At 40.1% G+C, this 576716-nt stretch overlaps 1 protein-coding gene and 2 pseudogenes across 1 annotated transcript; 1 reads left to right on the top strand and 2 right to left on the bottom strand.

Moving 5' to 3' along the window:
* Positions 1–175645: 175645 nt before the first annotated feature.
* On the bottom strand, positions 175646–410015 carry TLL1 (tolloid like 1). The gene is made up of 21 exons (XM_062199000.1): positions 409844–410015; positions 295030–295140; positions 291189–291269; positions 288198–288350; positions 287217–287334; positions 277111–277289; positions 270507–270612; positions 260996–261120; positions 249738–249853; positions 242042–242144; positions 239302–239418; positions 238021–238166; positions 226505–226700; positions 224542–224667; positions 221662–221822; positions 218581–218761; positions 206582–206707; positions 204730–204857; positions 185573–185786; positions 177829–178079; positions 175646–175780 (listed from the first exon to the last, which is right to left on the bottom strand). The coding sequence occupies exons 1-21, from the start codon at positions 410013–410015 to the stop codon at positions 175646–175648; spliced, it is 3045 nt and encodes a 1014-aa protein (XP_062054984.1).
* On the top strand, positions 305170–312156 carry LOC133765757 (protein lin-28 homolog A-like; annotated as a pseudogene).
* A 17604-nt stretch (positions 410016–427619) lies between the features above and the next one.
* Positions 427620–428488, bottom strand: LOC133765446 (DCN1-like protein 3; annotated as a pseudogene).
* Between the last annotated feature and the right edge of the window lie 148228 nt (positions 428489–576716).

Raw genomic sequence — 576716 nt, 5'->3', positions numbered from 1 at the left:
AAAATCAGACCTAGAAACAGATAAAATATTTGCAAATTATGCATACCATAAAGCACTAGAATTAAATTTCAAAGTGGAAAGACAGGGCCTGCACTGTGGAGCAGTGGGTTAACACCCTGGCCTGAAGCACCAGCATCCCATATGTGCGCCGGTTCTAGAGCCGGCTGCTCCACTTCCTGTCCAGCTCTCTGCTGTGGCCCAGGGGAGCAGTAGGAGATGGCCCAAGTCCTTGGACCCCTGCACCCATGTGGGATACCAGGAAGAAGCTGTTGGTTCCTGGCTTCAGATCGGTGCAGCTCCGGCTGTGGCAGCCATCTGGGGCGTGAACCATAGGATGGAAGGCTCCTCTCTCTCTGCCTCTCCTCTCTCTGTGTAACTCTGACTTTCAAATAAATAAATAAATCTAAAAAAAAAGAAAGTGGAAAGATATAATTCAATTGTTAAATGGTCAAAGGGCTTGAATGGACATTTCCCCAAAGAAGATATGCATATGGCCAATAAATGCATGAAAAAGATATTCAACATCTGTATTAATTTCATCCTATCTCTGCAACAAATGATCACAAATCTAGTGGCTCAATATGACAAAATACGATTATTGTATGGTTCTGGAGGGAATTATACCCCTGGCTGCCTACTCAGAAAAGCTGAAAACATATGCTCACAAAGACTGTGCACAAATAATCAGAGAATCATTATTCTAGCATGCACAAAGTAAAAACAATTCAATCTATTTCCCAAACTAATGGATAAGAAGAGTTTCTTATATCCATACACTGGAGAGCTATTTGCTACAAAAAACAAAGAAATGTTGATAAATACATGCTTCAACATGGATAAACCAGAAAATATGCTGAGTGAATATATTCACACCAAAGGCCATGTATTACCTAGTTCCATTTGCATGATAAGTCCAGAACAAGCCAATCTATAGAAAAACTTTACCATACCATAGCCTGGTCATAGGGGGTATTAGAGGAAAATGTGATGAAAATATTCTGAAATGAAATCATGTTATTGGTTGTACACTGTGTGAACATAATAAAAACCACTGAACTGTACATATTCAAATAATATATTTTATGGTCCACAAGTTTTGTTTAATCTCTAAAAATTTAAAAAGCTTAAATGCAGAAGACCTGTGCTAAGGTGTTAAGTAGGTGTCATGTGTTTATTTAATTTCCACAACTGCCCTTCGGTGTGAGCGTTATTGTTACTACCATCACATCACATATAGACAAGGAACAAGCAAATGATGGTGGGTGACTTTCCCAAGGGCAAATCCCACATGGGCAGCAAAATAAAGAGGTGAATCCTGGCATCCGACTCCACAGCCCACTCCCAGAGCCATATAGCTGTCGAGCTATACTTCTCAGGATGGGAGGGGGCTCACCAAATAAACTCCAGGAGTTACACTGACAAGGGTTTCATAAGCTACTGTTGCTTCCAGTGGCCAGCACATCAACAGTTGATTCACAGCTCTACCAGTCATTTTTCTTTGCATTTTTATGTACTTACTTATTGAAATTTCAAGGGCAGAGAGGGAGAGAGAGAGAGTACATTTGAGAGAGGGCTCCCATCCACTGGTTCACTCCCCCAAATGCCTGCAACTGCTGTGGCTACACCAGGTCAAAGCTAGGAGAAAGGAACTCATTCTGGGGCTCCCACTTGCGTGGGAGGGGCCCATGATTCCCTCGGGTTCACCACTTCCTCCCAGAAACTGCATCAGTAAGAGGCTGGAGTCAGGAGCCAGGTGTTGACCCCAGGCACTGTAATACAGGAGGTTTACACATTAACCACCAGGTCAAATGCTCACCTCTTTATGCATTTTTTAAAACAAGAAATCAACAATAATTAGCTCAATGTGCTGTTGTTTTCAGTAAGGTCTGTATAACCCACTTGTTATGGTTGTGTGTTATTTATTACACTATTACATTCTTTCATTAATTCTTTTAGCAAATATTTTATGCCTAGTCTTTGTGGCAAGCACTCCTCTAAAGGTTGTTGAAACATTTGAGGAAAACTGGCAAAAATATCTACTGCTCTTCTACTTATATTCTGATGACAGACACACAGAATAAAAAAAATAGTAAAAATGCTTGCAATATTGTCTGCTGTTCTGTCTTAAAAGATAAGTTCTAGAGATCATTGAACTGGAGCAGGCTATGCAGGGGCTTTATAATGTGTATGTGGGAAGGTGCAGTTCTGTTTGAAAAGATTTCAACAAAAGCTTGAGGGATATATGGATCTGGAAGAAGAGCATTGTGGGTAGAGGGAAGGGCCACTGAGTTTTGGGGAAGAGGTGCACATACCACCTGATATCTCTGGCACGTTGGAGTCAAGAGAGTTAGAGGGAGAACAGTAAGACATGAGGCTGGACAGGTCCCTGAGAGATCAAGGCTTAGATTCTAGTGAGGGCCAAGGTGTGATGATCAATTAAATACTAATGGAATAGATTTTGAATGAAATGAGGAGCCATTGGAGGGTTTTCAGTAATTGAGTGATAAGAAGTAACTTGGAAATATCACCCTGCCTACTGTGTTGAGAATACACTATGGGAAGAAGACACAGCATAGAAACTGAGGGACCAACTAGGAAGTCCTAAACCCAGGTCAGAAAGAAAGTGATTCAGCACAGGTGATACCTAAGGAGGGGATGAGATCTTGGTGGTGGTAGACTGTTTCTATGCTGGAGCCAACAGGATTGGTAAGATGCTGAGTGACTTGGATGAGTAAGTAACCTGAAGTACTAAAGAGAGACTCCAGCGTTTGTAGCCTTAGACAGTAAGGGCAGGTGGCCCTTAGAAAGTTTGTAGCCTTAGATAATAAGGGCAGGATGACATACCAACACAAAAGAACTGAAAATGAAGCCAGCTGAGAAGAGAGATTAGGAGTTCAGTTTTGAAAATGTTAACCCAACTTAACATTTTTAGACATGTAAAGAGTCGCAAAAGAAAGGGATGCAGTAACTATTAGAATCATTTATCTGGTGCTGCATAAACCTTGGATAAATAAGTTAACATTTAACTACAATATTTCTTCCATCTAAGTTACTACTTGTCCTTCATAAGAAGAGAGGGCTTTGCTTGTAGATAAAAACTGGATGGATTAAATCTGCTAAAGATGCTTCCATCCTACAAGTATTCAAATCTAGTCCCGCAGACAAGAAATTCTATAAAAGATGAACAGACATGGTTACTACATTACATCTACAACACACCTGGCATGTATTTCTAGAAGTTTTCTTAGCTCAAAGCCTCTTAAAAAGGAGTCATAGATATTATTACTCTGACTTGAGTGATCAAACTTGAAAGTTACTTAAAACTTAGAAATTTGGCTGAAGCAGAACCACTTTTGTGAAATAGAAAGATAGGGAAATTAATTATTTTTATTGTCTTAGCTTCCTATAATGTATGACAACATCAGAGAGAAAGTCCAGTAAAAGGTCACTCTTCGCTTTCCCAGGATAATGTAATTACTAACTGAACTAGCAAGGCATGTACAAATTCATGGAAAATGTCATTTCCAGAAACACCTGTACTCTTAATTACTTCAGTATCATTTATAAACTATGCTGTCAAGAAAGAGACAAATGAGGAAATGGAAACCACAAAGTCGGTGTGTGGTAGCAGACAAGATTAGGCTGTGGAAGCTCTTATCCATTCACATATCCTGATGAGTACCTCCCGTATGCCAGCAACACGAAAGAAAAATGCAATTAAGTGGTAGAATGCATTTTTTCTGAATAAACTGACATTGAATTGCTTTATGCTGTTTTTGTATCAGAAGCAGCTATAAATAATTTGTGGACTCCAATTCCTCCAATAATTAATCAACTTCCTGCCACAAGTAGAGAAAGTGAATTCATCATCTTGTTCTATTTAAATTTTCTAAGAATCAGAGAAGGAAGAATAATTCAGCATTCTTTGAAGATTAGCCTCATTGTCCATTAAAATTAACATCAAAATCCAATACAATTCCAATGCCATTAGCACAGTCACCAAAGTTTCCAAAGTAGGCCTGGAGAGAACTGAATGAATGTTGATGTGTCTACCTGGGGTCTCTCTTTTAATGTCTTAAACAAGGAGAATCTGTTGAAAAATCAATGGTGATTGGCAATTATTATTAATAACTAAGCTAATCAAAGTTCCATTGACTGGATTTTTTATTTCCCACAGTGAGGCAGGTGGAGGTTTCTGAAGCATTTGTAACCATGTAGGCCTCAGCACTGCACTGTTTCTGACTCCAATCCTCTGTCTGTTCCATGTGAGTGTCTTGGATCAAATACTCACCTGTTGATTGAAGAGGCAGATTCAACATCTTGACCTTTTACAGAGTCTACATTCTATCTGAAATAAACCATTCCCTAAAAAAAACTTCAAAAAACTTTTGTTTAAAAACTGTGTAAGCAAAAAACAATTTTTCCAGACCTTTTTCTTTTATAAACTTCTTCTTTTTATAAAATCTTGGTATATTCTTCAGGTAATAGCATAAGAGGTCATAAAAAGTTCGTGGAAAGTGCACATTATGAAAAAACAATATACGAATTTCAAAAAGTTTTATGCTAAAATAGATTTACCTTTAAATTCCAGTTTTTCTGAATTTTTTGGAATACCCTAGTACTTCCCCACCATCTTTATCTCATATCTCTCAAAGCATATCTGAGACTCTACATCATCATGTTTGTCCTATATTACAAAGTCAATTACTTCTCATTTGCTCTAGATCTCATCCTATCTCCTCTCCAGGTTTGGCTCCTTAATTCCCAGACTTGTACATCACAAACTTTATCTGGAGTAGCTCTCTCCTGCCTTTCAACATACATTTCTGCCTTGGTATTTATATTTTTTACCTGCCTTTCGCGTGTCTGCTGACTTTGCCATTTCCATCTCTTTATCCTCGAATACTATTCTACATTACTCCGTTCCGTATTGAAAAAAGATCACTGAATTCAGGGACTAGCTCCTATTTTTTGAGTTTTATGAAATGTGTAGATGTTACTCTCAACATTTATTCAGATGGTGCATTTAATCTGAGACTTTTTTACTCTAAGAAGAAAGCCTTATTACAGATGTAACCATTACATAGAGATGGGATTTAAATTTACATAAAATTAGAAAACTCAGTATGAACTCATAACATTGAATATCACACATTCTCCCACTTAGTGACTGTGGAAGCGTCCCAGAAAGAGCCAGAACTCCTAAGCAGTGTACATTTCTAGTGCACATAGCATCCCATATCCAAATCATGGTTTATGCTATGGCTCAACCAGAGACAACTGGACTCCTAACAAAGAATGCCTTTTCATATCTTGAGCTGGGTGCTGGTTTTTACACATGTTAATGAAATGGAGTGTTCCATAACACATTTCATGATGATGCATTAGCTAAAATGACCTAACAGCAGAACTAAAAGCACAGGCTATGTTTTTATCCTCTAGGGCATGCATGATATTAATAAGACACTTGCAGTTTTTGTAATGGTAATAGGTACATACTTATGCTGACAAGGAAATAAATTATGCAGTAGACATCAAAGGGAAATTTAGGGACTGTGGAAGATGGCCTGAGTACTTGGGCTCTTGCTCTAATGTGGGAGATTGAAAAGGAGTTTCTGGCTCCAGGCTTCAGATCAGCCCCTCTCTAGCCTTTGCAGCCATTTGGGGATTGAGCCAATAGATGGAAGACCACTCTCTTTCTGTCTCTCCCTCTCTCTCTCTGGCACTCAGCCTCTCAAACAAATATTTTTTTTTTAAAAAAAAGGAAATGATATTCTGAGGAATACAACCCACAGATATGCTTAGCAGCATGAGGGCAGGTTGCTAGGATTTTTTTTTATATATATATTAAAGATTTATTGATTTATTTTAAAGGCAGAGTTACAACGAGAGGGAGAGGAAGGGAGAGAAGAGAGAATTTTTTTTTAATTTAAGGTAAACAAATGTCATGTAATTCATATCTAACAATATTTCCCATACTCCCCTTCCTCCTGCCGACACTCTCACTCGTCCTCCTCCTCCTCCTTCTCCTATTCCCACTCTTAATTTTTACATGGAGCTCTTTTCAGTATACTTTATACTTATTGGATTAACTCTACACTAAGAGTTCAACCAATAGTAAGAAGAAAAATAAAACAAGGGAACAAACAAAAAAACAGTGTCCCTCAACAGTAGAGACGAGGGCTATAAACAATCATCTAATCGCAAAATGTTGATTGCACTCCTCACATCACATTTTAGGTACTCTATTAGTTACCACAGATCAGGGAGAACATCTGATATCTGTCTTTTTGGGACTGGCTTATTTCACTAAGTACATGGTTTCCAGCTTTGTAGCTAGCAGAAGGCATTCTAGGCAATGCAGTAGCCAGTGATTGGCAGGGTAAATAGGTAAAATGTGTGCAGGGTGTATTATCCAACAATTATAAGCAATAGATTAAGTGTATACAAAGTATTTCATGAAATACATAAAACTTGCACAACAAATAAAATTTAAAAAAAAAGAAAATAAGCAACAAAACATAAATACAATGTTTAGTTTAAAAGCAAAGCAGAAGTGGGCATTTGTCCTACAAATTAAGCTGCTGGATGAGATACACACATCTCATGTTAGAGTGCCTGGGTTCGAGTGGCTATGTTCCCAATTCCATCTTTCTGTCAATGTGCTCCCTGGGAGGCAGCAAGTGAGCCGCAAGTAGCTGGGTCCCTGTTTCCCTCCTGGAATACCCAGATGCGGTTCCTGGATTCTGGCTTCAGACTGGTTCAGCAGTGGCCTTCGCAGGTGTTTGGGAATGAACCGCAGACAGGGTCTGCCTGTATCTCTGTCTCAATCTCTTTCTCTCTCTGTCTAGGTCTTCCTCTATCTCAAAAATAAACTTTTGAGAGTAATTTTTAAAGATAAAATATGAAAAAAACATTATCTAGGAAAATTACATCTGCGTAACAAAAATGTACACATATAAAACAAAAGCCCATTTGCAATAAGCAAAATACACATCTTTAGTACAAGAAAAATCAACCTACTTATTTTAGAAAACAGTGTTATTTTTATTGGTATTTTAGCGTATTTATAAATTTCTTTTAGAATTGACAATATTATTATAATGTTGTGCATTCCTACTCAAACACAGTAATACAACTGTCATTTGTTCAGATTGCTTCATTTGTTCTAATCATGTCTGAAAGGCTAGAATATAAAGCCATTGAAAATAAGGAGGCATGGTGAGTGAAGTGGCAGGAACAGTGTAATTGAACAAACATCTTGCTGCCCTTATGGTGAGAGTCATAGGAGTACTTGCGTCCTGGCTTTTAGTTATTTGCTGTTGTAAACTCATCAAGCGACTAACTAGCATGTAATGCAACTAAACTTGTTGCCATTTCTTGTTCTCTGTTCAGAAAAGCAGAAGGAATATTGGAAAGTGACTTCCCTGGGTCTCATACAGTCTTGTTCCAGAAGCCATCACTGAATACCTTCTTATCCCACAGGATCAGAGACCGTTTCCGACCTATCAGCCTGATACATGCCATGGCTTTGGCACCCATGGCAGCACCACACGTTCATAAAGTTTAAATAACTTGGTAAAGAAAAATACACTAACAAAGAGGACTCGATTTCACTTGAAGAAATTTTTTTAACACCGATTTGCTGCTAGAGTTCTTTTTCCCAATCGTTGGCACTTCTAGTGAAATTGCTGATGCAGATCCAGGTCCCCTTTTCCCTTTAACTCATTATCTCGGAGATAAAAGCAGCAATCACTGTAATCACTCAGGTTAAGTGGCTCCTATTGTGATTACACTCTCATTCAGGGCCCTATTGATTATTGATTGTGTCACCACTTCGAAGGTGAACTTTCCATTCCAAAGGCTCCTTCAATGATGAGTGCGTCCTCTTGATGACCTTGAGCCGGTTCATCCTTGGCAGAAGCTGAGGAGACATTGCTGAGTCTCAGGGCACTGCTCAGGACTCCCTGAACCACCTGTTAATGAACCCCCACTTCCTGTTTTTAATTAATTCTGAAAGCCTTCACAGATATTTGCTCTCAAAAGGCTAACAGAATTTTCAATTTCACTGATGCAATGTTCATGTGTGTTTGTTGTGTACTTAAAACTAAAATACAGTAGTCTGCCTTGTAACAAATTCTGTCATTTTTCATTTCTTTTAAAAAATTACAGAGAGCTCTTTTAATACTGATATCCCTTTGTTAAAATACCCAACTGGGAACACACAGTTAATGGAATGCCTGTGCTAAGTGTTCTGCCCCTTCTAGCTATGAGATAGTGGTCAGGTTAAAGTCTAAAATGATCCATTCTCTCACAGATAAACATACTTCAAAAAGTTCATGGAAAAATGGAATGAAGAGACCACTTCATTTGGCTGCAGAAATTTTTGAAATCCTTAAGTAGTTTTTTTCATATTATGTATTTCCACGAATTTTTCTAAGCACCCTTATATAAAGTGACTTTAATACTGCCCATCTCCCAGGACTACTGAGTATATGGGCAACTATGAATAGAAGGAGTTTGGCTTTGGGAGCCTAAATGGAGGAGATAAATGGTTGTAATTATTTAAATGTGTAATGGTGACAGAAATAAAGGGTAGGATTCCAGAGCCTGTCACAGATGGATTAAAATCTTGGCTCTGGGTGACCTCACTCACTTCTCTCCAGAAGACTTCATTTCCTTTTCGTTATTGTGTATATATCTGTGTGAGCACTGTAGTAACACAGATTTGTTTCTAGGTCTTTATTGATGTTTCGATGGGAAAAAAATGGGAAATCCACATTAGTTAAGATTTCTAATGCTGCTGTCATTTATTTGTTTATTAGGAGAAGAAGAGAAAGAGGTAAACAGAGACAGAGAGAAATAGAGTTCTCATTTGTTGATTCACTCACCAAGTACTAGGAATGGCCAGGACTTGGCTGGACTGAAGCCAGAAACTGGGAACTCAATCCAGGTCTCCCATTTGGGTAGCAGGGAGCCATTGACTTGAGTCGTCACTGCTGCCCCCAGGATGCATGTTTGCAGGACTGGGATCAGGAGCGTGGAACCTCCTGCAGATACTGATATGGGAAGCAGCTGTCCGCAATGCCATCACTATTGCTAAGCCAACATCTGCCCAGGTTACTATTGCAGATTGAATATCTCATCATTTAATTTATTGCCTACTAATATTGTTTGCATTTTGTACCATCTTTTCCAAAAGGGGGCTAGATTCTTTTTAATATTCTTGCAAGTTGTGTGTCATTAGACACTAGTCACAGATCATCAATAAACGTTTTAGTTGTAACCATCCACAAAATATGCACATGCATCTTCTTTGAAAGCTATCAGAACCTCACCTGTTTGCGGCTGTGATGTTTCCAACACATCCTCACATTGCTTGCAGTTAGGAAGTTTCTGACAAATCTTGAGATGTGTACTTTAAAGTTATTTTTAAGACTACTTTCAGTTTTCCAAATATGGGAGCCCAATCATCCTTACGGGTTTTGGGTTTCTGTGATAAAAAAATCATATATTCAACAATTTTATTAAGTATTATGCATTTTTATGTGGCAATTATAGCTGGCAGAAAGGGTAGGTATTTGGCAGAGTGGTGAAAAGGTCCTCTGGGGTGCCCACATGCCGTATCGGAGTACCTGGCTTCCAGTCCTCTCCACACTCATAACCCAGCTTCCTGTCAGTGCCCACTCTGGGAGGCCGTACATCATGGCTGAAGCAGTTGTGTCTCTTCCTTCCATGCTGTGGGGGCAGAGGGCAGATGGGGTTCTGGGCGCTTGGCTTTGACCTGGCCCAGCTCTGGATCTTGTGGGCATTTGCGGAATGAATCAGTGAATGGGAGTGTAGGAGTTCTTTCTCTCTCTCTCTCAATTAGATCAATGAGACTTTAATAAAAAGCTGGCAGAAGATGGATATGAACAAATGACTTTTGAGATATAATACAGTAGGAAGACATAATTACCTCCAATGTTATAATCAAATGCCACGATGAGTCAGTTTTAGTTTCCTTCATGAATGAATTTAATCAAGTTAAATTTCAGTTTTACTTGAAAGTGTAATACAGATTATTTAGCTGTTTCGTATTGGTTTAGAGTGAATTCTCATGTCTACTAATAAATATATATGTATATATTTAACTATTATACATATTTGTTTAGAAAGGTTTTACTTGTAGGGTGAAAAGTGTTGTAGTATGTGACTAACCTGGTGGTCAACATGCATGTAGCTACCGTTAGAGTGCCTCAGCACAACTCCCTCTCTGTCCTGAGACTCCAGCTTCCTCCCGATACAAACTGGGAGGCAGCACCTAGTGGCTCCAACCCTTAGGTTCCTGCCACTCACAGAAACACAATGACTGCATTCCTGCCTTCATCCCTGGCCCTCTCCCAATCACTGTGGGCATTAGGGAAAGAGGGGGTGGGAGCTCTCTCTCTCTCTCCTTCCATGCTTCTCACATAATTTTTTTAAAAAAATTTAAACGATAAGACAGAAAAAAATTATGAGAACCTATACTTTAAAAAAACAAGCAAAACTTACGATTTTTTTAGCAAGTGTATGCACAAGAAAATGATGAAAATTGCTATATAATACATGTAAATACACCAGGACAAAGAAGTTGAATTAAGACACCAGTGTAAAAGAATGCATGTTACATGTAAGTACAGAGGAGAAGGAAGTTGGGTTGAAACACTGACCTAAGGGAATGTGTGTTACATGTAAATACACCAGGAGGAGGAAGTTGGATTAAAGAGACTTTAACTTGACACTGATGTCTTCAACTTCTCTGTTGACGGCTCGTTTCTAGATCTATCTAACTGTGATGATTTTTTTCTCTTCTTTCAGTTTCCCACTTCTTTACCCAACTTTCTTCATGCTATCTTCTGTCAAGCTGAATCCCATGGCTGAGCAAATCCAGCTTTTCTGACAGAGGCCAGAAAGTGTTAAACTGCTTCTGGATGCAAGGAATCTAATGGCCACAAGAAGTCCCTTTACACAGTATTGTGCGTTTACATCCAAATGCTTCCAAGTGAGTAAATTTACTCACTGACCCTGGGCTATTAATGGTCATTTTGGACTTAAAATATTTGAAATGGCTATTTAACTTCAGTTCAGATAACTCCTCATGCTCAACCACCTATTGAAGCTCATCAAAAATTCTGCTTGCATTAGTCGCCTCCTGGTTGGGAATACTTTCAAGTCTCAAGCCACTTAGTAAAATCATCTGTGGTAATTATAATGTTGACAGGCTAAAGAAGATGAATTATTTTAAAGGACAGTTTCTTCTTATATATTTAACATACATATTTGTTGATGATACTCGTGTTAGGTATTTTGATGGTATTTATGGTGCTTCTGACTCACAGGCTTTATCAAAAAGAAAACCCCTCTATTACTGCCTGCTTCTACTATGAAATCTGCATTTTCTTTGCTTTCCATTTAAGAAAATCCTGTAGCAACTCCATGAAGGACAAACATTTTTGGGTAAACAGATTGACAGATCTGACCTTTGACTCAATGTTACATTCAACTCTCAGTTGTCCTGCTTACTAACAACCTATTCATTAACAGGCAATCTGTCACCAGACAGTTCCACAGCATTTTTCCATCATGACAATGATCTATGATGTGTTTACCCAAAAAGCCTCACTGCTGCGTGAGTGCCCCCCAGGGAGCTCCCATTGAAGGTTTGAGCTGCTTTGTGTCTGATGCACCCTTATGGGTTGTCATTGGCCTTGTAATAAGGAAGACCACTTCTTCGTAGAGAATGAACTGGTAGTGACCCTGTCATCACAAACTCAGCATGGCTTTCACAGGTACAGCTTGGCCTCTCTGCTTCGTGCTCATCCCAGCACTTTTTAATTAGTTCCTGACATGTCCAAGCAGCTGCTTTTTGGATTCATTTCAACTGCCTACCGTTTTTCCCTTGGCTGACAGAGCAACGCAGAGTAATTAGGATCATATGTATTAACCATCTCTGACAGTTGTGAAGTCTTGCTCCAAACCCCATAAGCTTTTCAGTGGTCCTGAAAGTCTGAACCAACGATTTTGCTCTCGAGAGCATTTCCTAGATTTTGCTTGTGTCCTTTAATGAAAAGAATTGTCTTCACACACATGTAAGGGCACAGTGTTAGCATATAGTCAAAGTTAATAGTCGTTCCTTGGCAAATTTTGTAGCTGATTTTATTTTAATCGTTTTTTTAAAAGACAGGCAATGAGGAAAATAGTGAAACAAAAAATGAGGATAAAAACAGTAATTAGAATGTGAAAATCAGTTATGAGGCTAATTAATGTGGCCTTCTCTTTCTATTCCTCTAACGGTTTCATTTGTGTATATGGAGTGGAATAATGGAAGGAGAAATCCTTTCTCCAAACCCCTGTCAGCAATATTGCTATCAGATTGTAATATTCAGTTGGGAAAGATGTTTATTCTTTTATGCAATTGGGTAGAATTAAGAAGAAAAGAAATTTTGGACTATTGAGTATATTCTGTGAAACAGCAATGAGGAATAAGTTGGTAAACAAGAATGGGCTAACTGTAGGATCACCCCTTTTCAATGTACTGGTATTTAAGAAGAAATAAAAAAAACCATGTAATTGATAAGTAAAAGTAGATGCAAGACAGGGAAACCCAAATAAATAAGTATATATCCAGATCATACAGATTTGCAGGGGAGGATTCCACTATCAGATTACACATTTGATGATATTAGAAACTTATAAAGCTAAAGCACAAGTAGACAATAAACTTGTCCATTAATGCATCAAGTAGGGTTCCTCTTTCCCATTACCTAGTGTAACATTATTTACATTTAAGAGTCTTGTCCCAATAATATTCACTAATGTTCATCTCCTGTCCAGTAGCCTACATTATAACAAAAAATAAAGCTCCGGCTCTCTAAAGCCCTCTGTAATGGTTTTATACAAGGGCATTGTTTTTAGCAAGTATGACTTTACTGGGAAGAGGAATCCATTTTCACTTTGTTCCCACAGGGTCATTTGTTTCCATGATGAGAAAAAAAGCTCTGTAGGATTTTAGCCATGTGGCAAAGCATACTGAGAAGCGCCCAGAGGAAGTTGCCTGAGAGGGGTCAGAATGAGACTGAGACTACGGCCCACTGTGGAAGAAGTTTTTCCAACTAAGGCTGGAAGACGGAATAACATTTTAGAAAGAATAAAATGCCCTTGATATTCAGTTAGCAAAGATTCTAGCTAAAGCAAATATAAAGAAAACTAGGTGATTCCTCTACAACACACACAGGCACACACACTTTAAAAAAAAATTAACATTTATTTACTTGTCTGAAAGGCAGAGTTACAGAGGGGCGGGGCGGGGAAGGGAGGGAGAGAGAGAGAGAGAGAGAGAGAGAGAGAGAGAGAGAGAGATCCTCCATCTGCTGGTTTACTAGGCACATTAGCAAGCAGCTGGATTATAAGTGGAGCAGCCAGGACTCCTATGGGCCCATATGAGATGCCAGCACTGCAGGCAGCAGCTTTACCCACTATGACAAGTGCCAGCCCTGCACACACACTTTATTGATTTATTAGGGTTTAGCCACTTGACCTTCCTTCTGGTTCTTGAATGATGTGCTCCACGAGGTGCCCTCTTTATTCAGAAACCTTTCCCAATATTTGCAGTTTCCTCCAGCACAGAGTTCACTCACTGGACAACATACAAGAAGTCCTTGCTTGCCAAGTCTTTGTGCAATCACATTTTAAAAAATATATTTATTTATTTAAGAGGCAGAGAGACAGAGAGAAACAGAAAGCGAGATCTATTCTGTTGGATCACTCCCCAAATGCCCAGAAAGGCCGGAGTTGAGCCAGGCTGAAGCCAGAAGCTGGGACTTCAATGGAATCTCCCATTTAGGTAGCAGGGATCCAATTACTCGAGCTGTCAGCTGCTGCCTGCCATAGGGGCATGTGCAGGAATCTGGAATTGGACATGGAGATGATACTCAAACTCAGGCACTTTAGTATGGGGTGCAGGTATCCCAAGAGCTTAACCGCTATACAAATGTCAGCTTCTCCACTGCTGGATATTTTACATTGCCTGTATTCCTATTGATAATTGACTTATTTTTACCAGTTAATTTTCTGTTTCCACCATCCCAAAATATAAACTCCTTAAGAGCAGCACTATTACCTATTTTATACACTATTTCACACTGTCAAACAGGCTTGGAGTTCCCTTCTGCATTACAGAAACATGCATTGCTGTTGCATATATGTTGTTGAAAATAATCAGTGTGCTTATGACTGAGCGAAATTAATAATACTTATTACAACCAATATTCAGCATGAACAAACTTCAACGTAGGGGGCTAGTTTCATACTTCTCCATGTGGAGATCCAGTTTTCCCAGCACCATTTGTTGAAGAGACTGTCTTTGCTCCAGGGATTAATTTTTGCTCCTTTGTCAAAGGTAAGTTGATTGTAGATGCATATCACACTGTTTTGTTAGAAGTGAATCCTTAAGGTCAATACATTTTCCATGACAACAGAATTAGAGTTCACCTTTTGGTTGGTGGAGTGTCAAAAATTTTGCAAATATGTCCAGATATTCTCAGAGCATTTAAAGTTTTTAATCTATAAATTATTAGAAAAATAAAAATGAATGAAGAGGGAGTGATACTCATTCAAGGGTGGGTGTTGTATCCCATAGGAGTAACTGGATCCTATCTCCACTTCCGATCCAGTGTCCTGATAAAGCACACTCTGTGAGACAGCAGATGGTGGCCATGTACTTGGGTCCCTGCCAACCATGTGGAAGACCAGAACAGTTCCTAGCTCCTTGCTTCAGCTAGACCCAGACCCAAACTTTGTGGATATTTGGTGAGTATATCAGTGCTTGGAAGACTTGTTTTCTCCTTCTCTCTCTTTGCCACTCTGCCTTTCAAATTAAAATAAATAAATAAACTTTAAAAAAAAAAAACAATGTGTTTTTTCTCTCCCCACTTTATCACTTGCATACAAAAAGTTCAGCTAATAAATACACTCATTAAATTACAGTAACAGACCAAAAAGTGAATATTTATTTAGAACTTTCTAAGGTTATGAAATTCTGAGGATAGCTATGTATTATAAATGATCAAAGACATTGTAACACTCAGTTTTTCAAAATATAGTAATTACATATGCAGCTCAGCTCCTAAGATGGCATCCGTTATCTTATACCACACTGCCAAAGAGTACATTTGCTTTTCATGTGCCCACATGAGACTCAGGGCTCCGGGTTTCCGACATGTTTTCCAACTTTTATTGCGTGCCTTATTTTTTTCAAGGGAACTCTCAGAGGAAGCAATATTCATGTTCTGGTCACTTTCGTTTCCAATCTTTTCATTAATCAAATGCAAAGACCATTTACACACATAGTATAGCTAAAATCCAGCTGAACTCACTTGTTTGATTTTAATTAGGTCAATTGGCATGATTAAATTTAAATGTCACAGAAAGAGAGTTAAAGTTCAGTCCTCTATTTTTGTTAATACGCTATATATTTAAAAACCTGTATTAGTATTTTAAGAATGCATATCTATTGCATAGTATTAGGAAGAATAACAGGCAAAAATGAGACCAATAAAAACAACTTATTCAAAACAAACTATTTCTAAAATGGTAAGTTAAGAGAGATAAATCGGCAGGGAATTATATTTGTTTTACTCTATGGTAATCTTCTATTTTATTCCTTTTTTATTTTTCCTTTTCTTATTCACATATGAATCTGGCAACAGAATAATAATTTAATTAAATAGTGTTTGGAATATATGATAGCTCTTCTCCATCACCCAATAAGCTCTTAATAAAACTTAAGTGAATAAATGAACAATAAATTGGAATTGTTATTTTATCTAATTTCATTACATTCCAGACATCCAGCTTACATAAAGTTTAAATCAAGTGGGAAAATTAGAATATTAATTTAATACAAAAGAGAAGTAGGAAAATATAACTTCAAATGATAGAGGAGAATGGTTCTCAAATGTCTACACCTTAAAAATATTTTTATTTAATAGAATCACTTGGGAATAAGTTTTAAGAAAAGGGCCAAAGAACAGAAATAATTGACTAGGCAAGCTGTAGTATTTAGGAATGTATCATGAAAGGTTTTCCAGCAAACAAGATGATCTTTTAAGAAAATATCCACTTATTTTTATATTTAGATAAAAGGACAGAAAGCTTACTAAAATGTTACTAAAAATTTAATTTAATTTAATTTAATTTAATACATTTGAAAAACTCTATTATTGGAAAAGTCATTAGAGTTATAGAAAAATTTTGAAATATATTCGTCCTTGAGTTGTGTAGAAAAATGGATCATTTAAAGATAGAAGGCAAAATATTTGTAAAATAGCTTGAGAAGAAAAATTACTGAATTGTAAGTATTCTGAGGATTGGATGATACCTTCTGATATTTTGTTATTGACGGAATATGTTTTTCTTAAGACTCAAAGGTGTGGATTTTAGTGTTTTATATCTGTGAAAACAATCAGAAGCAAAGAATCCTCATGGCAGGAGCAGCTCTCTTTACTGTTTCTACCCAATTCAAACAGTACAGTAGCATTGTGAGAAGCTGCACATCTTATAAACAAGGTTGGCATTATGGACATACGATCTGTGGTCAATGTGTGGAACAGGTTTCTTAGCTCTCTGGAGGTCCTTCCATATCTGAAATTGTGCTTTGCATGTTAAGTTTGCAGAGCAATTGAGTTTCTCCACACATAACCAGAGAGACATGCACTGTATGCATGTCCACCGTTTCTAGCTACCCGTCTCACACAGGCTTTACCATGTCCCTCCAGCATTGGATTCTCATGGACGGTGATGTGTGGGACCTCAGCAAGTCTGTTAGGTCTATGACCGGGTCAGGACTGGGTGGTGACAGCAGGAACAGGTAACTTTCCATTCAAATCAGAACTTGTTTGACTCAGTAGAATAAAACATTCTAAGAAATATCGATGATCAAGGACCCCATCACCTCTTTTCTTCGTGACACAGAAGGAAAGACATCAGCTGACAGGTTCTCTACCTTTTACTGCTTCCTTTCTCTCAGTAAGCAAAGGTAGAGTTTGGGTAGAATGTGTGCAAATTAAGAAGTCAGATAAAATCAGTTCAGTGATATTTGTGTAAAATTTCTACTTCCCTGAGAGGAAGGAATACATATGCATGTCAGAGGTATGAAATATGGATTGTGCAAATGTAGTCCCTCCACAAATGAGTTAAATGGTGCTATATTGCAAAATCACATTTTACATTTTACACTATAAAGATGAATGATAAAATTAATGCTAGTAATTTAAAGTTATATTTTTTTCTATTTATGATATTAACAGAAAATTTAATAAACATCATGGTAATGTGAGAGAGTCACCATGAAAAATAGGAAATAATAGTTTTAAACTTTTAGTGAATTGATTGAATCATTTTTCTGGTACTTCAGCACAAAATACTGCTATTGAGAAGTTTAGAGGTAAACTATAATTATTGCAAGAATTCCAAAAATGGAAATCTATGATTTAGTGTGAAGGCAGAACATAAACCGCCTATTCTTCATCAACAACTTTATCCTGTGTTGTTTGCTGAATTTACCTGTCACCAGGCTTGCACCGCTGCCTCCTTTCCTTGTTCACGATGGTACCCATTGCCTGTACAAGAGTGCCTGACACATAGCAGGCTCCTTGTTCACTATGGTACCCATTGCCTGTACAAGAGTGCCTGACACATAGCAGACTCGGAATCCTGACTAACTGAGGAGATGTATAATGAACAAACACTGACCTAATAATGCCCACGTTCTAGGATCATTTCTCCTGATTCTTATACCTAACTAAAACAAAATATAAAATATCTTTCACTTTTTATTCTATGCATTAATTTTATGGGGACATTTATGCAAATAAACAGGTAGATCTTATGTTAGATAATGTTTAACTATGATGTTTGATGTTTCAAAGCCAAAATTCATGAAATTTTTAAAACTATTCCATTATTTTACTCACAAAACCTCATTCTTCAAACTTTAGTAAGATAGTGTTGTCATAATTTATGGACTTATAGAGAAATGTTGGAGAGGACAAATTATCTTATTAGTTTGATTACTCATTTCCCCATGACAGAGGCATGAGCTGTTCTTCCAGTGCACTTCTCAATTATTAATTATTTATATCTGCCACAATACATTTACTCCATGATAACTGTTTCTCATTAGCTTCATTTCACAGTCTTCTGCCAAAAGATAGGAAAATCTTTTTGAGCCAAGTGCATAAATGGAAAATGAAAAGTGCCTGTAATTATGCAAAGCTTTAGAACTCAATTTTAAGCCGGGCTGCAACAATGGACACAGTATGAAAGAGAGTGGAGCTTTATTAATCATAAAACAGTAAAAATAGATAGATAGATGATAGATATTCTACCTAAAGACCTTGTCTTTATTGCTGGTATCCATTCTTTTAAAAATTTGCATCTGATAGTCTCTAATTGATTCTTTCTGCCTTATTCGGGCCATTTTGTGTTGAATAATTTAATTAACCCAGCAGTCATTTTAGTGTTAAAAAAATAACTAAGCAGACAGTTGCCTAAATGGTACTAGTATGGTATCTGTAAGGTGTTTTGAGTTATTCAAATTAAAGTGGGCAAATCACAGTACAGGGGACTTCAAAAAGTTTGTGGAAAATGTAATTAAAAGATAAGTTTATTTGGTAAAAATCCATTTTGAAATACTAGCATAATTTTTTTCCACTAATAGCATTTGCCATTATTTTTTGAAAACTTCTCAAATGCATGGATCCCAATTATTTTGTACCACAATAAGCATCTTCTTAAATTCCATTTTCACCAGAATGTTTAAGTCTCCTGCAACAGGTTGCCAAGGGCTGGTCTGCAGAACAGCTCCCTCCTTTTGTTACACATCTGTGTCTAACTCTATCGAGATCATCTAATAGTAAGCTTGATAGATCACAAACACGTTCAACAAGCTCCCTGTTCATTACTCTTTCTTTATCTTCCCTCCTCATAAAAAATACTTGATTTTCCTTCTATATTCCCCATCTCAATTTTCTTCCTCTCCCCCATGTTCTACATGCTTCTGTTTAGCATTGCCTATTCCTTCTATATCTTATTACCTCTTACTCCCCTCAATTTACTGTCCGATCTAATGCCACTACTTAGTTCATGCCATCATTGTCTCTCACCTGATTGAGCAGGATCCCTGCCTTAGTTTGTTTTCTTAGTTCATTCCCCAGACTGCAGACAAAGTCATCTTAAGGCCAAAAGATACATGCCATTCTCCCACTGAGAATTCTTCGCTCTCAGTTCCTTCAAGGCACATCTTGATGTAGCCCTAATCCTTTCTTAAATGTATTAAGCTCCAAAATTGCTGAACAATGCTCAGATGATCAGAACTGCTCTACTCCAACCCCTCATCTTTATATATTCTGCTCCTTCTGTTCAAAACTTCTTTTCTTATGTTCCAGATGGACAATCCTAATGTTCCTCAAACCACAACCAAGTCATATGCTCTAAATACTTGAATATATTTTACATATTTAACTCATATTAGCCATCACCGCACTGATAAGAATGTTGTCTGTTATACTTCACTTCTTCTGTAATGAAACAAATCAACAAAATAACATGAACTTTATTGCAAATGGAGCCATAAATTGTGGGGTTTTTTTTTTCAGGAATGGATAATAATTTTAAAAACAAGAATTTAGAAGAAGTGACTATAAAATCTTTTCTAACTATGGTATCCCTAAAAGTGGAATGCAATGAGAATGACTGCCAATATTTTTGTGTTATAAAATGATTATTTTATTTATTTATTTTTTATTTTTTATTTTTTGACAGGCAGAGTTAGACAGTAAGAGAGAGAGACAGAGAGAGAGTTATAGACAGTGAGAGAGACAGAGAGAAAGGTGTTCCTTTCCGTTGGTTCACTCCCCTAATGGCTGCCACGGCCGGCACTGCACCGATCAGAAGCCAGGAGTCAGGAGCTTCCTCCCGGTCTCCCACGTGGGTGCAGGGACCCAAGCACTTGGGCCATCCTCCCTGCCCTCCTGGGCCACAGCAGAGAGCTGAACTGGAAGAGGAGCAACTGGGACTAGTACCCGGCACCCCAACCAGGACTAGAACCTGGGGTGCCGGCGCCACAGGCAGAGGATTAGCCACAGCGTCGGCCAGATAAAATGATTATTATAAAAGCATTTGCCGTAGTACCTACTGAGCACATTAATATATCCTAGATTATTCTCTATATTTATTGATTAAAGCTCTATTGGAATTTCATTTGGGAAAATAGTTGTTGTGTGTAACTGGATTGATTTCAAGATATTTAGAATTCATAGGCATCCTACGCTTACCACGGACAGTAACACTGCCAGTAATGTGACAACCACTCAAACACAAATGCCCCGTGGAGGGACACGTGGCAGCACCAGCTGTGGTTAAGAATCACAGCCCTGTTTAAAATGCTATATTCTTTCACTAAATACCTGGAGGCCATATTTTCATTTCAGTCAGCTTCGTTTCTTCAACTTAGATATAAATGCAAAAGGATTATATAAATCAATCTGTATTCACAAGAACCTATTTTGCTGATGTTTTACTGGTAACATTGTATTCAAACTCTTCCTACAATGCACTTCAACAATGGATCTCCAAACAACTTAATGTCTCTTGGTTTTGCTTTTATTGCTTTTCAAAGGCAAACTCCTTGCAATGAGCAAGGAACAGAACTCTATGTGCCCAGATCCGTGAGGGAATGTTGAGAAACATGTTTCAATATTGTGTTCAGGAACTAAAACCCAAATACCACAAAGATACTAATTTTTTTTTTTGACAGGCAGAGTGGACAGTGAGAGAGAGACAGAGAGAAAGGTCTTCCTTTTGCTGTTAGTTCACCCTCCAATGGCCGCTGCGGCTGGCGCGCTGCAGCCGGCGCACTGCGCTGATCCGATGGCAGGAGCCAGGTGCTTCTCCTGGTCTCCCATGGAGTGCAGGGCCCAAGGACTTGGGCCATCCTCCACTGCCCTCCCTGGCCACAGCAGAGAGCTGGCCTGGAAGAGGGGCAACCGGGACAGAATCCGGTGCCCCAACCGGGACTAGAACCTGGTGTGCCGATGCCGCAAGGCAGAGGATTAGCCTAGTGAGCCGCGGCACCGGCAAAGATACTAATTTTTAAACCCATCATATTGATTCAGCCTCACTAAATGTATTTAGTTGCTAGACAGAACTAGAAACGTTGGTAGAAAGCTAAGCTGTAAGTATGTTAGGATCTGCATTGGTTAATTAATTAATTAATTAACTTACTAAATTTTATTTAAGGTATACAAATTCCATGCACTTCATATATACAGATTTAGGAATATGATGATATTTCCAACTCTACCCTACCTCCCACCCACATTCCCACTCTTCATCCTCTTTCCTCTTATTCCCTCTCTTAATGTTTGCAATGATCTACTTTCAGTCTACTTCATACTCATAAGATAAACACTACACTAAGTAAAGAAGAGTTTAACAAATAATAATAAGAAAAAAAAACCATTCCTCAACAGTAGAGACAAGGGTTATAAACAATCACTGAATCTCAGAAGGTCAATTTCAGTCCTATACATTATATTTTTGGTACTCGCTTACCACATATCAGAGAGACCATATGGTATTTGTCTTTTTTGGGCTATTCTTTTTTTTTTTTTTTTTGTAATTTTTAATTTCAACAGATAGAGTTAAACAGTGAGAGAGAGAGAGAGAGAGAGAGAGAGATCTTCCTTCTGTTGGTTCACCCCCCAAATGGCTGCTACTGCCAGTGTGCTGCGCCGATCCTTAGCCAGGAGCCAGGTGCTTCCTCCTGGTCTCCCATGAGAGTGCAGGGCCCAAGCACTTGGGCCATCCTCCACTGCCTTCCCGGGCCACAGCAGAGAGCTGGACTGGATGGAAGAGGAGCAACTGGGACAGAATCTGGTGCCCCAACCAGGACTAGAACCCGGAGTGCCGGCGCCGCAGGTGGAGGATTAGCCAAGTGAGCTGCAGCACCGACTCCCGTAAGTTTTTTTGACACGTTGTATTGTCATCTTCAGTAATTTCCAGAAATTTTTTTTTTACTTTCCTTTTGATTTCTTCTATGACCTGCTGTTCATTCAGTCTCTGTGTATTTGTATATGCTCTAGAGATTCTTGAGTTGTTAATTTTCAGCTTCATTCCATTGTGGTCAGAAAAGATGCATGGTATGACTTCAATTTTTTTAATTTGCTGAGACTTGCTTTATGGCCTAGCATATCTCTCCTAGAGATAGTTCCATGCACTGATGAAAATAATATGTATTCTGCAATTGTGGGATGAAAAGTTCTATAGATATCAGTTAAGTTCATTTGGTCCATACTGTCAATTAGCTCTGTTTCTTTGTTGATTTTTATGTCTAGATGATCTGTTCATTGATGAAAGGTCGTGGAAGTCTGCCATTACTATTGTACTGGAGTCTATGTTTCCCTTAGATGGATGAATATTTGTTTTAAATAGCCACATGCCCTGTCATTAGGTACATATATATTAGTTACTATCACATCTTCCTGTTGAGTTGATCCTTTAATCATTAATTACATAAGGTCCTTCTGTGTCTGTTTTTAACAGTTCTTGTGTTAAAGTCTATTTTGTCTAAGATTAGGATGGCTACACCTTCTTGTTTTTGCATTCTGTTTGCATGGAATATCTTTTTCCATCCTTTTACTTTCAGTCTGTTTGTATTTTTGCTGGTGAGGGTCTTGCTTTTTAATCTATTTAGCCCATCTGTATCTTTTAACTGGAGATTTTAGGTCATTCACATTCAAAGTTATTATTGATAAGTGATGATTTGGCCCTGCCATTTTCCCATAAATATTCCTATTGTTTGCTTTGTACATATACTGGGAGGTTTTCTGCCTTTACATTCTTTCATAATGATGACTATGTTTCTGTGTGTCTGTATATAACACATCCTTAAGTATCTTTTATAAGGCTGGATGAGTGGTGACAAATTCTATCAATTTCTGTTTATTATGGAAGGTCATTATCTCACCTTCATTCATTAATGAGGGCTTTTCAGGGTACAGTATGCATATAGTTTTTTTCTTTTTTCTAGACTGTGTCTATCAATCTTCTCCTCACTGGTAGAGTTTCTGATGAAGAATCAGCTGTGAGTATAATTGAAGATCTTCTGAAGTTAATCTGGCATTTTCCTTGTGCACATTTTAGAATCTTTACATTTTACTGTGGAAAGTTTGACCATAATGTATCAATGATGAATATCTCCTCTGGTCATGTCTATTAGAAGATCTATGTGCCTTTTGTACTGGACATCTTTTTCTTCAAATTAGGGAAATTTCTGTAATTATTTCATGGAATAGGTCTTCTAATCCATTCTCTCTTTCCACATCTTCACAAACTCCTAAGACTGATATGCTGGGTCATTTGACAGTATCCTATAAATCTCCAACACTGCATTGGTTTTAAAACATGATCACAAATAGACATCCGTACCTTTTATGTAGCAGTCTATTTTTTCTCCCCTCAAATTATGTGATTGTTTTGACACACTGGAAGGTATAGGCAACATTATGTGACTTCTAAGGCCAGGACATAAAAGGTTTAATTCACTAAAATATTCATTATTAGAACTTTGAGCTGCTTTGTAAAAATCCCAATAACCAAGTGGTTGCTATTCTGCGAGAAAGCCCAATCTATATGGAGAGGCATTAAGTAAACATTCTGATCAATAGGCTCAAATCATACCTTCCCGGCACCAGACACACTATTGAAAAGTCTCCACATGATTTTCGCCTCCAGGTACTCAAGTAACGTCAGTCATTTGAAACAGCCATGCTAAGATTTCATTCATCAGGGGATAAAGGCATAAATTTTTAAGGCCATAATCTGTGAGAGCAGCATAACAATTTTATTGATAACATTGTTTATGGGTGTAGATTTTAATGCAATGATAGATTACTAAAATGTGTATCTGTGTGTATGTATGAATGTACCTATATATATATATATATATATGTAAACATATGGAAATTCATGTGTGTGTATGTGTCTCTATAAGCACATACACACAGCCACATGATAAAATAATATCAACAGGTAGTATACTATGAGGTAACAGGTGATCTAGGTAACAGTCTCAATGTATACAAGATAGTTCAAGCTGTGAGCAAATCAATTAACTACTTATCAAGTTTCACATTTTTAAGGTAGGGAAAACAGATTTTTTTCACAAAGATACTATATTGTGCACATTAAAATGCAAATGTGGAATCTTTGTATTGGCCTACATGGTGGAACAGCCAAATAAGAAGCCAACTACAACAACAGCATCTCACACTAGTGTTGTTTCAAATCCTGGCTACTCTGTTTCTGTTCCAGCTTCCTACTAATATACCTGAGAAAGCAGCAGAAGATGGTCCAAGTACTTGGGCTCCTGTAACCCGTGTGGGAGACCTACATGGAGTTCCAGGCTCCTGGATATGGCCTGGTACAGTCATGGCATAACCATTGTGGCCATTTGGGGAATTAACCAGTGGATGGAATATCTCTCTCTCTCTCTCTCTCTCTCTGTTTCTTTCTCTCTCTCCCTCTCTAACTTTGCCTTTCAAATAATAAATCTTTTTTTCTTAAAAAAGCCAACTTTAAATGAGAGAATGGAATGAAAAATTGATTAGATGATATGGAGACAAGTAACTTAGAACAAAATCATGATAGTTATCATGTAGGCAAAAAATTAGTGCCTAATGATAATCATTTCTAAAGAATACATAATCATTTGCATCTGTTTCAGGTTAAGAAGTGTGTGTAGTATAATAGAATGAGATTGTTGACTGCTAATCAAATTTAGGTTTCTGTGACTAAGTTGAAATATTTGACGGCTAGAACTATTTGAACCTTCTTTTAAAGTGTTATTAGGAAGCATAAACATTCTTCTTTTCATAAAATATATTTTCAAGGAAAAATCCTTCATGCTTGGTATAAGACTACCAGTTCCCTAGCTGCAGTTCTCATCTGCCAAAGTCAAGAGAGATGTCAAATATCATTGTTTCCTATCTCAAAACAACACCCATTGCCTCCCCTGTCTTGAGATCACAAGGCAAAAGCTCATGCTACTTTATTTGGCCTGCTATCCTTCCTGTTTCTGTTACTAGAAAAATCCATCTTTCCATTTGCACAGGCCCAAATTGTAGAATCGTCAATGAATCTTTTATTTGCATCATTCATCACAACCCACAGCTATTCCTTCATCAAATTCTTTTTTGCTATCTTCAAAAAAGTCCAAGATCTGGCTGCATCTCACCAGCTCCATTTTTCACACTTTCATCCCAGCCACCATCATCTGCGTTTTGAAATAACCAACTAAGCAGTATTCCTCCTTTCACACTTGCCCACAATGTGGTAGAAATAACACAGTCATAGAGATGTTTCCAAATTACAAGTCAGAGTATCTTTATTGGCTGAACTTCTACAGTGGCTACCCAACTCGCTTTCAGTGGATTTCTCACAACGCATACACAATCTGCCTTCATTTTCCTTTCTGATGTCATCTGCTAATATACTCAACTTCTGTCATTCCATTCTAACAACTTCTTACTACTACCAGAACTTTCCAGACATACAACCACTTCAACAGGTTGTAGTCACTTTTCTCCCATCTGGGTCTTTCATCTCTTTCTGTTTCAGTATGTATGTGAATGTGAACCCTGTTTGATTTCACTTGGAGCTGGCATTGTGGCATAGTTGCTTAATCCCCTGCCTGTAACACTGGCATCCCATATGAATACCAGTTCAACTCCCGGCTGCTCCACTTCACATTCACTCCCTGTTAATGTGCCTGGGAAAGCAGCAAATGATGGCCCAAGTAACTTGGGCCCTACCACCCATGTGGGACAGCCAGATGGAGTTCCAGGCTCCTGGCTTTTCACTTGGCCCAGCCTTGGCTGTTGCAGGCATTTGAGAGTTGGATCAGTGGATGGAAGGTCTCTCTTTCCCCTACCCCTCTCTCTATAACTCTGCCTTTCAAATAAATAAATTTTTCAATCATTTAATATGAACAATTTCAACCCTTTACAAAAACAGAGATAACAGTATTATGAACACACAGGCAAAAATTATCTAAATATAAGAATTATCAACTCATTGACTGTCTTACGTCATCTATATCCCTTTCTATTTTCCTATGCCTGATCAAAGAAAATTCCAAACATCATATAATTTCATATATAGATACACTACAAGACTTATATATAGATATCTATATTACATATAGATATTTATAATATGCAATACTCATTTCCTTTGCTTGTTTATTTTCTCTTCACAATTCCTTATGTTTTTTTGTCAGTTCCTTCTTTGGTTTACTTCATCTCCCCAAATTCCTTCATAATGCAAGCCCATGACAGTAAAGACTTTTACATATTTTTCACTGCTATAAATGAATAAATTATTATGATGTGATAATATTGGCACACAAAACTATTCAATAAACATTTAATGAAAAGGAACATTTGTTCTAAGTTACTCAAAAATATATTATTTATGTGACTTGTCTAATAAATATGCATTGCTCTTCATAGCCACACATAAAATTCAATACACTCCCAAATGTTAAAGCTGGAATTTGGGAGATAAAATTACCTACTGGTGAGAAATGGGGCTTGTTTTTCATTACCCCTGAAAAAATAGTTGAAGCACATAATATTCTTTTCCTAGTAGACTCAGAAGGTGAGCTAAAAATGCTTTAGAAACATTCAATTTACATTTTTGAAAAAGAGATAATCAATAACATACTCAATCTAACGATACTTCTATGCACCTGCCAACTGACAGACACATTCATTAAGCCAGTAGACAGATGGAGTCACATCACTATTAAAAGAAAAGAAAATTTTATACAAATGTGCCCACTGGTATTAGCACCGAATATTAACAACATATCCATACCCTGAAGTGAATAAATGTTTGCCAAAGTCTGTTTGCTGCTTCAATCATTTTTAATGATTTCAACAATCACACATATTTCATAATTCATCCTTCATTCAAAGAGGTATTCTGCAGAATCTCCTCAGGGATTAATTTAAGACCAGCTTTTCTCTATTATATTTATACATAGCCTTGGGCTTATTGTGAATTTTCATGGTTTATTTTATTTTATATGAATGCCAGGATCATATACTTTCATTTCAATTCATTATTTCTGGCCTTAGCATGACCTTTTGTTCTTTTGTTTATTGGCCTTTTCTCAACCATCAAGGATCCTGGTTTTATTGCACTACGCCAATAATGTTAGTGACTTTGGAAAATAAGATAACCAAGATTCATTTTAGTTTTAACACAAGTACTTTGAACCACAAAGTGAGTGGACTCTTCAAGGCAGCAGCGATGTCCAACAGGAACACATGAAAATGAATCTGCAATGGCACAAGTGTGCTAAACGGAAGTGCAGACAATGTCATCCCCATCTCTGTTCCTAACTGTCCATAACTGATAGCATTTTGTGGTCCCTGAGCTCCGTGATCCCAAAGCAGAAGGACCTTTCATATAAATGTTTCTATAAAATAATTAAATTATCTGAGATCTTGGTCATGGGTATTATTTCTCTGAAAGTAGCTGCATTGGCAACTGCCACTTGTGTCAATTCCCACCGCAGGAATTAGGAGCCAAACACGAAGGGAGTGGGTGAAGCAATCTAAAAAGGCAGTTTAATACCATTTGCAAAGGGTTAAATTAATCAGAAGACCTAAGAATTACATAAATAAGATGAAAATATTCATATACACTTAAATTGAAATCTAAAGTGTCATTTTACTTAGAAATAATAGAATGACAAATGATAAAACAATTGACTAAATATTTTCAGTCTTGGATATTTGTATAGATACCAGGAAAAACCCTAAATGATAAATGGAAGAGAAAAAATTTTAGCAAAAGGACAAATTACTATTCTATGAAGTTATATTCCATGAAATATAAATATTCTATAAAGTTATATTTCTATAATTTAGTATTTTAAGATTCAAATGGCTGATTTTAATTCACTACACACACTTCATGCATATTAATCCAATTCCTGGAATTAAGCAGGAACTTTAAAAATCATGACTAAATAGTTAAGAGTGGAATCTATCAATGTAACAGAAGTATTTGAATTAAGACTTTTTCTTTAAAGGGTGCTCAAACAAATTTTAGTGATTAATTCAACAAATATTTATTAAGCATCTAAAATAACCCAGTCGTGGTGGTAAGTCCTAGGAATCTCATACATTACTGATACAGCCTCTTATTCCCCACATTGTTCCAATGGAAGGAGATGATGGTGAGTAAATATTTTCAATAGAAAGTGGCAAAGTAAATACAGAAGATGGGAGATGCTGACTAAAATTGAGCATTTGGGGGAAAACAGTTGAAATCTTCGAAGAAAAACATGTAACTCAAATTTTGAACTTAGGCAGAATCCATTGTACAAACTGTAAGTGAAGGAACATTCTGTAGTCACAGAGGACAGCAAGAATAGGAGGCCCAGAAGAGGAAAATTGTTAAGAATACATTTATGGGGGCTGGCGCTATGCTGTAGCAGGTAAAGCTGCTGTCTACAGAGCCGGCATCCCATATGGCCACCAGCATCCCATATGGGCACCGGTTCCAGCCCTGGCTGCCTCACTTCTTATCCAGCTCTCTGCTGTGGCCTGGGAAAACAGTAGAAGATGGCCCAAGTGCTTGGGCCCCTGCACCCATGTGGGAGACCAGATGAAGCTCCTGGCTCCTGGCTTTTAAGATTCATTTATTTATTTGAAACTCAGAGTTACAGAGAGGAGAGGCAGAGAGAGAGAGAGAGAGAGAGAGAGAGAGAGAGAGAGAGAGGTCTTCCATCTGCTGGTAAACTCCCCAGATGACCACAATGGCAGAGCTGTGCCGATCCGAAGCCAGGAGCCTCTTCCGGGTCTCCCACGTGGATGCAGGGGCCCAAGCACTTGGGCCATCCTCCACTGCCCTCCCAGGCCACAGCAGAGAGTTGGACCAGAGGAGGAGCAGCCAGGACCAGAACTGGCGCCCACATGGGATGCCAGCACCACAGGTGGCGGCCCTACCTGCCATGCCACAGCAACAGCACTACTTTTCCTTTTTATAAAAAACTTTTATTTAGGCTGGCGCTGCAGATCACTAGGCTAATCCTCTGCCTTGCGGCGCCGGCACACTGGGTTCTAGTCCCAGTTGGGGCACCGATCCTGTCCCAGTTGCCCCTCTTCCAGGCCAGCTCTCTGCTGTAGCCAGGGAGTGCAGTGGAGGATGGCCCAAGTACTTGGGCCCTGCACCCCATGGGAGACCAGGAGAAGCACCTGGCTCCTGCCATCAGATCAGCGTGGTGCGCTGGCCGCAGCACGCTACCGCGGCGGCCATTGGAGGGTGAACCAACGGCAAAATGAAGACCTTTCTCTCGCTCTCTCACTGTCCACTCTGCCTGTCCAAAAAAAAAAAAAAAAAAAATTAAAGAAAAACAAAAAAACCCCACTTTTATTTAATAAATATAAATTTCGAAATTACAACTTTAGGATGATAGTGGTTTTTACCCCCATAACCACCCTCCCACCTGCAAACCATCCCATGGGGAGTAAGTGTACAGTGACTTCCGTTGTTGATTTAAAAACTGACACTCTTATTTATGACGTCAATAAACACCCAAGGCTCTTGTCATGAACTGCCAAGGTTATGGAAGCCTCTTGAGTTCACCAACTCCGACCTTATTTAGACAAGGCCATAACCAAAGTGGAAATTTTCTCCTCCCTTCAGAGAAAGGTACCTCCTTCTTTGATGGCCCATTCTTTCCACTGGGAACTTAAAGAGATCTTTCATTTAGGTAATTTATTTTGCCACAGTGTGTTGGCTTTCCATGCCTGAGGAACTCTCATGGGCTTTTTAGCCAGATCCAAATGCCTTAAGGGCTGATTCTGAGGCCAGAGTGCAGGTTAGGGCATCTGCCATTCTATGAGTCTGCTGTTTATCCCGCTTCCCGTGTTGGATCGTTCTCTCCTTTTTAATTTTATCAGTTATTATTAGCAGACACTGGTCTTGTTTATGTGATCCCTTTGACATTTAATCTTATCTTTATGATCAATTTATCCTTTTAGTTCATTTTTGCCATGTGCTGATGTACTCTCATACTCTGGCGATCAAAAAAGCATAGTGGGGGTCAGCACTGTGGCATAGCAGGTAAAGCCACCACCTGCAGTGCTGGCATCCCATATGAGCACTGGTCTGAGTCCTACCTGCTCCACTTCCAGTTCATCTCTCTGCTGTGGCCTAGAGAAGGCAGTGGAGGGTATTCCAGGTCCTTGGGCCCCGGCACCCTAGTGGGAGACCTGGAGCAAACTCCTGGCTCCTGGCTTAGGATCGGCGCAGCTCCAGCCATTGCGGCCATCTGGGAGTGAACCAGCAGATGGAGGACTACCTCTCTCTCTGCCTCTGCCTCTCTGTAACTCTGCCTTTCAAATAAATAAATCTTTTTTTTTAAAAAGAATACATTTATGTTTCAACATTTTTTGCTTTTGAAAATAACACAGAAAAAACAAATCCTGTGTTTTAATTGTACAAGGTATTTCAAAATTTTTATGGAAAAAAGAATTAAATGATATGTTTAGTTTGGCACAAATTTCTTTGAAACCTACGCATGATTTTTCATATAGGCATTTTTCATAAAATTTTGAAAGACCTATCATCTTATTTTCTAAGAACAGACTCTTAAAAACAGGATATTGATCTAGAGGATATAGATTTAATAAATTTAAGACTCATTACTGGGGACACGCTGTGGTGCACTAGGTTAATCCTCTGCCTGCAGCGCCAGCATCCCATATGGGTGCCGGTTCTAATCCCGGCTGCTCCTTTTCCAATCCAGCTCTCTGTTATGGCCTGGGAAAGCAGTAGAAGATGGCCCAAGTCCTTGGGCCTCTGCACCCGCATGGGAGACTGGGAATAAGCACCTGGCTCCTGGTTTTGGATCCGGGAGTGAACCAACAGAAGGAAGACCTTTCTCTCTGTTTCTCCCTCTCACTGTCTGTAACTCTACCTCTCAAATAAATAAATAAAATTTTTAAAGTTAATTAAGTTTCTTAAAAAAAGACTCATTACTATTATGCTTATTGACAAATGTATTTAAAATTGTTTTCCATAATGATTAACTTACCGTTCTTCTTTGTGCAATAATATTAATAAGACACAAAATTTCTGCTTAGCTTTCAATGTTACATCTGCAACACTTTTAATCTAATTATTCTCTATTCTTCAGGAATATTTTATTTCCATTTGGAAACATAAATTTTTTACAACATATGAAAATTTGTGTCTTTTCTTTATGCTCCTTGGAACTCAAGAGACCTTTTGGGTAAAGAACTATGTCCTTAAGGGGTGAGCATTGACATAGGGGACAAAATGCTGCTGGGGATGACATATTCCATATCTCAGCTCTTGGACTGAAGTCCCAGAACAACTTCAAATTTGCATTCTCGCTAACGAGCACCCCGGGGAGGCACTAGGTGAAGGCTCAAGTACTTGGGTCTCTACCACTCACATGGGAGACGTGGATTGAGTTCCTGTCTCCTGGCTTCAGCTGTTATGGGCATTTGAGGAGTCAACCGGTGAATGGACTATCTCATTCTGTTTCAGTCCATGTTTCTCTGCCTTTCAAATAAATTAAATAAATACTTTAAAAGATCGAGAGTCTTCAGTGCAAAACCATTTTAAAGTTAGTTCTTGTACACTTTCTCATTATTCATTATCCTTTTCTAGGACTTCCTATATTTAACTGCTATAATATTTCTCTGGAATCAGTTCTTGAAATTACTATTCTTTCATTATTTAATTACACTCTGTCTTCTCACTAAGTTATGATATAATTTTTTTCCACTAAGACAGGGTGATTGGGCAGGTGCTATGACATAGTGAGTAAAGCCACCTGCCCGCAGTGCCAGCATCCCATATGGGCACCAGTCCATGTCCCAGCTGCTCCATTTCTGATTCAGATTTTTGCTATGGCCTGGGAAAGCAGTAGAAGATGGTCCAAGTCCTTGGGCCCCTGCACCCGCCTGGGAGACCCAGAGGAGGCTCCTGGCTCTTGGCTTTGGATCGGCGTAGCTCTTTTTTGCGGCCAACTGGGTAGTAAACCAGAGGATAGAAGACTCTCTCTCTCTCTCTCTCTTTCTCTCTCTCTCTCTCTCTCTCTCTCTTTCTCTCTCTCTCTGCCTCTCCTCTTTCTGTGTAACTATGATTTCAAATAAATAAATAAATCCTTAAAAAATAGACTGGGTGACTTATTTTGCTATTTTTGTCTTAGACTTGAGGTTCTTTGGTGCTAAGATCAAATCTGTGAAATTTTTCTTTAAAATATTCTTTATTGCTAATCTTCTACTTGGTTTCTATCATTCTTTTTATTGAATCTGGTTATTTATTCATATGGATTTTTCATAAACATGGTCAAATGTCCATACTATTTTTTGGTCAGTGACAGATTAGCTACAGGGGAATGTATTGCTGTTTCTGATCATCTGGACACAATTAAGAGTTTAATCAACTGCTACCTGTCAGATGAGAATTATATATAAAGCTTCTATTTGTAGAGTGCTCAGTGGGAAATTAGAGCTCTCTACCAATGTGAGTCAAGGGAGCAACTTGGTCCTCCAGCAGAGTTCCCAGGGGTCTTCATGAATTGAGATTTAAACCCACTTCCAGAGCTCACCTGGAGGAAAAAGTCTTTCCTGTGACCTCTCCTTTGCAGTGGTTCAGCTATCCCTTGGAGTGAGGAATAAGGGACATTTATACACACGTAATTGGAAAACCCTTGAGACTCCAACCTCGTTAGATGAACCACAGACTCCATCATTGTTGTTTTTATTTGTCACACTACAGTATAGGGTAAATTTGGAGAAAAAACAAAAACAGAACTTAGCTGACTTTTTAAAAAAATGATAGAATTAACCATTTGTGACATGTTTCAATTTATTTTCTTTTCCCCATTTGCTATCTGGTTGTGGGTTAAGAATGGTTAGGCATATTGTGAGGTCTAATGTGGAGCATTCGTACATCCTGGGCTATTGCTTCAGATGGAATGAAGCTCACCCCCAGCTGATATTGTGTGGGAGAGGTTTGTTGCTTCAATGACAAGAAAAGTGTGTCAGAGCTAAGACCTCAGCTAACTTTTTCTGAGTTTTATAAGTCAATCATTCATTAATATAATGAATGGAAGATGTTCTTAAACCAATATATAAACTGCAGGATGCAATGACAATAAATGAAATCCAATATAAATCCAATCATTTTTATTTCCTGTTGCTGCAAGTCAAACCATGGCTTCAAGTTATTACCTGCTCAACCTTAATGGTTTTTATTATTATATCACTCTTTTGTGATTTGATTCAACATTAGTAATTTAGATATGAATACATAATTACTTCATTTAGCTAGTAATTAAACCAAAATGGTTTCATATTTTGAGTAATCATTCAAATGTGAAAAAAAGCAAAAATGGAAATGACTTATAGTAGAATGAATATAAACTAAAATGTAAACCAACTTATCAAAACTTCAAAATCTTTGGGGATGATAAGAGTCATAAAAGGAAAATAATAAAAGCTCTGTTTCAAGAAGACTGCTTGATTTCCAAGTTTGCATTTCCATTATAGTAAGCAATATTTAATGCACATACACAATTGTGTTTTTATAAGATCTTGAAGTTGAAGAATTTATTTATTTTACTACTAAATAGATAAGATAATATTTATTTTTATTATATGAGTTCTAAAATGGCCATTGAGAGAATGCTTACCATAGTTTTATAAAGTGTATATGAGATTTTATGTCATGATTGGCACTGGGGAAAACTATGTGGAATGTTTATGAAGAATTGAAAACCAAGCAAATGATAGTTTGAAGGTCTGTCTTCAGACTGTTCCTCTGATCAATGAGCACATATGGACAGGATTGCATTTTCTGATTACTGTAATCTTTCTATAGTGTTGCATCACTCAGTTATAACATCATCAGCTATGACATGAATCAATTTATATATCAAAATTTTTTTAAAGTTCATCAGGTAATGTAAGATGGAAGTTAACAATGCTGCTGCCTCTTATCAGTCTTGTATAAAAGCATTATCAATGGGGCTGGTGTTGCAATGCACTGGATTAAGCCACCACTTGCAAAGCCAGCATCCCAAAAAGGAGAGTTGGTTGGAATCTCAGCTATTCTGTTTTCAAATTTAGCTCCCTGATGATGCACCTGGGCAGGCAGCAGAAGATGACCCAAGTATGTGGGGTCCAGCCACCCACGTGGTAGACCAAGATGGAGTTCCTCGCTTCTGACTTTGGTCTGGCCAAGACTTGGCCATTGCAACCCTTTTGAAATTGGTCTCTCAAAACACACACACTCTCTCTCTCTCTCTCTCACTCTTACTTTCTGTGTATGTGTGTGTATGTGTGTCCTCTCTATGTCTCTGCATTTCAAATAAATAAATCTTTTTTTAAAAGCACTATTCATAATTGCTATACATAATGATAGTTTTATATAATTTTTATATTTATATAGATACTGAGTATTTGCTTCATAATCTGATAACATTGGTAGATACATAACTATTTAATTTAGTTTCTTCAGAATGAGAGGAATATAAGATGATGGCTAGCAGGCCATTTAATAAATGTAAAACCAGCACTTTTAAAAATGTATTCATTAATTCACTCATTTTCATTTTTATTTGAAAGGCAGACACTGAGACAGAAATGTACACAAAGAGACCTTCCACCCCCTGATTCACTACCCAGATGCCCACAACAGCCTGGCATTGTCCAGTCTGAAACTGGTAGCTCAGAACTCTACCCAAGTCACCCATGTGGGTGTCAAGTACACAAGGACTTGAGCTATAACCTGCTGCCTTTCTGGGTGCACATAATTGGAAGCTGGGATTACAGGTGGAGCCAGAGTTTGAACCAAGTCACTCTGATATGGGATTCACGCATCTAAAGCCATGTCTTAACAGCTGCACCAAATGCCCACTCTGAAACCAATGTTTTTAGACATCAACTCATACATCAAATATTTGGGAAGCATTTGAGCCATCAGTGGAGGATAGATGTGAATCAAACATTTGGACCGCCTGTCAACATTCTGCCCTTACACCTGTTCTTAGAGGAGATGTTGTTGCTAGGCTTTAGTCTACAGAAGTAAAAATTTCCCAATATACAAAATAAGATTCTACAAAAATACCTGGGGAAATTTCAGGTGCAAAAGTAAATGTTAAGGGCACATGTAGCAAAAACTGGAGTAATGTCACATGACTTTAAAATGGAGTTATAAAGCAAAGCAACGGGTTATAAAGGTGACGAAGCTACAGGCACAAAGGTAGTTGAAGTGGAACAGAAAAGGAGGAAGACAAGTTGAACCTCAATGTCAAAAGAGTGACCAGAGGCCACAGTGCAGCCCAGCAGTGGTGGACACTCATCCATAAACCCTAACCCTGTTCTCTTTGGGAGAGATGGCATTACAAACTCAGTGATAATGTATCCAAATACAACACAAATAACACAACGCTCTCCATATGGGAGCTGCTACTAGCCACTGAGCCAAGGTTGACGATGCAGCCAATACTGATGGCTGGGGTAAGTCTGAGGAGAAAGCAGGTTCGAAGTGGCATGCCTTGAGGTAGTGGTTGCAATGAGATTCACCTGAGCTTAGATTTTTTTTCAAGGCTTTCCAGTTATTGAATATATTTAATAAGCCAAGTTGCATGGTGGTTTCCCACAGTTATGAAGTCTTAATGATGCAATCATCTTCATATAATTGCATGACATAACCAGGGAATATGTTCTGAAATATTCATAAACACACTTGATAAAATCTTTCAAAATAGTAACATCACATCAATGAAGATTTTTTTTTTATCTTTTATTTAGCAAATATAAATTTCCAAAGTACAGCTTATGGATTACAATGGCTTCCCCCTCCCATAACTTCCCTCCCACCTGCAACCCTCCCAACTCCCGCTCCCTCTCCCATTCCATTCACATCAAGATTCATTTTCAATTATCTTTATATACAGAAGATCAATTTAGTATATATTAAGTAAAGATTTCAACAGTTTGCACCCACACAGAACATAAAGTGTAAAATACTGTTTCAGTACTAGTTATAGCATTAATTCACATTGAACAACACATTAAGGACAGAGATCCTACATGAGGAGTAAGTGCATAGTGACTCATGTTGTTGACTTAACAAATTGACACTCTTGCTTATGGCATCAGAAATCTCCCTAGGCTCTTGTCATGAGTTAAGGCTATGGAAGCCTTTTGACTTCGTGGACATTGATCTTATTTAGACAAGGTAATAGTCAAAGTGGAAGTTCACTCCTCTCTTCAGAGAAAGGTACCTACTTCTTTGATGGCCTGTTCTTTCTACTGGGATCTCACTTGCAGAGATTTTTTTTTTTTTTTTTTTGCCAGAGTGTGTTGGCTTTCCATGCCTAAAATACTTCATGGGCTCTTCAGCCAGATCTGAATGCCTTAAGGGCTGATTCTGAGGCCAGAGTGCTGTTTAGGACATCTGCCATTCCATGAGTCTGCTGTGTATCCCGCTTCCCATGTTGGATCGTTCTCTCCCTTTTTTATTCTATCAGTTAGTATTCGCAGACACTAGTCTTGTTTATGTGATCCCTTTGACTCTTAAACCTATCAGTATGATCAGTTGTGTACTGAAATTGATCACTTGGACTAGTGAGATGGCATTGGTACATGCCACCTTGATGGGATTGAATTGGAATCCCCTGGCACATTTCTAATTCCACCATTTTGGGCAAGTCAGCTTGAGCATGTCCCAAATTGTACATCTCATCCCTCTCTTATTCCCACTCTTATATTTAACAGGGATCACTTTTCAGTTAAATTTAAACACCTAAGAATAATTGTGTGTTAATTACAGCGTTCAACCAATAGTATTAAGTAGAACAACAAAAAAATACTAAAAGGGATAAAGTATTAAGTTGTACTTCAATTGTACATCCACAGTCAGGACAAGGACCAAACAAGTCATTGTTTCTCATAGTGTCCATTTCACTTCAACAGGTTTCCTTTTTGGTGCTCGGTTAGTTGTTTTAATATGACAACTTAGGGTATCTAAGGGTAGGAAAAAGAATCATTAAAATATTTAGTATAATCCAACTGTTATAAAAGAGATATTAGTGATGTTAGCCATTTTAAAGTTAACCTACATCGGAGTAGTAACACTAGTTCATATACTCTATTTGAATACTCACTTTAGGGTAGGTTCTTCTCTACGTGTTTTAAATGTAAAGTGTCCATATAAATAACCTTATAGAATGAAAGTTATTGCTATGGAAATTAACAGCAGGAAAACTGTTGTAAACTGAGTCTGTACAAAGAAATTCATTGTTGCAAGTATTATTTCATTTAATCCTCACAAGAGTCCTAAACAAATGTGCTGTCACTGACGTCCATATAAAGAGGAGGAAATTGAGACAGTGTGAAGTTATGTGATTTGTACAAATTATATGTCTAGGAAAAGACACAGCCCCGGTTTGAGTATAGACATGCAGATTGTAGAAACTGGGTGTTTACTTCCCCCAACGTGCTGACAGAGAAATGTATATATGTCAAACAGGAAACCTTCAGACACAATATTTGTTGAAATTTCTACAATTATAATTCCTTGCTCTGTGCAATGAAAAATGTTTCATTATGTAAATATTACACTTAGATGTGAAATACGATGTCTTGTTATCCTGAAGAAAGAATCTGTTTTTCCTTTTAAACATCTAACAAGTTCTGTGTCTAATATATTAAAAGTATGTAAAAGAGACATCATAATGTAAAAAAACTGGAAAAATTATGGCTAAAGAATTAAAAATCATTTGCAAAATAAAAAAGAAATATATTATTTGTAACATATTTATATATATATATATATATACTTGGAGTATACTCATGTGAGGGAACTACCAAAATTTAATGAAAGAGATTTATTTTGGTACAAAAGAAATTTTAAAATCCATTTATGGCTTTTTCATAATATACATTTCTGATAGATTTTTTTAAGATTTCTCATATATACTATAAATTCTGTTTACAAAGGCTTTAAGTTGAAAACATAACTTTTAAAAATGTTCTCTCAAACTGGTTACTATGAAAATGAATTAAAATCAACATGGCAGAGGTTAGTTGAAGCTATGGAATATGAGGTTAAAGTTTTTAAAAAAATGATAAAGAACTCTTACATGTATGTCCCCAAGTCTCCCAGGTGTGCAGTCAATGTTGCCTTTACAACACAAGTGAGATGTTGTACAAGCTGTGGAGTGACCTTGTGCAGCTTCCCCGCCCTTTGTCCCCCCTCACTGCCTTCTCTCTGGGGCTTTGTCGGGGAACTGCGTTGCCTCTGGTTCACACCTGAGCAAGTCCACACTGTGGTCAATATTGTGCCTGTTGCCTGTGAATGCACCATCTTCCTTGCCTGGAACTCATACCCTCTTTCTGCTCCACTGTGTCAACATTGGTTATCAACCACTACTCCCACTCTTCCAGCTGCCAGTGCCAATGTTATTGTGGTGGGTGGGTTTTAATTGAAGGCTTCAGCTAAGACAGAGTGAAACAGCAACATGTTAGTTGGATGCCACTTCTCCTTGTTTTCCAGTCTCAACATCTACCTTTTCTGAAGACCACGTTTTTAGAACTTATCAGATGTCTCATGTGATTTTGCTCAGAGTGCCAATCCCAAATTCTGAAAACCTGATTGCCTCTTACTACCCACAATGATTTCATCTAAACGTCTCTTCTCTAGCCTGTGCCTACTTTTCGCCTTCTGCTGTAAGCCAAAACACTCAATCAGTGTATTTTCATACAACAGACCCACCGCTAAGATAAATGATACCCCAAGTCTGAGAATCCAGAAATATCACTTTCCATTACTGGATGAGCCATTTTTTTCCCTTCCCATTGTGATGCCTGGAGAAAAGCAGAGCTTACTGATGGATGTATTTCCACATACCTTGGATCACAAAAAAAAAAAAAAAAAAAAAAAAAAAAAAAAAAAAAAAAAAAAAGGATGAGATAGCCTTTCAAGTGTTGGAAATAAGTCGCATTTGAAAAAAAAAATTATGTCAGGTGTTAACTGAGTTAAGTTGAACCACCTTAATATTGAGAAAATAGCACAGATGCACACCTTTTTCTCATCTATGTTAATATTCCTGTATTCATCACAGTAGGATGGGCTATGCCACAGCATCAACCCTGAGATCTCAGCAAACTCAACTTCTCTTCTGGATCATTTGAGAGCCTATCTCACGCAGCAGGTGCTTGCCTCCGATTTTGAGGCATAGACTGCATTTCTGAAACTGAATCCCCTAAGAGCACTTAACCTGAAACCAAGAAAGAACAACTACTGAAGTGTCGTATCTATCTATTATAAACTTAACCAACAAGGACCCGGCCACAGGTCACAGCTAACTGAAAGAAGGCTGTAAAAAGTCTTTTGTGTACCAAGGAAGAGGACATGGGTCACAAAGGGGACTAGATTCCGCTACAGCTCCCACTCCAAACAATGCCTCAAATGACTGAACTTCCGTACTATTAGATTATAAGTGCTAGACTTCATGACACTGAACTTGAAGAGTTGAAGAACTTAACGTGAATACGTGAGAAAATACCCTCTATGGTTAAGAAACCCAAGTTAAGGTGACGCAAACACTGTTACCTGGAAGGTGTTGTTAATTCTGCCCAGTGAGTGTGACAACGTGCAAACAACTGAACACTCTGTGGCATTTAAAGAACTCGTCAAGGATGTGTGTGCTAACTATAAATTTTAGAGCCTTGAAAACTCTTTGCAATTCTTTTTACCCTTCAGCAATTTACATACATCAGATATTAAAGCCAGCCTCAGCATATTGAGTTTTGCTAGGTCTCAGCTGCTGAACTATCTCATTAAATTAGTCTTCCTAAGCCTGTTCAATTTTGATTATGCAATGTAGACACAAACAAAGTTTCTTTGGCCACCAGACTTCTCTTGTTATTCATATCTGTAATAGCCCTCTCTTCTGTGAAATTCTGTTTTCTAAAATGACAGGTTTTTTGTTACTGTTGTTCCAGCTACTAAATAACTTTTTTCTTTAAAAATGTGCTTCTGTTTATATCAAAATATAATACATGTCCATTACAGAAAATATAAATTAGGAAGAAAATAACCAATCATTACTATGATACTCATACCAAAATATGAACTACAAATCACAGGTGTGTATGTGTCTTGATAAACACACTCATGTGATACACATACATTCTCATCACTTTTGGTTTGGCAAAAATAACACACTTGATAACACACTTGCAAATGCCTTTCTTCAAAAGCTTTTAGACAAAAAATACTGAGTAAAATAGGAGAGTGCATGAAAGACAGTGGTAAATTTAAACAAGCACTCAAAGAAACAACCTTTAGTCCAACAAATGCAGACACCATTCTTTAGTAGCAAGGAGTGCAACATAGGAAACTTTTAAATTAGTTGTGCAATGTATGCAACACAAATTGAAGGCAATCCTCAGAATCTAGGAATTAAAAAATGCACCTTGTATTTCATTGAAAGTATTCATTTTCTTTTTAAAAACTATATTTTTATTTATTTGTAAGACAGAAAGCCAAAGAGAAACACACAGAAACAGATCTTCCATCCACCGACTGACTCCCTAAAGGCCCACAAGAGCAGGAGCCCAGAACTCAATTCGGATCTCTCATGGAAATGTCAGGGACCCTTCTGTTTCCCATGGTGAGTGTTGGCAGGAAGCTGCAGTCAGCAGAGCTGAGACAGGAGCCCAGGTCAGGAGTCCCAAGTGGAATCTCAGTGGCTGTGCCAGAAGCCTACCCTGATTCATTTTCCTGAGAAAATGTTTACTTAACAGAATTTATAAACATCAAGTCCTCTTTGATTATTCCTGTACCACCAACACAGTGGCAAACCCTTAACAAAAAAATAGTGCATTTCTATCAGTTAACTTTCTGGAAAAAAAATGGTATCATAGTCTCATTCATATCTCTCAAGCTTTGCAGTTACAATAATTGAAACTTGAATCTTTTTGCAATTCTAAAAGAAAATTATATTAGTAGATGAGAAGTAGTGGATGCATGGATAGTATATAATAATCAAGTATAGAAACAGAATTTAATTTTTATTACCATTTGTACTCAAATACGACTTAAAAATTTCAAAGTTATAGACTACTATAGTCTTCATTCATTTTGGTACACATATATGTAACAAAAATTATTTACAAATGACATGCGATATATGTTGTAGTTTGTCATATATAACTTATGCAGGTAACCTTTGTGTGTTTTATCCCTATATACTCATATACATACACATGCCCTGTACAGTTATTGCCAATCTAATTAATATTAAAGGTCACTAAGTAAAGCATTACAATTCAGACTATTGTTATTCAAATCTGATTCTACAGCCAATTTGCTGGATATACCTAAGCCGATCATTTTTGATTTTACCAAAATTTCATTGGACTTTCATCTCTCAGATACTTTCTTAAGCTACAAGAGATTTTTACATTTTACTCTTTGGACATTTAATTAATACTTTGGGAAATCTTAATATTGCTTAAAATGGATGTCCTTTCCTTCTCCACTAGGTGTCAGTAATGTCTCCTACAAATGAAACTTGTACAAATTCTACCATGAGTTCAAATCACTGTTTTATCCATGCCCCACTGAGAAACAATCACTCACAAGTCGTATAACCAGATATGGTTTATAAGATTCTCAGTTCTGGCAATGGGTGGCAGGCCTATGAATGGCTGATCTGTACAGTGATCTGCCCTCAAGGAGACCCAACAGGCCAGTCCACTGCAGTGGCTTTCAATGTGGTAAGCCTGGGCTTCAGCAGAAGTCAGCTTGTGAAGAGCCCTGGCAGCTCTGCCAAGAGTTGGATCACTGGAAATGGACCTGCCCTGGAGTCGAAGGATGCCCAGGTCAGAGCCACAGATCTTCTTGGCTCTAAGCTGAAAAGCCCTTCACTCAGCCTAGCTTCCAAAGTGACCACTGCAGCTGAGGGGACGGCCACGTAGGGTCAGCAACATTGAAGGCAGAACTGTAAATTTCTTGTTAGAGATGCCACCTGCCTTTACCTGGCCAGCTCTCCTCCCAGGCCAGCTAAGTAATGAAAGTCAACAGAGTGCCTTCCCCTAGGAGGTTAACACCTCCCTTAGGATATACCCCATGTGAAGAGATAGATAGGTCTGGGCCTCTTAACTTACAAGGCCTAAAGCCCACCAGATTATCATCAAGCCCCTTCTATCAGGTTCTATTTGCCTCTCAATCAGAAAACTTAATTGTAGCTTAGACAGCACCTTTCTTAGCTCCTCTAATAATGACTCTGTCCTTTGTTCTAGACCCTGTCTAGCGTACTTGGGCCTCATTCCTTCGTAATCATAACCTCTACTCTACCTCCAATGGCTCTACTCTCAACCTGTGTGTACTGATGGTCCTCTTCCCCACTTAATGCTGTATAATTGTTCAGACCTGGTTAATGCCACTCTTAGGATCATTGGTTAATATCCTCACCCTGTCTTTTATGACCTTGTCTAAATAGGATCAGAGTCGGCGAACTTGGAAGGCTTCCATAGCCTTGGCAACTCATGACGACAGCCTAGGGTGGTTACTGACGCCATAAACTAGAGTGTCAATTTGTTGGGTCAACAACAGGAGTCACTGTGCACTTGCTCCTCATGTGGGATCTCTGTCCTTAATGTGCTGTACATTGTGATTTAATGCTATAACTAGTACTCCAACAATATGTTTCACTTTGTGTTGCTATGTGGGGGCAAACTGTTGAAATCTTTACTTAATATATACTAAACTGATCTTCTGTATATAAAGAGAATTGAAAATGAATCTTGATGTGAATGAAAGGGGAGAGGGAGCGGGAGAGGGGAGGGTTGCGGGTGGGAGGGAATTCATGGGGGGGAAGCCATTGTAATCCATAAGCTGTACATTGGAAATTTATAGTCATTAAATAAAAGTTTAAAAATTTAAAAAATTTTAAAAAAGATTCTCAGTTCTGTTGCACAACTTTTAATTGCATCCTCAGAGATATAAGGTGAAAGTCACATCGTCCCCTAGTCTTTATTTCAATGATCTCTAGTTGTCATTTGCTTTTCACAGGTGTATTTAACCATTTATTTATTTATTTGAAAAGCAGAGTGACAGATAAACAGAGAGAAAGAGAGAGACAGAGACAAAGAGAGATTCATGTAATAGGTCACTCCCCAAATGGCTGGAACAGTCAAGCTAAAACCAGGATCCAGGAATTCCATCCAGATCTCCAATGTGGGCGACAGGGCACAAGTACATGGTCTATCATTTGCTGCCTTCCAAGGTTCATTAGAAGTGAAGTGGATTGGAAGCATTGTAGCCATGACTCAAAGCAGCGCTCCATTAAGGGATCCACACATCCCAAGTCATGGCCTAATTTTCTATGCCACAGTTCTGGTCGAGTCTGATTTTTCAAAGAATCTCTTTATGGCTGCCAATTTAGAAAACAATGTGATCATTTTCATACCTGCACATTTAACATTCTTTTTCAACGTTTAATTGAAACACATTTTTTGTTCAAGTTACCCTCTCATGATAAAGACATACACACACACACACACGGAAAAGTGTGCATTTGTTATTCAAAAATAACTGTGAAGAATAACATTAGCTATCATTTCTCCTCTTACCTACTATAATGAACATATAATTCTTTAAATATACAAAATTTAAACTTTCTTCTATTTCTACAAATTTTCTAAAAGAAAAAACAAGACATTTCTCCAATAGTTTTTGTTTATACTGTATTCAATATAGAACATCATAAGTAAAAGAAAGCTTTATCTTAAATTAAAACATTTTTATGAAGTTGATGAATTACATTAAATTTTAGAAATTTGTTCATTTGTGTTCTAGATGGAATTAATATATTATTTTATTGACTGAAAATACCAGTCATCTTAATTAACATGGTCCACTCACTTATTCTCACTTAATTGATAACTATTATTTTTTCAAGAAATATTTTCATTGCTATCAATGTAAATTATTTTAATTGTTTCCTCTCTTCAAAGAGAATCTAGTGGATGTAGTCACTGAATTTTTTTAGATTAACTGTTCAAAAGTTTTTTCCAAAGTAGTAAAAGAAAGTGTTCTAGTCCCAGTCGGGGCACCGTATTCTGTCCCGGTTGCCCCTCTTCCAGGCCAGCTCTCTGCTATGGCCCGGGAAGGCAGTGGAGGATGGCCCAAGTGCTTGGGCCCTGCACCCGCATGGGAGACCAGGAGAAGCACCTGGCTCCTGGCTTCAGATCAGCACGGTGCACCGGCCGCGGCGGCCATTGGAGGGTAAACCAACAGCAAAAGGAAGACCTTTCTCTCTGTCTCTCTCTCTCTCACTGTCCACTCTGCCTGTCAAAAAAAAAAAAAAAAAAGTGTTTTGATTATGTTTTAATTTCTCAATCTTGCCTATCATTTACTTATTTTGGCTATAGTTTTATTAGCAAGCCTCTATCAATTCAATTTGAGAAGAAAAATGTTGCAAACATTTAAGGGTCAATAAATTGTGAATATCTAATACATTTGGTAACAAGAAAAAAAAAAGTTATGCTGTTATTAAGAATCAACCTGGGGCCGGCACCGTGGCTCACTAGGCTAATCCTCTGCCTGCGACGCCAGCACACTGGGTACTAGTCCCGGTCCAGGCGCTGGATTCTGTCCCAGTTGCTCCTCTTCCAGTCCAGCCCTCTGTTGTGGCCTGGGAAGGCAGTGGAGGATGGCCCAAGTACTTGGGCCCTGCACCCGCATGGGAGACCAGGAGAAGCACCTGGCTCCTGGCTTCAAATCAGCACGGTGCGCCAGCAGCAGCGGCCACTTGGGGGGTGAACCAATGGAAAAAGGAAGACCTTTCTCTCTGTCTCTCTCTCTCTCACTGTCCACTCTGCCTGTCCAAAAAAAAAAAAAAAGAATCAACCTTTGCAGGGTTGTGGTGCGGCAGGTTAAACCATGCCTGCAACAATGTCATCCCATATAGGTTTGCCAGTTCTAGTCCACCTCCCTGCTAATGTGCATGGAAGGCCACAGAGGATGGCCCAAGTCCTGCCTCACCCATGTGGAAGTCTCAGTTGGAGTTCTAGGCTCCTTACTTAAGCCCAGACCAGCCCTAGTCATTGTGGCTATTTGAGGAGTGAACAGATGGAAGATCTCTCTCTTTCCCTCCCCCCGTCTCCTTTCAAATAAATATTTATATAAATAAATAATATGTATCAGCTACATTTTTCTTCACTGATAAAAAGCAGCAGATGGTCCATGCGTAAAGAAAGGTACATGTATGTTTCATCACCCAGACATTTCTGTGTTCAGTAATAGCATAAGTTGAATCCTGAGTTATATTAAGGATCATTTTTCCCAACTCTCTTATCATTGAAGAGATGGGAAGATCCATGATCTATCAATCATCTTATTTTCATTGTAAAACTTTGAGACATGTAGCATTTTTCTCTTTTATTTATTCCAATCTCCTGGAAATCTTTGCTTGCACGTTCTATATTAAATGTTCAAAAAATTCTGTTGTCTTGCTTCAAAACTCCTTTGAACTGCACCTAAGAAGGCGGTTCTTTATATAGTAATAATTTTTTTAAAAAATAAAAATGTTAAGTGGGAAGATATAGTGGCATTTTCACTATGTTTTAGATACTTTACTTTTGTTATACCAAAGTGTTCATAATCCACAGTACTACAGAACAGAAATAATATTAGCACAAGTGAATACTCCACTCACAATTTTTCCCCCTAGCTACATCTGTAATCCCCAGAACCCCTGTAAATTAACAGGACATAATCTGTGCATCTGTCAATGCTCGTGCCTCAATGAAGCACACGTTACAGCCGCATACAGGAACCTTCCCCTTTTATTTTTTCCCTTCAAATAACATCACATATTGTTGATCGTATGTTATCTCTATGCACTAGAGATTCAGATCGTCCCTTTTCACTCCAGAATTAAATCTGACATTCATACAGTCTTCCTGACATTTTCTCTTTCTACTCCATAGCTACAGCCTTAGCTTCTAGCTACACCATTCATATATTGGATCATCATGCCAGTTTCCCTGATAAATGCTCCTTTGAAAACAATATACACCACTTGAAAAGCACAATCTCCAAATTGTACTTGCAAAACTTTGTAAATTAAAATAAACTTTTTAAAAATAAAATTAAAACACCAAAAGTTGAGGACTCTAAGAAGGAATTACCATCTTTAATAGTAACGTTGGTGATTAATTTATTTTTTAATCCTAAAATAGCTGTTTGTTCCTCTCAGAGCTCCTTCCTACATCTTCTAAGTTGTGCCATTCACCTTCATAGGCACATTTGAGTCTGTATGAAGTTCTTTGGGTAGTCTAAAATCCACCCAGATCCACCTGCTAAGTTGCACAGAGCATTGTTTCTTCCGAAGCTCCCTTCCTCTTCCCTGTCTTGCGTTTTTTTCTATGCATTCTTCAAAATCTCATAAATACCACTCAGAACCCTGTGCTGATTCCTGGATCCCAAGTTCCATATTTTTCCTTGTTCCATACAGAGCGGTCATTAGCCATCTGCCTTTTCAGGAAATATGAGGTTTAAACTTTTCCATTGTCTTGTTTTCAAAGATGGCAAAGCATAGTACATGGTCCTCAGTTAAGTATTCAACTACATTATAGTAAATTAATTATCATTCCAAATAAGCTACAAGTGCCTGAATAATGAATCCCTGTGAACTTTTCACCAGTTCCTATATTTTTTGAGATTCTGGTTCAGTCTATTTCATCTTTTCATTGCCCATAAAGTAATATGCTTTTCCAAATAGCTTAGCTTCTTCATAAGCTGGGTTTGCCTTCTTTTATATTCACATAAATATATTTTTGCTCATTAAAACAATTTATTTATCCCACATCCTAAATAAGACATATTACCAGACCAACAAGATCATGACATCCAAATCTGAGCACATGATACATCGGATTTCCTCAGGAGAACAAGTTAGTTCTGTATATGGCAGAACCCATAGTACAACCTTAAATGAGCATAAAGCTGTGGGGATTTTTTTTTTAAGATTTATTTATTTATTTATTTGAAAGGCAGAGTTACAAAGAGGCAGAGAGAGAGATCTTCCATCTGCTGATTCACTCCCCAGATGGCTGCAACAGCCGGAGCTTCGCCGATTTGAAGCCAGGAGCCAGCAGCCTCCTCCAGGCCTCCCAAACGGGTACAGGGGCCCAAGCCCTTGGGCCATCTTCTACTGCTTTCCCAGGCCACAGCAGAGAGCTGGGTTGGAAGTGGAGCATCCGGAACTCAAACCGGTGCCCATATGGGATGCCAGCACCATAGGTGGCAGCCTTACCTGCTACACCACAGCACAGGCCCAAGTGCTGTGTTTTAATACTATATCCCAGGTTTTCACTATTTCAGTGTTTTGGTTTTTTTTTTTTTTTTGCATCTATTACTAAAGCAATGAAAGATGCCTTAATTTTACGTTGTAAGTCAAAGTTATTTTTTGTCACACTAACCACGGAACTACCTAAGGACCATTAGAGATTTCTTTTTGGCTGCATGCTGTGATCTCCCATCTTGATATACGTGGGGAACAAAGTTTCTACAAGCACTCTCAGTGAGGACAAATCCTCCTGAACATAGGGCGTGGCTTCAGGAACTGATTAAGGGTAATAAATGACCTATTAACAAGAGGAGCACTGAGTCCTTGTGGGAATGCTGACTCCCACCAGGACATGCAGCTGCTTTCCCACACATGCTTATCTAATATCCAAGTCACAAGGCACCCTAACGTCTTGATATGGGGAAAAGTTGGATGCATTTCCAGTAAGATCCAGAACCAGACAAGGATCCCAGTTACAGCATTGCTATTCAATATAGTCCCGGAAGTTTTAGACAGAGTCATTAGGCAAGAAAAATAATTCAAAAGGCTATAAATTGGGAGGGAGGAAGTCAAACAATCTCTAGTTGCAGCAAACATGATTCTATATATATATGGATCCAAAAGACTCCACCAAGTGACTCTTGGAATTCATAAAAGACTTTGGTAAGGTAGCAGAATATAAAATTAACACAGAAAAGTCAATAGCCTTTGTATATGCAGACAACTCCATGGCTGAGTAAGAACCTCTGAGATCAATCCGATTCACAAGAGCTACAAAAAATGCATTGGAATAAATTTAAGCAATGACATAAAAGTTATCAATGATGAAAACTATAAAACATTAAAGAAAGAAATAGAAGAAGATACAAAACAATGGAAAAATCTTCATTATTCATGGATTGGAAGAATCAATATCATCAAAATGTCCATACGACCAAAAGCAATTTACAGATTCAATGCGATCCCAGTCAAAATACCTAGGACATTCTTCTCAGATGTAGGAAAGATGATGCTGAAATTCCTATGGAAACACAGGGGATCCCTAGTAGCTAGGGTAATCTTGTACAACAAAAAGAAAGCCAGAAGCCTCCCAATACCAGATTTCAAGACATACTACAGAGCAGTTATAATTAAAACAGCCTGGTACTGGCACAAAAACAGATGGATAGACCAATGGAACAGAATAGAAACTCTAGAAATCAATCCATGCAGCTACAGCCAACGTATCTTTGATAAAGGAGCTAAAATAAGTCCCTGAGCAATTACAGTCTATGCAACAAATGGTGCTGGAAGAACTAGATCTCTGCATGCAGAGGTATGAAGCAGGACACCTACCTTACACCTTACACAAAGATCCACTCAAAGTAGATCAAAGACCTAAATCTACGACCAATACCATCAAATTATTAGAAAGCATTGTTGAAACCCACCAAGACATTGGTGTAGGCAAAGACTGTTTTCAAAAAGACCCCAGAACTACAGACAATCATAGCCAAAATTGACAAATGGGATTACATCAAATTGAGAAGCTTCTATACTGCAAAAAAAAGAAAAAGAAAGAAAGAAAAGAAAAAAGAAAAACATTCAGCAAAATGAAGAGGCAACCAACAGTATGGGAGAAATAATTTGTAAACAATACAACTGATAAAGGATTAATATCCAGAATCTATATGAAGTCAAGAAACTCAATAAAAAATATAAACAACCCAGTTAAGAAATGGGCAAAGGACTTGAACAGGCATTTTTTTAATTTGACAGGTAGAGTTATAGACAGTGAGAGAGAGAGAGAGAGACAGAGAGAAAGGTCTTCCTTCCGTTGATTCACACCCCAAATGGCTGCTACAGCCGGAGCTGCACCAATCCAAAGCCAGGAGCCAGGTGCTTCTTTCTGGTCTCCCATGCAGGTGCAGACGCCCAAGCATTTGGGCCATGCTCCACTGCCCTCCTGGGCCACAGCAGAGAGCTGGACTGGAAGAAGAGCAACCGGGACTAGAACCACTGCCCATATGGGATGCCAGCACCGCAGGTGGAGGATTAACCAAATGAGCCATGGTACCGGCCCTTGAACAGGCATTTTTTAGGAGAGGAAATCCAAATGGCCAACAGAAACATGAAAAAGATGTCAGGATCACTAGTCATCAGGGAAATGCAAATCAAACCCACAATGAGGTTTCACCTCACTATCATTAGAATGGCTTTCTTACAGCAATCAATAAATAACAAATGGTGGTGAGGATGTGGGGAAAAGGCACTGTAATATACCATTGGTGGGAATGTAAGCTGGTACAGCCCCTGTGGAAGGCACTACAGATATATCTCAGAAATCTGAACATAGACTATAATATGACTCAACCATCCCACTCCAGGGAATTCACCCAAAGACTTGTCTGTATTCCCATGTTCTTGCATCTCAGTTCACAATAGCTAAGATACAGAATCAACCTACCTGTCTGTCAACTGAAGACCAGGAAAAATTATTTGATATGTACACCATGGAATACTACACAGCAGTTAAAAAATGAAATCCTGTTATTTACAACAAAATGGATGTACCTCGAAAACATTATACTTAATGAAATAAGCCATTCCCAAAAAGACAAATACCTTATGTTCTCCCTGATCTGTGGTAACTAATAGAATACCTAACAGGTAATCTATAGAAGTGAAATTGACACTTTGAGATGTTATGACTTTGAAATGCCCATCTCTTGACTGTTGAGAAAGTGTTTTTTTTTCATACTATTTGTTGAACTCTTTTCTTAGTGTAGGGTTAATCTTATGAGTATAAAGCTAATGAAAATAAATATCAGTAAAAAATAAGAATGGGAATGTTGTGGTACGAGGAAGAAGTGTGGGAGTGAGAGTGGGAGGGATGGTAAGGTGGGAAGAATCACTATGTTCCTAAATTTTCGTTTATGAAATACATGAAGTTTGGTTGCCTTACATAAAATTATTCTGGGTTAAAAAAAGAAATAGCTTAGATAAATAAATTACTTCCTATTAAAATGTGTTCATTTCATATCTGGAATCAGATGATCATGACTGTATTTCTACATGTTGCCTCAATAGTGTCAACTTGAGAAAAACTAGCTATTTCACAGGAAAGTAGAGATTAGATATATAAATGAAAAACATAACCAAATAATATTGATGCTTATACAAAACCTAGAGATTATAAAATGATTCCTGATCTAAAAGGATGAGAGGAACCCACATTGCTCATTGATTACTCTCAGATAAATGGTAAGTAGGCATTTTATGTTTGCAGTAGCCCATAGAGATGACCATAAATGCTGTCATTTTACATTTATGAAAAAATAATAAAAAGTAGTGTCTGCACAAGGTCACATAACTGCTACAATTGAGATTGAATCATATGATTCCAATTTCAGTGTGTGTTTGTAAATTTTATTATTTACTTTGTAGCAGTTGTTATTTCTGTCTGTATTTAGATGAATGCTCTTCCTGGGAGGGTGTTATATACTACATGTTCAAACAATTGGAAGATTATCATTTAACAGAGTTCTAGTTGAGGTAAAATTACCGAATAAAACAATAAGAAATGAGAAATCAAGGATCAGTCATGATGAATGTTTCAAAAGTCATTTAACCATTTTGTTGACTACAAATTGGAACTTGAATTAGACAAATTTCTGTTATCAGAATGCCCAATATCTATAAAACATTGACTTCATGCTATACTTGAACAAAGAACCTATTTAATTTCATATCTAGAGCCTCAAGATAGGTTTATTCAAATAGTCATTAAAATCTTTGGCTCTAGTGGCCTGAAGTTGCTCCCACAAATCCCATTTTCTTCTGAATTCAGAACCTGGTTTCACTGGAGTGACTTTATTTCCAACAGATATGATAGTCATGGTTATAAGAGATGTTTGAGAGAGTGGTGTAGTAACTCTCATACTCATGAGATGTTTATGCTTCTTATAACAGATCAGAAACCACACTTCTCCAGACTAGTAAGTCTTTAAGCAGTTTATATCTGAACTGTCCTACTCTCTTTTTCTCCAACCTCTCCTCCATCCTATGAATCAATAAAACCAGAGACATCTAAATTCAGACACAACTCAAAATGTAACTTTATGGAAGTGAGAATAAACTCTTTCCTCCCAAGTCCTCATTCTAATGCAGTATAGTGCACTAATGCAGTATGGAAGTGGGTAAAAATGTGTACATGTACATAGCAAAAAAGGTGTGGCAGTCCTCAGCCTGGGGGTTTGGTTTTTCTGGATTCCTGCATCAGCTCAATCAGAGAAGATGCTGGGTGCCTCTTTCAGCCCCGGTATCCCTAAATTCTCCACTCTCGGCTCTTAATCACACCCAGGGACCCTTGAAACTGTATTTCCTTCTGATCTCACTTCAATTGTCTAGTTCTGATTGGATTGTTGGTGATGGGCTTATTTTTGGTTCTAAGTGTTCACTCCAACATTCACCAGCATAACATTAGCTAGGTAGCTCCATGAATATTCCCTCTTCCCTTATCAGATAATGTGCAGGAAATATCTCTAGAGAATCTCACATTTTAGATTCTCAGCACTGAAGTCTATCTGCCACATATTGAAAATTAATAGCACACATTATTTTTATAGCACATCTTCTCTGTTCATTGACAATGACTCATGTCTACTGATTTACTTTCAACACTGAAATATAATTTTCCATTTGCCTCTGGAAATGTGATTTAAAAAGTACAAATTAATCCAAGAAAGGTGAATTACTTTTACATTCAAGAAGTGTGATCCTTTTTTTTTCCATTGATCAGAGAAATTTTTGGTTTTCAACTTTTATTATTCTTTATAAATGTCATGTTTGAAATCAAATAAATAACTCTAACCAGTGAACTCTTACCAACCTCAGAATCTGTACAAACATACTTCAAAAAGTTTGTAGAAAATAGAATTAAAATGCTTATTTTGAGGGCAATAAAGTAGAAATCCTTGCATACAAGACATTTTCAAAAATACATGAAATAGAATTAGTTTCCCATCTTGAAGAGAATAGAGAAATCAGGGAACAAGTCAGGCTTCCCAGATTGCTTACTGACAAAAAAATTCAGATGACAACTTAGCAATCAATTTAATTGTTAATTAATGACATATGAAAACATTTACAAGAAGGTCCAATGCCTTCTATAAATTTCAAGACAAGAGTACATGTATTTGAAACATCACTTAAATACCTAACACAAGTGTAACTCGTTTGACCAGCAAATCCAAGTACCGACATGTCAACAAATTTTAAACATCTGGTACAGAGATTTAGGTCCCATGAACCAAAATGGTATCTTTGACTAACTTAGCAGTTTGAATTTATGAGCGTTATTTTATCTATAAGCCAATTAAAACAGAGTTCTTAATAAATTTTCTGTTGTGGACATACGATATGTGCACACATATAAGATAGAACAATAAAACGACTTCAGTAATAGTTTCCTAAAATATTTAACTGTTTTTTTATATTAGCATCCACCCATTAGAATTACTTTCTGTTCTTTGTAATCTGAATTATACATACTTTTTCTAAGTTGGAACCTGTAGGACATTATTGGTTTTATCTGCTTGCAGCACTGTCCCAGAGTATTCGACACAATAGAGGTCAGGGGTAAAAGTCCTTGGGAATCTAAAAGGACACAATTTAACACAGAACCAGCAATTTCATGAGCAATGAATCTGATTTTTAGGGCTTAGAGAATACAAAATTGTGGATGCAAAGGCTTCAAATAGCAATGTTTAATATTATAAACTCATTAACCAACAAGCAGAGGCACTTGCTTATTCCACACAGTATTTTTGAGAGGACCTGTGGGATTTTATAGAACATTTAACCCTTTTAAGCCTCTGGGCATTTCTCATTGAGATAACCATCATGTCTGATAACACAAGATCATTAGACTTTTGTAACTTTTAAACATTTGTATTAGTAGCATTTTACATTATCATAACTTAAGATTTAGCACTGCTTCACATCTTGTCAGTACCTTTAATATAATCCAGATAGCCTTATTAGTTGGTGTCTCTACATGATGAGAGACATATACTTTGATATTTCCAGGGGCACAGCTGGAAATATCAAAGTCTGAGAATTTGGAACTTTGATTTTTTTTTTAATGCCTGTCAAGGATGTCAAGAAGGCTTGAAATATCTGATTGAAGTAGGCTCTCTTAACATCATGACATAATATAGACCAGATTTGATCACTGATGCAAGGTGATTACTCAAATGCTTTAGAATGAATATGGATTTAAACAATCCATAACTCTTAATAAAAACGCATCTGTTTTTAAACAATTAGAACTGAACAGAGTCATTAACAGGACACAATAGATTACTTCAGCAGAGCACAAAATCTGTCCTTGGTCATCCCCAAAATCGAAAATAAAATCTTAAATATGACTTGGAACAATTTTAACAGAGTCAGAACTAGGGAAGAGAAAATAGCTTACTGGAGCTGGCTAATAAACTGACAGAGTCACCAATGAAACAAGACTATTAAAAGGAGATGGCTGCAGTTTTTAAACAGATTTTTAACACTATTTCAGAATATTTACTAACATATATGCATTAAAAAGAACTCATTGCTCTATTCTGAAGGACTCTCCAGGACTTATAATTTTATCTTTAGACCTTCTAAAAAGGATGGCTAATATTTTTCTATAATAATAGCATAGTCAAAATGAGAGCTTAAATTATGATTCCACAGCTAGATTACTATGACATGGGCACAGTAAACAGGGATAACCTCCCTTTTTCAATGAAACAAAGGGAGAGACTTTTACTAATGACTTAAAAGTTTGTAATAAGGTGGTCATCATTTTGACATAGCTTTCTTTCTGGGCCTTGTCTATCTCAAAGAAAAACCATTATCAGAACATGCCTATGACTACAGATTTCTAGTTTAGGCCACCAAATATTAGGGATGAGCACCCCCTTGACTTGCATTCTCTTAAAGGTTTCCTCTGGTCTGTTTTAACAAAAAACCAGGAGGAAGAGGAAGCCAGGCTGCAGAAAAGCAAAGTAAAGATAGGCGGCAGGCCAATGAATGATCTGTGATCTGCCATCAAGGAGACCCAACAGACCAGTCCACTGCATTGGTTTGTGATGTAGAAATCCAGAGCTTCAGCAGAGGCCAGCTTATGAAGAGTCCTATCAGCTATGCCAGCCAAGAGTTGGGTCACCGGAAACAAAACTGTCCTGGATTCGAAGGGCTCCAGGTCAAAGCCACAGACATTGTTTGCTCTAAGCTGAAAAGCCCTTCACTCGTCCCAGCTTCCAAAGTAACCACTGCTATCCAGAGGATAGCCAAGTAAGGTCAACAGCACTGCAGGCAGAACTGTAGAATAACTTAAAATGCTTTCCTTTTAGAAATGCCACCTACCTTCTCTTCAAGCCAGCTCTCCTCCCAGGCCAGCTAGGTATTAGAAATCAACAGGGCGCCCCCCTTATGATGTACCCCATGTAAATAGACAAAGCTGAGCCTCAGAACTGGCCAGCTCTTTCTGTCAGTTTCTATTTGCCTCTCAATGAGAAAACTTGCTCATGGTTTAGACATCTTTCTTAGGGCCTCTAATAATGACTCTGTCCTCAGTTTTAGATCCTTTGAGTTTAAACTGCATGTTAGATTTGTTTTCTCCAGACTTGAAAAAGTAAAATTCTAGGTGGATATGCACGTGAAACCTCCAATGGAAGCAGTTTCTGCAGCTGGCACTGCATCCCTCTGGAGAAGCCACCTCCTGGGGAGAAGCCACCTCTAATGGAGAAGCCACCTCCTGGGGAGAAGCCACCTCTAATGGAGAAGCCACCTCCTGGGGAGAAGCTACCTCTAATGGAGAAGCCACCTCCTGGGGAGAAGCTACCTCTTATGGAGAAGCCACCTCCTGGGGAGAAGCTACCTCTTATGGAGAAGCCACCTCCTGGGGAGAAGCCACTTCCTGCTGGAACCCTGTCTTGACTCCCCTTCCCAAAGATGGCCCTTTTCAGCATGGAGCAGCCACAGTGATCATCATCCAGATGTTAGGGTACATTCTTGTTAAGGGGGGGTGGTGAGGAGTTAGATGGGTTAATGGGTGGTCCCAATAGAATTTAGGATATAAAATATTTGCTTCCTCTACCAAAATGTTATCTCTAACAAGAACAGACTGCCCTCCTTCCTTCAAAATCTCCAGATTTACCATGAAAATAGCAACGGAGCTCTTCCTGAGGTCACAGCTTATTGTGAAAACAAATTACCTATCCCACCCTTCTGGATGGTTTTTTCTTGTCTCATGAGCAGGCCAGGCAGGATGGAGAATTGTAAATCAGGTCTTTTGATGGGTTTTGTCTCTGCCTGGTAACTGAATGCCAATTTGATTGTCAAGTATTTTTTTCCTTTGAAATTGTACTTAAAAAATCCCAGTGCTAACAAGGTTCTTTGGGTTTTTTTCCCTCTCTTGGAAGGCCCTCTTCATGCTGCTCTGGCTGGAGGTCTTTGACTAATAAAACTTTTTAATCTCCAAAAAAACAAGTATTGTGGATAAACTATGCGTGGGTTTCAAATCTATTTTTAAACCAAAATAAAATTATTGTTTCAAAATGCATTTATTTATTTAGAGAGGGAGTGGGAGGGAAGGAAAGAGAGAGAGGAGAGAGAGAGACTAACTCCCACCTGATGATTCACTGTCCAAATGCCTACAACAGCTGAGGCTGGGCCAGGCAGAAGTTAAGATCCAAGAACTCAACCCAAGTTTCCCACCTGAGTGTCAGGAACCTAACTATTTCAACAATCATTTACTGCCTCCCTGGCTATCTATCAGCCCGATGCTAGATTTAGGGCCGGAGCTGGGCTGGAACCTAGGAACTCTGACATGGGATATCACATTCGAACCTGTATCTTAAATTCTAGGTCAAATCTCATTGCCAAATTTACCTTCAAATTCCACATTTCCAAGAATTTTATTAAGTACACATATATATCAGAAAATAGGGAAAAGGTTATATTAAGGAGCATGAAGGTTCATAGAAATGGTGTCTAGAAGACAATACAATCATTAAATATATAACGTAAAAGGGAGCTCCTTTAAGTGATGTTGATAATCCACATATATTGCTTCTAATGAATATTCTTTCAAAACCCAACTAACTAGGTGCACAGATCAGGAATCAGTGAAGCCAAGAGTATAGGAAAGGAGATGACAGTACTAAGATTTGGAAGCTGAAAGCAGATGTAACTGATAGAGCATGCAAAGTGCACTGAGCCAAGTGCTAGCAGCTGTGAAGTTCAGAAACCAGCAGCGTGCAAAGCTGCAGGTAAAACCCATAAACCAGGTGATTTGAGCAGAGATCAACTCTCAGAACCCGGAAGTGTCGAGAGAGGTGGAGCTGACCTGCCTTTCTCCCAGATCCTCTCTCCCTCTTCATGCAGTGGGATATCTGTCCCTCTAAAAATCTCAACAGAGGAAGAGGCTGAAACATTGTCCTTCTAAATTCTGCAGTGGCAAACCTCATGCCAGAGGTGGCCCTGGGGCTGACAGGAGGGGATGAGTGAGAAGACTGCGTGCTGAATGCTGGCATTCCTCTCCTCGGACTTCACAAGGCTCCAACAAGTTTTGGCAGCCGATTTGATAATCTACAGTCAGGAAAGTGGAAAATCCCTCTCCAGTAAAATTGGCTAGCCCAAGGGGAGAAAGAGGTTCAGGCAATGAAAGTGGGAAATTCACAAAAAGGTGATTCAATTTGGACATGCTGCTGTAACCCACCACCCCACTCAGCACCTATGAAATCCAAGGTGGTGACAATCAATACATTGGCAAGTAAATTCAGCTCTCCAGCATAGAAATTGGTGAAGCCATTACTCTTCCTGTACATTGAATGAAACACGAATACAGGCCATGGAGAAAATAGAGTGAAAATTTTAAAAATCATGTATTTTGAATTTCATAAGCCCGTTTAAAGCACGTTATTTCAAAATCACATTTGACAGAAGTTATGTGAGAGAGAATTTACTACTTTTGATAAATGTTTCGGTTTTGTTTCCATGAGTTCTTTTTATCTTCTTACCGTTTTCACTTTTTCGTGGACATCGTTACTTCACAATGGCATTAAACTTTTCTTGGGTCCAAATGAGTATTGGTATTATAAGAAAAATTCACTACTTATCAAAATAAGAAAAATTCACCACTTATCAAATTAATGTAGTTGAACTATTCATTTTAGCAAGTAACAGGATTATAATATTCTCAAAACTTCAAGGAAAATATTAGTAACATCTGATTGGGTTCTTGAGGCCAGTGTTACAAAGCTACAGCTTGAGATACAGGTGTTCAATATCAGACCAGTGGTTTGAGCTCCAGACACTCTGCTTCCAATCTAGCTTACCAGTAATGTGCTTGGGGAGGTGGCAAATGATGACCCAAGTGTTTGGGCCCCTGAACCCATGTGGGAGACCCAGATGGAGTTCTGGGTTCCTGAATTTACTTATTACAGCTCTGTCTGTTGCAGACATTTGGGAATTTGGGGAGTGAGCCAGCAGATAGAAGATTCTCTATTTATTTGAGAGGTAGAATTACAGACAGTAAGAGGGAGAGACAGAGAGAAAGGTCTTCCTTCCATTGGTTCACTCCACAAATGGCCAACAACGGCCAGAGAAGATTCTCTCTCTCTCTCTCTCTCTTTCTCTCTCTCTAGGATTGCTAGATGTAAATTTCCAGTAAATTTTACTCTGATTTCAAGAAATCTGTTATCTTCATTTTCTATTTAATCATTCCAAAATGAAAAGAAAATAGATTTTAAACCTACTATGATGGACAATGTCCTTTATTGTTCTTTGATCTAAACTCAAACGATATTTTTATTTTGGTTATATCTATAGATTTTACAGCCTTTTTAGGGTCCTATCCTGAATCTTCACTTACAAATTTCGATTTCAAATATGGAATATTCTCTTTCCTCCTGCTCTTACCATACATGAATATGAACCAACTATATTTTTTTGCCTGTGCTGTTTTAGGACATTTCTGAAATTTGTGGAAGCATATTTATGATTTGATTCAAATCCTTATTTTCTTTTTAAGTAGTACACAACTGGGAACATTTAATATTTTAATATAGCTCAAAGAAAATAAAAGGAAGAAAAAATATCTTCAATTCTGAAATGCATACACAAATGAGCCACCAAATGGAAATTTCAGCATTTTTCAGTGAAATAATATTTTACAACAAGCATAAAAACTAAATCCCTTTTTCCTTAGTGACAGATCATTTTTTGCTCAGACATAAAACTTAGATTTCCGAATCATAGTCTGAACACCATAATCATTTCCTCCTCCCTCATGGTGTTCTCTTCTCCCACACTAGATATTGCTCATCTTAACAACCAAAATAAGACTAAACTTTCCAGATAGCAAATAATTTCAATATTTAACAATGAGCAGTAGGAAATATTTGTGGATTCTTGACATAAAATAATTCTCCCAAAAAAATTCTCACAGTATTTTAATATATACACTGGGCTCATTTTTATCTGGTCAGTAGAATTTCGGCTTCAAAAATAATACCAACCTTCTTAAATAAACACAACTGTCAACTGTTTTATCCTGATGGGAATTCTGGGATCATGCTTGGTCCACCAGGAAGAGTTTGCATTTACTTCAGCATATTATTCTTCAGCAGTTATATCTGGCAGCACTGGTATTGTGAACTGGAAATTTTGACTGTCTCTACCCCCAACTCGCCCCATGGACTGTTCACTGAATTCTAGAGTGGTGACATTTAAGCTGAATGGGAATGGGTAAAGAAAAATCCCAGAACTTCACAGAACCAAGGAGAAAATGTCTCACTAGAGGGGAAGAGCAGGACACAAATCAAAGCCAGCCTGTGATGCACAGCATTTGCCAGAATGTGAAGCAAGAGAGTCAAGGAGCTGTAGCTCCAACCTGAAGATTTCTGAAGGCTATAACTGCATTTCCCACCCCAGTGGTACAGGAAAGAAACTCAAATCCCTCCAAACGAAGCCCAGGAGATGGATAGAGTTCCCCAACTATGTGTTGTTGATGAGGCAGTTCTTGTAATGAAAATGAGACAGGAATCTACATAACTAGTAATTTTTATTTGAAAAGTTCATAATTGAAGTATATTATGCACGTAGATAAGTAGATCTAAACAGAATCTCCTTCTATGATAATATTGTTACCCAAATTGTGTGGATGTCAGATCATTGGTACATAGTTATAAATATTAATTCATCGAATTATACCAAGTAAATGGCAATATATCCCTGTTTCACATATTTAAAAAAGAAATGGAGATGGAAGTATATTAAGGAGTAATGGGTAATCCTTTGTTCTTAATTTAGTGTTAGTTATAAGGGTGATCAGCTGACAAAATATCATGGATATGAGATTATGTACTTAAGTGCATTTCTTGGTTTGTACACTGTATTTTAACAAAATGTTTTAAAATATTCTCTGATCTCTTCAATTTGAAAAGTCAAATAAGGATCTGATACCGAGTGCTATAGTTTGTGTTTCATCAGTTGTCAACATTTTTACATTCTCACTCCAACCACCAAAACAAAATAATTGGAAGTCACAGAGTTGCTAAATGTTTAATACATTGGTTATCAATCATTCATTTTAAAAGATTTGTTTATTTACTTGAAAGGCAGAATTAAAGAAAGAAAGGAAAGGAGAGCGAGAGAGAGAATCTTCCATTCACTAGTTCACTCCGCAAGTGGACACAATGACCAGGGCTGGGCCAGGACAAAGTCAGGAGCCAGGAGCTTCTTTTGGGTCTCCCACGTTGGTGCAGGTGCCTAGTACATGAGTCAACCTCTGCTGTATGCCCAGATACATTAGTACAGAGTTGGACTGGAAGTGGAACAGCCAGGACTTGAACCAGCACCCAAAGGGGATGCTTGCATTGCAGGCAGTAGCTTTATCCCCTGCACCACACCACTAGCCCTAGTCATGCATTTCTGAACACTGAATTTTGCACACCATTGTCTCAAAGATTTTTCTACCCAAGCAATGTACCATTCTAAAATTAGGACTCTGTGATAGGTACACCATTTCCTTGCAAAGAACAGGAAAAAAAAACACATAAAACACTACACTGTTTTAGTAAAAATATTAGATTGGGTCATTAAAACTGGTTGTCCCATTCATGTTGTAAAACTGTGTCATGTTCTTATGTGTTGAGGCCTTAATTAAGGACACCAACAGCTTAAAAGACATGTTGAAGAGAAAGAGGAGATGAAGACAGGAGGAAAATCATTAGAGTGTAGTCAAGGATGGAAGCTTGGTGCTTAAAGAAGGTGACAAAAAAGTTAAGTAACATGGGGAGTTAAATACATCCTCTAGCATCCCCACCTGATTGGTGCCGTGCCCAGCTCGGCAGCCTCTCCCCTTGGCTTCCTGTGTACCAATCTTGGATCCAAGGAAATCCCAGGCTCTTCATTAACCTCAGGGTTTTTTCATTGCTCTCTTCCCTGCCAGGAAGGAAACTTTGTCTCTGTTCACATCACCCCTGCCTATTCTGAACAATTCATAACCATGCCACAGGCATTGTTAAGGTAATGATCCTAAGTTAGCTTCCCAAACTCACAGACGTGGTTATGTTCCCTTTTATCTGGGCTTCAGCACATGTGCTATCTTTCTTTAGCACAAATCCTAAGAACCTGTGTTAATTGATTTAACATCTCTACCCCTTGTGAAACTTTGTTAAGTTTCATGGCAGTAGAAGCTATATAAATTGTGTGCACTTACATCCTATTATCAACCACTTTGAAATGCACCATTAATTCATTTTATCAGGAAATACCTTACAAAGAAAAACCCTACTTATGCATATATATCTTGTATATAAATATGAGGAATAAATGTAAAATAAAAAAGGATGCGTTCACTTATCTTCCAACCTTAAGTGTAAGTAGTAGGATAGTAATACATTCTTTAAAAATGTATGTTTAGGAAATCCCCAAAAATGTATTTGTAAAATGCAAATGGTTGAACATATTTAAATCATGGGAAGGAGCTACACTGAGTAAGAAAACTAGAAAGGATGATGGGAACATAAAGAAAGCATACAAGAAGAAGTCATCTGAAACACAAGAAACCTGCCTCTTTCAAGGTAGCAAAGGTGAAACTAGGTGTGGAGAAGTGTATCAGTGGTGGCTGGAAGTTGAAGGATTTTTCTCCAATGGTCTCTTTCCCTTTTCCAGTAAAGTGTGAGTAAATGCCACATTTTCTTTAAGACTTATTGATTTATTTGAAAGGGAGAGTGGCAAATTGAGAGCAGGAGAGACACAGAGAGAAAGAATGAGAGAGAGAAAGAGAGAGTCTTCCATCCACTGGTTAAATCCCCAATCAGGGTTGTTCTGGGCTAAAGCCAAGAGCCAGGAATGCCATCTGGGTTTCCCATGTGGGTGGTAAATCAGGGAGAGAGATCTATGCATCTACTGGTTAATCCCCAAATGGCTGCAATGGTTGGAGGTAGGCCTGGTTAAAGTGAGGAACCGGGAACTCCATCCAGTTTTCCCATGTGGATGGCAGGAATCCAAGTACTTGGGCCATCTTCTAACGCTTTTCCAGACCCATTAGCAGGGAGCTGGGTTGGAAGTGAAGCAGCTGGAACTCAAACTGGTGGCCATATAGGATGCCAGCATTGCAGGTGGCAGCTGAACCCATTATGGCACAATGCTAGCCCTGGGAAATGCATTGCTTTAAAACACTCCTTCCCCTTTTCTTAAGGGACACAGCCTTGATTTATTCCACCAGGGGTGTTTAATAGCCTAAATAAGAATGACTCTACTAGAAGTAGAGCTGGAAGTGTAAGCATTGCTTTTTTAATCATGGTAATTTAGGCTAGGAACAAAGACCCAACATTAAGAGTGGGGCATAAGTAAACTTTAATACCTTCTTATGACCTCTCTAAACCAAGTGCAGAAGAGGAGAGTAAGAAATGGAGGAAAGCACTCAGGATTTCAGCCTTACCTCACTCTGGACAGAGTATGGTTAATCACTGGCTGTGGAGAGAACCTGTGAATGTTTTAGGTTTGTGGAGACACAGCAGAGCTAACTGTTCTGGCTCTGACAATTGTTAAGTGCTTCTTCGATCAACAGTATAATGATAATGGTTCGCAACAGGTCCAACAGAAGCTGCAAATGAACCTTTTCTCACTTGCACTTCAAAAGTAGGCACCTGCCCCTCTCTTTTATTGACCAGCTGGGTGTAATCTTAACTTTTAACCAGAGTTAGCAGGTATCTGATCTCCCAGAAGCTCCAACCTATATAATTCATCAATGTTCTCAAAATAAATACATGGAGGCCAATTACAGTGTTACAATTTAAATATGTTGGCGCTTTAGACAGCCAGTAATAGATGAGACCTGAACTCACTAACTACTTTAGAGGGCAGATTGGTTAAAGAAGAAAAAAAACTTAATAGCTTCATTTCCTTGAGTCCTAGGACTTATTCTTTGAAAAGATTTATTTATTTGTTTGAAAGGCAGGACATCAGAGAAAGAGGAGGACAAGCAAGGGAAATTTTCCATCCACTGGTCCCAATATCCAGAGCTATGCCAGACTGAAGCCGGGAGCCAAGAACTCCATCCAGGTCATCCATGTGGACAGCCTCTGCTGCTTTCCCAGGTACTGGATCAGAACTGTAGCAGCCAGGACTTGAACCGGTGCTTTGATATGGGATGCCAATGTCCCAAGTAGTGGCTTGATCCACAGAGCCCCAGTACAGGCCCCTAGAGAGTCCTAGACTTTAAAGGTGATTTTTACCCTGAAGAGTCCCTGTCTAGATGGGGAAACCACTCCATTTTTGGTGGAAAGCACTATCCAGTGAGTTTTTAAATTTATATATAGATAAATCAGACTGTTCTTGAATAATCAACTTTGAGCAGCCATGCAAACATATACCACAAGTTCCCAATTTTAGATTGAAAACATAAACTAAAAAGCTGTATCTGTATAAAATAATACACTTTGGTTAAAGAAAAATTTCAGGTTAATAATTTTCAGTTGAAATATTCTTAAACTATTCAACTACTATGTTGTAGTTTCTTCTTTGAACTGATAGGAAAAGTGAAAAGATAGAAGACATGGAATATTCTTAATCAAATTTCATAAAAAAGAGAAGATTGGAGAGGGGAAACATGTACCAAAAAAATGGGCTATAGAAGTCGTAAGTATGTTTAAATTTGACTCTGTTCCATTCTTTACAACTAATTCCTTCTCTTATACATGAAGCTTTCACTGTAAAGAAACAGATATTTTCTGCTATAAAATTGATGGAGTCCCCATTTGAAGACTTAATAGCTGGCTTAGATAGATGGTTCAAGATTGCAGTTAAGTCTCTGAGATTCCTTATGAAAACACTTAGCCTGTTGTATCCAAAACTTATTTTTAAAAAGTTTAAAATCTTGTGAATTCATTTTTTTTTTTTGACAGGCAGAGTGGACAGTGAGAGAGAGAGACAGAGAGAAAGGTCTTCCTTTTTGCCATTGGTTCACCCTCCAATGGCCGCTGCGGCTGGCTCATCACGCTGATCCAAAGCCAGGAGCCAGGTGCTTCTCCTGGTCTCCCATGCCGGTGCAGGGCCCAAGCACTTGGGCCATCCTCCACTGCCTTCCCTGGCCATAGCAGAGAGCTGGCCTGGAAGAGGGGCAACCGGGACAGAATCTGGCACCCCGACCGGGACTGGAACCAAGTGTGCCGGCGCCGCAAGGCGGAGGATTAGCCTGTTAAGCCATGGCGCCGGCCAGTGAATTCTTTCATAGAAATTTCTTTGTAGCAAAATTTCACAAAAGCAAGTTGAATAATTAAAATGAAGGTGTTTTGGCGCTTGTCTTAAAACAGAAAGAAATTTGATTATAGCAGGAGCCAATGGGTAGCTATTATTGCTTTGCATAATGACACCCAAGTTTGCCTTCATGACGGTGGAAATTGTAACTCTGCTGAGTGCATTTTTTTTTTTTTTTTTTTTTTGGTAAGTACACCTTTCTTTCAGAGCTTTGAGGGGTGAGGCCGGAGTCACATTGGAGGGAAATTCTGTCATGGAAGGCACACTCTGGAAGCTTGGGAGTGAGAAGGTGGAACATTCTAGGACTCTGTGGAAAGCCTTTGGTCAAGGCAAGGTGATAGCAACATATGTGGTATGAAGTTTTCCACAGTTGCCACTTTGTTCCGCTATCGCCAAGCCTTGAGTTAAATGTGCTTAACTGTTGTAGCTTCCCTTTGCTTTACTGGAAGAATTTAAGGAAAAGTTTGTGTCCATGTTTAGATCAAAGCCACAAAGTTGGATAAGCAATCCAGTAGGAGAATATGTTTATGTGTGAAGTACTTACCTCCAGCAGAGACGGGAGGTTGAATGTGGTAAAATTAGACGACCGAGAGAGGGCGGTAGGACACACCAGCATTTCAGGAAGCTTTTCAGCTGCTCAGGACTTGGGGTTTAGTGAAATCAATCAAGTAGGATGCAATCTCAGTGGTTACAATTTGAATGTAAGAATACGTTACCTTATCTATGGTCAGAGGTCCATGAGATCTGGGATACTTAAATTACAGCCACCATAGGTATTAAAAATGCAAAAGTGGTAAGTAAGAAAAATTAGTCGATCTTTGCAAAATTAGTGTTGCTTATATTTACTAAAGTGAATGCCTTTTGATTATACACAAACAGCACAGAGGTTGCATGTGTATCAGAGATGGCTTTGCTTTAGTACTCATAGCAGTTTGCACTCTGTATCTAGTCAGAGATTTTATCTTCTTTTTTTAATTTAATGGGATGACAAAAGAAGAGTAAAAGATTTCTTTCTCCAAAGGAAAAGACAACCCTTATAAAAATTTACTTTATGGAAAGAAAATAATCAAATGAATATGCTCTTTTCAGAAACTCATGGACAGGAAGCAGGACAGGGTTAGAATGGACATTAAAATCTGGGAAAAGACAGGGATGCCGTAAGAATCTTGAAGAAAGGGTTAGCTCAGCAGGTGTGGATTGCTCAAACTCTGTACAGCGCCAAGATACAGCTGCCTCCAGGATTTGTCTTTTGCTGGTTCCTGAGATGTAACCTCTGAGCGTTTGGAATATTCTGCCTGACATAGGTGATTTTATATTCCTGAGACTTCGGGTCATGCTGTACCAACTTAACAACACAAATGTATTCATCACAACAATATACTTTATCATGATAAGCTGTTTGATGCGGAATGAGGGGAGTTGGAAGTAAGTCATTGAGGTCAGTAGTGTAGGCTCAATATGTTAAGTGACAGATTCCCAGGAAAAACCCTGAGAACAGGGACAGGCTTTTGGTCTAGATTGGGATGCCCACATTCCATATCAGAGTACACAAGTTGGCTCCCATTTCCAGATTCTTGTTAATAAAAACTCTGGGAGGCAGCAACTGGTGACACACATGGTTGGGTCCTTGCCACCTTTTCCACCACGGAAAACCCGGACTGGAAGTCCATATCCCAAAGCTTAAGTGCACTTCCATGGTTGGCAACACAGCATAGCTGCCGTCACCCCTTGGTGCTGGGATAAGTCTTTGCATCCTTGTAGGACTCCACTGGGAAAGAGTGGTCAAAAGTATGTGCTGGGTCCCTCCCAGACTCCACTCCATGTGCGTTATTCCTTGCTGATCTTAATGAAGATCCTTTGTCATTAATAGGCTGTATCCATTAAGCACAGTAACATTTCTGAGTCTAGTGATTCCTCCCAGCAAATCATGAAGTCTGAGATGGTTTGGAGATCCCCACTCAGTACGCTAAGTTTCAATGTCTGATTACCTCTATTCTTTGCAAGTAATTTCAATGCACTGCCCCATAATCCTTTGTGCAGATCATAAATAGTGTTTATGAATTCCCTCAAGGAGCCCCTTCTGTCAGGTTCTGTTTGCCTCTCGATCGGAAAACTTAATTGTAGCTTAGACAGCACCTTTCTTAGCTCCTCTAATAATGACTCTGTCCTTTGTTCTAGACCCTGTCTAGTGCACTTGGGCCTCATTCCTTCGTAATCATAACCTCTACTCTACCACCAATGGCTCTACTCCCAACCTGTGTGTACTGATGGTCCTCTTCCCCACTTAATGCTGTATAATTGTTCAGACCTGGTTAATGCCACTCTTAGGATCATTGGTTACTATCCTCACCCTGTCTTTTATGACCTTGTCTAAATAGGATCAGAGTCGGCGAACTTGGAAGGCTTCCATAGCCTTGGCAACTCATGACGAGAGCCTAGGGTGGTTACTGGCGCCATAAACTAGAGTGTCAATTTGTTGGGTCAACAACAGGAGTCACTGTGCACTTGCTCCTCATGTAGGATCTCTGTCCTTAATGTGCTGTTCATTGTGATTTAATGCTATAACTAGTACTGAAACAGTATGTTTCACTTTGTGTTTCTATGTGGGTGCAACATGTTGAAATCTTTACTTAATATATACTAAATTAATCTTCTGTATATAAAGAGAATTGAAAATGAATCTTGATACAAATGGAAGGAGAGAGGGAGTGGGAGAGGGGAGGGTTGCGGGTGGGAGGGAAGTTATGGGAGGGGGAAGCCATTGTAATCCATAATTTATATAAATTTATATAATTGACTATAAATTGGAAATTTATAGTCATTAAATAAAAGTTAAAAAAAAAGCTATATTAGTAGTTCTTAAACTTATTTCAGTCATAGGACAGATCGTCAGCCAATACAAGCAGAGCTTCTCTGCTTAGAGAAGATGGGAGGAGGCAAGGAAAGTCCTCCCCTTTCAAGAAAGTGGGCCCTGGAGCAATTTGAATGTCACTGGAAGGTCTGAAGACAACATTGACACATGGAGTCAGTGGTTCTGAAGGTTACAGGCATGAGCAGTGTGTGTCATGTATAAAAACATAGCTCAATGCTGCATGATGATTCAGTTTGGATTAGATGGAATGTAGCCATGCACTATGTACAAATAATGCAGGAATCCCGAGGATTGTAGAGTTTGAAGATCCCTAAAGTGTCAAAAGTATTGATTCTCCATTAAATATCTTTCTTTAAAAATAACTTCTAGTGCTGAATGAAAAGATCATGAAAGACATATAAGAAAAAGTAAAACCACTAAAATGTTTGGAATTCATAAAAACTTCAAATATCCGTCAGCAAAATTTCTTAACCAGGCGTGAAGCAATATTGATTTACCCCTATGGATGTCATAACATTTTAAAGGCACTAGTGAGGGAAGAGTCCCTTTTCAATATAAAATGTTGAGACTTAAAAGCTCCATGTACCATAAAAAAAAGACACAATTCTGACAACAACCCCCTTGGCCAAAATGTGGTAATATTTTCTAGAGAATAACATTGAAAACCAACAATATGCTGAAACAAATTCAATTTGTTATGTATGCCTCAGGAAAAAAGCCTATTGGAATGTGTTCATATATTAGTAAAATATCTCAGAGAAAAACAAATGTTTCTTTTTCTGCCCTCCCATAACCAGTATTGAAATAATTTTATGCAATATGTCATTTTGTTAAAATAGACTCGATATAAATTACCTTTATCATACAGATTAACTGTAATAAAGCAGAATAGGTCATAAAATTATTATCTGGTTACTAATAGCCCATTTTAAAGTATATTTCTAAAGATATTCATGGGTAGATACTCATACTCTTTCTTTAACTTGCAATTTCCAGACACTAAAGAGAAATTTGTTGAAAAACTATTATCTTAGCCATGTGTCCAGGATCAGCAAAGTGTTTATATATTTAAAATCTTTAAATATTATAAAATTAAAACAAGGAGAAAGAAACACTACATTGACGATTTGGGGAATGGGTGTTTGGCACATTGATAGTTACCACTTGGGGATTCCTGCATCCCACATCAGAATGCTTCAATGGAATATGGATTCCTCTGCTTTCTATCCAGCATCTTGCTAATGTACACTGCAGAAAGCAGAAAGTAATGGTTCAAGTACTTGGGTCTCTGTCATTCACATGGGAAACTGAGTTTCAATTCTGGGTTTGTGGCTTCAGCCTACTAGAGTCCTGCCTATTGTGGAAACTGGATGGTGAACCTGTAAATGGGAGACCTCTCTTTCTCTCTCTCTCTCTGTCTTTCCACCTTTCAAATAGGATGAAAATAAATAACTAAATACATAATTGTGTAGAATGTATTATCCTATTTTTTGGGTTTATTTTTGTTAAAGAATCCTGCATCTGTAGGATTCTGGAGATAGAGAAATAAAATAGCTTCTTCCCTCATGGACTTCATCTTCATCCCATTTCAAATTATGTTGACATAATTCATCCTTTAAAATCACATGTATAGTCTATATTTCTTTATAAAACCCATAAATAGAAAATGTAAATTTAATTATAAAAATAAGAAAGGAGAAATTTTTCTAAAGACAAAATTATTGAATTAGAATAAATTCCTATATAATTTAAATAAAGTCCTCTTTTGTTGGAATATCTATTGTTGCATTTGTTAAATAGCTATGTAACATTTTTTCTTGTTTCTAAAATTATTTCTATGCAAATGTGTCTCTAAATACTTTGCTTTGCATCATCTTAATATAGCGCATGAAAATAATGCTATGTGGATGAAGAAGTGAACAACAAGGCCAGAAGCAAGGGGTCCAGAAGTTAGATGAGAGAGGACAAAAAGTATGGGATGATGATTCACAACCTTGCATAACTAGCTTTTCAGTCTGCAACTTCATAACCTCCTCACACCAGCTTTCTCTTGTTCCCTAAAAATGCAAAACCCCCTAAATACTAAAGTTCAATGTAAAGTTAATAGACATTTAAGCATTATCACTAAGACAAAGAAACTACATGAAAAGTAAAATATAAATAGATAATAATCTTTGAAACAAAAAAAGTTCTGATTCTCAATGTTACCCTCTGTGGAAGTTTTGCCATTGGAAAGTAATGCTTCATATTTCAAGTTTTTGCAACATAAAACTCAGGTGGATATTCAAAGCAAAAAAATTTGTTCAATCTGAAGGCTTTCATTGCTCATAAAATTATGATTGCGTAAATTTATTATGGCATCTCCTTAACAGGAGACCCATCATCTGTTACTGGGATGTCGGCCAGACTCTTTACTTTTTTTCTAATCCTATGGTGCTATTCTGTTCCAGCCACACAACATGGACTAGGATCAGCCAGGACAGAGTTGGTCTAAACCAGTATCATTCATTCTGTAGCTGGGATCTCTTACCTTAAAAATAAAAAATTGTGAATTATAAAATTTTTTTATTTTATTTTTGACAGGCAGAGTGGACAGTGAGAGAGAGAGACAGAGAGAAATGTCTTCCTTTGCCGTTGGTTCACCCTCCAATGGCCACTGCGGCCAGCGCATCTCGCTGATCGGAAGCCAGGAGCCAGGTGCTTCTCCTGGTCTCCCATGCGGGTGCAGGGCCCAAGCTCTTGGGCCATCCTCCACTGCCCTCCCGGGCCACAGCAGAGAGCTGGCCTGGAAGAGGGGCAACTGGGACAGAATCCAGCGCCCCAACCGGGACTAGAACCCGGTGTACCGGCGCCGCAAGGCGGAGGATTGGCCTATTGAGCTGCGGCGCCAGCCGTGAATTATATAATTGACAGCATCCTACTCTCATACAAATTTTCCACAGTTTATAGCTTCATTTACAAAACTTATTAGAGAATATCTGATAGCCGAAGACTTTTGAGAACAAACATCTCAAATAAGGGAAGCCAAACTGAGCACCAATAACAGCAATTGTGTGCCTCTGTGTGCCAGGTACTCTACTGTGCATATTTTTTAAAGTATATATTTATTTGAGAGAGACAGAGAGAGAGAGAAGAGAGAGTGAAAGAGATAAAGAGAGAAATAGATTGATCAGACATCCACTAGTTTACTCCCCAAATGCTCACAATAGCCAGAGCTGGGCCAGGGCTTTAGCTTGGAGTTGGGAACGCAATCCAAGTCTCCAATATGTGTGACAGTGGCCCAGTGACTTGAGCCATCACTCCTGCCTTCCAGGGTCTGCAATAATACAAAGCTGAAGCCAGGAGCCAGAGCCAGGTGTTAAACCCAGGTTCTCTGAAGTGGGACATGGATATCTTAACTGCTGGGCTTAATGCCTGCTTCCTACTTTGTGTATTTAAATGTGTGATTTCACTTACTCTTTGCCCAAAGTCCAATTTATTAAGGAGATTATCGTTTTCCTCAAGGTGACCAGACTTCTAAGACATTTAGGTGAAATTTTCACATATACAGCCTGGCTACAGTGTTCAAGGTCTTCATCACAAAGCTGGCTGATCTCATTCATGCTGCATATTATAATTACCAGGGCTGGCCACTAGTGGTAAAAAAGTTATCATGTACACTGTGGCAAAAAATGACCTAAATGAAAGATCTCTGTGAGTGAGATTCTGGTGGAAAGAAGGGGCCATCAAAGAAGGAGGTACCTTTCTCTGAAGGGAGGAGAGAACTTCCACTTTGACTATGGCCTTGTCTAAGTAAGATCGAAGTTGGCAAACTCAAGATGCTTCCATAGCCTTGGCAGCTCATGAGAAGAGCCTTGGGTGATTACTGATGTCATAAATAAGAGTGTCAGTTGTTAAATCAATAACAGGAGTTACTGTGCACTTGCTCCCCATGTAGGCCCTCTGTCCTTAAGGTGTGGTACTATGAGAATTAACAGTAAAACTAGTTTTCAAACAGTACTTTATACTTTGTGTGTGTCTGTGTGGGTGCAAATTGTTGAAATTTTAACTTAGAGTTGATCTTCTGTATATAAAAATAATTAAAAATGATTTTTTTTGACAGCAGAGTTAGAGAGAGAGAGAGAGAGACAGAGAGAAAGGTCTTCCTTTTTCCATTGGTTAACCCCGAAGTGGCCGCTACGGCCGGTATGTTGCAGCCGGTGTGCTGTGACGATCCAAAACCAGGAGCTAGGTGCTTCCTCCTGGTCTCCCATGTGGGTGCAGGGCCTAAGGACTCGGGCCATCCTCCACTGCACTCCTGGGCCACAGCAGAGAGCTGGACTGGAACAGGAGCAACCGGGACAGACCCCGGCACCCCAACTGGGACTAGAACCTGGGGTGCCAGCACCACAGACAGAGGATTAGCCTAGTGAGCCTCAGCGCCGGCCTAAAAATGAATCTTAATGAAGAATGGGATGGGAGAGGGACTAGGAGATGGGATGGTTTGCAGGTGGAAGGGTGGCTATGGGGTGAAGAATCACTATAATCCAAAAGTTGTACTTTCGAAATTTGTATTTATTAAATAAAAGTTTTCTATAAAAAAGTTGTCATGTAAAATAAAAACAAATCAACAACAAAACAAAAACAAAATCTAAAAACCTAGCAGCCAGCTTTACAACACTCTAAATCAGAACTTTGAGGCTTCCCAGATGGTCTAATGTGAAGCAGGGCTGAGGAGCACCACTGCCAAGGCTCTGTGTGTATAGAAAGGGAATGAATGGGGTGACAAAACGCAGTCACAGTTTTGTTCTATTGTTATTCCCATTGAATACTGAGAGGATATTAAGACAGTGAATGTTTACTCCCTCTGTCTGTCTGGAATGTATTCTACCTTTTATAATAGCATTATAATAGATTATAATTTGGAGAACACTTCTCATCTAACTAGGCTAATCTGGTTCAATTAAAAAAGATAGGAGGACGGCACCATGGCTCACTTGGTCAATCCTCCGCCTGCAGCGCCAGCATCCCATTTGAGCGCTGGCTTCTAGTCCTGGTTGCTCCTTTTCCAGGCCAGCTCTCTGCTGTGGCCCGGGAAGGCAGTGGAAAATGGGCCAAGTGTTTGGGCCCTGCACCTGTGTGGGAGACCAGGAAAAGCACCTGGCTCCTGGCTTCGGACTGGCGTAGCTCCAGCCGTAGAGGCCGTTTGGGGGGTGAACCAACAGAAGGAAGGCCTTTTCTCTGTCTCTCTGTCTCACTAACTCTATCTGTCAAATAAAAATAAAAATAAAAGATAGGATATCATCCCTACCCAATGACGGGACACTCTTTCAAGAGAGTCCAATCAGGTACTCTTTGTCTTTAACAACCTTTAATTTGACTGAATTTAATAAAAAGATAAAATGGGTTAAAGCTAATTTATCCTGACATCAGTGCCGTAAACAGTCTACTGGCATAAATCTGTGGGGATCATTTGTTCTTATGTCCTGTTCAAGGAATTTTTATGATCTTTCCTTGCATAGACACATACACACAAACACACACATGCAAGGGTACTTCAAAGGTCGTGTAAAAATGGAATGAAAAGATAAGTTTATTTTAGTACAAAAACACTTTGAAATGCATAGTTTGTTCACAATAAGCATTTTCAAGAGGTTTTTAAAGATCTCATATGCATAGATTTCAAAAATGTTTGCAAAGCAAGAAAAATTGATCAGTTAGCTTTGATGAGAAAAAGTCTACTTTAGTTTTTTCAAAGTCATGATTATCAAAGCCATGTTTATAAACATAGGATAATCAATGAGACTTACCAGACACACAAGGAGAGATGAAGAATGAGGCAAGGATTTTGTACTTAGTGAAACTCTCCAATACAAAGGCCAAATGTAAATAGTTTGAATTTGAAAAATCTCATGCATTATTTTTCCTATGAGAGCTTATTGAAGGAAACACTGGAGATCTAATCTGAAGCATCTAAATAGTGTCTGGATAAATTACTGCCAAAAGAGATAGTGACCACTGAATATACATAAAATATCAAATGCACCAGAGCAAGTGTGTTTTACTAAACTCACAGATGAAGGGATTACTAAAACATAACACAATGGACATTTTCTTAAAATAAAGTTGATTAAAATGGATGCATAAGTAAAAATTGGGAGAGAAAAGAGAAGGAGCAATGGACAACTAGAATGCTTAGGGCCACACTTATTAGAAAACAGGCTTAAAATTATATAAGCCTGAAGAATCATGGAATACTAACATTGGAATTTTTATCAGATCTATTTGGACCTAATTTAAATACATTAACTATATCCATTCAAAGTGTACAATTTAATAAAAAGTGGCAATGCAAATAATTCTAACAAAGTTAATTAATTAATTTGAAAAAAAATTATGTAGGATCTCTGTCTTTAATTTGCTGTACATTGCTATTTAATGCTATAATTAGTAATCCAATGGTAGTTTTTTCACTTTATGTTGCTATATGGGCAAAATGTTGAAATCTTTACCTAATATATACTAAACTGATCTTCTGTATATAAAGAGAATTGAAAACGAATCTTAACATGAATGGAAGGGGAAAGGGAGCGGGAAAGGGGAGGGTTGCGGGCGGGAGGGAAGTTATGGGAGGGGGGAAGCCATTGTAACCCATAAGCTATACTTTGGAAATTTATATTCATTAAATAAAAGTTTAATAAAAAAAAAAACTAAAACGTTAAAAAATTAAGTTATTTTTTAGAATTCACCATAATATACCAGTAACAAACTTGAACAAATATTGATCAAAACTTTTAATTGCAAGTAGTCATGTGACCACCACCACAATGAATAAAAATGGCTGGAATTAAGCACAAATATACCAATATTAAAATAATCATTAGAAACCAGTTTCCATATATCTTTTCACATGCACTGGAACCAATAAATGGAATACAAAATTGTCTAGGAAAACATAATTTGACAAAACTGGATAAGAAAAGAGATAAGTTCCATGGAAGAAAAGCAGAAAGTTGTAATGTCATAATTTCCACCAAGCACAAACCTATATGATTTTGTAAACAAAGTCCAACAAGAGACAATTATTCCAAAGAAACTATAACAAAGTTAAAAAGTGAAAAAACAAGATTTTTTAAAAATTAACTATAATACTGATAATAAGCTAGAACAAATATTAATCAAAATTTAAAGATACAAATTAAATTTATTTATATATATATATTTTTGCATAGTAACCATTTGCCAGACAGAAAATTTGAAAATATTTCAGCCGTTACGTGGCTCATCTGCTGATTCTGTTGATTGCTTCCTTCTGTGTTCTCTGTGTTGAAGCTCTTAAGTTTAATGAAATCCCATTTGCCTATTTCTGCTTTACTTTTCTATGCTTTGTGTCTCTGACCCAAAAAGTCCTTACCAGTTTCAATGTCCTAAAATGTTTCCTCTCTTTTCTCCTAACAATCTCAAAGTTTGATATTTTACATTAAGGTTTGTAATCCATTTTAAGCTGATTTTGTACAGTGAGAGATTACTGTGTAGTTAATTCCTCTGCGTGTGGATATCCAGTTTTCCCTTCACTATATGATCAAAAAGACTAATGCATGTTCTTAGCAACTTCATCAAAGCGCAGTGACTTATAGACACATTGTTTTGTTTGTAGTCTGCCCCATTGGCTAGTGTGTCTGTTTTTGTGGTGATACTATGCTGTTTTTAATACAACAGCTTTTCAATATATTTTAAATCTAGGTAGTATAATGTCTCCTACTTTATTCTTTTCCCTCAGGCTTGCTTTGGTTAGGGGATTAAAAAGAACATTTAGCAAAGTGGTTAATTTCCTTCTAGGGATACCATATCCCTTACTGGAGCCCTGCTCCCAATTCTAGCCTCCTGTTAATGCACACCCTATGAGGCATTACATTATTTGACATTAAAATGTTTTACAGGTGGTGGCTCAAGTGATTGGGTCCCTGACTTCCACATGGAAACCTGGATTGAATTCCCAATGTCCTACCTTGACCTGGCTTTGCCCAGCCCTGACGGGAATAGGAGCAGCCGGGACTAGAACTGGCGTCCATATGGAACGCTGGCGCTTCAGGCAAGGGCTTTACCCCACTGTGCCACAGCGCCGGCCCAATAATAAAATTACTTAATTGCTTTGGCTCTATGGGGTATTCTGTGATTCCACACAAAGTTTAGTAGTGTTTATTCTAGTTCTGTGAAAGTTGTCATTGAAATTTTGATAGCATTGTAATGAATCTGTAGATTGCTCAGATATTATGAACTTTAAAAAAAAAAGTTTTATCTCAGAAGTTTCAAATTTACAAAACAAAACATGTGAAGCAATACAAGGAATCCCCAATGGGAGAGGGAGTAGGAAGTGGATGGGAGTAGGGGTGGGAGGGTGAGTATGGGGGAAAAAAACCACAATATTCCTAAAGTTATACCTATGAAATATGCATTCATTAAATAAAAGCTTTAAAAAAATTTTAAAAAGAATCCCCATATACTTCATCCCCATGGTTAACACCTATACTCTGCCACAATCTATAAAGCACACCCAGATAACTCTTGTTATTAATATCTCCTGTTAGTATATTTGTCACAATCAATGAACCAATCCAATCCAAGCATGCCTTGCTCTAGTAAGCAATATTTTGTGCTCAGATTCAGTGTTTTATGGCTCTCAAATTTAAGAGAGAACATGATATTTGTCTTTTTCTGTCTGACTAATTTTATTTAACGTATGTCCCCTAGTTCCATCTATACTGCCATAAATGACAGAATTCCATTGGTTTTATGGCTAGATAGTATTCCATAGCGGATGTACACATCACATTTCCCTCATGCATTTATCTGAGGAGGGACTCCTGGGTTGATTCTGTATTTTGGATGTTGTAAACAATGCTGAAATAAACATGGTAGCACAGATATCTCTTTGATACAATCATTTATTATTTTTTGGATATATACCCATTTTAACATTCATCCTTGTTAGACCACAGACACGGGATGTCTTTCCATTTTTTGTGTCCTCTTCAATTTATTTCATCAGTTTTCCTTGTGAGATCTTTCACTTTTTTTGCTTAAATTTATTCAATTATTTTATTTTTTAGCTATTGAAATTGGATTTCTTTATTTTTCAAGTAACTCGCTATTGGCGTATAACAATGTTACTAAGTTTTGCATATTGTATTTGTATACTGCAACGGGGAGGTGCTGGATTTGGTTTAGCTTTTTGGTGAAGTCTTTGGGGTTTTCTATACATAACATCACATCATCCGCAAACACAATTCACCAGTTTGGATGTCCTTCATTTCCTGCTTTTGCCTGATTGTTCTGGCTATAACTTTCAATATATAATAATAAAATATAATATTAAATATCAATGTACTAATGCATATATTAAATGTTAAAGAGACAGGGAAGCACATATACATTTTTTTGAACACACAAATTGCTTTAATATTAAAATTGTCCCTAAGTAGTCAGGTACAATTCTTGACTAAACTCAACTCAGTCAAGAAATACATCCAAGTCCCTACTGAAATACGAGGAAAAGCAAAAACAGGCTGCAAGGTGCTATGGGAAAATGTCTTATATCACAAGAATCATTGCATGTGTTCCCCAATGAAGCTCAGGACAAGGCACCCTCTTGCCCAGGTCCAAAGATGGTAAGGACTGTAGGAAGAAGAAAGCAAACGCTCATCCCTGGGTGATACTTCAACAGCTTATCTTTTATCTCAGGCCCCTAAGGAAAAAGACAGATGGATGTCGAAGATGACCTTACAAGGCTGGTGGTGCTGCACTGCATGTTAAACTGCCACTTGGGACATTTGGTGGGACTGAATCCTGCCTCAGTTGTTATCCAGATCCCTGCTCTAAGGAGCCTGGGAGGAAGCAGGTGAAGTCTAAAAGAACTGGGGTCCTGCCACCCACATGGGAGACCTGGACAGAAACTCTGGCTGCTAGCTTTGTCCTGGCCCAGTCTTTGCTGCTATTTCAAGCATTTGGGGAGTTAATCAGTGAATCAAAGGAGTGACTCCCACACCCCATAAGTTAATTAATTAATTAATCTTTTAAAGAGAGATGACCTTACTTAGATATAAAACATTACAAGTTACAATAGGCTATTAAAATGGAAGTTTTGGTTAAAGGACAACTATAATAAATATAAAATCAACCATGATATCTCAAATGTGGTATCTACCATGGAAATGACTACTTTACCAGATAAAAGATAACTAAAATATTCAGACTATAAAGAGAGAGGAAAAGCTGTGAAGAAAAAATCCCTGTTCACCGATCAATGGGACCTCCTCACCATCAGGGTGAAATAGAGAATGTTCAATAACTCAGTATATTAGAATGCAACCTAAAAAATGTATAAAATAAAATGCTTGAAATGGTTGAAGAGATATTTAGGAGTATATGTAGAAATCATGAGTAAGGACTACTGTAGTATGAAAAGTATAAGGCATCATCAATGCTAGTAACAGGATAATAATATTATATTCTAGGAATATTTAAGCCTTTAATAATCCACAAGTAGCTGTTTCTAACAAAATTAAATGGCAAATAGCTGGAAATATTTGCCTCCTAATTAGATGACAATCCGTTTTTCCACGTGCAAGTTTTACTCCAACTAATAATTTGAAGAGTTTTTTTTCACGTCACCAAAGATCCAAATAAAGTTAAATACATGGTGATTTATAATTTAATTTCTCCACCACATGTTTTCTCCACCACAGGTTTTGTGCAACTCAAGTGCTACAAAAAGAACTTTGTCACGTGTGTTTGTAAGTTATGAATTGAGAGGTCAGTGTACGGTTATAAGAGCAAGTTGTGGAGTCCAGGGATCTGGGTTGGAATTTTAATTCTTTCTCTTCCTCGTTACTTGTGTGAGTATAAGGTAACCTACATATGTCTCAGTCCCCCATCCATACAAGACAACCATAGTGCAGAGGGGATAAAGGTTTAGTAGTAAATGAATTAGTTGGGAACAACTTCTACAGACACCTGGAACAGTACCTGCTACATTGTAATGTTGGTAATAATATTATGTAATCGCTAAACATGCTTCCAAACATCTCAGAGACAATTATTTTCATGTGGTTTTTGTGTGCTCAGATATATGATAGAAATCGGGATGATCAAAAAAGCTTATCACCTCCAGAATTAAAATTATTTAAATTATTATTTTATATTATTTATATATTCATTTATATTATAATAGATATATTTATTTATATCATTTTATTTATTTATAGCATTTATTATAAATATATTTATTTATATTATTTATTAAATTATTAAAATTATTAGAATTCTTTATTTTTTTTAATCTCTATTTTTTTCCTGGTTGATTTAGATATCTAACTCCAGAATTTGTGAGAACACAAATCCTCAAGACAAAGTTTCTCAAAGAAAGATGTCTATTGGACTGGAACTTAAAAAGCCTTTCCTCTCTTGCTTTCTCTATCAGTACTCTCTTCCTCTATTACTGGAATTATTATTTTCTTATTTTCAAAGTTAATAATTTTATTATAATTAAATTCAAAAGGATTATAATTTTTACTATTTATTTTATCCACTCCAATGAAATGGAACAACAGAGAGAGAGAGGAAGAGAGAGGGTTTTTTTTTTTAATAATAAACCTTTTATTTAAGGTATACAAACTTCATGCAGCTCATATATATAAATTTAGGAACATAGTGATTCTTCCCACCGCACTCCCACTTGTCTTTTACCACTGGTTCATTTCCCAAATGCCTACAACAGCCAGGGCTGAACCAGGCTAAAGCCAGAACTCTATCCATGTCTCCCAGCAGTGCCACAAGCACTTGAGCCATTACCTGGTGCCTCCTAGGAGACAGGAAGCTGGATCAGCAGAGGCAGGATTCCACACCAGACAGTCTGGTGAGAGGTGTGGATGCCCCAGGCAGTGCCTTAACCCTCCGTGCCACACCAGCCTCTCACGAGCTTCTTGTGTATCTGTAGTACAGGAACTGATGGGGAAATCCTGTCCCTTTCCAGATGATTTAAACAAAATTAGTATTCAATGCAATGTAAAAGACCTTTAGCTATTAATGTCACAATTTTAAATTACTATGTGTTATGTCTTAAATTATGAAATGGTTTTGTTTGTATAGAATATGTCTAATTACATATTTTTTTATCCTACATGTAAGAAGTAGACATTTATACTCAAGCTGCCTTGAAATAGTTTAGTGATGAAAATGAGATGTGAAAAAATAGGAAATTAGCTGATTATCTAACTATTGTTCCAAGGAGAGAACTGAGTGTTTTGCATTTGTAAAAGCAATGTGTGTACATATAAATGGAGAATCTTCAGCATTACTTTCAATTAAAAAAAAAAAAAAAACCTCCAGTTTTTACTTACTTTAAGCAGAATTTGGTGGTACATTTCAAATAAATAAGCTGAACTCTAGGAAAAGATCCTGTCATTTTTATAATTATGCAGTAGTTAATTTGCTTACATAGATAATATAATAATACATACCAAAATTAAGTGTAGTAATTATATAGGTGTGCACAATGGACTCATAGAATCCTACGACAGAAAGGAGTCAAGAACAGCTCGCGGTTCATTCTTCTCCAGTGACCCACTCACAAACAAGCCACAGTGTTCATCTCAGACAAGACTGCATCTCCATGTAGCGTTTTCCCAATAAACTGAATAGCATTTCTGCTGATGACAATTCACCAAATTAAGTATATCACACATAGTAAATTTTTCTTAAAATTTATCTAAGGCAACTCAAACCTACTCATTTTCAAAAATGAGCAAATTTCTTAACCTGTAAGTTTTTGTCAGGTGTGATTTAATGCTAATCATTTTCATATAAAACAATTATCCTAGAAAAACATGGTATAATTTCCAAACTCCCCAGCCTAAAATAAGTGAGCAAATCAGACAATCAAGAACTATAGACTGAATAGAGAACATTTGTGTCTGAAATGTAATCAACAGTATTTTCTTAACTTTTTCCTGAAATGTTTTTCTATTATCTTTTAGGACTATAGAATTTGTTCTCTCATATTGCATATTTAAGTGTATTCTTTTGCCTAGACAAAAATTAAAATTCAGCACAATTACTACCTACATCTTCAACAACACTGAAGTACTTATTTGAACAAGAGCATTTAAAGGTGTGTTCAATCTTGTTCATTGAATCTAGAGGTATAATTATGCGAGCCACTGAATTTTATAGTTTGTCTGTTTTACCATAAGACTCAATGGCCTGGCAAAAACACCAATATATAAGGCCATCATTTAGTTTCCGTATTAGAAACTTCATTTTTGGTGTGCAGAGAGTTAACTACAAAGTTCCAGAATTCACTGGGCTTGATTCTTTATTTGAAGAATGACAAGAATGGAAGAAGCTGATCTGTATCAAAACATAAATACTGCTTTCAAATAGCCAGTAAGAAAAAAAAAAAAAAGATGACTTTGGGAAGATTATTCATGGGTAAGAGAAACCATAAACTTGGTGTAGCGTTTCTGATCTCTATAAAAACTAAAACTAAGTGTTTTGAATATAATCAGACTTCATCTTGCTATATACATGATGGCGACTTTCCAAAATAATAATAATACTCTCATTATGTTTCATATTTATAAATGGGTCTGAAGACTATAAATTAAACAGATATGCGCATTGTAAGGAAATAACCTAGCTATCAATTTCAGCCCATGTCAGACTTATGTCTAAAATTGCCATTGGGCTGTGAAACAATCAAGATACACATCAGAGTCAGCAAATATTATGAACATCTTAATTTCAACAAGAAGTGACCTACTTAATCATCAAGTTATGTCAACTTCCATATCGAGAATTTAACTTTCCAATATCCTACTTTAACAAGTCCACAATGAAATGCAAATACAGGAATTTGGCACAGCAAAGACACTGCTTAGGATGTCACATCCCACTTCAGAGTGCCTGGGTTCAAGTTCCACCTCCACTCCCCATTCCAGCTCCTTGCTACTGTACACACTAGGAAACACGTGCTCGGGTCCCTACAAAGCACAGGAAAAAACAAGATTAAGTTCCAGGCTCTGCTTCAGGCTGCCCCAGCCCTGCTTATTGTAAGCACTTGGGGAGTGAACCAGCAGATGGGAGATCTTTCTTTTCCTCTTTTGTCTTAGTCTCTCCTTGCCTCTCTGCCTTTCAACTGAATTTTTTGAAAAAAAAATACTTTAAAAATAAAACAGTACATGAAAGGGGTTAAAATATTTTGTAAAAATATGTGTGTTGTCAACCCATGAGTTACAGATGCATATCTTTTAAAACAGCTAAAACTAAATCGTTTCAGTCATCCATTATCTAGCATTATTGGAGAACAACATCTTGCATCCAAGTGACTTAATAACCAGCATTCCTCCTCCTCATCTCACATAATATCAATTGATTAAACCATTCTAACATTCTTTATTCTTTCAGGTACACATGAAGAATCCACAGAGCAGCCTAGTCTTCTCGGAACCACCAAATGGCTTGTCTAACGCAATGTCAGGCCCTGTTTTAAATCACAATCTCTGTGTCACTCATTTGTCTTTTCTCGCCCTCATCCTTCTTCTCATTGATCCTGATTAGTTTTTCTCTCTAGCCTCTCTGCCAATTAACGCCGCTTCTTTCATCCACCTTGAGTTGCCCTTCAAATACAGAATACTAAACTACAGTATGACTGGTTGTTAAGAGTATTTGAGTTGCTAAGATTTGTTGACATTGGTTACATGTTTTAATTACTTTAACAATTAAACTATTTATTCCTCAACTGGGGACTCAGATTAAGATTATTTGTGATGCTAAATGAGACAGATATGGATAGTAAGTCCAAAGTAGATGGCGGGTTGTCAACACTGAAAGAATGCCAGTTGTTATCACCCACACCAAGAGCAAGAGTAACAGTGGCAAATGCTTCCTGCTTTCCACTTCCCTAACAAGACCTTCAATGCTTTTCATGGATTAACTCGCTTAATCCCATAATGACAGTATGAAGCCGATACTGTTCATAATATCACAGTGTACATAATGCAAACTTAGGCCTGGAGATGTTACATATATTGAGTATATCAAGGCAGTTGGTGGAATTTGGTATACATACGTTTTAGTCAAGAAAGAGCACATGATATTTAATACGGGACTAAATTAATAGTAACAAACATCACTGTATCCAACCTGATATACCCTATTTTGTTTCCGTCTTGTTCTTTGAATTTTCCTAAGTGATTTCTTATTAATAGGAGCTATATGTAGTACTTTTTATTAGATGCATACCAATATAATTATTTTGTGATAAAATCATTTTGAAATATAACACAGATGAGCAAGAATACTTGTATACATAGTTAAAAAAAAAAAAACTCTGGAAAGTTTCATATTTTAGAAAAGACAGGAAAAAATTTTCTCTTGGAATCGTGGTAATGTACAATCAAGGCCAACAGTGCCTCCATGAGCTGCAGGCAAATACTTCACCTCTCTGGGTGAGTAGGCTGCTTCATAACATGACAATTGGTGTGTAGATGATCAAAACGATACCCTCCAGCATTATAGTAGGACTCTGGCTATTTAGAAAAATAATTGTGTTAGTTTTGCCTGTGTTTATGTAATAAATGTAGAAGGCAATCAAAATTATGTCACACTGTAACTCATAAATAAAGACAATTTTGCTAACAGAAATTTTAAAATTATTTCTAAAATAAAGCTTTTGTCAAAGTGAAGCAACATTATAACTAAGTTCATGTGGACTCTTAGAAAAGAAGTTTAAAATTGGATGAATAATTCACTGCTGAAATGTTAAGAATTTTAAAAATATATTACTATCTAAATAATTACAAGAATTGAAGAAATGTATTATTTCTCAAGCATGGGAAAAGGTAAAGAATAAAATATTTGAAAGAGAAAGAGTAATTATATTCCTGTTAATTAAAATAATGGCTAATTTTTTCCTATAAAATACAAAAGTAGAATTGTCAACAACTATTCATGAATAGTTGTTGGTAACAAATTAGCAAATATTTTCCTTCAGCAAGAAGCACAGACAACTCAGCTAGAGTTGTCTAGAAACACATGTGCCTAAATAATATTGGTAAATTTTCTTATTAGCCGTTTTGTAGACGTCTCTTAAAACAAGAGAAAACCTACATACATGACATCTGTTTGGTTTTACAAATGCAGAAGTGTCTACAATCTTACTACAAATATCAGATTTCTGGGCACCCAGAGATATTCCCCAGTCATTGTACCTTATTCACCTGAAGTTAGGGAACCATACTAACATTTAAACTTTAATATCTTGCTTATTGAGACAAAATTCTATATATACAAATTTTAAGCATTCCTCAACAGAATTACAGATCAAAAGAGGTTAGTTGGCTGACAAAAATATATATTATTTATTCCTTTATTTTGGTATGACTGAAAGATTTCCAAAGATTTGTCTTCTAGCTCAGATATTCTTTTAGATATTCTTTCATCTGCCACACCAAGAAGGTGATAAGGCTTTCCACATTTTTTTATTTGATCTATTGAACACTTAATTTCTAATATTTTGTTTTGGTTTCTCTTTAAAATCTCAATTTCATGGGAAATATTTTTATTTATATCCTGTATGATCTTCTTTAGTTCATGTATTTACTTCTGAGTGCTTTTGAGTAATAACTATGGTTAATCTTTTGAATTCTGTTTCCAGCATTTCCTCAATCTCTTCACCTTCACATTCTAATATTGAAATATTGTTGTTCCTTGGGGGCAGGGGGTCATGACGTCTTCCTTACTCTTACTTCTTGAATTCCCACATTTATTTCTAGATATACGTGGAGTTACATGTTGGTTTTTTCCTCTCACTGCTTTTATCTTTGAATTATGTCTCTGTGGCTTATTGGAATGTCTGCACGTTCAGTGAATACCAAATGTGTGTGCTGGGTGTGGTCAGGGAGCTCTGGTCAGCGTATCCAGGGTAGTTGGCCATGGTAGATCTCTTGTTAACAGAAGGAAAGGAATGGTCACCTCTGTTAGTGTGTTCACTCCCTCACATCCACTCCTCCGAGCGGAGCAATGCCTGTTATTCCCCAATGGAGTCAAATGATCTGCACAGTCCTCCTCTGAGCATGGTTCCTGCTACAATGACCCACCCCAGACAACCAAGGAGTTTCAAGCGTGGGGAGGTGCACCCAGTGATCTCCCAGAGACCCAGCTACAACCTGCACCCTCTCGTATAACCACCAAGTTACCACATCTTAGCACACAAGACTCCCCTAATCTCTCGGTGCAGAGATTCCACTCTAGTCTGCCAACTTGTCTGATCCACAGAGAGGCAGATGTTCCCTGAACCAGCTCCTCCTAGGCAGCTTGAACCCCAGAGCGCACGGTATTTTAGGAGGCTGGGGGCATCTCACAGTCTTATGTGAATGCCCAGCCTCCCATCAGTCCTCTCAACCAGGTTCAAAGTCACTGGGGACTGCAGACTTTCCCCGGTAGAATCTCTGGATCACATGCACACACAGGAGCCGCTGGCAGAATGCTGCCCTCTCGCCAGCACGTTCTCCCGCTGCTGTATTACCACGGGATGCTGCAGTCTGCTCTCACCCCCCATCCACGCTGCCACCCACCTCGGTTCTCTGCTGCTGCTGTCACATGTTGTGGCCACGTCCGTGCTGCATGGCTGCACCTTCCACACAGGTCCACCGGCATTCCTCTTCCTTTTGCAGAATTTCCAGTGTGGTTTTCTCTCAGATCCTTCCCTGAGAGTGCACTTCCCACACTTTTTTTTTCACTGTGTATCCCTACCTTAGCGCAGTACATCATTCCAAATCTTCCTTATTGGAATCCTCCTCAAAATTTGTTTTCCTAAAAAAAAGAACAATAGGTAAATCCCTCATTTTATAATACAAAATTCAAATTGTAGCAGAGATGTGCAGCACATTTTTAAACTGAATATTTTAAAGTATATTAAATAGAATATATATCACATACTATGTTCATGGCACAGGAAAATTTTAAATATATGTTTTTTAAAAAGTGCTATTTCATGTCTAAAAATTTATACATTTACAAATGAAGGGTTTCTTCCCCTCTAAAATGTCTAATCCTGAAATATTAAGGATTCAATTAAAACTCCAAAAAGAAACTCTTATAATCAATGTATTTTGCCCAAGTTGGGAAGGCATTCAATGAGACGCCATATTCATTCTCCATGGAAACCGAAGAGGATGAAACTTGAGTTTAACCCCGGAATCATGTTTAGCAAAAACTTGAACATTCTCCATTTGGTTAAATCTTTAATTCCTATACACCTTGTCAAGTAACAAAATCACATCTCATTTTTTCCCACTAACTAACTCGAGTTAATGGAAGCAAGTAATGATTTCACTGCATTTTATTATCTATGCTACTTTACTGATGTATAAAATAACTTAATGGTGGTTTTAAATGTACCATTTTTAATAGTATTGAGGGATAAGAAAGTTTGCGATATGGAGCTTTTACATTAAGATTTGCTATATGATTTCATTATGATCAGATTCAATGCTTTTTAAGGAAGCATTTATATCTATGAAGCACTCTTAATGGTAGGACTATAGTGCTTCCTATATATTGAAAAGTTTGAGAACTAGCTCTTTTTAAGTGAAGAAAGTAAATACAGGCTTTACAGGTCTCTAATGAATTTAGTTAATAGGAACTACTCAACTAAGTTTGCAACTTGTGGTGTTCAGATAGTTGACGGTTTCAGAAATTCACTGAATTTCTGAAGAGTGAAGTCTCAGGTTCAAAAAGGCAAACATCAAAATAAGTTAAAAATTAATCGACATCATGAAATAGACGACAAGTACATATTAAATTTCATAATTTTTAAATATCTTTTGATATGGGGAACATCTATTATTCAATTCTACTCTTTCATTAGTATTTCTTAGCCTTCAACTCGACTCTCAATGGAAAATACAATGGCCTTCTTCCTATGTGTTCATATATTATGAATAATATCCTATGCACATAGAATAATCATCCCATATCCACATTTCAAGAGAACCAGGGGGCCAGCACCATGGTTCACTTGGTTAATCCTCTGCCTGCGGTGCTGGCATCCCATATGGCACCGGGTTCTAGTCCCGGTTGCTCCTCTTCTGGTCCAGCTCTCTGCTGTGGCCCAGAAAGGCAGTGGAGGATGGCCCAGGTGCTGGGCCCCTGCACCCGCATGGGAGACCAGGAGGAAGCACCTGGCTCCTGGCTTCAGATTGGTGCAGTGCAGGCCGTAGCGGCCATTTGAGGGGTGAACCAACGGAAGGAAGACCTTTCTCTCTGTTTCTCTCTCTCACTGTCTAACTCTGTCAGATAAAAAATAAAGAGAGAGAGAGAGAACCAGGGGATGCCTAAAACCTAAAACCTTGGATACGACTGAACTTTATATATACTCTATCTCTGCGTCACATGTAAATGCCACACACACACACACACACACACACACACACACATAACATATATATATATATGTATGACAATATATGTGTGTATGTTTTGCCTATGCAGACATACTAAGATAATGTTTAACTTGTAATTAGGCACAGTAAGAGATTAACAATAATAATTAACAACAGAACAATTGTAACTGTAAAACTTTTATTGTAAGAAAAGTTATGGAAGTTCTCTCTTTCTGTACATCTTTGCATTGTGTTCACACTTCCTGCAGTGAGATAAGACGAAACAACATCTGCATGACGAGATGGAGTGCGGGAAATGATGTAGCATTGTGACACAGTGTGTGGCTGCTATCAGCCGTCCCATTTAAACACAAATGCTGCCATACCAGAACTTAGCCTGCTGACCATGATGGTTATTAAGTGTCTGACAGGCAAGTAGTCTAGGTGGCACGGTCACAGCCAGGAGGGGATGTGGTGAGGCCACACAAGGTTTCAGAACACTACTCAGCATAACGTGCCATTTAAAACATTGGAATTGTTTGTTTCTAGAATTCCCCATTGAGTATTTTCAGACCACAGGTGACCACAGGCAATTTCAACGGTATAATGTGAAACTATGGATTAGGAAGACTATTGCATATGCTGACTTTTAAAATACACAAGAGAAAATAATGTGTAGACTTCTGCTTATTAACATTTTAAATCAACAATATCTCTGAACTTCTATTATATCCATACACAATGACACTAATCTTTGTAATTGCATTACTAGTTTGTGTATTGATACATGATGATAATTTTTAAATATAACTTCAAACGAAGACTTTGCTTCCTCTATTGCAGTATGATAAAATAATTGCTTAATGAAAATGTGCATTATTTGGAAAACACATTTTTATGAGGGGAAATTCCCCAAAGCGTATTTGACCTAGACTTATTTGAAATATCTTTAAAATGTAATGTTTTAATTGCTTTCAAATTTGAAAACTTTGCAAATTACCTCAAACTACATCCATTTACATTCCAATCAGAAATGAATAACTTCTTCCCCTTAACTTCATCAACACAGTGTGTTCTCAAGCTTTTTAAAGAGTATATATTTTTTAAAATCATGGTACTACATGAATATCTACTTTTACTTTAATTATGTTTATTAAAATTTCCCTTGTGATTGATACTTCTTATGTTTTATCATTTTAAAATTTTCTAACTCATGTTGGTGAAAATATTCTTTAAATTACCCTCTAAAAATTGTATAGTTCTATCTTCCACATAAGTTTCTTAATAAATTTAAAATCATTATGAGGCAAACTTTAATTTCAATTCTTATTTTTGTCCTAATATGCAGGTTTAACAACTCATTATTATTAAGGTCTACATTATTACTCTTTTCATAATGTATGCTCTCATTTTTGTGCTTATTGATATTTATAATCCAGTTGTGATCTCCTTAAATGAAAAGATTGATAGATTTGCTTTCTTCCCTTGAATAGTTAAGATTTTATTTAGTTCCCATGTGTTTCTTGTCAAACAAAATTTACCATAATCCTAGATCAAACCTAATGTTAAATACAGAGTTCAAGAATCATAAACAAAGAAATCAAGCTGAATAATACTTCATCTAACATAATTTCCGATCAATAATGACAGGAGTGTGAAAATGTTTACTATTTTTTTATAGTTTTTTGAACCTCAGTGTGGGAACTATTTGATAAGTTTGAAGCCATGTCCAGCAACCTCAAAAGCATACTGAATTCTACTTCATGAAATTAAATTTATATATATATGGAGAGAGAGAGAGGGAGGGAGAGAGGGAGAGAGAGAGAGAAATACCAATGCCTTATAGTTGGAATCTCTTTATTCTTCGACTTTTTTGATACACTGCTTTCCTAGTTTTTCTTCATCTTGAAACTTACCTGTTTTCTTCTAGGATTCATCTTCTTCCAACTTCCTTTAAATTCAGGTGTTTTCTTCATTTTTAAAGTTTTCCTACTTTTCTGTGCTCAACTGACACATTTCCATAGTCTTACTATCATTTAAGTTCTAGTAACTTATATGGATGTGTGTGTTTTTAATGTGGATTCTAGATCAATGTTTCTCAAAATTTAAGAGGCATTTAAATCATACAGGATCTTCTTAAATAAGGAGCCAGAGATTCTACGTTTTTAATAACTTTTCAGATGATGCTGATGCTTTGATTAGTAAAGGCTTAGGTAACTCTCTTGAGCTCTGTCCCTACAAACCCACCTATCTATTGAATATCCACACAAGGTTGTTCCATTGGCACTGAAACCATTATTTTCATCCTGATCATACCAATGTATCTTCTCAGACTTCCTCCTTCTTTGGAATTATTTATCTCAGTGTCTAGAATATGCAGACAAGAAACTAAGCAAATGAGAAATGGGTATTGGTCATAACGTCTCCCTCTTCCTTAGCACACCACTTCTTTTATTTTTTTCAAGATTTATTTATTTATTTGAAATGCTGAGAGATGCGACGGGGTGGGGGTGGCAGAGAGAGAAAGATATCTTCCAACTGTTGGTTCATTTCCCAAACACCTGTAACAGTAAAAGCTAGGCCAAGCCAAAGCCAGGATCCAGGAACTCAACACAGGTCTCCCATAGGGGTGCCAGGAACTCAAGCACTTGGGCTACCACTTGCTGCCTCCCAGGCACGGTAGCCGGAAACAGAATCAGAAGTGTAAGCTACCCGTGACTTGAACCTGGCACTCCAATATAGGGTGCAGATCCCAAACTGCAGTGTAACTTGCTGTGGCACAGTGTCCACTCAGCATACCACTTTTAATCAGATCTCAAATTTGTGGTCATTCTTCCTCACACATGCCTTTAATTACTCACTCTCCCTCTACTTTGACATTATTTCAGGATGACATAAAATTTTGCTCAAATTACTTCAACAGTCTCAAAAATGATTTTCCTGCCTCCAATCTTCCATGCTATAATTACACTCTAAACTCTCTCTTACAGTAACTCTTCTAAATCACATAGCTGATTATGTCATCATCATACATAAAACTTCTGATATATTTTAGACATCACGTGAACTTCTCAGCTCACTCTGACTTCTCTACTTATCTATGCACCCAGTAATATATCTTCCTACAACATAGATGAGGGTCATACTCCTGTCACACAAGGTGAGGAGACACAGATTTCCTGGCTGTCATGTCTTTGCCTGGGCTCTAATTTCTACCCATGGTGACCTAATTGCATTGGTGTGTGAAAACAAGCTTTCCATTTTCCACAAGTTATGTTACAACTAATATCTAACCAACAGCAACCAACCCTAGGGTGAAAAAAAAGTCTACTTTAGGACCATCCTTCCTATATGAGCACTGCAGTCCTTTCATACGGTCTAATGGCCCTTAACATACTTATCTCTCCCTCCATTCCCGAAAGTCTAGCAAAGTATCTAGGGTGTAATATCCTGTTCATATCTTTTAAAGTGATTAACAAGTTTATAGAAGACAGGATCTCTGAAACATCTTTGGGAAATTCAAAACATTTGAAATTATCATCAGCCTGACAATTATGAATAACCAGTATCTTGTGCATTTTATTACATTTATTTGAAAAGTATTTAACATACCAAATTACAATGTTCAGTCTCACACATACCTATGTAGATCAGCTATACATTAAATGTAATGTCTTTCTACAACATTTCCCTAATTTAGTTTCTATATCCCCTCTTTTATTTCAACCCAATCTAAACATCTTTATCACACTAATCTTCTTGAAAAATTCAAAATATTCCTTCCCTCTTCTCCGTAATTTCTGGGGCCAGTGTTGTGGTGCAGCAAGTTAAGCCACCACCTGCAACCCCAGGATCCCATATGGGCATGGGTTCAAGTTCCAGCTGCACCACTTCAAATCCAGCTCCCTGCTAATGTGCCTGGGAAAGCAGCAGAAGATGCCCCAAGAGCTTGGACCTTTGCACCCACATGGGAGACCTGGAAGAAGCTCCTGGATCCTGGCTTCAGCATAGCCCAGCCCTGGCCATTGTAGCCATTTGGCATCTGGGGAGTGAAACAGCAGATGGAAGATTTCTCTCTCTCTCTCTCTCTCTCTCTCTCTCTCTCTCTCTCTCTCCTTCCCTCCCTCTCTCTCTCCCTCCCTCTCTCTCTTCCTCTGCATAACTCTTCAAAATAAATAAATATTTTAAAAGAAAAAAAATCTTTCATTTCATTTCCTTGTTTCAGAAGCAGTGATCAGGTTCTTATCAACTGTCGTAGTCCTTTCAAGGCTGCTGCAACAAAACATCATCTGCTTAAAAACAGCAGAAATTTGTTCTCCGAGTTCTGGAGGCTCTGAAGTCCAAGATCAAGAAGCTGGTAGATTCCGTGTCTGGTGGGGGCCTGCTTTCTTGTTCATAGATTGCTGTCTGCTCACTCTAACATCAAATGGTCAAAGTAAAGAAGGATCACTCTGACCCTTTTGTATAAGGATGCTGATTCCATCAATGAGGCCTCTACACTCAATACCTAATCACCCCCCAAGGTACCACTCCTAATTCTATCACCTTGGGAGTAGGATTTCAGCATAAGAACTCCAGGGGCATAAACCCTCCATCCTTTCCCTCAATTAAGCTCTATCACCAGGGAATCTGGGCATAACTTTCAGAGTTTTTCCACTAAAATTCTTTTGTTACATAAAATTCCCTCCACTTCAGTTTAGTTTTCAGGAAACATTTTCTACTTCACTGCCTTAGTGCATATGTTCCCTTCATGAGGGCATGTGTTCAAATCTTTCAAATCTTTACTTGAAATCCAGTTCTTTTAGGAAGCCCATCTCTCTAAATTTAATCAAGGTCTCCATCTATCAATGCCTACAGCATAGCTGTAAGATCCTAAGGCATCCAACCATTTTCATGTTGTGTTAGCAGCAGTTAACCAAGAAAATTATATACAGTGAAGCTATCCTTTAAAAATGAACAATAAAGTATTTCCCAGATAAGCAAAATCAGAGAATTGACTGCCTCCAGACCAGCCTTACAAGAAATCCTGAAGGGCGTCCTGCATTAGAAGTAAACATCATGAAAACACATGATACCACCAAACTTACTAACACAGCAGGCAGAATCATCATCCAGTCAACAAAATGACAGGGCTTAGTTCTTATCTGTCAGTACGAACCTTGAGTGTAAATAAAGGATTAACTTAGATTAAATTCACCAACCAAAAGATGTAGATTGGCTGAATGGATGAAAAACCACAACCCCACTAGAAACTGCCTATTACAAACTCACTTCACAAAGGTTCACAAAGGCTGAAAGTGAAGGGTTGAAAAAAAAATATACCAGGCAAATGGAAACCAAAAGTGAGCAGATGTAGCCATCCTAATATCAAATACAACAGACTTTAAATCAAAAACTGTAAAAAAAGGTAAAAAAGGACATTATATTTTGATAAAAGTTTCAATTCAGCAAGAAGACATAACAAGTATAGATTCATACGCACCCAACACAAGATCACCCAGATATATACAGCAAATACTATTAGACCTAAAGGGAGAGATAGACTCCAACACAATAATATTGGGTGACTTCAACATCCTGGTCTCATCAATGGACAGATCACCCAGACAAAAATCAAGACAGATACATCAGAGTTGAAACATACAATGGAGCAAATCTACCTAAAAGACATTTAAAGGACATTTCACACAACACCTACAGAATACAAAATACGGCACACGGAACATTTTCTAGGATAGACCACATTTTAGACCACAGGTCAATCTCAGAAAATTTAAAAAGATTGAAATCATACCACAAATCATCTCAGACCAAAAGAATATAACTACAAATCAACAACAAGAACAATAGAATACTCATAAAAACTTGGAAATTAAAAAACATGCTATTGAATGATTAATAGGGCATTGAAGAGATTAAAAGAAATCAAAAGCTTTCTTGAAATAAATAAATATGAAAACCTGTAGAATACATCAAAAGCAGTATTTAAAGGGAAGTTTATAGCATAAAGTGCTTATATTAAAAAAAGAGAAATGTCTCAAATTAAAGATCAAGTGATGCATCTTGGATATTTAGAAAAACAAGAATAAATCAAATGCAAGAGGCCAGCACTATGGCTCACTTGGCTAATCCTCTGCCTGTGGTGCTGGCATACCATGTGGGCTCCGGGTTCTAGTCCCGGTTGCACTTCTTCCAGTCCAGCTCTCTGCTGTGGCCCAGGAAGGCAGTGGAGGATGGTCCAAGTGCTTGGGTCCTGCACCTGCATGGGAGACCAGGAGGAAGTTCCTGACTCCTGGCTTTGGATCAGCGCAGCTCCGGCTGTAGCAGCCATTTAGGGAGTGAACCAATGGAGAGAAGACCTTTCTCTCTGTCTGTAACTCTACCTGTCAAATAAAAAAAAAATCAAATTCAAAAGTAGTAGGAGGCAGAAATAATGATAGGAGCAGAAATGAAATTGAAACTAAAAACAATGCAAAAGATGAACAAAACAAAAAGTTGGTTTTTTGAGATGATAAACAAAATAAACAAGAATAACAAGAAAAAGGAGAAAAAATTCAAATAAATAAAATTAGAAAAAAAGGAGACTTTACAACTGACAACACTGAACTATAAAGGATCATAAGCAACTACTGTGAAGAACCATATGCTAATAAACTGGAAAACTTCGATGAAGTGAATAAAGTCCTGGATTCATATAACCCGCCAGGACTAAATCAGGAAGATATAGATAATCTAAATAGTCCATAACAAACAATGAGATTGTAGCACTAATTGAAAGTCTTCCATCAAGGAAAGTCAAGATCTGATGGCTTTACTACTGAATTCTTCAAAACACTCAAAGAGGAAGTAACTCCAATGCTCTTCAGACTATTCCAAAATATCGAACAGGATGAAATTCTGCCAAACTCCTTTTATGAGGCCAGCATTATTTCAATACCAAAACCAAAGATGTGAGCTGAAAACTACAGATCTGAATCCTTAATGAACACAGATGCAAAGATTCTCAATAAAATAGTAGCAAATCAAACCCCAAACCACAACAAAAAGATCATACATCATGATCAAGGGGGATTTAGCCAAGAAATGCCATGGTGGTTCATAATTCACAAATCAATAAACATCATAAATCACATCAGTTGGATGAAGAACAAAAGCCACATGGTTATCCCAATAGATGCAGAGAAAGCATAACATTCAACACCCCTTCATGAAAAAAGTCTCCACAAATAAGGTATAGGATATATTGTAAACCAACAGCCAATGTCGTACTGAATGGGGAAACACTGACAGCATTTCCCCTCAGATCTGGGACAAGACGAGGATGTCCACTTTCACCACTCTATTTCTATACAGTACCAGAAGTTTTAGCACTAGCAATTAGAGAGGAGAAGGAAACAAAGGTCATCAAATTTGGAAAACAGGAACTCAGATTATCCAAATTCACAGAAGACATGATGTATTACATGGAAAAACCTAAACATGCCACCAAAAAGCCTCTATAATTGATACACCAATTCAATAAAGTTGCAGATTATTAAAAATAACACACAAAAACAGTAGCTTTTTGTACACTAATGATGAGCTCACAGAAAGAGAAATCAAGAAATAAATTCAATTCACTATAGGCACAAAAAAAAACATATTTAAGTATTTAACCAAAGAACTAAACAATCTCTACAATGAAAATTATCAAACATTTATGAAAGAAATCATCACGGACGGCAGTATGGAGTAGCAGGTAAAGCCGCTGCCTGCAGTGTTGGCATCCCATACAGATGCCGGTTTGTATCCTGGCTGCTCCACTTCCCATCCAGCTCTCTGCTGTGACCTGGGAAAGCAGTAGAAGATGGCCCAAGTCCTTTGGCCCCTGCACCCACGTGGGAGACCCAGAGGAAACTCCTGGATCCTGGCTTCAGATCAGCACAGCTCTGGCCATTGCGGCCATTGGAGAGTGAACCAGGAGATAGAAGACCTCTCTCTCTCTCTCTCTCTCTCTCTCTCTCTCTCTGCCTCTCCTCTCTCTGTGTAACTGACCAGGAGAAGCACCTGGCTCCTGCCATCGGATCAGCGCAATGCGCCGGCCGCAGCGCGCCAACCGCGGCGGCCATTGGAGGGTTTACCAACAGCAAAAGGAAGACCTTTCTCTCTGTCTCTCTCTCTCACTGTCCACTCTGCCTGTCCAAAAAAAAAAAGAGAAAGAAATCATGAAGGGGTACTTTAAAAAAGGAAAGATATTCCTTGCTCATAGATTGGAAGCATCAATATCATTAAAACGTCCATACTAACTAAAGCAATTTACAGATTCAATGCACTCTCTATCAAAATACCAATGGAATTCTTTAAAGACAGAAAAAAAAATCCTATAATTCCTATGGAATCACAATGACCCTAATAGCCAAAGTGATCTTGAGCAAGAAAAACCGAGCTGAAGGCATCATAATACCTGATTTCAAAAAGGCTGCAGTAATTAAAACCTCTTGGTACTGGCATAAAAACCAATACATGGATCAGTGGAACAGACTAGAGAGCCCAGAAATTAATCCATGTACATACGCCAACTGATTTTTGACAAAAGTATTCAGACCTTACAATGGAGTAAGGATAATCTCTTCAACAAATGGTGCCAGCAAAACTGGATGCATAAATATAGAAGAATGAAATTGGAGCCATATCTCTCACTATAAACAAAAATCAACTGAAGATGTATCAAGGACCTAAATTTAAGACCTGAGTCTATGTAGTTGCTGGAAAAAACGTAGGGGAAATACTCGAAGACATTGGTGTAGGGGATGATTTCTTGGACAAGATCCCTAAAGCATTGGGAACAAAAACAGAACTAAACAAATGGGAGTATCTCAAACTTCAAAGCACTTCAACAACCAAGCTTGCACTAAATACAGTAAGAGACATCCAACAGAATGAGAAAAAATATTTGCAAACAACGTATCTGACAAAGGATTAATATTCCAAATATATCACCAACTTTAAAACCAACAAAATCAACCAATCCAATTGGCAAATTGGCAAAGGACTTCAATAGATAGCTCTCAAAAGAAGAAATACAAATGGCCAATATATGAAAAAATGGTCAATATCACTAGCCATCAGGAAAATGCAAATCAAAACCACAATGAGATATCATCTTACCCTTGTTAGAATGCCTAAAATCCAAAACAGAGAGTAAGAAATGCTGGAGAGGATGTGGAAAAAGAAGAACACTTTATATCCTGTTGGTGGGAATGTAAAATAGTGCAAACACTGTGAAAAACAGTGTGGAAATTTCTTTAAAAACTAGAAATAGGCTAGCCATATGATCCAGCAATCTCACTACTGGCTATATAACTAAAATATTTGAACACAAGACAACAAAGAGACATCTGCATCACCATGTTCGTAGCAACACTTCCACAACAGTCAAAATTTGGAACCAACAAGGTACCACCATAGATGAACGGATGAAGAAAAAGTGGCATATATACACAATGGACTATTATTCAGCTATAAAAGAGAATGAAATTCTACCACTTGCGGCAAAATGGATGGAACTGGAGAATATTATGTTGACGGAAGTAAGCCAGACCCAGGAAGGCAAACACCACATGTTCTTCCTTATATGTGGGAACTAAAATTACAGAAAGAAAGAAAGAAAGAAAGAAAGAAAGAAAGAAAGAAAGAAAGAAAGAAAGAAAGAAAGAAAGAAAGAGAGAAATGTCTATGTATCCGTATTGCTGCAAACATAGTTTTGTAAGATTTTGTTTTATAATTTTGTCAAACCAACAGTTAAGAATGTCATACTACTAGTTCTAATGATCTGTGGTTACTTTAAAATATACTGTATATGGATGAAATTGTCATTTTTCCATTTAATTATTGTTTATAGCAGTTGTCTACATTCCCACTAAACAAGGGTCTTTTTGCTTTTTACTTGTTGAACTTCTTATTTGGTGAAGTACTAAGTCTTTTGACTGCAATATAATTTTAAAGTATGTTATCTCAAAAACTAAAAAGAAAGAAAAGGAAAAAGAAAGAGGGAACCAGGGAAGGAGAAAAGAATATCATTATGTTCTTAGGATTGTATCTATAAATCACACTGAATCTGTTAAAAACTAATTAAAATTAATATTTTTAAATTTAAAAAAGAAAGGACTTAAACTAATAAAACAAATAAGGGTAACTTACTTTCTCTTCTGAATGGGATTCTACTGTTATATAGAAGTTATGCCCATTTATCTTTGCTTTTTATATTTTCTTTTTTTTTTTTTTTTTTTTTGACAGGCAGAGTGGACAGTGAGAGAGAGAGACAGAGAGAAAGTTCTTCCTTTTGCCGTTGGTTCACCCTCCAATGGCCGCCACGGCCGGCGCACTGTGGCTGGCGTACCGCGCTGATCAGCAGGCAGGAGCCAGGTGCTTCTCCTGGTCTCCCATGCGGGTGCAGGGCCCAAGGACTTGGGCCATCCTCCACTGCACTCCCGGGCTGCAGCAGAGAGCTGGATTGGAAGAGGAGCAACCGGGACAGAATCCGGCGCCCTGACCGGGACTAGAACCCGGTGTGCCAACGCCGCTAGGCAGAGAATTAGCCTGTTGAGGCACGGCGCCGGCCCCCAACATGTATATTTTTAAAGAAATGAAAACCTATGGGCCAACAATTTTGTCCAGCAAGTTACAGCCACCGCTTGAGAGTGCCAGTTCCAGTCTCAGCTATTCCTTTTCTGATCCAGAGCCCTGCTAATGCATCCGGCAATGGCTCAAGTACTCCGCCATTCGGGTAGGGGATCAGGATGGTGTTCCTGGCTCCTGGCTTCGGCCTGGACTGCTCTGGCTATCGCAGGTATTTGGGGAGTGACCAAGCAAATGCTGGCTCGCTCGCTCTCTCTCTTTCTCTCTCCCACTCTTTTTCTCTCCCCCCCCCCTATTGCTCTTTCAATAAATTAATATTTAAAACATACACACATACATATATATATATAAAATCAAGACAAGAAAAAGTAATATAGTTTAGCTGTACACATCTAGTGGTTTTTAAACAATTTTGTAGCAATCAGTTTGAAGGCTGGGGAGGTAGGTGGAAAGGGTTACATGGGACATAAATGTCAATACCTTAGTATGGAGTCATTGCAGTTTGCTAAATTTGAATTTTTTAAAAGATTTTATTTATTTATTTGAGAGGTAGAATTACAGACAGTGAGAGGGAGAGACAGAGAGAAAGGTCTTCCTTCCTTTGGTTCACTCCTCAGATGGCCACAATGGCCAGAGCTGCACCGATCCAAAGCCAGGAACCAGGTTCTTCTTCTGGATCTCCCATGCAGGTGCAGGGGCCCAAACACTTGGGCCATCTTCTATTGCCTTCCCAGGCCACAGAAGAGAGCTGGACTGGAAGAGAAGCAACCAGAACTAGAACCAGTGCCCATATGGGATGCCGGCACCACAGGTGAGGATCAACCTACTGTGCCATGTAGCTGGTCCCTGAATTTGAATTTTAATTAACCATAGACCAACATGCACAGGCACCTCAGTGCATATTTTAGAATCAGACATTCTTCATGAATCCCTCTTCCCTATTCATAAAATCCCAAATAGACAATTCTTGAATATTTTTTATTTGGAAACAATCTTTTCTGCTGAATTAAAAATTTTAGTATCCAAAACAGTTTTTTGTTACATATATAATTAGTGTCCAGTATTCCGACTTTGAGTCTATATATAATGACAAATAAATGCTATATTGTAAATACATGAATATAAAACATAATATATAAACCATATTGTATATAATTATATATGTATTTCAATAATCCAGTGATTTTTTAAATTTTAATCTTTAGTTTGAAGTGTACTTTCTACTACATTTAAGCTGAAAGTCTTTTAATAACTTTTGAAATATAGACACGTGTCAATTTTAAAAATAATCTGTACTTTTCCAAATGCAAAGTTATAAAGTTTAATAGAAAATGTAGCACATAAATATTGATGTAAGAAAGACAGTTTGAGACTAAAATATGATTTAAAAAGAATTTAGAAATGGAAGTTGAAACAGTTAATATTATTATATCAGAAAAGTTGACAATTTTATGTTTCTTAAAAATGTACTAGTACCAGGGAACCCCTACATACCGGGAGCTAACTTAATACCTTGTGTGAGGTTTATATTTCCTAATCTCACACATGTCCTATTTTCATAGTCGAATTCCCCACACATGAATTATTACAAAATAACAAGGTAGGAAAGGAAGGCTGCTGTCGCACAAATTGGCAAGTGTCACGCCAAAGAGCTGACAATCCCAGCTTCAGTGTGTTTTTCCACTTTGTCAATACATTCTACTAAAATGTATATTTTTTGTTCCTGTTCTTTCTATTGGAACAATTACTCTTCTGCCTCAAATGGTTTCCTTTATCTGACAAAGTTAGCACCTCCCGTGACCTGAGGCAAGATCTAATTTCCAGGCATTCTTAATAAGTCAGGGCCTGCAGGCATTCAGCAGAGACTATCACAAACATCCTGTCCAATACTGTTCTGCTACCGAGGCTTCCCAGGAACAATTTCCAAACCTCCTTGCATGTGGATATCAGCATTCTAATATCATGACCAAATTCCATCTTTATTAAAACTGCAGGCAAAGTTACATTTCCCTGGAAAAGCTTTGTATCCAGTATTGGCATTCTCTTAGCATCCCTCAAATGCCGGAGTCATCCTTTGCTCTCTCACAACAAATAAACTCCAGTTGGTTTTGACTGACTCTGGAACATTCTTTTTTTTTTTTTTTTTTTTTGACAGGCAGAGTGGACAGTGAGAGAGAGAGACAGAGAGAAAGGTCTTCCTTTTGCCGTTGGTTCACCCTCCAATGGCCACTGCGGCCGGTGCATCGCGCTGATCCGAAGGCAGGAGCCAGGTGCCTCTCCTGGTCTCCCATGCGGGTGCAGGGCCCAAGGACTTGGGCCATCCTCCACTGCACTCCTGGGCCATAGCAGAGAGCTGGCCTGGAAGAGGGGCAACCGGGATAGAATCCGGTGCCCCAACTGGGACTAGAACCCGGTATGCCAGCGCCGCAAGGTGGAGAATTAGCCTGTTAAGCCACGGCACCGGTGAATATTCATTTTTAAACATCAGCTACTTCAGCTTCATATTCTCTTCAATGTCATTGTCAAGGACTCTGCTACAAGATAAGTTTTCTTTATAATTAGAGCTCATGTGACTACATCATTACATATTACCTAATGATTGTGTGTGCGTGTGTGTGCGTGTAATTGTTCGTATACAAAGTTGCTTACTGAAAGCATTTTCTACAAGAGACAGCACAAGCCACAGACATTCAGAAACATTGTCTTGAAGCTCCCTCCACATAACTGACATCTCTAATTCTCGTCTTCAAAAGCAAATCCTGGTAACTTCTGCCGTCTTCATCTTTCTACTTTAAAGACAGCTGAGGGCGCCAACTGGGTGGGTCTCGACTCACATAAACACCACCTGGCTCCTCATGTCAGGGGAGAAGTTTAACAACACAGGAGTCTTCCAGACCCATTGTCAATTCTAGCACCCCTCCTAGCTTCTCTCGTAACGCTCTGGAAGGGAAGCAGAGCGCCTTTCCAAGGACTATACACTAAATTATGAGATCAAACTGTCTTCCATTTGGAAATGCTTTTCTTGGAATGAAAATAAATTGTCTGTGTGAAGCTCCACAAACAGAAGGATGTCTCATTCTTCAAAAAAGTGCCACTGCATGGCATCTTTGATTCGAAGCAGGAATGTCTCGGGGCCAGTGACTTCCCACTGTCCTTAGAGATGGGTTTCCTCTGCTCTTAAGAGTTTCATTTCATGGATATTAGGACCTGCTGCGTTGTTTCCAGCCATGAAACCTGAGAAGAAACAGGAAGCTGGAACATTTGGGGATGAACTTTCCAGAGTTTGCTTTTACTGAAGTTTTACAAACGATCGTTATTATGCTTTTAAGGTGACCACAAAGGATGAATCACGCACAAGTGACAACTTAGGAGACAGAAAGGGAAAGGATGGAGAATCTTAATACCCTTTGGTCTCATGCGTGAGCTGAGAGACAGACGATTCAGCTGCCTGAAATTAGGTGTTTTTTCTGATGCTGCCAGACTGCAGCTAAGTGCTAGTAGGAAAAGGGAAAAAAATGAATTTAATTCACTAAAGCTACTTGTTGTTCAAAATAATTCTTGAGTAGAATGACACCTCTTGGAGGTTCGTGTGTGCAGAGAGAGAGATGCCTGTGGTTTCTCACCAGGAACGCAATTTTCTACCTTTCCCATTTCAGTCAAAGAGGCAAAATAGCCTACCTTGCAGGCCCAGATTAGGGAAGCCACATGGACAAGGAAGCAATTTCAAAACAAAGAAACAGTCCAACGCAACGAAGGGAAATCCAAGTTAAATAGCTCATCAGGATAGTGGGCCCTTGCTGCTGGAGTGCCTTTTGCTTGTTAAAACACAGACAGGTTTGGTGTTTTTTTACACACATTTATTTGTTTAAAAACATCCAAGAAGTTCATTTTGCACCATGTAGGCACATCGAGAGCTAAATTCATATATAGCTGCCATTATGACTTCCCATATTAACCAGAGCCAGAGCCCCAAGATGCCATTTTCCTGCACTGTAATAATGTTTTTCCTTGTTGAACACAGTCAACCAGGCTCCCCAGATGGTGCCGTAACCTGAGTCTCCTTCTGAATTCAGAACTGCACCTGCCACATTGGTCACCACACTGACAGGCCAAGCCAAAGCTGGAGCCCAGCTCCCTTAGCTTGAATACCAGTTAGCCATGGGTGATCCAGGGAAGGCCAGTGTGCAAAGGGAAACTGGTTGTCATGGATTCACCCACCAGTTAACTTAAAAAGGGCCTATAATAAGTGTATAATAACTGCAGTGATTAAAAAGTTTAAGATCCTAGAATCCTTTGCTATCATTTACTGGCGTGTCAGCAGCACAGAGATTATAAACCAGAGGCAATCAGCAGAGAAAAGCAGTAGAAAAGGATCACTCTAACAGGGCTCTGAAGGGCCCTGGGTGAGCTAAGACTGAAGGCAGCAAGTTGCAGTTCATCCCTGTGCACCAGGAAAGATTGGGTAATAGATCTCACCAGGCACTCTGTCAACAATTTTCTCTGCTTGCTATTCTTACAAGGGCTATTTCTCCAAATAATGGATATTGATTTTGTTTTTGATGCAGGCCAAGAGAATATTTTTTCCTAGATTTTAAATAACAAAGTTTATGTAATGTCACTTTGTTACAGAGCTTGGAATGGTTGACAATAGCACATATAATTTGGGAATCAGCTATAAATGATCTACAGGAACCTTTATAGTTTGAATTGTTTAGCTCTTTCCTGTTTTACACAAAGCATGCCTTATTTCACACAACCACCTCCTCAGAAAGTACTCTATATCCAATTTTACTTATAATGCCCTATAAAATAACCAAAATATTAATGAAACTTATAACTGAATTACTGATAATAGTAGCTCATGTGTACAATTGTTTCTCAGCTGTCAGATACTCTCTTAAGTGTTTTGCATGTGTAACTCATTTAATTTTCATAGCTATTTATTAGTTGGGCACTATTATTATTTTAATTTGTCAGAAGAGGAATTAGAGGCACAGAGTGACAAAGAACTGACACAAGGTCATCTAACTGGTGAGGAGCAGAGACCCGGGGAAGCCCTGACAGTCTAGTTCTAGGGCACACACACCCTTCCCTGCAGGGCGTCTAGGCCTTAAACACTTTGCCAATCCAACTTCCTCAATACAAAAGAGTGCCAAGCAGAAGTAAAGGAACCCACCATGTTTAATACCATCTCTACATTGGTTAGAGCAAAATGACTGGGTATAGGAAGTGTATATACCCAAATATATTTTCTACCAAAGCCTGAGAGTTAAAATTAGATGCATTCAATCATTGTTACTCTTGATTTCTCTTTATTTGTACTAATTGGATGCCATTCTGTCTAACCTGCTCTTATAAAGTAGAAGCATCTTCCAGTGGGAAATCTTTCCTGATGTTTGGGAATTTAGCCAGGAGCCCTTAAAGGCTAGAGGGTGAGCCAGTGACTCAGATAGTATCCTGGGGGATGTCTGCATGCGTGTATCCGGAACACTCATCCTACTGTCCTCTCAGATGTCAGATAAGGCTGTTTGCTAGTGTTGGTGTCCTGAGTTGGTGCTCTGTGTAGTTGCACAGGACCCTGCGTTCAGAAATGGCTCCGTCTCGCTTTAATGCTCTGAACATTCCTAATACTTTTATCTTTAAAGGTGGCTCCATAGAGTGTGCATGTCAGCAAAGCAGATATGTCCAATGCATGTGGCCCGCGTTCCTTTTTCCGTATTCACAGATAGCATTTGTGATCCCCTACAAGCTCAGAATTCCAGGCTAGCACAATGTGTGGCGGAGTTCAGTGACACTCAAAGCCAGTACCAGATAAGCAATCTACATCTCCTGTTGAGTAAGAAAGGTAGGAGAGAAATCTGATAGCTCCCAGAGGCTATTGTTTTCCATGGGTCCATAATTTGCCTCCAAAGAAAAGAGTTGATGACATTCTAAGAATTAAGAATTATGAATTATGAATGATCAAGGCAGTTTACCATCTCCTCTCTTATTCATATTAATCCTCTGTGTTAGCCAATTGTGAACACTGAAAAAGGCTGTAGAGAAGGAAAGGAAGGAAGGAGAAACCCACAATGTGTTTCTTCGAATCCCTTCTTACTCACCAGTGAGCTCAAAGTGGAGAGTATTACTAGGCTGTGTGTGTGTTTATCAAGAAGAAAATGAAAACTACTGAGATAGCTTCATGTGGTGTTTTCCATTACTCTGGAAAGAATCAAATATATATGTATCCAAGTATGAGCTGTGACTATGAATTCTGTCATTCTGGTGACTCCACATATGCATTAAATACTCTTATATTTGCATTTAAAACCTCCATTTTATAACATAACACTGGCCAGTAAAACTCATGGTAATAACTATTAATTTTAACTTGTCATTACTTAGAACATTACATAACAAACACAATAGTATATTGAAAGATAGCTGGCAAAGGAAGAGAAAAAAAACTTTGTGGTTTAAATCCTCTTTATTATAAATTTTGGCTTTTTCCTTGAAAAACAGAGAGGCAAGGACAGACAGACAAGACAGACAAGATCTTCAGTTTAAGTCCATCTCTGCGAACCAGCAGGGACTGTACTAGATGTCACTGGACATTCTTTCAGCAACTTCTACAAAATTACTTGCAACAGCCACATCTGAGCCAGGTCAAAGCCAGAGGCTAGAATTCAATCTGGGTCTCCCATGTGGGTGGCAAGGAGTCAATGACTTCAGTAGTCCCCTGCTGCCTCCCAGGCTGTGCCTTATCCAGAGCTGGAATCTAACGCACATCTGGGACTTGAACCCAGTCACTCCGAGAAACAATGTCCCAACTGGCATCTTAAGTGCTGCACCAAGTGCCTGTCCTATAGTTTAGTTTTTCAGTCACAGCTTTTTCCTGCTGTTGGGACTAATAGTACCAAATTTTCATTTTTGGATTGGGCAATGCAAATTATGTAGGTGACTCTCATACCTGTGCATCATGTCTTCATGACATTGAATTTCATGAAATATTTTTTAATTGTAGGCTCATGTGACTTCTTCCTTTATTTTTAAAACATAATGAAGTGTACTAATAAATGGTCTAGTGCAGTGAGGGGAGGGGAGAGCATCACTTCCTCTTCTTACACTCTTCTCATTTCTCACTCTGTTTTTTTCCAAACAGAGAAGTTTTCTTCCAATCTGTTCTGAGAGGGGAGATTGGGAGTGGCAGCAGAGTGGATATAGAATAGCCACCTGTGTTCAGACACACTGCTCTCAAATGCTTTGTGCATTTCTACATCCTTAAAGAACAATGTATTAGGAGGACAGAGAAATAAATAGATGACAGATAGCTATATAGCTAGATCGACTGATGAGATAGATAGATAGATAGATAGATAGATAGATAGATAGATAGACAGACAGATAGGATGAGATGATGATAGATAGATGCATGGCTCCCACAATAGCCAGAGTTAGGCCAGGCCAAAGCCAGCACCCTAGAATTCATTACATATCTCCCACGGGAGCAGCAGCAATCTAGCCAGTAGAACCATCATCCACCTTCCACTTCCCAGGGATCCGAAGTCAGAGCCAGGTATTGAACCCAGGCACTCTGACACAGGTTCTGAGATTCCGAACCACTGTCTTAGCTCCCCTCTTTGTGTGCATTTCAAGAATCCCCCCAAAGTCCTCCGTAAAATGTAGATGTTTAGAACCAGGAATCAGTTTGTCTACATTTTCTGCATTTTGATATTCCCATACCCCTTCCTGAGGTAAGATCACAGACAATCTCAATTCTTGGCTGGAAGAAGGAGAAATGGGTGACATGAAATGAGAGGTAAATAAAAATGACTACTCCGAAACATCATCCTGTAATACATCAGAATTTCAGATCTTAACTTGATTAATTTTCTAAACTGCAACTACTTCCAGTCTCTAAGGCAAACCACTATATATAAACATGCAACCATAGGAAGTTCTCAGAAAATGGAATTAAAAGACAAGTTTACTTTGGTGCAAAAAATGAAATCCCTAAATGGCTTTTTTCACAATACATATTTTCCACTAACTTTTTGAAGACCCCTCGTATTTTGCTTCTGTCTTTTAATTGTACATCTAACTAGGACTACATAATGATTTCAGTAAATATTTTGAGTCACTAATCCTCTGGGATTTCTTTTTCCTCTGCCATTTTCCCATTCTCAGCACAGGAGGTAATAATCAATTGACAAATTATTAGGTTGTATCTTAAAAATTCCCCTGGAATCTTAACAATTCCCCTTGTTTTGTACACATAACAGTCTTCCTAGTCAAAAATTTTCTATTGTCTCCGAATGGGCAGGAAACTAATTAATTTTCATTAAAGGGCAGAAACTTAATTTCACAAAGGGAAGAAAATTGATAAATCTGCATTCTAAAGAGAGTCCCCAGGAATTAGGAACCAAATCGTCAGGTCCGGAAGACAGGAGGATAAGAAGCTCAGCGCTCATCACCCCAGCAGAGCTACGATGCCTGAGGAAAGATCCCCTTGAAAGGGAGAAGTTCATACTGTGGAATTGGGGCTACAGTGGATGGATGGCAGAGATTAGGTCATGGCAGTGGGCACCAGAGAAGCTCCTGATGCTTTCTAGAAAAGAGCCACCATCCCGGTGCCTGCGTCACCAGGGACAGACAACCATAGTCAGTGTTAGCCAGGGAAGGAGCGACCAGTGGGCTCCTAATCACACAGTCAGAGCGGATGACTTCTGCCCATCCACCCTAATGTCTGTCTATCTCCAGAGTAACTAGAACACAGCGAAGAAGGAGACGCGGTGTGAAAAAGCGGATACCTCCCCATATGGGACTTCCTAGCAAACAGCTAAGCCACTGCTTGAGGCTAGAAGGGAAGAGGAAATTGGAGTTTTTGACTGGGGTGAATTCAGGGTAAGTGAAAATGAGGGGAAGACTATGGAGACTTCCTAGAATGCTGTTAAGGGACTTTGAATTCGATATTTGTCAGAGCACAGTAGAAGGGTGAGATTGGAAAAAGCCTAAGTCCAGACTGCTCCACTATCCAGTTACAGTACTGTGACAAGCATTTTAAAGCGCAATAAATCTTCCTCATATTATTCCGCCTGAACCCACCATACAAAAGCAAACACAAAGGACAGATTTGCAAAATCTATACTCTCATCCAGTTGAACTCTAAAGATTTTGCAAAAGCTCAGCCTTCAAACCAATTTATCAAGTGCTTCAGATACAATGCCGGAATTCTTCTCTGGTCTATATCTTCAGACAATGGTACTAATTGTATTTTTTATAACAGTCCACTAATCTACAATTCTAGTTGCAATGTCAATAGCACAGTCCATAATAATCTTTTTTTTCCAATAATTTGTGCTTTTCTATTAGTGTACTTTGAATGATGTCAAAATGCATTTTCATTGTCAGATTTTAACTTTGTTTTTGTAGTGCTTTTCAATATCATGTTATGCAATGTAGTCATGCTACAAATTAAGAATTATATGTAGGTGTTCATTTGTTTCAACATAATGTAGTAACGCATTCGGAGCCAGAGAATTGTAAAGTTTCACTGTATAAATACCACAGAGGACCTGGGGCAGTATTTATCACTCAACAAGCTGAACCTAGTGACTGATATGTAACCAGGAGATTGTCAATACCACTAATATCCTATCTGTGATACAGGGCAGAAAAGACTCTCTAGTGAACTGACGTTTATGGACATAGAAACAGGTACCCAGAAACAGCTCAAGTTTTTCCTATGACCAAGAACCACATGACCAAAGCCTTAAACCACAAGGGAAGTTCACACCTATGACAATGTTCGTAATGATCTGGTGCAGGTATGGTACGCTGGAGGACGGGGATGGTAGTTGCAATACAAACCAGATGGCAAACACGGCTAAGTGGAGTTTTCAGTGGGAAACCAAATTAACAGTAAATCTAGGTGAAGGTCAGGCTCACACTAAGTCCTAATTTTAGGAGCACCAGATGGTTCCAAATGCTGCATATGGTTAATTCATGCTGAGCCTGTCTTTCTCTGGAGAATCTATGCATTCTCTGAAGGAGATAACTGTGGGGAAACCACAGGAATTGCAACTCTGGGGATACAAACTGGCTTTCCCCCACTCTGAAAATCCTGAACACGGGACCAGCATTATGGCATAGAGCCTAAAGCCACCACCTGTGACGCCAGCATCCCATATGGGTACCAGTTTGAGACCTGCCTGCTCCACCTCTGATACTGCTCCCTGCTAGTGCACCTGGGAAAGCAGTGAATGATGGCAAAAGTCCTTGGGCCCCTGCACCCACATAGAGACTTAGCAGAAGCTTCTGTCTCCTGGCTTTGGATCATTTGGGCTTCAGGTGCTGTGGCCTTTTGGGGAGTGAAAAAGCCAATGGAAGACATCTCTCTCTCTTTGTGCATAAACACACACACACACACACACATCTCCCTCTCTCCGTCAATCTGCCTTTCAAATAAATAAATCTTTAAATAAAAAAAGAAAATCTTGAACACTAAAGGAGAAAAGTTGATCACTTTGGGTTGGGTAGAGAATTAAACATTTTAAGTCAACAAGAAAGAATATAAGAAAACTTCCAAAGGCAGTAAAAAACAAAAGAGTACAGATGCCCCAAGTGTAGGTAGTTGAGGGACGATCAGGAGCCTGTATTTACTGATATAGGTTTATTTTGGAGCTCCCAGAAGGAAGAGAGAGATGACTGCCGAGCCACAGGTAGTGTTGTGGATCTGCAGTCCAGTGAAATCTGCAGACCGGTTTCTCAAGTGAATTTGCTATATTCAGAACTTCATTATGGACCTAGCAGGTGCCTGGCGTGTACATGAGTCACCAAAAACAAACAACAACAACAACAAAAAAAAAACCAATGTAGACCAAATAAAGAAAAAAGTATGATTCAGCTCAGATTCTCAAGTGAACTTGATAAATAAATGATGCAAAATAAATGAGTTTCACCAACACAACAGGAAATAATGTGCTCAAGTAGAAACAGAGGGGGGAAGAAGGAAGGACAGAGGAAGGAAGAAATTAGACAGCAAGGGAAGATGGGCGGAGGGAGGAAGGAGGATGCTCCTCACACCTAAACACTCCTGGCTAACCTAATCCTTCTAAATTAAGTTTCCATGTGCGCCTAAATTCCACTAGCTAAAAGCATAATACTAAATAAACTAAGCATTCTGCTTTACATTAGAATGTGTCACTATCTCATTACCAAAAATATGAATAATAACTCCAGTAATATCCCTAAAATGAATGGCTGTGAAAAGCAAAAGAGAAAGAGAAAAGTAGATATAGAGAAACAGTTGAAATATTTTTCAGAATTGCTTTCAAAATTCCTTCTCATTGATTTTTTTTTATTATTTGAAAGAGTTACAGAGAGATGTAGAGACAGAAAGAGGGAAGTCTTCCATCTGCTGGTTCACTCCGCAAATGATCACAATGGCCAGAGCTGAGCAGATCTGAAGGCAGGAGCCAGGAACTTCTTCCAGTCTCCCATGTGGGTGCAGGGGCCCAAGGACTTGGACCATCCTTTGCTGCTTTCCCAGGCCATAGCAGAGAGCTGGATTGGAAGTGGAACAGCCAGGCCTCGAACCAGTGCCCATATGGGATGCTGGCACTGCAGGCCGAGGCTTTAACCCACTGCGCCTCAGCACTGGCCCCTCTCATTGGGATTTTTAGACACTGGAAATAAATTAGTGGTGAATCTGTCCCTTTATAAAAATATTTTAATAGAAACTCAATCCTGTGTCCTGCCTTTTTGCAATTTGCATAGTGTAACTAAAAATAACTGCAATTGTATTTTCTTGCCTTCCATGACATTTTTAAAAGACTTATTTTTTTTTTTATTTGAAAGGCAGGTTGACAGAGAGGAAGGAACAGAGAGAAAGATCTTCCATCCACTGGCTCGTTCCCCAGATGGCCACAGCCAGGTCTGGGCCAGGTCAAAGCTAGGAAGCTGGAACTCCATCTGGGCCTCCCATGTGGGTGACAGGGGCCCAAGTAGTTGGGCCGTTTTTTGCTGCTTTCTCAGGCACATTAACAGGAGCTGGATTGGAGTGGAGCAGCTGGGACTCAACATTGTACTCGTATTGGATGCTGGGATTATAGGCAGCAGCTTAGTCCGTTGTAAAACAATGCTGTCCCCTACATGGCTTTTTTGCATATAAAAAGTATACATTTCTTTTATTTGAATTATATGTAGGGAGGCAGAGGGAGAAAGAGACAGCAATCAGTCATCCATTGGTCACTCCCCAAATGCTTAGGACAACAAGAGCTTGGTCAGGCCCAAAGCAGGAACCAGGAACGACATTGCTTTGCCCACATAAATGGCAACGATACAAGCACTCAAGCTACCATCTCTGCCTTCCATGGTGCATATCAGAAGGAAGCTAGAATCAGGAGTGGAGCCGGGACTCAGAACCAGGCACTCCAATTAGAATGCACCCATGGTACCTGGGGCCATCTGCTCCCCCAAATGCTGGCCCTTTGTTTGCTCGTCATCACCACGATTCATTGTCAGGGTTTTGGTTTTTTTTATTCTGCCTTTAATTTAAAGTGGAAGTTATTTCACATCATTTAAAATATATTTCTTAATTTGTTACACAAAACACCTTAACACACAGAATTAACAAGTATTTGATATAAGGGAAAATGATGGAAAGTAACACAAAAAATAGACCATATTGTGGGTTCTATACTACTTGTTGCACAACTGGAAGCATATAAAGAGGAACAAGTGTATGAACCAGAAGGATCAGAGACTTTCTTGGTAGTTAATTGAATCATGACTACCTATAAAATGGACATGAGTGCGTATGCACTGCCATAATTTAAGACCAGAGTACAACGTTGATTATGCAATGAAAGTTTTATAAGAATTTCAAAAGCATGAGGAAAACTGGCAAGGACAACTATATTTAGTGTGTGGAAGAAATCAAATTATTCAATGTAAAGTATTATTTGTTAGCAATGAAAAAATATTGAAGACTTAAAATTCATATTCTAGAAGCATTTCAGCCTACAAAGTTGAAAGGTACCCCATTCCACAATCCAATATCCTCTATTAAATATTTTTATTGCACTCTTGTTCATGCTCATAGAGAGAGAGAGAGAACATGAAAAAGAACATTATCTCTACCTTGGACTAAAAGCCAGAAGTATTTGTAGGTCTGTCCTGAGAAAGGAAGGCCAATCTTTTGGCCAGTGACAAGATGATGGTAATAATAGCCAATAAAGATTAACATCACACCAGGTTAATGGCACCCCTGACAAGCATAAGCACATACAAAATCCCTGTAGAAAAATGTCCCAGATGTAAGCTGTCAGGTTTTCCACTTAACAATCATCAAATACACAATTTCTACCCTCAGCTATGCACCATGTCAGGGAAAAAATAATGAACTCTTTTGCAGATATCATGAACTTCAGACAAAATATGAAACAGGCTCTGAAGGGACTGCAGAGACCAAAATCCCACAGAAACCAGGGAGGAGACAACACTGGAGGAAGGCGCAGTGCTTTCCTTCTTTTAAAGCTCCTTGACTCAAACTAAACCCCAGCCTTCCTGGTTTGACGAACCAAAGAACAGGGTGGCGTGCAGCTGCAGCAGCTGGACACAGAGAGGAAAACTGAAAACAAGTAAAAGCACAAGTATACAAATAAAATAGACCCAAATTTCTTGGAAATTCATGATTATGCATGCATGAGGTAGATTTCAAAGAATCCAATCAAGGGTAAAATATTTTAAGATTTCAGCAGCTGCCAAACTCAGGATAGACAGTTTAGATTATGGTTCATCTAAGTCCACTGATTCTTGAAAAAAAAAAATCAACATTCTTTATATCTTGGTTACAGCATCTATGATAAGTACACATCACATCAAGCATCCAGAATATAGTCCAAAGTTATCATTTATGCAATGAAATAGGAAAACCACAGATACTCTCAAGAGACAAAGAAATCAATGAAAACCAACTCAATCCAGTTTCTGGAATTAGCAGATAACAATTTTAAAGCAGCTATTGTATCTATGTTTAAGGACATCAAGTAAAATATGTTCATTATGAGTGAACCTATAGAAAATGTCAGCAGAAAATAAAACTACTTTTGAAAATGAAAATTCAATAGATGAAAAATGAAATGTCTCAAATACAAATTCTACTCAATCCAGTGAAGAGCAAAGTAGAACAAGAAGAGTTGGTGTACTTGAAGAAGGAACAATAGAAATTATAGAGTCTGTAAAGACAGAACAAGGTTAAAAAATAAAATAATTGACATTAGCTATCTGTTGGACAAGAACAACCCTTTCAGTACACAGAGAAACTCATATAAACCCCACCAAACCAGGTTAGCAGATACAGGAGCTGGGTAATACACACGTTTGTTACAGCGGGCTTCATTTTTAAGCTATGGTGAATTAGCAAATCACAAACAAATATAAAAGACATTTTCAAAAGTCAAAGAAAAATGTTTGTACTATCTTCCTTTCTCTTCCTTTAAATTCTTACCAAGAAAAAAATTTCGTAATTCATCTGGAAATAATACATCACTTACTAGGGATTAATAATCACATGTGAACTTTCAAAGCTCTCATCTTAATAACTTACATTACCTTTAAATAAATCACTCCTCTTTTCTCCAAAAATAGCATTGATCTGATCTTGTAAACTATGATCTTATCAGAAATAGATATTGAGGGGCCAGAGTTGTGGCACAGTGGCAATGCCAGCATCCTATAGGAACAACAGTTCAAGTAACAGCTGCTCCACTTCTGATCCAGTCCCAGCTAATGCACCCGGAGAAAAGCAGTGGAAGACGGCCCAGTGCTTGGGCCCCTGAGAGACCACATGAGAGACCTGAATGAAGTTCCAGACTACTGACTTTGGCTGGACACAGCCGTGGCTGTTGTGGTCATTTGGGGAGTGAACCATTGGATGGAATATTATCTCTCTCTCTCAAACTCTCTCTCTCTCTCTTTCTCTCCCTCTCTCTCTCTCTCTCTCTCTCTCTCTCTCTCAATGTGTGTGTGTGTGTGTGTGTCTCCCTCTAGCTGTTACTCTGTCTTTTAAATAATTATATATATATATATATATATATATATATATTTCCAATATTCGGGATGACTACACATTTACTTCAACAATTTCTAGACACTTCTACCATTCTAAATAATGTGATCTACAGTTCTCCAGAATTAGTGTTTCTTGCTTTGTTTCTGTTTGTTTGTTTCTGACTAGTGTTTGCTTCCTGCCCTGTAATTTTCACATCATTATAGTACAGAAATAAGTTAATCAAATTACAGTCTAATTCAGATATGGGAAGCATACTTAAATCTGGCAAACACTTGAAGAATTTCTTTGTGGAGAAAATTTAAATTACAAAAAAGAAATAGATAAGGCCCTGTCAAATGAAATCCTGAAATGTATACACTAAAGATTAAAATAGTATAACTTTAACAAAACGTAGCAATTACTATACACTAACCCTTGTTGTAAATGACTTACAAAAATGAACTCAGGGCAGGCGCCACGGCTCACTAGGCTAATCCTCCGCCTTGCGGCGCTGGCACACTGGGTTCTAGTCCCGGTCAGGGCGCCGGATTCTGTCCCGGTTGCCCCTCTTCCAGGCCAGCTCTCAGCTGTGGCCAGGGAGTGCAGTGGAGGACGGCCCAAGTGCTTGGGCCCTGCACCCCAAGGGAGACCAGGAGAAGCACCTGGCTCCTGGCTTCAGATCAGCGCGGTGCGCCGGCTGCAGCGCGCCAACCGCGGCGGCCATTGGAGGGTGAACCAACGGCAAAAGGAAGACCTTTCTCTCTGTCTCTCTCACTGTCCACTCTGCCTGTCAAAAAAAAAAAAAAAAACAACAACAACAACAACAACAAAACTGAACTCAGAAAACTCTCAGTGCTACTAAGGAAGTAGTTGGCATTCAGAGTTTTGTAACCTGCCCAAAATTATACAGTTAGTAAAGGGCCAGAACCAGGGTTTGAACTCACACAAACTGAATTCAGGGATTTTGCTCTTTCCCATCCTAACAATTTCTTTTCCAGGCTAAGATACTGACAATTGATCATAACCAAAACAATGGGAAAATCAAGAAATACAGCACCGGGGCTGACACTGTGGCAGAGTGGGTTAAGGATTAAGCTGCCACCTGTGACAACGACATCCCATATGGGTGCCAGCTCGTGTCCCGGCTGCACCACTTCCAACCCGGATCCCTGCTGATGTGTCTAGGAAAGCAGCAGAGAATGGCCTGAGCGCTTGAGCCCCTGCACTCAAGCTAAAGACCAAGAAGAAGCACCTGGCTTCTGGCTTCCTACTGGCTCAGCCCCTCTTGTTGAGGCCCTCTGGGAAGTGAACCAGTGGATGGAAGATCTCAATCTCTCTCTTGCTCTTGCTCTCACTCTCTATGTAATTCCGCCTTTCAAATAAATAACGTAAATCTTAAAAAAAAAAAAAAAGAAAGAAAATATAACAGCAAAAGGGAAATTCAGATGAGACAAAGAAAGCCATGAATGCAGTACTTTTCCGTGTCTCTTACCCAGCAATGAGATCATTGTCGTTTGCTTTTAATGAGCACGCAGGACACGCTGCTCCCCATGGTGAGAGCCACTGCTCCAAGCGGGAGGAACAGGTACAGGTGCACAACTCATGCTGAAAAGGCAAAAGGACCGAGAGTCAACACCCAGAATCCAATCTCCCTCTGTTCCCCTGCCCCCACCCTTCCCAGCCTCTGCTAATCACTATTCTTGGTTCAGATCAACTGTTGTTGTTGTTGTTTAATTATACAAATAAGAGATAACATAATGGGGCTGGCACTGTGGCACAGTGGGTTAAAGCCCTGGCCTGAAGCACCAGCATCCCATATGGGTGCCTGTTCTAGTCTGTTGCTCCTCTTCCGATCTAGTTCTCTGCTATGGCCTGAGAAAGCAGTGGAAGATGGCGCAAGTCCTTGGGCCCCTGCACCAGCGTGGGAGACTCAGAGGAGGCTCCTGGCCCCTGGCTTCAGATAGGCACAGCTCTGGCCGTTGCGGCCATCTAGGGAGTGAACCAGTGGATGGAAGTCTTCTCTTTCTACCTCTACCTATCTCTGTAACTGTCTTTCAAATAAATAAAATAAGTCTTTTTTTTAAAAAAAAAAAAAAAAGAGAGACAACATAAAGTATTTGCTTCTCTGGATTTGGATTATTTCACTGAACATCATGACCTCCAGTTCCATCCATTTTGTGACAGCTATCAGGATTTCCATGTTTCGTGGGTGACTCACATTCCACTGTGTGTATAAGCCACATTTTCTTTATATATTCATCTATCAGTGGTCATCTGAATTAACTCTTTAACTTGATCATTATGAATAATTCTGCAATAAACATGGGAGCACAAATATCTCTTTGTTCAGTTTATGCTCTGATGTGCTGAGATATTTATATTAATTAAATATGTAAGTGTTACATGATAATCAAAAATTTTAAGTGTAAAATGATATATTCTGAGTGAATTCCATCTGGATTATTTTGAGCATTCAGAACTTTGAAATTCATTTCAGATATGCAAATCAATTCAGTAAAGTGATGCATGAGAAAAATCAGAAAAATGAACAATTTATAATAGTAACTCATTAAAATGATTTTATTTGGCTTTGGACTATATTTTATGACTACATTTGCATACTTCCTGCTGATGTGTTGCAAATTCATGCTTTCAAACAAAATGAAGTCATAAAACCATGCAGAACCAAGAGAAAGAAACAGGAATACTTAGTACTCTGTTCTCCTGGTCTCAACCTCCCTCTTTGCTCTCTGCCTATTGAACAGGTGTGTCTCCAGCAAAAGGGTGAAACTGAGAATCCCAATTGGTCTTTTCAGTACCATTGCCCTCCCTCTGTGTTCAATCAGTCTCTCTAATACCGCCTGAACTCCTGTACCACTGGAAAAAAAGGAAGTGCAGATGTAAAATCTAGGCATCTCAGAACAGCCTGGGCTCAGATATTCCACTAAAAATGCTCACTAGGGCCTGAGGAGTGACACCAGTGGTGGAAGCCAGGGACTGTGCAGGAAGTAGTGCTCCTGTTTTTTTGTGGGGCAGTAGGTTCGGCCACCAACTAGGATGCCTACAAACTACATCTGGGTGCCTGCTTTGAGTCCAGCTACCCACATTCCAGCTTCCTGATAACGCACAACCTGGAAGGCAGCACACGATGACCCAAGTACCCTGACCAGGAGACCCAGGTAGAGTTTCTGGCTCCTGGCTTTGACCTGGCCATGCCTTGGCTCCTTGACTGTTGCAGGCATTTGGGGAACAAACCAGTGCATCGAAATGAGGGGGCAGGTGCTGTGGTGCAGTGGGCTAACCCTCCACCTTCAGTGCCAGCATCCCATATGGGAGCTTGTTCATGTCCCAGCTGCTCCACTTCCAATCCCGCTCTCTGCTATGGCCTGGGAAAGCAGTAGAAGATGGCTCAAGTGCTTGGGCCCCTGCACCTACATGGGAGACCTGGAAGAAGTTCCTGACTCCTAGCTTCAGACTGGCCCAGCTCTGGCCACTGCAGCCACTTGGGGAGTGAACCAGCAGATGGAAAACTTGTCTGTCTTTCCCTCTCACTGCATATAACTCTACCTCTCAAATAAATAATTAAAAAAAAAAAACTCTACTTATACCTTCTCTCTCTATCACTCTCAAATCAACAAACACTAAAAAGCATACTCTGATTGCAATTACACCTGAATGATGTCATGTCAGATGTCAGTGTCCTCCGGGTCACAGCTCCATCATTCTCCCCCCAAGTCTCCATGAACCCAATCCTGTAGCGTCCCCAAGCTGGTTCTCAGCAAGTTTACTCCAGTGCATCTCACGCTTGCCACGAGGACTGCCACCATGACTGCGAGTTGATTGCCACTTTCTTGTTTCACATTTGTGACCCCGTGGCTCATGCTTTGCCTTGTATCCAGGTCTAGGCTCACCTTTGCGTGTATGTCTTCCAAGGCTACAGTTGTTGAATCGCTCAATTCTTAAATCAGCTCATCAGCCTGCTTAGTTACTGTACTTATTTCTACCCTTGATTCTCTACCTCAGGCCTTGAATGTCATCTTCATGAACAAAATGTCATTTGTTTTACTCGGTACAGTAACAACGACGCCTGGAACACTGCATACCATGTAGTAGATTCTCGGTAAAGGTTTGCTGAGTGACGTCAGCGTATGAATGAATGATGCCCAATGCAAGTGTGCTGATAGAAGCAATCAGATGGCAAAATCATGGATACATGGAGCCCCTAAAGAAGTCAAAGCTGATAGGAAGAGCATGCATTTCCAAAAGGAAGAAAAAGTGAGGGAGGGAAAGATAGGGAGGGAGGGAATGAAGGAAGGAAGGGAGGGAGGGAGGTAGGGAAGGAGAGGGAGGGGAAGGGGGGAAGGGGCAGGGTACAAAGAAGAGACAGGAAGAGAGGGAAAAGAAATATCATTATATTCTTAGAATTCTATCTATGAACTACATTGAATCTGTTGAAAACTAAAAACCTGAAAATAAAAATTAATTAGAAAAAAACATATTCTGGTGTTGATTTTTCTTTCTGTCAAATATGTTTAAAAAAAGGTGATCTGTGGCCAGCGCTGCAGCTTACTAGGCTAATCCTCTGCCTGCAGCGCCAGCACACCGGGTTCTAGTCCCAGTCGGGGTGCCGGATTCTGTCCCGGTTGCCCCTCTTCCAGGCCAGCTCTCTGCTGTGTCCCGGGAGTGCAGTGGAGGATGGCCCGAGTGCTTGGGCCCTGCACCCGCATGGGAGACCAGGAGGAAGCACCTGGCTCCTGGCTTCGGATCAGCACAGCGCGCCGGCCACAGCGGCCATTGAGGGGCGAACCAACGGAAAAGGAAGACCTTTCTCTCTGTCTCTCTCACTATCCACTCTGCCTGTTAAAAAAAAAAAAAAAAAGGTATTTAGTAATCCTCAACTTTCTTAAAAGAGGCATACTGTATATAGAAAATGTAAACAAATTTACATATATAGTTTTTAAATATTTGATATACTTTCATGAATATCTTTACTTGTATTATATCTTTGGCTTTTCACCTACTACATTTTAAGAAATGTGGGGGCTGGCCCTGAGGCATAGTGGGTAAAGCTGCCACCTGCAATGTCACCATCCCATGTGGGCGCTGGTTCAAGATCCGACTGCTCCTCTTCTGATCCAGCTCTCTGCTATGGCCTGGGAAAGCAGTAGAAGATGGCCAAGTCCTTGGGCCCCTGCATCCACTTGGGAGACCCAGAAGAAGCTCCTGGCTCCTGGCTTTGGATCAGCGAAGCTCCAACCGTTGCGGCCAATTAGGGAGTGAACCAAAGGATTATGGAAGACCTCTCTCTCTCTCTCTCTAACTCTGTAAACTAAATAAAAACTATTTAAAAAAAGAAATGTGGATGTTTTAGCTATATTTGAACCTGATTAGTGCTGGTTTCATTTACATATTTTAAGGATTTATTTATTTGAAAAGCAGAGTTACAGAGAGAGAGAGAGACCTTCCATCTGTGGGTTCATTCCTCAAAAGGCCTCAGTGGCTTGGGCTGGGCCAGGTCAAAGTCAGGAGCCAGGAACCCTCTGGAAGTCTGAGGTGGTTGGCAGGGACTGTCTTTCCTGCCTTCCCAGGTACATCAGCAGGGCGCTGGATGGGAGCTGGAGGAGTGGGGACTTGAACCTGCGCTCATATGGGATGCCGGTGCACAGGCGGCTGCCTCACCTACCGCACAAGGCCGGGCCTGCGGCTTCATTTAATAAAGCTGGATGGTTAGCCCAGCTGGTTTTCACGTTAGCTCCCGTTTTTTCCTCCAAAAAAGATCGCTGCTCTGGGACCGGAAGCAGAGATGGGTCATTAGAACAAGAGGGACCGGGTGGTGGGGAACCCAGAACGGCGAGCCAGCTCAGCAGAGCCAGGCTTCTGTCCAGAGTGCTGAGAGGAGCCGCCTATGACGTCATCGCGGAGCCCCTGTGCGAGGAGAAGGAGCAATGCTGACATCTAGTGTTCACGAGCGGGAAGGCAGAGGTTCGATTCCTCCGCGCACCGGCGCCAGGGAGCCTCGGCCCACAGCCCCACTGGGCCGCGCCTGCCGCGGGGACGGCGCCCCCTGGCGGCTCTGCTCCGCAGCGGCACTTTCTACCGAGCGCCGGGTGTTGGGGTAACTTTGTCCGCGGGTCAGACGTCCCAGGGAAACCACCCACCGGCCAGGCTATGCAGTGAGGCCCTGAGCAAGTGTGAGCTGAGGATAAACAGCTGTCTCACCATTCACCAGACTTCCAGAGACATCTGCAGAGGAGCGATTGCATCCAAGGAGAACGATGTGTCTACATTTATTTTCCCTCACTCTGCTTTTGTGTCTGTAAATACCCGCACTGGGTGTCATTAGGCCCAGAAGAAGGAACCTTAGAGGGGGAAATCGGCCTCCTGCCTCCAAAACATTCCTAAACAGCGGTGACAGGTGATACCGCCTAGAAAATGCATAGTCAGATCTCCCCCGACCGAGCAGCGAACACCAAGTGACCACACATAACGATGGACGGAAAATGGATACACCACATTGCACAGTTTATGTGCTTTCTTAACAATTTTATCCACTTGATCACAACAAACATTTGTCTTCCTTGAGATTAGATGTGTCCTCCATGGTGACAAACTAAGAAGTAAATCAGGTTTTTTTTTTTTTAATGTATTTATTTGAAAGTCAGAGTTACACAGAGAGAGAACAAGAGGCAGAGAGAGAGAGGTCTTCCATCTGCTGGTTCACTCCCCAATTAGCTGCAACCACTGGAGCTGCGCTGATCCGAAGTCAGGAGCCAGGAGCTTCCCCCAGGTCTCCCACATGGGGGCAGGGGCCCAAGGACTTGGGCCATCTTCCACTGCTTTCCCAGGCCACAGCAGAGAGCTGGAGGAGAAGTGGAGCAGCCAGGACTCAAACCAGTGCCCATATGGGATGCGGACACTGCAGGTGGTGGCTTTACCCGCTATACCACAGGGCTGACCCCTAAATCAGGTGTTTGTAAAGTGATCTTCACCAGTCGCTCCCAAGAATTCTGTTAAAGCTTTGCTCCCGTCTGGTGAGGTTAGAGGACTCTGGACCAAAAGAATTGCGACCTCTCTTGACTAACAGGTGTGGCCAACACACGTCTGTGCGGAATGGTGTGAGCTGATACTCGCACCACCCACCATATATTTTGGAAAACCAGAAATGGCGCAGTATAACAATTAAATCATAATCTCTGGAACAAACTGTCTTGAGTCCAAAATGTGTTCTTCCCATTGACTGGCACGTTACTAGTATTCAGTCTTTCAGTGTCTTGGCTCCCTCCTGTGCTTAACAGAATAATAGTACTGCCTGCTTTAGGAGTGGCAAAAAAAAAAAAAAAAAAAAAAAAACTAATACAACGCAAGAAAGATAAAAATATGTAGAAATGTTAAGACACATCAAGGACTACCTAACACATTTGCTTCATTTAAAAAAAAAAAAAGAGCTGGCACAAACAGTTTTCTCAGTAAATGTTAATAAACATTAATTCAGAGATTTTCTTCTGTTATTAAAATATGAACAGCTGCATTGAATATATGTCTCCATGGAAAAGGAGCAAAACAATGGAAACCTCCCCAGAAAGATGAGTTAAAAGTGTGATTGTGCTTCCAAGCATAGAAAAGCGAGGTGTACTGAGCTCTGTTGCATGATAAAAAAAAATTTTTTTAAAGCGTTAGAGAGAGATATTCACAGTCTCAATCAAAGGGATAGGCCCCTCTCATGTATTCTTTTGTAGAACAATGAAAGTACATGAGCATCTGCAGCAATCAACTAGAAAAACAAGCAGCAGTGGGCAAGAAAACAGCTGGGCAGATCAGCACGTAAAGCACATTTATGAAGAAAAAGATATTGGGCAACTTCCAAAGATAGAGTCTATGTGTACACAGACACCTACCTGCACACATGCACCAAGTTGAAAACCAAATATTGCATGTAGTTGCAAACGATCACCCCTCTGGCCAATGTAAGGGGATTCCAAAGTTCATGGAAAAATAGAATTTAAACAATCAGTGTATTTTGGAAGTACCATGAACATTGGAAATCAAGTACAGTTAAAGTGAGGATGTGGGAAAATGAGGTTCTTAAGACAATGGGAACCTTCAGTCAGATGGAAGGAAGAATATTAACATTTTGCAGTGTAAGTAAAATAATTTCTCAGGACTCAAGAGAAGTGAAACTTTAAAGGCCTTACTGAATTGTCATGTATATGTAATTTCACAAGCAAATTCAGTAATGTTTGAAAAACCTGGAGTCCAAGGCCAGAGGAAGAAGTCAAGTCTTGAGGGCTTAGTAGAAAGCGCAGGTTTTCTCCACGGAACTCCACTGTAACCTCTATGCGCCCCTCATTAAAGCGAAGCTAACCAAAAGACAAACCAAAAATGAAGCCTTGTGACTAGTTGTATCTGCACCACAGATCCAGTGTTTTTATTTTCAAATTTGTTTTCTCTGATTAAGTGAGAATTGGTGTTTTGTTTTTTATTTGACAGGCAGAGTTAGACAGTGAGAGAGAAAGAGACAGAGAGAAAGGTCTTCCTTCCGTTGGTTCACCCCCAAATGGCTGCTACAGCCAGGCCAGTGCGCTGCACCGATCTGAAGCCAGGAGCCAGGAGCTTCTCCTGGTCTCCCATGGGGTGCAGGGCCCAAGCACTTGGGCCATCCTCCACTGCACTCCCGGGCCACAGCAGAGAGCTGGACTGGAAGAGGAGCTACTCAGACAGAATCCAGCCCCTCAACCGAGACTAGAACCCTGGGTACCGGCACCACAGGTGGAGGATTAGCCTAATGAGCCACGGCGCCAGCCCAAGAATGGGTAGAATTAAATAAGGAATTAGTGAAGAGTTAGGAGTCTCCTTATTCATGTTGAACAGCACCTATCACCTTGTTGGGCAAAATTAGCTTCCTAATGGTGTCTGTTGACAAATTCAAAGAAAAATACACAATTCTTTTCTAAAATCAACTTGATAAAGCTTTTTAAAGTTTAAAGTATTTATAAAAGAAATTTTCTATTCAACTAGTAATGAGAATTCCCTATTGTGTTTTTCGTACCTAGAAGTAAGAACAGCTCTTGCATTTTCAGTTTTAAGTCAGACACCTGACCATTTTTTGAACCTCCAGGAATTCAAGGTGTCAAAAGTGGAATGTCCCATAACAGCACCCTTACTCTGAGAGCAGGTGAACTGTAAAGATGTAGATGCCTGGCCCTCGTTAGGACAGCTTGTCAAGGAAGCCTGCACGGTAAAATTGTATTTGCAGGGGTCAGAGGATCTTGGGGATATGTTCATAAGGGGATTTTAATACTTCATCCCATGGCAATGATATCGATCTAATAAATGAACTGTGCCTCAGTTTTCCACTGGGGTAAAATTGGGACAGTAAAACTCACCCTGCAGTGCTGTCACCGCTCCAAGCTGAAATGAAAACCATGCAGCCTGCCGTGTCGCACACTAAGTACTCAGAGAATGGTCGTAATCACGTAGCTGTTTGCAGCCTCAGCCCGCGAGGTCCACACTGCCGGATGGTGGAGCGACCTAGTTCTTCGGCAGGAAGCACCAGAAACAAGTTTTGGTGAACGTATCCGCTTTATTAACGAGCAGGCACACCTCTTAAAGGGCAGGCAGGAGGGTGTAACTAATTCAGGGCAACACTAATTCTATAGGATGAAGCCAATATTGGTGCTGCTGTGGTCTCCAATCAGCTTGAAGGTCAAGTAGCCTACGTAGCCTTCCAGGTGAGCCTAATGGGCCTGGGCCACACCTGGCAGCTGTTTACCTGATTGGCAATTACAGGGCCCTGTAACAGGGAGCAGGGGTCTGGAGAAAATGTGCCTGGGGCTCCCACCATCTGCCAGCTGTCAGTTTGTAGGGTCCCTCCCAGAAGGCATAGTGTGCCACGCCCCCTTAACCTCCTACATGGGCAGGGCAGGCAAACTCCCTGCCAGGTACAGGGTCACCCACAGCTATTGACTGAGCTCTCCTATCATTAAAAAAAATTTTAACATCTTATGTGTCATTTTTTAGATAACATGCCTTTAATTTACATTATGCTCAAAGGCTTACTGCCCCACTAAATAAGGAGTTCAACAAATAAAGAAAGAGCATGTTGATCAGGCAAATAGGCAAGGGCCATGAACAATAATTAAATGGAAATATGTCCAAGTTATCTCGTATAAAGGAAAGTTTAAAAGCCACAAAATCATTAAAACTATAGGAGTATGTAATTCTTAACATTTCTTGACAAGGATTTAAAGCAACGACAAAACACTATGCCTGTGTGTATCAGCTTTGCTAATTTTTTTTGAGGAAAAGAATATGTCACTTTATTACCAGATGAATCAGGACAGAAATACATAGTTTCAGAAATAAGAATGCAGACATAGTAGGAAGATAATGACTATTTCAACCCTTCAATTAAATTAGCACAGGCATACAAGTTTTATATCTCATAGTCATATGTGCTAAGTAACATGTGTGCATGTATGTTGTAGCTACTTATTGCACACTTCTGCTGTTTAACCTTCTCTTCATTTTCCCTTTTTCTCCCACAAAATAAGTGGAAAAACAGAATTTATATATTTTCTTAAAATACCCATTAATTGATGTAATATTTAATACTCTGTTTTTCTGGATATAATACATACAACCTAGCGCTATAAGAAATTAAGATATTAAGACATTTTGCTTTACTCTTTGTCAAAAACTGAAAAAGAAATGACATTGATTAATAGAAGCTTTTCTCCTGGTCGCCAAGAACTAGAAACCATCATCCACCAAAAGATGAATGGACATGAAAAGCACCACTGCTCTGCTGTGACCAGAAGTGAACTGTTGACAAATGCTGTGGCATCTATGGCAACGTCAAGTGCATAAAGATGAATGAAAGACGCTAAGCCCAGATGGTCTGATTCCCTTCCTTCTGAAAAAGGCAAGCAGATGGGGACAAACCAGTATTTACCTGGTGTTGGGGGCAGAGGAGGACTATTGCAAAGGGCATAAAGGAACTTTGAAAGGCATGGAGCTGTTCTACATCACGATGTGCTGATAGCTACACATGACTGTGCTTGAAATGTGCTTCTCAGTGGAGCAAATTTCAATTGTGTGATAATATTTCAATACACCCGATGCTTACGAGGAACGTGGTAATAAAGAAAAAAGAAAGAAAGCACACAAAACGTATACCCTGGTGAACTGTTAAGTGGTGAATACTGGCTGTGAGTGCTACCCAGTCTAAAAGTAGAGCTCTCTGGGCAACCTCAGAAGCCCCTCCACATGCCCAACCCCACCACAGCCCCTCCCTTCCCCCAGATGAAGCATCCACCTGGCCTTGCCTTTTATTTTCATTCTTTTTATTTATGTATTTATTTATTTTTCATTTATTGATTCATTCATTTTAGAAGCAGAGACAAAGAAAGGGATAAATGGACAGAGAGACAGCTCCCATCCACTGGTTCTCTACCCAAATGCCCACTACAGCTGGGATTGGAGAGGCCAAGTCCAGAAGGTGGGAACACAGTCCAGGTCCCCCACATGAGTTTCAAGAACTGGAATCCAGCTACCTGGCTCCCAGCGTCCATGTTGACTGGAGTTGGGAATGGAGCCCCAGACACTCCCATCTGGGATGCAGGCCTCCTAACTAGCATCACAATTGCTTGGCCCAATGCCTGTCCCTGGCTTTTGTTTTGTTTTGTTTTGTTTTGTTTTGTTTTGTTTTGTTTTTGAATAATAGATTATTTATTTTTGAAGAGCAGTTTTAGGTTTATTAAAAAGAAAGTGAAATTCCCAGGGCTGATGTTGTGGCATAGCAGGTAAAGCCAACACCTGTGATGCCAACATTCCATACGGCCACCAGTTGAGTCTTGGCTGCTCCACTTCTAATCCAGTTCCCTGCTAGTGGCCTGGGGGATAAATGCAGAAGAAGGCCCAAGTGTTTCAGCCCCTGCTACCCTTGTGGAAGACCCAAAAGAGGCTCCATGCTCACATTTTCAGCCTGACCCAGGCCTGGCTATTACAGACCTCTGGAAAGTTAACCAGTGGATGGACCAGCTCTTTCTCCCTATCTTTTCCTCTCACTCTGTTAACTGTGTTAAATAAATAAATAAATCTTATTGTAAAAAAAAATGAAAAGGATGTTAAGTTCCCATAAGCTCCTACCCAACCAGCAGCTTTAACTATTATGCTTATATCTTGATTATACACTCGCTAACTGAATATCAGTGATGCAGTTTAGCATGTTTCCGTGTCCTCTGCACTTCCTGAGCATCCTTAGCTGGACACAGAACCTTACTGCGATGTGTGAGATGTGTGCCCTACCCCTTTGGCAGACTGTAGGTGTCTTCCTCCCAGAGGAAACCTTTGTGTCTGTTTTTCACACTCTGTTAATGTTAACAGTCCTTGTTTCTCAAAACCTACATTACTTTATTGGGGCTTTGAAAGTGAAAATATACTGATTCTATCATTTTGTTTATGGACATTAGTTGTAGACATAATTGTCTAAGGCGACACCTCATAAGAGTGAGTCAGTTAACTCAGGGAAGGAAGGATCAAAACTCTCCTTCTATATGACAAAACCAGTTTCCAACATGATCAGTTACTTGTCTTCCCAGAAGTTAAACATTGACTGATGTTTTTAATGACTAAAGATGTGGATATATGGAGTCCTGCTTAGTGGCACAAAGGGTTAAGCCTCTGCCTGCAGCACCAGCACACCCAGTTTGAGTCCTGGCTGCTCCACTTCTAACCCAGCCAAACCAAGGAGCCAGGAACTCCATCTGGGTCTCCCATGTGGGTGGTAGGGGCCCTAGTACATGGGCAACTTCTCCTGCTGTTTTCCCAGGCGCTTTAGCAGGAAGCTGGATTAGAAGCAGAGTAGCCAAGACTTGGACTGAAACTCTGATACGGTATACCAGCCTTGCAGACTACAACTGACCCACTACACCACAACACTGGCCCCAGAGCCACTTGTACTCCAGTGAATACCCATTGCATATTCAGAGAGACTGACAGATGTCTAATTGTCTCCCTTAGTTTTCTCTGGGGCAGATGCTAAAAACACAGGTCTGGTGATTGACAATGGTTTTCTACCTTCCATCAACATTTTGGGGATATTTTGTCACCTAGCTTTATTGTAAATATTCTCCATATATTTCTGTTTTTTTCCACAGTTGTTCTGCAAGTTTATAAAATTATTAGTTTATTTTATCTAATTCAAGGGCAGAGACAGAGAGGTAGATAAGTAGAGAGAGAGATAGAGAAAGAGAGAGAGAGAGAGAGAGAGAGAGAGAGAGAGAGAGAGATCTTCCACCTACTGGTTCATATTCCAAATGCCCGCAACAGATGGAGCTAGCCAAAGACAAAGCCAGGAGCCATGAACTCAATCCAGCTCTCCCACATGGGTGGTAGGGACCAACCCAGCTACTTGAGCCTTCAGCTGTTGCCTCCACGGGTGCACATTAGCGGAAAATTCGAGTCAGAATCACAGTCAGGGTTCAAACCCAGGCACTCTGCTGCGGGATTCAGGTTTCCTAATAGAACACCCTTGCCAAATGCCCACCCACTGTGCAAATTCTGACATGGGGATTTACAAGGTTTCCAATCATGCTGTTACTATCGCTGTGCCCTCACAAGGTACTCCTCGATTTCTTTCCAGTGGTGTTAATCCATTTTTGTCCTCCACGTCTTCTTCGGTTGGTCTGTTTTACTTCATCTCAATGTCCATTCAGAGGTTAAAGGATGTCTGACAGGGTTTGTACTTAGGTAGTTTCATCAGATATCAAAAGTCTCCAAAAGTATGGGAGAGCTTGGATTTTATCTCTTACTAAATATTTTCCTATTTTTTTCCATTTCTAGTAATAGGTCTATTAAGTTGCACTTCCTGGAAAGGAATCAGAGTGATCATCTTTCTACATGTAAATTCTCCTTATTTCACTATCTTTTTCTTATTTATATGGCAATTGTTGTTATTAGATAAAGCTAAGCATCTTTTAGGCACCTTTTAACTCTTTTATTAAACCATCTGGAAGCTTACACATTACTGAAATTTTTCATTTTCATATTTTTCACATGGTGACATGCCATTGTAAGCCATAAAATGGGAAAACGAAAGACAAAGGAGATTGACATTAAGATGAAAATATGAAGAGAACAAGAATAATTTATAAATAAGACTAATAAACTGTGTTTTTTTTAATCCTGTTTTTGTACACACAGTACTACTTCCTGAAAAACACACACCCATAGATATTTAATAATTGCTTATGGTGAAATATATGAGCTTTATTAGGTCAGCTGATGAATTTAGGGCAACATTTCCTCGAGGGGAAAACTACCCTTAATGGGATATTTCATTTGAGCTGCTGACCTAGAAAATCTCTAAAAACATGGTGGGGCTTCTGATTTGTGCAAACATCTGGAATGACTCCAATATGCTTTATTGCTTTTTGATTTTCAAATCATGTAGGTTTGTGTTCCTCTTGTTTCAATTCACTTCCTTCCTCTTAAAGGCATAGCATGTAGATATGTCACAGCAAGATCTACAAAAAAAAAAAGTTTACAATTTTATAGCTATTAAATTTTTCAAAAATGCACTAACAAGATCTCCAGGGCATAACTCTAAAGCACCTGAGATTTGGGGGCCTGGGAAGTTTGGAGCTCTATCGACACCTGCCTTTATTACAATCCTACATTTGCAAATCTTCTACCTCTTCTACTTGTCTGTCATCATTTCCTGTTGTCTTGGTAAGTATTCCCTTAGAGCATTGCTCTCAGAGTCGGCATGCATCCTGACTGCTCCATTGATTTCCTCCAGAATTCTCTGTATCCTCCTTTGTATTATAAATTCTCCTACTGGGAAAAGCTACATGCGCCTGATTCCTGGGAGGGAGAGGCAGAGTCCAAATGATCAGACAAGTTGACAGAAAACTGAACACTTCCAAGTAATAAGAAAAAGCCAAACTTGGACACATGTTTAAATCATATTCCCCAGATAGCTACATAATTCAGAGTTATTCAAAGTCTTCTTGTTTTATGTTTCACATGATTGGATTTGTTTAGGTAAATTGGACCTATGTTTATTTATGGTTGTAAGTTAATCACATTTTACTTTTCTTATCTAATTTTTTCCAGGTGAATCAAAATGAATGTGCTGTGCTTCATCAGAGACAAAGTGCTCCTGTTACTGTTTTCTTGACTGCTTCATGCAATTAGAAAGGTCAGGCCAGTTGATTCTTTAAATACTCGGGATGCTGTGTCGTGACTCACCCCACATGTGCTAATTGCTTAGAAAACAAAATTGAGATGGCAATCATAATTAGATAATACTTACGTCTCCTGAAAATAATATTAGAATCACCCAAAAACACTTTGATGCTGGTTACCGCAGTCTCTAATGAGAGATTCCATTTCTCCCACGGGCACAGAGGTTCTCATCACAATGTGGTGTGGACCAAACTGCCCACATACCGGAAGCTAACACTGAACCCTGTTGACTTTAAGTTGGCTGTCACCAAGACTTCTGCATCCTCAGGCACTCACCAAACATTGCGCTCACGGTCCTGGCCTATCAGAAATCAGACCACTCCTGGAGGCACTGCTCATCCTCATCCGATAAATGGTCAAGATGGAATCCAACCCCCCCCCCCCCGCCAATACTCCACGTACCACGGCTGAAAGTCAGTAGTAGTGGATCTCATTGTACAACCACTATGTACAAGGCATTGATATCCACTTCACTTACATAATCCTTATATCAACACAGGAGATAGAAAACCTCCTACCCCATTTGCTGATGGGAAAAGTGACAGCCTGGGAACTTAAGTAACTTACCTGAACTCACCTCATGTACCAAGTAGCAGAAGTTAATTTGGTTCTGATCCTTGGAAAATGACCATAATTTTATACTTCTCCATGGCAACATATGTTGTCACTGAGCTTCATTACATATTCCAGAACATTGACTTTCCTCTCTTCTGAAAAAGCACAACTCCCGGAAAGTCAAATCACCAGGCATCACCTTCATCCCCTCCATCAACCACCGACCTCCTTATCAGTGTTTCTCCTTTGCTGCAATACTAGAGTATTTATCTCCACCAACATCCACATCATCATCTGGGTGACCTTTATATCCATGTACAAGATCAGTTCCAAACCCACTCAGTGCTGTTCCTGCTCTGTTATTCTTGCCCTTCCTCATTGCTGCCCAACTCCCATTCTCTGGTCACAACCCCTTCCCTCTTCCAAGGAACTTGCTCCAGGTAAGCCCCTGTAGCAATTCTGTGACCCCTTCCCCCCTCATTGATTGACTTTTCTGATTGGTTGCCTCCTGAATCCCAATCAGCATTTAGCACTAGCTGGGGCCCCTAATTCCACATCTTCCAGGGAACTCCCTCATCCATACAGCAGGTTGATTACTGTGCTCTTATTCTCCCTTTCCAAATTCTCAATATTCACTCTCATCCCTCTCTTGTGACTTGGCTTCTTATTTCACTGGAAAAATAAAATCACTAGAAATACATGTACTTCCTCGTTTCTCCACCACCACATCTATGAACCTGTCTGCATTTATTTTCACCGCCCATCTGTTTAAAAGCAAACTGATATGTCTACTCCACTCTTGGTTGAAGGACAACTCCTTTGTTCATGCACAAGACCTGCCTATCACCTCTTAGTCACACCAAAAAGGCCTCTCTCCCTGTCACTCTGTGACTTCTCTCTTACCAGGCCAAATGGTCACCTCTTAGTCCTCATTTGACTCCACCTCCCAGGAGCACTGACCATTATACCTCAATCTTCACTTCTCAAAAATTCCACTGTGCTCATTTTCCTCTTTCCTCAAGCCTTTCTCTCTCTCTCTCTCTCTCTCTCTCTCTCTCTCTCTCAAGGCAAATAGTTAAAATGTTCCTAAAAAAATGGAGCTTATTTTGATGCATTGTTCTTTTTGGCATACATACATTTGAGGGGTATTTTAAAAGTTCTTGTAAAATAGATACAACGAAAAAACTATGTATGGAGCTTTTAAATATCCCTCATACATGCATGGATTTCAAAAAATAATGCACCAAAATAAACTTGCCCTTTAATTCAATTTTTCACAAATTTTTTGAAGTACCCTCAGATTGGGAAGAAGAGGGAAAAGAATAAGAAAGTATTTCAAAGATATTATATAAATATTACATTCTTGCACTCTGTTCACTGCTTAGCAAGACATTTGTTTTTAAAGGGCTGAAGCTAGAAAAGAACATTTTTGCTAAAATGCTGTATAGACCGAAATATCATATGTACCAAAAGGAGGAACTGTCTCCCCAGCATCGGTGATCAATTTATACATCACCCGTGAACCCGTATCCCTACAAATTTGTTCAGACATTTCATTGAACTGTTGTCATACATATAGTATTCAGGTTCCAGAATGGAAAGAAAATTGAAAATCATTTTCATGGAGGATATAGAAAAATACAAATGCCATTACTTTTTAGACAACCATGGAAAATTATGTCATTTCATGAACTTAAGCTTCCAAGAATTTAAGTTAAAGTCTGTGGGAAATATACAGTGTTAGCATGTGAAATGGCATAGAAGAAATTACAAGGAGATGGAAGGCACTTATTCCGAAGCATTTGAAAGGATTTAAAGCTCACTCTACCTTGGTTCAAAGGTGTTGCCCCAGTTGCAAAATTAATTTAAGCTATTCTGTGCTTATTTCTGAGAATTCTTTTTCTTATTTACTGAAGATCTCTTCATATACATGAATAAAAACTTATGTTTCTGGCTGGCGCCGCGGCTCAATAGGCTAATCCTCCACCTGCGGCGCCGGCACACCTGGTTCTAGTCCCGGTGGGGCGCCGGATTCTGTCCTGGTTGCCCCTCTTCCAGGCCAGCTCTCTGCTGTGGCCTGGGAGTGCAGTGAATGATGGCCCAGGTCCTTGGGCCCTGCACCTGCATGGGAGACCAGGAGAAGCACCTGGCTCCTGGCTTCAGATCAGCGCAGTGCACTGGCTGCAGCGGCCTTTGTGGGGGCAGGTGAACCAACAGAAGGAAGACCTTTGTCTCTCACTGTCCACTCTGCCTGTCAAAAAAAAAAAAAAAAAAAAAAAAAACTTATGTTCCCAAGGCTGTGTCATTTCCATCTAAGAAAAGGCTTGCAATTAAATTGACATGTAACCTTTAAACATTAATTTGATTTTCTAAATTGTAAGCAAAAACCATATTATCCCTCCACTCCTCATCTTCCTTGAATGCATGCATTTGTCCCCAGGGGAGCTGGCCTCCTGCTGAATACCCTACAGGGTGGAGTGAAGTTAGATCAGCAGTTTTGTTTGCAGCCCACACACTGACATGGTGTGGCTGTGTATTACATCCAGCTCGTTCCCCAGACAGACTCCTGGACCAAAGCAACAAAGGAGGAGACAGACGCAAGCTGCAAACAGCTTGAGTAAGGCTTCATTGCTGGCTTTATTTTCTTTTTTCCCAGAAAAATACACTTGATGCTAATTTCTTTGTGACTTACACAGATAGTTGTCTGGCCATTGAGATCAGAATGGTACCTGCTCAGATTCTTTCACATGAGCTGGTACAAGGCCATGTTGTTTCCTATTTACACAGAACTGTACACTTAGAGGCAACCGTTACATCAGGCTATACAGATAAATGTGTTGTCTCTGGTGCTCTGTTCGAACGGATTTCCAGCTGCTTGGCAGATGCAGCTTTTCCACGACACCATCTACATTATTTGCTCCATCCATTCATCTCCTCCTGCAGACACATAAGTTGGTTTCATTCATTAGGTTAACACCACTGTCCTGAAAAATCTCAAGCTTCCTCTATAAAACAGTCTCATCCACCCCGGTGAGAGAACTGGGTCATTTGGGATGCATCTACATATCTAGATCATGCATCCTGCACACAGGATGTGTCTCTAGATGAAAAGAATCATCCCCCTCCAGCACTCAGTGTTTAAAGCAGGCTACATCACTTTTCCTAATTATGAGTATTTGAAAGGGAAGAACCAAAGCAAACATTAACATTTCTAAGGAACTATAGTCCAATCGATTGTTTCTGAATGTGTGATTTTCCTTGAAGAAGTTTGCTAGGAAGTAATTATTAAAACAATTTCCTTGATTTTACACTAATTCTACATTTCACAAAGAATGAGCACTTCTTTTGTTTAAAAAGCATATTGTATAAAAAACAACCCAATCATGTAAAAAGACTACATTTAAAAGACTACGCGCTCTGATATTTTAAAAAATTCTAAAACAATGTTGTAAACTATTTTATAAAACACTAAGATGCTGTGAGGTAATAACAAAGATTCTAGGATGAAGTGTTCCATGAATGAATAATAAGGAAAATTTCACGCCCTGTAAGTTCACTCAAGATTCATAATGCATGGAACCATAATAAATACTCTGATTTTATCCATAGTGAAAAAATAAATTAACTATTGATTCTCTAGAAATTGATTATAGACCTTTTTTTTGAAAGCCCATTAATTGTTGATATATAATTTGGCCAAAACTCTAATGAGATAGGAAGGTTAGCTGTATGCTATTTTATAATTCTGAAAGTTTTTCTATTCTAATTTATTTGAGAGAGAAAGACACACGTGTGCCCACGCACGCGCACACGCATGCACACAGTGAGAGAAAGAGAGGGAGAGAGAGAGCGCGTCCATCCACTGGTTCACTCTTCATAATGCCTGCAATATCCAGGGCTGAGTCAGCCTGAAGCGAGGAGCCAGGAATTCAGCCCAGGTGTCCCATGTGGGTGGCAGGGACCTGGTTACTTCACCCATCCCCTATTGCTTCCTAGCAAGGAGCTAGAGTCAGGAGCAGGGCTGGGGCTCCACTAGAAGCACTTCGACATGGCGTGCATGTGTCCTGACCTCTCAGGCAAAGGCATGCCCTTTTTGTCTTTTTAATGAATTGCGAAAAAATTGAGTTCTCATGACCAAGGAGTAACTTGAAATAACTTTATAGGAAGCTATAAATAATCATTTTTAAAAGATTGATTTATTTGAAGGTCAGAGTTATAGAGAGAGAAGGAAAAAGACAGATACACACACACACACACATACACATGCACAGAGAGAGAGAGAGAGAGAAAGAGAGAGAAATCCATTCACTGGTTCACTCCCTAGATGGCCTCAAAGCCAGGTACGTCTAGATCAGGCTGATGCCAGGAGCCAGAGCTTCATCCAGGTCTTCCACATGGGTGGCAGGGGCCCAGGAATTGGGCTGTATTTCCACTGCTTTCCCAAGAACATTAGCAAGGATCTGGAACTGGAAGCAGAGCAGCCTGGACACAAACCAGCACCCATATGGGATGCTGCTGTCATGGGTGGCAGCTGTACAAGCTATACACCGCCAGCCCCCCAAAATCATTTCTTTTAAATCAAAGATATTTTAAAGAGACCTGTGGAAGTAGACTGGTCATAAGATAACTAATTCTGTCATCAGTAAACATGTTGTATAGAATTTTAAAACAGGGATCCGTGTTGTGGCATAACAAGTGGAGCCACTGGGAGTAGCAGTTTGAATCCCAGCTGTTCTGCTTGCCATCAACCTCCCTAACAAGGCACCGAGGAAGGCAGTGGAGGATGGCCCTAGTATTTGGACCCCTACCGCCCATGTGGTAGACCAGGATAAATTTTCTGGCTCCTGGCTTCCACACGGACCAGCGCTGTCTATCGCGGCCACTTGGGGAGTGAACAAGCAGGTGGAAGATCTCTCTCTCGACTCTTACCTCTTTCTGATTCACTCTGTCTTTTTCTTTTTTTTTTTTTTTTTGACAGGCAGAGTGGATAGTGAGAGAGAGAGACAGAGAGAAAGGTCTTCCTTTTTGTCCTTGGTTCACCCTCCAATGGCCGCCGCGGCCGGTGCATCGCGCTGATCCGAAGCCAGGAGCCAGGTGCTTCTCCTGGTCTCCCATGCAGGTGCAGGGCCCAAGCACTTGGGCCATAGCAGAGAGCTGGCCTGGAAGAGGGGCAACCGGGATAGAATCCGGCGCCCCAACCGAGACTAGAACCAGGTGTGCCGGCGCCGCAAGGTGGAGGATTAGCCTGTTAAGCCATGGCACCGGCCTCACTCTGTCTTTCAAATAAATAAATAAATAAATAAGTCTTTTAAAAAACTTACAAACAGTACCTTAGCCAGTTGATGAAAAAAATTAAAACTATAAAAAATAATGTGCCTAAAGATCATCATTAGTCATTTCTTTCACGCACCATATAATTCTATTTCCTTTAACACCAATCCGTGAATATGCATTCATTGGGCAAAACGGGCATAAAACCACTACAGTTATTTTCATTAAAAACAGTGTTTGCTTCCCAGGAGTCAGGTGTGGCTGGCAGTGGCGATTCTCCTCCAACCGTCAGCATCGAGGATGCTCTGCACACACCTCCTGCTAGGGTCTGGATGTGGCTTCTCCAAAATTCAGGTGGAAACTTACTGGCCAATATTGTGGTGGGGGGGGGGGCGTTCTTTAAGATGCGATTCGATTGTGAGGCTTCCTCCCTCAGAGCAACACGGAGGTGCTTACAAAGCTAGCTCCTCTCAACATGAGGATCCCTTGTGAGGACACAGCCTCTTTCCCCTCCTGTACATGTCTGGGTCTGGGACTTGCCAGCCACCAGAACTTGGCCAAATGCATCTCTGTTCCCTTTAAATCACCTTGTTAGAGTAGCACACAAGGGACTGAGCCCCTCCCTACCTAGCTGGAGTTAGGAGCAAAGCCTCCGTGAGACTTGTACAATTTAGAGACGCAGCATGGAACCCGATTTGTGCTCTGCAGGTGACCCTTCTTCCCTTGCTCTCCCCCAAAGGTTTTTCCTCTGAAGGTCCCATCCCTGCGGACCCTCCTGGGTACATTCTTCCCCCTGAATGGATCACCTTAATTTCTGGCTCATAGAAGACATGCAATCCCAGTTTTAACAGACATTCGGAGGGGTTGGAAATGCTTCTATCATGCTTTGGATGATCTTACTGCAATTCAGAAGGAGGACAAGCTATAAAAATGTCGCCACAGCATTCTGAGCTAGGGCTGTGTGCCATGACGATTTCATTTGTTTGGATTTTCACAAACGAATGGTTTAGCTTTGCTTCTGTCCAGCAAGAGAGAATGGGCATGCTTACCAAACACTCTCATCTGTGGGCCTTGAAACCAAAGGGGTGAGGCAGAGTCACACTGTGAGTTTGAAATACTAAAATGCAAATCACCTCAAAAATCCTACACATGTGGGATGGATTTTTAATTTATAAAATTTACTGTCACTGATTTATAAGCACTCAATAAAGTGCTATGCATAATAACCCTTCTATCTCAGAGAAATGTTTTCTCTCCGGCTTTCTGCTCTTGAATATAATTACAGTGCTTTTAGTGAATGACCTTCCCCCTGAAAATCATCAATTTAGTGACACACAACAAAGTTTGGAGTCTTATTTAATTGTATCAATCTCCTTTATGCTGTAAAGGCCAAAAAGACAAACACGTAAAAGTGGCATATATCCAGTGTAAAAGTGAAGTTAGTGATACTGGTCACCCCAGCCAACTCACTGGCTTTGAATTTATTTTTTCGTTTATTTTTATTTTTATCTGCCTGAAAGGCAGAACAAGAGAAACAGACCTTCCACTCACTGTCCCACTCCCCAAATGCCCACAACAGTCAGGGCAGAGTCAGGCCGATGCCAGAAACCAGGGAGCTCATCCAGGTTCCCCAGAGGGATGACAGGAACTCAAATACTTGAGTCATCACCTGATGTCTCCCGGGCGGTTCATTAGCAGGAAACAACTGGGGGCGGAGCTGCAGGGAACTGAACCAGCCCTGATTTAGGCTGCGGAATCCCCAACAGGCTGCTCAACCCACTGCACCACAATGCCCACCCCAGCTTATTTTTTCTGATCTTCATATTTGTGTCTTTACTTTAGCCAAAGTTCAGAATTTGTGAGATGTTGTCCATGATTGGAGACTGTCATTCTACTCCATAAATAGCACACTAAGACCCCTAACCAAGAACAAGCAGGCCTGAAAACCTAGCAAATGAGAATTCTGATGTGCACTGGCGTTCTGAGCAAACTGGAGAGAGTTGGCAAGAAAATCCCACTACTCCTTTGAAAAAATATATACACAAATAATGCACATACTTATTTGAGGGAATTCGAATAGAGATTCGAATAGCTAGCAAATGGAACAGGTAAACAATGAGCGCTTAACAAATCAGAATCCAGAAAATCCACACACATGTGCCAGTATCAAGTAGACCATGCAAACCCTCCCCCTCAATTTTGCGCCCCCTGCTGATTGTAAGAGGAAAACGTTTCCACAGGCAGTTAGTTGACTGGCTTGGGAGACCTCTAATCCTAAAATGAGCAAAACTGCCTACTTTTCTCTCTTTGCTTTTCCCCCTCTAACCCTTCAGAAAAGTGTTCCAGCAAAGAAACACACGATGATGCCCTTCCAAATGGGCTTTCTGGTCCTCTGAAAGCAGGGGTGGCTATTATTGGAGAAGGTTCTGAAGGAGAAATTTCTTATCATGGCTCCCACAGCGGATGCCAGCATAGCAATTCCGCCTCCAGGAAATGCGACAAAGCATTGTGCAGTTCTGCCCACCCTCTTGTGTAATCCGAAAGAGACGTCATATCAGAAACCACAGATGATGACAAATACAATGGGACGGTGGATGCTCTTTGCGCGCCATGGTAACCATGGCTGTGTTATCACCGCTTGTGCTGTGAAACACATTTCTCCAGACTCTAAATCACATTAGCCATAAACTACGTTCCAGGTTGGACTACAGAGCCATGACTGAAAGCAACGTGTTTAAGCCAAGTGTCAAAAGAATTAGGGGTACACAATTGTAAACAAAATAGAAATTCAGCAGCTTTAGGATTAAGGTAGTAATTTAATTCCATAAGGGTTTTCTATTTTTAAACCATCTTTTTCAAGGCATGAACCCAGGACAGGGAATTCACAATGTCAGCTTTGTTTAGCCCACAGTCCATCACTACGTCAGATGCCAAAGGGAGGTGAAAACTTGCATAGAAAGGACTGAATGTAAAAAATTAACAGAGATGGCAACCATAACAAAATGCAATTTCAAGTCAGATTCCCACGGATTCAAGTTCTTGCTGTGCAGGCTGCTCTAAACCCATAGTTAGCTTTAAGAGACTATTTGTTTTCTTTCTACGTGTACCAGTGTCACACATTATCCACTGGGTGGTCGGCGTTCTCTGGGGACAGATGTATGGTCCACATAGAGGGAGGAGATGTCTTTGGGGCTTAGACACCAACACACCCTCACACACCTGTTGTGACTTATAAACACTAACTGGCATTACCTGTTTACCTGGTACTCCACTAAGGTCGATGATTTTATGTGTTTCAGGGGTCACCAGGGTGAAACAAAGGTGTGAGGAAGAGCCAAGGAAATACAGTGGGGAGTGCTTCAGTGTGGGATGAAGTGTGCTGGAGTGTGCCTGCGCTGCCTAGAAACCCTCACGTTAGAAAAATAATAGAGTGCTGGTTCAAAAGGTCAAAATGAGCATCCCTGGATGTTTCTACATTGCGTTTCCTAAAGTGTGCACTTTCTCACAGCTGAGACGAATCAGCAATGTGTTTTGCGTCCCTGGAATCCTGTGTCATACCCAAAATTAAAGCTTTTATGATGACTGTTTGCTAGATGTGAAGGATTGGTGTTCAGATATTTATGATGCAATAGGACATTCAAAACCCCATCTTATTCCTCTACTCCCCTCTGAAGGCATTGGAGTCAATGAAGAGGCTTAGAGACTATCAGACAAGCAGAAACCATGGTTATGACCACAGCTTTGGAAGCAGAGAGAGTGAATGTGGGACAAACTGAGCTTCTGGGTCTCCAGAGTTCACTCAGGTGCCATTCAGGGATCTCTCTCCCTCAGTCAGTAGCCTATAATTGCTGCACCAAGAATTTCAAGGGTGAGAGTGAAGACAACCGCACCCTCAACAGAATAACGAGGTCCAGTTCCCAGCTCTGGCTCCTGTTTCCAACCTCCCGCCAACGCAGATACTGGAAGGTATCAGTGCTGATGTAAATGATTCAGTTCCTGCTATCTGTGGAGGAGACCTAGATTGGTTCCAAGCCCCTGGATTCAACCTCAGCCCAACCCTGGCCATTGTGAACATTTGGGAAGTGGACCAATGGGTGGGTTCCTACCTGCAAAAATAAAAATTTAAACAATAGAATATCAAGATCTATTGGCATTTCAACAAATGATCTGTTGAAACAAAATAAAGGTGCTAATGATAGAATTTTAATAAATAATTTGGGACTACTTAAGAAGCGGAGCATGCTACTGGAATTAACATCCTGACATAAAGAACTAAGAAATGAACCACGCATGGAAGGAAAGGTATTCCTGGAATTCAGCTGAATGGAGTCAGAAAGATCACAGAGGCCATGCGGTCCTGTCTTACTCTTTCACGGATAGAATAAGTGGTGTTCTTTTCTCAAGACCCATGGGATCTCCAGGATAGAGCCAGCGCTAGACTCGAGTACTGTGATTCCTAACCCAGCAGTTGTTCCTTCTATCATTATATGATCTTGTCAGAGCAAATCTGTCGCAATGGACTGCTTCACGTCATCCATACCAGGCGGACAGGGGGAAGGATAGCCTGGAATAGAGAGAAGAGCACAGTCCTGAGACATCTGCAAGGTAGAAGAGGTAGTAGAGGCAAGAGAAGACGCCTTACTCTCTCCTGCAGAGTAAAACAAGCTTAGAATGGTCCAGGAAACATACATTTATATAATAAATTTCATCGACTTAATACAGATAAGCCTAGTAATTCAAATAGATAAAACCTATAGTTGCAATTAAAATCATATTATTGGCATAAATCGACCTTCTTTTTCAAAATTCCAAATTCAGTTATTTTCAAAGATGCATGAAGTGTTGCACTGTTGCAAGCATTAGATGGACAGCTGAGTTCAGCTGCTGCTTTCAATGCTGACATCCATAGGAGCGTGTCAGTTGGAGTCCTGGAAGTTCTGCTTCTGATCCAGTGTGCCTAGGAAGGCAGTGAGTGATGGCCCAAATGCTTGGGCCCCTTCCACTCACCACTGAGACACAGATGGCTTCATTCTGGTCCAGCCCCAGCAGTTGCAGCCATGAAGCCTCTAGGGAAGTGAACCAACAGATGGAAGATTCTCTCTCTCTCTCTCTCTCTCTCTCTCTTCTCTCATTCTGCCTTTCAAATACGTAAATAAATAAATAAAAACAATAAGAACTTAGAGCTTAATAGCTTTTGTACAAAAGAACCAAATCCTTTACTTTTCCATTGACACTTAACTTTTCCAAAAATATTTTAATATAAATGTTGTTAACTTTTTCCATTCATTTAAAAAATCTGCATAATTTTGCATATACTCTGTCTGTCTTTCTTATCTCTGATATGTTAAAATATACATATGGACCTGAAGTTCCAACTCTGTGTGTATAAATATTTGTTTCCATATCTATATATCTATATATATATGCTATATCCATGTACACACATATATTTTGTGTATATATACTTATACATTTCATATATATTGCACAAATGCACACACAAAGAAATATGTTGGATGGGATATACAAGGGGTTTTCCAAAAGTTTATAGAAAATGCATGTTAAAAAATTGCACTAAATAAACATTCATTTTCTCCTGAAATCATATTTTCCACTTTAGAGAAATTACTCAGCTATTATCCATCAAGAACAGCCCTATATTTTAAAAAAAGACCGTCCTCATTGGTCAAATAAAATAGTAGTAGGGCTGAATACTCATAGACCTTGTATTAATAATATTATCTTTGTTAGAAAGTTGGCAATCAGGAAGAATTGATCAAAAGAGAGACAGGAGCTGGCATTTGTCCATGCAGTTAGCATGCCAGTTGGGGTGCCCATGCCTGCTTCCCACATTGGATCCTGTGGTCTAGCTCCTGACTCCTATTCTAATGTAACGAAGACCCTAGAAGGCAGGGGTGATGGCTAAGTAGTTGTGTCCCTGCGACCCATCTGGGAGACCTGAATTGAGCACGAAACTTCAGCTCAGCACAGCAACAGCCCATGCAGGCATTTGAGGCGAAATCCAGCACAGGGGGCAACACTTTCTCTCTCCGTCACTCACTCTCCATCCCTTTCAAATATAGATTAAAATGATTAAATAAAAAAACACACAGACAGGAGTGACTCAGGGGGAAGATGGGCACAAACAGAGAGAGACACTCAGTGGCCTTGCAGAGTGGCAGTTTTCCTGTACCTTGTGAGCTTCAGTGTTTAGGGCAAACAACGCGAAGAGAACACCTAGGCTTGGAACTTGGAGGACTCAGGGAAAGAAAAGGAGGCAATCTGAGTTACAGCAACATGGAAAACTTAGATTTGACAGGAAAAGCGAAAAAATGCTTTTTTATGTGAAAAAATTTGACAATTTTAAAGCGAGAAAAAGTAGTAATTCAAAACTGAAGGAGACACAATTCCTACCACTTGACAATTCTTTAAGTTAATCATATGTTGAACTTAGTTCTAGGTTTTCTCCATTGTTCATAGAAAGACAAAATACAAAGTCATTGGTTCTATCTCATTGAAAGAAATAACGAATGACTAATTGACAAAAAAATAGTATATGGGTGAAATGGTCGTTTTTCCATTCAATTATAGCTTACAGCCGTGTCCATAATCCCACTAAGCTAGGGTCTTTGCTTTTCACTTGTTGAACTGCTTATTTGGTGAAAAATTAAGCCTTTTTACTGTAAACTAGATTTAAAATATGTTATCTCAAAAACTAATAAAAAACACATGGAAGGAGGGTGAAGGGACAGAAGAGGGGAACATCATGTTCTTAGACTTGTATCTACAAATCATATTGAATCTGTTAAAAATTCATTAAAATGAAAATGAAAATAAAAAAAACACAAAATAAAGGAGTCCAAGATAAAAAACCACCCAACTTGACTCAAAGTATCTCTGAAATTAAATAATAATATAAGTCAACAAGTGCTCTGTTTGTTTCTCAAAGAGAATTTTGATGAGTGTAGGAGAAACAACTGGGTCAAATCTCAAGCAATCATAAACCCGGGCTCTCCTTTTCAATAAATTTCAGTTCTTAAAACTGGCTTTGTATATAACAGATGTTATAACTTTAGGCTTTTATAGGTTGAAAGAATCTTCTATTACTAAATGACTGTTAGCATATCAAGAAAGCCAGTAGGTAGCTGCAAATCTAATTTGTATTTCCACACTCTTCCCAATGACAGCCTGGTGGCCTCCAGCCCTCAGGAGTTATGATAGCATGAGAACGAAATGGGAGGTGGTAGCACACCCAGGGAGGAGACCATAGAAATAATCTGGATAGTGCCTCTGGTAACCAATAATTCTAACACATAATGGAATATTATCTGATCTCTTTGACTTTACAGAGCTTGAGAACATCTCATCCTTTGAATTGGAACAGATGGGTGTATCACAGACAATCCTAGTCTAACACCCAAGGCAATAGCCTCCTCATTCCCACATGGTTTGCACATTCTTTCATTATTTGTTCATGTATTTTGTCAAATGTTCAAGGGAATACAACACCAGATACGGCATTGCTTCGGGAACAGTCGTTCATTCTACCTGTTCCTTAATCTCACAGAGTCCTGGGGTCCTGTGCCCAAGCTCTGCAAAATAAACAAATGTTTCATTGTTGTACTACTGACCATACACTTGGCTGACTGTGGTTTTTCTCCTTCGGTTTATTTTAATTCAAGTCTAAGAAGTCACATCAACCAACAATATTTGAATCAAAATCCTTATCTCTCATGCAATTGAAAACTAAGGACTTCAAATCTGATTGGTGAAATCTGGTTGAACTCTTTACCTGTTCTGTGAAATGCATTTTCATGGCATTTGTTTTCTCCAAATAACAAATCTATCAACCAAACCTTGATTATTGTTTTAGGATTCAAACCTGTTGCTATCAGGATGTTTTATTGGAAAATAAAATATGCACAGAATAGTACAGAGCATTTTTTTCAAACTAAAATGATGTTAATTCTTTTTTTCCGTAGGTACAAGCAACCTGAAGCAGTCTAGAATCCCAGATGTCATAATCACAAATTTTTATTTCTTGGGGAGAGTCTGTCATCAACTACACCTGGCAGCAATAGAGTATCTGTGGGATATGACCCCAGAACAGAAAGCGGTACTCCATACAAAGGTGCTTGAACTTCAAAAAGTTTACAGGAAAAAAATGGAATTAAAATATGTGTTCGTTTGGGTGGAAAATATTCTGAAATCCATGCACAGTTTCTAAAACCCCTTAAATGCACTTTCTGAAAACCTCTCCCGGCAATTGTAGTTGCTAATCCTTGCCGCAAACATATTGATAGAATATCTTTTTGATCACTTGTTTCTCCATTAGATTTTGATGGTTTGGGGTTGTGTGTACTTTTGGTTTGGTTTAGTCTGGTTTTCTAGTTTGAGAGATTTTTTTTTCCTTTTTTCTTTCTTTGTTTTTGTTTTTGTTTTTTTGCTCAGTTACAGAAGAAATAGAAAGAGGTTATTAGGCCAAGATAAAAAAAATTATTTGTTTTCGTGTTTGCCTCCCTATCCATCCCATACATCTCAGAGCTTGATTCAGAGTGGGAAATCGTTTGTGCTTCTTCTGCCTCTTACCGTGGTCATGAGGGAACAAGATATCTTTAGCCAAGAGGGCAGGAATGCTCAGTGAGACACTTTCCTCTTTGTCTGCCAAGCATTTTTGGCTTGGATTATCTGTATGCTCCTACATAGGACTTTTTAAAAATATTCAGTGAACCACATCACAACATTATCCAGTACACACATCTTTCGCTTAGAAATCCACACACCTAAAAGAAACCTCATCTACAAGCTGCACCAAGAAACACCAGAAAAATACATTATGAAGTGACCCATGCCGAATTCTTTCCAAGGGGCCCAGTTATATAATTTCTGGAACAGTGCTCTGCAAGATGGGCTGACCCAGGGCGAGTCCACAGTGAATCCTGAAAATGTTCAACAACTCATCCAAAGCGTTCAAAAAGAGAGTGAGAACTGTAAGTAGCCAAGCACATTAAGAGGATTTTGAAGTTTATTTTCTCTGAAACAAGAAATTAATAATGTGTCGTGAGGGCAGAGGACTTCAATCAAACTGCTGCAAATAGAACCACGTCTACAACAGCCCATGTGAGTTGTTACCACTTCTTATACAGCTTGTTGCATATGGGAAAAATTCGACTGAGGTGTGGTTACGGATCATGTTCCTTCCTTGAGTCTTACAAACTATTACTAATAGAAAAAAATTCTAGTGATTTCTAACCCAACTGGCTGTGCCAAGAATGAAACAAAGTGGGCGTGTTGCAAAACTCTCTCATTTTGTATACTAATGTTTTATGAAGCCTCTTTGATGATAAATGATAGTTTTTCCAGTTATTTAGCTGTCAAGCATAACTATATGTCTATAAAAAGTTAGATAAACTAAATTAATTTACTTATTGTGTGAAAATTTGAAACAACTATAAATCACCTACTACTGAAATCTGCTGTAACCTCACATTGGAGAATGGGGCCTTGCCTGGATTAAAACCAGGTGTGTAACCTCTGGGGTAGAAATATACACGAAACTCATTTTAAAATCACACACAAACACAATGCTGAATCGGATTTGTAATAACTTTTCACATAGATTTATGAGCTGGCTAACAGACGGGAATAATAACATTTCAAGTAAAGCACTTCAAGGTAGCCTGAATCTCACATACAAAGACAGTAGCAAACAATATATGTGCCCTGCTTTATGAAACAACTCCCGAATACTTACCAGAAAGTCTGAACACTGGGCAAAATTAATTTTAACGTGCACTTATTTCAGCCAATGTACAGCTCTGTGCCAACTTAATATTTTCCAGCCATGTTCACGAGAAATCCTCACCACATCTGGCCGTGCCGACATCCCCTGCCTCACTGCAGCCTTCCCTGGTTTTCCCTAATGTTTTTCTTTACTGTCTTCTCTTGAACAAGGACCTAGTATCTAACCTCAGCAATTTGGATCAGAATATTCCATTCTTTTGGAATGACTTTCTTCTGCTTAGGTGGCTCCTCAATTCCTTTTTATAATTTAAAACTTGTTCCAAACCCCTTGACCACACAAGGCTGAAAAGATCAACTCTTTCTCTTCTTTCTTATCTCCTTTAACATCCAAATACTGAACCCAGACAGCACGCCTACAAGATCTGCTGTGTCTCTCTCTTTTGTTGCATTTAACAAGTTTTTTATCCATCTTGTATTATTAAGACTCTGTGCGCATTTCATACCACTTTGAAGACAATCTTTGTGTCTTTAATTTTATTCAGTTTTATGTCCAGTGTTGCAGAAGACCTAATAGGTATTAGTCTCCTGGTAAATATCTTTTGGATTGAATTGAATGACAACTCATTTCTAATAAAATTTGGAGCCTGATTTTTTTTTTTTTGTCCAGAAATCAAATTAAAGCTACTGCTTTGACCAAAATGTCAACAAATCTGATATTTGTTTTGCTAATACATCACAGTTCCTGTGAGGCCAGCCAAACCATGTGTCATATTTACAAAATACTGTTTTATTTGTTTGACATATTAAGTCTTTGAAGGATTCTTTAATATGTGTGCCTCATGTTAGGAGAATTGTTTTGGAAGATGAAACTTGAAAGAAGACATTCAAATGAATCAGGAAAAGACTAGAGCTATGAAATTGGAACTCACGCACTGACTGTCACACAATTAAAAGAAAATGGTGCTGTGGCGTAGCAGGTAAAACTGCTACCCGCAGTGCCGCCATCCCATATGTGTGCCGGTTCAAGTCCTGGCTGCTCCTCTTCCGATCCATCTCTCTGCCATGGCCTGGGAAAGCAGTAGAAAATAACCCAAGTCCTTGGGCCCCTGCACTCGCATGGGAGACCTGGAATAAACTCCTGGCTCCTGGTTTCAGATCGGTGCAACTCCAAAAGTTCCAGCCATCTAGGGAGTGAACCAGCGAATGGAAGACTTCTTTCTCTCTCTGTCTCTGCCTCTGCCTCTCTGTAACTCTGCCTTTCAAATAAATAAATAATTCTTTAAAAAAAAGAAAAGAAAAATAGAAAATATCTCCAAAAAAGTGATTGCTAGTCTGTATTATAAGTCTAGAAAGTGATTAGCAATCTCTTAAAAGACTTAGAGTAACAAAAATCAGTGTCGGAGGTATATCTGGGGAAGACAGTACAATGTACCACTCAAGCAATTTTTGGGGTGTAAAACTATTCTTAATGGAAAAGGAATAGCAAATGTACAATTAAACTAGAGGATAATTTAATAATTTTGACACAGCAACAATTGCTTAGGGAAATTTAATTCTACCATCTGTAATAGTTGCAAATAAGATTTATATTTAAATACAAATAGCTAAGGCAGAAATTAACCTATTAGATGTTTTAATTATTAATTTTAATGTTAATATTTACATCACTGATGTTTTAGTACCTCCAAAATACTTTTCTTTAAATTTTGTGCAAATGATCTCATTTTTATTATTAACCAAGTTTACTAAGTTGCCAAGATGAGTACTATTTATAAATAACAATAATTGCAAAACATTAGTAAAACTACATTAAACTGAAAATTATCTGACTCTATAACATTTGTGTCCAATCACGCTCTTGACAAGCTTTCGTCAGTAAGAGTTAACCAAATTACAATTAACTTTACAATATAAAGCCATTCAGGGGTTGAGATTAACATTCAGTGTTTCAACACTAACATATTCCTCATCTTTATAACTGCTTAATGTATCTTCATCCAATTAAAACAGTCCTATATTTATTTTGCCCAGTGTGCTAAATGAGGTGGTATGCAATAATAATAAAGAGTTTACTTATAAAATGAACACTTCTTTTAGTCATTATAATTTTGCTTTGACCAAGAAAGCTTTTATTTTTCTGGGGAGGTCTGATCAAAAAGTCATTTTTTCTCAAAAGAATCATATGTTAACAGTTACTCACAGATGGAAAAACTGAGTGGCAGATCCAATATACAAGTAAAAGTTGAGGTAGAAACTTCAAACTGTTAAGTTGATACAAAGTGGGAATTAGGTGTGTTTGCATCATCTATGTTACTTTTATCGTATGTGAAAATGCACATGAATTCAATCACTCTCCCCTAATCTACAACAAAAATAGACAAATGGGATTTTCAGTTTTGTTATTTAAGAAATTCACTGTACTTTTACAAGAAAGAAATGTGATGAAATCTATTTGGATCTAATGCTGCAACTCATTATTGCTGTAACAATTTGGATCAGGTTTCTTCTGTTCACATGAGAAATTTTACAAACTTTAGAGGCAGAGAAAAATGAGAACACTTTTTTTATTCTCTCAAAACTAAAATAAAACATCTATCTTACATTTGCAAACTACCATTTTACCCTGTCAACATCTTGGCTTACTCGGTTTATTTAACTATTACTTGGTTTATTCAACGATTGCTTGACTGGATGTTTTTCAAGAATATTTAGTAGGAGAACATTTCTTGAGCTGCCTCCTAACTTACAACGTCCCTTTATATTGTAGTGGCAGTCTGGCTGCCTGTAATGTTTGACAATCACAGCTCTATTAAGTTCAGTCTATATCCCGTCATCCAACAAACATTTGTTGAGCATATACTGTGTGTCATATACTGCTCCGGGTGCGTATTTAGCTGTGAACCATTCCGATCTGGTTCCTACTGGCATGGGAATTTCTCCTTTTCATGTTCCCTGTTTTACCAACATTGAGTGCCTGAATAATTATATTTTCATTCTGAGAGATTTCCATGGCTCTGCTGAGCTAAGATTCGACACATTGCATTTCATCTGACGACTCAGTCATGTCTTCATTCCAGGGATTTGTTGCATGTAGCAGTTTTCCTTTCATGTGGATTAACCATTTCAGGGATGTCATTATCTCATCTGTCTTCCCTATAATGGTCTCCTTTTCGCTCTAAGTGTTTTGGTATTTTTCTCTCTATCTTTACTTCGATCTTTCCTTCTATTTCTGCAACTTAGTATTCAGCTGAGCCTACTGTCCTCTGGGAAATTTCTCTTCCTCCATAGGTTGCTACTTTGGCCATCCGGTGTTTTGCCATGTTGTTTCATGCTGTATTGTTCATGCTTACCGCAGATCAAGCTGTGTCCAAAATCCCTCACCATACTTATGGAGTGTGGCAGGATCTGACATTCTATGAGATTGCATTTCCAGATTATCTGAGAATTGCTGGTCTTCTCTGGCTGCAGCAATTTCAAGCTGAATATTGGGGTATATTCACTGGGAGACAAAAGCAGAAACAAAACAAAGCAAAACAATGAGCAGAACCAGAGTTCTGTGATTATTGTTGTGGGTGTGGGGCTCTGCTCCCCTGTTCTGCCACTGACCAGTTCTCCTCCAAGGTCCATCCCACCCAGTGAGAACCGTGCTCTCTTCATGGGATGGGGGGTATCCTTGCAATCTGTGGGTCTCTTCTCTTTTATATCACTGAAAACAACCTTTGCATAAGAAGTGGAAGCTCATGTGTGTGACTTGGACGAAGCACCAGGCTCCTGGTTTCTGCTTGGCCCAGCCCTGGCCATTGCACCAATTTGAAGAGTAAACCAGCAGATGGAAGATTCTCTCTCTCTCTCTCTCTCTCTCTCTCTCTCTTGCTCTCGCTCTCGCTCTTTCCTTCCCTCCCTCTCTATAACTATGCCTTTCAAATAAGTGAATAAATCTTTTAAAATGATGTATATCTACTGTATAAAAAGACAGCCCCACTTTTACATTATCCTTTCCACTTATCCACAGAATGAACATTTGCACCGACAAGGTGTAAACCTCAAGGTTGCCACCTTTCAAAGCAGAAACACTATTTTTTTTTTAATTTTATTTAATGAACATAAATTTCCAAAGTACAGCTTATGGATTACAATAGCTTTCCCCCCCATAACTTCCCTCCCACCCACAACACTCCCCTCTCCCACTCCCTCTCCCCTTCCATTCACATCAAGATTAATTTTCAATTACCTTTATATACAGAAGATAAATTTAGCATATATTAAGTAAAGATTTCAACAGTTTGCACCCACAAAGATACACAAAGTGTAAAATACTGTTTGAGTACTAGTTGTAGCATTAATTCACATTGAACAACACATTAAGGACAGAGATCCTACATGAGGAGTAAGAGCACAGTGACTCCTGTTGTTGATTTAACAGAGATCACTTTTCAGTTAAATTTAAGCACCTAAGAATAATTGTGTATTAATTACAGAGTTCAACCAATAGTTTTAAGTAGAACATAAAAAATACTAAAAGGGTAAAGTATTAAGTTCTTTTTTTGTTTGTTATATAGTTATTTTTTTATTTAATAAATGTGAATTTACAAAGTGCAACTTTTGTATTGTTGTGGCTTCCCCCCCAACCTCCCTCCCTCCCGTGGCCCTCCCCTCTCCTACTCCCTCTCCCATCCAGCCCTTCAGTGAGTTTCATTTTCAATTACCTTCATATACTGAAGATCAACTTAGTATATACTAAGCAAGGATTTCAACAGGCTGCACTCACACAACCACACATGGTATAGGGTACTGTTCGACTAGTAGTGTTGTTTTTAAGTTTCATAGTAAAACACATTAAGGACAGAGATCCTATGTGGGGAGCATGTACCCAGTGACTCCCGTTGTTGATTTAACAATTGGCATTCTTATTTATGACGTCAGCAATCACCCGAGACTCTTGCAGTGAGCTGTCTAGGCTATGGAAGCCCCTTGAGTTCACCGACTCTGAACTTGTTTAGTCAAGGCCGTGTCACAGTGGAGGTTCCTTCCTCCCTAAAGAGAAAGGTGCCTCTCTCCATGATGGCCTGTTCCTTCTGCTGGGGTCTTGTTCACCAGGGTCTTTCATTTAGATTGTTTTTTGCCACCATGTCATGGCTTTCCATGCCTGTGAGACTCTCATGGACCTTTTAGCCAGATCCGAATGTCCCAAGGGTTGATTCTGAGGCAGGAGTGCTGTTTTGGGCGTTTGCCATTCTATGAGTCTGCTGTGTGTCCTGCTTCCCCCGCAGGATCATTCTCTCCCTTTTAATTCTATCCTTCATTATTTGCCTACACTGGTCCTATTTGTGAGATCTCTTCGACACATACCCTATCTTTTTGATTGGTTGTGTATTTATACTTATCATCAAAGCTGAAACACTATTGAGAATTCTTCCATCAAGTCATCCCAACTGCCTGGGCCGAGTGGTACTGAGGAGGGGAAACCTTCATGGTTCCTGTAATTATGTGGCCCATAAAAGGCAGAGGTCATGGGTTATCCAAACTGGGGCCCTCACCAATGAAAGCAGAAATGTCTAACCAGAGATTTTGGTTTTTAAACACATCCACTGCATCCTACTACAGAACATTGCCTAGGAAAATAAAGTTACCTTTAAGCAAAAGTGAATTACACACATCTGCAGATTGTCATGGAGTCGATCACTGTGTCAGTGTGGCACGCAATGCAGATCGGCCTCCTCAGTTTTCAAAACAAAATGTCCTGTCTGCCTGCTGTCCATCTGGAATTTAAAACGCATGCATACTCCTGTAATCAGCTGGAGTAGAAGCACTACCTGTCAGGCACTTGTAAGAGGGCTCAGCCGTAAACAGCTTTGCATGCTGGACTTGCCCAGTGTGTACTTGAGAAAGCTGATGGATGACAGGCCCGGTAGAAGAACCCGTTAACCCTTCATTCCTTGGGTTGCTCCATACCCAGTCCCTGCACTAACTCAGATGTCTGACTACAGAAGAGAAGGATCTGGATCATATTCCCTGTAATTCCCTGAAGGAGGGATCTTAGTGAGCTAAGATCAGAGTCCTCGTTAAAAGTGGTCTAATATGAAAAAGAAGTATTTTTCATTTCATAAGTCTAAACTGAAGATCCAAGATGATTTGGATTAAACTCCTTGGGATCCTTGCTTTCATACACTGCTAGAATAGTAGTATTTGTTTCTCTAGGTCAGGTTCCATAATGTTGGGTGTAATATTCAGGAGCCCAATAGACCAGGTTCAAATTGCTGGTCTTCTACTTATTGCTGATGCAATATGAAGAAATCGGGATGAATGATACACCTCCTAGGGTGAGGGGTAAGTAAGTTAGTACACACAAGGGCTCAGATGACCGGCACATGAGCTATTGCTGCAGGTCAGGGAAGACAAAGCAGCGACTTGCTCTTAGTTACAATAGAGATGGGGAGGAGTGAGCAAATGTGGGAACATTGGAGATAATATTGACAGAACTCGCTATTAGATTGCATACATGAGGTAGAGAGGAACAATTTCTACTACAACACCTGGCACAAGGTTTACTCAGGAAAAGAACAGAGACAGTATGGGGACGGAGTACACAGGAAGAGGACCACATGTAGCAGGTAACATCCAGTCTGCAGCCAGGATGTGTTATTGGTAGATTGATCCTCAGGTCGGGAACATCATGAAGCCATCTGAACTGGCTGTGAAAACCTAGATGCTAACTGCTCCAGATGAGAATAAGAGGTTTATAGGAAGCAAGAATGATAAACATAGATGACCTCAAGTTGAAAAACAAGCAAAGCAAAATATTTCAAAACATGTTATAAAACAGTTTTAATATGATTTTATAATGATTATAAAAATACTGAGAAGTTGAGTGCACTTAGTGATTAACTTTGGAAGTTCTAAGGATCATATCACCGACATTCTCCCTACACCAAGCGACCTCACAATTTGGTGATTCTGTAATGAAAGTAGTATCGAGCTGTTCTCAATCAAGCTTCATGGTCTTTCTTTTCCCCAAATCCAAATTTTAAAATAAATTCTGACTTTCTCAATACAATTCTCAAGCTACTTTGCAACGCATCTCACAAACTAACTGGTTGATAACCATGACATTAGTGCAGCAATGGATCTTCAATGCATGTAAGTCTCCAGGAAAAAAAAAAAAAAGACAACGGTATCACATTAAATGAATGCTATAAGCAAAACAGCTAAATTGGCATTCTGTGAAAGATTGTTGAAGACTGAGAAGGACTGTGGTACTTATTTTTATAAATGTACAGTAATTTTTCTATTTGTAAAAATTGATACCATCACAGCACTTGTCTTATGATAAGGTTTCTTCTTTTATTATATTTTTATCTATTTGGAAATCAGAATTACAGAGAAAGAGGGAGGGATAGTGAGAGAGAGATCTTCCATCCGCTCTTTCACTTCCCAGATGGTTGCAAATGCCAGTGCTGGACCAGGCCAAAGCCAGGGGCCAAGAGCTTCTTCCAGTTTCCCTCCATGTGTGGCAGGGGTCCAAACACTTGGGCCATCCTCTGCTGCTTTTCCCAGACCATTAGCAGGAAACGGGATTTGAAGTGGAGCAGCTGAGATACAAACTAGTGCCTGTGTGAGATGCTGGTACTGCAGGAGGTGGCTTTACCGGCCATACCACAATGGATACCAATGGATTCTAAGAATTAAAGAAATAGTAAACTAAAGATGTTAAAATAGGGACTGGCACATAGACAGAAAAACTTAATAAATATTTATAGAAAATTGCACAATGAAGGATTTTTGGCAATTTTTCACTAAGCTAATGTGAAGTTTTAAGGAAATTATAATTTAAAGCTTTATATTCACGTAATAATTTTAGAAAGAAAAATAGTCAAGAAGAGGTTGAATTCAATTCCTTAGTTGTTGAAACTTTTATAAAATAAAATATTAAGTAAAAAAGTAAACTATTGGGAACAATTTACATAAAATTTAATACATGTTTGGGCAACAAAATGCAATTTATGCTTATTAACCTAATTATGTCATTCAGAAAATTTAATAATGATGCAATGCTCTCATTTTGATGATTAATGTTCAGACTTTCCTAAGTATGTCTATTAAAGTCAATGATTAAACCTAGTGAAATATCCACATCTGTCTATATATCTATCATCACCATATGCATGAATATTAGGGAAATTAAGTTATTCCCACAAAGCAGCTCATCTAGGATAGCTAATTTCCTTTGATTAATGATCATATAAGTTCTCTTAGCCTGAGAAAGTTTTACCTATACATTCAGTTATCTACTACAATACAATGAAAAGAAGGAGCTTACAAACACTCATTTGGGGGCAGTGTTGTGGTGTCCTGGGTGAAGCTGCTGTTTATGATGCCAGTGTCCCACGTGGGAGCCCAGCTTTGATTCTTGTGGCCATTTGGGTAGTGAATCAGAACATGGAAGATCTCTCTCTCCCCCTCTCTCTTCCCATAACTCTGCTTTTCAAGTAAATATTTTTTTAAATACCCATTTCTATTACTTATCATCTATTGAAACATTTAAAGAGGTTAGCTTAGGGTTTCATCGACCATGATTGTAGTGGACACTGCTGGTGCCTTGTCCAACCCTATGGGACCTCTTTTACCCATTCCCGTTGCATCTGTGTGCTTCTACTCCCAATGGCCCATCTCTGACACTGACTTCCAAGAACTAGCCTTGGGCTGTGCACTCACTTTGCCCACAAGACCGAAAAGTTTACCTCCCCCACCCCAGCGCACTGGGCTCGCCCCTGCTGATGACTCACCAGGCAGCCAGCGTGCACACCCAGCTCCCTCAACTTGGGAAAAACATCACTCTGCCGTGTGATTTATATTTCACAATTGCCTTGGAACCGTACCCCTCGCTTGATCTCTTCCCTGTCCCTGTTTAATTTCTCACACGCTCATTCTCAGGCTTTTCCTGGAAGCACTTGTGTCCAAGCCCTTGTTTGAGCTCAGAATAATTCTAAGACAAGTTTTTGTATGAAAATAGACGTGTTATATATATATATATATATATATATATATATGTAGATAGTAAATTAGTATTTTTCAGATATCAATTGTTTCAAAACAATCATTTTATTGGGACCTTTCTGCTCCCACCATTTATTTTAGTAAAACATTGGCTCCCAGGAAAAAATGGATGTTCAAATTCCAAAGCCGCAGACTAGAGAAACTCATAAGAAAGGAACAGATGGAGAAATTGCAATAAGTGTGACACACAGCAAATGTCAAAATAGACTCTCCAGGGGCCGGCGCCATGGCTCACTTGGTTAATCCTCCGCCTGCAGTGCCAGCATCCCACATGGCCGCCAGGTTCTAGTCCCAGTTGCTCCTCTTCCAGTCCAGCTCTCTGCTGTGGCCTGGGGCGGTGGGGGGGGGGGCAGTGGAGGATGGCCCAAGTGCTTGGGCCCCTGCACCCACATGGGAGACCAGGAGGAAGCACCTGGCTCCTGGCTTCGGATCAGCGTAGCTCCAGCCATTGCGGCCATTTGGGGAGTGAACCAATGGAAGGAAGACCTTTTCTTTCTCTCTGTCTCTCTCTCTCTCTCACTGTCTGTAACTCTACTTGTCAAATTAAAAAAAAAAAATTAATACACTCTCCAAACTTCCGAACCTCAGAGAAATCACTTGCTAAGCTCTCTTTCCCATCTCTGACCCTAGAAGAGCAACAAGCGATGGTTCCGCTGTTCAGTTCTCCTCTCCTCTCTTCTTCCGGCTTCCAGATATTTTGCATTACTGCACACCCACACACCCACCGGCACCCAGAGATATAACATACATGCACAGGTACACATCCATAGACATTTTATGTGATTGCGACATATTTTTACTGATTTCAAGGCAGTGTTTGGTTAGCTTAACTAACACATTGTGCATTTTAATATCCAATCACAATAGTTTAACCTTATGTCTCCATCCTGAAAATTCAAAGCCCTTAGATTAAGAAAAGATAAAACTGAATTTAACTACGTCTCTCCTCAATAGGTATTCTTATTTATACTGAATTTAGGAAATATCTAAGCTGTTTGCAAATATAGCTAAAATAAAGCAAAATCAATGAAGTGGTGATTGGTAAGAAAAAGACAAGAAAATATGGGGGAAGAGGTACAAAATGGAGCATGGGAAGTAGCTAAAGTCATTATGGAAAGAACATTTGAATGAATCTTGGACAAGGAAGATGGCAATAGCACACATTCTACCTCCCGTTCCAAGACTCCTTAGGCACCAAAATGAACACTGTTGCAAAACACAGTACTCCTCTGACATCACTTTAATGAATGTCTCTACATATTTTCTATTAATTAAATCAGCAGGACTCAGGAAAAGAGACTATAGAACAGAAAAATAGCTTTAAGAAAACCATCCTAATAAGCTGGTTATCACCCAGTGCCTAATATTAAAAACAACTTTTAACCTAGAAAAGCAAAAGTTGTATATTGCACAAAATTATAATATTCACTTTTTTATTAAACTCTATTTCATAATATCCACCCTAATAGAGTATAGTGATTGAGAGAAACGTAAGTGTCAAGAGTCATTTTAAAAAATATGCTAAAATTTTATAAATACTTTTAATTACTTGAAAAGTAAATTGATATTTTCTTTGAAAATATGAGAATGCTTCTAAAAGCTCATGGAAAACTGAATTAAAAGATGTTTATTTTGGTGCAAGAACAAAATTGAAATCCATTCATTATTCTTTTTCTATGAACTTTATAGAGACTTCTCATATAGTTCCCTATTGAATCTATTGTAAGATACTCTCTTTAAAATATCATCAGAAGATGTCGGCAGAGCTAGAAATGGCACAGCACGTTGTGAAAACAACAACAAAACAACAACAAAACAAGCCCTTCCTCTCTGGTTCCTCTCCCTTCCAGAGTTGCCCCCAGCTGTTCTGGCCTTGGTTCTGATACTTTTCAAGGTTAAGTTGCTTTCTTGCTATAGTAGTTACACTTCTTATATTTCAAGAGTTTTTTAAAAATTGTTTGCATTATTAAAGACAGCTGGATTGAAATTGTTTTATAACAAGAAACAGCACTTAGCTCCAAATTGTGTGATAACAAATGCAGTGTTTCTCTTGTTTCTATTTGGCTCAGAAACATAAGGAAAATTGTAAGAAAAGGTGGAAAAAAAACTAGCAAACACTATGATGTTGGCTTTATGCCTATTCTGAGGGCAGTAAGCATGTGTTCACTACTAAAAACTCTATTTTTTGAACTCTAAAAAGCAAAAAGGAAGGGAAATTAAAAACCTACCCCTATGACTTTCCTAGGTCCAATATGTGGAGAAGATCTATAACTGGTTGACCAGCTATAAGCAATGCTTCCACGCTTAAAAAAATTTTTTTGCTGCCACATAAGTTGCCTTCATCAGTTAATTTCCAGCTGAAATACAACTAATGCCACAACTGAAGCCAAAATAAAAGTTGCCAGTTACTGCTATAAATCAAACTCAGCAATTGTGTTTGACCTGAAGATTCTGTAGAAAATGTAGAGTGATCTTATGGTAGTAGAAATCATGAACTTCAAAAAAAAGCTTTTACTAGTTTCTAAAAATATTTCACATAGATTTTTCTTAATTCATTCATGTTTTTTAAACTCATTGAAAGTCATCTTCCCAAATTAAAATGAAATTATAAATAAAATGATTTAGATTAGAAAGGAAACTAGAAATGATATTTAGTAAAAGCAATAATTAAATGCATTGGGTTATATCATGTTGAGGCCATACTATTTTTAATAAAATACAGTTAGTCCTATGGACTCATGTATTAAGCTAATCATGGATCAGAAATATTTTTTACATTTGCATCTGTATGGAACATATATAAAGTTTTTTCTTGTTATGATACCCTAACAACAGTATAACAAATAATTATATAGCCTTTACATTGTATTAGGTACTATACATAATCTAGAGATAATTTAAAGTATATAGGAGGATGTGTGCAGGTTATATGCCAAATACTAGGCCATTTTATTTAGGGGACTTGAGCATCTGTAGATTTTAATATCTGTGGGGGCTCTGAATTAATCCCTTAGGGATGTCTAAGGATGGTTGCATATATTGCTGCATGTTGACGTGCACTTGGATTTCTTATTATCAAGTGAATCATCATTGGAGAGCGTTGCCATAGATGAGAAAATAATTTGGGGGAAGCATCCTAAATGTTTTGGTTAATGTATGAGGATGATTAACCTAAGAAAGTTAAAAGTAATAATAACAGAAAATGCAACAATATCCTTCATTCCCTCCCAGGAAAATAAAGACAAATGGTAAGAGGACCTAAGTGAATAATGGGATCGCTTGATTCAAGGACTGAGACACTGTGGTCAGCAGCCCCTTAGGAAGCTCCTAGTGAGGCGTCCTTTGTGTGATCCCTTCCACCTGCAGGTGGGCTGGACCTAATGACTGAGCCCTAGTGACTAGGATATGGCAAAAATGAAGCGGTGTCTCCTGGGAGATCAGTTTTTAAAATATTGCTATTTATGTGTTAAGTGTGCTCTCTGGCTCACTTGTTCAGTCTCTCTGAAGGAAGCCCCTGAGATGTTGCAAGTTGTCCTATGGAGAGATACTCTGAACTAGCACAGCCCTGGCCAACACGCAGTGACTGACAACCGTCAGTGAATGAAGCCTCAAGTAACTTCTCCCTTAGCCAAGCCTCCAGATGAAGTCATAATCCCAATGGACACCTAGATTTTTCAGCCTTGTGAGAGCCCTGAAGGCAAAGACACCCGGGTAGCATCTCCCTGTTCCTGATCCATGGCAACTGTGGGTAACATACATGGGGATCCAAAGTTGCTTCACCTTAGGGTGACTTTCCTGTGGTGTGTGGTGTCTGTTTAGCATCTGGTCCCACCGCCTTCTATGAATTTCCAGAGCCACAAAATTTAAAATTCTATTACTAATAATTACTTGAAATTAGCGGTTTTGAATCAAACTAAATCCTCCCAGTTGGAAGTTATCATGTGAATTTTTTGCTCACAAAAAAATGAGGTGGAAACATCTTCCATTGCTGTTTTCAGCTGAGTAGCTTGGGCACGGATGTACAATTTTCTGCTTAACTGTTCCTGGGCCTCTCCCCCAGTTTCAAAGGGGGTCAGACGACACTAATGGCCATGGGAATCCCTTTATAACTACAGTGGCCATGCATTGTGTTTACACTTTACTTATTTATGTGAAAGGCAGAGTTACAGAGAGAGAGGGAGAGACAAAGAGAGAGAGAGAGAAAGAGAGAGAGAGAGAGAGAGATCTTCCATCCACTGGTTCACATGGCTTCACCACACATAGCTTCTTCCACCCACATAGCTACTTCAACAGCTAGGGCTGAGCCAGGCCTGGAATTCCATCCAGATCTTCCATGTGGGTGGCAGGGGCCCAAGCCCTTGGATCATCTTCTGCTGCTTTTCCAAGTGCATGAGCAGGGTGTTGGATTGGAAATGAGGCAACCAGAACCTGAACTGGTGCTCATATGGGATGCCAGCGCTGCAGGTGGCAGCTTAACCCCCTGCACCGGCCATGTGCCCTTGAGTTTGAAAACCCAACAGGCAACCTCCTGACTTCTGTCTCCAAGACTATGGCAGAGGGGGCAGATCTCTTGGGAGGTCAGCTGTGTGATCTCATGGAGTGGCTAAGGGCAGCACAGGTGTAGCTACCTCTCCACTCTTCTCACAATTACACAAGTTAATACTGATCCACCCTATCTTCTAGTTCCTGCACTGAACTCATGCTTGACCACACACTTAGAAAAGGCAGGTACCATATCAAGTCTAACAGAGAGTTTATTTGAGCAAAGAACCATTCATGAATTGGGCAGCACTCATAACCAGGAGAGATTCAGAGATTCTGCCCAGCGGTATGAGCAGTGAGCTTGTATGTGCTGGACTCAGAATCAAAGTAGAGATTAGCTGTAGCCTGGTATCTGCCCTTCTTGGCATAGTGTGATCCAATGGCTATTTCATTAATTTTTAATAAGAAACTGATACATTACAAAGAGATAGTATGGAGTAAGTGTTGTTTAACCATTGCCTTCAACCCACATGAGCACCAGCTTGAGTCCTGGCTCCTCCACTTCAGATTAGCTGGTCTGCTAATGTGCCTGGGAAAGCAGCTCAAGATGGCTCAAGTAGTTGGGTCCCACATAGGAGACCCGCATGGAATTCCTGGCTTTGCTGTTATAGCCCTGGTACACGCAACCATTTGGGGAGTCAAACAGTGAGTGGAACATCTCTTTCTGTGTCTCTCCCACTCTTTCTGTCACTCTTTCAAATAAATTTTAAAAATCTGAAAATAGATGAGAGTATTATTTATGCATACAATATGGAACAATCAAATCAGTTAATACACCCATTGGTTCAAATATTTGTGCTTTTTGTGGTAAGAACATTTGAAATTCACTCAGTGATTTTGAAATGTAGAATACATTATTATTTACTATGTTCACTATACCGTACAGTGCATCTAAAAAAATCCTCCTAAATAATTGAGGTTTTATATCCTTTGATCACCAAGTTTCCATTCCCCTGACACACACACTCTGGTCCCACCATTCTGTTCTCTGCTTCTTTGAATTTGATTGTTTTGGATTCCATATTTAAGTGAGAACATGTGTCTTTCTGTGCCTGGCTTATTTCATTTAGCATAATGTTCTTCAATTCCATCCCTGTTGTCACAAAATGGCATTTTTTTTCCTTTATAAGTCTGACTAGGATTTCATTGTGTGTGTATGCCAAATTTTCTTTATGTCTTCATCTGTTGAGGGACACTTAGGTAGATTCCATAACTTTGCTATTGTGAATAATGCTGAAATGAATATGGGAGCGCTAACATCTTTCCAACACAGGAGGGGATTTTTAAAATTTCATGGAAAATTGAATTAAAATATACGGCTATTTGGGTCAGAATAATTTTTAAATCTGTGCATACTTTTTTCATAATAAGCATTTTCTATAAACTTTTATTTTTTGGACAGTGAGAGAGAGAGAGAGAGAGAGAGAAAGGTCTTCCTTCTGTTGGATCACCCCCCCAAATGGCCGCTACAGCCTGCGCGCTGCGCCAATCCGAAGGCAGGAGCCAGGTGCTTCTTCCTGGTCTCCCATGGGGTGCAGGGCCCAAGCACTTGGGCCATCCTCCACCGCCATCCTCGGCCACAGCAGAGAGCTGGCCTGGAAGAGGGGCAACCAAGACAGAATCCAGTGCCCCAACCGGGACTAGAACCCGGGGTGCTGGCGCTGAAGGCAGATTAGCCTAGTGAGCTGCAGCACTGGTCATCTATGAACTTTTTTAACCCCTACTACTGATTTCAAATCTTTGGGCAAATACCTGGAAAACAGATTGCAGGATGACATAGTAGTTCTAATTTTGGTGGTTTTTCTTTTTCTTTTCTTTTCTTTTTTTTTTTTTTTTTTTTAGGACATGCATGCTATTTTTCATAATGGCTTTATTAAGTTACATCCCTAACAACAAGGCACAAATGTCCTGTCTTCTGTATGGCATTGATAGACATGCTAACAAGTGTGAAGCGACATCTCATTGTTGTTTTGTGAAGATTATCTATTCATTTTATTTATTTATTTGAGGAGAGAGAGAACTCTCATCCACTGCTACACTCTCCAAATATCTACAATTGCCAGACTTGCGTCAGGACAAAGCCAGGAGCCTGAAACTCAATCCACATCTCCCATGTAGTCAGCAAGAACCCAATTGCTTGAGCTATAACTACTGCCCCCTCTCCTCACCTCCCTGGGGCCTTCATCAGCAGAAAAATGGAATGAAGAGGTAGAGACAGGCACTACCCTAGGCACTTTGACATGGGATAGGAAGGAGGGAAGGAGGGAAGGAGGGAGGGAAGGAAGGAAAGGAAGGAAGGAAGGAAGGAAGGAAGGAAGGAAGGAAGGAAGGAAGGAAGGAAGGAAGGAAAGAAGGAAGGAAGGAAGAGACAGGCATAGAAATAGGAAACAAGTAAGTGAAACTGGTCATGTCTGCCAGCGTCATGATTTTGTTTAGAAAAATCTAGATTCCACCAAAATCTGTTAGAGCTATGAATATGTTAAAGCTTGCAAGATACAAAATCAACTCATAAAATGCAGCATTTCTATACACTAGCAACAAATCCTCATCTCACACCTATAGACAAATCAACTGAAACCAGATTAAAGACTTAAGACCAAAACTTGTAAAACTATTACATGTAGGCCAGCACTGCAGCTCACTAGGCTAATTCTCCACCTGCAGCGCCCGCACCCCAGGTTCTAGTCCCAGTCAGGGCGCCAGATCCTGTCCCGGTTGCCCCTCTTCCAGGCCAGCTCTCTGCTGTGGCCCGGGAGGGCAGTGGAGGATGGCCCAGGTGCTTGGGTCCTGCACCCGCATGGGAGACCAGGAGAAGTACCTGGCTCCTGGCTTCGGATCAGCGCGGTACGCCGGCCGCAGCAGCCATTGGGGGGTGAACCAAAGGAAAAAAGGAAGACCTTTCTCTCTGTCTCTCTCTCTCACTGTGTACTCTGCCTGCCCCCCCCCAAAAAAAAAACTATTACATGTAAAACTACATGTAAAATTATTACATGCAGAAGGAAAAAGGAGACAGTCCATGATATTAATTTGGCCCCAAAAGCACAGGCAAAAATAGACAAACAGCATTACATAAATCTAAAAATCCTTTGAACAGTAAAGGAAACACTCAAGATTGAAGAGACAACCTATGGATTAGGAGAAAATATTTGCAAGTCATACATCTGTTAAACAGTCAATATCCAAGACACATAAGGCACTCAGGTGACTGTACAGAAAGAAAACAAATAATCTTATTCTTAAAAGTGGGCGAGGGGCCGGCGCCATGGCTTAACAGGCTAATCCTCCACCTTGCAGCGCCGGCACACCGGGTTCTAGTCCCGGTTGGGGCGCCGGATTCTATCCCGGTTGCCCCTCTTCCAGGCCAGCTCTCTGCTGTGGCCCGGGAGTGCAGTGGAGGATGGCCCAAGTGCTGGGGCCCTGCACCCGCATGGGAGACCAGGAGAAGCACCTGGCTCCTGGCTTCGGATCAGCTTGGTGCGCTGGCCACAGAAGCCATTGGAGGGTGAACCAACGGCAAAAAGGAAGACCTTTCTCTCTGTCTCTCTCTCTCACTGTCCAATCTGCCTGTCAAAAAAAAAAAAAAAAAAGTGGGCGAGGGACTAGAAGAGACATTTCTCAAAAGAAGACACACAATTCCTGCTTACATGTGTATGACGAACTTGTGTATGGTCACCTCCGTGTGGTACTGCAGTCACTCTTTTTTGCTGTCAATCATTTCATTGGCTGTTTCCTTGTGTCACAAGGAAATTTTTTTCCTATCATAGTTCTCTCCCTCTAGCTAGCATTTCACATTTTTCCTTTGATTTGAGTCCCAAAACCTGAAAATTCATTCAAAACGATTTAATACAAACGAATAGACATCGTTCCCAGATCTGTAACCAAGGAGTTTCATTTATAGTGCCAGCAGGTATTTCTCCTCATCCTAAATTTCCTACCTCTCACCTGTGCATTGTTTCCTCATCCACCTGATCTATTTTTGTTCCCAGAATTTCTGAGAAACAGAAAATTGGGGGGGGGGGATATTAAGCGGAAGTATAATGCATGCACATTTAATATCATTCTGCTTTATCCAATGAGTATGTTTGTATTCACTGATTAGTAAGGCTGAAAAAGACCTTTCTTTTAAGTTACACAACTTAAGGTAGCTAAGAAAATATTTGCTTAAAATGAAAATGTAAATTATTCTCATTATCACTGAAAATAAAATTTAGTAGAGTTGCTCTAAAATGATCCTAGTGTCTTACTAAAATTTGTCATTTAATGATCTAAATAAAATGACACAAACAGAAAAAAGAAAGTCACTTTTCTCATTTAAAAGAATAGATTCCACAGTTCTGTAACCAGCTAAACATATTTATGAATATAAAAATACAACATGTTCCCTATTCATTGTTAAAGATGGCAAATTCCTTCACCTTCACTATTTTGATTTTTAATTTTGTATCAGGGTTACTCAGAAAATATCACAGATTTCAGGACTCGGTTTCTGGATAGGTAAATTTTAGTACATCAGGTTAGCCCAATTAGCTCAACTCAATCCCTTTTCAATTCAATTCATCTTAACCAATATATATTAGAAATAATTTATTATGCATTCTGTGTAGGTAAGGAAAAAATAAATAACACTACCTGTTTTCAACAATCTAAAAACTTCCCACAGGAAAAAATCAGCATAAGAATAAATTCAATCAGCATAAGTAACTTACTCACACACAAGGAATTGCAGTCAGTATAATTTCCAAGATCTCTTCCACCCTAATTTTAACAACATTCATACATTTGAACCACAGTGCATTTCTAAATTGATTTATATTACCTCTCCACAGTTACTTAAAAACTCCAAACAAAAAAATCCATATGATGTTCATTTTTCATCAAAAATGTACTAACAGAAATGTTGTATAATTTGGGATATTTGAAACATTTTTCTCATATTGATTAGCTACTATTACAATCCCCTTAAAAATCAACAAGGCAGAAAAGCACCAGAGTGATCTATAAAATAATCAATTTATGAATGCATTCCCTTGAAGCTGCAACCATCTTTTGTTTAAAAAATGAAGTACAACTCAGAATTTACTTTAATTGAGGATTTCCCTTTGAACATTATCATCTGATACACAATTACCTGGTCCTGCTAACACAAAGGTGTTGACTGCACTTTTTGTTACTTATCTTCCATTGACAATTATTTTTTATTTATTTTAATAATTTTATTTCTAAAGAACCACATTGTTTGTTATCCTTTTCTCTCTAACATGTGGTAAAGGCTTTAGGACATGGATTTCTACTAGATTTATTATTATTTGTAACTGTCATATGAAAATTGTACATATTCAGGGAGGGCCATGTGCTGTTACGATACATGTATACCTTGTGTAATGTCCAATTCCAGGTAAGCTTATCTATCTCCTCAAACATTTATCACTTTGTTAATGGTGAAAACATCTAAAATATTTTCATCTAGTTTTTTTTTATATAAAATTATAGAGTACATTCTCATTATAGTTACCCTAAGTGCATCAGAACATCAGACTTTTTAACTCCTAAAATCTGTAACTTAGTACTTGTAAATCAACCTTTTCCTACCCATGCCCCTATTCTCCCCACCCCCTGGGGCAGCCCCCTACTCTCAACTTCTAAGAGAAGTTGTCTTTCTGGTCTTGGCTCAATTCACATGCGTAATGACCTCCAATTCACATGCGTTTGTAAATGACAAGATTTCACGCTATTCCCTTAAGCCTGTATACCACCTGTTCTTTATCCACTCATCAATTAATTCAATTACCGATTTAACATTTTGCCCCAGTAACAGTTCGACAAAGATTAACAGTCAGTCTCCACACAGATCCGTAACTTCTCACTCTCCATGAAGGTTAATCTGAAGGGTGTGCATTTGAGTTCATGGTTAGACTCCAGTATCAGAGCACCTGGCTCTGGCTCCCTGTCCCAACTTCCTGTTAGTACAGACACTAGGAAGAGCAGTGCTGCCTCAAATGACTGGGATCCTGCCACCCTTGTGCAAAGTCCCGCTGTCGCAGGCATTTGAGGAGTGAAACACTGGATTGTGGAGGTCTCCCTGTCTCTGAGACATTCTCTCTCTATCTCCCCCTGCCCCCCACCCTGGATTCATTATATATATATATATATATATATATATATATATATATATATATATTTTAAAGAGCACAACACATTTTGGTCACTTTATTAAATGACATTAAATAGTTTTAAGTTTCAACTACTAAACAGCACTTTGAATGGTGAAAACACAGATAGTATATTGTCATACTTGAATGCTTTTCTTTAAAAACACAATTCCAGTCCTTATATATATTACAAAACAGCCTTAAAGGAAGAAGTGACATCTTTTCTACAGTACTTAAGATACTCAATACAGAACTGAAAAGCAGTCTAACAGAAACAAAGGCAAGGTCTTCACAGCTGTATGATTTCAGCAGCCAAAGCTGGATGATGGACTGAAACATTACTATACAACTGGGACAAACCATATACAATATCGCAATACTAAGCAAAAACGCTTTACACCCAAAGAAATAAAACAGGTTACAAAATGTGAGAATTTAGCAGGCAAAACTGTATTACAAGCAACATTTTAAATCGTCATTTTTAAGCCATTGCAACTATTTAAAACATCTAAAACAAATATAAAAATGAGCCTTTTAGTATCTTATTGACATGATTTTGTCTTTAAATATTTGTTAAAACTTGATGTTCTACTCAAAGTACATATTATGTAGCTAAAATGTCAAGTGAGAAGAGTGTATGCAAAGTGCTCCACGTTTTATTTCAAACTCTCTGATTTCCAATTAATCCTCCTAAATATTATTCTTTATATCATTGTTTTCATCCATGGTGAAAAAGATTTAGAAGATTGCCTAAAATTTTCACATCTATGTCTTTGAGTAAATAATTTAGACTGTGTTAAAAATTCCCAAGTCTAGTACATATAATCAGATTTCTTTATTAGGGGGCGGGGGGACAATTGTGTGTGTTTACTTTAGAAGAGATGAAAAGAGACAAGATTTATGAGATAAATATTTGAAGGCAGTATGCTCTGGCTGACTGTTATCAGTTGGTATTTCTACAAGTCCAAATACTGTGAACCTGATTTATTAGGTTCATAATATATTAATATTTTTTTTTCAAAAAAGAAAAAGCTGATACCTGCACAGGAAGAATAGAGCACAGATCGTTGCTTCATTCACCAGTTCCTTTGTACCTGAGCCTTTGACTCTAAGTCCTGGCTTCCTTTGTGACACTTTGATGCCTTAAAAATACAATTCTTGGGGCTGGCGCTGTGGCACAGCGGGTAAAGCCGCGTCTGCAGTGCCAGCATCCCATATGGGTGCCGGTTTGATCCGGCTGCTCCACTTCTGATCCAGCTCTCCACTATGGCTTGGGAAAGCAGTAGAAGATGGCCCAAGTGTTTGGGCCACTGTACCCACGTGGGAGACTTGGAGGAAGCTCCTGACTCCTGGCTTCAGATTGGTGCAGCTCCGCCGTTGTGTCCAGTTGGGGAGTGAAACAGCAGATGGAAGATCTCTCTCTCTCGCTCGCTCTCTCTCTCTGCCTTCTTATCCTCTCTCTATGTAACTCTTTCAAGTAAAATAAATCTTAAAAAAAAGAATCTTTTTTATCACAAACACCTTGTGATCTTGAAAAAGGTATTTAAGCTGTTTTATATTAATGATTTTCATCTGTAAAATTTAAATAATACTTCTTATTAGGTTGTCATTGTACATTATATAAATGATGAATCTGAATTAAACATCTACATAGAAACATATCAATTATACCTTATTTTAGAATCCCTTCAAAACATGTTTTTAGAAAGACAGTTATTTGGGGGCCAACACTGTGGCTTTGTAGGCTAAGCCTCTGCCTGTGGTGCCGGCATTCTGTATGGGCGCTGGTTCATGTCCCAGCTGCTCCTCTTCCAATCCAGCTCTCTGCTTATGGCCTGGGAAAGCAGTGGAGGATGGCCTGGGTGCTTGGGCCCCTTCACCTGCGTGGGAGACCCAGAGGAAGCTGCTGGCTCCTGGCTGCAGATAGGCCCAGTTCTGGCCGTTGCAGCCATTTGGTGAGTGAACCAGCGGATGGAAGGATTCTCTGTCTCGCTTCTGTCTGTCTGTAACCCTACATCTCAAATAAATAAATAAAATATTTTTAAAAAATTAGTCATTTTCAGGAGAAATTAGAGGGAAGAGACTGAAGGAGGAAAAGGAAGAGATTTTTCACTTCCAGTGGGAATTATATTTCTTAATAAATTGCAGTTTGTGGGAATATATTTTTAATATAGCTGCTCATTTAAAAATAGTCCGATATTTAATTCTCATGATTGTATATTTACTGAAAACTTAGAGGGCCATAAAATATGCTATAAAGTGTACACTTATAGAGTCATATCATGTCATTTTGTGGGTACCAGTTTTATACACACACACACATACTCTTATATACATTATATATGTGAATGTAGTTGTTTATGTACTCTCTCCTGATTCTATAGACGTCGTTCGTATCCCGCCGTGGAGAATGGAGCGGGGCCCTCTAGACATTTGCCATTCCCATCCTACTGTGAAGCTTGACTAGCAGGGGGCTCTGTGGGTGCTGCTGGAAGCCGAGGCTCTTCTTCCAGCTCCAGGGAGTTCCTCTTAGAGGGGTGCTAGCCCGTGCAGTCTCCCCGCGACCAGCGCCAGAAGTTCTGGTGGTGTCTCTGCAGCCAAGAGTCCAGGAGTTTTTTTTCCACAGCCAGAAATGGAGTTTATGGTCAATGGCAAGGACATCTTCAAGGTCTACATGTGGGCTAGTAGCTGTGGTCACGGTCCTGCCAGCGCCCGGTGGAGATTCTTGTGCTACAGCTCCTTGTAAGCCCTGCTAGCGTGGAAAGATTGAATTGCATGACCGTAATGATCTAATGGATAGAAAGAGTGTCTGCTATGGTTTGGATACTAATTGGAGAGTTCCTCAAAGTCCCAGGCATTAAGGACTTGGTATTCCAAGTCTTAACTGTTCTGAGAGAGTAGAACATGTCTCAAATTACAGCGTTTGGAGGCGGGGCGTTTGGGAAGTGAGTACACTGGAGTCCCCAGGGTGGAGTCCCCATGATCAGAGCCTGGTGGCTTCATAAGGGAGGGTGAGCATGCACACTCCCTCTGGCTGTAGGCACCTGCACCTGTAGAAGGCACCTTCCCTGTGCCACCTCATCACTGCCTGCAAGAACACCATCACCAGACGCTGAACCAGTGGAGGCCACTAGGTCGTAATTGGTGAGCTTCTTAAAGCCTGTACTGACAGAAGCCTTCTCTCCTGATGAACGTGGTTTCCTCGGGTATTTCACTGTAGCAACTGAAAGCTGACTACTACAATATCCCTTTTTTGTCATTTGAATTGTCCAAATAATGTCCAATGTCCTCATCCCTTTATGGACCAGTCTGACTTCCCTGTAGGTATCCTGTGCACACTTATATACTACACAGTGCACAATCTTTCTCAGTAGGCTTTGTAGACAAATAGGCACTATGTTCTGCTGTAGAACTATTCTTGCCAGGGGATAATAGCCTTTTGTAGCTCTTGGATTGCACATAAACAAGCAGTGAATGGATTTGGCTCATCATCTATGGGGCTGTTGTATTGCATTGAATTTGAGGTTTCCTTTGTAAAATCTTCTAATCCTTTGCCAGGTAATAGATATACTACAAATACCTTATGTCTTAAAATTTCTCTGCTTGATATCTTAATTATCATCACGGATTACATTTCCATGGTCTTGATAATTGTTTATATATATATATATATATATATATATATATATATTCCATACTTACCCAAACTTATGATTCAATTTTCTGAATATATAATCATTGAAGAAGCATTCATTTTATTGTGAGTAATCGTAATGCCTGATACTTTTTTTACTGTTACTATAGAAATACCAGACATACTTGCTTATAATTGGCCTGATGTGATTCTTTTACATTTTCAGTTTCTCTGGTACTATTTTTAATACATGTCTCCTCTAAAAGCTTATAAATGACTGTAATCCAATCCAAATTCAAACTCTCCTTAAATTGGAAATTTTAGGATATTTACATTTATTGTAGTTAACAATATATTTACTTTCTTATTCACAAAATGGGGACAGTATAATATAATTCATATATCTGTAAGAATTAATTCAATATGCCAAGCACTTAGAAAAATGCCTGGTGCATTTATTTTAAATACTAAATATTATAAATTACTGTTTTGCTAACACACATTTATTTTCCATTTCCCTAAGTTTTTCTATGTTTCCCCTTATTATACTATCCTTAAGATATACCACTTTATCGTTTTAAAATAATTATTTATTTGAAAGAATGAAGTAGACAAAGACATTTCTCTTCCACCCACCCGCAAATGCCAGAAATGGCCAGAATTGGGCCTGACCAAAACTGGGAATCTATTGTAGGTCTTTCACATTGGTGGCAGGAACGTAACCCCTTGAGCCTTCACCTGCTGCTTCCATGGGAAATTGGAATCAGGAGCAGAATTGGGACTCAGAATCCATGTAGGATGCAAGCATCTTATCTCTGCACCAAGCATCCATGCCCAGGGTTTTCATTTTAAAATGACCTCTCTCTCTCTGCTGGTTTAGAGCTTATGTGTTCTACTTCTGTTCTTGTTCCTCTTCACTTCACTTTGTGTAACTAACAAAATATAAATACTACAAGGAACTTAGAACCTTTCAATTCAATTACCTTTCAGTGCACTTTTTTTTTTTTTTTTTAGGGGGGAACGGGTAGAGTTAGACCGTGAGAGAGAGAGACAGAAAGAAAGGTCTTCCTTCCTTCCTTCCGTTGGTTCACCCCCCAAATGGCTGCTATGGCTGGTGCGCTGCGCAGATCCAAAGCCAGGAGCCAGGTGCTTCTCCTGGTCTCCCATGGGGTGCAGGGCCCAAGCACTTGGGTCATCCTCCACTGCACTCCCAGGCCACAGCAGAGAGCTGGCCTGGAAGAGGAGCAACCGGGACAGAATCCAGCCCCCCAACCAGGACTAGAACCCGGAGTGCTGGCGCAACAGGCAGAGGATTAGCCTAGTGAGCCGCGGCGCCAGCCTCAATGCACATTTTTAAAGAACTCAGTTTTCTCTGAGAATTAGTCCTCTATACTGTCTTCATAGTGTTACTATATTTTAAACAGCACATGATCACTTATTCTTCAATCATTATTTTTTCTTGTATCTCATTTGTTTTCAATTTTCTTCCCAGCTGAAAATCATTTGTTTTCAATTTTCTTCCCAGCAGAAAATCCTTTTGTTGTTTTGCAATGAAGTTCTGGTAGTAGTATACGCTGGGTTTTTACTAACTTGTAATGAGCTTTATTTAGTTCCTATTTGCATGTAGTAGTGTAACAGAATATAACATTTTAATGTTGAAAATTATTTACTATCAGTATCTTGAAGACGTTTTTCACTGCACTCTGTCTTTCGATATTGAGAAGCCTGCTTTACTTTTCAAAGTAGTTCCTTCCAGGTAATCACTTGCAAGATTTTCTCTTAAACCGTGTGTTGAACAATTTCCGGCCTGTGTGTCTACGTGTGATTTTATTTTCTTTGGGTATTTGTTATATTTCCTGAATGTGAAGATCTTCCAAAAATCCGGAAGTATTTTAGGCATTTATGTTGAACATTTGATTCACCTCCTTTTTCTATATTCTCTTATTGGATAACTCAAATTCTATTGTACATTTCTCTTAAATTTTCCCTTTTTAAAATCTATTTGCCTCCCATCCTTTGCTGTTTTCTGTATGATTCTTATGTTATTCCAGTTCATACATTTTATCATCAGCTGTATATAATATGAATTCAAATTTGTTTATTTACTTGAAAGAGCTACAGAGAGAAAGGGAGGGAGAGAGGGAAAGAGAGAGCAAGCAACATCTTCCATTCACTGGTTCTCTCCCCCAGATGGCCACAATCGCCAAGGCTGAGCCAGGCCAAAACCAGGAGCCATGCACTTCGTTCAGGTCTCCCACATGGATAGCAGGGGCCCAAGCACTTGGGCCATCTTCTGCTGCTTTTACCAGGCCATTACCAGGGAGCTGGATCGGAAGTGGAGCAGCCAGGAAATGAACCAGCAGCCGTATGGGATGTCAGCATTGCAGGCAGCAGCTTTACCCCTACACCACAATGCCAGCCCCTGTAATCTGGCTTTTAAAAATAAAAAAAAAAAACACTGCAATATATAAAAACTATATATTTTACTTGAGAGAGTTAGAGAAATCTATCATTTGCTGGTTCACTCCCCAAATACCTGTAATGGCTGGGGCTCGGGCTAAACCCAGGGTAAGAAATTCAATCCATATGGATGGCCAGGACCCAACTACTTGAGCCATTACCTTCTGCCTCTCAGAGTGTGCGACAGGAGAAAGCTGGAATCGGAAGTGGAGCTGGGACTCAAACACTCAGATACGGGGTGCAGCTGTGTCAGCTGGGGTCTTACATTGCTCAATCAGACACCCATCCCTTGTCTTAATGTTTCATTTCATTAACTGTATGTTTTTTTTTTTCATTTTTCCAAGGTCAATTTATTTTTTCCTGTCTACTCATGATTTTGATAGTGCCTAGAACTCGTCCACATAGTTTCTCTTTATTTGCCCATTCTAATGTACTTTCTTTACACCCTACACGCTAACTCCAGTGCCCTACGTTCTTAGAGTCCGACACTCACAACTGCTTATTTCGGAGTGTCTTACTTGTTCTTGTGGAACCGTATGCTGTGAAGCGCCCGTGAGTCTGACGTGCTGCCCCTGTAGCAGGTCTGTGCCTCCAGAGCACACACTCATGTACGTGTGTGCACATGTACACACACATTCAAAAAGAAAACGGAACTGAGATAAGTTGATGTTGGTGCAGAAGTGTTTGAAACCCATGCAAGGTTTTTGTTTTCATAATATGAGTTTTCTGTGATCTGTCTCCCCCACCCTCACCTCCACACCATATACATTTCTGGAGAGAGCTTGGCATCACAGGAACTTTACTAACATTTGAAAGTTACTCGTCGACTTAGATAGGAGACAAACAGTGTCTTGCAATCATACTACAATTGGAAAATCTCTTTCTACCTCTTCAGTCAGCATTATTTGGAAAGAATGGGTTTTAAGTATTTTAATGTTTGTTATAATAACTCCAGTTTATCAAGAACTACTGGTGCTGGTGCTTTTGTGAATTGTATTGTTTACAAATAGCCCCCATGTCCATGCTGAAAATCTGTACTTACATTAAAAAGTTGAAAATATGAGATTAATGCAAAAAACTTTTATAAGACAACTGAATATTTTAAGTGCACAAATGCAAAAAGGATAATGAAAAGGTGTCAATGCTAACCTAGTCTCAAAATACAAACTATGCTGTTTAGAAAAGTGTTGACAAAACATAAGTAAAATAGACACGTATGTTTGGTTATTGTAAGTTTGACTTTGGGAGATTATGATTTTATTTTATCTTTAATGATTTATTTATTTATTTGAAAGTCAGAGTTACACAGAGAGAGAAGTAGAGGCAGAGAGAGAGAGAGAGAGAGAGAGAGAGAGGTCTTCCATCCGCTGGTTCACTCCCCAATTGGCTGCAATGGCCAGAGCTGTGCCAATCCGAAGCCAGGAGCCAAGAGCTTCTTCCGGGTCTCCCACATGGATGCAGGGGCCCAAGGACTTGGACCATCTTCCACTGCTTTCTCAGGCCACAGCAGAGATGGATTAGAAGTGGAGCAGCCAGGACCTGAACCGGTGCCCATATGGGAACTGCAGGCCAGGGCTTTAACCTGCTGAGCCACAGTGCCAGCCCCAGGGGGATTATTTTTAATTAATGTTTGTCTAACTAGAATTTAAGCTTTGTGAAAGCACAGAATATTTTTTTTCTTTCTTTCTTTACTTTTAATTTGTGATACGTATTACGATGCTTGTCATATGTAGGCATTAAGTAAATGTTTGTTCAATGAGTAAGTAAATAGGATAAATGGATAAAGTACGTGGTTGTAATATATCTTTTAGTTTGAAAATGACAGATGTTATTATAAGGATCCACTTAATCCCAGGGAATTCCCACACCACTAATAGACATACATGGTCTACAAAGGATTTTGACAAATTTATTGGATCTCTGTGGAAAGTTTTCCTGCAGTGTGCTTTAAGAAATATCCACTAAATATTGCCTTATGGTATGGTTCCATATTTAAGCTTTAATATCTATAATCCCTGCTGCTTTACTTTTCCTTTCTGGAAAATCTGTTTAAATAATCTCACTGATATTTCTTGAAATAAACCCCTATGTATCTCACTCTACCATCACTGCTTTATCACTGCCAGCTATCACTTTTGAGAGACAATAATTCTAACATAAAAATAGCATGAGGGAATATATACTGCTTTTTTTTTTGACAGGCAGAGTTAGACAGTGAGAGAGAGAGAGACAGAGAGAAAGGTCTTCCTTTTCTGTTGGTTCACGCCCCAATGGCCACTGTGGCCAGTGCACCGTGCTGATCCGAAGCCAGGAGCCAGGTGCTTCTCCTGGTCTCCAGGTGCTTCCTTCTGGTATCCCATGCAAGTGCAGGGCCAAGCACTTGGGCCATCCTCCACTGCCCTCCCGGGCCACAGCAGAGAGCTGGACTGGCAGAGGAGCAACCAGGACAGAATCTGGCACCCTGACCGGGACTAGAACCCGGTGTGCCGGCGCCGCAAGGTGGAGGATTAGCCTATTGAGCCACAGCGCCGGCCCCCTGTTTTTTGTTTTTTTATTCAGATACATTTCCATCTAGTCTTTTAAAATGAGAAGTTGATATCCTATTGTACTCATTTTTTATTTAAGATAGTGTATGAGACAGGTTATATGTAGTGAGATGTGTTTGGGCCCTAATAATAGCTCTGGAATCATGTTTCATTGGTCCCTGCAGGGGGGTGTCATGGTTGCAACTGGAATCCCATGGCCAGGTTCAATGCACCAGCGTGAGTGAAAGGTAGGCAGGTTGAAACCTGCACAGTGAAAACAGCAGACATCAGAAGAACGTTGGGAAACGAATTCCACTACACTAAACTGTATCAAAGCTAGAAACCCATCACTTCCTTCCTGAACATTGTAATGACAAAATGTATACATTTTATAACAAGGACACTAACAGCTAACTATTCATTGGCAATCATTTCCTACACATTGAAGCATAAAGAGCTTCAATTCATCCACAGATCGCGTGTTTTCCTGGGAAGTTCAGGGTACATGTTTGTTGCTGTAGAACGAGAAAGCAATGCTGCCATTGAAACTACAGTCCTTGGGAAGCAATTATTTCTCCTATTAATCTCCCATTGCAGATTTTAAAATGGTATCAAAGGTTTTCCAAAAAGCAAGTCTCATTCCCATTTTCACTAAAAAGTTTCTAAACATTTTGAGAATAGTTTTAAGTAAATGTTATTTTTAATGTCACAAATGGTGATAGTTCTGTTTAACCTAATTGCATGTTTCTTGGTTAAAAAATAATAATAATTGTTAACCTTATGAAGAACAAAATGAGTTGTTAGATGTCGTTAGGGATTTTCTACATGAGAACAAGAACAAAATTTGGTATTTGAAGTTTACCCCATAAAAAATACAGAGTAGTAGAAACCAACAAAAAGAGACTAAAGCATTTCAAAACAATTTAACAGAATTTGAGCCGGATACTACGACATATTAAAATTAGTCCCAGAGGGCAAAACTCCAGCCAGTAGAGGTATGAAATATTTGCAGGCTTTGGAAATATAATGACTGCTTTTCACCCATTTCTTTAAAACACTCCATTGTGCAGTCATAAAATTATAAACTCCTTAATAACATAAATTTATTTTCAAAATGGACTTTTAAAAATAATATAATAAGATAATAGTGAGAACAGTTTTTCCTTGTGTATTATCAGTGAGGATTCTAAGAGTTAGGAACTTTGGCGAAGACAAAGCACAGCCATATACTGATGTAGGGGTTGAAAATAACTTACAAAATTAATTTAATAAAATGCCTAGAACAGTAACTAACAATTATTAACAAAACCACAACAAAGCCGTTTGTATGAACACATTTAAGGAAAACGTTGAATTAATATAAAAATAATACACAATAAACTGATATCTGACATAAGATACAATAAAAATGAATGTTCACGTCAAAGAGCTAAATTTCTGAGAGCGTCTCTATGTGTCTTCTAAATATTTTCTTTAATTTTCCTGGGTGTGTGGAGCACAGCTCACTGTAGCCTAACAGCGTATCAGCTGGACTAGCAGAACACTTTCCCAGACAGAACAGCGTGTTTCCCTCACCATGCCAGGGAAAATAACTTAACACGTTTATCCTAACAAAAGACCCATACTAACTCCAAACTAGAATTTGTTTCTTTAGTCTCTAGTGCTACTTCTGGTTCTTAAAGATAACTACATTTGAAATTCTAATTCTCATGCTGTCCCTGAAAGGAACGGTATTTTTATCCTGAAGGTTTTTACTGTAATTCATCCCTAAAATTTACTTTATGTGGAAAAGTTTCATCTTAAAAAAATCCACAATTTATATATGTCAAGATTGATTCCACTACATTTTCTAGAACAAACACAGACTTTGATATCAAACAAGCCGGGTTTCAAAAATTTAGCATTACACTGTGACCCTGGGGAGGCTACCTACCTTCTCTGAGCCTCAGTTCCTGAACTACAAAGTGAGAACATTGCCACAGCCCCAAAGGGTAGCATGGCGTTTAAAAAGAACTAATGCACATGCCTCCCACAGGGCGAAGAGGAGTGTGTATCCCTGCAAGTGTTAAGGTATTCTTCTCCTCTCTTCCCCATTCCTGGCATATTTTTGGCTAATCGGAGATTAAAGGAAAAAAATATGGAAGAAGTCACTGGAATAAATCAGCTCCACTAAGAGGCTCATCTATATTGCAGGCAATAGTTCTACACTTGGAAAGTAACTTTCAATAAAATCAAAACACTGGTTTTAAGAAATGTATTTACATTTTACAATTCGTAAGAAAGAAAAGATTTTTCAGGGCAACAAAGAGAGAAAAACGAATAAGCTACATCTATGTGTATAGCTTAATTTTGTAAAAATGAATAGTTCTATACCCAATTTTATTAAAATTGGTATATGTTGAGTGTTCATGGACAGGTAATAGAAACAAAGCTACTTCATAAATAGCAATTTCCATCAACATCAAAAATATCAAAATAGAGTTTTTCTAAAGGAAAAGCCTTTCTTTAATGGGACTGATAAGAATTAGAAGTTCCCATTATTTGTCCATGAAGCCTAAGAAAGGTGCTATTTCACACAGGATTCTAGTAGGACTTGGCACATACATTTAACTTTTCAACTACTCATTATTTTCATTTTTTGGTAGCTTCATTCACTCAGACAATCTCACATATACATACATTAATATTAAAAGCACGCATAGCTTTAAAGCAGAAAATTCATTCTAAAATTACATTTTCTACAGTAAAAGCAAGTCACCCTATTTATATCCAATGTGTTTCGGTCACAGAAATGGATCTTTCTCAGAGAGCTGCTGAAGAACGTGCATGGTTATGTTCAACATTTCAAAAGACTTCTCTCTAGGAGGATCCGTTCAATCATGTGCAAGAATTCTAAGGCATTATAAGTAGTTGTTCCACAGGACAAGGGCTGCCCTGGCAATGATGCACTCTCGATAAAATTAACAAGTCTTCCGTCTTCAGATGCCAACAGCCAGACACAGGGACGCACTCCCAGTCTACAGGTGGTTGGCTCAAAGGTCAAAAACTTGTTTAAAAAATATTTCTTGGAATAGCACCATAGGAAGTCTTTCAGCAACAAATCCTTTTTTTTTTTTTTTACAACATTGCATCTTTTTTTAAACTGAATGCCAGAAGAGGAAAAGAAACAGTGAGAGATCCTTCAGTTCTCTTAAGGCCTACGTCCTCGTCCTTGCTTCATTTCATTTTGTTTATATACACTAACCGTAACATTGTGAACAATAATAACTACAATAAGAAGACTAATAACAAGAAAAGGACAATAGCAGCAGTAGTAACTTGTGTATGAACCATCCAGCACACCGCGTGGGGGTTTTGTTGTGAGGTTCGTAAGACATTACAGGCTTCTTGGATTTGGTGTGAAAAGGCAACACTTTCGTGGAAAGAACTGAAGTAACAATTAGCTGTCAATCTCCAGCACTTAAACAAATGATGGCAAGAGTTTAACTGCAACAGCAGACACTACAGGTTTTCCAAATTTGTCCAAATGTAAGTACAATGAAGTGGTTTCAAGATCATTTGTGTTTCAAAGAGGTTAAGTTGGCCTGCAAATGAAAATTATGAAGCTGAAATATTCCAGTTTCCAAACATCACACAACACACACACACACATGCACACACATACACATACACACACATGTGTACACACACAAGTACACACCACCCTTCAAAGACTCCCATTTCACATCACCTTAGACGGATCTGGTTTATATTGTATCCGAGATACAAAGTCAAAGCAATTATCCCAAGACACAAGAAGGGGGGTTTCCAGTTTATGACCAGCAAGGTCACTTTGTGTCCCCCAAATCTTGCGCGTAGGTCAGAGAGAGCACTCCGCAGGGTCACAGCCCCTGGATGAGCTGTCTGACTTGTGGGGCGCCTGTTTCAAGCTGTGACAAAAGCTCCTTCAGTCTTCCTGGAAGCCTGGGAGGTCCTCTCACCAGCTTTGTCAACACCATCAAGCATGGAGTTCAAACACCCTTGCAATGCTGATCCGCGTTGATGGGAACTTCTCTTTGAGTAAAGAGAGGATCCTGGTCTTAAAAGTTTTCCATTGTTCAAACTCATTATATAAAACATTTGTGCTAATATCTTCAGTTTTTTAACAAAGAAAAAAATATGTTTTCTCTGCATTCTGCACATCCCTTCAAGTTCTGAAAGAAGTTTCTGGTGTTAATTTTTGGTATGAGAGGTTTCTGGATAGCGGATGCTTTTGTATCTTATATGAAATCCTTTCTTGTTGATTGTGTCATCGGTGTGGAAATGAATTAAAACTGTATCCCCAATTGAGTAGATCTCTTCTGGTGGCTGAGGGAAAAAAAACAACAACAGGCAAATAAACAAACAATCAAACAATAGAACAAGCCACTTTTTCAGCAGTGCAGGGCACGTCTGAAGATCTATGTTTGTTATGAGTGAGTCCTCCTGGCAACCTTGCAAAGTACATATGCTGGATGTCTCACTTACAGGTGGGACAACACAAAAATGAGAAGACACTCGGTGCCAGGCTTCCCTGGGCCGTCAGTGTCGGTGCTGCCCCGGGAGCATACGTTCAATACATTCATCTGTTCCCAGGTGCTGTGCATTCTCCTCTCCAGAACCAGGCGCCTTCTCTCAAACCCTGGAGCCAGCTGGTCTGCTTTACAAATAAGCACGGCGAGGCCCAGGGCTATGCAGAGCCACTGCGTTTGTTTGGAAGCTGCTCTGAGCTACAGCCTCTTCCAGAACTGCTATCAGCCCTCACTTCTGGTTGTAATTTTCTCAATACCGAGAAGCTTTTGTTTCATTCCAGTTGCTATTTGGCCAGGGGTTCAACAGTTTGATTTAAGCACTAGATAACAAGAGCCAATCAAACATTTGGGAATGAAGTGTGTATTCAGAAAAGTACTCTGGGGCTGGCACTGTGGCATACTAGGCAAAGCCTCCGCCTGTGGCCCCAGCATCCCATATGGATGCCAGTTTGTGTCCCAGCTGCTCCTCTGTCAGCTCTCTGCTGTGGCCTGGGAAAGCAGTGGAGGATGGTCCAAGTGCTTGGGCCCCTGCACCTGCGTGAGAGACCCAGCGAAAGCTCCTGGCTCCTGGTTTCAGATCGGCCCAGCTCAAGCCATTGTGGCCGTTTGGACAGTTAACCAGCGGGTGGAAGACCTCTCTCTGTGTCTGTAACTCTGCCTCTCAAATAAATAAACAAAATCATTTTAAAAATGCTACTCTATATTAACACAAAGAGTCCAAGAGAACTGGCCCTGTAGAAATCTTCAGCGTTTCTTTTTCTTGCCCTCTGGATGACGGCCTCTGGTCCACGTGGGGCACCCTGTACGTGCATGGTGGCCCCTGGGTGACAGGAGGTGACAGCACAGCCATACCAATGGCTGACCTGGCCACGCCAACTGAATATGAGAGGTCTTTAAAAAATTCCCACAAAATACATATTATGAAAAAACTATGGGTGGACTTGAAATTTTTTCTGCCAAAATAAACTTAGAATTTTATTCCAGTTCCCATGAAGTTTTTGAAATTACCTCATACATTGTTTTAAAGATTTATTTATTTGAAAGGCAGTGTGACAGAGAGGGAAGGAGAGGGAGAGAGTATAAGTATGTGTGAGAAAGAGAGATCTTCTATCTGTTGGTTCTCTCCCCAAATGGCAGCAATGGCTAGAGCTGGGCCAGGTCAAAGGCAGGAGCCAGGAACGCCATCCTTGTGAGTGGTTGGGCCATCCTCCACTGCTTTCCCAGGCGCATCAGCAGGGAGCTGGATCAGAAGTAGAGCAGTCAGGACCCAAAGCAGGGGGATATGGGATGCTGGCATTATGAGCAGCAGCTAAACTCACTGTGGCATGTTGCCAGCACCCAATATTTGCTTAGATTGCCGTGAGTATTTTTTTCTTTTATGCTTTAATTTAGAAGAAGGGGAAATTGACAAAGGAATATGTTTCAGTAAACTATTCTTAGATTCTTAAGTATTTAAATACATATTGCACAATAAAAGAAGCATAGCAGGTAGTAAGAAATTCCCATCACTGAATTCCTCTCTTATCTGATATCGTCAGGCAGATACATAAGAAGTGGGGATGTGGAAGGGTGGAAGAACCACACTACACTTTGTCAAGCCGTTACTACAAGGAGTCTTCAGAAAGTTTGCAGAAAATGTGCATTGTGGAAAAATAAAAAGCATTGCAGAAATTTTTTTTTAAAGTTGTACCAAAATATTTTAAAAATTCCATTCTTCCGCAAAGCTTTTGAAGGGCGTTCCTAATATAAAGCTGCTATTGTTCCAGGACATTGCCGGTCAGTCACTGTCACACATATGAGTCGTGACTCGATCGGCACTGTTTCGGTCAAAGAGGATGTGTTTACCCCAGAGCCGCAGAAGCGACCCAGCCCCACGGCTGCGGGCTCCAGGCCGTCCAAGAGCTCCACGTAGTCGTAGCCGCAGTCCGCTTCTTCCTCCACTTCAAACGTCTGGAAGGACAACTCCAGTCGAGAGCCTCGCTCCGCAACTAACAGCCATTCGCAGTCCACCTGCCCCGGGTAGTTGTTGTCACCAAACTGTGCGTGCGAGTACAGATCTCTGGGCTTCGGCTCAGCCTTCAGTCGGCCACCACACTCTGTCAGGAAAGAGAAATGGAATGGCTGAGCTCCACGACCCTGCACGGGTCCAGTGTCCATGTCAGCAAAGCCTGACCGTTCTCCGACATCTGTTCCCGCTTCCCACACCGGACAAATGCTTGTCGCATCTGGAGAATCTGGGATGTCGTGTGACGGGCACGGGTCCCCACACCTTCTGCCCTGGCTGGAATTTCAGCTCCCACATCTCCCAGCCCTGCAACTCCAGGGGAGCCAGGTCACTCCTCTCCGTAGTGCAGGGTAAAAATGCAGGTGATGATCCATGGCACCGACATTAAAAGTTTGGAGAATTTAACACAGAGAAGCCTCTTAGCATAGCCTCTGTCATACAGCACCTACTCTCAATAAATATTCTTACTGTTACACCGAGCACTGTTTCATCTCAGCTGTGAGAGTAGTTCAAAGTGCTCATGGACAATGCATCAGGAGATAAGTTTATTTTGGTGCTAATAATTTTGAGGACACGAGCGCTCATTAAGAAGTTTAGAAAAGTACACATAATCAAAAAGCTATGTGTGGATTTCATTTTTTGCAACAAGATACATTTATTTTTAAATTCATATTCCCTGAGTTTTGGTGTGCCCCCATATTTTCACAGAGAAAAATGTCACGGTCGTGAGTTTTATATTTGTTAAGAACATGGAATCAAAATGAATAAGAAATAACGATTAACAAAGGATGTAACCGTGTGTGTGTGTGTGTGTGTTACACAGAGCTTTCTACAGGGACTATACAGAACAGGATTGTTTTGCTGAGGTAGATATATTTACCTAAATGTATTGGGAGAAACATGCACATTATTAATTATAATTACTTTGTCCCTCCCGACCTCTTCAGGTAGTTTACTGCTTATTATAAGAAAAAAAAAAAAAGTAAATGCTATTTATATAGCTTCTGCTTTAGAGAGACACTAATAAGCCTAAAGTCTTTGTCACCCCAAAGAAATAACTAAGTGTGCATGAAAAGATACAACGCCTAGCACGATGTGGAGAATAAATTCTCAGGAATTCTTTGGAGGCAGCATCATAGAGACCATATAAAGGCAGAGACATCCATGTGGCCACAACACACACAAACACGAGGAAAGTGAGGTCAAGGGCAGGAAAGGAAAAACCCCAGGCTGACACAGGGAGTCCTTCAGGCCCCTGTTTGCCACCGACGGAGAGGTTCCCGTCTACACCTTAATCTCAGTCCCAGGTTGGTGGATGAAGGGCGGAGGCTTGATCTAACGTGGACACCCGAGTGCTGGGCCTGCTGGGAGCTAGGGAAGTCCCTGGGGCCTCTCAGCACGTGGCCGCTGCTCTGCACCTGTCCCACCACTGCCTCCAAACAGGAAACACAACAAAAACTGCTCCTCTGCAGGAAGTGCCCTCAGGTATTTTGGTTAAAGCAACAGAGAGCTGACCAACTCAGCTTTTTCATCTCTAAAATGGGTCTATACCTGGGACCTGTGCCCAGGGGTCTTGGTGACATGCTGTTGGGTTTCTAGATGGAAATGTTTGGAAGGTGTTTGACTCCTGGTAAAAGCCCCTCAAGTTTAAGCCTTTGCTATTGCTTTGTTGTTGTTCCTCTGAGAAATGCCAATATCTGCACTTTATGATCCACTCAGATATGAAATAAAAAGTAAAAAAACAATTGCACATCTATTAAACACGCTTAGTCAACTACTAGAAAGAAGAAATTATATTCTGGAATGTCAGGGATATTTTGTGAAAAATGTTTCTAAAATCAAGACAGACATATGGAAACCATCGTAACCTTTCCAGACACTGAAAACTTCTACTTATTCTCCAAGTTCGATATAAATTGACGGACTTAGGAGCTGGCTTTGTGGTATAGCGGGTAAAGCTTCCTGTGACGCTAGCATCCCACATGAGTGCCGGTTCGTGTCCCAGCTGCTCCACTTCCAATCCAGCTCCCTGCTGAAGGCCTGGAAAAGCAGCAGAGGACTACGGCCCGAGTGTTTGGGCCTCTGCCACTTATTCAGGTGGGAGACCCAGATGAAGCTCCTGGCTACTGGGTTTGGCCTGGCCTGCTGTGGCCATCTGGGGAAGTAAACCGGCAGATGGAAGATTCTCTGTTTCTCTCTGTGTAACTCTGACTTTCAAATAAACACATTATTTTTTAAATGACAGATATTTTATTTTCATGTTTTAAAAAGTGACTGCTTTTTCATCCCAGCCTGGGGAGTACTGAGGTGGTGGAGAGCCTTGTTTTGTGTGTCTGCGTCCCACGAGGAAGGCAGCAGAGGCCAAGACAACAGCAGAATCCACAAGGGTGGTCCCCGGCCAAGCCCAGCTTGGAAAACAATCAAGGAGGAAGTGGAACAAAATAGGAAAGGAGATTTTGTGAAAAATGGCCATATGTATCTGAAAAATCACAGAAAAGTGCTATTGCTTCATTTTACTGGAAGATTTTAGAGAAATGTCTCTTGCATTTAAAAATAAAAGTTAGGGGCCAGAGCTGTGGCAAAGTGGGAAAAGCCACAGTCTGTGATACCAGTATCCCATATGGGTGCCAGTTTGATTCCTGGCTGTTCCACTTCTGATCCAGCTTCCTGCTAATGTGCCTGGGAAAGCAGTGGAAGATGGCTCAAGTGCTTGTGTCCCTGCATCCAATGGGAGACCTGGAAGAAGCTCCTGGATCCTGGCTTCAGACTAACCCAACTCTGGCCAATGTGGCCATTTAGGAAGTGAACCAGTGGATGGAAGAACTCTCTCTCTCTCTCTCTAACTCTTCCTTTCAAATAAATAATAAAAATAACTCTTTAAAAAAAACAAAAATTATGTTTAAGGATGACTTAAAAGGTTGCAGGAAAGTTTTTCCTGGTGTGCATTTTTCTGTCTTAGTGCACACACGCATCCTACATACCCCTCCTCAAGCTGATACTCTGTATGAATGTGCTCACCACAAATGTGCTCACCATAAAAACAAGCAAGCAAACAAAGAACATGTTTTCCACAGGATAGATTTTTAAGGATGAACATTAGAACATTAAATGCACAAGAGGTGTGGTTTTCAGATGCCTGGAGAGAGATTCCAAAGCAGAAAGGAGCAGGTGGATGACGGTAATTCCTTGCTTATGACTATTTCAGATTCCTACAACTCAAACTATGGTCAGCACATCCTTTAATAGGTCACTTTAAAACCTGACTTTTAGACAGACTCAACACACTTTCAGCTAACATCCCTAGCTATTTCCAATGTCTGATAAACAGAAAACCAAGTCAATAGTACTTCTTTATATCAGTTTTTTCAAAGTGCTTTATAGGGGCCAGCAATGTGGTGCAACAGGCTAAGCCAGTTCCAGTCCCAGCTGTTCTACTTCTGCTCCAGCTCCTTGCTAATTGGTTTAGATTTAAAAAAATTTTCTCTCTAAGAAGCTTGATAACATATTACTTGATTTCTCAATGTCACTGACAAACAGCACCGGGCTTTATACTAGAGAGGAGTCCAGCACACAGCACCATGTTCTAAAAGCCATTTTCCTTCCCTCGTCCATATCCTCTTCCCATCCTCCGAGAGAAGACATGGAAGTTTTTTAAACCGAAAAATTGGTTTCTTTCAATTAATTTAGTTAAGCCTGGAAAAACACCATTTGTTAACTGGTTAAAATAAATTTGGACTTAAAATTTGGACCAAGGTTCAGAGTAAAATAGGGCTCCAATCAAAAAATTCATGGCCCCAAAACTTAGTATGAAGTGTGAAAACGTAGCCATAAAAATCTAGTAAGCAATATTCCTTATCACCTCATTAAGAGTTAATAGTGTGAGGTTCTTATGAATAAAATTAAAATTCTATATGGAAATACAAATTCACTTAAGCAAATTAAAATGAACACTTCAGGGTCCATCAAAAATAGTCTCACATATTCTAGAAGGTTGTAAATGATGACATGCTTTGTACATGTACAAAAAGTTGATCATATAGTATAGGACTTGGCTATCTTTTGGTTAAATCTGAAGAAATAAAGTGAAAACCAAAATAAGACTGGGTAAGCTGTCTACACGTAGGAATTCCTTCTACTATTCTGAGATTCCCACAATCTTCTTTTTTCTGTAAGTCACTAATACTTTAGTCTAGCTAAGGAGAAACCAGATCAATAATTGATGAGATGCTGTAGAACAAATGAGTTTGACAAAGAGAATCTTTGAGGGGAAATAAATAGCAGGCAATAGATAAGAGTATTTCAGCATTTATGGTGACTAGAATATACAGGATAAACTAAATCTACTCAGTGGGTAGGGTTGTGGCTCAGCAGGCTAAGCCTCCATTTGTGATGCAGGCAGTCCTTACTAGAGTGCTGGTTTGAGTCCCAACTCCTCCTCTTCTGATTCAACTTCCTGCTCATGTGCCTGAGGTACAGCAGATGATGGACCAAATACTTGGGTTCTTGCCACCCACATGGGAGACCCAGATGGAGTTCTTGGCTCCAGATTTTAATCTGACCCAGCCCTGTCTGTTTGTGGCCATTTGGGAAGTGAACCAGCAAATGCAAGATTCTCTCTCTCTCTCTTTCTCTCTCTCTCTCTCTCTCCTCTCCCCTCTCTCCTCCTACTCTCTGCCACTATGCCTTTCAATTAAATATTTTAAAACAATAACAACAACAAAATAAATCTACATAGAAAATTCCAAGAGAGCTGAATAAGCAAGAACAGAACTTTGTACACAATGAAAAAGTTAAGTGCATAGTGTCAAACATTTTTGATGATAGTAAATTAGCAAGAGTTGGGAAATCATGACCGAATTCAAGCTGTCAGTAACTTTTTGTACCACTTCAGTTACCATTTTTTTTTTTTTTCTGTGACAGGCTGAGTTAGACAGAGAGAGAGAGAGACAGAGAGAAAGGTCTTCCTTTTTGCCGTTGGTTCACCCTCCAATGGCCGCTGCGGCCGGCGCATCTCGCTGATCCGAAGTCAGGAGCCAGGTGCTTCTCCTGGTCTCCCATGTGTGTGCAGGGCCCAAGGACTTGGGCCATCCTCTACTGCCTTCCCAGGCCACAGCAGAGAGCTGGACTGGAAGAGGAGCAACTGGGACAGAATCCGGTGTCCCGACCGGGACTAGAACCCAGGGTGCCAGCGCCGCAGGTGGAGGGTTAGCCTAGTGAGCCGCGGCGCCGGCCTACCATTTATGTTTTTACCTTCGACTTCCTCATTTCCAAAATAACAGGGCTGGATTAGTAAACATCCAAGGACCATTCTGTCTAGGAGAAAGTGACTGGGTTTGCTCTTGTAGGTGTATGAATGGATGTGAACTGAACGGGGCAATGAAATTAGCCCAGTGATCTATAAATCTGAACATAAAATGTGCTTACAACTTATATTAGGAACTACTCCGTCTTTATTACTCCAAATAATTTCAGTTTTGTGGTTTTTTTTTTTCCTAATACAAAGTTTTGCTTTAGGAAAATATACCATAGACATTAGCTTGGGAGCTCATCAGGATCAAGTCCCAAGCCTTGACAATATCTTAGAAACTTTTTTTCAAATTAATTAGTCACCCAGATTTTCATCTCTCCACCTGCAGCACAAAGATAATAACTATCTCATGGAGTTTTTTTTCGGAGAATTCAACGGATATAAAGTTATGTAAACATCACAAGGCTACTTAAAAAGGTGGAAAATGAATTAAAAGTTTAGTACAAAAAATGACATTTATGTACAGTTTTTCATATATGTATTTTCATATATAATATGTATTTTCTGTGACGTTCTGGAGCCCTCCACTCCATATGTGCATGTGTGCACCTGCTTGCGTGTGTGTGAGTGTGTGTGTGTATGTGTGTAGGTGCGTTCTACACCTTTGGATACTCAGACATGACTCCTACTATAATGGAATCTGCAAATGGAATACTAATCATAACACAAACACTAGAAATAGGGTGTGTGGGTAGATATTATGGAAATGAGGACGTCACGGAGTTTTGCAGCGCTAAGAAATCACTTATTATCTAAGGTATTCTTTTACAGATGAAGAAGCTGAGATCCAATGGAATTATCTTTCCAAAGTTCCCTGCTGGATAAAGGCACACTTGGACCAAGAGTTCAGAGGTACCAACGCCCAGAGACATAATATGACCTCAATCTTCCACTTACAAGATAGAGACACGGGAGAAGTTAGTTTCTATGAAATTAAAAAGAAAAGTTTATAGCTAGCTCATTTTAAACAACTGTATCGCCAGCTATTTCAAGAATTTTACAGCATATTTTCACATTGCATTCTTGGAACCTGTGGTAACCAGGATATCAAAGGGAAAAAATGCCACGGACTCTGAGATATTTAAAACAATGGTGAAGCAATAGGAGTCCAATTTTACACCGTTTCGATATGTCACCACTCATCGGGAACATATGCATAATGAGTAAATGACAAATGTAGGGCCAACCTTTCATTAAGACGAAATTTCTATGGTGCAGGAAAGATTTTCTCAACCCATAAATCTTGTATTACTTACGAGAAAGAACTGCCTGTGTTACTGATAGAGCAGTCGTGACTAATGTAAGTCATGTCAATATTTTGCCAATTAACAGCCTCTTCCTCACAGACTGCAATATAATCCTAATACTCATAATAATATACCTAAAGAATTCCATAAAGGGAAAGTTAAAACCCTGTTTTCTAAAATAAAGTGAAACAAAAAGAAAAGGAAAACAGGTGGCAGTAACTCATGACAGAAATTACTTCATTAACAATTTTATGGTTGAATTTGTATGTTGTCATACTGTTTCCACCTCCTCTCCCAGAAGTGCAGCCTTCATGCATCAACATTGCCACTAGGTGGCAATATAAGCTCAGTGATGGCAGACAGCTACAATTCACTTAAAAAAATGAATGAAAAGACATTCCTTAGACACTTTATGAAACATATAACTGGCCCAAATTGTAAACAATCTTATTTTATATTTATGCATAACATTTTCAATTTTTTCTAAATTAATCTATTTTTCTTAAAAATTCCCTAAGTAGCTGAAATCTCTGAGTCAAACTAGAGATTAGGATTAGGACAAAGCTTGGGTTGTGAACCAAAAAAAGAAAGGAAGAATAACACAGCCCTGTCAGGATTGAGGGTCTGTGAGACACAGTGACAAACCCCAAACCAATTTCCAGAAATACGTGCACACAGAAACTAGCCAACCAGGTAGGTTATTAAGTAAAATACACTTTAAAAATACCACATATAAATCAAACTGCTGAAGCTAATACGAAACACATTATACATCTAGAGATAGTTCTACTTGGCCACGCTACACTAACCACCACCAGACTAAAACTATGGGGTTTCCCCTAAATGTTTATCAACTGCAAAGATATTTAGGTAGGAAGCTATGTGGTTTGTCACAGTGCTCTAGCGAAATCTCATCTTCTACACGTGGTGGTTCATTGACAATCCTGCTACTGAGCTAAATACACACGTTCACCAGAAGAGAAACCTGAATCTTAGTCGAGAGGAGAAGCGAGAGCCCAATTTGCTGACCTGTCGAATGTGTGGCTTGAAAGCCTTTTCTTTGAACAGATGCGTCAGAAACAAACCTAACAAACATTTTATTTCCGGTAGCCACAAGGGGATCTGGTATCTTGTTGCCACACAGTCGTCCAAGAATTGGCGATTTTTCTGTTTCTCCATCGAATACTTCCAAGTGATCATAAGCACATTCTTGATGCTGTTCAATCTCAAATTCACTAAAAGCCTATTTAAAAAAAAAAAAAAGAGGCATTTTAAAAACCGCAACTCACTCAAAAGGCGTTCTTGTATATAAAGCAAAAAATACATGCTAATAAGATAGAATGATTTAATCCACATAGCACAGTTTTGAGAGGGGTGTAGGAATCAATGGAATGTTTAATCTCTGGGGAAAATGTAACCAGGAAGACAATGTAACTGTTTCAGGTGGGATTCTACTATTTGGCCATTGATACTAATTCTATGATTGCAATTACTCTAATTTAATTTAAACATTATACTAAAAGTGGTATTTTCAATTGAATCCAACTGATTCATCAGCAAATTTCACAGAATCATTTTTAAAGATTGATTTATCCTGGTTTTGATGATCAGAAATGACTGGCCATCATCTTCTGAGTTCTTAAACCCAGAAGAAAACCCAAAAAAGTAATAATTGTACTTATACAAAATTTAAATGCAATAAATCTTTATATAATACTTAAGACTAAAAGGAATTTTCATTATATATTTCTTTAATTCACTCTTGCAAAGCCTATTATTAGAAAATACTAACATGACTTTGAGGTGGAATATTTTTAATTTAACTTTCAAACACACAGAACACTTATTTTCCTACTTGACATCTTGGAAAGTTTGGTAGGCTTCGCTATTAGTTGTGTCATTGAAGAAATCATTGCAAGTTTCCTGTGTACTCATTTCTGTGTGTGTGTCTTGGCAGATGTAAAATAAAAATCATGAAACGTGTAACATATTAAAGGTCACAAAGGACACTTTAACTGAAATGGACTGCAATTGCCAAACTGTTACTAATTCCAGGAATTACAGGATACTTGGCATTGCCCGTTAAGGCTCTTTCCTTTCCCCAGGAAACCATCACACACTGAAGAAGTAAACCATCCCTCCTCCTTGCATTTATAGAGCAAAGCTAAACACTTAGAAAGTAAACGTGAAGACACATAAACGTGCTTCAAACTTCATTAAATTTGCTTCAACCCCTGCAGCATAACACATTTGCTTACAAACGTTTGGCATATATGATTTTTGATGTAATTTTGTAAAGTTACTGCAATTTAATTGAAGATATGCACAAAGCACAGCTAAGAATGGTTTTCTCCCAATTATCTTTTCCATACCACACCACGTCACCTCCTATCATTTATTTTGGAGGAGTAGCGAGGAAATGAAAGAAGCAATGTATATAAAGTAGGGAGTAAGAGAAGGAAATGAAGTTGTTGGGAAGAGAGTCTCTCTTGCCTCACCGCAATGCACCCTACTTAAAAACTATAAATGAAAATGGTGTCGACAGCATTAGAACATTATTTGCCATAATCATCATGGGTACTTTGAAAAGCTCATTTTCTGCAACCAAAGACAATGAGCGGTGCAAAAAAGCTTGACAACCAGGTGATTGGCCTCATAGTTAAGACACCTGTGTGTCCCATATGTCCAACACGGAAATATCTGGATTCAATACCAAGTTTTGCCTCCTGATTCCAGCTTCTTGCAAATGTGCAGCCTGGGAGGCAGAAGCGATGACTCAAGTAGTTGGGTTCCTGCCACCCACAGAGGAAACCTGGACTAAGTTACTGGCTTCAGCTTCAGCCCAGCCCAGCGGCAGCCACCACAGGCAATTCTGGAGTGACACAGCAGATGGGAGCTTGCCCCTCCCAGCATACCCAACCTCTGCCTCCCTCTCCCTCTCCCTCTCAAGTTGAAAGAATGCAAGAATGAAACAGCTTGGACATCACAAATAGAATCTCACTGCAAACAAAAATCCAGTGACGGGAAATCCAGTGACGAACGCTGCGTTAGCTGAGTATGTCTTGAAGGTTAGGACTTGCTGGTCTCTGCAACCCAACGGCAGGGCAGAGTAGGGCAGACTCAGCACAGGAAACGTGGAGGATCCCAACAGCTCTCTGGATAAACCTATTGATTCCTTTATCTAACCACCTGTCTCACCTTCATGGCCGACTTCATACAGAGGCCAAACAAAACTGGTTATTCTGCCCCTGCTAAGGTGTTGCTCAGCCAGCACCTGCTAACACTGTGCACATATGTCCGTCCTCATTATCAGTTTGTCACTGACCAAAACCTACACTAGGCATTAAGAGCTCTTTATGAAATATGAAAGCATACTTATGAATCAGAAAAATGGTGTTTTTTCTCCAAAGTAAATAAAAACAGGAAAACAATAATATCTGAAAATCATTGCACGCCAACGAACTCTCTCTTCTTACTGGGGTTCACAGTCATTGACCTATAAATATGAACATCAAAGAAACCCACTGTGCAGAAGAGAACCCCGAAGGAAAAAAGGGGGGTACAGGCATTCAACAGGATATGCTTCAGGCAGTTGCTAAAGTGGAGTGACAATTTACAGTCCACACATTCTTAGGTCCATTCCGAATTGAGTGAATGAGATAACCAAGTGACTGCCTAGTGAACTGCAGGATGTCTGAAGTAATCATTACATCTGTTTAGCACAACAGGGCAGCGCCACGAGAAGTGGCATTGAGCTGGGGGGCTGGGGCCATGCTGACACCTGCTCTGGAGCCAGCTATCTCCAGTATTTTTTTGGTTACATTACTAACAGGATCAGACTGAGACAAGGGTCAAATTGGTCAAAGGATTCACAGCTGACATATCTTCAAGATTTGCAAACAATGCTTGTGCATTAAGGTATCCATGAATGTTCCTCGTGGAATAGGCTTGTGAGGTCACCTGCAGACATGGGCTGGTGCCTTTCCAGAAACCAGCCTGACCTAACGGCCTCACCATGGGCATCCAAAGGCATGACTCCTTCCCATGCTGAACTCTCCCCAGGCTGGCCCTGAGAGCACAGAGATACCCACCAAGAAAGAACTCCATATATACTCCCTTCACATCAGTAAACAATGTTCCTATGCCACGGAAAGCGATCAGAGAAGACCATGGGTAACTGAAATAACAAAATATTGTTTTAGAATTTACAGTGATAAAGTGTGATATATGATTTATTATGTTATTCCATGACACAAGCCAAGTCATGACCCTCTGCATCTCAGGGGTTTAGAATGTGAAAATAGCCAACCATCAGGAACCAAGGCCACAGGAATGTTCCCAGAAGACACTTAGAGTCCCCAGAAGTCCTTTGAACTCACGGTGGGGACAGGGCAGCTGGCAAAGCTGATATTATAGAGGTGGCTTCCACTAAACACTACATTATTTTTTGGAACTTAAGTATTTATTGTTATTATCTCTCTATCATTTATCTATCTATCTATCTATCTATCTACTTATCTAAAAGGCAGAGGGAGAGAGAGAGAGAGAATCTTTCATTTGTCTGTCCACTTCTCAAATGGGCTGGAACCACTGGGCCTGGGCCAGGTTGAAGTCACAAGCTTTGAACTCCATCCAGGTCTCCCACATGGATGGCAATGACCCAATCAATTACCATTAGCTGGATGGGAAGTGGAGCACTCGAGACTTGAACCAGTGCTCATGTGGGGTGTTAAGAGTCACAGGCAACAGTTCAACCTGCTGTACAACTTTGGTCCCTGATGTATTTTCCTTAAGTATTTCAGATAAACTTTGTAACCATCTCAGTATTTTTAGGGTTATTAATCTAGGTTCTATGAAGGCCAAAAAAAGAGTACATGCCATGTGCTGTAGTCAGAAATCCTAATGTATTTCCCATAAGCAAACTAAGAGATTGGGACTCCAGTTCAAAAGAAATAAAATTGAACTGTAATTACAGACTGGAAATAATAACTGGATATTTCCAGAACACCCAAGCGAGCCTAATCTACCTGGCTGGCCCCTGGCCAGGCTTCCATATGCTGACCTTCGTGGAAGCATTTGTAGAGGTTCTCTTATTGAAAATACAGGCTTTGGCTAGAAGATGAATCCCTGCAGAGCAGCTACACGTATTCACAAAGAACAGGCTAATAAAACGATTGCACTTAACATGGAAATAAACTTTAGCTGGGGTGAATACATGAACCAAGAGAAGTCAAGAGCCTGATTCTATCTGAGCAGCTACAAGATAAACTTTACAGCGTATAGGCCTGGCTATATTTCACCTTTTCCTGTTTGCAGTAAGCACTGTCATTTGGTTCCCCACAAGATACTGGAAGGATTAGAGGCCTCGGGGTGAAAAATGGCAGAGTGGGATACAAATTCATCTTCTGATTAAAAAAAAAAAAAGCATTTTGTTGTCCATGAGCCCCGTGTGCGGTCAAATATAGTTTTTACGGATACTTGGTAGAGAACGACAACAGTTGCAGATACTTTTCTAAATATCCTATATAGAAGCCTGTAAATTGAAACTATGTAACTTAGCAAAACCTAGAGATGTGATAAATCAAATACAAATGACATAAGCACATTAGTCTATTGAGTATGTTCCTATGTCAAAAACTTTGGTTTGTTTTTTAATAAAGATTTATTCATTCATTTGAAAGGCAGAGTGTCAGAAACAGAGGAGAGACGAGACAGAGAGAGGGGGACAGAGAGAGAGGGAGAGAGAGAGAGAGAGATCTTCCATCTGTCTTTATTTATTTATTTTTTTTGATAGGCAGAGTGGATACTGAGAGAGAGAGACAGAAAGGTCTTCCTTTTTGCCGTTGGTTCACCCTCCAATGGCTGCTATGGCCAGCGCATCTCGCTGATCCGAAGCCAGGAGCCAGGTGCTTCTCCTGGTCTCCCACGCGGGTGCAGGGCCCAAGCACTTGGGCTATCCTCCACTGCCTTCCCAGGCCATAGCAGAGAGCTGGCCTGGAAGAGGGGCAACCGGGACAGAATCCGGCGCCCTGACCGGGACTGGAACCAGGTGTGCCGGCACCGCAAGGCAGAGGATTAGCCTGTTAAGCCAGGGCGCCGGCCCCATCTGTCTTTATTCCTATAGAACCTCATACCTTCTCTGGCAAAGACATTTTTTCTAATCATCTTTGGATTGAGTGTTCTGTACTATCATCACGCAGTCTGTATCTCTGCTTTAAATACACACACACACACACACACTAGCAAGGTAAATGTACTCGTTTTCACTGCTGTAGCACATGATCACAACAAAACAACACAAGTGTAGTCTCTCGTTTGTGAAAGCCAGTCATCCAGAACCGGTGGGCAGGGCTGGGTCCCTGCAGGGCCCAGAGCTGCCTGCATTCCTGCCCTCATTCCCTTTCCTCCCGCGTCACAGGCCACAGTGCGTGCAGTCTCTCTCCTCGCTGACCTTCTGCCTCCCCGCCTTCCTGTCACAGCAGGCACATCCAGATAATACGGGATAATCTCGTGTTGTGATCCTTAACTTCATCCATCTGCAACGTGCCTTTGGCTGTGCAAGTGGCATCATCACAGGCTCTGGGGACCAGGTCAAGGGCATCCTTAGCAGCTGCTACTCTTCCTATGCAGAGAGCAAGGGTCCAATATTTCCACTCTCAGAACAGCTGATTTGTAAGGAAAATGAGCACAAACACCTAGGAATCCATGATCAGTCTTTACAGTAAAGTACTACGACATGAACTTTGTGTGCGAGTTCATTTGCTGTATACCAAAATCCATGAGTAAGCATTGCCTCTGATTTTCACATGAAAACAACCAAAGCTTTAAAAGGTTCACCGTCTTTCTGAAGTTAACATGATTAGTAGGTAGAACCGTTAGAGCTGAGGCTCGTCTCTCTGAGTTCAAAATTCATGTTACTAATCCCCCCATGTTTCTCTGTTGTATGTCAGGTTTTTTTTTTTTTCTTAATCATTACAACTTTCTCTTAAGAATAGGATGATTTTCCATAAATTATTATATCTGCAAGTACACACCACATTACAGATCTCTACTGAATGCAAGAATCCTCAATGAAAAGTAAGGTAAAATGTACATGCAGATTGCCTGGGTTTGAGGGTCACACCTCTAAAGCTTTACAAACTCACCAGGTCACCTCAAGCGCCTGCAGGAACACACCCATCTCTGACACTTGCCTGAGAACATGTTCATGTGTCACTTTGAAACCACTGGAGGCTACGCACGTGTTGGTTCTCAGTGTCGCTCAGCCCAAGCACAGTTTTGTGCAGCATACCAACTGACTACTGGAGTCACAGTTTTTTTTTAATTTGGGGAGCACTTTCAAGAACTGGAAAATAGAAAACCTTCATATTTTAATTTGTAGAGTTACATATGAGAGGGTACTTATTTAAAAAATACAAAAATGTACGGGACACTCCCAATCTCTGATTCCCAGCTTTCTGGCTTACTATACTCATATAAAGAGAGTATCTCAGAGTGTTATAAAAATTGGGGCAAACAAAGATACTTTTAAAGTTCATAGGGGGCCTGTGCTGTGGCATGGCGGGTAAAGCTGCCGCCTGCAGTGCTGGCATCCCATATAGGCATAGGTTCAAGTCCCAGCTGCTCCACTTCTGATCCAGCTCTCTGCTATGGCCTGAGAAAGCCGTAGAAGGTAGTCCAAGTGCTTTGGCCACTGCACGCGCATGGAAGACCTGGAGAAGGCTCCTGGCTCCTGGCTTCGGATCAGCACAGCTTTGGCCCCTGCAGCTATCTGGGGAGTGACCCAGTGGATGGAACAGACCTCTCTCTCTCTCTCTCTCTCTCTCTCTCTCTCTCTGCTCTCTGTATCTCCGCCATTCAAATAAATCAATAAATCTTTAATAAAAATGATCATGGAAGGGGCAGGCATTGTGGCGAAGCCACCTGCGCCACCATTCGCAACACCAGCATTCCACAGGAGCACCAGTTTGAGTCCCACCTGCTCCATTTCCAGTCCAGCTCCTTGCTAATGTGCCCGGGAAAGCAGCACAAGATGGCCCAAGCACTTGCGCCCCTGCCACCCATGTGGGAGACACAGATGGAGCTCCAGGCTTCTGGCTTCAGCCTGGCCCAGCCTCAAACCACTGGGACTATTTGAAGAGTGAACCAGCTGATGGAAGATGGATCTCTGTCTTTCTCTTACCCTCAGCTCCATCCTGCCCTCCCTTCTGTAACTCTACCTTTCAAATAAATAAGTAAATATTTTTTTAGAAAAGTTCATGAACAATGGACTTAAAAGATCAGGTTATTTTCGTTGAAAAAACTTTAAATACACACATATCAGGGATTCATGGAGGCAGTGGAGATTTGTCACAGCAGTTAAGATATCACTTGGAATAGTCACATCATAAACATATAATGACAAAAATTCAGTCCACTTTCAACCATCTAAGTAATATTGTAATATTCTATCACCAAAAACATTTAACACTACAATATTTGGCAATTATGTTGAAAAATCTATACATTTAATATAAACATTGTTTGGTATCATAAAATGTGTTCGAATGAACTTGTTAAATGTCTTTAGACACTTATTTTTTCCTAGCTTGATTTTCTCAGCTTTATAAATAAAATGAGGGGTAAGAATTTGGCACCTTGCTTAAGCCACATCTTGGGAAGTTGGTATCCCATACTGGAGCTCCCGGGTTTAAGTCCTGGCTCCGCTCTTGATTCTAGCTTCCTGCTAATGCAGATCACAGCTCATGTGGCTGGGCCCCTGCCTCCCCTGTGGTGAACGTGAATTAAGTTTTGGACTCCTGGCTTTGCTTCAGCCCTTTCCCAGCTGGTTGGAGACATGTGGAGAAGAAGCCAGTGGGTGGAGGATCTCCATCTAAATGCCGTCTGCTTGTCTCTCTGCCTTTCAAATTAAATTAATTATTAGCATGTAGAAAGTTCATGGAAAGTATCATAAAATTTAAAAAAAACCATTATTTTCAAAAAAATTTTGCCAACCAAGAAGGTGGGCATTTGGTACAACTGTTTAGATGCCACTTAGGATGCATGCATCACTGGCAGCCCCAAGGTTAAAGTAAGGTCCTACTTCCAACCCAGCTCATGGCTGATGCACACACTGGGAGGCACTGATGCTGGCCCAAGTACCTGAGTCCCTGCTACCCACGTGACAGACGTGGACTGAGTTCTGGGCTCTTGGCTTTTGCCTGTCTCAGCCCTGGATGTCGTGACCATTGAGAGAATGAAATAGCAAGATTCTCTCTCTCTCTCTCTCTCCCTTTCAATTAAATGGATAGACTTAAAAGACTTAAAAAAGCCCCTCCAATGTATCTTTTAATTTTATTTATACATGATCTTTTGAGTATGATGTATGCCAGAAAAGGCATGTGAAAGAATATTTTAAAAAAAACTGAAATGCTCACCTCTAAATACAACTTTACACCTAACTATCATACTTAGCTTGATAATTTAAAATTTATTTATTTAGGTACAACATTTAATGGACATATGTATCATGTAGTATATAGTATATACATAATCTAAGTCAGATTATTTTCAAATTGTTTTTATATTAATGGACATTGACTTTAAAAATTAAGATAATCCCTTCCATGATTTCCTGTGTATATAATAGGTGGTATACTTCAAGAAAACAGTATTATTTTTTAAATATTTACTTTATTTATTTGAAAGGCAGAGTTACAAAGTTAGTGCTGGCTCATTCCCCAAATGGCCATAACCATTGGCGATAGGCCAGCCAAAAACCAGGAGCCTGGAACTCCACCCTGGTCTCTCAACTGGGGATCTTCTGTACTGGCCATCTTCTGCTGTCTTCCCAGATACATTAGCAGGGAGCTATATTGGAAGTGCAGCAGCTGGAACTTGAACCAGCACTCATAACCAGCAGGTTAACTGGCTGTGGTGTAACAGGAATGGTCACATAATAGCTCTGACCATCCCAGTTAAGTCAGCTGTTCAGTCTCTCCTTCAAAGTGACAGAAAGACACCTGAAGCCACCTTGACATGCCACACCAGATTGTAACCCAATGCACATCACTGCCCAATTAATAAATTCTATGTGCAATAGAAGAATTGTCATCAAAGCACCACTCAAATTCTAACTCTACCCTGAACCACGTGACATAATAATGCTTGTTTTTGCTGACCGTCTTTAAGCTAGTTTACAATGCAGTAATAAATGAGTAGAGTAAAGCACACAAGAAAATAATTGTGCAGTAATGTCAAAAATCTTAAACCTATGTAAATTTGTAATACACTGACCTAGGATAGTTCAGTCTTCATATTATTGTACAGTAATATACACTAGATATGAATAATCATCCTGTGAATTGAATACATGTATGGTACGGGAACACAATGTACAGGAACATGTCTATCTCACCAAAGACATTGAACTTTATTGTAATTCCTGGCATTCATAACTGCTACATTTCCTAAATAGCCTTGATATTATAGTCTTAAAAATAAATAAAATTAAGTATAATTACTGTTATCTCAGAGACAGTGGATGGTTTGCTTTTCCAAGTCACTTCCTGTATTTCACTCCACACAATCCTAAAGGAACATTCGATTAAGAAGAATAGGAAGGCTCTCAAAATTCAAAAACTTAGCCTCATAAGAGTTGATTTTACTGACATTTTCTCCTTCACTTGAAGATGGATAAGATGAAATATTCAGAAATATTTGCTTACCCAGATACCAAAGCCAGACAAGGGCAACACACACACACACACACACACAGAAAGAGAGAGAGAGAACTACAAGTCAGTATCATTGGTGAACATACAGGCAAAAACCCTTTACAAAATACTGGCAAACTGAATTCAATGGCACACTAAAAACTGTTCACCATGATCAAGTGAGATTTGCTCCAGTGATACATTGGTTCAATATTTGCAAATCAATATACATGTTAACTAAATTAAGAGAATGAAGAACAAAACCATATGATCATCTCAATACATGCATAAAAAGCATTTGTCTAAAGTCACAGCTTTCATGATAAAAATTTAAAAAAAAAAAACTCTCCAAAAATAGATTTAGAAGAAATTTAGCACATAAATCAATGGGACAGATCCGAGAGCCCAGAAATAAACCCATGTATTTATAGTTAATGGCTTTTCAATGAAGACACCAGGAACATACAATTGAGGAGAGGACAGCCTTCAATAAATGATGTTGGTAAACTAGATAGCCAAAGACTGCAATAGGGCTCTTATCTTATTCCTTAAACAAAAAGAAGCTAACAATGGATTGATGACTGCATATAAGAGTTGAAACTGTGACACTACTAGAAGAAAACCTCAGGGGGTTTGGGCAATGACTTATTTGCTAAAACTCCAAATGCAGAGGCAAAAAAATCAAGTAGGGACAAACAGGATCATATCAAATAAAGTTCCAACACAGGGAAAGAGTAACAACCTACAGAAGAGGGATGACATTTATAAAGCATATATCTGATGAGGAGCTAATATTCAAAACACAGAACTAACTCAAATAGCTCAACATCAAGAAACCAAATAACTCAACTAAGAAATGGCCAAAGAAGGTGGCCATTTGTCTTAACAGTTAAGACACTAGTTAGGATGCTCCTGCCCCACATCAGAGTGCCTGGGTTCAACTCCTGGCCCCAGATCCTGGTCCCAGCTTCCTGCTAATGTAGACACTGAGAGGCAGCCATGATGGTACAAGAGGGTGGATTCCTCATACCAGCATGGGAAATGTAGATTGAGTTCCTGTCTCACAGCTTTGGCCCTTCATCATTTGGGAGAGGAGCAGCAATTGGGAGCTCACTCTCTCTCTGCCTCTCAAATAAGTAAATGAATTTTGAAAAATAGACAAAGACCTAAAAATGCATTTCTCAAAGGAAGACATGCAAGTGGCAAAAAGTATATGAAAAAATGTTCAACATTATAGTAATCAGGAAATGCAATTTAAAACCACAAGATGTCACCTTATATCTGTTAGAGAAAAGAAAGCAGATGTTGGCTATTGGCAAGAATGCACAGAAAATCAAACCCTTACAAACTATTGGTGGAAATCAAATTAGTATAGCCATTATGGAAAACAGTATGAAGGCCCCTCAAAATATGAAAAGTAAAACTCCCAGATGATCCAACAGTTGCACTACTGGTATTTATTCAAAGGAAATGAAATCAGTGTGTGGAAGAGACATCTGCACATCCATGTTTATTGCAGCACTGTTCACAGCAGCCAAGATATGGAACCCACCTAACTCCATCCGTGGATAAATGGGTAATGAAAATGTGGCAAACATCCTTGAGGAAATATAACTGAGTCCTCAAAAAGGCAGAAGTGTTGTCATTTGCAGGACATGAATTAAGCTCGAGAACATCATGCTAAGTGAAATAGACCAAGCACAGAAAGACAAACACCACACTCTCACTAATACGTGAAATCTACAAAACCAAGTCTCACAGAGACAGAGCCGATGCTGGCTACCAGGAGCTGGGATGGTCGGGGGAGAAGGCTGGGCAGATTCTGGACAATTATTTGAAAGGCAGAAAGACAGAGTCAGACAGACAAAGACTTCCCATTGGGCTCACTCCCCAAGTGCTCATGACCCACAGCATTATGCCAGGCCAAAGCCAGGAGCCCAGAACCCAGCAAGTGTCTCCCACGTGGTTGGCAAGGACCAAACTACTTCCCATGAAGCAGGAAGCCGGAATTGGAACTAGAGTTGGGACTTTAACCAAGGCACTCTGATATGAGATGCGAATGCCCCAAGTAGTGTTTTAATTGCTAACCAAATACCCACCCTATGTTTCAAAGCAGATAACATCAGACAACAGTTCTATTACCAGCAGGTAGGTAAACTCTGTAAGCAGGAGCAACAACACTCTCAAAATGGGGCCGGCACTGTGGTGCAGCAGGTTAAAGCCCTGGCTGGCAGTGCCAGCATCCAATCTGGGCACCGGTTTGAGTCCCAGCTGCTCCACTTCTGATCAAGCTCCCTGCTAATGTGTCTGGGACAGCACCTGAGGATGGCCCAAGTCCTTTGACCTCTGTACCCACGTGGGAGACCCAGAAGAAGCTCCTGGCTCCTGATTTCAGATCAGCTCAGCTCCAGTCTTTGCGGCCTTTGCTGGGAGTAAACCAGCAGAAGGAAGACCTTTCTTTCTCTGTCTCTACCTCTCTCTAACTCTGTCAAATAAATAAAATAAATCTTAAAACAAAATCTCAAAATGGCAAGACTTGAAAAAAATAAAGAGCTACCATATCACTTGAGAGTCAGTAGCAAATCTGCTGTAACACGTTTTCCATAGTCCCTGAATGTGAGGGTGACACGGGGAGTCTGGTGTTACACGCATGTGATTAGTGAGATAGGAGAGTGGGAATCACAAACTCTAGGGTGAATGGTAATAACCAGCCTTCTAGGCAATTCTGATGGAGCTATGTTTGAGAAAACCTGGCCTTACACGGCTACTTCTTCTGACCACAAATTCAAATACCTAACACAAACATCAATACTTGCATGCAACCTCGCATTTGGCTTCTGAATATGACTCTCTCAGTTACCAGCAAAGTCATGCTTTGTGTCTTGATCCTCAAACAGAATATTGGCAAACAAACAAACAAACAAACAAAAAACCTTGTAATTCCTGAAGGAACAAACGGGTCCAGAGTTAGATGGGCCATTTCGTAAGTTGAAAGATATTTGGAAATGAATTAACTATCATTATTTTTAAAACATCAATTCACAAAATTACTTGGGTTCGTCACTGTGGCATTAACAGTTAAAGCCGCCTCCTGCAGTGCCGCCTCCTATATGGGCACCATTTCGAGTCCCAGCTGCTCCACTTCCAATCTAGTTTTCTACTGTGGCCTGGGAAAGCAGTGGAAGATGGCCCAGGACCTTGGGCCTCTGCACTCGCATGGGAGACCCGAAAGAAGCTCCTGGTTCCTGACTTCAGATTGGATTAACTTCTGCCATTGTAGCATTTTGGGGACTGGATTAGCTTCTGCCATTGTAGCATTTTGGGGAGTGAACTAGTGGATGGAAGACCCCTCTCTCTCTCTCTCTCTGCCTCTTTGTAACTCTGCCTTTCAAATAAATAAGTACATCTTTTTACAAAATTAATATACTGAAATTCTAACCTCCAATGGGAATATATTTAGAGATAAGGTCTTTAAGGGAGGCAATTAAGGATGAATGAGGGTGTGGTTCAAATCCTGTAGGACTGGCATCTTTATATGAAGATTAAGAGGTTCTGGAGCTCTGTGTCTGTGTGCACTCAAGGGGAGAACCAATGAGGACACAGTGAGAAAGGGGTTTCCCAGAAGCCAGCGAGGACCCTCCCTACCCAACCTGGTAGGCACCGTGATCTTGGGCATCCAGCTTCCAGAACTATAAGAAAATCAATCTCTGTTGCTTAAGCCACCAGGCTGGTATTTTGTAATGGAAGCCTGAGCAGACTAACACAGACAGAAACTTCAAGAATGAGTCAAATATAAATACAACCAAGGGAGGGGAAAAAAAAGCCTGCTCAGAGAAATGAAGTGTTTAACAGATTAAAGACAGCCAATGAAATAGCCACTCTCTGAAGACAGCTTGGTTCAATTTACTCATACTTAAATTGAAACAGAGTAGCAAAAAATGGAATAACCAAAAGATAAAATCCAAAAATCCAGTACACGTGTAATTCCATCCCAGAAGAGATACAATCAGAAGAACTGTGTGAAGAAATAATGATTGGGAACTAGAGGGAGCGGGAGTTGGGAGGGTAGCGGGTGGGAGGGAAAAGCCATTGTAATCCATAAGCTGTACTTTGGAAATTTATATTCACTAAATAAAAGTTAAAAAAAACTATATGTTCATTAAGTAAACTGAAAATAGATCTTTGTAAAAAGTAAGAGTGGGAATGTGAGAGGCAGGAGAATTGGAGCATGGGCAGGAGGGAGAATCGGGGGGGGGTAGGGGGAAGTGGCACTACATTCCTAAATCTGTAAATAGCAAATACATGGAACTTGCATAACTTAAAGTTAAAAAAATTTTAAAAAATAAAAGAGAATCTTAATGACAGATACCACAATACAGAGGCAAGACGAAAATCAGAGATTCAGAGAAGGGTAAATGCTATGAGTTTTGTACACACACACAGAGAGACACACACACACACGCACAACACATACCCCTAGACACAATATATTCCAATTGGGGACAAAATAATAATTTGAAGACAGTCATGGAAAAAAGATCATTTCTTATACTGGAATACATATAAAATTTACAACAGAATCATAAGAATCTATGAAACCTAGAAAAATATGGAATCAGGTGTTAAAGTGAAGACAGCTAAATTAACTTCTCATCCTAGAATTCTACACCTAATGAAACTATCTTTCAAATGTGATTCTGTACATACTCTATAAAATATATAAGGAAGTTCTTCAGAGAGAAGCAATATGATACCAAAGTCTACAGAAAGAAATGTCTTTAAGAAAATCTGTTTTTCTAACTTCCTTACCAAACTGTATTGGAGAAAAGAACGGAGTCTCTGTATTTCAGCCCAAAAGGTTCAGAGACTTGCTCTCTCAGTCAGGACCTTGGACAGGACTGGAAGGCAGCTTGGAGCTCCTACCAGGTTTTCCTCCCAGCGTCCAATGTGCCTGAAATGAATTCTAGAATGTCATTGACAGAGATGGCAACCAGAAGGAATTCCATAGTAGGAAGGCAAATATCTGTTTTTTATTATAGTGCCTGCCAGACTCTATTCTGATTCTTGTTAGTTGACACTCTTCCTGCTTCTAAAAAGAGCCATTTGAAAAATTATTGAAATTTCTATATTCTTATGATTTTATTTCTTTACATTAAACTCTTCAAGTGTGGTGTAGCCTATAATGATTTACCTTTTTTTATCAGTTTAGTATATATTAAGTAAAGATTTCAACAGTTTGCCCCCACATAGCAACACAAAGTGAAAAATACTCTTGGAGTACTAGTTATAGCATTAAATCACAATGTACAGCACATTAAGGACAGAGATCCTACATGATATTTTTTAAAAAATAAATTAATTTTCTATGCAATTTCCAGTTTAAAACCAAGTTTTTTTTCATTTTCAATTATCTTTATATACAGAAGATCGATTCAGTATATACTAAGAAAGGATTTCATCAGTTTGTACCCACACAGAAACACAAAGTGTAAAAATAGTGTTTCAGTACTAGTTACAGCATTACTTCACATTGGACAACATATTAAGGACAGATCACACATGAGACAAAAGTACACAGTGACTCCTGTTGTTGATTTAACAATTTGACACTCTTGTTTATGGCGTCAGTAATCTCCCTAGGCTCTAGTCATGAGTTGCCAAGGCTATGGAAGCCTTTAGGGTTTGCCAATTTTGATCTTATTCCGACAGGGTCATAGTCAAAGTGGAAGTTCTCTCATCCCTTCAGAGAAAGGTACTTCCTTCTTTGATGGCCCCATTCTTTCCACTGGGATCTCACTCGCAGAGATCTTTCATTTAGGTGTTTTTTTTTTTTTTTTTTTTTTTTTTTTTTTTTTTTTTTTTTTTGCCAGAGTGTCTTGGCTTTCCATGCCTAAAATACTCTCATGGGCTCTTGAGCCAGATCCGAATGCCTTCAGGGCTGATTCTGAGGCCAGAGTGCTATTTAGGACATCTGCTATTCTATGGGTCTGCTGTGTCTCCCGCTTCCCATGTTGGATCGTTCTCTCCCTTTTTGATTCTATCAGTTAGTATTAGTAGACACTAGTCTTGTTTGTGTGATCCCTTTGACTCTTAGACCTATCAGCACAACATACAAAAACCTATGGGATACAGCAAAAGCCGTGTTAAGAGGAAAGTTTATAGCAATAGGTGCCTACATCAAGAAATTGGAAAGGCATCAAATAGATGAGCTTTCAATTCATCTCAAGGATCTACAAAATCGGCAGCAAACCAGACCCAAATCTAGTAGGAGAAGAGAAATAATTAAAATCAGAGAAGAAATCAATAGGATTGAATAAAAAAATTACAAAAAAATCAGCCAAACGAGGAGCTGGTTTTTTGAAAAAATAAACAAAATTGACACCCCATTGGCACAACTAACTAAAAAAAGAAAAGAAAAGACTCAAATCAATAAAATCAGAGATGAAAAAGGAAACGTAACAACAGACACCACAGAAATAAAAAGAACCATCAGAAATTACTACAAGGACTTGTATGCCAGCAAACAGGGAAATCTATCAGAAATGGATAGATTCCTGGACACATACAACCTACCTAAATTCAGCCAGGAAGATATAGAAAACCTAAACAGACCCATAACTGAGAAAGAAATTGAAACAGTAATAAAGGCCCTCCCAACAAAGAAAAGCCCAGGACCAGATGGATTCACTGCTGAATTCTACCAGACATTTAAAGAAGAACTAACTCCAATTCTTCTCAAACTATTCAGAACAATCAAAAAAGAGGGAATCCTCCCAAATTCTTTCTATGAAGCCAGCATCACCTTAATTCCTAAGCCGGAAAAAGATGCAGCATTGAAAGAGAATTACAGACCAATATCCCTGATGAACATAGATGCAAAAATCCTCAATAAAATTCTGGCCAATAGAATGCAACATCACATTAGAAAGATCATCCACCCAGACCAAGTGGGATTTATCCCTGGTATGCAGGGATGGTTCAATGTTCGCAAAACAATCAACGTAATACACTACATTAACAGACTGCAGAAGAAAAACCATATGATTCTCTCAATAGACGCAGAGAAAGAATTTGATAAAATACAACACCCTTTCATGATGAAAACTCTAAGCAAACTGGGTATGGAAGGAACATTCCTCAATACAATCAAAGCAATATATGAAAAACCCACGGCCAACATCCTATTGAATGGGGAAAAGTTGGAAGCATTTCCGCTGAGATCTGGTACCAGACAGGGATGCCCACTCTCACCACTGCTATTTAATATAGTTCTGGAAGTTTTAGCCAGAGCTATTAGGCAAGAAAAAGAAATTAAAGGGATACAAATTGGTAAGGAAGAACTCAAACTATCCCTCTTTGCAGATGATATGATTCTTTATTTAGGGGACCCAAAGAACTCTACTAAGAGACTATTGGAACTCATAGAAGAGTTTGGCAAAGTAGCAGGATATTAAATCAATGCACAAAAATCAACAGTCTTTGTATACACAGGCAATGCCATAGCTGAGGAAGAACTTGTAAGATCAATCCCATTCACAATAGCTACAAAAACAATCAAATACCTTGGAATAAACTTAACCAAGGATGTTAAAGATCTCTACGATGAAAACTACAAAACCTTAAAGAAAGAAATAGAAGAGGATATCAAAAAATGGAAAAATCTTCCATGCTCATGGATTGGAAGAATCAATATCATCAAAATGTTCATTCTCCCAAAAGCAATTTGTACATTCAATGCAATACCAATCAAGATACCAAAAACATTCTTCTCAGATCTGGAAAAAATGATGCTGAAATTCATATGGAGACACAGGAGACCTCGAATAGCTAAAGCAATCTTGTACAACAAAAACAAAGCTGGAGGCATCACAATACCAGATTTCAGGACATACTACAGGGCAGTTGTTATCAAAACAGCATGGTACTGGTACAGAAACAGATGGATAGACCAATGGAACAGAATAGAAACACCAGAAATCAACCCAAACATCTACAGCCAACTTATATTTGATCAAGGATCCAAAACCAATCCCTGGAGTAAGGACAGTCTATTCAATAAATGGTGCTGGGAAAATTGGATTTCCATGTGCAGAAGCATGTAGCCTATAATGATTTACTATCAGAAGAACCAGGCCAGAATGCAATACTCATAGGGTGCAGCAAGGATGACAAACATTATATTCATACTGGAGTTACTCCTGCAGAGCAGTACCGTGGGGGAAATTGAAGGATAGCAGTATCCCTCTATAGAGGAAAATGCATTCTGCATAGCCAACAGTATACGAACCACAATACAAAATTTATTTTATTATAAAAAACACGCAGGGGCTGGCACTGTGGCGTAGTGGGTAAAGCCATCGCCTGCAGTGCCAGCATCCCATATGGGTACCGGTTCGCATCCCGGCTGCTCCACTTCTGATCCAGCTCTCTGCTATGGCCTGGGAAAGCAGTAGAAGACGGTCCAAGTTCTTGGACCCCTGCTCCCACGTGGGAGACCCAGAAGAAGCTCCTGGTTCTTGGCTTCAGATCGGCGCAGCTCTGGCCCTTGCGGCCAATTAGGTAGTGAGCCAGCAGATGGAAGGCCTCTTTCTCCTTCTCTCTCTCTCTCTCTCTCTGTGCCTCTCATTCTCTTCTGCTTAACTCTGATTTTCAAATAAATAAATAAATATTTAAAAAACATGCATGGTTCATAAATGAATCATATAGAGCTGACAGATCTAGTAGGGTTGTTTTGCTTTTACTTGTTAAAGTTTTTATTTGAGCATTAAGCCTTTGACTGTAATGTAAATTAAAAATATTCTATAACAAAAATGAAAGGAAGGAAAAAAGGAAAGAAGGGAGGAGGGAAGCAAAGAAGGTAGAGGAAGGAAGGAGGAAGAGAAGAAGAGAGGTAGGAAGAAGAAGATATATTAGAATTGTATCTATAAACTATATTCAATGTCAAAAACTAAATATAAAAAATTAAAAAAAATACAAAAAGCACAAGGGAACTTCAAAAAGCTCATGAAAAGTAGAATTAAAAGCTAAGCTTATGTGGTATAAACATTTTTAAAATCTATGCGTAGGTCTTTTTTTCATAATACGCATGTTCCATGAACTTTGTGAAACTCTGCCCCTCATATCTGCGTTGTGTTTAAGTGACTGATAATTCTACTGTCTTCTTGCTGAATTTCTGCATTTTTGTCCCTCTGTTAATTTTCCCCATCTGGAAACATCATGACACACTGGGAAGAGGAGCCTACCCCTTTGCAGCAACTTTGGTAATGCTATTTAAAGCACCCAGGATAAGAATCCAAGAGCAGAACCATGTGGCTGCCACCTTGATCTAAGAAATCAAGGATCTGTTTCATGTAAGCAGGAAAGCACGAGAAGGAAAATCTTTTCCACCTGCCAACTAGTCTGGCTGAATTCAGTAAGCACTCACGTTACTCCCAGGTGCTCGTTATGGACAACTCGGGCAGTCAGCTTAACTGACACGATGTGCTCACTTACTAATTTGATGCGGTGACCTGGAGTGGCACTGATTTCCCACGTGCATTCCTTCCTGCTTGGGTACTTGTCTGGCCAGTTGGGACTGGTGATGAGGCCACTTGGACTGTGGATCTTCTGTTCACACTCAGCTGTGCCAACAACAACAACATCAGTCAGTGTGCAGCTCTCACCCCAGACCGGACCAGAAAGCAAGAATCCATTGCACTCCACCCTGTTGAAAGATCTTCTGGAACACTGGTTGGTCATCATTCCAGTCTCTGTTATCACACCCATCTGCTTTGACAAATACCTTGCTGGACACGACCAAGCAGTCTGTGGTCTGACTCAGGAAACTGAGTGTTTTCCCGTGAATCAGACAATTTCTGTGTCTGTAGGCTCAGACATTAATACAGCAGCATCTATTCACAATCAAGAATATCAACACTGGGTAAGGACACAATATTTAATACAACACCACAAATAAAAATCAATGGACTATGCTATTTTCACTTCTTTTTTTTTCTAATGAACAGAAACATCATTTACAGCTAATTAACATCATTAAGGTGCTTTATGAATCATGTATTTACATCTTTCCTCTCCCTTAGTTAATTATATATTTGAATACTCTAAGCCATAATTTTAGCTGTTAAAATAATCTAACTCTAATTTCATGGAAGAAAAATGAAGCACTAATGAGAAAAATAAGTGAACAGCTACTAGTCCTGGAGAAAACTTCTGAACTAACTTTGAAGAACAGCTCATTCAATTAACATGAAGTTTCTTGTAACTTTCATAATTTAAATAACCTTATTCCACATAGTTAATATCAAATTTCCAATTTTTTTTCCACTTGAGAGGTAGATAGACAAGGCAGCAGAGGACTCTCTTCTGCTAGTTCCCTCTCCAAATGGCCACAAGAGTCATGACTGGGCCAGGCTGATGCCAGGAGCTGAGAATTCAATCCAGGTTTCCCACGTAGATGGCAAGAACCCAACTACTTAAGCCATCATTTCTGCCTTTTGGGGGTCTGTTTTTAGAAAGTCAGAATTAGAAGCAAGAGCCAGGACTTGAACCCAGACTCCAAAGTAGTTCACAGTTATCTTAAGGGCTAGCCCAAATGCCTGCCCCAAATTTCAAATGTGTTTTGTATCTCTGGGCCATGTTCATGGCACACAGGTGGTTCTCAATCTATTGATTTAATAGCACACCTTATCCAATTACAAATATCATACAGGAAAAAGAAAAAAAAATCTCTAGATGCATATGATTAAAAAAATCTTTGAAATTTTCTAGGGCTTGGGGACAATATCTGATAGACTTCTGCTGTGCCACTAGTATGCTTTCTTTGGCTAAGACCATGACATGACACTTTAAATGACACAATATCTACCATTTTCAAATGTTTTTCCTTTGGCAGGCATTTGAATTTGATACTCCTGATATTTAAAAGGACATCACTTACACAGCACATACACGAGATATTTTGGGGTGGGATATTACACCAAATGCAAAACATTTAGCACAGTTGAGGTTAAATATGGATAGTGCTGCAAGGCCTTTTCTTCAAAGACTGGGAAATCATGTGATTTTTCTGGCTACCAGATGACCTCAAAGCAAATTCTATGTTTGTTACACAAAATTACTCTAAGGTCACCCATGTGTGAAGTGCAAAATCTTTAGGTAATACAATTATGAGGTTTTCAGTAGTATGCCTTGCATCTTTGAGCACTCCCCGGAATTTTTGTTTGACCTTTTAGTGGTCAACAGTGATGTTACTCACTGATTGGTCAACTCTATGTGAAAGCAGTGCTTTACTAAAACCACATGAAATGTTACATTTCGTCAAGAAAAACAGCGTTGCCACCCATACCTTCCTTGCAGTCATGCTTATTTTCATGCAGCACAAATCCATTACGGCACTGGCACATGTAGCTTCCCATTGTGTTGACGCATTCATGCTGACACCCGCCGTTATCCTTAGAGCATTCGTCTTTGTCTGGCAAACAGATAAACCCTACAGTTTAGCAAGTAGCTTTAGAAACAAAGCATATCAAAAGAGGCATTTAGTCATAATTAATATTAAGCTGGCAAAGGGTAAACTAAGTCACAGCTTTTCCTGTTTCCAACTTAAGACGAATAAAAGAGTATAGTGCCTTAGATTTACTCTTTCCTTTTTAGCTTGGGGCCTTGTATATGTTGAGTTTCCAAGACCATTTGTGCCAGGGAAACAACTTGTGATCCTCCTGTACTTCTGTGATGGAGTAGAAGTGTTGAGTAAGAGAAAGGATATCAACAGATCCTTGTCCAATTAATCTTACACATTTATTGCCAACTTTAAAATTGTGAGTTTAAATAAAGGCAAAAAATGGCATTTAAGTGGAGGAAAACCCTTCAGTGCAGTAACCATGGTGTGCAGACAGAGGCTAAACAAGGTTCCAAGATTTGTGTGTAATCACCTTTTTAAAAAATCACTCAGTAGGATGACTTAGATTTTTTTTTTCATTAACATCAAATTAATGAATCTGGACATTTCATAACATTCCAAGATAGAAAAAAGGCACCATTAGACTATCCTAAAGAAGAAACTCAATTTATGTATTTTAAACAAATCTACTCTGGCAGACCAGTTTATTAACAAGTAATCCCCTAAAAGGGTGGTTTGGTGTGCTAGAGAAAAATAAGAGGTTAGAGTGGGAAATATGAGCTTTAAGAAATAGCCAGAAAATTCATGACAAGGAAAAAAGCCAAACTAGACTAACAGAAAGTCAATCCAGTGAGAGGCATCAGCTATTGCATTATGCCATTCAGCTGTCCTTCCATGGCTGGATAGTCCATTAAAGCGAACCTGGCAGACTTCTGACACTCACATATGTTGTCTCACCACTACGACCTCTCCCTCTACACAGAGAGAAGAAAAGGGGTGCCCTACAGTCAGATCAGGGCTTAGGCTGAATTCAGAGTTGACACGTTCTGCTGACTTTTCTAGTGAGAACTGGGGAGCTCAGGGTGGCATGCAAAATACACTGTTTTTGCTCCGTGTGTGTGTGTGTGTTTAATCAAATCAATATTCACGCTATGGAGAAAGGTTTAGAGATGGTATTTTTATCAAGTAAGCCTATAGTAGTCTTTGAAGTTGCATCTATTTTTCTACTTTTGGAGGTTCATTGCATGACAAACCCATACATAGTTACAGGATACAGCCCTGCACTGACAATCCTGGAATATTTCAAATCCATACAAGCAATTTCACAGATCTTAAAGAAGATATCAGAATCCATATAATTAGGGTTTAGTGTTCTCCATCTGTTCTTGACACTTCCATTACTCTTAATACTGACTATGGACTGCTTCTTGGCCTTTTGGCTAAGAACAAGCGTAACACTGACTATGGAGACTAAGAAAAAATGTTTACAAAGTGGAGGAAAGAAAATTATTCCCTAAAAGAACATCAGGTAATAAAATGTAAAAGAAATCAGAAATTAATAGAGGATTGGTTTGTAAAATTAACTTTAGAGTAACTGATCATAATTTTGAACCCCTATCCTCTTAACTGTATCAACAATGCAAATTATGGCTTATGAATTATGAGCGTCCCATACCGAAGGGCTGGATGGTAAACCACACTTCCTACCACCACGGTGTCAGCTCCTGTGCTTTCTAATTCAGGCAGTCGGGCAGTAAATTATTGAAAGTTATTATCTTACTGTGGCTTCCCAGAGACTCTGTATTTAAAAAGCTTTAGCAAAATGTTTCCTCATGAGTGACTACAGAAAATAAACCTTTTCTTTTTGTTCAATGCAAAGAACCAATAAAGAAATTCCTGGTGCCAGAATTACTCTGAAATAGACATATATTTCCTATGAAACTGTTTATGTAATGGTGGTTTTATAGATTTGAATCTATAAGAGAGTGAACTTTAGCTGTATTGTAGGTCAACTAGGCTTTTCAGAGTGGTTCAGAAATGCAACCACCATTAGCATGTACCTTAGAGAAAATTAGCTCACGTTTGCCATTGACTGGTAATGAACCGATGAACACTGACCAATGCACAGCACAGGGACCAACCCTGAGGAGGTAAAGACATCCACACACATAGGCCTGCACTGTGGCGTAGTGGGCTGAGCCTCTGCCTGCAGTGGCCAGCATCCCATATGGATGCCAGTTCATGTCCTGGCTGCTCCTCTTCTGATCCAGCTCTCTGCTATGGCCTGGGAAAGCCATAGAAGTTGGCCCAAGTGCTTGGGTCCCTGCACCAATGTGGGAGACCCAGAGATAGCTCCTAGCTCCTGGCTTCAGATCTTGGGAAGTGATCCAATAGGTGGAAGACCTTTCACTCTGTCTCTTCCTCTCTCTGTCTGCAGCTCTACCTTTCAAACAAATAAAATAAATAAATAAATACTGCCCACGTCATGCTTTTTAAGCCTCCATTTGGAATACCATGCATGACAGATACAAAAATGTTAAATACAAACATTAATGTGTATATTATCCAATAACACATACATTACTGCTCAGTGCTTGAATACAAACTCATGTTATAATGAAAACAATTCTAACATGTAAAGTATTACATGTAAAGTATGCCTAACATCTAGACATTCTACTTCCAATGTCATTTAACTAGGTAATATTTCTATTTATAATTATTTTTATTTTTAAACTTTTTATTTTTAAAGATTGTTTTTGAAAGGAGAGTTACAGAGAGGCAGAGGCAGAGAGAGAGGAGAGAGAGTTCTTCCATCCACAGGCTCACTCCCCAAATGGCCCCAAGGGCTGAAGCTGGGCGATCTGAAGCCACGAGCCTGGAGCTTCCTCTGCTTCTCCCACGTGGTGCAGAGGCCCAAGGACTTGGGCCATCTTCCACTGCTTTCCCAGGCCATAGCAGAGATCTGGATCGGAAGTGGAGCAGCCAGGACTTGAACAGAAGCCAACATGGGATGCCAGCACTGCAAACAGTGGCCTTACCTGCTACGCCACAGCACTGGGCCCAGTATAATTATTTCTAATAGTGGATAGCATATAAAGTGACCTGTGACAATGGTAACTAGAGAGAAATACAAGTGAAAGAAAAATCAATTCTATCCTTTGTAGTCAACTATTCAAAGTTCTGATATGCTGGGAAAATGATAAATTTAAAATAACTTTTGGAAGAGCAAGAATGGAAAGGGAAGAAAGAGAATAGGAAGAGGAGGAAGAAGAGGAGAAATAGAAGGGGAAGAAACATTACCACTTTTATAGTCATTATTGCCCACGTATGTTATTTGTTACTTTCCTGGTTTGTCAGTATTTTCCTACCTTCACCCCCATATATTATTCTGTCTAATTTAATCAAAATCACATGAAATTAAGATTCATTAGGGCCCTAGAATATATTTATGGGTTACTCTAAATTTTAGCTACCTATTTTAAATACTGTTAGAAGCAGGAACGCAAGTTATCATGTCTAGAAAAAGTATCATGCGAAACTACCTCCATGTGTCAGACGTACAAAAAGAGAAAATTTCAGGAAATCAATGGATTACTTAAAATTATCCAGATGTTTGACATCATCATGCCCCCAAAAAGCTACATTTTTAACTTAATAGCTTAAGATGTCTCCGAGTTTAGAACAGAGCACAGCGATTTGAAGCCTACTTTTCAAATTAAAGGGTCCGCAATTTTGGATCATCCGCAGTGATGAGAAATAAATACAACATAAAGAAGAATTCTGTAAACATTTTCTAGACTTCTTAGTTGTGGAAGCTCATCAAACTAGGGAGGAAAAAACTATCAGCAGCATGATGGGGCTTTGCTTTCACTTTTCTTTCCTTCTTGTAGGGCACAATCCCTACAGACCTATTGACAAATCCAAATCCAAGGAGAGTGAAGGTTCAGTTTTAAATGTTTCTCACAATGTCTGCATGATACACTCAATAATTGAGAGCTCTATCAATAATTCATTTGAAATTTTCTAGCATTTTCATGCAGTAGACACAAAAAGAAAGGACATTTTTTGTTAGTGATTGAGAGAGAAAAAAATGTTTTGTTGAAGAGAAATAAAAATATTTCTATTAATGGGAATGGGTGCCCTCCTTGGGAAGGGCATATCTGCTTCTCATTTCTCCACATTGGATATAGAGAAGGCTCGTTACTAGGAGGCACAGGGGTGGCATTTTCCTATCAGAAGCCTGCAGCGGGCCTGTGAGACTCTCAGAGGTCATTGGTCTATGAATAATACATACTGGACGGAACTCAAGTGGCAACCTGTCTCAAGTTCTTGCAAGACTCAAAAATAAAAATTTTCTCTATGCAGAAAGCTTTCTTATCTGTAGGAAAAAAAAAAAGAAGCAAATGGTCCACGCAGCACAACAGAAACATCCATGAGGGAATATTCTCAAACTGAATGTTCAAGATAAGAAGCAGATAAGGCCGGCACCGTGGCTCAACAGGCTAATCCTCCGCCTTGCGGCACCGGCACACCAGGTTCTAGTCCCGGTTGGGGCACCGGATTCTATCCCGGTTGCCCCTCTTCCAGGTCAGCTCTCTGCTGTGGCCCGGGAGTGCAGTGGAGGATGGCCCAAGTGCTTGGGTCCTGCACCCGCATGGGAGACCAGGAGAAGCACCTGGCTCCTGGCTTCGGATCAGCGTGATGCACCGGCCGCAGAGGCCATTGGAGGGTGAACCAACAGCAAAAAGGAAGACCTTTCTCTCTGTCTCTCTCTCTCTATCCACTCTGCCTGTCCAAAAAAAAAAAAAAAAAAAGAAGCAGATAAATGCCTAGCTATGGATGCACACATAATGCAGCACACACAGTTCAATACAATCCTATGGAATAAATAATCATCTTCAGAAGAGCACTAATAAACTAATGAGAGCTGCTTCATAAACACACACATATCGAAATTTCACTCCAAGTGGAAACTTGGAAGGATTCAAAGTCATGTGGGAAAGTCGCAACCCTGTCACTCTTTGTAACTCATCACACTGATATTTAAAGTTTTATTAGAGAACATCAGGTTGACTCTCCCCCACAAATATCAACACACATATCATGAGAGACGTGATGAACGTTTGTGAAGGAAATAATTATACACAGTTTAAGGCAGGTATGACGAGGAGCCTGTAGATGGAGTCGCTGCAATTTCCCGGTAGAAAACAGCAGCATCTAAACTATTTTGTCTGACGCCTACATTCATTACAGACAGAAATAAACTGGGAGTCAGGAATCCCGGGTTTTATTCCACCTCTGCCAAGGAGCAGATCACTTAGTCCATCAGTAAAGAGTGCATTCTCATAAAATTGATCGCTGAGGGCGAGGGCTATTAAATTAGCTTTATATTTCAAATTCCCTGTTGTCGCTGCGGCGGAATCATAACCAAATCTCGTTATTAATACAGGCTGCTTATAGAAGCTAGTTTGCCTGTGCTCAAGCCTTATTGCAGAACATGGTTTTTATATTATTCCCCAATTACAAATCTAACAATTAGTTTTAAAAGCACGTCAGCTTTCCAAATGTGGCTGCTTTATATTCGTGAGGGCCTACTAATCTCCCCCTTTAAGTATAACACACTTACAGAAAAGACTGTTTGTTCTGAGACAGATGCAGTGATTTTGTTTCATCTCTTAAAATGAGTAAATGCACCAGGTATGTCTCTGGACTTCTGTACACCATGCCCATATACAACATCGTATCAAGCTGTGCTTGATCCTGCCACTATATAAAGTGAACCATTTCTGTTCACCTGCTAGCAAATTTCACTCAGTCCCAGATAATGACAGCAAAAGATGGTTATTTTATGTCTTCTCTAAAATACATCTGTCACTATATTCTCAATTAGCTGAATAAATGAAGACACACCATCCCATATAACACCTAAATAGCCTTACTAAGACAATCCAAACTTGTTCACCCGCCTTGACATCATTTCATTATGTTGCTCTTTAAATAGACCCTGGAATCAAAACAAGGCATCACATCTGGATTTTTGTAGAGAAGTTTAAATATTTTCTGCTATAAAACTCAGAAATTTTTTTCTCTCTTTCTGTCCCTCTGCCTGTCAAATAAATAAATAAATAAATATTTTTAAAACCTAGTAATTTCCAAGTTTTCAAGTTATAGCATTTTTATGAATAATTTGTGATATATCATCAGAATTTACATGTGAGAGTTTCTTAATTTTATGATATAAATCAATGATTAATATTTTGCTAATATGTTCTTAGGATGGCTCCCTCAATTACAGTTTTTAAATTTAAAAAAGTGCTTATTTAAAAATTTAAAGCTATGTGCAAAAATACCTCAAATCTGCGATGTAATTATTTCATTATATAATGATATGTTGGAAGGAATATTATGAATACATTATTTCACTGCACACATTAAAATTTAAACATACTTCTTTGTCTTTTTTCCAGATGGATCACTTAATTGCAAGAAAGCTAAAATTTGTTATTAAATAGCTTTCTTTCCAAATAATAAAAAAACCACTTATTATCAAATGTTTCTTTTTACTATTGTTGAATTCCTTGGTAATTATTCTTGGAAAAAGAATGTAGAAAAATAGCTGAACATGCTCTACTTCTAATTAAGTTTTCATAAATCCATAACTACTTCTGAGAGTTTTAGAACACTGGCTATAAACATAACCATTTAAAACAGAATCTCCATAAAATATCTCTTGTTTAATGGATACACTCCAGGGACATTTATTCCACTGTCTGTAATAAGAAAGTTACAAATTAACCCAATTCAACACACTCGTACTAGTATTAACTTGTATTAATATTTATTAACTAATTAATAAACAGAAAAATTTAATAGCTCCTTCATTCTAAAAGAAGATAAAATCTGTTGGGCAATGTTTATGAATCTAGAAAATTTGGGTAACAGGTGCAAAAAAAGTTCTCTTTTTCTAAAGATTTTAAATATTCAAATCAGGGGAAAACTAAGAGTAGTTGGAGTAAACCATAATGCACGTTGTCTCCATCTAGACACAAGTACTCTGGGTAACTTGATAATACAACTTTCAGGTTTGTGGCCACCTGTAGGCTTAGCTGTATGCACAGTGCATAGATAGTTTGTGCACAGATTTCCATTAACATTTTATGATAGTCTGTTCTTTCCACCATGATATTAGTAAGCCATCTTTACTGTGTGAAAACCATAAAGTACATTTGCTATAAGTTATTTATAATTGCCCTATTCTCACACCATTAACTTGGTCCAAATTTCAGTCATCATCGCATCATACAGAAAATGTTCTTCCCGATTTTCAGATGTCCCCAAAATGACATTTCTGAAGCAAACAAAACAGTCATTTTGATAACTCCTGAATTTTGGGGCTGCATTTATTTCTGTGAAGTAGAGTATATCCATGGTTTTCATGCTTTCTATTAATGTAGTTCCATATAAATATAATACAAAAAAGTATAGCTACACATTTTTTAAACTTAAAGCATTATCAGTACTCTAAAATAGTATTCTCAATGTGAATACACTTATCCATTATAATGGATGGTCTTCTGTAAATTATGATTTTTTTCAAGATGGCAACATTTAGCCATCTAAAATCTTTGCTGCACTCTCTTGATATCTGTAACAAATTGCACAACAGCAAATACAATGCTTAGCCTTGTTTTTTCCTGATCAAACATCCCCACTGACAGAAACTCCAGGAAATTAATATGAAAAAGACCTAACTGCTCATGCAGAACCATAGTATTTTAAATGTGAATCTGGCAAACTGTCAAAACTTTTTAGGGTATTCAAAAGAGAACACTGAAAGTCTAGACTTAAAGATAATTACATTGGACTTCACAAAGCAACAATCTACTAAAGAAATGAAAAACGCATCTGTTGTTGTTTTCCGGGTCATACTACGCTAGTGTAAGGTATAAACAGATCGCGCTTGCAAAACACCATGATCAGCTCTAACATTTATAGCAGTTGTCTGTGGAAAAGACTTACGAAGGTTTAAATGCTTTGTGACACTGCATAGCTTACTAAACACAGTCACCTCATCTGTCAAACCAATATGTAGAAACAAATGTGACAGAGGTAGAGTCCAACCTCTGGTTAGCACGCCTGTGTCCTGTATCAGAATGTCTTTGTTTGTGTCCGGGTTCTGATTTCCTGCTAATGCAGACTCTGAGAGACAGTGGGTGATGCTCAGAAGACTGGATCCCAGCCACCCACACACATGGGAGACCTGGACTGAATCCCTGGCTCCAGCTTTGCCCTCTCACTCCCCAACTCTGTGGGCTTTTGGGAAATGAACTAGAGTGGGAGTTCTTTCTCTATCTGTAGTCTCTCTCTCTCAAATAAAAAAGCAAGTGAAGATAATATGAGGGGTTTTCAAAAATTCATGGTGGCTGGCATAGTGGGTAAAGTCACCATCTGCAGCACCAGCCTCACATATAGGCACCGGTTCAAATCCCCGCTGTTCCACTTCCAACCCAGCTCTCTGTTAATGCACTTGGGAAAGCCACAGAATTGGCCCAAGTGCTGGGTCCCTGCACCCACATGGGTAGCAAGGGCCCAAGCACTTGGCCCATCCTCCACTGCTTTCCTAGGTGCATTAGCTGGTGCCGGGTTTGAAGTGGAGCATCTGGGTCTCAAACCAGTGCCTTATGGCATGTTGACATGACTGCGGCACAACACCTGCCCCGATTTCAAATTATTTTGCAGAAAAAGAAACTTATTTTTAAGTTTATTTATTTATTTGTATTATTTGAAAGGCAGAGATAAAAGAGTGAGGGAGCTCTTCCACCCAGTGGTTCACTCTCCAAACGCCTGTAACAGCCAAGGTTGGGCCAAGCTGACGTCAGCAGACAGGAGTTCCATCCTGTTCTCTCGTGCGAGTGGCCAAGTTCTTGAGCCATCATCTGTTACCTCCTCAGGAATGTTCATTAGCAGGAAATTGAATCAGAAATAGAGGTAGAACTGAAACTCAGGCTTCTAACGTGGGATGTGGGTGTCCACACAGCAGCTTAAAGTGCCGTACAATATTGTTTAATATGTAAGTTATACACACCCTTGTATAATATGAAAATATGGGGCTTAATTTCTCTTTGAACTTTATTGTCCCCTTCACTTAGTCACTTTTAACTCCATCAAACAATCTAGGCTAACCTTTTTTTTTTTTTACTGTTTAATTAACTTTTATTTAATGAATATAAATTTCCAAAGTACAGCTTATGGATTACAATGGCTTCCCCCACCCCGTAACTTCCCTCCCACCCGCAACCCTCCCCTTCTATTCACATCAAGATTCATTTTCAATTCTCTTTATATACAGAAGATCAGTTTAGTATATATTAAGTAAAGATTTCAACAGTTTGCTCCCACATAGCTAAGATTAGCCTAGAAAATAAAATACGGTCAGGCAATTGATTTATATCTATTTCTTCTCAAAGCACTGAAAAATGCTAAAGATGGAGATGATTTTCTAAGATGATAGTATACACGAAGCTGATTTACAGATTAGTTATTATGAGCTCTGATACTACGAGGGCACTCAGTGCATTTTACCAAGCACAGGTGCACAGAAATAAGATTCTTGCCTGTCCTAGAGAACAGCATTGTCTGCATGTGTGTTCTAAATGAAGTACAAGAATAAAGAAGCAAATTTCATATTTTAGTAACGTGACTCAAAGCCACAAATGGATGTGGGTACGCTTATGGTTTGGAAAATTTTCCACAATCAAAAATATCAGAAAACGAATTGTAGATGTTGTTTTTATATTTTGTACTCAGTATGTGCAGCGTCTTGTAAAGATCTTTTAAATAATATGTATGGCTACAGTCATGTAAAATGAAAAGTACCCCAAACACCTTGAATAATATGAACAAATTTATAAACTTCATAATTTCAATTTCAAAACATAAATATTTAGAGGGTTCTAAGGTAAGTAGCTTTGTTGCCATCTAAATCCCGGATCACTCAAATTTGTAAAATACACATTTGTAAAATTGTAAAATCTAAGACCGGCGCCTCGGCTCAATAGGCTAATCCTCCGCCTTGCGGCGCCGGCACACCGGGTTCTAGCCCCGGTTGGGGCACCGATCCTGTCCCGGTTGCCCCTCTTCCAGGCCAGCTCTCTGCTATGGCCCGGGAAGGCAGTGGAGGATGGCCCAAGTGTTTGGGCCCTGCACCTGCATGGGAGACGGGGAGAAGCACCTGGCTCCTGGCTTCAGATCAGCGTGGTGCGCCGGCCGCAGCATGCCAGCCGCAGCGGCCGTTGGAGGGGGGGGGGGGGGGTGAACCAATGGAAAAGGAAGACCTTTCTCTCTGTCTCTCTCTCTCACTGTCCACTCTGCCTGTCCAAAGAAAAAAAAATTGTAAAATCCAAGAAAGTATTCCAGTCATTAAAAAAGGATATACAGGGGCCGGTACTGTGGCATACAAGGTTAAGCCTTGGTCTGCAGTGCTGGCATCCCATAGCGGTGCTGGTTCAAGTCCTGGCTGCTCCACTTCTAATCCAGCTCCCTGCTAACGCACCAGGGAAAGCTGCGGAAGATGGCCTAAGTCCTTGGACCTCTGCACCCATGTAGGAGACACAAAAGAAGCTCCTGGCTCCTGGCTTTGGGCTGGCCCAGCTCTGGCAGTTGTGGCCATTTGGGGAGTGAACCAGCATACGGAAGATCGATCTCTCTTTCTCCTTCCTTCCCTTATCTCTGCCTTTCAAATAAATAAATGCATCTTTTAAAAAAAGGGTATTAAAATCGGCTTTGAATAAAATAAACTTTAAGTGGAAGCATGAGAAGACTGTTTTAAAGACTTTTAGAAGAATGGAATGGAAAAAAAAAACTGGGGAATGGAGATCATTGCAGGAGATGACTTCAAAAAGTTCATGGAAAATGTGAATTATCTTTTAATTCCATTTTTCTATAATGTGTATTTTTAAGGGACTTTTGTGTTTGAGTTGGCACTCAGTGGAGCTTGTGAACCATTAACTTCAATTACACGGAAAACCCCAAACAAACCCTGCGCATTGTAAATCTCATTAATTTTTAAACGCATGGGGACTGGAATAAATGGACTTTGAATTAACTCAATCCGAATTACCTGATATGAAAACATAATTGCAATTCAATTGCCTGAAATCAGTTGCCAGTTGAAAATGCAGAATAGTTTGCTATGCTAAGGTTTATTACAATTGTATCTGTTTTGAAGTTTCATAGGAATGTTTTCATAAAGCATGAGTCTGAGATGGAGAAAATAAGGGATTTTAACGGACATTTCCATATAATTTTGTAAACCTCGGGGAGCATTTCATCAAATGTCCATTCTTTAAAGGGGGGATCTTTGAGTTGCTTAAGCAAAACATTCAATTCAAAACATACAACTGCAATCCTTAAGTATACCCGCTAATACGTCATCAAAAAGATCAGGACTCGCGTATTTCTAGATTTCCTGCTTTGTTTCTACAGCAGTAAGGTAAAGCATAATATTAACAGGAGCCTAACAACGAGAGTAAAAATGTGAAGAAATATGCTATAAGAGAATAACAATGAAAATGTTGCTAAAATGAGATATTTTCAAAAACCAAAGAAAAATCATGTTGAAAAATCTGCCGCGTTTGGAAAGTCTTGTGCCATTGGTCCCATCTACTTGTAGAGAGTAAAGTCACCGTATAAAATTTAATATGTTTGTGTTGTTTTACCAAAGTTTCTATTTCTTGGTTAGATTTTAAAATAATCTCTAATTGAAGGCAGGCCACATTTCATGAGGGATCCTGCTATTAACACCCTCATTTAAGTAAAGAATTATGAAACACAGAATAACATCCACCCTATGTGCCTTACAGAAAGCTTTAAAGATTAGCCCCCATGTACCCAACCCACTTGGAACACAGTAACACGCACATACAACACGTGAAGGCTTATACCTGAGAAAAAATGTGCTTTGAAGCCTTTCTTGGACACAGTATTATCAGATTTGAACTCGATTCTCATGTTGTTGAACTGGGACGTGATGACTTCGGGCACTTCAGCACCACAGAACTTGCCGTGTAGCTTAGCCTCAGAGGACAGCCCACTCCAGATCTCCACATAGTCGTATTTGCAAACCTACAAAACACGTTCATGTGGTCAACAGACTTGAGAGTTGTAGATGACTGACATTTACACTTGTATCACGTTTTTATTCCTGTATCTAGTATGATGTGTTTATTCCCCTCTTTATTCCTGTGTTAATGTTAAATCAAGCTGAAATAAACAGGTAAAGGAAAGATAAAGAAACAAGACTAGCACAGGGCTCAACCATAAGTCTGAAGGAATGAAACAATTAGAGAGATGAGAGCCCCAGGGGTGCACACACACATGTATGCTTGTTTACATCTTTCCTAAAATACTAAAGGAGAGTTGAGATGTTTGTTGAGGCATAGGCATTGATAATCACAAGACAAGCAACTCTGCCCTTTCAAATCAAACTCTAGGAACTGTGAAAATACTTCTCACATGTGGTCTTATTTAATACCGACAGTATATGATATAGCCTATGAAATCATCAATAGCAACAGAAACTGTACTTTCTACGGTAGAGATGAGAAAACTTAGCTCTAGAAATTTTTTTATACAACGTGGTCAAAATTTTCTTAGCCTACAAGGCAAGGTGGTGATGAACAGCATGGAGTGTGGTTTAGAACCGGGCTGTCTCACAAGAAAGCCACATTCTAATCAGAGCTGCACCATGAACAACTTTCCAAGTGAAAGACAGATACGTGGTATATAAAAAGCAGACGTTTTGCTTTTCCAATTTATTAACGTCTTGGAGTTGCTACACACTAGCAAGTTACTCTGTATGATTACTGTGGAATTGCAAACAGACTGGAACTCTAGTAAACGGGACAGAGGCAAAAATTTAGCTCATTGTGACTTACATGTAATGCATTAGCAACAAAAGGCATGAAGCTAAGTGAATCTCAGGCAATAAGCGCTGTTATGGCCACTAACAAACATTTTGTGAATACACTTTCCCAAAGTTTCTGTAATAGGACATGTTCTATAGAGTATATGTTGTATGAATGACCTTCTTACATAAATATTTAATTAGCAACATATTTTTTTGACAGGCAGAGTTAGACAGTGAGAGAGAGAGACAGAGAGAAAGGTCTTCCTTCCGTTGGTTCACCCCCCAAATGGCTACTACGGCCGGCACTGCACTGATCTGAAGCCAGGAGCCAGGTGCTTCCTCCTGGTCTCCCATGCAGGTGCAGGGCCCAAGCACTTGGGCCATCCTCCACTGCACTCCTGGGCCACAGCAGAGAGCTGGACTGGAAGAGGAGCAACCGGGACAGAATCTGGCGCCCCAACCGGGACTAGAACCCGGAGTGCGGGCACTGCAGGCAGAGGATTAGTCAAGTGAGCTGCGGCGCTGACCCTAATTTGCAACATTTAACAAAGTTTGCAAAGGATCTTTCTGCAACTGATGAGGACCCCATGAGAATCATGCTTTGAGAAAACAAAGCTCAATTTACGTAAAACCTGCACAGAAACCTTCAGCCTTTTAAGCAGCACCTATCAAAAATGAGTCAAAGAATGTCACATCTGTCACAACTACAGTTTTATGGAAAACTATGAAAATAGAAGTCATTCAACACTGAATTCATATGAAATCACAGGATGGGTAGTAAAACTGAGATTTTCAAAATGTGTAGCTCATAAACAGGTTTTGCAAAAATATTGCAAAAATCATTTTCATTATTTCAATACTTCCACAAACTCAAGCTAGTTTTTAAAGAAAAATTATATTCATGTGGATAAAGTATGCTGAAAAGAGTAACTCTACTCTTTTCTATCATGAATCTTAATAATGATGTTAACAAAAAAAAGCTGAAGACGCCCAGTCAGTTCTAGGCTTCTACAGTTCTCTGAAATACAGGTTTACTATGGTTCAGCCTTCACTTCCCTTTAAGGTAATGAAATAGCTGTATCTTTTACATTGAAACCACTGATATGGGCTAATCTCATGCACAGGAAGGCAGTCTTTAAAACAAAAAGGAAAGAAGAGTTGAGAAAAGAAGAGGCAAAAATAGATACAGAAAATTATGGAATAAAATGCACAGATATTACAAACACCGCACCACTACTGCCCTCAGGCACTCATGCCTTACATTTCTGTTCTCACACTTCTTTGCAAGTGTTCATCAGATAGACATCAAAGACATGAGTTATTTTTAATCACATTTAGAGGCAATGAGTCACGCTCATTTTCAAATAAACACAGAGAAACTAGTTATTGGGACAAAAGGTGTGGAAGAAGTTAGAGAAAATCAAGTATTAGAGATTAAATAAATACTTATAACCTTTTCTCTGGAATTAAACCTGTGTAGACCAATCATACAAAGGACATTCTTCAAAAAGTGCTCATTCTTTTTTCTAGAATTGCCATTCATTTATATTTGGTGTACCATCATATAGAAACTTTCAAATAAATAACTTCACTTGTTTAAATGTGGTTACCTAGCAGAAAATGCTACCATTGATACAGTAAGCAGTAATTAGTAGAAGATAGCTTCAGCTCAACATGTCTTACCGAGGTTAAAAAATTAATGATTTATTTATAAAGCATGCACACATTCGTAATGAAAAATTACTTTCATAATGAAAATACACCCATTTCTACAAATAAAATATACCAAGTTGTCCCAAATGGATACTTTTGTTATGACTCAAATCAAAATCCACTAGGTATTTTCTTCCCAGACAAGTCCACATGACATGAAACTGACCCTAAATACTCCAAGTCTCTTTAACAAATGGAGAAAATGGTGTATATTAGCTACACGAAGTAGAAATTCCCTCTAGGTAATTTTCCATCTCCCAGAAACAATAAAATCGAAAAAAATTTAAAAGAAAAACAGAAAAAATAAAATAGAGTACTATGCTCTTTTTTAAAAAAATAAGTTTTCTGATTTGCCTTCAGGGATTCCTTCATTTAAAAAAAAATCTATTTATTGCTCACTTACTTCATTGCCTTCCAATTCAAAAAACTCAAACTTCATAGATATTCTGTACTGGGTTGGTGCGACCACTTGCCACACACAGTTTTTATTAGGAGGATATTCTTTGGGCCATCCTGGGGTGGTGATGGTGCCATTAAGTTTGGTAAGAAGTCCGCCACAAGCAGCTAGAAGAAAGAAAAGGAAGGGCATTCCCTTAATAAAGTCACCCTCTTCTTAGCACAGTTCCACTGATACCCAAACATTCAAAATAGCCAAGATACAGGACCAACCAGGACATGAATGAATGGATGAAGAAAATGTGGCATATAAGAAAATGGACTATTATCCAGCCATAAAAAAGAATGCACTCCTGACATTTGCAGTGCACGGATGGAAGTGGAGGTCATTATGTTAAACAAAGTCAGGCACAGAAAGGTCAGTACCAAACGTTCTCACTGTATGTACAAGGTAGGTTGATCTCATAGAAGTAGGAAGGAGAATAGGGTTGACAGGGGCTAGGAAGGTTGGGCAAAGAGAAGATGGAGAGAGGTTAGTGACTGGGTACAGAAATCAAGTTAGATAAATAAGAAAAGCACAAGTGGTCTCTATATAGCACAGTAGGGTGACGATAATTAACAGTTATTTACTATAGATTTCAAAATACCCATGAGAGGAGATTTTCAATACTCCAACACAGAAAAACAATAATTATGCTGATGTGATCTCTACACATTGTACACATGTAAAGAAATAACATACTGTGCCTCATGAATACGTGCAATTATTAGGTGTCAATTATATAAGTAAATGAAAAAACACCTTCTGGATTCCAACAGACACTGAAGCTACTGTTCTTTAGTCTTTAGAACAACTATGGCAATCATGAAACCACAGTCACAAAGTACCGCCTTGCAGCTTTGCAACCAGGCAGGTAATAGACGTACAACAATATTTTCGATCACTTTAATCTTTGGCAATCACCTAAAGGAAACTGGGTGTCAGTTTTTTTATCTCTTAAATGGGTTCACCGTAATAATATCTTGTAGTGTGCCTTGGGTACTTCAGAATTAACAGGAAGAATACATTTTAGAATTGATAGAGTTGTGATAAGGAAAAGATATATGTAAAGCACAATAGAGTCTAAAATCATTCTTTCTTCAATCTCTTTTTTGCCAAGACAAGCAATGATGTATTACCTGAGTCAGCGGGCAAGATAAATTATGACAGATACAACATATTTGTTATTCCACAAATCTCTGTTTAAAAACTGGTTTTCATTTCCTGTGGATGATCTATTTAAGAGAGACACCATTTACTTCCCTTCTTTGCTCACAGTGAAATTAGCAAAATCAAAGTATCTCAGAGCAAGTTGTGTGAAAAGATCATATACACATTTTATAACTAATTCCCAGGGAGTCAAGAGTTGCTTAAACTAAATGTACATGTAACTGGTGTGCCAAGTCCTCTTTCTGAAAGGTATGGCATTTTGTTCATAACAATGTATCTTTAATAGAGAGAGGATTAAGTGTTTAATAAACTAAAAAAGATAAACTTTTACAAAGAAATAAGGAATCACTGTTTTTTTAATAGGTTGGCAGATATGGAACGAATTCATTAAGGAAACACCTTAGGCACCTTTGCCTCTTCCATCCTCCAGCAGAGACACAGGAGAGAACAAAGTGCTTATTTTCAGGGATCTTGCATTTCCGTGGAACACACCAAAACAAGTTAATAAATACAAAAATACAAGTATTGCTGCAAGTCCTATGGGGATGGATGCATTCGACAGGCATTTCTAAAGAGGAATAAAGGGGGAACAGACTGCAGGAATGAAGATCCAAAATGTTTATTCTCTCTCCAGTTGGAGGTGTGAGGCCTCTGGTAGGGTGCAGGAGAGGGAAATGAAAGAGCCAGCTTTAAATGTGAGGGCAGAGATCTTAGGACATGATAAGACAGCCTGGCAAACAAAAACCTCACATGGGATTGTAAAGAAGAAACGTGGATAACCATGACAAAGACATCTTTGTTTAAAGAAGTATTTATTCATGAAATGCGTGTCTGGTTTTAGGCTAGATGCTTTCTGTCTACTACATGCTGGGGATAACAAAAGCAATTCCAGTTTAGGGCTGCTGACTTAGAGACAACAGAGACCACAGTAAGAAAATAGCAAGTCATGGATGGATGGATGGATGGATGGATGGGTGGGTGGGCAAATAGGTGGGTAAAATATCTAGATTTAGAAAGAGACAGAAATGCATACATGCACACACAACAGCATAGTAACCAAAGGGAGGACAGAATTGATTACGTAACAAGAATTTTTTATCAGCTGTGACTTTGAATTAAGTCTTAGTTTTTGGAAAGAGGTTATTATAGGGGACAAGAAAGGCAAGAGGGAAAGATAGAGATAGAGATAGAGATAGAGATAGATAGAGATAGAGATAGAGATAGAGATAGAGATAGAGGATGGAGACAGAGTGAGAGAGACAGAGAGCACGTGAGAATACAAAACAGTCATCCCTCCATAAGAGGTTGGGGGCAGTGGTTCTTCAACTCCTGTGGATACCAAAATCCGTGGCTGCACAAGTCCCTTACACAAAATGGTGCCGCATGTGCAAATAACCTGTGCACACCCTCCTGTATACTTTAAATCATTTCTAGAAGACCTGCAATATCTAATACAATGAGAATGTTATGGGAATAGTTGTTTCACTATCCTGCTTAGAGAACACAAATAAGAAAAATGAAAGAAGGCTGCACTTGTTGAGCACACGCTTAATTTCTTTTTTGGAATATTCTAGATCAGTAGCTGATTAAATTTGCAGAGGGGCAACCCGCGGAAGTGGAAGGAATACTTGGGCAGCAATGAGGGTGCGTGCAGGTGCTGCCCGGGCCCAGCCATACCTTCACAGCTCCTCCTGTCCGGCCCCAGCTCATAGCCCGGCTCACAGGCACACTGGTAGCTGCCCAGGGTGTTCAGGCACCGCTGCTCACAGCCGCCTCGGTCAGCTTTGGCGCACTCGTCTTCCTCTGCAAAAACGGCAGAGTTACAGGATGACCACCGCGTTGTGCTTTATAGGCCATGTTTGAAAACAGCATTCTGCCTGGCTCTGAGGACAACGAAGACAACAACTCACCCCTCCAACACAAGAAGAGGCATACTGAGGGAACACAGCCTTTGCTGGATGACTGCAAGAATTCAGGTCCTGCAACCCCGGAATTAGAGCAGCAGGCTAAGTCCTGGACCTACAGCAGGGCCACCCAGAGCCCACGTTATCTCAGGGTGTGTTTGCTCTGAATTTGAGCTTAGAGGGGGATGATTAATGAAATAATAATTAAAAAAACAGCTGCAATAGCAGAGCTTCACCTACTGATTTCACAGAAGAGTTGCAAGATACGTCTCAAAATGCTTTTAAAGAAATAACATTAAGAAAGAGATTGTGGGAATAAAAATTAAAAACAGATGAAAATCCTAAATTCACTGGGCCTCTTTCAATTTAAAGCCTTTGGTGTTTCTTACAAATATATTTTGAGCCAGAAAATATAACTATCTCATATGTTTGTGAATGTATATACTATTTAGCTGTATATATACATATGAAAATATGCATAGGAAATATATATGAAATATATGTTATTTTCATTTTCTAGATGTATTTATTTATTTGAAAGTTTGAGTTACAGCACAAGAAGGAGAGAGGGGGTGAGAGAGAAATCTTCCATCTACTGGTTCACTGCTGAAATGGCCACAATGGCCAGGGTTGGGCCAGGCCAGAGCCAGGAGCCAGGAGCCAGGAGCTTCATCTGGGTCTCCCATGTGAGTCTCTGCTGCTTTCCCAGGTTCATTAGCAGGGAGCTGGATTGGAAGTGGAGCAGCTGGGACTTGAACTGGCACCTATATGGGATTCTGGCACTATAAGTGACAGCTTTACCAGCTATGCCATGGCACCAGCCCCAAAACATATATTATTTTTTAAAAATATACGACAGAAAATCTTAAACATATAAATGAACATTTGAATAAATATTTTAATACATGCAGTAAAAGTGTCAAGTTGCTCTGCTTTTTAATTCATATGGTGAATATTTAAGCAACTCAGAGAAAATGTGTTTTACTGTTTTTTAAGTAACAAAATATTTAGGTATCTGTAAGTTTTCATATATACAACTGAATACATTATATATCCTATAAAATTAGTATAGAGAAAACATTTTTCTCTCTCTTCATAACAATTTTATTGCACAATGACACACTTAAAATTATTTCCTGTGAATTTCAGAAAGCATATTTGATGCTATTTACCCCCAAATAACTTTCTTCTCATCTCAGTAATATGCAGCTAACATGGAACTAGAAAGCAAACTAAAATGCAGTTATGTAATCACAAATTAAAGTTGATCAGTTCTGTCTTTGTCAAAAAGACACTGTAGATGTCAGAAGATCCTGTTAAGGAAGCCACCGAGAATTTCCCAGGTGAGAACAGGATCCTGTAAAGCTGAGTTTAGATGCGCTGGCACCTGGAAATAAATCGATTGTCTGTGTGTCAGTGCACTCTCTTCTCAGTGGGAATCTTTTATTGATTATATGCACTGCAAATATTTTCTTCCTGTCTGTGTATCCCTTTCTGGATTTTGCTAGTTTGACTATTTCATAAGAAACAGATGGTTGAGTGCCCTAACGGAGTTCTTACTCTGTGCTTCAACGTTGTTTTACAAAAAAATGTTTTCCATCAAAACATATCAAATCATCCTTATAAACTGTACATACTCCAACTCTTAATACAATTTTAATTTTGTCCTCCCCTGGAAGCTAGATGCCGTATTTACTCCAAAGAAAGTTCCTCATTCGTAAAGTACTTCTGATTACCTTTAAAGAAGTTAGCGGCAAAGCCAGCCTTGTTCACAGTTCCGTCAGAAACAAACTTCATCCACAAGGTGTTGGAGGTAGATCTTATGTCTTCAGGTTTATCATAACCACAGAAACGCCCTATCAAAGGGCTGTTTTCGCTGGTTCCATCTCGAACCTCTAGGTAGTCATAGGCACAGTTGTCATGTCTTTCAATCTACAACAGTGAACATATGTGAATATAAATCTTATTAATAGATGAAACAGGGGCTGGTGTTGTGGCACAGCAGGTAAAGCCATGACCTGCAGTGCCGACATCCCACGTGAGCACCGGTTCTTGTCCAGGCTGCCCTCTCTTCCGATCCTGCTCCCTGCTAACGTGCCTGGGAGAGCAGTGGAGGATGGCCCAAGAGCTTGGGCCTCTGCACCTACATGGGAGACTGGAAGAAGCTCCCAGCTCTTAGCTTTGGCCTGGCCCAGTCTAGCTGTTGCAGCCACCTGGGGAGTGAACCAGTGGATGGAAGATTTCTCTCTCACTCTGTCTCTCCCTCTTTCACTGTAATTCTGACTTTCAAATAAATAAATAATTTTTTAAAAAATAGATGAAACAATTTTTATAGGAAGATAATTAAGTACTCTCAGTGTTATAGTACTGACATACTAAGACTGAAGATGACATATTACATAAGTGCATATAAGCATTCCTTATGAGTGTATATGATAATGCATTGCACATTTTTATTACAAAAACAATACAGGGACAAGTACTTTACTTGGGTCAGGATCAACAGAAGATAATTAACTTTTAAAATGAAATTAAATTCTAAGTACTGATTGTTTAGTAACTAGACCTGAAAAAAAACACCCAGACTTAAAACGATCATTGAAAACACTGGCCATATACACTGTAAGCAATGACTTGTTCTGAAAGGTGGTCATAAAAATAGCCCCTCCCCCATCAACAGAACCATTAGTTTATTCACAGAGAAGCGGAATCCAAATTTCCTTAACAAATGTAGTACAAGTGTAGGCTACAAACATAATTTTGAAAAGTGAATCTGATAATTCTGGAGGACATTTCTTTCTAGTCTGTGACTCTTTATCCATGATTAGCGTGGCTGCACGTAGAACTACTGCTTGACTGTGGGGTCAGCACTGCCATGCCCCTTCTCAAGGTAGCATGGCCTTGTTTGGATAAGCCCTGTCACCTCCACACACTCTTCTTTAACCAGGTAGCCTGGGGAAATGCAAGCTCTTAACAACTATCACACTATCGGTCTATGAAATTTTATGGAAAACATGTTCAAGGACCTATGTTTTGGTTCTGAACTCCTTAAAGCTATAGAACCAAAACTTACAAATTGTTTTAAAAATAATAATAATCTTTAATTTTTTTTTCTTTTAATTTCAAACTCTTAAGAGTCAACTCCCTATTAAATATTTGCAACTAGAAAACAGATATACTAATCTACAAATCAAAAACCATTGAGGGCCGGCGCCGTGGCTTAACAGGCTAATCCTCTGCCTTGCGGCGCCGGCACACCGGGTTCTAGTTCCGGTCGGGGCACCGATCCTGTCCTGGTTGCCCCTCTTCCAGGCCAGCTCTCTGCTGTGGCCAGGGAGTGCAGTGGAGGATGGCCCAAGTCCTTGGGCCCTGCACCCCATGGGAGACCAGGATAAGCACCTGGCTCCTGCCATCGGAGCAGCGCAGTGCGCCGGCCGCAGCGCACCTACCGCGGCGGCCATTGGAGGGTGAACCAATGGCAAAAAGGAAGACCTTTCTCTCTGTCTCCCTCTACTGTCCACTCTGCCTGTCAAAAATTAAAACAAACAAACAAACAAAAAAAAACCATTGAAAGAACCACACGTTATCATTCATCATACAGTTCAGTAATTTGTACATTTTCTTGTTACAAACCAATGTCAGGAAATAGATTCTTTCCTTGGAGCTACAACCTGAATGTATGAGACTGTTGTTGTAGTTGCCAGAAATCTCTTTTTTATCAATATATAGACAGCAATAGTCTTCAAATTAGGTAGCATAAGGACAACCAGAAAAAAAAATTGGGGGGAAATACAAATGTAGTTGGAACAAAGTACTGCATTTGCTGCTTCCTTTTCTCAAATCACAAAACAGGATTCATTCATTCTTTCAACAAATGCTCCGCGTCTCCTCTCTGTGCTAGGCACTCTTCTCTGTGCCTGGGTACTTGATGTGCAACATTCACTTAGCAAAACAACAAAGAACCTGCCCTTCTGGAACACACATTCTACTGACAGAAACAACAATAAAAACCACTGAGTGGGGCTGGCACTGTGTCTAGTGGGCTAAGCCTCCTCCTGCGGTGCTGACATCCCTTCGTGGGTTTGTGTCCTGGCTGTTCCTCTTCCGATCCAGCTCTCTGCTTACGGCCTGGGAAAGCAGTGGAAGATGGCCCACATCCTTGGGCCCCTGCACCCACGTAAAAGATCTGGAAGAAGCTCCTGGCTCCTGGCTTTGGGTCAGCCCAGCTCCAGCTGTTGTGGTCATCTGGGGAGTGAACCAGCGGATGGAAGACCTCTCTCTCTGTCTCTCCCTCTCTCTCTCTGAAAGTCTGCCTCTCAAATAAATAAATTTGAATAATCTTTAAAAAAAACACTGAATCATCAAATATTAAAAAGTAGTAAATTCCTCGGAAAAATATAGAGTGAAACAAGCTAAGAATTAGAAGGGCGGATCTTTATGGTAGCAGGTAGGCTAGATATCTGTGTCCCACAGGTGCATATTGGGTATGATTTTCGAACCCAGCTCCTGATTATAGCTTCCTGCTGATGTGGATCCTGAGAGGCAGCAGGAGATTGCTCAACTGGTGGGTTTCCCACTACCCATATGGAAGCCTGAACTGAGTTCCCAGCTTCTGGATTCAACCTAGTTCAGTCCTGGTCAGTGTGGAGATCGGCTAGTCAATCAGCTTACGGGAGCTGTCATTCTCTCTCCGTTGGTCTCTCTGCCTCTCCGATAATAACTTGACTTTAAAGGGATCTCAATTATTCGCTTCCTTTGCATCATTTAAAATAAATACACATTTTTTAGAAAGGGGAGGGAAGTTCGCAGTTTTGAAATGCCTTCAGGGAGGGGCTCACTGAGTATGATTCATACATCTAGATTTTGTTTCTAAAAATAAATCCTCTTTATAAGTGGGGTTAAGGAATAAATGAAAAAATATTTACATAAACAATGTCTTGTTTCAAAACACATTTTTAAAAAAGTGGACGCTGTTTAAATAGGGATTGATTCAGAGCTGGCAGGAGCACAGTTCATCCAGCTACTCACGAGGGACAACAGGTGCATACGACCAACTGTACATACACTCTCTGGTCTCAATCTTTCATACATTGTCTTCTTCATAAATATGAGAATGTTCCCAGATGGCCAAAGGCCATTCATCAGTCAAAATGATATCTACAACTCTCAAGGTATGGGAGTTGATAAACGAGTAAGCAACACTGAACCAGTGACAAAGCTGCAGGGGAAATAACCGAAGATCCCAGCCAGTCATCCCAGCCTCCCCTGCTTAGAGCAGGCAGAACTGCTCCTGATTTTTAACTTGTATTGGAACGCTGGGGCTGGGGAGCAAGGATGAGGTAGAAGAGGAATGGAATTAAGAACACACAGTAAAGAAACACCTTGTAGAAAAAGGTCCATTAGTAAAAATGAGCTGGCATAGCTTCATATATATAAGCCATTCTAGCACGAAACAGGAAAAATCATCACAAAGCATTTCTTAGTTACTATTTTAATAAGACTGCTTTAAAAAAAATCACAGAAAGGGGCTGGCACTGTGGCACAGCGGGTAAAGCCGTGGCTTGCAGTGCTGGCATCCCATATGGGTGCCGGTTCAAGTCCCAGCTGCTCCACTTTCGATCCAGCTGTCTGCTTTGGCCTGGGAAAGCAGTAGAAGACAGCCCAAATCCCTGGGCCCCTGCACCCATGTGGGAGACTCAGAAGAAGCTCCTGGCTTCAGATTGGCCCAGCTCCGGCTGTTGCGGCCAATTGGGTAGTGAAGCAATGGATGGAAGATTCTCTCTCTACCTCTCCTTCTCTCTCTGTGTAACTCTTTCAAATAAATAAATAAATCTGGGGAAAAAAAAAAACACAGTACTAAGAATGAAGAAAACAAGACACATGATTGAAGAAAATGAAACAAAAGTCTACATTTCTTCAGTTATTAAGAAGAAATGGGACAACGGATATTGTCTTCTTCATAAAATTCACACTTTTCTTCTAACAGATACACAATAGATTGCCATAACTTTTAATAGAAAGTATATTCACTGATTACTTAGCTAAAACTGGATGTTTAAGTATTTTATATGATACACAAAGTGTAAATATTTCATGGGTAAAATGTAAAAAAGTGGACATTTTAGGATGAAATCTATCAGTATATAGCTAGCTATATTGTTTATTAAATATTCCATGTCTGGTATGGAGTAAGGGAATAGAAACATAGACTGTATTCCCACATAGTAAATGCCAGTTGTTGAGTTGGCTAGACAATAAAATACGCATCTTACAAAAGTTCATAATATTAAATAATGCAGTATTCCCAGCAGCAATCCCGGATACCTCAACAGTGACCGGAATGTTCTGTGCTTTCCCAGTTCATTCCCAAGTGCAATGCCTGCACAATGAGCCTACGCTATTGTGTCAATGATAATATGTTAAGAATGACAACTCCTTAGGAGTCATAACAGGGAACACAAATCAAAGTTTGAGTTGTATTATTTATGCTATTTGTGCAACTTTTTCTCCAGCTACCTCAAATTTCTTCATCAATTAATGTACAGAATGGATACAAGGAAATATAGTTGGTGCTACAAATCAAGTCCATTGATGCTATGCCAGTAACCTTAATTTCCATACAAAAAGAACTCCCAAATCAATGATCTACAAAAACAAAAACAAAAAGCAGTTCCTTCTGGAGCTACAGCATGCACACAATTCAAAGACCTGGGAGCTGAACACAATGTCGTGCATAATTGCACATATAGTAAATGCGTCTTGAAATGATGGTGCTGACTTCTTACAGATTTTAAGGTAATCAGAGCATACACCGTATGTAAGTATGGCCAGTTTATCATAACGTAAAGCAGACCTAATATGTACATAGAAATTAAAGTGAAAATGATGGAAAACTCTAAAAATTTTCAGAAAATGAATAATTCAATGATTTTGGAATCAGATCCCAATATGCAAAGAAGGAAGAACAGGTACTATGACTTGCTGGATGGGTTAATATTGTATTTCATTACTAAGTGGGGAATCACACCTCTAATGGCATCGGAGACAGAAACCACAGAAAACTGGGGAGATTTCCACTTGGCAAAAACAAAAGTAAATTAAATTGAACCCACAGTCACCAACCTCTCATTCTGAAACAGCCGCAGTGTGCAGTGCACTGTGCTCACTGCGTGCACGTGAGTTCTCACGGAGAAGGAAAGTGAGCTCTGGAGGAGGGGGCCGGTCTCAGACGCGGGGCCCGTTCCCATGCCTCTGGGACCACTTCATAACCAAATTTCCAAACAATTTATACACGGCAGAAGCATCTACTGCTCTGGAAAGAGCTCTCAAAACGCTGAAACTCCTAAACAACAGTTTCATTTAAAAGGTTTAAAATTAAAAGGTTAAAAATTACCATATGATCTAGAAATACTCCACGTGGGTAAATATTCAAAAGAACTGACAGCACAGTCCTGGAGAGGTTATCCTTATATCCACATTCATGGCAGCATTACTCACAACAGTCAAAATGTGGAAGCGACCCAACTGGCCATGGATAGATGAACAAAGAAAATCACAATGGAACATTATGTAGCCTTAAAAAGAGAGGGAATTTTCATATATATCACAACATGGCTAAACCTTGAGGCTTATGTTAAGTAAAAAATTAGTTGCAAAATAATAAATACTATATTATTCCACTTCTATGACTTACTTAGAGTACTCAAATTCATAAACAGAAAGAAAAGTTGTTGCCAGGTACTAGGGCAGGGACAAATGAGGAGTTATTATTTAATAGGCACAGAGTTTCAGCTTTACAAAATGAAAGAGTTGTGGGAATTGACTGCATAATAATGTGAATATGCTTAACACCACTGAACAATACATTTAAACTTTGTTATGATGCTGAATTTCGTGTTATGCATCATGTACTACAATAAAAGAATTCTACTGTGATGTAGGTTTATTATATAATTACTGCAATAAAATTCAGTGAATGCAATAAAAATGATACCACCTTTATAGATAATATAATTTTAAGTGACGTGTTATTCAAACAATGTTAAGACTCTTTTTTGCTTTTGGAGAGAATATGAAAGAAAACTATGACTAATAAAGATAATATGAATGAGCACTTATTAAAGTTTACATTCGTTTTAATAATGGGAAAATCTAGTAAAGTCTAGGAAATAATGTTATTGACAGAAGAAATTTTGAAAAAGATGCATTTAAGCTTAGTGATTAAGATGCCTGTGTCACCCACTGGGCCTGCCTGGGTTTGATCCCTGTCTCTGGGTCCTGGATCCAGCTTCCTGTCAATGCAAACCCTGGGAGGCAGCAGGTGATAGCTCAAGTAATTTGGTTCCCACCATAAACACGGTAGACCTGGACTGCATTTCTGGCTCCCGGTTTCAGGATCTATTGCAGGCAACTGGGGAGTGAGCCAACATATGAAAGTTTTCTCTCTCTGTTTGTCCATCTTTGTCACTCTCTCAAATTTCAAAAAAAAAATAAAATGTTTTGGACAAAAGGGAAAAAGTTAATATATAGATCATTATTTTAAATTTATTATCTTATTCAAAATTTATTAATGACATTTAATATGGCCTTAAGAGTAAGATATAATTACTCAAGAAAGAGGAAACACAATTATGCTCAGATGTTAAAATTAACAACATGGAAGGTTTGCAGGTTGACTTGGATAGGTTTATTTTCATAAAATCATTCATTTAAATGCTGCCAATTCATGATGCAGCATTTTTCATCTCCTCATGAATTTAAAAATCTTATTGAAAACCTGCTATAGCCAGAGAGTATGCACTTAGTAGTATGTGAACAGTGCTAAATTAAAAAGAATGTCTTTGACAAATGAGGATGCATCAAAACCTTTATGGAAAATTGAATTAACTGATATCCATGCTGGTGCAAAAAACTTCAACATCCATGCGTATGAGTGCAATGACAAGCAGGTGAACTGTGGAAGGCACTGGCTGCTATGAGAAAATGTGATGCTACTCTCTCCTCCCAGGGCCTGGTGACAGAAGCACACAGACCACAGACTTGGTTTCAATCACTGCACTACCAACTGTATGACCTCGGGCAGGTTTACTTAAACTAACCAGGGCTAATCTCTCACAGTCCAAATACATCCTGAGCCATAATTCAGGAAGAGCTGTTTAGCTCTTGTCTTTTACACTCATTAACCAATGTATACTCTTAGCTGAACACCCAAAAATAGTACATAAGCAGAAAACCATTAACCCCCTTATCTGGTCTTCTTTCATTCACAACAGAAAATCTACTTATCATCACCTATTAAAAAATAGCTAAAGGAATTAAAGGATTATTTTGCTCAAGCAATCTACCAAGCACCAAGATAAAAACTTATTTACTTAGTTTAGAGTGTTGCAGCTGGCAGTAATGAGGGTTAAAGCTATTAAATATCTCTGGTTTTCATAAGGAAAAGTTACACCGAATCAGAACGTGCAGCAATGTTGACAAGTACCTCAAACAGAATCCCACTTGAATTCATGTATGTGGGGATTCAGTTTAAACAAGAGTTAGCTCCAAGTTTATTTCACTTCTTTGCCGCTTTATTGACATTTCTTTGAAGTTGTTATTATAAACACTTCTAGTCTCCCAAACTTTCTCTCTTGTATTTCTGCAGCTGAAAAGTCCCCAAATAAATTAGTAGTACCAGAGGCTTCTTTACAAACAATGCTGCCGTGGAAGTGGGAAAAATCTGCCCAAGTTAATTTCAGAGGTGAGAGAAATTCATAAAAACATTCATGCCAGTATATCAGAAATAAGAAGAATGCATCCAGTAACTATTTCCTGTCCTAGTCCATCCAGGACGCTGGAAGAAGACAGCATGGCGTGAGCTGATGGTAAACAGTAGAAACTGGCTGCTCACAGTTCTGGAGGTTGGGAAGTTTGAGATCCAGGCCCTGGTAGATTCAATATCTGATTGGCACCTTCTCCCTACATCTGCATATGGCTATGGCGGAGGCTCCCGGGCCTCTTTCATGAGGGCACTGATCCCATTTATGGAGGCTCCACCCTCATGATCTCATCACTTCCTAAAGGGCCCGCCTCCTCTAAACAGTACCTTGGCAGCTATGAATCTGAGCAGAACACAAGCATTAAGCTCACAGCGCTTCCTAAATGGCATGATATAAGAAGGAAGGGAATTTTGGTATATGCTACAGAAGCATGGATGAATTCTGAGAACCTTATGCTACATGAAATAAGCCAGCCACAGAAAAAGTAAATACGGCATGAATCTACTTAGATGAAGTACATAGATTCATAAGCCAGAAAGAAGGGCCATTGGCAGAGACTGCAAGAGTGTATCACCCTCAACATAGTGTCTCTTCCTGCTCAAAGATGTCTAAACTTCATTCACAAAGACACTCATTCCGATTTTCTTTCTGAATTTACACTAACATCCAAGTAGCACTAGGAAGGGTAAAGCTATGACGTAAGTTCACGGGAGGATTAAACGACAGAGAATCCTTTACAGTGTATTCGGGCAGCCTGATGGGAGCATTTATCTTACTGGCCTTTTATCTGCAGGGAAACCGAGTACCCCAAAGAAGGAAAACATCACCAGATCAGACTGTGTGGCGATGTTGACAAGAACCTCCAACTTAATCCCACTTGAGCGCATGTATGTGGGAATTCAATTTAAACAAAACTGCAAAGCTGGAAACCGTTTGTGAGGACAGGAGAAGACTGGGATCAGGAAGGAAGAGCTGTATTCTGTGAGACAAAACCACAGAACTCCAAGAAGGTGTGAGGACATTTTCTTTAATTATGTATTTTAAATATATAATCTGCATATTGAAAACATTAAATAAATAAAAATGAAGTGATCCAGAAATAGACGAGGTTAAACAAAGCAACTGATGCCTAAAATTAGAACAAATAAGAAAATATTTAGAGGGGCAGGGATTCGGCCTGGTGGTGAAGACGCTAGTTAAAACGTTCCCAGCCGCAGCTCACTAGGCTAATCCTCCGCCTTGCGGCGCCGGCACACCGGGTTCTAGTCCCGGTCGGGGCACCGATCCTGTCCCGGTTGCCCCTCTTCCAGGCCAGCTCTCTGCTGTGGCCAGGGAGTGCAGTGGAGGATGGCCCAAGTGCTTGGGCCCTGCACCCCATGGGAGACCAGGAGAAGCACCTGGCTCCTGCCATCGGATCGGCGCGGTGCGCCGGCCGCAGCGCGCCTACCGCGGCAGCCATTGGAGGGTGAACCAACGGCAAAAGGAAGACCTTTCTGTCTGTCTCTCTCTCTCACTGTCCACTCTGCCTGTCAAAATAAATAAATAAAAAACAAAAAACAAAACAAAACAAAACAAAAAAAACGTTCCCAGCCAATATGAGAGACATGAGTTTGATTTCCAGCTCTGATTCCTGACTCCACTTCTTGCTAATGTGGACCCTGGTAGGCAGCAGCGATGTCTTAAGTACCTGGGTGCCTGCCACCCATAAGAGGGACCTGTATCGAATTGTAGGCTCTTGGCTGTGGCCCCAGAGAGGGGCGACGGGGAGCACGTGGGGGGAAACCAACAGATGGGAATGCTGACACTTCCTCTGTCTGTCTCTTAGATAATAGGAAAATCTCAGAAAATACTAAATTATCTATTGAAAGACAGCTAATTTATTAATCTTTAAGATAGCAAAAAAAAAAAAAAAAAAAAAACCCAGGTAACATAGCCACTGGTTAGATAATTTTTCAGTGAACTGGTGAAATCATCTATGCAGTTTAATTTCACTTTTAATAAAACACAGGTCTATTTGAATAATGTTTGTTACCCCATGAGTCCATAAAAATAAAAAAAATTAAATGTGAATCAAATGATTTTAAAATCAAGATTTCTAGATGTGCAAAGTGGTTAGGAGCATAAAACAGAACATCATGATCAAAGCAGAAAATGTTATTCCATGGCAAAGGAAATACGTATGAGAAATTATATGGTGCCTATAAAGGTGCCGAGCCAGTGCCAAAGGAACACAGTGCACATGGGGCTGGTATTGTGGTGTAGCCGGTAAAGGCCACCTCCAGGCCAGCATCCCGGATGGGCACCGGTTTGTGTCCCAGTTATTCCACCTCCAACCAAGTTTCCGGCTAACGGCCTGGGAAAGCAGCAGAGGACGGCCCAAGCCCTCGGGCCTCTGCACCCACATGGGAGACCCGGAAGAAGCTCCTGGCTCCTGGCTTCAGTCTAGCCCATTGGGGCCATCTAGGGAGTGAAGCAGCAAATGGAAGATCTCTGTCTCCAGCTCTCCCTCTTACTGTAAGTCTGATTTTCAAATAAATGAATATATTTTATTTGAAAGAAAGAAAGATAGTGCCCAGGCATGCAGGGAGGCGTGAGACTCAGTGGGCTCCTGGGGGTGGTGCCTCCGCTGTGGGACCTCAGTCAGGGAACTCAGTTAGAAGCACCTGTGGCACTGAACGCCCCCCCCGCCCCCGCCCCGAGCTCGGGGACGGTGAACCTGACTTCCAATCTGTGGAGAAAGCCTTGCCAGCCATGGCACCCGGATTTCCACCGTGAACAGACCTTGCACCAACACTGTCTCATTGGTTCTTCCCACGCTCAAGTACTACGGACCCGTTCTGTTATTTAAACATGCCCCATTTCCTACCTCAGTGCAGTTCCTCTCATCCCACACAAATGAACTCTTGGCCAGCCTGGCTGCAGTGAGCCTCGGGCCCCCACCTCGCTCCCTGTTGGCTTACTCTGGCTCCCCACCCAACAGCCCAGTGGTGCAGCCGACCCTTCCCTAACGAAGCTGGAAACACCCCGGAATCTCGATTTCTGATATAAACACTTATCTGTGGGATGGTTAAAAAAATACAAAAAATGGATTTTTTCCCCCTAACAAAAAGACAGTCTACCTTTTAACCTCTTAGTTTAGAAGAGAAATAAAAGTTCTATCATGTAATGGACCCTCCAAGCAGTCTCATGAAACAACTCCATGCATTTATCAAAAAAAAAAAAAAAAAAAGATTGTCAGTAGTTCAAAACATTCCGATCCAAATAGAGCAGATAATGTAAACGCACTTTAATCTTCTTGGAAATGTCTACGAGGAGAGGAAAGGAAAAAAATCCTGTCCCTCTTGATCTTGCATTTTATAGGCAGTCCCTTGGCTTCTTCGCTGATTAAAAGGCTGATTCTCCGGTTCTTTGCTGATTTAATGAGGAGTCCCTTACAGGGCACTGTCATTTATGGAGAATACGCCCAGTAGAGTTTGCCTAAAAGACTTTACCTCAAAGGCCTGAAAGGTCAGTCCCACGTGGTAGCTCTCCGACACCATTATTCGCCACACGCATTCCTTCATGGGTCTGTAGTCGTCAGGGTAATTCGGAGACTGGATCTGCCCTTCATTTTTCCGTATCTCACCTCCACAGATGGCTGAAGTAAGCAAAAAAACAAGCAAATAAATAAACCTCGACGATGTGCCACTCCACTTCCCTTTCCTTCTAAAGTGATGTTTAAGTTCAGTTCCTGGAGCTGAGTACATAAAATTATCAGGTTATAAAAATCAAAGTGGACTGGTTGCGCTGTTGTAAAAATTTATATGGTTAAAAAAATGTCACTTCACTGTAAATGCTAGATAACAATCGGCCAAGGACTATTCAATTTTTAATCACTGTTATTTCATATATTCACCAAAATGAACACTTCTTTTTTTAAAACTTTTAAAATCCTCCGGGGATTTGGTAAATGAATTCCATGTGAGCTTGTGCGGTGCTTCTCTGATTTGGCTCATTCCGTCGTTTGGACCACAGGTGAACAGCTCATCAGATGGACGTTTTCCCCAGAGCAGCACTCCCGGGGCCTCTGCAGGGAGCCACTGCCATGTGCTCACCATCTGTGGCCCCGGCCCAACAAGCCGCTTTGCTGCTGTGTGCGACATCCTGAAGACAAAACGCTTCCGTTGACTTAAAGCTTAAGGGAAGCAGAAATCGTTTTTGAAATCACCTAAACGCGTGTGCCGGGGTCTCCTCCACCCACAACCTGGCAAGAGAGGAGCCGTTCTGGGAGCCAGGAGGCACGATGCCAGTGTACCGTGTCAGAGAAGTGCAGAACAAAGCATCTAATAAATTCTTCCTTGAATGCTGCCTCTTGTTTAGACAAAGCACACTCCAGAAATGTGCACACAAGTCCTCTAGAACAGAGCCCTTCAGCAGCCCAGCGACCAGACACACAATCAGCCCAGAGAAAGTCAAGAATGCCTTCAGAACGTTTTGATGCTATTGTCAAACGAAGTTTAAGAACTCCTGTGTTCTGTGTATTCTTTCACATAGCCCTGAACACGTTTGGAAGTTACTGTGACATTGATAATGGGTCACAATGGGTTGTTCTTGCACTTTAAATTTATGGAGTATTTTTATTACAATCACCCTTGTGAATGGTATGAAACAGGTTCCGAGAATTTAGTAATTTAGAAGCATGACTTAAATAGCTTTCTAATGAAGCTGAAAGAGCAGACACTTCCGTTGTGAGATCTAAGACGGACAGATCTCTGAGATCCAGTGGGACTTGCCTTCATAGACAGCGGCAAAGCCTTTTCCTACCCAATTACTGCTGCTACGGAACTCGATCCACATCCTGCTGTCTGTAGAGGCGAGAACTTCTGGCACTTTGTCCCCACAGAATCTACCTAAAAGAAGCAAAGGAATAAAGAGAGATTCCTAAATATGACTCCGTATGATAAAGGATTTCCATGATAATTGTAAAGTCTATAAAGAAGGCTCCCAAAGTTCATAAAAAACAGAATTAAAAGATGTGTACTTCGGAATTAAAAAATTTCAATTCCCAAGAACTTCTTGAAGAAATCTCAAGTATATAACATAGCAGTGATGTGAGCCACAGTGATACCTTAACATTCACTTAACAGAAGTGAATAAGTAAAACAAAACAATCATTTCATATCGATTTCTAAAGCATTTGTTCATCATCTTCACATTGACTGACTCATGTCTGTACCACTGGCATACAGAATTAAGACAGGCCGTTCAGAAAACACAGTTGTAAGAGGCCACGTGTGGTACGGAGGTAGAGAATTTACTGGATGGACAACAGAAAAAGGTACACATCACCCCAAGACGCTGGGTCGAATTCTTCATCTGCTCCTTAGCAAGGGATGACTTGGCCAAGGGTGTGCTCTCACCTTGAAGTGGAGTTCCTTGTCCAGACACGTTTAAAGATCGCTCCTCTAGAAAACCCCTGGGCTACCTCACGGGCTAATAGCAGCGCTCACTTCCCATCCTACCCACCAAGCCATCATCTCTAGTCTTGCAGGCAGAGTAGCAGAACCCTCAGCTGTAAGTTACAATCTTTTCTAACTGTGTAGCCAGATAAGTTTAACAGAAAATACACATATAAGACCTATCCTTTCTCTCACTCTTCCCTCCACATTTGTATTACTTACATTATGTCTGTCACTGCGCTCTAAGCTTCCACATGATGACAGATGGTTAAATGTGACAATGCATATGAAATAATTCTACACATGTATTGTTATCCGTATTCTCTGTCCTGGAAAAATGTCATACATAGTTTCAACATATGAGAAATGCTGGCTGACTCGAACAAAGCAAACCTCACTAATCGCTAGTGAAAAAACACCTGCATACATTGCACAGTCCATCAGAGGCAGGCAGCACCAAGCAGCACTTCCTAGAGTGTGCGTGGGAGTGGCCGGGAAACTGACAAACTTCAGTCTGCTTCAGAGGGACGCAGTGAGACCCGAGTTTCCACACTCCTAATGCCTTTCCAGATGGTTCTGAGCCAGCAGGCCAAGGACCACACCCTTCAGAGCAAGGCCCAGGAAGAAAGGGTGGGGAAGGATTTGCACATGAAAACATGCTCACTGAGCCAGTCAGGTGGACCGCTCTACACTGAACCCTGTCAGAAAGATGCTGCTCTAAAAAAGCGCTTTCTCACATTTTACATTTGGGTCTGATTTTCCAATATGAGTTCAATGAAATGTTTTCTTCCGAAGGCACATACCTATGTAACAAACCGCTTCACCCAGGCTGCAAAATTAAATGTAGAGATGACGTTTCCCTCCATGCAACTTAACCACATTTGTTCAGGCCTCCCTCTTTCCTTCTTTTTAAACATTTCCTCTCGGACTTACTCAGGTTGCTGTCACTTTTAATACAAGAGTGTCCACTCAGCAGGTTTTAGAAAAAGATCTGCATAGCACACAACTCAACTGAGCACAGCTGCTTCTAAAAATAAAGGAGAAGTCACAATCCCTGGAAACGAGATCCAGATAGAGAAGACACTTGCGCGCTCATACGGCTCTCACCTTTAAGTAATACAGAGGCAACAGAAGCCGTCGCATGCAAGTTAGCAGTGTGGTCTGTGGTTAAACGTGGGTGGCAGACTTTGGGGAGCACCAAATCTGAGCTACAATTTATGAGGCAGACTATAAATGCCTCTTCTCAGCCACAGAAAAGCTCTCTGAGAAGTTTCAGGAAGAAGGATTCTGCTTGTCTTGGAAAACCACCTGCCCTACATGTACCTGACAGCTCCCTGGATTGCATGAGCAGAACACACACAAACAGCCCATACACAAGGAATGTGTCTGTTTCTTCATCAAAACTATGTTCAATTTTATTTATTTATGGAGAGGTGGAGAGACAGAGAGAAGATAAATAGACAGACAGAAACAGGCAGACCAACAGAGCTCTCCAAAGGCTGGCAACAGTCAGGGTTAGGCTATGCCAAAGCCACAGGCCCAGAACTCAATCCAGATCTCTCTATGGCTGGTAGGGACCCACCTATTTGAACAATCACCTGCTGCCTCTCAGGGTGCACCTCGCAGGAGGCTAGAATTGAACATGGTGCCAGGACTCACCCAGCCCACAGTGATGTGGTATGTGGGCATCCTTATAGGCATCTTAATTGCTAGGCCAACCACCAGCCCCAAGCTATGAATCTTAAATTTAAAATGCAAAAACATTGTTCAAGCTAGCCACAGTCATTGCAATTCATGGGAAAGCCATTGTCAATCATGTTCAGAAGCAACTCTCTGCTGCACAATTTATGCTCTTTTAAACTCTATCTGGTTGACTGATTAATTCTAAAATTGATGAATTTAACCAGTGAGTTGTTTTTGAATATTTTGTTTATGGCTGAAAAAAGTATACTGAAACTAAAGATAATATTGATGGCACATATTTTTATCTCTAAGGCAACTTTGGGAAGAATCAACTTTCTTTAGAAAGGTCAGAGAGCATACACAACGATGCAGTAGGCAAACAGCGTCTTACCAAGGAGGGGTGACTTCCTCCAGTACCCATCTCTCACTTCAATGTAGTCATACCAGCATAGACTACTCTTGTATAGGTCCATCGTGGTGAAATTTAAAACAATCTGCATAACAGAGGGAAAAACACACAGAGTAAAAATGATTGTAATTCTACAAGAGGATGTGATTTCTGGAAGTGAGGAGCCCAGGTCTACGGTGAAAGTGTGTTCACAGCTAATTCCTTCTCTTTATTAGCATCGCCCTAACATCTTTTCTTCACACACACACCTGGAAAACATGTTGTCACATTCTCATTTGTAGTTGACAATGTCAGTAGAAACACAGTGTTAATAACTGAATAAACCACCATTTTAGCAATTAACCCAATTTATGTAAAAATTTGAACAATTCTAAAATAGACAGATCTCTTTATTCAAATAGTTTATTTTGAATTTTCCCAGGATAAACATGCCTTAAACCAAGAATTCTGATTTTTCCACGAAGGTCTTCTTTTTAATAATTTATTTCAAAGATGACCAGTCAGACATCTATAATTATGTTAAAAATAACCACTGTGTGCCATTTCCCAGAACATTATATCATTGTGTATGTAGAAATGTTTTGAATACAGCCTAGGATTCATATTTATTCATCTAACTATAATCAAAGGCAGATGTCACTGTGCTTCTGTAGCTCCAAGAACACAGATTCAAAGACCTTCCAAGTTCGAAGCTATTGTACATGCCCTTTTATTCTGTGCTTTGTTAGTATGATGCTACGACTTTAGGAAAGACAATCTTCTTAGAACTTGATAAAAAGATTTCACTTTCAAATAATTACCTTTCGATTTTACTTGATTATACCAGAAGGAGGATCCAAGTTACACAAAGGATGTATTTATCTGATGATTTGGAAAATATTTGCTATATTCTACTTTCATATATTTTTTTATTTACATAAGGTGAACAAACTTCATGTATTTCACATACACAGATTTAGGAGCATAGTGATATGCCCCACTCTACCCTCCTGCCCATGCTCCCACCCTTCCTCCTGCTTTTCTTATGCTTCCTTTTAATTTTCACAATGATACACTTTCAGTTTATTTTGTAATCATAAGTTTATGACTCCTACTCTTTACTCTAGAAACTGAAATGGACTTTGGCTAAAAGCAACAAATTATGGGTATCTGAAATGCTTCCATTACAAAAAATAGTTCATACACTATTAAAAGACACTTTGTAACAGAAGAAAAAGCTGAATATGAGGTAATTCTCAAGGATTTAAGAGTGCAGGGATGATATCAATGAATCAATCTTGAATCCATATTCTAGAAGAATCTACCAATTCTGTGTCAAAAAACATGCTTCTCCCCTTTGTTGAACACAAAATTTAACAGAAAGCTAAGTAATAATAATGGCAAATCAACCTTGGACTAGTTTACTCCTTCCCAGAATGAAGAGATAATATCACCACAAATATGAAAAGTGTTCAAAAACTTCATGGAAATAGAAGTAAAAATGTATTTTGGAAGAAAAATTGTTGAAATGTATGCATATGAGGAGCTCAAAAAGTTTAATCATGCTAATTGTATATTTTTCAGAAACTGCATGAATTTCAAAAAATTGCATGAAAATAAGTGTCTTCTAATTCCTATTTCCACAAAATTTTTGAAGACCTCATATTTCTAATGGCATCTTATGTCTGGTACCACAGTGATCATTGATAAAACTGTACCTCAACATTGGTTTCAAATCACATTAACATGTATTTTTTATTACCCATACGGAAATTTGCCAAGGATAAGAAAATAAAGATATGCGGTTTATTTTTTTAAAGGTAAATCAATAGGTTGTGGCATAAATTGGTTTTGTTCAATAGAATTGTTCATCTATTTTTGTCTTTCTTATATATGTTTTTCCTTTTTTTCTTTCTTTGTCTTTCCCTTCATCCAATTTTATTATTCCAAATATTTTCAATAATTTCTCAAATATCTGAGCAAAGTACATATCATTCTTTTCCTTCTTAGTCAGGAATCCTCAAAGTTTGATTATCAAATGTATTAGATCATTATTAGATTTGAGATTCTTCCCATGAAGTTTCCAGACATTTTCTCCACTTGTAAATACCCATTACATGATCCTTCAGCTGTAACTGGGAAATCATTTCTGTTTTTCTCCTCTTAACTTTGTGTTTACTTTACATCTGCTACAAATGGGGAATACTGCCTGTTATCAAGTTCCATTCTGCATTTTCCCCCATAGTACCCACCAAGGATTTGATTCATGTGCTTGCCTAAGAACTCCTTCTTACAACACAGACAGCAAAGCTAGAATACAAACACCAAAGCTCCCTTAGTGGCTTTCCTCTCGCATTTGAAAGGAAGCTTTCTAATGATAAGCAAATATTTTCAATTTCCTCCTGAATGTAGAAAAAAGTCAGCTACATTGGAAACATGTAAATGATCAAATTTCACCAAAAACTGAGAATAATCTGGTTCGACTGCTAACAGTTAATATTTGAACTTTCAGAACACACACACACACACACATAAACACATACACATTTGGAAGTTTCCTATCTTGTTTTTGACCTTCTAGTTTAAATGCCAACTGCCATGGAGGAACAAAGTTGACCTTATATATAAAATACATATAAAATTTATATAAAATATAAAACATAGAGTACTAGAAGCAGAAAATGTAATAAAGATAGGTTTTCTAAAATCAAATTCTTAGAACTCTGACAACAGAAGCAAAATTCTAGCTTTTGACTAAGGTTGCTAGCAGAATCATACTTCAATTACAAATCAAAAACTCTTGGAAAATATTTGGTGGTTTCATATTATGCTACTTTGTATAGATATATTGAATCTTTTCCCCAAAAAATAACAATATGAAAGTATAGATCACAATTATATAAATATTTTATTTCTGATGGCAAATATAAGTATCAAATTCAAATCAATTATAGCTTCCTTAGAACCTATGATTGAAGGAGTTTCTAGAAACATGAAAATTCAGTGCTTGGTTAGGAGTCTTGGTTGCAAAGTAAAGTTGATGCAACTGATGTCATTTGCTTACTAAAGACTTAGTCTTACATTGCTACAGAGTAAAAAATCATGGAGAAAGATCAAAAGTTCAAGGGACTGGCTGTCTGCAAGTCTCCAGGGAAAGACAGAATCAATGAACTTTTGTCGGCACAATTAAGATATTGACTTCCTAAACAGATTCCATTGGCAATATAAAAAGGCTAATTAGAAAAGCTTACACCTTTTACTGCTTAGGATAAGGACTATACAAACCTTGCCAATCAGACTGATATCATTAAATGGCTTTTCAGAGAGAGATTAGAACAGAAGGAGCAAGATAAAATAGCTTACTGGACTCCAGCCAGAAGCAGCTTGGACAAGTCAAATGAACTCCCTAGAGTGAATACAATTTTCTCTTTCAGAAACAAGGCTCAAAGGGAACAGATCAGGGATCAATAAACCATAGCCCGTTGGCCAAATTCCACCTGCATCCTGTTTTTTTTTTTTTTTTTTTTTTTTTTTTTTTTTTTTTTTATAAATTGTATTGGAGTCATTCCCTTACCACACAGTCTAGGAATATTTTTCTACTACACTGTTAGAAATAAGTATTTGCAATAAAGGCATTACATTCTAAAAAGGCAAAATTTACAATATGTAGTTTGCAGAGAAAGAAAAGTGTGTGACTCCCTGATATAACTAATTGTGAAGGATTTGTTCAGCTCTGGAATTGTAAAATGTTAAAGGAAAAAGAAATCGTATCTTTTCCCATTACCAGAGATTGTTCTTCAAGTTCTAGCTTCCTAGTTCACTGGTTTGTTTTAACTTCTGGGGTCAAATGAATCTTCTTATTGCTAGCTGGCAGCCACCATATCAGACTTAGCAAAATTAAGTAACAATGTTTAATTGAGTGATGTGCAGCAAAACACTCATGGATTATCAAAGAAGTGCTAAGAAGCTCATGTATTAATATTTTCACATAAACATCAGTCATCGTCACAACATAAGCCATGAAATAATATAAAAAGGAAATAAAAGTGTTTCTCTAGAGTTGGGCATTTAGCCTAGTAGTTAAAATGCCTCTTGGGATGTCCATATCCCATCTTGGAGTGCTTGGGGTCAAGTCCTGGCTCCACTCCCAATTCCAGTACACCCTGGGACGCAGCAGATGATGGTTCAAGTCCTTGGGTCCCTACCACCTATGTGTGAGACCTGGACCAAGTTCCCAGTTTCAAGCTTTAGCCTGGCCTATCCCTGGCTGTTACGGGCATCTGGGGAAGAGAACCAGTGGTTGGGAGATCTCTCTGCCTCACAGATAAATTAAATACATACATATTAAAAATAGGTTTTTAAATGTATTCATCTCCTTAATCCAAATATGCTAGGAAGCATAAAAATATTAGTTTGGAAGTGTCAGAGGAAAATGAACATTTTACAGATGACAAAGTCTAAAGAAGAGTGGGTGGGAGAACCTGGGACTTTATTTTCAAGTCCCTTCCTTACAACAGATTAAGAGTGTGTTCTGTCCGGGATTAATTACAAGACAGCTGGAAAACGGAAGTTAGACTATGCTATTAAAATAATCTTTCTGTTCAAATCAAAATACAAGATTTGTACTTTGAAATTTTGATCTATCATGCCTACTTTTCATTGGAAGATTTTTTTAAACTTTCCTCTCCTAATCCCCACTCAACCCCATTTCTGGTTAACTGCCAGTTTCTACAGGGAGATGATAGTCTACAATATCCCTAAAAATGATCCCTGCTCACTTTGTACTGCCAGTGCTGTCTTCATATCTCTGGATACCCCTGCAAGAGCTTCAAAAGAGGTGCTTTGGCTTTCGGTATCCCCCTTCCCAACTCACGCTACACTCTATGGTCACGTGAGTCTCAATAAAGCCTGGGCATCAAAGGGGAGAGTCGTGCACCACCTTTGCTGCCTCATTTTTCACTGTCTCAAATACCCCACTTACGTGAACCTTCTCTCTTGCTATTGTGCCCTGAAAAACTCCTCAAATTCATCTCCCATTCCTATACACAAGGTGTCCATAATTCAAGTGAATTCCACTTTTTCTCGCCCTGTTCCTTGAAAATGTTTACATTTCTGCAAGTCTGTATAGAATGCAGCCCTCTCTTCAGTAATGCCTGGGTCTCAACAAGATCTGAGCTTCTTAAAATTCATGCCAAGCTGTGTCTTGCTTCCTTCACTCATATTTCAGAGTTAGACAAGTACATTACTGAGCTATAACTTTGTAAGGTTCTTGAGAGCAAGGATTTATCTCATGCATCAGAAGACACAGCTATTTTAGCAGAATCCATAATTTATGTATTTAGTATTTGCTAAATGTAAGCAGTGCTGTTGGCAATATAAACACTATACTGTGAATTCACACTGTGTATGTAAAGCATAGATGAGTGATTAAAAAGAAATATTTGCAAAAGATAAGTAGTCAAATGGCAGCATTTAAACAGGATGTACAGGAAAGGAGATACATTAACTCCATTCAAAATGCAAGTGATATGCCCTTGCACAAAGGTTGATCAATTCTAAGAGATGGAAGAATCAATGCTCTGTGCTTTTGTCAGCTTACAATGGCAGCATTCTTAGTGGCACATTCTTGCTCATCACCAGCAGGAACTGTGCAACACCAACAGTGGCCTTGGGTAGAACAGGAATCACTTTCTACCTCGGGAGACTGAAAACCTTGTTTTCTGACCTTGGCAAAATGGGCATAACATCAAATTTACCATCTTAGCCATTTTCATTGCACAAATCTGTGAAATTAACTAAATCCACATTGTTGTAAAACAACATTTTTTTTAAAAAAAAGCATTTTCTTCTCCTGCACAAAATAATGTGTGGATAACACAAAAAAGAAAAAGAAAGAAGAAATAAAACCTACTTGTGATCCCAACAAGTAGATATAGTCAATGTGGTAGTGTGTGTCTGTGTGTGTGTGTATTTAATTCTATAATTTTGCCTCCAATGCATATAATTTAAAAACTAGACTATTTCATGACTATAACTTTTAATCTGCTTTAAAATTTGTATATTATATTGTAAACATTTTCTCTAGTAATTATTTTCATTTTCAAACTTTCTTTTGTTTAGAATTTTCAGCACTATAAATAACTATATTTACACAAACTCAGATAATTGCTCTAGGATACATTTCCTGGTAAAATACAGGTTTTTTTTTTTTTTAATGTGATACAGATAACCAATGCTTGTCAACTTCTACTTCCAGGATCTGTGGACCCTCAGGGTCAGCTGCTATTCCCATTCTACTCCATCTTTACCTATGTTAAGCTACTATTTGTGACTACAGCATCCCAAATCAGAGAACCAGTTCCAGCCCCACCTACTCCTCTTCCAACCCAGATCCCTGCTAATGCACCTGGGAAAGCAGTGGAAGATGGCCCAAGGATTTGGGACCCTACGTTTCACATGGGAAATTGATGGAGTTCCAGTCTGCAGGCTTCCATGGTGCCCTGCACTGGCTATTATTGCCAATTGGGGGAGTTAATCAGTAAACAGAAAATTCTCTCTCTCTCTCTCTCTCTCTCTCTCTCCCCCCACCTCCCTGACCCCCCTCCCCTGCCCCTACTCTCCCTCTGCCTCTGTCAGTCTGCCTTTCAAATAGTAAGTAAATAATAATTTGGCATCTTTAAGGACAGTAGGAACATTCAAGATGTCTTTTCATCTCTTCCTAAGAGCTTAAGAATATTTTGTAGAAATTTCCTCATTTCATCTGAAGTTTATACGTTATGGGCATAGTTTTGAAAAGATTCATTTATAGCCATTTTGGTGTCTAAAGTATCTATTAAGGGGCTTCAAAAAAGTTCCTGGAAAGTGGAATTAGATGAGAATGCATGTTTTCCCTGAATTTAAAACAATTATTTAATTGAGAGGTAAGATAGAGTGTGTGTGCTCCAATCAGCTGGTTCACTTCCCCAGATACCCAAACCAATGACTGGGGGTGGGCCAGGGCTGAAGCCAGGAGTCCAGAACTCGGCCAGGTCCCCACCAGGGACCCAAGCACTTGAACAATCATTGCTGCCTCCCAGGGTCTGCACTGGCAGGAAGCTGGAGTCAGGAGCTGACGCTGGGGAGTGAAGCCAGGCACGCTGAGGCGGGATACCAGGGTCTAAACCAGCATCTTCACTAGCAGGTTAAACATACACCCCTTCCAGAAATTCTTTGTTTTCTTTTTCTGTTTATTTACCTATTTGTTTGCTCAAGAGAGAAAAAGAAAGAGAGACAGACACAGAGACAGAGACACAGGCAGGAGTCGGATCTTTTCTGGGTCTTCTACATGGTGCCAGGCACTGAAGTCCTGGAGCCATCAGCTGCTGCCTCCCAGAGCACGCACGAGCTAGAAGCTGAATCTGGAGTGCAGGTGGACTTGAGTCCATGCAGTCTGATACGGGATGCAGCATCCCAAGCAGCTCCTCTACCTGTCGCGCCTCCCTAGTGCATCGCACAGGTCATCTTTATTAACAATTACTAACGCCTCCTTCCCACTGAAGGAGACCACAATGAAAATGAAGATATTACCGCACTACAGGCTCGTATTTGGAAGGTCAAACAAGAATAAAGAGAAAGGAAATGGCATTGGCAAGACAATGAAGCTCTGTGAGACACTACACTTATATGAGACTAAAATGGAACACGCAGAGGCAGAAGCTACCTTCTCCCCTGGCGTCACAGACACTCTCCAGACGCAGTGAGTGTAGGAAGGGTAGCCGTTGGGGAATCCTGGGGAGGAGAGGTTGCCACTGGACTCCTGTAGGGTCTCACCACATGCTGAAAGGAAAAAAAGATGCAAGGTCACCGTTCAATTTTTATGAAGCACACGAACATAATAAATAAAAAGTCGGCTGCATGTGTGTACGCATGCGTGTTTTGCTGTTAGACGAGAGTATATGCAACTGCGTTTTATAAACCACTTTCACTTTCTAAGTAAATTATTTTTATATCTCTGTTCAGATCTTCAGTATACCTAATAGCATCATAGGGAATAACAATAAAATAAGATTATGAGATAAATACCCTGGCACTCATAAAGTTCTCATGAAGCCTTTCCCACTCTTTCCCCAGGAGCAGGTGCCAACTTAACAGACACCCATCTTCAGATTCTGGTGAGCGATACCTGCTTGATATGGTTGTGGAACCACCTGAAACATTCCCTAAATACAACCAGTGTGAATTAAGGCTAAGCTTAACAGTGAACAGCACATCAAGATTTAAAAAAAAAAAAAAAACTCAAAAATTAATACAGGTGGTATCAAAAAACACACAAAGTTGTTTTTACAAAATAAAAAAAAAATGAAAGATAAAACCATCATGGAATATTCAAATTTTCCAAAGAGATCTAGACATTTATTTACCATCTCTGTTCTATCAATCACACATAGAAATACGTTTTCCCTTTATTAAGCTTGTCTCACTCCTTGGAGCATAGCAACAGCTGCACAGGTTCAAAATCTGTGTGCGGCCATCATTGTGCGTTAGGCTTGCCAGTTGCTTTTGTAAGGCCCCGTTACCAGCCCAAACCTAGGCTGCTTGAAGTATCTGCAATTCAAGAATGTTTTCTCCATTTGTCACCTTCACTCAACAATTTGAATGGACAGTCTTTACCCTCTGAAGCAGACTACAATCAAACCTGAGATATTACCATATTCCAGAGCTACCTCCCTCTCCCCCAGTCCCCAATAAATTATAAATGGGGCAGCACATCCTGTATTAAATGCGGAAAGAAACATTATGACCCTCTAAGCAGAACAGAGCTATAAAGACAGTCTATTGTGACACAAATATTTATTCAGGAAAACACAGACTATGTTTGCATAATAGACTACATTTAAAGTAGGAGTAAGCAATGTTTATTCTGATGAACAGGCAGATAAAAGTAAATTTAGCACAAAATGAAATGCTCAAGGTCAAGAATCCATAATTCAGCACTGTTCTGAGTCATCTAGCACACTTGGTAAATGTAACATTGCAAGAAGACTTAGAAAAGTGACAACCGGTTAAGATTTTATGAATACAAACAATATGCTTTCACGTAGGATCATTTTAGATGCTAAATAATGACTATACTATTACTATAAATAATGACTAATACATCCATACAACCCTGCTCTTATAAAGATAACTATTCTTTAAAAAATAAAACAAAATACAATATACAGTTTAGAAATTAAATATATGGCCGGCGCTGTGACTCACTAGGCTAATCCTCTGCCTGCAGCGCTGGCACCCCAGGTTCCATTCCCGGTCGGGGCGCCAGACTCTGTCCTGGTTGCTCCTCTTCCAGTCCAGCTCTCTGCTGTGGCCCAGGAAGGCAGTGGAGGATGGCCCAAGTGCTTGGGTGCCAGCACCTGCGTGGGAGACCAGGAAGAAGCACCTGGCTCCTGGCTTCAGATCGACACAGTGCCGGCTATAGCGGCCATTTGGGGGGTGAACCAATGGAAGGAAGACCTTTCTCTCTGTCCCTCTCTCTCTCTCACTTTCTATAACTCTCTCTCTCTCTCTCTCACTGTCTAACTCTGCCTGGCAAAATAAATAAATAAATAAATTTAATAAATAAATTAAATATATAAAATAGTGCCTGTATATAAGGTAACAAGTGCAAAAAATTGTATTCACGTTGCAATTATAATTTGTGAATTTTCCTCAATAAATTTATATGGACAAAAACTCGATATTGCTTGCCACCAGGAAGAGGCAGATCCAAACCACAATGAGGTATCATTTCTCTCCAGGCAGAATGGCTACCACAGAAGAGAAAATCATATATATTTCTCAGCAGTGATGCTGAGAAAAGGGAACCTCCACTGTTGGTGGGGATGCAAATGAGTCCAGTCATGATACAGAAGAGTACAAAGCTCTCAGATAACTAGAATTAGATCTACAGTATGAACCAGCTGTCCCTCACCTGCCTATATACCCAAGAGAGATGAAACAAGCTGCAGAGAGATACCGCCACTGCCAAGTTCAATGCACTACTATTTTCAGTAGCCAGGATACAGAATCAATCTAGGGGTCCATTGAAGGATGAATAAGGAAAATGTGGTGCATACACACAGTGAAATATTATTCAGTCATGAAAAAGAAATGGCAGCAAAATGGATGGAACTGGAGATTGTAATGCTCAGTGAAACAGGACAGCCACGGGAAGACAAATAGTGCATGCTGTGTCTCGTATGTGGAAGTTACACACAGTCCACGTGAACTTACAATAGTGGTCACTACATCATGGGGCGCCCTGGGGGGTGGCGCAGGTTGCATAGCGGGTCCTGGATCAGTTATTTTACTTTCTCAGGAGGAAAGGGTATAGCTGTTTCTGTCCTTACGCTCTGCCTCACCCTTCTGTCCATCTGTTTGGGGCAGGCAGTGCCACTCACTGCGGTGAGCACTCTGCCTTGTGCGCACATCACACGTGGAAGGCAGCATCGTTACCCAACAAGAGACATGGAAATGCGTTGCATTCATTTGCTGTATTTGTCTAATCTTAACCATCCTTTTTGGTGCTAGATTTCTTGATTCTCCCATTTCCCCCGACGTAAGAAGCAAAGTGAAAGGTAAGAACAACCAAAAAGAAATCCATCTTGCAAGGGGTAAGAATTAAAGAATTACAACTAATATGATGAACCCAGGCACTCCGCTACGGCATCTTCACCAGGAGGCTGAACGCCGATCCCAAACTTAACTTTTAATTCCGTTTTTTATCATATATAACTATTTTAATGACAATTTTACTATTTTAATGAAAATAGGAAACCATTAAAATGTACGTAAACGACTTTACAAGGAAAATGCCATCGTTCAAAGTGTGTAATCTTTATTTGCAAAACTTCATGGGACGCTTTGAAAACAGGATCTTCGATTTGACTTCTCACCGACTGTCTGAGGAAGAGCCCAGACCATGGGGTTCCGCTGCCGGCGACAGCGTGTGTGAAGGGCGTAGCCTGCTGCACTAGGAAGGCTGTGGTCTCGCGGCCAACGTCCCCGGGTTTTCCTGTGAGACAAGAGGTCCACGGCCCAGTAAGTTACTACTAAACGTTCCAGCGTTGGCTGGCTCCAGAGGCGGCCACGTGGTAGCAGCCCTGGGTGAAGACAGTCTTGGTGGTTTCTCCAGTATTGCTCAGCTAAGGCCTGGGGGTGCGCAGGGAGTTCAGGTGAGAATGCTTTTCTGGGGTGAATTTCTCCAGAATGAATTTTTTCCTCTCTCTCTCTTGCTCTTGTCGCTTTACCTCTATGGAACGTCTCCTTCTGGGGCAGCCGGCTCCCATATCCTGAATGCTGTATTTCCCGAGTCTCTGGGAGAGCTCTCTCGGATGCCTGTGCGGTCTCTTCAAACGAGGCCTACGCCCGGGCCTCGGGACTTTGAAGGCCCGTTTGCTTATCCGGTGCTGCTTTTCGTGCCTGACGTCGGGGAGGGTCACGGATGGAGTCTAGTGCAGACTCCATGGCTTCAAGCCCCGTGCTGCGTAGGTTCGGTGACTTACACTGTGCTGCGAACACGAGCGCCCGGCTCCTACCGTCCGCCACGGGAACGCTCGCTGTGTGCATGAGGAGAGACGCTGACAGTTCCTCCCGGGGGCCCGGCCCAGCAGCAGGAGCTCATGCACTTAGCCCGCGTCGCCCACGCAGGCCGCGCTGCGGGTCTCCCCCAGGCCCTCTCCTCGGACGTTGTACCCCTCTCCTCGGACGTTGTACCCCTCTCCTCGGACGTTGTACCCCCTCTCCTCGGACGTTGTACCCCTCTCCTCGGACGTTGTACCCCTCTCCTCGGACGTTGTACCCCTCTCCTCGGACGTTGTACCCGCACGGCGACTGCAGCCCTAAGCTGTTTTCGCATCCAGCCATGGCTTTGGGAGGCCACCACCTGGCGCCACCTCGCGCACCCAGCATCAGCGCCACCGTTACCCGGCCTGGCCCACGGACCGGACCAGCGTCACTCAAGAGCCTGCGGACCTCTGACGTCACCACAGCACGAGGGCCGCCACGCCGCGCGGCCGGACACGGGTGGGCAGGCCCGGGCACGGCCGCGCAGGTGCACAGAGGCCACGGGCGCGCAGCCCTTCGTTGCGTTTTTGACCAACCCTCTGAAGAGCCCCAAGACGTATTCCTTCATGCAGCAGAGAGAACTGTTCTCAGATCATAGAAACCTCGCGTAGGGCCGCGACGGCCTGCCTGCCCACCTCGGAACTCTCTCGGCTCCCCTTCTCCACGGAAGACGGGAAGTGGGCACAACGCCTGTGAGAAGCACCTGGTCCTGATGGTACATGGGATACAAGGAAGGATGACTGCGCGGGCAGCAACAGTGTTAGCGGGTGTCCTTTAAGATGTCCAAGGCCTCCGCAACTCGGGCTTCCTGTCTCCGCCCCGTCGGCGCAGCGCCAGGGCTCCGAAGGACCGCGTGCTGTCTCACACAGCCCATCTTGTCCATCTCCAAAGCCAGGAGCAAGATGTGGCAATGAACAATTCTAAACTAAAAGAAACAACCTCGGACCGTCAGAGCAGAAATCTAAGTTTATTCCTGTACTGACCTTTTGTATGAAGATGTGCTGACTGTCCAACAAGGAATTGGGATTTATTGTTTTTATATTACAGCAAACACAAATAGAAAAAAATACAAGAGTGGACTGCAAAGTATCAGCTATCAGTTTCTGAAATAAGTTAGTACTATTTTAAGAAAATTAAATATATGCATTTCTAAGTCTGCACATGTCCTGATAAATTTTAAAATAAATTCTCTCAAATATGTAAGAACGGTGAACAGTAGTTGCAGCTTGCCTACTAGAAACATGCCTTTGAGGATTCAGGTCCTCTTTATGACAGATTGTAAAAGCCACAACCTTGTCCATCTATCTACTTTACTAGGTCAATATTCCTTTCAAAATGAAGCTCTAAGAATTGCTCTATAAAATGCACATCTAATAGAGCTTTGAACATAAACCAAAGAGGAAAAAGTTGGCATAAACAGCAGCCAAATTCACTTTGCTGGCTCTATATTCCAGCAATTTCTAGTAAAACAGTAAGGATAAGACAAGTTCCAAAGGAATATGAAGTTGGTAAGCGCCTTCTTCCATATTAAAACCAAGGCACAACCAGATCTCAGCTTGTAAACTCTTTTTTAATAATTGTTATTTATATACAAGGGAACAAATTTCATGCATTTCATATACACACTTTTAAGAGCATAATTACATTTCCCACCCTACTCTCCTTCCCTCCCTCATTCTCCCCCTCCCCCTCTTCCTTTCTTATTTTTCTTTTAATTTTTACAACGAGATACTTTCCATTTACTTTTTAATCACAAGTTTAACCCTCCACTAAATAAAAAAATTCAACAAGTAGAAGCAGAAAAAAACACTGGTCCTCAAGAATATAGACAAGGGTTATAAACAATAATCAAATCCACTCATACACATAACATTTTTTGTACTCCATATAAATCGGTTACCACAAATAAGGGCAAACATATAATTTCGTCTTTTGGAGACTGGTTTATTTCACTAAGCATAATGGTCTCCAATCGCATCCATTTTGTAGGAAAAGAGGACTCCATTCTTTTTATGGCTGAGTAGTATTCCATACTGTGTGTGCGTGTGTGTGTGGGTGTGTGTGGGTGCGTGTGTGTGGCTGTGTGTGTGTGGGTGTGTGTGGCTGTGTGTGTGTATGTGTGTGTGTGGGGGTTATGTGGGGGGGTGTATCACAATTTCTTTATCTGGTCCTCAGCTGATGGACATCTGGTTGACTCCATACCTTAGCTATTGTGAATTGAGCTCCCAAAGACAATGGGGTACAGATAACTCTTTTTTTTTTTAAATTTTTTGACAAGCAGAGTGGACAGTGAGAGAGAGAGACAAAGAGAAAGATCTTCCTTTGCCGTTGGTTCACCCTCCAATGGCCGTCGCAGCCGGCGCGCTGCGGCCGGCACACCGCGCTGATCCAATGGCAGGAGCCAGGTGCTTCTCCTGGTCTCCCATGGGGTGCAGGGCCCAAGGACTTGGGCCATCCTCCACTGCACTCCCTGGCCACAGCAGAGAGCTGGCCTGGAAGAGGGGCAACCGGGACAGAATCCAGCGCCTTGACCGGGACTAGAACCCGGTGTGCCGGCACCGCAAGGTGGAGGATTAGCCTATTGAGCCATGGCGCCGGCACAGAAAACTCTTTCAAATGCTGATTTCATTTCCTTTGGGCAACCTTGTGAATTTTTAAATTAATTTATTTATTTGAGATGCAGAGTTATTAAGAGAGGAGAGACACAGAGAAATCTTTCACTGATTCACTACCCAATGGCCACAACAACTAATGCTGGGCAAGGCTGAAGCCAGGAGCCAGGAATGCCATCTGGGTCTCCCACGTAGGTGCAGGAGCCCAAGCACTTGGATCATCCTCCACTGCTTTCCCAGGTGCATTAGCTGGGAGTTGGATCGGAAGTGGAGCAGCTGGGAGTCAAACTGGTGCCCATATGAGATGCTGACACTGCAGGTGGCAGCTTAACCTGCTGCACCATAAGCAACATCCCCAACCTCCTAAAGTCTTAATCTCCTCCTATGTCATCCTTAAAGAAGTTGTTCTGGGGCCAGCGCTGTGGCTTAGCAAGTAAAGCTGCCACCTGTAGTGCCAGCATCCCATATGGGCGTCAGTTCAAGTCCCTGCTGCTCCACTTCCAATCCAGCTCTCTGTTATGGCCTGGGAAAGCAGAAGATGGCCCAAGTCCTTGGGCCCCTGCACCCAAGTGGGAGACCTGGAAGAAATTCCTGGCTCCTGGCTTTGGATTGGTGCAGCTCCAGATATTTTGTCTGCCTGGGGAGTGAACCAATGGATGGAGGACCTCTCTCTCTCTCTCTCTCTCTCTCTCTCTCTCTCTGCCTCTGCCTCTCTGTGACTCAGCCTTTCAAATAAATAAATGAATCTTTAAAATAAAAAGGAAGTTGTCCTATTTAGACTTCTGTGTATAATTATGGATCTTTTACCTCATTCCATTGATGATGTTGCTGAACTTCATTTGGTGTATGGTGAGTCTACAGACACCACTACCATTGTCCTAATAACCAGCGGTGCTCCCCACTTAAGGGATGGAAAACTTTAAATATATAACTATGTGTATATTTAACTACACTAGGAAATGAGACAGACAGATACAGAAATTTAGAGAGAAGGAAAAATGGAAAACAATGGGGGAGAATTGTTTGGTGAGCATTGAGAAAAAATGTCATTCTCAAAGATTTGGCGAACTAAAAGCTAATTTATCTTCATTCAAAAAAAAAAAATCCCGTAACTTTCCCTTACTCCATGTAATTCATAAGCTATGAAACAGCAACTGGCTTTTAATTCTGCTTGAGAAATACAGACTCACAGAGAAGAGTGCTTTCATGAATGTGCTTTCACTATGTTAAATAAAGCAACGTATACATGAATATTTACTCTGTTTTGAATAAGAAAATGACCCATTTGTGTATTTAGACCATGAAAATCTCAATTAGAAACCACACTTCTAATTTTCTTTCTGTTGATAATGGAAATATTTAAGAGTCATTGGCTGAAATTTACGTAATACATATTTACATAATATTACATAATAATAATACAAATTTACATAATACAATTTGATTATTTTTGATTCATATTAACTTTCCTACAATTTAGTGCTCAAATGAATCTCCAGTGTGATTTTTAAGTGTGATGTCTGAATGCATACATGGAGAGAGACAAGCAAAATTGTTTACATGCAAAGTGGTCAGTTATTTAATTGCTACTAATTGTAAAACCGTTCTCTTTCTAAAAGATTAAAAACATCACACGCTAAATGTTGCTAGAAATTAGTCAAGAATCACCCCTGACTTTTTCATAGTGGTGCCATTCTCTTACAAGTGTGTTTTTCCTATGGAAATCTGAATTTTAAAAAAATTAAAGAAATACTTCATGTGCCTATATATTTATAAACCTACATAAAACATTTAAAAGATATTTATGCGAGTATGAATCCAATTTAAGTATCCATGATGTAAATAAATCTATGAATACTAAGTATTATTAGATACAGGGCAAAATTCTGTAGGTAAGCAGTCAGATAGCTACAGATAGGATTATGTACAAAAGAAAAAATTTTGAAACTTACTTTCAATATTGAATCACTAAGATATAAAAGGCTTTAAACAAACTTTACATTTAAAAAAAGTCAACTGTCCTTTTGAAAACTTAATAGACCTAAATTAGAAGAAAATGAACCATTACAAGATAATTGGGAAAGCCGTAATATCTTATAATTTTCCGTAGCCAATTTGATCTTGAGGGAGTGGAAACCTCTTTCCTCAGCAGAAATGTTTACTAAATTCACCAGGCTGAATCAATGAATTAAATAATCACATCATACTGAATGACCAACTTCCTAGCTATTTCCTGTGACTATCCAGCCAACTCACTTTTTCTTGCTTGCATCTGAAACCTGAACCGCTCAACAAAAGCACACTACCCCATATGTCAAGGAGCACGTATTCAATTGTTGTGAATGAATTAGCTTGCTTTCTCCTATCCCCTGAGGGCATATCTTCCCAGACTCACACCAGACTCATAGTAAGTGTAATGAACATAAGAGCTTCCCTATCACTCAATACATAAACAATGTCAAGGTAAATCTTCAGGGATGCATATAACCATTACACCCCTGATAATCTGCACACATTATTAAAGTAGCAGGAAATTAAAACTGTTATAGTTACTTTACCTTCTGCAACCTTAGTGATCTAGAAATATTTCCAAATGTGAATGCTGCTAGTGTTACGTAAAGGGGGTTTCTTTGGAAATTTAGTTTGGGAAAACTGTACTGAAGTAAAGTTAAGCCTTTCTTTCACGTTCGCTCTTTCAAAGATGATCAGTTCTCAGGATGTGAACAGAACTCACAACATATTGAATTTGCAGCAGAATCCCTTTTCTTTCTTGAACCATCAATGTACTGGAGTTCCCTTAGAATATTCTTGGTTTGTTTGTTTTTTTTTTTTTTTTTGTATGCTTATTTTGTAACCTGTAAATCTATGGAATTGGTTTTTCTTTTTTTTTTTTTTTTCTTTTTTTTTTTTTAATTTTTGACAGGCAGAGTGGACAGTAGAGGGAGACAGAGAGAAAGGTCTTCCTTTTTGCCGTTGGTTCACCCTCCAATGGCCGCCGCGGTAGGTGTGCTGCGGCCGGCGCACCGCGCCATTCTGATGGCAGGAGCCAGGTGCTTCTCCTGGTCTCCCATGGGGTGCAGGGCCCAAGAACTTGGGCCATCCTCCACTGCACTCCCTGGCCACAGCAGAGAGCTGGCCTGGAAGAGGAGCAACTGGGACAGGATCGGTGCCCCAACCAGGACTAGAACCCGGTGTGCCGGCACCGCAAGGCGGAGGATTAGCCTGTTAAGCCACGGATAATGACTCTGTCCTTTGTTCTAGGCCCTGTCTAGTGCACTTGGGCCTCATTCCTTTGTAATCATAACCTCTACTCTACCACCAATGGCTCTACTCCCAACCTGTGTGTACTGATGGTCCTCTTCCCCACTTAATGCTGTATAATTGTTCAAACCTGGTAAATGCCACTCTTAGGATCATTGGTTACTATCCTCACTCTGTCTTTTATGACCTTGTCTAAATATGATCAGAGTCGGCAAACTTGGAAGGCTTCCATAGCCTTGGCAACTCATGACGACAGCCTAGGATGGTTACTGGCGCCATAAACTAGAGTGTCAATTTGTTGGGTCAACAACAGGAGCCACTGTGCACTTGCTCCTCATGTGGGATCTCTGTCCTTAATGTGCTGTACATTGTGATTTAATGCTATAACTAGTACTCAAACAGTATGTTTCACTTTGTGTTTCTATGTGGGTGCAAACTGTTGAAATCTTTATACTAAATTGATTTGTATATAAAGAGAATTGAAAATGAATCCTGATGCAAATGGAAGGGGAGAGGGAGCGGGAGAGGGGAGGGTTGTGGGTGGGAGGGAAGTTATGGGAGGGGGAAGCCATTGTAATCCATAAGGTGTACACTGGAAATTTATATTCATTAAATAAAAGTTAAAAAAAAGAATATTCTTGTTTTATAAATATATTTTTAAAAATTGTATTTAAGTTATGCAAGGTTCATGTATTTCATATATACAGATTTAGGAACATAGTGACACACCACCCCCACCATGCTCCAACCCTTCCTCCTCCCTCTCAGATTCCCACTGTTAATTTTTACGAAGATTTATTTTCAGTTTACTTGGTGATTGTATAGTTAACCCTACACTAAGTAAAAGAGTTCAACAAATAGTATGAAGAGGCAAACAGAACAAAACAAAACACGGTTCCTCAACGGAAGTGACAAGGCTGTCAACAATCAAGACTCTCATTCATCCTTTCTTCAAAACTTCATTCAGTAGCAAAATACACAGTGGCTCACTGGTAACGTCGTGAGAACTTTTTTTTTTTTTTTTTTTTTTTTTTGTAGCAGGGTTATAAATTCCTACTGCCAAAATTTTCATTTATATACCATTAAGGGTGGGACTTGAAAGAACAGGTCATTCAGAAACCAATTTTGCAGTTCAAATAAAGGATATTCTTGCCGATAGAGGCAAGGAAACTCAGCACTTGATTACGGAATCATGCAGCTCCTTAGTAACTATCAAATAACCATTCTATTTTGCTCTTCTACTCATGAAATTAAAAGAAAACAACACGTATTGCCCCAGCTCTTGAAATCTGAATTCTAACAGCTTGTTTTGATTTGTTGCGATGAGTATTCCAGAGTTCCCTCCTCGCTCATCCCATGATTGCTTGGAACTTTGCATGTCACTTGTCAGCAAGGAGAGAGACAAGTAAACAGCCGGGTAAACCATGGCTCGTGCATCAGGAAGAGCACAGCCCAGCACAGCCCAGCTCAGCCACGTGCCTGTGTTTGCAGAGAGCAATACCTGGACATCGATACAGCTTTCTTGCCTGTGCAATATCTCCTTTACTTAAACGCGTGCGTTGACCGATGGCCGGACGTATGCCATTATCATCGCGGGAGGGGAGAATCGTATCCAGAAACATCCCCCTGAAAGAGAAAAGAAACGAACCACCCCTACGTCACCAAATCAAAGCACGTATCTTGCTTACCAATATACGGTTACTTTTTAAACTCAAGTCAATCAAATGGAAAATACTCCGGAGTGAGCTCTAGGCAGTGTGTCAAACTTTCAAAACACCAGCATCACGTGTGCGTAGCATAAAATCAATGACGACATCCACGTGTTCCTTAGAAAACTGTATTATGTGTTTTTAAAATACATGGAATAGTTTATAGTCTCCCACCAAGTACACCATGGCTCTTGTTTTCGTCTCCCAAACAGATCTAAGGATCCCTTAGATTGCCAGATTGTAAAACAATTCTTCCTCATGATATCACTATCTTCTCAACAGCAATTTACAATAAAGACTTCTGAAATTACTAAAATTCAAAGAGTCAAACAAAATATACCTTAATATTCTTTGAATTAAATTCTAATTTAACTACCTAAGAATTTAAGATTTCTTACAAGTCTAAATGTTATAACGTATGTTTAAAAATAAGGAAAAACAATGTCAAAATGTAGACAAACAGTGCAAAACAGAAGTATTATATATCATTTTCAATGTTTCATGGCAAAATTGCTTAGCAAAAAATCCTAATCAGTGCCCCATTGATTCTAAGCTATAGATATTGAGTTGCTTTTGACTCAAAGTTTTAGTAGAAGAATTACTTTCCTACTATGTATGAGTTAAAATTCTTAATAAAGTACACTAAAGATACATTCTAATTTTGCAATATGTATCAAACATTTATAACTCTAAAGGAAGTGCCCAGGTTAAAAATACAATGAACTGAGAAACTATTACTACAGGTTGAGAAGGAGGGAGTTTGCCTGTGTGGATTTTTAAAAAACAAAAATTGTTTTTCAGAAAACAAAGAAGGAAATTTTCCACAAAGATATTTTAAATTAAGAAATAACCTTAGCACCAATGCCTGCAATAGGCACCCCCATGAGCACCAGTACGTGTCCCACTGTTCCTGTTCCAATCCAGTTCTCTGCTAATGGCCTGAGAAAGCAGTGGAAGATGGCCCAAGTCTTTGGGTCCCTGCACCCACATGAGAGATCAGAAGAAGCTCCTGGCTCCTGGCTTTGGATCAGCCCAGCTCTGGCCATTGTGACCATTTAAGGAGTGAACCAGCAGATAGAAGACTTTTCTCTCTGTCTCTCCCTCTCTCTATCTATAATTCTACCTCTCAAATAAATAATATAATCTAAAAAAAACAGAAATGACCTTGTAAAATGTCTTTTTTTAAAAGATTCTCATCTCTTTTTCTGAGAGGCAAAGAGACAAAGAGAAAGACAAAGAAAGTTCTCATCCTCAGGTTCAATCCTCAAATGCTGAAACTTGGGGGCTGGAACTGGGAGCTAGAAAATCAACTTAAGTCCCCCATGTGGGTTACAACAACCAAATCAATTTGGCTATCACTGCTGCCTCTCAAGGTGCAAATTATTGGGAATCTGGAATCAGACTCTGACCTCGAAAGTGAACCCAGATTCTTTGATGTGGGACATAGCATCATAACTGGGATCTTAACATCCAGAAGAAATGCCCATCGCGTAAGATATCTTTTAAATGGAGATGAGTGATGGGACATGCCTTTTCAATATTTACAATATCACACATTTATACTGCAGGTTAAAGAATAACACTTTAAGCTTATTCCTCCCTTTAGGAAACATTCGTTCAGCACTGTTCTAGGTTTGGATTTATAGCAGTAAACAGACTAACAAAAATACTACTCTTCCTGATTTTAATATCCTAATGTGGGGAGAAAGACATTAAAATGAAAGACCAATAACTTGGGTAGTGATCAGATCAGCACTGTGGAAAAAATAAAGGACAGAAGGTCAGTATCGGCTGCACAGCAAGTCTTACGGCTACCTACCAGTAGAGAGTCCCCAGAAAGAACCATTTAGAGAGGCAAGAACTTCTGAAATGTTTGAGCACCAGCTAGATAATTTGTTTACCTGGAGGACAACAACTACTACTTTTTAGGAAGATGGCAAACAGAATAACATGGTTAACTTATGAATAACTACCCTAGCTTTTAGGTAAGCAAAGGAGTGGTGATATACAACCTGGCCATCTCAAATACCAAGGCGGCAACTCTTTAACCCCAGATCTAAGCACTTATAGAACTCCATCTATATACTGCCCGAGACAAGGGTAGACAAGTAGAAGAGACTAATGATTTATGGGAACTGACCATCAAAAGCAAGAGCTCGCACACATCTACTAAGATGCAACTTCGGGAAGCCCCGTGTAATTGGAAAGGGAAGTTGAGTTATAAGGTAGCATTGAGAAAAGCCATCCCTCAATGGCACCGCATGAATCAACAGAAGCATTAAGCAGGAAAACGGAAATTGATGGAGTGTTTCAATTTCTGCAGTCCTCCAGTACTAAGCAAAGTATTGACTATGTTCTATTTTCAAAAATAAATGGGCACTCTGACAAGTTTCACTTTTTAAGCTTTCAGGAGATTCAATATTTAAAAAAAAATTAATGACATTTTGGAGTAGATATAGTGGATATATGCTACCTTGGCCAGTAGAATAATGAATTTTGACTTATTCTATATACTGAGGTATCCTTTCTTACATTCTAAAGGGGACCAATCACCCATTCTTTTGCTTTCTTTATGGTCAGGAAGTTAACAATTCTGTTTGTCCAAGTCCTGGCCATTGAGCAAGGGAGGGGTTAGCAACAGGCCAGAGGCAAATCATACTAAGGTTCCTTTCTAATAGCCATTCTTCATTTATTTTAACTGTGTAAAGATGGCAAATCAGCTATTCTTTTAAGAAACTTTGTAAAACTTTACAACTTTTCTTTGTTTTAATGAAAACGAGAAGCTACCAGTTTGCATGAATTTACCTTACAAAATACATAGGCCAGGACTTCTCACAGTGATTTCCTAAATCTATTCCATGGGTTACACTCACAGAAACAACTGGAACATTTGTAGACTCCATGAGTTCAGAACAGAAGAACTATAACACCTCTCACTACTGTAGAGAAAGCATTTGACAAGATTCAAGACGCTTCCCTGATTAATACTCAACAAACCAGAAAGTGAAAGAAACTACCTCAACATAATAAAGGTCACAAATGAAAAGCCCACAACTGAACCTGGCACTGTGGCTTAGCAGGTAAAGCTGTCGCCTGCAGTGCCAGCATCCCATATGGGTGCCAGTTTGAGTCCCGGCTGCTCCACTTCTGATCCAGCTCTCTGCTGTGGCCTGGGAAAGTAGTAGAAGATGGCCCAAGTCCTTGGGCCCCTACACCCATGTGGGAGACCCAGAGAAAGCTCCTGGTCCAGGCTTCAGATTGGCGCAGCTCTGGCCGTTACAGCCAACTGGGGAGTGAACCAGCGGATGGAAGACCTCTACCTCTCCTTCTCTCTCAGTGTAACTCTGACTTTCAAATAAATAAATAACTAAATAAATCTTATTAAAAAAAGAGAAAAGTCCACAGTTATCATCATATTCAGTGGTGAAAAACAAAGCTTTTCCTCTAACAGCGGTAACAGTGAAAGGGTGCCTGTTCTCAGCCCTTCTGTTTAACCTGGTACTGGAAGTTGTGACCACAGTAATTAGGAAAGAAGGCAGAAGACAGGAGGAGGAGGGGGAACAAGAAGGTGAGAAAGAGAGGAAGGAAGTAGAGAAAAAGGAAGAAGAGGAAGAAGGAGAAGGAGGAGGAGGAGATGAAGAAGAGGAGGAAGAAGAATTAAAATTAGAAAAAGAAAGGAGGAGGCATTACCTCTATCTGCAGATGATATGGTCTTACACATAGAACACCCTAAATGTTCCACAAAAAACTGTTAGAACTAATAGATGAATTTAGCAAAATCAAAACACAAAACCAGTTGTCTTTCTACATACCAACAATGAGTGACCCATAAAGGAAATCAAGATAAAAATTCTAGAATTACTTAGAAATAAACCCAACCAAAGAAATGAAAGACTTGGACAGTGAAAACTAAACACTGCTGAAAGAAATTAAAGAGATAAATAAATGGAAAGGTCCTGTGATCCTGGATCTAAAATTTTAATAGTAAGCCCTTAATATTACTCAAATAAATCTACAGATTCAATACAATCCCTATCAAAATTCCAATGTTGTCTTTTTTTTTTATTATTTTATTTGAGGTAGAGCTACAGACAGAGAGAGGGAGAGACAGAGAGATCTTTCTTCTGTTGGTTTACTCCCCACATGGCTGCAGTGGCAAAAGCTGGGCCTATCTGAAACCAGGAGCCAGGAGCTTCTTCTGGGCCTTCCATGTGGCTGAGCACTTGGGCCATCTTCCACTGCTCTCCTAAGCCATTAGCAAAGAGCTGGATTGGAAGAGATGTGGCTGGGACACGAACCAGTGCCTATATGGGATGCCAGTGCCCCAGCAAAAATATATTACAAAGCCACAGTAATCAGCATATTATGGCAATGGCATAAAGATAAACCTCTAGACCAATGAAATAAAGTAGAGAACCCCTCCAGAAAAACTAATGTATATAATCAAATTCTCTTCAAGGATTCCAAAAGGCAGCCTTTTCTACAAATGATGACAATAAAACTGAAGATCCACAGCCAAAAAAAAAAAAAAAAAAAGAAAAAAAAAAGAAAGAAAGAAGAAAAAGTGAATTTGTACCTTTACACTATGTAAAAGTGTTAACTCAAAGTTGACTACAGATCTAAACATAAGACCCTGAACTATATATTCCCAGAAGGAAAAATAAGGGGAAAGCTTCATGGCTGTCATGCTTTATTGGATATGACATCAAAAGGCAACAGTATATTTTAAAAAAGAGACATACACGGTGAAATCAAACTTAACAGATTTTGGTCATATAGGACAAAATCACCAGAGTGAAAAGGTAACCTGTGGAATGGCAGAAATATTTGCAAATCATGTATCAGATTAAGTGGTTAAGAGCCAGAATGCATAAAGAACTCTCGCAGCTCAACAACAAATCAAGTAGCCTGAGTAACAACTGGGCAAAGGACTTGAGCAATCATTTCTCCAAAAATGACATACAAGTGACCGCCACGCATCTGAAAAGATGTTCAGCTAACCAACACAAGATACCCATCAATGATCACAAAAATGTTAATCTAAACCAAAAGGTGGAGCAGTCATTATGGCACGGGAAATTAAGTCGCCACTTGGAATGCCTGGATCAAGTCCCTGTACTCTGCTTCCAATCCAGCCCCCTACTAGTGCACCTGGAAAACAGAAGATGATGGGCCAAGTACTTGGGTTCCCACCACCTACATGGGAAATCTAGATGGCTTTCTTAGGTCCTTGTATCTGCCTGGCCAACCTCTCTCAAGTGTTTCGGTCACTTGAGGACTGGACTTACAGATAGAAGATCTCTCTCTTCTCTGTCTCTCACTCTCTCTGGTCATTCTGACTTTCAAATGAATAAATTAATCTTTTTTTTTAACAAAAATGCAATGGAATCTCACCTCACACCCAATATGATGGAAATTATCAAAACAAAGGAAAACAAGTGTTGGTGAGGACATAGAGAAAGCTAAAACTTATAAACTGTGAGCAGGATGTTAAATGGTGCAACCACCATGAAGAAAGTGTGCAAGTTCTTGAAGAATTAAAAGTATAAATGCCACTGGGGTCAGCAATGTACACAGTGGGTTAAGCCACTGCCTGCGATGCCAATATCCCCATATGGGTGCCAGTTAGGATCCTGGTGGCCCCACTTCAAATTCAGCTGCCTATTGATGCACTTGGGAGAGCAGCAAAAGATAGCCCAAGTCTTCTGGCCCCTGAACCCATATGGGAAACCTGGATGGAGTTCTAGGCTCCTGGTTTTGGCCTGGACCAGCTCTGGCCACTGCAGTCACCTGGGGGAATGAACCAGTGGTTGGAAGATAGAACTCTCTCTCTCTCTCTCTCTCTCTCTCTGCCTTTCAAATAAGATCTACCACATGAACCAGCAATCCCATGTCAGCTTAGATAGTGCAATATCTAAGAACAGAAATAAGAATATCTATCTAAGACTAGAAAGAAGGATCTCTGAGGAATAGTACACATGCATGTCTCACAGCAGCAATATTCACAGTTGCCAATGAGTGGTAACAACTCAAATGTCCGTTGATGAACAAAGGCATAAATAAAATGTGATTATACAATCAAGTATTAGTCATCATTATTATAGAGGAAAATCTTGTCATATGCTACAGTATGGATGAACTTAGAGGAAATAATGCTAAGGGAAATAACCAAGTCACAAAAGGGAAACTCTGTATGGTTCCAATTATACAAGGTATCTAAGGTAGTGAAGTTCATAGAAGCAAAAGGCAGACTGGTGATTGCCAGGTGCTGGAGAGAGAGAATGGGAAGTTGCTGCTTAATGAGTACCAGGGTTTCAATTTTGCAAGACGAAAGTGTTCTGGAAATGTTTCACAACTGTGAATCTACTTAACACTTTAAACTCTGTACTTAAAAATGGCTAAGGAGGAGCTGGTGTTTGTCTAGTGGTTAAGGTGCCTGCCTCCCACATCAGAGTGACTGATTTGATCTCCAGGTCTGGTTTCTGACTTAGGCTTTTTGCTAAAGCAGATCCTAGTAGGCAGTGGTGATGGCTCTAGGAACAGAGATTCTGCCACCCCTGTAGACCTGGACTGACAAGTTTCCGGTTTCACTCCCAGCCCAATTCCAGCACTGGGGCAGTGACCAGTGGAAGGATTTTTTTTTCCTCTTTTTCTTTCTGCCTTACAAATAAATAAATATTTTTAAAGGTTTTATTATGTGGAGGAAGGACTGAGAACAGAGACAAATGTTTCATTACCTGAAATCAATTACATATGTCAGTAAGCATCCTCTCTTTTTTGAAGATTTATTTATTGAATTGGGAGGCAGAGTTACATAGAGAGAAAGGCAGTGACAGAGAGAGAGATCTTCCATCCACTGGATCACGCCTCAAATGGCTGCAATGGCTGGAGCTAGGCTGATCTGAAGCCAGGAGTCAGGAGCTTCTTTTAGGTATCATGTGGGTGCAGGGGCCCAAGCATGTGGGCCATCTTCCACTGCCTTCCCAGGCCATTAGCAAAAAGCTGGATCAGAAATGGAGCAGCCGGGACCCGAACTGGTGCCCATATGGGATGGCAGCACTGCAGGTGGAGGCTTAGCTTACAACGTCACAGTGCTGGTCCCTAAACATCCACTTTAAAGACTCAAGTTTATAAAATAATATGAGAGTGGGGATCAATCAGATATTATCGTTCCTACTATAAGGTCTTTTGAACTATAGAAATCTGTTTATTTATGAAAAAATGAGTAGCATAACTTTGAAGCAATATGATAGAATAAAAAGTCAAGGCTGGGGGCCGGCGCTGTGGTGCAGCAGGTTAAAGCCCTGGCCCGAAGCGGCAGCATCCCATATGGCCGCCAGTTCGAGTCCCGGCTGCTCCACTTGCAATCGAGCTCTCTGCTATGGCCTGGGAAGGCAGTGGAGGATGGCCCAAATCCTTGAGCTGCTACATCCGCGTGGAGACCTGGAAGAAGCTCCTGGCTCCAGGCTTCGGATCGGCGCAGTTCCAGCAGTTGCAGCCAATTGGGGAGTGAACCAGCATATGGAAGACCTCTCTCTCTCTCTCTCTCTCTCTCTCTCTCTCTCTCTGCCTCTCCTCTGTGTAACTCTGACTCGCAAATAAATAAATAAATCTTAAAAAAAAAAAGTGAAAGCTGGTTGGCACACAACACAAAGGCCGATGATGGAGGAGACACAGCAGGCAGCATGAGAAGAGTGGTATGTGGAGAAAACAGCCAGGTGGAAAGTCAAAGCAGGACACACCAAAGGGGCAAGTCCAAAGTTCAGTACAGACTCGTCAGTTCTGAAGAGCAGGAAGAGTTCCTTTTTTTTCTGCACTCTATGGAACTTCCTGTCTTCCAAATAATCAAACCTCAGGTTAATTCTAATTAACTGAATTCGGCAGCATAAGAGAGGAGCCTTGCCTAAACTTGGACCAAATGTTCATTTCTTTCACATCTCTATGGAAAACTCCCTTCCAAACATTGGTCTGAAAATAAAAATTTTATTATTCTTTAAGAATAATTTCAGGCTAAATTTCTGACTGTCATTTTTACCAAATCCTAAATTCAAATTCCAGGAACAGTAAGCATGGGATAGTTATTATATTTTTAACAAATATATATATATATACATGCATATATTGTATATGCATGTACATGCATATGTACATATACATAGATATTTATGTGTATGTATGTGAAACATATACTTCAGAGGAGAATGGTTTTCAAAATAAAAGGGTTTCATAAAGTTCTTGGAAAATGCATATTGTGAAAAAACTATATATGAATTTCAAAATGCCCTTACAACAAAACAAACTTATCTTTTAATTCCAGTTTCCATGAAGTTTTCAACATACACTGCACAGTCAACCCTCGCTTTTTTTTCCAAAGTTTGAGTTTTTATAAAAGAATGATTCTAAAATGCGTCCAAGTACGAAGGGCTCATTAACACATCCTTCTCTCCTTTTTGCCAAAAATCTTTTATTGAATACATTTGACGTTTTCTTTCCTTCCTGACCCTGCCTTTATAAACAGTTGTTAATGAACTGTGAGATGGATGTAACTGGGCAAAAGAATGAATAGAAATGGATGTAGGAGGGTAAAATGAGCCCGAGTGTGCCAAGGGAATGGGTGAGTTCAATGGTTTTACAGCTCCAAATTCCTTACCTGGCAACTATTTCCTGGATGCCATCATCTTTAGAATGAAGTGGATGGATCAAACCCCAAATTTATTTCACTCTTTAAAAAGAGTATTCAGTTAATGATAGAATCTTAAGGTTAATAATTAATGAACAATAATTGAAAACCATATGAAGAAAAATATCTTCTTAACTTGTTGTCTTAGAATTCATTGAGTAATAGTCTTTCTTGGGCATTGGTGGTACTCAAGCAACTGAAAATGCACAGTACCCAGCTGGAGTTGCCTGCAGAGTGTGACTTTCCAACTTAGCAACCAAGTAAACCATTTGACTTTTCCCTACACTGCACTTAGGCAATTTCATATACAGACTGGTTTGGTCATGGTTTTAATTGACGTTTTTAAAATAATTAAACTATAATTTAAATCCTTGATAATATCCTATCACTTCAAATGTATGTATTTGATAGGAAAGGCAAAAATGTGTTTTAACATGTCATTAAAATGTCTGTTGTTGGCTATATTCTTAACCACGATTTTTGATGTATTTTGCTTGGTTTATTTCTGCCATAGGGCAGCAATATTTGAAAGGTGTTCTCATTCTAATGTGAAGCATAGCTTTGAGAGGAGCTACATGGAGGGAAGGAATTAAAAGTCAAAAGGTATAACCTGAGAGTCCAACCTTGAGAAGGTGTTCCTGGCATAGTGCATGATGCTGTCAAAGTCGTATCTTTCTCCAAGTGAGTTCACTTCCCCGGGTTCCATCTTCAGAAAATTGTACTCTTGACCTAAGGAGCAGGGACAAACAAGATCTCAGAAGCCTGGAAGAGCGGAGAGCACCAGAGCCCTCCCTCGACTCGCATCTGCTCTTCGTTAAGTGACCCATCTCCTTGCTAGCTCCACTTCCACTCTCATCCCGGCGCATGTGCCAAGGGCAGAGGTTTCCACTCGAGCCCCTACTGAAAGAATGGGTTAATGACTTTATCTCTGCAAAAACACTGACAAAACCAAACTCTGTATGTTTTTGACGTATGCTCTTTTACTAACTCACAATATTCATTTCTTTAAAATCTTACTGCTTTTTGAGATACTGTACAAATAATAATAAAAGTTGGATTTTTATCCAATGAATTTGTCAGTTTTCTCTTATGACTCTATTTGCCAGGGCCCATAAAAATTATCTTCTTCTTGCTTTGGAATTTTAGATCCTTTCTATAAAACACTGTGAAAAGGTGCAGAAACAATATTAGTATATATTAGACTAACTGCTGGGTTTAGCAACGCGACTTCAACATTAAAGATAAAACAACCGGAAATCTACTTTCATTCAGAAATGAAACGAGGCTCTCTTTTATGAAAAGAAGTTTCTATTTGGAAAGACTTTTTTGATCAAGAAGAATATGATAGGGGACTGGCGCTGTGGCGCAGCAGGTAAAGCTGCTGCCTGAAGTGCTGGCATTCCATATGGGCGCTGGTTCGAGTCCTGGCTGCTCTTCTTCCAATCCAGCTCTCTCTGTGGTGGCCTGGGAAAGCAGTAGAAGATGGCCCAAGTGCTTGGGCCCCTGCACCCGCTTGGGCGACCTGGAAGAAGCTCCTGGCTCCTGGCTTCAGATAGGTACAGCTCTGGCCATTGTAGCCAGTTGGGGAGTGAACCAGTGGATGGAAGATTTCTCTTGGGGGCTGGTGCCGTGGCTCACTTGGCTAATCCTCTGCTGCGGCATGGGCATCCCATATGGGTGCCAGGTTCCAGTCCCAGTTGCTCTTCTTCCAGTTCAGCTCTCTGCTGTGGCCCGGGAAGGCAGTGGAGGATGGCCCAAGTGCTTGGGCCCCTGCACCCACAAGGGAGACCAAGGGGAAGCACCTGGCTCCTGGCTTCGGATCGGCGCAGCGCTGACCGTAACGGTCATTTGGGGAATGAACCAATGGAAGGAAGGCCTTTCTCTCCGTCTCTCTCTCTCACTGTCTATAAATCTACCTGTCAAAAAAAAAAAAAAAAAAGACTTCTCTCTCTCTGCCTCTCCATCTCTCTGTGTGTAACTCTCACTTTCAAGTAAATAAATAAATCTTTATATATAAAAAAAGCATGCGAATAAGAACTAAGGGAGTTTTTTGTTTCACTTTTCACATGTTATTTTAACTTCTTTTTTAACAGATTTTTTTCAACTGCCTGTTTGTATCTGCCAAGCAGTATTATTTCTTGAAAAGTGAAAAAGAGAGAGAGAGAGATAAATATATGAATCTACACTGATGGTTCTAGAACAAAGAATTGCTTCTTGTTGACTTCAGATTTCAATGACTCAATTTCTGCGATTTAAACAGCCAAAGGGGCCGATGCTGTGGCATCGTGGGTAGAGCCACTGCCTGCTGTGCTGGCATTTCATACGGGCGCCAGTTTGAGTCTCGGCTACTCTGCTTGTGATCCAGCTCTCTGCTATGGCCTGGGAAAGCAGTAAAGGGTGGCTCAGGTCTTTGGGCCCCTGCACCCACATGGGAGACCTAGAAGAAGCTCCTGCTCCCTGGCTTCAGATCAGCCCAGCTCTGGCTGCTGTGGCCATTTGGGAAGTGAACCAGTGGACTGAAGACCTCTCTCTCTCTCTCTCTATCTCTCTCTCTCTCTCTCTCTGTAACTCTGCCTTTCAAATAAATAAATATTTTTTAAAAATCAATATGACTTTAGAGCTAGAAATATGTATTTAAAAAATAAAAAGATAAACAGCAAAAGGTGGTGCATGACATACTATTTATCTAACCTAAAGAGCTTTGAGAAAGTATAAAAGTGAACTATTGGAATTCCAAATTCATGCCTGGATCTCAAAAGGGGACTATTATATCGCTCATTTAATTGAACATTCTAACTTCAATATTTGTATTCGATGATATCACATTAATAGTTTTCCAAAAGGTACTAAAGAAATGGAGTGATGTCCTAGAATATAAGGTCTCTCCTCCATGTGCTATTGAAGCCTGGGAACGTGCATTTGAGCACTAAAGGTTAGAGACTCAAGCTGCAGTTATAGAGCCCGCCTTTCAGAGTAATGTATTTTAAACCATATCTGAATAATTTCACATGGTAAATGATTCTGACTTCCTAGCCAGCCTGTAAACTGAAATGTGTGCTCCTCAAACCTCTGATGTGTCTCTGTGTGTTAAAACCATTCTCAGGGAATACGCTGCTCTCTCCCCAACCCTTGAGAGGAAGAATTGTTACAACTGTGATCTCCATAGAATTTGAAGCTTTTTTTTAACATATCCAATTATAAGGTGGGAATTTTAAAGTGCTATGGATCTGATTTTATAATTATAAACTTTCAAGATTTCAGTATAGAGCACAATATGGAAAAAGGCTCTCTAATCAACAAGAAATGCTTCACAAACATTGTTGAAAGTAGAACATTCAGTAACTATAGCAATAGTTGCACATTCCAAGCCCATAACTGAGCACTTAACACGTACATGAGGCTTTTTTTTTTCCTGCTAGTTAAAAAAGGACATGGGCCTACACAGTCCAAGTAAGAGAAACTTAGACCTACGTCATGAAGGAAAGGAAGAAAGTCAGAGATACAGAGCCACATGGAAAACTATACTTAATAATTCAAAAATTTTAAAAAGATATCCCTCTTTATATGCACATTCTGGTGCAAATTAAAATAAATCTTATTATCATACCAATTTAGTACTATCATAGTCATCTCTTGTGCATATAATTTGAAGCCAAAGTTTTTGCTTATTGGATACTGTACTTGCATAACATTGGATTTTAAGTTTCTGAGTCACAGCAAGTCATAAATTTGTTGAAGATTAGTCTCCAACATGAATGCGTTCACACTGGAATTGCTGACCGTGGTTCCAACTACAGGAAATCTCACACAGTAATTTTTTTCTGTTAGCCAGAATGTTTAGTCAAAAACCTGGTAAGAGTCATAATTTTTCTAGTATTGTGTTAAGTATTATAAATTTATTTATTCTACCTATACTAGGGTACTTCAAAAAGTTCATAGAAAGTAGAATTGAAATATGTGTTTATTTTGGTGCCAAAAAACTGAAATCCATGTACATGAGGGATCTTCAAAATAACTTCATGAAGAATGCATGTTATACAAGAACTATGCATAGATTGTAACATTTTGGGCACCAGAAGAAACCTATCTTTTTTTTCTTAAGATTTATTTATTTATTTGAAAGGCAGAGTTACAGAGATAGAGACAGAGACAGAGAGAAGCAGAGAAAAGAAAGTTCTTTCATTTACTGGTTCACTCTATAAATGGCTGCAACAATCAGAGCTGGACTGAATCCAGGAGCCAGGAGCTTTTTCTGGGTATCTGGGTATCCCACAGGGGTGCCGAGGCCCAAGGACCTGGGCTGTCTTCCACTGTTTTTCCATGCACATTAGCAGGAAGCTGGATTGGAAGTGGAGCAGCCGGGACTCAATCCAGCACCCATATGGGATGCTGACACTGCGAGTAGCACCTTTCCCACTACACCACAACACAGGCCCCAATAAACATCTTTCCATGGACACTTTGAAGTGCCATGTACATCTCTTCCTCTATTTGGATACATATTTATATTGAATCAAAATTCTATTTAAGTGTAAGAACCATTTTTGGAAGTCGCATTCATTATGAGGTGTTTTTTTGTTTTTTTTTTTTTTTTGTTTGTTTGTTTGTTTTGTCAGTATAACAAAATGTTTGGCAAATACAGGAAAACTAACACCTACTTAACAGCAAACTTCTCATTGACTTGGTAGCTGAGATAATTTTCAAAAATACTGTTTCCTCTTTACTTCCTTCTTAATGATGAAAAATGTAAGATGAACCTGGCTGTTTGGCTCAGGCTTCAGATTCTCAACTGAGGAGTGCCCATTCTTTTTCTTACTTAACTTCCATACCCAATTCTGCAGGTTACTTCACCATCCTGAAAGGATTCGTCCTTTTGCAACGGCTATCATATTCCACTGAGTTTTCTCTCACTTTCTTTCTACTCATCAATTCTTGTTTTAATGTGACACTAATAGAGAATGGGCTCATGTAGTTCATAGACACAATTCTACTAATACAGTAACCCTTCCTTCCTTCCTCTATCTCTGTCTCTCTTTCTTATTTTTGAGATAACATTCTTACCCTTTTGGTAAATAGTCCACCAAATTCTGCTTAAATACCATTGTTTTCTATTTTGTATCCTCAATTTCTTTTAAAAGACGAATTTGTTTTGCTTGAATGTCAGTTACAGAGAGGCAGAGGCAGAGAGAGAGAGAGAGAGAGAGAGAGAGAGAGAGAGGTCTTCCAGCTGCTGGTTTACTCCCCAAATGGCCGCAAAGGCCAGAACTGGGCCGATCCGAAGCCAGGAGCCAGGAGCTTCTTCCAGGTCTACCACATGGGTGTAAGGGCCCAAGCTCTTGGGCCATCTTCTACTGCTTTCCCAGGTCATAGCAGAGAGCTGGATCGGAAGTGGAGCAGCCAGGACTCAAACCGGTGCCCATATGGGATGCTGGCACTGCAGGCAGCAGCTTTACCCACTACGCCACAGCGCTGGTCCCTCAATTTCTTTCTTCTTCCAATGTCTTCCTAAATAGGCAACTCCCGACCACATTTTTATTGCTAGACACCTCCCGAGGTCCTCAATCACCTTTTCTTTGTCTACTAAGCCATCATCATCCAAGGGCTTCTCAAATTAAAAAAAAAAAAAAAAGCTAAATGAAATCACTGTTTGTCTTTCTCTTCCTCAAAAACATGCTGCTTTATCGATATTTCTTGTTTCACCTGATAGTTTCACCCTTCTTCTTGGAGCCTAAGAACGAGCTTCTGAAGATTTCCCTCCCACGACGTTGTTCCTCTTAAATATTTCTGAAGTACGAGCTCCTCTCCCTCATCTTGCCCTGCACTAAAACACAAAGGGCATCTACCGCCCACAAGTGACCAAGGCTTCTAACAGGTTCCCGCGGCTTCAAGCTCATCCTCACCAGCCCCACAGTGCTTCCTCCAGCCAACAGAGTTCCTGTTGTCTATTCTGAACTTGCTCTCTGTACGATCCTTCAGTGACTCGTCAGTACTCAGAGGATGCTCTCCAGATCACCTAACCAACCTAGAGCATTACCAACTAAACACTCCACTTTGACTTCCCATGTAGCCATTCTAGACTGGAGGAAAGGGTTTGGTTTTCCGTAACTGTAGCTTTGATACTCATGTCCTTTCAGCCTGGATAGCTCCTCACTCTTCTACTCAGCTTGGAAGTTTCTACTTCACCTATAAATCTCAGCCGTTCTGTGGCATCTCTCTGGAGGCGCCAAGATGCAGGTTTTCACACGTTGCCTGGACGACAGATTAATCTCAACATAAGCCTCTTTATAGCTTTCTCACTCACTCCCGGTCATTTGCCTCCATGCCTACACCTTACACACCATCTCCAATCCCTAACAGCACCTCCATAAATAGCTGGCATCGAATACTCCATAAGAAAATAGAAAGATCAATGCTGTTAACGGAAGACAATTTGAAGGAATTCAGTGTGTTTGTAAATTACAACTGGACATGAATAAAGAAACTAATTCATTTTGCTTAGGCAAGCCATGCATATTATGAGAAAATCATACACAATGTGAAATTTTATTTTTGGGGGCAACTGAAATGCACCCATCTTATGAAAGATAAAGTTAAACCAATCCAGAGCTCTCTAAGGAGGCTATTATCACACACCATTGTTAGAGAAAACTGGATTAATTATAAATTTCACTTCAACTATTAAAAATAGTTTCAAACAATTTGAATCTAGGGCAGTCACATTTAAGAGGAAAACCTCAAATACACCATTTAGACTATCTTGGAAACGACTCATTTACACTGGATTTTTCTCCAGAAATTATACCTAATAAAATGAGAACTCCTACAGTAGCAGCACACTTAATGGCAAACTCCGGGCCTTTTATAAGTCCCATGCCTTAAATGACAGAACTAAGTACAAAAAATGCTTAAATTAAAAAAGTAATATGAATTTATGGCTCAATATTTCACACCCAATCTTGAAAACACTGAAGTTTAGAAATGAAAGAGGTACAACTTAAGCAAGAAACAAAAAAATTGTAAAAAAATGCATGAGATGATTTAGTCTCTAGGGAAAAGAGCAAACCTGTGAAAACAACCTAGGTAATTTTTTAACAAGTGAAATGTGGTTTCTACCAAGTTTAAAACAAGAGTTCCATTCTTATGAGATGCACAATGGTGAACAGCATAACTGTAATCCAATGTTATCTACTCAGACTTAAACCACACACACCCTGGGAAGTCTCTCACCTGGCTGGATGTTTTCTCTTATGATGGTTACATGGTTATCTCGATCTGGCCGCGTGTGCTCATGCCAAAAGCCTATCACATGACCCAACTCGTGAACAACAATTCCAAATTTATCACAGTTCTTGCCAATGGAGATTGCCTGAGGTCCATTTCCCCTTCGCCCCACATAGGAACAGCACCTGGAACGCAGCAGAAGGTGGGGATGGAGGAGAGAGTAATGTTGGATGGGGTCCAATGTGGGGAGACTTCATGAGTAATTGTGGTGAGCTATGAAGTCTGACTTGCCCAGACTTTCATTAATAACTAGGGCTAAATTCTGGCATCCTTTTACATTTATGGACAATTAAAGATTCCAAACAACCAAGCCAAGTGCTTTTTGATTATACATTATAGAGTATGCTGTGAATTATTTTCATAAGTGGTCAGCAAAGAAGCAGAAATAATGACAGTGGTGATGATCAGTGCACTCACACATAGACTCAGCCCCTTGTGTCCTTTGGCTTCAGATCCATGAATTCAACCCACCAGGAATGGGAAAATAATTTTTTGATTAATGTTGCTTTTTGTAATTGCATCTGCATTGACTACGTACACACTTTTTTCTTGTCATTCGTTTCCTACACAATGTAGCACAATAGGGGCCGGCACTATGATTTAGCAAGTAGAAAGTCCCAATTGCTCCACTTCCGGTCCAGCTTCCTGCGAAGGCACCTGGGAAATCAGTGGAGATGCCCCAAATGCTCGGGACCCTGCAGCCACATGGGAGACCTGGAAGAAGCTCCTGGCTCCTCAATTTGGCCTGGCCCAGCCCAGGTTGTTGTGGCCAACTAGGGAGTGAACCAGCAGATGGAAGACCTCTCTCTCGGTCTTTCTCTGAAACTCCACTTTTCAAATAAATAAAACAGCTCTTTACAAATATAGCTCATCAATATAACTCTCTGTCCTCTTAGATAGCAATAGAAAGCACTAAATGATTTGTCTTGAATGGCAGGAATCACAGTGCAGCAGACACTCCAAACATCTATTTTTCTGATTTATTAAATTAAAAGGAAAAAATCCCAAAAAACAATTGCTCAAATCATAAAGAGAATCTCAATATTTCAACTTCCAGAGTAGTACATGTGACTGTTCTTTTGATTTTTGCACAAATATAAATCCTATGATTCCACCTCTACTGCCCACCCCTCTTTTTTCCCAGAATAGTTTCTTTAGGCTTTAAATATACTCAATACGCATTGTAATCCACATGATGCTAGTTAGAGACCTAATCTATACTCATTACTTATAAACTATACTTGTACTTATAAATCTATTGTAGTAGTTAAATTAAGCTTAGTAAGTCAGTAATGGCAAGCAGAGAGAGGTAACTAGGAATCGGTAATCAATGAATTGTGGTTTTGTTCTCTGGTAGTGTTTTTTAAACAATATATTCTCATTCATATTGACACGCATTATATATCCATAAACCATTAAGTGCAAAAAATTAAAACTTTCCAAAGTTTGTAGAGATTTAAACTGAAATGTTTGCTATCTTACAAGAACAGTAATGAAACTGAAATATACGATCATTATAGAGCAACTAAATTACCCACACTAGAGTTACATTCAAAAAAGAAAGTACTTTTGAAATAGAAATCTGGGAAACAGTAAGGCAATGTGGTCAATTTACTTAATCTAAAACACCCTTTTTTAGCATAATTGCACCCATGGCAATTCCCTATAAATAAGATGAGGTTTCACAATCAAAAGGAAAAATAGATTTCACACTGCTTTATTCATAGAGCTATTATTTTACAATCATCCTGCACACAAAGAAAATGATGGTGCTTTGACCCATAACTAACTAAATATCCTGGGAACACAATTCTAGTTGTGCAGATAAAAGAATAAGTGCAAGTATGCTTACACAAATATTAGGCACGGAATGACAGGTTTGATGCCATTTTCTTATATTTGACACTCAAATTTTTGTTCCTAATTTGTGCACCACTTTAAAAGTTGGCCTTTTTTTAGGCCTACGTGCCCTTTCAAGAAAAGCTTTCAACGTCAATAAAAGTCTTGCCACTCCTTAAATTATGCAGGGTAAACCAGTAATCTAAAGTCTGCCATTCCCTACTTTCACCTAGAGTTGTTAGACCAACCTGTCTTTGTAAACTTCCTCTAAGTAAACTCATCAAGACATCCAGTGAGTTGAAATTTTTTATGCCTTTTTACCTGCTGTACTTTAAGTACTTCCAAGTATCAAGTCACTATATGCCTTTTTATGAAAATTACTCATTTATTTCGTTAGTGTTCTAAGACAGCCTCCTTAAAAGGGACTACACTATCTGATACATGAAGACAGGGAGCTTTCTCTCTGACTCTGACTCACAGATTGAGGACAAGCAGCTAAAGCAGGCCCTATCCCTGGCTAGGCAGCATGTGAGGAACAGCAGCCTCAGATTTCCACCTACTTTTCTTCGTGAACAAAAAATACTTTCGTTTATTTTGTCCCTAATTTTCTTCTCCCAAGTCTTCCTCTACCTACTGACTTCCCCATCCAAGTAACTGGAAACTCCAACTTTGCGCCAGTATTCCCGAAGCCTCCCTCTCTGCTCCAGTATTCCCGAAACCTCCCTCTCTCTCACAATAATAAATCTTGTCGTCTCTACCTTCAGTCTGTACCGGAAATTGATCCACTTATCATCATCTCCTAACAGCCTAGTCAAGGCCATCATCTTTCAGCTGCATTGCTGGAATAATCTGCTGTCTGATCTCCTCTTTTCCAGTCTTCTATTGCTACAGCAGTCTTGTCTTAGCACTGACATCATTTAAAACTCCAGGTCAGATTGTGTCACTTCTGCACTCCATATTCTCCAATGGCCCTGTGGTAAATGGTGTCGATGTTCAAAAATACCCATTGCTCCTCTCTAGACAATGATCATATTTCCCTGCCCACTAATTCCGGGTTTCATCACAAGGCGTGCTCTGGACAACGTTACAGAAGCACAAAGTGTTTGTGTCATTTCTGGAGAGTGTCTTCAAAAGCCAACACGTCGTTGGCCATAGTGGCCCTGTTCCATCTGCCATAGGCACTGCTATGTTCTAGCAGAGGATTCTCCCTGAGCCTATGTGAGAGGGACGCTTGGGTGGCAGAGCTAAGCAGTGATGTGTGTGCACTGTAAGGAGTGCATGCTTGTCATAAAGTCACTGAGATGGAACGACCACTTGTTCCCATTCTGTAACTTCACTAAGCTGCCCGAGCTAGGCTCTCTAAAACTTCTTCCCCAAAACTGTCAGAGCCCAGTGGTCCTTAAACATAAATATTTCACCACCCAGAGCGCTTCTGGTAGGACTGTGCCTGTCATTCACTCTACTCTAGTCGTGCTTGTTCTTTGCTCTGCTTTCAACCTGCTGGCAAGCTCTCCACATTTTTTCCTCTCTGTCTCCTCCATCAGGAATTCTACCCTCCTCGTATGCGTGATCTCTTTTTCCCTATGTTTTTCAAGTTTGCATAAATGCCATCTCTACTCTGCTTATTGGCTTTCTATTTACATATGGGAAGTGATAAATAATTATTTCACTCATTTTGGTTTTTCTTTGCTGCCTTCCCTCCATGGAATGTAAGCTCTCTGGGCACAAGTCTCAGGTGCCTTGTTCACTGCGATGGCCCCAGACCCTAGAGTACAGCCTGCTGTACAGGGGCGTTCAGCTGCTACTCGTGGAAAGAGCAGATCTCAGAAGAGCAGGAGAGCAAGACGACTTCTCTGTGGGCAGAGCTTCCATAGCAGCAGTGGCGACCCAGGTGGCAAAGGTTAAGCACACTCTTTGAGACAAATGAAAAATATCATGTACTTTAATATATAAATACATCCATATGTATGTATGCATGTATATACAAAGACATATACATACATATAAACAGTTATAATACAATTTAAGAATATGCATTGCATTGGGGAGAAATGGTCAAAAGTTCTGACCTATATTTAATGTCTTACTTACTATAGTGTGTTGTTTCCCTCCTACCATATTTTCCTGATATGGAAAATACATCAATAACATTATCCAGATAAAAGTCAACAATAGCAGAATAAAGTGGGAAATACAATGCTCTAAAAGACACATGTGGTTCCATTTTTAATTGTCCCCCCATAAACATGGAGTTTAGTTTTTTAAAAATAAACAGAAGATACAAGTTTCTTAATGTAGCCAATTAAGTCAAAGTGATACAGTGATATTAAATGGTAAGATGTATTTCCTATTAGATTTTAAAATAGAAACAGATTTGATGAACGTTGCTATCAATATCTGTGGCACCATGCTGCAGGCTTCCACGTCGAATACAGAGGTGCAATAAATCTTGTTAAGTGCTACACATTACTGCCACAGCTCTTATGAATTAAAATACCCCATATTGAAATCCATCAGGAATGTTAGGCATAGGACTTGACACGTATCTTACTCTAGTTAGCCCTAAGTATTTTGTACAACACCAACTGCTGAACTCCTTAATAATTTAAATGACAACTTTATGAGATTGAAGTGCAGCATTCTCACAGCAAAAATGATGAAATAACTGTTTTATGAAACTGTGGTCAATAAATGATTCCAATGAAATTATTAGAATTTTTGGCAGGCTAAAGAGCACTTCTTACATAAAGCATCTCCCTTTCTATCACTAACAAAGTCACACAGGTCAAACTTGGAACTGCGAAATGAATGCTAAACACATCACCCAATGTGACACTGCTACCCTACACATCATAAATATATGAATATGTCAAAATTCAAAAATCTGACTTCAATCGTACAATAAAAGCTTTAAGAATCACGGGACAAATCACAACTTCAGTAAAATATCAAAGGACAGGTACTTAAATATCCCTTTAAATTCTTACAGTATTTCATGTGGGGAAGATCATATACAAGGAACATAGATGAATCTGATATTGTCAGCATTTTCTCAATGTGCCCACCTCTAGAGTGGAGTATGGGTACCATGAGGGCCATAAAGGAAGTTATCCAGCTTCACCATGGATAAAGACAGGCATTTGAACAAGCTGTAGTGATATAACTGATATGCTACGGGCAGAGCAAAATCCCAACGTGAGCAACTCAGAAAAGCTGAGGGTGAAAGCTGGGAATGATTTCTGCTGATTAAAAAGGAAAGTGTAGGTGTTCCAACAGCAAAAGCATCACGAGGAAAAGCACTAAGATGTGACGGTGAATTGGGACAAAACACGTGATGAGGAACTCTGACAACAAATCAAGGAAAATGTGCACAAAAATGAATTTATTGCACTCAAAAACTGAGTGAAAATATAGTAAGTTATCAGTGCTTTGGATGTGCTTATTTGTCAGAATGGGAAGGCGGGAGGGAGGAAAGATGTATAGATCTGAATACATTTTGTATTTAAAAACATGTAAGCTGAGTTACAACCATTCTCTCTCTTTTTTTTTTTTTTTTGACAGGCAGAGTTAGACAGTGAGAGAGAAAGACATAGAGAAAGGTCTTCCTTCTGTTGGTTCACCCACCCAAATAGCCACTACGACCGGAGCTGCGCCAATCCGAAGCCAGGAGCCAGGTGCTTCCTCCCAGTTTCCCATGCGGGTGCAGGGGCCAAAGGGCTTGGGCCATCCTCCACTGCCCTCTTGGGCCACAGCAGAGAGCTGGACTAGAAGAGGAGGAACCGGGACTAGAACCCAGCGCCCATATGGGATGCTGGCACCGCAGGCAGAGGATTAACCAAGTGAGCCTCGGCGCTGGCCCCACAACCATTCTTATTAAATAATTGGAAGGAAAGAAGGACAGTCACTATTTGGGCCTTTTAAATATTAAATCAAAAAGAAAAAACTAGGAAGAATTTCAGATGTAAACAAAAGTTTTCAAGCCAAAATTTGAGTGATTTAGAAGGAGTCAGTGCTGATTAAGTCATAACTAAAAATGTATGGCACGATCCGAAAACATCCATGAAGGCACTGATGTACAATTTTTTCTTACTGTCACTTAGGTAAGTCAAAACTAACATATATTACCTTTTTAAGTTAAGATATCTAGGCAAATATAATGTACAGAAATAACACAATGCCCCTCTCTAAGAACTACTGAAAAGGTATATTTTTCCTCCTAGAAGTGCATGTCAATAGCTCAATAACTATTTTCTCTAGCAAAACTAAGCATTTATTTTGACTTGTCTAACTGAACTACACTAGAGGGTATTCAAATGACTGTGGTAGATTAGAGAAAATTCATCTATATGGAAGAATTTCAGATAGTAATTGTGGAAAGAATAAAAGAACAATGATGGTTCAACATATGCAAATCAATTAACTTGATATATTACATGAACAAACTGAAGAAAATCATGATTATCTTAGTAAGATGCAGAGAAAGTACTTAATAAAATTCAACATCTTTTCATGATAAAAACCTCAAAGAAATTGGTTATAGAAAGAACATTCCTAAATGCAATCAAGGCAATATATGACAAATCCCCAGCCAACATTGTACTGAATGAGGTAAAACTGGAAGCATTTCCACAAAGATCCATAACCAGAGTAGGAAGCTCACTCTCACCAGTATGCAACATAGTTCTAGAATTTTTAGCCAGTCAGAAAAATAAATCAAAGGGATGCCAATAGGAGAGGAGAAAGTAAAAAAAATCCCTATTTGTGGATGACATGAACATAGGGAAACCAAAAGACTCCACTAAGAGACTACTCAGGCTCATAGGAGTGTCTGGTAAAGTTGCAGGATATAAAATCAAGACACAAAATTAGTAGCCTTTGTATACAGAAACAATGACATAGGTGAAAAAGCTTGTAAGATCAGTCCCATTCACAATAGCTAAAATTATTTAAATACCTTGGGATAAATTTAACCAATAACATGAAAGATTTCTACAATTAAAATTATAAAGTATTAAGGAAAGAAATAGAAGAACCAAAAAATGGAAAAAAGCTTCCATGTTCATTGATTGAAAGAATTAATATCAAAAATATCCATACTACCCAAAGCAATTTGCAGATTTAGTGCAATACCAATCAAAATACCAAGGAAATTCTTCTCAGATCTAGAAAAAATGACCTTAAAATTCATAGGGAAACACAAGAGACCCTGAGTAGCTTAAACAATCTTAAACAATAAAAACAAAGCTGGAGACATCACTATACCTGATTTCCAAGACATACTACAGGGAAGTTATAATCAAAACAGCTGGTATTGGCACAAACATAGACATGTGTACCAATGAAACAGAATATAAACTCTAGAAATTAATCTGCATATCCACAATGAACTAATCTTTGATAAATGGGCTAAAACCATGCTCTGGATAAAGGAGAGTCTCTTTGACAAATGCTGTTGGGAAAATTGGATTTCTACAGAGAGAAGTGTGAAAGAAGATCTTTACTTTTACCCTACACAAAAATCAATTCACAATGTATTAAGGATTTAAACCTAAGACCTGAAACTACTGAACTACTAAAGGAAAACATAGAGGAAAAACTGCAAGACACTGGGATGAGCAAAGATTTCCTGGATAAGACCCCAGAAGGACAGGTAAGGAAAGCAAACATAGACAATTGGGATTACACCAAGCTAAAAAGTTCCTGGACAACAGAGGAAATACTCAACAAAATGAAGAGGCAACTGACAGAATGAGAGAAAATATTTTCAAACTACAACTGCTAAAGGATTAATATTCAGAATATGTAAGGTGTTCGAGAGGCTGAACAATAATAAAACAAACAATCCAGTTAAGAAATGGACTAAGGACATGAATAGGCATTTTTCAAAGGATTAAATATTAATTGCCAATAGACATCAGGATCATTAGCCATCAGGAAAATGAAAATCAAAACCACAATGAGGTTTCACCTCACCCCAGTTAGAATCCACATCAAGCAAAAGTAAAAAGTAACAAATGTTGGTGAGGATATGGGGACAAAGGTACCCTAGTATACTGTTGGTGGAAATATAAACTAGTAGCATTATGGAACACAGTATGGAGATTACTCAGAAAGCTAAAAACAGAACTACCTTATGACCCAGCCATCCCACTCCTGGGAATTTACCAAAATGAAATGAAATCAGCATATAAAAGAGTGACCTGTGACCCCATGTTTATAACCAAGATATGGAATCAACCCAGATGCCCATCAGCTGATGATTGAATAAAGAAAATGGGATATATACACAACTGAATACTACTGAGCCATGAAAAAGAATGAAACCTGTCTTTCACAACAAAATGGATGGAACTAGAGAGCATTATGCTTAGCAAAATAAGCCAGCCTTGAAAAAATAAAAACAAATATCATGTTTTCTCTGAGTTGTGGTAACAAATATACAGAGTACAAAAAAAGGCAATTTTTAAGAGTGAAATTGACATCTTGGTATTTGCTTATTGTTTATAGCCTATACTCCTATATATAGGAGTCTATACTCCTGAGAAACAGGGATCTTTCTACTTGCTACTTGATGAATTTATTATTTAGTGGAGGATTAAACTTGTGATTATAAAGTAAAGTGGAAAACAAAAGTATGGCATCACAAAAAAATTAAAAGAAAAATCAGAAAGGAAGGAGGAGGGTGGGTGGGAATTACCAGCATGTTCTTAAAACTATATAAATGAAACACCTGAAACCTGTTCCCTTTATAGAAATAAATTTTTTAAAAAATCACTGTTTTGTAATAATGGAGACATTCACAACAGAAACACTGACCACCATCACTCCATTCAACTGAGCAATCACTAAACCCAATGGTCCATCAGTAGAGCAGTCACTGGAATGGCAGATCCAGGCACGCTTGCCTCCTGATGGATGCAATATAGATTAATCCAATACCAAGTATTCTTGGCAAACAAGCCAAAACATTAAGCTGGAGTGAATCAAATCTTTCAATAAAATTTCCAAATAACTAAAAGTGCTGGGAAGAGAAGTTTGAAAACTCTTTTGAGAAAAAGTCTTCTAAAACATAAATTACTTGGAAAACGGCTTTTCCTTTATCTTGGTTGGATTCTGGGATATGTGGAGGAAGAAGGAGCCGAAAATGGAAGCTATGGTAAGTTCGTGGTGTTCCTTAAATGTTATACTAAGGACTTTGGATTTTACTCTCAATCCAGCATTTCCCAAAATGTTCTTGGGATATTGAGGTATGTTCTTCTCTTTTAAAAGGTGAGGTGGATGTTCCATGTTTGACATAAGTTTAGCAAACATACTCCTTTCAGTTAGTTAAATATTAGTAACATTCATTAGCACTCTGCTATAGAAATACCTACTGGAATTTAACATAGCACTTCCAAAACTTAATGATTTTATTTGGAGTATTTTTCATCATCCTGTAAGAAAACAATCTAGAAAATATCACCATAGGTGGAAACATCAATGAATCTCAGAAAGTGGCACTTGCTCTGGCCAGTATTTAGTCATTCATTCATTATCTGAAATGCAGAGAGGAATGGACACACAGAGAATCAGACAGAGATCTCCCCTCCACTGGTTCACTCCTCAAATGCCTCCAGCAGCCAGAGTTTGGTCAGGCCAAACCTGGGAGCCAGGAATCTAATCCAGGTAGCCCATGAGGCTGGCAGGACCCAACTACTTGAGCCATCGCCAGATGCCTCCTAGGGTGTGCATTACCAGGAAGGTGGAAACAGAGAGCGCAGAGGCTCAAAGCCATGTCTCAACTGCTCCACCAGACACCAGCCCCTGACCAGTATTTTTAGAAGATAACTCTAGTAGCAGTGAATTGGTAAAGCAAGAAAGATCAACCATAAGTTGATCTTCATAAAATAGCTGAGGTGGTGGACAAACACACCATGGACAGATGGACAAAGATCTGTTTCAAAGAATATGTTTAGATGTGGGGTCTTCAGAAAGTTCATGAGAAATGTCTGTTCTAAAAATTCCATCTGTAGATTTCAAAATTTTTGTATGAATTGATATTTTAATTCCTTTTCATAAATTTTTGAAGTCCTCTCAAAGAGTAACATTTGCATATGTAAAAATCACACCTTTCATGGCCAAAATACAAAACACATATTACAAAACAAATCCTACCCATAAGTTTTAATTTTTTCCTTCTAAACTTACGTAGGTCATTTCCGGGTTCTACTTACCCACAAGGCCTATAGGTGAATACAATATAACTCTCTTCGTCACTTCTTTCAATGAAAGTCACACACGTGTGCTTTTCCCAGTGTCTCATGGCCTGCTTGAACATGGCTCGCTGGCTGCCTGGAAAAAATGAATGATGTTAATAAAAGTGTCCACCACCCTAGAGAGGAGTCCTGTGTGCTGGCTCCTCCATCCTGAGTGTGGCTTGGGGATATACAGATGCCACTGCTATCATCGGCCAATGACTACAGATTCATAGCACCACGAACGAGTCCTTGTTGAAAATGGACACTCCCTTTATAATCAGAAGATTGTAATCTGCAAATGTGTGTTCAAGTCTCTATAAATGGGACATACATTCTCCCTGTCAGTTGAAAGATCAGCTTCCAGATTTCACGGGCACATTTGAAATGCAGTTTAAAAACAAAATCAGGGGGTTGGCACTGTGGTGTAGCAAGTAAAGCTGCAGCCTGCAGTGCTGGCATCCCACATGGGTGCTAGTTCAAGTCCCAGCTGCTCCATTTCCTGTCCAGCTCTCTGCTATGGCCTGGGAAAGCAATAGAATATAGCCCAACTCCTTGGGCCCCTGCACCCGCGTGGGAGACCGTGAAGAAGCTCCTGGCTCCTGGCTTTGGATTGGCACAGCTCCAGCCATTGCTGCCAGCTTGGGAGTGAACCAGCAGATAGAAGGCCTCTCTCTCTCTCTCTCTCTCTCTCTCTTCATCTGCCTCTCTGTAACTCTGCCTTTTAAATAAATAAATAAATAAATCTTTAAAAAAATGGAACTCCACACTCTTAGGGCACAAGGTTAAATTTATTTTTTTAATTCAAAAACATTTTAAACTAATAACCTAGGTTAACGGAGTGTTTTTACAAGTATGATTTCATACTCTGTTTTTGACAATCTCCTACGAACATGCACACTTAGTCTGTATGACAGTTTTTACTTCTCCATCAAAGTAAACATTCTGAGAATAACTTACCAGTGAAGTTGCCTCCAACAACGTAAGGAATAACACCTCCAGGCCAGATTCGCTCAGTTCTTGATGTGGCAGCTCTGGGAACTCTGTTTTTCTCATTTGGCCCTGAGAATTTTTGAGGTACTTTTCCCTTAACTGTGCTGTTTTGCTCCAAGCCTGCAGCGACATTTAAAACATTCTGTGAAACAGAAGTCCTGGGTCAGGGAACCATTTACCTCTTAAAGGACAAAAGATGAAATGTCTTATTTACATATGTATATAAATCAAGGCACATTAAAGAAAAACTTGTGATATTACATGCTTGAGAGGAGCAGTACAATGTATAAGTATTCCACATCAAAACATTATTTATTGAGATCCCATCGATGAGCTTTGATGAATCTCCAGACAACAGCCTACACCAGACAAAACTTAGGTCATAGAAAAATTATTGATGTTTGCTAACTTGGTAGTTCACTAACAATGCACAAATAGGCAATAAAATATATATTGCTACCCTGAGTATCCTATGATACCCAAAACTAGCTTTACTCATGCTAAACTTCCAATATTTAAATCAGACTGCTATTCTGTATGAAAGCCTAAAATTATGAATATTAACACTTTATAGACAGTAAAATAACATCAAGATAGAGACAGTCCCAGTCCAGCTAGGACCAGGAACTCTGTCCATCTTAATCTCCTCCTCTTCTTGATTTAGAGATCAACACAGACTAACATAAAACACAGTCTAATCTGGAGCAGCTTTCGTGGCTACAGTTTTTCTCTTTTCTTAATATTTATTTATCTCAGAAACAGAAAGTCAAAAAGGGACAGACACAGATAGATAGGTTGTCATCCTCTAGGTGACTCCCCAAATGCTGCCAACAGCCAGAGCTGGATGAGCATCAAAGCTGGGAACCAGGAGCTCAGAACATGGGCAGCAAGGACACAAGTACTTGAGCCATCATTCGCCTGCCCCTCTCAAGATGTACATTAGCAGGAAGCTGGAACTGGAAGCTGGACTTGAACTCAGGCGCTCTGATATGGGAGGTGGCCATCTTAACAGCCGGGCTTAATGCCCACTCCCTATACTCTTTTACTTTCCTTAGTACCTTTCATAATATTTTTTTATGTTTTTGTTTTTCTCAAATTTGCTTGATTATTCTTTTTATTCAATTATTACTATTGGTAGAAAAGCTCTCCCACTAGTACACACATTAACATTACATATATTAAATGTCTCTAACATGTCTTTTTTTTTCAATATTGTGGAGCAAAGCATCTTTGCTTGGGAAAATTAGTAACTTAAAGTATGCACTTCAAGTATTTAATGACCAACTTAAGAGATGTTAGGATGTGAGCTATTAGGAGAGGGCTTTTACAGAAAATCTTAACTACAAATAGTGACTAATAAACACTATAAATACTAATTATGAAAGCAGAAGGTAGTTTTTCTGAATGTTTACATATATTTCTCCCAAAGATGCAAAACATTTTAAACTATTTTGCAACCTAATAAATCAGTTTGTTAACTTCTAAGTGAATTTTTTTTATTTAGTAAATATAAATTTCCAAAGTACAGTTTATGGATTACATTGGCTTTCCCCTCCCATAACTTCCCTCCCACTCGCACCTCTCCCTTCTCCCATTCCATTCACATCAAGATTCCTTTTCAATTATCTTTATATATAAAGATATATATGTATATATAAAGTATATATAAAGATATATATATAAAGATAATACAGAAGATCAATTTAGTATATATTAAGTAAAGATTTCAACAGTTTGCACCCACACAGAGACACAAAGTGTAAAATACTGTTTCAGTACTAGTTAAAGCATTACTTCACATTGGACAACACATTAAGGACAGATCCCACATGAGAAGTAAGTACACAGTGACTCCTGTTGTTGACTTAACAATTTGACACTCTTGTTTATGGCATCAGTAATCTCCCTAGGCTCTAGTCATAAGTTGCCAAGGCTATGGAAGCCTTTTGGGTTCGCCGACTTTGATCTTATTCCGACAGGGTCATAGTCAAAGTGGAAGTTCTCTCCTCCCTTCAGAGAAAGGTACCTCCTTCTTTGATTGCCTCGTTCTTTCCACTGGGATCTCACTCGCAGCGATCTTTCATTTAGGTTTTTTTTTTTTTTTTTTGGTTTTTTTGCCAGAGTGTCTTGGCTTTCCATGCCTAAAATACTCTCATGGGCTCTTCAGCCAGATCCGAATGCCTTCAGGGCTGATTCTGAGGCCAGAGTGCTGTTTAGGACATCTGCCATTCTATGAGTCTGCTGTGTATCCCACTTCCCATGTTGGATCGTTCTCTCCCTTTTTGATTCTACCAGTTAGTATTAGCAGACACTAGTCTTGTTTGTGTGATCCCTTTGACTCTTAGACCTATCAGTGTGATCAATTGTGAACTGAAGTTATCACTTGGACTAGTGAGATGGCATTGGTACATGCCACCTTGATGGGATTGTATTGGAATCCCCTGGCACGTTTCTAACTCCACCATTTGGGGCAAGTCCGATTGAGCATGTCCCAAATTGTACATCTCCTCCCTCTCTTATTCCCACTCTTATATTTAACAGGGATCTCTTTTCAGTTAAAATTTAAACACCTAAGAATAATTGTGTGTTAATTTTTTTCAAGACAAATATTCATGACTTTTAAAACATTTAATTGAAATTGAATCAGCTCCATGCTTTATATAAAAACTTTGGTGTGATGTCCAATTAACTGAAAATTGGTATCAACAATAAAATAAACAAACACCAAATCAATTTTCACTTGGGAAAAGCCTGAAATAAGTTAAGGGAACATTTTGAAATTTCTCATATAATGAATGATCCAACAGACATGAACCAACAGAACAAAAAAGAATAAAAGACTCTCAATACATATTCTTTGCATCATAATGCATACTGATTTTAAGAAACTGAACTGCTATGAGTATAGTATTTACTATACATCAAGTCAAGCGTCTGCAACTTTAAACATTGATATACCAGAGCCAATTCTTCTGATCCTGTCTATAAGCTGGTAGAGGGCTCCTCGTTTCTTTGATACACCACGATCTCCAAGTCCACCTTAAAGAATCAAAGAAAACAATTAAGCTACATTTAGTGTACTTTAGAATTATTTCAAATAATTAGTGGTAATAGAGTACATTGATTTATTAGAGTTATGAATAGCCATAAATTTTTGTAGAGGGTAAAAATTCTATAGCAACAAGTGAAGATAACTAAAAATAAGGTGGGGGAGCGGAATTCAGAGAGCAACGTAAATGACTTTATTTGGACATTAAGATAATTGAGTCATCTGTTGCTAATGTGAAATGTTTTTCTTCACTGTGACCTTGACATCACATGCTGTTATACAGAATGACAGCAAGGAGTTCTGTCCTACTTGATCGCATTCCAGCTCTTTCCCCAATGCAAACTGAATATTTCCAGAGGCCAAATTAGCAAGTGGTAATAAGAACCCTGGAAGAGAAAATATGTACCATCAAGTTTTGCTCCGAAGTTTTCACCAAAATTGAAAACTTTTAAAAAGCATATCTGTAAACCTTTGAAAAATAGTTTCTCTTATTGATAAAAACCAATAATTTATCATTAGAAAAAATCATAAGAACCCAAAAACAATGTTCACCTGCAAAATACATTCTGTTAAGCAATTTGAAAAATTTATAAAAATAGATGTGAACAATTTGGTTGTACAAAAAGAAGCTAGAAATAAATAAATGTGTCTTCATGCAATTTACCAGATAGGGACTAGAAAAAGTAGGTTCATATCATAAGTCAAACAGCGTAACATTCAACAAAAATCCAAGATCCATAATTCTTAACTTGGGGTTTCCTAAAATGCTATATGCAATTTTATCACCTATTTCTTTAAGTTCTTAATCAATAAACGAGAAATATTTGTCACTAGTAATGTCATTAGAACAAGTATAGATGAAATTCTATCACTAGAGTGTCTGGTGTATTCATGGAGTCTTTTCGGGCTAAGACAATGAAAGGCAGCCCAAAATCCACAGAGAAAGAAAACTTTTCAAACTTTAAGCTATTTCCTTCCAATATCTACTTTTCCTTTGAAATTAATGCTGAAACCTGATTTCCTACATTGGAGCTAAAAAATAATAATAAAATCTATTTCCGTACAAGTCCTTTAAAGGAAAAATCACTTAGGTCCTTATAAGGCAAGTAAGTTAAAGTGCTTGTTCAGTGGCTAATAACCTGCTTAATTGTTTGCATTACATGGTCACATTTCTGCTGTGCATCTTGAGAAACATTGTTGAAATTTTTCACTGAACATTCTAGAAAGATGAGATAATACTTAAACATATTCATTCCTAAGCAGTTACAAGAAACATTTTTAAAGTATGGCATCTATGTGTTTTAAATGACCATTATGTAGCAACTCTATTTGTGTTAGATGGGCCTGACACAGATATAAATAGATTTATGAGGGAACTAATCATGAGAAAAGAAAATGTCTTCATTAATATTATAGTAATTCTAAAGATAAGAGTAATTACCAAATTGCAAAAAATATTGCTTCAGGAGCATCAGTGGCAAAAGTGTTTCTAGTAATATTTTTAGCAATTTTGAGTAATTCTATAACAACTGAAATATAATTATGTGTGGGTAGTTCATTGAAATATAAAAAGAAGAAGAGTGGTTATTTTGTACATGTTCTAAAACATAATGAAAATGCAAAACAAATAAATTTTTACTGGAAAGGCCATGTATTTTGAAATTGAAAAATTTTGAGAAATGTGATCAAATCTGTACAGACAAATTAAAATGAAAGAAAAAAGATATAGTAAGAAAAAATGCTATACTTGTACATTGTTTGAATTTCAAAACTTTCAAACACGTGTACCTTTCACACATTTTTAGTAAATACTTTTACCATTAAGAGTATATGTTTTACTCTACATATTTAAAACTACAGTATATTCCTCTAACTGTTATTAGTTTAACCTTAAAAATGATAAAATTAAATAATAGTATTAAAAATCTTAGATCACAGAAAATTAATGCCTGTAGAGACTAAAGCTAATAAAAAGTTTAATAAAAGTTGAACACACAACTTAAATAAATCTAGAATTTTGCTTGAGTTGTATCATTGTTTTCTTTTTTTTTTTTTTTTTTTTGACAGGCAGAGTGGATAGTGAGAGAGACAGAGAGAAAGGTCTTCCTTTTTGCCATTGGTTCACCCTCCAATGGCCGCTGCGGCCGGCGCATCATGCTGATCCGAAGCCAGGAGCCAGGTGCTTCTCCTGGTCTCCCATGCGGGTGCAGAGCCCAAGCACTTGGGCCATCCTCCACTGCACTCCCTGGCCACAGCAGAGAGCTGGCCTGGAAGAGGGGCAACCGGGATAGAATCTGGCGCCCCAACCGGGACTAGAACCCAGTGTGCCGGCGCCGCCAGGCAGAGGATTAGCCTGTTAAGCCACAGCACCGGCCATCATTGTTTTCCTGTCCCTATGCAATTGCCTCCATGTCAGTGTCAAGTGTAACATAGCAGAGACTCTGCCAATACATATTCTTCAGGACTGTAGAATGAGCGATTCCACTGCAAAACAAGACTTTCCCCCTACACTGTGTGTGCTTCAGAAATGATGAGCACTCTAAATAACAAAGGCCAAGGCTCACCATTTTTGGTATTGCTACTATTTTGAACAAATTCCTTAGGTTTCATCTTACATGTTTCTTACTTCGAATAATCGTCATAGATGTGATAGTAGCATTTGATTACCTAGGATCTTCTTATTCTTAGTGCATGCTAAACTTCCTAATATTAAAGTGTTATATTTTCTATAATTAATGTCAAAAATGTGCTTTATGCATACTTACGCATTTATATGCACACACACAGGGCATATATGATAAACTAATGAATCCAAGAATTGTACTACTCTGGTGGTCCTTGCATGTCCTATCAACTTTTCCATTTACTAAGAATTTATCACAATAAAAAGTTACTGAAAGAGAAAATCAGGTAAACAGATATTGACAGTCTGTATCTGTCTGCTAGATACCAGAAACTATATATTTTACTCTCCATGGACAGAAAAAGAAAATAAAAATGGTAAAGGTGGCCAGGGAAAATGAGATCAAAAAACACTAAATCAAGTAAATTTGGAAGGCATAACCAAAACAAGAAACTTTAACCTTTCAATGTTGCAATTTTTATCCAAAATTTAACATGAATTAAAAAAAGAATTTTTAATTAAATAAAAATATTTTAAAAATGAAAAGAAGAAAATCTTTTAAATATTTCAAGTCTCACATAGGCATACTTCAACATGTTCAAAACAACTGAAATTGTATTCTGGAGTTTTCATAAAAATTGAGTACACAGACATCAGTACAGATATTGATAGAGTCTTCTCAACAAACAGCTATATAATTAAGAATAATTTACATTCTGCATCTGACATCCAGATGGAAAGCAACATAATATAACAGTCAAGAGTATGAAATCTGGGCTTCCTCAGAACTGAATTCTGGGGCTGACTCAGGTAAGAAGTCCTCTCTCTGCTCCCTTGAGAACCACAATAGTATCAGTACGTACCCTCCTGGGGTTGCTATGGGTACTCCAAGAGTTAACATCTCCATATGGCCTAAGCCAGGCCTGTACAGTGTGAACACTACAACATGTGGACAATTTAATATGATGAAAAATATGAATAGAATCTGTTTCTTAATATGTTCATTTGTGTGCAGGAAAGCACAGCTGATCTTTGGGACATTGAAAATGACTCAGCGTAGCTACAAAATTTCAAAAAGTTTATTTTATACAAAATGAACACAAATTAAATGAAAAAATCAACTGTACCTGTGGTATGTCCAAACTGTCCAAAAGGATTCTGTGTAAGATCAATCGTCCTATCTATTTGAAAGATATTTAAGTCTTCATCATCTAAGGCAATATCACCCCAAAACACAGCTAAAAAAGAAAAATTGAATTAAGATGTAAAATATTTCAGAGTGAAATCAGTGCAAATGAAACTAATTAGAAAAAAATTCTATTCCTAAGAATATATGGCCCAGAAAGAGAGAGATATTTCACAAAGTAATTAGAACTTAATTTCTAGACTCATTACCAAGTAATTATTAGGGAACTGTAGAAGAGCAAGACCCCCATTTTTTTACTTTAATGTTTGTGGGGAGGGGAATATAGTTTCTTTGAATGAGATCAATGCTTCGTGGGGGTTCTAGGGAAAGAGAAATAATCATCAATCATGAACTACTCTACAAACACCAATATGTGAACATCTGATGAGAGATCTCCATACTGTTTGCTATTAATTTGCATTCCCACAAACATTATATAGAACATTATATTATATAGAAGGCTCTTTTCTCCAAAACTTAAAGAAAGACAAATATTAACGTTTTCTCCTATTTGTGGAGGTTAATATAGACAGAATATAAAAACTGTGTAGATGTTGTATTACTTGGCATGCAGTTATAAATACTGCTCACTGAATTATACCATGCACATGACAATAATTATTTCCCTACCGTATGATCACTGCCATAAATCCCACAGTTTGTGATAATACTATCCTAGCTTTCAAGAAACATAGTATTTATATATGTACGTATATAGTATATATATACAGAGTGAATTTGGCAAAATGCTAAAAATCACTCAATCTTAAAATTAAAATAATAGTTTTTCCAAAGAAAAGAAAATCTAATGAGAAAGCCTGCATTTTCTATGGGTGCTTGTGGCCCTCAGCATGTCTTCAGCGACAGGTGGAAGGAGGTGCAGTAACAACTAATGCATGTGCTATGATAATTTGAGAAAGCAAGGTGCAAATAAGACATGAGAATATTGTGCTTTTCCAGCCGCTCATTCATTATTCATTGTAGTTCACCCATAAATAATGCTCTTCTCTAAAGATGGCGTTGCCTCGGAATGTCTATCAACAAAACATAGAACTACCAACAGCAATACTTAAGTCAACACGTATTTAGCCCACAACCAGGTGTCGGGCCTTTGGTCTCCAAGGACACACAAGGCATGGCCACATCATCAGGAATCCTAAAATCACTGCCCTAAAATGTGGAAAGAACTTGGCTCTATGTTTAGACCTGGTGTGTTACGCTACTTATAAAGCAAAGCTCCATAAATCATTTTGAAGTAATGGGAGAATTAATTTATAACTAATGTGTGAACTTGTCTCAAGGTCAAAAATACACATTAGCCTACTTGGTCATCGAGTCCAAACAAGACCAACCAACCCCTCAGTGCTGCCAGATGAAAACGCAATAGCTTTAGAAACCAGACCAACCCCAAGACAGAAAATAAGTTAATCAAGAGATAACGAAACATTGACAAACTTCTAGAAAACTTGCAATATTTAGTTTTTACACAGTTCTACAAATTTTTTTTTCCTTAACTTTCTTCCAGTCTTATTTTGTAAAGCCAAGAGGGAAAAGAGGAAAACGCAATAAAAATTTAGGAAATGACATACTCGAGGCTTTTCAAGTTACACTTTTACTAAATTAGCATTTTAGTATTTATGAATTTTTAGCACCATAAAACATTAGTTAACAAAATTAGCCAGCATTAAATTTAATCATTTGTCTTAAAAGCTATGCCATACTTTATGCTTCTATCAAAGTTTGTCATATAAAATTATTTGCCCAGTTTATTTCCCTCACATAAAACTGGCATGAGGTAGGGAAGGAATTAGATTTATGCATAAATCTAGAAGAGACCAGAATTTAGCTCAAAGTGTGTTGTCAGTTCAAGTAAGAGAAATCTTTATCAGAATTAGAATGCTCTCCTCAATCCTTCTTTCCTATTGCCAGTTTACTATAGTAAAGATATGATTATCTTCATTGTCATAGAAACAAATACAAGAGTTTATAGGATGCAATACTCAAAAGTTATTCTTGATACCTGAAATTGATTCCTGATTCTAATCAGTTCCATACACATGAAGCAAAAAACTGGAATGTCTGGCTGCCCCTAAAGCTAGACACCCCAAGAAACATGAGGGGTCTACAAAAAGCTCATGGAAAATGTACATTACCAAAAAAAAACTATACATGGATTTCAGATTTATTTGCACCAAAATAAACTTACACCCTAATTCCATTTTCTGCAAACTTTCTGAAGTCCCCTCATAGCCAGTTTGCCTAAATCAATCATTTTGCCAACACAGGACTTGCTGGTTTTCATAAAAATGAATTTCATATTACCTGTCAAGATTTAAGGTAAATCCGAGTTTGCTAGTTATTTAAAACTGACATCATGTGTATTACCATGCAAAGAGTTGCGGCCAGTAACTGGCAGAGACCCAGCCAATCTCGTCCTTTCTTGGTGCAAGGGGTAACTGGAGAGAGAAAAACAGCACTTCTGCAACTTCCATTTGCGTAGCAACCAGAGCCCACTGCTTAAAATGCAGACAGATTTAGTAGATCTGAAGAGCAGCCTCAGATCCTGCATTGTTAACTCCCAATTACAACAAATGATCATCATTGTCATCATCTTCCAGAGCATGGATTTTTTTTTCTGCAAGAATGAACTTTCACTCTTTCCTGAATAAGCCGGTTGACTTGAAAACGGAGGCATTCAACCAAGCAAAATGTAGCTTGTCAGTACTGCATTTTATATCATAAAAGTAGCACCAGTGAAATAAAACTCCAATGTGTTTCAGATTTTTATTTCCTCCTAATGACTTTTCCCATGCAGTAGGATTCCCGTCTTGATGGATTATATAAAACACAGATCAGAAGTTCAAGTATAAATCACTTCACAGAGGCAAAAGCATTACTAGTGGGGAGAGGAAAAGGCACAAGGCTAGCTGATACTTAAAAGGGGATGAAACCGTTCTGGAGTACATAAGTGCATTTTATTTATTGCTTTTTTAATTTTTTTTTTTTTTGGTAAACTAACAGCTTCCCAATAGTTTGGCAGTTCTGCATACAACATAAAGTGCTCCTGGAGAAAACCAAATATTTCTTTGAAAGTAAGCAACAATGATTGACCAAGGCAATTCATTTATGTACAGATGTGATGTACTGCAGACCATATATGTCACTAAACCTTGATATTATTAATAAAGAAAAAAGACATTTTAGTATTTCCAGTACATCTTATAGTTTAAAAATGCATAATATTTTCTTTATATGGCACATGGCTGAAGATCTCCTTAACTCATTTCTTCCTAGTCTGAGTGTCCTATTTCTGAATGCCAAAATATTTTACTTATGCATTGGTAAAGCCCTGGACCAATGGACATTGTATATATAACAATGTGTGTTAATTGTACATAGAAAAATGTATGTTATGTATTTGACATCTAGGAAAAAAGTGGTATATGTGATTCTCAAGTCTTATTTAGAGTTTTTTGGTTTTCCATTCTGTTTGGTATTTTCTATTTATTTTACATCAAAAAACAAAAGTTACAGAGCAAAGTTTTAAAAGTATGAATTATCATTCATTTGGTCCATTTAATACAGTGATTTGAGGTTAGTGAGATCAGAACTAAAAACAATATGGGAAACGGGTTCTAAAGGACCATTTCTAGGGAAATGTTCAAGTGCAATTAGAATATTTACTATCTGTTTGGAATTCTTCTTGGATTCCTATGGTCAAAAGGGAGCCGAAGCTAACCAATAGGCCAAAATTAAATGTCATGAAGAACAATTTTTAAACATCACGGAAAACCACAGGTTTTGTTTTTCTCCTAAAGGTCATTTGCCTTTAATGTACTATAAAATTTTCAAAAGAATCAGAGACCAGGAAAGACAGAGTGCTTTTATTATATTACCCAGTGTAAACATATTTCATGAAATAATAGACACTGAGAATAAGCCATGTTAAGACTATTATTCCTACACCCTAACTCTGAGAAGCCTTGAACTTCTAACTGACTTCCTCAACCCCCAAGAACCTTTTGTCCTTCCATTCTGGAACTGGTATCCAGGGATCAGCTTAAAGGAGGCTAAAGTCTGTGATTTAAAAAAAAAAAGTATGCAAGAAATATGGATGATTTTATAAACACTGACACCACATACTCTTCTGGGGAGAGGTCCATGGTACATTGTCAAAAGGGATCACACAAAGTAAACGTAATTACTTTTGCCAAAAGCAAATACTTTCAGTCATCTTGAGAGAAAAAATTTGCATGCCAAATGCCCTCAGGAAAATGAATACATGATTGAATTAACACTAAATATCTATGTGTGGTTACCACTTGATAGCATAGGAGGAGAGAGTTTGCAGGCCCTACCTATAGGCAGCCTATCCAGAAATGCCCCTTCCCCACTTGACCTGGTTTGGGGTCTCATCTGCTTCAAGTGTCCTGACCCTGTTTCCATCCATAATTGACCAACACACTGGAATTCATAATGTTGCTTTTACTCATCTGTTCAATTTTGAAAATGCTGACCACATAGGGAGCATAAGTGGGCCACCTGTACATTCTCAATGCCAAAGTGCCTGAAATAAATATGAGGGTACTTCAAAAAATTCATGGAAAATGAAATGGAACAAGCCTCCTATGTCTTCAATATATATTTTGGTGCACAAAAATTGTGAATGAGAATACACTATGGATTGAGGTATAAGTTGTATGACACAAAAATGAAGCTAGGTGGGCTATATATTTGACAAATTTGCCTTAAAATCAAAATACTCGACATTTAACCATTCCAAAGAATGAATATTTCCAAACCCTTCAATCTTCTAATCTAACATATTACTGCTGTATGCCCTTTGTTATCAACGAAAAGGAAGCTTTCTTTTGAGTTATAACACTGTACACTACTAAGTCCAGTTACAGGTAAAGTTCTGTCCTCTGAGTATACACGTGGATGATCAGGACTACATGGCTCAGCTAGAAGATCACTTATCTTGACGCTTATGGGAATTGGAGAGAGAGCTCCAAGATCCCACACCAGCCAAGAGGGTTTGCTCATTGTACTTGTTCTACATAGAATTCACACTTTCTGCTTTCTCTGATACTAGATTTAGGGAGAAAGAATGATGTCCTTTGAAGGTGTCACAGGGTCCCTCCAAACACTCTGACCCACAAGGAAAGCACAACGGAAACTTTCTCGGACAAGGGGAGGAGTGAAGGTGTAAAACTCAACTGTCTTTATCCAACTGACAATCCCTAAGCAAATTCCCAAGGGAAAGGATGATTTTGCAAAATCTATAATATATACTCTTAAAGGACAATGTTATATCACTTAAGAGAGAAAATCATTTTCTTATGGCATTTAATGTACACATAATGAATTTGTCCCCCAAAATTATGCAGATGAAGCAATATGAATTCCAAGTTGGAGAATCAATTATCTAAAATGTGAAAAATCTATACAAAACTAAACAAAAATATAATCTATAGATTCTCAGAAATATTCTTCAAATATATAAAAGTAAGAATTTTTTTTATGTAGTATGTGACTTTCTTAAATTTCTAATACTAAGAAAAAAGTATTGTAGTCCATTTATTTTGGAGATTTTTCATGAGAAAGCATTCTACGCAGTGTTCTATTTAAAACATTTTATTGGTTTTTTTTTTTTTTTTTTGGTAATACCTACATTTCGACTTCTACCATATAGTGTCACATAAACTCAACAAAACCATCTGGTCCCCAGCAAGAGTGCTTGCAGTGAAATACCAACCATGAGTTTAAAATTGTTTACTCTTCCCTCCCTCATTAATTGAATGGGAAGGTACATCTAGGCAACATGATTATCAGCACACCACTTTAACACAATATGTTGTTATCCACACCAGATTTTTTGGGAACTAATGGTAATATTAAATAAGAAAAAGCTCAATTTTGTTTAAGTCTTTGATGATGGAAAGAAAAAAAAATAGGAAATACTCCACACTCAGAAGTCCCTTCCAGAAAGCAAAACTGGTACTCCAGTTAAACAGTATCCTTCAACTACTTTTTAAATTAGGCAATAAAATGTAATCTCAATACAAATGTCAATGTTCATCTTAAAATGCAAAACAAAGAACTGTAGGCTCAAATACACTCTGCTAGAACAAGGACTATCCCTTCAGAATGTGGAGAAGAGATAATAAAGTCATTTCCACAATATTTATTAGTTTCAAGATGAACCTAGATCAACCAATCCACTGTGAACATAGAACACAGGCAGCCGGCTGTCTTCAAATTTCTTTCTGCGTTAACAGAATCTTACATTATGGATATGACTAAACATCAAATTTTCAAATAAATATCTTTAAGTCAGAAACCAAAAATTTTTCTCTTAACAAAAGATCCATTCAAATACCAAATCAATCTGCATGTACAGCCCACAATGCCTGTGGATAGGACTATTCAGAACATTTCTAAAATATCACCCATACCACAAATATTTATTTTCAACTCTTTGTCTCTAAAGAGAAAATGTTGACAGTAGTCAAGAAATGTCAAAATAAATATTGAATCCTTTTTGTGTGTGTATCCTAACATTTTCTTGCATAAGCCTTAAGGAAATAAGTCACTGTGATCCGTGAGTTTTGGAAAACAACCATTCTTACACTGCTCAAATATTGAACATACAATCCACACTCGCAAGATCTGCGGTATTTAGATTTCCCAGGCCATACGTCTTGTGGGGACAGAGCAAACACTTGTCGTCTTCTCCCCTTTAGGCCTGCAACTGTTTACACTTATGGCCCCAGGGAAAGTGAACCCTGATACTTCTTTTTTAATTAAGTTTGTTTATTTTCTAAATATTGACACTGGCTAGTGCAGTGAATCTCGACCTCCTCCGGGAAACTGGCTCCTGCCAATTGCTATGTGCTGGCGTTCAGCTAGGCTTCGCCCACTGGCTGGCTCCCTTGTCACACACACAGCCATCTTTTTCCTCGCTTGTCCTCATTTTTTAATTTATTCTAATATTATGATAGGGCCAGAGAAACTGCTATTCTTCGATCTTTCTGGTTACGATTATCTTTATGAATAACTTTTCTTCTGGGAATGAGTCAGACTGGAGTCCCTTTTCTTTGGTGGGTATTTCACACTGAGAGCAGCAAAACAGCACACGTGAAGGGAAGCTAACTTTCCTACATTGCAGAACTCACTCTTGCAGCCTGGACTGGGTCCACTGATTTCTATTTGCTCTCTTCATAGTCTTCAATACCTTAAACAGTTGCAGGACAATGAGAGAATTTTCTTCCAAACAAAACTTGCAAGATTTGTAAGATATCCTACTCGATATTATTTTCAATACTTTAATGTTTTACTTTAAACTTAACCCATACTGCTATTAAATTTGTGACAGTTAATGTATTAAGAAAACACTCTCCTGGCAGGCGTTGTGGTGTAGTGGGTTGGGCTGCCACTGAGACATCAGCATCCCACATGGGCGCCAGTTCAAGTCCTGGCTGCTCCACCTCCAATCCAGCTCCCTGCTAATGACTGGGAAAGCAGTGGAAAACGGCCCAAGTGCTTGTGGCCCTGCCATCTACGTGGGAGACCTGGCCCAGCCCTGACCACTAAGGCTATGAAAGATTCCCCCTCACTCTCTGCCCCCGTAACTCTGCCTTTCAAACAAAAAGTACTTTTAAAAACACCCCCACCAACACTATCACACTGAAGCCTTAAAATACATTATGGCATTAATTATTACTAGTAACATGCTGATTAAATTAACTTTTTAAAAAAATTTTCCTGTTCTCTACTGCCTGTCATACTATTTTGTCTATCCTTTACTTGATATAATAGTTTGCTAGCTCTGGTGATAGGTCATTTCTTAAAGCTAGACAGTTTTGCATTGGGAGTTCCATTTGTAAAAGGTTCCATTCGAGGTTAAGATGCGAGGGCCGCATCTTAAACACAGCAGATTCTCATAAAGGAATTGAAGGAATAAATGGTGCTTTCCTCTTAAGATTTGCAAAAACTTGGATGTTACCTGCACTAGCATATGTAAATAAAGTACTGTTTTGGAAAGTTGAAGCAATATACAAAAATAAGCATTTAAGTAAGGAAAATGGAGTTCATTGCACCCTGCATACGGGTAGGGGTGAAATCAGCTATGACTCTGCCGATGTTCTAAGTATAATTTCAATGTTGTGAAATAATCTGCTAGTATTGTTCCCAGAGATAATAAAAGGAAAGAAAAATAAATACTGAAAGCCAAAGATACTCATGTATCCTCTGTAAATGAGATCTTTGTAAATACTAGATATCATGGTCCTTATGACATCATTGAACTATACATATATATATATACATATTTGAAATATATGTGTATACATATTTTTGAAAGTCAGAGTTACAGAGAGAGGAGGGCAGAGAGAGAGAAATCTTCCAACTGCTGGTTCATTCTCCAGATGGCCCCAACAGCCAGGGCTGGGCCAGGCAGAAGCCTATTCAGGTCCCCCACATGTGTACAGAGGGGATAAGCGCTCAAGCCATCTTCTGCTGCTCTCCCAGGTTTATTAGCAAGGAGCTGGTTTCCTACAGGGGGCAAGAAGTCAAGTGCCAGTACCTCAGCCAACACTTGCTGCTTCCCAGGCCCATTAGCAGGGAGCTGGATCAGAAGTGGCACAGATGGGACTTGCACTGGCACTCTGATATGGGATGCAGGCATTCCAAAAGGCAGGTTAACCTTCTGAGGACAACACCTGTGCCTATAAAACACTATTATTACTTATTATTAATTATTAAACTTATTTTTTATGCCTAATGTGCTATTTGGAAGGAATTCAAAAATAAACAAATGAAGCAAAATTGCTTTCATTTTAGATGCTAACAATTAAGTACATCAGGATCCTATTAATAACCATTTAAAGTCAATTTTTAGCTATTTGACCCTCTAGTGACCATCCAAAAAATTACATTAGGCTCCTGTATTTTAAGGGTACTTTAAATAACTGCAAAGATATTAAAAATGGACCTCACTGCAGAATTAATCACATTAGCTTAGCAGCTGGTTTTGCCAGTTCTATACCACTGCTGCCAATTACACACAATGCAGAGTGTAGCTGAATGATAGTCCATCACTACAACTGGCTGCACGCCAGAATTACTTCTTCCTTCAGGACCCTGCTTGGAACAGCCATTCACTTGTCACTTCACAGGGGACCCCTAATTAAATTCAAAAAGAATACACTGTAGAGAACAGAGGAGTACTTCCAGGGAGGAGTGTCTACAGTAGCATCTGCTTTTGATGACTTTGCCCGAAGTCACAGTCTGGCTCAGTTTTTCAATAGTCAGAAACTCCACCTTTTCATTGTCTCAGAATCCATTTTACTTGCTACTATGAAAATCAAATTTCATTCATAACAGGAAATATAATTATGAAAGGGATTAAGCTATCAGGGTTTCTGCTCAACATACTGTCCATATAATAAGTACATGTGAAAAAAACCCTACATTCATAAGCATGCCTGTTAAACATGGAATCAGAACAAGGGAGTTTACTTGTTCTAATGCTTAATGGCACCAGACTATTAGGTGTCTGAGCAGAGCAGCCTCCTTTGTGGATAGAGTTTGGAGAGCTGCTTTTATCATCTGCCTCTTGAGCTATCTTTTCCCTGGCTTTCATGTCTAACCTAACCACCCATGTGAATAGATTCAGTCAACAGACTGGTCCTCTTTATTTAGACCCATTTCAACAATACAGAAAAGCTACCCACCACCTACCTTTGCAAAAGTCGAAACATCTGGCATAGTTTCCCCTGATCATTACTATTTTACAATAGCACATACATGGCCTCTGTATTAGTTTTCCATGACCATAATAAAATACACGAATCTAGGTGCTGCATAATGAGCACAGTTTTATTTATTTCATAATGAGTCTGACAGTCTAAAGAGCATGGTCCTGGCTCTGGTGAGCACCCCCTGGCTGCACCACTTCATGGTGTATGGCATCGTGGTGGAGTGCATGGCATGGAGAGAGCAGGTGCTGATACAAGAATGTGCTTGTGTGTGGCTTCTGGTCTTTCACCCCTTTCTTTAAAGTCACCAGTGCTCAATCATGGGGGCTCCACCTTATCTGATCCTAACCACCTGCCAAAGGCCCCCAGCTAAACATCTTAGTAGGTTTTGTCTTTCCAATAACTCACCGTGGGGATAAATTTCAATGCATGATCCCTTGGAGGACACACTTAAGCCATATAAAACCATAGCAATCCGCACATCCCTTCCAATTCCCCTGACCAAATTTTCACTCCAGAGTAACCAGTATTGTGAAAACAGTATTTATCATTCCCACATATGTTTCTACTCTTCCACAATTGGCTTGAATGTATCTATAGAAAAGTATTGCTTTCTTTTCCATGATTTTAAATTTTATACAAATATCATCAAACTATATAGTTTTTTTTTAATTTGTTTGTTTATTTGTTTTGCAACTGGATTATTTTTGCCCAATAGTGAATAGATAATGTTTGTTTGTGATATACTTTGGCTATAGGCTTTTAGCTTTAAGTTATTTAATATAAATATAACATTTATTTGTATCATTTTCTGTTCATAGAAATGTATGTATTATTGAAACTTCCCTATTACAAAGAATACTCTTCTAACTCCATATAGTGTACAAGACTTTCTGTGGGATATAAACAGGAGTTCAGTCAGTTAGGTCATTGGATATGATTGTATAACCCTTTTTACAGATAGCACCTAGATTTTGAATGTGGACGGGGAGTAATGACAGAAACAGTGGTATCACAATGGAATATTGTTATCCTACTGCAAAAATACAGAACAGATAGAAGAAAACCAAGACCCATAGACAATATCTAGCATAGAATTAGGATATTAGGTATCCCCAAAGAGCCTCAAATACAAATGGATGGAAACCAACCATGTTGATACCAAACCGCTATAAGAACCTTTGTCTCAGCACACAAGAAAGGAAAAACAGAAATAAGGCAACTGAGCTTCTGATGGGCCTGAGAACAAGAAAATTTCAACAACAGCCAAGAGATACCCCCAGCAAAGATAGCAGGGCGATCTGAAAACAACAGCCAAGCTTGGGAGGAGGTTCCACAGAGCCCAATTCACAACTTAATGCAAGGAAGTAAATGCACCTGTGCAAGTACTTGGGGGCATTGGCACACAGAGGGAGTTATTGCAACTGACTTAAAAAAAAAACAAACAATATTTTGACTCTATATATCCTCAAGATATCCCCTAAAAGCAAAGTACATTTTCAAAGAGAAAACAAACTTTTCAAGAACCCTATGGTTGTTGGTGGTTGATGATGCTAAAATTATTTTTCTGAGATTGTGTGTTTATTAGGAGATAAAGTATAAAGAGCAAACAATGTTATCTTTGAGAACCCAGATCTTCATTATGGTTGAAGGATGCTCATTATGAGATAGAGGAGCTTAACTAAAAGCTGTGAGTGATTTATCAGGATAAAATTATGATGAATTTCAAAGCTAAAAATTGTGCACACATGTAATTCTCAAATATAATTTATACAAAAAGCTGAGAAACAATGAATGAACCGACATTGGTAGTAAACACCACCAGCAGCCAGAAAATCTTCCCATTAAAGAAATCAGAATTCTTTCAAAACAATTTTAACTCATTCAAAGTTGAGGCAGAAAATAAGGTAAGGCAAGCCTGAAGTACAATATAATATCTTATGATACCAGAAAATATTGAGGTCACTAAAGATTAAAGGGCTCATGGACAATTTTGAATAAGCTCCACTAGCCAAAAGCGGGGCAATGTGAGCCTCAAGAAATAGAACTGGCTGGATTGAATCACATAATTAAGTATGTTTAAATCCAGCAGTTCCTAATAACATTCACAAATACAGCTGGGCACTTCTGGACGACACTGAACAGTCAACTCACTTATGTTGCAGACATGCTTATAAAGAGAAAGAGCAATACACCACCTGATAATCAGTGACACTGATTTTTTTATATGTGTATTTGGAATTATTCCTCTTTTGTGAATGGTCTGTTCCTTTGTATGGTTTGCCTATGGCTATCATTTGTAGGTGTTCCTAATATACTCCAGACACTAAATGTCTCTCACTACATTAGATTTTCCAATGTAGATTTTGGCTTACAGTGGGCACAATTTATTTAATACATTCAACTTAAATAAACACATTTAATTTTAACTCAATAAATTTTACAGATATTTCCTTAACATTTAGTGCTCTTGAACCATATTTGTGGAACACGTCTTTTTCTGATATGAAAGTTGCTTCCTATTTTCCTGAAAAATTCTAAAATCTACACCTTTGATTCACAATGAACTATTTTTTTCCTTTATGATAAAGATAAATTTCTTTTCTTCTACATGGATAACTAATGCTCCTGGCCCCATGAAAAGAAAGGCTGTCTTTTATCAAATCTTTGCCATGCCCTACTTGTGTGTGTCCTGTAATGAAGCCATCTATTTGATTTCATTAATCTTTAATGCCTTACAGGATGGGTAACGTTCACTTTATTAGGAATCTTTTTATCGAATAGAAGAAGTGCTCTATTCTCTCAATGTTTTCAAAATCTTCTCAGTTCTTGGCAACCTGATTTTTTGAGAAGCAGAAAGTCAAGCTATAAGAAAAATCCTGCTGGGTTCCTGATTAGAATTTCACTGAGACTGTATGTTAATACAATATATGTATGTTAATTTAAAAGACTTTAAATATATTGGGTATTCATACTCAAGATCATATTTCAGGTTATTTTGGACTTATTTATATATTACCATAAGATAAAATTTTTTCCCGACTTTTTGCCTTCTCGAATTACTTTCTATGTGAACTTGCAACTGTTGTTGCTTTAATAAATACTAACATCTTAAATTATATTTGCTAAGTGCTCTTCATGCATAGGAAAATAATCATTATATAGCTTTTAAACTATTTTTCAATTTTATGTATGTATGTATTTGAAAGGCATAGAGACAGACAGACACACAGAGAGAGAGACAGAGACAGAGACAGAGACAGAGAGAGATTTCTGCACACTGGTTCACTCCCCAAATGCCCACACAGCTGGTGCTGGAACACAGCCTGGGTCTCACACAAGGGAGGCAGAAACTCAAGTACTTGAGCACTCATCTGCTGCCTCTTGGGTGCATTAGCTGGAAGCTTGATTGGCAGAAGCGAAGGTGGGACACCGTCCCACACCCTCTGATATGGGGTGAGGGCATCCCAAGCAAAAATGGCTAGCAAAGGCCCAACCTGCTGCACCACATGTCTTATCCCAGAATTGTTATATTTTTATCTCTTATTCATCAGGAGAACACTTCCATTGGCTCCAAGTGAGCTCTGACATTTCCTGTCCAGTTTATCACCTGAAAGTGGTACTGTGTTCATCCTTTCCATTTCCTAGTTAGTGTGTCGAGGTGTGTGTGTGTATGTGCATGTGTTTGTGCATGTGTGTAAACACTGTTCTGTATATTCTAAAACCTTACAATTACATATAATCAGTGATACTAGGAACATGTCTTACAATTTTTAATACAAATTCCAATATTTTTGCACTGATAACATTTTTAGCTAAAGAGTTCTTAGAACATACTTTAATGGGTCAAAGTAGCCCCTTGTGTTTTTATTTTGGAATTTGCCAATTATATTTATAAAGAACATTGGGCCTATATTCATTCTCCTATATTTGTCATCGATTTTTAGAGTCAGTTAAACTAACTCCATAAAATGTGTTAGCAAATATTATACAGAAGATCTGTATAAAAAAAAAAAAGAATGGGATGATTTTTCCCCTTAAATAGTTGCAGAGATCCGTTGTAAATGTACCTGAATATAGCATTATATTTAAGAGCAAACTTTCCCCTATCCAGTAACAATAGATGTTGTCTGCCTCCTATAAATATGGACTGTGACGGGGAAGGGACACTACTGCTATAGTCTTTTGCATGGTGTTTGTTAGATGTTTTGATGGGTTTCAGATAAAACCTCAAGACTGAATAATTTATTCCCAGAGGCTGTGAAGGTTTTTCACCATTCACATTCATTGCTGAAAAGTTGCTTCATCTACAGCCAAACGCACTTCCTATATATAGCCAGCACCCAATGTCTAGTTGAGAAGGGTATAAAAGTTCCCTTAACCCAACTTGGGACAACTCTGATGACTCATCCTAACATCAGAGCTCCAGATTTGTCTGAGACCTTCCTAAAGAGAACATAGTAGCCCCATAATCTCTTCTGCCCAATGCTGCTTGTTCCTTCTCCTTTCACAACTGATAAACCCAAGAACTCCCCCCTGAACAACCCTCATGTGCTTTCATTATGGTGTTTGCTTCCTAAGCAACCCAACTTCTGAGAGTTGGTGCCAAAATTGGCACACATAGTAGGCATGAGAAAGATATTTGGTAATGGAGATTTGGGGTTGGCAATGAGAATCCTGTCCTGGAGTATAGTGGAGCTCAAAGAGCCCTGGGAATATAGTTGTTAACCCTCCTGTAGTGATGGTAGACTGTAAAAAGTAATAAAGATGTGACAGATCAAGTATATGTGGAACATAGTGTCAACCTATGGTCTAAGAACAGTTAAAATTGGTGGCTAATGCTAAATCCCATCAATGCTCACTAAATGTTAACAAAAGACTGACAACAATGTACAATTATAAGTCAAAGGTGAAAGCCAGGCAGCCTTCTCAGTAGCATAGAAAAATACTCTCATCTCCTACAGCTAGATAGCAAATTTAAAATGAGTTATATCACTTATTCCTAAGACCTGTGGTGCAGAGCTGGCACTGTGGCGTAGTGGGTAAAGCTACTTCCTGCAGCCCTGACATCCCATATGGGTACCTGTTTGAGAAGCGGCTGCTCCACTTCCCATCCAGCTCCTTGCTAATGCACCTGGGAAAGCAGCAGAAGATGGCTCAAGTGCATGGGTCCCTTCCACCCATGCAGGAGACCTGGAGGAAGTTCCCAGCTCCTGGTTTCAGACTAGCTCAACTCTAGCCATTGCAGCCATTTGGGGAGTTAATCAGTAGATGCAGGCACTCTCTCTCTGTCTCTCCATTTATCTCCCTGTTTTTCTCCCTTTCAAATAAACAAATAAATCTTTTAAAAAGAGTTATGGAGCTCCAAGGTATGGTTAGCCTTCCAGTTTCAGCATGTCAGCTGTGCCAAGGTCCAGCCCTGCGTGGGAACCCTGACACATGGGATAAAGAAATACAAGTTGTTGTGCCTGAAAATTTGAACCTTTATATTTCTCCAAACTTCTGAGTCTGAAAAGTGGACTTTTAAATAATAACTCTTGGGGGCCGGCGCTGTGGTGCAGTAGGTTAATCCTCCACCTGCAGTGCCAGCATCCCATATGGCCGCTGGTTCTAGTTCCAGTTGCTTCTCTTCCAATCCAGCTCTCTGCTGTAGCCTGGGAAAGCAGTAGAAGATGGCCCAAGTCCTTGGCCCCTGCACCCACGTGGGAGACCTGGAAGAAGCTCCTGGCTCCTGGCTTTGGGTCAGCTCAGCTCCGCTCATTGCAGCAAACTGGGGAGTGAACCAGTGGAAGGAAGACCTTTCTCTCTGTCTCTCTCTCACACTGTCTGTAACTCTACCTCTCAAATAAATAAATAAAATCTTTAAAAAATGTAATAACTCTCCTCTTGCTTAAAGATGCAGCAATGGCCTTTCTCCTGAAAGATAGCCTGCATCCCTTAAGAACGCCTTACTTTTACTTCTGGTTACTGAACCCCTTGCTGTTACCTCTGGTCACTAAAGCAGGAGTAGACTTAAACCACAACAAAACCTGACCACAATGAATTGGATTTAAAACAGAAGCTATGCTCTGTATTGAAATCGACATGTAGAACCTAACCAACTTGCACCTGCAGGAGCTCCAAGAGTTCTCAAGGACTCAACTGGAAGGATGGAACTTGAAGTTGCATAAGAGAACATACTCCTTTGGGAACAGTGTGCCAGGGTACAGGATCTCATGCCCTTAAAAGGACACAGGAAGATGATACAAACATGCCTTAGTATAGCTCCTGGAAGAATCAATAAAAAGCACTGACCCGACTGCACTAAGCCAGAACTACCACTTCAGAAAAAATTAAAAGGCTCGGAGAAGTAAGCGTGCTTGAATGGATACACTACAATCAGGGAGAAATCCCACCAGATAACTGTACCACAAACGAACACCCTGAAGATACATCTTCAACCAGCATCAGCAAGATGTTCGGCAATGACACTCTTCTGAAGCCCAAGACTGGGATGGAGGACAGCATGTTGTCACAGAACTGGGCTCACAGACGACAGAAAGGATAGACTTCTCCAAAAAGGGAAGTCAAGGTTCAGGGCAAGATGTGGTTGCCTCTTCGAACCTCCCCTGTGCCCTGGACTTCTATGAGGCCAGCAGCTATACAACGAGAGGCCCAGAGCAGCGGGCTCTGCCCACAATCATGGACTCCATGTCCAACCAGCAGTTTGCAGGTTCATGCTCAGGACTTAGAGGCGACACCTAAAGATGGCTGCACCAAAGCAGAGAGAAGGCACCAGAGGAGGCACTGGAGGATGCTCCCCGGGCAGTGAACAAGCTGCAGCTGCTGCAGGGGGCCTGCATCAGTGAGTGGTGCAACGTGTGCATGAGCTTTGGCTTCCTGTCCCTGACTGCCCATGCTGGGGTCATGCTCAACCCCCCCAGATGGAGGGCTTCTAGAACCTGAAGGAGGGTGAAGCAGATACAGGTGACCTTCAAGAAGTCTGCCAAGAACCTGGAATCCATTCATGTAACTGGACCTGGCAGGGTGCTCTGTATTGGGAGTGAGAGGTGGCCAAAGGGGACAAACAGGCAGAAGCACAGATCTAAAGGAGACAGGTGCTACAACTGTGGTGGTCTAGACCATCATACCAAGGAGTGCAAGTTGCCGCTTCAGCCCAAAACGTGCCACTTCTGCCACAGCATCAGCTACATGGTGGCCTTGTGACCCTTGAAGGTTCAGCAGGTCCCCAGCTCCCAGGAAAAGCCAACCTACTTCCAGGAGGATGAAGAAGAATCCACAGCCCTGCTCTGCTACCTAAGGCCTAGCACTGAGCCACAGTGGGTGGGGGCTGTTCTTTTGCTATCAGAAATTTTCAAGGGGCAGACATCAACCACAGAGTGGAGAAAGTGAGGACAGAGTGGTTGGGGGAAGCTGGCACTGCCATGTATCTCAAGCTGGGGATAAAAGCTTCCCCTATTCCCCTCTTTCTGGGTGGAAGGAGTGAGGCAAAGGAATTCCAACCATGCTCCATCCAAACGCAAGTGAGGGATTTGGAGGGACATTACCCTGTAACCTGCATGCTTTATCTGAGACTCCCACATACACAATCTCCAGCTTAGGAAAGTAGCCCAGATGGGAAAGCTGCTTTCCTTCAAGGAAGGATATGGACTGATACTCCCCTGACCAGGGTAAAGATTGGTTGTGGGACCAGATTAATGGGCCCAACCCACAAACCGCTGTGTTCCATGGGAAGGAATCTCTCAGGAATAAGGTGGGATTTTCCATTTCTTGTTTCCTCATAACCCAATTCTGGAATAGAGTGCTGGGAACTACCCTAAGCAATGGTTGTGATGGTCGACAAAAAGGGTGATTAAGGAAAAGCTGCAGTGGTGTAGAAGGTTAAGTCTTTGCCTACAGAGCTGGCATCCCATATGGGGAACCAGTTCGAGTCCTGGCTGCTCTGCTTCTGATCCAGCTCCCTGCTAATGTGCATGAGACAGCAGTGGAAGAGGCCCCAAGCAGTTGGGCCTCTGCAGCCATGTGGGAGACCTGGAAGAAGTTCCTGGCTCCTGGCTTCGTCCTGACCCAGCCCTGGCTGTTGCAGTCATTTGGAGAGTAAACCAGTGGATGGAAGATCTCTCTCTCTCTCTCTCTCTCTGTATTTCTGACTTTCAAATAAATAAATAAAATTTTAAATAGAAAAAAAAAACTAAGGCCAACTATCCAACCCTATAGACATACATTGAAAACAAGAAATAAAAAGGGGATGGGGATAGCTGGAGACTCACTGCTCCTGAGCTCATTCCTATCCCATTCTGGGCCAATGTGATTTATTTATTTGCTCCCTTGGATAATGGTGCCTTAGGTCCCACATTCTCCAGGATGCCAACTGCACAACATTATCTCATGAATGTTCACTTGCTTTTTTGATATAGATACTCTAGTTTTGTATTTTTTATATTTTAATCGAAGGCCCTCATTCCTGCACTGTGTTCTCAGGTGCATGAGCAATGTCAGGGATAAGTCAGCAGCAGCTCCAGGTCTGAACAGCAGAAAAACTTTTTGTTGCTTTTATCACCATGGAGAGCAACTATCTGGAGTGTGAAGCTACTGAACTACCTTAGTTTGCCTAGTAGAGCTGGCTTTTTTGCCATAGTTTTGTCTTGAAACCCTCTCCACCTTAAAAATGTTTCCTAGGTGATGAAGTGTTAACTGGGTTTCTCCATGACTTGATCTCCTCTTCCCAGAAGATTTAAAATTAGTCTAATCAGGAAGGCAGTGCAGAGAAGTTAAGAGAGGCTGAGCCAGGTGAAAGCCACAGAGGAAGCCATGGTTAGGGTTGCCTGATCCTAGGACACGGGTCTTTTGCTTCATATAACAGATCCATCCCTCACCAGATTAGGCCAGGCCCACTATGCACAACAAGGTGTGTGTGCATGAATGGGTGTGTGTGTATGTTCACACATGTAAAAATATGAGCTGTAAAAAAAATGTGAGTGTGTAAAAATTGTGAGCTGGTAAGGATGAGTTTGAAGACCAATCCCCCTATACCCATCATGTGATGTCCCGGGATAGAATCATGAAGCAGGTGCCGGCGCTGTGGCACAGCTGGTTAACGCCCTGGCCTGAAGTGCCAGCATCCCATATGAGTGCCGGTTTGAGACCCGGCTGCTCCACTTCCAATCCAGCTCTCTGCTATGGCCTGGGAAAGAATTAGAGGATGGCCCAAGTCCTTGGGCCCATGCTCCCACATGGGAGACCCGGAAGAAGTTCCTGGCTCCTGGCTTCAGACTGGCGCAGCTCCAGCCATTGCGGCCAATTGGGGAGTGAACAATTGGATGGAAGATCTCTCTTTCTCTCTGCCTCCCCTCTCTCTGTGTAACTCTGACTTTGAAATAAATAAATAAATAAATCTCAAAAAAAAAAACACACACAAAAAAAATCATGAAGCAAGAACTAAAAATCCTTAAACTACCCAAATCTTGGCTACCAGGGAGACCTATAAGTGAGGGCCTCAGTGGTATCCAGAGCCAGTGTCCTGTCCTGTGACAGTAGTGATTACTACTGCCATGGTAACTAAGCGATTAAAAAGGTGGTTTGTTTACATGCTGAGAGATCATGCAAACCTACCTCACTGTGCCGAAACATGACAAATACCATAGAACGCATTGGCTGATGTGTGTCTGGTCCTGGGTTCCTATCTCCCCCAAGTGCTGTCCCTCCTTTAATTACTCTACTTGTCTCTGTAGGACTTTACTGAGAGTCTGTGTTGGTGATTGCTGGATGGCCTGATTTGTGTAAATATAACCTGTTGGCCTTTCTCCATGTTCTTTTGGGATTTTATTGTTTATAAACTTCCTTTTGTATTGAGAGAAAGACAGCCAAAGCATCTCTGGCAGAAGGTTCTGCACCAGGCAAAAGGATCTGGATCATTAAGTTTGAGGGCCCTCTTCATGAAGTGGGGATCTTAAACCATCTTCTCTTGTGTTCCCCTTCCCTTATCCTATTTTAGATTTTCTGTCCTCAAAATTTGACTCCTACACTTCCCGCTTCACCATTCCTCCATCCATAAAAGGAAGCCAACACATCCACACATAAGCATTTAACTATTGGGGTGTCTCCACAACTCTAAAGCATCCATGCAAAAAAAACCCTGAAAAATAGGAAACGTCTATCCCTTGTCCCCAACTTCCTGAGTCAAAACCATTCCTTGATGTGATTCATGCCAAAAACTTAATTTATCCATGTTTATGGATGGATCAAACCTTCTTATATTGTATCCTAAAGAAGAGACGCTACTGGGGAACTTCTGTGTGAACAGTGGGGTTTGGAGACCAGGAAGAGGACTGCGACTGTATTTCCAAGTTACTCAAGGACTTCTTGCAGGTGTAAGAAACCTATATCAACGTGGCCACAAACTGTTGGATAGGAGACGGACAAATGTAACTCTACGTTTACTGCTAGAAACCAAAGATTTGTGTGACTTCTTGAATTTATGGAGGGGGGCGGTGAGAAAGCTTGTGTCTGCTCTGTCATGAATCTCTTCCACTCACTGCTGAGTTGCTGAGGCCGAAGTCGCACTGGGGTGTGCATGTTTGAAGACGGATTTATGCTGTACTGCGTGCTTCTTTTCCCATTTTCTAATCACTCTGTAATACATATGCTGACTGTCCCCATCCCTTCTCCTTCCCTGGAAAAATACAATGAATAAACCAAGACTTATGGGTTAAGAAAAGACAACATAGGTCAAAAGATAATATTCAGTTATCACAAGCCAGATGGGGGCAATTATTGTTACGCATGGTAAGGCTGTAGTCCCTTACAGGAACTGTAACCTTCAGAGAATTATGAGATAGTTTACAGAACATGGTTTCTAGGGAACAAAACGGATGGGCATCCAACCAAGGGCATCATGCAGCATTCACAATCAAAAGATATGAAGACTGGATAAGCAAAAGTGGTTACTCACTACGCTCAAAAATTACATTACTGGCCGGCGCCACAGCTCAATAGGCTAATCCTCTGCCTGCAGCGCCGGCACACCGGGTTCTAGTCCTGGTCGGGGCGCCGGATTCTGTCCCGGTCGCCCCTCTTCCAGGCCAGCTCTCTGCTGTGGCCCGGGAGTGCAGTGAAGGATGGTCCAAGTTCTTGGGCCCTGCACCCCATGGGAGACCAGGAGAAGCACCTGGCTCCTGCCTTCAGATCAGCCAGTGCGCTGGTTGCAGCGCGCCGGCCACAGAGGCCATTAGGGGGTGAACCAACGGCAAAGGAAGACCTTTCTCTCTGTCTCTCTCTCACTGTCCACTTTGCCTGTCAAAAATAAAAAATAAAAAATTTTAAAAAGTGAATCAGAAAGAGAACATTAACAAATTCTTAAAGAGTGAATGTTTGTTAGGATCAGAAAAGCTGGGGAGCCGCATCACTCTCAGTGACCCACTGGGAGAACCGAGCTTCTCATCGTACATGGCTCTGGATCTCTGGATTCAGAGAGCTTCATTCACGAAAGTTAGTCGTTCTAGCAGAAGACATGGCAAGAATGCCACTGACATGCAAGCTAAGGTCGTTACCCATGAACTTTAGGTGCGTTGTGCCAAGGGACCAACAGGAGTCAGCATTGACTGTGAATGCAAAAGTTATGGGCTAAGACGGTTATGGTCAAGGAGGTGGGAGTAGAGGACAACACTAAGTAAGCCATGTGGATCAGCCGAGGGACTCCAATACTGCCCACACCGAGTATGGCCTTGGACAGATAAATCCCTCAAGAGCTGTCAATCCTGTTTCACATGGTAGATATTAGCTCTCCAACAAACCAAATCAATTGTATGTATATTATGTATTTTTCAAATCAGAATACTTATAATCATGTAAATCATAGAGCATCACATTTTTAAGAGGCACACTTTGGAACAAGAAATCTAAGTGAAATAGTAAAGGTAATATGCCTAGAAATAAACACAGCAATTCAAAAAACAAGAAAAAGGAAGACAACATGACATCCCCAAAGGAATGCAACACTTCAATACTAGAATGTGAAGATGAAGTGACTGAAGAAATATCAGAAACAGAATTCAAAAAATTGATCATAAGATTCCTTAGAAGTAATCAGAAGTAAACCCCCAAATTAAAGAACTCTATAATGACTAGATAGAAAAATTTTCCCATGAAATTGAGATTTTAAAAGAGAAATCAAAATGAAATATTGGAAATGAAGAATTTAATAGATCAAATAAAAATGTGGTGAAAAACCCTAACAACTAACTCAGTAAGGCAGAAGAAATAATATCTGAATCAGAAGACAAATCTCTGGAAATTTTACAGTCAGAACAAAAAAAGAAGAAGAAATTAGAAAAGGGAAAAACAGTGTTGGAGATTTATGAGATACTATCAATGACCCAGCATACAGGTATTATTAGTTCCTGAAGGCTTGGAAAGAAAAGAATCTAAAATGTGCACCAAAAGCAGCTTACAGATTCAATGTAATACCAATTAATATACCAGGGATATTCTTCTCAGATACAGAAAAAAATGATGCAGAAATTCATATGGCAACACAGGTGACCCCAAATAGCAAAAGCAATCTTATAAAACAAAATAAAGCTGGAGGCATCACAATCCCAGATTTTAAGTCATACTACAGGCAATTATAATCAAAACACCCTGATATTGATACAAAAACAGACTTATAGACCAATAGAACAGATTAGAAATCTCCAGAAATCAACTCACGCATCTACAACCAACTTATTTTGACAAAAGTGTTAAAACCAATCTCTGGAGCAAGGGAAGTCTCTTCAACAAATGGTGCTGGGAAAACTAGCTCTCCACATGCAGAAGTACAAAGCCAAGATGTCCACCTTATACCTTACACAAAAATCTACCCAAAATGGACAAAATATCTAAATCTTTGACCTAATACCTTCAAATTATTAGAAAACGTTTGGGTAAACTTGCAAGATATTGGCCTAGGCAAAGAATTCTTAGAGACTCTAGAGGCATAAGCAATCAAAGCCAAAACTGACATATTGCTTTTACATTAAATTGAGAAGCTTCTGAACTACAAAGGAAACACTCAGCAAACTGAGGAAACAACCAACATAATGGGAGAAATTTGCAAACTATGCAATTGATAAAGGATTAATAAACAGAATATATAGAGCTGCAGAAACTCAACATGAAAACAAACAACCCAGTTAAGAAATGGTCAAAGGACTTAAATAGGCATTTTTCAAAAGAGGAAATCCAAAAATGGCCAACAGACACATGAAAAAATGCTCAGGATCACTAGACATCACGAAAATATAATTCACAACCACAATGTGGTTTCCAGTTAGAATGGCTTTGATACAGAAATCAACAAACAATAAATGTTGGAAAGGATGTGGGGAAAAAGGTACCCTAATACATTGTTGGAATGTAAATTGGTACAGCCATTGTAAAAGACAGTATGGAGATACCTCAGAATTCTAAATATTGAGCTATCATATGGACCCAGCCATTCCACTCCTGAGGATTTGTACATCAGAAATGCAATCAGCATGTGAAAGACTTATCTGTACCCCCATGTTTCTTGCAGAACAATTCACAATATTTAAGATATGGAATCAACACAAATGTCCATCAACTGAAGACTGAATACAGAAATTATGGATATCTATATTATGGAATACTATACAGTGATAAAAAATGAAATCCTACCATTTGCCAACAAAATTGATGAAACTAGAAAACATCATACTTAGTGAAATAAGCCAATCCCAAAAGGACAAATACCATATGTTCTCCCTGATCTGTTGTATCTAATAGAGCACCTAAAAGGTAATCTGTAGAAGTAAAATTGACACTTAGAGATGCAATGACTTTGAACAGCCCCTATCTCAACTATTGAGAAATAGTTTTTTTTTCATACTATTTGTTGAACTCTTTACTTAGTATAGAGTCAATTTTATGTATATAAAGTTAGTTGAAAAGAGATCTTATAAAAAATAAGAATTAGAATTGGAGAGAAAGGAGGAAGAAGGGTGGAAGTGTGGGTGGGTGGGTGAGTATGGTGGGAAGACTCACTATGTTCCTAAAGTTGTGTTTATGAAGTACATTAAGTTTGTATGCCTTAAATAAAAGATTTCTGGGAAAAACAAATAAAAAATGCTACTGTTTCCATATGTTTACTTTATAACCTGTGACTAGACTGGTTTATCAGTTCTAAGAGCTTTTTGGTGGAGTGTTTAGGTTTTTCCATGCACGGCATCATGTCATCTGTGAAGATGGGTATTTTTACTTCCTGCTTTACAACTTTGATGCCCTTTATTTCGTTCTCCTCCTGAATTGCTCTTGCTAATATTTCCAAAACACAGAAGCTTCTGCACAGCAAAGGAAACAATAAATAAAGTGAAGAGGAATTTGGCAGAATGGGAGAAAATATTTACATTCTTCTTATCCAACAATGGATTAATATCCATAATATATGAACAACTCAGAAAAAAACTCAACAACAAGAAAGCAACCAATCCAGTTAAGAAATAGGTAAATAATCTTAATAGTTCTAAAAAGAATAACAAACGGTGAACAAATATGCTGAAAAATGCTCAATATCACTAGCCATAAGGAAAATGGAATTAAAATTAACTAGATATCACATCGTCCCTGTGAGAATGACTATTAACAAAAGGACAACAACAAATGCTGGCAAGGATGTGGAGTAAGGGGAAGACTTATCTGTTATTGGTGGAAATATAAATTAGTGTGGAAGATGGTATGTTGAGCTGTCTAAAAAACTAGATTTGGACCTACATATGATCCAGTAACTCCACTACTGGGTATATACCCAAAAGACAAGAACTCATTTTATCAAAGAGATACCTACTCCACATTTATGGCAGCACTGTTCACAACAGCCTAAAATATTGAGTCAACCTTGGTATCTATCATCAGATGAATACATAAGGAAAATCAGGTGTGTGTAAATAAATGCCCAACAGAAGAATATTCAGCTTTGACAAAGAATTAAATGCTATCACTTTCCACAAAATGGTTAGAACTGAAAGACATCTGAGTGAAATAAGCCAGACATGGAAAGACAAATTCTGCATGTCCTACATTACATATGGGAGCTAATTTTTTATAGAGTTAGAGAGTGAAAGAGAGAGACAGAGAGAAAGGTCTTCCTTCTGTTGTTTCACCCCTCAAATGGCCACTACAGCTGGAGCTACGCCGATCCAAAGCCAGGAGCCAGATGCCTCCTCCTGGTCTCCCACGCCGGTGCAGGCACCCAAGCACTTGGGCCATCCTCCAGTGCCTTCCTGGGCCATAGCAGAGAACTGGACTGGAAGAGGCACAACTGGGACTAGAACCGGCACCCATATGGGACGCCGGCGCCATAGGCAGAGGATTAACCAAGTGAGCCATGGCACCAGCCTGGGAGCTAATTTTTTTTAAAAAAGAGAGAAATGTTCACGTATATCAGTTTTGTTGCAAATACACCATTTTTTCAAACTTTTGTTTTAAATCTCTGTCAAACAAACTCATAGGACTTGTATACTACCATAATTTTTATGACTTTGTGACTATATTAAAATGTATTTTATATGAGTGAAAAAGTTTTACATCTGATGGCCTTAGAACACTCATTAAAAGTTCAGTGTTTACATCTTACAAAATAATGAAACTTGTTCTGAATCCTTCTTAGTTTATGTATTTAATCCTAATTAATTCCCTTGGAGCTACAAAGGATGAAAATCTGTGTGGGAACTGTACTTTCCTATAAAATTATACATATAACATCACGTCCTAGAGTCTATCTAGGAATAACAACTGCTCACAAATTAATATAACTGTGTGCCTTAGTATTAATGTACAAACAAGGTTTTTTAAAGGGCCAATGTTTTTCCACATTACAATATGAAAAATTCCAGTCAAGTAGAGTGATTAACAATTCTGAATGTGAGTGCTCTTGCTTATTTTCATGACATCAAGAATGTCACACATCCCTGAAAAGCAGAAAAAAGCAGACCCTGCATAATTGTTTTAGGTAATCCCTAAAATAACAATAACAACAACAACACAATCAATTTATACCATTTTGCAATTGTAACTAATAATCTATTGAGAACAGAGAGAGAAAATTTTCCATATATTGTTTTCAGAACTTGGGTTAGAAATGCTGGAATTGCTGACTGTGAAGTCCACCTGAAAGATTCAACATGAATGAAGCATTTAAATTTATGTGTGTACGTGTGTGAGTTTTTGTGTATGAAAGTACTTCAAAATGCTCATGGAAAAACAGAATTAAAAATAAGTTACTTGGGCATAAAAAAAACTGAACTCCATGTGTATTTGTTCATAATGTAGTTTTCATGAACTTTCTAAAGATCACTCATATACATGGATTTCAACATTTTGTTGCCTCAGATAAGCTTATATTTTAATTCTATTTCCTCCAACCTTTGTGAGGTAGTCTCATACAAATATATATATGATGTTATGCACTCTGATGTCAACAAATAAAAGCACTAGACAACCCCGATGTTTCATGATGCAGGGTCATGAACTCTTTCTAAGTGAATATCCACAGAAACATGTAGAGGTCAGATGATGTATGCAATGGTAATGAAGACTAATTAGCTATTTCAATACAATTAAAAACAAACACAATGGAAACGACTAGTGATATCTGGCCAACCAACAAGGCACAAATTAGGAATATTTAACTGAACTCAGACTTTCTGGACTAGAATGCGATGTAATATTGGCAAGACAAAATATCCAAGTTCAAAGAAAAAGGCCCATGGTTATCAGAAATCTCATAAAGTATTGGAAATGAATCAGAAAAAAAAGTAATAGGACTTAACATACCTAGAGATATAAACTTAAGTGAGAAAGCAGTTCTCAAAATATGTTTTGAGTTTTACTAAACACAAAACATTTCAATGTGTAATTTTATTTTGCCAAGCTCAAAACACTTCCAGGTTTTCCAACGCTTAACACACACATATGTATTCTTTCTTTTCACCACCCAGGAAGCAATGAAAGTAGCTTTTCCAAACCACAAGAGGCATTTCTCTGACCTGTGGTATCAGAGTTCTCTACGGAGGTCATCATAACTATTGGAACAATAACATGGCACTAGAAACTCTGATTTTTTTTAAATGAGCTACTATAAAAATTCTGATCTCATGGATTGAAGAAAAAAATGACATGATGGTAGAAAACATGATTGAAATATTTTTCCTTACAAGACACTGACAAAACAAAATTCATCATCTTCCCCCTTTAGGCCATGAATAAAGCTGAGCTGACTTTGATTTTTCTTTGAGAAGGAGCCAATACCTCCATATTCATTTTAATATTCATGTATCTAATAAAACAAGCTTGACAAAAATGGTTCTGAGCTACAACAGGATAAGAGCTGAATCCGAAACTTACAATACTCCCCTATGCAGCAGTGAAATAGCACCATTTTTTTCTTTAGTCATTTGCTTGATTGATGTCTCTAAGCAGAGAACTCATGAGTTAGCAACTGGGAACAAGAGTTCCAAATTGGAACTGGGCACAGAAGAAGTGTCCTTCGAAGGCCTTTGGCCTAGAAGCAACTTGTGCACCATCACAAGAACACCCGTCCTGTAGGGATACAATGTATCATATTGTATCATACTTCCTCACAAGTAGTCAAGCTTATTGAAAAAACTTTGTTGTATGTTTCTTGCTTAGAACTTCTGTGTTGTTTTTTAAAAAAAAAGATATGTAAAAATACATTAAAATTTTTTCCTTTGACTAAAGACAAGTAAAGTATTCAGACAGCTCTTTCCTGATGTTTACAACTTAGAGTAGGGTGCAAAAAAATGCTCCATGTGCACATAACTACTCCGTGAGGTTGTTCTACACTTTTTACAGATAAGATTACTAAAGTTCAACCATGCAAAGAACCCCATCTCAGTTAGAAAGGGTGGAACTCTAATCCAGGCATTTTATCACTATGTTATTTTAACTCCCCAATAAACCTGAAACAGAAATCAACCTAATTATGACCAGATAAAGTTTATTTCCTTCCCCGTAATATCTCACATCAGCTTTGCTATCGCTCTATCCCTTGCTCAAAGTGAATCATCGAGTTGGGTTGCCTCTCCTCCACACACCCCTGGTAACTTTTCTGTCTTTTCTAACCCTCCTGTCAACACTTGCCAGGCTCTCATCACCTCGTAGCTGAACTAATTAGTAGCTTGCATATTGGCCTCCATGTGCCACTCTGCCAAATTAATCTTCCTAAAACATTTTTAACATGAACTCTTGGCACAAAATGCTCCATAAATGTCTCCATCTTTCCTGGTACTATTTCTCCAAGTGTGAGCTTTGGATCATATGTACTAGAACTCATTGGGAGATAGAAAAAACTGGCTATCTGAGCCTAACCTCCAAGCCATTGGAACATATGCTGTGAAGATAGGACCCGTAATTCTCCATGATAACAGCCCACTGGGTGAGCCTCATGGATCCCATGGGTACAACCCTCCGCACCTTAAAGTCAGGCTACCTCTCTGGCTCCACTCCTATCCACCACCCAGAGTCTCATGAACAAAGGTTTAGTTCTACCCTTTGTCTTCATTCAGGTCGTTTGTGGTAAGATCCCTCTTCTCTCACTCTTGTACCCTGTAATCTCAAATACATGTTACTCTGCCCCTCAAAACACCGTGGTGCTTCTCAGTACTCTGGGTAAATAAACATCCCTCATCAAATGCTTAGCTGACAACATAGCAAAACAGAATATAGCACCGCAAAACAGATCTTTGGAACTGCCGGGGTACCTGTCTATGCTGGCATTCAGGTCACTGTCTGGTGCCAGTTATTGGAGGTCACTTCTGCAGCTATCATTACTTGACCTCAGAAAGCTTTGATCAGTCCTTCTCTAGTTCCCAGATTGAGTATGATGTGGGTCAGTAAAGTGTATTGATAGATAAGCCTATTAATAACAATGCTGTATTACTGAAGAATCAGAAGGGCTCAGGTAAAAATTTCAAGAACTAAGAACCCAATTTAGCACAGGGTTTCATGATGCTGATTTGGGTTGGATGCTGGAGACCTTCATGTCCTCAAGATCCAAACATATGCTCTGGAGGTTTGAATTAGCTCTCACTTTGCCTTCAGAGTACATGGGGGCTGATAAAATCTTTTATAAAGAAATTTGGACATGCAGGATATTTTAGGTAAATACAATCCCACCAAAATTACCCAAACATTTCATGAAATAAATTATATCTGTTTGGAGTCTACATGAGGAGACTTCAAAATGTTCATGAAAACATGGAATTAAAACTCAATTTTTTTGTTGCAAAAACTTTTGAGATCCATACACAGTCTTTCTGTATTATGCATTTTCCACAAACATTTGAATAGTCCTCAAATATATCTCAACATGATATGTCTAAATTTAGATTTTGATTAATCTAATTAAACAGAGAAACAGCCATAGCTAGAATAAAAAGGCAATTTGAGAAACCTAAATTATTTTTCCCTTTTTTATTTGGTCATAGTGTTAGATTTTTAAATTTTTTACTAATATAAAGAAAACAGATTTCATGTATTTCATAGGTGTAATTCTAAAAAGATAACCAATAACATCACTCAACATAATTTCATATACTGAAAACAAAAAATATAAATGCCCCAAATTGTGCAAGGATAATTGAGATGGGCTTATTTATTTGCTTCTGACTATATTTTTCTAGAGTCTTTTTAATACCCCTAGAGGTATGAATTACAATATATGAAACTAAAAATATGACAAATTGTAACAAAGTCACAACTCAAGAGCTTTAAGGGCAGAACTACAGCCTAGATCTGTTTGACAACCTTAAAGTCAGAGCTCTTCTACCCATTGTGCCCAAACACACACACATACATTCACACACATTCACACACATACACACTCACACACACATATATTCACACACACATGCATTCACACATACACATTCACACACACATACACACTCACACACACATACATTCACACACACACATACACACTCACACACACATTCACACACATACATTCACACACACACATGCATCCACACATACACATTCACACACACATACACACTCACACACATACATTCACACACACATACACACTCACACATTCACACACACGCATACATTCACACACACATTCACACACTCATACACACACACAGAGGTTTAGAAGTATTGATGCCTTAACAGATTGCATATCACAATGTTGCTCTCAGTAAACTTTGTCCTTATATATCCTCTTAGCTAACTCACTATATGTGGCAAACACCAAAGATAGGAAATTACAAGAATTCTTGCACATCAGCCTACTGTTTAGTCCGGTTATCTTCCCAGCTGTGAAAAACTGATGAAGAAACTCAGACTAAGAGAAAAATCACAGAACAGATTCAAACCCAGACGGTCTGATCTCAGAGTACAAATATTTAACTACAATTCTATTCCTGATGTATTTCTTTGAAAGCACTTAATTCATTGTCATGAATATGCTATGCTATGTGTCCCCATTAGGTAGTAAAATCTTAGTGGGACTGTGCCGTATCCAGCTTAGCAGTTTGGAGTTCTGGCACATGGACAATTCTCTGTAGGAGTCCATGACAACAGAACTCTGGCAGATGCATTACTTCCGTATGGCTGCTGCTTCCGATCACGTGCTGCAGGATTGGTATCTCGTTTCTCCCTTCCTTTTCTCCCCAATCGTTCTTTTTTCACATCATCAGGTTCACGCTCAAACTAAGAATCACTGCAGCAAACGGCAACCCTGAGAGCTGTCAGCAGGGAGACCCAGCCTCTCCCATCACTTAGCCAATGGGCTACACACTCACCCAATGGGCTATACACTACCTTTTCTCCACAATGATAATTTGTAGAAACTTGCAAGCCTTCCAGCCTTCCAATACTACGGCGTATTTCATTTACTCCCTGAATTGTCTTTTCTGATTACCTTACCAATCTTCAATTCTTACTATAAATATCTTAAATCTGCAGAACATAAATTCAACCTTCCCTGAGCTACAAAGAGAATATAATTTCCCTCACTTGCCCTGACAAAGAAAATATATGAAAGAGACAGTAGTGAAAAGATCAGAATGGGAAGAAACTATAAGCCAAATACGTGTTCATGTCACAGACTCTGTCTGAAATATTGAATCTTAAACTCCTAGACTATCAGACTCTCTGGTCCTTTTTCTTCTTTTGCTATCACACTTTTAAAGTACTCTGCTTAGCTTGGTTGTCCTCCTCACGCCAGGACTATCATTAAGTGTGGCCATGTTTTTTTTCCATTTATCTCTTCATGAGTCCATCAATATTTTCCAGAATGTTACCAACATCTTCATTTGTCCTGTTTGTACCCTTTACATACATTTCATCCTTTTGTACTTCTCAAATGCACAAGCATACTTCAAGAAGTTTGTAGAAAATGGAGTTAAAATGTTAAGCTCAGTTATTTTGCTACAAAATATTTCTGAAATCCAAGTGTCTTCAAAAAGTTCACAGAAAATGTGTACTGTGAAAGGAAGATGCATGGATTTCAAAATCTTTTGTTCCAAAATAAAAATGTATCTTTTAATTCCATTTTCCATGTGTGAGTATTCTGAGTGTTTTTGACAAATAGTTATAGTCTATCTTAATCAAAAGCATTTGTAACAGCTCCCTGCCTCGTATCCTTTGGCATCCCCCAGCATCACTGGGAAACCTTCTGTAGGTCTTTGCATCATTCTTGCACAAATCCAATTAGGAAAATCTGGACAGAGGCCAACTGTTGTTTCAGGAGCTAAATAATGTCTCAAATAAGACATCATAAGAATAAATCTTGAGTTTAAAAGTAAAAATAGTAGGTATCCAACTGAGAACTTCCAGCCAGAGAAAAGTCTGAAATAGAGAAATAAATTAGGTGAGCACCAAAGTTTGATAACAAACATCACTTCATGGAAAGTTTTTTTGCTTCCCTCCCATCCTTCCCTCCCAAGAAATATTTTAACCCTTTATTACATAAGATGTTGCCGCAGGATCCCTTCCTGGGCCTAGAATCTTACAACAATTCTCCATTGGAATTGATTTCAATTTTAAAATGCTAGCAACCCCATAACTCCATTTCAGAAATACCTTCTTCCTAATAAAAGGTGCAAATAGTAATTTAAGGGAAATTCTGCCCTATTGTTAAAGAGAAGTGTGCAAATAACTAGCCCGGTGTCCTTGACTAAACCACGTGAAAAATTCACTGTCTTCATCTGTACAAAAAAATCACAAATAGCAAATGGGTGACCTATCTCAAAGGTATTTTCCTAAGGAAGAAAAAAATGCCAATGCAGTTAACATCTCTGCAAAGAGGAGGCGGCAACAACACAACCAGCTGGGTGTTGCAGCATGAGGTGCCGTATAAATAGATGCCCCAACGAGAGAACACAGCTTGCAGAGACAGGGAGAAGATCACCCTGGCCCTGCGGTGTTGGCAAAGTTAAGCGGACTCCAGATGGAGAAGGGGATCGTGGGGGAGCCAAAGTACGTGAGGAGCATAGGCTGTCCATCTGGCCTCTTGGTCCTGAACACTGCAGGTTGGGTGAGAACCCGAACGATGCTGAAAAACAGCAAAGGACAAATACCAGACACCCTCACTGCTTCACACACTACATCCTCTGCTACCCAAAGCCATGGTTCAGTGTCCAGACAGAGAAGTCACTCACCCTTTTACCAGGATGCTCATGATCACAGAGTTAAAACAGATACTCGAGGCCCTACCTTCACGATGCGACAGCTGCTTTTAGCGTCTTTTTCTGACCTTCGTTTTGACTGCACATCATTAGCTATATTATGTCTGTTTAGAAAGAAAGGAAGGAGGGGGCACTGAGGTAGGCAAACTTATTCTTGAAGTTTAGTGGAGACAATTTGTCTACTATAATCTGAAATAAAAAATGAAATTTTTCCTTTAAATAATTAAATCATTTTGCCTTAATATTGGTTCCCTGCACCCCAGGGACAGGAATATGAGAGGGTTAACATAGGTATTTTGGCAATCAATTATATTGTGTCTTCTATGGATTATTAATATATTGGGATACTTCAGACAGTGACTATATATGTCGTTAGAAGGCACACAGTGTCTTGAGACTATAATCTTTTATTTCTTCATTTATTTGGGTTTTCAAATCCTTCAGTCCATTTGATGCCATCAATCTCCAAGGACATGTACTCATTGGGATGTCTCAGGCCACAAACTTAGGAGTGCTATCTTAAAATGCAGAATTTTAACTCCTTGCTCACTGCGCCTTATATTACTCAAAGCACTGTTAAAATATCAAGTTAAAATCACAATTTAGAATTCATTCCCAAACAATTTCCTTGAAATCTAGAATACAGGGAACAGTTCTCAGCTGGGTTTCATTCCCGGCAGTAGCTCCAGCTTCTGACTTCAGCTTCCTAACGCTGGGAGGTAGAAGTGATGCCTCAAGACACTGGGTTCTTGCCATCCCTCCGTGGGGGAGATCTGGACAATGTTCCTTGCTGCCGGCTTCAGCCACAGTCCAGCCTCAGCTGCTGCTGCAGACATCTAAGGAGTGAACCAGTGAATGTGGCTTCTCTCCACTCCATCTCCCCCATTCTCTCTCTTTCTCTCTCTCTCTCTCCATAAAACACACCTAAAACACAGTATCATTTAAATAATCCACATGGGGCCAGCACTGGGGCATAGTAGGTTAAGCCTCCCCCTGCAGCACTGGCATCCCATATGGGCACCAGTTCCTGTCCAATCCGGCATCCCTGCTGATGGCCTGGGAAAGCAGTGGAGGATGGCCCAAGGGCTTGGGCCCCTGCACCCTGCTCCCGCATGGGAGACCCAGAAGAAGCTCCAGGCTTTTGATCAGCCACTCAGGAAGTGAACGGGTAGACAGAAGACCTCTCCGTCTGCCTGTAACTCTGCTTCTCAAATAAATAAATAAATCTTTGAAAAAAAAATAATAAATAAATATTCCAAGTGCTTTGTTGAAATTGTACAATTTTTTGTAAGGTGATATTTGATCCATAATATTTCATAATATAAAGACCAGGAATATGGAAAAACATAAATTACTATAGAAAGTTAATAAAAATTCTTTAGTATCTGTCATATTTGGAAGAGCATCATCTTGTATTTTCCTTACCTGCCCAAAACTGTAGTTTGTTAGAACAATTCGATAACTGGGAAATTCTCCATTTTGAATCACATGAAAAATGTTTATACTGCAGGTACTATGGATAACTTCAAAAATTCAATCTTTTCTTTCTCCCTGTCCAGAGCTACCTTTACAAAAGATAGAACAGTTGCTAAGATTTGTAACAAGAAGCAAAAATAAGTAGAATGCTGCACAAAGTATAGTTAGCCCTCCATATTCCCAAATTCCACAAGCACAGATTCAAGCTAATGCAGATCACGAATATTTGTTCAAAAAACTGCATCTGTTTTGAGCATATACAGATGTTTTTCTTTTTTTAAATTTTATTTAAGGTATACAAGTTTCATGTATTTCCTATATACAAAGCTGGGACCATTGTGATACTTCCCACCAAATCCTGCCTCCTGCCTGCTCGTGATCCAACCCTTCTTCCTCCTCCCTCTCATATACCCACTCTTAATCGTTACAAAGATCTATTTATATAACACCTGCACAGTATTTGTTGTTTGCCAAGCACCTACACAGTATTGAGTAGTATAAGTAATATAGAGATGGTCTAAAGCATACCAGAGAATGTTCACAGGTTATATTCAAATACAGATTTGGTGTCATGGGGTTCCTGGAACCAATATCCAGTGGCTACTAAGGGACTGCGCGATTGGATAGTACAAAGTAGATTAGCAGTGTTCTAGCACTGTGATCTTTCAAGGTCAACAGCATTGCTACAAGAAGAACGACAATGCGTCAATTGTAAGCAGTTAGCCTTATGGAAAGGGACAACACTGGAATTAAAATTCTGGAGTACAATGAGATGCCCGCGTTTATCGCCTGACGACATTTCACTGTAGTCTGGGACACAGGAGCAGAGGAAGGAGCTTAGAGAACCACTCAGTTCTGGAAGAGGGTTGTCTTGTCTACCAGGGCACAACAACTTGCGAGTCAAAGTCCTTCCCCTCCACAAAGGCGCTGTTTCAGTAGTGTAATACATGTGACATAGCCTTTTTTCCCCTGAGTACTTTTGCATATTTATTTCTGAGGAAAAAAGACACAGAGACATACAGCCAGAGATCTTCCATCCACTGTTATACTTCCCACATGCCCAAAACAGCCAGGCTGCATCAGGCCAGATGATAAGCTGGGAACTCCATCCAGGGCTTCCACGTGGGCGGCAGGGACCCACGTGCTTCAGTCATTACCTGTTGCCTCCCCAGGATCTGCACTAGCAGAAAGCTGGCCATTGACCAAACACTGCTACTCTGATTGGGATGCAGGCATTCTTAACTGCCTGCCCCAGCCCTTCCTTCAACACAGGACGTGTTGTGCTCTCAGACTCCCTCTCCAAAGAGAATGCAGCTCTGATTACATTCCCCACCTGCATGTCATTAGTGGTCCATTCGAGAAATATCACCTAGTATTCACTGCGCAAGGGACAACTGAGACCAAAACAGAGCTACTGTCAGGATTCCTTTCCACTTCTGTTGGCAGGTACAATAATTTTCCCTGGGTGCAATAATCCTTTGTTTGGACCATACTCTTCGCAGCCCTGATTTGCCTACTCTTTTCTCAATCCAATGCCTTGTCCTAAATCCTAGCCCTGCTGCACCTACAGTTTTTTGTCTTTGAAGAGTTTTAACCGCTAGTCTGATGTCCATAATACATGTAGGCTCCTCAGGTTATCACTTCTTCTTTGTAGTGTCTGTATTTCAAGGAATGGATTTCTTTCATCTAAATGTCAAAATCTCATGCATGGACCTTTTGTAGTTTCCTGTGGTTCCAGAGTCAGTAATTGTAGCCATGTTTTCCTTTCTTTTTATGATTAATTAATTATCTAATTAATTTGAAAGGTGGGGGGAAAGAGAGAGAAAAAGAGAGACCTTCCATCCACTGGTTTACTCTCCAAATGGCCACAACAAGCCAGGAACCAGAAACTCCATCCCGGTATCATACATGGGTAGAAGGATCCAAGCATTTGGGTCATCATCCCCTGCTTTCCCACACACATTAGCAGGAAGCTGGATCAGAAGTGGAGCAGTTAGGACTCCAACTGGCACTCCAGTAAGGGATCCCAGCAGTGCACGCACTGTCCCCACACTTTCAATTTCTGATGTTCATAATCCACATATTCATTATTTGTACTTGTTCAATCTAGCTAAAACTTTATCAATTTTGTTGATTTTCCCCATAGAATCAGAATTTGGTTTCACTGATTTTCCTCTGATGTTCATCCCTTTTGAATTTGAAAGACTTTTTATTTAGTCTTTTTTATTTTTTTCATTTTGCTTACTTTAAGTTTTCTCCTCTCTTTTCTAGATTCTGAAAGTAAAAGCTCAATTTATTGATCTGAGAGTGTTTTGTTAAATAATTATTTAACATAATGAATCCCTCTCTGAAATTGTTTTAGCTATGTTATAAGCATTTTGGTATGTTGAATATTTGTTTATTTCAATTTAAAATATTCCCTCTTTTCCTCTGCCTTTTCTCATTGGCCCATGGATTACTTATTGGAATGGTGTTTACATTATTTAATATTTTCAAACATTTGTTATTTAAATATACTTTTTTGCTTATTAATTTCTACTATAATTCAATTATAGTCAAACATAATTTCACTAATTTCCATTTTTAATTTAATAAGTTTTTTGTGATTTTGTGATGTATCTTGGTGAATATCCCAGGTATATCTGATAAGGACAAGCAGTCTGTCATGGTTGGGTAAAATACTCGGTAAATGTCTACTGGGCAAACTGACTAATGATTCATTCAGGCTTTCCACTTGCATTTTCTCTTTGTCTGTGTATATGTTCCATCAATTAGTGACAAAGGAACGTTGAATTCTCCAAATATAATACTGCATTTTTTTCTCCTTTCAGTTCTTCCTTTCACATGTTGTGAAGATCTGTTGTAAAAAACCCACAAACATTTTCAGTCTTGGTGAACTGACCCTTTTATCATTCTATAATATCCTTTTTTTTTCCCCTGGTAATTTTCCTTGCTTTGAAGTCTATTTTATTCTATATTATTATCTACAAACGAACACTTGTTTTGAATTTGTAAAGTGTGTCTTTTTCCATCCTTTTATTTTTGACCTATTAATAGAATTACATTGCAAGTGAGTTTTCTGTGGACAGCATATACCTGGGTCTTTCTTTTATATCCAATTTGGCAATCTCTGTTTTTCAGTGGTGTGTTTAGACCATTTACATTTAATGTAGTTATTAATATGTTGTATCTATGCTCACCATTTTTCTCTCCAACTGTTTCTTTATGCTTTAGTGGATCAGTTTCCTATCAACTGCTATAGCAAATCACACTCATTTTTTAGATCACATTTCTGTGGCTCTGAAGTCTGGATACTGTGACTCATCTAGTTCCTCCACTTAAGCTTCAGAAGGGTGAAAGCAAGATGTCAGCGGGGTTATCTTTCTTTATGAAGGTCTTAGGGAAGAATTACCTCCAACCTCATTCAGGTTGTTGGAAGAACTCAGCAGTGGAGTAGAAGCCCCTATTTCTTTGCTGCTACCCAGGAACACTCACCAGCTCCCTAATGCGACTGCATTCCTGCTCACAAGCCCTGCAGCCACAGAGGGTCAGAGTCTTCTCATGCTCTCAGTCTCTCCAAATTCCCCGTTTGCTGAATCTCTGTAACTCTGTCTTGCTCTTCTGTTTGTAAAGACTAATGTAATTATACCAGGCCTATACAGATAATATAGGATAAACTCCCTAATTTAAAATTAGCAGATTACATCTCAACTACGTCTTGCAAAGTCCCTTTTAAATGGCACCAGGATTCATGCTTAATTGAATAACCAGAAGACAAGAAGATTAAGGGAACATCTCTAAAATCATGTCTACCAGACTCTGCCCTCTGACCCCCAAGATTCAAATTCCTCCCAAAGCAAAATACATTCACACTCCTCCCAGTGTTCCCAAGAGTCTCACCCCATTACAGCATTAACTCAAAGCAAAGATTTTCATCTAAATTTTACCTCCTCCAAAGTCCCAAGTTTCTCCTCTAAATCAAATTTGGATAAATAATCCATTAATTATAACCCTTGAGAAAATTCCTCTCTGGCTGCAGATCTATGAAATCAAAGGCACAAGTCAGGGATTCCAGTAAAACGCATATCAGTTCCAACAAGGTGAAAACGTAAGGCAAAACAAGATCAAAGATCAAAAGGAGGCAAAATACCTCGGGTGAAGGCCTTGGAAAAGTCGTCCATGGTGTTCAGCTCCATGCTTTTGGCTCTCAATTCCACAATTTGGCTCTCTCCCTACTCTGCCCTCTGAGTCACCCTTCTCTTCTTCTGAAAGGATGCACCTGCTGCCACTGACTATTTTATTGGTTTTATCTTCCAGGAGAGTGTGTAGATCAAACAGCCCTATTTCATTTCACTCTTTGCCCTTTTCTGTCTAAACTGACAGCATTATACTGACATCAGATTCTCAAGACTCCTGTAGGTTTGTGTGAATTTCATAGTTTCACTCCATTACCCAAGATGCCTTTACAGATATTCCCTAGGAAATCTCTCTTCTCTGTGTCTAGCTTCCGTAGAGCTGGATGAGGAAATACCTACTTCAGGTTTCTAGAAGAACCCGAGCTTGTAAGAGGGGATCTGTAAGTCAACCCCTAATCTCAAAGAGTCTTTCATGCCACTGAACCTGATGGTCTTTTAGTCCTTCCAGGTTTCAGAGAAGAATCACTTCTTCAGTGTTTTCCCCACCGTACCCTTCCCTATCAATCTTAATTCTAGAATCGTTGGCCCTCTGGGTAAGCTGAGGACTTCCAACATCATTAAGTCCCTGTTGTGTTGTACCTCATAGTTTTCTCCTCAACTTGTTTCTCTCCTCTCACCTTTTATGGTAATCTCCAAGAAGGCAAGTGTTACAGGCTGAATAGTTGTGCCTCTTAGTGCTAGAAACAAATGTTACACACTGAAGCTCTAATACTCTGTATGTCTGTAACTTCAAGTAAGGAAGTGGTTGGGGGTAGGTGAGGTCATAAGGATGGGGCCCTGATCCATAGGATTAGTGTTCTCCAAAGAAGAAACACCACAGAGTGCCCTCTGTCCACCAGCTCACACATCCCAAACCATGCAAAAGTTCTAAGAGCTGATGGCCAGGAAAAGGAGCCTCAGAATGGAACCCCCAATCTTGGACATCTTAACCTCCTGCACCATGAGAAATCAACGCTGTTTAATCCACCCAAATCTGTGGCATTCTGTTATGATAGCCAAAGGAGACTAACACACACTGCAACACCCTCAGCATTTTGCTTGGAAATATCGAGTTACTAACCAAGGCCATCAGTTCAATGTTTTGCTGATTTTTGCCAATCTCTTTCTCATTATATAACAATGCTCCTTATTCCTCAAGTTTCCAAAAACGTGTTCTTCATTCCCTCCTTAAAGTCCCACCAAATGTGTCCTTAATGTCCTCTAGGCTTTTACTTCCATAATCCTGAAAATTATTCCTGCCTCAGCCCACAGCCTGCTCCCAAGGCCACGTCCATAGTTTTACCTGTTTGTTGCAGAAGCACCTTGCCTCCAGAAAACGAAATCTGTATTAGTTTTTGCTGCTACCATAATAAAGTAAGACAAACTTAGTGGCTTAACCCAACACTTTATCTCATGAATGCTATACATTAGAAGTCTGGGCATACTGTGGCTCAACTGTTTTCACTACTAAAATATCTCACAAGCCTGACACAGAGGTGTCAACAGGGCTGTATTCCCTGCGGGAGGCTCTGGACCAAACTCAACTCTAAGATCATTACTGGGAGAATTCATTTTCCTGTAGCCAGAGAGCTGACGCCTTATTTCTTTGGTGGCTGTTAGCTGCAGCTTTTCTCAGCAACACTAGGACATAGACATCGCACCTCATCTGGCCCCTCCAAAACAGTAAGTTGAGCCCTCATGCTTCAAACCTTTCTTACTTTCTCTTCCTCTGCTCTATCTCCCCAATGAACTCTTTGCCATGTTCCACTTTTAAGAGATTATCAAAGGGAAGTAGAGAAGGGCATTTAGCACAGTGGTTAAAACGTCACTTGGGGCCAGCGCCGCGGCTCTCTAGGCTAATCCTCCACCTGCGGCACCGGCACACCGGGTTCTAGCCCCCGTCGGGGCGCCGGATTCTATCCCGGTTGCCCCTCTTCCAGGCCAGCTCTCTGCTGTGGCCCGGGAAGGCAGTGGAGGATGGCCCAAGTGCTTGGGCCCTGCACCCGCATGGGAGACCAGGAGAAGCACCTGGCTCCTGGCTTCGGATCAGCGCGGTGCGCTGGCTGCAGCAGCCACTGGGGGGTGAACCAATGGAAAAGGAAGACCTTTCTCTCTGTCTCTCTCACTGTCCACTCTGCCTGTCAAAAACAAACAAACAAAAAAAAACAAAAACAAAAAAGTCACTTGGGGCACCCATACATCCTATATCAAAGTGTCTGGATTCAAGTCCTGGCTCAACTCCTGATTCCAGCTTCCTCAAACGCAGGCCCTGGGAGGCAGCAGGGTCCTTATCACCCATATGGGAGACCTGCATTGAATTCCAGACTCCTGGCTTTGGCCCTGCCCTGTCATTGCTGTGGGCATTTGAGGAGTGAAGCAGTACATGTCAGATCTCTTTGTCTGTCTGTTTCTGTCTCCTTGCCTTATTTTAAAGATTTATTTATTTGAAAGCCAGATTTACACAGAGAGAGGAGAGGCAGAGAGAGAGGTCTTCCATCCACTGGTTAACTCCCCCAGATGGCCACAACAGCCAGAGCTGTGACGATCTGAAGCCAGGAGCCAGGAGCTTCTTCTGGGTCTCCCACACAGGTGCAGGGGTCCAAGGAATTGGGCCATCCTCTATTGCTTCCCCATGTCATAGCAGAGAGCTGGATAGGAAGAGAAACAGCCAGGTCTCAAACTGGCGCCCATATGAGATGCCAGCACTTCAGGCCAGGGTGTTAACCCACAGCGCCAGCTGCTCCTTGCCTTTCAAAATAAGTACGTTTGAAAAAAAACTTATGTGATTACAGCTGGTTTACCTGGAGAATCTAGAATCTACTTTCAGGGTGGACTGTCTTTCTCTCTCTCTCTCTCTCTCTCTGCCTTTCCAATAAACTGATCTTTTAAAAAATGTGCCAAACACATCTGTTCATTATTTTAAATTCCTATCCTCTTTAAAAAGACATGCCTGTATTACAGAACTCCATTTTAATTTTTCCTCTTGCCATTTTTTTTATCTTTTATTTAATGAATATAAATTTCCAAAGTACCGCTTATGGATTACAATGGCTCCCTCCCCCCATAACTTTTCTCCCACCTGCAACCCTCCCCTTTCCCACTCTCTCTCCCCTTCCATTCACATCAAGATTCATTTTCAATTCTCTTTATATACAGAAAATCAGTTTAGTATATATAAAGATTTCAACAGTTTGCCCTCACATAGCAACACTAAGTGAAAAAATACTGTTGGAGTACTAGTTATAGCATTAAATAACAGTGTACAGCACATTAATCCTGCATGATTTTTTTTAAAAATTGATTAATTTTCTATGTAATTTCCAATTTAACACCAAGGTTTTTTTTTTTTTAATTTTCAATTATCTTTATATACAGGAGATCGATTCAGTATATAGTAAGTAAAGATTTCATCAGTTTGCACCCACACATAAACACAAAGTGTAAAAATACTGTTTCAGTACTAGCTAAATAACTCCTATTGTCCTTTATGTAGTCTGCATACCATCTTTCTAATTGCTCTAGTGCTTACAATATATGGTTCACACATCACACCATCTATGGAGAATTCATAATTTTACCATTTCAAATGAAAAACAAAAACATTTCCAACTACTAAGTCCCTTCCCTCCTCTTGTACGATGTTTCATGCTGGCCACGTTGAAAGCCCTATCACTCATCACTGCTGTCTGCTGAGTCATGGCCATTCCTTCCCCAAGACAGCTCCTGTCAATAGGCAAACCTGCTCCCATGGTTATCATTCTTTTCAAAGTCATGGCTAGACTGCAACCATTCCTACAGCTACAATACTGTCCTCAGCTCACCATTCAGAGAAACGTTCGAAAGCAGTGTGCGCTTTCTGCCCATTGCAACTCTCGCCTCCTAATCAGCTCCTGTCCAACTTTCACCCTCTCAGCGTGACTTCCAACTTCGATTACTAAGCTGAGTAACGTTCAGATGGTTCGAGCCAGTTTTTCCACAGCATGCGGTCAGGCTGATCACGCATCCTGTCCTTAGTGGTTCACAATCGCAGCCTTCCTCCCTACATTTTCAGCTGTCCCTCAGTCTGTTTGCTGACTGCACAAATCTGCTTCGGAAATGTTAGATTTGCTCACGTGTCTTCCCTGGACTTGCTTCTCCCTCAGGAGGGTCTCCAAGGTGATTGTACTCAGTTCTGTATATCTGACGAAGAGGTATTAAACATGCCAAGTTCATGTTTTTAGTTAAAACTTGTTTTTTGAGATCCCAAGTCACACATCCATCTCCTTGTTGCTATCTGTATTTGACTGTATCAGACAACTTAAACACGGCATGTTCAACCTTTTTTTATGTATTTGAGAGACAGAGACAGAGATCTTCCATCTACCGGTTTGCTTACCAAATGCCTACAATAGCCAGGACTGGGCCAGGCCAAAGCTGGGAGCCAGGAGCTCAATCTGGGTCTCCCACATGAGTGACAGGGATCCAACTGCTTGAGTCATCACCTGCTGTTTCCTAAGGCCTCAGGTGAAGGAACCTGGAGTTGGGAGCAGAGCCAGGACTCCAAACCAGGCATTCCATTATGGGATGTGGGCATCCCAAGCACATCTTAAACATTAGGCCAAACATCCACACTCAAAATATTTTAATTTTATTTTTAATTTGAGAGGCAGAGGAGGATGCAGGGAAAGAGAGAGAGAGAGAGAGAGAGAGAGAGAGAGAGAGAGAAACACTCCCATCTACTGGCTCACTCTCCAAATGCCCATGAGAAGCAGAGTTAGGTCAAAGCTTAAACTAGGAGCCAGGAGTTAATCAGAGTCTCCTATTTGGGTGGTAGAAACCCAATCACTTGAGCAACAAGTGCTGCCTTCCAGGGGTGCATTGGCCTAATGGTAGAGTCAAAAGCCCAAGCCAGAACTTGAACACAAACACACAACAATGGACCCAAGCATCTTAACCATCTGCTTAACCTTTACACCAAACACCCATCCTTCCAAAATCTTTTGAACTCCCACCTCAAATGTGTAGCCCCAACAGCAGACTTTCACATCTGCAGAAACTGTGCCAACAGCGCCTTTTCTCAATTTCTATTTTCTTTTTATTTCATTTACTGCCACCACTGGAGTCTAATCACCTTCTTCCTTGGAAGCTGTGCAAGCCTCCCAGTACCTCATCCCCAGTTTGCTCTTGCCCACATTCAGTCCAGTCTCCTTAAAATTCAAACCTTGCCATTTCCTGCTGACATCCCTACAGTGATTTATCTGGGTACTGTGAAATAAACCCAGCTTTTAAAATAAGGCCTTTGGAAGTGGGCCTGCTAAATTCTGTAAGCTCATCTCACACCATTGCTTTGCCATTCACCATGCTCCAGGCACACCAGGCATCTTTCAGTGTCAGGAACACACCAAGCTTCTGTGTGCCCCAGGAGCTTTGCATAAGCTGTGTGGAGAGATAGACCCTGTGTATGAAGGAACAGACTCAGTCATTCATTCTTTCTTTCTTCTCACATTGTTTGAGTATCTATTATGTGCTAATCACAGTGCTAGATGCAAGAGTGGCTGTTATAAAGAATATATAAATTCTAGACCTTCAATGTGTGCCATTCAAATGAGAGAAGACCACCAATAAAAAGTCAATAACATATAAGAAAAATTCTATAAGTGAATAATCAAGTAAAGGCTATTACAAATAAACAACATGGGAGCAGAGTCATTTTTGTCTTTCTGATAAAATGATATTTAAATTGAGGCCTGGGTGATGAGAATGAGTCAACTAAGCAGGAGAGCCAAGAACACTCAAAAGCAAAGGGCAGAGCGTGTGCAGAGGCCCTGGGTCCAGAATAAGTATTCTGGGTTATAAGCACTGAAATAGACCACAGATATTTAAGCGTGTTGAGTCGCAGAAAAAGGGCCTGCAATAAAATTAGAGATCAGATAAAATCCAAGTCAGGCAGGGCCCCGAGAGAGCAGACGAGGTGTGTGCATCGTATTGCACGTGCATCGAACAGCTTTTAGAGTTTTTAAGCAATAGAGTAACAAAATGTGATGTACAAAAGTAAATTTAGTATTGTACACTTTAAAATTGTCCCTAATTCAACTATTGAGACCACCAACAGAAGACCCTCTCAAATATTAACTGTGTCTCCAAGAGGGTATTTTAACTCTTTTATTATGAAGATCTACTGTCAGAATGCTTATTTTCTTTTTTTATTATTATTTTTATTTGACAGGAAGAATTACAGACAGTGAGAGAGAGAGAGAGAGAGAGAGAGAGAGAGACAGAGGGAAAGGCCTTCCTTCCATTGGTTCACTCCCCAAGTGGCCGCAACGGCAAGAGCTATGCCGATCCAAAGCCAGGAACCAGGTCATCTTTCCTCCTGGTCTCCCATGTGGGTGCAAGGGCCCAAGCACTTGGGCCATCCTCCACTGCCTTCCTGGGCCACAGCAGAGAGCTGGCCTGGAAGAGGGGCAGCCGGGACTAGAACCAGCGCCCATACGAGATGCAGGTGCCGCAGACGGAGGATTAACCTAGTGCACCACGGCACCAGCCCCAGGATGCTTATTTTCAAACAGCTGAGTCCAGGAGGCCTGAAACAAGAATGCATCTGAAATGACTGACAACACACATGCACCAGCACAGGAGGTCAGTCCCCAGAAGGAAGACGGCACGGCTAACCCCAGCATATTACAACACGAAGAAACCAGTATGTGCTGGGCACACGCAGCAATAAAAAATAAAAGTCTAACTCTCAGTGTTCAATTCCCCAAAAATACACAGTATAAAGTAAGAAATAAAAAGTAACCCCAGTCTAGTTAAGCAGCTTTATTTTTATATAGCGCAAGCATTTCTTTCCTTGGATCTGAACAATAAGGTCAATCATGAGCATTCTGCTTCACATTTTCCAAAGGGAAGGTGTAGCTTAGGAATACTCTAGGAAACAATTTCCAAATAACCACAAGAACTCAGATTCATGAATTACTTCAAATGTCCCAGCAGGCATGTTTTAAAGGTTCAGTTTTGGGGCTGGCACTGTGGCATAATAGGTTAATCTTCCGCCTGTGTGCTGGCATCCCATATGGGTGCTGGGTTCTAGTCCCGACTGCTCCTCTTCTAATCCAGTTCTCTGCTGTGGTCCGGGAGGGCAGTGGAGGATGGCCCTGGTGCTTGGGCCCTGCACCCGCATGGGAGACCAGGAGAAGCACCTGGCTCCTGGCTTCGGATCTGCGCAGCACACCGGCCATAGCGGCCATTTGGGGAGTGAACCAACGGGAGGAAGACCTTTCTCTCTGCCTCCCTCTCTCACTGTCTGTTACTCTACCTCTTAAATAAATAAATAAAATCTTTAAAAAATTTTAAAAAGGTTCAAGTTTTAAAGCAATAAGCAGTTTTATTTTAAAGATGCATTCTCCACTACAAGCATTTATTCTATTCGTAGGGAAAAAAAATCACATTAGGAGTATCAAAAACAAGCAAAAAATGTAAAATACTACCAAGAGAGAAGAACAGTTGATGCGTTAAAATCTGGAACTCACAAACTCTCAGAGACTTCTTCAGGCATAAATAAAACAAACAGTACAATGTATACCACTAGCAAAGCTTTCGTGTCTTACCAGAGCAATTTTTCCTGACAAACTTAACGCTTTGGATTTTTGCTTGAAAGGTTAAAATGTATTATTTGGAACACAGCTTTGTACATTTAAAATAACTATATTGTAAGATGAGAACTCCATTTAAGCAATTACCTTATTTGTGTGAGTTAGCAATCCTTTCTTATATGCTGAGTATAGTAAATGAATAATGGAGCTAACCTTGCAGTCCATTTAATTTTGATTTAAGGTACCCTGATAAATATTGTAAAATTAAAGGGAAATAAAAGGAACTTGAATGTCCTATTCACCTATGATAATTGAATCTTTTCCAATCTTTCCTATCCTCCAATGAAATATTCTATCAGTGAAATGATCTGACATGAAATTAAATGGTTCTTAAGAACATCCAGGACCTGTGATCAAATACATCTCCTGGTTTCCTGATAAAGTTCCTGTATGTGAATAATCTAAACTACTAACACAATTATGAAAACAACTCTCACTTAATGAGTAAATTCTCCACGGTGTGGATGTACTTAACAAGTTGTATTATTTCGGTTTTCACAGTTATCCTAGGACAGGGAGGAAGGACACAGCGTTGATCCCGGTTTTACAACAGAAGAAGCTAAAGCTAAAAGAACTTGTTCAAATTATATTGTGTGTGTGAGTGTGTGCACGTGCATGTACACACTATACTAGAAGGTTCTCGTGATACACAGACAGACAGGATGTGACCTCACCTCAGCCCAACCACGGAGATGGACAATTATAACATTCACTACAGCATAAAAGGAAAGGACAAGACATAAAGAACACCCCGAGGGCCAGCATCCCTGTTACTAGCTCCGGTCACACGAAGACTTCCTGCTATGAGGGAAGTGGGTGCTCCAAATGAGTGCTGGGGCTGCAGAATGAGACACGGGAGGGTGGTAGGGAGCTCCAGAGAGTGTGCATCCCCAGGCTTCTGAGCTTTGAAACGGCCAGATTTCTCTCAGCAACTGCTAGCACCAGTGTCACTGACGCACTGAGCCGCAGCCAGAGCTGGAGCTGGAAGGGATTCGGCAGGTGTCCCTGATGAAGGACTACAGCGTAACTGCTCTTGGGCAAGTGGCTGGATCTCTCCATCTATACAATGGTTAATCACACGTACTGGCTTGTGGGGAATAAATGAGTTGGCAACCAAAAATCAGAACAGCAGAATGACCTGGACACAGTACCTATTCAGTGACTTGAATTATTCCTCTTACTAACAGACGAAAAATGACTGGATCCAGATCAGACAGCGAGTCAATGTCTAGCTGGATCTAAACGCAGACAGGAAGCAGGCTGAAGCCCCTGATCCTAACACTATCTGAATAAGCCTGTTTTATGATGTAGGCAAATGGAAGCCAATAAACTTTAACTACCGGTTATAGCACACATATACATCTCACACGTAAGAGGGTTTAATTCAGACAATTATTTCCTATTTTTAGATTAATTTTAAGGTATTTTTTCAAATGGAAGGACTTGAAACTTAGATACATGTTTGTGTTGATCTTGAACTATAAAAATCTCAATAAAGTCTTAAGGGCTAATTCTAAGTTAAACCAATTCCTAAATCTCAACAGCAGTGGAGTTCTAAAATATGTCTTAGTTTTAGTCACTAGAAAACTTTGTCTTCTGTCACTCTCCTCAGAAATATTAAGATGTGCTGTAACAATTTGCATTTTTATTTTGTCCACTTATGGCATATGTTCCTTTTTATGCATTCAAAGATTTCTTCTCTTCAAATTAATTCTACTCTTCTAAAATGGAATTTTTGTGTCATAATTAGAACACGCTCAACTTGTTGCGCAGGACATCAGAAGTCTCGCTGCTTCTCTGAGTGTCTCTTCTATAAACATAAATAAGCAGTAGAATCCATCTTTGTATCATCTATCAGTAAATCCCACACCGTAAGGTTTTGTTCTCAGAAATTAAGATCACAAAATAAGAGTCATAAGCAAATAAATCATATCTTTCCGGCTAAAGGACCAAAAAGGCATTCAATTTAAATTTTATATAACTTTGACATATTTACAAAAATCAGAAGATATGAAAATACTGTCTTATTCTCAGATCTAAATAATGGAAAGAGGTCACAAAATTTCTGATATAACAAAATGATGTTAAATTCTGAGTTATTCTGAAGATGAAATTAATAAAATAAGTATGCTAAGAGACAAGATTGAGCAAATATATGACATTTCTGGCTAAATGTCAGGATGTAGAACAGAGGAACAAAACTGAAAAAAATGCAGAATGTTTCAAAAACACAAGCATAGCTAACCCTGTCCAAAACTGCACCCCAACTGGGAAACTAGATAGCAAAGGTTGGGCATTTGCATTTTGCTCTTTAATAAAACAGATGCATGAGATAAGTGAAATGTCACATAACCACACTATGTCTTTCCTAACAATAACACAGGCAGGAATATCTACCAGCAGAAATCTTACAGAATTCAGCTGGAAGCAATTTCTACTTTGGCCATGTGCACATACATGAGAAATCTTTAATTTTGAACAAATTAATAAATAAATTACCATGTTCATATAGTAAATTCAGCCATCAGTTACCAATCAAAATTATCAATCTGGTGATTTTTATGCCTACTAGATGCATATATGTATATGTATGTTGAATATAAGTGTGCATAACTAAGATTTCAAATATATATTTAAAGAATTCTCTGATCATATTTAGACAAGGTCATAAAAGACAGAGTGAGGATAGTAACCAATGATCCTAAGAGTGGCATTTACCAGGTTTGAACAATTATACAGCATTAAGTGGGGAAGAGGACCATCAGTACACACAGGTTGGGAGTAGAGCCATTGGTGGTAGAGTAGAGGTTATGATTACAAAGGAATGAGGCCCAAGTACACTAGACAGGGCCTAGAACAAAGGACAGAGTCATTATTGGAGGAGCTAAGAAAGGTGCTGTCTAAGCTACAAGTAATTTTCCTGATTGAGAGGCAAATAGAACCTGATAGAAGGGGCTTGATAATAATCTGGTGGGCTTTAGGCCTTGTAAGTTAAGAGGCCCAGACCTATCTATCTCTTCACATGGGGTATATCCTAAGGGAGGTGTGAACATCCTAGGGGAAGGCACTCTGTTGACTTTCATTACTTGGCTGGCCTGGGAGGAGAGCTGGCCAGGTAAAGGCAGGTGGCATCTCTAACAAGAAATTTACAGTTCTGCCTGCAATGTTGCTGACCCTACTTGGCCGTCCCCTCAGCTGCAGTGGTCACTTTGGAAGTTGGGCTGAGTGAAGGGCTTTTCAGCTTAGAGCCAATAAGATCTGTGGCTCTGACCTGGGCATCCTTCGACTCCAGGGCAGGTCCATTTCCAGTGATCCAACTCTTGGCAGAGCTGCCAGGGCTCTTCACAAGCTGACTTCTGCTGAAGCCCAGGCTTACCACATTGAAAGCCACTGCAGTGGACTGGCCTGTTGGGTCTCCTTGAGGGCAGATCACTGTACAGATCAGCCATTAATAGGCCTGCCACCCATTGCTTCTGATGCCTAGCTTTCTTTTCCTCCTGGTTTGTGTTAAAGCAGACCAGAGGATGCAAGTCAAGGGAGTGCCCAAGTCCCATCTCTAATCTTCGGTGGCCTGAACTACAAGTCTATAGTCACAGGCATGTTCTGTAGTAGTTTTTCTAAAGTAGACAATGCCCATGAGGAAAATTATATTCTCACTTTAAAACTTTCTTTCCCTTTGGTCTGAAAGGGAGGTTTTTTCTACTTACTGTATACTTTGCTGATGGCGAAGTGAATCTAGCTATGAGATTATTGTTTAAGTTCTTATTTTGGCTATGCTATTACAGAAAAATGTTAGCCATCTCTTTTATAAGGTCTAAAGATTAAATTGTGCGTCCTACAGATTCCTTCATAATAGAATTAGTTTCCTACCTTGAAGAGAATAGAGAAATGAAAGAACAAGTTGGGCTTAGAATAGAGAAATGAGGGAGCAAGTCCTAGATCACTTGCTGACAATAGCAATATTACATGAATACTTAGCAAACCGTTTGAACCATTAGATAACAACTTAAGAAAACATTTACCAGATGGTCCAATGCCTTCTATAAATTTTAAGAATCATGTATTTGAAAACACCTCTTAAATATCTAACATGCTGTAGTTTGTTTAGCCAGTAAACTTAAGCACAACCATCTAAAATGTTTTTAGTTTCTTTCTACCAACACGTTTAAAACATATGATACACAGATTCAGGTCACACAAATTAAAATGTATCTTTGATTGATTTTAGCAGCTTAAATTTATGGACAATCTTATCTATAAGCCATTTAAAATAAAACTCTTCATAAAATTTTCCCATGTGGACATACAATATGTATACACATATAACATAACATAATAGACCAATATAGCAATTTTAATAATAGCTTTTAAAATCTTTAACTCTTTTTGTAGATTGCCAATTGATTTGAATTGCTTTTTGTTTTTAGTAACCTCAGTTAACCATACTTTCTCTCAGTTGGTACTGTTAATACATTATTGGCTTCATCTGTTTACAGAGCCATCCCAAAGTACTGAATACAATAAAAGTGGCTGGAAAAAGTCCATAGGAACCTATAGGAGGACAGCTAAACACAGAAACACAGAACCAACAACGCTTCCATAGCCTTGGCAACTCATGACGACAGCCTAGGAAGGTTACTGGTGCCATAAACTAACTAGAGTGTCAATTTGTTGGGTCAAGAACAGGAGCCACTGTGCACTTACTCCTCATGTGGGATCTCTGTCCTTAATGTGCTGTACATTGTGATTTAATGCTATAACTAGTACTCAAACAGTATGTTTCACTTTGTGTTTATATGTGGGTGCAAACTGTTGAAATCTTTATACTAAATTGATCTTCTGTATATAAAGAGAATTGAAAATGAATCTTGATGCAAATGGAAGGGGAGAGTGAGCGGGAGAGGGGAGGGCTGCGGGTGGGAGGGAAGTTATGGGAGGGGGAAGCCATTGTAATCCATAAGCTATACACTGGAAATTTATATTCATTAAATAAAAGTTAAAAAAAAAAAAGAATTCTTACAAATTCCAAAATTCCAACTTCCTCATATCAGGTTTTTTTGTTTTTTTGTTTTTTTTTTTTGACAGGCAGAGTTAGATAGTAGAGACAGACAGAGAGAAAGGTCATCCTTTGCCTTTGGTTCACCCCTCAAATGGCCGCTACAGCCGGCACTGCGCCGATCCGAAGCCAGGAGCCAGGTGCTTCTCCTGGTCTCCCATGGGGTGCAGGGCCCAAGCACTTGGACCATCCTCCACTGCCTTCCTGGGCCATAGTAGAGAGCTGGGCTGGAAGGGGAGCAACCGGGACAGAATCCAGTGCCCCAACCGGGACTAGAACCTGGGGTGCTGGCGCCACAGGTGGAGGATTAGCCTAGTGAGCCACGGCGCCGGCTCTCGTATCAGTTTTAAGGAATTTATACTCACCAGAGTTCTTTAGTATAGAAATGGGTGATGATAAATCTGAGGACAAAAGGTGACGAGGCGGAACAGCCTGATGTGCATTTGAGTAGCAGTGAAGGAAAGAAAACCCTGAATGCAATCACACACAATTTTGATAAAATAACCACATGGATTGCTTTAATGGCCAATTATATATTAAAGGTAATTCCAAAATGTCTAGCCTGAGTGCACAGGGTAATCGCAGTGTCATGAACCAGAAAAGTAAAGAGGAGAAACTGGTTCAGGCAAGGAAGATACTTAACTTTATTATTTGACTTGTACAGAAATGGGTAGGAACATGAAGGAATGCCCGGCGTGCACAGGGACAGCTGGTCTGGTCGGAGCTGGTTGAGACAGTCAGTCATCACTCACAGCAAGACTAGAGGATCATGATAAAATCTGAATTGTATTCATGTGTAAGAAGTCATATGGATGAAAAATGCCACCCTAACAATAGACAAAGAAAAAGAGAAATTTAAGAAGACTAATTAAAAACAATGAAAGCCGAAGGGAAAGATTTTCCCCAGAGTAGTCTATTAATTGTGTCGAATGCCATAAGAGTGCAGTTTCCATACAAGCCCACAGGAATGTGTAAGGAAACAACTGTAGACTTCTCACTTAAGATGAGCATAAAAAGCCATCTCCATACCCTCCTGCACCCACAAATCTCCCTTATGCTGTGAGCAAAAAGAAACAAAACTCTAGTTATCATCTTGAATGAAACTATGAAACATCTATACCCCAAGTTGTAAGTAGAGAAAGACAGATAAAAGAAGGGTAAACCTTGCACAAATAATGAAAACAAATTAATTTGCCCTGTAGATCCCTGGAAAGGCTCCCAACAGCTTCCAATTATGGTGGAAGGTTGAGATGAGCCTGGGGTTGAAAGCATGTGGTCATTTGAAAATATCCAGATCCGATAGGCTACACAGAAGAGAGTTTTATAGATTCTCAAGATCTGAGGCAAGATTTAGGACACCAAGCATAGAATAAAGCCTGTGAGAGGTGTGAGATTCAGACTAAGAGGGTAAGTGATCTTCCACATGTTTATCCTTGAGACCCAAGCCCGTTTTCCTGCCCTACGTCTTTATGACTAGCGACTTACACCGTCAGGAAGGACCCTGCTGACTGTTTCTCTGGAGGCAACAAACCACACCAAGAATTATATTTACAGATGATTTTGAGATGAACAATGAAAAAATGACCAGCTGGTCATCCAATCACTCTGTAATGAAATCCCCAAATCTCTCCGACCAACCCATGCACACAGGAACTTCTAGTTATAGTTAGCACTTCACACTTAACAGGACTCCACAGTTAAGAACCATCAGAGGTCTGAGAAAAATACTCAATTTGAAAAAAAATATATACATAGCAAAACAAATAAGAAAAGGAAACAGGAAAAAATAATTAACACATAGAGAAAGTTAAAAGGATGGTGCAGGTGTGAAACAAGAAAGAGATGTTAGGACAAATTAAAAACATAACCTAAAATTTTATTAGAAGGACAGTTAGAAAAATTACTCGCAATTTGAAGAAACCCACAAGAGAGCAGGAGAAAAGGTCAGAGATCTTAACTGGAAATACTAGGAACAGAAACCAGAGCAGTGGTTGCCAGGAGCCAAGGGTCGGGAAAGGGGACTGGTTACAATGGAGCACTGAGAATTTTTACAGTGATTGTGGGACAGTACATGACTATACACCTGTAAACAGCAAACTCCACACTTTAGAAGAATGACTCCTATTTATGTGAAAGGTACATTAATAAAACTTAGAAATGGAAGCAAGGAAAATGAAGATGAAATAGTGACAAAGTTAATCCAGTAAGCCAAGGTGTCAACCACTATAAGTTGCAAAATGACAGAATAAAGAAAGGGAAGAGGGGGGCTGGCGCCGTGGCTCACTTGGTTAATCCTCCACCTGCAGCACCAGCATCCCATATGGGCGCCGGGTTCTAGTCCAAGTTGCTCCTCCTCCAGTCCAGCTCTCTGCTGTGGCCCGGGAAGGCAGTGGAGGATAGCCCAAGTGCTTGGGCCCTGCACCCGCATGGGAGACCAGGAGGAAGCACCTGGCTCCTGGCTTCAGATCTGCACTGCACACCGGCCATAGCGGCCATTTGGGGGGTGAACCAACGGAAGGAAGACCTTTCTCTCTGTCTCTCTCTCTCACCGTCTAACTCTATCTGTAAAATAAATCAAAAAAAAAAAAAAAAAGAAAGAAAGAAAAGGAAGAGAAAAATTTAAGAACTCATGTAAGAAAAACATTGAAGAATCAGGCTCTTCAGACAACAGTGGTCTCCTAGTACCGAGTCTGCAAGTGGCTGAAGACTGACACTAAGGCATTGGTTTAACAAATTCCCGAACACTGCACATGAAATTCAGATCCCAGAAGCTCACTGAAAACAGAGAAACATACAATAAAACAGGAATTAGAATGACTCCTAAATGTTATATAACATTAGATGCTAAAAACATGGGATGACACTTTCAAAATAATTAAAGAAAAATATATTCACTCAATTATTTCATATACAGTCCCTGAAGGGAGTAAAACAAATACCAAGAACTATAATTCAAAATATCCTCCTAGTAAAAAAGTTTAAATTCTATATCTGAAAAGGGAATATGGTATTTCTTTAAGTGTCAATCTAAAACTCTCTGCATCAACATATAACTGAGTAAGTTCAACTGAAAGAGAAAAAAATGTGTGTACATCTACATTCAAAGAATGTATGACATACAAAGGAAATAAATTTCTTTAAAAGCAGTTCTTCATTTTAGAAAAAATATAAACAGTATAATTAAGATGACTCCAAAAATGAAAAACTAAGCCAAAAAATTTTATACCCAGAAAAACATACCTTCAATATAAAGAACATGAACTATTACCAACATTAAAAGACTCAGATGTGGTTACTATTAGTCCTCCAAGAATCCGTAGAGAACCATCTTCAGGTAACCAAAACGACAAGGTCACCAACAGAAGAAATTGTGTGGAGTAGTAAATGGTTATGTGCAAAACAAAAAGAACCAAGGGATAGAAGGAAGAAAATACTTCTTGTGTTGGTTACCAGTTCTGACAATGAAACACGAGTGGGTAAAAGGAAGGTGTGGTGTGGGCAAAGACAGTTTGTTTCACTGTTTCCTACCATCAGACTTGGAAATAACAGCACTAGTATTGTTACACTGAGCATGCTGTATATGAAATATGGGATAGAATAATTATGGAATATTCTAATATCCACTATGTCCTTGAGAATCTAAGTGAAATAGCGAGATTAAGTGAAACAGTGTAGTGGTCTAATATGTGAACTGAAATATCTAAACGAATATATTAGATGTGCTTTAAAAATACATACATAGCTCCTAGTTGTTCCAGTGAATATATGAGAAACGCCGGCAAGTGATAAATGAAGGGACCTTGGGATACGGAGAGGGATGAAAGAACAAAAGGAGCAAAAATGTGGGTCTAGGGAGCCAGTATCTTTGGGCGTGGGGTTAAGCAGCTTCTTGCAGCAACACCCACATCCCTTATGGGAGTGCCGGTTCCAGTCCCAGCTACTCCACTCCTGATCCAGCATACTGTTAATGCACCTCGGAGGGCAACCGCTGACGGCTCAGGCACTTGAGTCCTTGCCACCCAGATGAGAGAACAGGATGGAGTTCCTGGCTCCTGGCGTCGGCACGAGTGAACCAGCAGATGAAGATTCTCTCTCTCTCTCTCTCTCCCTCTCTCTCTCTCTCTCCCTCTCTCACTCTCTCTCTCTTTCTCTCTCTCATTCCCTCTCCCCCCATCTCTCCCCCACCTCCACTGACTCTCTTGTTTGTCAGCCTTTCAAATAAATAAAAATTATTGATTTTTAATAAAAATACAGAGGCTAGTGTTGTGATATAGTGGGTTAAACTGCAGCCTGTGACGCTGCCATCTCATGTGGGCACCAGTTTGTATCCCAATTGCTACACTTTTGATCCAGCACTTCACTAATATTCTAGGAAAGCAGTAGAACATGGCCCAAATGCTTGGGCCCCTGCCACCAAGAGTTCCTAGCTCCTGGGGTGTGTGTGTGTGTGTGTGTTTGTCTATAACTCTGCCCTTCAATAAATGCATGTTTTAAAAAAACTTTAAAATAATTACTTTTAGAGGATGAATGGAATCAAATTGTTGTCTTGAAAATTATGTATGAGGGAAGAATCAAGTAGTTATCACTCATTCTTATAGGAACCATACCCCTGGGTAACCAAAGAAGGGAAGAAGGGAAGTATTAAAAATAACAATAGAATATCATCATTTTGCAGCTCTCTAAGAATCACCAATCATTTTAAGCATCAAGAATGAACAGCTGCTAACATTACAAAAAACATTTAAAACCAGACATCATGTGAGTCCTGATAAAAGTACACACCAGCATCCAAGTGATTAATGCAGATTTGATTACATCTCTGTCTCCAACAGCCAACAGCATGAAATAGAGAAGGCAGAGGGACAGGTTCAATGTACTATGAGTTTCCAGATAAGCAAAATCTAGACCATGGTAAACTATCCCAGTTAAAGGGTACAAGCTCTTCCTCAGATAGATTCAAAGGAAAGAAAGATTAAGGGAGTGCCTGTATATTCAGAGACATCTAAAAGACATTGCAATAGCCCATTTCTTATTACTATAATGAAATATTGGAGGCTGGATACCTATTATTATTTTGGATCGCAGTACTGGAGGTTCAAGGGCATGGCATTGGCTCAGCTCTGGTGAGCACCCTGTGGTGGCTGGTGCCACGGTGATGTCAGTACACTGTGTGCATGGAGCAAGGGACCACGCCACCAGACAAAAACAGAGCAACTCAAGGATTGGGCTCACTCTTTTAACAAGACACTTCCATGAGAACTACTTTTTTTAGATTTATTTATTTATTTGACAGGCAGAGTTACAGACAGAGAGAAGGAGATACTGAGAGACTTAGAGAGAGAGAGAGCTTCCATCTGCTGGTTCACTCCCCAAAAGGCCACAATGGCTAGAGCTCGGCTGATCTGAAGTCAGGAGGCAGGAGCTTCCTCTGGGTCTCCCACGTGGACTCAGGGGCCCAAGCACATTCCCAGGCACATTAGTAGAGAAGTGGATTGGAAGAGGAGCATCTGGGACAGGAACCAGCATCCACATAGATTGCTGGCTCCACAAAACCACCTTAATCACCTCCCAGGACAACACTCTCAATGCCCTAATCAAGACCATCCATCGAGCCCCAACACTTAAAAAAAATGTAAGTATTTGAAAGACTTACAAAGAGGGAGAGAAGAAGAGAGAGAGAGAGAGAGAGAGAGAGAGAGAGAGAATATTTGCCATCCACTGGTTCACTTCCCAGATAACTGCAATGGCCAGGACTGGGCTAGGCTGATGCCAGGAGCCATAAGCTTCTTCCAGGTACCCCATGTGGTAGCAGGGGCCCAAGTATTTGGGCTATCTTCTGCTGCTTTTCCCAGGCCATTGGCAGGGAGCTGGATTGGAAGTGGAGCAGCCACGACATGAAGTGGTACCCAAGTGGGATGCCAGCATTGCAAGCAGAGGTTTTACCCGGTATACTACAAAGCCAGCCGTTCCCAGGTCTCAATTCTTAACATGGCCACACTGGGCACCAAGCTTCCAACACATGAACCCTTGAGGGACAAATCATACCCAAACCATAGCAGACATCAAAGTTTAAAATGAAGCAGACCAAATTAGTGTCCATGATGCATTTTTAGCTGACAAAACCATAAAGAAGAGTGAGTGACGATTATAAAAAGCAATAGAGTGGCTGTGTTCAGAGCTTGGGAGAAGCCTATCACCAAGGTAGGGCACATGTTTAGCTTCTAGGACCAGCAGAAATGCTCTATTTGTTGACTTAGGTAGAAGCTACAGGCATTCGGCTTTGTAATTCACTAAGCTATGTGTTTGTTTTGTCTGGTTTCCCATGTCTGAGTTTCATTTTGGAATAGTAAGATCCAAAAAGGTTAAACACAGATCATGCACATTAACTTAGGACTCCATCAAATTTATATACTGCTAGAGGAAAGAGATTAATGCCAGACAGGTAATATTTACTCTTTCAGCCTAACTTCCCCCAGCGTGTTCCTAGGGTAACTAAGCATTCAATATTTATTTCTTGCAAGATTTTCTGTCACAGAGGTATTTTTAATATGATCTATTTACTGAAGCTTAATAACTTGGACAGGCATAGGTGCTGACCTCACACGGGCCTAATTTTCAATCCGGACTCCACTTCCTTTTAGTTCCGCCGTTTAGCCTTTCTGAAGTTGTTTCTTTGCCTGCAAAATGGGAATAACTATCAAACACTGATCCTTATAAAATTAGAAATGTTTGACTTAACATGCCTGCAAACAGATTAGGCATGGAAGAGATGTCAGCTGTTCTTTTGATCACAGAAATTCCTTTTCTAACACTTTCTTTCCATTTAGCAATATCGGCTTATAGTTATCTTGAACAAAAAGAAATATGACAGTTATCTGTACTATGGGATCCTGCAGCATTGTGACAAACACAGGAGCACGCACCGGGCTCCTGGAGGCCACTAACAACAGATCGCCACCAGATCTAGGGTCATGGGAACAAAGAAGAGCCCTGATACGACACACAGGAGAAAGCATGTCCGTTTACTCTGGCTCGGTCTTTGCAAAAGCGCACACTCAGCTCCCTGGGACATTCCGCGAAAGCACCACGCGACGTCTTTGTGTCTGGGTCACAAGCACCTGTGCCGTCATCTCTAGCAGGCCTCCGAGTCGCCACCTCACACACACAGAGGCCTCGTCCTCCAACCTGGAGTTGCCAGGAGGAATGCAGTGGCTTGCCTCACCTCTCAGAGGTTGCAGACTGCTTCTGAAGACGTCTTTGTGAGTTTGGAAATGTTCCTCTGTGATGTAGAGTGCCTCTCAGTAGGCTCCCAAACTTAAAAGCAGGAGGTAACACCACCAGGAGAGGGGTGAGGATGTGACCCAGGGGAAAGCCCAGCGAAACAGAAAAGAGAAAGCTCCGAGCATCATGAAGGGCACGCGGAGCAGCGGGAATCCACGAGGAGCGTCCCAGCTCCCACACCAGTGGCACAAGAGAGCACAACAGCAGGTCCGAGAGGCAGAGACAAAAGCAGGACCAGAGGGCACCGCGAAACCTGCGAAAGATGAGGACCTGCAGGCCTGCAGCACAGCCAGGCCAGAATCAGACCGCAGTGCCACAGTCCCAAGTGGAAAGCAAGCCAAAAGGAAGGCATTCTGGACCCTTCTTCAGGCCCTGTGCAAGGTGCCGGACGGGCCTGATAAGGCTGGGTGGCATGGCCAAGGCACGGGTCCTGAAATTAGGAGCCCAGGCTGGGGATGCTCTGCACTGCTTGCGATCCCTGCCACACTGCCCAAGAAGGGGGCCTGTCTCAGCAAGGACACGAGCCCATCGTCGCTGGTTTCCACAGGGGTGAATCGCAGTGGTATGAAACAGAATGGCTGCCCCCAGCAGAGGCCAAGGAGCACCCTCAGAACTGAGAGCTGCTCTCCTGCGAGACCACGATGTCACAGAGCCAGCCAGCCTCCCCACACTCCTGTCCCCAGATAACATCACGGGGAGTACCCGGGGGAAACTGAGCAGAGGCACAAGTAAACATGCTGAACAACTGCGTAAGAGGAGGCTGAGCTAACTGGACTTGCTGCTCTAAGTCTCCATCATTGCAATCAGCACCACCAACACACGCAAGAAGCTTGAAAAGTTAGATGGAGAAGAGACTCCAGGGGCCGTGTTTGTCCACGTGTTTGTTTGGGACACACAGTATGGTTAGAGTTGCAGCGCCCCATACAACACATTTTGAGTAAGTTCATGTATAAGGGTACATCAAACGATTTGCGAGGGAGAGAATTAAAAGATAAATTTATTTTGGTACAAAAATCTTTGAAATCCATATGCAGTTTTTTTCAGAATATGCACTTTTCATGAACTTTGGAAAGATTCTTCTTCTGCATGGATTTCAAAAATTTTCACACAAAAATGCATACACTTAGTCCCATTTTTCCACAAACTCTTTAAAATCCTGTCATACTTCAGTGGCTTTCGCTTTCTAATCAGAAGCGGTTAATGTGTGCAGGTAATGCAGGTGTCATGGACAGGTGACAAATATTGTGTTACATCTGATGAATATATACACACAGCCATAACTGCTCTTGTCCACACTTCTAACAAGTAAACGTCATGCTTTATCCCATAGTTAAGCACAGTTTGTCCTCTCAGAGGATGTTCACATTATTAAATCAATGCATATAAAACAGGAGGCTCAGGGTGGTCTTCTGCTCAGAGCTAAGATGCCCACGGCCTGTGGCAGAGAAGCAGGTTTGACGCCCAGCTCGGCCTCCTCACACGCGCTGCCTGCCATTGCACATCTGGGAGGCAGCAGATGACGTCTCAAGCAGTTGGGTCCCTGCCGTTCACATGGGAGACCTGGATTGAGTTCCTGGCTCCTCGGTTCAATAGGGCACCGAGCCCAGTCCATGCAGTTGTAATCATTTGCAGAGTGAGCCAATGGATGGGGGAGTCTGTCTGTTCGTCCGTCCGTCCGTCCGTCCATCTATCTATCTTATCTATCTCCACCTGTCTCTCTCCCTTCGCCCAAATAATTTGTTTTAAAAGAACACTTTTTCACAAAGTGAAGGGAACAAAGAACATACTACTGATTCTCACTGTTGTTTGGAAACACCTTTCTGACATATAATTATAAATCTCTTTAATAACTAGGGATCACAAACAACTGCTCAAATACAGAAGAAAATCTGAAGTTTGAACGTCAGAAATCCGATTAAAAGCAGCAACAGCTTCTCGCTCCCATTATTTATTAGGGGTCTTCAAAATGTTCCCAGGAAGCAGCTTGTGCCTAATCCCATTTTTCACGACCTCCATGAAGTGCCCTTGTCTTCCCAGCCTCACGGCTACGCTCCAGAGTCACACATGGTTACAACAGATGCTGGGGCAGCTCCAACTGGAGAGGTTTCTAAGTCATCCTCATTGTGAACTTGCCCTCGTGCTTCGACAGAAACAGATGTTTCTACCTAGAACTCCATAAAGTGTATTAGGCAAGGGAGGGGATGTCTTCAGTTAAAAGACTCACATTCAGGGGGCTGGCGCTGTAGTACAGCAGGTAAAGCCGCCACCTGCAGTGCCTGCATCCCCTGTGGGCACTGGTTAGAGTCCCAGCTGCTCCACTTCCCATGCAACGCTCTGCTATGGCCTGGGAAAGCAGTAGAAGATGGCCCAAGTCCTTGGGCCCCTGCACCCACGTGGGAGACCTGGAAGAAGCTCCTGGCTCCTGGCTTCAGATTGGCCCAGCTCTAGCCATTGCAGCCATCTTGGGAGTGAACCAGCGGATGGAAGACCTCTCTCTCTCTGTGTCTCTCTCTCCCCCCCCGCCTCTCTGTAATTCTGCCTTCAAATAAATAAATAAATCCAAAAAAAAAAAAAAAAACTCACGTCCACCCACAAAGCCTTTGAAAAATCCACTGTGCATCTTCCAGTTTCAAGAAACAACCTGAAGGATGGTGGAATGAGGAAGAAGTTAAATGTTTCAGAGTTGAAAACAAGCAGTAACAGGCCACATAGCTGAAACAGGAGTGCTACAAGTTCCATAAGGCTGGGGGTGAGGGGAGACAACACTCACATGTAGGGACTACCTGGGGGATTTCTGTGTTGACTCTCCGGTGGCCTTTTTGCACTGTGCCTTGCCTCTTTTCATTGTGTACCTTGTGCTTCCTCAAGACAGGTTCTCCAGTAGATGCAGAAGGACATGTGACACACTGCGCTGCACACACCCCATTGAAGGAAGCACCACTGGGGGTCTCTCACGCCCCTGCAAGTCCTCTCTCCAGCTTCTACTCACAGCCAAGGCCTGCAGGGTCACTCTGCCGACATTCTCACTGATCAACTCAGTGCAGCTTCCACATTACTGCTAAAAAGCCGAACAGGTCTGTCAGTTATCCATCCACCTGCTGGGAGTGCTTCTTAGTCCCAGGTCTCCTCCTCTTAGATCCCAGAATGAACCCTTGAGCCCAATACAAAGTCAGGCATTGCAATCTCCAATCATGTTTGAAATTTTTAACTTTAAATGAGGAGAAAAATAAATCCAAATGAAACTGAACTGTATAAAAAGTTAAATTAAGCACGAAAGAAGCTTGGGAAAATTAAATTAAATTTAGGACCAAAAACTATCAAATGACTATTTGCAATACTCTCCTATCATACTGAAGCTGTTCTCTATCATTCTTAATGATCAAGTCATGGAATACAGGCAATGCTTTGGCCTTCTGATCCCATGAAATATCACTACTTATTTGTATCAATAAAAACCCATGAAAAAATTGTAAGTGATATTTTATTACTTGTTTGCCTTTCACATTGCATTCTCCAACTGTATTTACAAATTCAAAAAAGTCAGTTATTGGAATAGTAATTATCCTACTTCAAATTGTTGCTGGGGAAAGAAAAGTGAAAATGCTTAAAACAGCACCTGACAACCAAAGAGCATTCCATATACATTTGCTATTGTTATTGTTACTTACTAATTTCCCTAGCATAACTAGTAACAGACTATTCAAGGTCATGGTAGAGCCTCTATACTATTATAAGTGCATGTTTTTTTTTCTGGAATCCTTAAAGATATTAAGAAACATTCCTTTGGCATATTATTTTAACAACTGTGTTTTGAATGAATTTCTCAAATATTGTAAGGCAATTAAGAGGAAAAAAAGGTATTTGGAGTTATCACCTTTTCAAAAGAAAAGAATTCCATTTGTCTAGATGAATAATCACCCTAAGAGAATTGATCTAAACTGCAGAAATCAGGTTTTGTTTAAAAAAGAAATTTCTTTAACACAGAGGTCAGCAAACTTTTCCTATAAAACGCCAAGTAGTAAATATTATATTTTAGTCTTTGTGGGCCATAAATCCTCTGTTGCAACCACTTAGCTCGGCCACTGTAACATAAAAGCAGACTACACACAAAAAAGTGAACACGGCTGTTTCAGTAAACCTGATCCAGGCCTTTCTAAAGCAACGGGGAAGGATTATCCCTGTGGAAAGAAGAATATTATAGCCAATTAAAAGAATATAAGCTATCACCTGTTGCATAATGAGCTGTCTTTAAGAACTCAACATACTTTAAACTCTCATCTATCACACTTGAGATTGCTTATTCATTAATTCTTCATTACAGCCCCACATCCACTACCGTCGCGGTTCCTGTACAGACTCCAGGGGAACTCTGAACTCTTTCTTTGTACCGCTCCCTCTTCTCGCCATGCTGACAAAGCCAACTGACCTGCAGTACTTTCTGGGAGAACACACCAGGCCTTGACTTCTGAACGTTCCCCCTGAGCTCCATCCAGATTAAATCATATTGGCTTAATTTAGTGGCCAAATTAGTAAGGCCGCACTGATTCAACTCCAGCCAAGTCTGCTCTTTTCTGGAATGTTTATTGGGTTAAGTGCGGTTGTGACAAATTCGTAATGAAGAGTTAATCATGAATTTCATTTTTTAGCGGGGGCAAAAAAGATTGCCAAATGTGAGGCTATTTTGAATTTAATTGTATAAACAGAGAATGAACTGATATCAAGAGTGGAAAAACACTTTTTTGTGTTAAAGAAGTTTTTTATTCTCACATGCGCAGGAGACATCACTTCATACGAGTAGCCGGGATTATCAGATTTATTTCTAGAAAGAGAAGTTCGGACAGGGAGAAATAACTTGTCAGAGAGAGTCAGCTGGCTGGCTGGAAACAGAAGACAGACTGCCTCCACTTCCGTCAAGTCATTGCCACATCCAATGCGTAACTTCTTTCTGGACATGTGCAAAGGAAAGCACCAGAAAGAGTCATGCCACCGAAACTCCTTTCTCCTGAGAAAACTTCTCAGACTTGCTCAGGGAAAATTCAAGCAAAAGGTGACTTACAGACATGGCAAGATGGATCGCTCTCAAATGACTCACGCTGCCTTTTATAACATAGTCCAACGGAGGATTCTGACCTTCACATCCACCAAAGAAAACTGAGTGTGATAGGGTCTTATGCCACCCCGAGAACCTGGCCCGGCAATGCCAGCAGCACTGGCTCTCCCAGAACCAAAAACGGGTGCTGCTCTGGCTGGTTTGTGCCCGAAGTCTTGGCTCTGCATTGACCATCATGCTGTGCGTACTGAACAAGACCTCAATGGGATGGTGCTGCTCTGCTTGACTCACCTGAGATTCTGAATTAAATCAGCAGTTTTAATGACCTAAACCCAGGCCCCAAGGGGGTAATTAAAATTCAAAATTACTTCAAGTGAACTTGATGGGGGCGGGGGAGGGAAGCAGGGACCCGGGTTTTTATAAACTGGATTTGTTGTACCTGACTTTCCTGCATTGCACATCTCGCTGTTAACTATGAATCAGCACATCAGGCACAAGTTAAGGCAAGTGCAGCAAGACAGACAGAGCCTGGAGGAATCCTGCACTGTACTTGAAGCTGTCTGTGCCTGTGATATGCACATTAGAAACGAATGAATGGCCACGGTGTAAAAGCAAGGGCTAGGTGGGAGCACACATTTTCATGACTTTTCTGGATTTTTTTTTTTTTTTTATATTTCAGGATTCTATTAAAAGATATCTTTCTGTGACTTTGGGTGAGCATTTGGCCTAGTGCTTACGTTGCCTATGTCCCACGTCAAATCCAAGTACTGGCTCTACTGATCGCAGCTTTGCGCTAACGCAGACCCTGAGAGGCAGTGACGACGGTGCAGGTGATTGGGAGATCCGGATCGAGTTCCCAGCTTTCCAGGTACAGCCCTGCCGTGGCGGATGCTTCAAGAGCAAATCAGCAGAGGGAAGAGTGCTCGCTCGCTCATAATGTAAAAGAAAAATTGTGTTTTTTTCCTTAAAATCTGGTCATTAACTTGCTTTTCTCAGATGAAAAAGAAAATACTCTTGACAAAGCGCTACATGGAAACAGTTCCATTTCTTGATTGTAGTCCTCTAATGTCTATGAGACCCGAAGAGTAAAAAACGGATTGGAAAACTCAATTTTTCTCAAGAAAAGCATTTCTATTCAGTAACTGCTGTGTTTTGGACTCACTGAAATTCTCCAAAATTAGTGAAGACACAGGGTCTTCCATGACTCTACGCATCTGCCCGAGTTGCCGCCTTCTCCTGGGACGCCCTTCCTCCCCGTCTGGAGAACACTTCCTCCCTGCGGAAGACAGATCAGATCCTCTCCTCCTCTCTCCCCTCCCCACCTGCCTCTCCCCTCTTCCCTCTTCTCCTCCCCTCCCCTCCCCTTCTCTCTTCCCTTCCCTCTTCTTTCTTCTCCTCCACTCTCTCTACCACCCCCCCCCATCCTCCTCTCCCTCTCCTCTTCTCTCCCCTCAACTCTTCTCATCACAGACAGTGGCTGCCTCCCACACTCTACCGGAAAACTGACCACACCCTTATTGGAACTCCCATCAGTAATACTGGGTCGCTTCTGTCTACACATCTGTCTCCCAACCTATATCGCAGGGACTCAGAAAACAGAAATTTTTTTAAAGATTTATTTGAAAGACAGAGTTACAGAGAGAGGCAGAGACAGAGAGAGAGGTCTTCCATCCGATGGCCCACTCCCCAACTGGTCACAGCAGCCGGAGCTGCGCCGATCTGAAGCCAGGAGCCAGGAGCCACCTCCGGATCTCCCACGTGGGTGCAGGGGCCCAAGGACTTGGGCCATCTTCTATCACTTTTCCAGGCCACAGCAGAGAGCTGGATCGGAAGTGGAGCAGCCGGGTCTCAAACTGGCGCCCACATGGGATGCTGGCACTTCAGCCCAGGGCGTTAACCCACTGCACCACAGTACCAGCCTCAAACATCTCCAGCATCATGTCTCCCTTAGCAGACAGCATGTAGTTTCACACAGCAGATACTCCAATCAAGTTGAGTCAATTATTTCAACTTGATTGGGTTAAAAGAAACCCTAGCTCTTGTTTACTTCTGATTCTTGGAGAGGAAGAGATTAAAAACTGATGTGTCCAAGATCATACAACTACAACACATGAGTCTTTGCTCCCTTTTACACCCCTTGATAAATGATACTGTAAAGATTATATTCAGTACAAGCCAGAGAGCTACTTTCTGACCTCCACACCAAGTGACACGCACCTAACTATTGTGAGATGAATGGAAAAATAAAGAAGAGAAAAGAAAGAATCAGGAAATAGGGAAGAAGCCAGGGTTGCCCACCCTCGATACCATTGATATATCTTTGTTGTGGAGGGCTTTGCTGCACATTTTAATACATCGAGTAGCACCTCTGGTCACTAGTCACTAGATGCCAGCAGCCACCAGTTGTCATCCTAAGTTGTGCCAAGCAAAAATGTCTCCAGACATCGCCAGATATTCTGCAGGGCCAAACTGCTCCTACTCGGCAATGACAGCTCCAGCTGAACAATCTCAGAGGAGGTAATCGTCTAGATGACTTCAAGCAAAGTGTCAATCAATTAGCATGTAGAGTACACTGGTTTCAACCCACACTCTCATATTAAGCAAAGAAACCAGACCCCAAGTGCTTAATCCTCTTACGTTTTTGTTAATCCCTTTTATTAAAAACAACAGTGTTGTTACTTGGCCTTTGGCTACTCATGCAAGAGCTAGAGGGAAAAAGATGAAAAAAGAAACTAACTAAAGCTCCCAGTTCTAAAGGATATTAAACACATTAAGTTCTAGAGATATCTTAGCAGCTTTTACTTTAGTTTTACTTTATAAACTGCCTAAAGTTTCTTCCCCAGTATCCAGCATAAGAATCATGGTGAATTCAGCACAGGGGTACTTCAAAAAGCTCACAGAAAATAGAATTAAAAGATGTTTATTTCGGTGCAAAAAAAAAACTCTAAATCCATGGACAGTTTTTTCATAACATGCATCCACAATTACTACATAACGCAATCTAAGAAAATAAAAATTAACAAAAGACTAAACAAATATCCTTCTACTTATTTTACTATGTCTTTCAAAATTGTCTTCTTTCATGGTATGCCAAGGTTTCTATTGAGATTTTAGGAATTTGGGATGTCTTTGTTTTTAAATTTTATCTATTTGAGAAAAAGCAGGAGGACAGTGGAGCGAGGGAGAGAGAGAGAACGCGCCTTCCCCTCTGTTGGGTCATTCCTCAGATGTCTGCAATGGCATGGGCTGGGCCTGGTCAAAGCCAGAAACCAGGAATTCAACCCACAGTCTTCTTCCTCCATAGGAGCATTGATCAGAGGATGAGACCCAACTGCAAACCATGTTATGTCCAAATCCTAGTTTACGGGGATCTTCATAAGTCACTCATGGCTTTATAATCCATTTAACAGTAATTTACACTTTCAGATATGAAATTTTTAACCAGAAATATTTCCCAATGTGCTTGCTATCTCTTCAGCATCATCTAAAAGTCTAAATTTATATGTTCAGGAAAGTCAGACAGACTAAATATATATATATATATATATATACATATATATATATGTTATATATTATTTTCCAACCCCCAAACCTGCTTAAGTAGCAAAGAAGCAATTCTTATATTTCAGGTTCACTTTTCTAACAATTAATATTATATGGCTAGAATATTACTTTATTTAAAACTAAAATCTGTCAGATAAAGTACTGAAAGTCTCTTAATTCCAAAAGTCCACAATTTCTTTTTTTATTAATATAAAGAGAACAGATTTCATGTATTCCACAGGTACAATCCCAAAAAGACAACCACACTTCTTTCACTCCACCCTCCCAAACCAATCCCCATTCCTCTCCTCCTTTCTTCATAATGCAAAGACATAATTTTAACCTATTTTATATTCACAGGTTGAAGTCCCCACAAACCGTAATATTCAACAAGTAAAACGCAGGAAGATCACACTTCCACAGAAATGTAAATAAGGGCTAAAAACAACACAAAATGTCCATTTCATTCCTATATATTTTCTGGACTGAAAGAGGTTGTGCTATATGATGGTAACTTTATGATTTAGAAAGCATCATCAATTGTAGGGAAAAGGCCAGCACACTTTTGCAGGGGCTACTGAATATGAGTGTCCTGTTTTTTTTAAAAACTTTTACTTAATAAATATAAATTTCAAAAGTACAACTTTTGGATTATAGCATTTTCCCCCTATAACCTCCCTCCCACCCGCAAACCATCCCATCTCCTACCCTCTCTCCCATCCCATTCTTCATTAAGATTCATTTTTTATTATCTTTATATACAGAAGATCAACTTACTATACACTAAGTAAATATTTCAACAGATTGCACCCACACAGACACACAAGTGTAAAGTACTGTTTGAATACTAGTTTCACCATTAATTCGCATAGTACAACACATGAAGGACAGAGGTCCTACATGGGGAGTAAGTGCACAGTGACTCCCGTTGTTGATTTAACACTTGGAGTGTCCTGTTTATTCATGTGCCGAAGTTCCTGGGTGGCAAGTAAGGGTCTCAACCCAGTCCAACCTCAATGCCAACCACAGCCTGAAGAGAACAGTACCTTGTTGTAATGGTTTGGCTTAGAAGGGGCACTTTTTTGTACTTTGTCCAAAGACAAGTAGAAGCTAGTGATGATATGCCTACATGGGAGACAGAGGCATCCTCCCCCGATCAATAATCACTCCAAGGCACAAGCCCAGGCAGGAAGGAATCTCAAGTGACCAGAGAGGGAGCCTCGCAAATCCTGTGCAAGCCACCAGAGTCTGACCCTCAGAGAAGAGTGGGCTGCCTCCAATATCCATGTTCCAAAATTTACATACTTAGCAATTCTGAAAAATCAGGCAAATGCTCACACGCTGCCCAAATTACTGAACATTCTGTTTTTTTAATTTTTACATCTTTATTGATACCAGTGTCCCTGTGCACAGAGAAAAGCTGACCATTCAACAAGACACAGGAACCTCCTTTGAACTGCTACTACTTATGACTGCCATCTTTGGGGAGAAATATTTCTGAGATATTACATTATCACGTTAGAACTTTCAAGTCTCAGGAAATCATTCTCAAATCATGGATAGAATAGAAATCGAAGAAGGAAAGGAAGAAGAAAGAGACATGGGAAGAAGGGGAAGGAAGAAAAAAGATGATTACAAGGAAAGATGACTATAAAAAATGAAGAAATGAGAACAATGGACAAAAAGCAGCTCCAATTCTCTGCCCTAGGGGAATGAGAGAAAGGTAAACAATGTCCACACAAATTCTGAACTTTCCAAATTACTCTTTCAACTACAGGTTTCAAAAAGCAAACAACCAATAACAAAGAATCACAGCAAGTATTTGATGCTAATAGGTTCAAATAGTTTCAAAATGATACTCCTCTGAAGTTTATAATGTTTAAAGTATAAATGCCAAGTCAAATGAGTTCCTTACCTCCTAGAACCCAGCCACTCTTGGCTTTGTCTTGCTTTCCAGTGTCTTGCATAGGTCAAGTGGTGGGCACTGTTTGTCTCCCTGGGTTCCATAGCCCCAGTCAGATTTGCTGAAATCAGTCCTGTCAAGCTGTAGAAATCCTGGCAAAACCCATTTTCTGTTTCTGTCCCTGCCTTCCCCTCACCAACCTAAAAAATTCACCTTGGGTGTGAGTGTTTGATGGAGCATTTCGGACACCACTTAGGACGCCTGATTTCCATATCAGAGAACCAGGTTTCAATTCCAGGATCTAGCTGCTCATCCCGATTCCTGCCAATGGAGACCCTGGAAGGCAGCAGTGATGGCTCAAATGGACGGGTTCCTGCCACCCACTTGGGAGATGGAATTCCTGGCTCCTAGCTTTGGTCTGGCCCAGTCTAGCTATTGCAGGCATTTGGGGGTGTGAACAAGCAAATGGGGGTTTCTTTCTCCCTCCTACCCCTCTCCTCCACCCCCATCTCTGACTCTCAGATAATTAAAAAGAAATTCACCTTGGACTGTTACCCTCTTGATGCAATCCAGGTTTCTACATATATCTTCTGAAACTCTGTTGACTCTTGTCTTTATGCACTGCTTTACCTACGGTTCTGCTCTTGCTGGGTTACTTTATTCTAAACATGTGGTGGTGTGGCTTCAAGGCATTCTTCCGAATTGCAAATGCTATGGCAGATAGAGCTAACGTGTTTCAAACCACAGAACAGTCTCAGCTCAAGTGTGACTCCACACACCTGTCAACACCACCCAGGACTTTATTAGTCCCTGGGAGCCAAAGACAGAGCTCCTTTTTTTCTGGTCCAGCAACTTAGAACTTCACCTTGTCTAACAATAAAACATCAAGTGAGAGATGTCAAAAACGCTTCATAGGCAATCTGCCAGAGAGTTATCTAAGTGATAAAAAAAACTGACACAGAAGGGCCCATGCGGTATAAAACTTAAGGTCAGGAGACACTAACAGAAAAACTTACCAACCTCAGAATGTAGCGAAGAGTAAAACAGGGGAGTAGAGAAAGAAAAGGGAAGTGGAACAAAGTCAGAGAGGAGAGAGGGGAGAGAGGCTAACATAATCAGTCTGTCCCGGATCTGCCACGGTAACTAAAGCTGTGTTCATAAATAATTTGATGTTGCTATCATATGAAATTTACATATATATATACACACACACACAAACACATATAAACACATTGCTTCTTGCTTTTAAAAAGTAGTAGAATTTATTTATGCGTACATCCAAAAGTTTTTGGAAAACGGAGTAAAAAGATAAATTCATTTTTAGTGCAAAAAAAATTCTGCAATCCATGCCTACATGCAGTCTTCAAAAAGTTTGTGAAAAATTCATATTCCAGAAAAAAGAAACTGCATGAATTTCAAAACATTTTTGCACCTTATTTTTCAATTCCACTTTCCACAAACCTTTTGAAGTATCCTCATTGAGATATAACCATGGATTAAATATCTGGACTATTTTAAATATTTTTAAGTGTTACATCTCAAAGATCAATAGATTCTGTGTGGCTTGTCGCAGTTGACCAAGTCCTTTCATATATATAATTGCATCTGGTCCCCACAAACCCAGGTGTGTGGGCACACCAGGAAATAAGGCTTGATGCTCAGTCCAGTAAACAGCAATAATAAAGTATTCCTGGGGCCTTCATTACATCTTCCACACTCCTTACATTACTCACTTTTTAAAGGTGTTACAAGATGGGCTTTAAAAAAAAAAAAAAAGAAAAAGAAAAAGAAAGTAGCCATATGTAAAACATTAAGCTATACATTAATTTCTCAAGTCTCTTTATCTGAGTTAGATGCCAACCGTTAGATAGAAAAAAGAAGCTAATGTGAATCTTCACTACTACGGTAAAAGCTGGTTTCCTTTCTATATAATCAAAGTATCACAGTGTTTCCCTAAAGTTATGGATCTTGGCTGTACGAGAGAAATTCTCATCATGTGACCTCCAGACACCATCACAAATGATTTACAGTTACAAAACTATTGGAAAAAGAGATTTAGATTCATTAGGACTTGATGAGAATGAAACTTGATGGTACTATAATATTTCCTATTATTTCATCGCTGTCTCCCCTACCTGTTTTAATGAAAATCCCATCTTAATAAAAGCTTTGTGTTGTAATTTCATGATTTCATCCTAAAGGAAAAACGCAATCTCAATTATTAGTAATCTGTCACAAATGAACACTATTGCTACCATTTGCATTATCCATACACCAAGTATTCTCTGATACAATTTCCTGGAATGTTACCTTCGGGAATTCTTACACAATCAGGAATGCATGAAACTCTATCACCTGAGGACAGAGAACGCTGCCCTGGGCAACAGTGCTCCGACTACAGCAAAGTTTGTCTCAAACACAACACACTTTTGCCTTTGTCCACTTACACATGTATGCCTGGTAGGTAAATTCCACTCAGCTTTCAAGCCCAAGAAAATTTTAAATTAGACTTTCTGAGTTTTCTCTCAATTGACTCCAATTTCCAAAGTACCTCCAAGGCCCTCCAAATAATCCTTTCATTGAACGTATGGGTGGATAATCCTAAGGGAACAAAGCAGTTCGGTGCATCGTGCCCTTGAACTAGCACTTGGGAAACATTTCTGAGGTTGCATTTGAGGTCAACGGCAACACTCTGGAGTAAGAGAATGACACAAAAGACACTAGGAAAAAACGTGCTTGCGGCTGACTTCATACAGCCCTAAATCGCTGAAGGGAGTTAGCCCCCCAAATTAGGAAGACACCTACATTGACTCTGACCTCCCATCAGGAGAAGTCCAGGTGCTGCTGCTTCAAGGGCTGCTTAGAGCAGTGATCATCCTGAAAGTAAAGAAGCACAGGAGGTTCCGAGAATGAGTGTTTTCAACAAGGCCTTCAAGGGGCACCGACACTGCGTCCACGTGGGCCACCTGTCATCTGAGATCGGAACGTTACCCCCCACAGCAGGAAGTGATGATGAAAGCCCGGCCTCTATCCAAAGCATTTACCACCAGGGGGTTATAAACACAAGGACCCACAATGCCATTCTTTTGGAAGTCAGCCTTCTGATGGGGTGACAATACTAAAAGTCTACAGTAAACACAATTTTAGAATACACATAAAGTTAATGCATTGTATTATAGGATATGAATTATATTATCTATAAAGAAGATTAGGATAATATAAAATAGGTAAAATTATGTTAAATGAGCTTCAACGGTGGTATACATCAATCTTTTTTATTCTACCATCTTTAAGAAAAACTCAATATATGCCTGTAACTAAAGCTAGTCTAAAACACTTAAGACTTCATTATTACTGAACTACATAGAATGCAATTTAGTTAACACAACGTACATAAAACTCAGATCAAACAACTAGGAGTACTTCTGTGCTTTCTCTTGGCCACAAAAAGAATCCCAACTGGGGAACACTGGACCAGTCCAGGTCAGGGAAGCTGGAGGGAGGATAGGTCTTCACTCACTCTCCAATTCTTCAGGAAATGCAAGTACATGGTTCCCCGGAGTCATCCACCAACACAAAAGCAGACTACACATGAGAGGCCCAATCTACTGGTTTGGGGACCTACCCAATCTCATAAAGCAGAGTGGGAGAGTGGAGAAACCACTGGTTTAAGAGGGGATGAAGATTGTTATTTCAACAATGAAGATAAAATCCCTGTGCCTTCACCAAGGTCTCAAACAATTATGTTTCTCCTCAAAATGTGGCCAAAAAAAATCCCTCAGATGGTGGCTTCTTATCATTGACATTACAGTGGAATCACCAAGAAGGCTTCTGAAAACCAGAAATACTCAGATCCCACTCACAGAGAAGCTAGTTGAATGCATCCAGAGTACAACTTACACACTAATAATGTTTTAGAGAGTCCTCCAAATAGTCTTAGTAGGCAGCATATGCAGCAAAGGTTAAAAAACACAAATTTACAATTCCAGATGACCTCAAAGCTTATGCACAATCCTCCAATCTATGGTTCTGTATCATACACTCACTTATCACTCTTAACAACTATGAAATAGCACATTATTTAAAAAGGAATTTCAAATGATGGACAAAAAAAGTATTATACACCTACTGAACTACAGTAAATATAATCTTGACAGTTTTTCCTTCAAATGACATATTATTTTCTGCATACATTAGTTACTGTATTATTATCCTACCGTACTATTACGTATATGTATGCTGAGATGTATAAAATATATTAATCCAATAATTTTCCAGCTAATATTTTCATTAGTCTGAAAGTATATCTCCAATTGACATCAATATATTTATTCTCCGAATAAGAAAAAGTAGCAACTTTACGTCTCAATTTTTAACAGTTATACTAATGATAAAGTTTTAATTACTGATTCTTGAAATTCTGCATTTCTTGGATTATGAGTTGTACAATTCTACAATTCTTATACTTGGGATTCTAGAGGAAGAAATTGAAAAGGCAATAAATAATGCTAAAATATGAAAAACTGAAAATAATCCTTCAAAGGATGGCAGACTTAGGAAATAAACTCAATCTTGAATACATGTGCTTTGTAGGTAACTCATGCTTTGGGGTAAAAAACCGGTAAGAGTTACACCATGCATGCTTTCTTGACAAGATAAGACAAAATGTAAACCCCAAAGGTATTCAGAACTAACTCCCTTGTGAAACTGAATGCTATAAATAAAAAGCAAATTAAATAAAACAAATCTAAAATGTTGCAAATACAATATAAAGATATGTCATCCACTAGCAAATTCCAAGGTCACCACAAATAAAAGTCATACTGAATAATATTTACTAAACACTATGAGCCATTGAGTACTGTTTTTATGCCCTATTTGATACCTAAGGAAAAAAGGCTCAGATAATTTAAGTGACTTCCCAAGTCTCCCACCAAAAATTTTAGCAAAGCCAAAATCCAAACCTAAGGCACTCTGGACCCTAGAGATTCTTACCCTGTAAACATTCTAGAAGAGTACAACAGTAAAGAAGAAATCACTTATTTATTTCTTAAGTTTATTTCTTTTCACTTACTTGAAAGGTAAAGTGATAGGGTTTGTGTTGGGGGGGCGGGGGAGGGAGGAGAAGAGATCCTCCATCTGCTGATTCACTCCCCAAAAGCCTACAACAGCTGGAGCCAAGCAGAGTGAATGCCAATACCCGATAATTACATCAGAGTTTCCCAAGTGCGAGGAAGGGACCCAAGCTCTCAAGCCATCATCCACTGCCTCCAGCACTGTCATCAGCAGGAAAGTAGTTTGGAAACAGAGGCGGGATCAATCCCAGTCACTCCAGCATGGGATGTGGTCATCCCAAGTAGCAGCTCAATCTGCTAGGCCACAACACTGGCAGTGAAAAACCATTTTTAAAAACGCCCTCCAACATCACTAATGCTAGCCAAACATCAGAAGCAAATCCATTTTGTGTTTCCAAAGACAGCAAGAGACTCTACCTGAAGTTCATGGGCCATTCCTAAAGAAGTTACCATCATTTCTGCCCTTTCAAAGGAAACCATTCATCAGGAAACATCACATGCACTTATGTGTATGTGAACAGAAAACAGAATGAAATGCCCCAAAATGCCACAGAATATATTAATTTACAATCAACTCTAATGTATTAAACTACAGGTGCAAAACTGCCTTGATACCAGCATGAAAAAGTAAGGTTAAAAAGGTGGGGAAAGATATCCTCATGAAAGCAGCAGTTTCAGTGCTCCTACAGAATGTAGTTATTTTCCAAGGAGCCAGGAACTCCATCCGGGTCCCTCATGTGGGTAGCAGGAACCTGACCACTTGAGCCATCAACCCTGCCTTTAGCATCTGCATTAGCAGAAGCAGGAGTCAGGAGCCGAGCGGGGAATCAAATCTAGGTACCTGATGTGTGCCAGAGCCATCTTATCCAACATCTTACCTGCTTGACCAAATGCCCGGGCCAGAATGCTTTTTGTCATCTTTCATAAGTACTCACGACTTTTTTTTTTACATTCATGTAAAGAAATCTTAGGCAAATGCTCAAATCTGAGTACAAAGACAAGCAGCAAACCAGTTCTTTAAAGATATTTCTGGTTCTGTCCCCATTCAACCAAATACATAATCTTAGTCTCCCTGAATCACACAATTATGTACAAAAATTAGACAATTCAACTATGTTTTTCCACAAATGTTTATTACAAAAAATGTCAAATACATAGCAAAATTAAAAAGAATCATGCAATAAACACACAAAATATCTTCACTTAAAGTGTGCCTTTAATGTGTTACTATTTTTGCTTTATCTTAGGTGGTACTTCAAAATATTCATAGGAAAATGCAACTGAAATAAGTTTTATTTTGTTGTAGAAAATTTCCAAAGCTATGCATAGTTTGTTCATAACATTCCTTTCCAAGAACTTTCTGAAGACTTCTGATATATCTATATTATATCCACTCACCACTCTGCTTTATTTTTGGTGCATTTGCAAAGTAAATAACAATCATCAGTAGAACTTCCCCTAAATGTCAGCATGGCTAAACTGAGTTCAATAATTGCTTATATGTTTTAGACAAAATTCAAAAATATGTAAAACAAAAATGTGTTAAGGGTACATTCACTTAGTTTTAATAAACCCATGTACTCAAAATACTACCAAGATATAAAATATTATATTTGGAGGCTTTTTTAAAGCTTTGTTTTTCCTAACTAGCAGAAACTCTATTAGAAATAAATAAAAGAGGACGTCACCCTCAGTGTGTCCCTCCTCCTGCCCCAGGGGTGCCCAAGATCTTGCAGGCCCTCAAGAGGGAGAAAATCAACCCTTCAGCCACTCTGTGAGATCCCTTCCCGTTCAACATTGCCAGTTCCTTCTACTGCAGATGAAAGTAGTTAAACCATTCTGCCTTTCACCAAGCACGAAACAAAGCCAATTCTTCAGAGCTTGAAAGTTTCACTAATAAATTATAGCTGGTTTAATTCTTTACTGTGCTTAAGGCAACCCTGTATTTGCATCTCAGATAGTCATCTTTTCTAAGTGATTGTGAATTGCAATTAATATTTTTCTACACCAGGGCCAAGGTCTAGTCACAAACTGGAATCAGCCTTCATACATTCTAGCCAGTTCGCAAATAGGAGATTTCAAAAAGCTCTCAGAAAATGCAAATCCTGAAGAAACTACGTGCATTTCAACAATAGTTTGCTCCAAAATAAATTTAGCTTTTAATTCCACTTTTGCACAAACGTTGAGAAGTGCTCTCATACAACAGTGATTTGGGCAGCAATTTATAGTGACAAGCAGAGTTTTCTATCCATAGAAAAAATATAATTCAATTTTGTGAGTTCTCTCTCTCTGTCTTTCTCTCTCTCTCTCTCTCAGTCTGTCTCTCTCTCTCTCTCCCTCTCTCTCTCTCTCCCTTAACACCCCTGTAAGGTGCATCTTTTGAGTACATAAATGCAATACAAGGAAGTGAGAGAGGTTAGCGCTACTCCTTCCTTTGTGTGGTTTCAGGCAATGCTCCTAGTCTTCTTCCTTGGTGCTTGAGATGGTAACACTGAGGGAGGAGCGACTAAAAGAATCCTTGACACTCCTAACCTCAATTATGTGAACAGTTCACACAAAACTCACGTCAAAAAAGCCATCCCACTGCAGGCAGTGAAGTACCTGGCAAAGAAGGATAAACCATAGTTCATCACGTCACTCAGTCATCATAAGCATTCAGCCCTAACCACAAGGTTGAACCCAGACAACAAAGAGACTGAATCCTGTTCTCAGCATTAATCGAGTTTTTTCGAAAGAACTGGCTGCTCTTTCTTGCTTTGCCACATTTTCTTTCTTTTCCCCCTTTCTTTTTTTAAAGAAAATTCCAGCTCAGGTTATTAGAGGGCACCCCTAATCTGAAAACTCTGAATTCAAAAATTATTCCAAAATCTGGAAATTTTGAACGATGACATGATGCCATGAGTGGAAAATTCCACACCTGACCTCATGTGATGGGTTGTAGTCAAAATCCACTCACACTAGAAATATTGCATAAAATTACCATTAGGCTCCGTGTATGTGAATCATAAATGAATTTCGTGTTTTGACATGGGTCTTATTCCCAAAATATCTCATATGTCTGTGCGAATACTCCAAAATTCCAAAAAAAATATGAAGCCCTAAACACTTTGGGTACCAAGAATTTCAGAAAAGGGATACTCAACCTGTATTAAACATGTTTATAATATGGAATGTTTGTATGGAAAGGGGCCTGGTCCATGCTGAGTTCTCCTCAATATTTCTATTTATTTCCGTTTTAACCAGAGTATTGGTCAACATTGCACATAATGAAGTTAAGCACATCAGAACTAGTACACCGAGCAAAAATTCTGGTAGGGATAGTTTAAACCATGAGCACATTCATTGCTCAGTACCACCGGTTCTCTTGGGTTCCTGCATATCTTTTCCATCAGAAATGCTGGTGTCCTCATTTCTAGATTATCCTTTCGAGAACAGCCCAACCAGCCATGGCACAGAGCAGACTTGTTAGTTGTTCAGTACAACGTAGCTCTCTGGGGTAAAGTTTGGCAAGGGTTACTTGCAGCCTATTGTGAAAGCTCAGGGCCCTTGGTTCTGATGAGAATCCTGAATTCACAGCACCTGCCTGGCCCACTCCCTGTCACCCCCGAGAGACTTAAGGCTACAAAACAATTCACACACACATGAAGTGCATGCTGTCTGCTGTGCAAGGTGTAAGAACTGGCCTGGGCTGGCGCCGCGGCTCACTAGGCTAATCCTCCGCCTTGTGGCACCGGCACACCAGGTTCTAGTCCCGGTCGGGGCGCTGGATTCTGTCCCGGTTGCCCCTTTTCCAGGCCAGCTCTCTGCTATGGCCCGGGAAGGCAGTGGAGGATGGCCCAAGTGCTTGGGCCCTGCACCCGCATGGGAGACCAGGAGAAGCACCTGGCTCCTGGCTTCGGATCAGCGTGGTGTGCCGGCCATGGCGGCCATTGGAGGGTGAAGCAACAGCAAAAGGAAGACCTTTCTCTCTCTCTCTCTCTCTCTCTCTCTCTCTCTCTCTCACTGTCCACTCTGCCTGTCAAAAAAATAAATAAATAAAAAATAAATAAATAAATAAATAAATAAAAAAGAAATGGCCTGAACATCATGCTGTCCAGTAACTCTCCTTAAATCAGAGGATGCTGTGGCTTCAAATAACAGCACAGAAAGACTGTCAAAGATTCAAACAATCTTGTATGTCTATCTGGACAAAGAAACTCTGGGAGAAAGTAACAGGAGTAAGTTCAAGACTTCTCCAAATGTGCCTAAGTGTAACATGGAATGGAAACGTAGAGCTATTTCTGGGGTAGCAACGGAGAAACAAGCCGCACGAACAACTGACATTTGATAATAGGTAAAAAGCCACAGAGAACACGTTATCTTCAGAGAATACTGAACTCAAAATGTGAGTAAGCACTTCTGAAGCGTGTAACGTCCCTTGTTGCTAGAGCTGCAAACAACTAAAGAAGGCAGAGAATGAGAGGATTACAGAAATCTACACTGACTTCTTAAGAGTTTTTGAAATGCCCCACTGGATACTGTAAATACCTGGGAACTAGAACATGTGTGTTACAGAGTTACCTGCGTGTCAGTGGCTGTGGCAGGACAGCTGTTATTCTGCATGACTGCAAATGAAGGCTAAGATGCAGGGCAGAAAGACTCAATAACACGTACCGTGTTTAGAACGCAGAACTACCACGTTTTCATCTAGACTTTCAGGATCAGCTTTGCTCTGAGCTTCTCAGTTGAATAAATTATATATTATTTTATTTGTTTCAAGATGTTCTCTGTAATTAAGCCGTATCTGACCTGTCTTGAATAGGAAAATAGCATGAGGTGCCAAGCAAAAAAAAAAAACACAACCTGAAAAGGCTTTTTCTCCCCAAATAAAAACAGACAGCAGTCAACAGCATGAGGACATTTCTCTCCAGCACCTAATAATATTCTTAGCATTTCACAGACATGCAGAAAAATATTCATCAAGCTAATTAACATGAACAACTTTACTCTCATTAAATACTTTAATCATAAAGAAGTCATGCACAAACTGATCTTTTTAAAAAAAAATCAGTGATCTAGATTTGTTATTCAAATAAGAAAAATATCCATTGGGAAATCTGGCTGAAATCTCTTATTTCAAAAACTGCTTGGAATAAACATGTAATTACTTCACAGTTCCTATGGCATCATGATGAGGTTTTTTTTTTTTTTTTAAAGCCTGCTTGCGAACTCCAGTACATAATTAAAATTTTTTATATTTGATTCAAGAAGGAAAAATAACTCAAACCAAAAGGTCTTTGTTTCTTTCAATTTATGGTAAAATGAGCACCTCTAAGGGAAATGTAATTCCAAATGTAATTTACTATGAAGTGCTTACACAACTAAAGTACAAATGAAGACATTTTCCTGGAGTTTATAATACATTCTTGTTCTAATTATCTTGGAATAATAAAGTTTCTAATCCAGGTACCAAGAAAAAATGATACCACATCCCTAACTTCTCATATTCTCAGAACCTCAGAGCACAAACAAGGAGAAATTCTACTTGAGAAGCTGCTCCAAGTTATGATATTTTACAGGGGATGGGTGTTTGGCACAACCATTAAAGACACTGCTTCAGATGCCCACATTCCATCCTTGAGTGCCTAGGTTCAAGTCCCAGCTCCGCTCCTAATTCCAACTTCCTGCTAATGCAGATCCTGGGGGTAGCAAATTACAGCCAAAGTAGTGGGGTCCCTGCCACGCACATGAGAAACCTGAGTGGGAGTTCCTGACTCCCACATTCACCCGGGACAATCTCCAGCTATTATAATCATTTGGGAAGTGAGCCAGCAAATTGAAACACTTTCTCTTTCCCCACTCCTCTTGAGTCTTGCAACTAAACAAAATAAAATAAAATATTGAACATGTAGCAAAACAGGCTTATTTTTAAGTTCTCTCACAGTTAGGGATTCCCAAACTGGCCATTCATGAAAGAATTCTTTCCAGAAACAGATTTGCAGGTCCCAATCCCAGCCACTGGTTTTGCACTCGGGATCTACACTTTCATTTAAATTCTCCCAGTGATTCTGATTCTCTGTCAGGTTTGAGAGTTGTTCGGATGGGTCGAAGAAAACAAGCAGGAAAGGCAAACCACATCAAGTTTTGGGGTTAGGGGCTGGCAATATAGTGCAGCAGGTTAAGCCACAGCTTGCAACACCATCACCCCATAGTGGAGCAATAGTTTCAGTCTCGGCTGTTCTGCATCAAATTCAGCTCCCTGCTAATACATGAGGGAAAGCAGTGGATGATCGCTCAAGTACTTGGGCCCCTGCTGTCCACGTGGGAGACCGGATGCAAGTCCAGGCTCCTGGCTTCAGCCTGGTCCTGCTCTGGCTGTTGCTGCCATTTGAGGAGTGAACCAACTGATGGACGCTAGCCTTCTCTCCTGCAGTCTCTCTTGCAGGCTCCCCCCTGCCCATCACACACACACACACACACACAGTCACTCTGCCTTTCAATAAATAAATAATTTTTTTTTACAAAAAATGTGTTGGGGTGAGAAATAGGAGGCACACAAAGGATTGGCTGGGACCTGGGAAGAGTCCAGGGATAATGAGACAGAAACAGATCAGACACTCAAGTTGTACCAGACAGTGCACGGTGCTGGGACACAGTCAGGAAACCAGACACACGAGCCCCTACAGCAAGCGCAACAGTTCTTCCAACAGGAAGAAAGTTTTCTTTTCTGGATGCCGAGCTACACCACTTGTAAGAAAAACTTTGAGTTAAGTCTTTTCTGTAGAAAATATAAATGCTACCATATTAAACATATGTATGAATGATAAGACCTTTGTTGTTCAGAAATATTAGTTTTGTGGCCATGCTCTTTATGACTGAAAAGTAGAAGGGAGGGCTTATTTCACGGGAGGCACAGCCAGGACAATGGACCGTGGACTTAGTTAACTCAAAAAGCAAGAGGGAGTTCAGAAATGAGGGTACTTGACAAGCATGAGGCTCCCTCTGGTCTTCTCACTTTGTGACTTAATGTATGTCAGTAATCCCTACAGCACGGAAGGCACGGAGCCCCCGAAACACAGAGAGCAGAAGATACCTGCATATTTAGTGATGAAGTTGGAACAAACTCAGACTTGGATTTAATCCCCCAGCGGCGATCGGATCGTGGGCACGGCACTTCACCTTGAGGCCATCCAGTGTCCTCACATGTACAGCTGGATGGTGGACTACAAAGATAGTAACTACCTCAAGTGATATTGGCACAGGTTTTTTTAAACAATGGATAGCTTAATTAAATGACTGAGTACTGATCCAAATCACAATTTCGGCATTACAGTGTATCACCGCAAGTTTCTTAAATACCTTTCTACCAAGATTCTCTTTTGGGATGACTGTGGTGCAGCAAGTCAAACTGCCACTTGCAATGTCAGCATCCCATTCTAGAGTGTCAGTGCAAGTCCCACCTGCTCCCAGCTCTCTGCTAATATGCCTGGAAGACCAAGTACCTGGGTCTCTGCCTCCCACCTGGAAGACTCAGATGGAGTTCCAGGCTCCTGGCTTTGGCCTGGCTAGGCCCCTGCCATTGTCGACATTTGGTGGAGTGAACCAGCAGATGGAAGACTTCTCTCTCTCTCTCTCTCTCTCTCTCTCTCTCTCTCTCTCTCTCTCTCCACATCTCTGTCACTCTGCCTTTCTAATAAATAAACATAAATATTTTTAAAAGATGACCTTTTATATGGTATAATTGCTCCTTAATGTACAATAATGTACAAGAACTGGATAAATCGATCTGTAAGTTGAAAATATCGTAAGCCAAAAATGCATGACATTCAATGAAGCTACTGAAAATCCCAGTTTAGCAACAGAGTGTGCTGTGGTGTGTCAGTCATCTCCCCTCGTGCTGTGTAAATGACTGGGAGATGTGCTCACTATTATACTGTAGCTAGCCAGGAAAAGGTCAATATGCAAAATACAGTTTCTACTACCTGCTTGCAACTTTCACACCATCACAAGGTCAAAAGATAGTAAGTTAAAACGTTCTAATTCAAGGACCACCTGGTTAGTGGGTCCATGTGGGGTGACAAGATGCCAGATGGCAATGTATTTTAAAGACTCTTATCAAATATCCCTGATTTTAAGAAGGAAGAAAACTCCGATTTAGAGCCAAATGGATATGAGCTATAGCTTTCTGTGGCAGTCTAGAAATTGCTTATTGAATTTTGATTACAGTTTTTCCCAAATCCACTTTTGATGAAACTAAAGAAGGCAATATACACCCATGATAAACAATGCTGAGGAGGAAAGAAAACAGTCTCTTTGTTGCTCCTTTAAACTCTATCTGCTCCCCTGAAGAAACCGCTGGATCCGTGAGTAATCCCCGGCCTTCTTAATGAGCTTGCAAACCCTTTCCCATATGAAAGTCGTGCTCCCAGCAACATTCTAAGCCTTACAGGGTTGCTTTCAAGGGTTCCAGAGGTTAAACAGCCAGGCCTGGAGTCCAAGTTTCCTGATTCCCAGCCAGGGTTTTTGTAGCCACACCAAGATTCCTCCTGTCCTTGTGGATTATGGCACTGTTCTACATGATCTTCAGTTATTATCCCGAATACGACTTTCCTTTACTTTGGTTTGGTCTCTAAGTGCTCCCTGCTTCTAGAATACATCACCCTAGGAAATGGTCAAGACCTCTGTCAACAGGAACTCTCTATTTAGTAGGTATGGGGACAAGAATTCCTACTCTTGTATCACCCCAAGCAATCCTTTTCGCTTCGCTGATCTCAGCTTCATTATATTAAAAACAAGAACGATTCACCATTACTTAGTACTCATGCTGTCAGTGTGAGTACTACAGAACCATGGCTTCAACAATTAAGTAAAAAATGTTTAACCCCTATGGCCATTTAGTATGGACTTCTTTGAGCAACCCAATGCCTGATGTACTGTGAAGCCCACAGCATGGTCTAGGGGGAAAAAGTCTCTCTAGGTTGCTTTGAACTTGTTTCAGCAAACCTTTACACCGTTTCCCACACCCAGTGGACTTGTTTCAGCTCATACTAAGGCAGCCACCTTCGCATCAGGTTCATATCAGTCCCTGCTTATCTTCAAGAATGTAAAACACTGGGTGTCCCAGAAGTAAGTCCTATTCTTTGTCAACAGTCTTCTCCTAGTGATAGCACCCAATCTCATCACCACAAATGCCAACTGCATTCCGATGACTTCTAGATTCCTATATTCAGCCTCTACTTTCTTCTGGACCCTAAACTCCCGTGTCCAACTGCCTTATTTGTATCACCATTTGGGTGTCGAATTGGCACCTCAACTTCTCATTTTTAAAACAACTCTGACTTGTTCATCTCTCAGTAACCTCCTCTTATTAAACCATAATTGTATTTTCCAACTGCTCGGGTTTAAGAAACTTCGGAGCCATCCTCGACTTTTCTTCTTAAACCCTACATTCGAATCATCAACATATTCACTTGGCCGAACCTTCAAAACATATCCAGACTTAAAATAATTCCCTCCAATTCCGTTACTAATACCCTGGTCTGGATTGTTGCATGGTCCACTCACGCCTCCTTCTGTCTCTGCCCTAATGCCCTCACTTCAAATACATTCTTGGGCATTCATGGACTTTCGGAATCCAGTCCCTATCTGCCTCACAGTCTAATTCCCATCCTCTTTTGTTTGCTTTCGATGCAGACTGACTTAAGCTTAGTGCTTTCCATTCTTCTCTTTAACAGGTGCTACCCTACAGAACTGAGATGATTCAAGGTTAGAAGACCTGCATACAAGGAGCACCTCCACCACTTACCAAGTAGAAACAAAAGCCATTTAAAAACCCTTTGAATCTCAAACTGTTTCTCAAATGAGAACGCCAATCGTACTGGTTCTATCAAGCTGTAAAATCTGATTAGATATATGAAAGTGCTCTGAAAAACAGTCAAGTGCTAGAGAAATATTTAATACTCATTTAGTTAGACTTCTCGTTGATGCCAAGTCCAGCGCACATCCGTTTGTGAAGCATTTCCAAGGTGAACTAATAAAGAACGTCTCTTCGTTTTCAAGTCCGATAGCACAGTTTGTGGGAAAGACTTATCGTGATTTGTATCATCTTATACAACTGCCTTTCAGTCATCTGGATGATTCCTCTATTACTCGGAACCACACATATTTATGTAGGAAGACATTCTTTACAAGACACCCTATAATTCATCACATATTCCACAGGTCAAACAAAATGCACACATTTTTATTACCAATGTGGTTACTTGAATGCAATGAGCAGGGATTGCTTTAACCTATCATGATGAAAAAAATTCATGCTTTCTACATTGAAAGAAGTATCTATTATGGCACAAAAAAGGAAAGAATATTATGAAGAGTTCAAAAGTGGATAAAGCTGTGGCATGATGGTCTTTTAAGAAAAGCATTACCCTAGCACACGCTTAAATATTAGTACATGCTAAACTCTGGTCATAAGTACAAACTTCATAGGGAAATAGTTATCAAATTATATGTTCATAATTTTCAAATAGTTTTGAAACTACTGACATATGTGTTAAAAATCCAAAAAGAAACGGTTTCAAGAAAAATAAGCAAGCTGCCAGAATCTCCGTAGCCTGTTTTCTTTCACATGTTTTAGTTGCAAACAATTAAAGAAATAAATGTTTACTGATTGCTCTACGACAATAATGCAGAAAATAGAAAACAGGTTTAAGGAAAACTCAAAGTTAGGAGACTGAAACTTTGGAAATGACCCTCATTCCTTGTTGGCGCTGCTCCATGGCATGACACCGAACAACAACAAGATCAACAGAGAAGCAGAGAAGTTGACAAGAGAGCCCCCAGTCTTTTACCAAGTAAATCACTACAGTGAGATACAGGCTGATTTCAAAGATGCAATTTACTGAGGGTGAATACAACCACAGTAAAGAACAAGCTGCTTAGTCATACTTCTTTCATGGGTGAGCCTAAAAGCAAGGCGATATTTAATCTAAAACTAATTAAATATATCTTATTTTTATTCTAGAAACGCAACCCACAGAGCTTTTCACCTAAATTGGTTGGCTGTCCCCCATAAATCCAGCAAACATGTTGTTGCTGTTATTATTGTTGTTTAGATATTCTGTATCTGTTTTAGTTCTTACATCAGAGCAGCTGTATGAGACATATGTTAAGAGCTCACACTTTGGGGCCGGCACCGCGGCTCAATAGGCTAATCCTCCGCCTGTGGCACCGGCACCCTGGGTTCTAGTCCCGGTTGGGGCTCCGGATTCTGTCCCAGTTGCCCCTCTTCCAGGCCAGCTCTCTGCTGTGGCCCAGGAGGGCAGTGGAGGATGGCCCAGGTGCTTGGGCCCTGCACCCACATGGGAAACCAGGAGAAGTACCTGGCTCCTGGCTTCGGATCAGCGTGGTATGCCACAGTGCGCCGGCTGCAGCGGCCATTGGAGATGAACCAATGGTAAAGGAAGACCTTCCTCTCTATCTCTCTCTCTCACTGTCCACTCTGCCTGTCAAAAAAAAAAAAAAAAAAAGAGGAGCTCACGCTTTGGAGTCAAGCCACCCTTATCTGAGTCCTGGCACTAACACTTCCCAGCTTTGTGACACAGAAAAAATTATTAATTGCTCTGTGCCTCAGTTTCCTTATCCATTAAATAAGTATTGTTACATTATCTATCTCATAAGGTTATTATGAATATTAGAAGTAATATTTAATATATTGAAATAAGCTGGCACATAGTAAGTGCTGTATCTGCTATGACTAATGCTAATAAACTATAGGGGTTAGCAAACATTTTCTTTCTTTCTTTCTTTCTTTTTTTTTTTTATTTGACAGAGAGAGAGACAAAAGTCTTCCTTCCTTTGGTTCACTCCCCAAATGGCTGCTACGGCCGGAGCTACACTGATCCGAAGCCAGGAGCCAAGTACCTCCTCCTGGTCTCCCATGCGGGTGCAGGGCCCAAGCACTTGGGCCATCCTCCACTGCCCTCCTGGGCCACAGCAGAGAGCTGGACTGGAAGAGGAGCAACCGGGACTAGAACGGCGCCCATATGGGATGCCGGTGCCGCAGGCGGAGGATTAACCAAGTGAGCCACGGCATTGGCCCTGCAAGCATTTCCTTAAAGGGCCCAGAAAATAAATGTTTTTGGCTTTTGAGTGATGCAAATGCATTCTATATGTCTTGTAACTGCAGCAACTCAGCTCTACTGTGCTAGTGTAAAAGGAGCCATAGGTAACAGGTCGAAGAACAGGCATGGCTGTGGTCCAAAAAACCTTCTTTTAAACACTTTTATTTATAAAACAAGTATTAAGCCTTCGCTTATTGAATCCTCAACTGTAACGTTTAGAAAACTATTCCTATCCTAGAATCAAGCTGTGGCATTATTAAACACGAAAAAGACAAGCAAAGCAGAAAGAGGTTGGTGATGAAGACACCCGCATCCCACATCGGAGCGCCTGGTTCCTAGCCCTGACTCCAGCTTTCTGCTAATTCGGGTCCTGGGAGAATCACCTGCAGGTGATATTTCACGTAATTGAGTTCCTGCCACCCATGGAAGAGGCCCGGCTTCTGTTCCCCGTTCCTGCCTCAAACCTGAGCCCAGACTCAGCAGTGTCAGGCATTTAGAGAGCGAACCAGTGGATACAAGTGTCACCTATCTCTCATCTATCTATCTATCTATCTATCTATCTATCTATCTATCTACTTATCCATCCATCCATCATCCATCTCAAATAAATAAATTATTAAACAAAACGAAAACAAGGAAAATCATTCCTTTAATACAATGCAGATGTGTACCTCACTGGACACCTGTGGAGTCTCTCCGTGGTCAGTGATTGCAGATTGAGACAGGAAAGCAACTGAGGATGCTTTTCAAAAAAAAGGTTAGAAATTGCATTTGTTGTAAGACAGTCACACTCTCTGTCTTCACCTCAGCCCCAATCCTGAGCGTTTCCAATATTTGTCTCTCTTGATTACTCTATGCCTATTTCAAAGTTGTATTTGACACTAACTTTAATCAAATTTTACTTCTATAAGAATAGAGATGTAAGGCTGGTGCTGTGGCGTAATAAGCTAAGCCTCCTCCTGTAGCGCCAGCATCCCATATGGGCACCTGGTTAGTGTCCCAGCTGCTCCTCTTCCAGTCTAGCTCTCTGTCTATGGCTTGGAAAAGCAGAAGATGGCCCAAGTGCTTGGGCCCCTGCACCAGCGTGTCAGTCCTGGAAGAAGCTCTGGGCTCCTTGCTTCAGATTGGCTCAGCTCCAGGCGTTGTGCCATCTGGGGAGTGAACCAGTGATGGAAAACCTTTATCTCTGTCTCTTCCTCTTCTGTCTGTAACTCTACCTCTCCAGTAGATAAGCAAATCATGTATATGTGTGTATGTGTGTATGTGTGTGTGTGTATATATATATATGTCCACCAAATCATATATATATGTATATGATGAAGACACACACACATATATATACATATATAGAGAGATATGTCTTCTATATGGAGAGAGAGAAAGAAGAATAGGGATGTGTGTAAGTCTAAGGAGGAAGCATAAACTCCCTGTAAAGAGGAAGGCAATAGAGACAAGAAGATGAATGGGTAAATATGACCCAAGGGATAAGAAGTAATTGAGAAGATAGAAAGTCATAACTGATAAGGAAGAATTTAGAATGCCAAATTCTTTGGGAAATGAGACATATAAGACAGGAGTAAAAGAAAGTAAAATATGGGGATATTTAATTTGCATAGGCCAATATTTCAATTTTCTTCAATTAAAATCTAACAAATTTTAACTTTTAACAGCTTTACTGATAAAAAACAGACATATGACAAACCGCAGGGCATCTTAAGTGTATGATTTGATTAGTTATATATATTTAACATATTATACATCACCTATTCTATATATATTTATCAGTTCGTGTACCTTTTTGTAAATTACAATGGAATTCCATAACAGCAGACAGAGATTTGTTTCACTCCTTTGATTTCTTATTACTGACATACTGTGTTAGCCAGAACCTCTACTACAATATTGAACAGATGTTGTAAAAGAAAACAGCTTATATTTTTTTCCAGATCTTTAGGAGAAAAGCATTCAGTGTGTCACCACTAAGTGTGCTATTAGACATAGATTATTTCACAGATGACCTTTTTTTTTTTTTTTTTTTGACAGAGTTAGACATTGAGAGAGAGAGAGAGAGAGAGAGAGAGAGAGAAAGGTCTTCCTTCCATTGGTTCACCCCCCCAGTGGCATGCTGCGCCGATCCGAAGCCAGGAGCCAGGTGCTTCTCCTGGTCTCCCATGCGGGTGCAGGGCCCAAGTACCTGGGCCATCGTCCACTGCCTTCCCAGGCCACAGTGGAGAGCTGGACTGGAAGAGGGGCAACCGGGACAGAATCTGGCGCCCCAGCAGGGACTAGAACCCAGGGTGCCAGCACCACAGGCAGAGGATTAGCCTAGTGAGCCACAGTGCCAGCACTGCAGGCAGAGGATTAGCCTAGTGAGCCCCGGCGCCAGCCCACAGTTGATGTTTCTTAGATTGATGGAGCTCCTTTCTGTTATTACCTTGGTGAAGTTCTTGACAGGATATTAAAAGGTTAAACATAAAATGTGTCACATGCAACTTTTGCAAACCTTGACAACATAAATTTTAAAATTATTCACTAAATAGATTTACATGTGAAGACCAATCAGTGCAATTCACTACATTAATAAATCAAATATAAAATGTGCTCATGTAGTGAGTTATAATGATGGGTTTTCATATGTTAATCTATTAAAGCAAACAACACTGGATCAAGATGTATTGCCAATTTTAGGTATTTAGGATTCAATTTTCTAAAATTTTGCTCAAAATTTTCACCAGTATTCGTAAGCATTATGGAGCATTAGTTTTATTTTCTTGTGATATTTTAATTTGCCTCTGTTTCAGAACCATAATTACAAAGACTGAGTTGGAAGAAAATCCCTTCCTCTTCACATTTTTGGGACTCCTTGTGAGGAACTGTTATTAGGCTTCAAATGTTGGGTAAAGTCCTCCAAGAAACCCACCTGGGCCTGGAAAATTTCTTGTGGAATTTTTTTAACTTGAAAAATAATTTCTGTAACAGATATAGAATCATTTCTTGAGTGAGCTTTGGTTTGTGTCTTTCATAGAATGCATACATTTTATTAAGTTTAAGAATATATTGCACACAGTTCCTCATATCTCATCCTAATCACTTTAATATCTGCAGAATCTGTACAGATTTCATCACCTTGATTCCCAACATTGGTCACTGGTTGCTACCTTTTTTTCCAGTTTGGCTACAACTGTGTCAACTTTATTAATCTTGTCACAGTCATTTGGGAGTCTCACTAACTTTCTTTTTTTTACTTTGTTAACTTCTGCTCCAATTTTATTATTCCCTCTTTTATGCCTATTATTTGTTTAAGTTTCTCTTCTGTTTCCAATTCCTTATTGCAATAGCTGATGTCATGTAATGGAGATCTTTCTCTTTTATGATACAGGCATTTGCAGTTATAAATTTTTCCTTACAAACTGCTTTAATAGCAAATTTTAATTTTGGGCATTCTCATTTTCTTTCAGTTCAAAATACTTCCTCATTTCTCTTGATTTCTTCTTTGACTCAAGGGTTAGTAAAAGTGTTAGCTTCCTAGTACTGGGAATTTTCTAGAAGTAGTCATATTATTTTCTATTAATGTTAAGAGAACATACCTTTTCTGCTTTTCATTTTCTGCCTTTTCCACTTATCTTGTTTAAGGCTTACTATTATATTTTATTCCCTTTATTGACCTCTTTGCTGTAACTCTTTGCAATATTATTTATGATTTGCTTTAGAATCTGTATTATACATCTTCATCTTATAAGAACTCACCTTCCAGTAACATACCATTTCAAGTGTAGAATAAGAAACTTACAATGGTATATGATCACTTCCTCCCTTTGTCTTAAAGCTATTACTGACATATATTTTACTTCTACCTATGTTATAAACCATATAATAAATTTTTGTTTTTAATTTAAATATTCAATTATATTTTAATTAGGAAAAATTTTTCACCAAAAGAATAAGCAGCATGTCAGTGAGCTGTGGGATATCAGTTGGTTTCATATGCAATTAATTAGAATTCCTGCAGAGGAGACAAACTGATGTAAGGGAGAACAAAACATAGAAGAATGTTTGAACAAATAATGGCTGAAAATTTCTAAATTCAGTGAAAATATAGATTTGTGTGATCCAATAATCTTAATAACTCCCAAGTACAAGAAAAATGAAGAAAACTATTATTTTCTATTTTCCCTTTTCTTTTTTTTTTTTTAAGATGTATTGATTTATTTGCAACTCAGAGTTACACAGAGAAAAGAGAGAGAGAGACAGAGAGAGAGAGAGATCTTCCATTTGATGGTTCACTCCCCAATGGCCACAATGGCCGGAGCTGTGCCCATCCGAAGCCAGGAGCCAGGAGCTTCTTCTGAGTCTCCCACGTGGGTGCAGGGGCCCAAGGACTTGGGCCATCTTCTACTGCTTTCCCAGGCCATAGCAGAGAGCTGGATTGGAAGTGGAGCAGCCGGGTCTCAAACCGGCACCCATATGGGATGCCAGCACCTCGGGCCTGGGCCTTAACCCTCTGCCCCTGCGCCACAGCGCCGAACCCTCCCTGCTTTTCAATTCTTTGAGTAGATGTGGATTTTACTCTGCTGCTATTTACTTAAAACTTAAAGGATTGATTTTTTTCAACTTTTATTTAATAAATATAAATTTCCAAAGTACAACTTTTGGTATTTTCTCTTTATCATTGGACTTAAGCAACTTGATTATGCTATGACATAGTACAGTTTTCTTCATGTTTCTTGTACTTGAGGGTTATTAAGATTATTAGATCACATAAATCTATATTTTCACTACATTTAGAAATTTTCAGCCATTATTTGTTCCAACATTCTTCTATGTTTTGTTCTCCCTTGCGTCAGTTTATCTCCTCTCCAGGAATTCTACTTAATTACATATTAAACCAACTGATATCCCACAGTTCACTAACATTCTGCTCATTCTTTTAAGGTGTTTTTTTTTCCTCTTTGTATTCCACTGTGAATTTATTTGGTGCCTTTCCAATTTCTTGATGTAGGCACCAATTGCTATAAAATTCCCTCTTAACACTGCTTTTGCTGTATCCCATAAGTTTTGTTATGTTGTATTGTCATCTCCACTCATTTCCAGAAATTTTTTTATTTCTCTTTTTATTTCTTCTATAACCCACAGTTCATTCAGGAGCGTGTTGTTCAGTCTCCATGTATTTACATACGTTCTAAAGATTCTTGAGTTGTTTTTTCCAGCTTCACTTCATTGTGGTCAGAGAAGATGCATGGTATGATTTCGATTGTTTTGAACTTCCTAAGACTTGCTTTATGGCCTAGCATGTGTTGTATCCTAGAGAAAGTTTTATGCACTGGTGATAAGAATTCGGCAACTGTAGGATGAAAAGTTCTATAGATATCGTTTAGCTCCATTTGGTCTACAGTGTCAATTAGCTTTTTTTTTTCCTTGCTGATTTTCTCTCTGATTGATGTGTCCATTGCTGAAATTGGGGTATTGAAGTCCCACATTACTATTGTATTGGAGTCTGTGTCTCCCTTTAGATTCACTAACATTTATTTTAAATATCCAGGTGCCCTGTAATTGGGTGCATATATGTTTATTATAGTCACATCTTCCTGTTGAAGTGCCCTTTGTTGTCACTTTTAACAGCTTTTGCGTTAAAGTCTATTTTGTCTGATATTAGGGTATGCCAGCTCTTTTTTTGGTTTCTGTTAGCATGGAATATCTTTTTCCATCCTTCCACTTTCAGTCTGCATGTATCTTTGTTGGTGAAATGTGTTTCTTGTAGGCAGCAAATAGATGGGTTTTGTTTTTTAATCCATTTGGCCATTCTAAATCTTTTAAAGGGAGAGTTGAGACCATTTAGATCCAAGGTTACTATTGATAAGTAACTTGGTCCTGCTATATTTCCATAAATATTCCTACTGTGGATTTCCTTTGTGCTTTTACTGGGAGATTTTCTACCTTCACATTCTTTCATAGTGATGACCTGTGTTTCTGTGTTTCTGTGTACAGCACATTCTTAAGCATCTTTTGTAAGGTTGGATGAGTGGTGACAAAGTCTTAATTTCTGTTTGTATAGAAGGTCTTTATTTCACCTTCATTTATAAATGAGAGCTTTGCAGGGTACAGTATTTTGGGTTGACAATTCTTTTCTCTTAGGAATTGGAATGTATCTTGCCATTCTCTCCTATTCTGTAAGGGTTTCTGATGAGAAGTCAGCTGTGAGTCTAACTGTAGACCCTTTGAAAGTAACGTGGTTCTTTGTGCGTATTTTAGAATCCGTTCTTTACATTTCACTGTGGAAAGTATACAATATGTCATGGTGAAGATCTTTTCTGGTCATGTCTATTGGGAGTTCTATGTACTTCCTCTTCTTGGATGTCCCTTTCTTTCTCTAAATTGGATGTTTGTAATCAATTAGTTTCTACTATTGTGATCAAGCTTAGTTTTATCTTTCTTCTGCAGAGTATGTCCTGTTGGAAATTCTGGTGTATTTTTAATCTTAGACATGGGACACATTATCCCCAGAAATCTGATTTGGGTCTTTTTATAATTTTCTTGTCACCACATAATATAATCAATCTCCCTTAGTTTTTTAAACACATGAAACACAATAATAATTACTTTAGTGTGATTATCTGGTAATTCTTTCATCTGTATTAATTTTGAGATACTTTTGAGTGATTGCTTTTCCTCATGATGAGTCATGTTTTCACAATTCTTTGCAACCTGGAACTTATTTTCAGATACCTTTTATTATAAAGATAATGTAATACTACTAAAATTTGGGGAAATTGGGAAAAAATTTATTATCCTGCTATTCTAACATCTTTCATTTTTATATCTCCTATACTTTTGCCCACATCCATCTATATTTTACAAATATTACATAATATAGAATTAGAATTATTTCCATAAATATTAAGATACAAAAAAGGAAAGTACATATATACTTAGCATTCTAAAAAAAACTCTAAAGCTCTTATTAGTTTTTATCTATATACATACCTCATTAAAAAAAAATTTTTTGACAGGCAGAGTGGACAGTGAGAGAGAGAAAGTTCTTCCTTTTTTTTCCGTTGGTTCACCCTCCAATGGCTGCTGCAGCTGGCGCACCACACTGATCCAAAGCCAGGAGCCAGATGCTTCTCCTGGTCTCCCATGCGGGTGCAGGGCCCAAGCACTTGGGCCATGATCCACTGCCTTCCCGGGCCAAAGCAGAGAGCTGGACTGGAAGAGGAGCAACTGAGACAGAATCCGGCGCCCCAACCGGGACTAGAACCCCGTGTGCCGGCGTTGCAGGTGGAGGATTAGCCTAGTGAGCCATGGCACCGGCCTCATTTTAAAATTTGTAACCAAAGTTTATATTCAAATTAATATTTATATGCTATCATTTTATTACAAACACCTTTAACATCCTCTTATAGCCTTTTTTACTTTTTCTCCTAAATATTTTAGGTTTGAAAAGGTTATAAAATCATTTACGCATATTTTACATGTAAAGCAATTCAGTTATATGAAAGAAAATTTATATAGTCCCCACTCTACCCCAATGACATTTCCTACAATAACAAATTTTAACAGCCTATGGTGCATCCTTTCATGTCTATTTCCTTTTCTTCTATGTAACAACATAAAACATTAATTTGATTTTTATAACTATTTTTGTCATTTAATAAACCACACGTATATATCCAGATCTACAAATATGCTATGATACATCTGTATATATATATATATATATATATATATCCATCCAGGTATATGGACATGTAGCCTAAAGGTTAAGAGGTCCATGTTCCACATCTCAGTTATCTGTATTCAATTTCTGGATCCAGCTCCCGTTCCTGATTGCAGCTTCCTGCTGATGCAAACTGTGGGTGTAACGATGAAAGTTCAAATAGTTGAGTTCCTGACGCCCATGTGGGAGGACCGGATTAAGTTTCTGCCTCTCAGCTACAGTCCCAACCAAGCCTCATCCTTTGTGGGCCTTTGAGAAGTGAACCAAAACATCATAACACGCTCTGTCTTTCTGTCTTCAAGTCTTCTGCCTCTCAATAAATAAAATATGTAAAATATCTTCATTATATTCTCTACTAGAAATATATTTGCAAACAATCTTCCTGATATTTTCATACATTTTGTTTTTTCTTTTGCCTCTTAGGACAGTTCTGCAGCACTGACTGAATGCCAGACATTATACTGATTGAATTTTAACTTGTGAGCTCCTAGCTATGTTTATATGCCAGTAACTATTCTTGAATTCTGAGCTAGGAAATAGTTATTTTGATCTCTATTTTTTTCTCTCAATTTTGTTGGAAGGAACCACAGCAGTAGGTAAACTAGGAATAACACCAAAGTGCTTCTCAGTATCCCATCTGATACACAACAAATTATGAAGTTTTTCATGTGGTGCTGTGTCGGATCATGCACTATCACTTGCTCTGTGTGAGCCCAAAGGTATCCTCCGATGATCCTTGTGGGTGGTGATTTCCTTAGCTCTGGGTGATCTCACATAAACACACTAGCCAGTAGCCAGCTGAATATGTGGGTTGGACATTCTGATGACCACACTAGGGGAATTCTCTGGGGGAGTTCTTCCTCTGCACAGATCTCTCCTCTCTGCTACTTTGTTCTGAAAATTCTAGGTTCCTACAACTCCTTGAACTCCCAACTCTACCTTCTCAACTCAAGGAGACTTCTGATTTCTGCCTGCCACTCCCTCCCTGTTCTAGAGACAAGGAGCTGAGGTAAAACAAGACTCACCTCATTTACTTCACATCACCCAGCTACCACTATCCTTGGTTGACTGATGCCCAAACTACTGCTATTAGAAACTGCTGTTCCCCATAGGCTGCCCAGCTTCTTAGCTACTTCAAGCACAATGATAAATGTAGTTCCTGTTATGGCGTATTGTTCTGTCATATTGTAAAGAAGCAGTTCTCATAGCTTCAATGAAGATTGTACTCAATCCCCTATCAAGAAATATAATAATCCAGATCAAATTGCATTTATGCAATGAACACTCAATTAGAAACCTTGTTAAAGAAGTAGTTTATACATGACCAGCATTCTTTGGGAGTTATGGGATTACTTAGAGATCAGATCTCCTTCAGAAACTCCATCTCAGCTTACAGGCTCACTAATGACTCAAAGTGGAAAACACAATAATGAGTTTCGGCAATCAATGGACTTTAGGAAGGCAGCTAGTATCTTGAAGATTAAATTGCCTTGTGTGGGGTCAGAATAATTTCTTTAAAGGAGAAAATCTCAATTACCACAACTCAAATCAGGGCTAAAGAAGAATGAGTATAATGTGAAGGTACCAACCAATATATGGAACCCAACAGCTGGGAAGGGTGAGAGCCAGTGGAGTTCCGATTCTGAGCTGCCTGACAGTAAAGTGTCAACTAGGCTAGCGTCATCCTCGAAACTGCTTCCCTACCTCCTAGTGCCTATGTTCCCAGAACATCTGTGAGCTTTCATGATAATGATTTTCAAGTTAATGATTTAATATTCATCCAGCAAAGATTATTTATGTTTTAAAAGAAAAAAAAAAAGACAAACAGAGGGGGAGCACTGCTTAACGCCAAGAAATCATTAATGGGCATATTTTCAGGAAACCATCATTAATCAGTAAACAATACATTGTGAGTGTGTTTCTCATTTACCTCCATTCATATACACAAGTTACCACCAACCCTGCCTGTTAATCTGCACCTAATAGCTCAAACATGATAACTGTGATTTGTTTAGGATTCAGAACTGAATTACAGTGCCTTTGGTATGAGGAGTTTGGAAATATAACCTCTAACAGTACATTCAGAACCACCTTACCACAATTAAAGAATAAGATTTCCTTTGAGGCCCTATAACTTAAGACAATTCAGGACATTTTGAATGAGTGCCAATGTTAACTGAGGTCAAAGCTGTTTTATCAAAAGTTTCAACAATCATGGGAGAGTAGGTAAAGACAAATGCAGTTTATTTTAAATAAAGAAAAGAAAAAACTAAAAGCTTTGTTCATGGCTTTCAAATAATTGAAGTGACTGAAACTGCTGACCTGCTTCTCAAAATGTTGATATCAATGAAACCGCACTAAATATCAAACAAAATGGGTAAACACACACCTCACTGACAAGTGTAAGAGGAAACCCCAGGTCCTCTTGCAAGACTAAAGAGTAATGAAATCTACCTGTGCAGAGCAGATCAGCGCAGGCAGCTACCTCTTCACTCAAGCAGCATCTTTCCTTAGAAAATCAATGAATACCGGGGCCGGTGCTGTGGCTGGTGCTGTAGCATCGTGGGTTAGGCCACCACCTGCAAGGCCAGCATTCCATATGGGCGCCAGTTCGAGTCCCACCTGCTCCACTTCCAATCCAGCTCTCTGCTATAGCCTAGGAAAGCAGTGGAAGATGGCCCAAGTGCTTGGGCCCCTGAACCTGTGTGGGAGTCTCGGAAGAGGCCCCTGGCTCCTGGCTCCTGGCTCCTGGCTCCTGGCTCTGGATCAGCACAGCTCCGGCCATTGTGGACAACGGGGGTGTGAACCAGCAGATAGAAGACCCTTTCTCTCTCCCTCTCTGCCTCTCCTTCTCTCTGTGCAACTCTTTTTTTTTTTTTTTTTTTTGACAGGCAGAGTGGACAGTGAGAGAGAGAGACACAGAGAGAAAGGTCTTCCTTTTCTGTTAGTTCACCCCCTCAGTTGCCTCTGCGGCTGTCACACCGCGCTGATCCGAAGCCAGGAGCCAGGTGCTTCTCCTGGTCTCCCATGTGGGTGCAGGGCCCAAGGACCTGGGCCATCCTCCACTGCACTTCCGGGCCACAGCAGAGAGCTGGACTGGAAGAGGGGCAACCGGGACAGAATCCGGCACCCCGACTGGGACTAGAACCTGGTGTGCTGGCGCCACAGGCGGAGGATTAGCCTATTGAGCCACAGCGCCAGCCAACTCTGACTTTCAAATAAATAAATAAATCTTAAAAAAAAAGAAAATCAAAGAACACTTTGAGGTACAAATAGATGTAGTAGTTTGAATTGAATGCTTTCTGGCGAGGGGTATACATCTGCAATGAAATCTTTACAAATAATTAAATTTCTGGATTTATCATGCATAGAAAGAACTGATGAATATCCTAAAAAGTCAGCTAAAATAAATAGTGATCTGGTTGTTATGAAATTTCCATATTAACCACATTACACATATGGTCTATTTCCCTAGGAGCCCTTATGATTATATTTAAAATGCAGTGACAGATGAACTTCAAATGAAACCACTTAATCATCCTAAATTTTACGTTCTATGAGGAAATCCCCTGATGATATTCAACATTTAAAGCCCTTTTTTAGTGTACTGTTTTGCCACAGTGACAGCCTAGTCACTGGAGCTGAGCTTCTGGAATCACTGAAACTGCTGAATTAAATATTTGCAAAATGTCCCCGAACATATCAATAGATGGCAGAAGAGTAAAAAGAAATCATGGGTGAGAAGAGCAGGGGATCCAGAGACAGAAGCAGAAGGCTAAAGGCAGCTTTCAACACAAAACGAGACTCAGGCTGGGTTGACATGACCACTGGATTCCAATGTATTGTAGGGATGGATCAAAGGACAGAAAATATGATCTAAGGTCAGCTCAGGCTAGAAACTCTCAAGTGATAACCCTCAAAACTCAGGATTACCTAATTTGGGACTCATAAGAATGAAAACTAAGTTTGGACAACGCAAGGCACTTGCTCAAAAACTGTTCTTCCAGCAGCTTGAAACTAAGGAAGAAATGCCACCACCATCCTCTGAAATATCATAAGCAAAAAAAATTCCCAAACGAGGTTTGTATTCTGAATTGATATTTCTATTTTGTAGTCTAACACTGCCAAGTAGAGAATTTAAAGTCCTGATCTGTTAGTACTTTCACACACCCATCAGAACCAAAGAAAAAAAAAAACCTTTCATTAAATAATTAATTCCAATCTCCCACAAATTATTCAAGAGTATTTACAAATCTTATATGACTTTGATACCAAAATCCAAGAGTAAAAAAAATTAAAAACATATGAACATAGAAACAGACTGATAAGCTAAATCACCATCAATGTAAAAAAATAGATTCTATGCAGATTTGGTTCATCTCAAGAATGCTAAATAAGTTAATATTGGTTAGTCAATTATTCTAATTCACTTATTTAGAGCTAAATAAGAATAATTATCATTTAAGGAAAGGCAGAATTCTTTAACCTGATAAAAGGTATCTATGCTTTTTTTAAAAAAGATACTACATTGCATAATTGATAAGTAATTAAAAGCATTCCCTTTATAATTGAGAACAGAACAAGCGAACTTTGAGTCATAACTTCTATTCAACATTGGAAGACTGTCAGCACAGCAATAAAATTAAATTAAATTACAAGCACAGGACCGAAAAGGAAGAAACAAAACTACATGCTTATTTGCAGATGACCTGATAGCCTATTTGCTGATAAAATATTTTGAGAGACTGAAAGAACGTTTCATAAAAGTGAAAAATATCAAAATGAAATGCATTTCCTACACAACATCTACAAATGATTATAAAGAATTTTTAAATATATATTTTCATAAAAAATAGAAAATATATTAATAACTCTACCAAAACCTGTATAAATTTTCCAGAGAAACATATTTAAAATTTATTAAACAGTATTAAAGAATGCTAAAAAATGTGTATGTATACCATATTCATGGACTAAAGACTCAATATCACAAAAGTAATCCTTAGCAAATTAACCCATAGATTCAATGTAATTCCAGTCAAAATCTAAACAGTGAGACTTTTCTAACTGAGTTCCAAGTTGATGAATATAAAAGTCCAAATATTTCCAAACTCCCAAACAACAACAGGAGGGGGCTTGTGATGTCAAAGGTCAAGAATTATGTGCTACTCAAAGGGATCTCAACACCAAATTCATTTAATTTACAAAACACAAGCATTTCATTGTTATTCTATATTCCTTACATTGTTCATCTGTATCAGTGTCTATGTGAGCACTAAAGTATGGAGCCACAGAAAAGTTCATTTAGACTCCTTTTACTCTTTAACTATCTTCACCTTCACCCCAAGGCCCTCTGGTTGGTCACCGGTCTCTTAAATCCAGTTCCTTTTTATCTGTAGTAACTGACAGTCCAAATGCAGGCACTTACCCATGCTTACCTCCACTTTTACTAGAAGGTAAAAGTCCCCCTGCTCCCAGTTGCTCATTACTTCCTCCACCAACTACACCAGAGCAGCATTTACAGTCTCACATATCTTTAGAATGTGACTGCAGTCAAGCCAATGATCTGCTTTAGATTTTCAGTAATCCCCCTTCTTACTGCCAACAGGATCAAGTTCACACCCTGAGTATTAAAGATCCATTATGCTATATCTTCCAGAGTCGTTTCTGGCCAAAACCTAAACCGTTAGACACCCTTTGCTGTCCATACTAGACTAATTACTACTTGCTGTACTTTCTCAACATTCATGAACTTCCATATCTTCAGCTTTTACCTTATTTGACTCTAAAATCTTGCCCCATCTTTCTTCCAGAGGGAAATACATATATACATATATATACATATATATGTATACATTTATATGTATATAAATGACTTCAAGATCCAAATTATATGTAACTAACCTTCCCTAAAAAGTCTTCATGCACTTTCATATTGATAATTAAAGCAAATATTATATTTTTTCTGGCAGATTTGGAAATATTTTCAGGAATGTAACACATCTGTATCCTCCAAGTACATTCCTGAAATACATCAAGTACAAACTATTGGCCATATTAACATCTTACAGTGCATCACAGTTTCCCAATCCCATGTACATTTAACCTTTAGATGTTTTATAGAATATGTATCACTATCCCCATGTTACAAATGAAAGAACTTAATCTCAGAGAAGCATGATAAATAAATTAATAAAACAGAATCAGACACAATAGACCTAAGATTTGCACGTAGGTCTCCTACATGATATTCATTGCTGTTAATTAAATTATACCACTTAGATTCATGTGATTAATTTTATTGGATTTCATTCTGTTCCACTATGAAAGCCTCCAAAATGAAACCTGGGAATGGTTTTTCGGAGAATGTCGAAGTCTCCATTAGAAAAGGAAAATCATGTTGTACATAAAATAAGTCAACATGACAAAAAGAACAATTCTTTAGCAGACACCTAGGATACACTGAAGGTCTGTGAAGCTGAGTTTGATGAAGACAATTAAAAATACACACTTGTGTCAAGTGGAAGAATATTTTCAATGACACAGAAAGTGATGGATTAATATAAGAACCTAGCTTTTCATGTGCCGTGTAATTTGATAAAATGCTTCAAGCTGGGAAAAGTTCCCTGCAGTTTCCTTCCCTATACTTCCTGACAACTCCATCAGGAACACTGACCTCAAATTTGAGATAAATGAATGCTCTCCACGCCCTGGCCATGTCCTAGCTAATATCTCTCCTGTGAAACAAATTCCAGTGAGCAGCCTTCTATTCTGAAGGGAAAGTGACAGAGACATGCTCAGATCAGCACAGGGGTCACACCTGCCCACCCTGACTCCCTTTGGGTAGTTTTTGTTTTGTTTTGTTTTGTTTTTTGTTTTTTGTTTTTTATTTAGCTGATGAACTGATGTCAGAAAAGGAACATGAGAAATTAAGCACAAACTGTTTCCAAAACTAAATTTGGCAAACATGAGTCAGGAAATTTCAGGGCCTATTATAGCTGCAGACTGCTGGTTGCCATGATTGTGCCGGGACTTTGAATCTGAGGGCCTAGCAAGAGTGACCAGGAAAGGTGTAACATCTCCCCTTTCCACCATAAGTGGCCCTGCAGCACCCTGGTATCACTTGAGAGCAGCCCTTGCTTCCAGCGCCAGAGGCACCAGGATTCAGAAGGCTTTAGGGCTTGAAATAGCCTGAGAGATTTCCAAGCCTTGGAGACTGAGGCTTGGGAAGACCAGAGAATTTCAAAACCACAGTAGAATAGTTCAAGTAAAAAGCCAGATTTCCATTTAATTTATCATTTGCTCTGCTTCTCCTGACCAGCAAACAAAGAAAAAGTGAACGACATACTTTTAAATCTATGTAAGGATACAGTATGGCGAACAAAAATGTGTTTATTTGATAGTAGAAAAACTTGGGGAAAATATGACAGCTAACTTGAAATATTAGAATGAAACTGTGAGGCCAAGTAAATGTGAACTATTTCTAAGTCACTGTTTAGGTAAGTATTGGTTGCCTCTTACTCAGTACACTGTGAAATAACTAAGTCTAAAAAGTACTTATTTACACATTCTTGTGCTCCACACAGAGCTTTATTCTTCGTTATTCTTAAATAAAGAAAATCCCAGGAAAATTTTCTAATAACACATATTCTTATTATCACAATTTATTATAGTAATTATTTTCAGATGCTAAATTGAAATAACTTTAGCACACAATTATGTACTTAGTAAATAACCAATCATTTATACATAAACATCTACCTGCAAATGGTGAACACTAAATCACATCAGGTATTGCATCTTATTTCATACTTCTGTGACCCCAAGATTAACCCATGTTTCATTCATAGTAGGTGCTTGATAAATTTTTGATGCATTACTGAATATTTGTAACTCAGAGCCATGTGCTTGAACTTAGTTCTGTGTAAACACAGAACTGTGAGTACATGAGCTCTTCAAGTCAATCCAGATGGCAAATGCAATCTGAACCAGAAATTACTGAAAGGCTATACAGCCAAGAGTCTATTCACACGTTAGTGAATGTGAACTGAAAATTGTTGATCTATTTTGAGCATATTAGGCATATGAGCAAATGGTCTGGAGAGTAACATATAGAAAATGTTTATATTGATTACATCTGATAACTTTACACAAATAAAAAGGTCTACTTGGGGGTTTTATCCTCTCAACCACAAAATTTCGTGGACTTAAGATATGAATACATTTTGTATATGGCAAGAAAAAAAAAAACCTTTATCCAACAAGTGTTTTTATAAAGATCATTTTTCCACACACACAAAAAAAATGTAGTTGTGATTTAAAACAACCATCTGTGACCTATATATTTATGTTACAGTGAAAAAAGTAGTTTGCTAAGTTTCTGACAAAGGGATGTGTATTTTACATTAATTAAATGCCTATAATAGGTGCAAGGGTTCGATGCAGCAGTTAGGATACTGCTTGGGTGATCTGCATTCCACATCAAAGTGCACTGGACTCCTTCCCCCTTCACTTCTGATTCCACCCTCCTGCTCACATGGACCCTGGGAGGAAGCAAGTGATAGATCAAGTAGTTGAGTCCTGGGCGTCTACATGGGAAACACACTGACTTCCACTCTCCTGGATTTGACCTCCCCCAGTCCCAGCCACTGTGTGCATTCTGTAAGTGAATCAACAGATCTTTCTATGTTTGTCTCTGTCCCTCTCCCTCCTCTCTCTCTCTCTCTGTATCTCTGTGCCTTTCAAATAAATGAAAATAAATACATTTTAGAATTTTAATTCTTATTTTAACACTATGGATATCACAGTATCATGTCCATTTTACAAATCAGAAAATTGAAACAGAAAGGACTTCAATAATGTGCCAAAAGAACAGTGAATGTGTGGGTGTTCATATGAGAACCCACGTACCTCTCATTCCCAAATCCAAGCTATCAAAAAATCATTATTTTGTGTTCCTGAAACCTTACTGTTAATTTCTGAAGCCAACTCAAATTTGTGAAAGACTACTCATGTGAAAAAAAGAGAGAGGGAGAGAGAGAAAGAGAAAGGGAGAGAAAGAGAAGAAAAACTGTCCATGGCACACTTAATTTAAAATAAATAAATAAATAAAATCTTTAAAATATTTAAAAAGAGGTGAATATCTATGCACCCATTATCCACTCAAGAATTTGTATTATCTGATACGTGAGAAACAACGAGGTGCTGTTCTCAAAAACATCCAATTATCTACTTCCCAAGAATAACCACTGTTTTCTCACTCTTAGTCTTTGGTTCTATGTTATGGTTTTAATAATTTATACTTTTATAAATTATTTCTGCATATTTATATTCTCAACTAGCTACTTGAAGAAAAAAAATAAGTCCAGAATTCTGGATACAAATTTTGTGTTCAGCATGAAGTGGCATCAGGCAAGTTATCTCAAAACACCTAACCACGAGTGCCATTCCAGTATAAAGGTAAGGACAGCTGGGTCACTGCTTACGATGCAGGCGTCCCATATCAGAGTGCTGCTTCGGGGCCCGGCTGCTCTGCTTGTCATCCAGCTCCCCACTGACGCCTCTGGGAAAGAAGTAAATGATGGCACAGGTGCTTGGGACCATGATGCCCATGAAAGGGGCCAGGATGGAGCTCCTGGCAATTATCCTCAGCCTGACCTAGTCCCAGCTGTTGCAGCCTTTTGGGGAGTGAACCAGAGGACAAAAGATCTCTCCTTGTCTCTCTCTCTTTCTCTCTCTATCCCTCTTTCAAGTAAATAAATAATACATATATCATATATATATTTACATCATATATATCATATATATAAACACACGTGCATTTATACATATATATGTAGTAATAGAATACTTGTTTTTGAAGCATACAGTTCTGTGTATGAAGCTCCATTCCATTCCTGAGCTCGATTATATATGGTAGAGATCTATGCCTATAGTAAATATTTTAATCCTGGAACACACTGGAGATGTATCCTATATCAATATCATCTTTCTGTATGTCAACTCTTGGTCACTAGTCAACCCACAAAACTGCTTCCAAATCTCTTTCCAACAGAAACAAGGCAACCCAAGGCCCCTGAAGTGGGTCACTGCTTCTGTTATCCATTCCAGATAGCAAATCCCAATTATTCCAACCCTAGGCCACTCAGGACTGGGTACACATTATCCCTTCCTCTTAGAATACAAAATATGACAGTACCTCAAAATGCTTGTGGAAATGGAACTAAAAGACAATTTTATTTTGGTGCAAAAAATTTTATACTCCATGTACACATGGGTCCTCCAAAAAGTTTATGAAAAATTCATATTATGAAAAAAACTATGCATATATTTCAAAATATTTGTACCACAGTAAACTTATCTCATTTCCATTTTCCTTGAACCCTTGGGAGCCCCTTCAAATACATGAAATAAAAATGTCCCAGTTCTCAGGTTTAGAACAGAGGCAGCAAGAAAGAGAGCCTGTTTTACCAGATCTTGTGCTTACTCACTTGTTACAGAACAAGTACAAGCAGGAATTCTTCCTCCTAGAAAACACGGTAATTTGCTAAAAGTAAATATGTTTTCTTCAAAGGAATTACAGTTTTGTCAATAACACTTAGAGTATATTTTTTAAATGTGCCAGACATTCCATACTTAGGAAATAAGACTGGAGCTCTTAGAAGTTTTTTTGACCTGATTTTTCCCTGAACTTTTTAAACCTTCAAACTTAGGGCTTTTAGACAAATTAGCATTGAAAAGGAGGAAGTTGTTTAAGCATATTCACATAGTATATTTGTTTTCTCAAAGGCATTACCCATCATTTATCACTCTCCTAAATCATATGCATCTGAAAGGATATTCTTCACACTTTTTATGGGCTCATAGCCAGCATTTCAATGACTATTCAAAGAGAAAGTCTAAAGTGCTAGACAACTTAGTGCATTACCACCCCAAACAAGGGACGCTAATGACTGCATTCTACTCTGACCCAACTCAATTCTTGCCTCCATCAATACAGAAAAGCTAAGGCCACTATTTTTATACTGAGAACCACACACAGCAGGGCCTCCCCTACCCTATTTAGCTCTAAAACATTTCTCTAGCCTTATTAAAATTAGTCACATGCATTTTCATTTGTTTCACACACATCTGGAGCATTTTTATCTGTAAACACCAGGGAATATTTGCACAAGGGTAGAAACTACACTATACACCAAGCAATTAAAAAGCATTGGTCATGTTCTTTAGGACGTCTGCCATCCTATGAGTCTGCTGTGTATCCCACTTCCCTTGTTGGATCTTTCTCTCCCTGTTTGATTCTATCAGTTAGTATTAGCAGACACTTGTCTTGTTTGTGTGATCCCTATGATTCTTTGACCTATCAGAGCCATCGATTGTGAACTGATCCTCTGACAATACAGCTTGTAAAATGCAAGAACACTGAAGGCAAGATGTATTCTTACTAATAAAACCCAATTTGTATTCCTACTCATGAAATCCAGTGAATAGATGCTGGGATGCTGTCACGGGTCCCTTCCTAACTGCTAATCACAGACTGGTTCGATTATAAAGAAAAGAGGTTTATTTTGGTTCATACTTCTGGTTGAAGGGTCAGGGCCACATCTGGTGTTGGCCTTCCTGATGGCAGAGTCCAGAAGCGGCACAGGGCATCCCATGGTGACAGACAAGGAGTAGTTGTCTGTGCATGTATATGTGTGTGTGTCCATCCTCTGGTAGTTTTAATATTTTGATTGATTGATTTGAAAAATTAGCATTACAAAGCAGAGAGGAAGAGAGATTGTCCATTCACTGGTTCACTTTCCAGACTGTCCCAACAGTCAGTGCTGGACCAGGCCAAAGCCAGAGCCAGGAGTTCCCTCCAGGTCTACCACATGCATGGCAGGGGCCCAAGCATCTGGGTCACTTTGCACTGCTTTTCCCAGTCCATTAGCAGGAAGCAGGGTTGGAAGTGAAGCATCTGGGACATGAACTGGTACCCATACAAGATACCGCATTGTGGGCAGCAGCTCCAACCACTATGTCATAATGCCAGCCCCTGGTCTCTCTTCTTAAACAGCCATCAGCACTCAACTGATGATTTTATCAGATCCTAATCACTCCCAAAGAAGTCACTTACCAAACATCACAGAGGGACTAAGTGTCCACCCTCATAATGGGTATTAAACTCCAACATGAGGACTTGCATTGTGGCTAACAGGTTAAGCCTCCTCCCGCGATGCTGGCATCCCAAAGGGGCTCTTGTTGGAAACATGGCTGTTCTACTTCTGATCCAGTTGCCTGTTAATGTGCCTGGGAAAGCAGCAGAAGATGGCCCAAGTGCTTGGGCCCCTGCACCCACATGGAAGATTTAGAAGAAGCTCCCAAGATCCCCAGCTTTGACCTGGCCCAGCCCCAGCCATTGTGGTCATTTGGGGAATGAACCAGCAGACAGAAGATATCTCTCTCTCTCTCTCTCTCTCTCTCTCTCTCTCTCTCCCTCTCTATGTCCTCTTCTCTTTTCAAATAATTAAAAAAAATCTTAAAATAAATAAACTCCAACACAAATTTCAGAGGGGACAATCCACAGTCCAACCACAAGAGTTGCCCATGGCACAAAGGTTCTCTCTTCCACTTCCAGTCTCATTTTTTTATGCTGGCTGGAGGGCCCATCTGGAGGGTTTGAAAGAAGAAAGGCAGCAGGAATCCAGAAATCCAGGTTCAAGTTCTCACCACGTGCTACTTACTCCCTGTGATGACAGCCCCATGCCGGAAACTTTCGGAGCCTCGGTTTCCTTATGTGTCCAAAGGAAATGATAAGGAAGGTCAGTTGATGATAAAATTGAGAAGGTCAAGAGAATATGGGGAAGAGAGGAGATGCTACATGTTATCAAAGTAAAAATGTGAACAATGTGAAGACAGCATGAATGATGAAGACAGTTCCCAGACATGTGACACATATGGGTCTCAGGAGCCATTTTCTTTCATGGGTCTGGACCCATCTGATTCAGTGTTCCTCCCTGAGGTGTTTTAAGGATTTTGATCTCCACACAATGAGGTAGTCACATACTGCTTACTGATGAGGATGCGTTCCAAGAAATGTGTCAGATGTGTACTATGCAAACATCACAGAGTGCAATTACACAACACGCATGCTATCAGGGCACTAGGTGATACAGCCTTTGGGGAGCACTGTCATTACCCAGACTGTCGTTAGGTAGCACATGACCATGAATACTTCATCTCAAACACAAAATGCTATAAGCACTCAACAACTAGGCATTTCTGATCAGAAAAGGATATGGCAGGTGTTGTGGTACAGGAGTGAGGAAGCCTCTTGGGGGCATCCCATACTAGAGTGCCGGATTTGAGTCCTGGTTACAGCTACTGCTCACTCGGGAAGGCAGGAGGTGATGCTCAAGCACTTGGGTCTCTGCCACCCACATGGGGGACCCATATGGAGTTTCAGGCTCCTGGCTTCAGCCCAACACAGCCCTGGCTGCTGCAGGCTTTGAGGAATGGGCGATGAACTAGCAAATAGAAGTTCTCTCTCTCTCTCTCCTTCTCTCCCTCCCTCTCTCCCTCCCGCCCTCCTCCCTCCCTCCCTCTCTCTGCCTTTCAAATAAATAAAATAACTTTTAAAATTTTAAGAAGAGGAAAAATTAGAGCAGAGGAATAGAATACCATCTTTTTAGAACGGTCAGTCAGCTAAACTGATGCCAAAGTGGTTTCAGACATTGCACAAGAACCTGAGATTATCCTAATAAGCACTCCAAGTCCACTGGCGGCCAAGGAAGAGGGCTCAGAAGACACTGATATCAGCAGCCTGGCCAGGAGCCACTGGAGGCGACTCCATGGTACACAATGCATGTGCTGACAGTTCAACAGGGATGAGAAATGTCAGGAATGAGGAAACGTTCCACTCTCTTAGGCCTCCATCTCTGCCTCCCCATCACATAAATCAGATGTCGTCAATGGAAAATCCGACACAGGCAATATCAGATGTTGACAGTAAATATGGTTTTTATCTACATCTCAGTCACAGTTCTCCAGCTAGTTAAGATAGGTGTAGTGTGTTTAAAATTGTTAAAGTGTTCTTTAAACACTGACCTAAATGCTTCCAGTAGCATACATAAAATTAGATTTTGTTTGAAAAACTCAACATATGTAGAGGCACTTCTGACCTGTTAATGTAAGGTTTTGATTTTCCAGAATTATTATCATTGGGGGAGGGAGTGAAGTTCCAAGTACTGGGTCACTCCCCCAAATGGCTGTAACACCAGGGATGGTCAAGGCTGGAGCCGGGAACTCCATCCAGGTCTCCCACATGGGCAGCAGGGGCTCAAGCACTTGGGCCATAACTGCTGCTTTCCCAGGCATATCAGCCGGGAGCTGGATGGGAAGCAGAGCATCCAATACCGGAACTAGCTCTCCAGTATGGGGCGCCAGCATAAAAATCTGTGGCTTTACCCACTGGACCCCAACACCAGCCCTTAAGTAGTTGTTGTTTGTTTGTTTGTTTTTTTTTTTCAGAAATACATGATTGCTAGCAAGTCTTTTACGTTCAACTACAAATATAAATTGTGACAGAAGAACTGAGTAAGATAAATACCAACTCTGCTCACTTTCTGGATTTCAATTAACACCTAATTTACAGTACTTCTTAATACAAATACGTGGCTGAGCTCTGCAGAACAACTGGACGGGACTGGTACATATTTCGTAAGGAGCTGACAAAACTAGCAGTCCGCGCCTCAGCCCGCAATATCTCAAAATTCAAGTCAATATCCGACGTTCAGGGCTGACAATGACAGGAACTACACAAGCAAGGGATTCTCTCCTCCTGCTTTCTGGGAAAGAATGCATCCTGTTTCATTCACTCATACCTCTGAGGCTAGAAGAAAAAAAAAGGAAAATGTTTCCTCCCCAAGTGTTACTATGCAGTGGATAACTAGAGGAAATCAATCACTAAACCGTATTGCTAAGTCATCCTGCGATAACCAGGGCTAGGCAAAGACTCTCCACTCCTCCATTGAGGCAGAATCTGTCCACAATTAAATCCAGACCCTGGAAGAGGAAAAGGCTGTAAGAGGATTCAAAACTTTGCTAATGTAGGAAATCCTACTTCCCCAGGAATTAGCCAGGCACCTGAGCCCTGGCCTAGCCTGGACCTAACTTTGAGCTCCAGATGCTCCTGGTGGGGAGGGGACTCATTCCTACCGTTCAGGGGAGCAGCACAGCACGGCCCCCAGCAACCCCCAACTCCCCAGATACCAGATAGCCCCAGCAGGACTTGCAATGCTTCATTTAAATGGATTATTTGCCTGTCTTTTCTGAGAAAAGCTTAAAGAGGGTTTCAGTTTTGTTTTCTGACAGGCAAAGACACAGAGAAAGACAGACAATTTCCATCCACTGGTTCATTTCCCCAGCCCCATGATGCCTAAGGCTGGGCTGGAGTTGAAGCTGGGAGCAGGGACCTCAACACAGGTCTCCCAACGGGGTTGGCAGGAGCTCAAGTATTTGTGCTATCACCTGGTGCCTCTCAGGATAAAGCTAGAGTCAGAGTCGAAGTTGAGTATCAGTGTGGGTACCTTAGCCAACGTCATACATGCTAGACTTAACGCCCACCAGGTGAGTCCCAAGTCTAAGAACTTTCAGCAAAGCATATGAGTCTAACGCATTGTTAGAACAATAAACAATATTCTAAAATGAAGTTTGGTAAATCACCAGCACTTGATGTTAGCTACCTGAGTCCCAGAAGACTTTGAAGGCTAACCTTTTCCCAGGAAACTACCTTGCCAGAGCCTCCACCGTTGGCAGTCCTAAATGATTATTCATGTGACTGATAGTTACAAGAAGATTTGAAAATAACATGTTTTAACTATAGATAAGACAGCTCAATTTCACACTGGGGAAAGTTGCTTAGATGTTCAAAAATAGGATTCAAACATATACATTGGAAAAGACAATATGGTTGGTTTCTGTAGAAGAAACTATAGACTTTTCTAGCAAGGAACTCATCACAAGGGAAAGAGGAAAAGCTGTGGAATTGTATGTTAATTTTCCAAAGGCATTTGTTAGACTCCTACAGCCTTTTAATTATTTTAGCATAGGCTAAGTAAGCCTAAACAGAAAAAGTAGTCAGATAGGCAGCTACTAGAACAGAAACCATAACGACTTCATGTACTATTACATAAAGCTAACTAAGAGAATTAATGAAAGGTCTCTACAATGAAAGCTACAAAACAATGATGTAAGAAATCAAACAGACACAAATAAATGGAAAGATACTGCATAAACATAGACTTGAGGAATTAATATTATTAACATGTCCATCCTGCCCAAAAAGGACTACAGATTCAATGCAATTCATAGCAACATATCAATGAACTCTTCACAGAAACAGAAAAACAATCACAAAATTCATATGAAACCACAAAAGACACTGAATATGCAAACCAATCTTAAGCAAAAAGAACAAAGCCAGAGGCATCATACTATTCAACTTCAAAATGCACTAAAAAGTTATCATCATCAAAACAGCATGGAACTGGCATTAAAAAAAAAAAAAAAAAAAAAAAAGACAGCTACACAAGAGAGCCCAGGAGTAAACCCACCAACTTCTTCTGCAAGGTGCCAAGAACACATAGTTAGCCAAGGACACATTCTTAGAGCAGTGGGCTGGATGCCGACCAGTAAAAAAATGACTGTGCCCCATCTATCACCCTATCTAAATGGATAGAAGACATAAATGTAAAATCTGAAACTATAAAACCACTAGAAGAAAATGGAAATACTCTACACCATTAGTTTGGGCAAGGACTTTTTTGGACAATAACATAAAAGTAGAGACAATTAAAGACAAAACAGACAACTGAGATTGTATCAGAGCAAAAAGCTCCCCCACAGCAAAGGAAATAATCAAGAGAGTGAAGAAACAGCCTGCAGAATGGGAGAAAATATTTGCAAACTATGCTTCTGACAAGGGGTTAATATCCAGAATACACCAAGAACTCAAACAACTCAACAGCAGCAAAGCAAATAATCCAGTTAGGCTCTGAATTTGCAAATGACAGGATCTGCTTCAGAGACAAGCAGTGGGAAGATGTCAGGAGGCTTTGTAAACACTCCCTCCCCCAACCAAAAAAGAAAAAGACAATGAAGGAGTCTAGAGCTGGTCTAGTCCGAGAGTTTATATTTAAGAAAATATCTAATAACAGTAACTGTCAATTGTAGGCCCCAAATGGGAAAGAGCCCTTAAGACAAGGGCTCAATAATTCCTACTGGCAAAGGAAGAGCAGAAGTCAAACACGGAAAATGATGCCTTATCCCATCCCTTTTGCGAAAACTGTATTTTGGCCTCTTCTAAGTTGGCACCGGAGGCAGAAGGGGGAAAAAAAATTCATGATCTGAGGAATGAAAACTAAAACAGGAGAGACTGGTTAGGAGAAGCAGATCTATGAAATACACTTTTTAAATGAGAGCTTGGCAGTCTAAAGAGGCACCGACTAAGAAAGAAATGTTTGGATATATAAAATGATGATGGAATAAAGTAGAAGCTGAGCTGAGTATCAAATTCGAAAGGGCCACACCTGACAGGCTGCCAGTCCAGCCAGAAAGTACAACGCTGAAGGCCAAAAGAATGAATATAATCTTACGTAGAAATTGCAAAGTTACAGAAATTATCCCAGGCTACTGTACCAGGACACTAGGGCACCGGTTATGAAGAAAGACAGAAAGAATTCTCTAGGATGCCAAGACTCTTTCTATATAAACAAGCTTGCAGAAGCTACCCAAAAGGCAAATTCAACCTTGCAGCCACTGACCTTTAAGCACGACTCGATTTTCCAAGGAAAAGAGCAATGTACTCAGGAGCGTCAAGGTGGAGATTCGTGTTCTTTGGGGGGTGCTCACGTATGTCCACAGAGATTACCCTTCTGAACAAACATTTCACTTCATCCATCTCACAAATTTCTCAATCACAACAGGAATTTTCTCAGTCTCCCTTATTAGATAGTCCATTGGCAACTGCCCGAACTTTCCTAACAGCCCCTAACATACAGAAAAGAAAAAAGAAAGAAGAAAGGAAGGGAGAGGGTGGAAGGGGGAGAAGGAAGGCCTGTGTCAATAGATAGTCAGTTCATCAGGCCTCTGCTTTTCCAGCAGATTTCTACACAAATCTGCCAGACTGAATCTGGCCCAGCTCAGATGAACACTTACTGATACAGTACAACAAGGAAACAGGACACCCCAGGCTGGGCGCTGGACCAGACTCCTGCAACATCAGCCCCCAGTGTCCCCTGGACCTGTCCGAACTAGACAGAATAAGAGCAACCTGCCCATTCAGATGACCAAGGACTGCACCAAAGAGAGCCAGACGCTCCTCAGAATTACCTACACTTCTGTGTATGCAAAGTCCCTATGTGAGTACTCTGTCTTAGTGGGTCTGGCCATATGGTTATACTTATCTGAAGCTGTGTTTTACTAACTTGCCTTCTTTCATATATACCAAAAGGTGCCCTTCTACATCAACACGCAATAAAATGAAGACAAGGCTTCCTTCCTGCCCTATAGTTGCATAATTTGGCATCACAGTTCTGCTAGGCATACAAATCGGATTCGATTTCACAAATATTGTAAGGATGGCACAGTTTTTAACAAGTTTAACAAGTTACAGCTCAGGATATTGCCCTATGGGCAACATGCAGTTGATGCTATATAGACCAGAAGTTGGTAGAGAAGTAAGGCTATGCATCCCAGCAAAGCGCTGAGAACACACTCAGGTCGTATCAGTCATAACCCATTGCCCTGATAAGCAGTAAAATCCTGCTATGATCTCTGTCCTCAAGGTTTGGGGCTTGCAAAATATGAACCTGTGCGTTTAGCCACTTCTCTTAAGCAAGTATGAAAATAACTGCAGCTCTATTACTCAGAACTCCTGGTAAGCCTGCACCAGTTTCTACTGTGTGTCTCCAACAGCCAGCTAAAAGTGTAGTGTTATTATTAATTACGACCAGGCCCTGCAGTCATCGGACTAGGAATCGAGTGCTGGCTAATCTTACGTTTTAGGCAACAGCTGATAGAGGAACGGTTTTCCTATGTGTGTAATGGGGAGATTAAAAAACTTCTACCCTGTTGGGTTGTTCTAACACTAGGTCAAATTATGTACTGAAAAGTCTTTGAAACACTCAGCTATGGGTGTCCTGGGCCCCTACACCACGGGGTAGCTTGAGGAATATTGAGACTCCCCTCACAGAAGTTCAGGAGGGCTCTTTACAGCTCATGGGCCACGGCCTCAATCTGCTACGTGGAAAGGGGAAACCAAAAGCTGTGCCAGGGTGGGGGCAGGAGGCTCCTTGGGCTTTGGCCTGGCCTCCATTCCCAGACCTGCTCTCGCCTGGTTACTTCAGTGACCTTGTGCCCTCTTGTTTGGGGTTTCCGTGAATTACCTAGTGTTTTTCATCCTGGGACTTCAAATGGTGCTTGTCTCATTTCGTAGCAAGAGGAGGCATCAAGATTTTGCCACTCTCACCAAGACAGTAAACGAAAACGTTTCATTTTACTAAATTAAGAAAGCAGAGGGGAGCATTTTAGAAGCAATCTCCCACTCTGTGAGTACTTCGCAGCCTTCCACCAGACATTATTTCTCTCACACAGGTAGGCATCTCCTCCACCCAAAGGTGGGGCAGAAGTGAGATGACAACAATCCGATCAAAATCACGTTACAGCTACTTTGAACTATAAACCAGTATCAAAGGGGGCGGGGAATAAAGGCTATCAATTTTTTTTTTAATTTGCTCTATGTGCTTATCCCCTTAGGAAAATAAACATGGATGCTCGATGTGGCTGTGAATACACACGGTGCAAACGCTCCACAGGGAAGGCTGGCTGAACTTTCCTAGACGGTCTTCAGAAATAATGGACCTCGGTTCTACGTCACCACGCAGAAGAAACTCAGTTTTCACTGGGTTGCAAGCATCACTCAGCACATTGGTAGCGGGGCGCCCAGGACCCACTCAGCGGAACGCCCTCCTCCTATCCAGACCACCAGGCAGGACGCAAGACACTTGGGTGGGAAATCAGGTCAAGTGTTTCTGGAGAGAACTTGGAGGTGAACCTGAATCGCGTCAGAATTCTCTGAGCTCCGCCCGGCAGGCGTCCAAGCCCCTCTGAGTTTTGAGTCTGTGCATCCAGGGTGCGCTCACCACTGGTAACTGGAGTACAACACGCACACCCTCCCTGTCAGCACAGGGCGTCATCCTACCAACCAGGGGACGCGCCTCCTCCCTCCAGCACCGGGAGCAAGACGGGCCAGCCACAGAGGGCCAACCCCACCCGCCGCCAGCCCGCACCGACCCTGGGAAGTCACAGGCGGGCACCGGAGGCATTGGCCCGCTCCCTTTCTCGAAGCTTCGCCATGGGACACAAGCAGCCCTGCCAAGTCCGCCCCCTGCAGACCCCTGCAACCTTCGTCCCAGAGTCAGCCGCGGGTCCACGCTGCGCGCGGGTCACCTCCACCGCCACCCGGGCGCCGCGCTCACGTGGTCGCGGGACGCCGCACGTGGGGGCTCCGACCTGGGGCGGCGGGAGGCCCGCGCGCGCGGTGGCGGAGAGGCGCGCGGGGCGGCGGCGCCAGATGCGAGCCCCGGAGGCCAAAGACCCGGGGTGGGTGCAGAGGGGGCGCCCGGCGAGTCCGCTGAGCGGCAGGCCGGGCGGGTCCCTCTGCAGCTCCCCGGGGGCCGTCCTCAGGCGGGAAGGCACAAGTTTGAATGGGGTCGCAACTTGCAAGGAAAAATAATAATGAATGTGTTTGGGGGGGGGGGGGTATTTGCAAGGGACAAACGCACCGGACTCCCATCTCGAAGTGAGTTCTTCCAAGGTGGCCACAATCCCCTGCTAGCCTGGAACGCACGCTTGGAGTGCCCGGCAGAGGAGGGGGGCGTGTAGAGGCGTCTCCAGGTGGCACCGCCATCCCCGGCCACCCCGTGGCGGCGGGGCCCCTGCCCGCCCGGCTCTCGGCCGCGCCCTGGAACAAAGAGGCGGTGCGGGGAGCCGGCGGCGTGCGGGCATTGGGAAGCCAGGGGCAGCCAGGCTGTCTCGTTTCGGTTTTTCTGAGGCTGGAACTCCAGGACGCGCGCTGCCCCAAACCAGGGGCCGGGAGCTGGCACGGGGGGCCCCGGGCTCCGCGCTCCCGCCGAGTCGGGACGGGGCAGCCGAGCGCGCGCTGGAAGCAGGTGAGCTCCCGCCGCCCCCCGTCGGAAGCGCGCCGCCGTCCCGGCCCCGGCCGGCCACTTACCGGCTTTGCACGGGTCCTTGTAGTCTAGGCTCTCCGTGCGGTCCTCTTCGCTCCCATCCGAAGCGTAAACATCGTCCCCGAGGCCAGCGCAGAGCCACGGCTGCCCGGAGAACACGACCCCCGAGGCCACCAGCCACACGAGCATCCTCGGGGAGAGCGCGTCCAGCCCCATCCTCCTCCCCCGGAGGCCACGCAGGGCACGGGACGCGGGGCTCAGGCGGCCGCGGCCGCGCGGGGCGGAGGGGACCGGTGCTCCGCGCCCCCCGCCGCCGCCGCCGCCGCCGCCGCCGCGGGGAGGCTCCTCGGCGGGACCCGGGGTGTTCAGGTGTCCGGAGACATGCGGGTGCCGGCGGGCCGGGCGAGAGGGCGGGCGCCGCCTGGGAGCCCCGCGCACGGGGCAGGGGGGAGTTGGCCCGGCGCCCGCGGGTGGGCGGAGGGCAGGTGAGGAGCTGGGCTCCCGGAGGCCGAACTTCCCACGGCCGGCCGCGGCCCGGCGAGCGGGCGCCCCCGCGGGCTCAGCTGCGCCCCGAGCTCGGGCTCCCGCGCCGCGCCGCCGCCGCCGCGGCGACTACCAGGACCGAGCGGCCGAGCGCCCGCTGCCGCCGCCGCCGCCGCCTGCGCCCGCCGCCGCCGCTCCGGGAAGATGAATCCGGTCTGCACATCAGCACCGCTGAGCTGAAAGGGGAGCCCGAGCAAGGGGGTGGGGGGCCGGCATCTCTGCGCCGCCAGCCCGTCCAAGCCTGCGGGAGCCCGCAGAGCGCCTGACGGCGAGAGCGCAGGGTGAGGCTTTGGGGATGCACGGTTGGCCCTTCTCCCCCGCCCGCCCGCCCGCCCGCCGGGCTTTTTCTTTCTTTTTTTTTTTTTTTTTCCTACCCTCTTCCTAACTTGAAAAAAAAAAAAATGTTCGCAGCATCTAACCCAATCACTCGCATCCTGCTTACTTATTCATACAATCAGGGTCAGGATCCGGGCCGCAGCCTCCTCTCTGACTCCTTTTGATAGCCTTACACAAACAAACAGACACGAGCGCGCTCGCTCCATTGATGGTTCCCTGAAGATAAAAAAAAAAAAAAAAAAAAAAAAGGATGCGTTAGGTTTGCGAAGTCTGCAGACAGCAATTAATGGATGACGTGCGTCCCTGCGGGGAGTGCCAGACCGGGGGTGGCGAGGGGGATCGTGACAACTTCGCTGCCGATCTGCGTCTCCCCTCCCCCGCAAACAGCTTGTGCGTTTCTCTCCCGGGCTGCTGCTGGCACCCTCGGGCAACTCAGGGAACAGTTGGGAAAGCGTGTGCGTGAGCCTTCGCCGCAGCTGACTGTGAAAGTGTCCCAACAAAGTTTTTTTTTTTTTTTTTTTTTAAGAACTCAGATCGCCAGAGCTGCAATTAAAAAAAAAAAAAAAAAGTATGCCAAGTGGAGTTACAGACTGCAGCCGCGGGCACTGCCCAGATCGCCGGGGCTCACGCGGGCGCAGGGAGGGCCGGGCCCGAACCCTCGGGAGCGCATTCTGGCTGCTCTGCAGCTCCGGGCTTCGCTCGCCTTCCTTCGGGCGGAGAGTGTGCCAAGCCCGGCGGCGGCACGGGCGAGGTAAACCACACGTCAGCCGGCGGACTGGAGACAAAAGCAGGTTGTGGGAAGTTGGGGTAGGAAAACAAAAATCCAAGGGCACCTCTGCCAAAGCCCCCGGCGTGCGCGATCGCGAGGTTCCCCCACATCTGCTAGTGGTTTCCAAAAGAGGTGAGCGGAACCTTCGGAGGGAATGGTGATTCGGGAACTCCGCCTTGTCCGGCTGAATCTTCCATAGTTGCTTTCGCATCGTTCCTGGACACACACGCCCCCTTTTCCAATTAAATGTAGACACGGAGTCTCATCTAGAGAGAGGTGTAGGTGCACACGCACACACACACACGGACAAAGCCAGCCACTGGTTTGGAGATGTAATATTCGGCTTCAGGTAAGTTTGTTAGAGGAAAGAAAAAGGCGGATGTTGAAAATTGTCGACCATCTGCCCCTTGGATGGCGGTGAAGGGACAGGAGGAGGAGGTGGACCAGAAGTGACTGGACGTTCTTTGAAAAGCTGGGACTTCTCTGGGGCCACTGCACTGATGATGCCTGTTCTGTGTTCTTAAACTTCTGACCTCCCCAGGGTACACAGCAGACACCACATTGAAAAAAAGAAAAAAGTTCAATAAGCAGGTAAAGGCCTTTGGTTTTGAAATCTCTTGCTGAGTCATTCTGAATTCTTTTACCCATCCCCCCCCCCCAAAAAAAAGTTTGCATAATTAATAATAGTGTTGCTGTAGTGCAGGGCTAACCCAGAATGCATCCAGGTCAGCCCTTGGGGAAGCTCAGGAAATGCAAATCTCCCTTAGAGGACTTCAGATCTTCAGCAGCTGACCACGTCTCCACCTGCCTCCCCCAGACTTGCCAAGTGTTCCTTGTTCATTTCGATGCCTGCAAACATCTCCACACACATCACACCTAAGTTTGCAAGAGTTTGCACCTGGAACTTGCCTAAGCATCACTTTGTAGGAATGAGTATGTTTCATCCCCTGTTCTGCGGGCAGGGTGGAGGGATGAAACCACGTTGGGACAACAGCCTCGTTCTGCAAGGGAACCTGTTACATCTTTCTTCCACGTTTATCAGTGCTTGGTTTTATACCTTTGTAATGCAGAGGTTAGAATGGCTAACCATAGAGCCTCAATTCAAAATATAGACATGTTTCTTTAAAATACCTGCAGAGAATGCTCACAATCACAATATCGTGGGCCTCTACCTGACATTTTCAATTATTTTAAAATGTTAAACCCAAGTTTATAGTGATAAAATACCTACCTTTAAAACTCATTTATTTCTATAGTTGCTGTGATTACAAGCTAGAAATACACTTTGCCCCTTCCATTGAAAACCCACAGAATATGCTTGGGAGAAGGGGGTGTTCCATCAGCCTGGAACCACTGACGTGGTCACTATCTGAATCCAGATTCCTCAGGAGGATACAAGGCAGAAACGCACTTTGTTAGTAAGATACACAGAAGTCACCCTGGCTTTTAGCTGGCAGCTGCCTGTGACCAGCATGGCAACTGCTCCTAGGCCCTGTTAGCCTCAAGACGGCTTCACACCGCTGGGTATACCCTGCTTACTATCCCAGTACTCAAAATAAACCTTACTTACAGATCATGCCCATTCGACACGCATGTTCTAGTCAACTTCTGAAAATCCAGACGATTGTTTTTTGTTATGAAACCAGGCAGTACATGAGAACATTCCTCTTGTGTCCCTTGTAATAAAAATAATTCTGAAAAATGTTTGCAAGCTAACACATGGGATAAAATGTGAGTTTACTTCCTTGCCCTGGTCCCAGCTGCTCCTCTGAACTAAAAAGTGTTACCGTTAACCAAGTAATGTGTCCAAACTGACTTCTATGAAATCTGAGGCCAAAAACCACAAATATTGACAAGTTTATATTACTTCAATGCTTTACAAACTCTGCTTTGTATCAATGCCGTTGTTCTTCTGAACAAAACTATCTACCTCTCAAATATTTGTAAATGCAGAGCTCATTCTCTGAGCAGTGATGGCCTGTGACTTTCACATTTTCTTTTTCTTTTCTTACATGTTATATCCTATGACTTCCTTTTATAATCACATTATTTTATATGCCACCATTACAGGATGATCCCAACTCTTAAAATTTAGAGTGGTCCTACATTCAATAAACATACGGCCTAATTGCTATTTGCTAAGTAACAAATATAACATCAGAGACACAATGAAAAAAGTGAGTGGGTGGCAATATGAGGGGACATTAGAAAGTTCATGGAGAGATGCAAGTAAAAGATAAAAATAAAAAATACAAACTTTCTCAACAGAAGTTCCTTTAAGTTCAAATCACTTTTGTAAGTAATGATGCCATGTAGTCCATCCCTAAAAAACGGAGGTGCCTGAGAACTTAACCATGTCAGTGCAGTTTTTTTTTTCTTTTTTTCCATTATCAACTAAAGAAACATGGATACCTTTTAAAGAACAGGAGACGGCCGGTGCCGCGGCTCACTAGGCTAATCCTCCGCCTTGCGGCGCCGGCACACCGGGTTCTAGTCCCGGTCCGGGCGCCGATCCTGTCCCGGTTGCCCCTCTTCCAGGCCAGCTCTCTGCTGTGGCCAGGGAGTGCAGTGGAGGATGGCCCAAGTGCTTGGGCCCTGCACCCCATGGGAGACCAGGAGAAGCACCTGGCTCCTGGCTTCTGATCGGCGCGGTGCGCCGGCCGCAGCGGCCATTGGAGGGTGAACCAACGGCAAAGGAAGACCTTTCTCTCTGTCTCTCTCTCACTGTCCACTCTGCCTGTCAAAAAAAAAAAAAAAAGAACAGGAGACAAACAGAAGTCAAAAGATGCCAAATTAGGGCTGTAAGGTGCACGTCCAAAGATATCCCAAGGAATTTTTCACAAAATTGCTCTCGTTTGATGAGAGGAACGAGCAGCAGCCTCGTGATAGCAGAGTCTGGTGATGCTTTACTGGGCATTTTCTTACTAAAACTTAGGCTAACTGTCTCAAAACACTCTCGCAATAGGCAGATATTATCATTCTTTGGTCTTTCAGTAAATTAGCATCCCATAAAGCAGTTGCTGTACCTCTGCTCTGGACCAATGCACATCAGCTTTGAAGACACCGTTTCCCCCTCTTGGTAGCCACTGCTTTATTCTTTATCTTAAGGACTGTACTGATAAAGCCATGTTTCCTCTCTTGTTCAAATTCTTCAAACAAGTGCTTCAGGTCTTGACCCTATTTATTTAAAATTTCCATTGAAAGCTCTGCTCTTTGTGGTTGATATGGGTGCAACAGTTTTGGCCTCCATAGAGCAGAAAGTTTGCTCCAGTCTAATTTTTCAAGCAGGATGTGTTAGGTGAACTGCTTGAGATGTCTACAGAGCTAGCTATGGTCTCTGCTGTCAATCATCAGTCCTGTTCATCTAGGGAACAAAATAAAGTTTTTTTCCTCCTAAAGCGATGTGGATGATTTGCTGCTGTGGGCATCAGTTTAAACACTGTCTAGTCCCTTCTTAAAATGAGTTATCTTTCTGCACCCTGGTTTCATTGGAACATTGTCCCTATAAACTTCTCGTAAAGCGTTAAGATCTCACCATTCTTCCACCCAAGCTTCACCGTAAATTTGATGCTTGCTCTTGCTCCAGTTGTTGCTGAATTCATCATGTTCTGATAGCTGATAGTGGCTCTTTTAAACTGATTATCTTATCTTTCTTAGTGTCTCAAACTAGATCCTGTTGAGACCTGTTATACAAATTAGCATGAGCTTACTTTGTTGCCACAAAATTTTGAAATCCATGCATAGCATATTACACATTTTCCATTAATGTTTTTGAAAATCCTTTCCTATTTGCTTCACACAAAAGGTATGAAAGTTTTCTTGTGCTTAGAAAAGGCACACACCTCAGACAGGAACAAGGAGACATTGCTTCTGCAGCAGGTTTTTTTAATTAATTTATTTGAAAGTCAGAGTTACACAGAGAGAGAGAGAGAGAGAGAGAGAATCTTCCATCCACTGGTTCACTCCCCAGTTGGCTACAACGGCAGGAGCTGCGCCAATCCAAAGCCAGGAGCCAGGAGCTTCTTCCTGGTCTCCCATATGAGTGCAGGGGCCCAAGAACTTGGGCCAGCCTCTACTGCTTTCCCAGGCCATAGCAGAGTGCTGGATCAGAAGTGGAGCAGCCTGGACTCCAACCGGTGCCCATATGGGATGCTGGGACTGCAGGCGGTGACTTTACCGCTAGGCCACAGTGCCAGCCCCTGCAGCAGATTCTTAATTCTTCCCTGTTTAGGAGCCACTAAGCCAAAAGTCTCAGTTTACTCCTTAGCAGTCTGCTGCAGCACCCTTCCTCTCTGCCACACCCTCACTATGGAGAACAGGGGCACCCATTATTCCATTGCTTTGGGCTCACAGACCGTTTAACTCTGCCTTTAGCCCCATTGTCACGTTTCCCTATAGAGGGTACATAAGAATTTACTTAAGCATCTTGCCTCCTTGGGCTTTCTCTTAGCCATGAGAAATTCTCCATGGCATCTCTTAATCTAGTAATTAAGTGTCCCAAAGTGTGACACTTCAATCACTGAAGGCACATGAAATCACTTTAGGTAATACAGTGCTAACCTTTAAAATGTTTTTAGTAATTATATCTATGTGTGTATATTAGAAAATTATTAAATTTGCAATTACTAGTACATTTGATATGAGGCTGCTTTATGAAATGAAGTCAGTAATGAAGGTAGCACATGAATACTGTTGAGGTTTGATACAGACTGTGCTCCTTCAGGGCTCCCTGGACTATGAACTTTTCCCCCTTCCATCACGTATACTATAATAGTGTTCCTTTCTTGACTATTCATCAATTCCTTTCACTCACTCCCAAAACTAAAGCGGAATGTTTGGACAAAGTGGTAGTACAAAGCTACTTTTAGTACTTTAGTTTTGTTTGCTTTTTTTAGGCATTACTTGATACAAAAGACTCTAGACTATCTACTGAATGTTTTGTTTAAAAACTGTCATTACTGGGGCCTGAGTTGTAGCACAGCAGGTTAAGCTGCCACTTACAATGCTAGCATCCCATTTTGGACTGCTAGTTCAAGTCCTGTCTGCTCTACTTCTGATCCAACTTCCTGCTAATGTGCTTGGGAAGGCAGTGAAAGAAGGCCTGAATACTTCGGCCCCTGCTGCTCTTGTGGGAGACCAGATGGCTTTGGCCTGGCCCAGGTCTGGCTGTTGCAGCCATTTGGGGAGTGAACCAGTGTATGGAAGGGCTCTCTCTCTCTCTCTCTCTCTTTCCCTCTCCTCCCTTTCTCTGTCATTCTACCTTTCAAATAGACAAATGCATAACCAGTACTGTTGCCTAATATCAGGAAATGATTGCATTTTTTTGGGCATTAGTTTTGCCAAAGGGAAATGGGATGGACTGAATGGAGTAAGAACAGGGTCTTCCTGTTTCCAGTGTGGTAGGACTCACAGGCCCAAGCCCACTAGAAGCTATTCAGTATCCCTACATACTCATCGCGGTCCCTGAACACCACATAGGGAGGCTTAGAGAATGAGATCCCCTCAAGTCAAACTCCAGCTCTCTATTTGCTAACTAGGTATCTTTGGGCCAACTTTTTAAAATCTCACATGTCCTTAGTTGCCCGATGCATAGAAATGGGTAATTTTAGGGACAGTCCACTTCCTGTTAGTTGAGCTAGGTAATTTATAAAGGAAAGGCGTTCATGTGGTTCACCATCCTGGAGGCCAGGAGTCCAACAACATAATACTGGCAAATGCTGGCTTCTTTCGAGGGCCTTCTTGCTGCGTCATCACATGACAGAGGGTTTCAAGTGGCAGTCAGGGCAGCCAATCCGCTTGGTTCTGACTCCCCCTTCTGATAAAACCATGGGTCCCGCTGAGGAAGTTCCACCTGGAAGGCTTTATCTAATCCTGTTACTTCTCCCAGCCTCCACCTCCATGATCTATCAACACATGGACTGCGGGATTAAACTTCCAACAATTCAAAGTTTGCACATACATTCAAATCATAGTAATATTTCATAGAGTTGTTATAAGGATTGTAATTACTATCTGTGATATGCTTTGTAGTTCCTAGTATATAGTCAACTTTGAGTGGTTTTTTTAAATCATGTTCAGTGAGTTCTGGAAAGCTAAACCATTGCCAGACCCTCTGACACATGATTGGAAAGATCCTTCATCTTCATTGACCGAAGGCAGAGTATCTAAGAGTACTTTATAGGGATGATGGACACGTTGACTGGGAACCTGGACTTTCTTTTTTTTAAGATTTTACTTATTTATTTAAGTGGTAGAGCTACAGAGCGACAGAAGGAAAGACAGACAGAAAGGTCTTCCAGTCACTGGTTCTTTCCCCAAATGGCCACAATGCCTGGAGCTGCACTGATCCAAAGCTAGGAGCCAGGAGCTTCCTCCTGGTCTCCCATATGGGTGCAGGGGCCCAAGCACTTGGGCCATCCTCCACTGCTTTCCCAGGCCATAGCAAGGAGCTGGATCGGAAGAGGAGCAGCCGGGACACAAACCGACACCCATATGGGATGCTGGCACTGCAGACTAAGGCCCAGTCTACTATGCCACAGCACTGGCCCCACAGCATAGACTTTTGCAGCAGAAAACACAAAGTTTTACATCTGACTTTGACATTTAGTAACCACTCTGCATGGGCAAGTGACTTCCCTAGTTTCACTCTCCTGACTTTTGAAACCAGAATGAAATACCTAATAGCATTTAACTCTGAGAACTGGGTAAAGTTATGCATGTACTGCACTTCCTGGCAGGTGTAAGCACATAAAAAATACGAGTTATTAAAACTAATTGGCATTTTCCTGGTGATCTATGACAAAACTTGTGCACAACGAGCTTTTCCACTATCGAGCAAGAGATTCAGGCAAGTCACACATGTACATGTCTGGTTACAGATTTAAAAAAAAATAAGCTTCATTTGAAAAATTCTACTCATGTGAAACCCATTAAATAGAAATGAAGATTCAGTGACTGGTGATGCTGCTTATAAATACTCCAATAATACGCTTCAGCGGCTGACATCCGTAATGTCTCTCGTCTGGCCACTCCTCTGTCCCACTCATTTGGCTAAAGCAGTGCTCGTTTTATATTTTCATATAAAGCACATGAACTAAGTCCACCATGTTTTCCTGTCTGTTCCACCTATAAAATGAAATTTGTACTTCATTCTACTTTCCTCATAGAGATTAAAGCGTTGCCACTGAAGCCTCCAATAAAATACGTGATAAACTTCCAGTGCAATGCGAATGCCCTGATCTTACAACAGATAGCAATGGAGTGGTGATGAACCTCTTGTGAGAAGGGAAAGCCCAGACTCCATGGGGCCCGAGGTCCAGGTCAATCACTTGCCAATGTGTTGGTGACCTTATGCTATTCTGAAAATGGACAGTAGGCGCTGGCATGAGTTAATCATCCAGGAACATGTTACTGTCATTTCCTAACTTCTCACCCTCCACTGACCCCTTTACCTGGCCACTCCTTAGGGGCTGCAGTCCTGACGATACCACTGACAAAGACTGCACAGCACAGAACCATATCGAACGTGGCCTTCAGCCTCTAGCTCCAGCAAAAGCCTGTTTTTTGGGCTCCAGTGCATCGTATCTCAGATTATACTCCCAACACAAGTTCCTCTACTCTGCTTGGGGTTCAAGTCATTTATTTCATAAAAGTCAGAGGCCACACCTTTCCATATCTAAATCAAACAAAAGACTTGGCGCATATTAGAGGCAAATTGTTTTTTTTTTTTTTACTGACACATGTAAAATTGAACCCGTTTCTGTAATTTATGTACAATATTCGAATATTCCATGAATGGAAACACCTGGGTCCCTGCCACCTACGTGGGAGACTCAGATTGAGTTCTGGGCTCCTTCCCCCGGTCTGACCCAGCCCCATTTGTCGTGGGCATTTGGGCTATGAACCAGCAGGCTGGAGCACACACACTCTCCCTTGCTTTATAAAAAGAGAAAAATTGCTTACCTCACATTGTCCTTTTGTGATGCAAACAACAGATGTGCAAATCAGGTAGCACAGAGCATGCCACAGAAGGTCAGTGGTTATGAAGTCCCCAATTCTTGTCGTTGTTGTCAGGAACAACAGCGAATACCCAGGAAAGCACTAAAAATTAAATCTGAGACCCTAAAAGGAAATGGTGGGAAAATCAAAAGAAAGTGAGTGGAGATCACTGAGAAGGAAGGCACTGCTTTGGTTCACAACAGGATACATTCACTGGAGAATTTCAGCTCCCCTTTCCACCCTCCCCACCTATAAACAAATAGATGTCCAAATAACAGTAACACTTTGTCGGAAACCTTATTGGTTTATCTTCACAAAATACATGGCCAACAGTCTAAATTTTTCAGAGGAACTTCTCTTAATACTCAACAAATAGAAACACACCGTGCTGAAGAGAGTTAAATTGAAAAAGCTGGCACTGTTTACTAACCTCCCGAATATGGTGTTGGGTAATTGGTTGGTATATATTTAAAACTTGTATGACTTCATTTTTTACGATGCATTGTAAAATCGCCAAGTTATTTTATAACTTATTTAACTCCATTCATAATACACAGCTGCACTTGAACGCTCATTTTTCTGTATTTCTAAACTCTCCATTATGCTCCGGACTTAGTTCCGGGACCGTCCAAATGTATTTTGTAAGCTACACTGAGCTTTTTAGGTGGCAGTAATTAATGACCTTGGCCTTCAGCTACAGCATTATAACTCACTTTGGGTGGCTTTTCCCACCACTCAAACAAGAGTTTTGCACAATAAAACCAACCTCCAATCAATATGAAACATCTGAAGTGTGTTTATTTATATATTTATTGCTTTCATCTTCAAAGCACTTTAATGACTAACTAATGGTCTCTTTTAAAAATGTGAACATGGGTAGTTCTCTGCTCACAAGCCCAGCTCTAACAAGCACTGAAGTGGCCACAACTCTGAAACAAGTTCCTTCACGTCCTTCCCCTTCCTGGCCTGCTGGTGCGAGGTTCCATTCGTGTTCACGCTACGTCTGACAACCAAAACAATAACAACAGAGGACAACGTAGATGGAGCAGAGCACACTGGGCAGTGGGGTCAGGTGGGATCACAACTGGATTGGCAGTGGGACCCAGTGATCTCGCAGGCCAGAAGGGAGGGGCCACATCCATGTTGCTTCGCCAGCACACACAGGAGAGCTGGGTTTGCCAGAGGTAATTACTACTCAGACAAGGTTTGGGTACGTAATTATCTCCTGATTTCAGATGGGTGTGGGCAGGGAAGAGCTGGCGCTCTGGGTGGTTTCCTCAGTCTTCTTTAGTTTTCATGTATTCAACACCAGGCTGTATATAGGCTGTGTTTTCTGAATTATTATCAGTTCTCGAAAAACAACAGCCATTGTTGAGTGAAGGTCACAGTTCATCTGAGAGGCGGAACCTCCTATCTCATGCCTCACTGTTAGGACTTCTGGTCCCTCTCCAGCTTCCTGCTAGCACACCTGGCAGGGGAAGAGTGCCCAAGTGCTTGGGATGGAGCGCTTGCAGGATGGAGTTCCTAGTCTTAGCTTGACACTGGGGTGTGAACCAGTGGATGGAAGATCTCTCCCTATCTCCCTCCCTCCCTCCCTTCCTCTCTCCCTCTGTGTGTGTGTGTGTGTATCTCCCACTCTGTCACTCCTTCAAATTAGTTAATTTAAAAAAAAAAAAAAAACAGGCTGGGGACTGGTATCTTTTCTATCAGTGTCCATCACAAGGATCCGAAGATGCGCATTCCTTGGGTTCCAATATCAACACAAAATATAATTAAATCCTGTTGCTAGGACAATTTCTAAGTACAGCTCCCTTGTAAAAATGTTTAACTTCAAGAAAGAATTACAAAAGATTTAAACATTTCTAGAAAACCTGTAAAATGAGTTAGTTCGCCACCATGTTGTTGTATAAGAGCAATTTCTATGATAGATGGAAAATATCAGGTATTTGGCTTTAAAGTCAGTGCAAAGTTGACGACTTACCCTTTGGAAATCATCATACCACATGCAGAAAACCTGGAGCTGTTTGCTCTTAATTACTAGTAAAACAGGAAAGCAATTAGTAGAGCAATTAATTCAATATGTAGAAGGCACATTTATTAGCCATTTTTTCCCTAATATAAGTGTCTCAGTTCATAGGACATGTCCCAGAGGAAAAATAAAATTATCATGAAACAAGAAGTTTAATATAAAATAAGGTATGGTGTGTGCCAGTTAACGATCTTAACCATACAAAAAGCGTAATGGAGGAGGCCCCTGTCTCACCTCTATTCTTCCTAGCCCACAAAATTACCCTGCTGCTCTCTAAACAAAACCCTATCTGCTTTGACCCCAGTCTCTGAGTTATTTTCTAATAAATGATTTCCCCAAATAAGAAACATTAAAGTGAATACTGAACACAAATTTTAATTAAACTAAGTAAAACTTATTTCCTTGCAAAATTAGTTTTTTCTTTCAAACATAAACTTTACAGGCTAAAGTGATGACTTTTCTGTATTTAAGTTTTATCTTTTTTTTAATTTAAAAGATAGCATGAGAGAGAGAGAGAGAAATCTTCTACTCCCTGGTTCACTCTCTAAATGGCTGCAACAGCCAGGGCTGGACGAGGCTGAAGCCATGAGCCAGGAACCTGGGGCTCCCCTGTGGATAGCAGGGAACCAAGCACTTGGACCATCTTCCTCCACCTCCCAGGCACATTGGCAGGAAGTTGGACCGGAAGTGGAGGTGGGACTCCATCCCTAGCACTCAAATGTGGGATGCAGGCATCCCAGAGCACTTCTTAACCTGTTGGGCTTTGAAGCTCATCCCAAAATCCGTCTTTTGGTTCTGCAAAATTACCTGTGGCTTTTGAATTTCTATCGATAGTGAAAAGTCTATTTTCCCACTACACAAGCATACTTCAAAATATTCATGGAAAATGGCATTAAAAGATGAAGTTTATTTTGGTGCATATAATTTTGAAATGTGTGCATTTTTTTTCATAATACACATTTTCCATGAACCATCTGAAGATCCCTAATGCCCATGGATTTTAAAATTCCTTTGCACCAAACAAACATTTTTAATTCCCTTTCCCATGAAAATTTTGAAGTATCCTCATACTTTTCCATAATATCAAGCCTTAAAACATGCCATTCATTCCAGGATAAGCACTCAGAAAGATGTCTCCATTTACAACTTGTGAGTAGGCCTGGCCTGTTGAGGTATAGCAGGTTAAGCTGCCATTTGCAATGCTTACAACACAGGCATCCCACATCAAAGGTCTGGTTCTAGTCCCGGCTGCTCCACTTCTAACCCATTTCCCTGCTAATGCTCCTGGACAAGCGGCAGAACGTGGCCCCAGTCCTTGGTCCCTTGCCACCCATGGGGAAGACTCCACCCATGGACTGGAGTTCCTGGCTCCTAGCTTCAGCCTTTGCCAGCCCTAGCCATTTGTGTCCACTTGAGGAGTGAACACGTAGACGGAAGCTCTTTTTCTCTGTTGCTCTCCCTCCCTCTCTCTCACTGCACCTTTCAAAAATAAATAAAATAAATCCTTAATGAAAAAAAGTTCTCCTGAGGATTTCCAATGGGCACTTTTGTACCATAATTATGAGAAAGTTTTGTACATATTCTAAGCATAGCTGTTTCATCTTACTGTATTCTAGTTAATATGATGGGGAAATTTTTAAAATATGAGCTCACCTTCAGAGTTTGAATACTGAGAGTGCTGTGGGAAGAGTTGTTTCAGGATTAAACTTGAACATTAAAATTACAACAGGGATGCTAATATGTGTATGTGGAATCTACTAAGGATAGAAAATATTACCTCTTTGTGTAGAAAAATAATTAAAACTCTTAAAGAAACACAGATTGCTTAAGTGTTGAACTCATACCATTGACTGTGATGCTGATCCAATGTCTCCAACACGTCATAAAAGGGAGCAAAGCAAATACGATATTAATCTGAGTCATCCGATAACCCTAACGGCGCGGGAGGTTTTTCTCTGGAGAATGTTACACCAAGCCTTCTGCTGCCGTTTTGCTATGAGGCCTTCAAAGGCCTCACGGCACTGCGGCTCTTAATTTCAAAGACAGAAACAGCGCAGGAGTCGGGGCAGTAATTGGCCCTAATGTGTTTTAGACGTGGGATCCTAATTGGAGCGTGGTCTGAGGTATTACCCAGTTTGGACAAAGAGTGTGCTTCTTGCAGAGTAAGGCTGGCAGCTGTGTCCTTGCAGGCTGATCAGTTTGCTGACATCCTGCGACCTCTAGTGAGAACCAGAAGTTGTCAGCCAACATAAATTTCCTTGGCCAGTCCTGAGTCCCTATAGGAGCTGCAGGGACAGGCAGAAGAATACTGCACTGAGGCTCGCAGGATGCTTGTTCTTTTTCCAGGTAACATTATTAATTTAAGAGAGTAAAAATATTTGAGATACTACTCTTAAATTTTTTTTTCTCAAATCTTCTAGAAATCTCATGACATCAATAGAGCACCTTCAATTACTTCACTAAAGTTAACCAAAATAAAAGGAAAGGCTGTGAAAAACCAATGACCTATGAAGTTAGTTTCAAGGGAAAAAAGAAAATAATGTGCCTCTTCTATATATATTACAAATAATTAAAAGTGCACTTTTATTTGACGCATTTTATATAGTAAACATTTTTTTTAAATTACATGCTCTAATTTTTAAACAGTTCAATTATACTATATTTTGATTAATCACTATAAAGCATACTACTCTATGAAATTGGAACACTAAATAATTAAGTGCATTTCATTACAAAACATAAGTAAATACGTAAGGATTGAGAATAGCACGACTAACTCTCAAGGCACATAGCGTAGCAGCTGGTAAGGGGATCATCCTAAAAGGTTTATTTGTAATAGTTCTAGCTTTCTTAATAATGTCTAGTTGATTAAGGTCAATGTATACTTATTAACAGCAAAATATACGTACAGAAAGGTAAACAACTCATGTACACCCACCCAGGCTGAATGCACAGTTAGGGCAGATTATGGGTTTAACCGGACAGAATATGGTAAATTTCGTACAGGATGAGCCAGTGAGGGACTACAGATACTCTACGAGAGCCCTTGTTTATGCTTCTGTGGAACTGCGGTCTTCGTACTCTTTACTTGTTGAATATGATGGTTAGTGGTGAATTAAGCCTGTGATTGTAGAGTGAATTCAAATTACGGTTCGAGACCCGGCTGCTCCACTTGCAATCCAGCTCTCTGCTGTGGCCTGGGAAAGCAGTGGAAGATGGCCCAAGTCCTTGGGCCTCTGCACTCACGTGGGAGACCCTGAGGAAGCTCCTGGCTCCTGGCTTCGGATTGGCGCAGCTCCAGCTGTTGCGGCCATCTGGGGAGAGAATCGTCGGACAGAAGACCTCTCTCTCTGTCTCTCCTCTCCCTGTGTAACTCTGACTTTCAAATAAATAAATATTTTAAAAAATTATGTCAGCAAAAATTAAAGAAAAAAGGAAAGAAGGAGGGGATCGAGGGCAGGAGCGAACCCAGGAGGGAAGTATATTTATCTTCTTAGAATTGTACCTATGAAATACGTGAAATCTTTTGTCTTTATGTTATTAAAAATTTTTAAAGATTTTAAAAATATTGATTAGATGAGAAATATAAAGACAATTTTGAATAGCCATTGACTAATTTATTTGAAATAATAAAATAATGCAGATAGCCAAAACAGGCAAGGCAGTAGATGAAAGATGTCTTTCTCTTCTCTGCACTCCCCCGCCCCCGCTCTCTCACTACCTGTCCAATAAACAAATAAATCTTTAAAAATTCTACTTATTTTCAACCTTATTCCAGCCTTACTTAATCTGTAAGAGGACTATGGAAAATATCCTCTCTTTGGATCTTACCTTGGGTACTTAATCACATTTTTTCCCAATGTTGCCTGTACTTCATAACTTTCTGTATTTTAATCTCTCCATTGTTAGTAACAAAGGAATGCACCGGGCATTTGCAATGAGTAATACACATTTATAATGAGCTTTACAGGGTGGGAGTTTGCGCCAATGATTAAGATAACCACATCACAAATGGGAGCGCCTAGCTTCAATATCCAGCACGGACTCCTGACTCCAGCTTGCTGTTAATGCAGCAGGTGTCTCAAGTAACTGCTCTTTTTGCTGCCACGTGGGAGCCCTGCATGGTGTTCCTGGTTCCCACCTCTGCCGTGGACCACTACAGGCTGTTTCAGGGACTGGGGAGTGAGCCAGCGGGTGGGAGTGCTCGCTCTCTTTTTCTGTGTCTCTCTGTGTCTCTCTACCTCTCAAATAAATAGATGAAAGAAGATAAAATGGATTTTACACTTAAACATTTACAAATCATTTTTCATTATTTTAGAACTGTAGTTGCTATGGAAATATAAATTTAATCCTCACTGAAAGAAGTTAGGACACTACATCCCTAGTCTTTAGTGCTATAATATTTAGTGATGTTCTGTCAAAGAATCTTCTGGAAAAAAATTAGGATTGTTTGAACCACATAAATAAAGCACACCTAAAGATATCTATATACAGCGATATTTTATACCCATACATATGACTTCACTTATGTATATGACATTATGATTATGTAACTCTAAATGAAATTACCTAAGTGTGTGAATGTGCCTATTACTATTAACCCAGTTTCTCTCAGATTTGAGTATGTGGATGATTTCATTAAGTCCCAACAATTGCGTTAAATAAACTCATAAAATGACAAAGTACTTGCTATTCAGTCAATAGAGCACACTGTTTATTGATAAAATTTGGTCATTTTGTGATTTGCTTTGCTTTTTCTCCCTCCCTCTCTGCCTCTATTCCCTCTTTTTATGTCTTCATTGTTTTTAGATAGATAATTTAGTCTAAATAGTTCTAGAACTATTCTTACAGATTTGGCTTCCTACATTTTTAGCAATTGGTTTTTAAACTGAACAGTGATAGTAAAGGGAAAGACAGGAATTTTCACTACATTTTTCTCCTTGTTGGTGTTACTGTACTAATGTTCTAATTTTGTAAATAGTAATTTTGAAAAGTAATTTCAATTAATCAACCAATATAATTCAAATATACCATGTGGAGTATGTGGACATTCGAGGAGGCTTTGAAAAGTTCACGGAAAACGGAATAAGTGTATTCCGATGTGAAAACGGGAACAACAGGAAGGTCTTGTGAACCTAAGCTGTCATCACATTACCCCAAAAGAGCCTGACACTCACAAGAAGAATCAATCACTCCTGGAGTGAAGTGACAACCCTGGTGCAACTCCCAAATACACGTTGATATCTGTTTGGCAGAGTTCAGGCCAGGCCCAGGCTTCTGCACTTGCCAGACACACAGCTAATGATACACAAAGAAAAAAATCAAACAGAGCTCCAGCTCAGCTTTCCTTCAAGTCCACTGGCCAGCAGGCACTGTATGTGGACCACAAGGAACAGACATTTTGGCTGGGAGGCAAATGACCCACAGTACAACAAACAAACAAAGCCTTTTTACCTACAGCATGAAAATACAGAAACTACACCAAAGAAAGAAAATCTCCGAGAGGGCCCCTTCCAGCAAAAGTGAGGGCGCCCTGCTTTGCATTCCATGCTGAAGTAGTTCTCAGTACAATTTGTCCCAGAAAAAAAAATACAAAAACCCTGCTCACTTGACTGACAGGTGCAGCATGCTGATGGATAAACTCCACATTTACTGCAATATGTCAAAGAAGAAATGAGCAAGCAGTGAGGGGAATACAGTTTGGGATAAATTAGTTTGGCTGGTCTTGCTCTCCAAGAGCAATTATGTGGCTAGAAATGAATGCAATATGGTTAACACTTAACACCGCGACTCAAGTCAGTGTAAGGCTTCAAAACTAATCATTACGGACTAAAATCAATGAGGCAAACAGCACACCACTCAGTACAGACCTGCCCTGAGAAGCAGAGAACTGGCACCAGGTTTTTCCGATGTCCCCATGTTAATTCAACCAGTCCCATTCTCTCCACTCAACCCCACACTCTCCTCCACAAACAGGGGTGGGGGGTGGGAGAGGGGACTAAAACATAATGGAGCACTTCAGAGTCCTTTCAGATGCAAAGCAGAGAAATGTGTAAAACAGAAAGCATCTGGATCTTCAGTGATTTCCAGAAAGAGCAGATTCCGTGGTTGGTTGCAGGGCTGCAGGTGGATCCTTGCACAGACACTAAGTATGCTCCTTGGGACGCAAAGCGGGAGGCCCTGAGCTGAACGCACCTCTCCCTCCCCCTTGTTCTGTTTGTCACTCCGTTTCCCACTCCACAAGGTTAGGGAAGTGACTTGGGAGGCCTCATTGTCACTGTAGTTGCCGCCAGAAGGACAATCACCTGAGGGAAGTGAAGGCACAAGCCCCAGGTGTCTCGGGAGACGCTCCTGAACCCCGCGGGGTTCTCTGTAAGGAAGTGTAGCCACAGGTCCAATGCTGGAGGGCGGGCAGGGCAATGGCTACTTCCCAATGCAGTGACCACTGCTTCTCTTCAGAGTCCAGGCCCAACCGAAATGCAAAGATACAGAAATCTTGACTGTATCTCCCTGTTTCGCTTCTGTTAAGAGGCAAGGGAACCATGCACAGATCCCATCAAGCTGTCTGCACTTATTGTTTCGCAGCTGTCAGAAAAAAAAAAACCTCCTTCCTGTGACTTTGCACATGTAGCCACCTAGAACTGCCAAGCCAAGAGCAGCACTCGAAATTCTGTGGGGTCATCACTTGTACGGGTCATCGCAAAAGTGTTCCACACCTTCTTTCTAGTTGCTGCCTCCCACTGGTCCCGAGCACCTGAACAGTTCTTCCAAACTCTACAAGGAAGACTCCTCCGTCCGCACTGGCCTGGGATTCCTCCCAGGACGTTGGCAGCTGGCCTCCGGATTCTTGGTGCATGATGAGGATACCCACACCTGGCTTGCCACAGGGTGGCACCTGCTCTTCACGGTGGTCTACACCACACCTGGTGTGTGATTTGCTGCTGGATTCCAGTCTCCATTCTTGCTATCCTAGGCTGCCGTGGGATTCTTGCACTTGGTGACGCACTGGCCCATGGTGCTGATGGCCCCCTCTAGGTTGAATACTCCTGCTGCTGCTGGCCCATTGGCCATCACTCAGAGGAGCCAGCCAATAGCTGCTGAAGAGTTTCCTGAAGTCAAACCCTTTCTGGAAATGGCAGAAGCCCAACAGGTGAACTCCCTAATATTCCTGCTTGGTTTCCAGGCTCCCTACCTCCACTGCCACTACTTACTCTTCCATCACTGCCTCCACCTCATATATATATATATATACATATATATATACATATATATATGTATGTGTATATGTATGTATGTATGTATATATATGTAATATATATATAAATATATATATATATATTTTCCCAGATATATATAATCTGGGAATTTATATTAATCTTTGAACATCAGTTTTCTGACATCAGGAATCATATGAATCCTAGCAATCAAAATCATCACAAGTCATTGCCCAACTCCTTCTTCCTAAAACGATTACAACCCTGTAAATACCTTACAGTTGTGCAAGAGTGGCAGGTATCCACGGAGCATCTCAGCCGTATTCGTGTTCTTCTGGTTTCAGCCTGCATTTTCTCCTGAGTTTTCTGATTCGGGATCTAGAGATGGCTGAGTGCTCATTTGTCCCCAGTTCTTTATAATGGATGAGGGTGCCCTAACGTCTTGAGGCACTTTGCAGGCGTCACTGGGGGCACCAACGTTTACCTATGCCTCCACATGCAAAAGCTGGTGGATGAAGGCATTTGCTTTTATGGATGAATGGGAACTGGGAAACAGCATCCATCTCTATTTCTCATATTCAGTAACATTCTCACACTCCCATACGCCAGGAGCAGGTCTGGACTCTCAGAAACACTGCTTACTCAGAAAAACTAATAACAAGGTTATTAGCAGAATGTCTTGCTGTTGTCTTATTGCTCTATGAAGAACATTGACCTACAAAATAAACCAACTGTCAATAAAAAAAAAAATTCAATCTTACAGGGACCAGAGTTTTGACACATTGGGTTAAACTGCTACCAGTGATGCAGGCATCCCATATAGGTCCCAGATGCTCCACTTCCGATCCAGCTCCCTGCTAATGTGCCTGGGAAATTAGCAGAGAATGGCCCAGGTACTTGAATCTGTGCCACCCAGTGGGAAGATTCAGATTCGGTTCCTGGCTTCTGGCTCCAGTCTGGCTATTGAGGTCATTTGGGAAGTGAGCCAGGCGATGGAAGATCTCTATCTCTGTGTCTTCCCACTCCCTCTGTAACACTCTTCCAAATAAATAAACCTTTAAAAATTCCATCTTACATTATTTCCTATGCAATTTTTTTTTTGACAGACAGATTGGACAGTGAGAAAGAGAGAGAGAAAGGTCTTCCTTTTCCGGCCGGCGCACCGCGCTGATCCGAAGCCAGGAGCCAGGTGCTTCTCTTGGTCTTCATGCGGGTGCAGGGCCCAAGGACCTGGGCCATCCTCCACTGCACTCCCGGGCCACAGCAGAGAGCTGGCCTGGAAGAGGGGCAACTGGGACAGAATCCGGTACCCCAACGGGGACTAGAACCCGGGGTGCCAGCATCGCAGGCAGAGGGTTAGCCTATTGAGCCGCGGTGCCGGCCATCCTATGCAATTTAACCAGCACTTTGTTATGCACGCCAAGAAAAAAATAGAATACAGGGTTTCTGACCTTAACAAAAGCATGCTTTTATGGTGTAGAAATAGCTACCAAGTAGCTGTTATAAGACTCCGAAATGATGACACCACCATAAAATAGTAAAAGAGTACAGTATAAATCTTCTGAACAGTTTGATGCTTTTTATTTCTATTTTTAACTTATTCTTTAGTGAACACAATGCTAGATGGAATGGGCTCTGTATAATTATTCCTTTACGGTTAACAAAACAGCTAATAACATTAATTTATATTTCATAAATCACAGACTAGGTATCCTTCCTATCTCCCTTCTTCTTTTTTTTTTTTTTTTTTGGACAGGCAGAGTGGACAGTGAGAGAGAGACACAGAGAGAAAGGTCTTCCTTTTGCCGTTGGTTCACCCTCCAATGGCCGCTGCGGTAGGCGCGCTGCGGCCGGCGCACCGCGCTGTTCCGATGGCAGGAGCCAGGTGCTTCTCCTGGTCTCCCATGGGGTGCAGGGCCCAAGCACTTGGGCCATCCTCCACTGCACTCCCTGGCCACAGCAGAGAGCTGGCCTGGAAGAGGGGCAACCGGAACAGGATCGGTGCCCCGACTGGGACTAGAACCCGGTGTGCCGGCGCCGCAAGGCAGAGGATTAGCCTAGTGAGCCACGGCGCCGGCCCCTATCTCCCTTCTTAAAAATGTTTACCGACTTTGTTGGTTAACTGAATTGAAAGGCATGCTCAACTTGACAATACCAGGAAGCCAGAGGAAGATTCTGCTTCCATTAACCTGTTAAACAATGTGCACCCATAAGCATTCAGTATTTCACTGTGTCCCAGACCCAGCTTGCTGCAAGAAAAACAAACTGTTCAGCTCTTTTTGAATGCTTAGATCATATTTTTTAATCACTTAAAAATGTGGGTTTCCGTATGCTTCCTTGTATGAATATTTCCGAGTGCTAAGACCTCTAAGTGCCAAAACGAGGGAACGGAACCTAAACAACCTAACGGCTCTGCTCTCGTCTCAGCAGACTGCTTTTTGCCTTTTCCAGATTGTTACATCTGGTACATCTGGTATAGGGATTAGAGAAGAGAGTCTTTCCATCAGGGGAAGTCCTTTTTTAGAAATTCTGTGCTCTATCATTTGAGATTCTTGGTTCTTTCATGGATAGTCAGGATTTCCCCAGAATCTTGAACCAAATCCAATCATGTGATTTTTCTTAGAAAATGACTGTTTCCACTTTTTAATCAATATTTTTGAATTTATAAACATTTATGTATGCAGTATTTTATTGTTGCCTTTAGGTCTGCTATTGTACAAAAATGCCATGCACACAAAGAGTCTTCAAAGTTGGTGAAAACCACATTTCATGAAAAAGCTGTCCATGGATTTTCAAACATTTTTGCACCAAAAAAACCTTGCATCGTTAAATTCCATTTTAAATGGTCTTCTTAGAGTTCCTTTGTACATCTCATGTTCTTTTGATTCCCCATTTTATATATTTCTGATTTTACTTTACTGTTAGACTAGTCAAAGGATTTCATTTTTCTATTTAATTTTTTTTTCTTTAGTAATTCCTTTTTAAATGTATGCTTACTTCGCTGAGTCTTTTTAACACTGTCAAGCCTTGGTTCACTGCCTTCCACTTCCTCAGGAATGAGTAGCTGTATGATGATGTACATTTGGAGTTCAGATGCAAGAAACAAAAACTGTTTTGTTTGAGGATGAAACAAATTCAATGGAACTGATTGTTCAGAGATTTTGGAAGGCCTGCAGAAGTGGGTTTGATTCTGATCCAGAAATGACCCCAGAGGAGATCTCAGAATTGGCCAGTCAGGGGAAGTAGCGTCTTTGGTACATCAGGGGAAGAGAATCTGGGAAGCCATGCCTGGACATGCTGACTTCAGGAACACACTCCCCGAGCTTTGATGCGCAGTCAGGAAGTTACTACATCTGCCTTGGAAGGAACAGGGCTCCCTTTCCTACCAGGAGAACCACCCACCTCAGCGGCAGGGAGAGGAAAGCGCTTCCCTCATCTTCATCTTCTGTACCTTGCTGACCAACACGGCGGCCACGAGGCAGCTCCAGCTACTGAGCATTGGAAATGTGTCTGCTCCAGACACGGATGTGACCTCAGTTGGCAAAACCAGATTCCAAAGTCGTAACGGAGAAGCGGAATGTAAAATATCCCAATTTTAAAGTCCAATGACATCATAGTTCTATTTTGAATAGATTCAACATTGAATAGATTGGGTAACATGCAACATGCATCATTAAAATTAATTTCACGTTTTCATTTTTACTTTTTGTATTGTTAAGTTCTAAAAGATTCAAAATTACATAGGTGGTTCACATTATATTTCTGTTGGACAGCACTGTTCCTGAACTCACTAAAGTGTGTCTCTCAGCCAAACTAATTTCAGACCTAAACAATTAATTGTAAGGAAGTCATGTGAAAGTAGGATTTAACTTTTAAGTTATTGTCATCCAGACAGTCCTCCATGCCCAACTGGAAGCTAAAATGAATAATCAAGCAACCTAAATATGTCTTGCATATAAAATATTTGTAAGAAAAAGTTCAAGCAACATCTCATTAAGCGTAAAATTTATTTTTCTCATTGCAGCAATTATCAATAATATGTAGTCTTATTCTAATTTTGTTGTATTTTACTCAAAACTAGTCAGAAGATTTACTTTTTAATCTCCTACATTCTACATTTTTAATGTCCAAGAATTTGAATTTTTAAGTTTTCACTTTTTCCAGCTAACTTATTGCTAATTTTTATTTGTTTCTTATGTTATGATCAAAAACATAGTGCTCTACATGTTTGCTATTAAGGTTTTCTCTGTGGTAAAAAGTACAACCAGCTTTTGCCAAAAGCTCACAGACATACAAAAGGAACAGATTTTCTCTGCTGTAGCATAAGAACATTAATTTGTATGTGTTAATGTCTTTATTTGTCTTATTAAAACTGTCACAACTGTGGCTTTTTGCTTTGTTTCTGTTGTTTCGTTTTGTTTTATTTTTGACTTGACAAATCTGTTAAAGACAAAGTTGTGTAAAATTCCTCAACTTTGTTAAAAATAACATATAATTAGGAGAAGTAAAACACTGAACAAATGAGCAAAATATAGGCTGATATGGGATAAGTATAGTTTAAAAGATAAAAATAGAAGCCATGCACGTTTAGCCTAAGGGAACATTTTGTCTATCATGATGAGAAAAAATACCGTATAGAACAAGACATTTTTCTGATTCTAAACATATGAGCACAATTTGGGGTTATAAAAGAGGGGAAGGAGCAGCAGCCCATGGGAGCAAAGAGGCTGAGGACAGTCCGTGAGAACACAGGGAATGCGGCAAAGCTCATAATGCAGATTTCCTGGAATATGATTTGAACATCAGTAAGAAAAGTAATGTTCAGGGTTTTTTCCTTCTATTGTTAAACATTTGCATTATTTCTTCTGGGAATCATATTTTATAATCCTTTCTTAGTTTTCCATTGGCTTTTCTTCTTACAATCTTTATTTTTTCATAATTAATATAACTATTTCCCTCAAGTTTATTATTTCCTGTTTAGCCTATTATCTCCCCTCATCCTATATATGAAGACTCCTGAAAAGACTTACACTGAGAATAAGCATACCACTGTGGGTGACTTTGAAATCAATATGCTGTTGAAATAGTCTCAGAATTGAAAACTTGGGACTTAACGGGTTAATTGGGTGACATATGTGTGACAGACAGACATTTCTGTTGTTCACCATCTCAATTCACTCTTTACCTTGTGACAGCATTTTACTTTGTGATCTGCTCATATACATAGATCAGATGAAACGTGTCTATATTTTAATTTCTGCCTTTTCTATATATTTTTAATTCATCAATTATGTAATTTTCCTAACACTATTTTATTGAATAGTCTTCCTTTCCGAATGGTTTGTGACATCAGATACAGTTCTAAAATAAAGGTTCTATTCTTTGGAAGATCTGCTTATACAATGCTAGATCTACATTTTCCTAATTATTTTGGGTTCCTATTATATATGCTTCATATGATATATATTATGGAATATACATTTTATTAGGTATATGACTACTTGATAGCATTATTCTCCCATTAGTATTCTTGTTAAAAATGATCTCGGTTGTTTTGTTCATGAATTTCTAGAAAGGTAAAACAAGTAAGACCCCAAGAAGAATTTTTAAGGATATTTTGGAATTATACAAAATCTGCAAATTAATGAGATAACTGGGATCTTTATACTCATTATTTTATTCAGGGACATGTTTACTATACTTACTTAAATCGGTTTTATTGTATCTTAATAAAGTTGTATTCTTTTCATAAAGCTACTGAACTTTTATTGTTAAAGTTATTTTTACAGATGCTTATTACAAATACATGGGATCTTTTCTAACAGAATTGTTGGTATTCCTGGGACTCTGGTTTTTATCGTCATCAGAGCCTGAATTCTTCACAAGGTGACTTAGACATGTGATAAGTATTTGCTTAATGAAGGAAATGATTTTTTGCTTGCCTTTGCTGAATGCGCATTAGAGTATTAGTTGTGCTTTCATAAAAACAGGAAGGCAGTGTTTCTCCTGGTGGTTATGCCATCCACAGTCTACATCTCCCAGCACAGTGCCTGGGTTTGACTTCCAGCTCTGGTTCCTGCTCACGCAGGGCCTGCGAAGCAGCAGGTGACCAAGTAACTGATTACCTGACACCTACATGGGAAACCTGGATTGAGTTCCTTGTTCCCAGCTCCCAGCGTTTGCTGCGGCTCTGACACAGCTGGGGAGTGTACCAGTGGATGGGAGTGCTCGTGTTCTCTCTCCTTCTGCCTCTGCCTCTCAAATAAATAAAAAATTATATTATATATGTGTGCATGTATATGTATATACACATATACTAATATTATATACACATGTATACTTAAATCATTATTTATATATTAAAGTTTTATTTTTTAATATAAATAGCTATATTCACTGGAGCAACTTAACACTTTACCTCAATTTTTTGGAAACTAGTTCTATGGGATGCAGTTGATGAGGTGATAGAGAAAATACTGAGTCTTGATTATTTGTGCTTTTCCCTGTCCTCTGGTTATGCATTCTGGAGCACTCTATATTTACCATTCTAAAGGGAGGAAGATAGTTCTCCTTCCTCACTAGAAATACCACACACACACAGGTGGGGAAAACATAGACATCTCTGTTTCTCGTATCTTTTTCCTATGTCTTCAGTCTGCATAAGCAGATGGGTCTACCATGGTGGCGCTGCTGAGACAGGTGCTACTCTCCATACATTATGTTACAACAATGACATTCACTGAAATGGTGATGAAAAGTAGCATTTTGTAAAACATTAAATGTCTCTTTAAATGTAACACATCAAACTGCAGTTGTCTTGTGGATATCAAGGTAGTTGTAGCTAATGTATGAACAGCAGTCAGTACATTGTTTACCAATTACAGTTGGATATTTGCATGCATTCTCTGTAGGTGTCAGCATTGCTTTGTAAGAGTCCAATGCACAGATTTGCATTTTCATCTCGTCAAAATATGTAACTTTCAGGTTAAATTCAAAGTTAAAAACTGGAAGCGCTTCTCTAAGACTAAGAGAATGCTAGACCATTATTATTTTAATAACAAGTTGTGACTGAATGACTTAATTTCAGTTTGAAAATTAAAAATGAATATTTATGTTTCTTCTTTAGGCATGCACCGATAAGCACTTCCAAGGTTTCATGTGGCAATTCCCGGATTTAAAAATAAGATGCTTTGAAATATATCGTACAGCATTTATAGAACCTTATTCTATTTGGCACACGTGCACATGGCATTCCACTATTTGCTGTTGGAAGACAGTTAACACAGCATTCTATGGAGTGTTTTAGATTACAGAGCCCTCTGTGTCACTATGAACACAGTTCAAACTAATCACGTGCAGGCTTTTCATTGGAAAGAGTTACTAGAATTCAATCCACAGAACTCTTATTTTAAAAAGAGCAATGTATGTAAAATGTATGTTCCCCCAAGGGTATATATTCCTGGGGAAGTTTTTTGATTAAGAGAATGAGAGATGAGTAAAATTCTGAAATGGTGGCATCTGATTAATCAATGCTTTGTGCTCGGCTCCAGTACCTGGAGGCAGTCCTGCTATAGGCAGCCTCTGTCCCTAGGTCTGTAGTCAGAACCTACATGACTCTGATTCTCTACAGCACAGCAGACAAAAGGAGTATTTTGGAATGATTATGGAGACAGAGCACTCAAAGATATTCAAATAACAAAACCAACACTGCATGTATTTACGGTTGCAAATGATTGCATATTATAAATTGCAAATGACTTCTGTAATTATAAATATGACAAGGAAAAAGCAGGGGCTTTGAATGTACACGGCCAGGTGTACCTATCCAGCATGGAAATAATTTCAAGTAAGAAAATGCGGTGCAATAAACCTTTGTCTTCATGCCATTGCTTTAAATAATAGTCTGGTAACCAGCAAAGTTACTAACTCCCTTCTTTTATGTGCAATGGTGTGACAAAATGTTAGTAAATACTATCCATTTTTCTTCAGAAAATTATGCCAAGATAATTTTATAATTTACTTTGCGGTTCCTTTTTAGGTAGGCATTCTTTGGAAAGTCCAAAATACTGCAGTTTGAGTGTGAAAAAAAACATCAACAGCAGTTTCTCTTTAAATACCGTGCAACATATGGAATCTCACATGTAGCTGGCAGAGATATCTTTGAAAAGAAAAAAAATAGAAAATTTCCCCAAATTTCTCCATAAAGTAAGTCGTTATGAGCCAACTTTGATTATTTTCTCATGTGAAAGTGAACTAAGAATGCTGCCTTCTGAAACAGGCTCCTTGGAGAGTGCCACGATGCGCAGCTGATTGCCAGGACGAAGGTATCCGGAGGGAAGCTGCTGTGAGTATACCCTTTACAGGTTAGAACCAAGGTGAAGATTTTTGTTTTACTTTATGTTTAATCGACAAACGATAGTTGCAGGAACACAATGTGATGTTTCCAGATTTGTATACATCAAGGAGCAATTAAATCAGCCTAATTCCCATATCTGTCACTTCACATGTTGATCACTTCTTCATGGAGAAAACTTTAAAATCCTATGTTTTAACTATTTTGAAATATGCAATATACTATTAATTATAATCACCTTAATGTGCCATAGAACACCCAGACAATGCCTCCTAACTGTAACTTTGTACCCAGTAGCCGACGTCCTCTCTTTCCTTGACCGTGCCCTTGACCATCAGCCTCTGATAACCACCACTGCATTCTACTTCTATGAGCTTGGCTGTTAGATGCTATTGATGTGAGATCAAATACAAACCAAAAATTTTCCATCCAGTGTGCATTTAAATATAGTTATTTTTGATGCATTTCAGAGAAATTCATTTCCTGATACATAAATACTGACAAGGTCAGGTGGATAATCTTCAAGAGATTATTGCCCCAATGACAACAAATTGGTGTTGGTGGTTTGAATCTCTGGGACAGAATAGAATATACTGGAAAGGACTTAGGTTCAATCTAATCCAGGTTAAGAAACTGAAGTCTAGAAAGGCCTATTCATCCCCCCCACAGGGGTACAGGAGAAATTCCATCAAGCCAGGTCTCCTGTTCATGATTTCAGTATTCTCTTCATAGATTCTGAAACCTATATCAATTTTGGACTTTGAACCCCTAACCAAAGTCAGTTGTACCAGTACACAAAAACTGGCTCAGCTCCTTTAACTAATCTTTCGGTTGTAATTCAAAACAGATGTTTGTATTTACTACTAGTTCCTTACATCAACTAAACTAATTTTGGAATATTTTTCATTTCAGTTTTACATAAAATCAGGCATGTGCTGTGGCATAGCAGGTAAAGCCACCGCCTGCAGTGCTGGCATCCCATATGAGCACTGATTTGAGTCCTGGCTGCTCCACTTCTGATCCAGCTCTCTGCTAGGGCCTGGGAAAGCAGTGGAAGATGGCCCAAGCCCTTGGGCCCCTGCACCCAGAAGAAGCTCCAGGCTCCTGGCTTCAGAGCGGCACAGCTCCAGCCTTTGCAGTCAATTGGAGTGTGAACCAGCAGGGGGAAGCCCCCTCCCCTGCAATTCTGCCTTTCAAATAAATAAATAAATAAATAGATTCTAAAAAAAAAAAAGGCAAAAACAAACAAACAAACAAAAAAACTAAGATGGGCATATTGGATAATAACTAAATTCGACCTAATCCTGTATTTCTATGTGTATATTTCAATACTGTTTTCAATGTGGGCATCCCAAGTGGTGGCTGAACCCACTGTGCCACAACAGCAACACCTGTTCCATAGGTCTTTTCAAACAAAAACTATGTTCTAGGAGCATTCCACTGATAGGCCTGTATTTCCCCCAGCAATTTATATCTTATTTGAAATTCATCCGAAAGACTATTCCTGGTACTTACTCAGCCATGTCATTGTTGTCTATTGAGCACAACTTAAAGTGCTGTGAAAAAAATTGGGTAAAGCTTAACCAGTCTTACCTCCTGGAATCAGATCTCACTGTTGACCAAATTCACCCATTGAATTAGTTTATTTTTAGGTAAAGACACAAATAAGTAGAAGCCACTTTTGTGATACCATAGGAACAACGGTGCATATTCTGTGATAATAAAATCTTATCCTGACCCTGAGTGAATGTATTCTGAGAGTGACCATGCATCCTGTCTCTCCTACTCAGAACTAACATTCCTGTTGTCCCGGGACAAGAGTCTCCCTATCACTCTCAAAAGGACCTCAGTTTAGGTGATCATTTCTAAAGGTTACTACAAGGATAATACAAACAAGACAAATGTAGTATTTACAGTCCCACTAAGCAAAAAGGGTAAACCGTGGAGGAGGTCCTGCATGGGGTTTGTTATGTGAGTCTGACGTGGCTGCTGCGTTTAGATCCTTTATCCCCTCTGTCCAAGTGCTTTGCTGTCATTCCTAGTCCTGATGAAATTATTTTGGAGATTAAGATGCAGCTTGTGCCACAAAAGATTCAGTGTAGCCTCAGGAATGGTCATAGTGTATTGCAAGGTCAATGTTGCTAATAATCTTTATCTTTGCTCTCTCAAAAGTTCTGATTCTTTTCCAAAAATCTATGTGCTGCGATTTCTGACCTTCCTTCATTACCGCAGACACAAAGCCGTTCTGGTTTCTCCTTTTTTCCTTATCACAAAAGAACATCTGAGGGAGTTCTGAGTTGAAAGAGCTTTCAAACATTGGCCAGCATCTTCAGAGAGCACTGTTGGCAGAAAGCACAGTAAAAATAGCTCGTTTACATCAACCTCTGTCAGGAATACTTAAAAATTAGTAGTGCATCCATTTTTATATATTATGTGACTTGAGCTGATAATCTTGAGTTATTTAACTTGAGGTCTGGCGATAACCAACGTTGTTAGTAAAGAGTAAGTCATTGGACCATAGGTAATTACACACCGCATCACTGGCAAGGCGGAGAAAGCATGGTGTCTTCATTGTTGCTGGATGTTTAATGACTGCTGATAATAATTACAAGGCTGATTTGCTAACAGATCAGGCAAACAGTCACTGCTTTTTCCCACATACTGTAGCCCAACTTAGCACTTATGCATACAAGTCCTGAGTGAAAAAAAATTTTTTTTCCTATAGGTAACCTTGTATACCTACAATTCCCCTGAGTGGCTACATGTAAATAGTGGTTTTCAATGTGTATGTGTGCGCGTGTGTGTGTTTGGGTGTGTGGGTGTGAGTGTAGCTATGTGTGACCGTGTCCATCTGTGAAAGAGAGAGAAAGGAAACTGCCTATCAACCACGTCACATCTCTGAAATGACTCTTGTCAACTTAACCACCATGGCAGGTGCCAGGGCAAGAAAGTTGAGAGGAAGAAATTTGAGAGGGAAAAGAAATTTCCCTTCCAAACTGGAAGAAACAAAATTTATGACACAAAACACTGATACAGTGTAAGTGTTAATATGCAACAGTATTCTTCATCCAATGTATTGGACAGGATAAAAAGGATCTACATGTAATTTTTCATATTCTTTGAGAATATTCATAAAACATTTCATCTGACTGGATGCCATATTAATCTAAAATGAAAGACCCAGTGGGAGGCCTGCATAATTTTTCAGAGTTCAACTGGAAACTTTAAATTCCTTAAAATTAGTACCATATTATAAACAGAATATCAAGTTTCTGTCAAGTGCTTACAACATAACCATAGAGGAAAGACATATTCATTAATGAAAATTAGGGGAGATATGAGAAGGTAAACTTGTGGACTTCTCACATCTTAAATAAAGTGCCAGAACTGAGCCTCCCTTCCTGAACACATGGTGCGGTATGTTCCGTGGGGTGGCTGGGTTCGAGTTCTTGCCCCCAGTGCAAGAAAAGAATTCAAGGATGAGATGTAGGTAAAGTTCAGCAGACTGTCAAGATCTGTTGACAGGCAACGCGGAAGTTCTCAGGGAGCTGTGAGGGCATGCTCAGGAGAGCTGCACTCAGCAAGGTTCGGGTTCATCCCTTGAAATTATCTGGAGTCACAGAAGGTGGTGTCTGGGTGGAATTTAATTGAATACTTATCAACAGTGGTGTTTGGGCCAGAGCTTGTGTGCCACCTAATTCTTTGCCCTGTTTTGGAAAACAGTGTCCCTGTGTCAACTTCATGGTGGGAGTAGAAGTGTCAGTCATGGTGATTTTATTAAAATGATTTGTAATGGGGTAAAGGTTATTAAGCGGCTACACCTGGCAGCTATGTTGGCTAGTTTTGGCTGGTGCAGGTTCTAAGATGTGATTTTTTGCAAATTGTGGTTTCCCATTGCACAGCAGCAAGTAGGGGAGTTGGGCTGTGCAGGTGAAACTACAGGGAAGGGTGGTGACCTCAGCTTTTCCTCGATGACTACCTCCTTGCATAATCCGGAGGAGAAACAAGATTCTTAAAAAGCAAGCAAAGAAATAAACTAAAGATATGTCACAGAATGGACTGTGGCATTACCCTCATGTCTTTGCCCAGAAAGTATGACGCTAGACAGACAACTTGGCCTCTTGTGACTATATTCATGTTTAGATTGTTGCTTAATAGTGAACCTACACCACTTTCATTGCCCATGCACCCGTAGACTGCATTATAGAAGAGCAAACCAATCTGGCTAAGGGTCAAGATCCGCAAACTACAAAAACTAAGAAAAGATTATTACAACAATATTTAAGAGATTATTAAGTAGGAACTATGTAGTTATTTGTCAGTAATTTCATTAAACTCACAGCTGTCAAGATTTTTTTTTAAATATACCTGGGCTTCTCTTCAGTCTTCCTCCACTCTCCTTGTAGACCAGGGAGTCCTGACATCCACTAGGTTGGCAACCTCAGTCTGCACCTGAGGTTCCTGCGGGTCACATGGGTGTTCCTTATCCCAGGATGGACCACTCTCAGGTTGAAGCTCTGAGCTCCCCAACATGAGTACCAGGCTCTCTCTCACCCACACACAGTGAGAAAGTTTGGCATCAGGTCTTCCCTCCTCAGGGTGCCCCGGCTTCCATCCTTTCCCATTATCTAAAGCCCTAAGGTCAAGCTACTGCTTAGCTTAGAAGAGGCAGATCCTTTGGACTTGAGAGCTGAGGAGGTGACTACTTTAGCCCTAATTTTCTGAGCAATTAGACAAGAGTATATAGTCCACATGAATAAAGGCATCTAACAGTTCTGTTGTGGACAAAATGAGTGACACCTTGTTCTTGCGAGACTAATGAAGATTAGCGAGCTCCTTCTGATATTTCAAAATAAAAATTTTTCTCATCATATGCACCTTGATGATATTGATACATATATCAACATGTATTCATTAATTGTATGTACATACTACATACATTAATATGTATTTATATGTACATACTACATAAATATGTATATACTATATACATTATGTTCATACTACATACATTAATATGTATTTATGTGTACACATATTGGCAAAAATTACATCTCAGAATTTGTTGCACCCTCGTCTGAGAAAAGTCATCTTGTTTTAATTTAAGCAATACAGAAAAATCTATTATCTTTTCTGTTAAACACAAAATTAGAATTTTCAACAAGATAGTTTCTATTTTTCTCTTTGCTTTTAAGTTTCATTTAGTTTAATTTTCAAAGATGGGAGCTCCTGGAAGTTCTTAAATCAGTTTCCACATATTTAGCTATATTCTTACTAAAAAACATTCTAAATGTAGTTAATATAGAATGTTTTTTAGGTTGTGGTGGGAACATATTTTCTGGGACTCAAAACTAATGAATTATCTATTAGAAGAACTAATATTAATGACTGCTCCAAAGTTGGCAAATTTGAGGCCAAGAATTTATAACCTAGTTAAGAATAATGATAAATTCATTGTAAATATGAGGATACATATATGTATATACACAATTATTCATTCATTTATAGAGTTTTGGCATCATAGAAGCACATTTTCAATCTGTTATTCTATTTGTACATAAGAAAACAGAGAAGATTTATAAATTAATAAAAAACATTTGGAATTTTTGAAAAAGGACAAAAGGTTACAATTCCAAGTTGAAATTTTGGCAAAAAGTTTTCTCAAGAGTCACTAATTAGAATTTTTGAGTGAATATTGTTTTATGTATTTTGTATCTGTTTATTAAAGTTTTAAGGTTCCATTTAACCCATTTAGTTCCAAGTTTTCAATTCTGTGAGCATTTAAGTGATAAATTTATTTGAAAGTTACCATAAGTGGTATATTTATTGCCCAATTTAAGTTTTTATACATGTTCTATGTGCAGGATGTTGGAACACAATGGGTTAAGGGATCCTGTAAAATTTATTTATAATAATGCCATGTATTCAGTAGGCACATAATAAATACTGAGTGTTGATGAATTATCCACACAATTGGATTCCAAGGTTCCAGTACTTCACATTAAACTTAGTTGGACTGCTGAAAGAAAAATGTCAAATTCACATTTCTCTTGTTTTGTTTTTCCTTTTCTAACTTGTATAATTTATAGTCTTTTCAAGGATAACAGCAAGCCTCACTCTTCCTTCCATAGTGGAAGCGGACGTGTGTGTGTGTGTGCGCGTGTGCGTGTGTGCGTGCTATAGAATGCATAGATTCACGGACCTCCTCATCCCTATCACTTTGAAAGTGTGTGTGCTCTTGCAACTCATAGCTGCAAAGAGAAAACTTTTGTTAGGAAAAACACATGAAGAAAAGCAGTCGCTTGTTCTCCTGGCAGACATCACCAGCTCTCCTTATTTCCTCTCGAATGTTCAAGAGGATATTTTTTGTCCTAAGTTCAATGATTACAATTTGGACCAAGAAGACATAATAACAAAATGTGATCCAAAAAGAAAGTACATCACTCTAAAAAAATATTTTGCAAGGTATATTAAATTCATTTTTTATTTCTTTCATCAAGAAGTTAAAACAGACAAATGCCAAAATCCTAGTGCATATTTGGCCCCAGATAACTTGAAAATACTGAGTTTACCTTGGGAACAGAGAAGCAATGGCGGCTGACTTTGCATGATAGAGACCCAGATCAAGGATGAGAAGACCAACCACAAGTGTCATAGAGTTTGACACTTGAAATATCTGAAAGACCAGTTATGCCCACCCTTCCTGATCTCCACTCCCCCCAGGATATAAAAGAAAACTCAGAGAGGTAGTTTGGCGCAGAGGTTAAGAAGTCTGCATGTCATATTGAAATGCGTGGGTTCAAGTCTTGCCTCTGCTTCTGATATCCACTTCTTGCAAATACTCACCCTAGAAGGCACCTGGTGATGACTCAAGTCCTTGAGTTTGTGCTACCATTGTGGGAGACCTGGACTGAGTTCCTGGCTCCTAGCTTTGGCTTGGCCTAACTCCAGCTGTTGCATACATTTGAAGATGTCTGTTTCTTGATCTCTCTCGCTCGCTCTCTTGCTCTCACTTGTTCTGCCTTTCAAATAAATAAACAAACCTTTACAAAATTGGACCTCATCTATATTGTCAAGCACTGATCAACGTATCAGAACTAACTTTTTTTTCCAAATGTGATTGAAGTGTAGATGCTGGAGTGCGTTGACACCACAGAGTACAGTTTACTGCTGTTCTGCAAATAAAAGCAATTAACTTAACTTAAACATATTTTTATCTTAATATTTATGACAAAATATCAAGTTTCATAAAACATTAATTGTTACTTCTTTAAACCCTTAGCCTTCAGTTGTTACTCTTCTATTAAGGGTTTTAGTGATATGAATTAATTATTGTTATTTCACATTATGATTTGACTACTTCCCTGTCTTATTGCTTCAGGAAAGCAAAATAATGGCAGAAATTCATGCAAAGTCAATTCTATTGATCAGTAACAGTTTGCTTTTAAAGTACAAGCAATTTCCTTTGTAATACTTAAGGTTTCATTTTTGCTTTTTCCCTTATTTTTATAAATGACCATCCCTGAGTTAATATTTTAAATATTGATGTGTTAATTATATTATACAGACAGTATCTCGCATTTACCAAAGAGATATTCTTATATCCCAAAGAGATATTATATTATTACACGAGGTAGAATTTGGAGTTTCTAATGGTTCCCAAACTCGGGTACAATTTTAAACATACCTCTTCTCTTGATTATATTTAAGCTTCTTAACTTTGTCTTACAGGTAAGTAAGTGGAAGAGAAAAATAGATTTAATAGAAAATTCAATTGCTTAGGACTTCTAAATAAATTTTTGCCATATTTCTTAAGAGCTGACACACTGAAAGCCAAGATAAATTTTACAGTCGGGTCTTCGTCTCTTCTGTTTTCCATTGCTTTTTTTCTTAAAATGCAGGGTTATTTTTGTCATTCAATAATCAAGTGTTGTGATATTACTGACATCCCGAACTCCCCAGTTTGACACCACAGAGCCAGCAGCATCATTTTTGTATACTCCATGAACATGAATCAGGAGAGGGAATTCTCAGATCTTTGCTTTCAAAAGAAAGCAATTTCAAGAGAATCCAATTCCATGTGATCATGTTTTAGGAAGACCCTGGGAAAGCCAGTCATTACAATGTTATATCTCAGATGTCTCCAAATAAATTTTGATTTTTTTTGCATGCCAGCATATTGTTTCAATTTCAAACTTTTACACACAGAACTACATGAAATTCACTTAACAACAATGAACTGATCAGCTCCTGTCCTGACTTTAGATGTACAATGTAATACTTTATCCTTTTTAGTAGTTGTTGTTGTTGTTGTTGTTCTAGTACTATTGGTTGAACTCAGTAATTAACACACAATTATTCTTAGGTGTTTAAATTTTAACTGAAAAGTGATCCCTGTTAAATCTAAGAGTGGAAAAAGAGAGGGAGGAGATGAACAATTTGGAACATGCTCAATCGGACTGGCCGCAAATGGTGGAGTTAGAAATGTGCCAGGGGATTCCAACACAATCCCATCAAGATGGCATGTACCAATGCCATCGCACTAGTCCAAGTGATCAATTTCAGCTCACAATTGATAGCTCTGATAGCTCGAAGAGTCAAAGAGATCACACAAACAAGACAAGTATCTGCTAATACTAACTGATAGAATCAAAAAGGGAGAGAAAGATCCAACATGGGAAGTGGGATACACAGCAGACTCATAGGATGGCAGATGTCCTAAACAACACTCTGGCCTCAGAATCAGCCCTCAAGGCATTCAGATCTGGCTGAAGAGCCCATGAGAGTATAGCAGGCATGGAAAGCCAAGATATCATGGAAAAAAAAAAAAAAGACCTAAATGAATGATCTCTGTGAGTGAAATCCCTGTGGAATGAACGGGGCCATCAAAGAAGGAGGTACCCTTCTCCGAAGGGAGGAGAGAACTTCCACTTTGACTATGACCCTATCGGAATAAGATCAAAGTCAGCGAACTCTAAAGGCTTCCATAGCCCTGGCAACTCATGACTAGAGCCTAGGGAGATTACTGACGCCATGAACAGGAGTGTCAAATTGTTAAATCAGCAACAGGAGTCACTGTGTACTTACACCCCATGTGGGATCTGTCCCTAATGTGTCGTCTAAAGCCAAGTGATGCTATAACTAGTACTGAAACAGTATTTTTATACTTTGCGTTTCTGTGTGGGCACAAACTGATGAGGTCTTTACTAACTATATACTGAATTGATCTTCTGTATATAAAGAGAATTGGAAATGAAAAAAAAAAAACAACCTGGTGTTAAAATGGAAATGGCATAGAAAATTAATTAATTTGAAAAAAAATTATGTAGGATCTCTGTCTTTAATGTGCTGTACATTGCTATTTAATGCTATAATTAGTAATCCAATGGTAGTTTTTTCACTTTATGTTGCTATATGGGCAAACTGTTGAAATTGTTACCTAATATATACTAAACTGGTCTTCTGTATACAAAGAGAATTGAAAATGAATCTTTACATGAATGGAAGGGGAAAGGGAGCGGGAAAGGGGAGGGTTGCGGGCGGGAGGGAAGTTATGGGAGGGGGGAAGCCATTGTAACCCATAAGCTATACTTTGGAAATTTATATTCATTAAATAAAAGTTTAATAAAAAAAAAGAACTACATGAAATTCTTGCAAGTTGTAGGTCTTCTGTATCATTCTATCTGAAAAAAGAATCACCTTCACAAAGTGTCTTTGGTAGCTTTCACAACAGCAAGTTCACTTGGATCTTTCTCCATGTTACTACACAAACACTGATCCTTATGGCTATGGAAGATGCTTTCCTCCAAGGATGTATATTATCTTTGATTCTAATTCAGAAGAATGCATCCAGTAACGTCCTGCCTTTAATTTTAATATCCCTAATAATTTTGCTGAGACAGAAAATGTTTCACCTTGCAAGACAGAATGTAAATATCCTTATACTTAGACAGGATATAGTTTTTTTCAGACCTAATAGGATAAAAAAGAAAGCATCGTAGGCCATAGTATCTGTCAGAGAGAAGCTGATCTGTGCTCCTGTCTACTGTAGAACCTGGATGGAATTTCTCCAGCTGCTATAAATATTTCAGAGATCCTGGGAGATAAAATATCTTCAAGTCAGATGGCCACTTTTAGCCAAGTTCAAATAGTGCACATTTAATTATAACCCAAATCTTCACCACGGAGCTACCTTCAATAATTTCAATAACACTCTCAACTGCCATGTATTGAGCGCTCAGTGTGCTAAATCTCGTTTAGTCTACCCAACAGCCCTGGGAAGCAGGAGCTGCAGTTTTCCCATTTTTCTCAATAAGCGGAGTTTTGCAGTGGTTCAGTCATGTAAGGAATATCAAAAGGTTCGTGGAAAAAAAGAATTGTAGGTGCAAAAACATTTGGAATCCATGAGTAGATTTTCATAATATTCATTTTTCATGAATTTTTTGATAACCCCTCATATGCATGGATTTCCAAAAAATTTGCATAGAAATAGGCATCTTTAATTCCATTTTGTCAAGCCGTGAGTCAATCTTGCCCATTGAGAGCCTGTACTTCTCACCATCACCTAATACTGCTCATGTTCTCTGCTATAAGAACACATTTATTTATAACATACAGAGAAAGACACATAAAGACAGGCAGAGAGACAGAGAGTTCCCATATACTGGCTCGCTTCCTAAATGCCTGCAAAGGCAGGGGCTGAACCAGGCCTGAGCTTGGAGCCCAGAACTCAACCCAGATCTCCCATGTGAGTGGCAGAGATCCAAGTACTTGATCCATTACTGTCTTCTCCCAAGGCACTCATCAGCGGGAAGCTGGGGTCAGGAGTGGAGCCTGGTGTTGAACTCAGGCACGCTGATATGGGATGCATGCATCCTGACTGCCCCACCAAGCACCCAAAGGCTTTTAAATTAATCAGCAGTCCAACATGATTCTAAACCAGTACGTGGGTAGGGAACAGGGGATGCACCAGGAGCTGTCAGTACCTCTGTGACAGAGGGTGGAAGCTTAGGAGCAGGTCTCCTTGACTAAATACAGAATTTGGGGAGAGGAGGGAGGAACTACCATGTTTTATAGAACAGAAGAATTATCACCTTATACTTCAATTACTGTGGTGTGTGTGTGTGCGTGTGTGTGTGTGCAGGCTACTCAGTGCGCAACCAAGCTCAGAAATTTGGCTTTGATCCATCCTCGGCTGCCAATGGAGACCTGGCCGGAAAATGAACTCCATTAATTAGAGCGCAGAGTCAAACATGGTTTTATTCACAGGGCCAAACAAAAGTCAGAAAACAGACATGATGTCTTTCACATTACAGGAAAGGCACTCAAAAGTTACAATCTGACACTTAGACAATTTTGTAAAAATTAGAAGAAATAATAAGAAAGGAAGGAGGGAGAAGGGTAGGGTGTGAAGTATCACTATGTTCCTAAATGTGGATATATGAAATATGTGGAATTTGTTCACCTCGTATATTTAAAATGGTTTATTAAAGTTCAAAAGCTTTAATAAATATATTAAGAAATGTTCCCAAAGTGTCTATATATGAGGGAAAGTATTACTCAAGCAGTGCTAATTAATATACCATACAAATAAATCCTTTTATTTTAATTAAATAGCACAGTGTAAATCAGAAGAAGGCACTAGTGGGAGGCAGGAGGGTGTGCAGGGATGACTCCAATCAGTGTGAACGAAGGGTCAGGGCGTTTGGACTAGAACTTGAGACAGAAGTTAGGACGTTAAGTGCTTTTCTGCTATGCCAAGGCAGGAGCAGGATGAGATGAAGGCCTGGAAATGCTAAATATTAAAAACAACCCCACAACTCATCGAAAAAATCCATCAAAGTCTTACACTTTCAAAAATAAAAGTTATGTTTGTAAATAGGAAATAGCAAATTAAGAAAATGATGCCCATGCTTTGCTCTTGCTCCTGGTGCAGCACAGGCTGTTGACTGCGCACCCCAAGCTAACGCAGCTCCAGGGGAGGGGATTCTGCGGACACAAAACGTGCTGGCAAGCAGCCTGCACGGTGCTTGGGCCACAGACCTCGTGTTCCTCCGGAGTGGCGTTTTTCCCTAACAGAAGGATGTGGCTGCCAGGAGGAAAACTGGCACGAGTCTGTGACTTGACTGCTGGTCCTGAGATGCTGTGAGGGCCCTGTTCACAACGAAGCAGGTGGAATATGCGCTGTGGGAGAGGGCGTGTTTGGGCGCCTACCTAGTACTGAGAATGAAATCAGCCGTGTGCTGGGGCTCCTTCCATCCTCTCTATAGTAACTTCCACTGTGAATGTACTGATGATTCTTACTGCTCTGGTATCCCAGCGTGGCTTGTTTAAAGAACGTTTCTAAACCTAAACCAGAGCATGTACTTCATAGCAAAAAGTCCTACCAGCCACCATAAGTCATGGTTGAACAGGTGCAGAGATGTTAGGTTTTTAGAATAGTCTCAATATGACCACTGCCTCCATAATTGATTTTTAATTACAAGCCTTAATAAAACACAAACTTAATAAAACACAAATAAAAACTGAGATATGAATTTTACCGGGAACACTGATCCAGGGGTCCTGCATGATATTACCAGTTTATTTTCTCTCAGGGTGGCCATTAAGCAGAAACTCTACAAGTTTATCAATAAAACATCTAGCATTGTTAAGTTCCGCAGTAGTGAGAAATAAGACATCCTTGTTTTGTCCTCGAGACAGTTGCGATTAGACTAAGAAAGAGCTTGAGACAGCAAAAACGTCACTCTTCATGAGGACATTTGCTGTTCTGTGACAGTGACGAAAGGGAGCTCAGAGATCAAGCATGTCCTTGGGCGACACTGACCTATTGTTGACCCATTTAATTCGCCTAAGCTGAACCAACACCCAGGAATAAACTACATATCGGGTAAACATTGGGAGAGTAGACTTTCTTTTCTTTTGATATTTAGGGGAGTAGGGATAGGGTAGTAGTCAACATTTTGTCAAACGTCCATTTAATAAGGAACCTAAACAAATAGGATCTGGACCAATTTTTTGTGCTTCATGCTCCCAGTTTTACAGAGAATGAGCAACAAGCCAACACAAGCCTGTACGTTTGGATTCTATTTCATTTAGAAAGGGGGTTTAGACAGGACATGAAGCAGTCATTTACTCTGATTTTTACATTTGTTTATATTTGCTCTCCTTTACTAGCTGCTTACGGTGCAAGATTTCTCATTCACAAAGATAATTGCATCAATGCCCAATGATTTGCAGAATTATCCTGAGAAATAAACTAAATATTTTCTTTTTATTTTAACTTTTATTTAATGAACATACATTTCCAAAGTACAGCTTATGGATTACAATGGCTTCCCCCCCCCCCATAACTTCCCCCCCATCCGCAACCCTCCCCTTTCCCGCTCCCTCTCCCCTTCCGTTCACATCAAGATTCATTTTTAATTCTCTTTATATACAGAAGATCATAAACTGAATATTTTCACCAAAAATGAACTGCATACTTTGATTGCTTTTATTCATAGTAGACAAAACTAACTTTCCTTGAAAATGGAAGTCTAGTGTTCCAGCCCAAATACACTAGGTATATCAATTTCCTGGGTGTTTTTAACTACACCCCTCTGGGAGATAAAAAAAAATAAAGATCAGTTTTTAGAGGGTGGGGGGAATAGGAAAGAGCTTCCACATGAGGACATCCCATGTGCACCAGGCCCTGTGCAATACGCTTTCCATAACTTATTTGATTTAATCCTCAAAAAAGAAACCTATATGCATTGTAACTTCGCTTTATGCTTACACTAAGGCCCACAGAGAAGGTTAAGTTATTCCCATTGGGTCAGAGTGCTTTGAAGAGTTTCTACTGGAATGCATTCTGCTGGTTTCCAAAGCTCTCTCCATCATGTCCTATCACAGGAGTCCACGGAGACACCTGCTGGGTGCTCATGGCTCCGGTGTGATGCCACAGACAGGACTCAACAGCACATGGCCTCAGTTCACAAAGCAGGTTGTTTTGCATTCCAATCATACATGAGAGCTCACTGTGTGTCTTCAATGATTCAGTGTCTTTGGTTAAGTGGGAATTTGAATGGCACTAATTTGATGATAGTGTTCTTGCTGCATTTTATAATACTGTTGGGTGTATAAGCAGAACTAAAATGTCACTGCAATGTTGCTTTTGTTTTCTTGTCATTGCTCATCTCTAATAGTGGCTTCATCATAGCAAATTCAACGTCAGCTTCTTCTAAGGTTTTTTAAATCATTATTATCTGCTGGTACTTTCTGTACTTTTGTACTTTTCTTTCTACTCCAGTGTAATGATGCCTACTTTGTAATATGTTGTTTGCCCAGTTCCTCCTAGATCCTAGCTTCAGAAGGACTATCATTTCACATAAAATGATCCAAAAAGCACTCAATAATACACATATCTACTAACAAACCAATTTTCTCACCAAGGCTGAGTCTGTGCCAGTTACTGAGATATGTGCTCGTGTCCTCTGATGCTCTCCTTTGTGACTTCTCTTCCATTCCTTTTCATCCTCTTTTGTTCACCCTCTCTCCTCTCTCTCTCTCTCTCTCTTGCACTCCTCATTCTGTCTCCATCTCTCTTCCTTCCTTCCCTCCCTTCTGCCAGTGAGGTGGGCTTTTACCCCCCTGCCTTTCTCTCACTTCACAGTTACCATGGGCCTGGCACTGTCCTAGATGCTATGCACACAGATCACTGGCAAAGTCCATGCTTCCCCCTTTCTTATTCTGATAAATTTCTTCTCCTCTCGAGTACTGAGCTAAAAACTCTTACTCCTCCAATTTCCTCCACACAGAAATAATCTCGCTGCTGAAGGAGCATAATTATGGTGTTTAGTGACGCTGGGGTGGCGTTAGGATAAGTGAAGTTGGAGATGCTACTGTGATGTATCATCATGGGCAAGACTGACACAGTATTGCAATTTAGTGGTGGAGATCTTACAAATGGGATTATGTAAGATGTTCAAATTTCAATAAAATCTATAGCTACTAAGGCTTCATATTAGGTACCATGAAGAGCATGGAATCTGTGTGAGATGTGAGTCACACATATTGCTCTCATCCTGGTCAGGTCTTGGTTCGTTTCTTTATTAGCTATTGAATTCCAGGCAGTGGATTTACCCCCTTTGCTTCTGAAATTCTCTATATCAATATCTAAACATCAGTAATAGCAATTCATTGCCTACGAACTAAATTACCCCCAATGTTCCTTCTATTTATACATCCTATGACTTGAGGGATTTTAAATGCTCTCAAGGGAATAAATCTTGGTGGCTTATCCACTCCTACCTTAAAAACTACTTTGTCTCCAAATGTCACCAATGACTGGGTACAAATACACGATTTAGTGAAGTTATTTTCTCCCAGTCCTATTCACTGTCTGGCTGTGGTAGGTGAAGTTTTTGTTTTGCTTGGGTCTTGTTCCTGTTGCCTCATACTGTGTCTTGAAAACAATACAGTAGTTTGAATGAAGTGAGATGAGGATAAATATTGTCCTCACAGCAATGGTAGCCAAAGTTCAGCAAGTAGAGAGTGGGCTAATGGCCCATTTCCTCCTCTGTAAGCATGGGTAGCAGCCAAAGGTACTCTGCTGAGTTCTACTTCCTGTATACATGCTGGATCACTGTGTGTGCGGCTGGGGCCAAGGTTTGGAAAGGATGCCAAGTGGAATTTCACACCAGGTTTGGAGGAAGGGAAAGACAACAAAGTGAGCTTCCCCTCGCCTCACCCTATGCCCACCCTTCAGCAAACCGAAGGAAGACTCCTCTATAACAAACATTTTCAAGGGAACACTGTTCTAGTTTGCCAAGAAGATGAATAAAATGTCAACAATTACTCTTGCCTTGGGTCCCAGCAAGAATTCCAGACAGTTCCAATCAAGATGACTGAGGGAGTTCACATTCGTTCCCGCCCGCTGCTACTGATAGAAACACTCCCCAGGACTGATCTCTCTCGCTTCCAGGATCTTGTCAAAGACACACCTGTAAACAGGGCTTTGTGTATTCCCATGTTTACTGTTGACATTTAAATAACGCCCAGGGATTTACGAGGTGAAAATCAGCTCACAAGTTAAATGGGAAGGGGATTGGGAGGGAAGTGAGTTTTAACAACAGAATCACATTAGCAAAGTCAGGGCTGGAAGAAGGCGGAGGGGAGCCGGCCAAGGAGCAGGCTCTGCACCCATCTGCCGGGATGGAGAATCATGACTGACACACAAGCTTTGGCAAAAATCGAGCCAATGAATAGGTGACCTGGAGTGCAGCTGCAAATGGTGGGCGACTTCTTATTCTCTTTGCCTCAATTTCCTCATCTTTACAATGTTTCCTAGAGGGTTGATTTGAAGTTGAATGACATTACACAAAGCATTTAGTAAGTACTCCAGAAATATGCTATTGTTATTAATGTGATAATAATAGAGGATGAGTGATGATTCCACGAACAACTTAAGAAAAAGCACAGTCATTTGGAGCTAGAAAAGTGACAGAATATGGGAGTTGAAAGAGCATAATCATCTTGAACTATGGAAGAAAGAGGGGGCATGCATGCCAGGTTGAGATAATAAAACACAAAAAACCTCATAAATATAGTGATGTGTATTTTCACTTTATTTTGACGTGGAGTGAATTAAACTGGGGAGTAGAAGCACATCTAACACTCTAACATGTTTAGCCAAGGATTTAGAAACAAGTTTAAAAATGAGATCCTAAGTAGGTGTCAGAGCAACTGAAGAAAAATAAATATTGAGGCAAATGCCAAACCCAGGGGAACAGGAAAATCCTGGAAAGTTTTATTTGTCTGCCTGACTTCCTTCCCAATCATACTCGCAGAAGATGTATGAGTAGAACAATTTGTGAGCAACGTGGTGTGTTCCAAATCTGACCAATCACGGTTAACATGCTTTACAGGGATACTTGGGTCTCCATGTGAGAAATCTGCACTGACTGTGGCCACAGAACTCGGGCACAATCAGCTGACTGCTTTCCTGACTCCAGACCAAGGACAAGAACCAAGTCGTTGAAATGAACTGCAAGTGTGTCATTCACAGATGCATCTCTAGTGTGCAGGCAGCACGAGTTGTGACTGGTTGAATCCAGCTTTGCCTCTCAATTAGGGCTTTAGTTGTCTACTGAAGAAAATTGGCAAGAAATCTGTGTACATAAAAAGCCATATAAGTAGACACATCTTAGAACACTGTGTGTGTGTGTGTGTGTACACCCACACACATACATATTAGGATACTTCAAGTGTTTGTGGAATAATGGTATTAAAAGAGTATGTTTATTTTGGTGCAAAAAATGTTGAAGTCCCTGGCTGTGAGGGGCCTTCAAAAAGTTTACGAAAACATATATTTATTGGGGGAAAAAATCTATGCATAGATTTCAGAACCTTTTGCAGCAATGTAAACTTACCTCTAATTCCATTTTTCTATGAACTTTTTGAAGTACCCTCATATGCATATCACAGTAGGAATATTACTAATTGTCTTTGCTGTTATTGAAAAGAAAATAGCAATTTTGAGAGACAGCTAGGAGTAAATTATGAAAACAAAGACACTGGGAATCTTTGTCATCCCATATCAGCAGATATAAGTGCTTATGAGGAGGAACTGGAACTGGCAATGAGGTTTAATAAATCTGTTATGTTTGGAAGACAACTTACAGATGACTGAGTAGGCACGTGAGCTACTGTCCATAGACATATGAAGTTGTGGCATCTGAAAGAGCCTGGATGCCATCTGAACCGTAACTTTTACAACTCTATACTTCCTATGTGGATCTAGTTACTGAATTTCCAGACACTGATATGTTTGGCCCATGGCTGACTAGACTCTGGGTTTCTTGACATCTAGTTCCTCAAATTGTCCAGGAAAATTGTTATTTTCCACCGATTCATATTGAGTAAGAAAGGACCTCATAGGTTTACCATGCAGCCATTTCTAATAGGGAAAGGGAATTATGATATTAGAAAAGAAATCCTTTTCATTTAGGAAATATAGAAAAATGTTATTTGTATACAAATAAAATTTACTTGAGCATTGATGTAAAAATTATTTTCCACCCAATCCTGAATATTTTTGAGAGGCACAGCAAATTTTCATTTATTAACATGCCCATTTACATACATTATTTATGCTACCAAGAAAGTAGAGTAAATCTAGGTATTCATGCCCATCACAAAACCCAATGAAAAACCCCATATTGAAGTAGAGAGATTGCAGGACCCTTTGTGGGACATTAAGTCAGCAAAGAAACAGTTGTACCCAGAAAGGTTTTCTTCATATTCCCTGACACACTGTGCCCTTTCCTACCCAACACAAAAAAATAATAACAATTTATAGAAATCTACACCACTTTCAAGAATGCTTCGATGTCCACAGTGACAAGAAAAAAGTCTTCTGTGGTAGCATGAGTTTCCTGTTCTAATATTAGAGCCAAAAAATGTTTCCAACAGGTATCTGTCTCTATCCTTTCTTTATGTTAGAACGGCCTCCTGTGGACAGGATTCAAGATTAGTGGTCTATATGTTAACAAACTGGTAGATTAAATATTGGCAAATGTTAGATAGCCAAAGGCTAATCGTTTGAAACAGAACGTAATGAAAAAGTCCAGTATATTGTCTAGCCCATCACTGAAGGGATAAAACCAAAGTGAAGAGCATGGTTACAGGTAATGAAAGGTGGGGCAATCACGAGGTACTGTCTGAAGGATGAGATTGTCCTGAGTTTATTTAAATCCAGCTTAAAAAGGAAAGGTGCACATTTATAAAATTTTAAAATCCGATGAAATTAAGAGGAATTGAAAACCCCAACGTTCTGCAGCTTGCTGTCCTCTCCAATCAGTTATGTACACAGACTAAAAGGGGCTGTTTTGATAACACGATTTCCAAAATCCGAGACCCATCCTGTTCACAATTCTACAGATTTCTTCTGTAGATACAGATACATTTCAAATATCCTACAAGTTTGTGCCTAACAGGCCAAAATCCAGTGATGCTGGTTGTACTAAATCAATAAATATTTAGTAGGAATTGTAGAAAATTGTCTCAAATTATGTAGAAACAGCAAAGCCAGGATACTTCCGGTAAACACCTTGGAAAAATCAACACAAATCAAAGACAGTAGAAGTCATTTAAAAATACATCTAAATGTAAGACAGACATACATGGAAAGTTTGAATTACTGAGAGACATGCAAATGAAACTTGAATGTGGTCTATCATCTAAGTTATGTGTGAACATCTGTATGGTAAAGGAAATTTAGCCAGTGGCTTATTAGCCTAAGCTGAAGTTCACATAGACATTAAGGAGCTGGTCAACAGCAATTGCAACACAAAAACATTCAGTTAATGCAGATTACCCTGAAAATCTCTCGGCAGACTAATTCCGTGTTTAGATAGGTGCAGCTGGATGTTTATCTCCAGATTTAGCTGTGCCACATTCCCAAATGCCAGGAGAAATTGCTTGTCCTCTGAGGGTTGAAATTGTATCTCTCCTTTCACAAGGAAACTTACATTAGAAATTCAGTTGTTAGTGGTGGTGTTGGTGTTGGTGTTGGCTAAATGTATCCCCTAGAGCATCATCATAAAGCCATTCACTCAGAATGACTCCTGATACATTTCAAATACCCTACACGTTTGTGCCTAACAGGCCCAAATCCAGTGATACTGGTTGTACTAAATCAATATTTAGTAGAGAATTTGAATCCTAGACAATTCTTGAAAAAAAAATTAACAGAGGAAGTTAATTATTAGTTATTTCCACCATTCACAAAACATACAGTGTTTTCATCATTAATACTTTCACTTCCTGCAGACAAGCTCTACAACAGAGAAAGCTCAAAGTAACCTCAAATCTCAATTATCAAAACACCTTTTCCTAACTTGTTGACCACCATCTACCGCATTTCCAGACGTAAGGAACAATGATAGCTTTTCTTCATTTTACCTATGGGCCTTGGGGAACTCTCTTTAGATTATGAAATAAGTTAAACCTAGACCCAAATTTATAGATTATATTATAAAAGACCTTTACCATGAAGGACTGGAAAAATACATGTTATAAACTGTTGCATCTGGGTAACAGTTGGTGACGTCTCTTGCATTGACAGCTTCAAGGTCCCGATGGTTTATGCTGCTCCTGGCTTCTAAGAAAGTCCTCCACCTCCCAGCACCTTTTCTGATCTTTCAGCCCTCTTCAAAATGAACTAATCATGCCTGCCACTTTCGTAGCGATCTTCTAATTTTTCCTGAGATAACCAGTTGATTCAACAAGCCAACCTGTACTAATCAGACACATTTGCATGGAAACAGCGGCTTTGGTAGATATTGTCCTAGCCCAACAGAAAAGGAAGGGACACTGCAGCCAGCACAGGTGGTTGCAAGCTGATCTGTCAGGGGTTTTCAAATATTAACATCTAATCTTGTCAATTAAGGGTCACCACTCCCTGACATGAGTTCCAGCAGCATGTCTTAGAGCAAAATACCAGTGAAACAGGGTGGAGTTGGCCTCATTCCTACGACCTGAACCAACAGAATCACTACAAGGGAGGCCGATGGATTTCACACAACCAGCACTGACATAGAGAGCTACTTCATTAATTCTATTTTAAAGAGTTTTCCTTTTACAAGAATTGAATCACTATTGTTTTTATGACATGTGACAGATTTGTTTCTCTCTCTTTCTCTCTCTCTCCCTCTCTCTCTCCCTCTCTCTCTCAGCATTGGCACCCTGGCTGTCTCATGCTGCTTTACATAATTGGTCTCTGAATAGAAGAAGCTGCCACCTGTTCTCAAATATCACAAATGCCTCTCCTTGGAGGGTTTGATTTAACTGAACGATGGGTTCATGAGTCTGAGCAGAAGTTTCACATCCGTATAAACATATTCACTCCCTTCACTATGTCTGATCATTTCTCATAATAGGACCAGGGTTATATTTAAGTGATAACAATTTGATTATCATCTTACTCTTACTTGCATTTCAAATATTTCTTCCGCTTTGTTATTTCCATGTTTCTATTTTCTCTCTCCCCCACTGAGAGCATGCCCTGCCTGGGTTAATCAATCAAAGGTAGACATAACGATCCTTAAAGACACCCTCAACACACGCTCAAGTGATCAGCTTACCACATTTCTGGAACATCTTCATCTTACTTTGCTCAGATAATATAGACCTCACCAAATAAAGCTTCTTTTTTTTTTTCATTTTTAGTGTGCTGTGGCCATTAAAAATTTACAGAATAATGGAAATAATCAGTGTTAATACATACTCGAAAATATACTGTATCTTTTCATTTCCATGTACTTTAAAAAATTAAAAAGGATTAGCTGTAATTATATCACCAGATCAATCGGTTAAGAAAATCTAACAGTTCAGGAGTATTTCTAACCACATTCCTGGTAGTGGCCGTAACTTCTGTAAAAGAGTACTTGAAGAGAAACTACAAAGTCTCCTCGGATTGAAGACTTGGTAACAAATAAAATTTCTACATCAATTAAGAATTTCTGTTGGCAGGAGGGAGGGTGAAGTGGGAAGTATCACTATGATCCTAAATCCATATAAATGAAATACATTAAGCTTGTATAACTTAAATTGAAAAAAAAAAAAAGAAGACCCAAATTAGGAAGCCAGTGTTGTGGCACAGCAGGTTAAGCCATTGCCCGTGATGCCAGCATTGCATTAGGAGCGCCAGTTCAAGTCCTATCTGCTCCACTTCCAGTCTAGCTCTCTACCAGTGCACCTGGGAAAGCAGCCCAAGATAGCTGGAGTGCTCCAGCCCCTGCCATGCACATGGGAGACCCACATGCAGTTCCAGGCTCCTAGCTTTGGCCTGGCCTAGCCCTGGCCATTGCGCCCATCTGGGGAATGAACCACAGACAGAAGCTCGCTCTCTCTCTTTCCCTCTCTCTTCCCTCTCTGTATTTCTCTATCTCACTGTAACTCTGTCTTGAAAATAAGTAAATAAATCTTTTTTTAAAAAAAAGAATAGTTTAAAGAAAACCTTTTAAAAGAACTAAATTAGCCAAACCAGATGATATTAAGAATATCACCCAGGGCCGGCGCCATGGCTCACTTGGTTAATCCTCTGCCTGTGGTACCGGCATCCCATATGGGCTCCGGATTCTGTCCCAGCTGCTCCTCTTCCAGGCCAGCTCTCTGCTGTGGCCTGGGAGTGCAGTGGAGGACAGCCCAAGTGCTTGGGCCCTGCACCCGCATGGGAGACTGGGAAGAAGCTCCTGGCTTCGGATCGGCGCATTTGGCCGTGGTGGCCATTTGGGGAGTGAACCAAGGAAGGAAGACCTTTCTCTCTGTCTCTTTCTCTCACTGTCTATAACTCTAGCTGTCAAATAAATAAATAAAAGAATATCACCCTATTTTCCACTGAAACACTCTGAGTGCTGGTTCTAAAGTACAGTGTCCCTCAACCTCCCATGTGCAGAATCTAAGTTCCAAGACTCACAGTCGACACCTGAAACTGCAGATGGTACCAGACCCCATATACTCATTTACTATGTTACTATGTTTTTTCTTATCTGTCCTTGCCATAGACTTAGCAGCATCAATGTGGGTTTTTTTTTCCTTTCCTGCAGTCTAGAACTTTGATCTTTTCACTTAATGAAAGCACTTTATGAAATGTCTTTGGCATATAAAAAATGCTAGCATCACTACTCTTGCATTAGGGGGCTATTATTAAGTAGAATAGAAGTGACTTGGACACAAGCCCTGTGATACCCTCGCACCAGATCTGATGACTGACAGTGGACTGTGGGTGCAGCATGGACACCCTGGACAAACAGATGATTGTTTGGGGCAGGACAGAGTGGGACAGCAGGAGATGTCATCATACTACTTGAAATGCCATGCAAGTTAAAACTTACGGGCAGCTCATGCCTGGAATTTTCCATTTAATATTTCCAGACTGAAATCATGGATAAAGAGGAACTACTATTTATATCAAAAAGGAAACTTTAATATGATGGTAAAGTTGACATGTAGAAAGATAGCAGATAACAGAAAAAAGGTGAGTAAAAGGCACATTTCCTTGTCTTCTAACATCATCCTGATTCTCGATTCCTAAAAGGACAATATTTTCATACCAAATCTCAAAAAGATGGAGGAAATTTCTGATAACCTCTCAGACTACCATATTTAACTAGCAAGTCTCTGCCACACACACCCAAAATTTCCAAGTCTTGTAATACAACTGTCATATCTTTATGACATAGTACCTATGGAAAAACACACATAGAATATGTACTGTGTTAAAAATTATTTAATCATTGTATGTTCATTGGACTCTTATTGTTACTTTTCTGTATTATTTGAAATACTTCAAAATAAAAGTTAAAAACAATATATATAAGGCATAAGTTAATGTCTCTAGTATAGATATTTAATATCACAAACTGTATCCTCTTTATGAATCTTCATAATTTTTAAGTTGGAAGGAGCCTTGAAATTATAAAACCCAAAGCATTTACTTCCCAGATAAAGGGATTGAAATACCATAAAAATCCATAAATGAGAGCAGGAAAAAATTCTATTTTGTTTATTCTTGTATCTTTACTGTTTTGTAAAGTGGCATGCAGACTTCGGTAAACTGTTGTTGTGAATGCTTGAGTGACAACCGAGAAAAAAAAAAAAACAGAACTGCTCTAACTACCTTAGATTCTTATAAGCAACGTCTGCTTGATCTTTATAAAATTCAGTTAAAAAATTATTGAGTTCTTTTTCTCTGTAGAGGAGTATGCAAAGTAGCAGAAAGCAATGGGTAAAGACGAATGGCACGATTCCTGCCATTTGATGCACTTGCTGGTGTACAGTTTATACGAATACAATTGCGATGAGGTAACTGGTAAAAGGTAGTTACATAATACTGAGAAAGGAAAAATCATTTCTCACCAGTGCCATCTGATAAGTCTTCATGAATGAAGTAGTAATTGGCTTGTACATTTGTTAGAATGTGAATTAATAGAGGTGTTAGAAATGCCCTAAGAACGTCCTAGGAAGAACAAGATTGAATAAAGTCACAAACGTAGGCTATTTTTTAAAAAGATGTACTTATTTATTTGAGAGTCAGAATTACAGAGATAAAGAGGAGAGACAGAGAGCGAGAAATTTTCCATCCACTGGTTCACTCCCCAAATGGCTGCAAGGCCGGAGCTGGGCTGATCCGAAGCCAGGAGCCAGGAGTTTCTTCTGGGTCTCCCATGTGAGTGCAGGGGCCCAAGAACTTGAGCCATCTTCTACTGCTTTCCCAGGGCATGGCAGAGAGCTGGATAGGAAGTGGAGCAGCCGGGACTTGACCCGGCGCCCATATGGGATGCCAGCACTGCAGAAGGTGGCTTTACCCACCATGCCACAGTGCCAGCCCCACAAAGGCAGGCTTTGTTAAAGCAGTAATGGGGCCATTGGAGGGTGAACCAATGGCAAAGGAAGACCTTTCTCTCTGTCTCTCTCTGTCTCTCAGTGCCCACTCTGCCTGTAAAAAAAAAAAAAAAAAAAAAAAAAGCAGTGATGGGTGGCTGGCGGGACTGCAGTTAGGCTGGTGGTGAAGGGCCCGCCCGTCCATACTTAATGCAGGGAAGGGAGGCTCCAGCATCCCAAACTCCTATCCAAGTCGTTCTGTTGTAGTGTCCAGGAGAAGGGAATATCAGAGCTTCCCTTTGGGCTTTTCATATACACTGGAGGACACAGGCAATCCACACTTTCTTGAAGAGATCCAACGTATTTGTCTGGACACATTCATTTTGTTTAGGACAAAATGACAACTTTCAGCATGGACATAAGACAGGGATACACACAGGCTGATGGGAGCAGTGAAAAAAAAAATCAAGATAGGCTTTTATATGTTGAGGACATTCTGTAAACACAGGCAGTATTCAAGATTTTTTTTTTTTTGAGGCCTAAATGCTGTCTCCCTGGGAAACCAGTGAGAAATGATGGCTTTGTTCTGAGTATTTTCTAACTGTATTTCATTAATTATCTTCCTGAGACAATATTAGATCAATTAAAATAGGCACAACACAAAGAACCTGAGGCAGAGGGATGCATGGGCTCTCTTCCCCAGGGCCTATCACAGCCACTGCACTCTCACCTCCGCTGTATTAGAATCCAGTCGACATCACTCTAGATGCCAACATCCCTCAGGCTGTTACAAATCACAACTGAAGTGTGTTCTTTGTTTAGTTCTGGTGCTAAAGCAACTTCAATTTGCTTGTAATCAACCAATTTAACCCTTTCACCAGACATGGGGAAAACGGTATTGGATTACATTTGATGAGGTCTTAGATACTTTTACATTTGATCAACAAGTTCCAATTTGTTGGAATTCAACAGCATTAATGATTAGACAAACTAAACGGTGTTAACATAATCACTGATAGCTGTTCTGTGTGTACACAGTATGTACCAAACATCATAAGGGAACATTGAAATGCATAAGGTAAGGTAAAATAGATCTTCATTTTTAGTGAAATGTTAGCTTGTACAACATTAATGTAGGGGTGGAATACTACCTGTTCTTACAAAGAAATGTATGCAAGAAATGTGTTTTCTTTGTCACAAAAAATGTACAACCCACTTTCCTTTTCCACTGGAATCCTGCAATAGTCTCCCATTGAGATTTAAACTCAGGACCTCCAGAGAACAGATGGCAAAGACTTTATCTTCTTGTTGATCACAGCATGAGGCAGTGTAACTTGGTCCGACAGTACAGTTGCTTGAAATATAATGCTTCTTTGGTCTCCTATTTGCCTCCATTTTTACCAACAATGAATATTTCATTTCTATTTGTCCTGTCTCCACACACTGACCTGGAGCAGACAAAGGCAGCAGGAACAATCCCAGCTGGTAGATTTAGATTTTGTTGGTGATGTGTAATCAGTAATCCAAATTTCTCCCCTTCTGGTCTTTATTGGCAAGCACATTCACCAAAAAATCGTGGCTAAAGACAAATCCTTTAGAGAAGGAAGATGAAGGTAAGCTAGATGCTGTGCTCTAATGATTTGCTATTTTCAACAGACAAATGAAGATCTTGGTAAGACATTATAGCATGTCTGTTCTTACTACTTCTTTGTTGGACTCATATCAGAGGATAGTTTTTTGAGTAGTTCTAGCATCTCTAATCTGAAAATCCAAGCATTTTGAGCACCAACATGGTGCCACAAGAGGAAAACTCCACACCTGACTTCAGGCGACAGCTACAGACACACTAAAACTACTGCACAAAAGTAGCTCCAGTGTATGTGTATATCACGTATGTGAAGCACTCATCTGTCTATCAATCTATCTATCTATCATCTATATCTATAGATATAAACATTCTAAAATATGAAGAAAAAATCCAAAACACTTCTTGTCCCAAAGCATTTCAAATGAGGGACATTCAACCTGTACCTAATTAGATCCCATACACATAAGGACATACGTTAACTTTGCAACAGAGATTCCTGATGAGGCAGAGGGCTTGGGAACACCGTAGGACTGAAGAACTGTAATGGTGATAGAAAAGCCTTATTGTCACTGATGATAGGATGCGTATCTCCAAGTCACCTTGTTCACATTATGCTGGCAAAGAAGCTTTAAGATATAAAGAGGTAAATGAGAAAAAATTCTAAAGAAAAATCATTGGAGCACTTGCTTAAATTTCTCAAGACACACAAAAATACCATGTGAAAAAAACATAACCCAGGAGAGCACTGTGGCACAGCAGGCAAACTGCCATCTGTGATGCTGGCATCCCAAATGAGGTTGTTTGAGTCCTTGATCCACTTCCAATCCAACTCCTTGTTACGCACCTGAGAAGACAGTGGAAGATGGTCCATGCACTTGGGTCCCTGGCACCCACGTGGGAGACCTGGATGAAGTACTGGGTTCCTGGTTTCGGCCTGTACCAGCACCAGCCATTGTAGTAGTCTGGAAAATGAACCTGCCAACACAAGACCTTTCTCTCTCTCTCTCTCTCTCTCTCTCTCTCTCTCTTCCTCTATGTGATTCTGCACTTCAAATAAATAAATAAACACATATTTAAAGAAAACCATAATCATGCCAGAAATAGCATTTTTTTATTCATAGTCTATTGCACAGCATGTTGTACATATCTTTTCAAAGACAAATTAAGAAACAAGCACATGGGGCCAGTGGCACTGTGGTGTAGTGGGCTAAGCCTCTGCCTATGGCGCTGGCATCACCTATGGGCACCGGTTCGAGTCCCAGCTGCTCCTCTTCTGACCTGCTCTCTGCTGTGGCCTGGGAAAGCAGTGGAAGATGGCCCAAGTGTTTGGGCCTCTGCACCCACGTGGGAAACCCAGAGGAAGTGCCATGCTCCCTGGTTCAGCCTAGCTCAGGCTGTTGCGGCCATTTGGGGAGTGAACCAGTGGATGGAAGACCTCTCTGTCTCTCCCTCTTTCTGTCTGTAACTCTACCTCTCAGATAAATAAATATAAAATCTTAAAAAAAAAAAACATGAATGAGCATTTAAACAGCAATCCTCATGAAGTAAACTCAGAGACTTGAGAGGTCAGGAGGCATTTTCAGATAAACCAGAGCATGTTCAAGAAAGTGCACCTGCCTAGAATCCTATCCAAGTGGAATAAGGTTCATAGTAAGAGTTGGAGGAACAACTTTCATGACTTATGGTAGGGCAATACAGAATAGAGGGAAAATTGATGAGTGGTATGGATAACAAAACTTTCTTGACTTTTATGATGAAAATTTTTACACTTGCTATTGATATAGCACAACTGTATATATTTATAGGACACAAAGTGATATATGATTTTTGAACACCGGGTGAAAACCGCCAAGGCAAGCCAACCACATCATCCTCCACCTCAAGCATACGACATGTTCTGTGATGAGAATGTGAGAGATTCACCCTCCCGGCTACAGTGACATGTGCAGCCCTCAACCATGTCCTGTCGTCTCCATGCAGTTCACAGGGTGCAAAACCTCCCTTCGATAGGAAGATTTAAGTTAGATTTTTCTCCCTGAGATCTGCTGGAAAACATTGTTTTCAGTGTGTTCACTCTCACATTTGAAGATAACAGGCAATAAAGCTATTTTAAAAAGGAACGGAATAGGTGAGGCTGTGTTTTCAGTTTGCCTTGGTTGTGTGTTATTATGTGTGGTCAGCACGTGCCACGTGTCTTTTGTGACTTGTGTTTCATACATGATGTATTAAAACAATGTCTGGATCCACACCCAGAATAAACAGCTACCCAGGAGAACCACAGTTCTCTTCAACTCCACTCTAGATAGGTAGATAAACAACTTTACACACTAGACAATTTTTTAAATGGGGCTCTTTAAAAAAAAAAAAGCCAATACTTTTCTAAAGGAATAAAGATCTTTTTATCGACATCCCTATATGGTCAGAATACATTTTCACAGTAAGGAACTTTTACCAGACATAATGATTTTTCAGATCTTTCAAGGTTTAAATCTGTATTGTGCTACTTTTACAAATTTAAAATGAACTCATAATTGAGTTAGTATTTGAATACCTTAACAATAACTGCAGCTGACAATGAACATATCACATCAAAATGCTGAGAGTAAAAATTCCAGCTTCAAAAAGAGTACATTGAAAGTACTCTGGAATTGAACTTCAGAAAAAGCTATAAATATTGATGACATCAGGATAGGAAGCAACTGTAAAGCAGATAATTTTGTGCAAGAAGTAACACAGGTCAAAATGATTTATTTATGCAGATAGCATATAACAGATAACACGCAGCATAACTCCTGTATAAAACAAATGCCTGCTATTGTCATGGCTGGGAGACTGACCTTTTCAACTCTTTCAGGCTCCATTTTTGTGAATTATTGGCGATTTCCTCAGTATTGGGAAGGCATCCCCTTCCTTGGCACCATGTTCTTTCTGCCTCTTTGTGTGCACAGTAACCAGATAAAAACAAGATGACTGGAAAACTGAATGTTTTGGTAGGGCAAATCAGTTTTTGCCAGAACTCCTTTTTTTAACCCAAATGTAGACTCACTGAGTGGCAGAAATATTGTCAGGCTTCTACATACTGGTGAATGCTGAGTAATTGGGAAAACTACAAGAACCATCACATTGAACTATCCCGGAAGATGTTTTTTGGGCAAATGTCTCTATTACCTGTGAAATTATTGACTTCCTCGTAAACTTAAGTCAAAGTGTTTATCAAAACCTCATATACGGGAATCAAAGTAAATACCCTTTGAGAAAAACTCAGTTGTCACTTTCGATTCTAGAAATAGAGTTAGAATTCCTGCAAACCCATTCCCTCCCCCCACCCCCAATTCTGTCTAAAATTGCTAGCTAGAATTTTTAGGAAGTTGTTAACAATAAAGATGGTTTGTTTACTTATTGCTAGGCATCCTATATAAATAAAACTGAAAATAGGAAGGAGTCAGGGATGGAGAGTATTCACATCGATATCTTCTCTTCCAATTCCAGCGCAGAAATGACAATCACAAAAGTCACAGGATGTTGTCAGAAACAGAAAAAAAAATGTTTGCAATGGTATTTTCAATTTGTGTTCGTCTTTTTGGATTGGAGATGCTAAAATGCACTCAAATTGAGATCTGGGCAAGAAGGTCAAGCCTGCGCTGGAGGTATGAGCTGCGTGGTGTGGGGTGAGGAGGCTGGAGGCAACTGAGGTTAAATAACAAACACAGTGCAAAGACTTAAGACGCCTATGGGACTGGTTTGCTCCTCACTGTTGACAACTGCACTGCTTACCCACCGTCCTGTCTGTGCCTTGGCGGGACCAACAGTATAGGGCTGATAGTAGAGAAGACAGCAGTGGGTAGAGGGGAAACCGGCTTTGTTACAGCCCCCGGAGATGTGCTCAGACACAAGACCAGATGCCACTGATGGAAAAATTGTATCTGTACTGTAGGTGGAGCAGATAATGTGAGAAAAAGCAGATCAATGCCAATCTTAACAGGAATATTTGCGCTCTGCACAATGGGGCCAGGTTGCAGCACAGTGCAAGTTTACATTTCACAGATATATTTAGGGTAACAATCATAATCAATTTTTTTTATATATTGCGTCATGTTCTTCTGACCAGTTAAATTCCTCTTTGGAGCAGAAATGTCTGCTGTATATGGGTCTTCAAAATGCTCGTGCAAAATGTGTATTATAAGAAAACTGCATGAATTTCAAAACTATTTTTGCACTGAAATAAACTCATACTAACTTGCCTGAACACATCTGAACAGCACCTAACTAAGGCACTAAGAAAATAAGATGGGGGCCAGCACTGTGGTGTAGCAGGTAAAGCTGCCACCAACAGTGCCAACATCCCAAATGGGCAACAGTTGGAGTCCCGGCTGCTCCACTTGCAATCCAGCTCTCTGCTATGGCCTGGGAAAGCAGTAGAAGATGGCCCAAGTCCTTAGGCCCCTGTGCCCACATGGGAGACCCGGAAGCAGCTCCTGGCTCCTGGCTTCAGATGGGCACAGTACTGGCCACTGTGGTTGTCTGGGGAATGAGCCAGCAGATGAAAGACCTCTCTCTCTCTCTCTCTCTCTCTCTCTCTCTCTCTCTGCCTTTCCTCTCTCTGTGTAGCTCTGACTTTCAAATAAATAAATAAATCTTTAAAAAAAAAAAGAATACCTGTCAGGGAACAAAAATTCTGATAAAATTGAAGAAAGAACAAACATAAAATTTCTGGTGAAGCTTGGGTGGAGGAAAGATGAAATCACTGATGTTTTATGAAAAGTTTACAGAGACAATGTCTCTATAATGATAGCTGACAAATGGATACTCCATTTTAAAAAGCGATGAGATGATGTTAAAGATGAAGCCTGTGGAGCCAGGCTTGATGAGACAAAGCCATCTTGTTTGTGCCATAACTGAAGAGGACCAACAGTTGACAGCAGAACAACAGCCAACAGCAAATACACCTCTTGCTTCATTAACGGAATGCAGACCGAAACAGTAAAGTGGAGCAAACTTTCTGTTCAAAGTTGGATGCCAAACCTGCTGTGCTCAGCTCAGCTGCAGACAAGAGCAGAGCTTCCAGTGGAAATTTTCAACAAATACGGTCAAGATCCTGAAGCATTCCCTTGAAGAATCTCAACAGAAGGCGGAACAGGGCTTTATCTGTATGATCCTGAAGACAAAGCACAACCAAAGCAATGGCTACCAAGAGGTGGAATTGATCCTGTCAGACAGTGGACCAGTCAGCAGATGTCACAGGAACATTGTTTTTAGGCAGCTAGGTGCATTTTTCTTACTAACTTTCTAGGAGACCAAAATATGATAACATCTGCTTATGATGAGAGCGTTTTCACTTGAGAACATTCGCCAATGCCCAGGAAAGCTTCGTCAGATGTCTTCTCCATCATCACAATGTGTCTGCTCATTCTTCTCATCAAACTAGGGTGAGTGAGTATCCACCTTAGAGTCCTGACTGGGCTCCTTCTGGCTCAATCTGCTTTGTAGTATTAACAAGTCCTTAAAGTACAGTCATTTAGCCCCACAATTCAGAAGCCAGTTATGAAACCCCCACCCCTACCCCATCAGCAGAGTACTGGGGTTTGATTCCCACTTTTGGCTCCTAACTCTAGCTTTCAGGTGATGGAGACTCTGGGGAGCAGGAGTGATGACTCAAGCAACCGGGTCCCCATCACTCACAGATGAGAACTGGATTAAGATCCTGTCTTCTGGTTTCAGAACTTAGCCCCAATGTTGTGGCACGAACAAGGTGATGCGAGTTCCCTCTCTCTCTTTCTCCTCTTTTTCTCTCTCTCTTTCCACTCCCCCCCCCACCAAATAAATAAAATAGTGTAAAATGGTCTTTACGGTTAGCAATGTGAAAATGACTACATGGCTAAGTTCCCTGGACCCTCAGATGAACTGAATGGGTGGTATCATTATTTACAAGTTTTTTAACTTGGTAGTGCTTATGTTCAGAAATAAAGTTTATCTTTTTAACTTTTATTTTAATTTCATTCTCCTCAAACTCTTGAGGTCTCCTTGTACTTTCCTTCCATTTTCTTTCCTCTTTCATGCTTGCTTAAGTGATGTTTGTGATGAAATATATACAAAATATTTGTCATTAATTGCTAAATTGACAAAAGGAAGGAAAGATAAAAACACACAAATAAAATAAAAGCAGGTATCCAGAAAGATAAGCTATCTCTGGAGGCATCCACCAACCCTGGCTACTTTCAACATTAGTTTTGTGTCAAAAGGCTAAGAAAACAAAGTATGGGCTTCCCAAGACAGGAAAGCTCACAGGAACACTGAACTCAAGTTGAGAACAGAAAGAGCTATGCCTTTAATGTGAGGGAAACTCAAAATAAAACTAAGAACAGAAATATGTAACAAGAGTATTTGCCAGTCTTGTTTCAGTAGAAACAAACAAATAATCTTGATCCTTACAACCATAAATTTGATTCTCAAAGGGTGTTCTGGCCAGAATTCATAAGCAAGTCTCCAAAGCCTCAAACTGGTAACTCATTCTAAACCAGAGTTGCACTAAAAGTGCTCTCAGATACTCGGTATAAAAATGCAATAGTCTCAGGTAAAACTTAAGTTTAGCCCAGGTTTCAAACAATTTCCATAGGTAAATTCTCAAAACAAATACATGTACAGTAAAATATTTTTAAAAATCAATGAAAGCCCAGAAATAAAAAGACTCAACACATATATTTTAGATACTCCAGATACTGAAATAATCAGATAAGAATAACATCTACTACACTAAAAAAAAGAAATTAAAAATCTATTCAAGTATAAAACCAGAAATCATGAAAACAGACCTTGTAGTTCTGGAAAACAACTAATTAGAATCATTAGAAATAGAAATATAATCACTAAACATTTTTAAATTGGCCTTTGTATTAAATACCCAAAAGAGAATGCACAACAGTCAAAAGAATTAGTAAGCTCTAAGGTAAATCTAAAGAATTGCTTAGAAAGTGGCACTGAGAAAAAAGGAAACAGAAAATATGAAATACACATTAAAAAGACATAGAGGAAAGTATGAAGAAAGAAAGCAAAAAATGAGAGAAAGGCAGTGGTGGAGAGGTAACAGAGGTACTTCCTGGATTGTTGAACAACAACGCTGCTCAGCTTCAGAAACCCCAGGTTGTTGAGAACAAACCCACACGTAAATGCATTACGGTCAGCTACAAAACACCAAAGACAAAGAAAATATCTTAAGGACAGCCGGAAACAAAAGGCAAATTACCTGTAGAAAATGATATTTGCATCGATATCTGAGTTTTCAATGATTACTAAAGCCAGAAGATCACATAGTAATATCATCAATAAATGAGAAAATCAAGACAAATAGTCAAACTATCTTTCAGTAATAGGATGACAACAAAATGATTTTCAGACAAACAAATGGGAATAATTTTACACCAAAAGACTAAAGGACTCTAGAAAAACTAAAGTGATCCTTGGTTAAGTGAACTAAAATATGGGAGCGAATGATGACCAAAGAAATGGATATGTTTGTGGGTAAATAAATTTTATGTCAAAAATATCCGTGTAAAACACATCAAAGTGCCCAATTTAGTGACTTTAAAAATAAAATTGGGATATGGACACGACTAGCATGTAAGAAAGGAGAAAGTAGTGAGTTAAACTTCTGATCTGGGTCCCCCACATAGGTAGCATCACCTGCTGGATTCCAGGGTGTGCTTCAGCAGGAAGGTAGAATTCGAGCATAACTGGGACTCAAACCCAGGGACTCTGATATGAGATGCAGGCCTCCTAAGAGTTCCTAAACTGCTCTGCCAACTGCTCACCCACCCCTCCTAATGGGGTAAAATGATTACATTAGCCTTTTTAATGTATGCATCTTGAATTTTATAAAGTAATCCTGAAAGTAAAAATAAATTATTAAGCTTCCCAATTCACATTGATCAAAAAAGTAACTAGAAGGAAGACAATGGCAAAAAATAATGAAAACATAAAATAAAAACAGGAAATTAGGACAAACGCAAAGCTCAAAAAATATGAATGGTAGAAATAACTTCAATTATGGCCGGTGCCGCAGCTCACTTGGATTATCCTCTGCCTGCGGCTCCAGCACCCTGGGTTCTAGTCCCGGCTGCCCCTCTTCCAGTCCAGCTCTCTGCTGTTGCCCGGGAAGGCAGTGGAGGATGGCCCAGGTGCTTGGACCCTGCACCCGCATGGGAGACCAGGAGGAAGCACCTGGCTCCTGGCTTCGGATCTGCGAGCACGCCGGCCTTAGGGGCCATTTGGGGAGTGAACCAACGGAAGGAAGACCTTTCTCCCTGTCTCTCTCTCTCTCTCTAACTCTGCCTGTCAAAAAAATAAAATAAAATAAAATAAAATAACTTCAATGATGTCAGAAATCACAACAGCTGTGATTGCATTAGTTCTATTGAAAGATAAAGATTTCAAACAGGAGTTAAAAAGCAGAAAGGAGAATCAATGCCAACTGTAAGAGGCGTACCTAAAGAATATATAGTTCCAGAGCCAGCGCTGTGGCATAGCGAGTAGGGCCACCGCCTGCAGCTCCGGCATCCCATATGGGCTGGTTAGGTCCGAGCTACTCCACTTCAGATCCAGCTCTCTGCTGTGGCCTGGGAAGACAGTGGAGTATGGCCCAAGTACTTGGGCCCCTGTACCCACTTTGGAGACCCTGAGGAGGCTCCTGGCTCCTGGCTCCTGGCTTCGGATTGGCTCAGCTCTAGCCATTGCAGCCACCTAGGGAATGAACCAGGGGATGGAAGACCTCTCTCTGCCTCTGCCTCTCAGTAACACTGCCTTTCAGTTAAATGGATAAATTTTAAAAAAGAGTATATATTTCCTATTTTATATAATAAGCAAATTAGGAAAAAATTAAAAGAACTCTTGAAAATAATATTAACATAATCTTAGCTTCCACACACCACCTTTTTACTAAAGACAAAGAGGGTGCTGTACAAAAAATGTTTAATTTATAATGAAGAGCTAGCCCTTTAAACTTTTATGTAAATAATGAGACCACATCACCCATTTAAAGTATAACTTACAAAAGGAAAAGATATTTAGCAAAAGAATCATCGCAGTTAGATATTTCACACCTTCTCTCAGGAGTTTGTGGATCAAGCAAGGAGGAGTGTGTTATGAAGATATCTCAGAGCTGAATAAAACAATAAAAAGTTTTATCTAAAGAGTATATGTTTGTAGGCACACTGCATGTAGTTAGACAAACATATTTTTAGGACACAAATAATTACTATGAACTGGGTCATCAGCAAGCTCCAACAGAGATCAAAGGATTAGTATGTTTCACATTATGTTACCTGCCACAATCTAATTAAGTAAAAAAGCAGTAACATATACAAAATTAGTTATAGCAGACAGAAAGAATAAAGGAAGAGCAATAATCAGATGAAATGGTCAGGATTCCATAATGGATCAAAGATGTCAACCCATTGAGTTGGGTAAAACAATACCTAAAAGAAGAAAAGAACAAAGTGAAAAATTCTAAATAACTCACGGACAAAGAACTTAATGAAAGGCAAATATATATTGAACACATTAAAACTGAACACAACTGAGGGTATGCATACCGAAAGTGGAGGGAAAATTGCTAGTGCAATTCTTAGAGGGAAATTGATAGCTTTAAACATTTCACTGGAAAATAAGCAAAGTTAAATGCTATTAAAATACTGACTCCATATGGGAGTTAGAAAATGAACAGCAGAATAAAAGCAAGGTTGTAGAATAAAGTAGTAAGACAGAAGAGCAGCAAACAATAGAAAGCATGAAGAAAGCCCTGAAGTGGCTCTGTGATACTCTCTAGCAAGATGGACAAGAGAAAAATAATAAGTAAGGAATATCAGCAATAAAAAAGTAACTAAGTATAGATGCTAAGTTCAGTTAAGTAACTAAGTATAGATATTAAGGAGATAATAGAGGCTGTGTTATGCTTACATGCACAACAATAAATTTAAAATATTAACTGACATGGAAAAATTCTAAACATTGTAACTTGATTAACTCCAGAAGAAATCACATAAATGTTTATACAAATTACTGTACAACCATTGAAGTAATTCCATTAGGGGAAGTACAGACCCATGCGACTTCTAGGGGTATACTACCAAACACTCAAGGAAAAAATTACCATTCAATTACAAAAAATACTCAAAATACAAAAACACATGCAAACAAGGGTAACTTCCCTCAAACTCCTGTTTGTATTTTTTTTCTTTTTATTCTGGAATAAGATTTATACAAAAACAAACTAAGCCTTTACAAAAGAGGAAAAGAAGATACCATTCTCATTCAGGAAATTTTGAGCCACACATCTAAACAAAGCATTAGCAAGCCAACTCCAGGTAAACTGCAGGTTGTTTTAGGATGAGAAAGTCAGTAAATGATAAATTCATATGGTAACTCCATTAGCATATTAAAAGAATAAGGCCATAATGATGTCATCAGTTAAGAAATGTGTTTATTCATTTTATATGATTCCATTTATTTGTTAATAACTTATTTTTAGTTGACAAATAATAATTGTGCATGTTTATGGACTACAATGTGATGTTTTGATGTGTACATGGTAGAAAGAGCTGGCCAAAGTTCACATATCAATTATCTTGCCAGCTTAAATGTTTGTGTTAAGGACGTTAAAAATCTATTGTTTTAGCTATTTTGAACTATATCACACGTTATTATTGACTGTGATCATGATGCAGTATAATAGATCACTAAAACGTATGTCTCTGGAATAAGTGTAAGTCCAATCTATTTATTATATGTGTAGATATTTACATTTGTGTACATATATGGAGAGATAGCACAGAGACAGAACTTGGAATAAAAGACACAATTATATGAATTATAAAGTATATCATTGAAAATCTATGGCAAGGCTTGGTGTTGTGGCATAGTAGGTAAAGCTGCTGCCTCCAGTGCTGGCATCCCATATGAGCACCAGTTCATGTCCTGGCTGCTCTACTTCCCATCCAGCTCTCTGCTAATGTGCCTGGGTAAAGCAGTGGAAAATGGCCAAAGTGCTAAGGCCCCCTGCACCCTTGCGGGAGACCTGGATGAAGCTCCTAGCTCCCAGCTTCAGCCTGGCCCAGCTGTGGCCACTGTGGCCATTTGGGGATGAACTAGCAGATGGAAGATCTCTTTCTCTCTCTCCCTCTCTTTGTAACTCTGCCTTTCAAATAAATACATCTTCAAAATCTATAGCAACCATAATACTGAATGTAAATTATTAAAATAATTTCCTTTAAGGTCAGAAACAAAATGAAAATACCCATAATCTTTTTTTTTCAACTTTTATTTAATAAATATAAATTTCCTAAGTACAAATTTTGACAATTTTGAATTATAGCAGCTTTTTCCCCCATAACCTCCCTCCAACCCACAACCATCCCATCTCCAACTCCCTCTCCCATCCCATTCTTCATCAAGATTCATTTTCAATTATCTTTACTATAACACTGAAGTAGACACTAACTAAATAAATCAGTAAGAATAGAGAAAGGAAAGGGTTTTTTTTAAGGGAAAAAAAACCACTATTATTTATAGGTATTGTAACTGTTTACAGTCACAATAAAAAGAATAAAAAGAATCCATAGAAAAATAATTATAATCATTAACAAAGTACAGCACGTTTGCTGAGGACAAATTTAATCTGAAAAGTCAATTGTATTTCTGTACACCAGAAAACATTAAAAGATATGATCAAAGCATCTAATATTTAAGAATAATTTTAATAAAAGAAGTTATCCAGAGGACCATAAAATGTATGGAAAATCCTCAGTAAAAGGTCTAAATAAATGAACACACTTATTACAAGTATGGATAGAATTACTCAATTTTGCAAATTTCTCAACTCTCTCCAAATTGATTAATGCACTCAATGTGATTATAATTCATTATTTCTAATAACTGATTTTAAATTTTATTGAGTAACAAAAGCTCAATAATTAGGAAACTGTAAACTGAGAAGAACAATATGCTGTTATACACCCTACCTGATATCAAAACTGATATTATACAGCTAAAGTTGATTAAAAAAATTTGTATTGGCTCAAGTCTACTCATAGAAATTTAGTAGGTCACTGGGGAAAGGGAAAAGTTTTTAATACGTGTTTTGGCACCATGGATTATCCTAGTGGAGAAAAAAGTAGAATCACTGTTTTTTATAACACACAAAAATCAATCTCAGTTGGATTAGAGATTTAAATTAAAAAGATAAATCAATGAAATTTTTGGAAGTCATGCAGAAGAATATCTTACAGCACTGGAACAAAGAAAGATTTTTAAAACATAAAAAAAAAACAAAATCCATTTATTAAGAATACCAAAGGAGTGGGCATTGGACTCCACAGTTGAAAGACAATTTATTTTAGAGTGCCTGGCTTTGAATCCCAGGTCTCTTCTAATTCCAGCTTCCTGCTAATGCAAACTCTGGGAGACAGCAGGTAATGGCTCATGCACCTGGGTACCTGCCACCCATACGGGAGGCTCAGATTGAGTTCAGAATTCTGGCTTTGGCTTGGTCCAGCTCCAGCTATATTGTGTGCATTTGGGGAATAAACCAACAAATGAGAGCTCTCTGTTTGCTCCCCCTCCCTGCTTTTCAAATAAAAAACAACACAGCAACACTAAAATGTAGGAAAGGACGATCCACAAATGGAGATAAAACAGTTTTAACACATACAACTGGACATGCATTGATAACAAGGTCATGAAAAAGAACTCCAAATCAGTATTTTAAAGTAGGGGTGGAGGGAGAAAGACAATACTATAGGCACTGGCAAAGATCGCATTAGGGGAAAGAAGTAGAGCTTAGAGGTAAAAAGAACACAACACAGCCCTTGAGATTCTGAGAGCGACTCTCACAGTGAGGGAGTTTGCACATCTGTAACATCATCCAGCATTCCAATAACTAACATCAATCTCCTTCATGTACTTTGTCTATTCATAAAACTTCAAAAGACACACAGGAAAACTACACGTGGCTCCTGGAATAATCAATCACAGTGAGCAAAATGACAGAAGGTAAATCTTACAAAGGAAGACTTGCAAAAACTGATGTTTGGGGGAAAGTATTTGGACTAGAGGTTAAGACACCAAGTAATATGTGCACACCCCATATCAGGCCACCTGGGTTTGACATCAAGCCGGAGCTATTGTCGCCAGCTTCCTGCAAATTCAGATCCTGGGAGAAGGTGATGGTTCAAGTGTTTGTGTTTCTGCCAACCACCTAGGAGACTTAAATTCTCAGTTCTCATTCTGACTTCAGTCGCAGTTTACGGAACTCAGTCGGCATTTGGGAAGTGAATCAAAGACTAGAAACTTGCGTGCTTGCTTGTTCTCTCGCTCCCTCTCAAATAAATAAATAAACCTATGATATTTCAATAGGAACAAGCAAACGTAATGAACATGTCTGATTCACTAAGAGTCAAAGTGAGGATGGTATTGCTAAGATAGCGTCTAGCCCGTGTGACTTTGCATCCCTGACCCTTAGGGAGTTTCAACAGCTTTGTCTTGCTGAGTCCCCTATTCCCTTTGCCTTGCTCAGTTCTAGGGGAAAACTGCCATTTTTCCTATCTCTAGACTTGAAGCAAGAAAATCAAAGATGTTTGGGATTCTTTGTTTGTTTGTTTCTTTACTTTGCCCAAGTACTTTCTACTTTAGGGAAAAGGAAAAAGCAAATTAAGTTGCAAAGAACTAAAATAGTTAGAAGTCTGTATTTAAAGTCCTCCCCACCAAAAAAAAAAAAAAAAAAAAAAAAAAAAAAGGAAAAAACTAAAGATTCCTTTGTAAAGACATCACAAGTTTGACGGTTTTAGTTTTACTCTCATTTTTTCCTGTTTTCCTAGACAGGATAAGAGGGATAACTAAGATTCTGCACTCACTGAGAAAGGACCACTTTCTGATTCAGTCAGACCCCAAGTCACTGTAGCCAGTGTTCTGGACATGGCCGGACAGTGGATTCCTTTCATGTTTGGAATAAAACCCTGAATATTTGTCATTTTGTCTCATTATTATTCCAGAATTATTTCTGATGGCATCAGTACATGAAGACTATTTCTAAGGCCAACTCAATAAAGATGTAGAAGAAAGATATTTAATGTTGGGTTTTCATGGCCACAGATTTGGGTTAAAATCTGTTCCTGGCCGGCGCCGTGGCTCAACAGGCTAATCCTCCGCCTTGCGGCGCCGGCACACCGGGTTCTAGTCCCGGTCGGGGCACCGATCCTGTCCCGGTTGCCCCTCTTCCAGGCCAGCTCTCTGCTGTGGCCAGGGAAGTGCAGTGGAGGATAGCCCAAGTGTTTGGGCTCTGCACCCCATGGGAGACCAGGAGAAGCACCTGGCTCCTGCCATCGGAACAGCGCGGTGTGCCGGCCGCAGCGCGCTACCGCGGCGGCCATTGGAGGGTGAATCAACGGCAAAAGGAAGACCTTTCTCTCTGTCTCTCTCTCACTGTCCACTCTGCCTGTCAAAAAAAAAAAATAATCTGTTCCTTATTGGCTGTACAAATCTTAAGCATATACTCACCCAAGCTCACCATGACTCAGCTTCTCCCTGGCAGGTGGGGACACCATGAAACGATGCATGCAGTACCCAGCACTTGGGAAGTCCTCAACAACTGAACAATGACAAGTTAGCATTCTGCATTAGCCAGGTTCTAGGTTCCAAGGACAGCTGGAGGCTCAGAGCACCGAATAACAAAGAAGCACAGATTCACTTCCTTAGGATATTTTTCCTGTTGTCAAATTCTATTCTATCAAAATATTAAAAATGAGACCAAATACTGATCATATAGGGTGTAAAGACACAGCAAAGTTCAAAAAACTATAGCCAGTGAATCGGACACCAGTAACTGTAAATGCAGTTTTATTGGATCAGAGCTATGCTATTTCATTTATGGATTGTTTAGACCACTTCTGAGCTATGGCAGCACCACTGAGTAATTACAACAGAAACAGTGTTGTCTATAAGCCCAAGACATGCACCATGTGTCACTTTTTTACATTTCTAAATTTTCTTAAAATTTTGTTTATTTATTTGTTTGAAAGGCAGAGATAGATTTTCAAGCCTCTGGTTTACTCTCCAAATGGCTGCAACAGCTGAGGCTGGATCATGACAAAGCCAGGAGCCAGGAGCTCCATCCAGGTCTCCCATGGAGGTGGCAGGGACTCAAGCACTTGAGTCATCAGCTGCTGCTTCCCAGGCACCTGATCAGGGAGCTGAGTAAGAAGTAAGACATATTTTCAAATTATTTTAACTTTTAGAATAACTCATTAAAATATTAAATACTTGATCACACAAATGTAATTGCTTTTCAGAATGTGAAACTGTATAAGCATTTCTGAGTTATAAAAATGTTTTTTCCTATATGAAAGCTACTTTATTTATATCAAGTAATAGTTTATCTATAAAATGCCTACTACAATATGTCAGTTTTGAGGGGGAACTAAAAGTTTTCTGAGTCAGGGAAGACCTATAATTTATTTTATTTTAATTTATTTGACAGGTAGAGTTATAGACAGTGAGATAGAGAGACAGAGAGAAAGGTCTTCCTTTCATTGGTTCACCCCCCAAAATGGCCACCGCGCTGATCTGAAGCCAGGAGCCAGGTGCTTCTCCTGGTCTCCCATGCGGGTGCAGGGCCCAAGAACCTGGGCCATCCTCCACTGCCCTCCCGGGCCACAGCAGAGAGCTAGACTGGAAGAGGAGCAACCGGGACTAGAACCGGCCCATATGGGATGCTGGCGCTGCAGGTGGAGGATTAACCAAGTGAGCCATGGCACTGGCCCAAGACCTATAATTTAAATAAACTAAAAGTAAAGTTACTTTTTAGCAATGTTCCTCCTTCAACAGTGAGCAAACAATGATACCTATGATGCACGCATGCCCAGGCATCCTCTGGGGAGAGATTGCAGATTTGATTCCAAACCACCTTAGTAAAGCAAATACTGAAATAAAGTATGTCACATGATTTATCTTCCCAACACGTATAAAAGTTATGCTCACACCACAATACTGTAGTCTGTTGTGTTTAATAGCATTATGTCTAAAAAACAATGCATACACCTTAATTAAAACACTTCATGGGGCAGACTTTTGACCCAAGAATTAAGCCACCAGTTAGGATGCTCACATCCCATATCAGAGTGTCTGGGCTCAAGTCTCAGCTCTGCTCCCAATTCTAGCTTCCTGCTACTACAGACCCTGGGAGGCACCAGGTGTCGACCCTGGTAGGTGGGTCCCACCACCAATCTGGGTGAGCTTTGGGCTCCTGACTTCCCTAGGCTGGTGTTGTTTAGGGTATTTGGGGCGTGAATCCCCGAAGGAGAACTCTTTGTCTCTGGCTCTTAAATTCCAAAAAATAAAAAATTATTGCTAAAAAATTCTAGGATCATATGAGCCTTCAGTGAGTCATCATCTTTTCGCTGGTGCAGGGTTTTGCCTCAGTGTTGATGGCTGATGATTGATTGGGGTGTTGGTTGCTGACGGTTAAGGTGACTGTGGCAATTTCTTAAAATAAGGCAACAACGGGTATGGCATTGTGAAGTAGCTAGTTACATCATCCCTTGGGATGCCGACGATACTAGTCCTGGCTGCTCCACTTCCACTCAGGACCCTGTTGATGTTCCTGGGAAAGCAGAAGATGAAGGCCCAATTTCTTGGGTCCCAATCATCCATGTAGGAAACCAGGATGGGGTTCCTGGCTCCTGGCTCTGGCCTGAAATAACTCTGGTGATTGCAGCCATTTGGTGAGTGAACCAGCAAATGGAAGAGATCTCTCTCCCTCCTTCCCTCTCACCGCCCCTCTCTTTCAATCTGTGTGTATGTGTGTGTCTCTCTGCCTTTTAACTTTCCAACCTTTCAACTAAATCAATCTTTAAAAAACAGGACAACCATGAGATCTGCTAAATTGATTCCTTTCCCGAACGAGTTCTCTGCATGCCATGCTGTTGGGTAGCATTTCACTCAGAGCGCTTTCTTTCAGCTTTGAAGTCAATTCTCTGAAGCCTTGCTGCTGCTTCCTTAACTAAGTGTATGTCTTATTTCAAATCTTTCATCGTGATTTCAACCATGCTTGTTGCAACTTCACCAGAAGTAGTTTCCATCTCAAGAAATCACTTCCTTTGTTCATCTGTAAGAATCAACTCCTCTTGTGACAGGTTTATCCTGAGTGTTCAGCAATCCGGTCCCACTTTCAGGTCTTGCTTCAAATTCTAGTTTTCCTACTATTTCCATACATCTGCAGTTTTTCCTCCACGGAGGACATGAGCTCCCGCAAATCATACGTGAAGTTAGGAATCAACTTCCCCCAAACTCCTGTTAATGTTGATATTTTGATCTCACCCATGAATCACAATATGCAGCAGTTATAGCCATACAAAACTTATTTTTCAAGGAATAAAACTTGTAAATCCAAATCACTCCTTGATCTGCAGGCTGCAGAATGGATGTTAAGAGGCATGAAAGCAACAATCTTGTGGCTCTCCATTAGTGCTCTTACGTGATGCAGTGTACTGACAATGAGCAATCATATTTTGAAAGGATTTTTTTCCCTGAGCATAGGTCTCAATAGAGGGCTCAAAATATCCAGTTAATCATGTTGTAGACAGATGTGCTATCTAGAAGGCATTGCTGCTGTGCCAACAGAGTACCTTTGCTATAACTCTTGAGGGTCCTAAGATTTTTGGAACGATAAATTTGCATTGGCTTTAACTTAAAATCAGCAGTTGCATTAACCTCTAAGATGACAGCCAGCCTATCCTTTGCAGCTTTGAAGCCAGGAATTGACTTCTCTCTGGCTATGAAAGTCCGCAATGGCATCTTCTTCTGAAAGAAGGCTGATTTGTGTGCACTGAAAATCTGTTTAGTGCAGACACCTTCATTAATTATCTTAACTACATCTTCTGGATGATTTGTAGCTTCTACCTCAGCACCTCATGCCTTCCCTTACACCACAATACTGTAGTCTACTGTTTATGATAATCTTATAGTAATGGTTTCTCGCCACAAATCTCATGAACCAATCTCTGCTCCTTCAAACTCTTCTGCAACTTCTTCACCTCTCTTCATAGAACTGAAGCGTAGGAGACTTCCTTCGGATGAAGCTCTGACTGAAGGAAATGCTGTGGCTGTTTTCATCTTCTGTCTAGGCCACCAGAATATCCTCCACATAAGCAATAAGCCTGTTTCACTTTCTTGTCTTTCATGCTCACTGGAGTACAACTTTAAATTTCCTTCAAGAGGTTCTCCCTCACATTCACAACTTGACGGACTGGTGGAAGAGGTCTATTTTGCCCCATTTCCGTTGGCCATGCCTTGCTCATTAAGCTGCACTGTTTCTTTTTATTTAAAGTGAGAGATGTGGGACTCTTCCTTTAACTTGAGCCCTTTGAGGCCAATGTGATGTTATTAACTGGCATAATTTCAATCATGTTACATCTCGGGAAATGGAGCAGTCTGAGAAGGAGAGAGATGACAGAACAAACAATTGGAGCTGTCAAAATATACGGCATTTGCCAGTTGTGTTCACTCTTATGTAGACATGGTGCCTCAAAACAGTCATAATAATGGTCACTGATCACAGATCATTTGAACAGACATATGAATCATGAAAAAAGGTGAAATAACGTGAGAATTATCAAAATGTGTGACCGAGATACAAAACGAGCACCAGCAGACTTGCTCAACATGAGGTTGCCCTGCACTTGCAACTTGTAAGAAATGCAACATCTGTGAAGTGCAGTAAAGCGAAGCGTGCTGTGCATTTAGTTAAACACAGCCTGTTAGGGAGTGTGACTGAGTCCCTCAATGCTAGCCTTATATGCATGGATAATAAATACCCTGTATGCCTATGTTCTCACAAGTCTGTGCTAGGATACATATTTTTATTTCTATAGTAGCATCAACAACAAAGAACACAGTGTCTCCACGAAGGCTGCCTCCTTGCTTTGGATGTGGTTTGTCCCCCAAGTGTTGCTGTGTCAGAAGCTCTGTCCTCAGTGTAGACATGTTGGGAGGTGTTGGAACCTTGAGGAGGCAGAGCCTAGGAGAGGTGCTTAGGCTGTTAGGGGGGCACTGACCTCAGAACAGAGTAAGGTAGTTTTTGTGGGACCCCAGCTAGTGCCCTGGAGAGTGAGATGCTATGAAAGAGCGAGTGACCCCCAAATCACTCTCTTATTTCCTGCCTGGCCATGTTAGCTCTCCCTTTTGCACATGCACCTGCCGCTGTGACACCGTCTGACAAGGATGTGATATCAAGGAGCCCTCCCCAGCACTGAGTAGAAGTCAGGGCCATGTTCTTCAACCTCAAAAATTGTGAGCCAGATAAACCCTTTTCTTTGTAAAGTATCCAGCCTCTGAATTTCTTTTCTTTTTTTTAATAGAGCAGTGGGAAATAGACTAAAACAGTGTTTTAAGAAATGCAAGAAGACACTTTGAGGGGATAAAATCCAAGAGCTTTCCTATTAATTGTTTGACTTTTTAGTAGCACAGAAAACTAGTCCTCAATATTTTTCAAGAACATCATTGTTCATTTTTCCAGAAACCAAAGATATTTTACAAATGCTTCATCAAGCGGGCACCGCGGCTCACTAGGCTAATCCTCTGCCTGCGGCACCCCGGTTGGGGCGCGCGATTCTGTCCCGGTTGCTCTTCTTCCAGTCCAGTTCTCTGCTGTGGTCCGGGAAGGCAGTGGAGGATGGCCCAGGTCCTTGGGCCCTGCACCCGCATGGAGACCAGGAGGAAGCACCTGGCTCCTGGCTTCGGATCGGCGCAGCGCGCTGGCTGCAACACGCCAGCTGTAGCAGCCACTTGGGGGGTGAAACAACGGAAGGAAGACCTTTCTCTCTGTCTCTCTCTCTCACTGTCAACTCTGCCTGTCAAAAAATAAAAATAAATAAATAAATAAAAACCAAATGCTTCATCAAGTAAATAATTAAAAAGAAAAGAGTACACAATAATGGAAGACAGAGTATTTTGCAACTGAATTGTCAGCATAATCTACACCCTGTATTTTTTTGACGTTTGTATTACTAAATTAAAAGGAAGAAATCTAACCGCAACAAACGAGCAAATGAGAGAACATGGAGTTCAAGAAGAATTTGTTCATGTTTAAGAATCTGTAGATTTTTCAATTACAATTTTAAAAGCATTGAATCTTTAAATAATTCTCTTGTTTTCCTAATGAGTAATCTTTTAACCTAGCTCTACTAAAACTTCAAATAATTGTACTTATTGCTTTAAAACAAAGAAGTTTCTAAGTCTTAGAATTTTTTGAAAAACTACAATCACTCAACATTTTTCTTGGAAGCTTCTAAACTCTAAATATTTGGAGATCTTTCTGGAGTGAAAGAAGAGTAATCTAAGGTTAGAGAAGTCTTTTATTCCTTAAGTAGAGACTAAATATAAAACAGGCTGCACTAATAACCACAAGTGTGATGAAAAGCTCTATGCTTCAAATGAGGATTTCATAGCAAACTTTTGAGTAAGACTTGTGGGAAGAATTAATTGAATTCTCTTCAAGTTTATTACTTTCCTCATGAGCAACTGTATTTCATATATCCTATTGTTGGTAAGCTTATCCATGTGTGCATACTATACACACCCATGCAGCAAGCAATAAGGTAAATAATAATAATCAAATTAAGAAGGCAAGGTCTTACTACACACCCATTTCGTTTCATTGCACCAAATTCTCATTTTCTGTTGTCCAATTTATAAACTAATAAAATCTGACACTATGTTTTCTTCCCTGGACAAAGACCAGAACTTAAACTGCTCATAAAATTCTTTCAAAACTCAGAGCTAAGAATATTTTTCTTAGGATTCAAAAACTGAAACTCTGACTTAGAAATTTACCTTGTACACCTACTATGGATTTAATTTGATTCACTTTCCATTAATTTAAAACTAAAGGACTTTATTCCCCAGGACGGCTCCAGACCCTTCAGTTAATCTGGAAGATCATACTTCTACATAACAAACACCTAAACTCATTCCCACCAACAGTTTCTCAAAGGATGTAGCTTCTTGGGAAGATGCACCAGATGTTTCCAATTGTCTTGTTAATTCAACTACAAGAGAAACTTAAGCAGTAAGGAAAAATATACAAATTATTGTGCATCTGACTTACTGAAGCTGAACAGTAAACAGGGACCAGGAAAACTAACGATGATATACTGGCAGACAAAGAACCTAGGGATTTTTTTTGCAGGATTTAGCACAGCTCTGGGAACACCTTGCTATAAATATTAGTAATAATAATACTTTAATCAGAAAGTGTGGGAGGGGTTGGAAGTATCAAATAAAAGAGTGTATCTGTCTGTGCATATATATGGATGTGTGTGTGATTTTAGGGCCTCAAAATGGGTGACGAGCTCAACACATCAAAGTATTCTGACTAAACCTCAGATGTGCCTGCAAAAAATTAGCTAGACACATATTAAATTGTTTATACCAAATCTATCCTGGTGAGCCGAGAACCTCTATCACCTTCGTGGTATCACAGTGCTCTCTCTTTAGGAGCTAAGACAAAAAAGTATCTGGAGAAAACATTTGACTGGAAGGTCAAATATTAACAAATGAATTTGAATTTTATCTTTACTTACAAATAAATCATTCACTTATTCAGTTGGGACACCCATCAGGTGGTTTGGTAACCAAGTCTTATAATTTTTGATGATATTATTACTATAATAAAAGTAATATAAAAGCTAAACAATTTTCACTAATATATTTTTTAAATGGAAACCATCAACATCACTCAAACTCTTATGTTCGTATTTTTTCACTTGTATTATATTAAGTTCCTCATAACTTTACTATCGCTATCATGACTGGAATACTTCCTGCTGTTATTGTTAGTAGTCTGATTGTCTAGGAGAAGATATGGAAAAGAAATTTAACACTGAGAAACCGCTATTTTTTAATGCTATGTATTTGAAAGGTAGAGCAACTGAGAGACACTGAGAGTGAGAGAGACAGAGAGACACCTTCCACCTGCTAGTTCACTTCCCAAATGCCTAGAAGAGCCAGGATTGGGCCAAGCCAAAGCCGGGAGACTGGGCCTCCATATGGATCTCCAACATGGGTGGTAGGGATTCAAGTACCTTTGCCATCTTTGCTACCTCTCAAAGTGCACATTAGCATGGAGCTAGATCAGAAGCAGGGGCGGGATTCAATTCTAGGCACTCCAGTATGAGTTATGGGCATTCCAAGTAGTGACTTAACCCGATTTGTCACAAAACCCACTCTATTTTTTTATACTGCCAAATTTTCTTCCTGTTGCAAAGTGTGGAATGTGGAGATTAAATGTTGCAGAGATCGGAAGCAGTCATTAAGAAGCCCTTGAGGGCTGGTGCTGTGGCACAGTAGGGTAAGTCTCTGCCTGCGGCGCTGGCATCCCATACGGGCACCGGTTCTTATCCCAGATGCTCCTCTTCTGATTCATCTCTCTGCTCACTGCCTGGGAAAGCAGTGGAAGGTGGCCCAGCTGCTTGGGTTCCTGCACCCACGTGGGAAACCTGGAAGAAGCTCTTAGCTTCTGGTGTCGGAGCTGCTCAGCTGCAGCTGTTGCAGCCACTTGGGGAGTGAACCAGCGGATGGAACGCCTTTGTCTCTGTCTCTCCTTCTGTCTGCAACTCTACCTCTCAAATTAATAAATAAAATATTAGAAAAAAAAGATGCCCTTAAAATGTTTCTTCTTAGGGTGGAAGCTGGACATAGTGTTGAGGCAATGTCTCCCCTGGTAAGGGAAACAACAGACATGCAGACGCTTGCGTAGCTCTTTCTAATATCTCAGGGATCAAAGAATCTCAGTGCAGACACTTCCAACTGAAAGACACTTCTGTTCTTCAGGGACACAATTGCATTTTTTGTAGAAATTTCTATGAACTCAGCATTTTCTCAGCCTAGGTGACTGGAAGAAGGGAAGCTCTGTCAACTTTGCAGCAGAAGACACACAGCTACTGATGACCAGCGGCTCTGGGGAGCATTGTTGTTGGTGGACTCCACGTGGAATACTGAATATTTAGCATTAAGACTAGTCACTTTCCCTTTACATTTTAATTCTGCTCTGTTTGCTCCAACATTTTCAATAACGTTTAATTAAACTCCAAGTCTGTTGCTGAGTTTTGCCAATTTTGAGAGTGAGTACCTGTGCATGGTTGGTCTGAAGTCAACCAAGGAGACATGCCAAAAAAACAGAACTTGAGGACCATTGCTTTGGGATAGTGACTTAAGCTGTAACTTGCTATGCTGGCATTCCACATCAGAACCCTAGTTGCAGACAGCTGCTCCACTTCCAATCCAGCTCCCTATTAATGCACCTGGGAAAGCAGCACAGATGAGCCCAGTACCTGAGCCCCTGCCATCTCTGTGGGGGATCCAGATGGAGTTCCTGGCTCTTGGCTTCAGCCTGGTCCAGCCATGGCCATTGCAGCCATTTGAGGAGTGAATCAGCAAATGCAAGATCTCTGTCTCCTTTTGTCTCCCCACTTTATTTCTTTGTCAGTTTGCCTTTCAAATAAAAATAAAGTAAGTCTTAGAAAAAAAAAAAAACACATATACAGAAGTTAACAGTCAGTGAAGCCCAAAGCAACAGTCAGGAAAGAAAGATAATAAAACACAACCCTGTTAAATTTGCAGAAAATGTAAGCAAAAAATGCATTAGTACTGTACATTCTGTTTGATGACTTAACTTTTTCATGGAACTTATTTTGCGAATGTTTTACAGGCCATTAAGTATTTTCTACTTTTTTTGTGCAAATTTGTTTTAGCCAAGTAAGCCAATATAAAAATAAATTTTACTGAGAAATCATACAAATTTATGTTACAGAATAACTTTTAAGGAAAGATGAAATCACAATTTCTATTTGTGTGAAATAAACATGTCAACAATTTCACTCTTCTCAGTAACTCATGAGAAACTGGTAAGATCATGCAGTCAGTTCAATGGAAAATTCAAAGAATCACACACACGCATGTGCAAATAAGGAATGCTAAAATGGATTTCCAAGTGCCACAAAGCATCCCAGGGATAGAAAATCATCAAATGTGTTCTGGAAGGACCCAGTTAAGTTGTATTTCTATGGACAAGAGTCATTTGCATTATTATCAGTTTTCTACAACTTCCAGAGTGGCAAAACAGCTCAAAGACCATGAAGAGCAGACAAATCCCAGAAGGGCTGGCTAGACAGGAGAGGCAATAATCTCTTCCCCCTATTTCAAAACTCTTTCCATTTTTTCCTGATGTTTTATGAATGTTTTCCTTTCTTTCCATCTTGTTTTGGTCCTTTAAACCTATGTCAAATTATACACTAGTATTAAACAGAAAAAAAATCACAGAAACGTAAATCAAAAGGACCCCTTGAACAAGAAGATAAACAAAAGATCCAGACACCTGCTCTCTGGCCCTCCCCTAGTGACCTCCGTGTGTCCTTATGGGGTCACTGAAGTTCCTCGGATCCCACCAGAGAAACTATTCTTCCACAGGGCCACTTATTAGTATCTGCATGGAACAGCATCCTAGGATAGATAGTAATTTACTTCTAGTGACCCCTCCCTCTTTCTAGATTGAATATGTATTTGAAAATGGATTCCTGGGGCAGGTGTGGTGGTGCAGTGAGTTAAGCAGCCACCTGAAATCTCTGGATCTCACGTCTGAGTCCCGATGACTGCACTTCTGATCCAGTGTCCTGCTAATGTACTTGGGAAGCAGCAAATGACTGCTCTAGAACCTGAATTCCTACCACCCACGTGGGAGACATGGATGGCATTCCTGGCTTCCTGGCTTCAGCCTGGCCCAGCCTCAGATGTTGGAAAATCTTTCTTTCAATCTCTCTCTCTCTCCCTCCTCCTCCTGTGCCTCCTCCTCCTCCTAGTCACTCTGCCTTTCAAATAAATAAATACATTTTTAAGAAGAAGTAAAATTAACTTCCTCCAAATATTTTTCAAGGGACATGTTTCTCAGATGTTTAACACTCTAACACATCATCAAAAATTCATTTTCAAGAAAATAGACTGAATCAGCCACAATTCCCTATTTTTAAATACTGAGATTATTTCTAATATTTTAATTGACAAAGCTGCAAGAAACATTTTAAAATATGTATGATGCCCTTACGGATAAATTCCTAATAGTGTAATATTTGAATTAATTTTTCTGAATTTTGGTACGTACTGTCTAATCATCTACTAGCTATATGTGTACCTATCAGAAGTATATGACATTTCTCTTATCAACAATACTGTATTTTAAAACTTTTTAGTATTTGTCAGTTGCAGAGCTGAAAGAAAATATCTTTACTTGCATATTCTTTACTATTGTGAACCTGTGGTTTCTTTACACGGAAGGAGGGCCTGGACAAAAGATCAAGGGAGTTAGGAGAGTGCATAGAAAGGAAGTTGTCACGTGGGCTAAGCAGGTGGGCAGCTGTAAAACACGGATCGCTTGAAGCTGTCAACTGGCGACACCTGGCACTGTCCCAGCAGTGGTTCAGCTGGGGCTGTGGGACCCCAGGTCCTTTCCCTAGCTACCTACTTTCCCACAGTAACCTCACCCCTATTAGAATGACTATGGAAATGACAAAGTAACAAATGCAAGAGAGGATGTGGAGAAGTGGAATTTGTATACACTGTTGGTGGGAATGTGAGTTAGTACAGCCACTATGGAAAACACTGTGGAGATTTCTAAACCACTAGACACAGAACTCCCCTACGATCCAGCAATACCACTGGGTACATATCCAAAAGACGTGGGTTCATCTTATCAGAGCTGCTCCACGAAGTGTACTGCAGCACTATTCACAATACTCAAGACGTGGAATCTGCCAATGTACCTACAATCAGATGAGTGGATTTTTTTAAAAATGTGCTATATGTACACAATTTTCAGCTGTAAAAAACGCAATCCTATCATTTGAAGCAGAATAATGGAATTGAAAGGTTATGTTAAGTGATATAAGTCAACCATAGAATGACAAATACTGTATGTTCTCCCATGTACCTGGGAGCTAAACCAAATGATGTGAACACAGAATGGTGATTACTAGAGGCTGGACGGGGCTGAGGGGAGAGAATGAGTGTGGATGACGGATAAGATATCAGAGTCTGATAGAAGGATTAAGTTCCTGTGTCACACGGCACAATGGGAGACTACAGTTCACAGTAACATAGATACGTTTTGTAAGCAAGTAGAAGACAAGAGCTCCAAGCCTCCAATCAAAGTAATGTCCTGGAAGGGGAAATATTGGTTGTGCTTTTTGAAAAGTACACAATGCATATCTGTATTAAAATATCACACTCTATCTCATAAATATGTACAATTATTATTAATAAGACATTTTATATTTTAAGAATACTAAGGCACTAAATGCATGTTTCCCATGAAATATGAGTTATTCAATTGTTTCATCTTTTATATTCAGATCTTCATAGCTTTTCAAATTCATAAAATGATTCAGCTTAAAAAAATAAAAATAGATCACTTAGAGCTGAATACTAGTTCAGATAGACACGTTTAAGTAATTAATTGCTTTATAAAAACTAATAATGGCATGCAAATTGACATGGGAGATTTTTATTTTTTTAATTTTCAAGGTCTTCAAGTAGTTTAGTTCAGTGTTTCCTGGCTTGTGATACTGAAGACCAATTCGAGAGCATATGAAGCATGAATGTTAGGTGAAGTACAAGGTTTTACGGTCCGAGAAGACAGCACAGCTACCACTGCCAGGATTACCAACTTCAGCAATGGAAAACAGAAGAGTAACGGACATGATATCCCCAACTCTCTTTGTCCTCCTCCTCCTGCCTTCCCTCCTCCCATCGTTTCCCCTGGAGCTGATATTCAAATCTAAGAATTCTCTGATCCAATCCTGAGGGCCCTCACGGAAGAAGTACCCACCCTGTAGCTGGAGGAAAGCAGCCTGAGGTACAGACTCAAAGAAGTGGACAAATAGTTCTTGTAAATTCTCAGTGCAGCACCATCAGGTCAGGCCCTGTTACCCAATTACGTTTCTCCATGACTGTCCACTTTTCATCAAACACAGCAAAAAGCTATCCCACAACTTTACTGATTTATCAGTTCTAACAGGTGGAGTGCTTGGATTTCTCCACGGCAAAATCATGTCAACTGGAAACATGGATGTTTTGACTTTTTTTTTTTTTTTGACAGGCAGAGTGGACAGTGAGAGAGAGACAGAGAGAAAGGTCTTCCTTTACCGTTGGTTCACCCTCCAATGGCCGCTGCGGACGGCGCACCGCGCTGATCCAAAGCCAGGAGCCAGGTGCTTCTCCTGGTCTCCCATGCGGGTGCAGGGTCCAAGCACTTGGGCCATCCTCCACTGCCTTCCCGGGCCAGAGCAGAGAGCTGGCCTGGAAGAGGGGCAACCGGGACTAGAACCCGGTGTGCCAGTGCCGCAAGGTGGAGGATTAGCCTGTTGAGCCGCGGCGCAGGCCGCTCTTCTTTCTCTTCTCTTGAATACTCTTGCTAATACTTCTATTACTATTTTGAATAATAGTGGTGAAAGTGGACATTTTGTCTTGTCCAAGGTCTTTCGTTTTCTCCCAACTCAGTATGGTATCAGCTGAGGTTCTGTCATGTACAGGCTTTTTGGTTTTGAGGTGTGTTCTTTCTATGTTTAATTTGTTGAGTTTTTATTATGAAGGGATGTTGAATTTTATGACATGATGTTCTGCACCTGTTGAGTGATCATATGGTTTTTGTTCTTCATCCCGTTGATTTAATTCATTGTGTTTATTGACTTGTGAATCTTGAACCATCCTTGTATCCCTGGGATAATTTCACTTGATTGTGGTGTATGAAGTTTATTTGACTACAGTATGCCTTCGAGGGGCTTTTTTCTTTTTCATGTTTTGGTTTAGTCTGGTTGGGGTCCACTGAGATTCCTGTATCTTGGTGCACATCTCTAATAAGACTTCTGAAGTTCTCAAGTATTATTTCTATAAATATGTTTGCAATGCCTTTTTCCTTCTCTTCTCCTTATAGTATGAACATGTGTTCACTTGATGGTATCCGTGTTATCTCATAGGCTTTGGTCATTCTTTTTCATTCTTTTCTATTTCCTTGTGTCTGACTGGACTACTTCAAAGGTCTTGTCCTCGGGATCAGAAATTCTTTATTCTATTGCTGAAAATCTCAAATGTGTTTTTTTTATTTCATTGATCCAAATTTTCAGTTCCAAATTTCCTCATTGATTCTTATAAATTTCTCTGTTGAGATTCACATTTTTTCCCTTATTTCTTTGAAGCATTTATCTGTATTCTCTTGTATCTCATTGAATTTCCTTAAGATCATTACTTTGAAAATTTTTCCAGACATTTCATAGGTTTCCCTCAAATTAGAATCTGTTGTGTTCTTTTGCAGGCACCATGCTTTCTCACTTCTTCATGTTTTTTGTGTCCCTGCATTGACGTTTGCACATCTGGTGTAACAGTTCCTCCTTTATGGAGCAGCTGTCATTTCAAAATACTTTTTTTGTTCAGATGGATTAGGAGTGTCAGTTTGGCAGTTGCCTTGGCTTTGGTATTAGGTGAACCTAGAAGGGTAACTTCTGCGTGTTTTCTTCAGATATAATCATTCCAGCAGTATCTATGAGTGCAGTCACTGTCTAGTAGGTGGCAGTTCATGGAGAAGTAATAAGATTTTGAAGTGGATGTAGGTTTTCAAAGATGTGTTTATTCAGGCCCCAGACACTGGGATGTTGATCACTCTGGGGTTTGTGATAGCAATAACCACATTCCTGGTGCTGTGAGATCCAGAGGTAGTCATCCCCTTGTCCCATCAGGCTAGCTTGAGAGATGCTTGGGCTTGTGGCACCAATGGCTGTGACCCCTGAATTGTGTGATGTGAACTTGCCCTTCCTCAAGTCCTGCTGGGTGTGCAGGGTGGTGCTGGGGCACTGGGGGAAGTAGGAGACCTTGCCCCAGTCCCACATCATAATGACATGTTATGCTGGGGATTGTGAATAGGCAGGTGTTGGCCTGGAGCTGTAGTTCCCACAAGATGGTTTCTGTTGACTCTGAGAAACTTAGTGCTGTCACAGTTCCAGAGTTGCAGAGGAGTTAGGATAGCTTGTTCAGGTTCCCCAGGAAAAGCATAGGCCATCCTGGGGATTATGCATGGGCAACGATGGGCTTTCAGCACCGAAATGCAAATACAGGTCTCAAGGTCCCACATAGCAAGCACAGTAGTTCCTGGAACTTACAGAGCTTACAAACACAGTCCGAGAGCTCCAAGACATAGTGGGGTCTTTACCCAGTTCACACAGGTGACAATGATAAAACCATCAATCCTTCCCAGAAACTAGTTCTGTGTGAATGGGGTTAATTGCCACAGGAGTTTTTGTAATATTCTACTGCAGACTGTTGGCTTTAACCAGAATATATGAGAAAATTCCTACTTGGCACCTGTGGTTATACACGCATGTCAACTTGTACCAGGAAAATATTGACATTCAGAGGAAGAATAAGCCATCTGTCTAAACCTATTCATAGACTCATTTAAACAATTAAGGCTAAACTGTAAGTGTAATGTTGATAAGCAAAATCAACAGGCTTACTGGAACATTTTAATTTGTATATACCTCTCATCATGCATTTGATAAAGGAGAAAAGGAAGTTTTATAGTTTCATTTACTTGAGTTAATACTGGCTTTTTAGCTAATAAAAGCCTCCATATTCTTAAATATTTATGTAAATATTTTTTGTTGTTGATGATGATGTTATTATTTTGTGAGCTGAATGTTCAACATGGAGAATCTTCAACCAATAACAGTCAGATGACTGAAAAACGCATTTGGTCTTACTGGAGTAGCTACAAAGCTTCCTATTCTGAAGAGAAACCACAAGGCAATTCAGAGGTGATAGAGCTTTGCATCACAGAGTACAGAGTTGATTTCCTACTGTGAATGGCTTGAGCCTCATATTCCTTATTTGTAAAGCAATCCCAGCACGTCTTAAAAAGTAAGACAAGAAAATGCACAGGAAGTGATTAGTGCTTCACCCAGGATATGGAAGTATTCAGCAAAAGCTAGATCTTTATATTGTGATTCCACAGGGAAATTTAGAATTAGCATGGCATTAAAGAATACTCATAGATTAAGCAATCTTTGTCTCTTAAATGGGTACCACGTATTTTCTGAAACATGCATGAAAAATGCCTTTGATATCCTCTGTGCATTAATTCTCCATTGCAGAATAATTGGGTGGCAATCTCCAGAGATACGGCGCACAGTAGGGTAAGGAGGCTCCGATAGTTTGAGAAATAAAGAAGGTGGTGAGGCTAATTCCCATAGCATGAACCAATTATGAAGCTATCTTGGCATACAGCAGCGAGACCACCAACACATGGCACCCACAGTGTGGAAGCTGCCAAATTATTGCCAGAATCAAAGAATCAATTCGAGGTGACAAATTCATATAGCATCTGGTGTGATTTGGGTGTCCAAATATTCTATAGGAAATATAGGAATTACCAATTATAACATAATATTTCCTCAGCTCCTCATACCCCCCAAAACCTTACCATCTCAACTCTAAATGTCCATGAACCCAAGCATCACATTGGTTTGTCTGAAACTATCAGTAAAAGATATCTATTACTTTGTCTTAAAATGTTTGGATTCTGGTAATCATGGTATAAAAAGCAATGCAGTGGCTTAGCAGGTAAACCTGCCACCTGCAACGCCAGCGTCCCATATGGGCACAGGTTCCTGTCCCAGCTGCTCCACTTCCTATTCAACTCTCTGCTGATGGTCTGGGAAAGCAGTGGAAGATGGCTCAAGTACTTGGGCCCCTGCGACCCACATGGGAGACCCAGATGGAGCTCCTGGCTCCTGGCTTCATCCTGGCCCAGCCCCAGCAGTTTTGGCCATTTGGGGAGAGAACCAATGGATAGAAGATCTCTGTCTCTCCCCCTCTCTCTCTGTAACTCTGAATTTCAAATAAAAAAAGTCCAGTAACTCAAGCCAGAAAGCAATGAATTTGCACTTTGAGTTCTAACTTTGACAGGTATTTACTGGATTTCAAGTTCTTTTGATGTTTAAGGGTGGAATAATAAAACTGACTGTAAACATTGTGGTTGTGAGTTATGTGAGTTTAAAATAGTACATTAACTGAAAACTCAAAGAGATTAAAAATATATATCATGAAGACAAGGAACACTGTCATAAAACCTGAAGACCAGATTTTGCTAATTATATCAGGGCTACTTTCCACTCCTTTATGAGATGTGGGATATGTAATACATTAGGCAGGAAAACTAAAATCATCAAATAGATTATAGTAATTCAACAGTTTGAGTATACAATAAATATTACTCAGCGAAATGTAAATGCCCTTAGGGTTTAGACTGATGGGCTTGTAGGAATTATTTTAAAAGTTATCATCAAACTATATCTCAGCATTTAATAGGTAAGATATTTCACGGTCGAAGAAAATTTAGAAACACAGAAGTAAACAGCATTGTATGTTTTCTCTTACTGCTGGACTTTTGTAAAATTATCCATGAACTCCTTAATGACAGTGTTTATGCTTTCTGAACTTATTCGATCATGGAATTCTTCCCTGTGGCTCTTGAAGAGAGAGTTTTTGAGAAGTTTACTCTCTGAAGTGCTAATATAAATGGAACCCTGTATTTTACGTGCTGGAACTAAAATCCAGAGAAATTAAGTGCCTGAGGAATGGCAGAGACAGGCCCAGAAATCTCAGATGTTGATTTAATCTGGGGAAGCTTTTGTACATTTCTTTTCTAATATACCATATGATGTGATGGATAACGAACGTTTTCTTAGGAGATGGCTCTGTCACCAGGCCTTTCTATTTCACTGATTGATGTCAGCGACATGGCAGGAAGTTGATTGAAGCTATTGTGCTGGTGGAGCTAAACTTCAGCCCCTCTCCCTTCCCAAACGGTGAATCATGGCTTTACAAGTACGACTTGGGTTGCTTACCTACCGTTAGCTCTTAAAGCAAGAAGAGAGGGGCACACCTGCCTTTAAAATAATCCACACAGACCATAACCCAATGCATCACATTTTATTTTAAAATATATTTGAAACTGCTTCTGCAAAGTCTGTAATGCTCAGTGACATGGAAATAAATTGCACACACCAGTGCACATCACCATCTGTTTAGGCAAAGATGCCCTTTTTGCCGAGTGGAAAGGTTAGTTTCAGCTTAGCAACGTGGGGTTGGGCAGTTCCCAACTGAAAACAAAACAAAAAAAAAAAGAAAAAAGAAAAATCCCAGGGAAGAGTGAATTTTAAAAAAGCAAAACAGCATGATTTTGTGTGTGTGGCCAGTGATGAATGTTTAATTCCTATGTGAGTGTTTTACCCAAGGAAAGGTTAAGGTGGCTGGAAAAGAGGTGCCAGCTCCCTTTCAAGTGGTGGAGGAACCCCTAGCAGGAACAAGTCATTGCTTCTACTCTAGCAAAGCTTGAGAGAGGAATCGTGAACTGTCGCCAAGACAAAACAAGAGACAATTCACCTGCTGTGGAAGTCCGTCTGGATTCAGATCTCACCGAAGTAACCGAATAGCCGGTTTCTCTGTTTCCAGCAGGTAATCTGGAGTAAATTTACAGGATCTCAGTTTTAGGCAGAGATGTCATATAGATCAGCAGTATCTGTTCTACTATGTACACAGAAAACCAGGCCAGGTGCTGGCAGCAACTGCTCATGTCCCTGAACCATTTGTTCGTGACTCCAGGCCTTGCTACACACACGCACATAAAATGCGTATATGGTTGAACACAAGCTGAGGTTCTAGGAATTTTCAGAGAGACGAGCTTCACAGTCCCACAATGAATACAGAATCGCAGCAGCCATCCACGCTCACTCTCCACTTGTTCACCCTTTTATTTACGAAAAGGCATGCCAGGTTTATGTCTCTGAGCACATGTTCCGCAAAGAGAAATGTGTTGTAATGAATTAAGAGAAGACGTGAGTTTTTGATGAATTGGAGTGGAAGTTTGATTAAGAGAAATTGGGACTGTGAGTGCACACGTAAGGATATAATTCACAGACTCTGAAGGAAAATGAGGAATTCTTTTTCTATGAATATCTGTCCTCCATGAATGTGACCTTACAAGCAGATCCATCAGCTGAAATTTCTGGTAGTATGGACACCATTCTGGGAGTTCATTGACAGTCCTTAAGAGAGCTAAAGTTGAGTTTAAAAAAAAAATTTTTTTTTGGAGTACCTGCAAATTGATTATTTTGTACTCCTTGACACAAACAACACAAAATACGATATACATGACTGTAGTTTGTTTATGTAGGACCTTAAAGATCCTCTCCATCTCGTTATTAACTCAGAGTAAAGTAATGGAAGGTCAGACACCTGTTACGCCAACAAAATTATCTTGTGGTTTGTGAGAAACCAGACCGAGATTTTAGAGGAAGAGGAAGCGCTGAGAATGCTCAGTGCTGGGGGACTAGGGGAGGATTTGCAGAATCTCCTCTGAACCCTTCATCTCCTGGTCCTGTGCTACAAGGATACATCAAAAGCTTAACTGAAAATGTGATTACAATGTAAGTTTATTCTATTGCGAGAAATGCTGAAATCTGTGCATATGAGGGGTCTTCACAGGGTCACAGAACGTGCATATTATGAAAAAAACTATGTATTTCAAAAGTTTTAGTTCCAAATTAAACTTATCTTTTAATTCATTTGTGCACACACTTTTTCAAGTACCTTTTTATTGAGTAATTCCCTTGCAAAAACTAGATCAGGCCTATAAAATGCCTATTCTTGACTGTGTGAAAGGAAGCAAGAAAGGGTGTGCATTAATATACCTCATCTTGGGGCAGCACTGTGGCTTAGCAGGTTAAGCTGCCTCCTGCAATGTCATCACCCCATATGGGAACTGATTTATGTCCCAGCTGCTCCACTTCTGATCTAGCTCCATGCTATGGCCTGAGAAAGCAGTGGAAGATGGCCTAAGTGCTTGGGATCCTGCATCCAAGTGGGAGACCTGGAAGAAGCTCCTGGCTCCTGGCTTCGGCCCAGTCCAGCCCCGGCTGTTGTGGCCACTTGGGGAGTGAACCAGCAGATGGAAAATTCTCTCTCTCTTTCTCTCTCTGTAACTCTTCCTGTAAATATAAATAGATATATATATATAAAAAATACATATATACCTCAACTTGAAGTAGACTACAGATTTTATTGATATAAACATTATTTTCCACCTCAAGGCAGCAGTCGTCCTGCATTTTCTCTAGAAAATCAGGTTTTCTCATGGTATCACTGTGAAAAGCAAATGAAATAGTGTCAGAATATATATACAGTTATATAACATACATTGCAGTAAAATATTTAATACACTAATAAAAACATTTTGGGTATCCTATGTATATAATATATGTATGTTTATGTATAGTATAAATATTAAGTATATTTATTACAAATGTATGATACATTATATTTTATACATGTGTTTATACAGTATGCTGATTATGTAATACATATAAATTGGTAACATTTCTATAAATGTAAAATATTAATCAGTGTTTCATTCAAGTTAAGAACTGAGCCACTGAATTTTTTTATTTTAGATAAATACATTTTATTATAGATATGAGCAATAGGAAAGTATCGACAAGGGATTAGTGCAGTTTTTGGTCTATAAAGCAGTCATAGCAAATGGAATTTAAAACACATACACATTATTAGTTAATTGATTATTTTGAAACATATTAATTAAGTGCCTGCTGTATGCTAGGCTTTGCTATTGTTGTCTACTTTAGTAAATTAAAAGCAGTCTACAATGTAGCCAACTAGCAAGTACATTATCACAATTCAGTGTTGGTGAAAGAGTAATTACACAAAATCAGAAGATGTTTTAGCCAGTGATACCAACCAAAATGTTTTTCAATACTAAGGAAACACTTGTGTTAACCACAATTAGAAACAACTGAAATACTGTAGAGCTTTTAGGGTTAAGACCAACGGCTGAGAATGTGCTTGTTCTGCAAAGGTGACTGTTAGATGATGGGGGATGAAGTGAGTAGACAGACAGAGCTCGTTAAACGGCACATCCAGCTTCTCGAACATCACACAGTCCTCACTTAACAAAAGCTTTCATGAGGGAATGGTAAATGGATTAAATTTCTTCTGAAAAGTATGTGTATTTAACATTTTAAACCATCTTTGATAAAATTACTTTTTAAAAATTTTACTCAAGATGCTGGAATGATAGTTCAAAATGTTCAGTGAAACCCAAACACAGCTGGATTCCTGCATCCCTAGTAATTATGTAATTACCAGGCAAAGGATGAAGCCATATCGTCAACACGGATTCATCAAATATTGTGTGAGGATACAAATGGTCAGATAATAACTAGATCAAGCCGTTTTCCATGAAAATTGCTTTCATTTCATGCTTGAAGTACCATGAAATAAAATTAATTTCAAAATATCAAAGATGCAAAACATTCAGACATCTTATTAGCTATTTCATATTTATGCAATCATGGACTCAAATGGACTCAATATCTATGAAAATCTATAGCAATTAACACTATTTTTAAATTCTACTAACTTTAGTGAGGCCTTTGAGGAAATGACCCAAAATTTTCCTCATAGCTTTGAAGCAAACATTTCAAGTGTCTGAAAGGAGACCTTTTCCACCATGGCTGGTTTTAAATGATCAGTTTTGCTTCAAATACCTTCACTATCCTGAAGGCTTCCATTTGATAGTCTTTAATAATTTACAAATTAATATGCTCTTTAAAGTGTGTGTTTTTATTTTTATTTATTTGAAAGGCAGACTGGGGGAGAGGAGGCGTGGAGGAAGAAAGATCCATCTTCCATCCATTTGGGTTCACTCCTCAAATGCTTGCGACATCTGGGGCTAGAATTAGCCAAAATCAGGAGTCCATAACTCCCTAAGGGCCTCCCACATCAGTGACGGAGAGCAAATATGTGCGTCATTGTCTTCTGCCTCCCAGGGTGTGCTTTAAGGAGAAGTTGGTTTGTAAATGTAGGTGGGCAATGAACCCAAGCTCTTGGTGTACCAAGTGGCAAACTGACTTTCCGTACCACTATGGTCCCAGAGAACGTTTTTAAGCACAACCTCCTACATATTAAGTGTTTATATTTCTAGTGTATTTGAGTTTCAGTAAAACTATAAAGTAAACCACAATGTAACTGTAAATTTTCTAGTATACACACTTAAAAAATAAACCTTAAAAGGGAGAACTTAATGCTAATAATATAAGAAGGAACTCCAAAATGTGTATGATAAGTTTGAGCTGGGAATTTAGAGTATAGAAATTAAGATTTCACTTGCAAGAGCACATGCCATACTGGAGTGGCGGGTTGAGTCCTGGCTTTGCTCCAGCTTCCAACTACTCACATTCTGCTTATGTACCCCCTGGGGAGCATTAGGTGATAACTTCAAATAGCTGGCTCACTGTCACCCATGTGGGAGCCCTGGACTGAGTTCTTGGCTGCCAACTTCGGCCTGGCCTACCCCTGTTGGTGCAGGCATTTGTGGAGCAAGCCAGCAGGTAGGACATTTATATCTTTCTTCCTCTCTCTCTCTCTCTCTCTCTCTCTCTCTCTCTCTCTCTTTCTCTCTTTCTCTCTCCCCTTATCTCCATGTGCATATATCTCAAATATAATAAATAAATAATTTTAAAAATACAAGCTTACCTTGATATGATGTATTTTGAAATATATTCATAGTTTTTTCATAACGCCCATTTTCAATGAATAGTGTAGGTATCTATTATATTTTTAGTGTAATGGATCCAAAATGCTATCGTTTCAACATATAATCAGTTTAAAAATAATTGAGATAGTTTACTTAGGTTTGGTAAAAATTTTTGAAATCTTGTGTCTGGTTTATATTCCCGTCACGTTTTCGTTTTTCAGTTCAAACTGTTCCTATCTCAATTACTGAGCGGTTACTTGTGTCCAGTGGCTACCACGCTGGTCAACCCCACGTAAGACTTACCTTCCAGATTCTAAATCCTTTCTCTCGCCTTCAGCATGAAAACCCTTTGAAACAGTTTTCTCCAATGTGAGTACAATTTCCTTGAGTATAATTTCCTCCACGTTCAATCACTGATCATTTCTGTCTTCCACACATCTTTTACATCTTTATCTTGAGAAAGCAATGATTGGAACCTTGTCCCTGTGCTGTGCCTTCACTTGGGTTCTGGGACCATGCTACTCTTTTTCTTCCCTCTCTACCCCACTGGCTACTGATTCTGTGTCCTGCTGATCCCCCACCAGCAGCACCACCCTCTTTCTGCCTCTCTACATGGGAGTCTCCCAAGACTCAGCTCTCCGTCCCTTTCTCTCTATGGTAACCTCACCCAGTTTCCTTGCTTTAACTATCCTCTATGTATATGACTGATCTCTCCATAACTCCACGTTCACATGTACAGCATTGCTGTTTCTGTTCAGTAAGTAAGGCATGAAGATGTCCCAAACCAAAATCCTATCCGTTCCTCCAAATGGGCCTCACCGATCACTGCCCCCCATCTTCATTGGCAGCAAATCCATCTTTCAGGTTACCCAAGGCCCTTGATTCCCCGTCAAGTTCATCCCTTGCTTTCTCTCAAACCCTGAATCCAAAGAGGAAGTGTTGTTGGCTGCACCTTGAAGCTACGTTGAGATCAGGTATACTCCTCTCAGCTCCACTGCAGTCAAACTCTGCGATCCACCAGCTTCCTTTGCCGGGCTCCTGCACAAGCGTTCGAACTGGTTTACTATCATGCTTGTCTTTTTACGATGTATTTCCAATGGAGCCATCAGAGGCCAAAATAAAAACATTTAATAGTTAAGTAAATACTGGAGAAGATGGGCCCCACAAACCTACTACAAAGAAATTTCTACAGACGACAATTAATAGTCAAATAGGGACTGATGTTGTGGCGTAGTGGGTTAAGCCACTGCTTGCGACAACGGCATCCCATATGGGCACCAGTTCAAGTCCCACCTGCTCCAGTTCTGATCCAGCTCCCTGCTAATGTGCCTGAGAAAGCAGCAGAAGATGGCCCAAGTGCTTGGGCCCCTGCACCCACCTGAAAGACCTGGAAGAAGCTCCAGGATCCTGGCTTTGGCCTGGGCCAGCACCTGCTATTGCAGTCATTTGGGGAGTAAGCCAGCAGAAGGAAGATCTCTGGGTCTCTTTCTGTCTCTCCCTCTCTCTCTGTAACTCTGCCTTTGAAATAAATATAAATAAATCTTTAAAAAGTAAAAATAATACTTTCTGTGTCAAAAACAAGATTTTAATCTGTGGGGTTAAGAAATAGAGACTGAATGTTGAAGCTAAAATATTCTAAATGCTTATTGTTTATGCAAGGAAGTGTATATTTAAAAGTTTTGTAATACACTGTAAAGTTAAAAATTCTTGGGGCCGGCGTTGTGGCATAGCAGGTTGAAGCCCTGGCCTGAAGCGCCGGCATCCCATGTGGGCGCCAGTTCAAGTCCTGGCTGCTCCTCTTCTGATCCAGTTCTCCGCTGTGGCCTGGGAAAGCAGCAGAAGATGGCCCAAGTGCTTGGGTCCCTGCACCCGCGTGGAAGACCTGGAAGAAGATCCTGTCTCCTGGCTTCAGATCAGCTCAGCTCTGGCCGTTGCAGTCATTTGGGGAGTGAACCAGTGGAATGGAAGACCTCTCTGTCTTTGCCTCGATCTCTCTGTAACTCTGTCTTTCATATAAACAAAATAAATCTTTAAAAAAAAAGTTTAAAATTCTTGATAAAATTTCAGGACTAACCACAAAATAATAATAATAATAGCTATGTATTTCAAAAAATACAACAAAAGGGGAATGGAAAAGAATCCTTAAAAAGCAGTTATTCCTACAATAGTAGAAAAGAATAAACCAGAATACCCTGGACAAATAGAAATATAAAGTAAAAAGGCAGAAAAAAATCATATGAGTGGTAAACAGAAGATATGAAAGTTCAGATATCATTATATAATAGTATGGATCAGCAATAATAGGATCCATAAGTAGTATGGATCAGTATCTGGATATAATATAAACCAAAATATACAAAAATAAGGTCAAGTACATTTCTCAAGTATTTCTTAAATGTACAAAGTATAATTTAAAATAACACCATTTATTTAAGCAACAAAATAATAAAGTATCTATGCATATACATAACAAAATAGTTATAAGCTCTTGATGAAGAATAAAATCATAAAATTTAACTTAAACAAATTACAGAAGCTCCAAACAAAAGGAAAGATGGCCCGTATTCATGTAGAAGAAAGTGATATATGAAAGATGTCATTTTTCATCAACTGTCCCAAAAACTCATAGTAACTCCAATTAAAATCTCTGCTTTGTTTTCCATGAAATTTGCCATTCTTTTTCTACAATTATATGGAAAAAGCAAATAGCTAAGCATTACGAATATATATCTTTTAAAAAATGAAATAGGGACTTCCCACAACATAGCTAGTCTTACAGTAAAATTATAATAATTAAGTACTTATGGAACAGATTAAGAGGCAGATAAATTTACCAGCACAAGAGACTAGAAAGTCCCAAATAGTCTCTTATAGAGAAGGACTATTAGCATGGTCAAGGATATCATGATAGCTCAACAGGAAAAATACACACTATTCAATAAGTAGATCTAGGACTTAGACTCAGCGGTGATGGGGAAAAGCAAAATGTGCCCTTACCTTATTGCTTGTGTAAAAATAACTCTATACGAATTAAAGATTTAAATGTAAGAAGAAAAACTTCAACGAATTCATATCCAGTCTTATACTCTGTCTTAAATAAGCTACAACAATCCCTAAACATAAAATACTGATGGACAAATTAAACCACCAGATCACATATAATACCTGTTCATCAAAAACTACAAAAGAGAAAGCAATACTAACCACAACAATTTTTCAATAAAATAACCAACATAGGGTGACTTACAGACCATGTGTTGAATTCCTTCAAATTAATAAGAAAACAGACAGCTTAGAAGAAGCAGGGAATAGATATCAACATTTATCCTAAAAGCGAATGCATGGAGCCAATAAAAATAAGAGGAAGTTTTTATCTTCTTAGCTATTAGGGAAATTCATACCAAGAACACAATGAGCTACCACTTAATTTTAATAAGATAAGAAGTTTAAATTGTTTTCTCATATTTATCCTAAGGAGATATATGCACACCAGAAGAAATACAAGAAAATTTACACTACCATTTCCTTAAAACAATAAAGCCTGGAAGTAGTCTAAATATCTATCAAAAGGAGAATGGATAAATAAGTTACACTGCAGTCAGAATTATTTATTATGCCAAAGCAAAACTATGAACTATAGCTGTATTTGTATGTTCATTACTGGAAAATCACATGCAATATGACAGTATTTATACCTCAGAAATATGTGAAGATGTAAGACATTTTATGACATATAAGATAAAATTCTTCTTAGAAGGTAAGAAGCATAAAAATACGAATTTCATAATAGAGTTTACTCTTGAAGTGCAACTCGAGGTGGGAGGTAAGTCAGTGTGGGAACACTCAATAGTTACAAACTATCACAAGCATCCTTGTCCTTAAATTGGGTGTCCCCAAGTAGGCATCTAATAACCTTAAATTAATTAAATAAAAGCAGATGCCTACATAGACCAATGATTTTAATGTGCTATACACTAAGGGTTATCATTTATTTGTCTAAATTCCATGAAATTATAAAAGGAATAAAATGTGCTGTCATAATTATGAAATAAACATGGAAAAAACATTAACCATTTTACCGGGAACATGGCTTTTTAATGCCAAATTCTGGAAGGAGGTGGCAATGGCCAGAGAAACAGAAGTCTGGGCTCGGAAACTGAGCGTCCTATGTTTCGGTATCTCACTCTTCTTGCCATCCTACTGTGGGCAAGGTACTCAGTTTCTCAGTGAAGTAAGGACAGACAACAGTGATGGAGTTCTTGGAGGACTTCAAATGGGCCAAGCATCAGTAAATGGCAATTACTGCTAGTGACGAGGCCGTGGCTGCCATGCCAGGAGCTGACAGCTCCCATCCTCTTCCCTGCCACGCTGGGATGGGGCAACCAGGCCCCCTCTGCTCTCCTGGTTCCCAGCATGACGATGCGTGGGGCTTTCTCGGTAAAGGTAGTATCTACAGATTCAAATCAAGGGCTCTTTCTGAGTGTTAAGGGGAACAAAATGACCTCCCCTTAAAAAATAAACTCTTCGAAACACTGGAGGCTCTCGGTCTGTGTTGCTCCTCTTCCCTTTGGGGAATGGTTGTCAGAACACAAACTGCTAAGTGTGAACAATGCCTCACAAATTGCTACAGCACAGGAATGAGATATAGCCACAAGATGCTGAGGGGCAGCGGTCACGCACGGCAATTAGGATCTGACGTGACTTGGCTGAGTTTTTCTGCAAGAACGTCTTCTAGATGTCATAATCCTCCAAGGTCCCTCTGAACACCGAAGTGTTGAGTCCTTAGGAACACCAGAGAGTCTTCCTTGGTGAGCATGTTTTCACCACAGACATAACCATGTATCAGCAGCTACCCTCGCACATTCTCCTTGTCCTCACCAAAGTCCCTGGAACATGGTAGGTGATAGGAAAGAGAGTTGAGTGGCTTTTTTAATGGACAGCTAATTGGAGAATCTTTTCATTGTACCCACTGGCAGTCAGCTGCAGCCGGCTTAACCAGTAAGATTAGCTGTCCAATTGCCCAGGTGAAATAATTTATTTTTTTCATTATTTCTATGAGCACAGCTAAAATTCCTGTGGTAAACAAACCCTCATGGTGTGAGCTAAGACATGATATTTTCAAAACAGCTTAGGTACTTCCTTAAAGAGCCCCATAAAAATAAACAGAAGAAGAGAATGGAGGAAATCACCCCAATACATTTCAAAATGTGGGGTGTTTATTCTCCCAAGAGGGACGGAGAAATTCGGTATCTACTTTGCACACAGCCAAATGTGCTATGAAACATTATTGATGTATTTGACAAATTCCCAAGTATAGCATCAACGTTGCTAAAATTCCCGCTGGCACAACTTCACACTTCCAAATTTAACATTATTGTTGACAGCATTTTTCTTGGTCTCTCTTACAAAAGAAAAAAAAAAAAAGACTAGCCAAATTTTCACTGTATATATTTCAAAGGATCTGATATTTATCCTTCTCTCATTAGAAGGCATATTCCCTGAGTATGAAACCTGTAAGCTTAGATACAATCCTTATTTTTTTAGGTATAGGAGAAGAAAAAAATAGGTATGGAACAGTTACTATGAAAACAATTATGCCACTTGGAAGGATAAAAGTTAAATGAAGTTTAGCCTGAGAAAAATCAAATATGGACTTCTAGACCAAAACAGCAACTTAGAAGTTATAACATATTTTCATTCCTTTTATCTAATGACAACCAACATTCTCTTACCTAATACTTCCCTTGTCCTCAATGTTTAAGAAGAGGAAGATTGGAAATAAGTGTTTGGATTGGCATAATTTTAAAGGAATATTTTCAAGAACAAAGTCATTAGGAGGCAAGTGAAATTACTTATTAATATTCATTGTGATGGGAATTGATACTGCTTAATGTGATAGCAACAACTTAGATTTTAAAAGCAAAGCTTACGTTGTAGAAAAGAAGAGTAGAAGAATCCACTGATATTTGAATGTCAACTTCTAGGTTCTTCCAGCTGAACGCAAACTTTGTTCTGGCTCTGTATTTCCATTTCAGTATCTTCACTGTCATGCCTATTTTTAAAAATAGTAACAGCATACTGTGCCAAGAAGCAAGGGCAATGCCAAACCTAGAAAAATCCATAAAATCAAGTTTAGGAAATAACTGAATTGCTTATAAATGTCAAATGCTATGTGAGGAGCAGTAACTAGAAAATAATTACAACAAAATCTCCTACTGCTTTGCTCATAAGGTCTACAATACCCTGAAGCTGTTGTTGCCAAAAAAAAAAAAAAAAATAGAAGGTTTATAGCTAAAAGTAGAAACTCCATCTCCACTCACATTTACAAGCAAACCCTGCTCTATGCTCGGAGGTAGTGTTTTCACCCTAAGCAGGCTACACGTGAACCAGGGCATAACTAAGGTGATTTGTAGGTACCATCTTCAAAAATAATCAGCATGTCCAGCTATATGCTGCCCATGGACTGGTACCTTTCCCTCCTAGTGTTGCCTCCTAACGGCACCCGAGTACCTGGCCTCCACTGGAGATTGTGTCTAGTTCCAATATCTGAACCTTAGACAAGTTAGAAGGCTTGGAGAGCTTAGATATCACCACAGAAAACAGCATTAGTCTGAATCCAGTCCTCCAAATTCCAACTTGGAAGTCAGAAGAATATAAAACATTTAACTTACCAGGGAATTCGGATAAATATCCACTGGCTAATGAGTTTAATTCAGTTTTGATATTGAAAGTAGCATAACTATAATGACAAATCATTGTACTGACTTAATCATTTCCCTTTCTGAGTGTATATTATGTGTCAGGTGCTATACTAAAATTCCCCACGTCAATCCTTCCAGTAACCCTCATTCATAGCAAAGATCTTTGGTTCAGAGTGGTTAAACTAGTGCCCCCAGTCCCCATAACCAATGGGTGGTAAAGTCAAGATTCCAAATCAGTTTTTCCATGTGCAAAATACTAATACTAATACTAATATTACTAACAATACTACTACTACTAATACTATGAAACATCTCCTGTTCTATTTGTCTATGGCATAGACTGATATCTGCTAAATTTCAATTAGCTTATTTCATTAATTAATTTAGTCTACATGATTACCTAGTATTATTAACACATGATATGAATGTCCTGTGCATATCCAGATTAATATGTACTAATCAATATTTATTATTTGCCATGGAGTGAACTGTTCCTTTACCTGAAAAAAAAAAAAATCCATGCTGAAGCTCTAATTCCCAATTTGACAGTGTACACAGTGCCCTCACGGGACCCTGAAAAAGGTAATTCAGGTTAATTGATGCCTGATAGGATTGATGTCTTGGAAGGAAGAGAAAGAGACCCTATATCTCTCTCCTTCTGTGTGTCTCTTTCTCCTTTCACCCTACCCGCCACTGCAGAGCCCCACATATAAAAAGTCACGTGAGAGCCTAGAGACAGTGCTCAACTTCAACCCGAGAAGTGGGGCCTCACCAGAAACCAATCCTACTGGCACCATCATCTTGGATTTTTCACCTCTTCTACAGTGAATAAATTTCTGTCATTAAAACCACCAAAGTCTGTGTTGTTTTGTTGTGACAGCCCAGGTTATTCCAGTTCCATCAAGCTCACTGGGACCTGATGACATGTCAAGACAATATTGTCACCTGCGCAACACTAGGAAGATAGAACTTTGCATGTGCAGGGCAGAGTTTGGAGACTCCCAAATAACCAGTGCTTCCCCTGTGCATCCCTGAAAGTAGATTAGAAAAGTCTAGCTTCCCCAGACAAACATTGTCTTGGTTCATCTCTTGGCTGCTTTGCCTGAAGCTATCACTAATAAGGCATGATGAAAAATAAATTCAGTAGATCGATTATTAGAACAGGGAACTGACTCATCTGACTCACAGGAAAGCGAGCTGCAAAGCAGCTATCAGAGACTTCTACCCAGTGTGCTTTCACGTCACGTGCTTCTGCCCTCTCCCCTGCTCAACTCGAGCTAACTTCACCGAAAATTTAAGGAAACCAGGACTTCTCCAGCAACAGGTGGGCCCAGAAGAACACGGCTGGAGCTAGGGCTGAGCGCTGCTGTCCAGAGCCTCCTTAGCAAGGATCTCAGGGCTCAGGTACAACATTAGTTCAGCTTCTTACAGTGAGAGCTCCCTTGAGTGGAGTTTTTAACAGCCTCTAAGGTTTGGCAGTGACGACTGGGGCGTTTGTCTCTCTTGGATCCTGAAGTGACACTAAGGTTCTTACAAGGAGACTAAGCTTGGTGATTTTGGTTTTAAAATACCAGGAGACTTTGTTGGCTTTCGTGTTTCTAAAACACTTGAAATCTTTCCAGTGATCCTATAATTGTCCCCAATGCTTCACAAAATGTAACACTTCTCTTCTCTCACCCTCCATTTCTGGACATCCCTCCATCCATCCAACGGCTCTAGTTTCTAGAACTGGCTTTTTTTTCTGTCTCTGCCAACTATAGAAGTCAAGGATAGTACAAAAACATTCAAGCTGGGCAGCTGCCAGTGGATTCTGCTGTAGGGGACGTTCTGTGGGATGTCGCCCATGTAGGGGACACAGAGACTGTTTTGTCATCACATACCCATAATGTTCCAACCACACACACATAGGGTGCTGAGGACGGAGTCCTTTCACTCTGCTTTAATAAAAACAATAAAAAATAATTTATTTTGTATATAACCTTTCTGATTCTTTGTGTGGAGGGGATTTTGTGAACTGTTTTGTCACTCACGTTTGCCTTTAAAATTAATTTTATGGAGCATAGACAACACCAAATAATCAGCTACTATGGGATGAATTCAATTACAGAAATCTTGGCTCTATGGATTAATTTACATAAATACTTAAAAAAAAACACCATGCTTTTAAAACAATGAACAAATAATCCCTTTCTAATGCACTCATCTTTTAGAAGCATATCCTGTAAATGCAGACATGGTATGTGTCTTGGACTCATTGATTGCATGTTAATAGAAGATGCCCAATAAATATTTGTTGATGACAAGGGTAATTCTGAGTGCCTTCGGTGCCAAAGAAATCCCAGTGAAGTGTGGCTATTTCCCAAGGCACTGCCTATCTGGCTCCAGTTTTAAATAAGCAGCGGTTAGTTTTACTGAGGGGACCAGACAGAGGTCACTCACTGTAGGAGTCAGGCAGAATTTGGAAGCCGAGTACTGCTGGCTCTTAGCCCTGTTTCTAGCAACGACCCCACCCTGTGTTCCCAAGAGAACAAATGTGCACTTGATAGCTGAGCAGGTGGCATGGGCTGCAGTCATAAACAGTTCCTTTCCTGTCAGGGAGCAGAGCACCAAGGCCCACGGACCCATGAGCCTTCCTGTGGGGAAACCATTACCTCCAGTCACAGCTGTAACTGAAAACATCCGTCTCATCAGCTTCGCAGTGATTCCACTCCATGTGTAGGCAAAGTCCCTGGTCGCTGCTCCCCTGGGGGATCAGTTGTGCACATCCACCATCAGCTTCTGGGCTAACAGACAGCATGGGAACGACTAACACTTACTCCGCTGCCTGTTTGTCATGGAGAGGGGCTGCAGATTTAGTCCACCTGCAAATTAGTGCTGGCGAAAGGAAGCCATTTGGGGCTCAATGGGTCTCCTTCCTTGTTTTTTCGTGTGTTTACTTCCTCTGCTTCCCTACCAGACTCCATAGCTTTGGAATTCTAAACCATTAAATAGAATTAAGACATGGCCTCATTAGTTAGAGCCAAAAGGTTACAATCAACTCCCTCCAACAATCAACCAATATCCTTTTGTTTACTGGAAATCTAACAGGAAAACACTAGCTTGTGTCTAAATTACTTGGGGAGATGTTTTCATAAATGCTTGTTGGATTTTCCTAATTAATCAAAAGTCTCTGGCACAGAGAGGCAAACTGTTGAGGCCCAAGACACAGGGCTGGCAGAAACCTTGTCAGCAGAGACTGTCTTTTGTGCAGTCTGTGTGCTACCTGGCACAGAAAGAACTCAGCAAATCTTGATTATGATTACAATACAATAGTTAATTACCAGGACTTTTCTTTGTCCATAAAAACGTATTTAGACTCTAGTGACATTAATGAATTGAGAAACAAGAGTTTCCCTACATCTGTATGCAAAAAGAGAGGGCAAGTTCTCCTTGTTTTCCAAAGGATATCCCTTGTGCTGACGGTATTCCATGGCGTGAGCCCCACAGCACCAAAGCCAAAGATCCAAGCTGGCCAAAGAAAACGCTGACCCTACTGGATTTGAGTAGGTCAAGGAGTTTTATGGTGAATGGAGAGTGACTGTAAAAGTTAATCTCTTATTTATGTTACACTGTGATAATCCTGCCTAAGGGTAACAGCAGCCACAGAAGTCAGGAAGTTGAAAAGAATTAACAGCAACAGAAAAAAAAAAATCATAGACCATCTTTTTGTTTTAACAATTTTAACGTAAAATTGAAAGATGGCTCATTTGTTTAAAAGCACTCTGAAGGCTAAGCAAATGCATATGTTTTATGATACTATATAGGAGGATACTTCAAAAAGTCCATGGAAAAACTGGATTGAAAGGTAAGTTTATTTTGGTTTAATTTTTTAAATTCATGCATTTTTCATACTATGCATTTACCACAAATTTTTGAAGACCCCGTGGATGCATGGAGTTCAAAAATGTCAGCACGAAAATCAACTTCTCTTGTAATTTCATTTTTCCATGATCTTTGTGAAGTCATTTCATTTTGAAATAGAAACAATCTAGGATATTCAGAACTGCAGAACTATAAATTCAGAAATGTTAGTTTATATAACATTTTTTAAACACTGATGATTGCACAGGCACCTTAACTGTAAAGCATTCAGGATGCTTTCGAGTTTATTTATTTATTTTTGTGAAGAGACTTGAGGTACATTAAAGAACGCTGGCAAGGAGTCATTTAAAAAATCCTTTTTCAGTTGTGAGAGTCCTTGTACAGATATTTGCTGTGAGGACACAGCAGAAGGCAACATTGAAACACACTGTGAACTACTCAGGTTAGACGAGAAATCTCTTCCTGAGGGATTTAGTCATTGGAATAAGTCACCAAAAGGGAGCTCTACAATCTTTTTCTCTAGAGATCGTTAAAAACATGGCATGCTTCATCTCTCCAGGACAGTGTCAAATGTGAAGATAGGTAATTACAATACATGAATTCAAGGAGAATATAAATTTTTCTAACTGTGGGTAAGGATTTTATTTCTTCAAAAATGCTTCAAATGGGAAAAATTATTTATGAATTTCCAATCAACTTGAGTAAAACAATTTTCTTGCTGCACAGAAAGTAAACTCCCAGCACAGCATTGCTGCCTCTGGCTTTATAAAATTCTTTGCTTAGACTCTGGCTCCTTTTCTACATGAACATAACAGTCCAGGAACTCATATTTGGAATCCCAAGCTGTTACATAACTTATTAAATGTTGCCAAAATCAGTAATATTTCTTATTGTCAAGTGTGCTTTGTTTATGAAATACAGTGATCATAAATTATACCTGAAAAGGCCCCAGGAAATAAGATCAGATATGAAAATACTCATGGGACAATTTTCAGAATGAATTCACCCATGACAAGATTTTTTTTCTAATGGATGAAGACAGGTCAAACTCCTATAGTTTAACATTATACTAATCTCCAAGATGCAATACAGTCTTCACAGGGATCTGGGTACCAATAGCTATGCCACTGTTTCCCAGTAAAACTGATTAAACACTGCACACTCCTCCATACATCTCAGGAAATGAAGGTATGTCTGACATCTTAGAGAAAATAAGAAAAAACAAGGGTAAAGACAGAAGCTTAAGGCACACATATGCGTAGGAAAGGGGCAGTCAGGCAACCCTGGCTGAACAGAGTAAGGAGTGTCCCAGGACATATGAGAGACAGACTCTTCAGTGCCCCAGAGACCACCATGTATAAAAGTTCAGTAAGGCCACCTGAGTCAAAGGCAAAGGAAGGTAAGATGAGCTCTAAGTAGCATCATCTGACTTGACAGGAAGGACAATCAATGACCTTCATGGTCAGAGACTGAAGTTTGTAAGAGATGATAGGGAGAAATGAGAAGTGAAGAAAAAAGTGTGGCAGTGACCTAAGGCTTTTTCTAATTATTGGTAGTTGGCTGAAGAGAGCAGAGCATTCCTAAGGAAGAGTAGAACCAGAATAACAAGGATGCTAACACCAGACAGGAAGCAGAATGGGGGCAGCCATTTAGCCCAGCGGTTGAGGCACCCACATTCCTCACTGGAGGGTGTGGGTTTGGTGCCAGCCCAGGGTCCTGACTCCAGCTTCCTGCTAATCCAGACCTGAGAGGCAGCTGTAGTGGCTCAAGTAGCTGGGTCCCCATCACCCATGTGGGAGACCTGGATTGAGTTCTTGGCTCCTGGTTTTGGCTCTGGCCCAGCCCTAGTCATTGCAAGCATTTGAGGTTTGGATAGGAATTTTCCCTCTCCCTCCCTCCACACCTCCTTCCCAAGGAATAATAAAAAAATGTATTTTTTTTACAAGAGAAAGGATACTGCTCCTGACATTGTACCACAGAAGCATGCAGGGGCATAGAACAAATCCTTTTTTTTTTCTTACTTTCCTCAAGCTGCAGAGTACAATGGCAATATTTATGTGCTCCTCCTGAAACTGTTTATGATATGATTTTAAACAAAACTTATATTTTATAGAGTGACTTTTATATTACTTCTTATTTTTCTGAATTGAAACACAAATCACGTGAGCTGCTCTATTAGGCAGCATCTGCTGAGTTATGCTGAGGTAATAAACAGCCCCCACATGCCCACGGCTTCTAACAGCACAGGGTCACTCCGTGCCTGCATAGCACGTGACTGCCACATATGTTCCTAATTCAGGAGTCCAGAATGATGAATGGCCCCTCTCGGGTTATGCTGTGAGCAGAGGAGGGGAGTGATGATGGAGCCACCCGTTGTTCCCAAGCTTCTGCTGTACTCATGGCATTGATCAAAGCAGGTCACCTGCCTCAGACATGGGATGCAAAAGGAGAATTCTCTGACAGGGAGGGCAGGGAACATATGTTAACAATACGACATAACAACTGTTCGGACTTTGGAAAGCATAAAATATCTAGCAAAAAATAAAGGTTTCTGTATCGTTAGTTTACTGATTGGATCATAATAGGCATTCTGTTTGTATCCTTCTGTCCAATTAGCACTACATCACAATCTTTCTCTATGTCCTTTGCATTCTTTCAAATGTTATTTTAAAGGTTCTGCATAATTGCATTGTCTGGACATATGTATTCTTTAGCCTTTACCTCGACTTTCTCACTTTATCTTTGCTAAAATACGGCTACTCGGCATTTTAGGACACATTTTCTAAGCTTGCTTTTGCAAAATGTTAATGACCTGAAAAAAAATGCCTCTATGCCTTTAAAAATGGCTGCCTATTCTTTCCTCTTGAAGAATTAACCTCTCCTTGAGAAAATAATTTTTTTTTCAGTCGTATCTAAACACTTGCCTGGAAAATGAAAATAACACCCAGGAGTGCTGATGTATTTGTGGTGTTTTATGCCCCTGATTTGATTCATTGTGAAATCGTTGGGGTGACCAATGCACCTTCTTAACTCCCTAAGAACTCCCTGTCAATCACTTAGCAAAGAGTTAGCAGCTCAGGCATAGGCACTACCCATTTCGAGATCTTCATTAAGAATGTCCATTGGAGAGTTTAATTTTGAGATGACATGGGTTCCCTTTAACAACCTGAAATCTAAAGAAATAAATTAGATGAGCGATGTGGGTGGCACCTGTTTGGCTACCGAAGATCAATTCCTTCCTTCTTTCTGTCCTAATGGCACATGCCAGCAGTGGAGCCTGACCCCGCCCTCTGCTCTAAGGGCAGGATGGACCACTGAGAGGATGGCCCTGGTCTCCTTGTCACTGACTTACGGAGGGTGGGCAGCCTGCACCATTCTGCGGGTAGGAGGAGAAGATGTCTGACATCGAAGAAATCTTCCTTCTGGTCCTAAGAGACAGCTGCGTATTTCTCCTTCCTCCTGACAAGTTCAGGAGTGACCCTTGCAATAGTTGTGAACAGCTCCCCTGCATGTTAGAAAGAAGCGAAAAGGGAGAGCGTCAGGCACAAGAGGTGAAAACAACTTGGGACTTTGATGGCCTACGGGGAACGCTGAGTCAACCATCCTGGAAATGTGCCTGCCCTCTTGAAGTCCTGTTATATAAAAGTCAGCGCATTTCATTACTGCTTAATCAGATTCAGGGTGCGTCAGGACGCCTGAAGAAGGCACTCCTACTGATACAAGGCAGGCAGGTGTGCCCCGCACTATCACCCAGGAGTCAGAATCAGCGTGGGCCTTCAGAAATGCAGTCCATCTGCCACTGACACATACAGAACAGGACTCTGCGTGCACTGGTGCCATGACTTTCCCTCAGCTGCTGAAAGGGCTGTCATGCGTGCCTGTGTGGTGATTAAGGAAGTAGGGGCAGGGCCAGCGCTGTGGTGGAGTGGGTAAAGCCGCCGCCTGCAGCGCCAGCATCCCATTTGGGCACTGATTCGGGTTCCGGCTGCTCCACTTCCAATCCAGCTCTCTGCTACGGCCTGGGAAAGCAGCAGAGAATGGCCTAAGTGCTTGGGTCCCTGTACCCACATGGGAGACCCTGATGAAGCTCCTCGCTCCTGGCTTCGGATTGGCCTTGCTCTGGCCATTGCAGCCATTTGTGGAGTGAACCAGCAGATGGAGGACCTCTCTCTCTGCCCTCTGCCTCTCCTTTTTTTTTTTTTAATTTTTTTTATTTATTTTTTTTGACAGGCAGAGTGGACAGTGAAAGAGAGAGAGACAGAGAGAAAGGTCTTCCTTTGCCGTTGGTTCACCCTCCAATGGCCTCTGTGGCCGGTGCATCACGCTGATCCGAAGCCAGGAGCCAGGTGCTTCTGGTCTCCCATACGGGTGCAGGGCCCAAGGACCTGGGCCATCCTCCACTGCCTTCCCGGGCCATAGCAGAGAGCTGGCCTGGAAGAGGGGCAACCGGGATAGAATCCGGCGCCCCAACCGGGACTAGAACCCGGTGTGCCGGCGCCGCAAGGCAGAGGATTAGCCTGTTAAGCCACGGCGCCGGCCCTGCCTCTCCTTCTTTGTGTAACTCTGACTCTCAAATAAATAAATCTTTAAAAAGCAAGAAAATAGGGGCAAGTTAAACATCACATTTTTAAAAGATTCATTTATTTATTTGAAACACAGAATTATAAACAGAGAAGTAAAAACAGAGGCAAAGAGGTCTTCCATCTGCTGGTTCACTTCCCAAAAGGTGGTAACAGCCCAAAATTGTATAATGTTTGCAATTAACCTATGCACATCCTTACATACAACTTTTAAAATTGTTATTTACTTATTTATTTATTTAACAGCAAGAGAGAGAGGAAGTTCCCATCTGGGAGCTCTGCTGGTCAACTTCCCAAATGCACAGAGACCAGGAATGGGTCAGGGCTGAGGCTGGGATCCAGGAACGCAATCCAGGTCTTCCACACGGGTGGAAGGAGGCCAATTACTCAAACCACACTGCTGCCTCCTAGGATCTGAATTAGCAGGAAGCTGGAGCCAGGAGCCATAGCTGGGTATCAAACCTGCGTTTTCAGATGTGGGATGCCATCACCTTAACTGGTGTCTTTAACTTCTAAGCTAAACACCCATCTCCTCTAATGTACCTTAAGTCATCTGTAGATGACTCATAACACTTCCCATGGTGCAAACACTATGTAAACAGTTGCTAGACTGTATTGTTTAGGGGAAAATGACAAGGAAGAAAAGTCTTCACATGTTTAGAACAGATGCAACGTGTACAGTATTTTCTTACCTGGATATTTTCAATCCTTGGTTGGTTGGATCCACGGGAGCAGAGAGTCAACTGCAGTAGCTATGCATTAGTTGTCTGTTGCTGCTGTAACAAATGACCACAAACTTAGTGGCCTGAAACAACACAAATTTATCATCCTAGAGTTCTCCTGAAACTGCAGTGTCAACAGGGCCGTGTTCTCTTCTGGAACCCCTGGAGGCGAGTCTATTCTTTGCCTTTCCCAGGTTTTTGGGGCTAACTACAGTCTTTGGATCCAGAAAAATTGTATCTCCCGGATCCACTTTCATTATAACATCTCTTTCTCTGGTCTGTTTCCTCTGCCTCCCTTTCCCATTTTTAATGGTCCTTGTAACCCTATTATTCCTGCTTGGATAATTCAGGATAATCTCCCTCTCTGATGATTAGCAATCCTAATTCCATCTGCAACTGTAATTCCCAATTGATGTGCACACCAACAGTATGCACAGGCTAAAGAAAATTAAATATAAAACCGCAAATATGATAAGCAACACTTGTCTATCAGTAGTGGGCAAAAAGATATTAAAATTAAAAAGACGAAATAATTAAAAATACAATGTGGGACTGGCGTTGTGGTGCAGTGGGTTAAATCACCTCTTGGGGTATCTGAATCCCACAGCAGAGTGCAAATTTGTGTCCTGTCTCTTCCACTTGCAACTCAGCTTTCTCCTAATGTGCCTGGGAAGACAACAGATGACGCTCTACGTCCTGGGGCCCCTGCCAGCCAGACAGAGGACCAGATAGAGCTCCAGACTCCTGATTCAGCTGGGCTCAGCCCTGGCTGTTACGGACATTTGGGGAGCGAACCAGTGGGTGAGAGATCTCTCTTTCTCTACCCATCTCTCCTCTCTCCGTTTCACACTTTCAAGTAAATAAATAAGTCTTTAAAACAACATGATTCTTGAATTACAGATTTCTACAAACCAGTTAAACAACTTTTTATACACAGCTAAAGAAATAATTACTGAACTGAATATATATATATATATATATATACACACATCTGATTAGATCACCCCAAATGTGCTGATAAAGGACCAAAAACAACAACAACAAAACAAGATGTGAAAACAAAGTTAAAGTACATTGAAGAAAGGATGAGTAGCTCTAAGACTTGTGTAGTTGGAATCCAAAGGGAAGAGGGCTCAGATAGCTGACAGAGGAGGAAATATGTGAAGAGACAGTGGCAGAAAAGTTGTAAAAAATGAAAATGTGAATTCACAAACTCAGGAAGCATAATGACTCTGGCAGCAAAAAAAAAAAAAAAAAGAAAAGAAAAGAAAAGAAAAGAAATCCACATGTTGATGGGTTTTAGGCTCTTAAAAGCTTAAGAAAAAAAAAAAAAGACCCATCACTCAATAAAGACTGAAACTCAGACTGATAGAAAATGCTGAGCTAATGTAACTATAATAAAAATATTTACAATCCAAAATTATTTTGCAGAAACAAGAGTAGAGTCATTTTCAGATAAACAAAAACAGACTTACCTCTAACAATTCTTTACTCGAGAAATTTCTAGATGTATTTCTTTTTCTTTCTTTCTTTTTTTTTTTTTTTTGGACAGGCAGAGTGGACAGTGAGAGAGAGAGACACAGAGAGAAAGGTCTTCCTTTGCCGTTGGTTCACCCTCCAATGGCCTCTGCGGCCGGTGCATCACGCTGATCCGAAGCCAGGAGCCAGGTGCTTCTCCAGGGCCCAAGCACCTGGGCCATCCTCTACTGCACTCCTGGGCCACAGCAGAGAGCTGGCCCGGAAGAGGGGCAACCGGGACAAAATCTGGCGCCCCGACTGGGACTAGAACCCGGTGTGCCGGCGCCGCAGGCAGAGGATTAGCCTAGTGAGCCACGGCGCTGGCCATCTAGATGTATTTCAGCAAGATGGAAATTAATCATAAAGAGATCATCTGACCTATAAGAAAAAATAGCAGTGAAATAAAATCACAAAAAACATATATATATATATATATGTATATATATATATATGTTATCTTAAAATACTGTCTGCAGAGAATAATAAGGACATTGTCTCATTATTTACTCTTAAATTTTAAAACACAGCTGTAAAATACAGGTGGGGAGCAGGCATTTAGCCTAGTGGTTAAAATACCCACACTGGAGTAAGTGGGTTCAGTTCTGACCTCTGCCTCTGGACTCCAGCTTCCTGCCAACGCAGATTCTGAGATTCAACAGTGACAGCTCAGGTAAATTGGCTTCCTGCAACCCCTAGGAGAGATCTGGATTGAGTCCCCAGCTCCCAGCTTTGGACCCGGCCCAGCCCCAGCAGCTGTGAGCACTTGAGTAATGAACCAGCAGATGGGAGCGCTCTTCCTCTCTGTCTCTCGGCTTCTCAAAGAAATAAAATTTAAAAAAACAAAAAAGTTTATAGCCATCTGCTATTTATGTACCCCAAATATAAAAGTTCAGGTGAAGGTAAAAGGAAACAACAGCACTGTATCCTCTCTGTCTCTCTCTCTGCATGCCAAATTATCTTAAAAATTAATGTATTGAAACAAGCATTAATTCTTCTATACATTTTGCTGTGGATGAGGCACTCAGAAGGAGCTTAACTGCATGATTTTTCCCAGTCTCCTGAGACATCGCAGTCAAGTTGTGGCCTGGGACTCCAGCTGCCTCATAGCTTGACTGGAACTGAAGTACCTTTCCACAGGCCTGGTATCCTCACAACAGGACATCTGGCTCTCCTTTGAGCCAAAAATCCAAGGTGTCTTTTATATCCTGGGCCCAAACCCAAACAGTACCATTTATGTAACCTTACTGATTGGGCTGGTCAGCTTTTCTTATGGGGAGAAGAGATCACTAAATGCCAAACTGGAGAAAAACTCTAAAGATAAACCAGTAATTGAGTCAGTAGTTAAAATGTGCACATAGTAAATATTAGACCAAACTAGTCTTACAGATAAATTAGACAAAGTTTTCAAGGTAGCTATTATTGGTTTTTATCTTATATACAAGTATCAATATAATTGAAAATGAGGAAATATAAAAACTTCTTAGTTCTTTTACTTATTCATTTGAGAGACAGAGATACACAGAGAGCTCCCATCTGAGGCTTCACCCCCAGGTTCTGAGAATGGTGCTAGGGCCGGGAGCTGGTTTCCCACAGGTGTGGCAGGAACGGAATCCTTTGAGCCTTCCCTGCTGCCTCCCAGGAACTGCATTAGCAGGCAGCTGGAGTCAGGAACTGGAGCTGGGAATCAAACTCAGGCACTCTGATGTAGGAAATACGCATCTTAACCATGAGGCGGAATGCCCATTCTTCAACCCCTTCTTTGAAGTCAACAAAATCTTGCACCAAATTCAAAGATTGCATGAGAAAGTACATCAAACCCAACAGTTGTGGAAAAAAGAAATGATTCATGAATGACCAAGAAGTGTTTATCTGGGGAATCTGAAGAACTATTTAATGTTTAAAAATCTACAAATATCAACTGCCACATAAGAAGACTAAATCCATGCAAAACAAGAGTTTTATAAAATGCAGCACTCTAAATGAGAAAAAAATTTAGCAAACAACTAATTAAAGAGAACTTCTTTAACCTGATAAGAAGTTTCCAGGAAAAGACCAAAGGAAACATCATTGTTAATGATGAAACATTATAATGAATTCCTTTTAACCCCCTGAACTAGCTGTCATATAATACTACACCATTAAAAATGGTACTGGAAATTCTAGCCAGCACAGGAAGGCAAAAAGATGAAATAAATGTCATGCAAACTTAGAAGACAGAAACAACTGTCATTATTCTCAAATTATATAATTGTTAAAACACACAAACTCCCTTACAAATTTGCAGGCTATTAAAAATAAGAATTTCATCAAGTGGCTGGTAATATGAGCAATAATAAAATACTATTATATTGCTCTTTATTGGCACCAAATAAAATCAGAGTTTTTAAATACTATCATTTATATTAGGAACAAAATATATTTATACCTAAGAACAATACTAACAAAATCATGCAAATCTTTTATGCAGCAAATTATAAAATTCTTCTGAAAGCTATAATAAGCTAATGAGATAAATTATAGGGATTCAATATCACCCAAATTTAGCTAATGATTTAGTGTCATTTTCACCATATATCTAGAATTTTTTTTTGAAAACTTTGACAAGTTGATTCTAAAATTTATGAGCAGAGTAAATAACTAAGAAAATAGATGTTTCTGAAACAAAAGAATAAATGTGAGGGCCTGCCTCATAATTATTCAGATGTACTGTGAAGCTAATTTCAATAGAGTGGTATGGTGCCATAATGGATAACCTGTCCACTGAAACAACAGATAGCCAAGAATCACTCCCATGTCTGCTTGGACATTTACTATGTGATACAGGGAGTACATTCAATAACTTGGAAAGGAACGCTAGTCAATAAATAGCTCCGAGATAACTAGGTACCCATGTGGGAAAAAATGAAATGGGATTCCAATCTCAAAACACATGTGAAAACAATTTCCTCATAGATTAAGGATTTGACTATGAGAAACAAAACTAAAATTTAGGGGAAAAAATAGGAAGACATCATCATGGGAAAACCCAATCTTCACAGAGGCATGAAGAATTTCCCTTAGGACTGACAATTTATATTAAAATTAAGATTTCATACTAATTGGAAGATATAATAACTATTTTTTAGAAAAGATACACTACAGGGCCTGCATTGTGGCATAGTGAGTAAAGCCACCGCCTGGGGTGCTGGCATCCCACATGGGTGCTGGTTCAGACCCAGCTGCTGCACTTCCAATCCGGCTCCCTGCTGATGTGCCTGGGAAAGCAGCGGAGGAGGGCCCACCACATAGGAGACCCGGATGAAGCTCCTGACACCTGGTTTTAGCCTGGCTCACCTCTGACCATTGTGGCCATTTGGTGAGTGAGCCAGCAGATGGAAAATTATCTAGCTATCTATTTATCTACCTACCTATCTCCAATGCTGACTTTCAAATAAAGAAATAAATCTTTTTTTAAAAAAAAAAGATAAACAACAATCTAGAAGATGTACTTACAATACAACAAATAGCTAATACTTAGGATATATTTGAGATTTCTACAAATCAACTAGATAAGTAATGTTATAGAAAAATGGGGAGACATTTCTCAAAAGAGGAAACAAGAATAGTTAAGATGAAAAGGTCCAAATCTCCTTAGTCAGGATTATTCAAGTTAAGAGACTAAAGGAGAGTCTACTTTATTCTTCTAGATGACAAAAATCAAGAAGTGTGATAATACCAAATACTGGTGAGGATGTGCAGGTAACAGATTAGAAAAGCAAATTGGTATTTCCTATGAAAATTAAAGGTGTTCATACTATACAATTCGGAAATTGTCCAAAGCACTTATTTTAGAAAAAGCTTTATTCATGTGCACTAAAAGTAAATGAATATTCAAAATGCACCAGTTCATAAAACCAAAAACCTGGTAGATCCCAAATGTTCATCAGCAGAAGAGTGGAAAATAAAATGTGGTTTGTGCCTACAACCAAACTCTGCAAATCATTTCTTGCAACAAAAATTTCTCAGGATATGATGAGTGAAAGAAAAGCAAACCCCAGAGCACAGTAGGGTAACTTTCTTAAAGAGATGAACAATAAACCATACGGTGTTCAGGACTGTGCATGTATTTAATAAAGTTAAAATTATGGGGATGAAGGCAAACACAAAACCCAGAATAATGATTGGCGTAGAGGGTGGGGCATGGAAATGGGAAATATGACCATAGAGATGCACATTGTTATTCATTTTATTAATATGTCTTGTGAATTGTGTCTATGTCACATTTATTCTGTGGACATACTAGTCAGTCTCAGTCAATTTAAAAAGACTGAAATTACACCCTGTACTTTCTCAGGCTACAAAGGGATAAAACTAATTTATAAATACATGTAGATTAAATATGCTACTGAATGACTAAAAGAAATTAGAAATAAAATTTAAAAATGTCTTCAAACAAATGAAAATGAAAACACAACTTATCAAAATCATTGGGATACAGCAAAGTCAGAAATAAGAATAAAATTTACCGTGATAAGTGCTTACACTAATGATGCATCTCAAGTACTTCGAAAAACAAGGACAAAACAACTCCAAATTAGCAGGTGACAAATAATCAGAATCAGGGCGTGGATAAATAAAAGTAAAACTACAAAATATAAATATCAACAAAATGAAAAGTTGTTTTTTGAGAAGATAAACAATAGACAAAACTTTAGCCAAAATAAAGAGAGAGAGAGAGAGAGAGGGACAACTCAAATAAAATTACAGAAGAAAATAATGGATACCACATAAATACAAAGGATCATGAAAAACTACTATGAACAACTATATGATAACAAATTGGAAAAGCTCAAAGTAAGTGACAAGTTCCTGGCTACATACTACCAATCAAGATCAAATCAAGAAGCAGCCAGTGCTGTAGGGTGGTGGGTAAAGCCACCACCTGCAACACTGGTATTCTGTATGGGCTCCAGTTTGTGTCCTGGCTGCTCCACCTCCAATCCAACGCCATGCTAATAGCCTGGGAAAAGCAGCAGCAGATGGTCCAAGTCCTTGGGCCCCTGCACCTACATGGGAGACCTGGAGGAAGCTCCTGGCTCCTGGCTTTGACCTGGCCCAGTGCTGGCTGTTGTAGCCATCTGGGAAGTGAAACAGTGGAAGATCTCTCTCTCTCTCTCTCTCTGTCCCTGCCCCCTCTCTTTCTGACATTCTAAATAAATAAATAAACCTTTAATTTAAAAAGATTAAATCAAAAAGATATAGAAAATCTGAATAAATCAATAAGCAATGAGATTAAAGCAATAATTAAAAATCTCTCATCAAAAAAAAAATTATAGGACCCAATGAGTGTACTGCTGAATTCTACAAAATATTTAAAGAGGAAGTAGCTACAGTACTTTTCAAACTATTCCAAAATATTGGAAAGTATGGAACTCTGCCAAGCTTTTTTTATGAGGCCAAAAACTACCTACAAAGAAGAAAAAGAACAAAGAAAGAAATTAAAAGAATACTATTGTAGTAAGAGCTGCTTAAATGAGTCAAAAGTCACAATTTAAAACTCAGAGTAAAATTTTAAACCTTTGTTTTTCTTTTTTGAGATTGCATGAGTATTTTTATGGAATGATTGGGAAAGCATATCAAATGACATTATCTATTATAACCCAGAATTGTAAAGATTCAATCTTATAAAGTTAAGTTTCTTATAAAACATATTTGTTGTTCATACCATTTTCTTCCGTGTATATATATATATATATATATAAATAATGTAATATAAAATAATATGTAAGAAGTGGAAGGCCTTTGGTTTATATGAAAAAAGTAAATATAGACTACATGCAAATAAAATAATTTCAAATGTGCACACAAAACACTCACAAATTGTGTAAACATAAAATGGATATTTTAGGAAATATATCTCTTAAAAATGTGATAAAATTACTTAAAAAGGTAATTTTAGCTTTGCAACAAGAAAAGTTGAAGACCTTCAGTTTAAATTCTTTTTGTTTTTTTAAGATTTATTTATTTACTTGAAAGTCAGAGTTACACAGAGAGAAAGGAGAGGCAGAGAGAGAGAGAGGTCTTCCATCCAATGGTTCACTCCCCAATTGCCGCAACGGCCGGAGCTGTGCCAATCCAAAGCCAGGAGCCAGGAGCTTCTTCCGGGTTTCAAATCAATAAATGAATCTTAAAAGCCAGGAGCCAGGAGCTTCCTCTGGTCTCCCACATGGGTGCAGGGACCCAAGGATGTGGGCCATCTTCTACTGCTTTCCCTGGCCATAGCAGAGAGCTGGATCAGAAGAGGAGCAGCCGGGTCTTGAACCGGTGTCCATATGGGATGCTGGCACTTCAGGCCAGGGCATTAATCTGCTGTGCCACAGCACTGGCCCCCGGTTTAAATTCTTAATTCATTTATCTCAGATTTGCTTCTCCATTTGTTGAATCAGTAGATCTTAGGAATGACTTGGACAGAAATTAGGCAGGCTCTGGAGTCAAGTAATTGACTTGTTCTTTCACTGGGTGGATAGTACCTGTGAAGTCTCCTCACCCCCACTCACCCTATGCCCTATTAATAAACAAAACCATTGAAGATCGTGATACATATTTGTATGAAATCTGCAGATTTTTGGTTGGCCTTTTTTTTTTTTTTGCTTTTGGGAAAATAGCATAGAAATATTATTATCTCATTATCTGTGAATAATGTTTGTTTTCTAAGTGTTGTTGAAGTATAGTAGTAAAAAATATATATATTTCAATTGTAAAACCTGATGGTTTTATATCCACATACATTGTAAAATTTTTACCACAATCAAGCTAATTAACACATCCATCACTACTCTTAGTGAATTCCAGTATTCCAGTATACAACATAGTATTATTATTGTCACGATGCTGTACATTAAATCCTCAAAATGAATTCGTCTTATAATTGAAAGTCGCACATCTCTGTCAGCCGCCCAGTACTTACTTCTGAGTGTGGTTATTCAAGGATGCTTTAAATGTTGCCTCTCCCAAATCATTCCTCACCATCAATTTTGGATTTTCAAGGCGATTCTGTTTATAAATCTTTTGGTGAAATTTATTACTGAGGATGAAAGAATTTAGGTTACTAGCCAACATCTGTTCCAGGCCACTTAATACCCAGCTCAGAGAGTGAGGCCTTCTGGTTCACGACAGGTCTGGAGGATGGGGGTCTAACAGATGGGACAAGCAGAGGGTGAAGACCAAGGTCAAGCTTTGACCTTTACAGGGGCTTCAAAAAGTTCATGGAAAATAGAATTAAAAGATAAGTTTATTTTCCTCTAAAAATTTGGAAATCCATTCATAGTTTTTCCATAGTATGTATTTTCCACGAAATGCTTGCCGACACCAAATGACAATTTTGTGAAAGTTCTCCAAGAATTATTCCCAGAGAAATTATCTTATTTCTTCTCTTCCTAACTGAGAAAAAGAAAGGGATTTATTCAAAAACTATCTCAGGAGTAAGATTAGGTTGAAAACTCTAAGATTTCTGAAAAAAAAAATTCAAAGAGTTTCATAGGAGTCTCAGGAGGTATGGAGGGAACGATATGAGAATCAGAAAACTTCACACTAGAACCCTGTTGAGAGTTCCCCGAGTCTAGCAAGTGCTTCCAAACATGAGGAGAAAGAGCAGTAGTCTCACCTGAAGGCCTACTGTGAGGAAAGACAGTAGGAATTTTAAAGGGCACATTCATTTAAAGTGTTATCTTCCTGGGAATACAAAAAATAATTGCGATGTGATGCTAAGAAAGTTAAGTTGTAAACTCAAAGGGTAAGGACGCTTACACTTAGCTTCTAAATGTACCAATATTCTTATTGCATGCCCTAAATATGTTCATAATGTATTAAATGATCATGGTGAATCTGAATTTCTCTCCCATTTTTATCTCCAGGAAAGACTGTAATTTTATTTTTTTTAACTTTCTAGCTACATCATTGACTTCAACTTGGTGGAAAAAAGGAGGGATGGAAAAAATATAACCAAAGAAGTACATGTGAACTGTCCCCTCTATGTATTTTGTTCTGATTTCAGTTAGGCAATCATGAATCAGAACTATGGGAACTAATAATAGTACCCTGTTGTGAGCTCCAACAAACCAAGGTTAAGAAGACTCTGTGAAGGCAAAGCAGCCTTACGAAATAGGAAATGAGGATTTCCCAGCATGAGGCCCTAAAATACAGGATGTGACCATGAATCAGAGCAGAAACAGATACACTGTATCCTGAAAACGTAGCAACTTCTCTCAAAGAGAAAAGGAAAATAAGGTAATAGTAACAGAACATACACCAGCCATTCTCTCATTCATTCATTCCCACATTTAACAAATACAAATGAGCCTGTGCCATTTGCCAAGCAGGAGATTAAAAATGTCCAGAGCATGGCACCTGATTGTGACTTCTAATCTAGTGTGAGTGAGAACAGGATACAATGGAAGATGTGTTGAAATGGCAGAATGAACAAACTGTGGGTGAAACCCATGTGCCTTGCGTACAGATGGAACAGCTCAAGTAGTGATAAGCTATAACTGGCCTTAAAAAATGTTACAGAGACAACATTTTTTCCTCCAAGTTTAAAGTATAAAATGATCAAAACTATGCCATGAATTTCATGAACAGTAATATTTCTTGACCACAAAACACAAGTATAAGCTGGGCTTCCTATCCAAACCAGTACGAGGTGTCCAGCCCAAGTTCATCTTTGGTGAGCTCTTTGGAACTGAGAACGGGGCAGTGGGTGGTGGCACACACTCCTGCTCTGAGGAGTCGCAAATGTAACCACAGTGCACTCACTCTTCCAGGACTCTGTCCTTACTTCTCACCATAGGCCAATGAGTTGGAGGAAGCCAACCATGAAAAGATGGCCTGTGCATGATCCAAGAACAGTGAGCGCTTTCCCTCCGCCCTCCTTTGCCCTCACTGAACCTCGGCATCAGCAGACAGTTCAGAATTTTTTTTAAAAAAATTATTTACTCATCCATTAAATAAGCAACAAAAAGCATTTATGCCTCAGGGACTCTCCTAAGCACTGGAGATACAACAATGAACAAACTGATCACAGCACCTGTCCTCATGAAAATTATTACGCAGTGCCGAATGTCATTTGTCAGACCCGTCTTTCTCTCCTGTGTTGCTTCTTATTTGAAGTAAACAGCAGAAGCAGGACATTGCTTCTGTCCTGCAGGAGTTAACAGTCTTGGGAGACACATACATCCAATTAAAAAAAGAAAAAAAGAAGCGGGCAATGAACAGCAAAACTAAATCCAGCCAAGGGCCTGAATGTGCAATTATGTAACAATGGTCCTCCCTCCGTGACAGCTACTGCTATCAGCATGAGATTCGGAGCACCAAGCAGGTAATGTCTTGTCAGACAGGTGGCGTCCTCCTCTGCCATCTGTCCCTGGAGTGTGTGTAGCTGAGAGGCAGGGACCCTGAAACTTGCCATGGGAAAGACAAATAACAGGAGTGTAGCCACCTGCGAAGGGAAGCAGAAATTTCCATTCTGGAGCCAGAAGCACTGCATCTGACATTCAGTTCATCGGTGAAGCCGTGGAATGACTGGCTCAGTCTAAAATATCACCCAGCTAAAAATCCACGAAGAAACAGAAAGAAAAACCAGTTGGAGGGCCGTTATGCTACTGGTCTTTCTCCCCTTCTACCTCACTCCCACTCTGTGACTGCTGAGCTAACAGGGAAAGCAGATCCCATTTACTGTCAATACTCTCTTCCCTCTTTGTTGCTGGTGCAGTATCCTTGAGTTGGGCTTGCTCAGGGACCCCAGTCCCGGATGTCTCTCCAGCGAGGAGTTCTTCCTTGCACCTCTCGAGATTGTGCTCATCATGTGGTTGCTTGACAAAGCAGTGAAGGTTCAGACACATCGAAGGGCCCAGGTCACGGCTGGTGAGTCCACCTTCCCACTAATGCACGCTATGGGAGGCCGCAGAGGAGGGCCCAAGTATTTGGGTCCCTGCCACAGCTGTGGGACCCTCAGATTGAGTTCCGGGCTCCTGATGTTAGCCTGGACCTGCTTGTCTATAGCAAGCATTTGAGGAGTGACCCAGTGGATGGGAGCACTCTTCCCTCCTGTCTCCCTCTAAAAACTAAACATTAAGATCATAAAAAGATTCTTCACCTACCCACGTACCAATCCGGCCCAGATTTTGCCTATTGTCAACCATCCCTTTGGGGCTGTTGATTGAGGATTTTCTTAATCACGGGATTCCGTGAAGATTGGATCACCTTGTCTCCCAGTTCCAGGGATTTTTCTTTTCACTCTGTGGAGCTATTATTTAATTTCATTGCTCCTGAAGACAGTTTCTCCTCCCGGAGCAGGAAATGTGGTCCGGAGCCGAAGGGGAAAGTAGCAAGGACAACAACTCAATAACAAACCTTTTCAGAAATAAGCGTCACTTACTCCTGATGGGTCTCCTCTCCACCCCATTTCCCAGCCTCCCTCCCTCCACCCCTTCTGTCATTCCCACACAGACAGCTGGCAAGCTGCTCATCTGAGCACTTGCACTTCTGTTCCTCCGGGCTTTGGCCATGCACCAGCCTACTAATCCCGCGAGGGGTTCCAGACAGCTGTGCTGCCTCCACCTGGGACACCTGAAGCCTCCTTTATTTGATATTTGGTTACGGTTTCACTTGCGTTCTTCTACTTCGTGATCTCTTCATTTTTTTCCAACGTGATCAAAATAATTATACTTTTCCAAGATAAAAATAAATTTAAAAAGCATGAAACAATCTAGGAAGCTTATTGTCAAAGAATGCAACTGTGTGAACAAAAACTTACAGATGAATATCTAAAAAAATAGATTGTACCCTAGTTCTAGCAAATACATGTTGAACTTAAAAAACATGTTATTTTCCTTAAGCTAATCATGACACACATTATTTGCCGGGTTTTCAGGAGTTACCACACTACAAAGGCCATGTTCAAATTTTAGTTGCTCCTACACTGTGCACTCTCAAAAACTATGTGCTGGACAGAGCTTGCAGATTCTTGAATGAAGCATAAAACATACAATAAGAAATTAATTCATGTTTCTTTGGTAAACAATCCTGTATAGCGTCACTTACTGTTTAGGATGTATCTTGCTGATTTTTAGCAAGACATGAATTACAGAAAAATCAAATGCCGAGTTTTTTTTTTTTTTTAAAGAAAAAAAACAATATTTTGAAACAAAACAAAATAAAACAGCTTTATCTTCCCAAGCCAGAGTGTGGAGTTAGCGGCATAGTGGCTGACCCCAGTTTTCAGTATACTCTCCGTTCTAAGGACATTGCCAGGAAATGGTCAGCTTGGAGATACAATGAAAGGAAACCCCGCAGTGAAGGTTTCACTGATAACATGTGATTTGAAGCCAGTGAACAGACGTAGCGGTCATTCACTGGCTTAGGCCAAAGTGGATAATAATCCAAAGGCCCCACTAAGATCTTGTCATAAAGCGCAGGGAGGTTGGTGCTGGACATGAGAGGCGGGGTACAGCCTTTCCTGCGAGGAGACAGGGTGCAGGGACTGGTATCAGCATTGGGGTCTATCATTGCACAGTGTTCTCTTAACCTAAGATACACTTGTGCTAGAAAACTGTATACTGTACAGCAGACTCATTTTTAGAGTCAGCTCCTTTAATAACAAAACCTGGACTGATTGGAGCACAGTCCTGATCTTTCTCGACTCCTGCTATGAATGGCTCTTCATTTAATGCTGCTTTTCCCTTTATCTTAGGGAAATAAACTTACATGGCAAAATGACCAAAAAAAAAATCAGTATTTTTTTTAAAATTTGCAGCCTTCTGACTAGAACTCCCCTCTCACGTGATACCTCTATCATGTTTTCTTACAGAAGCATACCCCAGGATCAATCACTTAACTCCTGTTAACATCAAAGGCTGCACCGAGCTGAAGTAAAAGGCCTTCAACCTGCTGGGTGTGCAATGCTTTTGTTGCACTGCTGGGCACACCATGTGGCCCCCAACACTTTACACTTAATATACCATATTTTTAGAGTTTTGTCTATGACCTTGTTTTTGTCTATGACCAGATTACTGGCTAACACAATATGAAGAATGAAGAGTTTGGATGCTCAGACATAAGTGTGCTTGCTTTTGGTAACCATTCTCAATACCTGTAATTTTAATTGCTTTGACCTTGGAAAGCAAATAGGTAAATTCATTAAGTTTGGGTGTTAAAAATAAGAGAGAGAGAGAGAGAGAGAGAGAGAGAGAATAGAGAGAATGCTATGGAAGTCTGTGGATTTCCACTGAATAACCATTCGTATTTAGATTCTTGGAGCAGATCTTTACTACTCAAACATCTGTTCTGCAGATTTCCCAGCTTACAATTCTTATAAATAGCTAAGTGCAATAAAGCTGATTTCAGTTGGGTGAAGGTTTTTGTGTCTGTGAGTTAAACTGAAGAGCAGCAGTAGCCAATGGCAACACAACATGAATCGCGTTTCATTGTAAGTTTTCTACCAGGAACAATGAAAAGGCAAAAAGAAACAGGTAGAATTAATTTTGATAATATATTTTATTTAACCAATTGTATCCAAAATAGTATTATTTAAACATATAAAAACATTGAGCTGTTTTTCATGAGTCTTTGAAATCTGGTGTATCTCTTAAGTACACAGCCTATACGACTCTGGACTGCCCACCGTTAACTGTTCAGTAGTCAAACGTGGCTGAGGGCTATTGTTGTGGACTGCACAGCTACACAGGAGTTGGTTTAGTCTTAAGCTCTTTAGGTCTTTATGAATCTAATCAAAAACATTTTTAAACTTATTTTAAGGGAAAGTCACTCTCAGTAGACCTTGTTGGCCTCGGAGAAGGTATTCTATTCACTTGGGGCACCAGAGTGTTCGTTTTGCTGGTGAACCAGGATCACTTAAGTTTAGATGCTTCCATGTAATAGTATCTTTTTTTCACTTAATATTTTATATATTCTTCTAAATTTTTGGGGATAACAGATTTTTAATTTATATGATAGAGGCTTAATGACTCCACTAATAATGTGTTCAACAAATAAAAAAAAATAAAAATAAAAAGACCATAGTCCAGCAACTAAAAAAAGGCCAGGACCATTAACAATAACCAAATGAAAAGGTATTCATCTTGACTCACGTACATTTCAAGGGTGACAGAATCATTAAACCTGTCATAGTGCATAAGCTCTATCCATGTGTTTGACAAAGATGCAGCCGCATTAAGGGCTCTTACATCAGCACTACACGAGAATGGTGAGAGTCCAGCAGAATGGCTGGGCTCCCTTCTGTGACCGTTAATTACAACTGACAGTGCGGGTGTGCACACGGGTCATTTTTCTAACAGACACGGTGACGAAGACTGGCAGAGTCACAGCTTCTGCCTCCAAGGAGTACACATTCCAGTGCTCAAGAGGGATGGAGTCGAACACATCAGTACAAAATCGCAGCCATGAGAAGTGCTGCCACGGAGCACCCTGCCGCAGGAACACAAAACGAGGGGCCGGACCTGGTGGGCAAGGTCGGGGGAAACTTCCTGGAGGAAGTTGTGCTGGATCTGAGATCTAAGGGTTGAATAAACCTGACCAGGCGGAGAGGAACTGTGAAAGATACACTGTGGCGCTTGATAGTCATCTGTAGTTTTGTTTCATGAAGAAACTGTGCTTGGGAGAAAACTTTTTCCTTGTGGCCAGGAGATGGGCCCTTGCCCAGACTGAATTCTTGGCATTTCTTCCCGAGACTCTCTCCTCGGCCCAGCACAGTCCTTTCCTGTACCCTCGGTGCCAGGCCGCTCCTGACTCTGCGGAAGCACTTAGTGCCTTTCAGATGTCTTTGGAAATGGGTTTTGTTTTTTCTTTAAAATGGGATCTATGGAATACATGCAAATGGACTTTTTGTATAATTAATTCACCAGTTGGCTAAAAGACTTGCAGCACATTAAAACTATGTTAAGAGAGAACTCTTACAAACTGAGCAAAGAAATAAAGCAATTTAAGAAGTCAAATGTGAATAAACAAATAATTCACAGAAATACATGGCAAAAGGACATGAAGTAGTTATCAAAGGAAGAAAAAATAAATCCTAAAGAAGTGTCTAACTTATTGGCAAAGTTGGAAAAGAAAAAAACTGTGTGTCTCTGAGGAAACGGGCATTGCTAGAATAACTACTAGGAGCAGTGCAATTTGGAACAATCTGTCTGCAAGTAGTCAACACGCACTAAAAGAATATGAACCCACCGCCCCAGCCAGTCCACTCTGCAATCAACCCTAAGGAGATCGTCAGGAAAAGTTTAGAACCAGCATATAAACATGGGGCTAGAATAGCTATAAAGCGAAACCCACCTAGGTAGCCAACAAGAGAGGAGCGGTTAACGCTGATATGGTAAACCAGTCAACATGGCCCCTCCTGAGACTCGCGCCCGAGGGGTCTGCAGAAGTCCGTGGAGCCTGCGTATTGGAACAACTACTCATGGACTTCAGAAAGGTTCTGCACCACAGTGACCTGACCGTTCCATCTCATCTTCCAAAAGCTTTCTGAAGTACCCTTGATTTGCCACGGAAGATATTCAGAGTGGCCTGACAAGTGAAAAGTGAGGCACAAGAGAAAGCAGGATAACAATGGGATTCCATTGTCTGCACACACAGAGAATGTAAGCACCATTGCCTTGAGAACATTTAGAAAATAGAGAGTTTTAACAGACAATGGTGTAATTATGGGTAATTTGTTTTCTTTTCACTTACCTAAAGTTTTTGCTTTCCACAAAAATTTCTAATACTTAAGAAACATCCTTTTTATAATACTGCTTCCTCCCTATGAAAGATGTAGAAAAACCGGTTTTAAAAAAGAAAAGGAAAAAAATACTCAGTGTAGTACCATCCAAAGACAACGGCACTAGTGCTGTGAAATAGGACCCTTCAATCCCTTTTTTAAAATGTATCTTTTTTAAAACCATATTTTGATCATATTTAATTGGGCTTCTGAGACCAGCACTAAACCTTGCCCGAGGGACAAGCTTTTACAGAGGATTTTCTTGTCTCCAATTACAGAGTTTTTCCCATAATAGGGGAATAACAGTTTATAATTAGGTTGACTGAATTGAAGCTTTATCCATAGACTCTCGTGAAAGCAGACACCGCCTCTCCTCATTCCTGCAGTGTTCAGCTCAGTCAGATGTGGTTTTACCGAGTCGATGACTCCCCTTCGGGATTTTGGCTGAACGGGTGAAGTGCCTATTAATGATCACAACATCGTCTTGCAGATACCCAGAAGACGTACAGACAAGTTAGCACAAAGAGTGCAGTTACTATCAGTCTTATTCAAGAGTCACTGGAACAGTGGCTAAGAGACCAGACCCCGGAGCCAGACTCCTTGGGTTCAAGTCCTAGCTCTGCCACTTCCCAGCAGGGTAACCCAAGCCTGCTTACTTGACTTGTAGTAAAAATGGAAAAATAAAAGCACCCGCTTCAGAAAGTGATAGAAGAATTAAATTAACGTAGGTAAAGTACAATGGTACTGAGCACAAAATACAAAACATCTCATAACTGTTAGTGTATATTATTATTCAGAAATAATCCCTACCCGCACCCTGGCTGAAGGATGTGAAAGTGTACATCATGATTTAAACAGCACAGTCCGCTGGATGAACGCATGCTACCCATCTGATCTTTACAATACTATTATAAAATAAGTGTTTCTGTTTATAGGATCAGGAAACTGGGGCTCCTCAGAAGGTTAAGTAAGTTCCCACAGTTACCCATAGTTAAGAATAGGAATAACAAGGATGACTGAGGAATAGGCATTGGTGCTGTGGTTAAAATGCCAGGTGAGATGGTTGTGTTCCAGCTTCCTGCCGTTGTGCATCCTGGGAAGCAGCAGTGATGGCCCGAGCAGTTGGGTCCCTGCTATTCACATGGGAGACCTGGGATTGAGCTCTGAGCTCCTGGTGCCATCCTGGCCCGGTTCTGGCCGTTGCAGGCGTAAGTGGTAAGTGAAACAGCATACAGAAGACATCTCTGTCTGTCTCTAACTCTCTTTCTTTCAAATAATAGATAAAAATTGATTTAATTTTTTAAAGAACAGAAACAACACATAGGGTAGGTGTTACTTTGTTGTATACCTTTCACTGTTAGAATAACTAGGAAAACCCAAAAGACAGAAAACACAATGCTATAATTTTTTTCCAGTTTTCCCCTTTCTTCAATAACAGAAGGTTTCTCTTCGTTAATTCAACAACATCTATGGAGCACCTGCCGTGTGCCAGGCAGCTTTCTAGAAACTGGAGCTGTCATATCCTTACAGAGTGTTTTCTCTGAATTGAGCATGGATTAGCTTTTCATTACACAAAACATCTGAGACAAGCTATGCAGAAAGGAAACAGTTGTGGAGGTTCATATCCAAGATTGGGCAGCCCTACCTTGGGACGTGTGAGGGCAAAGCCAAGCGCAGAGAGCATGGCTGGGTCTGCCTCAGGCTTTTATAACCAATCTTCTTCAAAAGAACTTCCACCCCCAGTGACTTAGGGACCTCCCACGAGGCTCATCTCCTAAACACCACTGAATTAAGTTTCTGTGCTAAGTCAGTACCATCGCCTTATGAATTGAGGTACCAAATTGTTCAAACCACAGCAAGAAGACAGGCAGCACAGTAGGAAACCATTGTCTCTCCTCTCTGAACCACCCTTTGGTGCAAACCCCTGGATCAAGGTAGCCCACACAGACTGCCCAGTGGGGATGGTGGGGGTCAGCAGGAGGTCCCCAGGGTAAGCAGTGCAGCACACCGTGGACATGTGGGCAGAGTCCCCCCCTCCCCGCCCATACACACACCTTGGCACCTGCAGGGGCAGACACTTGCACGTTCCTCCCCATGCAGTCCTGGGTGCCTGTTTACCCACATATTAGCCAAGGTGGAGCTGGCCCACTGCAGCAAGGCACAGCTCCTGCTCAGCCTTGCAGCCCCAGGAGAAGGAAGCCATAGGAGCTGATGAAGAACGGGGTGAGCACAGCCTGGCAGGATCTTCTGCAGGTAAAAGGGCAGCAGGTTACAGACTGGAGATTTCTGACTTGCCTGCTGGTTCCCTTCAGGCTCCTCCCAGAAGGGGCACTCCGGAAGAGCCGGAGAGCAGCGCCCAGGGCCAGAGGAAAACAGATCTGCTCTTGCCCACGGTGTTCTCTTGTATCCTGAGCGTCTTCCCAGAGATGCTTCTTCTCTCTGCAAGTGCAGAGCCCTGCTGAGCAGCAGGTGCACCCAGTTTGCAGTTGTTCCAGCTCTTACGGAACCAGGCTCCGCATACTCCATCCACCTCAGAGACATCAGGCCACCGCCCCGTCAGGACTGACTTCAGAGGTCGGGGTCCACCGAGTGCTGAATTTTAACTCCAGCCTCTTCCCTGTCTACACTGCTCCCAGCCTGAGGGTGAGAGCTGCTTCCTGCGGTTGGTAGTTCTGTGATACCTGAGACATCTCTTAGTATCTCTTCTTACCCACTCAGGAAATCACTTAATAGCACTTTATTTTGGGACCTGGATAGACCATTAGTTAACTAGTTGTTATCCTGTGTTGAATAACTACTTCCGCAGGTGTGTGTGTGTGTGTGTGCGCGCACGCGCAATCGTGTTTTACTTTTGAAACAGTGCTCCCATGATAATTATACTTGAAGCTCTTTTTTCCCAATATTTATGGATTTTCGTTTTAAAAGTAGATTCCCAGAAGTGGAATTACCAAGTTAAAAAAATGTAGCTATTTTTAATACTTTCTATATACCATACACATAAAAGGATCTTTCAAAAAGTTCATAGAAATGGAATTAAATTTTTATTTTAGGGGAAGGCATTTTGAATCATCACTTGGAAAACCCACACCCCGTATCAGAGTACTTGTGTTCAAGTCTTGGCTCTAAACTGATTCCCGCTTCTTGGTAATGTGCATGCTTACAGACACAGATGATGGCTGAAATACTCGGGTCTCTGCACCCACGTGAGAGACCTGGATTGAGTTCTTGGCTCCTGGCTTCTGTTTGTCCCACTCTTACTTGCTGCTGGCACTTGGGAATGACACAGTGGATAATGGATATCTATCTGTCTTTCTCTCAGTCTCTGCTTTTCAAATAAAATAAATAAATTATTTTTTACAAAAAGATTATTTGGGTGAAAAGAAATTTGGAAATCCATGCATGGCTTTTTCTTTTCTTTTTTTTTAAGCATTTATTTATTTATTTTAAAAGCAGAGTTACAGAGAGGCGGGGGCGGGGGGGTCTTCCATCTGCTGGTTCACTCCCGACATGGTCACAATGGCTGGAGTGGCACCAATCCGAAGCCAGGAGCCAGGAGCTTGCTCCAGATCTCCCAAGCAGGTGCAGGGTCCCAGAGACTTGAGCCATCTTCTACTGCTTTCCTAGGCCATAGCAGAGAGGTTGATCAAAAGTGGAGCAGCCAGGATTTGAACCAGCGCCCATATGGGATGTCGGCACTGCAGGTGGTGGCTTCACCCATTATGCCAGCCCCAAGGTTTTTTCACAATATATATTTTTCATGAAGTTTTTGAAGATGCCTTAAATGCATGGATTTCAACAATTCTGCAACAAAATCAACATATTTTAATCACGTTTTTCAAGAACTTCCTGAAGTTCCCTCTTGTGGCTAAAATGTATAAAACTAGTTTCCATACGGTTTTACCAACTGTTCTCTACAAGTATTGTAAGAGAATGTTTATATTGTATTTCTTAACGCATCATTTTTGATTAAATTACATGTTGAGGTCAATCTTGTTTTTGATTAGCTTGTCTGCATTTTATTATGAGTGAGGTCTCACACATTGTGTTAAGTTCTAACAAGATTTACATAAAATTTTGAGATTGTGAGTTTATGTTATTTCCAATAACTGGTTTTTCTCATGTCTGAGCTCAGTTTTCTAGTGGATTTAACTTTTTTAAAGTCATGCTTATGATGGGAATGTGTTTTGTTCCTTCTAGCTCTCAGAACTCCAGAGAGCAATAGTGACTATTTAAACAATGCTCCTTAATGGTCCCAAGATACTTTTAGGGAGTGATCCCTAAAGAAGAACAGTACAGTTTTTTTTTTACTAAATAATCTGTTCATGAGATGGAAATTATATCTACTTTCCCCCAAAATATTTTACAAAATATTTTCATTGGATAATAAACAAGATTATAAACTAACAGAGGAAATTTTAATTAATGAAACTTTCTACTCTTCACAAGCCTTAGTAAGTTACCATGCACCCAATGACTACTAATAATTTTTCAGTTTTTAAGTTCAGTTTTTGTTATTGCTGCCATAGAGTCTCTCTAAACCAGAGTTAATAATATGCACTTTCAACTCTCTCCTCACTTTCTTACTGCAGTTTGTTTTCTCTGGCTGTATTTCATCCACCTAAGGATCTTTAAACCATCAGTGGGGAGCGAGAATTTGCGGCAGTGCTTAAGTTACCACTTGGGACACCTATATTCTGTATCAGAGTGCGTGGTCCAAGTCCTGGGCATTCCAATTCTGTTCCAGCTTCCTGCTGATGTGTAACCTGGAGGGCAGCAAATCCTTCCAGCCATGGATTGAGTTCCAGGCTCCTGCCTTTCACATGGCCCAGTCCTAGACTGGGGAGTGAATGAGGACGGAAGATTCCTCTACATCTGACTCTCTGTGTCTTTCTGCCTTTCAAATAAAATGAAAATAAATAAAAATAAAATAACATTAGTGGAACAGTTTTTATGGGGGGTAATACTTATCAGGATCAATTAGGTTCTGTTTGAAAAAGTGGGAAAATTTGGGGCCAGCACTGTATCAAAGCAGTTTAGGCAGCCTGCCTGCAACTCCAGTATCCCATGTTCAGCGACATTTTGAGTCCTGGCTGCTCTGCTTCCAGTCCAGGTCCTTGCTAACGCATCTGGGAAGAAAGCAGAAGATGCCCCACGTGCTTGGGCCTCTGCCACACATGTGAGTGACTCAGATGGAGATCCCGGCTCTGGCTTCTGCTGAGTCCAATCCCTGGATGTTGCAGCCAATTGGTGGAATGAACCAGTAGGTACATGTGCTTTCTCTCTCTCTGTCTCTCTCTCTGTCTCTCTCTGTATTTTTCTCTCTATATAATTGCCTTTCAAATAAATAAGTGAATTTTTAAAAAATAAAAAGTAGGAAAATTTGATGTTCCTTCATGTATGGTATGGGTGAGCACCAAAAACAGCAAGTTACGTGGTCCAGTCATTTCTCTTCTTTTTTTGTAAGAAATCTCCAGTCTTCACCCTCCAGGAGTCTACCTCTGCTGTGCCCTCTCACAACTGAGAAGACCAGCGAGTGGCTGGTAGAAATTATTGGTAACACTTCTGAAAAACCCTTTGACCCTTCTTTTTCTTCCTCCTCATCCTTGCAGAAATGGTGGGCTATTGGCTGGAGCCCCACAAAACACCCCGTGCCCTCCGAAGATGGCAATGATGTGCTGTGTGGTGAGAACTGCAGCGTGGGAACAGTACAGTTCTCTAATATATAAGCATCGTCCTCTGTGGTACAGAAAAACAGATTTAAAGAATAAGTTTATTTTGGTGGAAAAGTTTGAAATCCATGCACACAAGTGTTTTCAAAAACTTCATGGAAAACCTATATTAGGAAAAGGCTATTCATGGATTTCAAAAATATCCTGCAACAAAATACATTTACCATCTAATTCCATTTTCCCACAAACTTTTTGAAGTGCCCTCTGTGTGTGTGTGTTTGTGTGTGTGGCATAGTTCCTTCACCTATGTTGAGCTATATACCTTCAAATTCCCCTACCATGAGACAACACTATTGCTAGTAGCAGCCAAGAATGATTCCCAATAACATCTCTCCAATGACAAAACAGTGGTGTCATACACTAACAGATAAGCTCAATTTATTTATTATTACTTCGTCTTCCTACCATAGTTGGTTTTAAATAATACATTTGCATAAATTTACCCTAAACAAGTAGAGCATCCCTTAATATATTTGGATGACAGCTGCAATGGCAGTCCCCAACCATTTATGAAACAAGGATCACAGGACATCTTTTTGGCCAGATAATGTATACGTAAGCACTCAGTCAACCTTAAAGGAGCATGTAAGTATTGGTTCCTATTCATCCCGGGGAATCACATTAAGTCAAAGTAAAATCATGATCGGTAAAAATAATTAAATTAAAGAGAGACCAGGGAGAATGAGTCAGAGTTTAAAAGTAAGTATATGCTCACACTTTTCAGCAGCACAGCATTTCAAACAAATTCTCTGGTGATTTATTTTTATAACTCTGCCATTCCATTGCAGGATGTTTTTGTCATCAAATATGCCAGCATTTTGCAAAGACTAGACAATCAATATGGGCCCATTAAAGAAATGTTGTGCAAAAATATACCACACTCAGTCTCAAAGGCCTGCTGTGAGAACAGCCCTGAAGTCTTATAAAAAGTAACTTCACTGCCATTTTCATACACACACAGCATACGCAAGGTTTGGTTTCGCTAACAGCAACCTGTACTCCAGCTGTTTGCACCTATTTTTGTGTGACTGCATTTTCCCTGGAGATTAATATGGACTCAAAAGAAATCATCCTTTCCAAAATAGGCAAGTTGTTTTTCAATATGTTGCATAACAGATGCTCTACAGGAAGTGAGGGAGAGCAGCGAGCGCCTGAGGAAAAGGCAGCCTGCAAAGTTGGAGGATCCCAGGCCTGCAGGGGAGAATCTGAAAGTAGGAAACGAGCAAGCATGCATTTATACTCAGAAGTATCATTTGAAATAGAGCAGTAATTTTTATGTTCTAAAAAAATAAGGCAGTATTGGGTTGAGAATTATCAAAGCTCTTCCCTTCACCTTAGCTTGAGCCATTACACATACACACACACACACACACACTGCCTATGGCCATGAACTAAGTTCATTGTAAAAAACACCAAATTTCACATAATTGATTATCTTTTTTCTTTAAAGATTTATTTATTTACTTGAAAGTCAGAGTTACACACAGAGAGAAGGAGAGGCAGAGAGAGAGAAGAGATGTCTTCCATCTGCTGGTTCACCCCCCAGAAGGCTGCAACAGCTGGAGCTGTGCTGATCCAAAGCCAGGAGCCAGGTGCTTCTTCCGGGTCTCCAATGTAGGTGCAGGGGCCCAAGCACTTAGGCCATCTTCTACTGCTTTCCCAGGCGATAGCAGAGAGCTGGATCAGAAGTGGAGCAGCTGGGACTCAAACCGGCACCCATATGGGATGCTGGCACTGCAGGCGGAGGCTTTACCCACTACACCACAGCACGGGCCCCAGTAATTGATTATCATGATGTTTACTCTTTGCATTGAATCTGAAGGTGTTATGGTTTTTTGAGGCTCCACTGATGTGTAGGTAGAACTGCTTAATCTGCTTCTCTCTACGCTCAATTTGGTAATTGATTGTGGCAACTGATTTCAGGATGTGCCCTGTGACCAGCATTCCACAGGATAGGGTGAATTAAACTCAACCTCCCAGCCACTAGAGTGCACTGGGAGAAGCACAGGACCATCCTGATGCGGGCAAAGCTTGTTCAGAATAGAGAGAACAAGGATGCAGGCAAACTGAGTTCCCGCCACATTCCTGCTTCATCTGAGCCTGCCCTCAGACTAGATGGCCCTGTCCATTTCAAAAAGTATGACGCTTTAACAAAGAGCATAGAAACAGGGTTTGGACAAGCCTAACAGCAGATATAAAACTCCAGTTTAGAAGTAAGACAGGAGCTGATAGAAATTTCGTTAATTACCCAGTCATTTTCATTACTACGCTGATTTAAAATACACACGCATAGTTTGTGATCTAAGTGAAAATTTGCCTTTTCACGTGAGTGCTTTTTATTATGTCTTATTTCCAAGGAATATTCCAAAAGGAATATAAACTCAACTCATTACTAACAAGTTTTGAAATAGGAACCTAGGATTTAACAGACATATTGGTTCAAAGGCAACATTGAAAGGTTGTAACTTTTGAATGAAATGCAATTTACATATTCCGATGCTGTGTCTACACAAGAAACACCAACGATCCACTTGATGTTTATGGTGTGAAAGGCCAAATTGGGCATTGGGAGACTTGGATAAGATTTACCTATAAAATATTTAAAATCACAGGCCAAGAGAGAAAAACTACGGTAGATCTGCCATACGTAGAAATCTTCATTGTTAAATTTTTGAAGGAACAGCGATGGAACAAAATTTATCTACATGTCAATTTTAGATATAAGGCCATGCCAGAGCGAAAAAGCAAGGGTATAATTGTAAGTAAGATAAAATTCCTGTCCTCCAGCTGCTTGTAATACAGCATAACATGAAATTATTTTGTTTAAATCAGTATAGCAACATTATTGAAAATAGATCAGCAGAGCTGAGAATGAGTGAAAAGGCAGAAGTTAGTAGATTCCTGGATGTCTCTAGCTAAGAGCTAAGACTAGGGTTGCATTAGTGGGTTTTCATTCATTCAAAAAATATTTTTGAACAACAAGTATGTGCTAGGCACTGGCTGTTCGTTCACTGGAGAGTCAGCCCTGAGCAAAACAAAGGCTCTCCACCCTGCAGCACACATTCTATTGCAGAGGACACACAGCAAGATAAATAAGTAAAATACACACTACCTTGCAGAGTGCCAAGTACCTGCAGACAAGATAAATCAGAAAGGGCACCATGAAATGGCACTGGGAGCTGAAATATTAGTTGAAAACCTCACCCTACTTAAGTGATCTTTGAGTGGGAGGAGGGGAAGGCTTCAGCCACCAAGGTCTCTAGGAGGAGCACGCCAAGAAGAGGGGGGAGCAGGGCGAAGGCTCGGAGAAGAGAAGGAACCTAGCGAGTGCCAGGACGAGCAAGCGGACAGATGTTTAGACTAGCAGTCGAGATGCCTGTGTCCCACAAGAATGCATGGGCTTCAGTTTCTGCTCCACTCCCAACTCCAGCTTCCTGATAACGCACACTCCGGAAGCAGCAGTGATGGCCCAGGAAACAAGAAAAACACAGCATGCGCATATTCAGCACACATGCAGGGGAAAACACTTCTATCTGTGGTTGATTGAGTCCATGGATGCAGAACCTGTGGCCACGGGTGGATGACTACTTAATTAACTCATCTCTGTGACTGCTTGGGATGGAGTGCTTGCTGCAACAAGTATCTTGGGGAGCAACATGGCTGCTGCTATTGACAGCAATGGTAGCAACAATGACGACAACGATGCTGCTGGGACAGAGTGACGGTTGCTGACTGCACTGGAGACCACACACAAAGAAAACGACTCAAGGTTACAATCTCCAAGTTTCTCCTATGATCAAAGGAGTTTCTCTTTTCTGTATCAATGCATTGATTTTAGTTTTTGTTCAGCAGGGAAAATACGGCTGCAAATTAAACTCCACATTTCTGTCTTCGGGTCAGTTATAAAATGGCAATGAGGATTGTTTTTATAGTCTCTCCTGGTGTCCCAGGTAAAATGGGAATATTGTTTAGGAGGAAGTGGAAAGGTCTGGGTGGACACATATGAAGCTGAAAATCTTGAATCCTCTGTCAACTTTCCCCTCAATGAGTTGCTTATTTTCATCAAGACCCATATCGTGCCTGGATCTGCAGAGCTAGAGACGTCTAAGCACATTTCAATGGGGACAAATGAAACAGATCATACTCCTAAAGAGCTGTAAGGATTGTCTATATTGCACCTGCACAAGCAGGGGATGTATGCATGTCATAACCTACTATTAGGTGTTAGAGCAAGAAGAATGGGATGTGACCTTGCATCAGGCCACCATTTATCATCATAGGTATACACACTCCAGAATTTAATGTGGCAGGTTGCGCAGATGAAAACAGTTCCAACAATTTGTTTACCTTATTAGATTCAAACGTGGTCCTCTTTCAAGAGTTGGGTGACAATTTTGCTGGCCCAGCATAAAGAAAAGATTTTTGGATGCAAGAATATTAGGATGGACTTTTTTTTTTTTTTTTTTTGACAGGCAGAGTGGACAGTGAGAGAGAGAGAGAGAGAGAGAGAGAAAGGTCTTCCTTTTGCCGTTGGTTCACCCTCCAATGGCCGCCACGGTAGCGCGCTGCGGCCAGCGCACCGTGCTGATCTGAAGCCAGGAGCCAGGTGCTTCTCCTGGTCTCCCATGCAGGTGCAGGGCCCAAGCACTTGGGCCATCCTCCACTGCACTCCCTGGCCACAGCAGAGAGCTGGCCTGGAAGAGGGGCAACCGGGACAGGATCGGCGCCCGGACCGGGACTAGAACCCGGTGTGCCGGCGCCGCAAGGCGGAGGATTAGCCTAGTGAGCCGCGGCGCCGGCAGGATGGACTTTTTAAGTGAAATCTGCATACCCACCACCCCATCATGTCTCCTCGCGGGGCCCAGAAAATGTCCCTTTCCCAAAGGCATAACAAGAGTCTATGTAAAGCTCAGAGGCAGCTAACCTCAAAAGGTTAACAATGGTGCTGGGAGACTCTGTCAGTGAAAACGAATGGTTGAGTTTCAAACACACTATTTTTCAGTTGGGCAAGTGTGTCACAGGGGACTAAGATGATGATCACAGAAAAATCTGTAACAACAAGGATGTACTTGAGAATAAGAAAATATTTAATTTAGGGAAAATGAAGTAGTCAAAATTGCTTTTGAGTTGGTAAAGGATTGCTTTTCCCTCAGTATAAGTTCTCTGAATCCTGTACATTTGTTGATAATAATTTACTGTAGTCAGAGACTAGCAGAAGCTAAATAGCAACACTACCTTCAAGAAATAAGATTTATGTAATTACTGCAAGTATAGCAAAGGACTGGCCGTCAGAACTGATGTAAAGAGATCTTTGACTATGGTTGCTTGATTCCTGAAATAGCATAATCCACGACTGAGTTTACTTAGTCGAATTAACAGGAGAACTCCAGATCTGATACACTAAAATCTGACATGAAAACACACAGATCCTCCTCTACTTCTGAACCTAAGTCAATTCGCAGACCTCAAGCTCTTTGACTGAAAAGGAGGCTTGATGCTTATGAAAAAGAATCCTGCAACACTGCCACGACCATACACTGTGAACACTATCTAGGCTTTCCTGCTATATGCCTGTACATATATGTCTGATCGCTGACTGTGCCTTGGACTAAGTTCATGCCAATCCTAGAAACTCAACAAGCATTTTGGACCAAAGGGGATGCTTTTAGCGCCTTTCTGAAAAACATCCATCTCACAGCGGGCAGCCGGGTAAAAACAGTTACTGGACCACGGAGAGCTGTGTGTTTTCTTCTTTGCTTTTGGACACGTGTAGCATATTGCACAACAGCAGATTTTGCACCTACTTCCAGAGGTGGATTGCATTTTTCCATCTCTTGAATTCGAGCTGCCCTTGTGATTTGTATATAAGTGACCTTGTGTGAGTTCTAAGTCTGGAACTCAGGGAGATTTTGTATCTTTCTGCTCTTTCTCTTGGAACCCACAGCTGCAAGGGAGAAGTCTGTGCTTACCCTCTGGAAAGGAGAAGCCATGGGGAAGAGAAAAAAGCCATCACGGCCAAGGTCTCAGACCCAGAAGAGGATCCAAAGACGTGTCACAGCCATCGCAGCACTAACCACAGACATGAGTAAATCCATCTGAGACTAGAGGAATCACTGATTTTTTTCATTCTTTATTTTATCTCTATTATCTTGGGTGAAAATTATTGGTGTGATTGTGGCTGAATTAGAATTTACCTTTACCCAGCGATGGAACAAGTTAAGTGTTAGTGATGTAGGCAGGCATACAGGTTAAAATTGATTAGGTTTGTGCGCTGTACGACCACGCCTTCACCACACCCCTGTGTGACCTCATGCCCCTACCTGGCCACACCTGTGCACCCACCGGCCAATCAGGTTAATTAACCACTCCCCTTTGGGAGTGGATTAAAAGCCCGGGACACGGTTGGCCCACCTCTTCTTTTGTTTAGCCTCTCTTGCCGGTATGGGGCTGGCTGCAGCCCTGCGCCTCCAGGGCGCGTGGCCTTCGGGCCAATCCACCTCAAGCTTCCTGGCCTGGATGCTCCTCCACATGGCTGCTTCCTGGTACTCGGTACGAACCCGGATGTACCCCTCTCTTTTAGATAAAGTCTTCAGTTTCCCATGCATCTTTCGCACTGAATGAAAGCTTAAAATGTACCATGCTGCCTCGTTCATTTATGCCGGTATTCAGAATTCTTCTCTGAATATTAGGCAAGACCACACAGGCTGATTTACATTGGGAATTTATTAATAAGCATAGGGTGATATCATATGGCACCCCAAATTCCCGTTTCATGTGGCATTCCAGATGGTACTTTCGGGGAACTCTAAGGGGGCCACATTCCAGTATTATATTTTAGGGGGTCTATATCAATTTCATTAGGATTCTGAGCCATTTTCATATGCGAAAGAGGTGCATCCTGGGAGGTAGAAGCATGAAGCTGTTCCTGCTTTTGCCTGGAAGTTAAAATAGGTAGAGGAGTGCTTATGAGTGTGAGTAGCCAAACAGGGTGGCTCTGTGACACTGGGATGTGCACGGGACCTTTACAAATTACCTTTCTTGCCAGCTGGCTTCTTTTTCTCCTGCCCACAGGTGACATGGAGGGAAAGGCAAAGAGAGGGCTTCCTTCCTGTTTTTCTTGTCTTTGCCAACGTTGCCCCAGAAGCACCATCGAAGCCTGCCTCCAGTGTTCATGGCATGTCCAGCACAGCACTGTGGCACACCCTCATGCCGTCAGTGGGACCCTGGCAGTGGCCCCTCTCAGAGGAGTATAGAACCAGCTCTGCAGATCTGCTAACCTTAGCCTTCCCTCTCCTTCCCTGGCCCATGGGTGGCGGCTATGGCCAGCAGTTCCCAATCTCTGTGCTTCCCGGCTGCTCCTTCAGGCATCTAACATCTAAGTAACAGTCTCCTTCCTCTAAAATATCTAGACTTGCTTTTGTTTTCCTGAGTATACCTGATTAGACAAACCATGGAGGGCTTTGAGATATGAGATAATTTTCTTGCATTTTGATAGGATCACCCTGGCTGTTGCATTTGAGTAGACTGAATGAAACATTAGAAAACCATTTCAACAGAAACAGATAAGGATATCCTGGTCCTGAAGACTTTGTTAAATTCTGTACATATTTTAAAGGTCTCAATGATGAGACTTGTAGACTGACCAGTTGTGAATTTTGAAGACAGAGAAAAAAGTCAGGGTTATTGTGTAGGAGAGGAGCAGCAGGAATATGCTATGGAATTTTACTGTTAATACTGGGAAAGAATTAACATTATAAGCCTGGGGGTGGGAGTTCAGCCTAGTGGCTAAGGCGCTGGTTAACCCTCCCATGATTTACACCGCCAGACATGCCACAGTGGGGACAGCACGGTGAGAGCTGTGGCTGTAGTGAACTCTAGCTGGCAGAACAGAGGTGCGGGCTGAAGAGCTGTCTCAGTTCAATACCCACCTCCAGCTCTTGATTCCAGCTTCCAGCTACGCACATTCTGGGTGGCAGTATGACGGCACTCTCGTTCTTGGGTCCTGGCTTCAATCCTGGCTGTTGAGGGCACTTGGAGAGTGAACCAATGGATAGAGCTCTCTCTGTCCCTGTCTTCCTATCTCTGTGCCTCTGTCTCTGCCTCTCAAAATAAATCTTTAAAAAATTTTTAAAGATTCATCATCGTGAATTTACAGGTGAGACCAATAACTGTCCACAAACATGGTTCTACAGTGGTTGTATTTGTTACAGTAACGCTATCTGCTATAATAGAGAAGCCTTGAAATCTTTGTGCCCTAACCCGTTAGAAATTTATATTCCAGTAATATAAAGTCTAATAGGCAATGAGACATGGTGAGAATGGAAGCCTAACTTGTGCAACTGTGTCTTCTGTGATCATAGTTAATGAACTCTACCCATTTCTCCAAGGCACCGACCCCCAGATGGAAAATTGGGAAAGAGAGAAAACAGAAGATTCCAAGCATGTATTTATACCAGGCCTGAAAATTATTTGTACCACTTCTATTTATATTTCACTAGCCAAGATTCAATATCAAGGCTATACCTTAAATCAACATAGGCCAGGAAATATTGTTTAGCTTTCTACCAGGAGAGAAAAAAAAAAAAACACTCTTGAAAATTGATGAACTGTTAACCAGTCTTTGTGAAAGGGAGAGATAATCTTTATCCATGCAAACAGAAAGTTAGGAAAAAATTAATCAAGGTTGTCATTTGCCAAGCATATCACAAAAGTAGCAAAGGTAAGGTTTGGAGCATATGTAAGGGTAAATATAGTGACTGGCCAGGCACTTAAATAGGATGAATGAAGAGAGAGGGAGCAAGCATCCAGGCCGAGGTGTCGGGACGGCCATGCAGACATGCCACAGTGGGGACAGCACGGTGAGAGCTGCGGCTGTAGTGAACTCTAGCTGGCAGAACAGAGGTGCGGGCTGGAGAGCTGGCGAACGTGATGCCTGTGATGTCTAAACTGAACGCTTTGAGGAACTGCAGTGCTGGTAACTACACAGGAGAGAATGACCCGAAAAGCTAGCAACTGAGATGGGGCTGTGAGAAAGAGATTGGAGAGACGCTGTCAGGGAATCCGAGTCTGGGATACTGACAGACGCTCTACACAGATGTTGTAATGGTCCAGGGGCTGAAATCTTGGAGGAATGAGAAAAATGTAAAAATAAAAACAGGGGATGACTGGAAAGCTTTTAAATGGTAAAATGACAAGATCTGTGATTTGTTGTTGGCAACAGAGGTGGAGGAAGTGCCAAAAGCTTACCCCAGGTTTCTCACTCACATAGAAGGAGAGCTTAGCCACTGACATAGGAGAAACACCTTAGAGGAACCATCGATAGGGAAGAAGTTATCATTTAACTTTGAGAATTCTCTCAAATATTCAGAGGGAGATTTTGAGAATCCTGAAATCTAAAGCCTACAAGAGGGGGGAAAAAACAGTGAGATACATTTTTGAGATTGTTGGAAAATAAACATATATAAAAAACTATATATTAATATTATCTGAGGTGCTGATACGAAACAGGACTGGGCCTTGAGACACATTTAAAAAAAAAAAAGACACACAAAGACACAAAGAGAAAACTTTCATCTCTTCAAAGTACCATTAAATCTGATGGAACAAAGACATAAGCTCAGCTAGTCTTGCTCACTGCTTAAAAGAGCAAACATGGGCTTGTATCCCTTGCCCTTGAATACTGGGTCTCACACCCTATTGCCTTCATACCCCACCTCCCACAGCCACCTGAAAGACCAGTTGCTTGGAACACTTGAAAGTTCCAGGAATTCCTCTCTGCCTGCTGCCCTCTACCCCATACCCATCCCCAGCCCTCCTAAAATATAAAAAGGCTCCGCCCCTGGGGGTGGGGCCTTCTGCCATGTGTTCCATCAATGTGCATGCAGACAGTTGCTCACCCACCTCTACAAATTTATTTCCTCTGAATAAATTTGGTCTGGCTATCAATTCGTACACTGCCTCCTGTCTATTCTGCACCTCTTTTCCTAACATTTTGGTGCCCATGTGAGGAGACACCAATCTGCAACTCTTTTCTGAACATTTTGGTGCCCTGTGTGAGAATGCACCAATCTGCAACTCTTCCTAACAAAATCTGTAACAAGTGAACCCATGGTAATTTGTCCAAATTCAATATTATATTTTATCCTTCTTGGTCTACCACCGTTATAGTCCCACAAATATTCCACAGGTTTATGCCAATATAATTGAGAAAATATTGTAATCTTTTGGAGTATAGCTGGTTTCATTCTAGGCTGGATATTTTACTTATTCCCATTGAAAATACTTAGATTTCTCTAGCCATGTGTCTAGACACAATGTGGGTGGTAGGGATAAACCGTGAGTAGAAGAGGCACCAAAGAAGGTTTAAAGCAGACTCAAGATTTCCATCCTCATTCATGGATACCCAAATATCCTGAGTGCTTCCTGATCAATGCCCTCATCTTCCCTCAGGACACTTGGAAAGTAAGTATACCTCACATTCTAATTCTATAGACATAACATGGATCGTAGACACTGAAAGGTAGAGTTTAATTTGCAGCCACTTCTCCTTTGCTGAACAAAAACAAAAAAATAAATCCACATCTACAAAACCCTGAGTTTTTTAGTATAAAGGAAGCTCTATTTGAGTTGACTTTGTCAAATCCCCGAACAGCAAAGTCAGAAGGGACCAGTCTGCAAAAAGGAACGGAGTGTGAAGTTGGGAACCAAAAGAACACACTTACTCAATAACGAGGAGGTACGGCAATAAATTTAATAGTAACATGTATTGTGGTTAGCAGGTACCAGGCTATGTTCAAAGAATGCTATACATTTTATTCTTATAATGGACTTGGAAAGTTAGTACTACTTATCCTTTTTAATTTTTTTTAGAGAAAAAAATACTGAGACACAGAGAATTTTTTTTTAAGTTAATTGCTTTAAATCTCAGCTAGTAATTGGCAGATGCAGTAATCCATCCCAGAACATCCGACTCCGGGAGCCACACCTTTACCCAGTGCAGACTAATTTCTAACCAAAGTGGTCAGCGCTGCTCAGGCAGAAAAAAGTAGGCCAATGGATAAGGAAATGGTCTGTGGATTCATGGGCATGGAGGCCATTGTTGATGATGTTAGCGCTGTTTTAGTGGAAAATATAAGTATGCAGTAAATTAATTAGTATATGATAAGGAAAGACTGGGGAGATAGGAGGATGATAGACATATTTTGGGTACCTTGACTGTCAAGTTCAGAAAAGGAAGAAAGAGAAGATGACAGAAATAAAATTGTGGTCAAGCAAAGTTATTTTTATTTTGTTTTGTTTTGTTTGTGAGATGAAAAGAATTCTTTCAATGTTTACAGAATGGAATTAAAGGATATTATTTATTTTGATGGAAAATTCTGTTGCGATCTATGAATATGGTAGTGTCTTCAAAAAGTTCATGAAAAATGCATGCTATGAAAAAAATTACACGCTTTTCAAAATCCTCTGCACCAAAATTAACTTTTAATTTCATTTTCCATTAACTTCTTGACGAATCCCCACAGAAAAGGAAATAAATAACTGGTACTGCTTGCATCCAGAGAAGTGAGAAGGCATGAAACCTAGGGCACTGGTGAAAAGCCCAACCTTAAACAGGCTCTGAGGCAGTGCTTCCTCCCTTTGAACTGAGAGAAGACCAACAGGATGAGCTCAAAGGCCACTATCGAGGGAACTGAAGGTGTATCCAACGGAAACCTTCTGTTCCTCGCTTTTAGGAAATAGATTTCCCTGGGTCTGAAAAAATGATGGATCTGCCCTGGTGTAAACTGGCATTGAGAAAGCATAGAGAATCTGTGAGTAAATGAGGTTAGCGAGAAAGATGTGGGGATATCCTCTATGGAGGTGACAAAGGCCTACAGGTGTCCCTGAGGTCCTGCGAGAGAATCGGGATCCCCGCTAGCAGAGCTGGGTAGAATGTTATGAACACAAGTCACAGAGGAATTTTCACATTATGGAAAACTTCTTTTAGGAAGCACAGTTGTCCAAGGGGGGAAAGGAAGAGGAGGGACTGGAAGAAGTCGTCTCAGGTATGTACATAGTACCAGGCTGTAGAAAACATTTTTTTCTCTTTGGCCATTGATTACATGGTTTATCTAAAGGGATCACTGGAGCTTTGGAAATTGACTGAAAGAGAAAGGAATGGAAAGTCGAAGTTAATCCAGACAGGTTTCTTGCTGAAGGCGGGATTTTTTTTTTTTTAGGATTGGTTTGATAGGCTGCTCTTGTCAACTTACGACAATGTTGGCCTCAGAAGTCTCCGAGCAGACTGTGTGTAGTGTAACAACCCTGTCTCTGCTGGCCCAGCTGTTTATGATTGGTCTAAATGCTTGTTACTTTGGCTACAATCTGTTAGTACATGTATTGTTTTGTGTTGTATTTATTTACATACTTTCTCTACCAGACTGTGTTTTTCCCAAAGGGCAAAAGCAGAATCTTATCTTTTTATTCTCAGTCCTTGGCTTAGTGCTTTCTCAATAAATATTTGATTTAATGACTTTAAACACACTGCTTCTAGTTCAAATTCACTGCACTGTCTTCTATTCAATACAGCTTATCAATGCTGTGCATTTCTTTGCTAACTGATGACTACGTAAAAAAATGCTACATCTAGCTATACGGAGAGGTTGGCTTCGGACAAGAGGAAGAATGTGGAAGCCTTACAACTGTGAACGGATCAGTGATAAGAGAGAGAGGAAACCAATTAGCATTCTTTTCATTATCAGCTGTTTTCAATTGTGTTAAGATGACCTGGATAGAATTTCCCATAAGAACTAAGCAGTAAAGAAACAAATAAATAAATGAGGAATAAGCTGATTACTTGACTGCACTTGCTTCTTAACTGGTCTGAAGAAATGAATCACAAGAATAAGAGGCTTATTGGATTCTTATTTGCTGATGCTTTGCAATCAAATATTCTCCTGTATTTGACTCATCATATAATACAGCCACACTTCCATATGGTTAGTCAAATTTCATACACTATGTTAAAATTCACTAAGAGCCTCAATTTTTACTATTTTTATTATTTATTCTCTTTTTCATTTTTGAGATAACATATTTTAATGTAATTATAGTCAAAGGCCTAATGCTCCCCTAGAGTTTTGAATGATCCCTGCTTACAAGTTACATCTTTCCTATTGAATATTTTTCTTTCTGCTGTTCAGCTGTAATTCCTGACTATGGACTTCGTAGGAAATATTATAAAACCATAGTGTGTGTGTGGTTTTACCAAAGGTTATTAAATACAATCTTACCAGATTCCAGTGGCTAAAATGTGATGATTTATATGGAAGAATCAGAATAACATTTCCACAAAGTGAGAGTTCAGGCCTATCTCTCACACAAGTATATACTTCTATCAATCATAGACTCCTCATAAGGTTTACTGATGCTATAGCAACCTTCTTATTATCATCACCACTTAATACAGACCTATTCTATGTTGAGTGTTTTGAGTGTTTCAGAAAATCCTTTAAAAAATCCTAAAGTCTCGTTTATAATTTCAATTAACAGATGATAAAAGTTAAATTCAGAAAAGCTAAATGATCTGTGATCACAAAGTTTTAAAGAGAGAAGTTGCAGTTTAAGACCACTGCCATCCTCGCATTCTTTGTACCACGCCGCAGGGCCTGCAGTCCAGACTGTATCGGCCAGTGTTTCCTTAGGAGGGGAAGCAGAACCACATTCCCACACATGTGGCGATGCTGGCCAGGGCACAGGAGAAACCATGAGGACTAAGCCGTGATTCAAGAGAAAAGTTGAATATTTAAGACCAAAATGTAGCCTTTGATTCCATGTGAAGCTTTTTATTCATTTTAATGGGAAAAAATAAATTTTCTGTCATTTCCTGTAGTTTTGTGTTGTGGCTATATATTTTCATGTGGAAATGATCCAGGAAAGTTTGTTTCATTCAAGTAAAACAATAAAAAAAAAAATTATTCCATCCTCATAGTAAATCCTCTGAAACCAGAAGTCTTCTTTGGCCAGGATTACATTTCCCCACTCAGAGCACAATGTCATGAATTTAGTATTGTCCAAAGTTCCCACAGTTCATTGCAGCCATGTATATAATATTGGAACACGGCAGAGCTGGTATCTTTTCAGTTCACTGGTAGATGAACTTTAGGTACACAGTCCCTTACCTGCATCACCAAAGCCCAAACACCTTTAGAAACTCAAGTTTGGGGTAAATGTGTTACTAAGACTTCTTTGACTGAAAATTATGCTCTAAATTTACATAGAGATATATATAGTTTTTACCTCTTATTTTATATAAAGTTTCATGTGTTTTCACAATAGAAACATTAATGTTTTGGTTAAGAGAAGCTGCAGGTGGTGTGTTATACTGGTAGATGCATCCCATAACTACTCCAAAATCTAAACAATTCTGAACACCAAATTCCATCTGGCCTCAAAAATTTTTGAAAATGGATTTTACAATGTTTTTCTTGGGGCAGGCATTCTGGCTCAGTGAGTTAACCTGCTACTTGGGAGGTGCATACCCCATATCAGAGCACCAGTACCAGTCCTGGCTCCTCCGCTTCCAAGCTGGTTCCCTCCAAATGCATATGAGGGCCCAAGTACGTGGTCCTTGTAACCCATGTGGGAGACCTGGTTGCAGCTCCTGGATCCTGGACTCCTCCTGCCCAGTGCTAGCTGATGCAGTCATTCAGAGAGTGAATGAGTTGTTGGAAGATCTCTCTCTCTGTCTCCCTCCCTCGGACTCTCCCTCTCTCTCTTACTGTCAGTCTGCCTCTCAAAGAAATAAATAGACCTTCTTTACCAAGTTTCTCTTCAGAGGCCAGCTCCACGGCATAGTAGGCTAAGCCTCTGCCTGTGGTGCCAGCATCTCAGATGGGTGCCGATCCATGTCCTGGCTGCTCCTCTTCTGATCCAGCTCTCTGCCAAAAGCCCAGGAAAGCAGTAGAAGATGGCCCAAGTGCTTGGGCCCCTGCACTCACATGGGAGACCTGAAGGAAGCTCCTGGCACCTGGCCATTGCAGCCATTTGGGAAGTGAACCAACAGATGGAAGACCTTTTTCTCTGCCTCAAAATAAATAAATAAATAAATAAATAAATAAACAAACAAACAATAAAATCTTAAAATAAATAATTAAAATAAAAAAAGTTTCTCTTCATATTCAGTTCAGTTCAATCATCTAAAAGCTACCGTGAGGTTTCATTAAATCATACTTAAAATTAATTTGAAATAATGGAAAATTTTTCATAACGAATTTATTACTGTCTAAACAAGCGGCCCCCCTGTGGGAGGGAGGCATCTAGACATTGTAGAAGTAAATGTGGCCTTTTATGTTTTATGCTGTGTGGTCATCAGAGTTCACCAGTGCATCTCTATCATTCCCATCACACTAAAAACTGTTCAATCCCCTTTTCAGTTAAGCCTCTCTCCACCTACAACGTAAGATCCATTTCTGCTGCTGTAGAATGGAATCACAGAGATGTGCATTGGGTACAGTGGCTGGGACACCATTTGGGAAGCCTGCATTAGAGAGGAATAGGTTCCAATCCTGGCTAACATGCACCCTGAGAGGCAGCAGAAGATGACTCAGGTACCTGGTCTCTGCCACACACGTGGGAGACCCAGACTGAGTTTCCAGATTCTAGATTGGCCCCTCCCTGGTTGTTGTGGACATCTGGGTAGCGACCTAGTGGATGAAAGACTCTCTTGCTAAAATGCATTTAGAAACACAAGGTAGCTAAAGCAATCTGAAACAACAAAAACAAAGCTGGAGGAATCACAATACCAGATTTCTTCTTTCTGTTGTTTAAAGATTTTATTTATTTATTTGAGAGGTAGAGTTACAGACAGTGAGAGTGAGAGGCAGAGAGAAAGGTCTTGCCTCCACTGGTTCACTCCCCAGTTAGCCACAATGGCCAGAGCTGGACCTATCTGAAGCCAGGAGCAAAGAGATTCTTCAGGGTCTCCCATATGGGTGCAGGGGCCCAATTGCTTGAGCCATCTTCTACTGCTTTTCCAGCCCATAGCAGAGAGATGGAGCAGCTGGGACTAGAACTGGTGCCCATATGGGATGCCAGCACTGCAGGCGGAGGATTAACCCACTGAGCCACAGTGCTGTCCACAATACCAGATTTCAAGATATACTACAGGGTAGTTATAATCAAGGCAGTGTGGTACTGGCACAAAAATAGACATGTAGACCAATGGAACAGAATAGAAACTCCAGAAATTATCCCATGCAGTTATAACTAACAAATCTTTGAAAATTGAGCTAAAAATCACTCCCTGAAGAACAGTCTATTTAACAAACAATGCTGTTAACATCAGACCTATGCATGCACCTAAGACCCCTACCTTACACCTTAAACAAAATTTAACTCACAATGGATCAAGGAGCTAAATCTATGACCTGATAACATCAAATTACTAAAGAAAAACTACACAAGACACTGTCATAGGCAAAGACTTCTTGGAAAACACCCCAGAAGTACAAGTAATCAAAGCAAAATTGGACACATGGGATTACATCAAGCCAGGAAGCTTCTGTCCTGCAAAGAAAACACTCAACAAAGTTAAAAGGCAACCAAAAGGACAGGATAAGGAACCAACACTGTGGCATAGTGGGTAAAGCTGCCACCTGCACTGCTGGCATCCCACATGGGCACTGGGTCAAGTCTCAGTTCTCCGCTGTGGCCTGGGAAAGCAGTGGAAGATGGCCCAAGTCCTTGGGCCCCTGCACCCATGTGGGAAGACTTGGAGGAAGCTCCTGGCTCCTGGCTTCAGATCAGTACAGATCCAGCCACTGCGGCCAATTGGGGAGTGAACCAGCAAATTGAAGACCTCTCTCTCTCTCCCCCTGCCTTTCCTCTCTCTGTATAACTCTGACTTTCAAATTAATAAATAAATTTTAACAAAAAAGAATGGGAGAAATATTTGTGAGCTATGCAACTGATAAATGATTAGTAACCAGGATCTATAAAGAATTCAAGAAATTCAACAACAAAACAAATAGTTAAGAAATGGGCTGGTGCTAGTGCTGTGGTGTAGCAGGTAAAGCCACCGCCTGCAGTGCGGGTATCCCATATGGGCACTGGTTCGAGTCCTGGCTGCTCCACTTCTGATATAGCTCTCTGCTATGGCCTGGGAGGGCAATGGAAGATGGTCTAGGTCCTTGGGCCCTTGCACCCACGTAGGAGACCCGGAGGAGACTCCTGGCTCCTGGCTTCAGATTGGCCCAGCTCCAGCTGTTGTGGTCATCTGGGGAGTGAACCAGATAGAAGACCTCTCTCTCTGCCTCTCCTTCTCTCTGTGGGTAACTCTGGCTTTCAAATAAATAAATAAATCTTTTTTTTTTTAAAAGAAGTGGACAAAATACATGAGCAAGCATTTTTTTAAAGGATGAAATACAAATGACCAACAGACACATGAAAAAGTTCTCAGGATCACTAACCATCAAAGAATGCAAATCAAAACCACAGTGATGTTTCACTTCATCTCAGTTAGAATGGCTATTATACAGAAATCAAGAAACAATAAATGTTGATGAAGATGTAGGGGAAACAGCACCCTAATCCACTATTGGTGGGATTGTAAACTAGTATAACCATATGGAAGACTGGAGATTATTCAGAAATCTGAAAATAGATCTACCTTATGACCTGGCTATCCCACCCTTGGGAATTTTCCCAAACAAAATTAAGTCATCATATGAAAGAGTTGTTTATTACAGCTCAATTTAAGATATGTGATCAACCCAGACGCCCATCAACTGATGACTAGATAAAGAAAATGTGGCATATACACACTGTGAAATACTATTTATTCATAAAAAAGAATGAAATCCTGTGTTTTGCAACAAAATGGATGCAACTGGAAATCATTGTACTTAGTGAAAGAAGCCAGTCCCTAAGGAACAAGTATCATATATTTTCTCTGATATGTGGTAATTAACATAAGATACAAAAAATGGGTAGGGATTAAATGGACATCTTGTGATTTGATTGTTGTTTTTGGCCCTTGTTTATACTCCTGAGGACTGTGGTCTTTCTACTGTTTAATTGTTGAATATTACGGCTAGTGGTACATTAAGCCTGTGATTATGGGGTGAATTGAAATCATGCTTTTTAAAAAAAAGGAAATCATGCTTTTGTAAAAATGAAGACAAAAAAGAAGTGAAGGAAGGAAGAGGACTGAGGCAGGGAGAAAAAGAGGGAGGAAAGTATGGCTATCTTCTTAGAATTTTATCTATGAAATACAGGAAACCTGTCCTCTTAATATAAATAAAAATATTTACATGAAAAGGAAAGAATGGAATCGTATGGCGTGTTCTTCCTGAAATCTAGCCTTTTTCACTCTCCGTGGTGATTTGGCAATCCACCCACCCTTGTGTTCCGTTGTATGAGTATTGTACAACTTATTTATCTGTTTATGAGCATTTCAGTTGCTTCTAGATTGAGGATATTATGAATAAATTTGGTAAAAATATTAACATTCAAGTCTTTGTGAATATATATTTACATTTCTCATTAGGTAAATACCTAGAAGTAAATTACTGAGCCCATCAAATAAGTGTACATTTAACTGTAAGAAATTGTCAGACTGCTTTCCAAGGTGCTTTGCTATTTTATATCCCCACTGACAGGGTGTGACAGTCTCAATGGCTATGCACATGGAACCATGATCTTTTGAATTTATCTAGTCAAATGGTACAAAGCAGTTCATTATGGTGGTTTTAGCTTGCATGTCCTTGATGACTAGAGAAGTCCAACTTCTGTTTTTGAATCATTAGCCATTTGGGTATTTTATTGTGAGATATTTGTTCAAATCTTTTATCTCTTTTTTTTGTCTTCTTACTGTTAGATTTTAAGAGTTCTCTCTACTTCTGTATTCAAGTCTTTTGTTAGATGTATACTATGAATACCATTTTTAGTCTGTAATCTTTATTTTGCAGAGTAGAAGCGCTTACTTTCACTTAGCTCCAATTTTTAAAAATTTTTGTATGGGGGCAGGCATTTGGCCTAGTGGCTGAGATTCTGGTTAATACACCCACATCCCACATCTGAGTGCCCAGGTTCAGGTTCCAGCTCTGTCTCCTGACTCTAGATGCCTAATAGTGTGCACCCTGGCAAGCAAAGATGATGGTCAGAACAGTTGAGTCCGTGTCACTCACGTGGGATACGTGGATTGAGTGTTTCCAGTTCCTGGCTTTGGCCTGGTGGATTCCCAGCCATTGTGAACATTTGGGAAGTAAACCACTGGATGAGAATTCTATCATTCATTTTCTCTCTCTCTCTCTCTCCTCCTCCCCATCTGCCTTCCCCCTTCTCCTGTTTCTCTACTTATTATCTACCTATCATCCATTTATCTATCATCTCATTTCTCTCTGCCTCTTAAATTAAAAATAATTATATGGTTCCTGTCTTTTCTTGTTCTAAGAAATCTTTGTGAACGTCAGTGCTTCAAACATGAAGCCAACTGCTCTGTGAATAACTGAGTTTCTTTTATTTCTCTTTATTGAGTGAGAAACAAGGTCATATATGTTATATTCCTTCTTAACTAGCACTTGCATTTTTTAAAATTGGTTCCTGAAATTTTCTGTTTAAAAATCTACATGGTATTTTTCTAAATTGCATGGTTGAATACGAGTGCTATTCACAGTTCTCAGTAACTATGTGCTACATTAGCAGAAATAGAGAAGGGCAATATACAAATGAAAGGGCAAATGTGTTACATGTCTCAAAAACAGTACTTCTAGATAACCATGCATCCACAGATAATTTAGGTACCAGATCAGTCCTGCAGAGCAAGGAAGGCTTTATGGAAAAGGCAGCACTGGGGGGCCGGTGCCGTGGCTCACTTGGTTAATCCTCTGCCTGTGGCGCCAGCATCCCATATGGACACCGGATTCTGTCCCGGTTGCTCCTCTTCCAGTCCAGCTCTCTGCTATGGCCTGGGAAAGCAGTAGAAGATGGCCCAAGTGCTTGGGCCTCTGCACCCGCATGGAAGACCGGGAGGAAGCACCTGGCTCCTGACTTCAGATCGGCACAGTTCCAGATGTAGCGGCCATTTGGGGTGAACCAATGGAAGGAAGACCTTTTTCTCTGCCTCTCTCTCTCACTGTCTGTAACTCTACCTGTCAAACAAATTAAAAAAAAAAAAAAAAAGAAAACCAGAAAAGGAAAAGGCAGCACTGGACCTGGCCGGGAGCGATGGTGGAATTGTGGTTGACATGGCTGAAGATTGGGCCCTCCATAGAACTGGGCACAAAAAGGAACACAGAGGACTCTGAAACATACAGGAACGAACAGAGGGGAGAAAGTCTGTTTTCCCTCTGCTCTCACACCTCACCAATCGACACAGGACACTTCCGCGACTTCACAGGTGCGAGGTTATCTCCCCAGCAGCAGCAAGCCGTCAGTTCTGCAGCTGTGGACACCAGCAGGGCCCCTCTAACTCAATCTGTTCTGACCCTGTCCCCCTGGAGGCAGCGTCGGGTCCCACAGGGTGAGGTCTCAGTCCCCCAAACTGTCCCTCTCCACTGGGGGTGCCCCTTGCATGCCCCAAGTTGTTTTACCCGTGCTCTGATGGTACAGAGATAAACTGAGTTTCTCACAACCCCCTCCTTGGGTTCCAATGATTTGCTTGCATGGCTCACAGAACTCAGAGACACACTGATGTGCACTGATTTCTTATAAAGGATTTTACAAAGCGTGTCTATGAAGAGATGGGGTGTGGGACAGGAGAAGGGGCACAGAGCTCCCATTGGCTATTCAGGGATGCCAGCTTCCAGGAGCCGTCTAGTGTTCAGCTATTGGGATCCTGTTCGTTTTATTTATATATGTAAATATATATACATATACATATATGTATATGTAGAGAGAGAGAGGGAGGGAGGGAGGGAGGAAGAGTAAGAAGACAGGCAGACCAATGGCACCTGTCTGCTGATTCACTTCCCAAATACCAGAAAGGCCCAAGATGGGGCTGCAGCTGGAGCCAGGCTCAGGGAACTCAATTCAGGTCTCCAACATGGGTGACAGGAGGCCAATTAATTCAGCCCCACCTGCTGCCTCCCAAGGTGCTCATTAGCAGGAAACTGGAGAGCTGAACCCAGGCACTCCAATGTGGAACACAGGCTTTTTAAGCCTTCCTGGGTTTGGGTGGAGCCTTCATTGCACAGACGTGAGCAGCAAGAGTAGGTATGGAACCCAGCCGGGCCTGTTTGAATCTCAGCATTGCTTCCTTGCTGGACAGGCAGGACCTCAGTGGAACGAGGAGGGTCTTATAACCGACAATTGGACAAGGTAGATCAGAGAATGTCCTTCTACGGCCAGGAAGGCAGGGGAAGGTTAGAGTTTCTATGACTCACTTTGGAAGAGGAATTTTAGTTCCTATGACACTTCTTGGGCAGAGAGTTATGAGCCAGGAACCCTGGATGAAAACCCAGATATATATATATAAAATAACATCACAATACGTATGTCAGGCAATAATCGTACACACAGTTGGGCTGGAGATAAGTGTCCTTTTAAGTCAATATGAGACCTAATGCTAGAAAAGTGAATTGGAGGTGGGGTGGAGGAAGGGTCCACTCAGTGTTAACTGCCGAGTGTGACCCTCACACAGACGATTTCAAGTAGAGAAAGAGCAGAGTAAGAGGAGCTCTAGAAGGAGTGTTCATGAAGACTAGAAGAGAACGGCTCCAGGAGTAAACTATGCTGGGGGAGACGCCCTCTAGGACCCAGTCAGCAGGACTCTACCTCCCATCCTCTGTGTCGTTGCATTGTGATGCCCAGTTCCTGTAGACAGGGCTTGTTGTGACTCACTCCTCTGCTCTGCCCCTCCAGCCTCTGATACAATGCACAGGGCAACGTGGACTGGTGCAATGCCCCCCAGACAGAATGTGAGGACAGCAGAGAGAGAGAGAGAGAGAGAGAGAGAGAGAGAGAGAGAGAGAGCAGCAATTGCTAGTGTGGGGGGGAGATATTAGCCTCAGTCTCATCATTGGAATTGGCTTTCATGACACATCAGGCTGTATCAGAACCTCACTATTTACAGAATGGTTTTGACTCTGTGAACACAAAGAAGTCATAATTGTCCCAAACTCTCTCAATTTCACTTTTACGATCTATAAAATTAAAAGCTTAAGTGAAATTATTCTAAAGTCCCTTTTATCTTGCAATTTCTAAACCCTGTTACAGGACCAATATGTCATTTGTTTATTAGAGATCACCTATTGTGGGATTGTTGCTGTAGGGTTGTACAAGTGGTCATTTTTTAAAAGTGCCCCTACAAATAAAAACTTAAAGTTATAACAATATTAACATTTAGAACGAGCAACATACTAACAGCTAAAAGTAGAATATGAAGGTACTGATTCTCTATTTGGTGATGGGAGATTTTGATTTCTGCAACCATTCTCAGTCTTAACTGCATGTTAACCATTATCACATCCTGTCCTGATTTAATGTAATATAGTCATATTGTGACACGATTTCATATTCTCGACTTTTCTTCTCCTATCAGTTCCTAAACCTAGCTTGCGGGTTTAAAAGACAGTGCTTATCACATATTACTTTTCCACTGCAACCTCCTATGCACCAACACAAATTAAGAAGAGAAGAGAAAAAAAATGGACCACTTGTTCATCAGATGTTAAAAGAGCCTTGCTGAAGTCCCTAAAAGCTAACAGGGAGTGGTGAAGGCACTCGCTGTGCACAGCTCACCTTTCTGTGGGGCCCAGAGTTAGAATCCTCAGTCAGCTCACTTAATAACATAACTCTTCTAGAAATTTACATTTCACTTATAATATACACGCTAAAGTAATGATACATTATTTAATGGTATAATAATATTTAACTCATTTGGAAGTTGCTCAATATCATTTCTGCCAAGGAATTGTATTAAATTTTATTACTTTAACAGAAAAAAAAATACATGTGTGTTTCATAAAATAGAAAAGAAGTTGCTGAATGACTTATAAAAAATCTTTTATCTTAGGCTTTAAAACGTCTAAACTTTTCAACATTTTCAGCATTTGATTTTGCATTTTCTACAGAGACTGGATCTCCAGAGAAAATTTCTGCGCAAGCAAAATGTTTTCCAAAAAGGCCTGTGAAATTGATAGTGTTATCTGCCAACAGAGAGAATGAAACTATCATTTGATAAAGCCCAAAGAAAACTTGATGGTCCCAGATAAAAAGAGTGATCTTCGCAAAGGAAAAGTACTTCACGGAGGCCGGAAGCTGGGATCCCAGAGGGAGGAAATGGGTACTAGAATATTTCACTTAATGACTGCATGACCAGTCCATCACAGGCCATTATTTATAGGTCATTTTCCTGTCAATTGTAGGAATCCTGGCCTTAATCATTTGTGTCAACACACACTTCCGTGTAAAAACTTCCAACATGATACAGATAATTCTGAGAAACACGATATGCGTTCTGACAATTTTGTGATTTCCTTTTGACTTTGAATTTGCCAAGATATTTCCTGTTAACTCCTTGGCATGACTGTTTTTAAGTGTCTGTTACTGATGCCAGCACTGGGTGTCATGCTGGGAAAATCAAGTTTTTGTAAGGAAAATTACAAAGCCTTGTGGTCAGCATTAAATTTAAAGGAACATGCCTCCTACATCAACACATTTCTGTAGTTAGTTTAGGTAGTGCTTTTCCCTTTTCTTTCTCTTTGGCAGGATTGTCTTTTCCCATTCAGTGATTAATTTCATGAACAAAAGGCAAAAAAACATTATGGACTGCTGTACACTATGAATTTTCACTTTAGGAACAACAGAAATTTCTCAAAAAAGCTTTGTGATTAAGTTAATATTACAAAAAGTAGATGCCTTCCAAGACACTCAGAAAGAACTCCTCCACTGACAATGATAATAATAGTACTACTAATGATCATGATAATAAACACTTCTCTTTCAAGGCATCATTTGGCAACATCTTCAAGTCATTTATTTTCAGGCCAAACCATAGAACTTAGTCTGTAAAACTTCCAAGATTTAAGTTTTCTAAGTCATAACCACGTGAATTAAAAATTGAATAGGAACAGTAACCTTCTCCAGTGCAGTATTGTTTTTATTTATTTTTGTATTGAGATACATGAAGAAGACACCGAATTCTTCACAGCTTCAACCCTATTCAGGCTGGAGGTAGTAGTTACTCAAAGTTATTAATTCAAAGAAAATTACTATTCCTGGGTGAATCGGTTTGAAACTTTCTGATCAAAATAATAGATTCTAAAGGAGGTATTAATAAGATTTTAAGTGACACTACATAGGAGAGTCTAGGCTTTGAATTAACATAACATCTTTAAGTAAAATAAGATACAAGTACATTATGGGAAAGAGTCATTTATACATCAAGACATTTGAAATGAGGGAGAATCCCCACTTGGGTGAAGTGGACGGAAAAAAATTGAGCAAAGAAGTGAAAGAATAAGGAAAGAAATATTTCCATCATTCAATTTAATGATTTATGAAACAGAAAACTAAGGGAAAAAAGCCTTGAGTAATCAGCAAAAATGATACAAAATTAATTTTATGGGAATAAACTAGAAATATTTTAACGGCCTTTCAAATAACTACATAAAACCTGAAGAAAAAATAGAATTACTGAATGGTTTCACTGGCATCGTCATTGTGAAACCTACTCCGACAATTATGAAGTATTAGGCAAAGGACCTTAAAATTTCAGAGTAAGAATGCAAGTTCAGTAAACATATACTGAGCACACGCTACCTACTTAGTGCTGTACTAAGTGTGAAATGCATGGATGGCTGAGGCATCAGCCTAATCATGGAGGAAACCATGGTGCAGCTGAGGAACTAAATCAAGTGCAATCGGAGGCTGCCAGTGACAGTGAAGATAAAGGCAGACGAATTTCCCAGGAAATGCAGACGGGTCTAAGTGACTTTCTTCATTCCCTCCTTCCTTTCCTTTCTCTCTCTCTCTCTCTCTCTCTCTCTCTCTTTTTCTCTTTCTCTCTCTCTCTTTCATTTGAGATACAGATAGATAGATCTTCCACACGGTGGTTCACTCCTTAAATTCCCATAGCAGCAGAGCTGGGCCAGATGGAAGTCAGCAGACAGGAACTCCACCCAGGTCTCCCAGGTGGGAGGCAGACCTCAAACCAGGCCCTCTGGTGTGGGATACGCGCATCCCAGGCAGTATCTTAGTGGTAAGCCAAGCATGTTCCCTGGAAGACTATTAAACACAAGCTCGTTATCAAGATAATGTGGGAGTATCTACTTCCTTTTGCTGACAAACAGTTTACCACAAATTTATTGGCAACAACAACAAAATGCACTCTCCTTCAGCTCAGGTGGTCAGAACGCAAGGTGAGTCTTAAGGTGCTAACTCCAAGCTGTCTGCCCAGCTGGCCCCTTCTGGAGGCTCTGGGAGGAATCCTTCCTTTGCCTCTCCCAGCTTCTAGAAGCTGTCATCAATCCTTGGCTCACATCCACATCACACCAACTTCTGCTTCTGGTCACATCAATGTCTCCTCCACATCATGTCAGGACCCTGAGGATTCCCTTGTGCCTACCTGAGTAGCCAAGGGTAACCTTCCATCCGAAGGGGCTTAACCAGATCACATATGTGAAGCACCTTTGGCCAAGTGAGTTCACAAACCCACAGCACCAGAAGCCAGGAGTGTTATTCTACCGCACTAGGCAAACGCCACGTTGCCTTTGTGGCTGTCTTGGGGTGAACTGAACCAGATTCTTCTATGTCAGAGAGGATGTTGACTTTCAGAAAGAAAGGAAGCAGAGAAGTGTTGTGATCTGTCCATGGTCTTGCAGCCCCAGGAACTACATCTCGTCCTCCCGCCCAAAACCTCTGACCCAGGGCTCTACAAGCTGATCTCCAAATTTGTTTTTGCAATTATCTCTAACTTCCCAAGAGAGGTCATTGGACATCTAAATCAAATGAAAAACAGGCCTGATTCCTTGCACGACAAAAACAAAAGAACTCCGAGGGAGCAGGCGTTGGGTGCAGCTGTTAGGACTCTTTAAGCAGATCCAGAACACTCACACCCCATCCCTCAGAGCTAGGACTTGACTCTGGCTCGCTCCTGACTCCAGCTTCCTGCTACGGTGCGCCCCAGGAGTGGCAGGTGGTGGCTCAAGTACTTGGGTCCCTGCTACCCACGTGAGCAGATATGTGGAAAGTGAACCAGCAGATGGGAAATAGCACACTCGCTCGCTCGCTCTATCTTCCAAGTAGATAAAATATTTTAAAGGGACCCTTAGATTGGTAATTCAGGTCCTTTTGTTTTTTATAAAAAAATGCAAATCAATAAATTCCACTATGTACAAATGGCAGGACAGTGTCTATAACTATCTAAAAGATAATCTTGAAAATACTAGACTTGGGCCGGCGCTGTGGCTCATTTGGCTAATCCTCTGCCTGCAGCGCTGGCACCCCGGGTTCTAGTCCCGGTTGGGGCGCCAGATTCTGTCCCGGTTGCTCCTCTTCCAGTCCAGCTCTCTGCTGTGGCCTGGGAAGGCAGTGGAGGATGGTCCAAGTGCTTGTCCACTGCACCCGCATGGGAGACCAGGAGGAAGCACCTGGCTCCTGGTTTCGCCAGCTGTAGCAGCCATTTGGGGGGTGAACCAACGGAAAAGGAAGACCTTTCTCTCTGTCTCTCTCTCTCTCTGTCTAACTCTGTCTGTCAAAAAAATAAATAAATAAATACTAGACTTGACTAATGATACACTCCACCATTAATGACAGAAAAAGATTCACTTTCCAAAGTGCTTTGTCTGTGTATGGAGAAAGAGAACAGTGACCTACGTATTCACAAACAGAAGTCATCCCCAGCCTCTGGATTATGTACCAGTGGCTGACTTCAATTTAAAAAGTCACAATTAATGTGTTTCAAATAAAAGAAAAGTTTTGGAAAAACTCACTTAAACTTGTTAGTAGTAAGAACGAAAGCTGAGTTCTGCCTTTTTTGCTATTATCAGAATTTAGATTGCACTCACCAGAGGAAGTGGGGGAAACAGGTAGGATAAATGTTCCCAAAGAAAGAATGACTCATTTGGAAATTCATAATTAAAGTCTGGCTCAGGCGTATCAAACACCCTCGCCCAATCAGCTGGAAAGCAGAAGTCTTCAGAGCCTTTTCTTTAAAACATGCTACATAGAATGATCATTCATCTGCAATATCTTTATGAATGGTTCCTCATGGGCTGATTCTTAGAAAAAAATTATAATGAAAGGTGGCAACAGACTCACTAGAGCCAGCAGTCCATCAACATTTGATACATGTCTGAATCATTCATTAACCCAACAAATAATTGCTGAGATGCTTGGCACGCACCAGACCCTGGTCCAGATGCGGGAGATGCTAGGATAAACAAGAGAGGCCAAGCACTGTGCTCTTGGGGTTTGCACTGAGCGGGGATTCTGACAACAGTGCCTAAACAACAATTAATATCTAAGTCACAAGTTGGTACAGAAATGACTACCTCATGAAAAACTGGTAGATGTACAAGGAAAAAACTTAAAGCAAACTAAGCCGTTAAGCTGTGAAGGATGAGGTGGGGGCTTTTTAGATGGAGTGGCCTACAAAGACCTCCGAGAGCCAGCAGCTGTGTGAGGGGCAGGAGCAGGTGCAGTCCGCGCTGGGGGACACCAGGGTAGAGCAAGCCCCTCGTAATCTCAGACAGTACCGAGGCCAGGGTGGCTGGCACAGGCAGGGAGAGGGACAGCCAGAGCGAGGGAGAGGCAGAAGGAAAGGAGGCCAGCGGAGCATCCTGGGGAACTATGGAGTGTTTTCTGCAGAGAAAGAATGCGATCCCACCTCTATGGTTAAAAGCTGACTGTAGCTGTAGCAGGTGGATAACGCAGGACCCCAGAGTAGAAGGGAAAGGACAAGGCAGAGGCTGTTTCAGGTGCAAGATGCTGCCTTCCCTAGAGTGTGAGAGAGAGAAGTCAGGACAGCGCCTCCATGATTCTGATGGGATTCTTCTTCTGGAGAAAGTACATCACCGTTATGTACACAACAAAGCCTGCATCGTTGGTTTCAAGGCCACAGCAGGTACCTACTTTCTCCTTCCTCTTCAGTTCCAGACGCTGTTCACCCTCACTATCACTTCTGCTGGTCTGAGCAGCTTACCTGGTAAAGTGACCTTGACCTTCACCTTTGAGCTACCAGAGCCTCTGGTCATCAAGTTCTTCAGGTTGCAGCACGTATACCTTTACCACGAAACTTGGGCAAGGGACACAGACCACGAGTGTCACATACATTCTTCCCTGCGCTTTGGGTACAAGCAGTGGTGCTGTCTCCAGAGATCATGATCAATGATCCCCGCCATGATGGTGACTTCTCTCCTTGCCTGCTGGCCCCTTGGCCTTAGGATCCTGAAGTTCCCAGGTAGCAGTGTAGTTTTAAGTTCCATACCTGGGCCCTCTGCTGGAAGCATTTCCACTCTGTGACCAGACATCTCAATCTAAGAGATCAGGGAAAGTGAAGCACACATTATAAAAGAGAGTAAACCTGAGCCCACGGATTCTGTCCACTAAGGACAACACTATGTAACAATCGTGACTTACAGTGAGTGCCACATCCTAAATACTTAAGTGTGTAGGGCACCCACATGGCGCCTCGGCTGTGCCTTCAACAAGCTGTTCAATCACTCTATCAACCAAGCTTCTTCTAGGAGTTGTGGCACGGAAGGCAATCATCAGATCCCACAGAGGAAGAGGCTCCAGGGCACCAAAGGGAGAGCTGCCATGGACTTGTCGGTTTCTTTGTGTCCTCCAGTCTGGTGTCTGCCTGACCCCAGATGCACTACCCCTGGCGCTGAGAGCTGTTGATCAGCAACACCCACAACCGTGAGTGGACGAGATCCTTCGTGCGAACTGGAAAACTGGGAAACACGGCACAGCACCCTCTACATGCCCCGAAAGTTTCCGATGCTAATTAGATGTTTTCCCACTGTTCCTGGCCTGAGGATTTACATTATTAACTGAGATGCAGAAGCAGAAGCAAACGTTGTCTTTCAAGTAACCGTCTAATAGATTTCTTTTCTGTATTTCTGCAAACAAAACCACAGAACCTTACAGAATAAAGAAACTTTCTTCCATCTGACAACACTTCACTTCCTCTGATTCTTGTCTCCATTTGTTTCCCAGGACATACATGCTTCCTTGCACAAACTCATGCCCATCCATATCCCTCCTAAAGTCTGATGCTGTTTATCGTGAATACATATGAAATGAAGACTCCTTAACTCGATTCTTTGTAGCTGGTATTTTGAAATCAAATCTAAAACTGCACCATTTTTATTCTTAACCAACTTTCTCCTTCTTAGATTTGGTCTCCTGTTCCAGACGGTGAAGGCACTTCAAACACTGGTTTTCTGATCCAACCGGATTTTCAGCAGAATGAACTATAGAGTAATGTGCTAGTGTGATCAATGTTTTTGGTACGACTTTGACTACTCATAGTTCTGCTGCACAAGATGGACTTGATAATATTGCTCAATCGCTGGAACTCCATTTAGATCGTGGAATTAAAGTTTTCAGCACAACTTAGCGTTGTGCTAATTTTTGTTTATGCACACCAAATGTCAGCACTATCAAAAATGCACATTAGTTTTGTTGAATAACTTTTAGTGATATAATAGGAGTGACCCAAGGCCTTTTGGACCACTTCCCCCAAAAGAATGAAACAATAAATTGCATGTCTGGGTCCAATTTAAGGCTCTCAGATGAGCTTCCATACCCACTGGTGGACCTGGAGTACGTGCTGGGAGACCCCACTCTACATCTACACCCATCTGTTAACCTGCAGGCATTGAATGAGCTCGGCTTGTCATCCAGCCCACGTTTTGCATTTCATTCAAAGCAGTACAATAAGATGCCCCTTGCCTCCTTTCTTCATCTCTTAAGTAGAAAGTGTTGTTCTTGGTTCATGTCTGGATCTGAGAGGCAACTAGGGTAATGATAAAGAGAGGAACTAGCAAGGGCACCCTTGGGCAACCAGCTGACATCTGTGGCACCGCTGCCTCCTGCCTGTCTGCCCTGGTGAGTGTGGTGAGTATCTGGAAATCTGAATCTTTACCATCTCAATCATTATGTCTAAAGAGACATACTGATGCAACACACACCAGACATCAATCCATCCAAGTTTAATGATACTAAGATGGAGCTCTCAACAGACGATATAATGGTTGATATATATCAGACTTGGCCCAACCTAAGGCTTAGGTTAGAATACTTTCCACTGTTGGTCTTGAAGACATAGAGGTGAATCACTACACGTTCATAATGATGATGTTTAGTCACCCTGAAGACTGAAATAGGCCTGGAAAGATAGAAAAATGAGCAGCCTCTATAATCTCTCTAACGTGGATGTGGCTGTTCAGAGAATACATCTGAGCACGTCTCAGACTATAACATGCTTATGGTATGTGCATGCCTGTACATGGACAGACACATACAAGTATACAAAATATTTAATATACATAAAATAGTTCCAAGTTCAAACCACTTTGCTTAGATTTCCTTATTTCAGAAGAGGAAGTTGATACAAAGGAAAGAAAAAGAAGACAGATTTGTCTTGGCCCCTTCCTTGCTGATGATAAAATTCCATGAGGAAGGAGGGTGTCAAGGGTTCTTACCACCCTCTTTCACTTCCTTGCTCTTCTCTTGAAATAAATCCCAACAATACCACCATGATCTCTGCAATTAAACTGCTTTACCCAAAGCAGATGTTCTCTGGGAGCATTCTCCCTTTTGCAGCACGGGGACTCATAATTTCTCTGCTCATTTGTCTTGTTAACTCCTATCTGAGCAAACACATGGAAGCAGCATGAGCAAAATGCAATTGGATACAGAAAGAAAGACTTTCATTTCTGCTGTGAGTACTGTGCTCAATTATTAACCTACAAGTCAAATAAAATAGTTAAAAGACTGAAAAAGACATAAATCAGTCACCACCTAAATAATTTATTTCATTACCATTTTTTTACTGTCTTAATATTTTTCTCGGTTTGAATTGTGAAACAGAATTAATTGGTTTCACTTTCAAAGCAATGTTATTATAAACACATATTCAAAGTGAACAAGATTCTAAAAACATATTCTATGTATCAGAATATGTCTTTTGAAGGCATCTCAATTTAAACAGATAATGAAATCTCCTTTCCTTTACCACTGAAATTCTCAAATTATTCTTAAAAACAACTGAAAATGTTTTTTTAGCTTTTGAGATACCAAAATTACAACCTAAAATATAAGAAGCTTCAATTTAAATATAAATTAGCTCAACATGAGAATTAAATAGAAAAACTAAGTAACCTTAACTTATTTTCAATTTGATATACCTAAAATTAATATAATTTGCTATTGATATGTGGACAGAAATGTTTCCAAATGTGTAGTTAGATAGAAAACATGTACTGGCAATTTCAACTAAAGGCATTACATAATAAAAATATAAATGATTTTAAGAAGTTCTGTAAAGCAAGACCATCTCGCATTCCTGGGAGACCTCCCTTAATTGAAGAGAGCACAGCCTGTATTTTGATCCAAATAACATTGAAAGTTTTATGATTCTCTTGGATTTACTACTGGTGAAAATAGCTTTATTTTTCCATTGAATCATTTCCAAGTTACTTTTAACTAATATATATATATATATATATAGACATATATATATTTAAGGATATTGATTTTTATGACAAAGACTCTCCATCTGGAAAATAAACTATACATTACTGTCATATTCAAGGACAAATACAACAGTTGAGTTTTGCAAAGCAATAGCAGATGGGATTTTTAGAGGGGCCTGGCGTGGAGGCTGGTAGAGAGGAGGAAGGAGTTTATCTGACTGTGGAAGCAACGTACAAGGTCATACACAGCTCACTTTAAGAGGGACTCCTACACCCAATCCAATATTCAACACCACCCAGTGCATGGGATGCACTAAAAGACAGAGATTCAACCTGCAAATGACTGTACGTGTAGAGAAACTCTACACACTGACAAGGGTGACAGGACTTGGAATGGAACTGTCTGCACTTTGGAGCGTTTACATTGTAATTCATCGCCTTATTTAGTAGTGGAAGTTTGTCTTGTTAGAACTATATCTAACATTAGCCATCAGTTTTTTTTTTTTCCTTAAAAGTCTAAGTTTTCATCAAAATATGGTTTTCCAAACAGATGGAGCTACACGGAGAAAAACTGAGTTAACTAAAGAAACTACATATTGTCGCTTGTGTTCTAAGACAAGGATGCAAATGCATACTAAATAGCAGTTTTTAAAACTACCTGTGGCTCATGGATGATGCCTGTACATTCACTGCTCAAAAAGACGTATGACACGATTACATGTGCCGCACAGGAACAGGAATCCTGGGTAGCATGTTTAACTCTATCATCAACGAAGCGCATGGCGTTATCAAAGTCACTGACCCACTCCGGAACTTGGTTCCCCAGCTGGTGAAGTGAAAAGCAGAGGGGCAGGCACTGGCCGTGACGAGGACTCTGCTTGAGACACCTGTGTCCCCAGCAGAGTGGCTGCTGCGAGTCCCTGCTCCCCTGCCATTTCCGGCTTCCTGCGAAGGTGCTCACTTTAGGAGGCTGAAAAGGCAGAAGAGGATGACGCAAGAATTTGGATCTCTGCACTCACATGGGAGACCCAGAATGAATTCTTGGCTCCTGACTTAAGACAGGCCCAGCCTTGGCTATCGCAGGCATTTGGGGAACGAAATAGCTTATGGAAGATCTCTCAGTACCTCAGCCTTTCAAATAAGAAAACAACTTTTTTTTTTTTACTTTAAAAAAAAATGAAGAGCAGAATCTATATAAATTCTAAGATGATTCCCAACTTTGCTAATCAAAGGATTAAAAATAGAAACAAAGTATAATTACATCTCCTTAATGCTGGAGTATATGTTGTATATCCAACAATTTTTACATTGCATCTTAAGGACTCTACAGCATCATTAACACTCAGATTTTTTAATAAAAAATTGTAGGAGAAAGTCAAAGCAGGATTTTGAAGGGAAAGGGAAAGAGAACTGGGGAAAGTATAGAAATCGGAGAAAATACTTCAGAAAGCAGAGACTGAACCTGAGAAAACTAAGCCCACAAAGAAAGTCTGATTTTCCTAACATTCGCCTTAACCTCAAGCTAAAGATCTCACAGGATCCCACGCATGCCTTCCCTGGGTCTATTTTGTTTTCATGTCTCTCTCTTTTTTTTCCATTTTATAAACTTATTTTTGGAAGATCTAAATGTGTGAGACTAATACCATCAAGCTTAGATCTAACTTAAAGTAATTTTGCATGTCTATACACAGGTACATCAAAAAGTTCATGAAAAATGGAAATGAACTATATTTTTGTGCGAAAAAATTGAAATCTATGCACTAAAGGGACTTTTCGAAGCACCCTCCTGCTTGTCTGTACCCTCTCACTAACTTGCATTTCAAGCCTTTTGATTGTGATAAAACAGACCAGCTTCCTCCCATGCTTAACTATAATTATTTGTCAGGCCCAGCTGATAGCTACTAATAAAACCGTCACAAAACCTCCATCACCCAATTGCCTAAAAATAAGAACCTTTATTTTACTCAAGAGTGCTTAGTTGGGTCCTTCTTTATGATTTCACTCACCTAATAAAGTTCAGTGTCTGCCAGCCTTGAAGCTTCCTTCTATACAAAGGACAGTCTCAACAACAAAATGATCTTGCTAGTGTTATAAAACAGGTTTTTAAAGCAAGTATCCCTTTTGTTACACGGAAACTTCAAAAAGAGCTGAAGAACACCCAGTTGCGCTGTGAGATGTTTTGAAATCACACTTGTCTTTGTTGGTTCATTACTCTTATTTGTAACATCTGCTTTCCCCTTCTGAGATGCACAATGGCAAGTCAGATAACACCTGCAGGGGAGATAATAACACAGCGTAGTTCAGAAAGTTATGCCTGCGCAACAGGCATCGGAAGTGTCCATGAGCAAGAGCCCTACTTTTCCTGTCCTCGTCTCAAATGTTTTTCTGTTATCCCTCCATGCTTTTGTGCTGTGTGACCAATCCCTACAAATAGAGATGAGATCGGGTAAATATTGCTAAACTCGGATTATTTGTCCCCCCACCCTCGCACCATTTGAAACATATCACTGCTATGCGACACCATGCAGAAAAGCTCTTCACAACACGACAACAGCAAGAGAGATAAATGAGATTTTCAATGGGCACATATTAGATCAGAATGGAATTCATTTTCACAGAAGGATTCTTATTCACAGTCGGTGTCTCTCATGGTGCACTCCAGAGTCTTAGTAAAACATGACAAGAAACAAAAGTAAACAATAAATTTCTATCTGGAATGCTTTTCAATGAGAATAAATGCACACTGAGACACTTAATGTCATATGGTTTTCCAAAGGGTTTTGTTCCCTACACACTTGAGAACTATATTCGAAATATTTTGGTTCAGGCCCTGCCAGCCATAACTTGTCCAATTGATGGCTGCTGTAGGCCCAGGCAGGGCCAAGGCTCCATCCTCAGCGAATGGACCCAAGGAGAGGGATGACGGGGGCGGGGTGTGATGGGAGGAGGAAGACATCGGTTGCCAATTTCTTTGAAAAAAGTACAGCAACTTAACAACTGTTCAACCACCACCAAGTTAGCTGAAGCAGTGCTGTGTCTACCCTCAACGTATCGAATGTGTATCTCTCAATGTGATTCTCACAGCACACGAAGTGGAAATTTAGACATCTGAGTAACTTGTTTACTACTTTAAATATATTTATTTAAATATTTAATATATTTATATTTATATAATAATATATACATATTTATTCAAATATTTATTGAAGAGCTGGTGGGTTCCAGGTACGTGGCTAGGCCCAGAGGAAAGAAGACAAAGAGGGCAGCCATCCGCAGGAGCATTGTGCAGTGGGGAGAAATCTGCCATCACGGTCATCAGCTGGAGTCCCTTTCTTCTGCTCATACTGTGTTTATAACACACAGCATTTTATTAGTACGAGACAGGACAGATCAGACATCGTCTATCTTCTCCATCTAAAATAAAGCCACTTTAACTCTCCTATGTAAAACCGGAGAAACGGATTTTCCTTGTCTTTCTACACTCATTTCAGAGGGCTGCTCTTTGTTTGGGGAAGTTTGCTCCCAGGGCTTGGATCCCCATGTTGTCCCTGTCCCGCCGAGGGCATTCTTTCTCTCCTTGCTCCCGCACAGCTCCCTGGGGAACCCTCAGGTCTTCCTGACCAGTTAGCGCTCCTGAAGAAGTGCATTTTTCTTGAAAGACACACTTCCTGCTTACAGGCACGCTTACTGGTTCAGGTGACACTCACCAGCTCTGCTCGCCTTCTTGTTACACGATGTTTGGTGAGCAGTGAGGGCATTTACACACACGGCAGCTTTCTGTTTGCTCCGATCAAGAGTGACTTTCACTCAGCATTCAGGCAACCGCACTCAACCTGGAGCCCAGAAACACAGCCCCCAAAGAAGTTTGTCCCCAAATGCTGAGAACTGATCAGTCATCAGTGAGAACTTCAAAAATAATGTCCTTATCCCTGCTAAAATGGCAGGAAGAATTACTGGCTCTTTCTTAAGATCCACGAAGAATTTACAAAATAAGTAAATAACTGAAGTAAACTAACAGTTTAATTTACAGGTTAATGGAGGGAATTAGCACAAAAATAAGGATATACTGTGAACCTGTGAAAGCCAGACAAATAACCAGTTAAACCTCAGTAGGCAGGGTAGGTTGGTCCCCATGTAATATATAATATATATATAATATATATATATATTTCCTTCTGAGAGTAGAACAGATTGCCCATCACCAGATAAAGAGAACAACTTGTGTTCAGATCAAAAGCCAAGGAATCCTACACTGTTGCAGCGAGATTCAGCCAGATGGAAAGAACACAGTCCTTTTCTTCACTGATTTGTACATTCGGTTAAAGCAAAACCTTATGAGTTGCCTTGGGCTCATGATAAACACATGTGCCCCTTCACATATGTGGGAAATTCTCTGCCAGAAGAGGGTGACAGAGAGGAACTGGGGTTGGTGGAGAGATGCGCGATACCAAAAGCAAGACATTTCGGCGGTCAGTCACCATCAATGCGAAAGAGTCTGACAGTACCTCTAGTCATAAAGAAAAATCACATCGCATGTAACGAATCTTTGTTTTAAGGAATCGTATGCATCTCAGTTGACCTAAGGAAGGGAAGCTGCCACTCTCAGGGCCCCTATGTAGCTCTACAGCCACTCAGTCCAACATGGTAGACATGATGAAATTGTCGGAATGTGGCTGGTCCAGATATGTGCTGGGAGCAGGTGGGTTTCAAAAACAACGCATACACACACCAAGGCTTAAACTATTTCTCTAATAAATTTTAAATTTATTACACGTGAAATAAGATTTGGGCTCTACTGAGTTAAATAATTAAAACTAATTTTAACCTGTGCTTGCTGATGGTTTCTTGTTGTGCTGTTCATTTATTTTACTTTTAAACATGCACCTAGGGACAGGCACACCACTTGGGAAGCCCACATCCCATACTTTAGCGGTTGCACTGAAGTCCTGGCCTCACTCCCTCTCCCAGCTTCTGCCACGGTGCACCCTGGGAGGCAGCAGTGATGGCTACAGTGGCTGGGCACGATTGTGGGAGACCCAGGTTGAGGTCCTGGCTCCTGGCTTTGACCTGGCCCAGCTCTGGCTTTATGTGTTTCACAGTGAACCAACAGATGGGAGATCTTGCTCACTCTCTGCATTTCAAATAAATAAATTACAGAAATGCTATGGGGGCCAGTGCTGTAGTGTAGTAGATAAAGCTGCTGCCTCCAGTGCCGGCATCCCATAAAGGCACTCCGGCTGCTCCACTTCCGATCCAGCTCTCTGCTATGGCCTGGAAAAGCAGTAGAAGATGGCCCAAGTCCTTAGGCCCCTGCATCCACGTGGGAGACCGGTAAGAAGCTCCTGCCTCCTGGCTTCGGATTGGCACAACTCCGGCCATTGCGGCCAACTGGGGAGTGAACCAGTGGACAGAAGACCTCTCTCTTGGCCTCTCCTTCTCTCTCTGTGTAACTCTTTCAAATAAATAAATATTTATAAAAATGCTATGAAAAGTAACTAAGTGAAATGCCTCCAGTTAAAAGTCTTCAATTACATGTGTGGTTCCTGTTTGTAACTCACATTATATTCCTACTAGACAACACTAATCTACCCTATTGGCTCGTTATGAGCCAGAGAGAGTCTACAGACAACTGTTTGCTGAAGAGGTGGTGGTGGCTAGTATAGTACTTATCAGAATGTGTCAAGGGTTTCCAAATAGGCAGACATTTCTTCTTCCTGCATAATAGAGACATTTGCTTTAAATCTTCAGAATTCACTCTGGCTCTGGCCCAGGCATTAGTATGAAAAATCAGCACATCTAACTTCTACTAGTCTCTCAGGGGCAATATCAGTTGATAGGCCCGGATGGAGCTGATGAAAGAGGACAGAATCATTTTTAATACTCTCCACGTGAAGGCCCAGCCAATCCTGTGAGGATGAAGATGGCAAGCTTACACTGTGTGTGAGGGAGCTAGCAGAGAAAGAGGCACCCCTACAGGGAACAAGGCGAGCAGTAGAGGTCACTGAATAGTAACCAGATCTGTGAGACAGAGAGAGAGAGAGAGAGAGAGAGAGAGAGAGAGAGAGAGAGAGAGCGAGCACTCTTTCCCAGGGGGCTGGCGGCCGTGCATGAAGGCGTCCTTCGGGATGTGGGATCAAGGAAGACTGAACTTTGGGAATGGGGCGGGACTGTGGGGCTGGTCTAGTACACAATTTTTTTTTTTTTCACTTCTCCATGTGCTCTTTGATTCCCACTCTGCACCCTTCACAGTACTTTTAAACAAAAGGGAGATTCTTGGCTATCAGCCATAAACACGGATACCCATCACCTCCCAGATTGGAAATAAACTTAAGGGAAGAACGCAAGCACGGGACCAAGCTGTGCTTCCTTCTTTGAACTGTCAGAAAGGATCTTCAGGAGCAGGGGCTTCTCCCTGCCCTCTGCCCACCCTGGCCTCCACTTGCTTTCCATTAGCAGCACCTGTGTTCCTGTTGTCACACGATATTGGAATTGATAATAACCCGAGTGAGGAAAGGAAGTGGAGGTTGAGAAAACACACCCTTTCAAATCCTTTCCCCTGCTTAGGGTGCTGCATCCATGCCCTTGATTGTGTTCTCTGCCCTTGCTCTCCCCACTTCCATGGTCACTGTGGTCAGAAACCATGCTGCAGGGACCTTGGCTTTTCTGTCTTGCTCTGCGCTCTTGGTTGGTGATTCGTCCACGTTGTTATTTACCCAGGCCTTGAGCCCTTCTGCTTTGAGGACAGGAATTGGTCTGCTCTCCAGCCTCTTGACTTTCTCCCACCAAATCATTGCCACTCCCGTCTCCACAAGGTGAGATTAAATTGTTCAATTGACAAAACAGCCTCCCTTTGCTAAAGGAAAAAGTCAGGCTGCATGTTGACAATTCAGTTTTCCCTTTTCCTTGTCAAGTAAGTTATACAGGTCTCCTACACACCTGTTGTATTTATAAAACCGTGTGGTTTATTATTCTTTACAGATCTTCAGACTTTAGATCATGCCTCGGGACTTCAAAACCATGATTCCTGCTTCATGTGAAGTTATAAATATTTAAACTTTGGCAATGAATCTTAAAGAAAGCACAGAATGATTTATTCTCTGAGAAGGGGCCACTGTGAACAAGGTTGGCGTGCATCATTTTCTTAACATTTGTAAGACAAGCCAACTGCTCAGCTCACACACGTTACTGAGATGAACGACACACAGCTATTGTGACTCTGCATAAAAATATTACTAACCTCGTAGATCTTGGTGAAGATGGAGTGAAATAAATATACTCACAGCATCCAAAATTAAAGACAGAAAGAGCCTGGAGAAATGTTTCTGCCAGCATACCATATACCTTATTACTGGAAATCATTTTCAAATCTGGAAAAAATATTTTCGATGTGAACTTGAGGTAAACTGAGGGTCCACTTGAACTGCTCAGTTATTAAAATAGACCCATAACATTCCCCTACTTTGAGAGTACAACTGCAGTGTTATACAGTTTATAAACCACCATCAAATACAAACACAAAATAAAAAGCAGACAACAACGCCACGTGGA

Source organism: Lepus europaeus, chromosome 8 (assembly GCF_033115175.1).
Source record: "Lepus europaeus isolate LE1 chromosome 8, mLepTim1.pri, whole genome shotgun sequence".
NCBI classification, from domain to species: Eukaryota; Metazoa; Chordata; class Mammalia; order Lagomorpha; family Leporidae; genus Lepus; species Lepus europaeus.
Note: the sequence above shows the minus strand (reverse complement) of the source record. Positions and strands in the feature narration are given on the sequence as shown.

Excerpts from the sequence above, each read along its gene's own strand:
- TLL1 (XM_062199000.1), bottom strand. The coding sequence starts at position 410,015 with ATGGGGCTGGACGCGCTCTCCCCGAGGATGCTCGTGTGGCTGGTGGCC. Across the intron at positions 261,121-270,506 it reads GCCAGGAACACCTTCTCAAG|GGGGATGTTTCTGGATACGA; the intron begins GTTGGACTCTCA and ends TTTCTCTTTCAG. Across the intron at positions 178,080-185,572 it reads TCAAGCCACACATTCGACAG|AGTGTGGTGGCCGACTGAAG; the intron begins GTCAGCAAATTG and ends CTTTCCTGACAG.